The sequence below is a fragment of the Zootoca vivipara genome, chromosome 7 (genome assembly GCF_965207765.1).
Source record: "Zootoca vivipara chromosome 7, rZooViv2.hap1.1, whole genome shotgun sequence".
NCBI classification, from domain to species: Eukaryota; Metazoa; Chordata; class Lepidosauria; order Squamata; family Lacertidae; genus Zootoca; species Zootoca vivipara.
In genome coordinates, this window is record NC_142590.1 from 18,474,021 (window position 1) to 19,050,736 (window position 576,716).

A 576,716-nucleotide genomic window follows, 5' to 3' on the forward strand; every position below is an offset into this window, starting at 1 on the left:
TATTCCCTCCTTCCTACTTTGAAACATCCATGTGGAAATAGGGATGGACAAGTCTGTCCCGCCCTAACTTTACTCCAGCTGCACTTTAATATTTGCATTTCTGAACTAGGACAAGTGCTGACAGGAACGTTCCTCTTCCATTTTAAGAATGAATATGGGGCGTTTTCTACTCCGAGTCTCAAGGTCTCAACTTCCAATATGCGTAGGTATTCAAGTATCTTTGACAGAACAGGAGAATATGCTTTTGAGCTGAAAACAGGGTTTGTGGTATAGTGGTTGAATGTCATTTGTTGTGTGGGGGGGAAAAAGAATGCTTTGGCAAAGAAAGAACACAGAAACAATGCAAAAGTGAATAATTTATTAGATCTTTAATTGAAACATTTCCCACATCTGCTATGTGACTTGCTGCAAGATCTTCCATTGTTTAAAAGCACACAACACACCTAAGGTTAGCAGAACATTTGTGTCGTGTTTAAAATAAATGTTAAATGCTTTTACGCACTGTTGAATAGTTCGCCGACCGTGCATCTTCTTCCCAGAGCTTGAAAGACACGGAACTCAAAACGAACCTGGAACGATTTAAAGGCGCATTGAAAACACACATTTCTAAAGTAGAAAGCTGAAAAGTTTGGATAATAAGAAAAACTAAGGCTAAGATACAGAGAGCTTGTGAGCAAAAGTCTGCTCCTGCTATGGGCAAAGAGGGGGAGGGAATTTTTACCAAATCCTTCTTCCCTCAAAAACACCCTACCGCCAGCAAAAGCTGTTCCAGGGGTTTGGGGAACCTTTAGGAAGAGTATGGAATGCAATAGGGGATGGCTGCAGGAAAAAGGGTTAGCAAAAACTGCCCTGCAACATCCCATCAGGATGGGACCCATGCAGACCCCTCCTGTAAATGGAAAGAGAATTCCCTTTTGCAAGGCTGTGGTTCTGAGTTCTAAGGGATCCAAGGCTAAACCTGTCTCTGGAACAGCTGTATTTTACTGTAATGCTTATACAGAAGATGATGCTAGCCTGAGAACGAATTAGAAAGAAGCAAGAAAGACTAAGCAGAAGATAATTAAGTTTGCTCCTTCACCTGCTGCTCTTTATCCAGTAAGGAGGATTACAAAAAACAGCTAAAGATGCATATTGTATTACTTTGCTATGGAGGTGTTGTTGTTTTTCCTCTGGACACCATAAGATTGAAAGGATTAAAAAGGATTGAAAGGATGCAATGATTAAAAATATACAGTTGAGGCCAGATCTTCAGTTGGTAAACAGCATTTAAAACTCTACCAACGTAAGCAGAGAGGTTTACACTTGCTGAAGGCCTGGCAGCCCAAAACTGTGCTACTATTAATATGAGGAATTTTTCAAAAGTACATTTTAAGGCTATAAACTTCCATGGGTACCCTGGTAAGTTAACAAACAGGGGCTATGTTTAGTAAAATAACAAACCATTACTAGAGACCTGCTAGACCTAGCGCTATGCTAAGAGAACACTAGAACCTTTTGCTAGAAAAAAAAGATGTATATATACAAAAAAAGGATACAGCAAGAAAGGATACACTTTGCATGACACAGTATTACTGCAGTATTTAGGCAGGAATGTTTCTAAAGAAGAACAGCAGAATGCGGTTTAATCCTTTTATTCTCTGTTACAGCTTTCATTCTTTAGACTACCTATTTTAAAACAGTGGTCATTTTTAAATCTTCAGACCAAATGCACCAGGAACTCGGGAGAACAGCTCTGAATCCAATACAAAGAATATAGTATTAACTATTTGATCAGTACAATGCCAGAATATGCACCAGAATTCTGGCTTCTTGCCATGTTCAAAAGCTAAGCATTCCCTGTCTCCAATGTAGTCTTTGCTAGAAGTTAGCCCACGCTAGAATGTATTAGCATGGTCCCGCTACAATTCTGCTGGCTACCCAGCCATACCAAATATATCTGTTAAAAATATTTTCTGGGAAATGATGCACCAGGAGGCCACTTATCATGGGACAACTTTTGTCTGCTACTTTTGTCTTTTTTTTTTGAAGCATAAAAACCAATCGGGAAAGAGTGGTTTTTGTAACATTCACATTCCTTGAGTGGAGCCTATCTTCTGCTTATGGCACTGTGCTGCACATTTGCTATTCTGGTGAGATCAGGGCAGGAGAGAAAAAGAGGATTTCTCCCAATCTTGCACTGATCCTTTGGGAGAGACAAACTTGGAAGGAAGGGGACAGAAACTTGCCTCTTCTGTTATGCGGAGGCAAAGAAAGTCAAGAGTCGAGAATCTGTCCCTCCCCCTTCAGGAGGAGGAGGGCAAGCACAATTTCTGACTGGCTACCAAAGCTACAGAACCCCAGCAATAAGAAACATCCCTCTTTAAAAAGACACTGCAATACAGTGGATACATTATTTTCATCTGTAGCTATTAACAACTGACGGAAATTATACAATCATTTTAGCAAAGGATACAAAGGTTATGGAAGCCAGTAACACAACACAATGCAATTTTAGTTATAAAGGTCAAACTTCAGCAGTGTGCTCAACCTGCAATTTGTCAGTTAGTTTTTGTTTTGTTTTTTTCATCTATGACCATCAGCAATTCAGGCTGGTAAACAAAAACAAGCATTGTGATTACTGGAAAATACGGATGAAAACACTCCAAACCAACGCTCTGATTTGCTTCCAGGTGGTCATTTGCAACACTATGTGCATACTCAACTGGCTGGATGTGTTTTTTTAAAAATGAATGGGCATCTACATCTAGGGCCACCTGCTGTTAAGTTATAGCATCTTCAACAAACCAAATCCTAAGGTCAGTTTACAAACATAAAACATGCAGTATCATAAATGATAACAAAGTGATTCAAGCAGTAGGCACCGGGCAAAGTCTTCTGGGGGAGAATTCCAAGGACAGAGCCCAAGCAGCAGCCGTACAACTCAATCTTAGATCAAGGGCCAGAGACCCCACAGTTTTAGGAGAACAGTGGAAGAGGAGCCCAAAGGCCAAATTTGTTTGCACTCTGACATTCTATAACTGATAACACAATGAAACTCTCAGCCAGAAAGAAAAAAAGTGCTGCTGTGTTGATCAAGCAGAAGTAGTTAGAAGTCTTTTCTTAAACCAGCTCCTGTTGGTGGTCAAGGCCTGTTTGTCACCAGAAAGCAAACCTGTGTCTGGATTGTACCATTTCAATGACACATTGATGGAACGTTGCCCACACAAGGAGGATTCCTGTTGCACATTGAAAGCTAGCGCATCAGGAAGGAGGCTAGTGGGGAACACATCTCACCACCTAGTTTTCCAAGTCAACTCTAAGTCAGGTTCACCACTTCGCATGGAGCCATGCTCTCTGTGTTTTGCATTTTTTTTTTAAGTTAGGAGGGCAAAATGGAATACAAGGGAGTTTACTTACCTTCAGGGTCTTCTCCCCTTATCTTTTCTCCTCTCCTCTTTGGGATCCGGCTTTGGTCTTGCGGATCGAGCAAATTGCTTGGATTTTATTAAGGAATAGAAGTCTTGACGGCAAGCGTTAACAAGAACAATTTATAAGTGGCGGCGGGGGGAGGATGCAAGAAACAAAGACTATGGAACACAAAAGCATCACAAAATTACGATACTTCTTAATCTCTATTTATTAAAACTAAAAAAGCTTGTTAGACCAGCTCAGCTGGAGATGGGAGAAAAATCTACCTCACTTTGCCTTCTTAGTGCTGCTGAGAAAGATTTATGTTAGAATAATTCTTGCTGTGTTGATGCAACCAGAACCAAGACATTGTGGAGCCGGAACAACAGAGGAATGGAGAAGAGGCTGGGGTGGGTGGAGTTGGAGAGGTGTATATGAAGCAGGACACAATGAGCAGCATGCACCAGCACACTTTTGTTCCTGATAAGCTATGGTTTATTTCTGACTATGGCTTACTACGGAGGTGGGAGCTGTGGCCCCTCCAGATAGTTCTGGACTGCGACTCCCATCATTCCTGACCACTGGCCATGAGGCTGATGTGCGTTGGGAGTCGGAACAGGTTCACCAGACCTGGCTTACTGTCATGTGCAAAATGGGCCAGGAACTGTTTTAATGACTGGTTTCCCATTTTTTAAAGGAAAAAACAAAATTTGTTGATGGTTCAATTGCCTTGATCATGCATAGGCAAACTCTGGCCCTCCAGATGTTTGGGGCTACAATTACCATCATCCCTGACCACTGGTCCTGTTAGCTAGGGATCATGGGTATTGTAGTGCCAAACATCTGGAGGGCTGGAGCTTGCCTATACTTGGCCTTGATTTTCACTCCATGACTTCACTGGGTTCCACTCAACCCAGTATAAGAAGCTGCCTGTAGAGAACTACATAGGAGACAAAAGTTTGAGGGCTGTTTTAGCGAAGGCAGCAAGGAAAATTAAAGTGTCCCTTTGGTGGAAGTGGAGAGGGCTGAGGAACACAGGAAAAGGGCAAATGAGTGAAGGATTCTGCTAGCTGGTTCGCTCCCCTCCCTCTCACCTGTGCTGCAACAACCATCTCTTGTTTGCCTACAATTTAAATGGGGACAAATAATATGCAAAGAAACCTTGCTACCTCTGGGCATATATGATACCAAAAGCAAGATTCTAAAAGCAGGCCCAATATTTAACTGAAAATGAAATGGAAAGCTTTTTTTAATTTATTTTAAGAAAAGGATACGACCACCATAGGTTTGTCAAATAAAACATATCCATTGACTTCTTTCAAAGCTTTTGCAGCTGCTCCTTCATTGGGAAGCCCGACAAATGCTTGTCCTTTCATACGGCCTTCTTTCATTAAGCGTATATCGAACCTAGGATAAATAAATACATATTGCGACAGATGAAGGAAGGAGCCGTGATTTGTTTCAGTAGTTCTCATAGTTCATATAGAAACAGTCAATAGGACTATAGAAGAGTTCTGCTCAGGTTCTTGCACAATTCTGACAAAATAGGCATCTTCTGAGTTTTCTGGAAGTCCCCAATTATCACTATGCATTTCACCTTCCCAAGCTGTGGCACCCATGGAATAAAATTGCAGTTCTGTTAATCGAACAACATTCTGTAATAGAATTACAGTTCTCTTAAAAGAACAGCATACTCTCTTTCCCACACGCCTCCTTTGCAATATCCTTAGTTATCTTCCCAATTCTCCTAATTCCTTTCTCCATGCCTTATTTTATTCCAGTGCACAATTTATCCCTTCCCATAATCTCACTTTCTCGGCCACATTTCTCTGACTCGATTCTCTCCTTCCACACCCCAATGCCTTCATCTCTCTCTATTGTCACAAGTAGTACAGGCCCTCCTGATTATCTACCCATGCCCACCCTGCTGCTCCCAATCCTAATGTTTCATTATCCTCTACGGTCCTCACCATAGTCTTTCATTAAAGATGATGCTGGGCTCCTCTACTGGCAAAAAGGTGGAAACATACAAGTTCACAGACATATCATTTGGCTCACCAAGTCAAAAGCAGCTCAACCTACAGAAGAAGTCACCCAGCCATCACTTACATTATACGTTCAGTTTCTGATGAAAAGTCAACGTATCTTCCAAAGATAAACTTCAAATCCTGGGATTTAAATAAAAGCAGAGCAGGAAGAGTTAGCTACTTCTGTGGAAGGAACCCGACACTTTCTGTTCAATTCCCACTTACCCTTTCTTGAACTTGTTTAGACAGATTCTTCACGTAAATTCTGCAATTTGGCTCACCAGGCTCGTAATTTCTGAAGACAGCAAGACTTTCCATTTCTTGAGCACAGAAAGAAAAATATATAGCTGTAACCTCCATTTTAGCCAATAGGCTTAATTAAATAATTAAAACTGATATAGCCAAACAAGCTCATCACATTTAAATAAAGCAGCATCTTCACTGCATGTCATAAAAACATTAATGGTAATAAAATCACCTTTATGGGAGATTCTGCCTTTTTCTAGCTCTCTTTTAGAAACAAATTCCGAAGGTATTTCATCATCTTCTTCCTCCTCTTCTGTCTCTTCTTTATTATTGGAACGGAGAGCGGGTAAGATTTTTCCAAACCCTGCACCAGATATTTCATCAATGGCTGCATAGATGTCTAAGAAAATTAAAACAGAGAACATTTAGTTGGGACATGATCCTGAGACACAAGTGACCTCAACCAAATTAAATACAAGATAATGTACTTTAACCCATGTACATATAAACATGTTTTGGCTGACACACAGCATACCATTGTTGTGCTGCTCTGCCAAGCTTTTCTGAAGAATGTCGGGGCTCTCTGAAGATATGTGAAATTCAATTTTTTTGAGACCTACAGGGTGTGGCTGTTCAAACACATCCGAAGGCGACAGGGCTGGGTGCAAATTGCTGTTTTAAAAGACAACATAAAGCTTCGTTTAAAGCTTCTTCACAAGAAAAAAGTATGCACAGAATTGTTTACTCCTTAATGATTTTACATTTCTTTAAGGGGATTGCAAAAAGGGCTGCTAAGCTCGTTACAGGTAAGAGTTGCAAGCAATATTCAGGTAAATACTGTTGTTTCTTACAATATAGTGCTATATGCAATCACACCACTAGACAATCTATATTTTTACTTGCTGAACATTGCTGACAGTTCAGTCAGGTAATTTCTCAAGATATCTAGAAGGAAGTGCCAACTAAGTACTCATTACATAGCAATGATCCACATTAAATACTCATACAGTGGAACCTCGGTTTATGAACACCTCGGTTTATGAATTTTCGGTTTATGAACGCCGCGGACCCATCTGGAACGGATTAATTCATTTTCCATTACTTTCAATGGGAAAGTTCGCTTCAGTTTATGAACGCTTCAGTTTATGAACAGACTTCTGGAACAAATTACACCCATGCTTCAGTTTATGAACGCTTCAGTTTAAGTACTCCGCGGACCCGTCTGGAACGGATTAATCCACTTTCCATTACTTTCAATGGGAAAGTTTGCTTCAGTTTATGAACACTTCAGTTTAAGTACTCCGCGGACTGTCTGGAACAGATTAATCCACTTTCCATTACTTTCAATGGGAAAGTTCGCTTCAGTTTATGAACGCTTCAGTTTATGAACAGACTTCCGGAACCAATTGTGTTCATAAACCGAGGTACCACTGTATGTCCATACCTGTGGGAAGCAAGCTGGGAGACATTTAATAAGTCTTTTATCTTTCTCCTTTTTCTCGTACGGTGCGGCTTTGTTGGGATCCGTCGTTTGGGTTGGAGGGTTGCCAATTCCATCAGCTTTGTAAATCTGAATTAGTAACACATTGAATACTTTATTGGAAAAAAAGGTATTTCAACAGGAAATATGGGGGGGGGGGGATAGATAACTTATCAATGAAAGAAACCTCCCGCCCTCAGGGTTTTGAAGTTTGGCTTTTAAAAGAAGACTCTACTTAGTAGACGCCTGCTGCAGACAAGCTGATGTTGGCTACCCTGCCATTTCTTCCACCCTGAACCCTAGTAGACGGAGAACTGGGGAGAACTGATTGGGTAACACACACCACTGCCCTAAGAAAAGTCTGGTAAATGAAAGAGAAGTAGCAGCCAGAGCAGCTGTCTCCTTTGTTTTCACTTTCTCTAAAAGATCATGTCCTGATGAAATCCAGTGAAGCTCAAACCTCACCACACATGAAGGGAAGAGGCAATTTCTCAGATCTAAACTTGCTATAAGAAACGGATGGGAAGAAGGCGGCATCTGAAATCGAGATCAATTTTGCGGGGTCTACAGACCAAATTAACCCCTATCAAGTTAAGGGCGAGATATGGTTTTCCTACTCATTCACTTCTTTGAATTACATCAGTTGATTCCATGCTCTACAGATCTTCAAGGGCAAGGCAAAAAGCTTTGGGGATATACATTTAATGGATACGAGATGTAACTATTTGGCAGAAGCACCATACAAAATGCAGTATTTTAAGAAAAGAGTATTCTTTTTATAAAAACAACAAGAACCCTACCTTGATACTCAATTCTGGTTAAAATGTACTTTTGAAATACTTTGGCAAGATTTAAAATTAGTTGAAAATATATTTACTGCTTGATAAAACAAATCTGGTAGTCTCTCCATAGTTGGTACAAAACTGGGCTTCTATGTTATTGCTATGTATTCAAGAGAGAAAGGGGCAGAGACATTGATTACTAAGGCACAGGTAATTCCTAAACTATGGATTCCAATCCCATAGTTTAACTATTTGTTAACTTTTAGTTTTATTTTGTTGGGAGCCACCCAGAGTGGCCGTGGGAACCCAGTCAGGTGGGTGGCTTCTTCTTCTTCTTCGACTGCAAAATATCACCAACTCTTTGCAAGCAGAGAAAAACAAGGACACCAACTTTTACGCAGGGAGCAGCAGGCTGCAAAAATCACCAACCTTTCTTTTTCCTCTTCATCAGCACTTTCATACTCAGATTCATCTTTGCTTGAGTCTTGACTGTCCTCCTCTTCAGGCAAAGGAGGTTCCTCAGGAGGCAGAGGGGGAATAGGAGGCGGTAAAGGAATATACTCTTCATACTAAAGGAAGAATACAATGTACAACCTTTTGGTATTTCAGTTGTTAACAGTTTAAATGCAAGTGTGTGTGTGTGTGTGTGTGAGAGAGAGAGAGAGAGAGAGAGAATATATATATATATATATATATATATATATATATATATATATATATACATATACATATATATATATATATACACATACACAGTACTCAACAAGCAAATGTTCTGCACCACAGTCTAGTGATTGACATTAAATTATCACATACCCTCTTGTGGGCAGTGATAAGAAAGGGTTTGGATAAAAGGCCATAGCGACTGCATCAATCCTGGAGCATACCCAGGAAATATGGGTCAAGAGTGGAGACTAAGGAAAGAGCAAGGTAAGAACATTTCACAATGTAAAGTGCAGATTTAGCTGTTGTGAGGGATGAGCAATATGCTTTAGCAGATCTCGAGTACAGAGTTTGACTACATCAATTGCATTTCTTCTTCTTCTTAGAAGGGTATAAAACTCAATATATTGAACTTGCATTTCAGTAATGATAGGAAATTCCTGTTTTATTTTTCAAAGCACACCTTTTATGGCATGATAATAAGCTGTCCAAGGGGGGAAAGCTAAAAATTCCACTAGGTTCACACTCCCACTTGGATCCTAGCCAAAAATGTTAGAGAAAGGGGTATCTCAAAACTATAAATACTGTACAATGTTGCATTTATTCACAGTGCTTCAAGTAATAGCAGTTTCATACCATAGGAGGTCGAGGAGTAACTGGCCCAAAGGGAGGGGGAAGATTCATCTTGTTCATAAGATGCAAAACCTGAAACATAACAATGGCAACGTAGCATCTTCTCCAAGTCCTCAAATATGAATACTTGAGTAAACATGTCATTAATTGTCATGGGAGGAATATTATCCTTGCCACAACCATTCAAGTATTCCACATAAACCAAAATTTGTTGCATATTTTATAATTGTTTTATATTTCCTGTAGCTAATGGGTAGGAAATATTTCATCTGAAGATTAAAATGTCAGTTTGAATTTCTTAGTACAAAAATTATTGATGTGATGTGTAGAGATCGTTCCTCTTCTAATTAATTCAAGAGGGTTCTGGAAGCTTCTCTGTGTGAAAGAAACAAGCATAAGGTTCCTGATGTTTGGGTTATACCTTCAGAGAAGCTGAGCACAGCTGGCTTAAACTGGCTCTCTTATCTTTTTCTGTCACAGTCATGCTGACTATAATAGTCAGGCCAGAAGGAGCCTGGGTTTCACTTTCTCTTCCTATCTCTTTTCCTTCTGGTGCGGTGTTCTGTACTGTACATAGTAGCCTATGCTTAGTGTTATTTAGTCCAGACATCCCCAAACTGCGGCCTTCCAGATGTTTTGGCCTACAACTCTCATGATCCCTAGCTAACAGGACCAGTGTTCGGGGAAGATGGGAATTGTAGTCCAAAACATCTGGAGGGCCGAAGTTTGGGGATGCCTGGTTTAGTCTCATTATAAGTTATTGTAAGTTTAAGTGAAGTCTGCTGCAACTGGATTTCTTATGGACAGTGCCAATCCTGTATTAGATTTGTGACCATTATGCTCATTTGCCTTTGGTAGCAGCAAAGTTCTGGATGAAATGCCTCTGGTCTATTTTTGGGGGAATCCCGCAACATATTTTTTACTCTGCTAACTATACATTGGGAGTTCTACTCTGGATCAATATGGAGTAGAATACATGACATACAATTCATGGACCATAAAAAATGAATAATTCTACAAGTTAAAATAAGTTGTGCTAGCCAGGCAGAACTAGATTTAATTTATCTATCTAACATGATTTATTTCTCACAGGGAGATGGGATACTGGGATAAAATAATTTGGCAATACAGGGAGAAATGTACAGAAAGGGTGTAAAATCTTGACCTAGGCAGTAAAACAATACCAAATAGTTTGGACATATATGAAAACATGGTTACATACTTCCTAGCATCTAACAATATGGGCTAGAAGTTTGCTGTTTTTAAAAAAATGGTTGGAAGGAAATTTTAAAGAACCATGTGATTTATCATTTAAGACACTGAGTAAAACTTAAGCTGAATACCACCCCTAGATTCTGCAATGAACATGCATATCCTACCTACTTCTGCCATGGAATCCACGATGGCACACATGTGATCCCAAAGCTAGTAATCCATTCAGCAACTGAATGCATATATTGAGCAAGGTGGTAGCTGCATGGTGCCTTCAGACCACAGCTTGTAGCTTTGATGGCTGAAAATAGTGCTTATGAGAACATAGTAAAAATATTCTTACTGCCAAAGGTGTTCCAATAACTCGTACTGAAAGTCTTTGTGAGCTCCTTTGCAGCCACTTTCAAATTAATTGATGCCACTACAAACTCAAATAGGAGCGGAGGGATGCAACATTCACAGCAGAATCCTATACATATCTGCAAAAGTCAGTCCCACTGAGATCAATGGAGCTAGTTCCAGATAAGTAGATACAGGACGTAAGCCCTTGTCAATAATTTAAAGGTAAAGGGACCCCTGACCATTAGGTCCAGTCGTGACCGACTCTGGGGTTGCGCGCTCATCTCGCATTATTGGCCGAGGGAGCCGGCGTATAGCTTCCAGGTCATGTGGCCAGCATGATAAAGCCACTTCTGGCAAACCAGAGCAGCACATGGAAACGCCGTTTACCTTCCCGCTGTAGCGGTTCCTATTTATCTACTTGCATTTTGACGTGCTTTCGAACTGCTAGGTTGGCAGGAGCTGGGACCAAGCAACGGGAGCTCACCCCGTCACAGGGATTCGAACCGCCGACCTTCTGATCAGCAAGCCCTAGGCTCAGTGGTTTAACCACAGCGCCACCTGGGTCCCTCACGTCAATAATTTACAGCTGCTTAAAATAACAATTCAGCAATTCCATACTAGTAACTATAGGGTTTATGTATTGAATTTAGGTTGGGGGAGGGAATCTACACTTACCTGCACATAAAACTTAGGCACACTTGCCAAGGCATTTGCTATGTTGGCTAGGATTGTACTGGAAGGCGGGGGATATCGATATTTGAGGCAAGAATTTATAGGGAAAGTTAACCTGCGAGGGGAAACAAACCAACCTTAGAAACGATACAAACCTATAAAAAAAAAAGCTTCACTAGGCAGAAGAAAGAGTTCAATATTTAGAGTTTAAAAGCACTGAACAAAGAAACCCCTAGCTCACAAACCAGCAATTCTAAAACATCAGAGACTGATCCATGACATCCAGGGATTAATACAAATTACCACGGGATTGTAATGCTTCTCTTTGTTGAACAGCAGCTCCCAACACACTACATGGGGCACCATTTTTTGAAACTAAAGGGAATTTCAAAAGCATGTTGATCATAGAACTGGGAGGTCACCTGGCCTAACCCCTACTCAATGCAAATATGCATTAGGAAAAAATGTGTGTGAGCAATCTGCTACATACACTTGTAGTAGCTCTTAAATACCAACCCATATGCAATAATAGTGACAGGCAACAAATATCTGCAGACAGAGGTTTGTGGAGCCCTCAGAAAACTAAGTGTGGCAATCTTTTCAGCACACAAGTCTGCTTTGTTGCTTATCACATCCACTGAAAGTTCCACGTCCATGCAAATTTCTAAACATTGGTTCTCCCAGTGTTGCTGGACTCTGAACTATCACTTACTGACTTGGTCCAATGGGAGTTGGAGGTAAACAGCATCTGACAAACTGCAGGTTAGCTACTTCTGTTTCAGCCAATAGCAGGGGGAAAAAACATACTAAGAAAAGGGTAGTGATATAATTGTAGGAACAGGGAGGATGTGATTCACTCTTGGAAACCAAGTTAAGAAAATATTGCTGGTCTCTCATATGTTTGCCTAAACATGTTCACAAATGGTTTAAAGGCTAGGATTCAACAACAATTTTTGTATACAAAATAAGAACTCAAGCACTAACCCATGGCTAGGAGCAATTCCACTTTCTATCTTGAGGCAGCCTAGATCTTTCTGTTCTTTCTCTTCTTTCACTGGTTCTTCAAGGCTAAAACACACACAAGAGCAATCTACTACATTATAAGGTATGTTGAAGTAACCCTAACTGTAAATGAACCCCACTGTGTTTGGACACAAAGTGCATTAAAAAAAGGAGTCACCAAGAAAATTTGTTGTTGTTCATTCTTTACTTGTGCAACATCTATTTGGAAAAAAATACCAAATGAAGGACAATAGTAATAGGGTTAAACATAACCCAACATAAATGACCAGATATGGAAGTTTCTATGAAGTCGTAACTCTAATTTTGGCTCATAAATATGAATCCCCACTCAAATCTATTTTGTTCAATTGTTGAATTTTGTGAGGTAGCCGTAATTTATATTCCAATAAAGGTGATGAATTAGATGAATCCATATATGTAAGAATCTGTATTTTTGATTCTGCTCAATTCTCTTCCCTTCCTATGTTTGCTCAGTTTAAAAAAATCAAACAGAATTGTCTTTGTGGCAGAACTCCTAACTTATTCAGTCCCAGTCCTACACAATCTGACCAAAATTTATCTTTGAATGGGTCAAGATCTCCCCAGTATGATGGTCACATGGTAAAAACGGAGTGGAAAAGCATATCTGCTATTTAACCACAGGAACCTAGCCTAAATAAGGCTGTAATCCGAACCCCACTTACTTGGAAGTTCTACTGCATTCACTAGTACTTACTTCTTGCACTTCAGATCTAAAGTATTAATACAATGGGATCTGAAGAAACAATCTGGATCCTCCCATATCCACCACAGCAAAGTTTGAAGAAGGAGTTTTTGGAAAATATTTTCAAGAATCTTAGAAATATTTTATAAGCCCACTGAATTTGAAAATACAGAAGCATCTACATACCTTTTGTCCTTCTCGTTTTGAGAAGATTGGCTAAGTGCACAAATACTGTCTTGGTCCTTTGCATATTCAACCACCAGAGTGTGGCCTAGAAGGTTCAGCTGATGCAATCTCGATAAAGCCTTCAATTGAACACAACATGCAGTTAAATCAACTAACATTTAAAATGCACTCTGACCCATCAACCTCTTGGTTTATCCCTTTCTTCTCCCCTCTTGCAATTTACTTTGCCTAAAAACTAAGCAACATGGAGAGAAAGTTCGGGGGAAGAGCAACAACTTTCCATTTAATCTCTCTTAATGACCAAAAATGGATAACGTCCCGACCATTGCCTACAATTTTATACTAAGATACCAGCGAGAAAGGCATGCTGGAAATGAATGAGAATTACTTCTCATTGCAGAAAAGACTTAATACACATGCAGAAAATTTAATTGCTTTCTTGCCAGTTCTTGAACTGGACACTGAAACTTATACTTCTGTTCCGATAATGTAGGTTACTTATAGATTTGTGGTTTTATATGGGGCCAATATGCATATATTTTATAAATTTCCTACTCCAAGGATTTTACACTTTTAAGTTAGATCGAAGATAGAAGTTAGGAGAGGCAAAGTTAAGATGACAACAGAATGTCTGTCATCTTAATACAGAAAGAGCTGTAAAATATAAAGCTAAGCAACTCAATATATTTTTCTGTTTCTCTATAGCAGGCTTCCTCACTCAGCCCTCCAGATGTTTTTGGCCTACAACTCCCATGATCCCTAGCTAGCAGGAACAGTGGTCAGGAATGATGGGAATTGTAGTCACAAAAACATCTGGAGGGCCGAGTTTGAGGAAGCCTGCTCTACAGCCTTGAGCACTTATCAGGTGGCCTGCTTTTGCACATTTACAAGTTAAGCAGGCTGTTTTAATATTAGCATCTAATATGTACACACAGTCATCACTACCATACTCTGTTGTCTTTATGCTAACCATTAATATTCATTTGCTAAATTGTCCTTGCTGTTTTCTAACAACACCTAAATATGTAATTACGTAAAGCATTTTGGAGGAATCTTATCCAAGCATGAATGCTCTTAAGCAAGTCCTCCCTCCAATCTTAATAGTTTATTCTAAGTAGGTATGCAAACAATCACAGCCTTACAACGCAATCCTCAGAAATAAATCCCATTGAAATCAATGGGGTTTATTCCCAGGTAAGCAGGGTTAAGACTGCAGCCTTAGACTTCTCTTCAACACTTTGTTTCTGTATTGAAAGGCAGACATCTTCAGCTACAGCCATAGAGCACTACAGCAAAAAAGAAATAAAGAAATAAAAGAACGCAAGTTCTGGAATGGTCCCAAATACACACCTGAGTAGCTGCATTTTCATTCGGAAAAGTAGCAAAAGCAGTGTGTTTCTGGGGGGGGGGGGGAGAACATGCCAAACATCAATTTTCCAATATAACCAGAGAAAACATAATGCAAATTATCCAATGTATTGCAGAATTTTTAAACATGAATATGGCTGCACCTAAAGGCAAAGCAGGAAGGCCAACCATCTCTCTTTCTCCTCCACTTGTTAGAACTGGAACACCAAGAAAAAGAGTCTAAGATGTGGAATCAGTACTTTTTGAGTCCAGTTTTCTAACCAGCTCTGAATCCCCTATTTAACCAGCTTCCTAGTTTCAGTAAATACATGATTGCTGCTTTGTGCTGCTCTGCATTCTGAGTAGAGGTTACTCATAGACAGTTGTAGATATATCTTGAGCCGCTTTGCATGGCACTCTTAATATAAGCAGGCACGAAAATGAAAGAAACTTGGCTTGGTGAGCAGGCTCCCAAAGAGAAGCTCCCAGACACTTTGCTCCTGCCTGGTCCTTTCTGCTGCTGCACTAACCAAAAATTTGGTTTAGTGTGCAATGCCACACTGCCCATTGCATTTTAGTTTAAACTCTTATCGCACAACACTTTGAGATGATGATTATTATTACTACTACAGTGGAACCTCGGTTTATGAACACCTCGGTTTATGAATTTTCGGTTTATGAACGCTGCGGACCCATCTGGAACGGATTAATTCATTTTCCATTACTTTCAATGGGAAAGTTTGCTTCAGTTTATGAACGCTTCAGTTTATGAACAGACTTCCGGAACCAATTACACCCATGCTTCAGTTTATGAACGCTTCAGTTTAAGTACTCCGCGGACCCGTCTGGAACGGATTAATCCACTTTCCATTACTTTCAATGGGAAAGTTTGCTTCAGTTTATGAACGCTTACTCCGCGGACCATCTGGAACGGATTAATTCACTTTCCATTACTTTCAATGGGAAAGTTCGCTTCAGTTTATGAACGCTTCAGTTTATGAACAGACTTCCGGAACCAATTGTGTTCATAAACCGAGGTACCACTGTACTGTATTTTAAAGCAAGTGGTCTATAATTTGATTCAATAAATTTATGTGCCAGATGCAAACCAGTGATATTCTAGGGAGCAGGCAGGGCCCATTACTTACATCATCAGAGCCTACACAACACAAAACACTTGTTGTATGTAGGTTTTATTTTATTTGTTTTTTATCTTATATTTTGGAAATGTACATCCAGGTTTTTTCCCCTTTATCTTTTTCTGGGGGCCCCTAAGAGAGTGGGGCCCTACGCTATAGCTTGTTTACCTTATATGTACCATATTTTTCCATGTATAAGACTAGGTTTCCCCCCTAAAAAATAAGGTCAAAAATTAGGGGGCGTCTTATACTCTGGCCCATCTCCCCCTATTTTCTTAAATCTGAGTCCCCAAAAATAGGAGGCGTCTTATACATGGGGGCGTCGGTAAATCTTGCACTGAACTGATCACAATATAAAAAGAAAACAGAAAACATGCAATAGAAACAAAAACAACCCCATAATCCCCCTTCCCTGCTTTCAGAACACATTTTAAAAGGGCACCAGATGTTAATCAACCAAAAGCCTTGTTGGAGAGGAATGCTTTCGCCTGGCGCCTAAAGGTGTATACCGAAGACACCAGCCGGACCTCCCTGGATGGCATAGGTGGTCCGTCCCTATCAAGGCAAAACAAGAAGTGCCACCTTGCCCTGACCTTCCTGCCCCTGGTTCTCCACCTGCCAAATTCTGGGAGAGAAACGGCGAATCCGGGCAGGATACCACTGAAACCACAGGAAACCTTTATTATTATTATTTATATACCGCCCTATACTCGGGGGTCTCAGGGTATGCTCCCAAGGTCGTGCGTAGCTCCAGCCGAAACCAGCGCTGCTTCTGCAGAGGTTTCTGCCCAGGGCCAGATTTAGGTTTGATGAGGCCCTAAGCTACTGAAGGTAATGGGGCCCTTTATATGTCCAGCTGTCCTTGGTCAACAACAAATTCTTGCTGTTTTTTGGGTTGAATATATGCTATATGGTAATTTATGGATCCAATAGGGGATGCTGTTAAACCACTGAGCCTAGGGCTTGCCGATTAGAAGGTCGGCGGTTCGAATCCCTATGCCGGGGTCAGCTCCCGTTGCTCGGTCCCAGCTCCTGCCAACCTAGCAGTTCGAAAGCACGTCAAAGTGCAAGTAGATAAATAGGTACTGCTACAGCGGGAAGGTAAACGGTGTGTCCGTATGCTGCTCTGGTTCACCAGAAGCGGCTTAGTCATGCTGGCCACATGACCCGGAAGCTGTACGCCGGCTCCCTCGGCCAATAACGCAAGATGAGCACCACAACCCCAGAGTCGGTCACGACTGGACCTGATGGTCAGAGGTCCCTTTACCTTTTATATGCTATAATATGGGAATTTATGGACCCAACTGGTATCTAAAGCCATTTGCACATAACAAAATATGCATTTTGTCAAGGTAATTGTTGAACTGAAATACAATTAAGAAGTATTTCAATAGTGAAATACTATTAAGAAGACGTATATTGGGGGGGGGGAGCAAGAGAGTGGGGCCCTAAGCTATACCTTGTTTAGCTTGTACCTAAATCCGGCACTGGTTCTGCCACCTTAGAAGCTTCTGCCGCCCGAGGCAACTGCCTCACTCTGCCTAACGTTAGAGGCGGCTCTGGCATCGCGGCTCCCTCAGGCGGCATTTCCCGCCTTGGCCGCCCGACCCCGACCCAGCCGCGCTTTCCCATACCAGCCTCCCGCGGTCGGACAGGACCCGCACGGAAGCGGCCCCGAAGTGCCTCAGCAAGCTCTCCTTCTCCGAAGCCGTCAGCGAGGCGGGGAGGTGCCGCACCAGCAGGATCCGCCCGCTTCTCCCCGGCCGCGGCGGCCTCGCCGTCTGCTCCGAGCTGGACGCCGCCATGTCGCCTCGCCGCACGGACTAAGCATGCGCCCTGCAGCAGCCCCCCCTCCCCTCCCCCGCGGCAAGCCGCCGGGAAGGAAAACCTCGGAGGACGGGGTGGAAGTAGAGGTAAGCTCGCGAGAGTGAGGCGTCAGGAGGGCGAGGGCGGGGACCAAAGGGACGAAGAACTGCGGTAGTCAATTGAGCTGGAGGGCTGCTTTGCCCTTTGATAGCAGGCGCTCGGAAGACTTTTCTCCTGTGTCAGTGATGATGAGGAGGAGGAGGAAAAGACGACGACGAAGAAGTTTATAGAGTGTCTATGAAAGCCACAGAGTGTTCATGACTGATGCCTGCTTTCAGTTTAGTACCGGAAGTTTAAGCTGTTTCTCTAGATGGTAAAGAGGGTACCTTTGGATTGGGCATGCGTTGTAGGGGAAAGGGAGGTCCCAGGGGGCGGAGGAATAATACCTTGTGTTCAAGTGCTGGCGGTTGTAAAGCGAAGCGGCTTCAGGTCGGTTTCCAGCTTTCTGTGTTTCTCAAACTAAGGATCACCCAACCTACTGTTGGACTACAACTCCCATAATCCTTAGCAAGCAGGACCAACGATCGGGGTGGTGGGAGTTGTTGTCTAACAACAGCTGGGTACCCAAGGATGAGAAACAAAAAGCCATCGCTCGTTGCTTCAGTGGAGAATAATTGAAGCAGATGCTGTGCGGGTCTTGCTTCTATTTTTTTGTGGACACGCAGTGAACCTTTAACGTTATTCCTCTGATCAAAGGCTGTTAAACAAAGGCTGTTAAATAAATTTCCAGCCGATCAATCCTTATGGCTTTTTTTTTATTAATTCACTGATTCAATCCACATTCGTTTTGCATACCAAACAAATTATGAAGGGTGGAGACGTGCTGCTCTCAGATGATGCACAATCTGTTGCAGATATATTTAAAACAACTAACTTTTTTTAGAAAAAAAAATGTGTTGCCAGATTAATCAGGGACTGCTTTTAATCAACCAATAAAGAAAAAGAAAAGGCTTTCACCATCTAAAAGGTCGCAGAATCTGATAGATGCTTCTACAAAATTATGAATCCTGGGAGGTTTCCCACTCTTTTTCTACTGTAGATACAGTTGTGCCCATTTTCCTCCTCTTGGCATTTGGGGTAGATAGAATTTAGGTCTGTTCTCTGCCGTTAGACGTAAGAAAAAAGCTTATATGTTTATATAAGATACAGCATAAGGGCCCTCTCTGTTAAAGACAGCATTGCACATATTTCTTACTAGTAATTCAGAATTTAATGCGCTAGAAGAATCTCACTCACTAGTAACTATGCTTTCTTCCACCTTTTTGGGGGGTGGATTTAGAAATGTGACTGAATCATCACTAAATCACAGAGGGTGTCTGTCATTCATAAATCACAGAAGGTGTCTGTCACTATAGGTTGTAGAATAAATGGCAAGCTTTAGCCTGAATGAAAGGTTAATTTTAAAAATGTGGAAAGCACTATGAAATCACTTCATCAACGTTACATACACTTCTATTCAAAATCTAGCCATGTGTGCATCAAACACTGAAATAGTATCAGGGTATATAAGCCAAAATGCATTGCCTCTAAGCACAGATGATGCTCATCAAAGATAAATGTTGCATTTTATGGCTGCAATCTGAATGCACACCTATCTGATGGAGAGCCACATTGAAATCGATGAGAATCACTTCTGAACAAACCTGGATTTGCTCGGGCCATCAACATGACATTTAAAAAAACTCATGAATATTGGGTTGATTCATTTTGTTTGCGGAAATGGCTGAGATCCAGCAGTAAACCCTCCAATCTGTATACAGTATCAGAATATCATGCAGGTTGTGGGGTCTTTCATTATGCTGTTTATCTTTGACATAATGAGCACCTCTAGAATGAGAGTTCCTGTCGTCGTTGTCATCATTATCATCACCATCTACTTTTCGAGGTTATTTCAGAATTTGGTCTTTCTTATCCTACTTAATATTACAGCCTGCCTTGCTTAGACAAGAAGAATACAGAATCCTATATAATAAAGCGCAAGTGTCTCTGCATCCAGTCCCTGTGTCCCTGTGTCCTCGCTACTGCGCATGTGCCCCACGGACACGGATTGGACGCAGAGACTTGACACACACACACACACACACACACACACACACGCTCCCCCACCCCCACCCCTCTACCTACCGTTTCGCTGCGGCTGCCAACTGCCGCTCCCGGCCGGACTGAGCGTTGGCGGGGGGGGAAGCAGCCCCCCGCACTGCTGCACTTCGGCTCCATCCCCCAGAGCCAAAGTGCGGCGGTGCGGGGGCTTTTCACTTTCACACCGCCAGACTTCGGCTCCAGGGGACGCAGCCGAAGCGCGGCAATGCGAAAGCCCCCGCACAGCCGCGGGCTTTTTGCTGCCTGCCTTCCCCTTGGCTTGGGGAAGGCAGGCGACGAAATGCCACCACACCGCCGCACTTCGGCTCTGTCGGGCCTCGGATCAGTCCTCCGCTTCTTCCTCCCCCCGCCCGACAGAGCCGGCAACCCCGGCATCTGTGCTTTCTGTCGGCGGTGGGGGGGGGAGAGGAACGAACGGAGAGAAAGGGCTGCTTTCTCTCCGTTCGTTCCTCTCCCCTCACCGCAGACAGAAAGGACAGATCCCGGGATGTCTCCTTGCTGTCGGCGGCTGGGGGAGAGCAACGAAGGAGGAGAAAGAAGCCCTTTCTCCGCCTTCATTCCTGTCCCCCTGCCGCCGACAGCAAGGACAGGTCCCAGGGTTCGGAGAAGCGCTGCGCAGCGCTTCTCCGAACGCCGGGATGTTCTAGCACCCGTTTATTGAACGGGCTGAATTACACTAGTATATAGAATATAAGTTGCAATGTGGAATATTGAGATTGACAAAGACTTTGAAAATGGTTTATTCCGTTAGTGGCAAAAAAGTGTGGCTTTTTAAATTCTGTAAGACCATCCTCATAGCTCTTCAGAACTCCTTTTTCTGGCAGAGTTCACTAGTGAAATGTAGAGCAACCCTGGATGGATTCTTGGATAAAATTGAGTTTTGCTTTAGAGTCAACTTATCTGTCTCATCTCTGTAGGTAGTTTTGGAAATTTCAGTAATATGATTGAATTTCACTTCTCTCAGTTTGAAGTGAACCTCAAAGGCACTCCAAAAAGAGAATATAGAAAGACTGAGGGCCCTGCCATTTTGAAAACCGAAATGGACAAGGAGATTCTGTTATCTGATTATTCAGTATAAAATACTTGGCTTTCATTGTGATTTTCTGGGGGCGGGGAGGAGGAATTTGTGGGTTATATTCTGCCCTCTTAGCAGTTTGCAGGGAGATAAGTGGGATGAATCATTTGTGTGGGTTTTCTTTTTCTCTAAGCTACTTTTGTTCAGTGAAAATAAATGAAACTGACAGTTTTTCCAAAACCCTGCATTGTGCTTTAACTGTATGAGAATCAACTTACAAGATCCTTTAGAAGATAAATTATAACAACAAAGTCAAAATTCTATTCAGACAATAAGTTTGAAAAACGTTGTTAGTCCTTCAGACCAACACGTTAATTTTCACTCACTCTGATAAATGAAAAGCGCAAGTGAACTTGACGTTTGTAGATCCTTTTAAATGCTCCACCCACCCTCAGGATAAAAGAGTATTTGTTTTAGAGTAATTTTTCACATTAACTAAAAACAGAATCCGGTCTGTTGAAAGTGAAGGTGATGACTAGGGGGAAAGGGATGGTTTAGCATATCCTTAAACTGTAAGCTGATTGTTGGTAGACAGTTTGCACAACAAACGTAAACTATTGTTGTACCATTAGGTTAGAAATATTGAGTGGGGGTCAGCATTGTGCATTCAATGATTTCCCAGAAAATAATGTCATCATGAATTTAAAAGACAGTGGTAACAGTAGGTTTGCCGTATTTCTGATGTGATGTTATAGCCAATGATTCTCAGGCACCAGGGAAAAATAGGTATTGGTAGTCTAGTGTTGGTAAGCATTATGTCTCACATCACAGGGATGCAGGTAGCGCTGTGGTCTAAACCACTGAGCCTCTTGGGCTTGCTGATCAGATGGTCAGCTGTTCGAATTCTAAGACAGGGTGAGCTCCCGTTGCTCGGTCCCAGCTCCTGCCAACCTAGCAGTTTGAAAGCGCACCAGTGCAAGTAGATAAATAGGTACCACTGTGGTGGGAATGTAAATGGCGTTTTCATGCTCTCTGGTTTCTGTCATGGTGTTCCGTTGCACCAGAAGCAGTTTAGTCATGGAAAGCTGTCTGTGGACAAACGCTGGCTCCCTTGGCCTGAAAGCAAGATGAGCACCGCAACCCCATAGTCGCCTTTGACTGGACTTAACGGTCCTGGGGTCCTTTACCTTTACCTTTATGTCTCACGTCGCTTAAGGGCAAGGAAAGTGTGAGAGAGAAAATTTTGGGAGGTTAAATGCTAAGGTGATGACTTATAATCAAAAGTGTCCCCACATTGGCAAAGTATTTGCATGAATTCCTAGTAAGACTCTTATTGTTATCTGTTATTCCTGAGATTCAGACCTAGAAGGGAAATGATTGCAAAAAACAACGTTAGAATTCAATTCATGCAATTGTCAGTTGACAAAATTAATCCTAAAATTCATATTTTGCCTAGCCTTGGAGTTGACTCATCCTTTCCTTTCAAACCATTGTGTTTGCTTCATGAAAACCTGCATTTTTATCACCAAAAATATACTGTTTGCAGCCATTTGACTGGATCTGGATCTGAATTCAATGATAAAATATGGTTTACTCTGTTAAGAAGACATGCAATTCACTGCCTAATATAAAGTGTAATTTTTTTGCTGGTGTTTTTAAAAGCCAATAAGCTGAGTTGGTTTTGAGTTTGGATGTTATGAGATTCACTTTGCAATATGAGTGAGAGAAACACAACAACTTTGCTTGCATAGTAGGGGCTAATTGTAGCAAATAAAATCGAGGTTCTGGGTGCAGATAATGCATTCAGCAAAGTTTAGTCTGTCCTCCTAGGGTTGCAGGTTTGCATACAGACATGTTTTGCAGGTGTCTTGCTGAAGTGAAGGAAAGGGGAACTTAGCAACTTAGGATGCACAATGCTGCTTTAATTTTAAGTACTATTCATATATTTAATTTTTAATTTTTCAATTTAGTTTTAATGTATTTAGTCTTGCTGTTGAATTGTATTTTAACTAGTTGCTTTATATTTGGTGTTAGCCGCTCTGAGCCCGGCCTTGGCTGGGGAGGGCGGGGTATAAATAAAAAATTTTATTATTATTATTATTGCTAATCCACTATTTATAAATAAAACAATGATGGAGTCCAAACTCCCCAATATATAACTTGTGCTTTTTTATACTTCTCTAAATGAAACACCACCACTGCCAAGGAAAGTTTTATTTTTATTTTTTTTTCAATTTAGTATTGTTCAGTTGACCCCTTGCACTCCCTCTTTTAATCCCTCTAGTTCTGACGACGCTGTTGAAATGTTAACTTAGGAAGCACAATTATTCCCCAGCTCCATGTTCCTCGAGGAAAGTGTGCATGCCCCACCATCCCTTTGCACAAGCTGCCCACTCCTTCCTGCACATCTGGCCAGAATCCTCGCTGTTTTCTCTGCAGCTGGATGATAGGAGGGAATTGTTTCTGAGAAGTTGTACTGCGCCTGGACCAATAATGCTGTATTGCAGAGATAAAAAGGGAGCATGTTACAAGGCAGGAGATTTACAGTCTCGTTTCTTTCTTCCTGCATGTCATGTGCCTAGCTGGTCTGACTCCTCGTGCTGTTTCCAATTATGCATGTCAAGGCGCAATATTCTTGCAAACGTGAATGAATTAAAGATGAAAGTCCGCTTCAAGCTGTTTTCCAAACCATTAGGTTAGGGTAGTTAAGACCACAGTGGAGGACGGGGCTTTTTTTCCAGCGGGAACACACTAGAACTCAGCTCTGGCACCTTTCAGGTGGGTACTATTGCCATTATAAGAGAACAAGGTGAGTTCATTGAGAGTTCTGTCACTTCTTTTTCTTGAAAAATAGCACTGGTGCAAGATATGCTATCATGACCACTGGTGCATCAGGCGGCCTTGACATCCCAATAGTGAAGCAAACTTGAGGGGGTCATTTAATAGGAACATATGGGGACCCCGCGGCCATCATCTGAAGCCCTTTTCGTGCGCCTACTCCACGAAAGGTCAGGCCATGTGTGGGGTGCTTCACTAACAGGCGGCTGTGCCAGAATGAAGTCAGGGGGCTTTACCATGGCAGTCAGGGTAGACATTGGGGCAGGGCTCTCCCGGCAACCCACATGACCCCAGCATCTAGAAGAGCCCCTCCCAGACTGCTGGCCCCCTCCCCAAGATCCAGGTCTACATTCTCATCCCATTCCCTCTTCCCTTCTGACCAGACCAACCCCAGAGGGCTCAGGACAGTGAAGTACCTCTTTGAGCAAATAAAGGCATAGTAAAGGCATAGTAAAAAGTCCTCCTTGCTAGATATCCTCAGTACTTGTAGTATTTCAATCAGGGCTGACCTCAAACATTTGCTGCCTGAGGCAAAGGACAAGATGTTGCCCCTTCCTTATTCCAAATACACCAGGCTGGCAGCTGAATCTGGATTTCAACCATGGGTCTTCCATTGCACCTGAGGGCTGCAGGTTAGCTTAAGGGGTTCAGTTTAGGCGGCATGATGCACACATAGCTCTGTCCAATCCCCACCCCTCGGCACCTGCCGCCTGAGGTGTCCATTTCACTATGCCTAACAGTAGGGTTGGGGCTGATTTCAACAGACAAATGTAACTTTTACATAAAGTTCTTAAGTCACTGACAAATTGTTGTAAAGAACAGCATATATGTTAAAGATCAGGCCCGGCTCTAGGTGCAGTCCCAGTGGCACGGGGCGCCAGGGCACAGGGCCGGCAGGGGGGGCACTGCACGGCAAAGCCGTGCGGAAGCCGTGCTGCGCGCTGCGAGGGCGGGGACGCCGGAGCGATCTCCGCGCCTCAACGCCAGGGCGCCCAACCTCCTCGAGACAGCCCTGTTAAAGATGTACCCACCACTCCTTCATGCAACTCCACAAGTGTGAGTGTTCTACTAAACCTTATTTTAACAATACATTATTTTATTTCTGGGGTAGAAAGCTTGCCCAGACACCCCAGCTGCAAAGTTATAAGTCTAAATGTACTGAACTCTTTCATTTCTTCCTCTCCCTCACCCTCTCTGCCCCCTACCCCGTAAGCATTCATAAGAATAATAATTTAATAATAATTTATTATTTATACCCCGCCCATCTGGCTGGTTTTCCCCAGCCACTCTGGGCGGCTTCCAACAGAAATATTAAAATACAATAATTTATTAAACATTAAAAACTTCCCTAAACAGGGCTGCCTTCAGATGTCCTCTAAAAGTCTGGTAGTTGTTTTTCCCTTTGAAAAACACATTGTAGCAAGTGGGATCATTTATAAATCTTTTCCTGTGTAGTATCTTTCATTCCAGAGATGCTGACATGACTTTGGTGGGTAATTTTGTATGTCGTGACCACCTGGGATGCAGCTGTCAGCCTGTAATTCTTTCAAGCGAGAGATACGTAGTTTTGTGTTGATAAAATGCTGAGTAAACCTACAGGGATAGACTAGGAAATGTTAATGCTCAACATATAATTGTCCCCCCAGTTGGAACTGACTATCAGATTTGGTGACTAATCTATACTGGTCAATTTCAAACGTTACAAATGCGTTATAATCATGTGACACCAGAGGGCACTGTAGCGCAATGTAAAATCGTCAATGTAAAATTGCATTGAGAGCTATATAACGCCTCTTTTTTAAAGCGTTTTTACAATCGGTATAGATCCAGCCTTAGTAATTAGTATTGTTGTTGTTGTTGTTTAGTTGTTTAGTCGTGTCCGACTCTTCGTGACCCCATGGACCATAGCACGCCAGGCACTCCTGTCTTCCACTGCCTCCCGCAGTTTGGTCAAACTCATGTTCGTAGCTTCGAGAACACTGTCCAACCATCTTGTCCTCGTCTAATTAGTATTAAAAATCATCTAATGCAACTATGGTATGGAAATCTACTATGATTCCCAACTAGTAACATTTTCAATATGGCTATCATTGCCTGCCCCAGTTTGGGGTGTCATCTGTAATTTAGAAAGCCAGTTCAAAACATTAAATGGGCAAAATATATTACACTGCTCGTGGTAATGAAAACAGACAAGAGAGAGAGAGAGAGAGAGAGAGAGAGAGAGAGAGAGAGAGAGAGATCTTTATTATTTAAATCATTTTCTTGTATGTTGGATAAGACACAGTTCTGTTTATTGCTACGTAGGACTTAATTGAACAACCAAGCTAAACAAATTACATTTAACAAGCTGCGAAATGGACGAGAGCCATCTGGTTGTACAGTGTTGCTTTGTAACATTTAGACTGCGCAGAACCATTTGAACTGGCAGTATGAAACCCGGGAAGTCACAGGAAAGAAACCACAGAGCTCTGGAGACTGTAATAAAAGCTTCGGAAAAGACGCAGCTGAACCTCATCTCATGCCAAATAGCTCACTCAGGGCTCATTGAACAATCTCTTTCAGTACCCTTCCCTTCGCTGTCCCCCTACGCATCCTCTCAGATGCCGTTGGCTAGGAATGATTACAGAACCGCTATTAAAATTTGTTTTACATTCAGAGGAAATAAATTTTCAATTAGAAAGATGATTTTTTTTAAAAAAAAAAGAAAGAAATTCAAACAGGCTTGTAACTTGCGTAGTCACCTATGATGTGCACAAATCTCTAGGCGACCAGGAGAAGATGCTTTAGTAAAGTTCCTATTTTTTTTTATTTTAAAAAATCAATGTTACTTTTATGTATATGGGTGAGCGGGCAGGCTACCTTTCCCTCTGCCTTGGGCAGTAACTTCTGCAGGTTTATTTTCAAGGCACGTGGGACAATCCCATGCATGCTCAATGGGGCTTACTCTCAGGATTCCAGCTCAGCTCATTTCGACTGTTACAGTGCACAGTCGAAAGTAATCTGATAGTTGAGTCCAGTGCTATTTCTCTAGAAAAAGAGGTACCGGAACTCACCATGAATACCTCCCTTGTTCTCTTAGAATGACAATGGTGCCCCCATGAGAGGTGCTAGAACTGAGTCCTGGTGAGTTACGGCTGGGAAAAAAGCCCTTTTACGCAAAATATGAAAAGTCTATTAAAGAATTTCCAGAAGAGAAATTGTATTATCATCCTGAAGGTCCTGTAGCACTTAAAAAATGACATATGGATTGGTTCCTGAGAGGCCACCATCTCAAATCCCTCCTCCTCCAAGCCATGAAGACTTACCCACGCAATCACAAAATAAACATTGGATTTTGGTGAATTTATCAAAGCACATATTCCTGAATATCATTGCCAACATCACCTGGATGTTTTGAGTAGTCACAATCACCATGCAGAGGCAATGCATCGAAAAAGAACAACATAAATTAATTAATGCTAAAATGTTCCTTGTGCTTTAAGCAGGCAAAATGCGTATCAGCAAGAAGAACAATCTTTGTTTCCTTTATTGTCGAAATATTTTATTCTAAAAGATACCTGATTAACTGCAGGCTCCTATGCTTATTTACTCAATAGTAAGCACCACTGTTTTCAATTGTGCTTTCTTTCAAGAAAGTGCATTGAGAAAAAGCCTTGTCTTTTTATATCCAGTTGCTTGTATGCAAGGCATAGGCAATATCACTTTAAATTCCTGGTTGGACTCCAAACAAATTACCGCAATATTGTACGATCCCATAGCTTGGTAGAAAGGTGATCCTTAATTTAATTCTGAGCATAGCCTTCTCGAAATGCACACATTTTAGTGGAAAGTAACAGCTACCGTGTTTCCCCTTTTTTAAGACACCGTCTTATAACTTTTTTCCCTCAAAAAAACACGCAGTGGCTTATTTTCAGGGGGTGTCTTTTTTTTAAAGTGCTGGTACAACTGGGACCCACTGGCTCAGGACGCTCGGTGCTCTCTTCTGCGCGCTGCTGGGCGCGTTGTTGGCGCTGCCAGTTCCGAGCGCCTGCAGGGTGGGGTGGGGTGGCAGTGCTTTAAACCCCCAACCCTGTAGAAAGCAATGGAAGTTATGGACCGTAACAATCCTTAAGAGGTGCAGGTCTTAAAAAACCCCTGGTATCACCCTTGAAGCACAGCCTTCCAAAGTCAGGGGGGAAGAGGTCTGTTTAGACAAAGGAAAGGATCGGGGGTGATTCTGCGCCCTGGGACCCACAGAACTATTTTAAAAATCCCAACCTGGGGGGGGGGGTCAAATAGTGAAGCCCCATAGCCCTGTAGCATAAAAAATCCAGGAATTGTAAAATTAACAACAATAATAGGGGGGGGGGGCACTCTATCCAAAGAGTTAAGAAGGAATGGGAAAGTGTTGAGTTATATATGGAAAAATATGGAAAGGAAAGTTAAAGATAAAAAATAATAATTATCGCAAGGGAAAAAGTAACATCATAAAGGGTAATAATATTAAATATAAAATAGACAACACAACAGAAAAAGCAAGTATATGACTAAATGAGATCGCACAGGAGTGAGGGAAGTGGGGAGAGAGGGAGGGGGGTAAGGAATGGAAGGAGGCAATGGTTGGAGGAGGGTATAGGGGGGTGAATTAAAGGAAAATTAAGACTGAGAAGCGCATGGTTTTTGTTTTTTAAAGATGCAAAGGCTTGCAATCAGCCAAAGTATAGAGCCCAACTTCCAGGAGACTGCGATCTACTTGCGGATTTATAAACTGGAAGTGATCTACCCCCGTTTTATTGGTGTTCAGGTCAGAGTTGTTTTTAGAGAGAGGAAATATCCCATTTTTGAGGTTAAAGTAAAAGTTCCTGACCTTTTTTTATAATGAGGAAATGCTTCTAAAACTCCGTTCTTCATTCCACGAAGGGGAGAGGGGGTGGGGCCGGGTGCTCAAAGACAAAAGAAATGGAAAAGGAGATAGCGATCAACTGCAGCCTCCTGGGGATCGAGCATTCATGCAGCCGCCGGGAGAGGCAAGGGCTGCAGCCGAGTGCTGCTTCACAAACAAACGGGGGAAAGTGCTTAGAACCCAGAGAATCTGGCTGAAAAACACGAAGCAGCAACAGCAATTGCACACACACCATCCCAAGCCAGCACAGTAACCAAGTCCCAAAAGCAAGAAAGGACTCAGCAAACACTGCTGCGGCCGGCGTTGCTGCTGCTGACTCGGGGAGCTCAGTGCTCTATTCCGCACAGCGCCTATCACTATGGCTTATTTTCAGGGTACGGCTTATATTTCTCAAATGCTTAGAAATGCTGCTATGGCTTATTTTATGACTACGCCTTAAAAAGGGGGAAACACGGTAGGTGCCTTGTCTGGCTTGTAATTGCTTTCGTGTAGAGTCGGAAAGCAGCCAGGAAACAGAAGTGGACCTTAACTTAGAAGGTTTCAAGTTTTCACTTGCGTGTGTCGACAAAATATTGCCTCAAAATTATATTAGCTTTTATACCGCTACATCTCACAAATAATTCCCATGGAGGAATAATGTTACCTTGACATTGTATACTTCGTGTGTGTGTGTGTGTGTGTGTGTGTGTGTGTGTGTGTGTGTGGAATATCTCTGTCATTTGTTTCACATTCCCAGCAGAGGTCACCCTTCACAGGCAAATGAAGACATTTTTCACACCTACCTACACAGGGCACAGAAGATGCAAGTTTTCCTCACAAATTCTCTCTGCTTTTTGCTGTCTTTGCAGCTGGCAGTCTTATCCAGATAAACTGCAGAGAAGCCGGTATCCGGAGGGCAGCTCTTTGCTCTGTCCCACACCAGCCACTCCTTTGTAAAATAGGCTACGTTCTCCGTTTTGCAAATAATTAGGTAGTTGGCTTTTCATTCAGTCTTGGGCACGTTGGATATAAGTATGTCTAATAAGAATAATGGTTGGACAGTGTTCTCAAAGCTGCCAACATGAGTCTGACCAAACTACGGGAGGCAGTGGGAGACAGGAGTGCCTGGCGTGCTCTGGTCCATGGGGTCACGAAGAGTCGGACACGACTAAACGACTAAACAGCAACAAAGAATAAGAATCAGAATATGCCACCCATCTGACTGGGTTGCCCCAGCCACTCTGGGCAGCTTCCAGCAAATTAAAACAACAAGCACAGTAAAACATCAAACACTGACAATTTAAAACTTAACGTTTTTAAAGACAACCCCAGGCCTAATTTCTACAGCCATTTCCTGGCATGAGATGTAACAGGTAGCACATCCGTATGTATTAAATTTCCATCAGGTCGGCATCCACATAACCAAGCAGGGCCGTCTTAAGCATAGCTGGCGCCCTGGCGCGACCTATCCCTCTGGCGCCCCCCTCCTGTTTTTGAGCGCGGCTGCCGCACAGGTGGAGCAGCGTGGCACCCCCCTGGCAGCCCGGCACACTTGCGCCACCCAGCCTTGCCTTAGGGCTGGCCCTGCAACCAAGCACCACATTAGCAGCAGATAAGGTGGTGCATGAAAGCCTGTTTCCACGGTCAATTCTGTATCTCAGCATCAGGGGCGTAGCATGCGTTGCCAGCGCCCAGGACGGAGTGCACAGGCGTCTTCAACTTCCTAACGGTGTCTGTTGTCACCCAGGAGATCACAGCCACAGAGATAAGAAAATAAGAGTCGTTCTGTTGTCTGGAGAGGTCACTTCCTGGTTCGCATGGAGAAGCCGTTGTCAACGGAGCCCAGCAACAGAAGTGCACAGCACCAGGTGTTGAAATTTTGCACACCTAACAATTTTGCACCCAGGGCAACCATCCCTGTGCCCTCTTCCCCACACCATGCCACTGTTCAGCATTCACCACGTTTGTTTGTTCCTGCATCATAGGGATGGTGAATCTATGGCCCTCCAGATTTTGGGGGGAATACAACTCCTATCATCCCTGGCTGGAGCTGCTGAGAGTTCAAAACAATTGGGGAGCACTAGATAGGGGGTGGCTGGTGTACAAATACCCAATAGCCTTGATGCTATAGCATCTCCAGTTTTATCTTTTGCGAAAAGATAGGTGCTCAACCAATGTCTCGGTCCAGTGTGGATTGCTATCACTGACAGTAATCTTACTACCATATATCTGGTGCAATTCCCTCATTTACTCCAACTGGGCATTACATGCTCCATCCCATTTTTAGAGCTGGGAGTTGAATAGCTCGCCATTTGTGCCGTTAGCTCTTTTCAGAAGTGTATAAGCTACCAAGCTCTTCTATCAAGTTAATCGTTTCTGTCAGAGTAGTGCCAGTTTTTGGTGCTCCTTGCAAAGTGGAAAATAATGGTGCGGCTGTTGCACTAAATGCCCGAACTTGCCAGTCGCTTAAGGGGACCATATAGGAGCGACTAAAAGTTCTCTGGCGTGCTCTGGTCCATGGGGTCACGAAGAGTCGGACACGACTAGCAACTAAACAACAACAAAGGTTCTCTTATAGCCCCACTGAAAGTTAATGTTGCGTTTCAGCAGGCAGTGCCTCAAATGATCAGTAGCGGTGTTCCTTGATTAACCAACTGGATATTGTGTGTCAGGTGGAACAGTAAACACTCAAGAAAGCATAGACCACATATGCTGAAGAGAGGAAAAAGCAGTGGGTCTATTTGTTTATCATCCACACTTTCATAAAGTGTAGGAAGGTGGTTTTACAATATGCAATATATATATATATATATATATATATATATATATATATATATATATATATATATCTCCACTCCAGAAATATCCTTCAAATGTAATTAAAAGCATAGAATCATAGAATTGTAGAGTTGGAAGAGACCACAAGGGCCATCCAGTCCAATCCCCTGCCGAGCAGGAAACACCATCAAAGCATTCTTGACATATGCCTGTCAAGCCTCTGCTTAAAGACCTCCAAAGAAGGAGACTCCACCACACTCCTTGGTAGCAAATTCCACTGCCGAACAACTCTTACTGTCAGGAAGTTCTTCCTAATGTTTAGGTGGAATCTTCTTTCTTGTAGTTTGAATCCATTGCTCCGTGTCCGCTTCTCTGGAGCAGCAGAAAACAACCTTTCTCCCTCATCATCAACAACACATCAGTAAATATTTTTATGCACAAAGTCCTCATGCAAAGTGGAACAACTTACATGGGCAAAACAGAACTTCCCCTTCCTTGCCTTCTGCTGTGTGTCCCCTACACTATCCCAAAATCTGGTCCAGAGGGTCTGGGGAAAACCCCAGAGCAGATATGAGAGGAGTAGAGAGAGTAGATATGGAGCCTTATAATTTTAGTTCTCTTGTAAGGCGGCACTCATAGCAGTCTCTGAGAAGGGCAATTGCCAGTCCTGCCCCTGTCCTCACACCATTCCTTACAATGCTGGTGAGCAGCAAATTTTTTGGGAATCCACCAGGAGTCTGGCTGAAAGAAACACCGAAACAATTTTATGTTTGCTGCTGCCATTCTTTAAGTCCACCCACAATCAATGTGATGCTTCTTCCCTTGGCAATGTTTCCGCAGACTACGTAGGAAAGAGAGCTGTGAGGAGGACAGAAGAAGAGGGAGGAACAGCAGTGGCCATGGTTCAAAGACAAAAGAAAGAACTCGTCTTTTCTACGTTTGGAGGGTACATGGAAAAAGACCTCCGCACGGTCAACTTTAGCAAACTTTTAAAACTGAAGACAGTCTGTCATTTTGTGTAAATTCTCTTCTGCTTCTATAAACACAGCCGTAATCAATTAAAGGCCTACTTGTGAAGGGGCTATTGTGTGCCGTTCCATTCAGACATTGCCGAGTTGTCTTTTAGACTGCCTGTGGGGAAACATTGGTAAGGTGATGGGAAAGTTCAAAGTAGCAAGCTTCCCAATGTGGATTCTGTTATTGAGCCTTTCCCAGTCTCTCTCTCTCTCTCAACCCAAACTTCATATAGTAGCCAGGGTGTCAAGTGGGTTGAAATTGGCTCTGATTGAGCATGCTGTTTGCATGCTTTGCTTGTGGCAGGAGGTGCTAAAATTAAAGTTCTTCCTCTTCAGACTGGTTTTACTGCTAGCACTTGTTGTATGGCAATGAGTCGATTATTGTGCCTGAAATATGGTGAATAGACAACATTTATTAATTCCTCACTTGCATAAAAGGAATCCTTGACCTTTGTCTCCCTGAGAGCCACAATACTTTATATGCAATCTTTATGTGGGTACTGTAGGTTACATTTCATTTTAATTTTTTATTGCTTTCCAAAATTTGTAACAAATTAACATCAAATTAATTCAAATTTAATACATTTTTACAAGTTGATTTCCCACCCTGCTACCACGATGAGTCTCTTCACTCCCTGCTCATTGTAACATACATTTCCTAATTCTATTTCAATACCTAAAATATTTTTTCATTTGCTCATTAATTTTTTCCTCCCCCTTCTTCATTTTCCATCGGCTGCACGTATTTCAATTCCTGCTAGATTTTCATTTAGCTACAACATATTCCCAGATGTCAAGTAAAGTTACTCTTTGCTTTGTCAGCCCACAGAAATTATTAGTTATATAAATCAATATCCCACAGATACAACTTATCTTCCTGCTGTTCCGCATGCACCAAGTTTTCTAATTCTCTCTATATACCTTTTCATTCCCCATCCAGGCAAACAAGGGGCATTGCTGCATTTAAGCAATTGAGGAGGGGGTGGGAGCAGGACCAGTTAGTGGTCTGGCCTAAGGAGGGGTTGTGGTTCAAGGAGCACTTTGAGGGCCAGATAGAGAGCCCCAGGAGGCCAAATTTGGCCTCAGGTTCCCACCCCCACCCTATGTTGCAGAACTGGGTAAGACTGCCAAAATTCATTCCTATATTTCAACAGTCACAATTGATTCGAAGCCAGAATTCCCAAAGAACAAGCTACCTTTTGTGTAGCTAGAAGGCTTATGGATAAATCGTTTTAGTTTCTTTTCACTAAATCACACAGGGAACTTGTCATTAAAGGACGAGGAGAGGAATGCCATACTTTAAACTGATGCATTGTTCTCGATCTATTATTTATAAAGTTTTATTACATTTTGGTAAACCCTCTCTGAAAATAATCGCCAGCCGTTTATCACAGCCTGAATATTTCATGCCACTAATTCGTTAACGGTTTAGAAGATTAGGCGATGTTCCTGAACCAGAAACAGAGGTTAAAAGATGCCTTTCTGCAAAAACTTGATGTTTCCGAATCATCAGGTGGGCACTAAACCTATCATCATTACTTCATGTTCAGATCATTTTTTTTTTAAAAAAATCATTTGTCAAAGCAGGATGGCAACCCAAAACAGAGTGGCAGCAATAATAAAATTATTACTATTATTCTCTTCTTCCTTGCCTTCTGCCCCCCTCCCCCGAAGAATAAATCAGCCGTTTTCAAATTCATGAACATCGTCTACAACCCTTTTTCGTTTTTCATGTTCTTGCAGTGCCTGATGGGCGAGCATTACCACAGCTCAGGAATATAGCAGTTAAAGATGCCTTTGACAAAAGCTGGCGAAATCCCAAAGAATTTTGCCCCAAATGTCAGTGAAACTGAAGCAATAGAAATTTCAGATAGTTTTTTAAAAAAAAAAACCCACCACTAGCTGGTCTTGATGGATTCGTAAAAGAACGGTATGATTGTGTGTGCTGTATGTCAGAATGAGGTTTTTGGTTTTTTTCATAAAAAAACCCCAACAACAACATAAAAACCATATCAAGTGGGTTTTGTCATTCTGATTTTTTAAACCTCAGAATTATTACTTTTTAAAAAATTTTGCTTGGAAAAGGCATCTCCTGCCAGTCTTTCAATACACACATTGTGTCTTTGCCTTGTATTCCATCTATGAAAGAATAAGGCCATTTCTAAACGGTTGTTAAACACACACGCTCGTTCACCTGAATGCCCGTAAGTGCCATAAATGCGCAAGACAGAAGCAGGAACAGAGGAACTTGTGTCTGAAAGCTTGAACCGTAGTCAAGCCCAGTGGTTTTCGCGGTAAAGACTTTCCTTCTGCTTCCCACCCACCCAGCAGGGGAAGCAAAAAAAAGAAAAGGGAACGAACCCGAGCAGGGTGAGGCAGAAATATTTAGCTCCTGAATACAGTCGCTTTTACCAAAGAGGAGCGTCTCACACAGACTCTAAATTCCTGCAAAAAATGAAGACTTTCTCTTCACATTCCCAACCCCCACCCTGCAAGATAGGCCCGGCATTCCTTGGAAACAATGGCTCTTTTCAAATAGGTTTTTAAAATTTTGCAGGTGAAGGGAACAGGACAGTCACTTGATCCCCGGCACAAGGAGCCTGTTAATATTTTAAAAGTGAAGACAGGGCCTATCGGGGAAATTGAGGCAAAATGGCAAGTGACAATTAAACGACCCAGTTAGCTGGTGTTGCAGCCTTCTTCCCCATCTCTGACTCTCTCATCACCCCAACCGACGAAATGGGAGACTGAGATGGAAAAAGGCAGCCTGTACGCTTATATGAGGCAGGTGTATCCAAACTGAAAAATGTACATGATTTTTTTAAAAGTTAACCGTTGTAGAGAGAAAGAAGTCATGGAGGGGGGTGGGCATTGCAAGTCACTTTTAAAAATATCAAAGCTAATTTTGCATTCTCATTTAAAAACTAGGTTGACAATTTTAGCCCTTGCAACTCATTTTCATTTAGCTGGATTTGGAGTAAACCTGTGCACAGGAATTCAGACACTTATATTTGTCATTGGCGTTTTACGAAGGGGAAACACTCCCCCAAATTCTTGAATTCTCCAATGCAACTGCAAAATACGAATCCCACGCTGTCCTTTGGTTTTTTGTTTCCTGCTGCAACTGCTGTATATAATCATATATTTCCTTTATATCAATGGAAAATGGATGCCCGTTGTAAAAAATGTGCAATGGCATCCTTTCGGGGTGCTGCCATATTCGACCATCTGAGCCAACGTTTCTTATTTCCATGCTTATTGAAAAAGAACTGATATCACATAGACCTGATAACAGTGGAATGGTGTGGCTAGCAGCAGAGGGCTCCAAAGCACTGAATATATCTTGTAAGCTTGTCCTGAGCAAATGCAAGCTTTCGAATATTGCAGACGGTGCCTTTCATTTCTTCATGCTGAAGCCACGAGGATTTCACTAGATACTTCGTGTGTGAGTATTGTGTGCCCTAAAGCTGTCATTCTGTTCCCTTATCATGATCGCACAAAACTCCAGAGTAAACAGCAGAAGCCATCAAAGTAGGGTTACCACCTTTGGTTGGGCAAAATAAAGGACATTACCTGGTGCTGAAATGACTTCAGAGCTTACTCTCTCTCTGAATCCAGGCCTCCACCTGCTACCCACCACCTTTGCCCACACCCAAACTCTCTCTCCCGAGAGTCCAGTGGACCAGGCCTATGCAACCCCCATCTCTCCGACCCACCTGCTCACCTCTGCCCATGGAAAAACTCTCTTTCCCAATCGGCCCCTGCCCACTCTCCACCAGATACATATTTGAAAACGCTTCCCCGAATTAGGATACCAATGCCTGGTAATCCTTGCACATGCCCCCAGGCAGATGAAGAAGGAAGTGGTGATTGAGATATTGGTGTATGCCCACCCGCAAGGCTATTGGGCAGGTGTGGATACATGGCCAATTCCGGAACACCCTGCAGGGGTGATGAGGAATCAATCTGCAATGAACTTTGATTTTGGCCATGGGCCCAATTTCAGGGGCGGGAAAAAAATTATAATTTTTTTAAAATGCGGAAGGTCTAGTTCAGGGTTTCCCAAACTTGGGTCTCAGCTGTTTTTGGACTACAAATCACACCATCCCTGACCGTCCTGCTTGCTAGGGGTGATGGGAGTTGAAGTCCAAAACAGCTGGAGACCCAAGTTTGAGAAACTCTGGTCTAGATTTTTTGTAGACTACCTGGGCGGGGGTAGTACTCTGGGCCTGATTCAATTAAATTGTTGCACTACCAAAAGCCAGCACATGAGTCTCACTGGTGCAATGAGAATTTCCCCCACACACCCCTAGTTAGGAGGTTCAGGAGAACCCCCTGAACAGCAGACAGTGGGAGGAGAGGGGAGTCTGCACTGATTGTGGTCTAAAACATTGTGTGTATTCAGCCTTAAACTAGTAACCACGGAATATTTGTTTCAAGCCTCACAGCTTTCTCAGATGCGCATTCCAGTGTGTTCAACGGAGGGTATTCTCATGCACACATTCATAGGATTGTAGCCATAGTCTCTGCTAGAGCATGCAGAGGGTTTTTCTCTTTAGTTGAAGCAATGACTGTTTGCACTTTGCTAAGGTGAAAGCCTTCAGCTTATGGTAAGAGGACCTTGTTTGTAAGGGCAAAAATTAGCTAGCCAGTCTTTCTATCTGTACGTGTGGAAGCTGTTCCCACTCGCTGGAGCTCACAAAACTGTTGCTTTGGTTGGCCACTGCCCTCTTTTTATTAGAACACATTCAGACTCTTTCAGAAATTGGAAGGGAAAAAAAAACATAAATTGAAAGCTCACTACATCTTACACACTCCAGAGAAAATAAAAGAGCTTTAAAAATCCTGATGTACCTCTCAGTAGGGGCTAAAATATAGATTTCTGGGGTTCGTTTACAGGTGAGTACCAGGAAAAACAGTACTATCTTGCCCTGGCCCCAATATTTCAATTTATTTCGCTTTTGCTTTTTGCAGTCCACCACCCACACCTCTAAATGTATGTAGTATGCTGTTGGCAATATTTCCAGTGCAATTCTTTTTGCTTTATCCTACATTCTTCATCCAGGCAGAAAATGTATGGGATGGCAGATGGGGAAATACTTTAAAAATACAGCTTCCTTCAAGAAGTTCTGTCTTTATAATAGCCGTTACCCATTGTCAGACTGCACAGACACACACCAAAGATAAATGGCTTCTCTAGAGGAGCGAACCACATGCCTCATTTAATTTCTAATACTGTAAAGAGTTTGGGGTGGCTGTTCAAGCTGTTAGGTTTTGCAGAAAATATTATTGTTAATGGGAGTAAGGTCCTGGTCAGGAGCCAATGTTGCAAGGAAGGCACTCTGAGGAGGCAATGGGGAGAACAAGGTCCAGTCACTTCCTGCTTCCTCAAATTAGCCGGCTGTCATTGCCCTCTCCTTGCTCATAATCACTGTTCCATAGCCCTACTCGCCGCCGCCTTCTTCCTCTCCATCAAGCCAATTCCTTTGTTTTTCTGCTTGAGGGATCTTCACATGTTGCCCAATGCATGTAGCAGGAAAGTGGCTGTTTCACCTGCCTGAAATAACCTAGCCTCCTATAGAAGAGATGTGCATCTTTGCTTAAACAGGTAGCTGTGCTGACTAATCTACACCCTGGCACCTGATCATAGATCATGGAATTGTAGGGGTAGAAGCATGGGCGTACCCAGCGAGGGGCGGGGGGGGCAGCTGACCCCCAGAAGCAAAAAAATAAATAAATGGTTATAAAGTGATGAAACGAAACAAAATTAGGTAGGGCGATGGTGAATAATCAGTTGTTTACTACACTGAAATGGTGTAAAAACTGAGAAGTATCTAAAGCAGGCATTCCCAAACTGTGGCCCTCCAGATGTTTTGGCCTACAACTCCCATGATCCCTAGCTAGGAGGACCAGTGGTCAGGGATGATGGGAATTGTACTCCAAAACATCTGGAGGGCCGAAGTTTGGGGATGCCTGATCTAGAGCCACCTAGCGACTGGTAGAGGAATCTATGTCAGCCAGCCATTGGGATTCAAGGGAGGGAGAGGTACCTAGCGGGCTCTAGCAGAGAGAAGAGGGAATCTTCTAGAGGGGTCTAGTGAGTTTCGCGTCACTAAACTGAGCCGCCCGCCGCTAAACTGAGCTGCCCGCTGTTAGCTTACCTTCTTTTTTACATTTAGAAGACATTGAGGCTGCCTAAATGCATATAAGAAACTGGTTCCAAAAAGGTAAGTTATGTAGAAAATTAAATTTTAAAGGGTAAAGACCTGGCTCGGAAGTACAATGGGAGAGGACAGACTGACTGGTTTGTGTTTGATGAGCGTCCATCGGAAATTCTTCAAGGAAAATCAGGACTGGTTTGAAACAAAAGTTTTGAACAAGTTTTCTTCAAACCCAAGACATGTAACTAGAATAAACATTTTAAAAATTCAAGCAAATAATTGTAATAACTACCGTAATAAAGCACTGCTATAATTATAAACATACATTACCATATACCTACCAAGCCACCAATCAAAGGAGGGTGAGCAGGGTGCGCTCTCCGCAATGCCGTGATGTCACATTGTGGTGCCCTTGTGCATGCCGGGCACGGACGGTCTGGGGCCCAAGTCGGGACCGCTATTACTGGCTTAAAAGTCAGCTAGGTCGTTCTTTTCCTCACTTAGAATGAAGCTGGTTTGGGAGTAAATGCACCAAAAGGCGGTACTTCATAAGAAACAACAGGATAAATCTGGATTGTGGCTAATGTTGCGTGCCCACTGCTTCCCAAACCAGCAGCTCTGGATGCAGAGTAAACGGGCGTGTGTGCACAGCCTTGGTCCTGCTCCTGCTTTGCATCCAAATCACCATTTGCTCCTCTTCCTACTACACTTTTTGTGTATACCACTTGTTTATTATTACATTGTGAAGAGCTTCTCAGTATGTAAACCAAGCATACTCATTGTTTTCAAGTGATAAATGCAGGAAGGTGAGTGGATGGAATTATTATTATTATTATTAGAATTTATATACCACCCTATAGTGTACCTGGAACACGGGTGGCGCTGTGGTCTAAACCACTGAACCTAGGGCTTGCCAATCGGAAGGTCGGCGGTTCAAATCCCTGCAATGTGGTGAGCTCCCGTTGCTCTGTCCCAGCTCCTGCCAACCTAGCAGTTTGAAAGCACGTCAAAGTACAAATAGATAAATATATACCGCTCCGGCAGGAAGGTAAACAACGTTTCCGTGCACTGCTCTGGTTTCACCAGAAGCGGCTTAGTCATGCTGGCTACTTGACCCGGAAAAACTGTCTGCGGACAAACGCCGGCTCCCTCGGCCAGTAAAGCGAGATGAGCGCCGCAACCCCAGAGTCGTTCGCGACTGGACTTAACTGTCAGGGGTCCTTTACCTTTACCTTTTTATACCTGGAATGGGGAGGAAACCACATACATGGGGGAAAGGATTCTAACATGCAAGCCAAACACTTTCTGTTTCATCGAGAATCAGGTGCTGTATCTTCTCCACAAGGCTGGAGTCAGTTAGTTTTCTCTGGCCACAATGCAAAGAATTTAGCCTCGAAATCTCCCAATTAAATTGAATGGGCATTCCTCATTCATTTAAGCGAGGCTCGCACATGAGAATTTTTGAGGGGATTTTGCTCATCAGTGTTCATCAGCCCTGAAGAGGGCTTCCAGCTGTTTTAAGAGGCACACTGGCTATTGCTATTCACCCAGGAATCCAAATCGACAATTGCCGGATTTCTCTGTAAAGTATTTATTATGAAGACTTTGTTGGTGGAATGGGCCATTCCTTCACTACCTACCAATTAACCCTAATTTATAAGACGCCAATTTTGTGCATCAGTTTCTGATTGTAACATCCTTCCCCTTTCAAGATGTGACCTCAGCACTGTCCTTGGGTCATATCAGTGCCCCCCCGCCCCTTCTCATTTTCAGTCTTTCTTTCTGTCACTCTTGTATTCTGTCAGCCTATGTTATGGTGACATTTTTGTTGCCTTTTGCTCACTGTCAAAAGTAGGACAAGCAGGCCTCCGTTAGAGAAACCTTTATGTTCTGAAATGATTTGCTATCTACCATACTTTTCCCCCAACAAGAAACCCAACAGCAGCAGAATTTGTATAGTAAGATGTCTTCTGCCTCTTAGGTTGTCTTTCTTCTTATTTTGGGTATTTTGTATTCCAATTTTATGTTGTGAACCGCCTTGAGATCTATGGCGATAGGGTGGTATACAAATATAATAAACCATTATCACCATCTGTTTAGGCAAGTCAAATTCTGCATCTGTGAACATACACACCGATAAAGCTGAACCTGTGTAAGTTTAATCATGAAGGAAATTAAAGGACACATTAAAGAACAGTTAATGAAGGAAATTGAAAGGGCATGTGCGTTATTATTTTTGCAAAATGCACCTGTTTCTTTATAAAATTGGGAAGAGTTCGGTCAGGGTTTTTGGATTTCATAAAAACCGCCATGACTTCTGTCCCCATCATCTGTGCACCAGAAAAGGTGAGAATTAAACATGGATTTGTCAGATTTGTAGCTCTCTTAGCCACCGTACTATAGATTGGTCATAGTTCCATTTTTCATTATTACCTAAGAAAGACACACCCTCTCCCTCTCTCTTTCCTTCTCTCTCCCCTCACTTCGTTCACTCTCTCTTCTTCATCAATCATCATCAATGCAATTTGTTTTATGCCACACATGATTTTAGATTTTGCGCCTTATTCAGTCGAAGTGTTTAAGATGAACAAGCATGACAGTCACCTTACTCCTTCTTAAACTTATGATTACTTTTTAGTTGCTTGTTATCCAAAGGTCTCCAAGTGACACACAATGCATTTAAAAGCATAAACATACATAAACATAGATACGTTATATCATTTAAAAATAGTGGAAAACACCTACCATTTGTTTGAATATTCTTTCTTTCTCTCTTCCTCTCTCTCTTTGTCCTCCCAACATTTCTCCAATGAAAATAAGGACGTTCTAGTCAATTATTACTAGTACTAGTAATATTGTATTTGCACCCTGCACATCTGACTGGGTTGCCCCAGCATTAAATATTTAAAAAATCTTCCTTATACAGGGCTGCCTTCAGATGTCTTCTAAAGGTTATATAGGTACTTACCTCCTTGGCTTGGGGGTCACATAACTCCACACCCTCTGATGAAAATAGGGTCCTACCATCCAACCTTACCCACCAACATTTCTCTGATGAAAATAGGGACGTCTTAAGGAAAACCGGGACATTCTGGGATTAAATCAGAAACAGGGATGGCTTCGGTAAATCTGGGACTGTCCTTAGTTAATTGAGACACTTGGAAGTGTCTATATCAGGCATCCCCAAACTGCGGCCCTCCAGATGTTTTGGCCTACAACTCCCATGATCCCTAGCTAGCAGAACCAGTGGTCCGGGAAGCTGGGAATTGTAGTCCAAAACATCTGGAGGGCCGAAGTTTGGGGATGCCTGGACTACATTTATATTTACACACACACCCCAGCACACACACACAACAGCCACAGGAAGCTCTGGCAGTACACTAGTAACAAAAAAACACCATCTCACTATATGTACAGTTATGTAAGTTTTGAACGAATGAGAGTTGTCGTGAGGTAAAATGGGGAAGAGAAAAACTGTATGTCCCTCATTGAGGTCCTTGGAGATGTAAGTACATCAGTTATTTAAGTAACTAATTACAATTGTAATAGCAGCAAACAATTTTTTGTTTTGTTTTGTTGGCAATAATTATCAAATGATAAGTTTAGGTCCCATCACTAAGCAGGCCACGAAAACTGTGTGTGGGCAGGGGTGGACTTGTGGGGCTGTGCACACACATGGCCAAAAAGGGCCAAACCATGGCTGTTTGGGTTATTAGAATGGAAGACAAGGAGATGAGGTCCTATGAGAGAAAAATATGTCAGTGCCTTCTAGGAACAAACCTTTGAGTTTTCTTCCCTATGTTTCTAGCACAGAATTTTATCTAAATAACCCAGCATCCAGTTCCTATTCAAATATACCTCTGCCAGGTGATGCAATTAATGCCTCTTGCCTTTTTGTCTCCAGCTGGTAAGAAAGAGAGACCAAGGGAAAGGTGAAGAATTTCTGACGTGATAATATTTGGCTATAATTACAGCTTAATTGTAATCATCCATTATGCGACTGTTACATTAGCACTGGTAATTGTAATGATAAAGTCTTCTGGGGATATCTCATTACGCCCATTTGGAGCAGCAATCCAAATGGTTGTGGCAATGACAGCAGCGTTCAAACACCTCTGATGCCATTGGCGCATGATGCCTTATTAGTCCTATTCTGCGCAGCAGTCAAAAAAGCTTGTGGCAACAACAGCAATTATAAAAAAACTCTAATAACATTTAGTTATTCTTTATTAACAATGGCAACACAAGCAGTTGGAATCAGGGGGCTGGAGTTTTGAGGGGCCTGAAAAAGTGCTCCTACCAACAAGAATTCATAGTTATTTTTGTTGCTGTCATTGTGATACAGTTCTTCATATAAGGTATTTACTTACTGACTCGTGTAAAAAAAGGTAAAGGTAAAGGACGCCTGGACGATTAAGTCCAGTCAAAGGTGACTATGGGGTTGCGGTGCTCATCACGCTTTCAGGCCAAGGGAGTCGGCATTTGTCCACAGACAGTTTTCCGGCTCATGTGGACAGCATGACTAAACAGCTTCTGGCGCAACAGAGCACCGTGACGGAAACCAGAGCGCACGGAAACGCCATTTACCTTCCACAGTGGTACCTATTTATCTACTTGCACTGGCATGCTTTTGAACTGCTAGGTTGGCAGGAGCTGGGACCGAGCAATGAGAGCTCACTCCATCATGGGGATTCGAACCGCTGACCTTCCAATCAGCAAGTCCAAGAGGCTCAGTGGTTCAGACCACAGCACCACCCATGACTCACGTACCTAAGTGTGTATCATATTCCTCTTTCCAAAGAGCTCAGAATGAAGTAGTTGAGAGCTGCCCTATTGTATACTTACATCATTCCTTTAAAGGTAGGGTTGGTTGAGAGAAAATTATTAGATAACGGTCACAAAGTGTCGAGGACTGGCTGGATGCAGAATAATGGTGGGAGGTACCAAGGGAACCACCAAGGGAAGAAGGCTCAGAGCCCAAGTACATTGGTGGAAGGATGATGATAGGTGGTTAGAGGGAGAAGAAGGAAATGATTGGAAGGATGCGGTGTTGAAAGCTGAAGAGGTAACAGGGCTTGGTGAGAAGGGAGAGTCGGTGGCAGAGGGAACTCCAGAATCAGAAGCAGCAATAGAGGCAGAAGAGTGGGATTTGGGAGGCCAAGAGGCAGAGATGCAGAACTGAGTCAGGCTGGTGAAGAAGCATGATGCCTTCACCTTCTGCTACAACCAGCTCCTCTCCCTGCTGGTCTCTCAAGACCAGGAGAGGCATAAAGCGCGAGGAGCAAAGGCAGGCATGTTGGCACAGTCTCAAATTGCTTGGGAAACCTCCAGAAGAGGAAGAGACTTAGGCAGCTGTGAGAAGGCTCTTCAGCCTCCACAACTGCATCATAGGGGCAAGACCAAAGAAGACTTGCTGTGCTCTTTAGGCCTGGCACTCCTAAGCAAGCCCATTTCTTTAAATAAAGAGTCAACTTCACTTATTTTGTGTGTATTGCTGGCTTGCTCCTGACACATGGTACATTACACAGATGAATGGTGATTTGAAGCCATATCTTTTGGGGCTATATCTAACACTCAGTCTGTTAGACAAACAATGGCTACCTAGTGTTGGAGTCAGGGTGGCCAACTGGCTACAAAAATTGGCCTGGCTTTTCATTGTTATTGGACAAACGCCCAAAGAACACCGGTGGTGGGATTCTTGCTCTGCCCAGCCACCAGAATTTTTTTTATTTCAAGAACTGGTGGACCCAGCTGGATGTGCCCCTGGCAAAATTTTATCTGGCCTCTGGTGCCCTACTATACCATTTTCAAGTAAGAAATATTGATTCCACACTATGTGTGGCCTTTTAAAATGTTTGCATGTAATATATCCATGTACATAGGTGTATGTAATGGGATACCCAGACACATATTTATTGCAAATAAATATGGTGGCACTGACCACTTTTGACCCCTGACCACTCTCTGCAGAATAACACCCCCCCCCAAAGTTAGCCATCGCTGTACTGTGTTGCATTGGCTCTACGCACCTTGTATAAAGAACATCCCCTTTTCATCAGTGGCCTTTGAAACAGGCTCCAGAGGATAAGAGGCCTATTTAAGAGCCATCTTAATCATCAGAACGATGACAGCTTCAAAAGGTCATTCTGTAAGGATGGGAGGAAAAACATGGGCCTAAACAACAGAGTCATGTCTTCAAGTGGCTATTGAGAGCATAATACCTATATGCGATCTAGGGAAAGGCAGTAAGAGAAGGCCAGCAATTACTCTGCTTCCCAATATTTTAAGAGAAGTTGCCTGGTTATTATTTTTAAGAAACAGATCGTAAAAAATTGCACTGGCTCATTTAGAAAAGTTGAACGGCACTGCTTGCTATTTTCATTCCTTTTGAAAATAACAATTCCGTATGTGGTTGTTGTTATTTATTAGTTGCCTTCCACATATGTCCCGAGGCAATGTACAAAATATAATGAAAGCTGTTAAAAACCTTACAAAAGAGCACAAAAAGGAAGAGTTTAGAAAGAATGTGAAATGGTGACATACAGCAGAGTCCTATTTATTGAGCTGGGAAAGCTATATATGCAATAGGCAAGAAGGACCCTCTCCACAGATCCATATTAAAATGTACTAGCCTACCCTGACCTGGTGCCCTCCAGATGTGTAGGGCTACAACATCCGTCATCGCTGACCATTGGCCAATGGCCATGCTGACTGGGGCTGATAGATGTTGGTGTCCAGCAATTCAGGGAAACTACTGTTTAGTTGCTAGTCTTTGCTGCAAATAATGGCTGCAGCTGTTTTAATTAAGCGCCCCCCCCCCCAAAAAAAAAATGGTGGGGAAGAATTTTGTCTGCAAAACAGGAGGTTTCCAGAATTGGAATGTCCCCTTTTAGACTAATATAATGAAGGAAATTAAAGGACACATGTAATTGCTTTTATTATCCATAAATCTGACAATTGTTTCAGAAATGCAATTAAAATAATCAGTCCCGTTGAGACAAATGAGTGTTCTTGCCAAGGCTTGTTTAACCCATAAGCATTTCTAATAGTGATATAATTTTCTGTATATAATTAACACAGGCTTTAAAAAAGGATGGATCTCCTTCATTGTGTTGACCCCCCATAGTCTTTGGGGACAAATGTACATCCCGGAAAAAGTCAGTATGGAACACAATCCTGTATGTGTTTTACTTTGATGTAAGTCCAACTGGGTTCAAAGTATGCACCAGATTATTACCTTGGTATGCACTGGATTGTAACCCAAATCTGCCAAAGAACTGAGGCACATTTGCAGCTTCTAGTATAATCTCTGAAAAGGCAGGATGGTGTACTAATTATGTGGCAGTCTATTGAAATTATACATGTTTCAACTGAGCCACATTTGTACCATACGTTTAAAGCACTATGATGTCACTTTAACAGTTGACAGAAGTCCCCCCCCCCAAAAAAATGATTAAGTTGTTTATGTATGTTATGACAGCAGTAAGGATTTCATACCCCCCCAAAATGGAAAAAAGAAGAAACTTCTACAAATTGTGTCCTCCATATAAGAGGGCACGTGTTGCGGTGAGACCTGACAACCAAACCCTTGTGTTGTGGGTGGGAAGGATTGGACAGCCACAATACCCTATTGGTAGGTCCCTTGATGCTGGATTCAATCAGGTCAATGGGATGCGAGTTAAACGGATCAAGGGACCTATATATGCCCATGCATGTGACCCAGAGCTTGCTATGCCGTCGTGTGTCATCTGTCGTTGGGACGGGCATGGCAGGAATTTTTCCCACTTGGCTAATTGGCTGGTGCCATCTGGGTTTCGCCTGCCGCGTAGCAAATCGTCACAACTTGTAAGGTTGCAAATAGGCTGGTTCAGGTGATAGGGATGGGGGAACGCTCTTGCCATCTTGAAGTGCTTTGGACAGGCATCCCCAAACTTGGCCCTCCAGATGTTTTGGCCTACAACTCCCATGATCCCTAGCTAACAGGACCAGTGGTTGGGGAAGATGGGAATTGTAGTCCAAAACATCTGGAGGGCCGAAGTTTGGGGATGCCTGATATAGACATAGAAGACAGGGTGCAGCATAAGGGGGGGGGGGATAAAATCACAATGGAAAACGGGATGGGAAGAAGGTAAAACAAAAAAGCAAAATCATGTATTGAAGGGTATATGTGGAAATTCCTCTTTTTTCTTGAAATTTAATAAAATTTATTTTAAAAAATATCACTTTAACAGTCATAGCTTTCCCCAAAGAATACTGGGAACTTCAGTTTGCTCAGGGTGCCTGGAATTGTTAGGGAGAACCTATTCCCTGCACAGAGCTATAGCTCCCAGACTTCCCTAGGAAGAGGGATTGATTGCTAAATCATTCTAGAAATCACATCTCCTTGAGAAGAATAGGTGGCTCTTAACAACTCTCAGCACCCTTAACGAACAGTTCCCAGGAAACCATGACTTTTTAAATGTATGTTGTGAATGTACCTTTGGTTAGAAAGATATAACCCATTACTATACAAAACTGAGGGCCAAACTACATGTGACAAATGTGTTTATGTTATTGAGCCTGTAATCAATCTCTCTCTCTCTCTCTCTCTCTCTCTCTCTCTCTCTCTCTCATCTATCTTTTTTTTTTTGGGGTGGGGATTAATTACATTATTGTAAAGCTTTCTGACCCTCGCGCTATTTACCCTCGCCCACTCTACCTTTCCATCATGCTGCGATTTGTGCCAGGCCTGCAATTTTGACTTCAGTGGAGACTAGACAGTTTAAATTTCAACCCGTAGAAATATGCTGGTCGTCATCATCTTTATTTTTAGTTCCCACAAAGCAATTTGCAAAACTAGGTTACAAAAAGAATACCATGTTGAAGTATTTTGTGGTGGAGAAGACATATGTACTGTTCGCTTAGCTAACGCTGAAGGGGGGGGGGGAATGACTCCAGGTGCACAGCAATATGTTTTCCTGAACGCAACACATTTCAAACTGAGGGCTCACTTTGACTTCCCATCCACCCACCCTGGTTGGGTCCGCGAGGTTTTAATTTTGCCTTGTCTCTTTGCTCAGGAAAACCCCCACTGTTTACCACTGAAAACAAACCAATCTGCAGGAAACCTGACTGACATTTGTTACGATCCAATGGTAAACAGCAGGTTTTCCTGGAGTAAGTGGATGAGCAAAAGAAAAACCTCACGGAGCCATGCACCTAGAAAGCATGGGGCAACCAGAAGTGTGGACAAGCTCTCTGTCCTTATTCAGGGAGACTTTCAATTTGCTATCCTGTGTATTCCAAAGTATGGTTTAGTGAATTCAGGAAGGCCAGGTAAAATGGGTTAAGATTAGAGCCTCGAGGTTATCCAGGATGGACTTGTGGAACTGTCTTACTGCAGCACCGAAGAGATGACTGCTGACATCCTGACAAAGGCCCTGCCAAGAGAGAGTTTCCAGAACCTACGTGTCAAGCTGGGACTCTGGGTGGTTGAATAAAGTTATTTACGTTTTGTGCATGTTGTATTGCCCGAGAAGGGGTATATGAAATGTGAAACACAAGCGCAGTCAAGTACAACATCACTAGAGTGGACATAAAAGGGGATGTCTGGACCAGCCAGTCGGAACTTCCTGTTTCTCCTAAGCTGGGCAGACTTCCTCTACATGTGACTAGAGGTGGGCATGACCTCACCTGTGCAGGTAACAAAAGCATAGGACTGGCCGCCATCTCTCTTTTTCTGACTACATTCATTGAGGAAGCAACATCTGCTTAGCCAAAGATGCTCTCCAGCCAAGAGAGGACAAAGGAGCTATCTCCTTATGGGATAGTTTCCAGGTATATTACTTTTCTAAGCTAAGTCTGCCTTCTGGGATCCTATTGTGAACAGAATGTGAGTGAGTAAACTCTTTTTATACTTTTATAGAAAAAAAAGATTAGAGCCTCTGTCTTCTGGTGCATCTTCTATTGCAAATTGAAGGTTCTTTTTCTGCATTTGGTGCCTTCACACCTTTCTTTCCATTTTCTAATGGAAGAGCCACAACCTTCAATAGCATCGAAGTATGTTTGTGGAAAGTGCAAAAACGTAACTATAATTGACTGCGGTTTTTTTGCCTGACTGTAGACAGGGAACATTTTATTGGTTATTTCCTAACGTAAAGGTCAGGCCCAGTATGTGCAACATATACAGTTCATATATATGGTATATAACCTATGATAATACATTTCTTCTTTTCTTATTGTTTTTTCTTGTAAATTACTGCATAACACAATCCTTAGGTAAAAGTAGAGAAGTCCCCAAGGTAACGAGAACAACACAGCTGAAGTAGGTTGCTGGCACAAGCTGGCTGGTGCAGTTACAAACTGCTAACTTGGGGAGAACAAGGTTTCCGGATATCTCCCTTGTTTCACCCTGAAGGGCTTCTTTGGCTGTATTTGCATAGCAAGGTATTGAATTAGTTTTGGCTGTAGACAGTGCCATTTTTCTAGAAAAGAGGTGATGGAACTGATCACGAACACCTCCCTTGTTCTGTTATAACAGCAATGGCACACACCTGAGAGGTACAGGAACACAGTTCCGGCTGAAAAGAAAGGCCCAGAGCTTTTTTTAAAAAAATGTTTTCCTGACTTGAGTAGCAAACTTAAAAATAGAATATATATTTTTTAAAAAGATCATGTATGCATGGAACTTACATCGTATGTTACTGTCACCCAAGAAATAATATAAATTCATGAGAAACAAATGTCTTGGTCAAAATGTATCTGCATATTCCAAAATATGAGAAGAGATAAAGCTCTGTTTCTTGTCAATTAGTAGCTCCACCCAAACACTCTGTTTTAAAAGCCACATACTGTTTATAATTTCCAAGCCTTCAGCCACAATGAGATCATGCTATTTTTCGCATATCGAAAGCTGAAGTTATCAAGATGCAAAATTCTGCCCCAGAGACCAGATTCTATTCATGTTCAGTCATCACACAGGCTAATGCTGTCCTATAATGAATATGATGTGACCATGAGAACACAATAGTGAAAAATACTGTGTAGAGAATCCTTCTTAAAAGAGTATGATATTTCACCAAATTTAAAATAGAGCTCAATTTTACAGCTGACCTCACAGATTTAAGACAACAATATATTTGTATATTTAATCCCAGGCAGCCTGGCTAGGAGTTTCGGTAGCTATAATTTATTACAAGCAATTTATTACAGATTCTCCTGAATGTGAGAAGTGTCATTTGAAAGTTAAATAAGAGACACACGCTATTGATTTTTCTCTTATGATGTGTATAACTGAAAGTATCTGATACAAGACAAGATTATCAGAGATGATTTAGAAAATGTCATGTTTGTTATGTATAAATAATGTGTAGAAACTCATGTGATCCAACTGTTCAGATAAAAATAGCTTCTGCCTTTTGTACTTCTGCTGCCATAACTATTCCCACAACAAAAAGGTAATTGTTTGATCCCATCACCCACCCATTGTTATACCATGCTGAAATCTCTTCTCTGTACTGTATTTACTTTCCAATAGTCTGTCTTGAACTGGTTTGTGCTGTGCTTATAATATCACAATAGCATTTCCCTTTAAAATACTACGACTAATAAAACCCCAGCATCCACCCAATAATGTTTAAAAGCATGTGTTTTGGCATGAAAGAATGGCTTAGGCAATTTTGAGGGAGAGGGGGAATTATTGGAGGGGTGTCTTGTCCTCTTTTGAGTGGCATCTTCAAGACTGTCAGTATTTTGGGGTGGCCTTCAATCACAAATCCAAGTTGTGCAATTAAAGATGATTTGAAGTTCATGCACAAGAAACCCACTTCTCCCCCCCCCCCCAAGACATTTTTGCAATATGGAAAGTGTTGGGGAAATGCAGCAGAAAGTATGGAACAACACTTGCTTTGAGAATGAGAGGCATCCCTTATCAGAATAGGCTTTAACAAAATAAAAAAAAAAATCTTTCCAGCAGCACCTTTGTTGTTGTTTAGTCATTTAGTCGTGTCCGACTCTTCGTGACCCCATGGACCATAGTACGCCAGGCACTCCTGTCTTGCACTGCCTCCCGCAGTTTGGTCAAACTAATGTTCGTAGCTTCGAGAACACTGTCCAACCAACTTGACCTCTGTTGTCCCCTTCTCCTAGTGCCCTCAATCTTTCCCAACATCAGGGTCTTTTCCAGGGAGTCTTCTCTTCTCATGAGGTGGCCAAAGCATTGGAGCAGCACCTTAAAGACCAACCAAGTTTTTTATTTTGGTATGAGCTTTCGTGTGCATGCACACTTCTTCAGATACACTGAAATAGAAGTCCCCAGGCGCTTATATGTAGAGAAAGGGTGGGTGGTGGAAATGGGTGATTGACTGACTGATAGCTGTTGGCGACTGTAAACGACTGCAAATTGTCTTGCATGAAAAAGCAAGGGGTGAGATGGCTGAAGATCACTTTATCATGTATAATGAGATAAGAATCCAACGTCTCTGTTCAAACCAGGTCTCTCCATGGTTTTAAGCTTGGTGATACGTTGCAATTCAGCAACTTCTCTTTCCAGTCTATTTCTGAAAATAGGTAACCAACACGGCTACCTACCTGTAACTAGAATAGGCTTTGTTTATGTTCTCAGGATGTCGATTGCATGAAGCATACTTACTGCAATGTTGGCAGTACGAGCAAGCAAGGGACCAACTCATCAAACCCCTACTGGCAAATCTGCAGGGAAAATCTGAAGCCTCCCATATTAAATATCTTTTGGATGACAGGTCCAAACAGGTCCAAACTGGCCATGGCAAAGTTTCTTTCGGAAATTAAATGAAACAAAGATCATCATGATCAGGACAAAACAAAATGACCGCCTCGGTTTCTCTCTCTTTTGTGGTTGGCTGTATTAACTGTATTTTGTTCTAAACAAAATAAAAAAATTCCTTCAGTAGCACCTTAAAGACCAACTAAGTTTTTTATTTTGGTATGAGCTTTTGTGTGCATGCACACTTCATCAGATACACTGAAACAGAAGCCACCAGACCCTTATGTATATTCAGAGGGTGGGGGTGATGGGAATGGGTGATGGGCTGATAGGAGTGGTAAACCCGTTGATGACTGTTAACGACTGTTAATGACTGCAATTTGGTCTTTTATTTTGTTCTGAAATTGTTCTATGGGTCTTTGGACTGCAATAAAGATTTATTATTATGACTTGCTTTGATGCAATGCAATCTGACTGAATGATCATGAAACTTCATCTAATCTCCCTGCAAACAGATCAGGAGGAATGTTCGATAAATAGGCGCACCTATCAATCAACAAGGAATCAAAATACAAGTTCTGATTAGCAAGCATTGTTGAATGAGATGTAGTCATATTGGTCAATAATTTCCTCTTTGGTGGGAATGTTCATCAAGGCTGGAACATGGATGCTGGCATTAACACCTGGGGCTGAGTAAAAATCTCCTCCTCCCAATCACTACTACAACCATAACTTTTTTTTTAAAAAAAAATTGTCTTTATTAAAGGATTTTCATAGTTAACAAGGGTACATACGTACAACCTCTCTGTTTTCAATTCATAGAGTCCTTTCTGCAGGTCAGTTACAATCACAGTTGGCAAACTGGGGTAGGTGGGTTTACTGAGTTGAAAGTGAAATTATTTGAAAAGCTTTTTTGCAAGGTGATGTAGTATGCCATTTTTTAAAAATAATAATAATAATGTTTTGGTTGTCTTGCCACTCATGATTGTTGGTGACTGTCAGATGGTGCTAGTGATTCTCTCTCTCTCTCTCCCGGAATCAGGGCCGGCTCTAAGGCAAGGCTGGGTGGCGCAGGGCGCACTGGGAAACGGGGCAGGGGGGGGCGCCAGAGGGATCTTTGAACCACGGCGCCAGGGCGCCAGATACACTTAAGACGGCCCTGCCCGGAATGCCCCAAATGCAGCAGGTACCCAGTAAAAAAAAATATGTGTCTTGCTGTCAGTCCTTGAGAAGAATGCTGATTTTTTCCATTTCAGGCAGGTGGCAGGTTTGAATGGAGGCGGAAACGATGTAAATGAAATAGATATATTTCTGTTTCCCCACTTTTATTTCTCAGTTTGAGGAAAGTGCAAGCCTTTCCTCTCAAAAATCAACTCCAGAATCCTTGCTCAGTGTCCTCTTGCCACTACTGAATGTAGGAATACACTGGATTAAGTTTTCTTTTCTTATTTGGATTTTGCATCATGTTTTGCATCAGATCCAAAGCCACCCACTAAGCACACAATAACCGCCAGTATTTCCTCAATGTATGGAAGTCATTAAAAATCTTTGCTATTTTCATGAAGTTTTTGAACCTTAAAGAATAATTTCTCCCACTGCCCATTAAAAAAAACAACGTAATACAGATCCTTGGCGTCAACACCTTTATTGGCCTTCCTATGGTCAGCTTCTTATTAAGATAGATTCTACGTAGTTCTGTCTCACCAGTTTCATTGTGTATTAGATAAAGACACTTGGAGATCACCCAACTCGCTAGGCAGAATAGTTCTATGAGACAACATAATGGGCTTGAGGGCATCCTGATCAAGTTTGCAGATGGCACCAAATTGGGAGGGGTGGCTAATACCCCAGAGGACAGAATCACACTTCAGAATGACCTTAACAGATTAGACAACTGAGCCAAAGCAAACAAGATGAATTTTAACAGGGAGAAATGTAAAGTACTACACTTGGGCAAAATAAAAAATGAAAGGCACAAATAAAGGATGGGTGACACCTGGCTTGAGAGCAGTACATGTGAAAAGGATCTAGGAGTCTTGGTAAACCACAAACTTGACATGAGTTAACAGTGTGATGCAGCAGCTAAAAAAGCCAATGCAATTCTGGGCTGCATCAATAGGAGTATAGCATCTAGATCAAGGGAAGTAATAGTACCACTGTATTCTGCTCTGGTCAGACCTCACCTGGAGTACTGTGTCCAGTTCTGGGCACCACAGTTCAAGAAGGATACTGACAAGCTGGAACGTGTCCAGAGGAGGGCAACCAAAATGGTCAAAGGCCTGGAAACGATGCCTTATGAGGAACGGCTTAGAGAGCTGGGCATGCTTGTCCTGGAGAAGAGAAGGTTAAGGTTAAGCCATGTTCAAATATATTAAAGGATGCCATATAGAGGAGGGAGAAAGGTTGTTTTCTGCTGCTCCAGAGAAGCGGACACAGAGTAATGGATTCAAACTACAAGAAAGAAGATTCCATCCAAACATTAAGAAGAACTTCCTGACAGTAAGAGCTGTTCGACAGTGGAATTTGCTGCCAAGGAGTGTGGTGGAGTCTCCTTCTTTGGAGGTCTTTAAGCAGAGGTTTGACAGCCATCTGTGAGGAATGCTTTGATGGTGTTTCCTGCTTGGAAGGGGGTTGGACTGGATGGCCCTTGTGGTCTCTTCCAACTCTATGATTCTATGATTTACAGTTGAAATTCTGCTGTGTAAGTTGGGTTTAAATAGCAATAATAGGCACAATAATAAACACAATGCAGTTGTTCTCAAAAGTCAGATATCTTAGCCCTTGTTCATATTTTCATATGCCTGTTGTCATTTCATTCCAAGAAATGGAGGCAGTGAGAGATTTTACTTTCTTGGGCTCCTTGATCACTGCAGATGGTGGCAGCAGTCACGAAATTAAAAGACGCCTGCTTCTTGGGAGAAAAGCAATGACAAACCTAGACAACATCTTAAAAAGCAGAGACATCACCTTGCCTACAAAGGTCTGTATAGTTAAAGCTATGGTTTTCCCAGTAGTGATGTATGGAAGTGAGAGCTGGACCATAAAGAAGGCTGATCGCCGAAGAATTGATGCTTTTGAATTCTGGTTCTGGAGGAGACTCTTGAGAGTCCCATGGACTGCAAGAAGATCAAACCTATCAATTCTTAAGGAAATCAGCCCTGAGTGCTCACTGGAAGGACAGATCATGAAGCTGAGGCTCCAATACTTTGGCCACCTCATGAGAAGAGAAGAATCCTTGGAAAAGACCCTGATGTTGGGAAAGATTGAGGGCACTAGGAGAAGGGGACGACAGAGGACGAGATGGTTGGACAGTGTTCTCGAAGCTACGAACATGAGTTTGACCAAACTGCGGGAGGCAGTGCAAGACAGGAGTGCCTGGCGTGCTCTGGTCCATGGGGTCACGAAGAGTCGGACCCGACTAAATGACTAAACAACAACAACAACAATATTTTCATAGTGATCATCTTCAGGTGTTAGGTAAGCAGGTCAATTATTATGGGAAGGACAGTGGGGATGAGCACACTCGCTATGCCCATTTTTTGTCACCTTTTGTGAGTTGGAAGGTAATCTGACTGCTGAAGACTCTTATATCTTAGATATGACTACAAAGGGGATCACCACTGCAGAAAGTTGACTTCCAGCTCATAGAAGGTGACATAAATGAACCTGGAGAGGTGGCGAAGGTACGGTAGTTTGTTTAATCTCCCCACCCCATGCTCCACCTCTCATGTGGCAACTTACCTATTTACATTGCATTCGATGACTGCTATAGAAATGCAGGCCTCAATGTGTTTTAAAATAGCTAGATGGACCAGATCCAAGTGTTCCTTTCCTTCAATGAAAACAGCTTCCTCTATTTTCTTCATTGAAGGATATCTTCTTCTTTTAAAAGGAAACTGCTTCCATTGGAGAAAGGCATTCAAGATTTTATATAATTTTTAATGTACTTCTTGGATCACAGTCAGATTTTATTTTGACAGATTATTTTGAGGGATACTAGATACTAATTGAATTTCTGAAAATGACTCCAAATTTTGAACGTATGATTTACAGTTTAAATGTTAGTCACCTTTGCTGGAACTCCAGGGAACTGTTGAATACTGTCTTTCCTCTCATGGCTGATTTCAAATTGTCAACAAAGTCATCAGCAGTAGGAGTGATGCATGTTCCTATCTTGGATTAGTGTGCCTATTTAAGTTGTTCATTGTGTGTCTGTTTCATTCCAAACTGGCAACATCTACCAATTTCATTGGGCACTTTACAGAAACGGTGGTTTGTATATGTGTTTTCGAATGGACCAAAATTACGGCATGTGAATTCTCTAGATGAACTCCATCTGTTTCCAGGTGCCAAGTTTTAAAACTCGACTTGAATAGCGCAGAGTTTTAAATATCTGCGTCCGCATAGGAGAGCTGTACCAAAATGCATATTTTTTTAGCCCAAGTCTGCCAATTGGAATACACGTAATTGCTCTTATTTCAAATCCAACAAGAGACACAATGGGTATTGTGCTCTTCACTTTCTGTTCTCCTATATTGTGGCGTGCATTGCTTGATTAAAGCACTTCACCGTGGAACTTTCCATCTGGTATATATCAGCATCACTTTCCTTCAGTTGTTTGGGGTATATGAATAGCAGAGCTATCATATTTAAGAAGAGAAATTTGGAAAGTTGCAAATTCTAAAAGACGTTTTGGTTTGCAGACTGGATGTTGGTTTGCTTTTTTAAAAAATTACATCTATGTCAAAGCTATTCCCTGTCCATACCTTATTGATCTGTATCCCTAGCTTCCTGGCACTGAGAGTCACTGCGACTTGCTGAGAGAGGGAGGCATGAAGCGTGGGGAGCTTAGTGTCGTGCTGATGCAGCAGGAGCCCCCTTACATATGCAAGGAGTGGACCAGAGTGAAGACTGTCCCTCTTGGTCCGCTTTCCTGGCTCCCCCTCCGCCCGTCACGATTGGTTCATTCTGAACTGAGGTTTGGCAGGAACCTCAAGGGCCGTGACATGGGGAGGTGGACCAGGAGCGTTCTGCCGGGAGTCTCGGAGGATTAGGGGATGCTGTGCGTGGCCTCGCAAAGGGCGCCCTCCAGTTGATGGAGAGAGCGGTCGCTACCCTGCCTTCAAGAACCCAATGACCACTGTTGGTATGAAGTCCAGGTTTGTTGTTGTGAAACGCACGGAATGATTGTGTGCCCTGCAATTCAGAGTTGGTGAAAGCAAACACAAGGGGGACATTGGGGTCAAGGACACGGCGGGGTCAAGGAAATGGCGATGGAATGGGTCCCCACTTCCCCCTCCTTGCATGTTTCCTTTCTCCTACAGTGGTACCTCTGGTTAAGAACTTAATTCGTTCCGGAGGTCCGTTCTTAACCTGAAACTGTTCTTAACCTGAAGCACCACTTTAGCTAATGGGGCTTCCCGCTGCTGCTGCACTGCCGGAGCACAATTTCTGTTCTCATCCTGAAGCAAAGTTCTTAACCCGAGGTACTATTTCTGGGTTAGCGGAGTCTGTAACCTGAAGCGTTTGTAACCCGAGGTACCACTGTATTTGTAAAGCCTAAATTAGGGAGCCAGAGACTATTACATATGTGTCAGCTTGCTTCTGAAATTTCTGACCTCATCACAGTTGTGGGCACTTTTTGGAGTCCTCTCTTATTTCACCCTCTCTTGTTTCTATGGTTAATTCCAACTGTTTTTCTGAAGGCGATTCCACAAAACCCGTTTATTGAACTCTTTCATCTCTTCTGCTTCTCAAGCATGCGGGAGCTTTTGTTTATTTGCACTTGTAAGATTCTTAGTCAAGTTTAGGCAAACTCTTTAGAATTATACATTTTTAAATTCCAGGATAATAAACAGAGGTTCGTGAGCCTATTATGCATTGTGTTTTAATAAAATAACTATTTGACTTTTGCTGTTGTTGTGTTAAAAGCTAAACCAAACTCATGCCCTGAAGGCTTCCAGAATTGAAGGACAACAAAGAGCTAGCTTCTTTAAAAAAAATGCTAGTTATTAGACAGCATGCATACTTTCAACTCTTTCTTTCTTATAGCTGAAAGATCATGGATCTGCCAAAATCTAGATTCATATTTTTATTTCCATGGTGTGGTAAGAGATGATGCTTCTAATACAGTCTGCTGGCCTGGATCATTCTGTGTCCTGTTAAGTAGACAGAGAGTAAAAGATCAAATGCTATTACCTCATTTTTATATTTAGAAGCAAGACATATAATTTGTTCCCAGCTAAGGTCTCATCTGCACTATACATTTAAAGTAGTCATGGCCTCCTTCCATGCATTCTGTGAACTGTAGTCTAAGGGTGCAGAGAATGGTTTGGAGACCCCTGTTTGCCTTACAGAGCTTCAACTCCCAGAGTGTACAGACGTACCTTGGAAGTCGAACAGAATTCATTCCAGAAGTCCATTTGACTTCCAAAACATTTGATTTCCAAAGTGTGGCTTCCAAATGGCTGCAGGAAGCTCCTGCAGCCAATTGGACGCCACAGAAGCCCCACTGGACATTCAGCTTCCAAAAGAACGTTCGAAAACCGGAACAATGTTTGATGGATTTCTGTATTTTAGTGTTTTGTTGGAAGCCGCCCAGAGTGGCTGGGGGAACCCGGCCAGATGGGCGGGGTATAAATAAATAAATAAATAAATAAATAAATAATAATAATAATTAACAATCACTTCCGGTTTCTGATTGTTCGGGAGCCAAAACGTTTGGCAACTAAGCCGTTCGAATTCCAAGGTATGACCGTACAGGGAAGGGGACTGATGGTTAAATCATTCGGTGAAATGTGAGCAGCTAGGGTTTTCCTAACACCTCTCAGCACCCAGAACAATCTATCATTTTCAGGATTCTCTGGCAGAATCCATGACTGTTGAAAGTGATATGATAGTGCTTCAAATGTTCAGAGCAGATGGGCCAAAATGAGGTTAGAATGACAAGCTTAAATTGTTTAATACCATTCCTTACGGAGTGTATTTGGTGGTGATGCTTGGCAAAATGAATTCACTTGGGTGCAAAACAAGGAATCCTCTGCGTGTGCCCTAAAGTTCTTTCACACACATACTCTGCTTTTGAATCCTGATCTCTGATCTCAAACATGTTTTAAATGCAATTTGGTTCCATTAAAATGTAAGTGATTTTTGCCATTGTGTTTAATAGCGGTTGGAATACACCCATTAATGGTTTTCTTCTCTGGTGTACGATGCAATAAGTCATGAAATGGGAATGCCTGAGTATAGCTGAAAGATTTAACATTGAAAAATTCCACTGGCGTATACTAAGTGCACTTCTGATAGAGCATGGCAAGATAACATTTGGCAAATAACTTTATGCATATAAATACATAAAACAGATATGTTTTGTTTTGTTACTAGTAAATGAGGACTCAGAATTGCTGAGAACAAATTAATCTTTGTGCATCGGCAAATGTCAGTCTACCCAAAAGCCGAAAGTGAGATTTGTTTTGCAATACCAAAGTACATGTTTAGCTTAACATTACACTTTAGTAATATATAGCAGGGACTTAGGGATACGGTAAAACCTCTGCAATCCTTTATTCATTTATGTCAATATTTGTTTCCCTACAAATTTGCTAACATTCAACATTTGGACTTGATACTGAAAATGAGAGTGGATATTTCTTAATGAAGTGTATTTGGAAATACACATCTCAGCCATATTGAACAAGCTGACACTAAACAACTGATTAGCATTGTCAGGATTGATCAGCTGTTTTGAATTATGAATTCCCCATGGAATGCTACCCAGTTGTATCATATTACACAGCTGACAAATCCTGAGCTGCCCTTCATCTGAAACTCAATTAGTTCCGTGTCCCATGATGCCTACACAAGCCTCTTGGACAATCAAAATTCCATTGAACTGATTGTGAATATCTTTCATATTTACAGCCAGAGCATAACCATGCATTATGCGAGAAATAACGATTTGGCACTGAAGGAAGAACAGAAGAAAGGATAGCCAAGTAAGCCTATCCACCGCACACAAAATTGTTGATGAAACTGCGGCAAGGATAGTAAGGATGACAGGCTAATTCTAGTTAATCACCCAAATCCAGCAAGAGAGATCAACTCACAGAAGCTGGGTTACATTTGTGCAGCTAATGGGGGTGCAAATTGATGCGCATCTTCATTTGCATGCACACCGCAGTGCTAATTTTGGTCTCATTAAACTGTCTGGAGGCATCTTTTCAAAGGGAATGCACATCGTCAGTCAAGGCTACCAGTTGTTATATCTGCATAATTGCCTACAACTAGAGATGCATAAAGGTCCTTAACTTAATGTAATTTCCTCACATCAGCTGGGCAATACTGATGCTGCTAAAATGATAGGAGGTAGCGTGCTTTGCATGAGGAAAATGACCACATGTTCAATATTGCCCAGACCTCTAAGCAGAGGTCTCCTGACAATGACTCTGAATGTTTCCACTCAAACTGCTTGGGTTCCTGGTTGGCTTGTAGACCCACCTCATCTTCCTCAAGGCCACAGGACGGTGAATCAGGCAGGAGTTTCAAAGCCTGGCTAGCTGCATGCGGGGCTACTCAGAGAGAGGTGAAAATGCAGGGAAGCACCTACTCAGTTCCAAACTAGATTTTGTAAAGGTTTTATCAGCATTTGTGACCCAGCATGCATTCTGATTGACAAAGGTCCCTTTCTGCTTCTTAAAGCAACCGAAATAAGGCCACATTGCACAACAGAGCCTTAAGAGACCCAGTTTGACACTTACAGCACAGTCAGCTGAGTTCTTGATGCTATAAGTGAGTGACATAACCTTTCAGTGTCCTCAGCCTTTCAGAAGAAGGAATTCTACAAGCGCTAGCTGTACCGTACTTCTCTCCTCCCCCACCATAACAGAATCTCTTCCTGTTAATGACCGATTAATTTAACTTCTCCATCTGACCCCAAGCCACCTTTCATGTGGTTTTAGATTTTTCATCAATTAGTTCCACATGGAAAAGGATGAAAAAAACCATAAATTGTACAAAGAGGTGAGTGGGAACAATGCAAGTTTGAAACAGTAAGGCCTTTATGTTCTTCATGGGTAGGTGGAGGGAAAGAAAGGGTATGATGTTCAGTACGTCTTGTGCTAGATATACTCCCATGGTAGACAGCCTGGGGAACTCTGGTTGGTCATGTCTCTGCTGTTTACCAGCAGGTAGAAAGGGAGGAGTGCGGCAGCAGTGAGGTCAGCGCAGTGCAAATGATGTATAGATTTCTTAAATAGCAAGAAATAAATGGCAAAAGTGCATTTCATCCACATGCGTCGTGGTTAATTTTTAATCCTTGTAGCAATCAGAAGTATAAGAGTTCCTCAGAAACTGTCCCACATGGCTTGAAACATAGGCCTGTACTTGCACAAGATACCCCTTCCTTAATTTAGGGCTTCCCTGAACACAGAAGGCAGTTTTTAATGTTTGACTTTTTACTATGTTTGATGTTTTAATTTGCTGGGGCTGGGGCAAGCCCGTCCCAAGTGTCCCTATTTTCCAAGGACATTCCTGATTTAGAGAAGCCATCAACGGTTTCTGATTTAATCCTGGAATGTCCCACTTTTCCTTAAAGGTAAAGGGTAAAGGGACCCCTGACCATTAGGTCTAGTCGTGACCGACTTTGGGGTTGCGGCGCTCATCTTGCGTTATTGGCTGAGGGAGCCGGCGTACAGCTTCCAGGTCATGTGGCCAGCATGACAAAGCTGCTTCTGGAGAACCAGAGCAGCACACGGAAATGCCATTTACCTTCCCGCCGGAGTGGTACCTATTTATCTACTTGCACTTTGACGTGCTTTCGAACTGCTAGGTTGGCAGGAGCTGGGACCGAGCAATGGGAGCTCACCCCGTCACGGGGATTTGAACCGCTAACCTTCTGATCGACAAGCCCTAGGCTATGTGGTTTAACCCACAGCACCACCCGCGTCCTTAGGATGTTCCTATTTTCATTGGAGAAATGTTGGAGGGTATGGAATCCATCTGACCCCCAAACTGTCTGAAGGCAATCCTGTATAGGGAAGTTTTTTTAATGTTTAATGTTTTGTTATGTTTTTATATATGTTGGAAGTGTACAATGTGGTTGGGGCAACCGAGTAAGATGTGTGGGGTATAAATAGCAAACTTATCATTATGGAATGGGGCATCCCTATTTTTATCAGAGAAATGTTGGAGGGTATGTCAGGTGGGCAACATCATCATCATCCACTGAGCAAGTGGACAATCTTATACTAAAGCTATGGACCAATTTACATGTAGACTTGGATTCCCAGCCCTTGAGGACTCCAAAATTTAGTTGAATGGGTGGACTGATTTTGCTGGAAAACATTATTTGAGGTGACACACAGGTTTGAATTTTGATCACACATGAAATTGACTTGATCGCACATGAAAGACATAACCTGAGCATCACACATATGAGTAATAAGCACAGAGCGATCCCATGCAGGAGAGATCAGGCTCACAGCAGAAAAACCTGTCCCAATCCACAAACATTCACTACTACATCCATACAGGCCCATACAAATGGGATAGTGCAGGCATTCTATACATTGTCTGGGCCGGCTCGGCCCACCCATGAGGCTACTGACTGGTCAAGGGATGAACACACATATCTGAACCTGTGTTCTGTGACTGCTGTATGCAATATGGCCCATTAAATAAAAAATAATCCTGAAAGCAATGCCTTGTGAATCAATGCAAGAAATAAGTACATTTCTGATTTGGTTATTGCATTGCAATTGCAGTCTTCTCTCATACCTTCCTCTCGGCACTGCCGTTTCCCAATGGAAGCGAACCACTGTTTGTGTGCATAAATCAAGCTGAAGTTTGCTGGCAATTGAAAAATCAATGTCTGGCAGGCTGTGACTGCATGGATCACACTTACTGAAGAGCGAGTTGCGCCTCTGTATCAGTATAATGAGGACCATCTCGGTGAGTCAGTGCTGTTATAGATCCTCTTCATTGCCATTCGGCAGTACAATGTGTTTTGCAGATGTCTGCAAAAGAAGCTAGGAAAGAATATCCCCCCGCCCCTTTCCAATGTGACATTTATTTACATGTTCACTTTGGTCGGTTTTCTGTCTTATCTCCTTCGCTTGTTACAAAAGGAGTAGTTCTTGAGGCAGTCTGAGTGGTTTTTAAAAGTTAAGACAGATGGAATATAAAAAGAAAGAGAGTGCATAGCATGTCTGTCTGCCCCTGGGTAAGCCCTGCTTCCTCCTGGCTTTGCAAGCAAAATGACAAATATACTTCGCAGCAAATCAAACGCTGGCTCAGTTATTAGTTTTGTCTCTGTCAGACACAGACCAGGCACTTCCCAGCCTATAACATTATAGCCTCTGGGCTGCACATGCTGGGCTTGTTGCAGTGCCCTCAGCATCCCCATACTTCTGACGTTCTTTTTAGCATAATACCAAGCAAGCCGATTATATCGCTCAGGAGTGGAGAACCTGTGGTATTCTAGATGCTGCTACAGCTTCCACCATCCCTGACCAGCTGGCCGGGGCTGGTGGGAGTTTGTTTGTTTGCTTATAAAATTTCTGAGCTGTCCTTCACCTTACCTGTTCTCGGGGAATGGATGTCAAGTTTGGTTTCTCTCCATTTCTCATTTTTCCAACCCTAGACTCAAGTTCCCCACATTGCCAAAGAAATTTGTGATTTTTCAAAAAAACAAAACAAAACAAAAAAACAAACAAAAAAACACCAACCCACAAAGCAGGTTCTCCCCATAGAGGAGAGCATGGGTTGCGGAAGGGTTAACAAGACATCCCAGGGTTGGAGAGGCGGGTCAGTTTGGATGGCCACATGTGTGATTGATGGGTGTGCTGTTGCTGGGGAAATTTGCATGTAGCAAATGATTGGTTGACAGCCTTACCCTATATATGCTTAGCGAGCAGCTTTCATTTCCACTTTTGCTGCTCGCAACGAATCTCCCGCCCACCCTCCTCTAATTTTAGGCGTTCTTGCATTGACCTTGCTGCGCCTCTCATGGGGTCGCCTGTTTTGGATCAGGGGCCTGGTAGTAATTTTGCCACTTGGCTGATTGGCTGGTGCCAGGTGGTTTTTGCCTACTACGCTGCAATAAGTCACAACTTGTAAGGTTGGCGGTTAGGCATTGGTTCAAATTGGATGGTGGAGGGGTACGGATTTTGGTTGAGCCTGCCCCTCATGGTTGCTGCTGCCTTTAGGGGAATTCCTCTAAAGGAATCCTGGGGCTCTACATGTTTGTCCGTTTATCCCCGTTAGGGGCCAGGGCCGCGCATGAGCCTCGGGGAGCATCTGAAGGATGAGGTCAAGGGTGTGGGCCCCTGCCCCGATCTCTCCCAGAGGGTGCTTACCTACTGGCTCCCCTACTAGGCTGGTGGGAGTCAGATCTGTCCCAGGCGGGGGACAGATGACAAGAACCAATGCCTAAGCAACCACTCACATTCAGTTGTATTTAAATAAAATTGTGGCCAAATTAATGCCAAAAACCTTAAACCTAAAATATTGTGTGAAGTGTGAGTTATTGGGGGGATGTCTTGGTACCTCGGCACACAAAAACACCTCATCAGTTTTTCGGCAGAAATTTCTCTCAATAGATACAGTATATTTTAAATTTATATTTTGACAGATATACATGATTTTGTAAGCAGTGCTTCCTAATGTACTGCATTGTGTATGTTGCTTTCACTAGTATACATTTTAACGCACACTTTCTCTAGTGTATGCACTTTTGGAAGCATTGCCTGGAGGGGAAACGGCATTGCAAACGTCAGAGAAGTGTGAATTTTGAAGGATGGCTGTGTTTCGGTCCAGAAAGTGTGAGTTATGTAGATCGGCCTTGAAATGCAAACTAAATTGCATGTAGATCTACCTTGAAATGCAAACTCCCACCCCCCCACCCCTGGTTGCAACAAAATATACAGTGGTAAGAATTAAACAGTTACATTTATTAAAGAGTAAAATCCTTCAGATCAGAGCAGAAAATATAGATTCAGCAAAAGTAATATAGTCTAGCAAGATCTGGGGGACAACAGCTTGTCTGCCCAAATATAGCAGTATTCATCATCTTTTCAGTAGGTTAAGGAGACTCTACTTATGGGTTCTTCAACCAAAACGTAGCCTGGATCTCATAATGGCAAAAACTCAAAGCTCAAAGCTCAGGTTGTATCAACTTGTGCAGTCGCATTTCCCCCTTTTATTGCAAAAAAATGAACACCCAGCCAATTATTTCCTGAAAACAAAAAATATTTTAAAGGATGAGCCCCTCTGTGGCCAACTGCAGTTTGCATACCTCTGTTTTGACAAGGGCAATTTGCTTCTCCTTCTGCAAATACTGCTTTTCTCCACCCAGTTCATTCCTTCGCAAGCCCTGGATAATCAAACTCTGTGCCTGGCTAGCTAGCAGCACTTGGTGAAAGGAAAATTAGGCACTTTCTCTGGAGCTGATTGAAAGCATACAGTGAGCAACACAATGTGCCCAGAGTTGACACCGTTCCAAAGGACGTTGCTGCTGAGAGTTCTATGAATATTTGCAATTCTAGAAATTTTTGCGACTTGATCACGACGCAATCAAAGGGGTGCTCTCGAAAAGAATGTGTAAAATCGGCTCGCCTGTGCAAACTTCGCACTAATTGGAAGAGCAATTAGCAAATGGCATCATTCTGAGCCTCTGCCACGATTCCCCGCCTCTCAAAAAAATGAACCCTACACGGACCCATATGGTACAGATATTACACATGCGTGCGTGCGTGCGTGCGTGCGCGCGCACACACACACACACACACACAAACACAGAAAGAGTAACCTGTTCCATTCTTGAGACTCGCTATTACTGCTTTTGACACAGCTACAGGAAATAAAAAAGGCTACTGGAATGCGAGCTGGGAAAAGCTATTCCCAGAAGGCTTTGCAAAATGAAAGGTTGGAATCCTTGAGTGGAAACAGACTTTAAAAATCAGCACACTGTTCTCTGTAGCTGAGAGGATTATGCTCCAATGTGAAATATATTTTACAAGTGTGGTCACATTTTGGTAGCCTCCCCCACTCCCCTGGCCATCCCTCCTCCCAGTTGCTTAAGAGCAGGGCTGGGGAGGAAAATGTTACCACTGTAGACTGGAATGCAATATATCAAGCGACTATTTGGGTTAGAAGAAGCGGAATATTATAGGCAAGCTCAGCTTTTAAAGGTATTTTCATTCAGGTGCCGGAACTCGACAGGGAAGCAATGTTTACTGTTAGGTTACCAGATTTCAAAGCGAGATGTCAAGTGGCAGGAGATTGTAGAATACTTTTTTTTTTGAGGAATTTTTAAAGGATTTTTAAGGGAAGATCTGAAGCAGCCCTGCACTTTTGACTCCTGAATGCAGATCTCAATAACAATAGATACTGCCTGTTTTGTTTTTGCACCAACTGAACACAACATACTGAAGTTAAACTCTTTCTAGAATCATTTCATCTGACCAAAGGAGGGACAGGCAAATCTGCCAATTTTGGCTTCTCACTTTTTCTGATATTTCTGATATGAAATTCAGTTCATGACATTTCTCTATCTGTTTGCGATGTTTTTTTAAAAGTCCTAAAGTTTTTTTAAAAGTTATTTTATCTCTTTATTATACCCATATGCTTCATATACACTTTTTGCAAAGCAATTTTTCTTATATAAATCATGTTTAATGCTATATTCATTAATATCTATGCACTTCACCGCAATAATATGCATTTTTGTACACATTACTTGGATGGAGAAAACCATTGCAAAATTCAGAGAAGCAGGAATTTCGAAGGATTATTGTATTTCAGTTCACTTTTTTGGGGCGGGGGTTAATAGCTTAATGATTACCTGTCGATTTTTTTCTGTTACTCTAAACTGTTGTAACCTTAGATCAGGTGGCAAAGGTATTGAGCTGCAAATTCGCCATCTTGAAAGGATGGCAACTGTTACTCTGTCTCTGAATGCCACACGGAACAGAAGATGTAAATGACACACTCAAGGAAAACAGTGCCAGGGGAATGGATGCTGAGAGAGTGTGAGAGAGGGACCTTTGCTTGTAGGTCTGTTTGGATTATTTCATATTTTCTAAGATGCTGAGCCTGTGCTGGGCATTGTATGGATATTTTTGATGTACATTTTATGTTTAAATTCTATTAGAAGAAAGTTCTGCCAGTAAAACTTGGGAATATTATAATTACCGAATAATTTCTTCCAAAAGGAGTCCGTTCTTATGCACCCAGTCACTTCAAACTGTGTGATCTGCAACATGGTCCACCCTAAAGAATGGCAGCTGTCCCTGATTTCACCTCCCCCAGTCCTATCCAGAGATGCCAGGTAGAAGTCTATTAGAGAGGACAAGACCTCGGCTCATTTGCATGCAAAGCTTGGGTTCTGCCAATGAGCTGTGCTCTTCCTTTTTTGCATAATAGCCATATTGCAATTTCAGTAGCTGAACCAGTAAAAATAATAAATGCATGTTTGTGTCAACCCTACCTTGTGGCGGGGCTGTAGAATAAGCAGTGTCTCCAGTTAACATAAAGTGCTCACTTCATGGCTGCGTATACTTGATATGTCGGCCATCTTATGCCCCCTGTCAGATACAATTTTGAACGAGGAATACTGGAATACTTGTGTGGAGAAAAAGCCGAAATTTGCTCCAAGATAGTCCTTAACTCTTGACCTAAGTTACACTCTTCTTTCTTGCTAGCCTGCTTTGTTCAGCCCAGGGGTACATATGAAGCAGTTTTTAAGCTTGAGCAGTTTTCAGTTCACGATTAGCCGAAATTATTCCCATTTCCTGAATACCCTTTCAGTGCTCAGATGGATGTTCTGACTTGTCTTGACAAAAGGGGCTCGGGGCTAAAGAGTGCTGCAGCAAAAGAATGCAGCCTTCGTTTTGGCAAGCAAAATAAAATACAGTTATCGCCATGAAGAGCACAGGAACGACCAAGTTGCCGAAACACACAGTGATGCAAGCAGAAAAGGGATTTTTAAACACCCCGCCCCACTTAGGATGGAACTAGCATGTCATGGCAAACATGGCAGAAGCTGATTAATATCTTACAGCCTTTTAAATGTGTCCATGGAAAGGGGGGGGGTATTGTTTTGTTGGTTTGGTGTAATATTTACTTGTATTTTATGGGACGCAGGTGGCACTGTGGGTTAAACCACAGAGCCTAGGGCTTGCTGATCAGAAGGTCGGCGGTTCGAATCCCTGCAACGGGGTGAGCTCCTGTTGCTCCTGCCAACCTAGCAGTTCGAAAGCACGTCAAAGTGCAAGTAGATAAATAGGGATCGCTACAGCGGGAAGGTAAACGGTGTTTCCGTGTGCTGCTCTGGTTTGCCAGAAGCGGCTTTGTCATGCTGGCCACATGACCTGGAAGTTATACGCTGGCTCCCTCGGCCAATAATGCGAGGTGAGCGCCGCAACCCCAGATTCTGTCACGACTGGACCTAATGGTCAGGGGTCCCTTTACCTTTACTTGTATTTAATCTTGTATCTTATTCTGTGAACCACCCTTAGATCTTTTGATGAAGGGCGGTGTATAAAATAAAATAAAATAATCCCAAGAAGATGGAGTCAATAAAATGGAAGTAACTCATTGGCAGAAAAACAAGCAGTGTGGTGATGTCACAGCATGCACCGAGGATTTCCACTGAGGCATGAAGCACAGGCAGAAGGCTGCTGCCTTCGACAATGCCCCGTGTGGAACTTTTTAAGGCTCCAAGAGGTTGCAGAATTGTTGGATATTCGTTTGAACTGCCACTTCCTTCACACTGCACTCTGCCAGCTTTATCTCAATTGGAGATTATCAGCTCCTCTCTCACCCAAAGGGCCTGCCCTGATGTCTCATTTACAGCTTTGCAGGTCAATATTCCATCGTAAAGGAAATGCTCTCTGCATATAGGGAGAAATATTGTCCCCCTTCGAGCTGGTTCTCACAGGCGTTTACGCCACATAGTTCCCCAACCCTTGATCGCTTGATCCAGCTGAGTGAACGAACTTGTTCCATTGAAGAATGCATTTGACGCATCCGTGTTATGTCATTTGAACATGCAAGCAACCACTTCATTCTGTAGTTATGAAGCCATAGGTGTGTATGTGAAAATTCGCACATATGAAACCTCACACTGCCACGCACAAAATAATAGGGAAGACTAAAACTCAGAAAGGAAACTAGAAAGGAGCTCATATTTTCCCTATACTATAGGGAGACCAAACAGGGGCTGGGGGGATGAAAATGGGAGTGGGACTGCTTGATGGAAGTAAAGAGCTGAAGCGCTTGCAATTCTGATTGCTTTGTGCTCTGTGAAATTGGAATATTCACAAACATTCCATGGCACCGCATCACACTAGCCCAGCTAACTGATGTCAGTGTCCGTCTGTTTCTCCAAACAGGAAGTGAAATTAATGGGGTGTTTGAATTTTGAGCCCCTTTGCCCGGGTTGAGCACGGGCTTAGAGTATATGGCACAATACTGGGAAATTTAGGTATCCTCCCCATCTACAAAACCAGAAAACATTTATCTCTTGGCCAGACCTAGCCCTATCTAGAAAGCAAAGAAGATTGCTCAAATTCAATATCAAAATAAATAAATAAAAAGCATATGAATAATTACCCACTCTGGGGTTATTTTTGATCAAGAGGAGTTAAAACATTTCCTAAATAAATAAATAAATAAATAAATAAAGCTGTGCCTGCTCTTTTTACATTTTTTGGAGGGAGGCAGGGCAGGGGTGATTTATAGCTATGTATTGCTAAGGACCTCCCATTTTGTGTGTGTGTGTGTGTGTGTGTGTGTGTGTGTGTGTGTGTGTGTGTCACAATCTCTGTCTTGCCTTTCCCCTAAGGAGTAATATTGTCTTCTAGATATACAGTTCTAGATGCATGCATGCATACTTGCACACACACACACACACACACACAGAGAGAGAGAGAGAGAGAGAGAGAGAGAGAGAGAGAGAGAGAGAGAGAGAGAGAGAGAGCTGTGTTTATCGGTGCCTAGTTCAGGTCGCCAAAGTAGGATAGGAGATTAAATAAATACTTAAATATAAAACAGGATACTCCCCACGTTTTCTACCTGGAACACTGCCTCCCAGCCCTGGAGCGTACAAAAGTTCCATTGAAATGAATAAGTCTATTCATACACTCCGTGGCCTTTCAAAAAGAGCCCTCAGTCCATTTACATACCTCCTACAATAGACACCAGTTTTACAGAGGGAAAGAGCTAGGCCTGCTTTTTTCATTGTTTAGGGTGTTTCGGCCTCTTGTTAATTGTTTCATTTCTGTGTCCTTTTTGTGCAGGTTCCTTATACTATGAAGTATCTTCCACAGTGAGTTGAAAAGAAGCACAGTGCTCCCTTTGCTCTGTAAGAGATAGCCGTCCTGATCAAACAATTGCTGTAAGCCCTCACTGCCATTCACACCCAAATCTTCAATGGATCCTGCTGTAAGGGATGCAAACATGGGGACTAGATACCATATCCTCCAACATTTCTCCAATTAAAATAGGGACATCCTATTCCATACCCTCCAAAATTTCTCTGATGAAAACAGAAATGCTTCCTCCAACAGTTCTCCAATGAAAATAGAGGTAAAGGGACCCCTGACCATTAGGTCCAGTCGTGACCGACTCTGGGGTTGCGCGCTCATCTCGCATGATTGGCCAAGGGAGCCGGCGTATAGCTTCCAGGTCATGTGGCCAGCATGACAAAGCCGGGGTGTCCTATTCCATATCTGCCAACTTTCTCCCGATGAAAATAGGGACACCCTACCATACCCTCCAGCATTTCTCTGGTGAAAACAAGGGCATCCTAAGGAAAAGCGGGACATTCTAGGATCAAATCAGAAACTAGGATGGCTTCTGAAAATCCAAGACTAAAAATTGGGAAACTTGGATGGTCTTAATTGCTTGTCTTTCGATGGTAGGCTGAGATGTAAATAGAATACAGTGGAACCTCGGTTTACAAACACAATCCATTCCATGGAGGCATTTGTAAATGGAGGCATTCGCTCCCTGAAGGCAAGCTTTTGCGCGTGTGTGAAGTGCCGATAGAGCGCCACTGCGCATATCGCTTTTGCGCATGCGCGAGCTGCGCAGAAGTGATCTGCACATCCGATGCCGCAGAACCCGGATGTAAACACTTCCGGGTCCCCGGCGTTCGTAAACAGAGGCGTTCATAAGCAGAGGTAGTTGTAAACCGAGGTTCCACTGTAGTCCATAGGAAATTGTGAATAAGAGTTTGGTCACAGGTCTAGTTCAGAAGAGGCTGCACATAAAGAAAACCCTGACTTCAGTGTTTGGGACCTCTGGTAAAAAGGGTCTCAATATAAGTAGGCTAGAGCTCAGATGGACATTTGCTTGAGACCATTTGCCAGCGAGGGTACATGGACTTAAGGCGGATAGACCCTTGATTTGACAACCCTCAGGATAAATACCACAATTGCTTCTTTGCGCCTGAGCGATGAAGGTACACAGTTCCCCCTGTGCATTGCAGGTGCATTTCTCTTGCCCATAAGAATCCATGAGGCTGGAAGTGGAACCATTTATCATTGGACCCTCAAAAACAGGTTTATTTTCGAAAGCCAGACTTTTGCAGTAAGGCTAGTTCTAGGGAAATGTGCTGAAAAATGTGGGATAACAACTGCTTGACTCCGCATCATATAACCTCCCTGCAAACCAATCAGAATAAATGCTATCAAAGAGAACCATGTATACGTTCCCTGAAAACTTGGTGGGGAAGTTAGCCAACCTCGGCTATTCCCTGAGCATTCATTCTGATTTATTTGAGGGGAGCTCCAGTAATTGTTACCCCACACCTCCCAGTGCATTTCCTCATTACTTTCCCTAGCGCAACAAAGTCTGCTTTTGGAGTGGGGTGGTGAGGGCAGTTATGTTGTGCAAGAGCTCCCAAGCACCCATAATTGCACAACGTGACTTTGCCGGTACGTGACTGAATCCCACCCAAAATAGCGACAGTCTGGAAGCACCCTTTGTGTCAACAAAGCAGAATGAATGCTCAACAAAACACTCATCTGGGAGCAACCTGTGCCTGCCATGAGGCAAGGTGAGGTGACCACCTCAGGCAGCAGGATCCACAGGGGTGGCAGGTCTGGCCTTCGAGTCCGAGGAATGCATCACCTGCTGCCACCAGCTCCTTGGAGTCTGAATCTGTTGCCTCCTCTGTGTCACGGTCCGGTTGGCGGGAGGTTGAAGCCCTGGCTGAGGACGTCAGGACCAGAGGCAAGATGGTGGTGTAGAAGCAGGAACATGTGCAGGGTTGAGGGTCCAGCAGCAGGCAGTCGCAGGGTCAAGGAGCAAGGCAGAGGCAAAGGTCTGGGGGTCGAGGAGCAAGGCATTGGCAAGGCAAGGGTCCAAGGAGCAAGGATCAAGAGGCCAGATGCACCCAGGCAGGGATAGCGTTGCTGTGGCAAAGAGCTGAAGGGAAATGCTGAGCTTTTATCCCTCCCAGCTCCTGCCACCAGGTGCAGTGAGGTATCAAGTGGCCTCACCTGAGTGGCCACTCCTTGCTTCTCCAGCACAAGCTGAGGCAGGCCCCAGTCCTGCAAAGCACTGCAGGCCCCAGAGCCTGACTCCTGCCCATACTCCTGACACTCTGCAGCTCCTTTCCTCCCATGCCACCTCTACAGTGGCCTCTCAGTGAGTAGGAGGTGCTGCTGGTCTCTTCCCACCCATAGGGAGGAAATGGTGGGGGTTGCCCTCTGGGGCTTCTTGGACTTTGCACCTACCTGGTGTGATTCCAAGCACACCCCTTCCCATCTCATGACGACCTTCGATTCCCAGTTCAACCACTGGGTGAGGTTGATTTGATTCCCGCCCTTGCTCCTGATGTAGATTTTCACTCACTTACTTCTGTGGTTCGCCTCAGGTGTCACAATGTCTTGGGCTGGCCCTGGCTACGGTCATTGAATGGAAGCACAGTATTAAGAGGCAGCATGCCGCTGAATACCAGCAGCTGGGGATCAATAGCAGGAGAAGGCTTACTTATGAACTTCCCAGAGGCATCTGGTTAGCCACTGTGGGAAACAGGATGCTTGACTAGACAAGTCTTTGCTCTGATCCAGCAGGACTCTTCTGATAAGTCTTCGTGTTCCAGTAACAAAAGCAAAACTTGCATCTTTTTGTTGATGTAGGTTTTACCGGCATAGCTCTAACATACCGTAAAATAGAAAGAAAAGTTAAAGGCCTTTATGAAAGTTGGGAGTTTTTAATAAAGTTGCATTAGGTTTGGTTAAACAAAGTTTTACTTTATTTGAACTTCATTAAGTTAAGGTTTATTTAGGTGAAATGTCTTTATTAAGTTAAATGCCTCATGTAGCATAGTTCATCATCATCATCACGGGGCTCATAAGTCATAAAGGAAGGCAAACAGAGGCCAACCACCCCCACAAAGTTCCAGGAAGGATATCTTTCTGAAGAGGTGGTGGACTAAAGTTCTGGCCATTGTGTTTTTCCCCCCTTTCCCTTTTCTACATTCCAATAAAAGAGAGAGAGAGAGAGAGAGAGAGAGAGAGAGAGAGAGAGAGAGAGAGAGAGAGAGAGAGAGAGAGATGTGATTTGTCGCCACAGAAGAGAAAGATTCTCCTCTGCAATCTAGATTTTCAGCATCATGGTTGGGGAAACATAGCAAAGCCAGGAGGGCTTCAAGGTGGGCAACAGCAACAGCCAGGGAGGCCCTCAGGTACGGAGCAGACCTTTTCCAGCAGTGCAGGGGTGTCTTCTTGAGAGGTGGCATCATCCGAGGACTGCCTCCCCATCCCTATAAATAACAATAATGATGATTTATTATTATTTATACCCCACCCATCTGGCTGGGTTTCCTCAGCTACTCTGGCTGGCTCCCCACAGAAATAAAAGCAGAATAAAACATCAAACATTAAAAAAACTTCCCTAAACAGGGTTGCCTTCAGATGCCTTCTAAAAGTTGTCTATTTCTTTGACATCTGATGGAAGGGCATTCCACAGGGTGGGCGCCACTACCTAGAAGGCCCTCTGCCTGTAACCTCGCTCATTGCAGGAAGGGAACTGCCAGAAGGCCCTCAGAGCTGGACCTCAGTGCCCAGGCTGAATGATGGGGGGTGGAGACGCTCCTTCAGGTATACTGGGCTGAGGGCTGAGTAGCCTATGTCCTTCCATATGTTGTTGTGAGCTCCTATCACCATTGGCAATGCTGGCTAAGGCTGTTGAGTCCAACAATATTTGGACAGCACAGGTTCCTATAGATAAGAAAAGCCAGTAAACCACCGAGACAGAGAAAGGCATCGTGCTACTGACATTATTCCAGTCCCACGTAATTCTGGCTCCACTCCAGATCTACCAGATTCTGCTTGGTTTTGCCCATGATCCACCAAGATGCTCTCACTTTCCTGTTCTATGAGGAATAGGCTCTGTTTCTTTGAATTAAAAAAAAATTGGACACATGACTTCTGTTATTTTCAATGTATCTGTTCTGCATAGGACTAACATTGAATACAAACCCCAGGGAGCTTCTTCACTGAGCATTGTTTTGAAGTCCCAAATTCAGACAGACATATTGCTGTTTCAATATTTCTTATATTCACTTCCTTAGACAATCTAGAAGCTATGGCTGAAATACTTTGGAGACATGTGTCTTGCGAGTCCAGCCGTCCTGCCACCCTTAATATAGCTCCGGAGCAAAAAGATAAAAATAAAACAGCAACTTTCCTAGTTAGAACATACCATAAAGCATTTCCCACCCCCTCTAATGAAAGTCAATAGACCTGAAATGTTAGTTTATCCCTACGCAACCTTCTGAAGTAAGACATTGAGGTTTAGGATTTGCAAGTCAGGGCAGATGTGGTCCAGCACAAAAACAGAGGAAGAAAAACCTTTCTGCAGCAAACTCAATGGAGTCACTATGCTCCAACATAAAAAGAACAAGGAGCTAGTTGTTAATAAAACTGCCTTCCTTCTGGGAAAGAGAGACTTCATGGTCAAATCTTGTGGCTATTGCACCCTGAGTTGGGTCCCTCCTTTAGCTTTCCACCACCACAGCTAGGAGAAAATAAAGAACTCTCACTTTCTGAAATAGCAAGAATCCTCTACTGCTTCTTAATTCTATTCTGTACTCACAAGTAGGACTCTGCTGTAATTCATTTGAAATTCTGCAGCAAGGTAAATCCAAAATCTGTGCCAAGAAAAAAACACCCTGAATTCTGTGACATGTATACATTATTATGCAAATCAAACAAGTGTTATCCCTTTGAATGTTTTTGAAGAATATTCAGAAACGTCAGCTGGTTGAAAATGCTGTTGCTGGACTGGTGATGGGGGCATGTGAGTTAGTTCACATGTGTCTGTATTTGTTTCAAAATCCAACTCAAAGCAATAACAGCAGACTTTAAAAACAGCAGACACAGTAACATTACCAAAATGCAGATAAAACCTACAGATTTTTTAAATAAGAAAAACAAATGATCATAATTAAATTACATGTCTGGGTAAGCTTATCTAAACAAATGAGGTTGATCTTCTTTTGATAAGAGGATGTCACTGAAATTCCCCCACCTTTTTCTGATTATCTGCTCTTAAACAGGGGCTCCCTGCATGGTGGAATCAAGATACAACCACAATGGGAAATGCATTATGGTTTCTCCTGTGGTTGCATATTGATTCCGTAGCACCATTTAAATAACCCAAATGTTCCCAAGAAATCATTACATTTCTCTAGTCTTCTAGGATCTGGCCACTTTGGAAGGCTAAAATGGCCAATGGCTCTTCTGCAGCAGGAATGGGGAACCTATGATGCTTCAGAAGTTATTGGACTACAACTCCCATCATCATTGACCACTAGTCATGCTGGCTGGGGCCATAGCTGCCAAGTTCTTCCTTTTTTTAAGGGAAATTCCTTTATGGTGAATAGGCTTCCTCGCGAGAAAAGGGAAAACTTGGCAGCTATGGCTGGGGCACAACAACATCTACATACCATCCAACATTTCTCTGATGAAAAAAGGGTTGTTCTATTTGATAATGATAATAATATTCATACCCCACCAATCTGACTGGGTTGCCCCAGCCACTCTGGACAGCTTCCAACATATATAAAAACATAATAAAACATTAAACTTTTTTTTGAAAAAAAAAACCACTTCCCTATAGAGGGCTGCCTTCAGATGGCTCGGGAGTCAGATAACTCCATACCCTCCAATATTTCTCCAGTGAAAATAGGAGCATCCTACCATACCCTCCAACCTTTCTCAGATGAAAATAGGGACATCCTAAGGAAAGGCGGGACATTCTGGGGTCAAATCAGAAATCAGGACGGCTTCTGTAAATCCGGGACTGTCCCTGGAAAATAGGGACACTTGGAGGGTCTGGTAATTGCTTTTTGCATTCTTCATCTACTTTGGCAATCAAGAGGTATACGGTCCATGTTATATGTTGGTTCAAGGTCCTTTGTATCAATACAATGATTTATGATGGAAGTTGTGAGGTGCTGCTATAAAGGAGGCTGACCAGGAGCTAAGGTCCCTTGAGCCTATGCAGAAAACTTTTCCATTATTGTTTGTAGAAGGAAAGAGCAGCAGATGAGAGAGAGGTGGTGTTTTCTGGAACATTTCTAATGAAGAAACATGATAGTAACATTCTGTATGGGCCTGCAGAAAGGAACGGCTCGGCAACAAGGTTGATATACGAGCGTATAATTTTAAACATATGCCTTGCTTCAGTAGCTAATTTGTCACTGGCATTAGAAAAGACAAGAAGTAGTAAAATGTAGCGAAGAACTTTCGTGAAGTACCAGGCCTGGTTCGGACGTTTCACCTAAGGTTGCCAGTAAGAAAATGTTGACTGATGGGTGGGATCTGAAAACAGGGACTTGCAGGTCAGGTGGCAGATGGGTTATGCGCTTGGGGATGGAGGCTGCACAACATGTTCTGTTCATTTGAGGTGAATACTTGAGGCGTGCATGCGCTTCCAAGTCCCCGGCCGCAGAGCAGAGCTAGCCACATATGCTATCTATTCACAGATTAACACACTTCAGGGTGTCACCATTTTACAATCAGAAAGAAGGAGATGCTAGAGCTGAGGTTTATTTTTTATTTTTTTAAAAAAGTGTAGGTTTTGTTCTGCTGCTCATTTTCTCCAGTAGAGAAGCCCAGGTAACAATGGCTGAGCCAGCCAAATTACGTTTCATGGGTGTAGACAGTTGGGGGTATGTGTCACACCACCCCCTGTTCAGTGTGCATGGGCAAAATGATCAAAATGATCAGTCCTGGCCCAACTGCACTGGCTGCCAATTAGTTTTGGGCCCAATTCAAAGCGCTAGTTTTGATCTATAAAGCCTTAAATGGCTCAGGACCGCAGTAGTAGTACTTCAAGATCTCCTCTCCCCATTTGAACCGACCCGGACCCTGTGATCATCCTCTGAGGCCCCTCTCTGTGTGCCTCCTCACCAAGAGGTCCAGAGGGTGGCAACACGAGAACAGGATTTTTCGGGGGTGGCCCCCACTTGTGGAATGCTCTCCCCAGGGAGGCTCTCCTGGTGCCTTCATTACATATCTTTAGGTACCATGCAAAATTTTTATAACAAGGCCTTTGGCTGTTAACTACCTGTAACCTTTTAAAAGAGGGTGGGATATTTTTAATGTAATTCTCTTTCCTCTTGGCTTTAATGTATCTATGTGGAGTCTGTTTGGTTTGGTTGTAAGTCACTTTGGGTTGCCCTGGGCCAGATAAAGTGACTAACAAATTCAAATAATAATATTAATAATCAGTGCTATATTTCTAGAAAAAGAGGTGCTGGAACTCACCACAAACTCCTCCTATGTTCTCCTATAATGGCAATGCTGCCCATGTGAGAGGTGCTGGAAGTGAGTTTATGTGAGTTCCAGATGAAATAATAATAATAATAATAATAATAATAATAATAAGAAGAAGAAGAAGAAGAAGAAGAAATAGGATAAGAAAAAAAGACAAGGAAAAGAAAACTATGACTGGGAGCTGCTTGGTACTCCATTTTTCTGCCCTCCTCCCAAACATCAGTTGGCAAACAGAAATATATCTTGGCAGCAGTAGGCTCAGGAGCCTATTTCGTCATTAAGTGGTATATAATTTAAATTTAAATAAATAAGAATGACAAATTGATCCATCACTTACAGGTCTCTGTGTAGAGTTAATCAGCCTCACACAATGCTTCAGATACAGTAATAATAATAAAATAATAATAATAATTTTATAATTTATTATTTATACCCCGCCCATCTGGCTGGGTTTCCCCAGCCACTCTGGGAGGCTGGGTAGTAGAGTGCTAATGACACATATTTGTTTAGGTGGAACTGAAAGGAAGAGTTATGCTGGGTCACCTTCCCCACTGTGCCATTGTATCACCGCTACTGGACAAATCTAAAACAGACCCCAGCTCCATTTCTTCATTGCTTTTTATCCCTGGCCAACAATTGTGAAATGCACCTATTTTGCGGGATGGCCCTGGAATATTATGTGCTCTGAATTTGTTTCAGACGTAACGAACGTTTAAGGCGAACACCAGTTCTGAGAAGGCTATTGAGACATCAATTGTTTTCCAAAATAGAATGGAAACTATTTCCAGATTTTGGTCCACTTCTGAATTCTTCCTGCACCACACTGCTTATTAGTCGACGCTGAAAGTTAAATTATGAGAACAAAGCAAATAGAAAACAAACACACCAGGGAAGAACATCTGCAAATGTGTTGAGGAGAAAAGGCAAAAGTGTTTGGAATAAAGTGCTTCTTGGACAATTTTTATGCTGAATAACTTTATACGGAGCAAGGCCGAAATAATAGGAGTATCCAGACACTTCATTAATCAACCAACACTGACTCTTGAAAAGAAACTGCTAAAAGCCTGTCAAGTTCTGCAAACGTGTGGAGTGATGGGATGGGGGACCTGTTTAGCGGGGGATTTTGAGAGGAAGGGAAATCTAGCCAATCACCTCCTCTAAAGAAGTTGTCAACTTGAGTTCCGAAGATTTGCTTTGCTGAATCAGTCTGCCACACTAGCGAGAACACTCCTGCAACCGCAGTATAACATCCCACTGCAAGTCATATATATACCATTACTTACTAGTACAGGCAACTCCCCACTTGCACGTGATCTCGCACACAACCACACGCATGTGCAAAGAAAATAAATAATTCAAAACCGGAAGCAGTGGGAGAGAGCTAGAAAGTCCTCGTGGCTCATGAGAAGACCCTCCCAAGAGCCTGAAGAGGACGCCAGTGAGCCAAAAGTCCATAAATAAATGCTTTAAAAGCTTTTTAAAAAACCTAAGGGCTCCAAAGTGGTGTGCAGGAGTTCTCACTCCTGCTGCGCTACCTCTCTCGATAGCTGTTGGGTGGGAAGCTGTATTGTGGCAGGCTCAAACATGCTGTTCCCTGGCTTTTCTGGTGATCCAGAGGGAGATGAACTTATAAAGAAAGAGAGAGAGAGCAGGTAAAAACAGGCATCTGGAGGGTGCTACCCACTTACACTCATTTCAATTATGCATGCAGGGCCCCAGAATGTAGCCACACATAAATGGTGAGTTGCCTGTACAGGAAGTTGTAGGGTTGAGGGTATTTTTTTTACACTAAAGTCACTATTTCTGCTTGAAAGTTTTGAACACTGTTATGCAATGTAACAGTGATCTCATTTCATTCTCTCTCTGTCTCTCTCGCTTTCCCCCTCACACACTACACAGTGGCAATTTTCCGAAGGCTTTCATTATTTTGCTGAGACAAGAAACCCTGGCAATTTCTTTTTAATATACCATTCATTTGCTGCATGCCTAATAGTCATTTGTGGGCTTTTTTCTGGGCACTTGATTTTGGCTCCTCTCTCCAAAAAGACCCGTTTGTAGTGGAGTAGATCAAAATGGATTTCCTGCCCAGTGGGGAAGTCTGAATCCCTTCTAATTTTATTTTCCTTTCAAACTTGCAGAAAAGAAAGGGCTGGGCCTGAGTGCCGGATTTTCTTTTTATATTCGCTGTTTTGCAAGTGTATTTGATACATTCTCTGTATTATAGCGGTAGGTTACCGCCTGGATCCTTTTATGTGCTATGGCCAACCGGCTAATGCAATAAAATTTTGATTGATTGTTGAAACAAGAAACCTGTCATATTCTCCCCCCCCAAAAAACTTAAAATGATATTTGGGTAGAAATATCTGGAAGGAATTTTGACACCACCAGTACCACGTTTCCGAGCACAATTCAAAGTGTTGATGCTGACCTTTACAGCCCTAAACGGCCTCGGTCCTGTATACCTGAAGGAGCATCTCCACCCCCATTGTTCTGCCCGGACACTGAGGTCCAGCGCCGAGGGCCTTCTGGCAGTTCCCTCACTGCGAGAAGCAAAGCTACAGGGAACCAGGCAGAGGGCCTTCTCGGTAGTGGCGCTCGCCCTGTGGAACGCCCTTCCATCGGAGGTCAAGGAGATAAACAACTACCTGACATTTAGAAAACACCTAAAGGCAGCCCTGTTTAGGGAAGTTTTTAATCTGTGATATTTTAATGTATTTGGGTATTTGTTGGAAGCCGCCCAGAGTGGTGGGGGAAACCCAGCCAGATGGGCGGGGTATAAATAACAATAAAGAAGAAGAAGAAGAAGAAGAAGAAGAAGAAGAAGAAGAAGAAGAAGAAGAAGAAGCTCTTTGTATGTGTGACGTTTTCTCTTCCCTTTCAGCAACTGCAGATGCCTTGCGATGCCTGCAAACTAGCTAATGAAGATGAAAAACGGACACAGAACTGATTTCTCTCATGTTGCGCACCTGTCGGTACCATGCTTCCGATTTGCTGGTGTTATTTCTAGATGACAGAATACCTTGGGCAGGACAGTTTTTTAGAGCACGGTGCTCATAATGCCAAGGTTGCAAGTGTGATCCCTGTTTGGGACAGCTGCACATTCCTGCAGTGCAGGGAGTTGGACTACCGTATATGATCCTCAGGGCCCCTTCCAACTCTACAGTTCCATGATCCATTCATAGTCCTGGGGTTTCCTGCTTATCCCATTAAAACACATCCCATTAAACAAGATGTGGACATTGTCATACATTAGTTTATTGTAGACTTGGTGCTGTCCATGCAGGGCAGGTTATGTGCAGCATTCATACAATGATGTCCTTGTCACTGGCGGAGGAAGAGGTGGGGCGCCATCACAGCTGCCCTCCCCGCACTGGGTGTTATGCCCCCAGGATGCATGCCACGCCCCTGCAGATGGTGTGCCATGCCCCCAGGATCTGTATCAAACCCCTGGAATGCACGCCGGCCACGCCCCCGCCTGCTCTCCTCCCCCGATGCCGGAGCACGAAGTTCCACCACTGGTCCTTGTCACAATACCATCCTGTTTACCCACTCCATGAGTGAACCGTATTTACTGTTTCTGTTTCTGTGCAGAGGGGTGGGTGGCAGTGCCCGCTGGTGACCATTGGGACTGGTGGTATGAAAACCAGAGAGGCCCATGGTAGGTGGAGACATCCCCTTGTCTGCTGAGCAAAAGTGAGACTAAGAGGTCGATTCTGGACCCCAAAAGACTTGCACGAACACTCTGGTGAAACATCCTACAGCTGCAGCCTTGAACACAGATGTCCTGAGTAGGTGAGTACCGTAAAAATATTTTATCTAGTAGCACATAATGCTTAGCCAGCACATGCTAAATAACCTTTCCCCTTCTCTCTGCAAACCAGTTAAGCACAAGGAATCGGGACTGATTCTGAGACCAGTTTTAAGCCAAAACTTGGAACAGTGCTTCTCATAGAGAGAGAGAAATTTCTCCAGTTACTCCAGAGAAAGCAGCAGGACAAAAAGAGAAAAACCTCACAGATCCATGCCTAGAAACCAAAGGTTTCCCAGTTTGATCTCCAAGTGATAACACTGAACACTTGATGCATTATAATTCAGCAATTTCACACTGCGGCCTCCTTTTGAAGTCCCTTTGCGGAAATGTTCTAGGGATATTTCTTTCTAGGAACAGTGAAGTACAGATCAGTCTTTTCAAGACATCCCCACAGAAGCACAGCTGCTAAACCTATAGCTGAAATCCACCATGTCCTGGTTTGGAGAGGTAGATCAGGAGGCTGCCGTTACTGAGATAAAGGATTTCCAAATTCCCAGTCTTACCCCTATATCATGCCAACCAGCTGGGATGTCCTAGCCTTCCATGGCACTGATTTCATACAATTAAGGCCATAGGAAGAAACCCTAATTGGCAGTATTATAATACTAGCTAAGGGACGTTATTGGGTGGTTAGGAGATGAATAGAGATGTTTGCTGCTACATAATGTTTGAGGCTTTTGGAATGACAAACCGAGCTCATATGCGGATTGTATTTCCACCCTGTTCTTTTTAAAATCTGTCCTCGCATGAGCTTTGCCAATCAAAGACTGTAATTCCATGACAGAAGAAAAGCTGTGCATTTTCTTTACCAGGAACGAATTGTTCTCTACTTTCCCTTTATGTTTATGTATATATAGATCATTTTAAAGTTGACCCATCATTTCCCCCATTTTTTCCTAATTCTTTTTCATTTCCTCTTTCTTCCCTTCCCCCCTCTGTCCTCTTCTCCTTCTTTTGTGTTGGTGTCTGCACATGTGTTTAGTTAGGTGAGTCATGTTTTGTATCGCAGCACATAAAGCACAATTCTATACATGCCTACTCCCAATGGGGGCATATTCTCAGGGAGGTGGGTACAGGATTGCAACCTTAGCTTTCATGCATGAACTGAATAATATGTATGGGACCAGGGTGAATGAGTTTTCAGTCCCTTCAACTTCAAGCAAAGAGTTACACAAATACCTCAAATATTGAAGGCTACATTCTGAGAATTGCAGGGTTTGCTTCACTTACCTTGCGGGGAGGGAACCGGTCTGCAAGTCAAACTTTAATTTTTCAGAGATAGGGAGTCACCATTGCTCCTTTATCCCAAAATGCCTGGTTTGTAAGCTGATATTATAGTGCTGGAGGGGACTCTTGAGAGTCCCATGGACTGCAAGAAGATCAAACCTATCCATTCTGAAGGAAATCAGCCCTGAGTGCTCACTGGAAGGACAGATCCTGAAGCTGAGGCGCCAATACTTTGGCCACCTCATGAGAAGAGAAGACTCCCTGGAAAAGACCCTGATGCTGGGAAAGATTGAGGGCACAAGGAGAAGGGGACGACAGAGGATGAGATGGCTGGACAGTGTTCTCGAAGCTACGAACATGAGTTTGACCAAACTGCGGGAGGCAGTGCAAGACAGGAGTGCCTGGCGCGCTCTGGTCCATGGGGTCACGAAGAGTCGCATATGACTAAACAACTAAACAACAACCACCACCACAACAAGCTGATATATGTAGCATCTTAGAGGGAATTGTTCAGCCTGGAATCTCCATATTGGAAATGACGTGACACACTGACCTTACCCAGCCATTTTTTATTTTTTATTTTTCTAGTTTAAAAAATTATTTTTCCTGGTCCCACCTCACCACCACCACTACCCTTGCTTTATATAACATCTTGTCTGGTGAGGCGTTCTGGAAGACTCAGAAGCTAGCCATACTTCTGAGATATTTTGGTTGGCCTCAATCAAGGTATTGACCAACTGTGGATTTGGGAGCTGGGCTGGTTCTTATAAAGCAGGCATCCCCAAACTGCAGCCCTCCAGATGTTTTGGCCTACAACTCCCATGATCCCTAGCTAGCAGGACCAGTGGTCAGGGAAGATGGGAAATGTAGTCCAAAACATCTGGAGGGCCAAAGTTTGGGGATGCCTGTTATAGCGCATCAGGACTATGTTTGCTTCTCATATTCACGATAGTTCTCTGTATAAAGTGGTAGCCATGAATCTCTGTCATGGAGAAGGAAATCCCCCCAAAGAATGCTGGATCTCAGGTCTTTGATGGCATCCAGTTCATTTTTTTTTAAAGAACATGCAAGGACTAATTTTCTTTTTGATGCATATTCTTTTCAAGCTATGGGTTGGATCCAAACTAAGCTCGCTTAGTTCCCATTGCTTTCATTGGGACATTAGTCCCATAAGTTCCAATGGTTTAAATAGAAACTATGTCCAACTAAAACTGGGTTGTAGCCAACACTGGACATATTCAGAGTAGATTCATGAAACTAATGGACAGAAATAACCCCAGGCCATTAACTTCAGTAGATCTAGTCTGGGTAGAACTAAGTTGGGTACAACTCTTTGTCTGCATCCAACCCCATATTAGCAAGCACCACAAAGGATTAGTGGCAATTTTTCTGCCCTTAGTTTCCATCCACATGGAGGTTTAGCAGCCCTGTTACATTCTATTTAGGCTGGTGTGAGTTATCAGAAAGGCTTTCATTGACACTGTGCTCAGCAAATGTCTGCATAACATAAAAGCCACAGGCATCCAGGATGGAGCTCGGGAATAAGTAGGATCTGGTTAACGCAGAAAATTGGGTGTACTTGAAACAAGAACTATCAGTGTGTAGCACAGTTTATCCAACTGAGAAAATATTAGTTGGGGTATGACCGAGTTAATGCTTAGAATTCTTCTGGACTCTGACCAGTATAAATGGTCAAAAGCACAAGACTGCAAACTATTTAAATTTGCTAAAGATGCTGAAAACTCTGATCTCAGATCAGAAGCCTAAAGAGGACGGCGGCTATAATTTGGTTCCATATCTTTAGATCTAGGAGAACCCAGAGGCTTATAACTATGTCCGGAACACATCAAATATTGTTATTGAAAGTATTTTTTAACTGTGCCATCTCCAAACGTTTTGCTGACCAAAGTGGAAGTATTGCATGCTCCAATAAGGTGCTGCACCATCCCAAACATGTTGGCGAGGGTGCTAGGAGATTTTAGTACAACAGTGGGTCCTGGAGTGGCATAGTGGCTAAGTTTAAGCCGTGAGCTAGGAACGTCCATGGACTCAGCAGGTGTGGCTTTCATTTCAGTTGCAAGCTGGAAGCTTGAACAGTAGCACAGCAACATTTAGTTGCAGCTTCCCTTGTCAACTGTACCGTTATTGTGGTAATTATAGCATACATTGGGAGAACTCAGCTTCAGAACCGAGAGCCAGGGCTCATTCTAGGCCCCAAATAAATCTTTATGAATGAGAGTCTCCAAGCACAGCTGACATTCCTTGCAGAATGATGTTCTAAGGAGCTCCTAGAAGCAATCCAAAACTAGAATTCTAAACCTTCTACTACATACAGTGGCAGCTTTCAAGGACAGAGAGGGCAGTCAAACAAGGACATCAGGATGGAAATCATCCTGGAACTCTAAACCAACAAATTCATTGCTCTCTCTGTGACCAAGCTTGCCTGAATTCCCTAGGAAGCTCTCCATTGAACCTTCAGCATAGGAACTCAATCCTGTCATTTGGCGTAAGACAAGCTAGTGCTTCTGGAGGGGTGGCAACCCACACGTTCAGAGGGACAAGTCTCCCCAGCTGTTTGGCCTCGCCACAGGCATTAAATTGTTGGTTGCTAAATATTAAGCCTGAAAAAGGAAACAATCGTTTAAATAAACTCAAGATTACATATTGCAAATTGCAGCTTTGGCGAAAGGTACGGTGCTATTTTTATTTATTTATATTTCTACCCACCCACCCCCTCCAGCCAGCTACAGGAACCACAAACAAGCATCTAGCATGTGTCAGACACTAAAGCTTGTCATTACTGGAGGTGGACACAGAAACGTAGTTCTATGAACTGCTTCCAAAAGGGATGGAGCAGAGGGCGTTGACCTGGGCAGCAGATTATAAGTTTAGAAAGTTTCTCTATTCCTGCTATTTCTTGCTAAATATACGGGGCAGTCTCATCTGAGGAAGCATCTGCTTTATGGTGGGGTATTTAGACAATCAGCTTTGCATCCAGACTACACCATTCACATTCTGACATTCTCATCTGCACTGAATTTAAGAAGAGTCCTTCTGGATCAGACCCATGGCTTATCTAGGGCAGCATCTTGTTCCCACCATGACTAAGCTGCTACCTCTTTGGGAAGCACGCCGTGTTGAATTTATATCCTGCCTTTCCTCCCAAAGGAGTCTGGGGCAGCAAACACATCCACATTTTATTTTATTTTTAAAAAGAATTAGTCACGTCAAGGTTGAAATACAACAAGGCAATTTACACGAGGCTCCCCTTGCACTTAGTCCAGAAGTTTGCAGTTAGTGCAAAATGCTGCAGCACAATTGTGAGGGTTTGTCAGCAATATTACACTTGTGCTCAAAGATCTGCCAGTTCACTGCTGGGCTGAATGAATGAATGATTTATTTCAGCTTTAAGCTCATATACACATAAAAATAGGCACGGTGAACATACTTGCATTACAATTAATAGAAATAAATATCGAACTAAAAATATAATAATTACAGATTATATAAAATTAGGAAAAACAACATGTTAAAAATCTTGCCACTTGCAAGGTTACGAATGGATCAGTATCTTGCAATAATAGGGCAAGATGAGTCTCTACTGGAAGTCCAGAGAATTTTTGGAGTAATGGACTCAATAGGTTTTTCCAGACAGCACTATATAGAGGGCATGTAAACACTATGTGCTGAAGGGATTCCATTGACCGGTTATCACAGGAGCATGGAACCGAGACCCGTCCCTTGGAGAATCTGTGAAGAAGGACGTTGGAGGGGAAAACATTGAACCACGCTTTAATAAACGCAAAGCGATGGCTGGCAATAGAGAAGGATGATAAATAAGCTGGAACATGATGTGCGTGAATAACGCTGGGCTGATTTCAAGGTGCTATTACTGGGAAATATACAGCGTTCAACCGCTTGGGGCCAGTTTACCTGAGTAATCGCCATAACCCGTATATGCCGATTCAATCACTTTGATGTCTGCTGTTGTTTGTAAAGCCTCACCTCTTCCCAGAGGGGAGGGGTTGTGAGCGGGAATCACTTCCCATGCTCGTGGGGGGGGGGCATGGGCAGGCCCCCTGTGTCGCTGGAACCCTGGGCCCGCGTCATGCCCCTCAGCCAGCCAATCCGGCTGGGCGGGCGGGCGTGGTTTAGCTGGATTTAAAAGGCCACGGGCTCACAAGATCTCCCTTGCCCATTAACCTAAAATACTTGTGTCCATGTGTCTTATTTCTTCGCCAAGCAGGAGGCGGGGCCTCGACTCACAAAGAGTTATTCCTTTAGTGTGGCAGCTCTTGGACTTTGGAACTCCCCACCTCTTGACATTAGGCAGGCAGCACCACTGCACTCCTTCAGACACCTGCTGAAAACTTTTCCATTTTAGTGAGCCTATCCAGACACAAGATTTGGTTATATGTTTTCTTCAATTTGCTTCAGGTGTTTTTATGTGTTTAATAATTTTTTAGACACTTCTAACAAGCTTTGTTTCATTTTTAATTGTGTTTTTTTATCGCTGTAGTGGTTGCTGCCCTGAGCTCGTTTGGCAGGAATGGCAAGATGTACATTTTAAAAATAAAAACCGAGTTTGGTCCTGAGTTTCCCAGCTATCTGATTTTACAAATGAAGGCTTTTGACATCCTACCATGAAATTCAGTGTCAGAATATATGGTTTTGGATAAAAATGCCACATATGCTTTTGTGCAGGGTGCCAATTTGCCATATATTAATATCTAAGCACAATTGGATCTCATGATGCGCTATTCTTGTGTAAAAAGGAATGTAACTCTTGGAAATCACTGGGTTAGCCAAGGAGGATAAGTTGGGTTTCTTCAGCTAGTCATTTGTGGGTTCATGAAAGAACAAATGAGAGGAAGGAGTCATCATGTATCTGGAAGAGACAGACTGCAATATAAAATTAAAAATAACATATTGCATTAAAATACCATATTTCACTATATAGCAACATCGGCAGAAAACGGTGCATGTCCTCAGTCAAACAGATGCTCCTCAATATGGACCAAGAGGTTGAGTGGGTTGGATGAAGATAATATTCTTCAGTGTACTGTACAGTGGTACCTCTAGTTACGAACTTAATTCATTCCGGAGGTCCGTTCTTTAACCTGAAACTGTTCTTAACTAGAGGCGTGCTTTTGTTAATGGGGCCTCTTGCTGCTGCTGCTGCACCGCCGGCACACGATTTCCCTTTTCATCCTGGGGAAAAGTTCTCAACTCGAGGTAACTCTTCCAGGTTAGCAGAGTTTGTAACCTGAAGCGTTTGTAACTCGAGGTACCACTGTACTGGCAACCTCTAGTCTAGAGATACTGTCTAAAATGGTATGACATCTAAAAGGTATATAATGATGGTAATGACTATAGATTCCCACTTTTCTGTCCACTAAGAATTTGATTACAGAAAGTTTAGTGCTCTTGTAAATGTATTTTTAGTGATGCAGTTTGCTAGATTGTTCATAGTTCAATTTTTTGCTTATCTGCTTTTTTTCTCTTTTTAAATGTATCATCATGTTTCCTGCGACTAAAATATCTGTGATGCTTGCTTATGTTTAGAGATGGAATCGATATCTGAAGGATGCCAAATTGACTGGTGGTCTGGGCATTGAACAAACTAAATGGACGAAGCCTTTCAAATTAAGTAGCATCAACCTCCCCATTCCTTCAGTGTGAAGTCAATTGGCCATTCTGTATATAGAAGGATATCTGTTGGTTTAAGTGAATCAACACCATTAGATCTTAGTCCTAGACGGTAGGAAGTAAGGGGAGTCTGAGTTCTAGACCAGTGAAAAGCTATTTCAGATGAAGTACAAGGATAAAAGGAAGCCAAAACACATATTTGGAGACATAACTTGTAGTTTTGAATAGGGTGCATATATTTTACTGCGTGTTTATAAGGTATCTTTTGGTTATTCATCCAGTTTATAGGATACAAGAACACCTCTCTCCCAAAAGGAGATGTTCTGGCACTCACCAGAATGCTCGTTGCAAAAGGTTTGCAGAATGCAAAAGGTTTCTTAACATTATTGAAATCTATCTGTGGCATAATAGAACTCAAATGTACATAGATGTCAGAATAGTTTGCAGAATAGTCAGCTCTCACCCGTGGCTCCAAAAAGCCGTCAGCATGTGACAGAGGCCACCCCCCGAGAAATGGCTTCGACTGGCTAGCTAAACCGGGTAAGGGTAGCCGATGGGTCTCAAACCCTCAGTGAGTTAGGGACTTCCCCCAGCATGTGAAAACAGGCTCTGGCAGATTGAGCAGACCAGACCAGACCAGACCAATAGTGGCTGCCAACAGTCCAAAAGGCAGCACATGCTGTAGAAGGAAATGAAGGGCTGATGGGGTTTGTCGACTTGGGAAGGTACCCTATCTAGGAAAAGGAAAACTCTGATCCTAAATCTCCATTGCCTTGCAGCTATACTTATTCATGAGAAAGGCTTTGGGAGTAAACCCCGAGGGAAAATCCATACCCGTTGCCTTGTGGGACATCTTTAGGAGAAGAAAAGGCTAAGGAATGAGCCCTACATAAATCTGGAGCGGAGTCCCAGATGGTTAGATGGCGTCTTGTACGCCTTCTTCTGGCAACTTCTATAACCAGACTGGTGCCAAACATATTGCTCTGTTTTCCTTTGGACCACATCAGTGAGGCCGAGGGGTGTGTGTGTGTGTGTGTGTGTGTGTGTGTGTGTGTTGTCATCCTTGCAGCTCAGGACCTCCATACACATTCCCCAGGCTTGCACCCTGGAGAGGTCACTTTGGTGTAGCAAAAACAATGCGGGAAGCAGCAGTAATGAGTTACCATTTTCTGCAGCCACAGCAGGCGCTGTGATTCTCCAGTGGTTTGACTTCAACCCCAGAGGCACACTCCATTGTTTCTTGAGACAGATGGATGCCAACAACTCAAGGCTGCCTCCAGTGCTGGCCAGTGCTTTCCACCCACTCCAGTTTTGCCCCCCGCCTCTTGGCAGCAGCACTGCCACGATCTTCAGCCAATGCCCGAAAACTACCTGCTATTTGAATGTCACCCCAGAGCATTGCAGGAACATCAGAACGACAACTTCCTTTCCGTCCAACTCCATCACTCTGTCAGTGATGCCAAATATAGGGTGGCAAGTTTAGGTTCCACGGTCCAGTCCAAACTACCGTTTTCCATTACTGCCATTAAATCCTGCCCATTGGCTTGAACAGTTTATGTCAAGAAAATGAAATAAAAGCAGAGATTCTTGGACAGCAAAAGTTACTCTTATGTTTCCAATTATCCTGTACATTTGCTCAGACTACATTTTCATTTTTAGTATTTATTTCCTTCATTTGTATCCCACCCTCACTCCAAGGAACTGAGAGGAACACAATGGAAGCTCCCCGCTCAACAGAGTCTCTTATTCAAGCACTGGCCAGCTTTAACCCGACTTAGCTTCAAACAAGGAACAACATCAGGAGTGTTGGGACTATTTCTTGGGATTTCCTGTTAACGCTGCAATTACCTCAGACAGTTTTAGGCAGCTGTTGTCTGCATCGCTCAAGTCCATTATGGCCATCTTCAGAAAAAGGACGCTGTCCATTAAAAATGCATCTCTGAGGAGAAATGCTATGCTTGCCTCTAGGGATGTGGGAGAACTTTGATTCTACTTGTACTGAAAGGTAAACCTACCTAACTTACACTTTTTGAAAGAAAATGAAAACTGAAACACAGCCATCCTTTGAAATTCACAATTCTCCAAATTTTGCAAGGGCGTTCTCCAGCAAACTAACATGTACATGAAAAATCTAGATAATGAGGAAAAGTGTGCAATACAATGCATTTATTAGTGAAAAGAATGTGCATATGAGGAAAAATTGATCTGCAAAAATGTGTCTGTTGGGTATGATTGCATAGAAATGTGTATTTGAAGAGAAAGATTTATAAACACAAAGCTTAATATCACCTCTCTCTCTCTCTCTCTCTCTCTCTCTCTCTCTCTCTCTCTCTCTCTCTCTCTCTCTCTCTCTCCCTCCTCTGGTCCAAAACTAAAACATTGATCTGAATACAATAAAAACATAGAGAAAATGAGATAAAAAGAAAGCAGGAAATAGAGAAGAAGAAATAGACAAGAGATTGAAAAGAGACAGAGAGAAAATAAAGCCCAGAACTTCTGACTCTTCATCTGACCACTGTATATAAACAATATTCACTTCAACACCCTACAAAGCCACTTTCTATAAACAAACATTATATTCCATCCTCAATTCCAAATGCCATTGTTTCATTTTCTCTTTCACACAAAAGTCTACGAGAAGTTTCCAATCTCTGACAAATGTTAACATGACCTTTCTCCGATTAAACATGTCAGTTTCACTATCTCAGCTAAGTCCGTTGATAGGAGAAATTCATACCGAAATGCTGGTGGATTTTCAATAGGACTTCAAGAATTAAATGAAAAATGCAAATTGATGTGGAAATGTGGGGAACTGGGCTTGAGATTGGGTGGGGGGGCGCAGCGGGAGGGGGGTAGAAATGGAGAAAACCTAAAATGGACCCAGATTTTCCCATCCCTACTCATCTCCATGATTTACTCTGGTGCTGCTCTGATGCTACGTAGATTCTCTCTCTAGCTCTACCATTGCCTGCCCTGTTGTTTCAGGGATGGAGATTCTGGCTCGATTCTGGATGAAGCCTGCCCTGAGTCTACTTCCAGAAGACTGTGGGCAGCTAATGCTAGGAGCAGGGAGCTCTTCTTACAGCAGTGTTTGCACAAGACCCTGCTTCCATCTTGTAAGGTCGCTGTTAAACATTAGAGGTAGATGCAATTTAATTGACTGTTTTTCTGCAACGTGTCCGAGGAGCTGTGTACATTTCTCCTGCAGCAAATGGCATTCCTGCCAAATGAAACTCAGCAAAGGTGTATGGATTCTTACTTACTCAAGAAGTAAGAAGGCAGCTTCCAAAGCATGAAAAACGAAACAAAAAGTCCTATATAGCATATACGGAATGAGCAGTAAAATGCTCATACTTCATGCTGAGTATGTACACTGTCGAGTATTACAGAAAGTATATTAATGATGCTTTATAAACAAATCGTAGAGTTATATGTCCTTTGCAGTTGACCACTGATCTGAAAATAGACTAGCTAAGCTTTCTCTCTTTCTGGCTTTTTGGGCATTTGTCAGAAAAGCAGCAAGGGGTAAGGCACTTCCCCTTCCCCTTCGGTGTGTGTGTGTGTGTGTGTGTGTGTGTGTAAAAAGTTGGATGCCTTAGATGAATAGGCAGCCCTTGTATTAGGTTCCACCTCCCAGATCTGCCAAAAACCACTCAGTTCCTCTCCTCGACTGACTTTCTGCTCCATCTCCCATTGGCATTGCCCGGACTCTGGAATGTTTGGCTTCAAGAACAGGTAACCAGTTCTGAGCCAGTCACACAAGAACTTCAAAAATCACACCTCGACTCAGATGAAGCAACACTTCCCCACTCAAATCTGATACATTTTCAATCAGAACGAAGTCTCGGCAGTGTTTGTTGACCCTACCTCTAAGTAAACCTTACACAGGACCACAGTCCTATGGCCAAAGTATAATTTTAATTTCACTTTTTTCATGCATACTCCACTTCTTATCATATGCTTTCAAAATGACCCTAGTTTTACTTTCTTCATATGCTTTCCTTAACCATGAACAGTGTTACCAGCCACCTTGTTGAACAGCCACAGAGCCTTAGATATATCTTTCTCTCCCCTCATCCCTTTGTTTCCCCAAATGGCCCCCATCTTCATTAATTCTTGCCTAGACTATAAAGCTATTTCCCCCTCTGCTGTTCTGTCTTACCTTCATCCCAACTATCCAGCACCCTGTTGCAAAGTCTTGGTGCTCTGATATGCCCTTTCCTAAAGTTTATACACAGTTTTAATGAGAATTATTTTGCTTTGTTTATGGAGTGCTTAGAAAACCTTGACATCTGATGGGAGGGGGAGTTCCACAGGGTGGGTGCCACTACTGAGTGAGGATGTCAAATGATGCTCTCCTGAAGGGAGAGGAAACAGCCTGAATGCAAGCTGGGGGGGGGGGAGAGAGAGTGAGAGAGAAAGAAAGAAAGAGAGACCTTTCTTATACATCTATTTGGATTATTTCATATTTCCTAAAATACCGAGCCTGTGCTGGACAGCACAAGATATTGCATGGATAGTTTTGGATGTATCTTTGATGCTTGTGTTCTGATTTAAAGAAAGTTCTGCTGGTAAAATTTGAACAATATTATCATGGTTCTGGACAGTGTTTCATTTCCAAAAGGAATTTCAGAATCCGTTTTCATGCATCCAATCACTTCAAACTGTGCAACATTGGCTCCCAGTATGTTTCTGAGCACAATTCAAAGTGTTGGTGCTGACCTTCAAAGCCCTAAATGGTCTTGGCCCAGTATACCTGAAGGAACGTCTCCACCCCCATCGTTCAGCCCGGACACTGAAGTCCAGCTTCTAGCAGTTCCCTCACTGCAGGAAGTGAGGTTTCAGGGAACCAGGCAGAGGGCCTTCTCGGTAGTGGCACCCACCATGTGGAACGCCCTCCCATCAGGTGCCAAAGAAATAAACAACTATCTGACTTTTAGAAGACACATGAAAGCAGCCTTGTTTATGACACTATCCAAGGCAAGATGTGAAGGGAGCAGTGTTTTAATTTTCTCTATAGCAGCTTCAGGTTAGCATGAGGAACCCATCCACCCCAAAGCATGGTTGAGGATCCTTTGGATATCCCATTTCCCGCAAACACCAAATTTGGGCGCTTTTCATCTGCTACTCCTGGGGGACATTTGCTGGTAGTATCTTCATGCCCACACTGACACACACAGTGGCCCATTCCAGCTTCAAGTGTTGGGGCAATAGGGCTGCATTCTTAGTCTGGATCCAAGCATTGGCTGCTGTTTTCCTCCATGACTTAACATTTAAACAAATATTTGTCCCCCAACATTGAAATGTGCTCACATCGACTTTATGGTGCGATACAGCTCTGAGAGAAACATCCTTACTTTCAGCTTTCCAAAAGCATTCCATACTGAAATAGAAATATAAAGGCGCTTATTCATTCATGTGCCCTTGCAGAAGAGAGGTTCCATTGAAACCAGTGCGGCTACTTTGGGAACACGATGCAGTTTGATTGGCAGCGACTGTATCAAAATCAGAGGCTTCCATTCAGCGTTTCATTTTGCCTCTCCCATGCCATGGAAACACACCCATTCATGTTTTCTTTGAACCCAAATGTACTATAAATATCTATCCTAGAAGCCATAATCACTTCTAAGGATTCAATCCCCATATCCATGTTTTCCCATTGTCTAAGAAAAGCTTCCTGACTTTCAAAGCATGCTGTCACATAATGCAGATCCCTTTTAGATCTAGGGTTCATAGCTGTATGAGGAGGAATTGGCTGTCCACAGATCATTTGCTGGGACAAAAATGTCTGAGAAAGATTTTGAAACTTCAAGATGATGTCTAGTTATTTTAGAAGCAGTTCTTGCTTGCTTTTTTGACACCGTATCCAGAGGAGAAACTGCATACTAATAAAAAGTAAATAACGAACACAAGTGGAATCTGTAGCACTGACTGCCAGTTCGCTACCAGGCTAAGTTCAAGGCGCTGGTACTGATCTTAAGAGCTCTCTCTGCATCCTGGGGCCAGATCTCCTCACCCCTGATCAGTGATAGATAGATAGATAGATAGATAGATAGATAGATAGATAGATAGATAGATATAGATAGATAGATAGATAGATAGATAGACAGACAGACAGATAGATAGACAGACAGACAGACAGACAGACAGACAGACAGACAGACAGACAGACAGATATAGATGACAGAGAGAGAGGATAGATAGATAGATATAGAATCTATATCTATCTATCTATCTATCTATCTATCTATCTATCTATCATCTATCTATATCTATTCATCTAACATAGATAGATAGATAGACAGACAGATAGATGATAGATACAGTCATACCTCAGTTTAAGTACACTTCGGTTTGAGTACTTTCAGTTTAAGTACTCCATGGACCTGTCTGGAACGGATCAATCCACTTTCCATTACTTTCAATGGGAAAGTTCACTTCAGGTTAAGTACGCTTCAGGTTAAGTATGGACTTCCAGAACCAATTACAGTCATACCTCGGGTTAAGTACACTTCAGGTTGAATAGTCCATGGATCCGTCTGTAACGGATTAATCAACTTTCCATTACTTTCAATGGGAAACTTCTCTTCAGGTTAAGTACGCTTCAGTTTAAGTACTCCGCAGACCCGTCTGGAACGGATTAATCCACTTTCCATTACTTTCAATGGGAAAGTTTGCTTCAGGTTAAGTATGCTTTGGGTTAAGTACAGACTTCTGGAACCAATTGTGTACTTAAACCGAGGTACCACTGTAGATAGATGATACCGTAGATAGATGGAAAAAGAGGGGCTGGTACTCCATTACTGTCACATGCCATGCATAAAAACACCCTCCCACTTATATATCCAACTAATCATTGTGGTCTATATGAAAGGGTCTCCTGCAAGTACAGTATCATTTCACCAGGAGGTCAATTCTAATCATGTAGGAAGCAGCCCTGTAGCATGGTGGAACCTTCCCTTTGACAACCCCCCACCCCAATTTACTATTTCTATTATCTTTTTTGGCATCTATCTAAGGCCTTCCTTTTGCAATAAGCCTTTTAAGCACAGTTTTGGCCCCATCTGTATAGGACCTGAAATTGTTAAATAACTGTAGCTATAGATAGATATAGATATAGATATAGATATATAGATATAGATAGTGCTTTTTTCTAAAAAAAATGTTTAGGAGTAGTCTCATTAAACACTCGTTTCCGTCTGAGACTCAGGAAACACTGTGACAGGAAATGAGGCCGCCATCGGGCATAGCAACGGAACTGACGATTCACTGTGCTAGAGAAGAAACTATTTTTTTAAAAAAAATAGTTTCTTCTCCTGTTACATTCATAAAATGTTTAGGGGTATGCATACCCCTGCGTACCCCGAGTAAAAAGCACTGTGATATATGTTTATGTATTTGTTACAGGTAGGTAGCCGTGTTGGTCTGCCGTAGTCGAAACAAAATTAAAAAAAAATTCTTCCAGTAGCACCTTAGAGACCAACTAAGTTTGTCATTGGTATGAGCTTTTGTGTGCATGCACACTTCTTCAGAAACACTGACTTCTGTTTCAGTGTATCTGAAGAAGTGTGCATGCACACGAAAGCTCATACCAATGACAAACTTAGTTGGTCTCTAAGGTGCTACTGGTATGTATTTGTTGTTGTTGTTGTTGTTGTTGCTGTTGTTGGTTTTTTAAAAAATACTGTAGTTATAATTTTTCAGATTAATAGTTTACCATCAAAAAGGAGAGCAGTTTTTATGAAATGAAAGGAAGAGGTCAACATTCCATTTGGCACTGGGAATATCTTATTTGCTACCTTACCAATTGAGGCAATCATGAGATGACAACAAGTCAAATGCACTTAGATCCTGCAGTAAAACTGAACATTCAGATTAGAAATCATTACAGATGTTGAACATTCCCATTTAGTGGGTTCCAGCTGAAGCAGTGTCCCCTTTCACAATATGCTTCTGAGCTCTGTGAGGACCTCCGTGTAATTGCAAAAAATCAATGTTTGAATGGGAAATAAGTCACCCTGTGAATCCACCTCGAATCTCCAGCTGTGGAGGAGATACTTGGACCATTTACGGCTCTGGAAGCATTTTGTGCTTGTTAGAGCGACTTGAAATTATGCACATGGGAAAGAGGGATCTTGTGTTTGTATTCCCCTCTTAGCTTTCTATGTTGTCTTTATTTCAATTTGCACATGTCATTATCTCATTCTTTTGAATGCTACAGTGACTAAAGGCATGTTGGATAACCCAGCAAGGCATGTAGTAATACAAATGCACACATCTCTTCCTGGCCAGCATCTATTAATTGCTGATCCCTCAAGGAAGCACATAAAAACCTGGTAAACAAAGAAAAATGGCTTAGAATCAGTGCATGCATAGTGAATCATGGGATACATTCTCGTTAGAGATGTTCAGAACATCTGTCATCCCTGGTGCTAAGTCCAGATGATCAATAAATAAATTTTTTTTAAGCCGTGAAGAAGGGAAAACCCACTCTAGTGAGAATTGTTCAGTCTATCTATCTATAGCAGATGGTGTGGTAGGGCTCACCTGATCACATTCCTGCTGCTTTCTGGGCAGCAGAGGGGTAGGAGCAAAGTGGTGGTGAGGTCAGTGTGGTGCAAACACACTGGCAGGAATGCGAACTTGGCCCCACTGGTGCATTTGCACTGTGCTGCCCTTGCCCCTGCCTAATCCCCCCCCATCTCCCAGTAAGCAGCAACAATGACCAGCTGGAAGCCAAGTGAGTTCTTCACCTCAGCCGAATGATCACTACTACTGTCTAGGTGTCTGTCTACCTCTCTCTTCTCTGTGGCTTGTTAGCATGTGATGATTTTGCTGAGCAATAGTGAGTGAAGAGAGAATCAATCTCAGTTTTATCAGATAAAAATATCATTCAAAAGTGAATTATTCTGAGTAGGTGTGAGATCTTTTCTCTTCCCTCCTCTTTGTGTCTTGATTGGTCCAGAAAGCAGGGGAGTAACTTACTCACAGAGTGTCCATTCCATCATTTTCAGTCCTTGTCATCAGGAGGCAATCATCTGTGTTATGCAAGAATTTGGCTTCAACAGGTCCCTGCTTCCAAATATTCTCGTCTTGACCATAACACTCAAATCAGAAGTCGCAGAACAAAGGTTCATAAGGCTTGCATCACACAGCTATCCAGATGCAATGGACTGAGCAAAAGTTCAGAAAGTCTGTAAACTGAAAGTATGATTAAACTCATAATTGAATTACATACAAACTCTGGGGGAGGCAATAAATTATTCATCAAGATTTTCCTGGGTGTTACCATCTGACCTTCTAGGGCAGGCATCCCCAAACTTTGGCCCTCCAGATGTTTTGGACTACAATTCCCATTTTCCCCGACCACTGGTCCTGTTAGCTAGGGATCATGGGAGTTGTAGGCCAAAACATCTGGAGGGCCGCAGTTTGGGGATGCCTGTTCTAGGGGCCTCATGAAATCACATTGACTGGCAAGCTCCTTTGCAAGTCCTGCCAATGTGTCTTGTCAAGAAGATGTAACTCTTTCTTCCAAAGCAACAGCCAACCCTTCTTGGTTTCCCATACCTAGTATGTGATTGTGAGCAGTTCTCCTCCCCCTTCCAAGGGGAAGTCTATTGTTACTGCATCATGTGAAAGGAGAATGAGGAAGGGGGAGAGAATGGAATCATTAGTAGGCAACTACGTCAGTCAACATCTGGGCTTGTAAATAAAAATATGAATTGGGGTGGTGTGCATCCCATGCTGACTAATGGTTTGCTTCCAGAGTTATTAAATTTGCAAGAACTTTTATAAGTGGTGTGAGACCAGATGGCTGTGGAGAAACATTTAAGAATCACTATCTTTCGTAGATGCGCCTGGCGCCGCAGAATCAAATGAGAACTCCCAAGGTTTCTAGGGTGTGCCACAAAATATTGACAGCCATGACCATGCTTTTTCCAACTGCAGCATAGTAGATGGCTTGGCTGCTGTTGCACCTGCTGTTTGCTTTATGGCACACTGCGTTCTGGATGGCGATGGCGATTAATTAGGTTTCTTACGCACCCTTCACCATAAAATCTCAAGGGAAGCAACAAGGGCAAAAGCAATAAAGTTTAAAACAAAGTCAGCCATCAAGATGGAGTGAGTACACATGGAACTTGAAAGCAGATTTAATATATCCCATGTTTTCATGTCATTCGCACAGTGTTGGCCTCTCTTTCCTCAAATTTAATTTGGATTTCCCCAGGCTGTGGATAATGCAATAAGAGAGGGAAAAATCCAACACAGTCACATGTTACTCAACTGTCGATGGACTGAAATTTGATGTGTGGGCAAGGTTTGGGGGGTATTCCCCCCCACAGGTGGTGATATAGCGCCACCCATGGGTGCCATCTAGCACCAAATCCCCTACTTTTGCTGATGGGGCACTCCTCAGTTGGGCGACTAGTGGGACCAGACACAAAATGCTTTTTTGCATGTGGAAGGTCTCAGGTTCAATCCCTAGCACCTTGGAAGCCTGCACAGTCAGTCATTGTTGACAATCCAGAACTAGAAGGGCCAAAGGATTTCCTGGGTGTAAACTGAATGAGAGGATTATCGTTTAGGAAGGGCAAGACATGTGTAATGTCAGGCATAAGGGGTTCCCTCTTCCCTCTGGTAACATCAAGGATCAGGGAAGAAACAAGAACATACATATTTATGGTTTTATTCAGTTAGCGTGGTGCAAGACAAAGAATCTAGTCCTCAACTCCATAGTGATGTTGCTCACTCTGAGCTACTCCCCTTCCTTCCCCAGCAACAGCCTGTGGCGCTATGGGTGGCCTCAGGAGTCAAACGTCATTGAGCCCTTTGCTCTTGAATTCTAAGTGAGCGGTATGTGCACAGGGATGGTGGGGGTCCTGTGGTTTCCAAGGACATCTCTGCTGGCAATTGCCCCACCCCACCCCTTCTCCTAACACATCATAACTTGGCAGCTCTGAATTCTGCTGCAATTCAATCCTGTCCCCCTCTTCTCTTGAAACTACTGGAGAAGGGGAGGCAACTCCTCACTCCTCTTCTTCCTCCAAGGGAAGCAGAGGAGGAGGGGACAATTCCCAACCTTCCCCTTCAGTCCAGTCCCTGACATATAAGTACGTGCATGTATGTGTGTTTTGCATCCTCATTTCCAAACCTCTTATTATCATTCCTCAGGAACATCAGCATCTAATTCTAGCCAGTTCAATACTTCTGCACATATACAGTAAATCTTGTGGCTTACTCCCGAAATGTGTTTCGCTCTCTAAGATAGTTACTAGTTATACCAAGCACACCAATGGAATAAAACGTGTGTGTGTGTGTGGGGGGGTTAAATAGCAACTGACATGCATGGATAGCAATTCTAAGGTTTAAAAAGTAACAGCAACAAGTGCCTTGAAAACACATCTGTCTGTAAAGGTAAAGGTAATGGGACCCTTGACCGTTAAGTCCAGTCTTGCACAACTCTGGGGTTGTGGCGCTCATCTCGCTTTACTGGCCGAGGGAGCCAGGTCATGTGGCCAGCATGACAAAGCCACTTCTGGTGAACCAGAGTAGCGCACGGAAATGCCATTTACCTTCCCGCTGGAGCTGTAACAATTTATCTACTTGCACTTTGATGTGCTTTCAAACTGCTAGGTGGGCAGGATCTGGGACCAAGCAACAGGAGCTCACCCCGTTGTGGGGATTCAAACCGCCGACCTTCTGATCGGCAAGCCCTAGGCTCTGTGGTTTAGACCACAGCGTCACCCGCATACAAATCCTTTAAACCTTGCTGGGAATCTCAAACCTCCCATCACTTAAATCTCAAATGGCACCCCTAACTACTAGAACATGTAACTGACTATTATACTGTCTGAAATTGACCAACCTGTTGGGAACTGGATTCTGGCTGCTGAACAGCTTCGTAGAGCATCCAGTGATCATGTCTCTGTTTTTAAAGCAGAAACTAAAGATGGGCAAAGCTTTGTCCGATGAGCAGATTTTTCCATTGGCTTGAGGCCTGGACCCAGCAACCTTCTGGCTTCATGTAAATTACATACATTATGGATTATTTACAGCATTGGCTGCAACCTTCGTTGGCTCACTTATACAGGTCTATTGTTACTTGTTTTTTTAACCATTCCGTTGTGCAGAATTTTGGCCAGTCCTCAGAAGCAGCTGTGCTTGTCCTCCGCACAGGTTCTGGTCAGCTAGTGCCCAGCAGTCTTGCAGAAATGTCCTTGAGCCATATTTTGGGAGAGTGGGCTTCTTTCAAAAATGAGGATCTAGAATGAGAATGACTGCACATGTGGGCATGTGCAGCATATGCCCTTCAAAACAACAACAACAACAGCCACCAAATTGTATAAATTTGTTCCGAGAGTCATTGCAATATTGCTGATTGCTGTATAACTATGTGTTGTTAGAGTTTTACAAGGCTCCTTGGGGAGCCACAGAAAGTTGGCTAACTTTAAGTACTATATTTTGGCCTGGCCAGCTCTGATCCTAGAGCCTTTAGTGTCTCAGGTTGCCAGAAATGTTTACTTTCCCTTGATGCTTTCAAACCTCTGTCAGATGCACCTAGTTATAGAATGCATTTATGGTGCAGTAAAGGCAGCTGCTGGGTGTGCAACTATACTCTAAGTTAGCAACTGTATGATTCTATAATAAAATGCATTACTTTTCTTTTACATGAAGTGGGTGGTGGTGGGTTAACTTGAACCTCCTCATGTGCTTATTTCATAAAATATATACACTGCTTGATTGTTGTTGCTTTTTAAAGCGGCTTACAAAAAGATGTGTTGTAAGAATGCATGAGAAGCTCAAGGATTCGTGCTACATAGCCCCACCCTCTGCTGCTGGATTGGACTGGGCAATAGCAAACAATGCAGCTGGGCACACATAACTCCCAACAGCTATGGGGAGGAAAGGGGAGGCCAGAGTGGTGCAAATTTCTTTTTTATATTAATATTTCTTTTAATTGAAAATGCTTCAATTATAAAGAAATAAAGTGATGCAAAGAGAAAGAGAAAAATGAAAGAAAAATAAACTGCATGAAAATGTGTAAAATGAAACAATATATGCTTATAAACAATAAGTTTGAAATGAATAATAATAATAATAATAATTTATTTGTACCCCACCCATCTGACTGGGTTGCCTCAGCCACTCTGGGTGACTTCCAGCATATATACAAACATAGTTAATCATTAAACCTTAAAAAGCTTCCCTATGGAGGACTGCCTTCAGATGTCTTCTAAAGGTTGCATAATTACTTATCTCCTTGGCTCGGGGGTCAGATAACTCTATACTGTCCAACATTTCTCTGATGAAAATAGGGATGTTGTAAGGAAAAGTGGGACATACTGGGTTCAAATAAGAAACTGGGGTGGCTTATATAAATCTGGGACTGTCTCTTTAAATTAGGGACACTTGGAGGGTCTGCTCTCTCTCTCTCTATTTCTCTCTCTCTCTCTCTCTCTGTGTGTGTGTGTGTGTGTGTGTGTGTGTGTGTGTGTGTGTTAGAGAGAGAGAGAGAGAGAGAGAGAGAGAGAGAGAGAGAGAGAGAGAGAGAGAGAGAGAGAGGGAGAGGGAGAGGGAGAGGGAGAGGGAGAGAGAAAGTAATATTTCAGCACTGGGGGGAAACCACAGAAATTGTGCCTTAGGTAGGGGCAGAAAATAATGATGCAATGGTGGCCGTGGGGTTCTGTATGGGTTCAATAAAAGACAGAAAATCCTATGGAGAGAGAGAGAGTAACCTACAGAAACTCAGCAATCTGAAGCATAGGAAAATATTTTTTCCATGGAACATTTAATCCATCAAATTCTTTCCTTCCTCCTTGCTGGAAATAGAATAAGTAACTGGATGTAGGCCTAAGTATGGGGCTGGAAACAAAAAGAGCAGGAGGAGAGAATTAAGGCTCCTCAAAGGATTAGTCCAGGGCATGGTGGGTTAAAATGACCAGGGAAAGCTTTGATCAATCTCATGCAGTCTTGCTGCAAAAAACCAGCCTGTTGAAGGTGAATGCATTGGATCAAATTCACGAGCTTCGCTTTCCTGTATGTGTATTAGTTAGCCACAGCATTGCCTATTACTGGAAAACAGATGAATGCTAGGAACAAGTATTTGTGACTCCCCAAGTAAAATGAAAGCACAAAGGAGCTGACTTGCTTGGAATATTTATCTCTCAGTCATGCTAGGTGTTGGGTTGAAGGTGAGTGTGTGTGTACAGTGTGGAAGGAAAGAACTCAGCGAAGGTTAGAAAAATAAATGTCAAGCAATAGGAAGTAGTTCCACAAATAATATTGGAGAGGTGGGGGCAGGAGGAATTAGAGACAAGATCATATCTCATGTAGCAGATTGTTTCCCCAGAGATGGACTTGTGTATGGAAATTAAACATGTAACCAAACATTAAACCGAGTCCCCAATTATCGTTTAAATGCCTCCCATTATGACTCCATTTCATGTTTATGTACACCAGAAATGTGAAGCACTGTGACCAGGAATAGTCAGAGAGCGACAGGTTCCCCACCCCCGAGTGCAGCATGCACAATTCAAACATTCAACCACCCATTGTTTAATTTACAATGACCTAAAGGCGGGCAATAATTAAATCGAACACAATACTCCGTGAAGAAAATTCCAAGCACCTTATTGAAAATAGTGCCTAAAAATTAAATGGATAATGACATTAAATACTCTGTTCATTCGAGAATGTTTCTGGTCCAGGGCTTTCAAAATGAGGCAGGCTGGCAGCAAGGGCAGGCACCACCCAGTGGCAGAGGAAGTGGAGTGGTGCGCCCAGGGGCGGTGCAAGCCGCAGGGCCTCCAGAGTCTGCCTGCCTCCTCCCCCTCAGCTGCCCTACAGCTGGGGGGAGGCAGCGGGCGGACCGTTTGGGCAGGAGAGACGCATGGCTCGGGTGCGCTGCAGGCCCCGCAATGAGTGTCGCCCGGCATTTTGTCACCCCCCTCCTCAGTGGTGACACCGGGGCGGACTGCTCCCACCGCACCCCCTTCCTCCGCCCCTGGCACTACCTTCTCTCCCCACCCTGAATTTCATAACTGTGCAAGGCCCCTGAATTGGTTGGAGGGAAAGTTGTTTGCCTGCTCTCTGTGCATTTTGACAACTTTCAACATATCATTACCAAATATTACATGATGGTTCCCGAGATCACAGAGCAGAAGAATCTTTATTTGCATCAGCCACTAGCCATAGCAATAAAATAAAATAAAAAGTGTACTGAAGAGAGAAGTAAAAACTTAACTGTACAAAATGCATTCTGGAGGTTTATATCAATAATCAAGTAATAGATCTTATTCTAATTGCCCCTTGCTAATTTTTTTTGCAGTTTTTGTTGTCACCTGGTTATTTTGATCTGCTAGAAGGAAGAACACAGTAGCAATGGTTGAGCGACCTGGCATGGACAATAATGGAGGGGTAATAACCTCGCTCCTCAAATCTTTATAAAGAGTGCAAGCTAGTAGCACATGAGCTACTGCTTCAATACTGCCATCCCCATATGGACATAACCGGTTTCCCAGCAGAATTTTTTTGAAACCGCCCCTCAAGTACAGCTGAAGGCAGTATATTTAATCTTGCGTAAGTGAAAGCGTGTCTGTGTTTTGGAATTCTTAAATTTTGCAAATAGGGTGCCAACGTGTCAAAATGACTAGGTGGAAAATAATCATACCATGGACAAAACTTCCTTATCGTGGCCAATTTATTCTGTCGTTCGATATCATATAGGCGATGGCCAATCAAATTATTTGCTTTACTGAAGCCCAGTTGCGGTGATAAACCAGAAAAGTAAAGCTTTTGGTTGACAATTTTTGTCCAAGCGCTCTTGGACTTGTGATTCACAGAGCAGTCTTTCATTAATTTTGGGGAACAACTGGACTGCATTTTAAATCAAAGATGGTCGACAGAACCTTTCAAAACTGCTCTGATGGTTGGGTTTCTTAAAATTCCCAAGCAATGTTGGGTTTGACGCTGCTGTAATAAATACATATCTAGGAGAAAATAAAGGGGTGTATTCGGAGGACACCAAAGCCATTCTCAGTCCCCGGTGAACTTAAGTCAAGTTTTCCCCCTTCTGCATAGTTCCATCCCAGACTCTGTTCCTTGATCACATAGTGAAGGATGACAGAATGTTGGGCAAGTGAGATGGAATATTTGGGAGCTGGCTTTCATAGAGAAAAATGGTTTTCCCAGAGATTATTCGATTGGCACAGCTCACCTGAGGCAAACGAAGGCTATAATCCTCAAAATATTTGCGGCTACTATGGTTGTCCCTAGAGAGTAAGGGCGTAACAAATACAGTTGAGGAAATCATTTCTGAATTGTAGCAACTCTTCTGAAAGGCGCATTACAACTTGTGTTCCTGGAAGCTACAAGAGTTCACACACTACGGCAGAATGCTAGATTATCCTCCCTCCTCCCCACAATGCCTCTTTTTGGACAGTTGTTCTTTGGGTTTGCCGGAGCATGAAAAATATCAGCTCTCATGCCAATGGAATCCCACTTCAGCAAAGAGGTCAGTAGCCAAGCATTATAGGGTTACATATCTGAGGACATTTAAACGTTTCTCACCAAATCCTTTGCATTTTTGTCACTATTTTAATCCTCTAGCGCCAACACTTCCTTATCTGCATGGTATTTTTAAAAAAGCATTATACTGCTATACAAAAGGGGAGGGGGGGAAAGTAAGAGAAAAATTAATTGTTTATGCAACTTAGAACTACAAAGCACATGATGCAGTGTGACAGGAGTGACGCCATGCAAGTTTAGACAATTGGTGATGTTGAATGAACAGACTTGGTTTTCTTCTCTTTTTTTTCCTGGAACTGGCATCACCAGCCAGATTTTCTGCAGATTCCACTGCTCAGGATGAAGAAATAGAGCTAATTCTCCCAGTGAGTTTTGTACAGGCTTAATGACTCACCAAAGAAGGAAAATACCCCATCCTCCGGGTAATTTCTGATATTTATATGGGACTGCTTTTTGTAATTGAAAAAGAAAACCATACAAATCAAAATGAAATAAAGACAATTGGCGAAATTCACCTAAGGAGCTCTTCAGCAGAAGCCCTATGCAAGGACTTCTGCTTATGCAATGGGGCTCCCCCTGTGCTCCCCAAAATTTGCTTGCAGGGAGGTCAGGAGAGCCACCAAAGCAGATAGGAGGAGGAGGAGAAGAAAGACGAATCGTTCTGCCTGGCAAACTGAAAATGCTCCCAAGGATGGCAAATGTGATTGTATAATAGCGCAATACTGTACTAAATTCCACCCTTTTACATTTTCTTCCTCCTTTGAAAATGGATCTGAGCGTCCAACTCAGATTGAGACGTGAAGTGTAGAATTCCAGTGGTGTGGTACGCTACTACGTAACGAATAGAGAAACTTGAAATGGCAAGCGGGTGAGTGAAGCTCACTTCACACAGCCAATAACTTCTGAAGCCAGAAAGAAAAGGAGCTGCAATTTTGTGCCAGGGAATATGCTTCTTCTATCAACAACATGGCAGGAGGTCAGGCAATCACAACAACACATAATTGGGGGGGGGGAGTATTTGAGGAGAATATACTTTCCCTTTTGTGCAGTTGGGGGAAAATTATATATAGAAGTTTGCAGATTGTGACGGTTTCTGTAACGTTTCTAATCGCAGGGTGTCTTACACTTGCACTTAAACATTTGGAGTTGATATTTCCAAAACACAAAATTTAATTACGTGTGTGAGTGTGTGCATTTTAATGAACTTGCTACACCCCAGAGATTCAGCTGGCTACTCCCCCCACCCCAGTACGTAAATCTTTCTGGAAGCATTAGTCAGGCATCTTAGACTACTGTTTGCTTTGAAGCCAGATTATTAGCTCAAAACTGAATGGGGAATTTTCTGAAAGCACAACACGAAACAGACTCCTTAGCTTCCAGCCTCACAGTCTGGCATTAAAATGAGAGAGTCTGAGGATAATAAGTGTGAAGAGTTGTAGCAGCCAAACTGTTAGGATTTTCTTCCTCCAAATTCTTATATCCTACCCCTCTGTCCAATTCCTTTTAGGGACGAGCAGCGCTGAAGGCATTCTTTTACGAAACCCCTTACTTGCTGGATACGCGGATGAATCTTTTGCTCGCACTCACACTGCACTAAGGGTTTTGTAGTGTTACAGCTGCATAAAGAGCGGAACACTTCATGGATTCTCAGTAGATCTACTGAAAGCAATGTGGGTTTAACTAGTTGGTTCCTTCACCGTCCCTACTTTGGGGGCAGGCTTTCTCGTTATTGACATTTTGCCACGGATTTAATTTGTGGCAGAATTTTGGTGGCAAGAGTCCATTGGCAGAGTTAGCTTGTAAGTGAGCTGGTCGCTAACCAAGCTTATTTGCAAGGGTTTTTTTCCTGGTGCTTTCGCTACTCCCACTTCACCTTTAAATGTGAGAATCAAAACTAAGGAAAAAAATATGCTACATGACAAGCAGAAAGGACAAATGGTCTTCCACTCTAATCTGTAACGCAGCCTAACACAGGAACAGTGCATGCTGAATAAAACATCCCGAGATTCAGATTCACAAATAGGTATCTCAATGTGTATCTGGTCCCAGAAGAATGGCCACGGCATGAAATCCTAAGATTTTAAGTGAGTTGACATGGTTTTAGATGAGAAATTCCCAAATCATGCCTTGACCTCCATGGTTTTGCTCTGCAGACACATTTGAACAGGCAACAATTCACTCCCTTTCCCAAAGATTTGTCATTCGGTGGTGAATCAGGTTTTAGGTTCATGCTAAAGCGATCATAAAAACCACTTCATATATATGCTCAGAAATGAGGGGAAACCTCAGACTACATCGAAAAATCTGTATGTGTGTTTGTCCTTAACAAGGAAACCAGGGCCCATAAATGTTGGCATACGGTGCCAACTCCATTAAATAACCTTTGTTAAATGTAACAAGTGGACTCCTCAGTAACTAAATGGTTACAGAGCGCATGACAGACAGACGAGCCTATATTTTTAGTACAATGACATACTTCTGTGGTCTTGGGGACTATATAGCATTGAAGAAGCAATTACGCTGGTGTATATACCGTTGCTGTGGGTTAAACCACAGAGCCTAGGGCTTGCTGATCAGAAGGTCGGCAGTTCAAATCCCTGCGACGGGGTGAGCTCCATAGCTGCCAAGTACCCCGTTTCCCCGTGAAACCCCCGTTTTTACTTACCTTTTCCCGGTGGTCCCCCTTATCACTTCGTCTCCTGTTTTTCTCCGTTATTTTCTCCTGCCGGCGGCCATTTTCTTTCTTTCTGATTTGCCCTTCTATGGGCACCAAAAATGGCTGCCGCCGGCTTCAAAAGTCACATCTACGCATGTCCGGAAGTGCATAGACACGACTTCCGGTGTCGGCGGCAGCTATTTTTGGTGCCCATAGATGGGCAGAGCGACACCGGAAGTTGCGTTGACGCACTTCCTGACATGCGTAGAAGCGACTTTCAAAGCCGGCAGCGGCCATTTTGGGTGCCCATAGAAGGGCAAAACGACACCGGAAGTTACGTCGACGCAACTTCCAGTGTCACACGGCTGCCGGTCCCGGATTCTGCAGTCCAGGACTTGGAAAGTAAGGTGAGCTCCCGTTGCTTAGTCCCAGCTCCTGCCAACCTAGCAGTTCGAAAGCACGTCAAAGTGCAAGTAGATAAAGAGGGACCGTTACAGCGGGAAGGTAAACGGCGTTTCTGTATGCTGCTCTGGTTCGCCAGAAGCGGCTTAGTCATGCTGGCCACATGACCTGGAAGCTCTACGCCTGCTCCCTCGGCCAATAATGCGAGATGAGCGCCGCAACCCCAGAGTCGGCCACGACTGGACCTAATGGTCAGGGGTCCCTTTACCTTTATATACCGTATACACATTGTAACACATATTTTACTTCCTGAGGTACAAATACTGCAAGCAAAACCGGCAAAATGCTGAGGAGACAGGGGTTGTTAGTATTTGAAGGCTCCCAGAACTTTCATTTTCTGTAATTCTGGTGGGAATGGCTGCACACACACACAAAAAAAAGATTCTCCCGTGATAACCAGTGCTTTTCCCCCCTTAAAAATGTTTAGGGGTACTCTCATTATCCTACCCATATTGAAATACTGCCCCGCAACGAGGCCTAAGTTAGATTCACAAAATGTTTAGGGGTGTGTGTACCCCTGCATCCCCCCAGAAAAAAGCCACTGGTGATAACCATACATCTACTTTTGTGAAGATTGTTCCTTAAAATACAGGGTTTTTTTTTTTTAAAAAAAAAAAAGCTATGGTGGGTCCTTTAGGAGGAGGGGGGTAATGGAATTCACGGACATAGAGGTTCATGCAGGACTGTGGGAAATGACAGAGAACGGGCTGTTTTCCAACTTTCAAACGAAGAAAGCAACACCCAAGCTTATATTACTTAGAAATGTGCTTTCCCAGTGAGACAAAAAAAAAAAATACACAGCATGTGGGCTCAGGTTGTTCAATCAGAGGTGAAGTAAAGTTATTCGAAAGCTTTTATTTATTAATTTAACAGAAGAAGGAAATCTGGTTGGTCCCTTTCATGCCTATTTGAGGAGCTGCAGACTTGCAATGAATAGGCTGCCAGAGGGTGCAGGAGGGGGCAGTGTGTCAACGGAAGGAAGCAGATTTTCAAAAAAGAGCACATTTCTAGAGCAGGTTGGGGGATGTCGTTAGCAATTGCATCCACCCAATGGGATAGGATACAAGTTTAATTATAATACATTGCCACTTACACTTTTGTTTACGTCTCTTCTCCTCCCTCTGCCCCCACTCCCCTTTTTTGGTTTTGGTGATTTATTTGAAGTCGTTGAACGTTACAGCGCTGGGTTTTGCAGTAATGAAAATTCCATTTATTATAGCACTTGTATCTTGGCTCCGTAGCTGCAGCTTTGCTCCAAAATATATTACATAATAAAATGGAATTTCCAGACAGAAGTCAGGATTTTACTGCTAGATGCATATCAAGGGAAAACCTCTTCGGTGCAGCGGTTGCTTATTATATGCTATAGTTGTGTGTGTGTTTTTAAAATAAAATAAAATAAAATGAAAAGTGCTCTCCCCCTTTCCTCCTGAATTTCCCCCCCATGAAGCCATTTTGAGAAGGTTCTATTCTATAGAATAAGGCTTCCATTTTGTCTGTGCTCCAGCAAAAGTAGTAGCCCTTTTCTAAACTATTTCTCCTTGTTCACTATTTCATTTTATGAATCCAAACTCCAAATATAGCATCTTTGTAGAGCCAGAATAGACAGAGAACTTATTTTCAGAGACAGAAAAAGAAAACACGAGTGATTTTGTAGTCTGATATTTTGCAAAAAGCCTTAAAAAGCAAGCGAAATTATGGGCAGAGAGTGGTTTCCATGGCCAAAACTTGAGATTTGTTCCGTTTACATACCTTTCTGCTCTAAGTAGCAGCGGTTCAAAACTACAAGCCATATTTGTAGTGGGTTTATGGCTCTGCAGAATTTTATTCACATCTATAACTAATACCAAAATGTAATGATATTATTTACCTCTCTTCAGATACCCTAAATACATGCATATATTCAGCAAATGAACCCACTCACCACATCCCTGGCAGTGACAGGTTTGCTGACCAAACACCCCTTCTAGCCATGCATTTGACCTTAGTATGAAAAGGGAGAAATAGACGTATATATTTCATTCATCCATTCATTTTATTTGTATGCTGCTTTTACACACACACACACATCATGCTCAAAACAGCTTACCGGAGGGAAACAGGATAGATTTCAAACACTACAAAAACAATTTCATAGTAACATTGAAAAACAATAACATAATAATAATTGCATAATAGCATAAAAAAGGTAAAGGACCCCTGACAGTTAAGTCCAGTCTTGGAGAACTATGGGGTTGCGGCGCTCATCTTGCTTTACTGGCTGAGGGAGCCGGCGTTTGTCCACAGACAGCTTCCAGGTCATGTGGCCAGCATGACTAAGCTGCTTCTGGCGAACCAGAGCAGCGCACGGAAACGGCATTTACCTTTCTGCCGTGGGGTGGGGGGTGGTACCTATTTATCTATTTGCACTTTTATATGCTTTCGAACTGCTAGGTTGGCAGGAGCTGGGACCGAACAACGGGAGCTCACCCCGTCGCAGGGATTCGAACTGCCGACCTTCCAATCGGCAAGCCCTAGGCTCTGTGGTTTACACCACAGCGCCACCTGCGTCAAAAATATAATAACATACAAAACCCCCCACCACATTTCAATATTATAAATATAACAAGATAACTTAAACAAGATGCAGCCCACCCTCCAACATTTATTGAATGAAAATAGGGATGTCCCATTCCGTAACGATAATTTTACTATTTATACCCCACAGACGTTATTGGGTTGCCCCAGCCACTCTGGACAGCTTCTAACATATATAAAAACGTAATAAAACATTAAACATTAAAAAAAAAAAACTTCCCTATACTGTACAGGATTGCCTTCAGGGGTTGGATAATTCCATATTCCCCAAACATATGAAAGGAAACTAAAAGAAAGATCTTAACTATTGTCTTTCCTCCTTAAAAGAAGTGGGAGATTTTGATGATTGAACTGTACATTTTCACACTTACTTCAGCACCTTAAAAACAAGCCTATATTAAAAAGCTTGCTGATATGTAAATTGCAATAAAATTCAGACCAACCACATTTCTTTCGTCAGTCAGCAGCTGATTTTTTTGAATACACATTTGACCCAAATGCAGAACACATGCTCAACTAGCAAACCCGAGATTCTGTTTGTCACTGCACCACAAGAAAGGGGGGGGGGGGAGGATGGAGAATCCAGAGGTAGAGAAGATGTTTTGATAACCTCCCTGACACATTTGAACAAGTAATTCTGCTCCAGAAATAGCTGTCCCTTCACAGCACATATTTATGGAAATTGCACAGAAGAAACATGAAAGGCCCCCCAAGAGACATGCGATGTCTCAGAAAGAACTTTCAGTGGAAGAAGACTGAATAGTAATAATGTCTAATAAATAAACACATGTAAGCCTGCTTGGGAATATGTTAATAAAATACCAGGATGCATAAGAAATCCAACATTATGGGAAAACAATCTCAACGGGTTTTTGGATCCCTACCATATTGTATAGAAAGGATGCTGAGAAACATCTGGAAAAATAAGTCTGACTTCACATTGTATGTGAGCATCCGGAAACTAGCTTTTTTTCAAGTCGTAGCGAAGAGCAATGGAAGGTAGTGGGGGAAAAGTATCTCATTGTGCTCTGGAGGGTCTTCGTCTCCTTTTGTCACTCACAGACAACTGGCACTTTGCCCAATCAACATACAACATTGGTGATCACTCTCCGCAGTGTCTGTAGTGGCCAATTTATAAGATTGATGGAGTTCTGTGGGTGAGATTTGTGAACTTCTTATGTAAATAACAGCTTGTTCACAGGGGTAGAGTTCTCACCTTATGCGTTCATTGAGATGTTCTCAGGGGCCTTATGGAAGGTCCCTCCATTTGCAGTGCAGTGATACCTTGGTTCTCAAACTTCATCCGTTCCGGGAGTCCGTTCGACTCCCAAAACTGTTTGAAAACCAGGATGCGGCTTCTGATTGGCTGCAGGAGACGATGTTCGAAAACCGGACACTTACTTCCAGGTTTGCGGCATTCGGGAGCTGATTTGTTTGGTAACTAAGCCGTTCGGGAACCAAGGTTCCACTGTACAGTGGACGGTTATCTGGGGCAGAGCTTTTTGACAGTGGCTTCAGAACAGTAGCGTCCTAGTGGTGCTAGGGGTGGTCCACTCCCTCCCCACCCCCATTCCTCCGCCAGTGCATAGAGGTTCTGTAGACTCAAGAGACACTTCCCCCTGTGCCATTCTTGACGATCATTGCCCACCAACTCAGTCAAACCAGCTTCCGTTCCGAACTACTAAAATCACTTCAGTTTTCATTTACAGTGCCTCCCTAAATGCACTAAGATGTCAACCCCCAACATTTTTACTGCCTTAGAAGAGAACACTCAAGTTTATTCAAAGAACAACTGACACCATGTTATGATATAATTAATTGAACTGAATCCGAGGATAAAAGTAACACTGCCTGTATAGAATCCAGTAAAACCTCAGATGTTTCACTCTGACAAAGTGATTGATTAGTCAGTGATATGGATTAACACTGCTAAGAGGGAAAAATAAGTCAAGTCAAGGCTTTTTTCCCCAACGGCAAAAACAAATAAATGCAAGAGAGTTGTGAGCATAGAGGTGCAGTGCCTTGCTTGCACCAAGTATTTCTGCCTAATAAGACCCCTCTTATCCACAGAAAAAACATAACTCCTCTTTGATGAAAAACTCTTCCTTCCCTCTCCCAACTCATTAAATAATTTCAGTTGACTAATCACTTGCCTTTTCACCATTTAATCAGTTACTTATTCCATTCAATTAAAGCACATTTGCATATTACTCAAAAAGTCAACACAGGTGATGAATTTTTGAGTGAGACGATTTGCAATTTAATAAACAGAGCCTTTAATATTTCCCCTCTTAATTCCCTATTTGCAGCAACACATCAAAACCAAAACAGTGTGGGAGATAAAAACAAACAAGCACCCTTTTAACTTTTATACCAACTGATTATAATATGACTTCACTTTTTCATACTGACCATTCCTCATTAAACCACATAAAATCAATTAAAGGAGGTAGCCCTGTTTGAAAACAGGAGAAGGCAAAATATACTTCTGGGGTGTGGTATTGTTTAGGGCAGGGGTCCCCAGACTACGGCCCGGGGGCCGGATGCGGCCCAATTGGCCTCCCAATCCAGCCCGCGACGACCCCTGCCGCCCGCTCTTGCGGCGCGGCGGCGCTTATCCAGAACTGAAAAAAATCGCCGAAAATCGTTTCTGCACATGCGTATGGGCCTCTCCCGACCCAGAAGGGGTCATTTCCGGTGCACTTCCGGATCGGGGGAGGTGCACTTCCGGGTCGGGGGATGCCCATACGCATGCGCACAAACAATTTTCGGCAATTTTTCCGGCCTGGAAGCGCGCCACCGCGCCAGTAAATGGGTGTGCACATGCGCACTGGCGCACACTCCCCCACCCTCCGGCCCGAAGGCGTGTAAGTCTGGGGACCCCTGGTTTAGGGGTTGTTGGGGTGTGTGTATGTTACTATCGTTGATATTCATGTTTTGTATCTTTATTTGAGAGCATATTATATTTCATGTGGGGAATTGTTCAATTTGGTTGTGCACTTTTCCATGTTTTATTTATTGTTCATGATTAATTTTGTTATGTTGTAATGCATTTTCCCCACATTGTAAGCTGCCTGGCGGCATGCAAATAAAATCATATACCTGTATGCAGGATGTATGTATATTAGCAGTGAGTGCCTTCAGCTACAATATCGCCCTCACCATTACCAGTGGGTTGTATGCAGTATTTGTGGTACTCGGAGTAGATGAATGTATACAAGTAATGTAGGTCTCTCAATTTCAATGGGTCTACTCTGAGTAGAATTTAGCTGGTCAGTGTGGACAATCCTGGACTAAATGGACCAGTGGTTTGACTCGTATAAGGCAGCTTCCTAAAGGCAGGGAGTTGTCCCCCTTCATCCTGTTAAATCGGGTCCTCCCTAACAAGAGGGCACGTTTTGCGGTGGAACCTGGCAATCAGACCCTGTGTTGTAGGTGGGAACATTGGAGCAGCCACAACATCCTGTTGGTGGTCCCTTGATCCTGGGAGCAATTGGACTAGAGGGGTGCCAATCAAAGCGATCGAGGGACCACTACTCAACCCACTGCACATGTCCCTGAGCTTCCTCTTTTGGGTTCAGTGCATCAGAAGACCCACCCACTTCTCCCTATATTTAGGGCTTGCGCTTGACCTTGCTATGCCGTCATGTGTTGCCTGTCGTTGGGACAGGGGCATGGCAGGAATTTTCCCCACTTGGGTTTCGCCTGCTGCGTAGCAAACCGTCACAACTTGTAAGGTTGCGGATAGGCTCTGGGTCAGGTTGATGGGGTGGCAGGATACCTAGCCAACCCTATGCGTTGGATATTCCTTTAAGATGGAATCCACGGACTCATGGTTGGTCTTGCCTATGAGGGATTGTGTCCTGAGCCTGAGTCCAGGGCTCATCTGGGTGGAGGTCGACCAGGGCTCCTGCTTGCCACTGTCCCAGGTGTTCACCCAAGGCTGACTTATAGTGGTGCCCAGAGTCAGCGCTGCCTGCAGGGCTCCAGGTAGCTAGTCGAACCAGAGCCTATGCAACCACTCACTTGATTGTAATCAATAAAGTTGTGGCCTAAATACTGCCAAAAACCAAACCAAAAATTTGAGTCCGTCTGAATTTATTTCTTGGGGATGGTTAAAAGGTCTCCAAACGCAATCCAAATTACCCTGGAAGGAATACAGGAGGTGAAGGCTCTTCTCTGCACTGTACATCAAAAGATGGCACAGAAAGAGAAAGTTTGAAGGTTTCCTTACCTCTGCTGACATGATAAATGCTGAAACGGGTCTGTACAGGTTAGTGCATAAGATTGTGTGAGAAAAATGGCCCTGAGGCTTCTTAGGTAAAGGAGAAACTGCAATCTGAGTAGCATGACAGCGGGAACCTGGGATGAGATTCTATTGTCTTAGATGTCATGTTACACACACACACACACACACACACACACACACACACACCGCCTCTAGTTTTAGATCAAAGCACGTTCTGAACCTCTACTAAAAGTGTGAAATGTAGTGGAGACTCAACATTATGCACTGTATACTTTTCTGGGGCGGAGGGGGGTAGAATCTACTGAAAACAAAAAAACTCACAATTGGCCGCTCATGAAAAGGTCATAATACTGAGATTCCCACAACTCCAAGCTCTTAGCTGCTTTTCCTCCTCCTCCTCCTCACCTGGATCTGCTTTAGTTTTGTTTTTATCCCCATCTTTGAAATCGGCCGGTGAGTCACTCCGGTGGGAAACCTGACGAGTGATCAAGCTATTATTGAGATCTGCAATCTATTACCGCGCTATTCTTTCCAAGCATTCGTGGTCTTATTGAAGCTAGCAGACGGTAGCTGCAAAGTGATATGTAATAATACCATAATGAAGATGATACAATAAGAACATAAGAAGATGTCTGCTGGTTCAGACGTGTTGGACTTGGCTATGCAGCTGCAAATAGAACATTTTAAGTGTGCTTTAGGTGCATTATACAATTGTGACACTAGATGGTGATGGTGAGCTTATGGCAAATTCATTTCCCCTCCCCCCCAAAAAAATGCTGTTAAAAAAAAATTCACAGTGTTTTTTAAATATGTGTATAGATTCCACCTTTGTTTCCAGAAATGGCCAAGTAGGTGCCTTCTCTCAATGGCCAACTGGCATTTAGAGACATATTACTGTACCTCTGATCCTGAAGAGAGCTGATAGCTGTTAAGTCTGGTAGACACTGACAGTCTCAGATTCCATGAATCTGTCGAATGCATCTTTAAAGTCATCTAAATCCATAGCTGCCAAGTTATCCCTTTTTTAAAGGGATTTTCCCTTATGCTGAATAGGCTTCCTCGCGAGAAAAGGGAAAACTTGGCAGCTATGTCTAAATCTGTGCCTGCCACCCTATCTTGCAGGAGCGAATGTCATTGTTCAACTTCATGCACTACTTCCTCATGAAGCATGTATGAAAAGCTTAGCACCATTCATTTCCAATTGGCTTGAGGGGAATCTGGAACTCAATAGCATTAATTAAACTTGCAAATTATATCAGAGAGAGACAGGGGGGAAATGAACAGATTTATAGAACATCTATAAAACATTTCTGGAAACTGCTGGAAACTTTGAGTGATTTCTCAGAAAGTATGGCTGGATCTAAACACATTAAAAAATGTTTCAGGAAAACGCATTGTAAACCTCAGAACGGGAAAGATGGAACTCCACAGCGCCATCTGGTGTCACAGTGTTATAACGCATTTAAAATGTTTTTTCTTTACTAATGTAGCTGAGTCCTATGTCTCACCACAGCACAAGGCTGCCAACAGCACCTCATGTGGGTGATGCAAAGGTTCACGAACAAATAAAACTGCAGTTAAGCAAGCAAGAAAAAAAAGCAACCATTAAGCAGAGGAAGAAGGCTTCACATCCATACAATGGTTTGTTGGGGAAATGAGATTATTTTGATTCATCTCAGCATATCAGCATTCCGAATAGTTTGTTTAGTCTATAGGTCATCTTTGGGGCAGTCCAGACAGGAACATATGTCAATCATTAGCAGAGCAGCTACTGTATTCCAGGACCTCTAGGGCAAGATAAATCCCCTCACTGACTGTGACTAACAGAATAATAATAGAAAAGAAAGAGAAAAATGTACAGTAATATTCTTGAATATAGCTCCTGTGGTTTACAGATCAAATACTTTCAGCAGTCCTACTTTCTCATAATCTCTTGCAATACTTTCCAAATGGTGATTCATATATATCCTATCCTTCCTCCCCCCCCCCATATATGCATGGCGGGAAGGACAGAGCTATTCCCACTATAGAGACAAGACCAAATGCAGCTTAGAGTAGAGGCACATCCCAGAATACATGGAGTCTGCTTTTTCTTCTTCTTTCAGTCCCCCAAGAGGATCATAAGGCAGGTATCAGCACAGCAGGTGACATTGTTACCCTGATTTGTTTTCATTTTTTTCAAGCTTTCTAGCAATCAGTGCACAGGGCAATGTACAAAATGGGGTTTCCACTCCCCTTTATGGACCAACCTTTGCTCTTTGTCTGCCTTGAAGAACACCACATCTAGCCATTCAGTGTCGGATCTATAACCAGAGGAGAACAATAGTCAACCACCTGAATACAGCCCTTGCATTTCGAAAGTTACATCCCCTCAAAGCACTAGGTAATCAGAGAAAAGTCATTGTTAACATTTGCAGATTGGAAACCTCTCATAGACTTTTGGTGTGAAAAAGAAAAATAATAATGACATTTGGATTTGAGGACTGAATATACTGTTTGTTTATAGAAAGTGACATCGTTGGGTGTTATATTGGAGTGGATGAAGTGAATATTGTTTATAGAGAGAGGACAGATGAAGAATTGGAAGTCCCTTACCTTCTGAACTTCATTTCTCTCTCTCTCTCTCTCTCTCTCTCTCTCTCTCTCTCTCTCTCTCTCTCTCTCTCTAATTCTTTTCTATTTCTTTTTCTTTATTTCTCTCTTTTTCTTTATTCCTTTCTTTCCCTCCTTCTCTTTACAGTTTTTTTTTGTATTTAAATCAGAGTCTTAGTTTAAACAAAAATAGGGAAAATATATTTGGTGTTGAGTTTTGTTTTTCTCTATAAACCTTAATTACATTTATTCCAAAAATAAATATTAAAAAAAGACCAGGTGATATTCAAAAATGTGAATATAAGAACCTAAGACGAGACTGCTGGATCAGGCCAATGGCCCATCTAATCCAGCATCCTAGTCACACAGTGGCCAAGCAGATGTCTATGGGAAGTTTGCAAGCTAGGCAGGAGTGTCACAACACTCTGCCCACTTGTGATTCCTAGCAACTGGTATTCAGAAACATACTACCTCTGACAGTGGAGGCAGAATATAATAATCATGGCTAGTTGCCACTGGTAGAATTTGTCTTTTAAAGCCTTCTGACTTGGTGGCCCCCTCTGCCCCCTGTGGGAGTGAGAGTGTGCTTTGATCCAAATCTTCCAACATTCAGCTTCATGAGATGACCATCAGATAATAATAATAATAATAATAATAATAATAATAATAATAATAATAAATTTTTATTTATACCCCGACCTCCCCAGGGAAAGCCAGGCTCAGGGCGGCTGACATCAATAAAATTACAATAAAACATAAAAGAAAGAAAAACAGTTGATTAAAATGCAGATTAAAATACAACTTAGAAATAAAAATTGTTTTAAAATGCAGCCTCATTTTAAAAATGGCGCAAATCAAAACCCAAACGCCAGGCGGAACAGCTCTCTTTTGCAGGCCCTGCGGAAAGATGTCAAATCCTGCAGGGCCCTGGTCTCCTGCGAGAGAGTGTTCCACCAAGTTGGGGCCAATACTGAAAAGGCCCTGGCCCTAGTTGAGGCCAATCTAGCCACCTTATGGCTCGGGATCTCAAAAATATTGTTATTTGTGGACCTTATGATCCTCTGCGGGGCATACCAGGAGAGGCGGTCCCGTAGGTATGAATGAGAAGGGTTATGAAGAAGGAGGAAAATCTTTCTCAATCCACTTTCTCTATGCTATGCACCATTTCGTGGGACGCAGGTGGCACTGTGGTCTAAACCACTGAGCCTCTTGGGCTTACCGATCAGAAGGTCAGCAGTTTGAATCCCCGTGACGGGGTGAGCTCCTGTTGCTCTGTCCCAGCTCCTGCCAACCTAGCAGTTCGAAAGCACATCAAAGTGCAAGTAGATAAATAGGTACTGCTGCAGTGCTAAGGTAAATGGCCTTTCTGTGCAATCTGGTTTCTATCACAGTGTCCCACTGTGCCAGAAGTGGTTTAGTCATGCTGGCCACATGACCCGGAAAGCTGTCTGTGGACAAACGCCAGCTCCCTCAGCCTGAAAGTGAGATGAGCGCCGCAACCCCATAGTCGTCTTTGACTGGACTTAAGCATCCAGGGGTCCATTACCTTTTAAAAAAAATTGCATCATTTGGTAGATTTCAGTTGATTCTTTGATAACCTTGTACATCAAATTAATTTATGGCTTTGCCAATATAGAGTCTGTCATGTTTCTCTTTTGTTCTGTTCTCTGCCTAACCAGGAACCTGAGTGTTTTGCTTAAGGCACAAGACAGATCTGGGCTGCAGCCAGGCTTAATTTTCTCAAAAGTAGGGAGTTGAATTTTCTTCTTCTTCTTCCCAGAATCCTGGGTGTGCAACCTGATATCTGTATCACCTAGCAGAGACGATACAGATTGGTTAATATATTACCAATATATGTTACCTCCCACTTCTCAGGTATGGAGGCTATCATTAAAATTCCTCACAATGTCCTGGAGCAACATTATGTAGAGCGCATTGTGAGGAATTAAAAAGGGAGCTGCAAGCCATCTAGTGCCTGTTGCGGTGCTGCAGTTGTTTGTTGCTGCTGCCACACCACTGAAATTTCCTGGAGCCGACCGAAAGCACTTTCCTGAGGATGTCGACTATGGAGCCGGCCCTGCCCAAATGCATTTCAAGAATGTACTTATTTATGAACTGCTTTAATGTGTAAAAAGTGTAAGACTGCATACAAAAGCAGGAAAGGCATATGGTACATAATAAAACATTGTTAAAACAGCATTAAATATAATTCACAGATCCACAGAGGGTGTTCACATGTTACAGTCATTGTGTCCCCTTTGCACACAAATAGCTGATCACGATACTCGTATGGTTATTTGCATGTAACAGCCAACAAGTGTACAGATAACAATGGCAACAGGTGTTAAACAGGGTTGTGTTAATTGCCCCAACTCTATTCATTATTTTCATTGCCATGATTCTACACTTTGTTGAAGGGAAACTCCCCACTGGAGTAGAAATCATATATCGAACAGATGGAAAGCTCTTCAATCTGAGCAGGCTGAAAGCAAAGAGGAAGGTTACCGTAACTTCCATCATAGAGCTTCAGTATGCTGATGACAATGTAGTGTGTGCACGCTCAGAGGATGACCTCCAAACCTTCCTAAATATCTTTGCAGAAGCTTACGAAAAGCTTGGCCTATCACTCAACATCCCCCAAACCAAAATGCTGCACCAACAAGTGCAAAATAACCCCTCTGCAGCACCACAAATCCAACTCAATGGTGTAACGTTGGAAAACATTGATCACTTCTCCTACCTAGGCAGTTATCTTTCGATAAGGGCCAACACTGATGCCGAAATCCAGCATCGCCTGAGCTCTGTGAGTGCGGCTTTCTCTCAATTGAAGTGCAGAGTGTTTGAGGACTGGGACATTCGCAGGGAAACCAAAATGCTTGTTTATAAAGCTATTGTACTACCAACCTTACTATATGCTTGTGAAACATGGACTACTTATAAACATCATCTCCAACTCCTCGAAAGATTCCATCAACAGTGTCTCCGAAAATTTTTACACATCATTTGGGAAGACAGGCGAACTAATATCAGTGTGCTGGAAAAAGCAAAGATCACCAGTGTTGAAGCAATTATTCTTCAACATCAACTTCGTTGGTCTGGTCATGTTGTGCGGATGTCTGATGATTGTCTTCCAAAGCAACTACTCTATTCCAAACTTAAAAATGGAAAGTGTAATGTTGGTGGTCAACAAAAGAGGTTTAAAGACTGTCTCAAGGCAAATCTTTAAAAAATGTAGTATAAACACTGACAACTGGGAAACACTGGCCTGCGAGCGCTCCAGTTGGAGAACAGCCTTTACCAAAGGCTTTAAAGACACTCGAACTCAGGACACAAGGGAGAAACGTGCTAAGAGGAAGGCACACTTGGCAAATCCACACCATGATCAACTCCCACCCAGAAACCAATGTACCCACTGTGGAAGGACGTGTGGATCCAGAATTGGCCTTCACGGTCACTTACAGACTCATTGTTAAAACCATGTTTATGGAAGACAATCTTACTCAGCTACGAATGATCGCAGAAGGAGAAGCAGAAGGAGGAAAAGGAGAAGGAGAAGGAGAAGCTGCATGCCATCAGCCAAAAGCATACATGACCAGCAGTTGGGGATAATGGAGATTGTAGTCCAGTAACACCTGATGAACCATCAGAATAAGCACATTCCAATACTGATGGACAGACACCGAGAACACCCCTCTACATACCCTTATGGGCCTGACTTTTGGTCACCAGACAAATATTTATGCAAAACTTCTCCAGGACATTTTTCCTCATGAATTATTTTTCAAACTACCGTACCTGATATTTCTGTGTTTTTGTTTTTGTTTCTTTTTTTACTTTTGGTTACTTCTGTATTTTTTTTGTATTTTTTGGTTTTTGGAAAATAAATAAAAAGAATTTATTTATTTATTTTAAAAAGAATTATTTTTCAAATCGCTTTATAAAACTTTCTTTTTTAAAAAAAAAGAAAAGAAAGACAAGATCAAGTACTTTTCCTTTTTGTTTTTTTACTAGAAGTAGAGAGAAAACTCCCATGCTGTTCTGTGTAATGACCATGGAATGATAGGAAGTGTATTAATGGAGGGGCAATCATGTGGCAATAAATATATTACTTTTGTATCTTTTAAGATACAAGTAATATAGTAACATTTTTTTTCTTACCCCCCATGGAACTTAGCACAGTGGGAAATGATGTGGGTCAGAAAATAACACTGCCTTTTGGGTTTGAATAAAGTGAGTGTTTCTATAAAGCATATAATTTCGATATTTGATGTTTGACCATAACATAGATTAATATGCTGGGCAATTGCTTTGAAGGATTTAGCTTGCTGCTTATTCCAGCGGCAATTGGTATGTCTGTCACTTTAGCTTGACTACATTCATTGCCATCAGTTTGGGCTGCCAGATTCGTGGGGTGTAGTCCAACCCCCTACAATGCAGGAACCTCAGTTAAAGCATCCATGGCCAGTGGCGTGGTAATGGGGGGAGCGGGGGGCGCGCCGCCCCAGGTGGCAGGCTGGGCGGGGGTCAGCAGGCTGGACAGGGCTGACCACCTCTGATGGCCGCTGCCGTGCGGCGCGACCTGGCCGCCGCCATCGAGGGGAAGCCCCGATGCAAGCGAGACTGCCTCACTCCGCGGCTTGCTCGCGGGGTGTGCCGCGTCACATGCCTCCTGTGCGCACATGCGTCGTGCGTCGCAACGCGTGCATCGTGACACATGCGTCGTGGCACGCAACACATGCGTGCGACAGACACCCCGCCCCCCTGGCGGGGTGCCTTCGGGTTTGCCGCCCCGGGCAGCCAGGCGGCTAGCTACGCCGCTGTCCATGGCAGATGGCCATCCAACCTCTGCTTAAAAACCTGCAAGGAAGAACAGTCCACAACCTCCTGCTGTTCACATTGCAGAAGAGGGAAAGAAAGAACTATTTGTTTCTCACCTTGGCAGACAACGGCTGTGTTGCATGGTAATTTGGGGCCAAGAGCTCTACTTGGCGTATTTTTAAAAACAACGACAATCAAGCGGCGTATAAATTTCATGAAATAAATAATAATAAATAAATACTAGGGGCCAGATGGGAAGATTTGGGGGTAGATCTGGCCTTCAGGCCTCCGTGTTACCAATCCTTATTGAATAACTTGAACACCCCTAGCTCTCTCAGGCTTGCCCAGACAAAGCCACATTCCTGTCTGCAAAGGGTTAGCTGGAATGTCTAGCATCAGAATTTCACATTTTGTACAGTCTTTTCTCACTCGTATTCATAGCTCACATCCCCATTATAGTTGAAAGTAGTGGCAAATCTGTTTTAAATTAGGATAACGTACATACAGTAGTTGCAAAAACCACAGGCACACTAAATATACGGTGTCCTTACCGAACAGTGGGTGATGTATTTTATTTTTTAATCCCCTCCCTCTACAAAGTGTACTCTCAGCTCTTTTTAAAAAATAAAATATTGAGATAATAATCCTTTAAAATGCTTATGCAAATCTATACTTAGAGGATATGAACAGCATTTGCTCCTTAGTTGAGCCATTGCGGTATCATAATTAAGGCACTGGGCTAAGAGTAGGGAAATCTCAGTTCATTTTCCCACTGAGCCATGAAGTTCCCTGGGCTCTCAGCCCAGTCTACCTCACAGAGTTGTTGTATGGACAAAATTAGAGTGGAAAATGGATCGTGCTGACTGCCCTGAGCTCCTTTAGAGGAAGATAATATAAGAATGTAACAACTTTGCATTTGGAAAGAAAAAGTCAATATAAGTGGACTTTGGTTTGTACACTGGTTCCATTTCAGACCTTGATCCTTATTCCTTATTCATCCCCATGGAACTTTGACCAACACAATGTCTCAATTTATTCAGATTCTCCTCCTCAGATGCAGAACATGTAGTCAGTGAAGTTAACTCTTGCCCCTATGGAGCAGTTGCCAGGACTCAAGGCCCTGCTTTCCACACATCTCCAAGGCTCCTCTTCTACACCCCCCTTGCTATGCCCCTGGTCTGGGGCCGCAACATGTTGGTGCAGTATGCAATGGGGAGTCTGAGGGCAAGTCTTGAGTTCATCACATGTAGGAAATGTACTGTGAAGCTAAGCCTTTATATGCACACAAGCCACGGCCTCAACCGTGTGATCCAGTGGTGGGAGACTTCAGAGATGAAAGTGGGCAGAGCAATTCCTATCAGTGTTGCCTTTGTACAAGGCCATTCATTCCTGTAGGTGCAGAGGCAATGTGGGGTAGCGAAGGCTTCTGTGGACCCGATGAGAAAGATCCAGTGGTTGGAGCCCTACCTGGGCAGATGGAGGGGGCATAATGCCCCTTCCACCTATTAGGCGCTGGATCACAGCCTGCCTGCCTGATTGGCCAATGGCAGGCAGGTTTGGATGCAAGCCTGACCTAGGGAGCAGGACTGAAAGAGAAGGTAGACATCCCTCAATAGGCTCAGGTCTGCACACACATTCACACACACCCCTCTCTCCTCTGCTCAGGCAAACACGAGCCATTCAAGGGCACATTCCAGCCAGGGAGAAACCATCAAAGAGCAGGGCTTTAAAAGAGAGTGTGGTTAGGGAGGGGGTGTGGCTTGGGGAGAGCTCATAGGGTCAGAGAGATTACTTCATTGAACGTTCACATTCAATGTTCAACTGTGGCGCATGTGTTAGTGTGGGCAAAGGCTCAGCCCAGTCCAAAGGCTCAGTCACCATGCCTAGATTGTATACTCAAGGGCCTGGTGTGAACAAGCCTGTGGACTTTGTCCATGGCTATATGTGAGGGCTATTCTTTTTTTTCCCCACAGAAAGGAATACAGTATAATGCCAACACACTCCACCCCTCTGGCCTATCAACTTGCTTCTTTTAGAAGGGTTAATCCGAAGGAATGGGATATCTTGCTTGTGTGTAAGACCTTTCTGCTTCCTGCCAAGATTTTCAAGACAAACAGAACTACTGCTGTCTTTGTTTTGGACCACGAGGGGCTCTGAACTACCTCTGCTGGGAATGTCTGTTCTGTTCACAGCAGCCTCAGCAGAGGAGAAAACCTTGCCAGAGGGCCTGAGGAAGGGTCATAATTTAACAGCACTATTGGTTCAAATGACTAGAGCTTGGCTGCTGCATACCTAAAAATAAACCAAAGTTTCCTCAGGAAGGTTCTCCAGATCTTTCTCCTTTGACCTCTATTTATCACCCTTCCATAAATGCTAGCTAGAATCCACTGATGTGTTTGGAATGGATCCATGTTATTGCATACTCACTATTTCTAAAACGTCTTAATCCCTTTCGGTTGACTGGGTTTTTTACACTCTGCTGTAATTAGTTTTGCCATTTGGCTTCAGCCGTGGTGCTGCAGACATTACAATGTCTGTGAGATCAGTTACTAAGGGATTCTATCCTGCATGCTATTACTTGTATAAGTAGCCTCATTGCCTCCAGAGAGGTTATGCATGGTTCCATATCCACCACAAGGAAGCAGATTTATCAATCACCTTGATACAGAGCAATGGATTTCAGATTTCCTATCTTCAGATAGTGCTTTCTACGTGGACCAGATTAGAAGTGGGGAACCTGAGTTCTGGCGGTCATATGAGTTGGCCCTCGACGCTTCTCTGCTTGTCCCTCAGATGTCTCTACAGGCCACAGGCCCTACCCAGCCATACCTTCCTTGAGCATTTTTGCCTGGCTGGAATGGGTGCTTGGAACTCTGACTATATGCCTTTTGCTTGCCTGGTTTGAAGAGAGAGAGGGGTATGTATCTGGAACCAATGCTGTTTTTTCTAGAAAAAGAAGTGCTGGAACTCACCATGAACAGCTCCCCCATTCTCTCAGAATGGCAATGGCGCACATCTGAGAGGTGCTGGAACTGAGTTCCGACTGGAAAAAAAAAAGCCTTGGTCTTTAATAGCAGGTGGGGCAACAGTGCCAGGGAGAAGAGGGCAACAGAAGGCATGGTTTCATTGTCTCCTGGTAGATTGGGAGGTGTAGATGTTCCCTTACTAGGAACAGCCCTGCACGGATACACACTGCTTATATGTTGCCTTGAGCATCTGACTGTGGGGGTGCAATCTCGACCTCTTTCTACATATGTCATGTTATGTGCACTATCATCTGAAAAGGACTTCATTCATTGGTGCTTTCTCAGCAGTCAGGGAGGCAGCAGTAGGAGGTGGCTGGAGGATCTGCAGCCCGCTCAGGATCCCCATTGCTTGTGAAGTTTCACATGCATCAAAAGTCAAGCCAAGCAACTTTCAGTGTGGTTCTCTCGGCGCAGAAGACACCCCCAAACACTGATCCAGTTGGCTTCATTGCCTCCTGGGCTTGGCTGCCACTTTTGGATTTAAAAGTGCACGAACAAGAAGCAGGAGAAATGTCTATAACTTCTTGGTTCTTCTGTAGTTTGGGTGGCTGACAGACTCAAAAGCAACGATACTGTAAATCCAAGGCAGATCTGAACTTCGTGTTGGGGCAGACGCTGACATTTTTACACACACCTTCCAAATGTTTATTTAAAATAAGTAGGAAATATATTAAGAAATTAAAAGGATGCAGGGGTTCTAAGCAATAATGGATGCTACCTAAGTGGTAATTTACTAGGACATGTATATAACTAACTGGTATGCTATAACAACAACAACAACAACAACAACAACAACAACAACAACAACAACAGTGTTATGCAACCTAATGATGTTTCGGTTGTCTATATCCATCCATGATGTGAAAGCCGCTGCAAAAGCAGAAGGAAGGAGCTGAATAGTAAATCCTACAGCACTGTTTTGGTCTTGCTATACAATCAAGAATGCCAAACATTTCCTTTTCAAATATCACAGGGTGCTACTGTATTCCATTCTATTCGTAGCTCGACCATTCCTAGTACCAAAACAAATGTAATATAATACTTGAGTGGGAAGCAATGACGAGGCTTTAGTAGCAAGAAGTATGCTTAGCCATAAATATTCCATAGCTATCTTCTCTCTCTCTCCCCCCCTTCTCTCTCTCTCTCTCTCTCTCTCTCTCTCTCTCTCTCTCTCTCTCTCTCTCTCTCTCTCTTCCAACAAGTTTTGATAACATTTTTACATTCCATTGTTCACCAAATTCATCTTGTTTGACTCCCCCCCCGCCCCCTGGCTTCTAAATTCAATCAATCATCATCTTGCATGTCATTGCTTTTCCTCTATAAATTTCAAATCTTGTTAATAAATAAATTGTCTAAATTTAACCCATCATAAATGTTACAACAATCCTGCTGATTACAGTGTTCTTTAACATATTCTATAAATTTTATCCGATCTTGTGAAAATTTCTTCTCGTCTTCTTGCCTGATCCTCACGGAAAATTTTGCCATTTCAGCATAGCCTATCATCTTCGTTATCCATTTTTGCCTCGTCGGTGTCCCTTCTTCTTTCCATTTTTGGGCAAACAACATTCTAGCGGCCGTGGTAGCATACATAAACATTCTCTTTAGGTTCTTTGGTATCTCTTCCCTCACTATTCTGAGCAGAAAGGCTTCTGGTTTTTTATGGAAGGTTATCTTAAACATTTTAAAAACTCATTATAAATCATTTTCCAGAAGTCTTTTGCCCTTCTACAAGTCCACCACATACGGTACGCAAAAAAGTACCACCATTGTCTTTACATTTCCAACATGTTTTGGTGGAGTTTTTATACATCTTTGCAATCTTAACTAGGGTTATGTACCAACGATACATCATTTTCATGTAGTTTTCTTTTAACAAGCTACATGCAGTAAATTTTAAATGTTCCTTCCACAGCCTTTCCCATGACTCGAGTGGGATATCGTGTCCCAAATCTTTTGCCCATTTTATCATAACATCTTTAACCTGTTCGTCTTTTGTTTCCCATTCCAACAGTAGCTTATACATTTTTGTTAATAATTTTTCATTATTTTCCAACAAATCTTTTTCAAACCTTGAGAATTCCTTCCCAAAGCCTCTCTCCTTGTCACTTCTGAATATGTCATTTAGTTGGTGGTATTGTAACTAATCTGTTAATGGAAACTTTATTTCTTCAAAATCTTTTATCTTCAATTTATTTTCTGTTTCTGTCTGTTTCCATAGCTGTCTTCTCATTCAGTCATCCCACACGCCAAGGATAAAAGGTGACTACAAAAATTATTTAATGCACAGTCCAAGAAACTAATTAAATTGTAATGTGCCATCTTAATCTGCCCCTAGGCAAGATTTATGAGTGTCCACCTTAGAATGTGTTTTTAAAATAGCTGACATGTAATGCTTACTGTTTTTCAGTCAACATAATTTCATAACACCTCTGTGTTTATTCTTCTAATATTTTATAAGTTATTTAACATATGGTACTACTACATTGTATGCTTTCCCCCTTTTTGAATTGCTTTCCCCCTTTTTGAAGTAACCCCTTCCAAAAAAATTTGAAAAATCCTTCCCTGTTCACTTGCACAAAAACCACAACTATGCTTCTGAATTTTTTCAAGTTGCTTACCTAGGGACACCTTTATGATGAGTGTCATTTCAATATAATTTGCCTCCAAAATCATGGTGGGAGGGTGAGCAAATCCCTTTTTACCCACAGACGTTAAAGACCCACCTCCCACGAGAACCCTTGCTCCCAACTGTCTGAAATTTAGTAAGGTTCATCCCCTGAGAAAGCCAGCCTGCAAATTTCATAAAGTTCTGCACAGAAACAAAGAGGGTACCGTTTTTAAAAAATCCAAAGGCACCTACCAGAAAGATATCCACACCTCTTTGTCTGATATCTGACAGGCTTTTACTTCTCAGAAAGAGCTGCTATACCTGGAAATTTCATCTATTTATGTGAACAAGTATAAAAAGTTATGGCCATTGATAACCCATTATAACCAAAATAAAAAAATTCCTTCAGTAGCACCTTAAAGACCAACTAAGTTTATATTTTGGTATGAGCTTTCGTGTGCATGCACACTTCTTCAGATACACCAGTGTGCATGCACACGAAAGCTCATACCAAAATATAAACTTAGTTGGTCTTTAAGGTGCTACTGAAGGAATTTTTTTATTTTGCTTCGACTCAGACCAACACGGCTACCTACCTGTAACTAGAGCCATTATAACCAATGGGACTATACCGAACCCCACATTGTCCGAGGCAATTCTTATCCAAGCTGAAGTAGGTTGTGCCCAGGGTGGTCTGAGCAAATGTTTCTGCTCTCTGAGATGTTGAAGTAAGATCTGAACTGAATCTTGTTCACTTTTGCAAGGGCTGGAGCTCAGTTTGTCAATGGCAAGAACATCCTAGGCTCAGTCTCTAGGCAGGGATGCCTGAAACCCTGAAGGGCCATTTTCAGGGAGTATAGCTAATACTAGACTAGATAGGCCAATGATCTGATACAGCTTACAGGGGTTTCCTATGCACGTATGAGATAGCATACCAGATACTGTAATGAATAATGCAAACTGAATACTGCTCATTGTCCTGCTTTGGCAATGTGAAGCATTCGCAATGTATTTTTCCATTATGTTCTCTTCATTTATGAAGTGCAAGTGGAAATAGACCCGAGACAGAACCGCTGGCTGATATGGAGCCAAGAACATTGTAGCAGATCATCTCTATTCCCCTCTCCCTGTTTGCTATGGAAGCAATTGTTCCAAACACTGTGTTCTCATCAGCCCTACTGTTGCTCGGTGAGCTATCACTCTGCCAGCATTTGCCAGTGTTGATCTGGAAAATTCCTGGAAATATTCTCAGTGGCCGAAGAATACTGATGGATGAATCAGCAAGGTGGGACCCAGAGTTACTGGTTGTTTCATTGCATCACACAGTTGCAGGCACCAAAAAAGACCTCAAGTCCACCTGTCATCTACACAGCGGAATCAGCCATCTCTCCCAACTGAATTCCTTAGTGGGAGCGTGCTATGTCTTTTGGTATCCTCCTAAGGAAATGAGCCAAAATAAGGAAACTTTTTTTAAAAAAAAAAAGTAGTAGCAAAAACACCCCATATACAGAACCATTCATTCCCTGGTCCTCCCTGTTGTGTGCTCAGCTCCAAGGGCTGGCAAGTGCCTGAACTGAACAGGCATGGGAAAGTGCATCCACGTGTCAGCCAGCCAACAAGCCAGCTGTCTGACTCAGTAATTGACACAAAGGGCCAGATAAAGCCCCAGGTTCCTTTCACAACGTGTCCAGAACTAAAAGGAGGGGAGAGTAACAGATCTTGGAGTGTTATGGAAGGTGTTGACTTGGGATTGGTTGTCACATGATTTCTAAGAGGAGGAAGGTTCAGAGGCGTGGTGATTGTGCCCTAGTTTGAGCCATAGATGTCAACCCTCCCTTTTTTTGTGGGAAACTCGCTTATTCTAAGCCACAGCTGTCAACTTTCCCTTTTTTTTTTGCTGGAAATTCCCTTATTCCAGCGCCGGTTCCCGCTGCTATCCTGGATTGTTAGATATACCGTAGACCAGGCATCCCCAAACTGCGGCCCTCCAGATGTTTTGGCCTACAACTCCTATGATCCCTAGCTAAGAGGACCAGTGTTCGAGGAAGATGGGAATTGTAGTCCAAAACATCTGGAGGGTCGAAGTTTGGGGATGCCTGCCATAGACTGTCCCCGGGACAGGTGAGGCTGCTGATCCCTTATTTTCAAATCCAAAAGTTGACAGCTATGGTTTGAGCTGGCTGAAGTCCCTGTTCTGGCCAGCAAACCTACTGCCGCAGGGAATAGGGAATTTGTGCCTTATAAGGTTAAGGGGTGATATGATAGCCATGTTCAAATATATAAAAGGATGTCATATAGAGGAGGGAGAAAGGTTGTTTTCTGCTGCTCCAGAGAAGCGGACACGGAGCAATGGATTCAAACTACAAGAAAGAAGATTCCATCTAAACATTAGAAAGAACTTCCTGACAGTAAGAGCTGTTCGGCAGTGGAATTTGCTACCAAGGAGGGTGGTGGAGTCTCCTTCTTTGGAGGTCTTTAAGCAGAGGCTTGACAGGCATATGTCAAGAATGCTTTGATGGTGTTTCCTGCTTGCAGGGGGTTGGACTGGATGGCCCTTGTGGTCTCTTCCAACTCTACGATTCTATGATTCTATGATTCTATAACCCACAAGGCTCCCTGTTGACACTTTGCAACAGCTCAAACCTGGTTTCCTATAGGTCCTTTGCAAGCATTAGTGTGCTAAATACAATTGAAGACACATATGCTTTCCCGTTGTTGTTCATGGAAAAGTCCTCATGTGCTTTGGTAGCGTTGAACATCAGAAGCAGATTAGGAGGGCAGTCTTCCAGAAAGGAAAATAAGGTATATCATGTCATTTCGATCCATGGGAACTCTTTCCTGTTTAATGAGACCCAGAGCTTGCAAACTCAGAGGAACGTCTATGAAGGAAAGTGATTAATGATTAAATAAAAATGACACACTTTTTTATTAAGAAGTAAACCTCCAGCTTAATTCAACTTGGGAAGACATTCTACCTTATTTGTTTTGCTACCCTGCGGCCTAATGAGATATGGCTCAGAATTTTTGAGATTTTCTGTATTTGCCCTCCCAGTCTGTTTTTCTCAGATGCTATTAAAAGGAAGATTGAGCAGCACATCATAAAATTTACTCAGATCCTTGTGTCTTGTCTAGAACAGGGAGTGGGCTTGTTGGACTTCAACTTGCATCCACCCCAGCCAGTGTGGGCAATGGCCAAAGGATGATGGGAGTTGGAGTCAACAGATTCCCCAACCCAGTCTATAAAGAATGGACAGAAAAGCCAGTCAAAACTGAATGCACTAATAGATTATTTTATTTCCCCCTTTCTCTTGTACACAGGGCATTTGTGCAGCAGAGGCTGCCTGAGAAGATTTTTGGTCCTACATTCCTGGTGGAAGTAGATTAAAGGGGTTAATAACACTACTAATTTTTATATGTGGTTATTTATTAGACTTCTTAGTTGCTGGTAACCCAAATGTCTCCCAGAGACCGACAGCAGATTAAGAAACATAAACTTAAATATATTATACCATTAAACCATTAAAATAATTCATAGAACATCCCTACTACTACCACTACTATAACACACACACACACACACACACACACACAAAATAGCTTCGCATAACAGTCATGGGACACCTGTCAGCACAATAATAAGAAAACATGATAATTTAAGTCTATTAAAAGCCTGTGGGGAAAAGGTATTTCTTTACCAAGCATCGAAAAGATGTCAACAAAGGCACCAGACAGTCTGTGCTGAAGAAAGTATTCCACAGATAGGGAGCCACAACTGAAAAGGCCCTCTCCCTTATCTCCACTCTCTGAGCCTCCCACAGCGCAGGAACCTGGAGAAGGGCCTCAGAAGAAGATCTAAGGGTCTGGGTAGACTGAGAGAGGAGTTCCTGAAGCTATTGGAGTCCTGAGCCGTAAAGAGCCCTAAAGGATTGCCCTTGCATTTACCAGCCCTGTCTGAGGTTGCCAGGAAGTTCCTCTGGAGGAGATCTATTTAACTAGATCCTGTTCCTTGCCCAGAAGGAGGAGTTCTCCCAAAGCTTCTCTCATGTCCTCTGGAAGACACAAAGAACTGCAACCCATGGCAAGAAACTTCGCTTTATGGAACCCTGCCTGATGAGATCCAAATATTGGGAAGGCAGAGCTGAAATCTACAGAAAAGGCTTTGTATCTGGAAGGGCAAATTCCTGTCTTAGAAGAAAAAAATAACTGATTGTTCCAGCAGGGGGTGCTGTTCTTCTCTGTCTTAAAGGACTTTTCATGGTTTTGATGATGCAACAAAAGGGTCAATGGAATTCTTTTCTGTCTTTGAGTCATACGTCTTGCTTTCTTGTCTGAAGTTGTCTATGACAGTTATGCAGTAGTAAGCCTTCAATATGCCCAACCCCTTAGTTGCTGCAACCTCTAGGCAACTGTACCCCCCCAAAAAAAACAACAACCCACAACAACTGATGCGTCCAATTGGATCCCAAGGCTCCCTTGGGAATCCACATGGAACTGCTAGTATTCTGAACCACTTTCCTCAATCAGTTGCCAATTACCCCCACCGCACCCCAAAGAACAACATGGTAGCAGCAAGAGACGTAAGGGCAATAAACAGTTAGGGAAATAATTGTAGTCACGGAGACACATCCAGAAGAGAATCCTTAAAAAACCTGGGCATTTCAATATAGACAGTATATTTCAAATGAAAAGGCTTCTAAAGTGGCTTTCACCAACCTGGTGCCTTGTAGATGTTTTGGAGTCAACTCCCATCAGTTCAGTCAGCATGGGGGGATGACAGTTGTAGTTCAATACATCTTGAGAGACTACTGTAGGTTGATGAAGGCTGTTCGAGGGAGCCTGTATGAAAACCATGGTCTGTATGGAACTATTCCCACTGACCTTGGCAACTGTTCCATGGATGGTTTGGTTGCACAGAGTTGAACAACAGGTTGACTTTAACCATTGACAGAGTAGCAAAGTGTAGCTTGGCAATTGTTGACACAGAGCACACACACACACATGGTTTACAAAGGACCCAAGGCAGGTGATGCCAGAGAGTAAGCAGTCACTTTTGTTCCAAATACCATTGGATGACACTCAACTCAGGCTGAAGCTAATGGATTGCGTAAGTCATGGCCAGGCTGTTGGTTGTATATTGCCACCATTATTTATTGAATCAGTTGCATTTATGAATTGCTCTTCTTCCAGAGGGAGTCCAGCATGGTGTACAATAACAGGTAAAGCAACACCCACCCACAAATCAAAAACATTTTATAAATATCTATAAAATAAGGAAACCATTAAAACACAGAGATTAAAGAAAACAAACTACTAATCTTCAAAGAGCTTTCTCGACAGAAGTCTGAACGTAAAAACAAAAGAGGACATGTGTAGCTTCTGCAGGGTGTTCCAAAGTTGGGATCCCACCAACTTTTGCTCCTAAGCATAACTCCTACTAGGGACCTTCCTCAGTATTAGGGATGAAGTCAGCTCGTATTTCAAAAGGTCCTCCTGCAGATACTTGGTTGACTCCCATAGCCAAGCAGTCTTAAGTGTATCGTTGTGGTTCTCACTACCACCAAAAGCTACTTAGTATTTGGTTGTGCCCAGATTACAGGGACAGTGCTGGGGTCATGCCAGTTTCATAACGATTGTGAAAAATATTCAGCAGCACTATCCAGAAACAAAATTCTTCAAAGTTGTCCTTTCAAGCTGTTCATAATCTGATGCTAAGGATATACTGTCTCATCAGCTTTGTTTATGATGGATTTCACCTCCTACTCCCACCCCACCACAAAATCCTGGGAAATATAGTGTGATTGGGGTGAAGAACATTATTTCTTAGTGATCCCTAATCATCCCCTCACAGAACTGAGGTTCCTAGAGGAGAGAGAATAAATGTCAAATCTGTAGAGTACAGCTATAAACAGCTATAAACTATGTTTAATTGCTACAGCAATTACCATATTTTTCTGTGTATAAGGTGCCCCCATGTGTAAGACGCCCTCCATAAGAAAACACCCCTCAGCACTACCCGTGTATAAGATGAGCCCCAGTTTTAAACCTAACTTTTTGGTAAAACAAAAAAAAAACTCTAGTCTTATACATGGAAAGATATGGTATATTGCTGCAAATTTGTTCTTAGTTCAGAAGTGGATATTTTTCAGAAGCATCATCAGAACTGGTTCTGCTATAATTTTTAAAATATCATTTGGAGGTCTTTAAGCAGAGGCTTGACAACCATCTGTCAGGAATGCTTTGATGGTGTTTCCTGCTTGGCAGGGGGTTGGACTGGATGGCCCTTGTGGTCTCTTCCAACTCTATGATTCTATGATTTTGTATTCTAATTTATACCTTTCCTGATGCTTCCAAGACGTTTCCTAGGATATTTTGCTGATATAGGTAAAAAAAAAAGCACAAAAGTTACGCACCTCTCTCTTGCTATGCGCGCATTGCACATTGCAATAATCATGCACAGGAATGGTGACACTTTTCCTTTGACCCATAGAGAACAAGGATAATAAACAGAAGGATTAAGCCATTCCAAACCATGACCCAGGGATTATTTTTCTTTCCCATTATAAGCCTCTCTGCATCCTGTATAAGAGAAGCATGCTATAGCTTAGAAATCTAGCATCCTGGTCCTATAGAGCAGTGCAGGCTCCTTGCTGGTGTGATGTCATTGCACTGCTGATAATACAGCACAGGTAGAGGAACTTGCTGAACACCTTTCAAGGCATCTCTGTCCCAGTATCTGCAAGCATTAGGACCATTGTCAGTAGATAAAAAACAAAGCAAGTCTTCTTCAGACACTTTAGTGGTTTCTTTCCTCTGATTTTTCCTTTTCATTTCAATGATCTCATTCTCTTGCCTTGATCCGTCAGAATTTACTGCTGCCCACAGCAATTCCTCTTTCTCACTTGCCCGGTTATCTGACGACGGCGAGTCTCCCATGATTCCCTGGTTCGGCTTCTTGCCTGAGGTGTCTAGCTCTGTTCTTGGTGATAAATGGCTATTTTTGTTTTGCGACTCTTACAGAAGTCCAGGTGGGATGGAAACTTTCCCTGCTTTTTATGCTCAGGACTCTCAGGGCTAGCTACCGCCAAAGAATGCAAGGAGGAATCTTTTCGTGGACTTTTATAGGATTTTGATGAGGTCTTCTGACTCTCAGGCACATGTTCTCAACTCTGTGTGGGTTCCCCTCCCCCCCCAAACCGCAGGGATGTTGGCCATATGTCTCATCTCCACCCAGCTGAAATCATACCCCATTGAAATGGATGAGTGTTTTGTGGGTGGGAGAAAACAGATTTTGGAAGCTGGGGCACCCTCCAATCCTAAAGGGCAGTATGACCTTTTGGCCTTTGGTCGCTGGCTATTTGGATGCAACGTTAAGTAAACCGGCAAAGAGTTTAAAGAACCAGCTGTCTCCCATTCTTTCTCTCCCTCTGCTAAACAAGTCGTCTAAAACGCCAAGCTCTCATTGAGAATAGCCAAAACAATGACACTTCTAACAGGTGCTGTGTGTGGCAGCTTGGAACATACAGAGCAAATGCTGCTTTAATGGGGGTTGAGAATAGGAAATACATTGTGAGCAAAGCCAATGGGGCTTTATGGCCAGGGTGGAAAGGGGTGCAAAGTTGATACTGTAGAGGGAATCATGTTGGGTCTCTTGTGGTTTCCAAGAAACCATTTAGTGCAGTTGCAACTTTCTTTTACCAAGCTACCCCTCGAAATATATGAAGATGTCCTGCAATAGTGAAGCCATCCTTCCTGTTTAGTCTAGCCACCAAAACTTCACCTAATGTACTATTTTCAGCCAAATTTACAAGTTCCTGCTTGGACAGAACATCAAAAGAATTTCAAGAGAGTTTTTAATAAAACTGTCTAAATTCTCCAGGGAGGAAGAATTATCCTTGTCTCCACCTAGCTTCCACAGAAAGTATCAATGCATTTTTTTTAAATTATTATTATTTTGGTCAAGCTGTGTTGTGACTCTCATCAATACTAGACACTCTGTTTGGACTCCAGGGCTTGAGAAGTACCAGGGGGAAGTTTGTAGAAAATGGGAGTATGATTTTTTAATATATTTTTTTTGTAAAACATGATGTTTCCTTTTAATCTGTCTATTGTGTGGCAATACACGAGGCCTCCCCGGAAGGAATAAAGACACAGGACACATAGCTTAAGGTTAATGGGTCGAATAGGCCACAACTTTATTGATTACGGAAGAAGAGAGCTATTGGCATAGGCATTGGATTCTAACCGACTATATCTGACTCCAGCCCGCTCTGCTGGCAGTCTGTGAAGGGTTAACCACCGTTTGATGGGTCCTGCGATGCACATCAACTAGGTACCCATCCTGGGGCCACCAATAGGGGTCGTGCCCTCCGGCCCTCACCTTCCACGGTTTCGGACTTGGCAACGCCCCTTGGACTCCTTAAGGGAGTACCCCTCCGCATTTGGGGGAGGTGATGGCAGCAACCTCCCCCCCCACACACACCTGGACCTTCAAGGGACAATCCAATGCCTATCGCCAAAACCGAAGTTGTGACGATTACCACGAGGTAGGCGAAAACCACCTGGCCAGAGCCAATTTGCCAGGTGGGAAAATTCCTACCCGGCCCCTAAAACGGCGACTGACCGGAGTCCGTAGGCAACGTCAAAGAAATAACCCTGCCTGAATGGGGGGAGGTGGGTGGGAGAAAAAAGGTGAGTTGAATCTGGAGAGAAAGAGGATGAGCTCCTGCCGCGGACTTACCTATATTGGTAAGCCACACCCTCCCGGCGCGCCCCGATTGGTTGCGCCGCAGGCGTGCCGTGGCAGGAGAACATCCAATGGGCTGCGGGGGAATGCTAACCATTCCCCCCCCCCACGTGAAGGCCACGTGAGCCCACAACATCTCCTCCCCGTGAGCCGGGAAGAGATTATGTGGAAGTACATTCCTGTCAGTGAATGAATTGGTGAAGCTTCAGGTACCTTCACATAGATTGCCTAGTCCTATTATAAGGAAAAGTTCCTTAAGTCATGAAAGGATGTCCCCTCGTTTCCCAAAATCCCCCTGCAATTTGCCAATATCCTCCTCCTTTCTTTACAAAAGTAGCTGCCAGGAGTGCTCATAATGATATGATTGTGATATGCTAAATCCATGCCTTTGTGCATAGAAATGACTACGTTACGCTGTAGGATGTGGGGTTTGAATGGCGAGGCTGGTAATCCATAATTGTGGAGTTTGATAATGTTTGCTTTGGCTGCCTGAAAAGAGCACTATCAAAGTGCTGTAATGATCAACTTGCCATACTTGGCACCACCAGCTCCCCTTAAACATGAAGCATAAGTTGAATGGATGGTCAAATACAATCAGCCTCCTGGAAGAAGAAAAAAGTGGAGGAGCCACTGTATACAGCCTGAAAGAATTATTGGTTGTAAAGCAGTCTGGGCTGACGATAATATAAACTCAGCCAGCCTGAGTTAAGAGAGCTGTTTCTTTGGCTCCATAACGGAACTCTTGTTTCTGAAGTGAGAGAGACACAGTGGCAAAATGTTGTAAATGAATTAATTCTGTGTCAGGCTTTTCGCATACTCCGCATTTGAGGTGGCTGGTGGAGCCTGCCGATATATATTGCTGTTGCTCACTTAAATTGGAGAAAGTCAAGTTTATTGGCACCATTTGAAGCTAAAGGGGGCTTGTCTTTTCTTAGAAGAATACTGTGTAAACAGCAGCATTTCCTCATAGCCAATTGCAGAGCCAAAATGCTGTCAGCGTATTTCACAGTAAATTGGTGGAGCTGACACAAAATTGGTGGAGCTGAGTATTATTAAAATAGTACTCAACTGCCCCTCATCAGAAGATTCCAGGGCGATGTGAAAAAGCTATTAGCGTAATGTATGAATACAATATTGTAAAATACCAACACTTAAGCCTGTATGAAGGCAACACTTCCACCCTGTAGTTGTTACATGCGGCACTGTTTCCATCTCAGTGCAGTTCATATTCTGCCAAAACCTACGTCATTTGTTTCACTGTTTGCTTTGGTGAAATTATGTGACTTATGTCATAATTAAATAAATTGTGTAAGTTAGCCCACCCCATTCATTTCAGTGCAAATTGGGGGCAGTGTGTAATCTGTTACGTATCTTTTTCAGACAGAAAGAAGCAATAACAACAACTGTGAATACCGATTGTATCCTCTGAATTGAGTTCTGTTCCAGACATGGGACGACTAAGCAAACAACGTCAGTTTCTGCTCCTGTTTGTTTTCGTTGGAATTCGCTGACATCTCTTCCAACAACAAACAACAAGATCAAAGTCAGGCACAAAACATTAAGGAGAAGAGAGTGTGATTCCCTCTAAAATACCGTGCCTGGGTAAAAATGCTCCTTGCATTTAATTTATCTACTGGAAATGCGAGTCAAAGGTGAGCAGAAGGTGGATTGGGAATCTACTGGTAGGTCTCTGGGTTATTCACAGTAGAGTAGCAAGTGTTTCCGATTCCCATTTGCCTGCTATACAAAGTAGCCGGCTGCTTTAGATGTAGTGGAAGACACAGTCCTGTCACCAGTGTGGAAGTAAGAGTCATCTGCCAATTTTTGTCAGAATCTGCATGCATGCACAAATCTTTATTTGCGTCAGCCATCAGTCATAGCAATAAAAAGCAATAGGATATATAAAGAATAGGGGGGAAAGTCAATTATATAAAATACATTTTGGGGTTTTGAATCAATAGTCAAATGGTGGATCTTATTCTGATTGCCCCAGCTAAAAACCTCGCGAACTTTGCTGTCACCTGCTCATCTTGATATGCCAAGTGACAGGATACTGCAGCAGTGGTTGGGCGACCCAGAATGGACAATAAAAGAGGGGTGATAATCTCATTCCTCAAGTCTTTATAAAGAGTGCAAGCCAGAAGGGCATGCGCCACCAATTCGGTACATTTCAGATTGTGCATGTGAAATGAGGAGGAGGAACTTTCAAATGACCCTGCCATTTGAGCATGCTTCTGCAAGGGGGTGGGGTGGGGGGTCTCATCATGCAGAAGCTGCCCTTCCATGGGCTTGGCTGCAGTGGAGATGCATCTTCATATAAACCTCATGCAGGGCTCCACAGCCCTTGCTGAATGCATCTTTTGATACCAGTCCACATCCAAAGCTGTTGTTGCTGGCATCCATCTTTATCGGGATTTGTGATTGGCACCCATTGCCAGTCAGTGAAAACCAGGAAGCATAGGGCAAAGTATCTACAGGCAGTTGCTTCCCCCCCCCCCGGGCAATTCTTGGTTTATTGGTGAGTCCCTCGCATATCAGATGATCACGGGTGGAGTTTTCAGCAACACTGAAAGCTGCACATGATTTCCTGGTAGCAGAAGCTAGATCCTCAGAGCAGGGCTGTCTTAAGCGCCCCTGCCGCCGTGGTGCGCCGGATCTCTCCGGCGCCCTCCCGCCCCGTTTCCCAGCACGGTGGGCGGACAGACACAGCACGATCTCTCCGGCACCCTCCCGTCCCGTTTCCCAGCGCGGTGGGCGGGTGGCCGCAGCTGCGCGGCGGACCAGCCGACCGGCCGGCCAGCGGGCAGGCGCAGCTCGCGGCGCCCTCCTGGTGGGCCGGCACCGTGGTGCCCTGTGCCACCCAGTCTGCACGTAGGACCGGCCCTGCCTCAGAGGTGACTCCAAGCCCATAATAATCTAGGATACAGGTGTGTGTGGGGGGGGTGGGTTGGAATATTATTCAGCTTGCATTTGAAGGTGAACCTATCTAATTAATACTTTCTGTAACAACGCGCAAACTGAAACACAGCGCAAACTGAAACTGAAAAAATAAATAAATCCCCATGTCTCTGAATTTTCCCGTGCAGTTCTCCAGCAAAGAAACATGTACAACAATGCATATAACTAGGGTAAATTGTGCCAAAAATGCATAATTCCTGAAAACAGTATACAAAAATGCACTGTATTAGGGAAATGTACAAACAAAAATATGAATTTTAGAATAAATTTGCTCTAAAATGCTGATATAGTTTCATGCGGACTTTAAAAACACAATTCACAAGCTGGTGTGGAAATGTGGGGAGCTATGGGGAAATGAGAAATTGACAGGCTTATCCATCTCTTCCCTAGGACCAGCTACCACTTCGTTTCCTCATTTTCAATTAGTCATCAAAATCATGAAGTCCCTGCATGCTAAATATCCGTGAATGCTGGAGTGAATTCCCGGTGGTAGCTGTCATAATAAACTGACTTGGCTTGAGCATAAGACTTTGGTCAATGAACAGTAGCCCTCTTCAAGTCCTCGAGCGAAAAAGTACTCTGACTGTATGCAATGAACCATCAGACACATTGCAACCAGGAACAGACTGAGCAGTGTACGACTTTCTGTCTTAAACTGTCTGTGTGATTGCCTGCCAGTCCTTACAATAACACCAGGAAGAAAGAAGCAATTACTAATCAAAATCAAAAGAACCATCTATTGGATCCTTGACTTCTAAATCAATAAAGAGAGAGAGAGAGAACAAAATGCTCTCCGTTTTGAAACTAACCAGATGTAGCTGCAGCATACCAAGCAATTTATTCCAACAAATTAAGTGATATTAAGCAGGTTGCTTGTCAATCTGGGGTGGAACTGGAATCCTGGGGTACTGGATTCAGGAGAGGAATTGGATGACAGCTGCATGTCTCTCTCCAAAAAAACTGAGTGTGGGCATAGCATATGAGTTAGCGACAGAGAGCTCCTCAGAACTAGAAAGCTTTTATTCTAAATGGCAATGACGGTGGCTACCATCTTGGTCAGCACCTAATTTTCAAGCAAAGTCAGATTTGAACAAGGCTTGTGGGATCTGTATTGATACAGTCCTCTACCCATCAAGGGGAGACTAGGCTAAGAATTTACACCTTGACAACTTGAAGATTAACTATTCCAGCCCTCCTCTCTTAGCGTACTCCTTCCGTCATCTAACAATATGAAGAAAGAATAGTAAGCAGGAATTTTTCAGGAAGAGTTTTTTTTCTAATTTATTTTATTAGACTTCCAGAAATTCCACATACAATGCATTAAAAAAACCACATTTTATATTATTGACTTCCCACCCCATTTTCCATGATGTTTTTCTTACCCCACCCCCCTTTGATGCACCCTGTTTCCCCTCTTTTTACATCATAATCATAACACAATGGCCTCTAATTGCTCATAATTCAAATCCTGATCATGGATTCTTCAAATTATAATATTTTTTTTCAAATAATCTGAAAAGGCTTCCATTCTTCAATTATTATTATTATTATTATTTTAAAAAATCATCATTTGATTCTCTTATTTTAGCTGTTAGCTTTGTTGATTCAATATGGTCCATATCTCTGCTTATCCTTTCTCCTTTAGTAGGAACTTCTTCGTTTTCCCATTTCTGAAATCAGGAAGAGAATTTTATTTTAAAAAACACAAAACTATGGGAGAATTTCACCTCCCTCAAGAACAGTGGGCAACTTCCTCGCCCTCCCCCCCCCCCCCGGCAAGTTTCGCCACTTACAAATTTCATGGCGATTTTTTGGGAGGCCACTTTTGCTCAGTCATATACAGGCCAACTGCTTTTGCTTGGGGCTGTGACATGCTTATGGGGTCTGCAGTGACCACAAAATTCTGCTTGGACCCCGATCCCACACTTTGCAAAGCAGGCTGATTCAGCTTGGACCAGCCTACTTCAGCTCAGGAGGTCTAAGTCAGATCTATCAGGTGTGGGGGGGGGAGGGACATACACTGTCATCACAATCTAATCTGTGCCTGATCACTGTGGCAGCTCTAATTTGGTGTACCAGAGCAGTGATTTGTCTGCGCCCTGTCATTCATGCAAGGGGGAAATTGCTGAAGACAATCTTCAAGAGGCTTCTGTGCCCTTTGCACTTGCGAAGCTGAGTAAAGTTTGGCAGACTTGACTTCTCACACCCGACACTACATCTTGCCTCATACTTTGTAACAGATCTCTCCATGCATTGCAGCCACCTGAAGGAGTGTCTCCATCCCCATCGCTTAGCCCGGACACTAAGGTCCTCCTCCAAGGGTCTTCTGCTGGTTCTCTCACTGCGAGAAGCGAAGTTACAGGGAACCTGGCAGAGGTCCTTCTTGGTAGTGGTGCCCTCCCTTCAGATGTCAAGGAGAAAAAGAATGACACAACTTTTTGAAGACATCTGAAGGCAGCCCTGTATTGGGAGGTTTTTAATGCTTGCTGTTTTTATTATGTTTTTAGATATGCTGTAAGCCACCAAGAGTGACTGGAGAGATCCAGCCAGATTGGCAGGGAAGAAGAAGAAGAAGAAGAAGAAGAAGAAGAAGAAGAAGAAGAAGAAGAAGAAGAAGAAGAAGAAGAAGAAGGACACGTTCTCCTTTCAAAGCAGTAATTCACAACCCTGTTAACTTTCTTGCCAAGGTGCTAGTCATGGCTGTGATCAATTTTCACATTTCTTCCACTTGCCCTACAGCGTAATCACTGTGATCATCAGTAATTAATTGTAAAGTTTCTATACTCCTCCAATCTCTGCTTCTTTGTGGATTCTGATAGTTGAACACTTCGTGGCTACAAAATGGACAAGCAAGTGAACAAACAAGTACGGTATATGACAGATTCTTTGGAAAGCATCTCTTTCAAAGGAAATCTGCAGGCACAAAATAAACCACCAGTTGCTTCCTGCTGTCCTCTCTAGAGCAGAAAGCAACCTCTGTGTTTTTCAAGGGTGGACCATTCTGAGGGAGGGAGGGAAGGGCAGGATTCAATCCTGCTGCAGGGCTCAGTTCTCTGCCTGCTTCCCATTCCTGTGGTTCCAGCAGCTGGAAGCTAAACAGAAAAAAAGGATAATGTAGTCTTGTGGTCAGTACTGAAGAATCAGTAGACTTTACTGTTTTGCTTTGTTTCAAATGGCTTTTTGCGTTCTTTCTGTTTTTCGTACCTTGCCAGCTCAGTAGACCCAGTCCATTAAAATTCATGAGTAGCTAATGTGGCTTGGGAAGCAAAGTGTGTCCAGGGAGACCCAAGTCTTCTTAAGATTTTAATCTATTAAGGTCACTCCACCAAAGCAGCTGGAGCACAATAAGTAAATAAACTATCATTTAAAAATAAGCAGTTTTTACTTTTATGGATGAAGCAATAATGAGAAACAGGACTGGGAAATTGTGTACCAATTTGACTTAGAATTACAAACATACGACCGGGTAGAGTACTCAAAATACTCAAGTTCGTAAAATCAATGTGTAATGCAATACAACAGGCAGTAATCCATCTAAACTCATGAGCAGATCCACTGGAATCAATGGGCTTAAGTGGTTGACTTCAATGGTTGTAACTCTTTGAGTATGACTAAGGGCTTAGCCACTCTTCCCTTTTGTCCAACTCATTCCAAGAAGAGGCTGTGATTTAACACTCTGTGTGTAATTGTGGGGTTTGGGGGTTTATTTTGCCCTGAGCTGAATCAGAGCAGACATCAGGTTAGGTATTTCGAGGATATTTGCTCCATCTGAACTATAAAGAATGGGTTTTCATGGGAAAAGCTCTGGAGCAAGAAAAAGGATGTTTTAACTCATAGACCATGCCTGGAAAAAGTAGAGGGCAGGTAAGTGTGGATAAGCTGCATGGTTCCAATCCCACTGTGGTGGTGGTGATGATAAGCTTCTGGCAGTTGGTTGAGTTGCCATGATGTCACAGAAGGAGATGAAAGTGCCTCTGGCTGTCACTGACTGACCTGCTTTGACCTGCAGTAGGGGTAGACAAAGCCAAGTCAAAATCTCCCAGAACACTTTTTTTTTTCCTGAGAAAATTTCTGAGATTTCCCAGAGTGGTTGAACAGTGAGTTCTTCTTCCCTGGGAACTCTGGAAATTATAGCTCTGTGAGGTGAAGCGGGCTCTCCTAATAATTCTGAGCACTCTTAACTACAGTTCCCAGGATTCTTGGGGGGAAGCCATGAATGCTTAAAGCGACACAATACTACTTTAAATGTATAGTGCAGATGAGACCTTTGTCTAGCTCAGTATTGTCTCCTCTGATAAGCATCCGCTTCCCCAACCCTGCTACCTGAAATCCTTTTAATTGGACATACTGGGAAGATCGCAATACGCAGTTATGGTGAAGACATAAGTTAACGCTGCCTTTCCCCATGACAAATAAGGCTAAAACAATAATCAAAAGGTAGTTCCTTTAGGAATGTGAAGACATTATATTCAGAGCTGCAAAAGCAGACATATTCTTCACAGGCTATGGAAAGTCATGAGGAGAAACATTGGTCTGAAAGTCAAAGAGGTTCAAATGTGGCCAACCGAAGGAGGGGGGGGGGGAACAGCTCTGATGAAGACACGGAAAATGACAGCCAGAGGCACCTCCCATGTCAGCGGCTCCAAAACCTGTGAAGCCTGCCATGAAGCATAACATGCCCAGGTATTTAACATCTGCCTCACAGGTATTTCATTTCTCACATTCCAGCGGAGAGAAAAAAGAAAAGAGAAGAAAGAAAGACTTCGCTCCTGTAAGAGCCCCATTTCTAGAACGTGCCATTCTGCATTTTGAAGTCTGGAGTTCACAGAACCAGTTTTCTGGCACCTGTCCCTGATAATTTGCTATCCTTAATTTGTCCCTGTTCTGCCTTCTGGGGGAGAATGAACTGTCTTACCATTAGGGAGAGTGAGGAGACTGCCTCAGATGGCTAAGCTTGGCTGTCATGAAAGGTCAGCAAATAGTTTTTTCAGCTTATTGTTGTTGCATTCTTGCTGCTAGGGAAAGAGAGAAGTTCCTTTGGGATCTTCAGTCTCAGTTGCAAAGATGACTTGGCCTGCCTTGGATATTATCCGTAATGGATGGTGGGTTGGGGAGGCTGGTACATTTGTGTAGCATCAACCTCCACTATTGCATATAATGCAGTTTGAGGGAGCGGGGAGCAGTTGCTTCACCCCAGGCAACAAATGTTGAACTTTTAAGGAAGACCTGTCAACTGCCTTTTACAGAGAGAATGAATACAATGTATAGCAAACAGACACAAGATCCTTCAATGATGTTTCACAGCAAGTGTGGGAAGGAACAATGTCCATAGCTGCCAAGTTATCCCTTTTTTAAAGGGATTTTCCCTTATGCTGAATAGGCTTCCTCGCGATAAAAGGGAAAACTTGGCAGCTATGACAATGTCTGGTGTGGGAGCATAGGGTGTGTTTTAAGTACTTGGAGCATGTGTCCCTGTTTGTTCTGAGAAATATTGGAGAATATCCCCCCCCCCTGAAGAAACCAGCAAAAGTGTTTCCACATGGAGTTATCCAGCTCAAGTTCAGATTGCTATTATGGTGGAGTTTTGGGGGTGGAAGGAGTGATACTTGCAAGGGCAATGAAATAAATCACCATCAGAGTTCATGTGGGGAACTTACAAGCACAATTTTACCCCACCCCATTGCTCTGGCATGATGCTGAGCCACAAGGGGAGCACTTCTACTGCTGGAAAGGTGACCCCAAATATGCCAGCAGCAAACAGGTACAATTGTAAATGGGGTGTGGGGGGGGAGAGTTCTGGTCTTGTGTAGTGCTTGAATGGTACAAGCTAGCCCATCTGTGTGGAAAACATCCACAGTCCCTGGCAGTGGCTGTGCCAGTGTGAAGACGTCCCGCCCCATTGCAGTGGGGCAATGTCAAGGCAAACATCGCATCTCACTGTGCAGAGTGCGGTCATGTGGAAGCACTTTTTGCCAAGTTCTGTGTAAAGGAAAGAAAAAAGAATCTGACTTGAGTCAAGGAAAAAGACTGAAGCTCCCCAAGATTAAGAGGCCTCAGCTGGTGATGCTCACTTTCTTTCCTGGGTTGATGACTAGAAGACAAAAAGGGAAGGGGAGAAAGAAGAACCACATGGGAAGGCCAATAGCCCAGGATAAATACACACTGCCTGGAATAACCACGCAAATGGGCCTGTGCAAAATGTCAATCTCTCTCTCTCTCTCTCTCTCTCTCTCTCTCTCTCTCTCTCTCTCTCTCTCTCTCTCTCTCTCTCTCCTAATCCAATAATCACACTAAACAGGACAATACACACCATGAGGTTGTCCCCCCCCCCATGTGCATTTAACTGAGATGTTTGAAGCGTACACATAAAAAATATAAGTGGTGAATATGGAAAACAGATGTTTATATCATTAGCATGCAGGTACATTCAGCAGGGAGCTATAATTGGCCACAGTTTCTCAGTTAAAGCACATTTGGTAGCAAACCTAGATTTGCCTGTATGAAAAAGCAGAGATAGCCAGGAGAAGCCTCTTTTCTAGCAGATGTGTGTGCCTCCTTAGGGAGCCATTCTTCGTTCTGCCTTGTGCTTTGAGGAACTTGGGTGTTGTGGCGCTCATCTCGCTATATAGGCCGAGAGAGCTGGCATTTGTCCGCAGACAGCTTCCAGGTCATGTGGCCAGCATGACTCTGGCGAACCAGAGCAGAGCACGGAAACGCCGTTTACCTTCCCGCCGGAGCGGTACCTATTTATCTACTTGCACTGTCTTTGACGTGCTTTCGAACTGCTAGGTTGGCAGAAGCAGGGACTGAACAACAGGAGCTCACCCCGTCGCAGGGATTCAAACCGCCGACCTTCTGATCAGCAAGCCCTAGACCAGGGGCCCCCAGACTTACCGTGCGGCGGGCCGGTGCCTGCCGCGCCGACCGCGCGGCGGGCCGGAGGGCAGGGGAGTGCGCGCGCAGTGGGCCGGAGGGCGGGGGAGTGCGCGCCCGTGCGCATGCGCACACGCACACGGGCGGGAAAAAAATTGCCGAAAATCGCTTGTGCGCATGCGTATGGGCCTCCCCCGACCCGGAAGTGCACCAGAAATGACCTCTTCCGGGTCGGGAGAGGCCCATACGCATGCGCACAAAGGATTTTCGGCGATTTTTTGCCGATTTTTTAGATCGTCGCTGCGCCGCGTGCTGTGAGAGCGGGCGGCGGCAGCGGGCGGCGGGGGTCGCCGCGGGCCGGATTGGAAGGCCGATTGGGCCGCATCCGGCCCGGGGGCCGTAGTTTGGGGACCCCTGCCCTAGACTCTGTGGTTTAGACCACAGCGCTCAGGGATCCTTTTACCTTTACCTTTTAACTGAAACTATCAACAGAACTGTACGGAACAACCTTACATCTACAGAGAAAAATATCCTCTTGAATTATACACCCAGCACACGGAACCTTACAAAAGGACAGCAAAAAGACTGATGAACTGGGAAAAAATAAAAATGCAGCTCCCTTCTATTATTGTATTGAAGACCAAAACTTGCAACATATGAACAACTTGCATATAAACGCAGACTTGCCATGGACAAATTCAACAATATTTGGAATCCAGTCTTACAAATACTGTAATAGGTTAAGATCTGGTGAAGTACAATAACAACTTTGTATAATATACAGTCTCTCCCGCTCCACCCTTTATTTGCCCTTCTACATGGGTTCTATTTCTCTCTTTTATTTACATCTCACCATGTTTAGTGCACATATAATTTTCAATAAAGGTGTTTTTTAAAAGGGTGCTGGGAATTGTAGCTCTGTGAGGCGTAGACCACAGTTCCCAGAGGAAGCAATGTGCTTTACATGTATGGTGTGAATCAAACCAGGGAGACATGACTAAATTGGCCTCTCATACAAGACAGGGATGAGCCGAGGCCCGAGCCAAATCGAGCGTATTTGGACAGCATCCTATTGAACAATGTTTGAGTGGGGGATCTTTGGCTCTTCCAGATATTGCTGAACTACAGCCCCAGCAAGTGTGGCCAGTGGCCAAGGATAATGGGATAACTTCTGGAGAGGCAAAGTTTCCCCACACCTGGTTTGGTACATGGAGCAAATGGAATCAAGCCGTTCTGGCCTGCTGGCCTGCAAACTAAACTCGTGTCAAAGTGGTTTTAATTGGCGATCCATATGGATTTCATGCTTATAGGAAGCTTTCCTTTCTGAGGCAGTCTCTGCTCTCTTTTTCAGTGAGGGGGGAAAATGGAACTGGCAAAATGCCCCTTGTTTTATGTGTGAGGTGAGAGCCAAACAGAGGCCCCATACATTGCAGTGTCCCTTGGCACAGAATGAGGTATACTGAACATGTGCAAAATTAACCGCAAGTGATTCCTGTTGTTTCAACTTTATTATTTGATTTCATTTAAATTTAAAAAAGTTGAGATCGATATTGCTTTGCAAACAGATAGGACAGAAGGTGTGGGGGAATCGGCAAAGGGGTGAACTGAAAGACTCAAATCTGTGCTAGATTTGTGATTTTAGCTTATTTTTGTGATTAAAAATAAACTAAATGGCTTCTCCCACACCATATTTTATTGTTAGCTGCCATGATAACTTGATTCAGGAGTAGAGGGCAAATCTTAGTAATAAATAAATCTGCACAACTCAGAGAAGGTCAAGGCTGGAGAAGCAAGTGACCGAGGTTCGAGGAGGCCACACCACATAATGGCAATTTGCCAGAGGATGCCCAGGAAGAATGAGCACACTGATTCTTAGTTTGAGATCCTTATTGCAAGTTTCAGATTTTATTTGAATATGGCCACTCAGCTAATTCTTGCAGTATAGGTAGACCTCCTCAGTAACTGCCAGGCACAGTATAATTCAAATCTGCCAGTATAGAAAAGGATATAGAGAACAGCTGGAGAAAGCTGGATGAAGTATATTCGGGGGCGGGGGAGCAGCTCTGAATTTAAATATGGCTAGGGGATTGGACAAAGTGGGTATATACAATGCGTTTTCTGTATATATCATCTGGAAAAATAGCTTGAAGAAACAATTCAGGACTATTTTAACATACAGGAAAATGGAAGCAGATGTACAGCCTACTTTTTCAGAGCACATTTCTGGATCTTTCTTTGTTTATGTCTTTAATTTTTTTAAGTGGCATTTTTAGGGCACCTCTAGACTGTCACTGTTTTGCAGGAGAGATTCTAGAACAGACTGGGTTTGTGCATTTAAAGGGAATTAAAGGGCTGTGTCTCCCTAGGGCAACAAATCCTCTCTCTCTCTCTCTCTCTCTCTCTCTTTTTTTTAAGACTAATGGGAAGACATCTAGACAGCCCGCCAGTAAACCAAAATAAATGCAGGATAAATGGTCATTGCCCAGATAACAAAGCTAAATTAATGATCAATGAAAATAAGATATATAGTCATACTTTGGTTTAAGTATGCCTCGGTTTGAGTATTTTCAGTTTAAGTACTCCGCGGACTTGTCTGGAATGAATTAATCCACTTTCCATTACTTTCAATGGGAAAGTTCGCTTCAGGTTAAGTACGCTTCAGGTTAAGTACGGACTTAAAGAACCAATTACACTCATACTTCGGGTTAAGTACGCTTCAGGTTGAGTACTCCGCGGACCCGTCTGGAACAGATTAATCCACTTTCCATTACTTTCAATGGGAAAGTTCACTTCAGGTTAAGTATGCTTCAGTTTAAGTACTCCATGGACCGTCTGGAATGGATTAATCCACTTTCCATTACTTTCAATGGGAAAGTTCGCTTCAGGTTAAGTACCCTTCAGGTTAAGTACAGACTTCCGGAACCAATTGTGTTTGTAAACAGAGGTACCACTGTAATCAGTAGCAGATGGGGGTAGGGTTGATGCTGACCTGATCTCCTGAAAGCCGAGTGGCTGCTTCTTACTGGGAAGGAAATGGAGAGGGGAAGGCAGCAGGGAGGTCAGCAGGGTGTGAATGCACCAGCAGCGCCAATCTGGTGTGTTTGCACCACACCAACCTCCCTATTGCCTAGTCCTCTCTTTCCCAGTAAGCAGATAAAGGGAGGTCGGGTGAGTGCTGCCATCCCACTGCACTGTCCACTGCCAGATACAGCCCAACCTCTATGTAAGTTTTATGCGAGAAAATCTGGATGACTACTTAAAAATAAGTGGTCTGGAAGGCCCTCAAGCCTGCCAGTTCCTCAGGGTTCCCAGTTGTATACAGTTCATAATAACAAGTGGGTAGAGCAAGCCTAAGTCAGGTGTGTTTGGAGGGTGGGGTTGAAGTGGCAGATGAGCCACCACTTCCAGCGCCAGCATGGGAGGCAAGGGAGTGGCTTTCTTTTTCTTTGCTCTCACAATTCTTGTTTCTTTTTAATTGATTACTTAATTTCTATACTGCTTAATATATCAAAAGGTATCTCTAGGCAGGGTACAAAAAACTGAACAACGGACAACTCAAACAAAATATTACAAAAAAATGCACAGTTACAGAGAAACATGTTACATTAATAAAAAAAACTTACTAATATCTATAAATCAATATCCATCCATTTCCCTCCAGACACACCCTCCCTCTCAGCCTCCAGGTTCTCATTCAGCCTCCAACAAACTCTCAGCTCCCCCACAAAAGTCTCACAACGAGAAGAGTTTCTGGAAACCCTGGTTTCTCATTCTAAACTTGCTTTTTATGGGCAGGTTCAGGGTGGATAGTAAGCTACTCACAGCTGTGTCCCATTCAGCAGCACGCTCCACACCCACTTCCAGGTGCAGCAGGTTTGTTGAGTTTCCCAGGCAGTCCAAAGGATGGGAAAAGGACCTCCCTCTCCACTCACAGCTCTTTCTTCACCCTTTGTCCTCTCCTTCTTCCCTAGCTGCTTTCCAGAGCAGGCTTCTTCAAACTCCAGATGTTTTGGCCTACAACTCCCATGATCCCTAGCTAGCAGGACCAGTGGTCAGGGATGATGGGAATTGTAGTCTGGAGGGCCGAGTTTGAGGAAGCCTGTTCTAGAGGAAATCTGTTTCAAGAGCCATAAGAACAAGCACTAAGCCTGCCAGATCAGGCAAAGGGCTCATCTAATCTAGCATCCTGCTCTCACAGTGACCAACCAGATCATGCAAGCAAGAGTCAAGCACAAGAAGACTCTCACTTCTTGTGGTTTCCATCAGCTGGTATTCAGAAGCATTGCTGCTTCCAGCTGTGGAGGCAAAGCATAGCCTTCATGGCTAGTAGTCACAACATGGGTAACTCCAGGCCCCGCTCTAGGTATAGTCCTGGTGGCGTGGGGCGCTAGGGCGCTGGGCCGGCAGGGGGGGCGCTTGCTCACTGCGAGGACAGGAGCGCCGGAGCGATCTCAGTGCCTCAGCGCAAGGGCGCCTGACCTTCTTGAGACAGCCCTGGGTAACTCTGCCAGCTCCAGCCTGTTCCTGGAGTCTCTGGTGGGAATAGAGGGACTTTGGATCCCACAGATTCTAGCCCATCTCTTGCCTGTCCATGGTTCACACCCATTCTGCATCCTACCACTGGTAGAAACATCACCAGTGCTAGATTTACATCTAGTAATTTTTCTTTGGACATACCAAGCCTTCTGGGCTGGAGATACCACTTGGTGGTGTAGCTCCTTTCCACCAGGAGAAAACCACTTCTGTCCATTTTGAACTCTTTCCTGCCAGCATATCTTCTTCTTCTTCTTCTTCTTCTTCTTCTTCTTCTTCTTCTTCATATACCACCCTATAACCAGAGGCCTTGGGGCGGTTCTTGCTCTGTGAGGACAGTAAACAAAGATCCAGATAAAACAAAACGTGTATCACCATTAGCTCTGCATTCTAAAGAGCAAACACACACCAAACACAACTCTTCCAAAAGATGAGCAGGGTTTGAACTTCAGAGAGCCTCTGGGTGATGGAAATGCCACAGTTACTGGGAAGTCACTGAGAATGCCCATTTTCCTGTATCTCACATGAAACCTGCAATACGAAGTCTACTACTAATATCCGGTTGAATCAGCAGGCAGCAAACCAGGTCACACCCTCAATAGAATGGGTTCTGGTGCTGTTCTTTTCACAAACTTAAAGAATCAAAAATTGGGAGAGGAGCAGAGCCTTACGGTGCCCACCAGGAACGTTATGTCTGAGAAAAACCAGCAAGCAACAAATGCCCTGGGATGTGAGGGTGTGGAAATGCCCCTCTTATTAGCAATCTTCATCTCATTGAAGGTAGATTTCCGGGGTGGTTTGGAATAGAGCGATGCTTGCAGAATGCAAACTGTAGCTGGCTGTGTCCGTGCACACATTAACTCCCTCACACGTTACTGTGTTGATTTGAGCGGGGTCTAGACACTTTTAAAAAAACAAAAACGTGTTCAGGAAAACATGTTGTAACCTTCATAGTGGGAAAACATGTTGGTGAAAGGCAGGACTCCACAGTGCCATCTGGTGTCTTAGTGTTATGATGCATGTAAAATGCTTTTTCTTTACTAATGTAGCCGAGTCCTTAGCTCTGTTATTATTATTACTATTATGAGCATAAGAAGGCCTTGCTGGATCAGGCCAAAAGCCCATTATAGTTCAGCATCCTCACAGTGGCAAGCCGGGTGCCTTTGGGAATCCATTGCTTGCAATTTGCAGGAACTGGTATACTGCCTCTACAGTGGAAACAGAACATATCCATTGCCTGGATGGAGCTGATCATGAAAGACATTCCAGATGTGGGCACACACACACACACACACACACACACACCACTGTCTTTTCTTATGCAGATTAGTTCTCAAAATTCATTTGTATGTTTTTGCACTTCCTGCACTGCCATAAGTCATGTAGACCTTATTATTCTTTGCTTCAGTACAAACTGCTACAAATGAAACTAATTATTTTATAGCCTGGGCAGCCTGCCTGCTAGACTGCAGGACTTGGACAGCTGCCGCTGCCTTGCAGACATGTGTTGATTTCAGATTTTTTTTTCCCCAGCAAAGATGAGTGTTTTGGGGGTACTGCTGGCGCTGTGTGTGTGTGTGTGTGTGTGTGTGTGTATTCCTTCCACTTTGGGGAGGAAAAGAGGTTAACTAGGAAAGAAGAATATCCAGAAGACTTGTGTCATATACATATATAAGCATTCATTATTTGATTTCAGCTGTGGCTAAAGCAGCATCTCTTAAAACCATATTTTGATGGCATTTGACACCTCTTACATTATCGCGGTGCTACATGGGCCACATAGAAAAAAAAGGTTTGTTTGTAAAGAGGCTTGTTAGAGGAAGACATGTCTTATTCAACACATTTTGGTTTTATTAAATGTAATAATGAAGAATTAGAAGCTCCAGTAACCCTGGTGAGATACGTAAGCATATGCATAACTGTCAAGTTCTCCCTTTTTAAAGGGAAATTCCCTTATGCTGAATAGGCTTCCTCGTGAGGAAAGGGAAAACTTGACAGCTATGAGCATATGGAAAAATGCATAGTTGACCCGGGTCTCCAGTATTCCTAGAATTACCACACCACCCATAAATTTAAAGCACATGACGTTCTCCAAAGAATAATGGAAACTGCCTTTCCCCCTAAAAAAACCTATAATTCCCAGTACCCTTTACAAACTACAGTTCCCAGGATTCTTTAGGAGGCATAATTTGCTTTAAATGTTGGTTGTGCTTTAAAAGTATGAGGTGGATTTGCCCAAACGCTGCAAATAACAACAACAGAACAATCAGAATGGACTCTGAAATCAGAGCATGTTTATTTTGGGGTTTTTTTGTTTCCCCTTCTTTCTTTGTTCTCCTTTGCTAGATGATTATCGATGCCTCGAGGGTTTGGGTGCCTTTGTTCCTTTGTGATTTCAATAATGATTTCTTCCATATTTTGTAAAATCAATTAAAATGTTTTTTATATAAAAAAATAGAACAGAAGCATTCATCATAAGCATTATTCTGATGAGATTAAGAGTGGGCATTGTGACAGATGACTAATGTTTAACATTTCAGTGTGCTTACTTGAGTGGCTCTTAAATCACACACAGCTATTATCAAAGATCTTGTTTTATTGCCAAAGCATAGAAAGAGATGAGCAAGTGGTTGAAAATATACCCACACCTTACATCCACACACATTGCAATTAATTTGTTCATGGTTTTTGTGCCTTTTTGAAGATGGATTTTATGGACAAACCTCAGTGTCTGTGAAAACTGGGTGCAAATTAACCACAGAAGTAATACAGCTGTTTGGAAAAAAATCAAAGGGAAGTTTGCTACTGACACAGGTGGGATGCAGATTGTGGCCATCGGTTTATAGAGCACAAAGCATTTTCATGGAGAAGCAAAGAGCCGGTGAAATCCTCTTCTTGAAGCAAGAGGACCTGCCAAAATTGTGCATATTAGCCAAAACTGCATATGTATATTAGAAGAAATGTGCACTAAAATGTCGATGAGGATTTTTCTCTTTTTTAAAATTACAAATTCCTGCAGAAACGTGAAGAACTGACTTCAAGATTGGAGAAATAAGAAACCGAAGTAGGTAGATTCCTCCATCCCTAACTTCAGGTAGGTGATATCTTTCTGATTGTCCTCAGTGTACCAAGCTTACAGGTTGCTTGGTTTAAAAAATGTAGCACACTAGAGACGTTGGTCCTAATCAAAGTCTCAAACCTTTGGCTCGTGTTTTTGAGGACTGCTGAAACTGAAGGCGAGGGAGAGTTTGTGGTGAGGTACACTGTAACAGGGCGGTCCTTTGCAGGTTGCCGTATTAAATGCTGTAGAGATGGGGCTGGTTCAGTCCTCTCTACTGCCATCCTGATTGGCCTATTTTGGCACAGGCCACACCAGATCAGTCGGAAGGGGAGGCATTGGGCGTCCCCTGAAGCCATGCCAGAAGAAGACCCCCCCCCCCCGAGACTTGGCCACAGCCATGCCAGGCACCAAACACTGCCCACCTAGAGACCCAAGTGAATGGGGATTGTTACAGTATCTAGAGGCATGCTTACTATTGACCGAAAACTTGCCAATAGTTTTTCCTGCTTATTTTCTCCTCTTTTTTTGAACTTGAGAAAGGGGCACCAAAAACTTCTCTCAGAATGATGTGGTCTTTGTGTAGGATTGTTCTCGGAGCATTCTGGGGGAGAATGGCTTCCATAAGGAGTTTGGCCACCACAGATGTCAAAAGGTTCAAGGGAGGGAAAATGAAAAGCACTGCCCTGTCACCCACCAATGGCAAACCCATCTATCTATCTATCTATCTATCTATCTATCTATCTATCTATCTATCTATCTATCTATCTGTCATCTATCTATTTTTACCTCAGATGGCAAAAAGTCTTGGGCTGGCCCCTAATATGGCTCCCATGCAGACTTGGAACACTCACTATTTGCCCTATAATGCAATGTTTCCCAAACTTGGGCCTCAAGCTGTTTTTAGACTATAACTCCGATCATCCCTAGCTAGAAGGAACAGTGGTCAGGGATGATGGGAATTGTAGTCCAAAAACAGCTGGAGACCCACATTTGGGAAACCCTGAAGATAATCAAGTATTTTGTGCTGACCAATGTCTGCCGTTCATTTTTTGGTAAGCTGATCCTAGTAGTCAAGGGACTACCGTACGTGCGACTCGTATTAAGCACATGGACAGATGGTTGAAAAAAATATTTTGAGTGTTGCTTGCTGCTCCTCTTGTATTCCATGCCAGTAGTGGATCTGACAAGGCTACTGGAGCCTTTCACAGGAAGCTAAGCCATGTTGTTGTAGGAAATCTGAGCAGCACAGCGGGATAGCTGAAGCGTGTCAGCGAAACATCCAAGTGTACTTTGTTATGTATCAAGTACTGCCTTTGATACTGTGCTCCAAGAAACCAAAGCTGTCACAAAGACGAGCAAAGAACTCACCTGAGCTAGCCAGAGTAACTGCAGTGACCACCTTTGTGCAGCAATGTAACGTTTTCTTTCCCATAGTTCTCGAATGGACCTGTCAGGGTGAAGGGCCAAGAACAGTCATACTCAAGCCTGCTTTCATGCCCCTGCCCTGATTAGTGGTAGAGGGTCTGCTTTGAATGCAGGGAGCCCCAGGATCAGTCCCTGGAATCTATAGGTAGGACTGAGGATGCCCTCCGCTTGAAATCCTGAAAACCGGCTGACAGTCAGTGTAAACAATGCTAAACTTGATCATCCAATGGCCTGACTCCGTATAAGGTGGCTTGCTACATCCCTATGTTCCTACTCCCTCCTCCGAAGGAAGAACTGGGGCTTCCATGGGTAGTAAAGGGGTAATTAACTTATGGAATTTACTACCTCAGGATGTGGAGATGGCTCTTAGCCAGATGAAATTCCTAGAAAATCCATAGGTATGTTAATAGCTATCCACCTAGATGGTTAAATGGAAAATCCATATGCAGGGACAGTGTATCTATGAAGAGCAGTGTTCAGCGATGACTGCTGAGAAGTATGAATGTCAACACAAATGCTAGAAGGTCATCTTTATGTGGTGCTTGTTATTTTCCTGCCTAGGCACTGTCAGCAAAGGAACAATGAACTAGATGGAGATGATGATGATGGTGATATTTCTATGCCACTCATCTGACTGGGTTGCCCCAGCCACTCTGGGTGGCTTCCATTAAAACATTGAACACAGTAAAACATTTGTTGTTGTTGTTGTTTAGTCGTTTAGTCGTGTCCGACTCTTCGTGACCCCATGGACCATAGCACGCCAGGCACTCCTGTCTTCCACTGCCTCCCGTAGTTTGGTCAAACTCATGTTCGTAGCTTCGAGAACACTGTCCAACCATCTTGTCCTCTGTCGTCCCCTTCTCCTAGTGCCCTCAATCTTTCCCAACATCAGGGTCTTTTCCAAGGATTCTTCTCTTCTCATGAGGTGGCCAAAGTATTGGAGCCTCAGCTTCACGATCTGTCCTTCCAGGGAGCACTCAGGGCTGATTTCCTTAAGAATGGATAGGTTTGATCTTCTAGCAGTCCATGGGACTCTCAAGAGTCTCCTCCAGCACCATAATTCAAAAGCATCAATTCTTCGGCGATCAGCCTTCTTTATGGTCCAGCTCTCACTTCCATACATCACTACTGGGAAAACCATAGCTTTAACTATACGGACCTTTGTCGGCAAGGTGATGTCTCTGCTTTTTAAGATGCTGTCTAGGTTTGTCATTGCTTTTCTCCCAAGAAGCAGGCGTCTTTTAATTTCGTGACTGCTGTCACCATCTGCAGTGATCAAGGAGCCCAAGAAACTAAAATCTCTCACTGCCTCCATTTCTTCCCCTTCTATTTGCCAGGAGGTGATGGGACCAGTGGCCATGATCTTGGTTTTTTTGATGTTGAGCTTCAGACCATATTTTGCGCTCTCCTCTTTCACCCTCATTAAAAGGTTCTTTAATTCCTCCTCACTTTCTGCCATCAAGGTTGTGTCATCTGCATATCTGAGGTTGTTGATATTTCTTCCGGCAATCTTAATTCCTGCTTGGGATTCATCTAGTCCAGCCTTTCGCATGATGAATTCTGCATATAAGTTAAATAAGCAGGGAGACAATATACAACCTTGTCGTACTCCTTTCCCAATTTTGAACCAATCAGTTGTTCCATATCCAGTTCTAACTGTAGCTTCTTGTCCCACGTAGAGATTTCTAAGGAGACAGATGAGGTGATCAGGCACTCCCATTTCTTTAAGAACTTGCCATAGTTTGCTGTGGTCGACACAGTCAAAGGCTTTTGCATAGTCAATGAAGCAGAAGTAGACGGTTTTCTGGAACTCTCTAGCTTTCTCCATAGCATCATCGAATTGTAGAGGTTGGAAGGGACCCTGAGGATCAAGCATTAAAAACTTCCCCATACAGGGTTGCCTTCAGATGTCCTCTAAAAGTCAGATAGTTGTTTATTTCTGACGGGAAGTCCGCAGGGTGGACGCCACTACTGAGAAGGTCCTCTGTCTGGTCCTCTGTAACCTTGCAATGAGGTAACAGCCATAAGGCCCCCAGAGCTGGACCTCAGTGTCCAGGCTGGATGGTGGTGATGGAGACGCTCCTTCAGGTATACAGGGGGGTGAAGTACAAAGTATTTCAGCATTCAGTTATATTGTCCAGTTGTAGTCTGCTGATATGAATCCACACCTGCACAGTTTAGCATACCATGAAATCAGTGGGACCTATCTCACTAATCCACATGGAAGATATCAGTGAGGCTTAAGCACACCCGACTTTAGTACCCAGTGGCAAGCAGAGATGATGATGATTTTAATTTGTTACCTGCTCTTCACCTTAAGATCCCTGATCTCCAAAGTGTGGCAACACAGTAATGACATTTATCTGTGGTAGGGTTAATCAATTCAGAAAAGCTGTGAAATCACAGCAATATCTTGAATATAAACATAGAATCAAAGAATTGTAGAGTTGGAAGGAACCATGAGGGTCATCTGGTTCAACCCCCTGCAATGGATGTTACAATTCAATGTGGAGCTTGAACCCACAACTCTGAGATTAAGATTCTCATGCTCTACTGACTGAGCTATCTTTTATTTAAATAGCTACAATAAACATCATTTTTAAAACTCCGTAGTTTATTATCACCACTTGCTACCTTTATCATGTGGAATAAGTAAAAAAAAAGTCCTCTTTGTGATGCAGACCATGGCATGTATAGCTCTGGTCATTATGTAATTCTTCCAGTGGGCATGGGATGTTTCCGTCACCCAAACAGGTTGAATTGGGCTCCACCAACACAGACATTCTCCAGGCCAGGTGAAATAACAGCAAGATTTGTAACTGGCTGCAAACTGGTTCCCATCTTCAAAAGTTTGTTTTAGATGAATAAAAAAGATACTGTTGCACATGTATGTGCAACTCAATGTTGTTAAGAACTTCTGTTAATTAGTTGTTTCTAGTTGGATATCAGAATGGTATTTGGTGAAGCATTTAGTGGGCTTGAAAACTGTAAGTGTTCTACTTAAGTAGCCAAAATGTGCATTTTTTGAAAAAAAGTTTGAATACTGTGCAATTCAAATTTTCACAATTTAGGGTGATGGGCATTGTAATTTTTTCAATTTGCTTTGCCGGGGGGGGGGGAGAATCTGATGTACTAGGGAGTGATCTAATTTAGTACATTCATTTCTGTTTAATGAATGAAACTAAAAACCTTGAAATTGCCAAGCTGGTCTAATATTTCATTTGCAACTGACAGCCATCCATTGTTACTAATGAAGTTATGGAATGGAAAATTGTCTGCAAAAAATATTAATAATGAAGCACTGGAGAGAGAAAAAATCCCACCCCACATTGCTGCTTACTTGGAAACCTTGTAACTATAATTGGAGTGGCTCAAAAACCTGCTCTTCATAATGCCCGAGTGACCACTGAAGAAGTGTGTCTTCCCTTTTTGCATGCCACACCAGACATTGAAAAAAGCAGAGGCAGAGGCAGCCAATTCCATGCCACCACTTGGTTGTCATGTTTGAAGCCACCCAGTAGGTGGCCTTTGGCAGGACATCATCTCACAGATCTGGAGGGTGTTCCTCTCTCTGCACATACACAAGATCTTCAGTATGGAGACTGACCTAAATGTATAAGAATGTGGAAGAGCACTGCTAGATCGCACCAAAGGTCCCTCTCGTTCCTAGGGAGTCAGTGTTTTTCTTAAGCAGGGGTGGGTGGTTCTTTGAATTTAAGTTTCTCGTTTTCCCAGTCATTAGTTCAGTTTTCTACATTTCCGCATCAGTTTGCTTTAAAAAATAAAAAGTTCTCATGAAAATTCACCAACGCTTCAGTACAAATTTCTCCTATTATACACAATTTTACAAAGCAGTTTTCTCTAATATAATGTATTCTTGTATGTTCATCTTGGTAATACACACTTTTTTGTACACATTACTTGACCGGATAGTAGCATTGCAAAATTCAGAGAAGTGTGAATTTTAAAGGATGGTTGTGTTTTGGTTCATGTATTTTTCCTCCCAGAAATGGAGGATTAGGTAGGCTCACTTTTAACCGTGAATGAAATCAAATTTCTCCCGTGTCCCTGTTATGGAAATGAGATTATTTGTCCTGTGTGAATCCCTTGATATTTATATTCAAGATCACTTGCTGTTTTCTTGCCCATTTACCAATTTTGGAGAGATCCTTTTGGAACCCTTCACCCTCCGCTTAGGTTTTCACTATTCTGGATAATTTAGTGTCATCCACTGCATTCACTGTTCCCCACTAACTCTTGATCGTTCATGAACAAGTTAAATAGCAATATAGTTCCTCATGAAAGTTCTCGTTCATGAGAACTTCCCATTTCCACATATTCCCTCCCTGACCCATGTAGAGTTGCAACTTCATTGCTTTCAGTTCCCTCAAAGAAGTCTAATTCTGTTTAGGATTAGGCTTTAATTCCATTTCCAGAGGAATTGTAGAAATATGATCCTCTTTCTAGAGGCCAGTCAGTCTCTAATGAATGCTGGGATATTTTGGAGAGTCGAGGGGCTTCTGCTTTCATTAGATCTGTGTTCTTTTTAAATGAGTGATTCTTTGCATTTGAAAGAGGGTGGGATTTGTCCGTAGGTAACCGTGATCATTCAAACAAATTCACCAATGGTTGCAATCCTATGCCCCCTGACATGACATGAGACTAAGTCTTACGGAGTTCAGTGGGACATGTTTCTTAATAAGTAGGCATAGGATTGATCTTACCAACAGTAAAGCTGTATCCTCTTGTCAGAGTCTACAAACAAAAGAATGTAGAAGAGCTACAACGAGCTTCTTCGGCTAAGGGGTGGGGTGGGGGTGGGATGACTGCATTCTCTGCTCACTTCTCCTTAACCCTTCCCCCACTGCCTGAAAATACAACAATGACCCATCTGTGTAGACAGGCGAAAGCAACTAACATTTAGGCAGGGGCTTCTCTGCTTATGCCGCAGAGATGGTAATGACGATCACACAATGTTTAGTGAGGACCTCAAGCTGAAATGAAGATCTGACATCTAATGAGGTCAAGAACGCCGGCAGAAACCTTCCCAAACAAAACACAAACAAGAAGCTGGTCGATATGAAGATGAATTTATTGTAAATGATACCGACAATATAAAAAACAAGGCAAATTTCTTAGTCCCCACCCTAGGCTTCATGAGCATTTTATTTTACATTCTGTTGCAGGAATAATATCAAGCCATTGCATTAGCTGGTAAGAGTTCAGTAATTGTACGACCCACATGCACCCATCTCAAGAAACCAACACAGGAGGTGTAAGTATCAGAAAAAGTCCCACCCCAAAAATAACAAATTAGGGCTAAACTGCATTCTTAAGCCTTGGTCCTTAGAAATCAGTGCTTAGGTAAAATACCTAAAGCCTAATTCTACTGAGATATATTCTTCAATTTTCTCCCTGAACTTGAAACACAACGGGCCACGTAGGCTTGCAGATATAATTACATTTTTTGCTAGTCCATGAAAAAAATCTAGTCTGTGTCATAAAATGGTCCATCTTATATTGGTGGCAGCCTTGAACTAGTAAGAGTCAGCATGCATGTTGTTGAAGAAGAAGAAGAAGAAGAAGAAGAGTTTGGATTTGATGTCCCGCTTTATCCCTACCCTAAGGAGTCTCAAAGCGGCTAACATTCTCCTTTCCCTTCCTCCCCCACAACAAACACTCTGTGAGGTGAGTGGGGCTGAGAGACTTCAGAGAAGTGTGACCAGCCCAAGGTCACCCGGCAGCTGCATGTGCATGTGAACCCGGTTCATCAGATTATGAGTTTACCGCTCTTAACCACTACACCACACTGGCTGTTGATACTGCTGTGGATTCTCCATCCCTGACCATAAAATTTAGTAGGTCCCTGAATATTCAGTTACAACTCATCATGCCCAACAATAGTTTCTCAATATCCCAATGTTCCGCTGACAGTACGAAGAGCAGCATACGGTGCAATAACAAAATAATGCACTATAACAACAACAACAACAACAACAACAACAACAATGAATAAAGCAACTGATTAATTTCCAAAGCTCTGAACTATTTCAGTCCAAGGAACCTGGGAGATTGCCTTACTGAGATCATCTGTAGGAACATTGTTGGTTGATCCCCATGTCAGTGAGGCTTTTAGTGTCATCAGCCCCGCCTTCTGGATTACTCTGCATATGGAGATTCAACAGGTGTCTTTTGTGGCAACATTTAAAAGGTTAATTGATGCCTTTAAAAAAACCCACTGTTTTTATTGTATAGTTTTATTGAAGTGAACTGCTTTAATATTTTTATTGTTTAATGTTTATTAAATTTATATACCACCATTCATCTGAAAATCTCAGGATGAAAATACAGGATGAAAGCACAAAAACTTATGGAAATGGCAAAACTTATCGGAAGAATAAGAAATCAAGATAACAAACCTTTTATAAAAGAATGAAAATGGTTTATTGAATATTTACAGATAAATTGCAAACAGATAAAAACATTTGCAGGGGTATTGTAATAACCTTCAGTTTCATGAGAGTATATATTTAAAGTAGATAATGAGGAAATTAAATTAATTTGGACATGCAGAAGATATATTTTAAAAAAAAAAAAATCAAGGAACCGCAGAAAGAGGGGGAAGGAAGTCAAACTTTGAAATGTTAAATGGTTGTACAATTAATGAAATGTATACATTTGAAAAGTATAAATAAAAACTTTTAAAAAATTAAAAGCACAAAATGACATGGTAGTATATAAATATTTTTTATAAATAATAAATAAAATCGGGGGCCAAACTATATTTTTTTGGGGGGGGATGAATGAATTCCTATGCCCCACAAATAACCCAGAAATGCATTTTAAATAAAAGGACACATTCTACTCATGTAAAAACACGTTGATTCCCGAACCGTCCGTGGGCCGGATTTAGAAGGCGATTAGGCTGGCTCCAGCCCTTGGGCCTTAGTTTGCCAATGCACGGCCTACACGGCAGGATCCACAGGGGCAGAAGAACCAGCCTTCAGGGAGTGTGTCACCCACTGCTGCCACTCAGTGGCATAGTAATAGGGGAGCAGGGGGCGCGCCACCCCGGGCAGCAGGCTGGACAGGGGGCAGCAGGCTGGACGGGGCTGACCACCTCCAACGGCTGCCGCTGCTGCCGCTGCTGCCGCTGCCATGGAGGAGAAGCCCTGACTGCCTCACTCCACGGCTTGCTCAGGGGGGTTGCCGTGGCGCATGCCTCCTGTGAGTGCATGCGCCGTGTGCGCCGTGCGCCATGGCACATGCCTCCTGTGCGCACATGCGCCATGCATGCCGTGCGTCATGACGCATGCGTCGTGTGTTGCGACACATGCATGCAACGGACACCCCGTCCCCCAGCGGAGTGCCTTCGGATTTGCCACCCCGGGCAGCCAGGCGGCTAGCTACGCCGCTGCTGCCACTGCCATAATGGCAGCAACAACTGCAATGTGTTTCCTGGAGAATGAACCTGTCTCCTCTTCAGTCACCCTTTACTCTCGAGGAATAGGAGGCACTGCTGGTCTCCTTGAACCCTTGTTCTTGATACAGATCTTCATTTATGTTCAGACATAAATCTTCAGTCACCCCTTCTTGTCTGGAGGGGAGAGTGTCTTTTTGCGGTTCTCCACAGGTGCCACAATATCTCGGACAGACCCTGCATTTCTATTAGCGCTCAAAACAAAAGCTGGGGTTTTTTTTGCAGCCCAATCCTTTAAGCAAGTTCATTCAGAAGGAAATCTGGAATTTAGTGGGACTTACTTTCTAGTGAACGTGCCTGGATTTCCAGCCTTAACATTTCTATGAAATGCCTCAGCTTCATGGATCAAATGTTCAAATAAAACTGGAGAATGGGATTTGCATGACTGGCTTAGCAAATAGCTTACATTTCCTTTATCTGAATATCATTGTAGGGTGCTTGAAATGTGGCAATGAGTGTTACTCACAGTGAAATATGGAAAAGTCATACATGGTGGATGAGTTCCTGACGGTTGTTATGCGTGCTAAGTCACTCCGATCCCAGGCAGCAACCGCAGAGGGTTTTCAATTCTGAGTGACTTCAGCTTGTCTAGTGCCAATTCCTTGTATGGTATTTTGCCAGGTGATTATTCCTTGCTGAATGCTTTTGCCTCCTGTTGGATAATATGGATTGCAAACACATACCTTGCGCACTAGATGAAGGCAGGTCACAGAGGGACTTCTAGCTAGCAGACAGCTCTCCCCCTACTCTGTATTAGGCTGCTGAAGCAATTATGTTTTGTAGCCTTTTTCCTGCTTCCTTGAAACATACAACAGTCAGGGAATTCTTTAAAATACCTTATGCCTGTCTGAAAGCTTTTAACCCTCTGTGGTTGAGGGTTTAAAGGAAGTCGGGCTCTGAATTGATATTTTTGGCTTTTTTAATGGAGATTTTCTAACCCACTACTTGCCTGGCAATAGTATTGTTCAAGATGATATAAAACTGGTAATAAATGTGAAGGGAAAAAAATAAAGGAGAAATTTAAGAATGAATGGGGGGAAAAGACTAGTAAATATCTAGGGATTAGACTATGATGTAATATGAAGGGACTGTGTGAAAACTATAAGAGGCTGTATTAAGAAAGTGTTTAACTCATATTTCAACGAGGGGGGGAAACCACATTTATCCTTTTTTGCAGGGGTGTCCACCATTAAAATGACATTATTGCTTAACCAATATTTCCTGTTTCAGTTATTACCAGGGCAACAAGGAAATAAATGGCAACAGTTGGTATTAAATTTCTTTTGGAAAAATAATAAGTGAGAATGAAGATGAGAATATTATACAGTGGTACCTTGGTTGTCAAACTTAATCCATTCTGGGAGTCCGTTTGGCTCCCAGAACTGTTCAAAAATGAAGGTGCGACTTCCAAGTGGCTGCAGGAGCTTCCTGCACTCAATCGAAAGCCATGGAAGTCACATTCGGCTTCCAAAAAACGTTCACAAACCGGAACACCTACTTCCAGGTTTGCGGAGTCTGGGAGCCAATTTGTTTAGCTACTAAGCCATTCAAGATCCAAGGTATGACTGTACACAGAAAAAGATGGGAGGGGAGGGTTCTGTTGGTTCCAAACATGGAGTTATATAGCAAACTGTGTAATCCAGGAATAGGAAACCACTGACCATGCCTCCCCATTTGGCACACGAGGCTGTTTTGGGGAAGCCACACTCACTACACATGGTGGGAGATAGGAATGAACTTAGCTCAAGAAGGAGAAATCTCCAACATATGGGGTGCAAACTCCAGAGGACCCCACTCAGCAGTTCCATTTAGATGTTTAACAACGTGGTGGATGAACTAAAACCCTGTGGAACCCCACAATGATGGTTCCATGGGGCCGAACGATGCTCTCCAAGCATCACCCTCTGAAAACAACCATCCAGGTAGGACTGGAACCAGAGCAAAGTGACGTTGCCTATCCCAAGAGAGCTACTGCAGAAGGATACCATGGTCAATGATACCAAAAGCTGCTGCAAGACCAAGGGGAATCAACCGGGACACATTTCCATCTCTCTCCCAACAGAGGTCATCATACACCAAAGCAGTTTCCATGCCCAAACTGGGCCTAAACCCTGATTGAAATGGATCTAGAACATTGGTTTCATCCAAAAGAGTCTGGATCTGGTGTGCAAGTGCAACCCCTCACTCAAGAACCTGGCCCAAGAAGGGGAGAGTAGAGACTGGCCAGTAATAACTTAGATTTTCCGAATCCAGGGAAATGTTTGAGTGCTCTTATCACTGCCTCCTTTAAGCAGGCAGGGAGCACCCCCTCTTGCAAGGAGACATCAGTCACCTCTATGGACCATCCTACTGTCTGCTCCCTGCTAGTTTTTATCAGCCATGAGGGGCAAGGGGCGAGGTTTTCAGTTCCAGATTGGCACAAGTCGCTACAAATCAACTTGGGTCAACCCCCACCTGCACTGTGCCTAATTCGTCAGCATGTGATAGTAGCCACACCCCAGGAATGCTGGCTAAACCAGGTGAGGCTAGCCAATAGGTGTCAGACCCTCGGTGAGGTAGGGACTTCCCCTGCATGTGAAGACAGGCTCTGGTGGAGTGAACAGATGAGGCCAATTGTCAAGAAGGTGGCTACTGCATGTACTGCAGTGGGAAGTGAGGGGCAGATGGGCCTCATCAACCTGGGAATGCAGCCCACCAAAGAGAAGAAAAACTCTGATCCTAAACCTCCATTGCCCTGTGAGATATCTCCGGGAGAAGAAAGGGCTAAGGAGTAAACCAGGCATCCCCAAACTGCGGCCCTCCAGATGTTTTGGCCTACAACTCCCATGATCCCTAGCTAACAGGACCAGTGGTCAGGGATGATGGGAATTGTAGTCCAAAACATCTGGAGGGCCGAAGTTTGGGGATGCCTGGAGTAAACCCTACACAAATCCAGAGTGGAGTCCTTAAGGCAGTTGGATGGCACCTTGTATGCCTCCTTCTTGTAACTCCTGCTCTGCTTTCCTTTTCATATCAGCAAGGCCAAATTTTGAAGGCAGCCCAGGACCTCCATACAGGACCTCCCTTGTGCCCCAGGGAGATAATTTCAGTGCTGCTAATGCAATGATTTGATGTCACCCTTGGAGGCACACTCCATTGTCTGTCAGGACAGACAGATGCCAACAATATTTTACAAAGGACTAGAATGGTATAAGATAGATGACAAAAACCACAGCGGGGTTGGGATCTTGTGGCTCTCTAGATTTTGCAGAACTACAGACTCCATCATCCCTGATCACTGGTCATGCTGGATGGCACTGGTGGGTGTTTGCGTCCAACAAAATCTGAAAAGCCTCAGATTCCCCACCTTTGAAGAAAAAAGTAGCAAAATTCCTTACCGCCTTAGTTCTAAGGTTCTCGGCAGTTTAGCAAACAGAGCTGTCTATGTGTTACAATGCTCTAGCTGTGTGCAAAGATGAGAAATTTTTGGGGCACTATCTTGAGTCCAATTGCTTAGTAACTTTAGTTGGAAGGTCATAAATAAATCCTGCTTTAGACATTTTATATATAGTGGCCGGGGAGATAGATAATGCACCTGGTCATCTGCTGCACAGAATGTTTTCAGAGCGTATCATTTATATTATTTCGGTAATCCTTGCATGACAGTATTATTATTCCCACATAGGACTCTTGTGGGGGGAGTGGAGATTTGTCAAAAACAAGTTGGAGCATGTGGTTAATTCACCTGCTGACCATGAACTTTCTGGCTCACTACTGATAGTTCAGACTCTGAGTCACATGACACTGCATCAGAGGACAGATAGGGATGGGGAATTTTTTTTATTTAGTTCGCATTTAAAGGCAAACCCACCAAATTTGCAGTTTCCAAAACAATATTTGAACTGAAATCCAGCCATCCCTTGAAATTCACACTTTTCTGAATTTTGCAATGCATTTCTCCAGCCAAATAATGTATATAAAAATGCATATGTACGAGGGTAAAATGCATATGTCAGTGAAAATAGCATACAAAAATACATTATTTTAGGTAAAATTGCTTTGCATGATGTATTTTGAGGCAAGCAAGCATAGAGTTGTGTCAGTTAGGAGAAATTCACACAAAAATATGGCTATGTTTTCCCCAAGGCTTTTTTAATCGCAAACTGACATGGAAATGTGGAGAACTGAACATGAGACATGAGAAATGAGAAACTATGAGAAATCAAAATTGTCAGATTTGCCCATATCTGCCATCTCAACTAATTCTGAGTATGCATGTATGGGACTGTACTGTAAGGCAGCAATCCTAGATTGTAAAGAGGCAGCAATCCTAGATTGTAAAGAGTAAATCACATTAAGCTCAGTAGAATTTACTTCTGAGTAGATGGCTTAGGATTGCACCAAAAAGGTAGTTTCTATGTGCATTTTCCCTTGAACCAAGTCCCACTGAACATAGCAGGGCTTATTTCAGAAAAAGTGTGCTTAAAATTGCACTGTAAGTCTTTTAAAATCGACATTCACCTAGTCACCTGTGGCAAGACTTGCTGCCCGTTAAGCAGACAGCCACTGTTTGTGTGTTTTCTTTCGGGCCAAGAATGATTAACACAGGAATGTGTGGGTAGCAGTTAAAACGTTTTTGTGGGCTAGTAAGTTTCGAGAACTTATTTGCAGAGGCGGCTTATTAATTCTAGCCTCCAAATTTAACTTTGGCGAAATACAAATCTGATCCTAACTGGTGCTCTTTGAACTGCCACAGCAGCATTAAAAAAAACAACCCTGTAATGTGTAAGTATGGTGGTACATTCTAAGAAATGTGCTCTTTGAAGCTTCTCCCCAGCATCCAGGAACACATCCAATTCTATATGTGCTTGTCTCTTTGCTTCATTCAGAAGCAAGGGTGTGATCATCTGTTGCTTAGGGTGGAGCCAGACAGGCTTATTTTTTCCTGACTATGCAAGCAATGTCTTTTTCCATCCAGGATCAGATCACAGACCAAACACTGTTTGGATGTCTTTTTTTAAGTAATGAAATATCCCTTTCATTATTTTCAGCATGAGCTGGTCATATAAAGTTGTCTCCCCTCTCATTCAGCATAGCAAATATGAAATATCTGTTGGCTGCCTTGATGAAGTTCTTAATATATAGGGACGTAGAGGCCACAGAACAATTATTAAAACAATCGCTACCAAGTGGGGAAAATCACGTCGGCTATGTGATTGCACGTTGGAGATTAATCTTTTCCGAGTATTGTGGTTCTAGAAGGTGTGTTTTTGTTTCTCCAGAGGAAGGACAGGGCCTGCAGCCAAACAACAACAAAAAGCCTTAAAAGGTAAAGGTAAAGGGACCCCTGACCATTAGGTCCAGTCGTGACCGACTCTGGGGTTGCAGCACTCACCTAGTTTTATTGGCCGAGGGAGCGCCCGGAGTACAGCTTCCAGGTCATGTGGCCAGCATGACTAAGCCGCTTCTGGCGAACCAGAGCAGCGCACGGAAATGCCGTTTACCTTCCCTTCAGAGCAGTACCTATTTATCTACTTGCACTTTGATGTGCTTTTGAACTGCAGGAGCTGGGACCAAGCAACAGGAGCTCACCCCATTGCGGGGATTCGAACCGCCAACCTTCTGATTGGCAAGCCCTAGGCTATGTGGTTTAACCCACAGCACCACCCACGTCCCTTATGGCAAAAAAGCCTTATGGCACCCTAAAACAGGCAGTTTTATTAGGACACACATCAGCTATTGTGGATTGAAATCCACATGGACATCAAATGGACATGGCGCAGCAGGGCACCCTTTTTAAACTCAGATCTCTATTACATGGCAGGGGAAAGGTTGTAGCTCAATAGTACATCACTTGTCTTGCATGCAGCAGTTCACAGGTTCAATCCCTGCCATCTCCAAGTAGGACCAAGAGAGACTAGTCTGAAAGCCCAGGGATCCACTGCCATATTGAGCTAGATTGATCAATGGGACTGACTCGATTTAAATCAACTTCCTATGCTTCCACCTCGAAAGCGAAGGTTGGGGGTCCAATTTCCAGAGTAGAAAGGATGGAACTTTCTCCATTTGGTGCTTAAACCCCTCTAATTAATCCCAATTGCATGTAAACCAGGCATGGGGGGGGGGAGAGAGAATTTGCCGCTCTTCACATCTGCTCCCCTTTTGTTGGTAAATTGGATTCCTTGGACTACCTTGACTAGTGTTGCCACATTTAAAGAAATGGTGCTGCTCCTCTATGTCTAGTGGTGGTCCTCCATGTGAGTTGCACCAGGCAGTGTCCTTGTGGAGTATGTCCATGGGACAGATCGATGAATCTCCCACTTACCTGCAATGGCCAAAATCTGCCACCTGAAGTAGCCACTTCACCTTACCACCACTGGTCAGGAGAGCTGGGTGGACACAATCCATTCCATAGTTAGGCATGCTAAAGAAGCCATGTGTGATTTCTGTTGGCTTTTTGCAAAAGTTGACTTGGGTATTTATGGGGAAAATGGATGAAAAATCAACTAGAAATTTGGTTTGGAGATAAGCACTTTCCTCAGAAGTGGCAGGGATGCAAACTGATGTGTTTCTTGAGTAGGTTTATTTTAGCTGGGAGAGGAGAGGTGGTGGTCATGTATACAGTTTGAGAAGAAGAGCTTCACTTGGAATGGCAATTGATCAGTCACATGCAGCTCCATCTTGTGCTCAGAACAATTTTTTTTTTGGAAAATTGTAGGTGTGCACAGGGATGAATTATTATTATTTTTTTGCCATTTCTACTTGGTTTACCATTTGATCTCATCCTACTCTTCCACTTCACAAAGACCTTATGCAATAGCAGCAAGAGCCTAGTCTCAAAGAGGCTGACTTTATTAGACTGCCTTTTCCATGGAGGAAGGGAAAGGAGAATGTTAGCTGCTTTGAGACTCCTTCGGGTAGTGATAAAGCGGGATATCAAATCCAAACTCTTCTAGTTGAGATTCAAGCAGGCTCTCTATTAGCCACCTGCTTGGTCGCCTGTGGTGAGCCAGAGCCATCTCCCGGTGACTAAGCACAGATACTTTATAATACTGGTCCTTTCCTTCTTTGAGGTCAATATTCATACAAAGAGCTGTTGCACATTCAGACAGACTAACCCCCCCACCCACCCACCCCGCTCTAGTAACTTTTGTGCAACTATTTCCAAAAGCCAGGCTCAACTTTGGAGAGCACTGTGTGAATCAGTGGCTCCCAAAGGGGCCATACCACTGCTGGGAAATGGCGGCACCTAAGAGACACGGGGCAGGGACGGCAGGGTGTGTGTGCTGAAGGTGTAATTGACCAGCAGACTTTGAAAAGCTGATATCACTGGATCAAGTTCATACATTTTGCTGAATTAATTAAACTAAATAGTTTTAAATGGATTTTGAATAAAAGTGCCATGAATTTACTGCTTGAATTTCAGTGTGCTGTTATCTTCCTTAGTGAGTGGGACAAACCGCTATTCTGAACAATGCCTTTCATTGGGGGCCCTGTGGATGCCTTTATGGACCACCCCAAAAGGTTGGGAGGTGTAAGTGAAGCCCTCGAATCAATTCTTTTTTTGGGGGGGGGGAGTATCACTCTTCCGCTACTTCTTTTAATTCCCCCTATGTGTTGGAAACGCTGCTATCCATGGTCTCCCCCTTTCACTTTTCCGGCTCACCTTAAACTTAGCGCTTTTTGGCACGCATTCTACTCCGGGTCTCCTTGGGCCAGGGGGAGGGGAGGGAGTGGGCGAGGCTTCGGGTGCGGAAGGAGTCGAGCTATTGGCTTCTGGCCGGCAGCCTCCTTGTCAGTTTGGGTGGGTGGGTGGGAGCAGGAGGGGGTGGGAGAAAAGGAGGGCGGGAGGAGGCGGAGGAGGGAGGCTGTCCGCTCGCTCGCTCTTTGGCTGCTGTTCTCCCCGTGCGCTTCTGGGCCAGCCCTCTTTGCAGGATGCAGCCTTGAGGGGGGATGCTGCGCTCTCTGCCTTTGGACTGAAGCCCCTCATTGCCCTGCAGTTGGGAAAGCAGGGCGCATCGGAAGGGCCTGGAGCCGGGTTGTCGAGACCCAGCCGGCAGCGAGGGACCATCCCCTTTCTCTCTCTCTCACTCGCTCGGACCCTCTCCAGGCACCTTTCTTTTCATTTTCCCCACTCCCCGCTTTGGCACACCGGATCGGATGGATCTCTAGAGAAGACGGCGCGGCGCCTTTGGGAATATAAGTGGCGCGGAGGAGGCGACGGCGGGCCAGGAGAGCGAGCGAGCAGCGCGCAGGGGGCCAAGGCGCCCCGGAGGTTGGGCAGGGGGGCGCGCGCGTCGAGGTTTTTTTTTGGCACGCTCGGCGGTAGAGGCACCCCTCTCCATGGAGACGAGGCGGACATGGTCCACAAGGTGGAAAACGAAACGGTGGTTCTGGGACTCCGCTTGGCCCGCGCTACTTGTCGCTTGGATGCTCCTGCTGGAGGCGGCGGAGGTCAGGGGAGGTAAGGAAGGAGGCCAGCCGGGCTGCCATCGCCGCTTTCTCCTGTGCCCCATCTGGGAACGGGGTGGTGGTGAGGGGGCGGGAGGAGAAGATAGCAAGCAGGGAAGCCCCTGACTTGTCTAGCCAAAGGTACCCGGGCTCACAAGTCTGAGCACATCTCTGGAGTGGTGGAAGGCACTCTGTGCGCGCTCAGAGGATTCCTTGCCTCTTCTGATTGTTGCGTAGAAGCCAGGCGCTTGAGCTAATCCCTGACCCCAATTTAGAGCTCCCTCGGACTTTAGGGCGGGGAGAGGCATGACATTTCCATGAATCCCCCCGGGGGAAAGTTTTCCTCCCCACCCCCTGTGACCAGTGGTGGGTTTGGTGATGCTTCTGCTCAGATTCTCTTAGTCTCAGACCTCTACCTCGCTACTTGCTTGGGAGTACTAAATTTACACTTAACTCATGTCAGTTTCTGCGTAATATCCGTAGGATCAGGCTGCGAGTCTCCTCCGCTCCAGCTTTTTGAGGCTTTCAGGGAGTCGTGGAGCAGCGGCGGCGGGAAGGTGCTAAAACTGGGAAGGAATGCGGGACACTTTCGGAACAAAGCTTATTTTTCTTTGTGCGCCCGGCCAATTTTTTGAAAACGATTCGGGGAAATGGTTTCTGCAAACTCTCGCCACCAGCGCAGCGCCTCTTGAACTTGCCGAAGTCATTAAGCCGATCAAGTTCACAAAATCTTGGCCAAAGAGAGAGAGGCTGGAAGGAAAGGGAGAGGGGACTTTGTGAATGCTTGAAATAAGAGGTGGGAGACACTGCCTGTAGTCTTCAAAGGCATGTCACTTTCTTAAGGGGGGGGGGGAGGAGAAATAAATAAATAAATGTTAAAATAAAAAATAGATCAGCAGCAAACTCCCTTCGATCCTAAATGTCTCTCTCAGGTATCAGGAACTGACTAGCGCCCTCTGAATGCGGCTCTCTTTTTGGCTGGCGAGAAATAAGCAGTACAGTAAAGGGACTGACATTTTTGAGCTGCTGTAGCGTGGGACTTTTTGGCACAGAGGTCTTCAGCCACTGTTTATGAGGAAAGAGAGAGGAGCACGTAGGAAGTCTTCTGTGGAGCCCTCAGGCTTGCGCGTTCGGAGAGCAGCAGCAGATAGACAGCCCAAGATATTGCCTTACTTACCTGTTTTGCATCTCCGACCTGTGACCACACACACACACACACACACACACACACACGCCAGAGCCCCAACGGGCTCTTTCCAGCTTACGTGGCAAGCCTCTGAGAGGAGCTCAATGCATAGCGGAGAAGGAATCTCCTCCCTTTCTCCTCCCCTCCCCTTAGGTGCATCCCTGGGCAGAAAAGAGTGGGGCTGAGTGAGTGGTCCGTTAGGTGTCTGTGGCCACTTGTGAACAGGGTGCTATTCCTGGGCGTTTGCAGAGTCTAGAAGGAAGTTTGAAACTCCAAGGAGTTCCCGCGGGAGGAGGAGGAGGAGGAGGCGGGGGAGTCAAAGAGGGCCATGACAGGGAAGGTGTCTCCCTTTCTCCTCATCTGGTGTGTGTGTGTGTGTGTGTGTGTGTGACCCCAAGGGGATAATTGCTCAGGAGGGCGCAACCCCGCTGCTTCATCAGAAGAGCAGCGGAGCCATCCCACAGCTGGAAATTCTGAAAGAAGCAGCAGCAGCTAAGATACCAGCAAGAAGGGAAATGAGCCTTGGAAATAAATCTGCATCTCTGCACAGGACAGAGATCTGCTTGTATCACTGCTGCCTGGCAGTGCGCTGAGTTTCCCTTCTCCAGCGTCAGCAGGTCTTTGTCACTTTCTCCCATCCTGTGGAATCCCTTGAAGTGATTGGGTCGTTTTGTTGTGGTGGTTCTTTTTGGTCCATCTCCTGCAGCTTCCCAAGCACGGAAATCTTGAGTTGTTTTTCAAGGAAATCCCAAGGATGGCTGCTGCTTTCCTCCTCCTCCTCCTCCTCCTCCTCCTCCTCCTCCTCCTCGTCCTCCTCCTCCTCCTCCTCCTCCTCTTTTCTCTCGTGGTTCTCGGTTTTGTAGATCTGTTGGTCTGGCTCACGATCCAAATCGACTGTGGAACAGAGAAAGGTGCTTTCAGAGAGCTCCCTCTCAGCCTCTGGGTGCCTGATCACCTCTTGGACTTGTCAGTCACATCCCTCAGTCTTTCTGCCCCCTGCTGGTTTAATTTGGGTCTTCGAAGTGGGGAGGACCAGTCGATCCATACTCACCTCTTACCTTGAGCCATGAATTACTCCCACCCTGGTCTCCCCATTCCTTGGGGGCCATGAAATATATACATCTTATTCCAAGCAAAGCAAAGCGATTTAAGGAATTGCAAAGATGAAAGCACAGTTATTGACTTCTTAACTTTCTTTTTTTTCCCTTCCACACCCCCTGGCTATCTGCTTTGTTCCCCAGATCTCCTTAGGAAATGAGAACGCTGAAAAGCAGAGGGTTGTAGGTTGCTTCAGATGGGATCAAGCTCACTTTCTCCAAATTAAGCTCAGATGACTGGAAAAAAAATATGTTGGCAAGGGTTTTGCTGCATGGTGCCGATCTCTCTGGGGCTGTGATCCTCTTAAGCGCACTTAGCTGGGAGAAAGCTCTTTCGAAACTGGAAGGGCTTCCTTCCAAGTGCATGTGCTTAAATCTCAGATCACACGGTAAACTGACAAGATCATTTTTTTAAAAAAAAATCCAGCTTTTGTCAAATCCCTGCAAACACCTTATGGGAGCCCATGCAGACCCTAGATATTCTGTCCTTTGTTTCTTTGCCTAGAGAGAAATCATGAAGCAGCTTTCTGTACTGTTGTAAAAGTTTGGAGCACATTGCTTGGTCATTTCAGTGGGAATTAAATCCCAGTGAGAGTTGGATCTCACCTTGCATTTCCACAAAATCATTGATAAGCAGTTGCCTCCTTTTATCTGCTCATTTCTTTCAGCTAACAAGTCCTCAACGATAGGTATCTCCACTGCCAAGCAAGATAATACAGAAGGGCGGAGGGGGGAAATCCAAAGTATGCCATGTGTGGTAAAATGCAATTATTAACATTAGAATTTCTGCCTCTGCTGTGAAATGTCTTTTTTTTACTTGAAAATGAATAAAATGGTTTAATATTGGACAAATCTTGTAACATTTTATATCGAGCAAGTCTTCATGCCATCTTAAACAGGTTTCCTTAGAACTTAGTAATTAACTTCCAATAATTTTGCAACCCTCTGCAGAATTTTTGGGTGGGGGAATCAGGAAGGACAAGATAGGAATTAAATAAACCTGTCAAAAGTTTTGAAAGCAACTTCTTAGTTAAATGCACATGAGTTCGCTTGCATTCCCAGAGCCTCAACCCAATATTATGTAGGCTTACATGAAAGTAAGTTCCACTGAGTTCAGTGGGGTTACTTCCAAGTAGGCATGCATAGAACTGCAATTGCAAAATAACTTCTGCATAATTCTAATTCCCACTTCAATATTTTATAATATGATAATTCCCACAAAGGGACTATCAGTGGAGAATTCCCATTCATTCTCTTAGGGTTCTCGTTTCTTACGACAGAGAATCTGTCCCTCTCCGATTTATGCAACCTTTGGCAGAAAATACTTCCTTTCATTGCAAGTCTACTTAGATATCTAAGATTTTATTTGATTCGCCATCCCTGCCAAGCATCTGTTGGCAGGGATGCTTGGGAAGAATGGGCACCTTTTTTTTCAAAGTAGCTATAGAAGACGAGTAATTTACAATCCAGTTTTGTGAGGGTCCCTTGTATTAATGCCCCACCATGATAGTGAATGGGAAATGAAATGAAATATTGCAACCTCATAGCACCCAAGTTTTGCGTGTCAAGACCCTGAAGCCACCCCCAGTTGATGAATAAGACACAGGGACACAGATATTAGGTTAATGGCTATTGGGCAAATTTGGGCCACAACTTTATTGGTTACAGATTGTGAGAGGTATTGGCTTAAGCATTGGAATTGAACCAACTATGTCTGACTCCTGCCCGTCATGCAGGGATCCTATAAGGGTCGACCACCAGTAGGGGGAGCACTGTCAATGTGAATCAAGTCGCGCTCACCCCTGGGTTCCCGATGGGGTCGTGGCATGGCCCTAGCCCCTCCACGGGCTTTGGACAAGATCCACACCACCTATCCATAATCTCAGAATTGTGGGTTCGAGCTCTATGTTGGGCAAGAGATTCCTGCCTTGCAGGGGGTTGGACTAGATGACCCTTGTGGTCTCTTCCGACTCTGAAATTCAATGATTCTATTCATTCTGACATGACTATATAAAAATTAGCAATTTGCTGCATTGATGTCCTGCCTTTTCCCCATGATGGAATCAAAGTTTGTGTGCATAGGGTTCCCAGATGGCTAGATTTGCTCAACTTTACCTGAGTGCTTGCAAGAATAAGCACTAAACATACTGAGAAGGCATTTAGAGGGAGGTTATAAATAGCCAATCGCCTGATCACCTAGTGTGAGAAACAGTCTCCTCCAGGCGACCAATCAGGGAAGTGTTTGCAAATGGAAAGAGAGTTGATTCTTCCTCCTCCCCTTTTGGGCTACAGACATGGCACACCAGTGGCTATCCATAGGGGAGTGTGGCAAAGCAGACTAGGGAAAAAATATGGTTTAGCGACTTCTGCGGATATATTTGCAAGTCTAATGAAATGAAAACACCTTCAAGGGGATTTGTTGTGTGTGTGTGTGTGTGTGTGTGTGTGTGTGTTTTAAGCTAGTGCAACTCCTGAATGGGGGGGGAAAAGAAGGAAAAAATGGGCCTACTTTTCTTGGCTGGATATGTCTAAATGCACATTTTTTTAAAAAAATAAATAAATCCAGTTTTTTAAAATAAAAAATAGGAAGCTCTTCACAGAAACCACAAAATGGAAACACAACCCTGATTGTATGAAAATAGGGACAGAATGGGAATAGAATTTCTATCCGAGAGAGGAATTTGAATGGTTTCTTATTTCATTGCAAGTACCATGCTAGTCTATGCATCATGAAATAAGAAACAGTTTCAGTTCCCCTCTGGAGCTACATGCTGTTAGCAGAAAACCACTTGTGTGTTGAAGGGGAAGGGCCTTAGCTAGTGGTAGAAGATTGCAGAAAAGGTTCTGGGTTCAGTTCCTTGGCATCTCTGGGTGCAGATGAGAGAGAATGCTGCCCTGAAAACCAGGAAAGTGATGCCTGGCTCAATAATGAGCTAGATCAGGGTTTCCCAAACTTGGCCTCCAGGTGGTTTTGGACTACAATTCCCATCATCCCTGACCACTTGTCCTGCTAGCTAGGGATGATGGGAGCTGTAGTCCAAAAACAGCTGGAGACCCAAGTTTGGGAAAACCTGAGTGGACCAACGGTGTAGGATGACTTCTTATATTTCTTTCCAACTTGCTGATTTCAGAACTGGAATGTGCATATCCTTCAGCTAAACAGACACACTACTCGTTTGTTCCCCTATGTGTAAATGTCATTGGTTGCAGAGTGCAAGAGTTCTTCGTATTTCCATGTGGCTTGTATTTGGCTTTGTGCCCTTTCACTCTAGCATTGGCCAATATGCCAGTGTATTAAATGTCACTGCCAACTTTAAAACAAAAAAACTAAAAAAACAACTGGCTGGGTCCCTGTGAAACCCAGGAATTAAAACAGGTGGAACTTTCCTCCACAGGCAGAAGAGTGTTGGGAAAAGTCAGGCTATGTTACATTTTTGTGGTGTAAGCTGCTTTCAAAAGAAGGGCAACGTTGGGTTGGGCTCACACCCAGTTAGGCTGCGATCCTCGCCACCTCCACTCAGATGTAAGGCTCACTGAATTCCGTGGCCCTGACTCCCAGGTAAGCGGGGCTAGGATTGCTTCCAATGTTCTCGCTTGTCCTGAACCACAGGGCAGCCGGCGGAAAGTCCTGCAGGAGTGCACGGTCTCACAGCAGACGGTAGTGTACAGTCTGGCTGGCCAACAGGTCCAAACGTGTTCCTGCAGCCAATCAAGGGGTCAGGGCACCTGAGGGTCAGTGCCACACAAGCCCAGTTGCAAAGGCCTCCCTGGAACATCCTAGCATGGTCCAACCAGCATGACAAGTTGAGCAGCCACAGCACTTCAGCTCTGCTTCCCTTTAATACTTCGCATGCCGATTGCAGCATCTGGGCTTGATGAGGCAGGTGACCCTCACCTGCCCTGAGCTTACCTCCTCCCAGAGCTAACACACCTCACCTGGGCTGTGGGCCCTTGCCTGCCTCAACCTCCCAGTGCTGCTTTCCTGCTGCTCCCTATACCTCAGAGCCCACCGTGTTTGTGGAGACGGGGGTTCCTCTGGCTCTGGTGACGGGTCCTGATGTTCTGGTTCCTCTGCACTGACTTCCACCCCCCTTGCCATCTTCCGTTGACTAGTGAGTACTTTCTACAGCAACCTCTCCTTCTCCACCCCCAGCCTGCCCTGCTGTGCCCCAGTCATGGCTACACCCCTCGCTGGGATCCTCTTCCTCCTCTCTGTTGCCCTGCCAGTGACGTCATTGAAATCGGTGGGAAGCCTTGACAACTTTCTGCATTGATTTCAATGGGGCCTGAGGTTGACTAGGTTTGTAGGAAGTTCTCTTGGACAGAATTGGACCATGGGGTCACCTAGCTCAGCAGTGTCTAGCAGGAGCTCGCCAGGGTTTCCGATAGGAGTCTCTCACAGTCCTACCTGGCATAGGTGCCAGCTCCCTGGGGCCCTTGGTGCCAGAGAACCCACAAAACCCCCCATGAAGGGGCAGGACACCCACAAATTTCAGTGCCATGGCTATGCACGCAGCATGGCACCCATGACCCCGGGCATCTACGGTTGCGGGACTAAGTTGGCACTCCTCCTCCTGGAGATGCCAGGGTTCAAACCTGAGGCCTTCTACATGCCAGGCAAGTGTTTTAGTGCTGACCTGCAATCCCTCCCTTCCGCTGGATCCAACCCATTGCGTGTTTAGGTGTTTGCAATCCTTCAGGCATGCTTTGGCACTACAACTCCCTTCATCCCTAGTTAACAGGACCAGTGGTCCGTGGGGATACTGTGAAACTGTTATTGTCAATATGCAGTATCTTCCAAGAGTTCCCCGTGTTTCAAATAAATTAGAACAAACGGTCAAATCAGAGAAACAAGGGAGGTGATTTGGAATGAGTCTAAATGGTCTCAATTTACAATAAATGGCTTTGTGTCCCAAGGATCGCCAGGCAAAATGGCCATGTCTTCCTCAGTACATATCCCAGCCCTGGCGGTAGAAAGAATCCGGGGCCTGTCAAACAATTGGCTGTTAAAATTAAGCATTTCTATGACAGACCTGTGGCCGAGTGCTGATTCCTCTCCCTCCCACCCCCTGCTTTGGCAGCTGAGACAGAAATATGCCTGGTATGTTGTGTAGGTTGCTCAGTCCTATCCTTGTCCTTCGGCAGAAAGCTTGAGAAAGACCCCTGAATGAAAAGGAAGGTGGATTCCCCTCACCCGAAAGCCAGGCCTTCTGTGTGTTTGTGGGGAAAGGTTTTTATACTTCTGGTCTTGATCTTTATATTTTAAAATACTTTGTGGGGAAGGGAAATCTCTCTCTTCTGTTACATATAAACAACACACATTGTTTTTTAAGCCACTATTAATAGTGTTGTTGTTGTTGTTGTTTGTTGTTGAAGTGTGTATTGAGGAGTGACTTCTTCTCTAAACCATATCTCCCCCTTAGATATTTTCTCTTGGGCCCCATCAGCACAATCCATCATGCCACTTTAAACAGTCAATGGTTCCCCCCCCCCAAGGAATCCTGGGAACTGTAGTTTAAGGATGCTGATAATTGTTAGGAGAGTTAACTCAGTGTTAAAAATTCCCAGAGTGGTTCCAATTCCTCATCCTCTCCTGCCACACCCTTTGAGAACCACTGCAGTATGCAATGCAACAATAACATTCCTGTAGTTATGGATAAATAGATATTTGCACAATAGATGTTAATAAAATACACTGCTTTTAGGAGGGTGTCAGAGTTCAGTGGTAGAATATGTGTTTTGCATGCAGTGGATCTCAGATCCAGACCATGATATTAGCATCTAAGGACCAGGTAGCCAGTGGAAGGCATATTTCTGCCAGAGACTCCAAGGATTTGAAGGTGAGCAAATTAAACCAGCATTCTTCAATCCTGGGTCCTCAGTCATTGGGTTACAGCTCCCATCTTCCCCAACCAGCTTAGCCAATGGTCAGGGGTGATGGGAATTGCAGTACTTGCAACACCTGTGGACCCAAAGGCTGAGGAACATGGAAAAGTCTGACATGATACAGGGCAACTTTCTTTGTTCCCCACAGTTTAATTGTATTGCAGGGGGTTGGACTAGATGGCCCTTGGGTCCTTTCCAACTCTGAGATTCTAGGATTAATTCTGAATATCTTCTGGAGAAGACTTCCCTCGTTCTTCTCTTCCCTGGTTCCAAGATCTCTTCCTCCCTGCAATTAAATCTGAAATGCCTTGCCTATTTCAAATATTCTGCATCAATAATTATAAACCCCTAATTGGCAACTAATTGCAAAGCTATGAAGAGATGGTGGAGCTGTACTTCAACTCCCAGGCCCTGCAAGTGTATATCTGGCTAGTTCTGATGTCCTGGAGGGCACTTCCGGCAGGGAAAGCAGTCTGCAAAGCCGAGGAGGCTGGATTTTGACCTGGCACCTCCAGTTTTTTTCTGACCCCTATTAGGAACTACAGGAAAGGAAACCACAAATTTGACACAGCAGTTTTCCTGCCCTGTGGCTGTCTGCTCTTATTCAGGCACTACCCTATCTGCCAGGAGGGCCGGGGGTGGTGGTGGTGAAATTGCAACATGTAACAAAAAATATTTTTTTAAAAAAAAATGCTAAAAGTGAAACGATACCTAAGTCACTGGAGCAATTATATGCCCCTCACATATTATCATTATTCCCCCCCCAGTGTGTTTTGTTTTGAGCAGTCCAGAACAGTAGGGTTTCTACCTGCCAGCCTGATTAAAATGTTTCTTTCTCTCCCCCCCCCCCTTCAGCTTCCTTTCATAAGAAATCCTCATACCGTTTGCTAATTTACTGTTCGGCTGGCTGTTTGAGGATAACAGGGCACAAATAAAGTAAATGGAGCGCAGGAGACATCTCTTGTGCTTTTGAGAAAGAAAACAGACTCTTGCAAAGCTATCAAGGTTTAGGGTTTTTTGGGGGGAATGAACACAGCCAGCCCCAAAGGCAGGCGGGGGTGGGGTGGGGGTGGAATGAGAAGAGAAAAGAAAAACCTCATCTATTTACAGATTCTAGACAAGCAGAGAAAGGCACATTACCCGTGATCATAATTACAGTATCGAGTTTTTCAATCTAACGTTTGCAAACTGCACATGTTAATAGAGGAATTGTTGACCTTCTTATTCACATCTGAGCAGGAGCCGGCAATTGTGGAATTCTTTCAGCACATAATCACCCCTAAGAGGTGGCTTGAAAAGAAACCCTCTTGGGAGCACAAGGCTGGGGTACTCAATGTATGCCAAATCGACAGCGCATTCAGCATGAGAAATGGAAGTGAGATTTTTCACTGCTAGTGGCTAAGATCTGAAATGTAGAATACGCAGGGCTCCTTGGAGGAAGCCCGCAAACCACTCCCAGCTTCGTCTTGTTTTCAGGTGCAGTGAATAAACTGCACATTGCACTCCTAAAAGCAACCCAAACTGCCTTTGCATGGCAGTTTGTTACGTTTTCACAACTTCCCCCTAACTGTTAATTTCTGCATTAGGTTTGAGCTTTCAAACAATGGAAATGCGACTTCCAGAACTATAGGGAAATACAGGGGAACTATCAGGGAATACCATGCAAGTTTGTTTAGGGCTGTAGTTTGCTAACGGTGCAGAGAGTTGTTAGGAGACTTCTATTCCCTTTGCAGATCTACGGTTCCCAGAGTGGCTTAATGATCAGTCCCTCTTCCCTCTGAACTCTGGAAATTATAGCTCTGTGAGGGGAACAGGGGGTCTGCTAACAACCTTCAGAACCCTTAACAAACTACTTTCCCCAGGGCTTTAAGGGAGAAGCAGTGGTGTTGCGTCCTTTGCTAGCACCCGGTGCGCCCATGCTTATGCCACACACACCAGGTGGGGCTGGGTGCGGAGGGTAAACAAAACCCACTGTGCCAGCCCAACCCTCGCCACAGCCATTGGGCAGGCATAGGGTACAGAGGGTTCACTGGGCCTCGCTGTCCTGTGCCACCTGCCTGCCTGCCTGCCCACGCAGGGGGGAGCCTAGTGGCCAATGCGGTTCTTGATGGGTGCATCTCCCCAACGCTGGCTGGGTGGCCATTCAGAGAGAGGGCTGAAGGCATGGCAGCAAGGCCAGGCCAGACTCTGGGACCAGAGACCCCCGGTGGCAGGCAGGGCAGGGATCCCTGCATGGGGGCACCTGGCCCACACACCCCAAATCATGTGCCCAGGGCTACGGCCCCCCTGGACCTCCCCACACTCTGCCCCTGGGGGGAAGCCATGACTGTGTAGAATGCTGCTGCTGCTTTATATGTATACTAGATGGGGACCCAGAAAGAGGAAGTGTTTGTGTTTTGAAAACACATCATGCACTCCCAAATGCATGCATTAGTGTCTGTACATGAGGGATTGTACATGCCAGGGATTGAACCTAGGGCCACTGAACTTGGTCCGTGGCTTCCCAAGCAACCGTGCATTCTCCACATTTTGTAAGGCTTGCATTTGTATAGAAACAAAGAATAACGTGTCTGACAGCCGCGAGCCAGCAGTAAATCACACAGAGCAAGCTGGAGTTAACTCTTTATTAGCAAAACAGGATGTGCCCAGGAGGGTCAGGCCTAATGAGTACAGCAACACAGGTCTTGCCCCGATGAAGCAGTTGCCAAGACTAACCCTGCCTCTCAACAACTGGCTATGTTTCCTCTTCCACTTCATATCTATTCAAAATCCTAGAATGCAAAACTGGGAATTTGATCTGCTCGCCTGCTTTGCCAGTAGAAAATGTGTGAAAAGCTTCAAAAGAAAGTGAGATTGAGTTCTTTAGTATGGAAATTGGCGTGGCATTTTCTGCTTAGTGCAGTTGTGCTAGTTTTCTGCTGCTGAATGCCTATCCGTAGTACTTACTGTGCCCCACAAACCATTTCCTTCCACAGCAGACCCAGTAACTCTGCCGACTAGTCCAAATGAGCTGCCTTATGGGGGTCGCACTTGAAGCATCAGGTGTTTGTAACCTCGCTGAGGCTGGTGGAGTCAGGCAAGGCAATAGGATTGTCCATGAGACAGTTTGGGGTTTCAGGCAGTCCTGTGTAGTTGGTGAGACGCAACACAGCTGCCACATGTGTATGCAGTAGTTACAGATAGGTAGCCGTGTTGGTCTGACATAGTCGAAACAAAAAACAAATAAAAAACAAATAAGAAATTCCTTCCAGTAGCACCTTAGAGACCAACTAAGTTTGTCATAGGTATGAGCTTTCGTGTGCATGCACACTTCTTCAGATACACTGAAACAGAAGTCATCAGACCCTTATGTATAGTAAGAGGGTGGGGAGGGGTATTACTCAGAAGGGTGCTGGGAATGGGTGATTGGCTGATAGGAGTGGTAAACCTGCTGACGACTGTTAACGACTGCAATTGGTCTTGCAGGGAAAAGCAAGGGGTGAGATGGCTAAAGAAAGCTTTATCATGTATAATGAGATAAGAATCCAGTGTCCTTATTCAGACCAGGTCTCTCCATGGTTTTAAGCTTGGTAATGAGTTGCAATTCAGCAACTTCTCTTTCCAGTCTGTTTCTGACTTTGAGATCTTGTATAGAAAGTCCTGGGAGATTGAAGTGTTCTCCTATTGGTTTCTCTGTCTTGTGATTCCTGATGTGAGATTTATGTCCATTTATCCTTTGGCGTAGGGTTCGGCCTGTTTGTCCAATATAGAGAGCTGAAGGGCACTGTTGGCATTTGATGGCATACACAATGTTAGAAGATGAGCAATTAAATAGTCCTGAGATGGTATGTTTGATGTTGTTGGGGCCAGTAATGGTGTTGTCTGGGTGTATGTGGCAGCAAAAGTGCTAAACATGAATGCATGAACCAGCTTCGATTAGCAGCAGTAATGGTCTTTTGAGAACTACACCAGAAGGGCAGTTGTAGATGCTAAGAACCTATGTGGTTGCTTGACGATTCTTAGGATGGGGCATTGATCTAATACTCTGACCTAGATTCTATGGTCTACATAGGTCCAAAAGTCCTGCATTTCTTAACATGTATTATTTATATGAAGGAGGACCATATTCTGTATTCTCAGGAGCCATTGTACTATTCAGCCATTATTCTGGAGGCAGGAACAACCCAACATCCTCTTTTATAAAGTTAGCATCACCGAGCACTAAGTAAAGGCTTTGGAAGTATGAAGCACATAAACCCAGATGAGAGGATGTCATCAGTTGTGAGAGGCTTATGCTTTCTTCTGACAGTTTCTCTCACTTTGATAGACTGGCAGCAGTTCTGGAATGATGCAGTAAAATGAAAAAACTTACAATACCCATATCATACCTGTTTCTTTTTCTTATAAAGCAAAAGAGTGAGCAACTGTTTCATACGTTGATTAAAATTTGCTAGATCAGTTACATCATATGATCCCAGTATCTGGCCCTTGTCCTGCTAGATCTGGGGTAGCCAACGTGATCATCCTCTGATGTTGCTGAATGACAGCTCCCATCAGCCAGCCAGCATGGCCAGTGGTCAAGGCACCATCATCTAAATATATCTGGAGGGCACCATAGATGAGTTATCTTTCTGGCCTGAGGACTGCATTCTGTGGGAATGTTAGGGATGTGGATTAGGATATATTATTAGATAGATCCTATCCAAGCTTGTGTTAGCAAGCTTCCAATATCAGCAGAGTGACATTCCCCTTTTGTGCGCAGCAAAGCGTGAGCGTTAGGTTTGTTAGAACCTCTGCAACAATATTATACTTCAATATTATACTTCCTGGCAAATCCCCTTTGTCCCTCTTAAAAGAAATACACGACACAATAGTATTAAAATAAGATAGAGTTTACTTATAGGTTCATCCTGAGTTAACAGCATAATCTCAGAAAGGCAGGCTTACGTAGAAAAGTTACAATTATATACATGTGGAGACTACTTAGTAAAGTGAGGCTCTATCTGGTCTCTCTCTTGGCAGCAGGCCGAGAGGGAGAACTATCCTAACTGGAGATTCTCTGGAGATGTGTTCCCGTTAAAGGAGAAAAGGCTAAGAGAGAGAATGGCTGCTGGCTAGGGGCTTTTGTCTGCCAGCTAATCTATCTCATCTGCATATCTGGAGGAACAGGAACTGAACTTAGTCAGGTGTTCCTCCAGGTGAGTTCCTCTTAGTGGACACTCTAGGAACTGTTGTGACTTGTCTGCCCCAGTGTTCCATCCCACACATCCAACTTTGGCCAGCCCTCTGGAGGCCACATACCACCGGTGTGTGTGTGGCCAAACATGAGTGGCTGTGCAGGAAAGCTGCACCAGTATTTTCCTCCATTTGTATGCTAGTTGTGCAAGTTGTAAGTGCCTGAATAACAATTCAGTATAACATTTTAGACAGAACTTCTGCAGGGCTGGAAACTCTTTTGCCCTTTCAGGGGAAGAGATGAAAATTGCATTATATTCATAGGCTAGAAAGCTACATTGCTCTACAGCAGGCATCCCCAAACTACGGCCCTCCAGATGTTTTGGCCTACAACTCCCATGATCCCTAACTAACAGGACCAGTGGTCAGGGAAGATGGGAACTGTAGTTCAAAACATCTGGAGGGCCGAAGTTTGGGGATGCCTGCTCTACCGCTTCCAATTTCCAGTAGCCAGAAGGCCAAAGAACTTGGACAAATCTACTCACAGTTTAAAGTTCGCCTTTTGTTTTCAGAAAGGTCCAACAGGAAACCCAGTGTGAATCCTTCAGTTTACTAGCTGTGCTTGGGATTTCTGTTCATTGTGTGGCACATAGACTGTGGTTTGGAAGCTCCTGTAAACATCTGTAGGAGTGTGACATGTTCACTATAATTTGGTAAGCAACAGAGCTGCCGATTCACATTTTCCCATTCTCCGTTCCTCATTTGATCGCGGTACGTGCATCCCCCGAGCAGAGAGCACATTGCGTTTCTTGCACCGCTTCAACCAATTCTTGGGTTACCATATTCTCAGATACAATCATGAAGCAAACACATTCCAGGAGTTTAACTTGGCACCAGCATTTCACCTCTGGGAGTATTGGTTACAGAAAGATTTTATTTTTATTTTTTTATATTATTTTTTAAAAAAACCTTCTGTAAAAGAAACAATGCTTTTAGTCATGCAAATAAGAATCATCATCATCGCTGAACTCAATATCTGCCCACTATCGTATTCAAATGTAGTGTGACACTATGCATGATGAGAAAACTGCCGGGAACCCCATGGTGTGCAGGCAAGGCAAATGTGGGGCCAATGGAGGAGTAGAGGGCTATTGATGACTATATAAACTATGAGGGCTATGCCCTTTTCTGTGAAGGTTATTATTATTATTATTATTATTATTATTAAGTTTTCTGAAATTTCACACATACATTTCAGTACATAAGAACCCCCCCCAACTTCCCACCCCCTTTGCCCTGGTGTTTCTGTTTCTTTTCCTAGGTCGCACCCTGCCTTCTATTTCTTAAACCTCAACAAAACTACTGTAATCTTTAATCCCTTCTGTTGCTCATAGTTCAAATCCTGCCCGTGTGTCCATCATGTAATATTTCTTTAAATAATCCAGAAAGGGTTTCCATTTCCCCACAAAGCTTTCGTCTCTTATTTTAGCTGTTAACTTTGCCAGTTCCGTGTAATGCATCACCTTACTTTAGGGGCATTTCTGCTTCTTTCCGGTTTTTTGCATAGAGAGAGTCCTAGCTGCAGTCGGGGGCATCTTACCCATAGAGGCTAGTGGTGGAGGGCGCCAGGGCGCCAAGTTCTGGAGGGCACCAGGGAAGAGGCGGAGGCTGGACACAGCGCCTCCCGGCATCAGCTCACAGCCCTCACCTGCCTCCGCCATGCCGCCCCGAAGCAGCGCCGTGCCCGGAGCCTCTGTCTGCTGTGGCCATCGCGGCACGAAGCGGCCAGCTGAGCTGGGAGACCCCATGTCCAGCCTCCGCCTCTTCCCCACTGGAGGAGCTGCCCTCCAGCTGCTGCCCGCCTCCTCCAGCCCTGCCGGCAGCGCCATCCTCCCTAAAAAAACCTCTGGGATACGGGGGCAGGGGCAGAGGGAGCTTTGCACCATGGTGCCAGATATGCTTAAGACAGCCCTGGCTGCAGTTGTAACATACATAAACAACAGAACCATCTTTTGGGGGCGGGACTTCTGTCCCTATAATCCCTAAAAGAAAAGCTTCAGGTTTTTTTTTGTGTGTGTGTCATTTTAAACATTTTTTAAAAATCTTGTTATAGTCATTTTAAACATTTTTTAAAATCTCGTTATATATCGCCACCCAAAATACCATTGCTTTCTTGCATATGAAAAGGGGATCCATCTACATGATAACACTTCCAGCAGTTATTAGGAACCTTCTTATACATTTTAGACCATTTATTAGATGTTAAACACCTTGATGGCTATGTTCTGCCTCCACAGTTGAAGGCAGAATTGCTTCTGAACACCAGTAGCTGGAAACCACGGGGGGTGGGGGGTGGGGTGGTGGTGGTGCTTGAATCCTGCATGCAGGTTTCCTACAGGCATTTGGTTGGACAGTGTGAGAACCAAATGGGCCATTGACCCGATCCAGCAGGCTCTTCTCATGTTCTTATGATGCGGGGGGGGGGGGGAGGACTGCAGAGTGAAATCATGGGTGGAAGATATGCTCCACCCTTGCCCCACCTGCTGATTCTCCTGCAAATGACCCTACATTGTTTTTAATCCCTTGCCATCTTTAACACCAGATTAGGAAGAGGAAAGGTGTTGAAAGAGTCTTTGGAAAATTGATGGTGTCACAGAGGGAACGTTGTGACTACTCTAAAGTAAGGACTCTCCAAACCTTTGCCTTTTCATGCTTTTATTGTGTGCAGGCTATTTACAGTGCTAGAGCTGTACAGGGTACATGTTCTTAGTCTGACCCAGAACCCTGGAGTGACGCTTCCCGCGTTTTCTTCCAACATAAGAGTCTGGGCACCCCAAATCTCCTTCCGCGTTTCCTCCTGCATAATTCCGGAACCGGAGGGAAACAGGGTCTCCTTTCCATGTTTTCCTTCTCCCCCCTTTCCCCCGCTCTCTCTTCCTCTCTCACATAAAGGCTCTGCTATCCTGCCAGAGCCCTGTCTCCTACTTCCTCCTTCCCCACTGGACTCTTCCCCCTCCCCGCTGGCTCTGCTGCTGGTGGAAGAACTGCTCCTCAAGATGGGAGGGGGCTCTCTGTACTGTTTCCCCCTCACAGATGGTCATAGGAGAGGTGAAGAACCTCTTCTTTCTACCTTCCAGTCCATCTCAGCAAGTGCACCTTGCCTCTGAATGCAGTTGCCCCTCCACCAATGGTTCCACCAAAAATACAACCAATGCATTATTATACAAGTTGACGAACACATTGTAACAGTTATAATATTATATGCATGTTATATGGGTATACACTGCTCGTTTCCTAAAGTAACCAGATACAATGCAACGCTGCCTACGGCTGTGCGTATTAATATGCTTACCAATCCCCCCCCCCACAAATGCAGTATAGCATAAGGCTCATATGTATTATGCTCATATGGTTGTCTGTAACTAAGTTTTGCTCCGAGTAGATCCTCTGAGATTAATGGCCCTAGCTTCATCAGGCCCATTAATTTATTGTTGTTGTTGTTTAGTCGTTTAGTCATGTCCGACTCTTCGTGACCCCATGGACCAGAGCACGCCAGGCACGCCTGTCTTCCATTGCCTCCCGCAGTTTGGTCAGACTCATGTTCATAGCTTTGAGAACACTGTCCAACCATCTCGTCCTCTGTTGTCCCCTTCTCTTTGTGCCCTCAATCTTTCCCAGCATCAGGGTCTTTTCCAGGGAGTCTTCTCTTCTCACGAGGTGGCCAAAGTATTGGAGCCTCAGCTTCAGGATCTGTCCTTCCAGTGAGCACTCAGGGCTGATTTCCTTCAGAATGGATAGGTTTGATCTTCTTGCAGTCCATGGGACTCTCAAGAGTCTCCTCCAGCACCATAATTCAAAAGCATCAGTTCTTCGGTGATAAACCTTCATTATGGTCCAGCTCTCACTTCCATACATCACTGCTGGGGAAACCATAGCTTTAACTATATGGACCTTTGTTGGCAAGGTGATGTCTCTGCTTTTTAATTACATTAATTACAGTGGGTCTACTCTGAGTAAGACTAGGGTGGGGAGCCGCTGCAGAAAAGTCCCATTCTTGTGTTGTAGAAGAGGAACACGAAAAGGCAGCCCTACAGGTATTGCGGTCAAAACCACCATATAAGGAGGCACTTGATAAAAGAAGTGATCCTGTGCAAGCAAAACAAAAGATTAATCTGCTAAATCCCATGTCTAAATCCATTTAAAACAGATTCCTCCTGTACACCTGCTCCTGAACTTCCATTTTCTTTCCAAAGACACCCTCCTCAGCCATCTTCTAAGCAAACCAATGTCTTCCCTATTCCAAATATACAAAGTGTTATTTTGTCTAGCAGGAAGCACAGAGAGTGATACTTCGATTCATACCTTTTGTCTCACCTCAGTGGTTTAGTTGAGTGGGGACTAATGGCTGATTCCCTGTATAGTGATGGGCCACTGGTGTTGTCTAAGCAGGATTTATTATCCTGTTCTCCCACAAAATCTCCCAACCCCCACAACATAAAAATGCAACAATTTTGGAAATTCACTGACTCAGGAAAATTCTTCCCTTCAAGCCATCTCTGCTATGAAACTGAAGCAACACAATGTTTGTGTTACATTTTCTTTAAAAAGCAGTATCTCTTTGCCATAACAGTAGCAACCATTAATTCAGAGATGGAGGCCTCCCAGCCAGCATTTTCCCCTAAACCATGTCCGCTTTCCCCATGCCTGATGTCCTGTGCGCCGTCATGTGTGAAGCATATAAAGATGCAGTTGCAAAGCATCAATCAGGAGCTGAAAGTGTGGATCCCAACTGCACCTGAAAATGGACTTTAAAAGGGCTTGCTCTTGGCACCAATCAGTTGTCACTTGAGACATTGGTGACTGACAGCCTGACAGCCATGCCTACTGGTCCAAAGCTGGCCCATGGAGGCAGGGAAATCAGATCTGGCCTAGTGGCAGGTACACATGTGTTCTGCAGTTCTGCAGGCAGGAGGCAGGTGGGCCACACGCCTGACTCATCACAGTTGACATCACTTTCATTTAGGGAAAAAAACACCACAAATTGCTCATACACTCTCCTCGCAAGGAGGCTGTCTGTCCAGCAGCTGCTCCTGCTGGAAGCGAGGAGTCAAGGAACAGAAGTTTAAGCTGGCATATGGCCCAGCATATGAAATAGTCAGAGCATTTTAAAAGAGATGGGAGCCATGCGGCATTCCCCTTGGGAAATCGGACTTTTTGAGTTTGAATTTCAATGCATAAACAAGCATGGCCATGATTCTGGACCATGGTTGAAAATGATGAATTAGATGGCCCTTGGTCCTGTCCAACAAGGTGATGTTTATGTGTCTATATATCCTAGGAGCAATGCCCGAACTTTGTGTCAGGGATGTCCTACAGTGGCCCAGATCAAGCACACATGGGGTAGTTTTAGGGTATGTCATGGACAGGGAAGCTGTGGCCCTCTGCATGTTGTGGGACTCCAGCTCTCATCAACCCCAATCAGCACAGCCACTGATTGGAATTGTGGTCACACAGCACCCATCCCTATTGGGTACCATGTTAAAATTCTTTTGCTTGGCAAAGTATTTCCCCTCCTCTCTCTGGATTGGGTAGGCTAAGGCAAGGAACCTAAAGGATGGTTCATACATGTTATGCCAGGAAGTGGGGAGGTGGAGACATCCTCTGAAATAATGGAACAAGTTTGCTGATGGCACAGGACCTATTCCCAGGATGGGTAAAGGAGCATGGGTAAAAGTTACTGTAAACAGGGCAGGCATTTCTATTAATTTCTCCCAACTTTTCATTCATATCAGGGAATAACCACCCCAACCACCACAAGCTCTATAAAAAATTGTCCCCCTATTTTTCCCTTTTGATGTGATTATGTGAATTCCTTTAGCCTGTGTTGTGTAGTATGCAAGTTTCCTTCTGTACAGTATTCTGTTGTGGCTGACTGTTCAACAACTAGGCATTTATGAATGCATCTGAGATGCTTGGAGTTACGCAATAATTAAGTACAACCAGATCAATTCTTATATTAAATTCCATTTGCTGGTTTACATTTTTGTTGTTGTTATTTTTGCTTTTCATTAGTATGTTTCATTTTATTGTATTAGGATTTACTAGTGCCGCTCTCCTTTTAAGATTGAATGATAGTTACTAATAAAACAATTCTGAGATGCCCTTTTAAAATAAAACAACAACAACAAGGAAATGTTTGTGGCTGGTTTACTAACACATCTGCTTCAAATGATGGGCTGTGAAAATTAGTGCATTGGTATTGGACAAAGAAAAGGCTTAACTGAATGAGGATCTGTAATTCCGAGGTTCAGAAAATGGTGATTCATCATAACACTGAAATATAATGTGAGCATCATGAACTCCCACCCTCCCCTCAGTTCTTATTTGGCTTGGATTTTAAGTCAAGCTGGGGAAGAATTCAATTCCACTCACCTGCTTGCTTCCACTCAGCTCACCACCCATAGCTCTCCAACTCATTCCCCTTACCCCTTTACCCACTTATTTGCCTGCTTTTCTTGATGATTCTCCTTCAGTGACTGAATGTATGGAGGGAGGAGGACTCTTCCCCTCTCCTCTCCCAACTCATGATTCTAGTGCTGTTCCAGCCAAGAGTACTGGGAAATACAAGATTGATTAAGATGATGTCTGAACTAGGAGCCTTGGTCACAATGCATGCGCATGGTAGCATCAAAGATCTCTTGATCTTTGTGAATTCTCCATCACCACCCAGCCACCCCCAGTAACATATACAAAGCAGAGGTGGTTGGCAAGCTATGGCAGAGTCAACAAACATTTGGAGAGGCATTATCCATTCCCTAAAACAATTTCTTTTCTACCTGGATTGCTGAAATGGGTCTTATAATATTAGATCTCCACAACCTGAAGTCATCAACCACCACCCTGGAAAAACTCCCTTCTCATTGCTAAGGTATTTTGCTGATAGGTCACTACAGGCCAGTGCCAGCAAGTTACAACTTGGAGCAAGGCCGAGGCTTCAGTGGCCATGCCAAGGATAAAACAGTGCCTGCTTCCCTAATGAGTATCCTCTTATTGGCTAGGACTTATTGGCTGTATCCTCTGAAATATGCTTAGGGATGTATACTGCTCTGTCCTTGAATTGTCTAGCAAAGGACTCTTCCTCCTGATAGAGATTCTCTTTTCCTTATTCTAGTCAGCCATTAATTGTGACAGAAAAATTGTGAGCAGTAAACAAAGGGAGCTTGAGCTATGAGTCAACCGTGCAGCCATTTGGAAACAGAATAATTTGGAAGGATTTAATCGGCTGTGATATTGTGCACACACTTTCAAAAACCTGCTATCATTTATTTTTTGGGGGGGAAACCCCCACTTTGGCCATTTCTTTCTCCATCTTTGGAAAGGTGTTGTGTGTCTGTGATTAAAGACTCAACAAATGCTCGTATTGATTGAAGATAATGCAGGAATGCTTTTATGAAACACAGCACCAATCCTCATTAAGGGTGAGCTTGCATATGCCTGCATTTTCTAGAAGAGCTGTTCCCCAACATGCTTTCAGTTCCAATGAGAGGTATAGAAGAATGGGGAATCTGTGGTCTTCCAGATGTTATTAAACTCCCCAGTTCAATTCAGGGACAATGGCAGTTTCTGACCATTCACATAGAGACACCAAAGAAAAACAATTGCAGTACTTGGGGTTGGGGTAGATGACATAAATGATAATTGGGGATCGGCAGTAGCAAATGAATGTGGGAAGGGGCACAAACACTGCCCTGACCTCCCAACAGGTAAGTTGCTTCTGCTTTCTGGGAGGAACAAGGTGCCCCTGAGGTTGGTGCAGTGCAAACACACCGGCTGAGCCAATATGGTGCTCCAGCTGATGTGTTTGTATGACATCACCTGTCCTACTGCCTTGTACCTTCCTCTCTTGGTAAGCAGCAGTGACTTACCTGCTGGGAAGTCAGGGAAACACCATCAACCCACTATGCTGGCTGCTGCATGTTGCAATGTGGAGCATTCCCTGTTCAGGATTCCAGTTGTTCCAATTCCAGGCTCCCCTGGTTTTTCATTTCCTCCCCACAGCCTGGAAGTGTTCAGTGGCCCTTGAGCATGTTTAGACCTCATTGGACTGTTTTTGCCCCCCCCCCCCGGGTTTGTTCTAACAACAACAGCAACAACATTTCTGCAAAGTTCAGGATCCTCCCCACATTCTTGCTGATAGCTTCCTGTTATGAGTGAGTGGTGCTGTTTTGACTGCATGAACAATGCCATGCACAGCCTAAACATCAGAAGTCGAGGGAATTGTACCTTCAAACCTGGATGTGTATGTATGGTGGGGATCATACAACTAACCAACCCTGTGGATCTCACTCTGATACACAACCATGCCTGTCTATTCTTGCAGCCCAATTCTGTGCAGATCTATTTTCAAGTAGTTCCCACTGTATTCATGGTTATTTTCTCCCAGTCAAGGGCTCATCCACACTTCCCTTTGTCCCATGATTACTTCAGTTTCTAGACATGGGTCCAAGAGTATTTTTCTTTTGTCCAGCCACTTCCCTCAGAACAACTCGCCATTTGCTGCAGAAAACCCAACTGATGTTTGTTCTAAGTAAAAAAGCATAGGGGTAATTCATTGGATTTATAAATGTTGCTCTATTGTTTGCCACATAAAGGCTTTCTCACCCATTATAATGAGCATAGGTATACCACTCTGTACACATGGCTAAGTGTGAAAGAGTGTAAGCTTGTAGATGTACAACTCAACTGTCACATGTGCAGGTGCACAGACTGTATATTGAACATTACATGTGCATAACTGTACAAATGCACAGATCCAGTATTGTGTACACAGATTGTACACTTGTTGAATGTAATGAGTGAAAGCCCTTATCAGAGGTCTGCATTCAATGATTTGATGACTGCCTTGGTGTGATTCTGATGGTTTGATGTTGATGCTCAAAATGTGTTGATCATGCATCCCCAAACTCAGCCCTCCAGATGTTTTGGGACTACAACTCCCATCATCCCTAGCTAACAGGACCAGTGGTCAGGGATGGTGGGAATTATAGTCCCAAAACATCTGGAGGGCCGAGTTTGGAGATGCCTGGTGTTGATGCTCAAAATCTTTGCAGCAGATATATATATATGAGAGAGGAAGAAAGTGTTGGACGTAGCTCATGATGCCTTGACTTTTGAGCACAATCAGTATTCTGTTAATTCCTAGTGGTGATGTAGTCTGGGCGTTTGAGATGTCTTGTTAAATCTTTCCTATCTCCCAACATTCCTTTGATGCATTGCCTCTTGTTTTTTTATTCATCTGTTTGATTTCTGGTGGTGCCTCATCTGTTTTTATGCCTGTGGACTCTGCTAGAAAAAAAAAGGAACAGATGATTAAAATAAACTAAAAGTGTATGAGGGGGTTACATTTTCTATCTATGGGCAGCCTTTCTGCTAGAGCACATAGAATCATTACATAATGCAGACAGTTTTGAAGAATGGTTGAAATATGGCTGACCCAAAACATCCCCTCTTGCCTCCAATTTGCCACACATTGACAAGTGGAAAATGCGACGAGGAGGGATGTTTCATCACCTTTCAAAGGCGAGGTGAGAGTTTGTGTAGATGAGTGTTGGCATGGCAGCAGACGCTCTTTTTGTTCCTTTTACACTTTCATAAAATCAAAGAATTGTAGAGTTGGAAAGGACCCTGAGGGTCATCTAGCACAGCCCCCTGCAATGCAGGGATCTCAACTAGATCATACAGGACTGATCCAACCTCTGCTTAAAAAACCTCCAGTGAAGGAGAGTCTATAACCTCCCGACGGAGTCCGTTTCACTGTCAAACAGCTCTCACTGTCAGAAAGTTCTTCTTGATGTTTAGTCGGAATCTCTTTTCTTGTATCTTGAAGCCATTGGTTTGAGTCTTACCCTCCAGAGCAGGGGGAAACAAGCTTGCTCCATCTTCCATGTGGCAGTTTTAAAGATGTTTGAAGACGGCTATCACAGCGCCACTCAGTCTCCTCTTTTACCAGCCAAGACATACCCAACTCCCTCACCTGCTCCTCAAGAGGCTTGGTTTTCAGATCCTTGATCATCTTGACCACCCTCCTCTGTACACGTTCCAGCTTGTCCAATAGCCTTCTTAAATTCATTCTGCACGCACTTTAAAAATGCTGTGGTGGCAGAGACTTCTGGTCACCGGTCTCCATCCCCCCTCAAGTGCCTGTGCTAATGGTAACGCTTACTCTGTCCTGAAATGAAGCCAACGGTTTCATCACACACCCTCCTGAAATTGCATCTCCTCTTTGGAAATGATCTCATTTGAATTAAATGAGAATTCAGGGAGAGGTCTTCCCAGCCTTAGCTTGACGGTGTGCATGGGCACGTAGGGAACTGGTCAGTCTATCTCAGTACTGGTGTCCCTGACTGGCGGCAGAGTTTCAGGATGGGGGTCTTTTTTCAGCTCCAACTGGATATGCCAGGGATTGTGCCTGGGCCTTCATGAGATGTGGATGCTCTACCACTGAACTACGACACTTCCTCTCTCTCCTTTTTGGAAATAATTTTTATTAATTTTACAAAATAAATTTCATATTTACCACATTTCAATTTCAAAATCAAACAAGGTTCTTCCAAATCTCAGGACTTCCCTCCTCCCCTCCATGGGTCCTTTATATATCTAAATTAACTGCATATTATTATAATTCCACATTACGGTCCTCCAAAATATCCAAAGTCTTTGTAACATTGCAAGTTACTGAAAGCCTGCCAAAGAACTCAAATGATTACGGTGTTCTTTTAAATACAGTCTATATTTGTCACATTCCCCTTTGAAGCTTTGATCCTCCCGATTTCTGATTTTCCCTGTCAATCTTGCCATCTCTACATATTTTAATAATTTCGTCTGCCAGTCCACTTCGGTCGGCATTTTCTCCTCTTTCCACTGCTGGGCAAGCAGCAGTCTTGCAGCTGTAGTTGCATGCATGAATAGTCTTCTCAAATATTTCAGTATATCTGCACCTATAATTCCTAAGAGAAAGGCTTCTGGTCTTTTATCAAATGTTATTTTAAACATTTTTTTTAAAAAAGTTCATTATCTATCATTTCCCAGAATTCTTTTATCTTTTTACAATTCCACCACATATGATGAAAGGTGCCCTCTTTTATCTTACATTTCCAATGACCCTTCTTCAATGGACCCCAGCAACTGAACTTGTGTGAACTGAGAATACACAGCATAGAGCTGCCCAAATTGTCTTTCAGGAAAACTTGCCCTCCATCACTCAACTTTTCATTGGGAATCATGCAAAACCTTCTGAATTACTTTATGGTTTTTGTGTGTGTTTTGTTTGTTTCTGCATTTTTTTCTTTCCAGATGGAAGGAACTTCATAAAAATCTATTGACAGATAGGGAAAACCTGGAACATGTGTCTTTAGAACATTAACAAGGCAATATGAGGTTTGGCCGCAATTTCAGCAGCTTTTGATATCAGCCTTCAGGCTGTCTTATACACTGCGCAGCGCTGAATAATTCCAGGTTTGCCACCATGTGTTCCTGACAGAGGACATGCAGATTTATGAAATGCTAGAATGGAAAAGGAGGGGGGGGGAGAAACATTCATAGTATTTTTGATATCAGATCTAAGTTAAGAGAGAAAAGGCATTTGTACTCTTTTCAACAATTTTATGAAGTGTTGGGATTCTAAGCAGTTGTTTGCTCTGTTTTAATTCAAGTTTAAGGCAAATGATGATGTCTTTTAAAAGTGTATGAAGAAAACAACCTGTCTGAGCCCTGCTTGAAGTTTTACAACTGCATTTAGTATAGCTGGAAGGCAAAAGAGAAAAGAGATCTTTCCCCCACTTTGTTTGCTACAGTGAGCTGGTGCTCGGAAAACTGCTTGCCATTTAGTTCTGGTTGTTTTCTTTATGGCAACCTAAACTTAATTTGAGTAAACATGCCTAGGATTGTGCTATCGTAGTGACATGATATTATTATTATTATTATTATTATTATTATTATTATTATTATTATTATTATTATCTTCTAGTGAGCTCAGATGGTGAATTTCACAGGGCAGTCTCGAGCAGGTCGGGCGCCCTGGCACTGAGGGGCGGAGATCGCTCCGGTGCCCCCGCCCTCGCAGGGCGCAACATGGTTTCCGTGCGGCTTTGCTGCGCAGCGCCCTGCCTACCAGCCCGGCGCCCTTGCGCACCGCGCCACCGGGGCTCTACCTAGAGCCGGCCCTGAATTTCAACACAAATGAAGTCACAAATGGGCCACTGAGAGGAGTGAGGTATGGGAATGCTATCTCATAAGGAGGCTACCCCTCCTCTCAAAAAAACGTGGCTTCTGGCCAGAAAAGACAACAAAAAAGTGCTAATTTATTTGTATGCTTGCACACTTAGGCTGCATCCAGACATGGAGCGGATTGCCTTAGTTTGTCTGATTACCAGTGCCCCTGTTACAATGCAGTACCTGCTATGTTATGGAACTGTGACTTTTTGGTCAATATACTGCTTTGTCAATACTAAATTTCATTTGCCACCAGTGGGTGTTGTGTGAAAGAGTTTGCCTTTGATCAAAACGTATAGAGCATATATTTAGGTACAGGTAAGCCATCAGTTTCTACATGAATGGGATCTATGCAACATAGAACATATATTTATACTCCACAGACCTTTGTAGTTGCAAGCAAGTAGGAACACGAGTCATGATGATTCACACAACCATTACCTGTGATGAAAAATAATTCTGTATTCATTGCCATCTGAACTTGGTTGTGTGGAGTGTGCCTCTCATTTCACCGGTGCTTGACATCTTTGCAGAGGGAATAAAGCGAGTCACTAAAACTGGGATGGGGAGCTTGTGGTTCTCCACCAGACCAAGATGATCAAAGATCTAGAAACCAAGCCTTATGAGGCATTTTTGAGGGAGTTGGGTATGTTTTGACTAGCAAAGGGGAGACTGAGTGGCGATGTGATATCCATCTTCAAATATCTTTAAAATTGCCACATGGAAGATGGAGCAAGCTTGATTCCCCCTGCTCTGGAGGGTAAGACTCAAACCAATGGCTTCAAGATACAAGAAAGGAGATTCCGACTAAACATCAGAAAAAAACTTTCTGACAGCGAGAGCTATTTGACAGTGGAACGGACTCCCTCAGGAGGTTGTAGACCAGGCTTCCTCAACCTCAACCTTGGCCCTCCAGATGTTTTGAGACTACAATTCTCATCATCCCTGACCACTGGTCCTGCTAGCTAGGTATCATGGGAGTTGTAGGCCAAAAACATCTGGAGGGCCGAGGTTGAGGAAACCTGTTGTAGACTCTCCTTCACTGGAGGTTTTTAAGCCGAGGTTGAATGGCCATCAGTCCTGATCTAGTTGAGATTTCGGCATTGATTCTACATTTTATGCTACCATGATTCTATTACCTGCAACTCCATCATTGGCTATGCTGACTGGGCTGATAGGAGTTGGAGTTCAACAACATCTGTAAGGCCACTGCTTCCCCATATCTGTGGCAAATGAATGTTGGTGTATAAATAATAAGGTTTCTATGTCCTGCCTAGGATAAGGCTTCACTTAATTTTATGCAACGTTATCTAGCTAGTGGTTAACTTGGTTGGATTGAATGTTGGTTAGATGCAATATATCTAAAGGGATCAGAGAACTACAGAGCCCGGGTTTTATAAACACAGTCATAGCATCATAAAGCTGGAATGTCTCTTGAGAATTTCCTAATCCAGTCTCCAGATTAAGAATCCTTAAAAAAATGTTACCCCTAGTGAATGTACATGCATATTCCTTGTAAAAATACCATAATCCCCCTAAGCCAGTATTAATTAATTAAACAATTAAATCTTCTTATGCAGGGGGAGCTGCAGTTAGCAATTGTGCTTTGGGACAATTTTCAGTACCTGTTTACAGAAATGAAAGCCAAATAACCAATGGACTGCTGGAATTTAGCTAGAAAGATTTGTCTTCAGATTCCCACTCAGCCATGAATTTCACTGGATGGCATTGGGTTTGCCGCTTTCTCTAAGCCTAGTCTACTCCACAGGGTTGCTCTGGGGATAAAATGGGATAAACTTTTGTACTCGCTCTGAGTATCTTGGGGAGACAGCAGAATACAAATGAGATGTGTCCTTTCTTTGGCCACTTTTGCATTATTTTATCCTGATACTTCAAACTCTCGAGTTTGCCATGGGACCCAAGCTGATACCTCCTTTTGTTGTGAAAGAAGCTGGTTGTGATGAGTATTGGGTACAGAAAGGACTTAAGTTTGGTTATGGGATTTACTGCCACCTCCTTTCTTCTAAGAGCTTAGAAATAACTGGTGGATGGGAGATAGGTTAGGGGTGCAGGGAATTTTCACTTCTTGAATCAATATGCTAATAGAAACACAGTTATGCTTTAAATTTTGTCCTCCTTAGAATTTTGTGGTGCAGTTCTTTGGTTTTAAAGGGGGGGGGTTAAAAAATGTGTATATTTGAGAAATGTTCATGTAAAAATGTGTATATTAAGGGAAATAGCATACTGACATACAGTACATTGGAAATAAATGCTTGCAAGATGTGAACCATAGTCAAAATTGTGTAAAAGTGCATATATCATGAGAATCATAGAATTGTAGAGTTATAGGGTTCACCTTATTCAACCCTCAAGGTTCATCTTATTCAACCCTCTGCAACGTAGGAAACCTTTGCTCAATGTAGGGCTTGAACCCATGACCCTGAGATTAAGGGGTCTCATGCTTTACCTGTTGAGCTTCCTGTATGAAATGTGTGTGGAAGTATTCTCTTTATTACCAAAATATCAAACTGACATGATAATGGGGCAAGCAGAATTAAAGATTGGAGAAATGAGAAACTGGGAGAAACCAAAATTGACAGATATATCCATCCTTAGATAGGATACACTAACCTTGCAGATATATATATGTCTTTATTCAGAATGTGCTCTGGATTCTGATGAGGAAATGCACCAATTTCTTGCCAGAAATCACCCCTTCCCTCCTGGCTACATTTGGAGGGATTTTGCTCAGTGCAGCTGAGCAAATCCATGACTAGCCCTCAGTTTCCAGCTAGAGAGAAAATCACGACAAAGCATGGTAAAACTATCATTTTGGTAAGGGAGGTGAGCAGAAGGGTGGACTGCTGAATTAAATCCAACTTTTGATCAAACTGATAGCATGCTACATAACTTGTTTAAAGTTTCCTCTTTTTCACTGAGTAAATCTTTTTCCATATAAACTTCTTTCTGTGGTTTACCAAAGTTGGGTTCCGGTTGTTGTAGGTCATCCTCTTCTCAGTTTGATTTCTTCTGTGCCAGGTTTAACCAATGTGGTGCCCTCTAAATGTTGGCTGGCATGGCCAATGGTCAAGGATGCTGGACTGTTAGCGATCATTAAATCTGTTCAAAGACAAATCTTATGGCTACTTGTCTTCCTCCTGGTTAATATTTTAGTGTTACTTTTCAGGTTAAGAAATCCTTATACAGTGGTACCTTGGTTCTCGAACGGCTTAGTTGTCAAACAAATCGGCTCCCGAATGCCGCAAACCCAGAAGTAAGTGTTCTGGTTTATGAACATTTGGGGGGGAACCAAATGTCCAATACGGCTTCCGCTTGAATGCAGGAAGCTCCTGCAGCCAATCGGAAGCTGTGCTTTGGTTTTGGGAGTCGAACGGACTCCCGGAATGGATTAAGTTTCAGAACCCAAGGTACCACTGTACATCTTTTCATACACCTTATATATCTCTTGATCTTTCTGCATGCTATGTGAATTTTAAGTACAGAGGGTGGAAGCATTGAATCAACAAATGCTGCTACTATATTTGGATGCTGAATTATTTAAGTAAGACTACCTTCTTATGTATTCATTTATTTTTTAAAAAGGGGGGTTTTGTATTCAATTGACTATGATTTTGCTATGAGGTATTCTCTGGACTGTGATAGGGTTAGCTTTTACAGCAATAACTTCAGTGAAATTGGTGGACAGGATTCATAGAATCATAGAGTTGGAAGAGACCACAAAGGCCATCCAGTCCAACCCCCTGCCAAGCAGGAAACACCATCGAAGCATTCTTGACATATCCCTGTCAAGCCTCTGCTTAAAGACCTAAAAAAAAAGGAGACTCCACCACACTCCTTGGTAGCAAATGCCACTGCCGAACAGCTCTTACTGTCAGGAAGTTCTTCCTAATGTTTAGGTGGAATCTTCTTTCTTGTAGTTTTCAGTGACCACCTGGTTGCTTCCTCTTGTAGACCACAATACCTCAAGGATTGAATCTCCTCATATGAACCATCTTGGATCCTGCAATCATCATCTGAGACCCTTTTTCGTGTGCCTCCTCGAGAGTTCTGGAGGTTGGCAACATGAGAATGGACCCTTTATGCAGTGGCTTCCCACTCGTAGAATGTGATGTTCTGATGAAGGATGGTGTGCAAATTTAATATAAATAATAAATAAATTGTCGTTGTCGTACAAAAGATGGTGCTAGTCATGCATGCTCCTTGCCCAACAATTTGTAAGAGTTGACTGCCTTGTGGTGGCGGTACAACCTGTGTTGTTGCCCAGGGCCAGGAGTACAGCTTCCAAATCTGAGCAGTTCTGCAGTGTTGTACCCATATGGCAATTAGCTCCTCCTTGAAGCATTCTGCCATGGAATGCTTCTGGTCTAAAATCTGCTAAAGTTTGTGGTAGATGTAAATTTGTCTCTTTGACTTCACCTCTTTGAGGCACAGATTCCACACAACTCCTGCTTCGTGGCACCCTGACAAATGGAACGTTTGTGGTACATCATAAGACACCTAAGCAGAAATGTTTTAAAAGTGGTGTATGATAGTTTGGATTAAATACCTCCCCCTTTAAGAGAGATTTCTTAAATCCAGGGGACCTTTGTCACCCTTTGATTACTCTTTCCTTCCTTCTTTCCATTGCTCTTGCGTTAGACTTCCTCCCTCTTCCAGCCAACTCTGCCATATTTTTTTGGAGTATGCACAGTCATATCTTCCTAACTCCACATCTGGTTTCCTTATAACCTTCATTCCTGTTTCTGGAGAAAAAGACAGAGGGGTTGGAGATTAGTGGATTGGAGGGATACTGGCCTCCTGCATTTGTCGTGACTCGGACTAGTCTTATTTCATGAGATCCTAACTTCTGATAGCACAAGCAAGGGAGTTCAGCGGCTGTTGAACCTATTGGACATTTGCTAATAGGCTTTGTACCACCAGAGCTTTTTTTTGGGGGGGGGGTGACCCAAAATGATGTTTAATCCCTGAACATGCTCCTGAATATGTACATCAGTTCAGTTTCTAAGAAGTGAGCAAATGCAATATTTTAGAAGGCGTGTGAATAATAATTATTTTTCTCTTTGTTTTTCAGCTGAACCAGTTGACGTGCTCAAAGCATTAGAGTTTCACAATTCACCAGAAGGAATATCAAAAACAGCAGGAATTTGCATAAACAGAAGGAATTCCAAAGGATCAGATGTTGCCTACAGAGTTTCAAAAAATGCACAACTCAGTGCTCCAACCAAACAATTGTACCCAGGTGAGGGAAGCTGTTTGTGAGCTGTAATATTTATTTTTGGGAGAAGTTAATCTTTTATGTATTTACAGGCTCTTGGCTTTGTCTTTAAGCTTATGACATCCCAAAACTATGGTTACAACTTCATTTGTTTAATCAACATTTTAGAATGTTGAAAAGAAACTTCTTTTCAAACTGAGGGCCATATTCTCTTCTGGACAGCTTTTCAGGGGCCACATATGAGTGGTGGATGGGGCCAAAGGCCAAAATGAGCAGAGCGCCAAATGTGAATTTGACCTTCGTACAGTAGACTAATTCATCCTCTGTCCAGTCTCAATTCAGGAAAATAAGAAGCATTATCAGAGTTTAATGGCAGCTTCCTGACAAATGAAAACACTCAAGAAGTATGCAGGTCTGATGTGTAGCCTGGGGAGAGTCCCAAAGGCCAGATAAAGGGGCTTGTGTGGCTACATTTTACCATGGAACAGTTCCCAACCCCTCCTTAGGAAGTACATCAAAGCATCACAGGAAGTGATGATATAGAAAGTTCATTTTCTTTCTGGTAAAGTTATCCAGGCACCATGACAAATTACATTGTAGATTGCAGACAATTTGGAAACAAATAATGTAAATTAGAACCACTACCCATTCCCTTTGCAACAGAAGGCTTCTGGAATTTTAAAATTAAATCATAGTTTCCCATTTTAATGGAACTGGAAAACTGGTTTAGCCTCTATTCTTAAGCAGCAGTGATTTCATTGTGGCTTCCTCTGGGGTAGAGATCAATAGGATTGTGCTGTTTTCAGATTATAGACTAAGATATGATGTCAGGAGTGAGGAACACCTAGTTTCCCAAATGTTGAGCTTCAAGACCCATCTGCACCAGACAGCATGGCCAGTGATCAGGGATGGTGACAGCTGTAGTCCAGTAGTATATGGAGGGCCACAAAGGGCGCCATTGCCATTCTAAGAGAACAAGTGTGGTGTGCATGGTAAGTTCTGCCACCTCCTTTTCTAGAAAAATAGAACTGGACATCCAAATTTTCATCGGAGAAATGTTGGAGGGTATGGATAGGATGTCCCTATTTTCATCAGATGCAGGTGGCGCTGTGGTCTAAATACTGAGCCTTTGGGGCTTTGCCAATCAGAAGGTCAGTGGTTCAAATCCCTGGAACGGGGTGATCTCCTGTTGCTGTGCCCTAGCTTCTGCCAACCTAGGAGTTCAAAAGCACACCAGTGCAAGTAAATAAATAGGTACCACTGTGGCATGAAGATAAACGGTGTTTCTGTGTGTTCTGCCTTACGCCATGGTGTTCTGTTGTGCCAGAAGCAGTTCCAGGCCATATGACCTGGAAAGCTGCCTGTGGACAAACATTGGCTCCCTCACCCTGAAGCTAGATGAGCACCACAACCCCATAGTTGCCTTTGACTGGACTTAAACGTCTAGGAGTCATTTAGCTTTACCCTTTTACCTGTTTTCATCAAAGAAATGTTGGAGGGTATGCCTTAGTAGGGGATAAGCTTTTGTGACCCAGAGGGTCACCTTGTCAGTGGTAACTTGACCAATAAGTATATCTGCCTGAAGTACAGAGATAGTACAGACATACCTCATGTTACGTCCACTGCAGGTTGCGTCTTTTCAGGTTACGGACGCGCCAAACCCTGGAAGTCCCAGAAGGGGTTACTTCCAGGTTTGGGGCACGCACATGCGCAGAAGCACTGAAATTGTGTCATGCACCTGTGGCACTTCAGGATGCGGCCTTTTCATGTTGCGAACGGGCCTGCGGAACGGATCCCGTTCGCAACCAGAGGTACCACCGTATTAACTTTTTGTATTTTTAAAGAAGGAACTATTAGTCTTGAAATAAGGAGCAGGAAGAGAAGAAAAACAAGATTGAACCCACTGGAATTTACAACTTAGTGGCTGCGGTCCTGCACGGTGGTTGCTACTGAAATCCCATTCATTCCAGTGGGATCTAAGCAGTCGGCCTTCCTGGCCCTATGCGAGCAGAGTTTCTCGCTCACTGTTGGCCACCTGACAACCGTCCCCTCCGGAGGAAGCGGCATCTCTTGGCTGGCCTGTGCAGCAGCTGCCCTTGAAAACGAGCTCTGAATCGCTTGGGAACAATGGCACTCTCTTCAGGGTACTCTTCGGCAGTATTAAAGAGCCCCCTTGCTTTATCAGGGTTTCCCTGCCACCTCATGCCCTAGCTAGAGAGCTTTTCTCTCTCTCTTTTTTGAGAAAAGGCTCGCTTACACAAATAAGAACTGATGGTAGAGCGGAGCTGTCACTCAGTCTTAAATCACAGTGACCTTGCCATTGAAAGCTCTCGAATGGTCATTGGACCGTTGCCTTTTAGAAGCTGTTAGCAGAGAATAAAATGCCCTCTGCCAAAGCCAGGGCTGGAGAGCGCAGAACAGACATTCCCTTGAGGGGAAATAAGTCTTGTGCTAACTTGCCGTTAGGATGCTGCTGCTGGTTTTTATTTTTTCAGAATGGCACTGTAATATAGTTGGTAGGTTTGGCAGCGATATGGAAGCTGCTCATTTTGGGTTTCTTTTTGTGTGTGTGTGTGTTTTGGTTGCCAGAGTAAACACGCTCATTATGCTGTTTGTTGGCAGTTACCTAAATTAAAATAGCCTTTGGCTCTGTCTTCCTCGCTCCCCGCCTTTTCTTCCTTTGTGACATTTGTAGGATTTCTAGTGTTAGAACTAATCTGAGGAACTAACATTTCTGCCCCCCAGATGGCCTCAAGAGCTTTTCTCTCTGGGAATGCAGGTGAAGAAGTGGGGGGGGGGAGGACCATTTGAACAGCGGAGGAAAAGAGAAAACACACACACACACACACACAGAGAGAGAGAGAGAGAGAGAGCGAGAGCGTGTTCTCCACTTGAACAAAAGAAGTGGAGAGAATGTGAATGCTTTAATGAACTGAGCACAAAACCATCTGTGAACACAGCATTATCAACTTAGTTGGTCTTTAAGGTGCTACTGAAGGAATTTTTTTATTTTACTTCGATCCAGACCAACACGGCTACCTACCTGTAACCACAGCATTATCACTGTAAGATTGCCAATGAGTTTACTTCCCCTGTTACCTGAACGAATTATTCTACCTTTAAAAACAATTATGTGGCTGGAGAGCACTAAACTCCAGGACAGGATAGTCTTATGGCAGGCAGAATAATAGCTACAAGGAAGTGGAGGGCGAAATAATATTAATACCCAAGGTAAACTAAAACATGACAAGCCATGGTTTATTGTTATGTGACTGAGTCTAGTCTTCCCCAGGTCTTGTGACTACCCCCTGTCCTTCTCTGGTGTGGCTGTGAGGAAGGGTTTGGAAAAGTTTGCTTCCTTTAAAAAAATTCAACTGTGGCTTGTCATGTCACCTAAACCTGACAAAGCCTTGGTTTGTGAATAATGTTAAACTATAGCAATATATATTAACTAAGGCTTAATGCCTCTGTCACTCTCCTCTCCTGCTCCTATCTTTGTCATGCTGTGAAGAAACAAACCAAAGGTGAGTGCTTGTGGTTCGTTTCTTTCCAGATTTATTCCTGGCTTACCACTTGTCATTCCTTTGCGGGAAATAAAACCACGAGTGCTTGTTCACATATAATGCAAAGCTAGCCTCTGATTTCTTGCCTCCTGAAGACAGAAGAGAGGAAGGAGCAAAGTGGGAGCTAATCAGTAGTGTGCACCACTATTGTCACAGGCGCTGTAGCGGCTGCTCTAGAGTAAAGACTCCTCCAGGCGTTGTCTTTTCATTCTTTTATTTAGTGTTGATTATTTACAGTGCAGAACAGTACTATGTACATGTTGTCAGTTAGGGGTCAGAACCTCCGAATGGAGATTCACGCGTTTTCTTCCAGCAAAGTAGTCTAGGCATACTGAATCTCCGCCCCCGTCGTTTCCTGCGCAATTCCGGGGTCGGCTGGATCGGCCTTCTTCCCTTGCCCCCCACTTCCCTTCCCACACTGGGCATGGGCTCCGCTACCTTGCCAGAGCCTCGGTCACCACTTCCTGAGTCTCCGCTGGAGACTTCTCCCTCTCCACTAGCACTCGCGCTGGGTGACGAGCTGCTACTTAAGATGGGAGGGACTTGCCTGTAACTTCTGTCCCTCACAACTATGCTTCTCGTTTTCATTAAACCACAACTACTTGTTAACTATGGCTTAACATTATGTGTGAACCAGCTCAGTTACAAAATCTGATACTGTCCTCATGAGCACATCATGCTAAGCCAAATCAGGACCTAGTATGAACGAACAAATGTGGGCTTCTGGAAAGGGGACTGCTCTTGTTTTGAATCAATCAACCATTTTATTTGTTTGGTCATTCTGCTGCAGTGCTGAGCTAAGCCAAGGCATATCACCAAAATATTTCCTGACTATCTTAGAATACTTTATACCTGCAGTTCTGGCACCACGGTACCTGATTTTAGTATTTTATATTTGACAGCACATTCAGTAATGTTTGGCAGGTGAGATGCAATTGTATTTAATACTGATGTGGATTTTGTTACAGTGGTAATCACAGCAGCCCTAGTATGTTAGCTCTTGTCTTGCAGCCATAGGCAGGAAGGTATTGCATGCAGGAAAGTGAGTAGGCTGGCTGAGAATGGATGGAGCATTCTATCCTTCAAAGGAAGGATTCCATTCTGCCACCCTCACCCTTTAACATGCTGCCTTGGGCTCACCTGCATCCCCTCTCAATCCAGTTTGGGAGTACTGGATGCACAGAATGAAATTTCATTCACATTTGAAAGTTTGAGATACGATGTTCAAGCGATGCCTTCAAACTTTCAAATGAAAACTGTCACATTTAATATGTGGCTGGCAAAAGAATGCTAATATTTGCAATTACTCGCTTCAGCTTGAAGAGCTGCATCAAGTTGTTATTCTGAAGACCATTTGAGGACCAAAGTTGCTTTTTTACAGGAAGACACTCAGAGGATTGTGTGTTTGTGGGTTGTTGTTTTTTTTAAGTCTATATAGTAAAGATAATGTATGATATGCAGGGTTAGACATACTCAAAGTTGAAATCAGTGGACTTAAGGCTGAGATAAATGCATTCAACTTTTGAATGAAAAGCATTGCATTTAATATTTTGGTGGCCAAAAGATGCCAATATTTACAGATAATCACTTCAGCTCGGAGGAATACATAAAGCCTCCTTTTCTGCAGTAAGCAGCTGGGAGGCTTTTTAAAAAAATAAAAACAACAACAACTCAATCTAGTAAAATAATGCTATCCACTGCTCAATTTGGGAGAACGCTTCAAAACCTCTGTCCATGACCTTCCCACAGTAGTTTTCTATCTGCAGTTTGTTCTAGCAGCCTGAAAGCACATGTCCAGACTAGATGAATTAGTGCCACCTGCCTTAAACATTCTCAGCATATCCTTTAGATTAGATTAACAGTTCAGACAAGGCAGGTGTTCGGTTCCTTTCAAGTCTGAAGCTCTCCGTCCTTCTGGCCCTCATTCGTGCAGGTCTGAGCTTTTTCTTCCTTCTTGCAGTCACTTGTGCCAAAAGGTAGGGCGCTGAGCATATCCATTTTCAGCTGAGAACAAAATAGCTTGCAGACATAGGATGCTCTATTCTTGTACGTGTCAACAGAAAGTGCTTCCAATACAATTCACATTTGTTTCTTTGTTGTCACTTAATGGTGTAAAGCAGTGTTCTTCAAACTTGGGTCCCGAGATGTCATTGGAATACAACTCCTATTATTCATGGCTGCTGCCTAAGCTGTCTGGGGGAGATGGGAGTTGTAGTCCAACAACATCTGGGAACCCAAGGTTGAAAATGTAGGCATTAATAAATAAATACAATTATGCCTCACGAAGAAACAGGTGAAATACAAATAGGGTTAGAGATTCAGGTAGGTAACCATGTTGGTCTGACGCAGTCAAAACATATACATAATGTCCAGTAGCACCTTAGAGTCCAACTAATACCAAGAGCAAACTTAGTTGGTTTTTAAGGTGCTACTGGGATATATATATATATATATATATATATATATATATATATATATAGGGTTAGAGAGGAATCCATAGGTTTTTGAAATGAAGGCCTCAGTGCATCAAGCAAGCCATTCCCACTTCCTGTAGCTTCTGCCCTGAAATTTGTCTTTCTTTCTGAAAGATTTTACAAGTCAAATTCCCAGAATTGTATCCAAGGGCAGAGACAGATTCAAATGGTTTGGAATATTTCACAACCTTCCGTGAGCATAATCTGTTCAAACCCTCTCTCACTTACAGCGATTTTAAGGAGCTTAAGCAATTTGAAACCTGTAGAGCATCTAATGTTGTTTAAGCTCCACAAAGCCACTTTATGATTCAGCCCCAGCAGTTTTATATCGCTCAAATGCAAATTGGGTTGGAGCCCATCCCACCGGGATGCTAAGCGGTTCTAATTTGGGCTTTAAAAATGAACTCGCTTTACTCTTCCTTAGATGCACTAAGGGCTTCGAGTGTTTAAAACAGGAATGGCTCTCTCCACAGCTATTTCATTCATCTACAGGTCCCCTGACTCGCATGGTGTAGAGGGGACGCTTGTCAAATTTGCAAATGACACTTAGCTTAATGCTATGGAAGATGGAAATAGCATTCAAAATTATCATGGTAGGCTGGAATTTGGGGCAGAAAGGAAACCAGCAAGATAATTTGTTTTTTTACACCGTGCTATGTTTTTCTATCTTTTACCGTATACCGCTTAATATGTTTTTTTTTTATGTTAAGTAGTCGAGCCAGTTTGCTGCTTAGCAATAAATAAATGAAGGACTTTATGCTCAAATGCATAACCCAGGTATGGGGAACATCTGGCCCTCCAGATGTTGCTGAACTACAGTTCTCATTATTCCTGGCTATTGGCCATTCTTGCCTGGAGCTGGTGGGAGTTAGAGTTCAGAAACATCTAAATAACCAAAGGTTATACCAAACCAGGCATACACAGAAACTTGATCCCACAACCTTCCATAAGCACACACACACACCACTTTCACTCTCCTACACACACACACACACACACACAGAGCATATGGGCACACATGCATCTGTCACACATGCAAAGACAATGAATATGACCCCTGAATGCTCCTTCAACTATATGGGTCCTCATATATTTAGGATTGTATAATTTAACACCAACATCTTGAATTGGGCTTGGTAGCATATAGGTTGTCAGTGCAGCTTCTGCAGATTTGGTGTTCTATGATTCTGATAAGCTGCACCATACAAAATTGTGGCCGCCTCTCGACTGTCTTCAAGAGTAGTCCCACGTAGAGTGCATTACAGTGATCTAGATTACCAAAAGATGGATGATTGTGACCAATATTAGGCTTGCCCAAGCCACACTAAAATCAGTGGAACCAACACTCGAGTCCTAATGCTTACTCACAAGTAAGTCCCATTTCTTTTGTCGTGGCACACTTTCATTGCAGCCTACTTGATTAAAGGTGAGTTCTATTGAACTTGAGGGGACTTTATGTGAATAAGATCAAGAATGGTATTGGAGCCCCATTGCTTTTTAAAGTTAATTTTAATTGTCAGATAACAACCAGCAACAACTGCAACTGAATAGAGGACAAAAGGAGTTACAGGTTATGTGTATCATATCGCAGAATAAGAAGGAACAAACAATAAAGGTGGTGATGTAAAATCTCATCATGTGAGTCTTCATCTAAATGAGTTTCTCAGCCCAATTGGTTTTAATGGGACTTGGGATTTCATTATTCTCCCTTTGCAGCACTTAAAGAAATCGTGATTGAGGTTCAGAAGTGGCCATACAATTAAGTGCTTGTAGAGCGGAATGAATAGGAAGGAAAGTACAATGCTTTAAGAGAAAGAAGCATCCCGTAATTTGTAGCACTTGTTTTTAAGAGAAGTAATAGAAAGTTTGATTTACTTTGGTTTTGAGCTGGGAGCCTTTTTCAGTCCAAGGTTACCATTCCCTTGCACAAAATCTTCTGGGGGCCGCATGGCAGCAGAGGGCAGGGCCAGAGACAAAAAGTCGATGGGGCAACTGCACTGACTCCTGCCTCTGTAAGTTGACTATATTCTAACCATACAAAATTCAGGTGCATAACTCTCAATCCAGGCAAGCAAGCGAGAGGCGTAATCACCTATGAAGGACACATTCCAGAAGGCAAAAGCACTTGAGGAGGTCACAGAGTAGGGCCAGAGCGTTGCCTGGGCATGGGATGTGACCAAGCAGTCCTAAGGTATAGGACATTTCTTCTCCGCAAGATTAGTGACTCTGCATTTTTCTCTCGACAGGTGGAAACTTCCCTGAAGACTTTTCGATACTATTTACAGTGAAACCTAAAAAAGGGATCCAGTCCTTTCTTTTTTCTGTCTACAATGAACAAGGCATCCAGCAAGTTGGTGTTGAGGTGGGCAGGTCGCCTGTCTTCCTGTATGAGGATCAAAATGGGAAGCCTGTGCCAGAAGATTATCCCCTCTTCAGAACCGTCAACATTGCTGATGGAAAGTAAGTGAAAAATGAAGGTGGATATGGCATCTAAGGAGGTGAACAGAACTAATAACTGCAGCCAGATGATCCAGACCAGGATTCCAACCCCCCCACAAAAAAATTGTTTTCTATAGAAAACTGGAAGCTTATCAGGAATTCCTCAACAGCTAGTTCAGTAATAGCAAACAAATTTCCTTGAAAGCCAGATTTCCTACCACTGCTGATCTTCCCATACAATGCACAGCTAAAGTAGAGTGTGTGGTGGTGGTACCATTGAATGCAGGGACATGGGTGGTGCTGTGGTCTAAACCACTGAGCCTCTTGGGCTTGTTGATCGGAAGGTCAGCGGTTCGAATCCCCGTGACGGGGTGAGCTCCCGTTGCTCGGTCCCAGCTCCTGCCAACCTAGCAGTTTGAAAGCACATCAAAGAGAAAGTAGATAAATAGGTACCACTCCAGTGGGAAGGTAAATGGCGTTTCCGTGCGCTGTTCTGGTTTTGCCATGCTGGCCACATGACCTGGAAAAAATGTCTGCGGGCAAATGCTGGCTCCCTTAGCCAGTAAAGCGAGATGAGCGCCGCAACCCCAGAGTCGTTCATGACTGGACTTAACTGACAGAGGTCCATTACTTTTAACTTTACAATTGAATGCAGACATTCAGTGAATGTAGCGTGGTTGACAATGAAGTTGATCAGGCCTCACCTGCTGAGTAGGATGGCAGTGGCGGAGGAAGAGGAGTGTGGGGGGAGCGCACTGCCCCAACAGCGTAATCATGGTGGGGTGCCATCGTGGCAGCCCCTGCAGGCACTATGCCACGCCCCCAGAATGTGCGTCACTCCCCCAGGACTCACATCACGCCCCTGTGGGTGGCACACCATGCCCCTGGGACGCACGCCAGCCCCTTTCCCGCCTGCTCTCTGCCCCCCGGTGCCAGAGTATGAAGCTCTGCCACTGTAGGATGGAAAATAAATATTTTGAATAAATATAATAGGTAATTCTCTCCCCCCCCAAAAAAAGTATTGGTACAGTGGAACCTTGGTCGTCAAATGTTTCAGAAGTCGAATATTCCGGCTTTTGAACACCGACAACCCGGAAGTGAATGCTTCCATTTACGAATGTGCCTCGGAAGTCGAACAGCTTCCAAAGCATGTTTCTCCATTATCTCCATTGCAATTGCCAACCGGCAATCGCGCCTCAGTTGTTGAACATTTTGAAAGTTAAGCGGTCTTCCAGAATGGATTATGTTCGACAACTGAGGCTCCACTGTACAGTGGTACCTCTGGTTGCGGACACGATCCATTCTGAGGTGCCATTTGCAACCCGAAAAGTCCGCAACCAGAGCGGCACTGCTGCGCATGCGCGAAGCCTGTTTGCAAGTTGAAAAGATGCAACATGAAGTGGACGCAACATGAGGTGTGACTGTATTTGCAAACATTCTTTGAGAACAAAATCATTCCTATTTTACCAAAATCAGTTATGTTCTTGTGCTAGGTGGCATCGGGTAGCTATTAGTGTGGAGAAGAAATCCGTCACCCTGATTGTGGACTGTAAGAAGCAAACCAAGAAACCACTTGGCAGGAGTGACCGAGCAATTGTGGACACCAATGGCATCACCGTCTTTGGAACAAGGATTCTGGATGAGGAAGTTTTTGAGGTAAGTGTTCAGCCATCAAATGACAGCGGATTTTGCAAAAGAAGAAAACTGCAGGCATTCATCTCAGCTGTCTAGGACTATATCAGTATAAGGCTTATGGAAATCACATTTAGAAGGCCAGCTTATTTTGAAAAGAACACTTGACTCTCTTTCATGGCTGATGTGCAAAAAAAGGGAGAAATTAATCTCACAGATGCCCCAAAAGGGATGAGATCTTTATTTATACAATGTGCCCAACACGTTTTGGCCAAAAATATCTTTCTCAATAGCTCATGTCTTTGTTTCTTACTGAACCAATCTCAAAAGTTTCTGTTGCTGTGAGAAACTGATAGGGTTTTCTTTCACAGTTGCCTAGGCATAAGGGTCTTTTTTTAAAAAAAAAAACCAATTTGTTAAGGTAGCTGGAATTTGCACTCCTACTAATTGGAGAAGTCCCACAACTAAGACTGGATATTCATTAGGGGTGCACAGTAGATTTGGGTGAATCTGGGTGCTTCTGAGAGATTCTGGACTTCTCTTAGGTGAAGTGGAATCTGTATATGGTGCCCAAGGAAAAGTTGAGATCCCTAAAGCTTTATGGCACCTTGGTGATTAAGACATAAAAAAAAAAATCACTGCAGGCAAGTATATGCTAAAAACACTCTAAGCTCGCCGTATAAGGAAAATACCAAGGTAGGGAGAAGGGAGAACTCTGTTCTGATTGATAAGTCAAGATTGTAATAAGAGGAACTGATACTACCTGGACTGACCAATCCCAGCACTTTGGGAAAGAGATGTTGAAGTAAATAAATAGCTCTGGTCTCATGAACTTCTTGCTGTTTTGCAAGTTCTATCTCTATGGAGCAGGAATATCATTAAAGGAGTTCTAAGAGAGCAGTTAAGGAAAGACTTTTCTTTTGCATGAGTCCTAAAGACTTTACCTTCTTTTTTTATTTTGGAAAATTCTGCACTTCTTTTTTTCATTTATTCCTTTTGATTTAATCTTCCTGTTGTTTGGGGATCTTTGTTTCCTGCTTGTTCTTATTAGAGTGAGATAGGAGGAAATTACCAATATGTACTATGTCAGTTATTTCACTCTTTTTTGAGGGTGGTTGATAGCCCACCATGAGGTTAATAGGAGTCTACAGGTAAAGGTAAAGGACCCTTGACAGTTATGTCCCGTCGCGAACAACTCTAGGGTTGCTGCGCTCATCTCGCTTTACTGGCCGAGGGAGCCGGCGTACAGCTTCCGGGTCATGTGGCCAGCATGACTAAGCCGCTTCTGGCAAACGAGAGCAGCACACGGAAACACCGTTTCCCTTCCCGCTATTTAGCTACTTGCACTTTGACGTGCTTTCAAACTGCTAGGTTGGCAGAAGCTGGGATTGAGCAACGGGAGCTCACACCGTCGTGGGGATTTGAGCCACTGACCTTCTGATCAGCAAGCCCAGGAGGCTCAGTGGTAGACCACAGCACTACCCTAACTCCCTTCAAAAATATATTAATCATTATATACTTACCTGTGGCTGGTATTGAACTAAGTCCCACTGAACACAATGCAACTCAGTTTGATGAGATTGCATAGGGTTGGCTACCAGTCAGTAAAGGGGTTTCTCTCAAACGTTTGCTACTCATTAATCAACCAGGTAAATGGAGATGTGGAACACATATAGAAAACAAAGGACAGAGGGAAGCTTGTGGAAGGAAATAGCTCAGAAAAAAAGAGGATTGATCTTTCTAAGTGAAATGTCTTTCAGTCTCAACTAACCATAGAGAGAATCACTTTAAGGTTCCATATAGATAGTATTTTACACCTGTCCAACTCAATAAATGGAGTCAGCCATTTTATCACCCATTTTATACCTCACAGGTGCATGATGTGTGGCATAATTCTCCTTGCCACTTGGCAATATGACACAGCTGACTGGATTTTGTTCAGGTTAAAATGAGAACTCTCCCTGCGATTCTTTGGCACTTGGTATGGGCTGTCTGGTAGCTGGCTTTCAACATTCAGAACAAACGGGGAGAGGGATTATTTTGAATATCCAATGTTCACCCTTTACAGGGTGCTGCATGCAATGCATAGGTAGAAATGGCACAAGAATATTCCTCTGTGGAGGTGCATTTTGCATGTGGAATATGCATGGGTCTCTTGCGCTTCCTTTCCCTCTGTTTGTCTTGAATGTTCAAAGCTGGTGTTACGTCTAAGTAAATTTAAGATTGGGCTGTAAGCAGGGCCTTTTTTTCAGCCAGAAGTCACTGGAACTCAATGGTACCTCTCAGATGGGTGCCATTGCCATTATAAGGGAACAAGGGAGGCATTCATGGTGAGTTCTGGCACCTCTTCTTCTTCTAGATAAATCACACATACAGAAGACTGTGATCCAAAGCAGAATTACTTGGAAGTGTATTTTGCCTTAATCCGTGGCATGTAGAGACTGAGAACACTCATTGCAAACATCTCAGGGAGATTGCTGGAAACAGCCTGTGTGATCGTTTGTCTCCAACATGGCAACAAAATATAGCATGGGCCATCATGTCATTTGGGTGCCTGGCATGCAGTGTTTTTACGTCGGTGTAAGTCACCTACTAAAAGGCCTCACATTGGTATAGGAATTCTCTGGGCCAGGCACCAGAGTCACTTGATAGCTCCCATTACATGTTATGGCCACAGCATGGCTATATCATCACAAGGAAGCCATTTCCAGCAGTCCTCACATGATGGCTATAGCATGTGTGCTGGCTCTTGACTTCTAGGAAAATATGTATAAGATAGAAGTGCCCGTGTCTGTAAATGAGTGCAGGATTGCAGCCTTCCTTGCAGTTGAGGCGAAGGTGGCCCTGAAAGAACTCTTGTTTATGACTCTGGCTTTCTGAAGTTTATTTATTTCATAAATCTTTCCAGTAACTAGAGAGGATTTGGCAAAAGGAAGTATATTTTTCCACTATTTAAAAGCCAGGAAGAAGGATTATACAGAAGACTGAAGCACATCTGTTTAGAGAAATGTATATGGGTGACTGAACTCTATATAGGAGGTATTGCCTAGGAATATTATTTTAACAGACTGCTGGAGGACATTTATGTTTTCAGGCGTCTGATTTTTACAAGCCTATCATCTGCCAGTGAAAATATTCTGAGCTGAAAAGAAAGGCTGTAAGAATAGATGTGGTGGTGAGGCTTAGTTAAGTCTTTTTGCTTCCCACAGAGGTTATTAGGAAGGCTAATAATAATAATAATAATAATAATAATAATAATAATAATAATAATTGATGGTGATGATGGAAGATGGCAAGATCCCCAAGGACGTGCTGTATGGGGAGCTGGCTTCAGGCATCAGGCCCATTGGCATACCAGCACTGTGTTACAAAGATGTCTACAAACATGAAAGCTGGCAAAATCAACCCTGCTGTGTGGGAATGCCTTTGCAGATGACCGCAGTGCCTGGAGACAAGTCGTGCATCATCATCATCAACAACAACAACGTGTCCTCCTTTGGTTTGGAGCCACATTAATTCCTGGAAAGTATACAGTTACTCCATCCTTATGAATTCCGCACATTCTAAGTTGCCCTCAAAAATTCAGACAAATTTGAGCACTGTCCTTTGGTGATAAAACACAGCCACAAGAGGCTAGCAAGCAATCCTCAGTGGTGCTCTGGACATCCCTGGCTGTTGTAGGGTCCCCTCTCCCAAAGTGAAAATTGAAGTGAATTGGGAGGTTCTGCCTCAGGTGGAACATCTGGGGAGTTTTGAGGGAAACTGGAAGACTGGATAGATCTAGTGAAATTTATCTCGGCGGGTTTCCACATTCTTCCTTATATGGTTCTTACAGGAGGGCCCTGGAAAGGCTCACAAGTGTTTGGATCCAATTCATTATCTGATCATGAATTTGGCTCTCTGTGATTGGTTGCAGTGGTAGAGCTGTCGAAAACCAGCATCACTTGGTATCCCATCACAGCGAAATTTGAGAGCTGTATCAATCAAAGTGATTGAGCTTGATGTGATGCAGGGATGGGGAACTTGTGGTCCATCAGATGTTGTTGGACTGTCAGTTCCCATAATCCCTGACCATTGACCATTATGGCTGGGGCTGATGAGAGTTGTAGTCCAACAACATCTAGAGGGGCACATGTTCCTCACCCCTTTGTCTGTGATATTTGAACTGTGGTGGCTATATCACACATGCAGACCATCAGTTCAACCCTATTCAGGCAATACAGTTCCCATTTTGGCAAACTCAGGCTCATGGAGTGGGGTCGTGCCACGAATACGTGCTTCCTGGCACCCACATGTAGGACGTACATTTCAACACGCAAAGGCCTCTTCCCTGTTGATGTTTGCTCTTTATGTGTGGATGGCAAGGGTTAGGGCTAGCTGCTGCATGAGATATCTAGGGTATGACTACAGGCATTCCTGTACTTGCACGTGGTTGACTTGTGCATGAATGCATATACACGGGGTGCTGGTAAAGAAGCAAACAAACAAATGAGTGCTTACCTGAAATGGCAGGTGAGAGCTGGAAGGTCCTTGTGGCTCATGGGGAGGCCCTATCAGAGTCCAAAGAGGACACCAGTGAGCCAAAAGTCAAGGAAAAAAAGACTCCAAGTGCTTCGAAATGGCATGTGGGAGCTCTCACTGCTGCCACCACCCCGGTCAACAGCTGTTGTGTGAGAAGCTGTATTTACTGCAGCAGGTTCCTCACTTACATGCATTGCATTTAGGCAGACGCTAGCCCAGAACATAACCCATGCATAAATGGGGAGTCACCTGTATTTGGTGGCATGGCTCTACTTTCAGCTCTTGTTATGCTCTGTGTTCAGTTATAACATCTGAGCAGGATTTGGAAGTTGTAGTAATCAAGCAGACACATGATGCACACATGAACTCGCAGCCTCGGTGATAACAGCATGCTACTATTAGTGAGACTCAATTTTCAAAACACATAATTATTTGAGAATGGGAGAACAGGGTGAAGACTGCAGGCTTGATTTCCTGCTGCTGTTTCATTCTATTTTGTTATGTTGACTCTGAAAAGATAATCATTGTGTTCGATGACTAGCAGAGAGAGATTTAAGCATAATTCCTTAGAGCTGGATTTCACCTCCCCCAAACCCATTACAGGTACTAATGGATTTCTTGTGATTGAATAATAAAGAAATATTGTTCCACACATTGGCTGAAGAAAATAGGCATTAAGAATATCTATCTCAGAAGGGCTTCAGTACCCTAGTAAAGGTAAAGGGACCCCTGACCATTAGGTCCAGTCGTGACCGACTCTGGGGTTGCAGCACTCATCTCATGTTATTGTCCAAGGGAGCTGGCGTACAGCTTTCAGGTCATGTGGCCAGCATGACAAAGCCACTTCTGGCAAACCAGAGCAGTGCATGGAAACACCGTTTACCTTCCCGCCAGAGCAGTACCTATTTATCTACTTGCACTTTGACATGTTTTCGAACTGCTAGGTTGACAGGAGCTGGGACCGAGCAATGGGAGCTCAGCCAATCGTGGGGATTCGAACCGCCGACCTTCTGATCAGCAAGCCCTAGGCTCTGTGGTTTAACCCACAGCGCCACCCGCGTCCCTAGTATCTAATACATAGGTTGTTATTCAAACACTTGAGGTGTATTATTCTACACAACTTTCAATTGAATCTATGTTCTAAAAAGTATGGGGGGAAATGATACGTGCGGTACGGAGCAAACCATTCCAGCAAAATTTGGAGCTTAGTATATTAGAACTGAATAGTACCATTGCTGAACAGGAGAAGGAGGAAGGAAAATTGCCAGTGACTCATTAGAGAAACAACGTAACTGCCTGTAAATGCTTTATTTTGGATGCAACTACAGTGGTACCTCTACTTATGAATTTAATGCGTTCCGAATGCACATTTGTAAGTAGAAAAAAATTGTAAGTTGAATCCCATAGGAATGCATTGGGAGAAAAAATTCGTAAGTAGAAGCAACCCTATCTAAAAATTCGTAAGTAGAAAAAATCCTATCTAAACAGCATCCAAGATGGCGGACGGAACTCCATTCGTAAGTAGAAACATTCATAAGTAGAGTCATTCGTAAGTAGAGGTACCACTGTATTCAGTACTGAGAACAGCAGCATGTTCATAGGATTAAGAATAGCTGTAGAAATTTACACACATGTAGAAAGAATGTAGCGATTTTGGTATGAGGTAAATACTTTTTGTAATAGTGAGCCAATGGTGTGCTGGTCCAAAATAAATAGGAGAATTTAGGTGCCCCATCTGTTCATGGTATTTCAAAGATGGCACACAACTGGGCATGAGGTGGGTCTTTGTGCATTTTACCCTAACCCTAACCCCCTCTAACCCCCCCTAAAACCCTCTAACCCCCTCTAACCCCCCTAAAAACCCCTAAAACCCTCTAACCCTCTAACCCCCTAACCCCCTGAGAAGCAGCTTATTCTCCCACTCACCCATTTACAGCCCAAAGGTGGCTATGGAAAGTTGTGAACTTGGACAGCATTGCTATGAATGAATAGAGTTGTCCCTCTAAGTTCCAATTGGCTGCTTAAGCTTTTGAGGGTTTAAAAAAATACTTTGCAGTCCCTTCCTTCCTGAGTTGTTGGCCATCTGATAAATTAAGGTGAGCAGCAGCAACACATCCCCCCTCATATGGCTGTTTCATTTACAGGTGACTGACACAACTAAGGAAATCCAGGATGTAATGAAAATTAAAGAGGGAATGAACAAATAGGGGAGGATGTACATCTCAGCAAGGTATATGATGGGTTGGGTGGGTGGATTCAGGTGGATTGAGTGATACTTTGGGAGTTCAGTGATTCTCAACTGTAGTGGCCTTGCATTAATGTCACATCATTTTCTTGGTCCTTCTTAATATCTCTAGTGCAGGCATCCCCAAACTGAGGCCCTCCAGATGTTTTGGCCTACAACTCCCATGATCCTTACCTAACAGGACCAGTGGTCAGGGAAGATGGGAATTGTAGTCCAAAACATCTGGAGGGCCGAAGTTTGGGGATGCCTGCTCTAGTGAAATGCGTGCTCCATAGCTCTCACTGTAGCACGTGCTTTCTGTGTACACAAGAATACCTTTTTGCCCCAGCTCATACAATGCCACCCCAGAGCACTGCTGTAACCCAGGTCAAGGCTACCTATTAGAATGGCAAGTGAATTCAAGGAAGTAGTAGTAGTAGTTACAGCGATGGCAAAAATCAAACCTTACTAGGAGCAGAAGGGAAAGTATTTTGCAATAAGCTTGAACCCACCCCATTCTTAACACATTCTCCTGAACCAGATTTCACTGGAAACTTGTCCGCTGTGTCTCAAACACTTTATTTGATTTTCCACACTATGACATCTAGGGTTTGGCTGGGAGCGGAATAGGGAGTGCCAAAAATACCAGGGGAACTACTGTTCTGACAGTATTGCCACTGGGGGTGAAAAAACCCGAACTTGAGATGTTTCCATTAAATATTTCTTCCAGATGCAACTCTATTTGTTCTCTCCCCCCCCCCCCCGCACCCCCGTTGCTGTGGTTTTCTGGACAACTATGATGTATGCTCGTGAATGTATGCCTGTGGTGAACGTAATGCAACTTTGAACCTTAAAAATAGAGAAGCAGCTCGTGTTACGAGTCTGTTTCTCCAGGATCTTTCTCACGTTACAGGAAACAATGGGAAAGAAATCGCGGCCAATTTGTTCTTCTTTCTTTTGGGCTTCTGCTGCAATTCATTAAGGCTTGAATTCATTTATTTCCTCCGTGGGGAAATGTGTGAGGTGCGTGTTTTTGTATGTTACTCTAGAGCTGATGCATGCCGCATTGGGGAGAAACATGACAGTGGAAGTGAGAAAGGAGGAAATGTGTCTCCCTTTCCTTCCCTGACTTCTCCTCATATGCAAAAGAGCTTTCCTTGGTATTACTGTGCTATTATCACTGATGAGCCTTTGATGGTGAGAAGCAGCAGCAGCAGCAGCAGCAGCAGCAGCAGCAACAAAATCAACATTTTATGTATAACCAAAATACAGATTCATTTTATCTAGGGCCGCCATTGAATTGCAGCGGCGAGGGGGAAGCCTGTTTTATCATTTTCATTATTTTATTTTTCTTCAGACCCGTTGTTTGTGAATCTGGGACAGGCAAAATGCAAACCAGTGAAATACGATCGGCTTGCATTGTCCGACTTCTCTAAGCTTCCTTTGTACTAGAACAGTCTCCAGGCATCTCTATGAATCTAAGAGCATGGTCCGTAGCAAATGTGTGTCACCGTGTACCTCAGGTTCTCCATGCACCCTGTCAGAAGCGTCCGTTCTCTTGTGGACAATGGGTGGGATTTGTGACATCTCTTTAAAGCACAGGCTCACACATTGTCTTCTCAGGAGCAACTTAAGTTCAGCTCGGTGGGGCTCAGTAACAGGTGAATGAATACAAAATTGTATCCTAAGACTGACTCTCAAACCTTTACAGTGGTACCTCGGTTTATGAACACAATTGGTTCCAGAAGTCTGTTCATAAACTGAAGCGTTCATAAACTGAAGCGAACTTTCCCATTGAAAGTAATGGAAAGTGAATTAATCCGTTCCAGACGGTCCACGGAGTAAGCGTTCATAAACTGAAGCAAACTTTCCCATTGAAAGTAATGGAAAGTGGATTAATCCGTTCCAGACAGGTCCGCGGAGTACTTAAACTGAAGCGTTCATAAACTGAAGCATGGGTGTAATTGGTTCCGGAAGTCTGTTCATAAACTGAAGCGTTCATAAACTGAAGCAAATTTTCCCATTGAAAGTAATGGAAAATGAATTAATCCGTTCCAGATGGGTCCGCGGCGTTCATAAACTGAAAATTCATAAACCGAGGTGTTCATAAACCGAGGTTCCACTGTATTGGCATATGTACAAGATTCCAGTAGGGCTCAATACAAAACAAAGCAGAAACAAGAAAAACCCCACTCAATCCCCCACCCCCAAAGGAAAAACTCTGCATCTAACACTTAAGTTAGTGTTGTATGACATTCATGAATCCTAATACAATGATCTCAAGAATACCTTCCTTGAAGTAAGCCCCGTTAGAATTAAGAGGGCTTAGCTGTTGAGAAGGCATGCATAGAGAATGGACCACAATTGTGTCATGATTGTTTAGCACAGGCATAGGCAAACTCGGCCCTCCAGATGTTTTGGGACTACAACTCCCATCATCCCTGACCACTGGTCCTGTTAGCTAGGGATGGTGGGAGTTGCAGTCCCAAAACATCTGGAGGGCTGAGTTTGCCTATACCTGGTTTAGCAGAATTTATAATCTTGAGCATTAAACACGCACTACACAATTTGGTTATTAATGTCAATAAGCAGAAAAGCTGGACATTTAGCCCAGCAGAATATAGGGTACCTTCCTTCTGCTTACTCTATTTGAACATTTGTGGGTATATTTTGGGGACTTGATCCAGCCCAAAGTTAAGCAATGTAAAGCTGCATTCTTGCACATTCTTAATTGGGAGTAATTCTCATTGAATACAGTGTGATTTACGGTACTTCAGTGTAGACATTTCATCAGGTTGGACCTTATGCCCTATTTCTTTCAATGGGACCTAAACAATGGTGTTTCAAAGTGTTGATCTGGCTTTAGTTTGAACCCCAGTTCTCCAGATTCAGTTATAAGATACCTACTGGGTTAAAAGTAGCTTGACGAGTGCTGTTGCTTGGTGGATAAACCAACAACCCAGAGAATATTTTTGCCTGTAAATTGGCTGATGTGAGATAGGACAGAAAGTAGGTGCAGAGCAATGGCTGGAATCTTTGACCCTGATATTTTCATCTCTCCCCCACACTTTTGCAGAGGGTTTTCATGTTTTCAGCAATTAAAAACATGTAACCCACCTGCAATCTAAAGTGTTACAGTCCACCCTTTGGATTCCACCTCCTTATTCTGCTGAAAATACATGAGAGGCCCCAGAGAAGATTTAGTTTGAAATTTTCAATATGAGGGGTCAAATAAAATGTAAAGGACAAATTGGCTGATTTACACAATGCATGCATGGAGATGCAGCACTGGGAAAAGGGTGGATGGAAAACTTAATGAACATAAGCACCTTACTGCAATTGACCACCCCAGCAGGTCAAATAGGGTCAATTGTATAGGTAGTTTTTGGAATGATCTGGCAGTCATATGGGCAATAATACCAATTATACTTATGTAAGTGATGGACCTGATCCAGTCAGGTGCTGAATGCTCTTAACTCCTACTAATAACACTTTAATCAATGCTAGACAGTAATGAGCCCTGTTATAGGGCTAATCAAATCTTAGGCTTCAGTGAGCTGAACATAACAAGAGTTCAGAAAGGGACGTGCTCTTCCTTGACCCTGTGCAAGCAGCATTGCACAGCTAGGAAAATGCATGACTGGAGTAATTCACAGTATTCTGAGAAACCAGGCTTGCGGGGCTGAATGGATCATAATGTTTGGCTCCCCATGGCAAAGGCTAGGTAAACTCTGAGCCGGCTAAAGTTAGACACTCGTTGGTCTCGCTGAATCGAAAGCAAGAGAGATGCCTTCTTAATTCTGCCTTCCAAACCAGTGACACTAAATTGTTCCATTTTGGTTCCCTCCCCTCACTCACGTTTTATGAAATGGTACTTCTAACCCACAGTTTTATTCCTTGTTTATTTATGTATTTTTGCCTTTCTGGGTGCAGTAGGACCCACAATGCTACTTAATATCAGAAACAAGTTGTTGGGGATGGCGACGGCAGCAGAGCCGCCACAATAATTCCCAGCAAGATGGCTCCCTGTTGCTTACCAATAGATGGAGAGTGGTGAGATGGTGGGGAGGTTGGCATGGTGCAAACACAGTGACGTGAGTGCTGAATTGACTCTGCTGATGAGTTTGCATGTCTACAACCTCGCTGCTAACCTGCCTCTACATCCCAGGAAACAGCGGTGATCCACCTACTGGGAAACTATCATAGACGCTCTGACCCACCTGGCATCCTGCTTCTGGTTGAAACAGCATGATCCTATGCAATGTGTCTGCCACTCAAATCAGTAGAACTTCCAGATGATTGTGTATAGGATTACAGCCTTGAGAAGGCCAAAGGAGAAGAGGTTTATCTACACACACACACACACACACACACACACACACACACACACACACCCCATTATTAGAACAGGGATTGTCTCCACCCATTAGTGGGGAAATGTCTAATTAAACCTTAAGAAACACAGACACACATTCAGGCCCCAACCCCATGTCCTTATTCCCATCATCCCACAACTTTCCCATGTTGACAAAGCAGGGTGAATCATGGCCCCTAACAGCCTAAATGAGTCTACTAATGTTTAGGCAAATGCAATTAGTAGCTCATGCAGACCTCCTCCTACATTTCTCCAATGTCCAATTCAATACTACTACTACTACTACTACTACTACTACTACTACTACCGGTACTACTACTACTACTACTAATGTTATTGTTTTTACCCCACCCATCTGACTGGGTTGCCCCAGCTACTTTGGACAGCTTCCAACATGGCTTCCAACATATTTGAAAACATAATAAAATGCTAAACATTAAAGATCCCATTTACAGGGCTGCCTTTAGATGTCTTCTAAAGGTTGCCTGGTTAGTTATCTCCTTTGCTCAGGAGTCGCATAGCTCCATACCCTCCAACATGTCTCCAATGAAAATAGGGATGTCCTGAAAGAAGTGGGACATCCCGGGATCAAATCAGAAACAAGGACGGCTTCTGTAAATCCAGGACTGTCCCTGGGAGGGCCTGAAACACATGAGGGACTGGGGAATGAGCAGGTACATGACATACGTGAAGACATTGAGGGCAGGGCTTGTATGCACCACCACTGCCTGCACCCCTGTCCACTTTACGAGCAAATTCAAGAAATTGTGTTATATAAACATTTATAATTTTAATAGTAGTACTAGTAATATAAAGGTGGTGGTTCAATCTTTTCTTGGTTTCCAAAGTTTTATTTAAAACTAGCTGGCCCTGCCACGCGTTGCTGTGGCTCATCCCTGTGTGTCCCCCCCCACCCTGTCCCGATCCATGACGTATCCCGTCTCCCCACCCCACTCCCCGGTTCGTCCCTGTGATTCCCCCCACCCTGTCCCAACCCATGACCTATTCCGTCCCCTCCTCCCCCCAACACCCACCCATGCGAGTCCCCACCTCCATTCGGCCTAGTTCAGCCTAGTCTGTAAAGGCGAGCCGAGGTGCTGTGGAGAGAGAAGGTTTTCTAGCTGCAGTACCAGTGTAGCCGCCGATAGAGGGCGAAGGTTTTCTAGCTTCAAAAGGATATGGCGTCTGTTCCCTTGTTGTCCAGTGGAGGGCGCTATGTTTTTTGAGAGAATTCCATTTTTACCTGCCAAAGGTTTGGCATGTGTGGAATCTTTTTTAAAAAAATAACCAATTTTTATTAGATTTTCACTTACTAATCAATCATGTCAAACCAATTATTCCAAATTATACAAATATATATCTATTAAACCAAATATTATGCAAAATTATAAAAAAAATTACTTCCCCATGCTTCAAATTCTGAGGCTTCTGAATATCAATAATTGCTGCCATTCTAATCAAAGTTCCAAGTTCTTTCCAATCCTTTTAATCCAACGTAGTCCAGATCTTTTCCAACAGCCTCTGAAATGTTTTCAAGAGAGATTTACCACAAAGCCTATGTTTTCTGTCCAGCTTCCCCATAAATCCTTGCATTCTCCTTCCAGACTGGAATATCTTCCAAGCTGCACCGTTTGTCCCAAACCGATGCCCTCTTAAACATCCAATAAGTCATGTCCAGGCTTCTGCTCGTTAATTCCTCTGGTCGCGGATTTGCAGTTTTTCCAGGCAGGGTCAGCCAAATCCAGATATTAACACACATCTTATAACAAACCCATGGCTCCCCTGCCCTTTGGGCATGTGTGGAATCTAAGGTTATGTTGGCACTCGCGTATTAGTACTGGACGCTGTGTCCAAATTTGAACACAATCGGTCAAGCGGTTTCTGAGAAAAGTGGAAAGTCCCAAACATGGACCCTTTACATTTTTATATATAGATAGATGATTATTTGGATACCTGCTATGCTGACTACTTCATGATAGGATAACAAAGAAAGGACATTGCCATGTTACAAAAGCACAGAAGAAAGGAGTAGCATTGTTGACTTGCCTGTGGCCTTGATGGAATTTCTTGGATACTCCCAGTGAACTATCTGTAGCTTAAAGGGTTGGTAAAAAGTGGTACTCTTTAATACTTCACCAAGTTTAAGGATTTGTCACTCTTTATTTACTACAGATGGTGTGAATAACATAAGACTCAGTTGCGAGAATAGAGAATGTGTCCTCTCCAGCAGCATATTAGTAAAATCCCACAAGAACAATTTGCAGAAAGAGCATTTCCCCCAGCAATGCTTCCTCTTGTAGAAATAATGGTTTTTAGTTTAGGTTGCATTATTCCTCTTCCTGATTACACTATCCCTTGTTTCTTAATATGTCCCTTGTTTCCATGTTTCCTAACAGCTACGAGAAATCCTTTAAATTCCCAAACTCTCTTTCTTCAGCAAATTGGCAAAATCCCAGTTTGGGCTGCAAACTTCCATTCTGATTCAGGAAATCCATCCAAATGCTACTCCCCCCCCCCTTCTGAAAAGCTTTTACAAGCGTAATCATGTACCCTGGGAATGCATGGTTGCAATAAATTAAGTATTAAGTATAATTTGTGGTCTGATTTGTCATATTAAGGAGACAAGTCAAATTGTAGGAATTCTTGCACTCAAAAAATAGTATTCATGCACTGGTTCCAAAGACTGGTCAGCCAGTTCAGTTGTTCTCACATCTGATCTTTTGCTCATTAGAAAAATTTAGTTCACCTTTCTGCAACTTCATGCCCTTTAGATACTTCAGACTACAACCCCCGCCATCCCTAAGCAGCGGTGGAGCTTCATGTTCCATCACCAGGGGCGGAGAGCAGGTGCGCTGCCCCCAGGGACGTGGTGTGCGTTCTGGGGGTGGGGCGCGGTGTGCTTTTGGGGGGAGGGGCGTGCAGTGCGCAATGACGTGGTGCGTGTTTTGGGGAGGGGCGTGCTGTGCGCAGTGATGTGGCACACGTTTTGGGGGCGGGGCGCACAACAGCAATGGCACCCCTGGGATCGCGTCACTCGGGGTGCACTTCCCCCACCGCCCCTATCTTCCTTCGCCCCTGTCCCTGAGCATTGGTCATGCTAGCTGGGGCTGCTGGGAGTTGTAGTCCAATCTAGTGGAATTATGAAATCTCTCATCCAATTACTTAGTTGTTTTCTTCCTTTGTGAAGGTGGATGGTATTTTTTCAGCCACATTCCCAGAGCACTGGAGAATTTTGCACTGCCTCTGGGACTGGTAAAGGTGCTCTATCTCCCCTGCCCAGTCACTGGTTTCTTTACAGAAGGCAGGATGGCTAGCTGAGCTCCAAGGGTAACACAATTTTGGCTATATGCTATTTATGTGGTGCCCTTGGAACCGAACTGGGCCAACTGTATAGAGTACTAGGAAAGAATTTGAAAAAAATGCCTTCTTTATTCAAAGCTATCTAAGTAATATCAGTTACAGGTACTGGTAGGTAGCCGTGTAGGTCTGAGTCGAAACAAAATAAAAAAAATCCTTCAATAGCACCTTAAAGACCAACTAAGTTTTTATTTTGGTATGAGCTTTCGTGTGCATGCACGAAATCTGATGATGAAATCTGATCTGATCAGACGGTATCTGATGAAGTGTGCATGCACACGAAAGCTCATACCAAAATAAAAACTTAGTTGGTCTTTAAAGTGCTACTGAAGGAATTTTTTTATTAAGTAATATCAGCTTCCAAAGTGTGAATGATGAGATGGTATGGGGTGAATCAATTTCTGTTTCCCTCTTGCTTTTTTTTTTTTTTAAAAGAAAAGAGCCAGATGAGAAGAAAGCTTCTGGTAATTGCTCTGCCTTCAGTCTGTTTTTTTAAAAAAGGAATCTGGGAATAATTTGCATTTTCTTACAGTTCCAAAACACTGTGTGTAGCCAGAGTGTTTATAATTTAATTTATATGTTAGCATTATAACATCTCAGTTGTAGCCTGCTGTTGAAGCTTGGCAAATCCTGGGCATGGGATTCATTAAATCCTCTGCTTTGATCTAGTGTGATAATTGATTGTTTAACATTTTTGAAGAAATGTTGCACATGAGGCACCAAAGATTTGTGGCAGTAAACACATGCCTATTATCTTATGTGTTTATTACATAGTTGGATGGCTCAAATAACACTCTGCCTCCCACTTCAAAGGTTGGGCCTAAGCTGGCAGCGGGCAATAAAGGAGCAAATGAAATCCTGTGGTTCATAAGTGTATTTTACATTTGTGTCTCTTTAGAAACCTCCCTCGTCACTTCTTAGTTAATCCAGGTCTTCAGACAGATGTACAAAATGAAGGGTTTTATCAGAGGGGGTGGGTGGCCTTCGTTGGTTTTTACTGAGCTGGTTCACACTGAACGCTTAACCTGTGCACAAAATATACATTTGAAGCTCATTTGAAACACATTTTCCCCTCAAAGAATTCTGGGCATTATAGTTTATGCCTCATCAAGTTACAACTCCTAGCAGCCACTAAGAGATTACAGCATCCAGAATTCTTTGAGGGGAAAGAATGTGCTTTGAATGTGTTTTAAAGGTATCGTATGTGCATAGCCTGACAAACTATGGTCTAGCATGAATGCTTCAACTTTTTGGCTGAAGAGATACAAATGGCTAGGGTTTAGACTTGCATGAGAATTCAGAGATATTGAAATTAGGGAAATAAGAAATGTAGAAAGAAGGACGACCGAGACATCAATAATTACCTGTCCTGAGGAAGAAAGGGCAAAGGAAAGCTGTCTCCTAAGTTTCCCCACAAACAGGACTTTTTTTCAGCTGGAACTCACCGGAACTCAGCTCCGGCACCCCTCAGGTGGGCACCATTGCCATTGTAAGAGAACAAGGGGAGTTCCGGCACCTCTTTTTCTACAAAAATAGCCTGCCACAAACTATGTTTACGTGGTAACAACTGGGTCTGTGTGCTATGGAACAGATTCTAAAAAGTGGGTGGTGGGTCTTCTCAGTATATAGGGACAGGTACTTGCTGCTGCCTCCTGAAAAGGAAACCAGTAGGGTCAGGATGTGGTCAGGCCATCAAAGGTAGGCAAGTCTAGATAGTAAGACCCTGAGGCAACAATTGATTCTGTTAGAACCCTCCAAATATGGTTCAAAAATGTAAATTTTCATTTTTGACACAGAACTGGCTTGCGCTTCCCACATGGGTCCTAACTAACCAGGGGCGGAGGAATGGGGGCGGTACATCCTGGGTGCCACCACTGAGGGGGGGGGGGACAAGATAACAGGCGGCACTCAACACAGGGCCTGCAGTGTGCCCGAGCCACGCATCTCTCCTGGGAGTGACGTGGTGGCTTGGGCGCCCAAACGGTCCGCCTGCTGCCTCCCCCCCCCCACAGCTGTAGGGCGGCTGAGTGGGAGGAAGTAGGCAGACTCCTTGCAGGCCCCATGGAACATCCTGCCTTGGCTTGCCCTGCCCCACAGGTGGCTGGCCCTGCCTCTGGGCACAGGGCATGCACACTGCCCTAGACGCCTGATCAGCTTGCTGTGCCGCTGTGACTAACCAAAATGAAAAACAACAAATGTGGCTGAGAAGTTTGAAGGCAGGGCTAAAGTGAAGGGAAATGTGTGCTCTGATAGATGTTCACAGGTCAGGGACAGGCTTGGAAAGGATGAGCAGTTTAGTGAATGCAATACTTAATGGGATAGACTATTAAACCATGAGTGGGGAAGACCACTGGCAAAATACAATGAAATGGAACAATCTCGACACAAGACCAAACAATGTGGGGACTCAGAGGTGCTTGGTTATATGGAAAAGATTTCCTGAACCCATTGAGGACAGGGCTGGGTGTAAGGGACATTAAATCTTAATTGACTCGAGTGGGAAGCGTCTCTGGCCAATCAGCACTCATAGCTAGTTGTCCGAAGTATCTGTTCCGGGGAAAGGTGGAGGCTTTTCTTAAAGGCTGTAAAGAGACTTAATCCAATTTGGTGGTGGGGTGTGTGTGTGCTTGCTGGAGTATATGTATTGTATTGTCACTCTGCTAGGAGTAATTAATGCTGAAATAAGATGCAATAGATATGGTAGAGTTTCCAGGGACTAATTAGGCTTGCACTTATGCAATTCTTTATGTCTGTTGGTTATTGCAGGGAAGTTCCCCTGCACGACATTTACTATGGAGATTATATATATTTTTTGGAACTTATGGAATGATATTTAGCTTGAGAACCTCAAGAGCTTATCAAAATGAGCACCCAGGCTTCTGGCATGTGCAAAGTTCCAGCTGAGCTAAGCTTCTCTGTAACAATGCATTATTATTATTATTATTATTATTATTATTATTATTTTATTTTAAAAAGATGCATCCACAGATGGCAGTTTTATTAATAGCTATAACTAAGGGCAAAAAAGGGGGAACATCCATGTTTAGAAGCAATATGCCTTGGGTTACCAGATTCTGGGAACAAATAATATTCTCCAGGCTCTGTCCATGGTCTTCCTGGAAAGCTCGTTGTTAGGATTTGTTTGATACTGGAATAGATGGACCTTTGGTCTAAACCAGCATAGTTGGACTTGTGTGTATAGAGCAGGCATCCCCAAACTTTGGCCCTCTAGATGTTTTGGACTATAATTCCCATCTTCCCCGACCACTAGTCCTGTTAGCTAGGGATCATGGGAGTTGTAGGCCAAAACATCTGGAGGGCCGCGGTTTGGAGATACCTGGTATAGAGCAAAATAAAAATAAACTAATGAAGGTCAATTAGTGGAAAAATTATGGACTAATGTTTAGTCTCTGCAACTGGGTTTCCCTTCCCCTTCCCCAGTGTTAATAAGAAATAATGTCATTCATCTTTTGCTTAAGGCAAAACCCCTGCTGCCCTGTTCAGTGACGTCAGGATTTCATTTGTGAGCAAAAAAACTTTCTGGGTCACCTAAATAAATACTGTATTTATTTACTGCCCCGTGCGCTTTGGGAAGAAAATACACATCTTTCCATGAGGTCTTGTTGCTGCTATGTTCCGATTAGGGAATCCATGGCCTATATGGTTCACTCCCACCTAACGCCTCTTGCTAGTTTGCGCTTCAGTCATGCCACTGGGTCCAATTATGTGTACATGGTAGTAGTTGGAAATTTCCCATTGGTCAAGACCTGGAACAGTCGTTTCCTTTCATTGCAGGGTGGTGGATTCCAACTATAAAGTGTACAGCCTGTCTGGGAATCTCGGGAAGAGAAAACTCCCCGAGGCAATTGCTAGTACTTTGTCAAAAAGTTAGAAAGAAGCAATAATTAAGTAAATCCGGAACAACAGAAAACATAACTTCCTCTGAGTTCTCACTATTTATTTATTTTTTTTTAAAAAAAATGGGAGGGTTGTTCTTAATTATATCTTTACATTCCTGTGTATAATCATACCTGACCACAACAATAAGCTATCACAGAGGGAAATAAAGACACATAGGTGTGGATGAAGTATTGGATCAACCCAATTTTTTAAAATAAGAACTCATAGGAATTGAAGCAAACAAGTAACTCGTCCCATGTTGAGCTTTTTTAAGGAAGACCCCAAAGACACTTTGATTTTCCAGTAAATATATACAACCTGAGCCCATGATGGAGGGGCTCACAGCTGACGCCCTAATAGGGTCATGGTTTCCCCATAGGCCACAGCTGAAGGTTCAAACATAAATCAAACATGCTTCAAAGTGTGGCTCTCACCCTCTTTCCAGCTTGCAGACTTTAGCAGACTGGACTCGGAGAAACCTCCAAGGATTCATTCTGAGAGTTCAGTTGGTTAGAGCAGTGTTTCCCAACCTTGTGCATCCAGCTGTTTTCGGACTACAATTCCCATCATTCCTGACCACTGGTCTTGCTAGCTAGGGATGATGGGAGTTGTAGTCCAAAAACAGCTGGAGGCACAAGGTTGGGAAACACTGGGTTAGAGCATGGTGCTGGTAACATCAAGGCTGCAGGTTTGATTCCCATATGGAACAGCTGCATATTGGTTGGACTAGGTGATTCTCAGGGTCCCTTCCAACTCTACATTTCTATGATTGAGGCCTCATCCACACTTATCTTTTGCCCCCTGCTTTCTAGGTACAGGTCCACACTTTCCCAGTCCACATCTAAGCGGTTTTCCTCCCCCTTCCACTTTCTCCAGGAAACCTGCTTTTTAACATTGAATGAGAACAAATGGCAAATCGGGTTTTCCATGGATCGCTGAAAGCCTGAAAGAGTAGGTTCTGCGGGGGAAAGGTAGGGGGCAAAGGTAAAAGAAGACCCCTTTGGTCTTACTTCCCACTTCTTCTGATCACAAGTTACATCCATTTCCCGCAGTCTCTGCAACACCTGCTCCTCATTTGAACCCAGCTTCTGGGGTTAAAGTATCAAGTGCCTGGTGTACAGTGATTTCTATAGCAGGCAGAGAAAGTTTTGGTTTCATCACGTATTGCTTTCCCAGCATTTGAGAAACCTGGCAGGTGCTTGGTGTAAAAAATGTCTTTCTGCAGTTATTGTCTGCAGCAGACTTTGGGCAGAGGGATAGATTGTATTAAACGGCTTCTGGAAATCTTCAGTCCCCTAGCGATTTTGCAGGAAGATTAGATGAATTCTGCAGCAGGTCATTCCAAATTCTATAGTAATGATATCCAGGCTGTCTAGACTGCTGTTATTTTCAGTCTATGGTTTTAATGTCAACCAACTAATTAGAAGCACTTGGCACTTACCCAGCCATTTTTATTTGAATCAGTGGAGATTCTGCTGTTAAGAGAGCAGTTTCAATAAGCACCTTGGACTCCTGATAGTTAGCCAGAGTATGAACATAGAACCTACCTGTGTTGTTCTTCAACTGCTTCCAGATGCGTGGCTCATTGCTCATTGCTCTTCGGCTATAAGCTAAATGTGGAACTGCAACTCCCTGGTAAGGGATATTGATGATACTGGATATTCATTCTGCAATGTTCTGCCCACATAAGTAGGTCTGGCGTAGCTGCTGTAGGAATGTTATATTTTCCTGACCTGAGCGGTCATTTTGAAGGGGTAGAGGCATTGAAGCCATTATTTTTTTAAAAAAAAAAGAAGGGGAAAAATCAGTTCCTTTATTTAATTAAGCGTGATTGTTCACTGCTACTCATGGAATGGCAAAAAACAAAACGTTTTCATGTTTGTTTTAGATTGGAAGTTGTGCTTTAAATGCATGAGGTGTGCACACAGCCCTAATTCTTAGCAGAAATATGTGTCCTTGTAATTTTTACCCGTTCATTCCAGTCCTCTGGAGCAAAATATCCCCCAAAGTGTGGTAAATGTACCCCCTTTCCTCCCGCCCCGAGCAGCTCTGCCATCTGCTTGCCCCCTCAGAGCCAACGTGTCACGAGGAGCTGGGGCTTGACAGCGACAGCCTCTCACCCTCCTTCCTCACTCTGCAGCAGCCACTATGAGCTGTCCAAGGGAGGAGGCTGGCAGCAGCGGCCATGGAGAGGCCATAGGATGCTTCCTTGCTGCAGCCTCTGCTTGGGACAAACACAGGCTCCTTCCTGAACTCAGCAGCAGCATCACTTGCAGGGGAAATAGGGACATTCTGGGATCAAATGAGAAGCTGGGTTGGCTTTCGTAATTCCGGGACTGTCCCTGTAAAATTGGGACCCTTTGAGGGTATGAGACAAATATAATGTCTTCCCTTAATCTTGCCTTCCTCAAGCTAAAAATGTCCATTCCTCATAGGACTTGCTTTCCAGACCACTTCCTGGTCACCCTTATCTGCACGCTCTCCAGTTTGTTAATGTACAAATCAGACATACACCCTCAAAGGGATACATTTGTATGCACAATCTCCTGGCTCATAGAAGGTGTTTATTTTTTTCTGGGGACGTTTTGTGGCCTGCATTATTGCTGGGGGAGAGCATTATTGCTGACCTAAAAGCCTGAACTGGGGGGAAAGTGACAAAATCTCTGGTCTGCCATTTGCACCGATAGTAAACACAATTGCTGGATAAAGTTTGGAGCCACTCCAGAAGTAGAGGCGACAAGGAATGTTGAAAAGAATAAACAGAGACAACATAGGAGCAATCAGCTAACAACGAACATTATTTCCACCTTCACCAGGTCCTGAAGCCTCAGGATGTGACCCTTGCAGTTCTGCCTGAATGTGGATACTTATTAACACACTTTCCGATTTCTTCGGTCCCAGTGCTGGCAGAAGGGAGGGCCTGGAAGTTGCGGCCAGGGAAACAGCAGCAGCTTTAAGTAATTTTCTACATGCGGTGCCAAACCGTAACAAGACCCTGTGTGCTTCTTGCAAACACATGGTCCAAGCGAGAGCCAGGCCTTGCCAGAAATCCACAGCTTTAAGTGCAGTGCACAGCAAAACTCCAGCATCGAGGCGGCCCAGCCTCAACAGGCTTTCACAAATGCAACTGCCTAACTAAACAGAAAGTGATCGCAAGGCTATTCCCCCTGGGAATACACCCAACAGCTGCCTCGGTGCAGATGCTGACGGATATGAGCATCTCAAGCACGAGAACAAGGCCTCAGCAGGCAGGCAGAGCTATGGAGTCCTTCGGGGGTCTTTGCTTTTTTCACCCAAGACAAAGAGCATGGAGTGAAGCTGGCCAGAATCCAAAAGTATCAGAGGGGAGAGAGAGAGGGAGAGAGCTCTACCTACAAGAAGCAGTTCTGTTCCTAGGCAAATAAGAACTTTTTTTCTTTGGGTGTTTTTTTTTTAACTTCTTCCCCTCACTCCTGCCCTCTTAGTTTTCACTGAAGAGGGAAGCAAAATTAGAAGCAGCAGAACGAGTTATAGAGATTATTTTAATAAGTCTTTTTTTTCTTCCCTCTTCTGGGTTCATTGATACCTTGCAAATTTTGGAACATCCATTGAGCAGCAATGATTCCCCAAAGTTTGGAGTCTTACCCTTCAGTTTTGGGAAAGTGCACAATTTCCTCCCATGTCCACATTCGGTACTGGAGTTTATTTTCCTCACTTGGTGCAGTTCTATTGAAATCTGCTGAAGAAAAATGTTCTGAAGCTGGGAAAGGGGGGAATAGTTCGCCTTCCTCATTTCTTACCTTTCCATTCCCCCCCCCCCCCCCGGAACTTCTAGTTATGTTCTAAGTATGCCAGGTTTCCCATCATCATTACTTTTTCCTTAAGCTTCTCTGGAAAATGGCAAGATTTCAGATACATCTATCCTCCATACAAAAAATAGAGATGTATGCACCCCTTATTTCATTTGTGAATCCATTTTCCATTGTGGGACTTTAGTGAGCTGGGCAGCCTCGGTCGTATTTTAGCAGCACAGAGGAGAAAAGGGGGTCAAAGGTGGTGGCAGAAAGGAGGAGAGACAGGGGTGGCAGAAAGGGAGAAAAGGGTCAGAGGTGGATTTGGGGCAGTGTGACTGGTTTTGCCACACTGAGCGCTGACACTAGAGGGCACTGAAGAGCTTCACAACTGAATTGAGCAGAATGGAAGGTGAGAGGAGGAGGACACACCAAATTTTGGCCTTGCATGGTGTGCCACTGAAATTTTAAAGATCAACGTCTGCCGCTGAAAGGATGCCCTGCCCATTTTCTCCCTGGCCCCACCCACAGCCAGCATAAGGGTTCCAACCCCTAAGGGGATGCAACGCTTGAGAGAAGAGACCCTCCAAATGTCCCTATTTTCCAGGGACAGTCCCGGGAGGCAAAATTTCAACACCTGGTGCTGCCTCAATACAGCTGCATGCTTCAGCCACTGGGCTCCTTTGAAAATGGCTTCTTTACGCTAACCATGAAGTGACCTCTCCAGAAAATGGAACGACTCTTCTTTTCTTATCTCTGCGGCTGTGGTATGCTGAGTGACGTGGCTGCTGTTAGGCAGTTGAATGCACATTCACCCGAAGTCACTGTCACAGAGCTAAGTAAACCATGAAATCAAAGGATCCTTATGGGTTTTGGAACTGAATCAAATGGATCTCTTGCAAAGAGAGATGTCTTGCATCTTTAGTCATACTGTTAATTAGTTAAGGAAACGTCAGCCAGTTCATAAAAGCTGTAAATATTTTTACAGGAGAGGGAAAAAAATAGTTCTGCAGAAGGTGGGAGAGCAATTATTTGATGTGGGGAGGCTCAAATGTGCAAACTGGGTGTAGTCAAGCCCCCCCCCCCCTCCTAATCCCTGTTGGGAAAGACCTTCTGTCCTTCATTTGCTCTCAAGGAGAAGTTCCCATCTGGCCATTCCTGTGTTGAGGAAGCCCTCGGCTGCCTACTACCCCTTCCCCTAGCTCAGAATTTGTTTGTGCTTTGAGGAAGCAGGGAAGGATAGCTAATCTGGCATTTTAAACTACAGATCAATCACTTGAAACGTCCCTCAAGGCTTTTTAGAAAACTCAACCTGCACGTAAGCAGGCATGCCAATTTATTATTGGGGCCTTGATTGGGTGGTGTGAGTAACAGCTCCAGTCACAGCAGACATCATCTTAAGAGAAGGCATCTCTCCTTCTCTCACACGCAGCATTTTCCAGCTACAGCTTTTATAACTACTTTTTTTTTAAAAAAAAAAAGACGTATTTATTTTTAAGAAACGCAGCAGCTGCTTAGTTAAATATTAGTAAACCTGAATAGTTCTCAGTCAATCCATCTGATAAATTTACTAATTGCTAGTAGTTGCTGGTATCGCTGGTAGGAATAATAGAATCAGGGACCATGAGGGTCATCTAGTCCAACCCCCTGGCAATGCAGGTATCTTTCACCCCATGTGGGGCTCGAACCCACAACGCTGGGATTAAGAATCTCACACTCTACTGACTGAGCTATCCAGGCTCAACACTTTTGTGGTTCCACCCAGGAGATTCTGTTTGATGTAGATTCCATGTATTTTGAAAGGCAGCCTTTTATCATGTTAGAACAGGCATAGCCAACATAGTGCCTTCTAGATGTTTTGAATTGCAATTCCCACCATCTCTAAACATTGGCGATACTGCCTGGGTCTGATAGGACAACATCTGAAGGTCAGCAACTTCTGGAGGCCACCGCTTTGGCTATCCCTGTTCTTTGTAAGAAAAATAAGTGAAACACCCAAATTCCAGGAGAAATATTCCAGAATAATGAATACATAGAGAGAGCGGTAATATATATAGAGAGAGACTTACACTTTCAGTTTAACATATATTTCAAGGCTCAGCAAGTAGTTGTTTTAAAGGAATTTTTTAAACTAGTTTGCAGGGTTATATTTGAGGCAGTTCAATGAAGTGGGGAAGGACATAGATGTTAATTATTATTTGCTGGTATTTAATTTTAAAGGTAAAGGTAAAGGGACTCCTGACCATTAGGTCCAGTTGTGACCAACTCTGGGGTTGCGCGCTCATCTCGCATTATTGGCCGAGGGAGCCAGTGTATAGCTTCCAGGTCATGTGGCCAGCATGACAAAGCCGCTTCTGGCAAACCAGAGCAGCACATGGAAACGCCGTTTACCTTCCCGCTGTAGTAGTTCCTATTTATCTACTTGCACTTTGACATGCTTTCGAACTGCTAGGTTGGCAGGAGCTGGGACCAAGCAACGGGAGCTCACCCCGTCACAGGGATTTGAACCGCCGACCTTCTGATCAGCAAGCCCTAGGCTCAGTGGTTTAACCACAGCGCCACCTGCTTACTATTATACTTACTATTATATTATATATTTACTGCTTACTATTATAGTTAGTCTAATGGATTATATTGCTTTATTTGATAAAAGTCGTTTATTTTAAAGTTACGGTGACTTTTTTTTGTATCGGATCAGATTGCTATTATGTGTTTGATCTTTGCTGTCTATTTTGTTGTTTGTTCAGCTTGTACACAGCCTTGTTTATAGTAACAGAGAAAGGTGTAACTCGGAAAATTAGAATAGCGTTGAAAAGTGCATTTATTACAGTAATGCAACTTTTTTTTATTTTTCTTTTAATTTTTACGAATGTTTTCTTTTGGAAATTCCACAGTAATAAAACAAATAGTTACAATAATACAAAAATAAACAATTACAACAAATAAAGGCTTGACATATCTTGCTTTGCATGTCATGCACCTTTTAAATTGCATTACTGAAATAAATGCACTTTTCGACGATATTGTAATCTTCTGAAACCCTTGGTGTGGACACTAATATGAGCATAGAACTGCCTCACTTGTTGACTGAATGCACAAAGAGTGGATGGTGCTGGGCAAGCAGGTCTAGTCCATACGTCTATATGGCCTTAACACGCATTAACACGCAAAGGCATTAACACACAAATTAAGAGACTGTGTTTGTCAGCGCCGTCCTTCCCATTGTGCTGACTGGCGCGGTGTGCCAGGGTGCCCGCCCAGTAGGGGGCGCATCAAGGAGGCACACGGAGCCGCCCGCGCCTCCGCCTCGCCCACTTCACTCCTTTCCCGGCAGCGGTGGCTGAAGCGAGGTGGCAGCAGCAGCGGAGCTGCTTTCGTGGAGGGAAACCTGGCCCTGGCCCACCTTCCGCTCACACTCCTTCAAGTCACAGCAAGCACAGACAGTGCTGCCCCACAATGCTCCGCGGCACCTCATTTGCAGCGTCCCTGCCTGTCGCGCCATGCTCTCCGGCTGCCTGCTGCGCCTGGCCCTTCCTGATGGAGCGCGAGGGGCCCTGGTGTTTGTGCAGCATTATGGATATAGTTGTGCTGAAAAGTCTAAAGCAGCTGTCCGCATGGGGCAGAGGAATATAGACCAGGAGCCTCAGACCCTCCAAGTGTCCCTATTTTCCAGAGACGTCCCTGATTTCTAAATGCCATCCTGGTTTCTGATTTGACCCCAGATATTCCGCTTTTCCTTAGGACATCCCTATTTTCATCGGAGAACAGTTGGAGGGTATGGTAGGGTTACTGTTTTCATCAGAGAAATGTTGGAGGGTGTGGAGTTACCTGAGCCATCTGAAGCTAGCTCTGAATTGGAAGTGTTTTTAAATGTTTAATTGTGTTTTATATATGCTGGAAACCACCCAGAGTGGCAATCCGGTCAGATGGGTGAGGTAGAAACGTTCTTATTATTTTTATTATGGAATAGGATGCCCCTGTTTTCATCAGACAAATGTTGGAGGGTATGGAGCCTGACAATGTGGAAGTTCCGTACCCTCCAAGTGACCTGATTTTCCAGGGACAATCCCAGAATTATGAAAGCTTTCCTGGCTTCTGATTTGATCTCGGAATGTCCCTATTTCCCCCACCAGTGCTGCCACTGCCAAGCTCAGGGAGGAGTAAGGAGGGTAAGTTGGCACTTGCCCTGAGCGGCTGTGAAGAAGCATCTTCTGGCCTCTCTGTGGTCTCTACATGGCCACCGCTCCCTTGGAAAGCTTGTAGTGGCTGCTGCAGAGTGGGCAAGGAGGAGGAGAGGTTGTGGCTGCTGAAGCTCAGCCCTGCTCCCTTTCATCCTGACCAGAGATGCTGCGGGCAAGGCCTCTCAGGGCAGGATGAAAGGGAGCAGAGTGCAACCAGTCTTGATCCCCCCCCCACTTTTTAATGCTTTGTGCATCCATGTCTAAACTTGGCCCTTTCTAAAAATTATTTATCGGTGTGTGTTTTCCTTTTTTGTAAATCTACCAAAGAATAAGATAAAATCGGGATTAAAGCGTTCTCTCAGGACCGGTGGAGGGTGTGTGCGCTCAGGGCCGGATTTAGGTTTGATGAGGCCCTCAGCTACTGAAGGTAATGGGGCCCTTTATATGTCCAGCTGTCCTTCGTCAACAACAAATTGTCACTGTTTTTTGTTGTTGAATATATGCTATATAGTAATTTATTGACCTAATAGGTATCTAAAGCCATTTTCACATGCAGAATGTAGGCACCCTATATATAGAAATGAGCAAGCCAGTGATATTTTAGGGAGCAGGCTAGCAGGCGGGGCCCATGACGTACATCACAGGAGCCTACACAACACAAAACACTGTTGCTGTATATAGATTTTATTTTATTTGTTTTTTTATCTTATATTTTGGAAATGTACATCCAGTTGTTTTTTCTCTTTACATTTTTTGGGGGCCCCTAAGAGAGTGGGGCCCTAAGCTATAGCTTGCTTAGCTTATTATATGTAAATCTGGCACTGTGTGTGCTGCGTCACCTTGGTGAAGTGGTTGTGCTACTCACCCTTCTTCTGATATGGAATGCTCTGTGGGTGGGGGACAAAAAAATGGGGTGGGGTGTCAAGGAGGGCCAGTTGTCGAGGGCGAGTGAGACATGCCCCTGTTTTCATCTGAAGACTGTTGGAGGGTATGGAGTTCTGCCGGTGGCGTTATTTTTGTGACTGCCTCTTTGCTGTGGGCACCATCGCTTGGCGTAATGAAGGGAATTCATTCAGACTCCTCCATGAGCTGGAGGAATGTGAGTGGGCCACACTGTACAGCTGCAACCCCACCAGCTACACATTTTGTCAGGAAAGGGCCCCACATTGGTCCAGGTGTAGCAAGAGTCTCTCGGCGCAGGAGGGGCTTTGAGCGAACTTCCCTGTTGCTACTGAGGGATGAGAATGCGTGCGTGAACCTGCACCTAGGGTTGCGCACACTTTACATGCCAGCTTAAATGCTAGCAGAGTGATGTATCCTGAAGCGTGCCCCCTAGGAATTTCAGATTAGTTCCCAATGAATAAAAATTCAAGCAGCTCGAAAAAGAAAGGGCAGTAATGGCAACTTCCAACCCCCTTCCCCACCTCCTCCTCCTTTCAAAAGAGGGAGAGAGGGAGAAAATGTTCAAGCAGAGGCTTGTAGCTTTTCCAGTTCAGTTCATGTATATTTCTGAAGCTGTATGTGAATGTGAAGGAAAGGGCGGGGGGAAGAATGATCGTGTTAAAAGTCATCACTTTGGAACAGCCGAAGCAGTATTCATAAGCAAACATAATTAAAGTCAAGGAATCTTAAGCGTGACTGTAAAGGACTGTCTGTTGCTTCTGGATGATTATTAGATTATAAAACATCCGAATGGGGGAAAGGGTAATAGGAATAACTGTGAGTCAATTGCACCAGTGTAAGTAAAATAAGATTAAAGCATTAGTCTTCTATGCGCTCGATTAACAAGAGGATTAAATACAGAACAAATCATAATAATAGCCCAGGGGTTGATTTCTTCATTGCTTTTCTGGTGTTGTAGCGAAGCTAAGTCTGTTTTTTTAATATGCAAGTAAAAATTTCATTAATATTCCCACAACATGCAGGGGAAGCGTCAGTCATTATCGCGACTTTTTAAAAGGGTGTTGAAAGCAGGTTGAGAGAGGGATTATTCCTTCTGGTGTCTGCATACATCCTATCTCCACTCCCTTTAAGCAACATTTCGATTCAAAATGTTGGATTTCTGTACACCATTGCAAGCAAAACTACTTCCAGCTCTCTTAAAAATTATTCTCTTTCTCTAGCCTAATTTGTGATAGGTGGTTGGCTGCTGTTGTGGCCACAGTTCAACAGTGAACTTAATGCTCTGAAGCCAGTTGTTGACAGTGATGCAGTCCCTGCCTTGCTTTATGATTTAATTTTGATTTATCATAAAATCACAGAGTTGTAGAATTGGAAGGGACCCAAGGGTCATCCAATCTTGAGACCTCAGAGGGCAGGTGTGCATGTCTAAATTCCTTCACATGATGGCTACATGACCACACAGAGAAAGGTTAATGTGAAGTGTGCTTTGCATGTGGCATATTGGCAGCTATTACTACGATCACAGGTTCTGGCACACAGATAGGGTGGCTGACTCACTACGGATTAAAGCACACCAATGAACAAGATATGGAATTGATGGTAAGGTGGGTGGGGAGAGTGGGATTGTACATGGTGTACAACACTGGGCATCATATGTGTGCCCAGGCACATCCTAATGTTTCAAAAAAAATCAAGTATCAAGGGAACCAATCAGATGGGGAGGGGAGAGGGGGGGAGGGAGGGAGGCAGAAGAAAAATGCTGGAATGGATATGAAATAGATCTGCAACTTCTGTCTGCCTCTGGCTCTGGCTCTGGAAGTGGCAGTGGGGTGATTCTCTCCAGCTATTGTAGCAAGGGAGGAGGAGATTCCCTTCTCCACAGGCAAAGCTGCAGAGCCTTTTTCTTCTGCCTGCATCTGTCTCTTTCTCATGGCTTTGTTGCCATCTGAGATATTTATATATATGGGGATCAGGAGCTACGTTTGGGGTGCACAAACGAGGAGGAGGGAGAGTCATCCTGCCCTCAGCCCTACCACTTGTTCGCTTGGCACAGGTCTTTTTCTCTGCAGCAAAATTCTCCTGCTTTGACTTACTGACTTCTCTTATTATGGCTGTTTTCTGAGCTTTACCTTGTCCTTATTTGCCATCCTGCCCCCTTCCTTCTTTGAAATGGGAAAAAACAACAACAACAACTTGTGAGCACACCCTGAATAAATTTTTGCTGCTGTGATATATAGTCAAAATCCCTGAAAATGAGGGATTGAAAGCGTTTGCTTCTTTTCAACAGGATTGGGAGGTTTTTGTATGCTTTCAGTTAAAAATATTTCAATTCAAAATACTGGACCAGAAAAGGGGAAGGAACAGGGCATTGTATGTGCTCTGCAGATGCACACATGGGTCAGGAACACAACCCCTCCACAGTACTCATTTTCCTTTCCTGTACAGTACTCATTTTCCTTGCCTGGAAAACTGTAATATTTAGCCATTTCTTTTCCATTCTTTTCACTTTCTAATTTCATTTTGTGTGTGTATTATATTGTTACTTGTTATTTGCTGTTTCTCCAAAATAAGAATATGTTTCAACTCAAGTAAAGCCAACCGATTTTAACAGGAAGAACAGAAGCATGTGTTTAATTGTTCTAATCAAAATGGTTTGGTGTTAACTTTTTCTTTCTTTCTGGTGGATATACATAACTGTTTCTCCTTGAAGTTAGTGTAAGGTTACCAGATTTTTTTTTCCAATGAATCCGGGGACACTATAAACATACAAACAAATGTTCGGGACATTGATGCTGCAGTGATTGTGGTGGCAGAGGGGTGGCTGCTGCCTTGACCTCAACCGCCACGTTTCCCCTTCCTCCGAGGCTTCTATCTCCTTTCTCCATGAGCCTGGGCAGCCCCTGAGTTGTTGGTTTTTCAGTGGTGGTGGTGGGGAAGCGGTGCGCGGTGGGTCAGGCATGGAAGGCGGGCAGGGGGCAGGGATCACTCAGGCAGCGCGATGCCTCCCTTCCCATCGGAGCAGCCCCAACCCCATTCCTACTTGCATGCAAGCAGGAGGGGGTGGGGATCCCTCATCTGGGAAGGGAGGCTTCCCGTTGCCTAGCTGAGAGATCCCTGCCCCCTCCTGCTTGCACGCAAGCTCTGATAGGCAGCGTGAAGCCTCCCTTCACGGCTTAGTTGCTGGGGTCAGGGAAGGTGGGGGCAGCGTGGAAGCTGCATCTTAGAGCCCCTGCACCACCATCATATGGGGACTTCCGAGCAGCTCCTGAAGCCAGCCAGAGCCAACTGCTCCGGGCTGCTGAGACTGCCACTGCTGCGTTTCCCAGGGACATTAAATGAAATCCGGGGACATTCCGGGGATGGAATTTGTCCAGGTACTTTTTCGCAAATCCAGGGACTGTCCCCGGGAAATGGGGACATCTGGTAACCCTAAGTTAGTGGGATTTAGGCATTGTTCATTTAACCACTTATCTGGGAGGGAGCCCCACTGAACTCAGTAGGCCTTATTTCTGAGTAGGCATATATAGGAATGTGCTGTTTGATGTGCCTGACTTGGGTGGAGTCATGCCGTCAGATATTAAATATGCTGTTACAGTTTATTTAAAAATCCAGTTTGAATACTTAAAAAATGTAATTGCTTAAAATTGAAACTCTCTCCATGTCCAAAGAGTCAGCCATCAAAAACGCCTCGCCTCTCTCTTATCCCAGTTGTCTGATAATATATGAGTGGCATTGTTACCACTTATCAAATCACAAGGAGACAGCGGCAGCCTGCGTACAACCACTATGTACATAAAGGCTTAAACATTTGGCTCTTGCCACAAAATGATTTCACCTCCCAATAAAACACCTATTTGTACACAACGAAACCCATTAACAAGTCATGTTGAAGCCATAATAGACAAATATAAATTACTCTGATAAATTAATGGGCTCTGCAGAATAATTAAACCTCTGTTCAATGCATCTTACTTAACCAGGCTTGTTTTGCAAAGAAGGATTCCTTTTCATTACTCCCGATGACCTGCAAGAGTTGCTAATTTATAATCTTCTTATGTTTCCCGGCAGGGTGATATTCAGCAGCTGTTGATTGTCGGCGATCCCAGAGCAGCCTATGACTATTGTGAACATTATAGCCCAGACTGCGGTTCCCCTGTGCCCAATGCTCCTCAAGCTCAGGAACCTCAGGTTGATGAGGTGAGTAATGAGTCATGTTCTAATAGATTTATTGTGCATTTAACTGGTATGCTGGGTTCATGCTATCAGAGAGTTTGTTTACAGTGAAAGATAATGCCTACCTTACTAATACACGTACTTAGCCATCTGTCTCAAATGCTCAGACACATGTTTTAACATTTCTTTCTATAGATTGTTTCTAAGAGAACAGTGATACATCACCATTTCCATTAAGGAGTACGGTTCTGTTCACCTATATCACTAAAGACATTTAATCTAGAGTAATACCTTTTTTTTTATTTAGCTAAAGTAGCTGTACATTCACTATCCTCATTCCCTAGACAGAGGCACTGGGATGCCACCAAGATTGATTGTGTGTGTGTGTGTGTCGCGTGTCACACGTGTGTGACATCATGCATGCGACATGCTTTGCGCTATGTCCCCCACACTGTGAAGGCCAGACTGGCGAGTCCTAGTGGAAGGTTTTTACAAGAATGTTTATTCAACTATGCCCATGACCACCTTAGAACCACCTTTCTGAAAGCTTTTGCATTCTGACAGTGGCTTCCATGGCTTCCCATACAGTACAGTCATACCTTGGTTTTCGAACAGCTTGGTTCTTGAACGTTTTGGCTCCTGAACGATCGAAACCCGGAAGTGACTGTTCCAGTTTTCTAACGTTCTTTTGGAAGCCAAACGTCTGACGGGGCTTCTGCAGCTTCCAATTGGCTGCAGGAGCTTCCTGCAGCCAATCGGAAGCCGCACTTTGGTTTTCAAATGCCGCACTTTGGTTTTCAAATGCTTTGGAAGTCAAACAGACTTCCGGAATGAATTCTGTTCAACTTTCAAGGTACGACTGTACTTAACCACTCTTGTTTAGAAGGTTACGTGCTTGTGTTTTCCAGGTGCCTAGCCATAAATTATAATGAGTATTTGTCTCGAGAGATTCAAAACTGATCCTTCACTTTTTCCCAGTATGAATTTCAACACATCAGGCAGAAATTAGAAGTGGCCTGTGAGGTGCTGAGATGGGTAGATATTAGCCACTGCTGTTGAGAGGGAAGAGAGCTTGGATCCTTTCCAGTGAGCAACATGAGGCAGTGGGTGGCTGGGAGCATGCATACTTGACCTCAGAATAAGATAGGATGGGGTTGCCACAATTAGTGCCTTTATGCTTGGATCTGACCTCAGTCCACCTCTAACACATAAGCAGCCATTGGCACTATGGCAACGGGACCTTTATTCTCTTGCTGCACTGCTGTAGGTTGTGGCTATGTCCTGCCCCTCTGAATGCAGCGAGGCTGGAACGGAGCACAATGTCCATGAAACTTCCGTAATTTCCATGGTGCATTTTGAAGAACTGGGAGCAAGAGCTCGCCAGGCTCTGGATCCTGTATTACTTCAATTGCACAAATGGCCACAGATTGCTTGAACAGAAATTTGTGGTGGCTTGGAAGGGCTAACAAGAAGTGTAAGTGCTTTCCTCCTCCTCAGCCATAATTGTAGTTCCATATCTCAAAAGGCATGCTCTGTTTAATATATATCTGCCACATGAGGAATGAGAGGCTTGCTTTCCCCTAAATCATAACAGAACTTGAGTTTCATGTGTTGTGAATATATAGGAGGGCCCAGCAGTCACCAACAAGAATAAGATTTCTCTCCCCCACCTTCTCTATATATGCAGATATGTATATCCCAGCTTTTTTTGTAGAATGCATCTCCCAACCAGCCAAGAGAGCAGGGCTCTGCTTTTGGATTTTGCCATGGGGCAGTGAATGCCTCATTCAAGGCATTCTGACTTCCCCCAAATGTCCCTTAGCATTTTCTGACATCTTCAAACAGACACATTGCTACCGCCACTGCTTGGCAGGCATAGAAACATCCCACTTCGTGTTGGGGGTTGCCGCACCTACTCATGCAGCAATGTTTCAGCCTTCAGTGCTCTTGCTTGCTCTGGCCTAGTACACAGCCACAGGGGTCAAATTTTGCAGCTCGAATGTGCAATTCTGATCTTCCCAAGACTGCAATCCTGTTGGCACTCACCAGCTGAGTTGACTGAGCTGCACACATGCAGCAATTGGTACAGTCTGTGTCCAGGTGAGGGCTTTCTATACAGTGACTATGGTAGTGACAGAGAATGCACTGGAAAACCCATTGGCTTAGACTTTCATTGGGGCAATCTTCATCAAAAAGGGAAAAAAAGCCCTTGTGAATACCACCACATCTGAAGGAGTTGGCCTTGGCTATCCCTTTGCTTGGTCAGTGTGCGAGCGCTATACCCTTAGAAGACCATGAGGTCCTCATAGTGTGGAAAGAAGGTGAAAGGCAAGGAAGATGTTGTTGGTGATGGAGAAGGGTCTTTACAGATGAAGAATGAGGGAGGAAATGAGAAAGAGGCCTGTGCTTCATATAGTAAAGAATGCCAACAAGGAACATTGATTGCTGCCTCATAGAAAGGCCAGACTGTTGGTCTAGCTCAGTTCTGCTAGCCATCTTCTGGAGCTTTCAGACAGGGGTTTTCCCAAGTCCAAACTAGAGTTGTCAGGATTGCAGCTGGGATCTTCAACAAGCAAAGAATAGGCACTACCAATAAACTATGGCCATTCCCCATACGAGCCATTATAGTGGTTAACTGAGATGGTATACTAAGGGGCTAATATACTAAGAGTCCTAGAGCCCACAAGCCAAATATTTACTTCCGCATTAATGCACAGAGTGGGATTGATGGTCCCCTTGCGGGAACATTAATAAACTCTAGAATCACCTGAGGCTTATGAATCTCACTAGATTGATGTGTCTTCGCTTTACACCTTACAGCTGATGCATGGAAATTATAAGCATGGCCACTTGTGCTTCTGTACATCTATGTGATGTGTGAATCTGATTGACATGATCTGAAGGCTTCGTGTAATACTAATTGAGGAAGTATTGAGTGATATTGATTTATAAAATTATTATTTGACTATTAATAAACAAGAAAAAAGTGAGTATAGAAAAATTCTTGCTAATGACAAGCTGTCACACTGAGAATTAAGTTTCTGCCTCATTAAGCTGCCAAAAATTTGGTGCAGATCTATGTACTTTTCAAACATCACTGCATAAACCAGAGAAATTCTGGTTTGACAAGGAATTCAGGATAACCATTGCTATGTTTTTATTTTATTTTATTTTATTTATTTTATATTGAATACAGTAGGATTTACTTCTGAGTAGACAGTGTAAAGCTCCCTTTAAAATAAAAGAATAAACACACCACATGTTTCCTTAAAAATGGCTGGCTGCTGACACATTATAGTGAAATAATTTAAAGTGGATTAGTTATCATTTCCTGCCAAATTATAGGAAGCGCTTTGTATGCCAGTGTCACCGTTTCCTTCATTTGGTGCAGGAATTTTATTTTCAGTATAAACAGGACTCCGTTTTTGCACATACACACCCACCATTTTTAATTGTTCTCTGAGACAAGGAGGGGAGGAGAAAGGAAAACCGGGACATTCTGGGATCAAATCAGAAACCAGGATGGCTTCTGTAATTCTGGGACTGTCCTTGGAAAATCCGGACACTTGGAGGGTCTGACTGTGCCTTCAGACCTCAGTAAGGGCAGGATGCAAGAGGGGTGTCCAACTAGCAGGCATTTTTTTTTAGCTATCATATCGGTCAACAGATTAGTAGCAGGATTGGCCTTTCCATGAGACAGACTGAGGTATCTGCCTCAGGTGGCAAATTCTGAGGTGCAAAAAGGCAAGAAATTTTGTGCCATGTGATCTGTCCTGCAGCCCCCAAGCCAGCTTGCTGGTCTAGGGCAGTGTTTCTCAACCAGTGTGCCTCCAGATGTTTTGGGACTACAACTCCCATCATCCCTAGCTAGCAAGACCAGTGGTCAGGGATGATGGGAGTTGTAGTCCCAAAACATCTGGAGGCACACTGGTTGAGAAACACTGGTCTAGGGTGTAGTGGAGAACTCTGCTTCATCACCTGTGCTGAAGTAAGATTTGGTGCACAGAATGAGGACTGCGCCATCCTGCCCTCTTTATCTCATTTATAGTACGGCAGCAGTGCAGCACACCATACTTTTCCAGGTTAAAAGGAGTCCTCCTCATAATACAGTGGTACCTCGGACAGGGGCGTCTTAGCCATAGAGGCTACTGGCGCAAGGTGCCATGGCGCCACGTTCTGGAGGGCGCCTCCACCATGCCGTGCCCAGAACCTCCTCCCTGCGGAAGGAGCCCCCCTCAAGCCCTGCCGGCAGCGCCGCTCTCGCCCGCCTCTTCTTGGGCTGCGGGTGCTGTTGCGGGGAAGCCGGCCGCGAGCCTCCTGTCGGCGTGGCAGCCAGGGCTCCCTAGGCGGCAGTGGCGCACAGCCGCTTTGGCCAAGCAGGCAGACAGGCGGCAGCGTCCCTGCCTCCATTTCTGCCGTTGCCACCGCCGCCGTTGCCGCCTCCGGCTCAGCGATCTTCGTCTGCCCGGGAGGAGGAGCGGTGCAGTGGCCTCGTTTGTGCTCCGGGCCAGGTAACCTCTCCAAGGAGCGCGCAGGGGCTCACCCAAGTGGGTGCATGAGCCTGTCTTTGGGGCCGGAGGGAAGAGACGGCGGCTGGATTCCCAGGCTGGGGACCTCCTGTTGCGCTCCATCGAGGCGGTGGAAGGGAGGGAAGGGTGGGGGGGGCACCCGAGGGATCCCTGCACCACGGCGCCAGATAGACTCAAGACGGCCCTGACCTGGGTTACAAACACTTCACGTTACAGACTCCGCTAACCCAGAAATAGTACCTCGGGTTAAGAACTTTGCTTCAGGTTGAGAACAGAAATCATGCTCCAGTGGTGTGGCGACAGCGGGAGGCCCCATTAGCTAAAGTGGTGCTTCAGGTTAAGAACAGTTTCAGGTGAAGAACGGACCTCCAGAATGAATTAAGTTCTTAACCAGAGGTACCACTGTAATAGTCTTTTGAATGACTGTGAGCCTCTCTCTCCCTTAGAAGCTTCTCTCGGGGAAAAATCTCAACATTGACTTTTGTAAATATTCCCTCTGCACTGTAAACTCAAATGCGCTGAACTGTGTCCAGACAAATCACATTTCAGAAGCTGGAGATGTGCCGGGGGGGGGGGGGAGACCTATTTAGTCATGTACCCTCCTGGCCTTCTCAAAGTTGGATTGTTCCCCAAGAATATATTCTCGTGAGCAGTCTGCTTCGAAAAGGCCTCATAGCAAAGGCCCTTCAGTTCTTTGCTTGGAATGGTATCCCACAGCCTCATAAATCTCACAGCCTGACTGGAGATGGAGAAATTGCTCCCAAATGGGAGCTCTGCTGCATTTGTTTTGGCCAGGTCCCAGCTGCAAGGATTATGCAAAAGAAATAAAAGAGATGCTTTTAAATGAAATAGTTTTTAGAAGAGAAGATCCAAGCGAAGCCTAGCCATACTCTCTTGAGGAACTCTGTGCATCATTTTATTTTATTTTTTTACTATGCTAATTTGCCCCCCCTTTTTTCCTCCAAAGACTTGCTGACTTGCTAAATCTATGCTTTCTTTGAGACACAGATTGTATGAGGCACCATTTTCATGTCTGGCATGCAGGATTTAGCTATACCTGCAGGGCTGAAATCTGTAGAGATAATAAACTTTCTAGTTAGGAAAGCATTTTAGTGTGTTTCCCGGGGGCAATTAGAGTAATGAAACTCATAAATATTCCAGTAACCATTGATTTTGGTACAGTCCTTGAGAACTGACCTCTTCAATGCAGCTTTACCTCAAAATTATTTAACGTGATAAGGATTTTGCCTCAGAGTTGTGCCACCTGGAATAGCATGGAGGCAATCGGCTGGAAGGGCCCCTCTTTCAGAAACTTGCCTAAAGTCTGTGGCAAATATGAATAGGTGAATCCCATCAGTTTTTATCTAATTTTTGTTTGGTCTTACAAAAGTCTGCCTTCTGTCTTTTCTGTTATCTAGGACTTTGCATGCTTTATGACTTTATTCATAAATATGTGTAATGTGGCAGCCCAGTCCTGATTCAGCCAGAACCCAAATCCATTGCTAATTCCAAACATTTCCAAAATTCAGTAGCATCTGCTATTTGCAACTCCCCCCCCCCCAAATATGGTCAGTACAGAAGATATTACAAGAGGCAAACCAGAACATTGGAAGAAGTCTGTAAAATTGCTGGTATGTAATTAAAGTGACAGGGATATACCATAGGCGCATGTTGCCCTTTGCTGTTACTCGTTATGTATCCTTACATTCCCCCAAGCTACTGCTGGCCAGATGTTTTGAACTACAACTCCCATCATCCCTGATCATTCCTGATGCTGGCAGGGGCTGATGGGAGTTGTAGTCCAACCATGTGGGAGGGCACCAGTTTGGAAAAGGCTGCCATAGACAGATACAGCAGCTGTTTCTCCACCTAGGGTGATGGATGGTTCAGTCTTTTTCAAGCCTGTGTAACTTCTGCACATCTTCACTCATAAGTCTCTCATGGCTGATTTCCATATTAACCTGTCATCATCATCATCATCATCATCATTTCAAAACTGCACTAAAAATTGCATTCCAATATGTATGCCAAGGGACCCAGGTGGCGCTGTGGTTAAACCACTGAGCCTAGGGCTTGCTGATCAGAAGGTCAGCGGTTCGAATCCCTGTGACGGGGTGAGCTCCCGTTGCTCGGTCCCAGCTCCTGCCAACCTAGCAGTTCGAAAGTACGTCAAAATGCAAGTAGATAAATAGGAACCACTACAGCGGGAAGGTAAACGGCGTTTCCATGTGCTGCTCTGGTTTGCCAGAAGCAGATTTGTCATGCTGGCCACATGACCTGGAAGCTATACGCCGGCTCCCTCGGCCAATAATGCGAGATGAGCGCGCAACCCCAGAGTCGGTCACGACTGGACCTAATGGTCAGGGGTCCCCTTTACCTTTATGTATGCCAAAAATGTATTTTTTCTTAAAATATGCATTTCTTCATGGATTTTGATACTTTTTGAGCCAAGAACTATGCCACAACACTCATAGAAGTGAGAAATCTGATGGCTAGCTACACTGCAATCTCCAAATTACTCTGATATGTTTGGATCAGGTCAGTTAGCACTGGAATTTGCAAAGACTGGATACCTCAAGTATCCCTAATATGTGACCGTTTCCCCACCATATAAAATGGCCGAAAACAGAAGCATGCAACAATTAACTTAGAACATGCTTTATCGTTTATTTATTAATATGCTAGAATACTGCCTGTTGTGTGGGCATTGCACCGTGCTGTACAGTAATATCATAAAGTGCAATGCAAAATATGCCAATAAAATTAAACTCAAGTTGAATGAACCAATCAGGAAAATTACTTAAAATTCTACAGCATCAGGGCCACGGGTGAACAAGAGAGCTTTTAGGTATGCACTGAAATTGTACCCAAGTCAGTTCATGTCCTGTTTCTGGGGGGTGGGGTGGAGAGGTCATTCCAGAGTGTGGGGGGGCATCACAGAAAAGACCCTTTTTCCTAGTTGTTCCTGGAGGGATACCTGCAGCCTGTCGCACAGCCAGGAGGACCCCTGATCTTGATCTTAGTGCCCAGGTAGGTCTGTACAGGCAGCCTTATTAAAGGTAAAGGGGCCCCTGACCATCAGGTCCAGTCGTGTCCGACTCTGGGAGTAGCGGCGCTCATCTCACTCTATAGGCCGAGGAAGCCGGCGTTTGTCCGCAGACAGCTTCCGGGTCATGTGGCCAGCATGACAAAGCTGCTTCTGGCGAACCAGAGCAGCGCACGGAAACGCCGTTTACCTTCCCGCCGGAGCGGTCCCTATTTATCTACTTGCACTTTGGTGCGCTTTCAAACTGCTAGGTGGGCAGGAGCTGGGACTGAGCAACGGGAGCTCACCCCGTTGCAGGGATTCAAACCGCCGACCTTCTGATCAGCAAGCCCTAGACTCTGTGGTTTAACCCACAGCGCCACCTGGGAGCCTTATTATCATCCTCAAATTAAGCTTGTGTTTGTCATCTTGTGAGCTCTTTCTCTCCACCATAACCATAATACTTAAGGAGCAAGCACTCGTGTGTGGATGTTCAGACATAACCCCCCCCCCCCAATTACACTAATTGCATGCTGCAAGACAACTCTCCCCTCCCTCACATGCTGTCACATGTTAGTTGCCATACGTCAGGGAAAACCCTGACATGTCCTGTTTTGGGGGGCCAACATACTCATCCAGGCAGATTTTTACATTTTAAAGGAAATGTCTGGGTTTGTTGTCTGCGCCACACCTCTTTCCCTGGCTCAGTAGCAGTGACTCGAGCTGTCCTCTTTTTATACAGTATATGGCAATCCTATCATACATAGACTAGTATAAAACCCATTTTGAATTGTTTAGTAAATCCACAACCTTTTAAAAAACATGTATTAGATTGTCTTCTGTCTTAAGCATGTTTCTTATAAGAAACCTTTGCAAAAGCAAAGTCAGATCGGTTCAGACTATTTTCCCTCTTGCAAGACCCAGAAAGTAATGAACTTTCAAAGCGAGAGAGGATACTTTTTCCACTTGGCATAGTCCCTACAGTTCAGTTTCTTCCTTTTGAAGTTGTGAAGTGGTGCTCCCAAAATGAGCATCTAATGAAGAAACCAGTCCTTTCCATTGGGACTGCATGTTGATCAGGTTGTGTCATAGAAATGTGCTTTTCTCTCTGGTAAAGAAAGCATGAGGTCACAATGGAAACATCGTGTTTCATCAAAGAATGCCAGGTTTTACTCGTCCTGAAGTTTATATCAAAACACCCATCCATGTGCAATAATAATCAGGACTGGAGCTCTACTAGGAACACATACCGTAGCCTTATTGTAACTTCAGATGTTCCCCCCAAAAAGTGAGAGGAGAAGAAATACGTTTCCACAGTTCTGATGTCATGTTAGAAAAGGAAATCGCATGGAGGGCTTATGCAAATTGTTTCTGCAGCTGCAAATTGGACAGTTCCCTCCCCTTCAGCTATATTATTGGGAGTTACATGGGAAGCATTGTACAACTTCCCCCCAATTCCTGTCCAGGATTTCAAACCCAGTTTGGGGCAATCTGCCACTTGTATCCAGACTCAGCCTGATGTGTCTTCAAGCCTTGGTGCTTCGTGATGACATTTCTGTGTGTCAGACCTTTGATACCAAAGAGTTGCTATGGATGTTTTTTTGGCACACTACACTGCCACTGACAAAGGAGGGAAGGCTCCATTTCTGGCAAAAGAAAAAGGCTAAAGCTCATCTAGAATGATGGACTTATAGAGTTGGAAAGGGACCATGAGGATCATCTAGTCCAGCCCCCTGCAATGCAGGAATATGCAGCTGTCCCTTATGGGGATTGAGCCTACAACTTTGGTGCTAACAGCACCATGCTCTAATCAACTGAGCTACCCATGAATGTGTCCAAGGATGTTGGGACCATGGGAAATGCAAGTTTCCATGGCTCCCAACATTTCTGAATGCACTAGTCATGGACGCAGTCTGAAGTGCTGGAGAGCCACTGCCATCAGTGTAGACAATGCTGAGCTAGATGGACCAAGGGTCTGATTCAGTACATAAGGAAGCTTCCCGCGTCTTTCTATTCAAAGATAGCACCATAGTGTTCTCTAGAAGTTGTGGACCCCATCTCCCAACAGCCGCAGCCTGTGTGGTCAATGGTAAGAGATTATGGGAGCTGTAGGCTACATCATCACACTGGCCATCCCTGTTTCCAATTCAACCTTGCCTGCAGTGCCTGCTTAGAAATGCAATTTGTTTTAACTGAACGTAGGGAGCCAGAGAAAGGAAAGCACATTTATTATTTCCTACCTTCCAGCTAAGTGCAAGTAAAAATGTCTTCCAAGGGAACTTTATAATGAAAGTCACAGTGTATATTAATCTTTAGTGTAGGTGTGAGTTAATTTAGAATATTTGTTAATTAACATAGCATAATAAATACTGAATTAATATATATAAAAAAACGTTCTAAATGTATTGTTAACTCACACCTGCACTGAAAATGGGGGGGGGGGAGAAACAGCCTTTCTGTAAACTGCTCTGAGCACACAGGCTGGAGTGAGAAAGAAATCAAATCAATCAAATGAATACTAATTTAATCATGAATAACCAATACTGTCCTATCTCTTTCATATTTCTATCAACCTGGGAAACAGTTTTGGGCCCAGTTGTCTCAAATAGCAGATGAGGTGGCAAACTGCATTCCAGACTCCACCTGGATTTCTATGGTTGAATGTTCCCCTCTGCAAAACAGCTCAACGCAGCAACAAAAATCCCTGCACATAGACTACTAGAGGTTGGCCTAGTTGGAGCAAGGCTAGACTAGAACAGGTTCCTTTGACATCTAGTTTTCTATGGGCAGCACAGGCAGATTCAGGGGAGCACAAATGGTTTCGTCACACTGGGAGCAGAGCATCGGGGGCGTCGCAACTGTTATGTAGAATGGAAGGCGCGAGGCAAGGGGCACCAAATTTGGTGGTCGCACAGGGCGCCATTGAAATTTGAAACCCCAAGGTCTTCCACTGTAGGCAGCATTCATTCATTCATTCATTCATTCATCTATCTTATGAATTCCAGCATGTGAGTCCTCCCACTTACAGCTAAATAAGTTGACCATCTCATCCGCTGAGCCTCGGAACATGTGTGTGACATTTCAGAAGGTAGCTGCAAGCAGTGATCAACCATGGCGCTACTTGATCCTTGGAATGTGTTCCTGCTGTTCTTCTGCCCTTCCTTAAACAGTGGGACAGTTTGGCTGCATCAGTTCTTTTTCATTTGGAGCTGGGAAGCCACAGAGGGCAAAGTCTCATTATCAAAGATGAAAAACAAAAACAGCCTGTTTATTTAAAGATGTACAGGATAAGAAGGAATGGGAAGAGTGAAGCTGGCCGCCTGGGCAGATTTCAAAGTAATCCCCAGAAAAGTCTCAGTAGAGGTCTCAGACAATGCAAACAAAAACTGGCTTCTACACACACACACACACACACACACACACACACACACACACTTTCTCTCTCTCAAAAGCAAACTGCTTGTCGCCCAGGAATCAATTTCCGGAGAGTATACGAAGAAATTTAAAATTACAAAAGCATTATGACATAAGCTATAACATAAAGCCAATGGATTGCTTTCAAACAATTTCTACTCACAGTAATAAGTGGACTTAAGTTAGCCATATCCATATTTCCATGAGTTTCTTCTGAAACCCTGTCTGCACTATAAAGTTAAAGCAGAATCATACCACTTCAATCAGTCATGGCTTCCCCCCAAAACTTGGGAAGTTTAGTTTGTGAAAGAGTGCCGAGAATTCTCAGGATAGTCCCATTCCCTTCACGAAGCTACAATTCTCAGAGTGGTTAACAGTCAGTCCACCTTTCTACGGAATTCTGGGAATTGTAGCTTTATGAGTCAAATAGGAGCAAAGAGAAGCTGATCAGGACAAATTCCTCAAGCATCCCTACTTGAGATTTATTATTATTATTATTATTATTATTATTATTATTATTAATTTGCTATGGCAATTGTGTGAAATAACAATAACCACACATCATATCTTCCTTTCTCTTCTACCTGCATTACTTCAGAAATGTGAAGGAGAATTAACATGTTGATGACCCACAAGCTTTCTCTTGGGGCTTGTCTCTCGCCTATACTAATTTCAATCCATCTTGCATTAACAAAAAAAGGAAAGCAGGGAAGATCCCAGGGCTTATTAGTTATTGACAACATTTTTAGACCACCCATTAACAGAACCTTATCCGGGGGGGTGCAGAGAACTATTTTTTTTAAAAAAATAAAGCACACACACCATAAAATATAAAATACATGGACATAAGAAAAGAACTTTGACATCAAATCAAAAACAAATGTGCCTCCTGTTCCCTGGGCTAGGAAGCAGTTGTTGCCTGCTGAATTCTGCTATGCAGAATCACAATCCAGCAGGCAGCTCAAAATGCAAGCAGAGGGTGTTGAGGGAAGCCCAATGTCAGGCATGTGAAGGTTTGATCCAAGGCCTTCCTAATAATGCCCAGTGAGTTCACACTTTCTTTTGACCGAAATCCAATGCGCTAGAAATTGGACCGCACTGAACATCCATTAAACCGTGATGGCTTTGCCACAATATCCTGAGATATTAGATTTCAGCAGCCCGCTGGATTCTTTCCTAAAAGTGCTTACCAAGGACCGCTACACAAATTCAGAATAATGTGAAACGGAAGGAAAATTACAGCCACATTTTGCCATGAGGACTGTCTATTTTTGCTCTGTGAATAGAACGTGCAACCAACATGCAGCCTTGTTTTAGTGACCTTACATTTTGTTGAAATGTCAAAGGCAACATCCTAGAAGGACTAAAATATTTTCCAGTTGATCGTGGATGATGCAATTCAACCCGCTAAATATACTCGCTTTTTATATGTGCTTTTGCAGTTTCTCATTCATGAATGACGGGCTTTTCAAACGGTGCCTTTGGCAATGCTTAGCATAAATATCAATTTACTCACTGTCTGTGTGCCTTTTGTAAAAAAAAAAAAAATCTAGCATACTTGGCACAGTTTTTTTTTTTGATTCAGTCAATGTTTCTGTTTGTTTTGTGGTCTCTGAAGAACTTTTTCTAACCTGCCCTTAGCAATTGAATTAGCCACAGGATTGGCACAGTCCAGAGCAGTCACTAATTTTGCTGTCAGACTGATCCTATCATTATTTTTAACTAAATTGAAATATTATTAAACGGTATGCAGTCCTATTTTAAATGCTGAATAACTGATTGGCTGAGTGCTAGAAATAAATAGTAATGCTTGTCACTTAGCTCCATGGTACAGTGCCTGCTTTGCATGCATACAGAAGATTGTGAGTTCAATACCTGGCATCGCTAATAAAAATACATACAGTACATGAAAAAAATCAAGTGATGCGATAGATCTCTGTCTGGAATCTTGGAGAAATGCAGCTAGTCAAGATAGAGAATAATACTGGCCTTGGACAAACAAGGCAACTTTTAACGTAATTGTGGCGTATCCAGCCTCATATTACCAACATGCTAAAGTCTAATTAATGCATGGAAGGGGTTAAGACCATAGAGTGGGCTGTCCTGCCAGGCTTAGCTACAGTAGACCATTCCCCCTCACTTTAGGAAGAAGGGTTATCAAGCCTTTGTTCTTCCATTCCACCATGTGAACTCCTGCAAATAAGGAGGTCTGGTCTAGTTGTTCCGAGCTCAGGCCATGTGTCTTACAAGCCATCTTTGTATTTCTATACAAATAATTTTGAATTTAGGCACATTTATAAAAAGATGATAAAAAGTGATATATCAAAAGAGAAAAAGAATAAAGAAAAAGAAGATATATTTTAAAAAATACTCAGGATCCTTACAAAACACAATTGTATAGAAAAGAGAGAGAGAGAAATAGAGAGACCCATTATCACATTTGCTTCTCCCTGTCTCCCACCCTGAGAGATAGCTGAGGGAGGTGATTTTAACCAGGTGTTTCCATGTACAACACCCACATTCTTAGCTGTTGCATTACAGCAGCTCTGAAATTCGGAGGAATTACTCTGAAACACAAACCTTGTTCAAATGTCCAGCTACTGCCATCCCCAGCCACCAGGGGGGGTGCTTAGGGATGCTCGGAGCTAAGGCCAAACCTCTGCCCTATACTGTATTTTTTTAAAAAGCTGGGACATTTTAAAGAAGGGCACCAGCAAGACTAGTCAAAATCTGGACAGATTGCAATCTAAGCCTTTCAGTAGAAAGCCTTTACAATTTGATTGCATAATTTAGAATATCTGACCGCAACCATAAAAAAGTACTATATCTGTTTGTCACACTTAAATGCTTTTCTCCACCATAAAACGATTGTAGTGTACTCAATGTAGTTTTCGTCAGTGACAAATTTTCATTCATTTTTGTTTGTTTGCCCAGAGAAGCACATGAATGCATGCAATTGAGCCTCTTTGGCTGACTAGTCAGAGGAGACAGACATTGAGGTGTTACATTCCTCTGCAGACACAACCTATTTGTTCTCTATCAATAGAGCTTTCAGAGAGGCTGTGACACAAGAGGAACTATTTCTTATGGAGTTGTGCTTTTCAAAAATCACCTTCAGGGAAATGTGCCGTGTGTAAAGATGTCTCCTTTGCATATTATAATTTGACATTGAAACTCTCAGACCTATGCATTATAATTTATTAAGTACCATTGAAGAGCTTGGCGGGGAAAGATGCATTTTCCGCTTTTGATTTTATTTAGGGTTGATAAGATTCTGATTTCATTACATCTTGACTTGGTTGGTGGTTGGCAGGTTTGGGCCAGTTTCATAAGATCTGTGGGCCCATGTAGTTTTAGCTGCCTTTTTCTTGGGACCATAAAAAGGTGTGAAGTCTTTTTGGGCTAGACTTCAGACTCTATAGGCAGGCTTGGGCCCCGGAGAAAATGCCACAACTACCACCCTCGCTAATGACTATAATCATTTTATAGCTACAACTCCTCAACATTTATTATATGCTAGCAAGACAGGGCATGCCAAGATTTCTCAGGAAGGTTTCTGAGCCTTTAACAGTATAGCAGCAGGCAGAAATTCCACAGGATTTCATAGAATCATAGGCTTGTAGAGTTTGAAGGGCCCTGAGGGAAACACAGGAATCCTGCCTCTGTGCTGAATGGTCGTTCACCTGAGTTGCAGGTGAACTTTGGTTGCAGCCCAGCCAGGGCCGGCCCTACGGCAAGGATGGGGGGCGCAGGGCGCATGGGGGGCGCCGCGCTGTTGTGCCTGCGGCAGCTGCGCAGCAGGCGTTGGGAAACGGGGCGGAGGGGGGCGCCGGAGGGATCTCCGCACCAGGGCTCCAGATATGCTTAAGATGGCCCTGAGCCCAACACAGCTTTTCCCATCGGGGCACAGAATAGACCATTTACCCTTGCAGCTGGTCATTGGAATCCTTTTCAACCAGCCATGGGGGCTTGTGGGATTGCCTGCCGAAACTTTTATTTAAAACCAGCCAATCATGGCAGTTGAAGTGGGCGGGGCAAGAGTGGCAAACTGGAATGGAGAAGTCTTCACTCTGCTTCCAGGATATTGTGTGGTTATCTCACCTAAGATTCCCAACAGTACAGTATTCCAGCCATGCAAAATATCAAGAGATTTCTATGCATGCACATATCTCCATCCAAGCTGATTTTTGCCTAAAGCACATTCTCAATTGACAGAGTACAGCAGTGAGGCCAAGGCTTGTCAGCTTTCTTTCATGAACTTAATGTGTATCTGCTGTCCCTAGAAGATGGTCTCAAATCAGATGAACTCGTGGAGATTAAAGGGTGAAGCAAGTGAGCACAATCCCCAATCTACACGTCATGTGTACATGAATGAAAAAGTGACCAGGGCTTATGTTCATTTTTAATTTTGTGGACCTATTTTGTGGATAATTGGGTGGTGCTGTTGGACATCAACATGGTTTTAAAAAGCATACTGTATTTGAATAAAATTAAATCAGTTTCACACACACACACACACACACACACACACGCGCGCGCACACACACACACACACACACACACACACACACATATCTGTGAGCCCTCCCAGTGTTTTCCTAACATAAATGTTTACTTATGCAGCATTTATTTAAAATGCAGCTTAATAATTAAGTCTGAGAAAAGTGTTCTGATTCATTTTTGCCTGGGCATTAACAGTATGCACATTAGAGTACAATTGCTGAATTATTGAAAAATAATCCATATTTTCTTTTTAGAAATGCAAGCTTTCTTATCTACATTGCATTTTATGAAAAAGCAAGAGATATTGACATAGTACATCTTAAAAATTTGCCCTCCAGTTTCATAACCAGGGTTAACTAAGGCTCTTTATCTGTGCTCGCTGACCCCCACCCCTTCCGCTGAGTCCCCATCACTGCCTCCCACATGTTGGAGGGACAATTTCTGAAGTTGAGAAGCCATGGTGGAGGCTCCTTGCTTCGTTCTGAAACCTGATCACAGAGAGTTCTTAATGAGGCAAGGAGCCTCCCATCTTCAGATGCCCCTCTTCCAAAACATGGGAAGGTGCAGTAGAGGGAGTGGTGCCAGGCCAGCAAACCTAGAGTTGCCATACGTCTGGAATTTCCCGGACATTCCCAGGATTCAGCCATCGGAAACAATCTCTGGGCATCAACTCTGGGCAAAAGCTCAACAACTTTAGGCCAAAAAAGTTTGTTTCCAGATTTTTGGTTTTTGAAATACAGCAACCCTAAGCAAACCCAATCTGTGCTTCCTCTTCTTGTGATAGGAATAGCATGACACTGAATAGAGTTATTATGTGTGTGAAGATTCACACTGCAATCCTCTACCTGCAGCCTGCAGTGATTTTCTGCCATCTCCCTTATAAGGCCCATGATGGATTGAAACATATCACTTGGGCCAGTCTTCCTTTCCACTGCACTGTTAGGATGTCAGATAATGTTGTTGGCATGCTAGCACTGCAGGCTTAGAGGCTGCTATTCTGATTTAAACGTTGGCCCTCCCCGATGAGTAATGATTTGTCCGTTGCATACCCAACATCATTTTTATTGACCCTTCTTGGTGGTGGGAACTGCAGGAAAATGTTGACAATATGTTTCTTACAGGTAGTCAATAGGACCTGCCAGCTAACTAACAGCAGTAAAGAAACATAAGAAAAAGTTTTCAATGCATTATCACAGGGGTTCTGTGTGACTAAATATCAGCCAATTCTAAACCGGGTCATAAACCACCATCCTTTGGTTGCATTGCTGTAAAAGCAGGACTTTTTTCCCATCTGGAACTTGCTGGAACTCAGATCCGGCGCCTCTCAGGTGTGCACCATTGCCATTCTAAGAGGTGTTCATGGTGAGTTCTGGCACCTCTTTTTTAGAAAAAAATAGCATTGGTAAAATATAGCATTTTAATGCAACTATTCCTTGCTTTTTCATTACCTTCATGTTTATTTTATATAAATCTGAAAGAAAATAAGAAAATAAGGAGATCTTACTAATAGACGTTTGGTGCTTTCCCTCTCTTAACTTTTTCTCCCAAGTGAGTAAAAGAGCTTTCCATGACTGCTAATATAGTTTGCTGCCACTAACACAGCCACGCCTGGTATGTTTCCTTTCACAATTTAGTATGGAACTGAAGATTTAATTGAATATGACTATGACTATGGAGATCCAGATTATAAAGATTATAAAGACCTTGACCCTGTAACAGAGGGACCCCCACTGTACGACGAGATTGTCACACAGACTGAGGTAACGGCATGTGCTGTGTGTGTTGTGTGACGTCCCTGTCGTCTCCCTTGTGGTCTTGTCATGTGGTGTCTTGTGTTAGCTAAGCCTTTTGTTCCTTTTCACCTCCCTCTTGCCTTCCTGTTTGTCCCTAAATTTCATTTTAATTCAACAGTGGGAGAGCAGAAGACCACCAGCAATTGCTTATCTATCTATTTATTTGTTTGTTTGTTTTAAGCCTTTTTGACCTACTCTGCTTCCTTTCCTACCTCACTGCTGCTCCCCTTTCATTCATTTATGTTTTCCCATTCCATCTTTCAACACCTTTTTTCAGAAAAAGAACAAAGCCCCAAAGAAGAAGAAGAGGACAGTGGCTGCTAACTCAAAGAGCAACTCCCAAAAGTTCACACTCAAAAAATATGAATCATTTTCATCCAAGAAGAAGAAAAGCTATCAAGCCTCAGCAAAAAGCAAACTAGGGGTAAAGGTAGCCAAAAAAATAATCAAGATCTTTCCTCGACCAAGCTTGGAAGATCTGTGATGTTGAGAAATGAGTAGCTTGCCTCTAACCCCCAGTAGATGAATTCACCTTTGGCTAATAACACAACCCAATTGAACCGAGATTCCTCCTGCCCATTTGCCCTTTCTCTTTTGTGGTTAATGTCCTGTGTTCTCTTTCCTGTTAGGCCAACATTGTTGATGAATATAATGAATATAATGTGGCTGAAACGGACTATGGGACCTCTGAGGGCTATCAGACTGAGACTCCGAGCCGAACGACGGCACCAAATGAGGTAATGAGGAATGGAAAAGTATACAGGCAAGGATACTTCAAAAGATCTTAGTCCATAACTTTTACCCTGTCATAATCGGTTGCCGTCATTTAGTCTTATAAGAGATCCTCTAAGGACCAAACTGGCTTGTGCCATGTTCCTGAGACGCACACTTTTCCTCTAATATCTGGCATTTCGCCTTTCAGTTCTGCTTGAGAAATGACTCCTAGAGACTGCAAAAACGTATCTATCAGAGTTTAATCATATACATGTTTTGATGTTGTGCAGTATTCACCCAGCACAAACCTGACACAAGATCTTGCCCGTATTCGTGATTTCCCTGGCATGAGTATGAAAGGGTTAGTTTGGTGTCTGTTGGCATTGCAAGAGAGAGAGTCATAGCCCAAACAAAGGCCAATTGTTTAATGCAGGCATCCCCAAATTTGGACCTCCAGATGTTTTGGGCTACAATTCCCATCATCCCTGACCACTGGTCCTCTTAGCTAGGGATCATGGGAGTTGTAGGCCAAAACATCTGGAGGGCTGCAGTTTGGGGATGCCTGGTTTAATGGAAAAGAATGCAGTGACTGGATGGTGAGTGGAGGTAGAGAAAGGTCATAAGCAAGTGGCCTTGAACTTGGCCATTGATTCCCCATCCTACTGATAATGCTTTTAACTCTATCCTCCATAAATTCCAAACCCCCAACGTAGATATAGTCATGCACAACAATGTGTACTCTTCCAAGATGGTGGCCAGGATGCATTTTCCCATACACACAGCACTGTGAATGGAAACATGCACCTCATTCATACCATATAGTGAATGGGGATGAATTGGATGCATGAATCGCCATCTGGATTAACCACACAGTGTGGATGAGCATCCATATGCAGATCCATCCATACCTGTTCAGTGTCCATTGGCTCCCAAGTCAGTAAGGGAATCCATATGCAGAAGATGCTTCCATATGTAGATCTCTTTTACTAGAGTGGGAGTCTGTGTCTACTCTGCAGAATCAAGTTGCATTGCAAAGCTGTACCTCAGGATTTCAAATATGCCTTTTCTTTTGATCATGAATGGAAAGGTTTACTGGAAATTGTCCAAAACTGTCCTTTATTTTCTGTTGAAATTTGGACTGTGCAATCAACTGACATTTATGAATGTGGATATTTTGCTTCATAAATATCGACTTGCTATAAAACCATGGTTTTCCAAAGGTTTTGCATTATGCTGAAAGTTATTTGCTGCTCTTGTAAATAATTTCACGTTTCAAGTACACAATGACAAAATGCAAAGGTTATTACTTTGGAAAGTGCATTAAAATGCTTTCATAAAACAAAAAGCCAATGTTTTTTTTGTGTGTGTGTGTGTGTGTGTGCATGTGTTTCTGCGTGCACAGACATATATACATACATTCATAACAGACAAACTTACTTTTAGCTAGCAAGGCACAGTATTTATTTTTTCTAAAAAAGGGAAATAGATTTCAGTCAACATGCAATGCTTTCAATAAGTACAAAATCCTGTTATCTTGGTAGAGGCAAAATCCAAGCAGTTTCAAAATGTACTTTGAAAAAATATCAGGTTTTCTATTATTAAACCCATGCATTGACGCTTTGCATATGTATCAGTAGGCAAAATGGAGTGACTAACTTGTGGCTTCTCCTGTTAATTACATCTCCTGTTAGTTACATCAATGAAATAAACAATGCCCTCCTTTTTTGTGGAGCCTCCATTTAGATAAATGAGAGTTGTATAAAAGCACAATGGGTCCCACTGCTGCTTTGAAAATATACAGAGACTGGAAAGTTCCCATTTCCTATTACGCCTTATATCTTCTACCCAGCAACACTTCTGTAGTTTTCTACACCTCCCATTCATTTCCCAACAGGCTTCACATAGGAAGTTCTTCAAATGGATCGTTTCCCTTCCAAAACATTTCTATATCCCTAACCATGACCCAAACCTGTTGCCTCCATAGTTGGGTCCTTTTTTTATGTGGGCTGAGCATCTTGAAGAAAATGCTATCCAAATAATGCTTGTGCTTAAAAGCTAACGGCTTGGTTTCACATCGTTCTCATAACTGAGGACGTCCTGAGCCTTCAAGATGTATTGAGCGTTACATGTAGAAACAATGTAAACCATTTTCTCTCTGTTGAGACGCATACACTTTTAAGTGTACAAACAATGCAATGCTACAAAATGGCATTTATTAGAAATATTTCTTTTTCTCTTCTCTCTCTTTTTAACTTTCCGTGAGATGAGAGTGTTCACCATATGTTAGCAAATGTAATCTTCGCTCATTAAAACCAGAAAGTTATTTAACCACATATGATTAATCTGCAGTTTATTGTGCTTTCCCCGTTAATTTTTACTCCAGGAGTTGTATTGTATCCATTGGTGTTGATCAGCTGACCGCAATACTTTTTTCCATGGGAAGGGGAGGGAATCAGTTCCTGGCTTTACCACTCCCCCCTGAAGTGGAATGGGGAAGGGGATTTTTTCAATGATTTCCTTCTCCTCTCCCCCACATGGTCCCTCAGGGCACATTGAAATGGGAGTGGTGGGTGGGAGGGTGAGGTCACAGGAAGAAGTCTTGGAAATTGCTTTTCTCTCCGTTCCACTGATGGAAGCCTCTCTGTTAACTGAGTAACACCATTGGACGCAAACCATCATGTATTTTTTAGCAGTGAGGCTGATGTTAAAAAGTGTGTGAAGCCAAGTATGAAAACTTTGATGTACCTAGCATAAATATGACGTATTACAGCGTTAGTGCCTGTGCTTTGCCATATACTGCAAAATCAGTGAGTGAAAGTCTGGATCATCCCCAACTGAAGATTTCTAAATACCTCGGTTTACAACCACAATTGGTTCCGGGAGTCTGTACTTAACCTGAAGCATACTTAACCTGAAGCAAACTTTCCCATCGAAAGTAATGGAAAGTGAATTAATCCGTTCCAAATGAGTCCGCGGTGTTTGTAAACCGAAGTGGTTGTAAACTGAGGCGGTTGTAAACCGAGGTATGACTGTAGTTCAGTGGAACCAGGGTTTCATTTAACGGTTTTGCAAATGAAATAAGAATAATAAGAATAATGAATGTTTATGAAAGCATTGATTTCATTGCACATAGGTATGTGCATTCGGCGATCTTTTAATACCCCTGAAACTCTGGCTTCCCAGTCTTTCAGGAGCAAATTAGAAGATTCCAGCGCTCTTGTGTTATTTCACCAGCCATTATATTCAAATCTACTGAATGCTTATATTGCTTTACTAACAGTAATCCACATATTCATCCTATTCCCAAAACCTTTGCTGCTTATGTGAATAGCAAAATCCTGTTGAAGAAGTATTTGCTGAAGAATACGTAACAGGAGAGGAGTATAACTCTGAGACTAAAAAAACTGAGGAAACAGATTATGGAAACAGAGGAGTAGACCACAGTGAATCTGAAGTTGTGGTAGATGGAGAAGTAGGCGAATATGATTTTTATGAATATAAAGAATACGAAGAGAAGCCAACCAACCCTACTAACGAGGAGTTTGGGCCTGGTGTTCCAGCAGAGACTGATATCACAGAAACAAGCGTAAGTTGCGGACATCCAAGCTGCTCTTTAAATGTGGCAAGTGGTTCGTAGCTGTCTGCATTTTCCGACTGTTATGGCAGTGGTGGTTAAACCTTTTCAGGCCAACATTTGCACTGACCCATGGGCCATAGCTGTCAACCTTTCCCTTTTCTCGCAAGGAATCCTATTCGGAATAAGGGAATTTCCCTTTAAAAAATGGAAAAGTTGACAGCTATGCCTATGGGACCCACATGTGAAAGTGAGTATGGCTGAAGCGGGTGTAGCAATTATTATTATTTTTTAAGGACACATTTTAGGTGTGGAGGTCACAACTGCTTGGACTCACAGAGTCACAGAGGGAGACCCATGGGAGTGCTTAGTTTGAACTAGTTAAAAAATAAAAACAAGAGTGGGGGTATTGTGGGGGCAGAAAAATATTTTGCCATCACCTATGGCAAAATTTCCCAGTACCTATGGAAATACTACCCCCGCTAAAAATACGTATTAATTGGTTTTGAACAATTAGGAGGGCTACAAAAAAACCTATAGGCAACAGGACACCTCTGTGTGGTGGGTGTAGGGCCATGGTTCCCAGTGTGGGGCAATTTGATTTTTAAGGGGGGCAATTCGAGAATGAGTTATTAACAGTGAATTGCCTTTTAGGCTTCCTCCACATGACTAGGAGTTCACTTTTTTGAATACAGTGGTACCTCGACTTACGAACGACTCGACAACCAAATTTTTCGACTTACGAGTGGGGCAAATGGCCTCACGCTTACGAATTTCTTGACATCCGAACGGAAACTGCGGCTGTTTTAGATAGGGTTTTTTCGACTTACGAATTTTTAGATGGGGTTGCTTCGACTTACGAATTGTTCCGTTTCCAATGCATTCCTATGGGAAATCGCGTTTCCAGTGGCGCTTTCCGACTTACAAATTTTTCGACCTACGAAGGTGCTTTTGGAACGGATTAAATTTGTAAGCCGAGGTACCACTGTAATAAGAATTATATGTCATGGGGGGATCAGGATTTTAAAGATGCTTAGGTGGGGCATGGCAAAAAAAAAAAAAGGTTGGGAACCACTGGTGTAGGAACTTTATTGGCAGTTTTACAGCTGGGAGGGGATGTTTCATGTGTAGATGCTTCATAAAAATGAAACAACTACAATACCTTATGGTTATGCTCATTTCAAGAGTTAGGAGTTTGTTTCCAGGACTGAGTGACGAAATCCAAATTGGCACCAGCTATCATGAACTTCGTTTTCTTCCTTTCCCTTAAACTTGAGAATTCCTCCTTCATACCACACAATAATTGTGTTACCGGTCTCGGCGTTTCCTATGCCCAGTTAACCCGAGGGACAACTAAACCAGAAAGGAGTCGTGAGGTTCCAGAAGCAATAATGTTCACTAAGATTTCAAATGGAAGTAGAAGAGGAGGCAACCCTCCAGTTCCCATATATCTCATTGAGGAGGCCCACTAAAACAAAGATGGGGAAACTGTGTGGATAGACTCCCATCTCCTGTCATTCCCACCCAGCATGGTCAATGGACATGGATGATGGGAATTGCATCCTTACATTAAAGGAGCCTTCAATAAGTTTTGCCTGCAAATCCCACCCTCTGACCTAAAAACAGCTTGGCACCTACAGTCCTATTTGCAATATTATCTACATCTTGTAACTGATCTGTTCCCAGTCAAGGCTGTCATATGGAAGACAGCCAAGGCCCAAAGCAATTTTTTCCTTTGAATTCATGGAACAATCCTGGGGTGAGGCGGAGGGGGTGGGGTTTAAAAAATAAAGAACTTCTACTCATGTTTAATCTGTTCGAGATAAACCAGCAGCTTTCTCAATTATGCTTGCAGGAATGAAAAAATGGCAGATTGCCATTTGTAAGTGAATATAGTTGCTTGGATATCTAAATAAATACATTTGTGGCTACAGCTCTTCATTTGCGCCACAAAATCTTGTCCTGAATTTGTAAGCATGTATTTCAGTTTAGTCAAAGACAGGACAAAAGCCAGTGTTAATGGTAGTTCTACTCATAAAAGACCCATTGAAAATAATAGACATGACTAACTCTATTTTTTAAAATCATTTTTATTAATTTTCCAATAAAAAGAGCCAATTAACATATCCATAATCATAATCCAATTAAAAACAATAAACTAAAATAAAAAACCCAATTTACAGTCCAAATTATTAATTATTAATTTTTCCGGGTTCCCCATAGTCTGGACCTCTTGAAGTATATCTCCAATATCTTCGTTCCTGCCTTCTTTTTGTTGTTCTCATATTTTCCACTTTCCAATCTTAATGCTTTAAAGTTCTGCATCCCTGGCTATGCTATTCTCGATCATGTCAGAAATCATATATCCTTTCATCCATCAAATACAACTTTATGTGTAAATATGTATTTTTCCAACTGTCTATTTGCCAGCGCAGCTTTTCCTGACTTCATCGCAATCTTCCAATCCGGGCTGTTGTCCAAGTCTATCTTTTAGAGTTTAATGTCATAGCAACTCCCATGTTGTTAAGTTATTACAATCCGGGCTGTTGTCCAAGCCTGTTGTTTGATGTTAAGCATACTGTCCGCAATACTGCAATGTAAATGAACTGTATTCCACAGATATAAGTCATTTGGTGATCAGTCAGCTTTCAAAGACCACACAATCCCCCCTTCTGGGCCCTAGAAGGGGGGCTGCTAGATATCCATTTAGCCTTCTCTCTCGCTCATAATGAAGAAATTCTGCAAACAGATGCACTGTATGTTATCCCAGATTATTGTCTCAAGTCACTACAAAGTCAGCCAGCCAGCATCTCCCACTTCCCTCAAAAAGGGAGGAACTCTTCTCTTTTTTAAAATAATTTTTATTGGTTTTTTGACATATAACAACAAAACATCACCAACACACCAACCCCCAGCAGTACCTAAAAGAGAAAACAAGAAACTCTCATTTTTCTGTGCTGTGTCATATTAACAAGTGCCATCTTGTTTCTTCTTTTATCTTTATCAAGTCTTTCAAGTCTAAGTAAAGCTGTGCAACTGAATACTCAATCATAAATAGGAGTCCATCTGTACTTTTTTTTTCTTAATGAGGCTTGGCGTAGAAAAACAATTGTAGGTATTGAGAAGAAAAAAAGAACGTACCGATCACCTCCGTAATCCAAACACCATGATGAGAATCTCTTTGACATCCGAGCTTAAACACCAGGGACTGTGCAATTCTGCAGGTTTTTTCTCAGTCTTCTTCAGTCCAGACTATGTCTGTTTATTGTCCAAATCTAATTATTTTATCAAACAGATATTTCCGGCTATGTGAGTGGCTTCGGAGACCGCCAGCCGTGTTGTGCTCTGGGACCCAGTGTCCTGCCACTTGCACCTTGATGCAAGCTGACAATCTCAGACAATCTGCAGGTCTTCGAGACAGTCCTTCCCCCACCCTGGGGAGTCTGCCAGGGATAATTACCCCCATATCAGCCCTGAATTACTGGCACGACTGAGGTCTGATCGTATGGGAGTCAGCCATTTCTCACTGCAGAAAACAGGAAGCCCAACATGACTAACTCTAAACATGTTTGCAGATTCCTGCTCTTCTTCTTCTTCTTCTTCTTCTTCTTCTTCTTCTTCTTCTTCTTCTTCTTCTTCTTCTTCTTCTTCTTCTTCTTCTTCTTCTTCTCCTCCTCCTCCTCCTCCTCCTCCTCCTCCTCCTCCTCCTCCTCCTCCTCCTCCTCCTCCTCCTCCTCTGCCAGACAAAAGGCACATAGCCCATGGGAAGTGTGACTTCACTCACACACTTTCTGGTATCAAGTTTTCATCTGGAGATATATGCGGGCAATCTAAACATCATCTGACACATTTAAAATCCATTCTGACCCACGTTGGAAACTAATCTCAGCCTTGGTTTGTGAAGGTATAATGCAGGAAATACCAGTGCAGCTGTGGCGAGAATTGAGCACTTTCAGGGTCTTCCTCCACATTTACTTTTGGGCTCATGATCCAAATGCTCATGCTCGTCTCCACAATGCTGCACAATGGATGTTCACTGTTTCCCCAGTGGGCATCCGTTGCAGACCATTGCTCTCCGCCTCCTTCCTGACAGCCAATAGGGAATTCCCCCCAACTTTTGTGGCCATGGGGATGTGACTGCCTGGCCAGGTTCAAATGGGACAATCAGGGGCCAAGTTATGGGGCCCAAGTTGTTGGATAGATGGTCTCTGGCCACTGTCATGACTAGCCAGGCAGGCCTAATTCTGACAATATCAAAAAAGCACCGCATGCCCCTGCCTTCTCAGTACCAGGGGATTTTTGTCCTGACATACATTCTAATATATTTGCCTCTTGGTATCTTCCCTCCACAGGTGAATGGCCATGGAGCCTATGGGGAAAAAGGACAGAAGGGCGAAGCAGCTGTGATTGAACCTGTGAGTATTTTAGAAGTGAGCGACTGTGACGTTCCATGGGTCGGTTTCCACCTGCATGTTCAGCTCTTGATCAAGTAGTGAGTTTGCTGGGTGAAAATGGGGCACAAAGACCTTTTAAAAACATCCTGGACTTTTACACCTGACAGTTTTATCTCAGAGCGCAGTCCAATGCACTGGGGGAAGGCCACAGAGCACATGTGTTGCATGCTGAAGTTCCCCTGACCTTTTGAGTGAAATCACGCAGAACCACTCCCAACAAGCCTCCCCCAATCTGGTGCCCCCCAGGTGTTTGCACTGCAAATCTCATCATTCCTAGCCATTGCCCGTGCTGGCTGGAATTGATGGAAGCTGGATCTCAAAATTCCTGGAGGATATCAGACTGAAGAAAGCTGAAGTAAGGAGTATTGAGCTAGATGGGTCAGTGGTCTGGCTCAGTAGAAGGCAGCTTTCTGTGTTCTTTTCAGAAACAAACCACGCTGAGTTCATCAGGACTTAACTTCCTGTGCATGCTTACTCCCTCTGTCTGGGAGTAATGTGCTCTGTTGCAGCTTCATCTTTAAGCTGCAGGATCCACATGAGAATGCTGGAAAATGCTGTAGTTTTCAGTATTTTCCCAGCTCAGTGGTTTTACAGGAGGCATTGTAGGCTGCAGGCCCCCTTGCTCCTACCGTGACATTAATAGACACTCCACCCAAACAGGCAAGCCTTAAAAATATTAGAGCTCCATTGCTGCTGCAACCTTCCCCAGCTACTGGGACCTCCTTCTTGGCAAGACATGTTTTTAGAAAGAGGAGGGTACAGGTGTGGTGTAAGCCCGTCTTGAATTCTGAGGAAGGCTTGACTTTGGCTCTGAGTTCGCTTTCAAATCCTCCACCCCTCTTAATTCTAAATGGCTAGCTAGGACCTGGCCCTCTGCAGCATCTCCTACAGAAGAAGCATGAATAGATTTGTACTGGTGACAGATGACGATGGTGTGGCTGAAACAGCAGTTGAGTCAGAAGCCAGAGATGAAACATGCTGTCAATAATAAGGGAAGACATTTGCACGAAAGTGTCCCGCAGAACGTCTGGGTCTCCTAGCTATTGTAAGCCCTATACTGTGACACATGCAAAGTCACTCCCTAGCAGTGTGAGGAAGGCAATGCAAACACAACCACTCTAAACCAACACAATTGTGAGTGTAAGGCAGCTTCTGAAGCAACACAAAGTAATACTGAAGCAATAAGTGTCTAGTTGCGCTTCAGTTTCTGCAAGAAAGATTTTCAAAGCCCAAAGGTTGTCCACAAAGCAGCTCCTTCAACAGTTTCGTGTCTGCAGTATTTTCTCCGAATCTGCAAAGCGACTGAGGTTGCAACTCCTTAGCAGGCTGAGAGTTCCATTAAGCTCAGCAAGCCTTATTTCTGAGTACATAGAGGGGCACTACTACAAATCACTCAGATTTGTGGTCTGATCCCACGCATGCTACTCATAAGTAAGTCCCAGGGCCACTGTAGCTGGGATTACTGTCTGATAATGACCTACCTTGCACTTAGCATTATTTATTTTTAAATACACATGCATAGTAGAGTGCTATTGACACATTACAAACAATCGTATTCAGGCAGAAATGCAACAGGGGTAGCTTCCTGTGTGGTCACACTTTGTGTATGAAAATGCTGAACCTGTTAGGTTTCTGTCTGTTGTGACAGCTTCTGAAGGCAGATGGCCTACCAGATAAAAGGCCCATGATGGATAGCAGGAGGTCTCCATAAAAAAACAGTTCATCCCATGGCAAAACTGTCCTGGAGTGTGTCACTTAAAACTGCAGTGGGTAAAGTACATGACTGAATGCCTACATAAAGGGGGAAAACCATGTGTATAGAAATCAAGAGGTCAAGGGAGCAAGATTGTGGTCTTCCCTTCCCTAACAGAGTTGTTTTCTATATGAATGATGGTTTCCATGCTGAAGCTTTCAGCCAATGTGGTGTAGTGGTTAAGAGCGGTAGACTCCTAATCTGGTGAACCGGGTTCGCGTTTCCGCTCCTCCACATGCAGCTGCTGGGTGACCTTGGGCTAGTCACACTTCTCTGAAGTCTCTCAGCCCCACTTGCCTCACAGAGTGTTTGTTGTGGGGGAGGAAGGGAAAGGAGATTGTTAGCTGCTTTGAGACTCCTTAGGGCAGTGGTCCTCAACCTTGGGCCTCCAGATGTTTTGAGACTACAATTCCCATCATCCCTGACCACTGGTCCTGCTAGCTAGGAATCATGGGAGTTGTAGGCCAAAAACATCTGGAGGCCCAAGGTTGAGGACCACTGCCTTAGGGTAGTGATAAAGTGGGATATCACATCCAAATCCAAACTCTTCTTCAGTCATGCAACCCTTTCCCTACCAGTTTGATGCAGTATACTCCAACAATAGATTGAGCATGCAGTGAATTGTTTGTTTGAATATGCTATCATATTCTTGGTCTCTCATATGATTGCTCGTGGGAGTTTGTAACTTGAGACTGAACTGAAAGTGGAATTGATTTTCATGAAGACTTCAAACTGCATTGAAAGACATGCAGAGATTTTTCAGGGCAACAAAAATGTTTGCCTTTTTCAGAAACCATTGCACTGACTGGCCAGGATGAGCCATGTGACCAATCCAGGAAGCACAGTTCTTATTCTACTTTTTTAATCTTGACGATTTTAGCACATAGCCAATCTGATTGGCTGCGTAATGATGTTGTTTGATTGGATGAGATCACACAAACAGGAAAAATCTGGAGTGGGTGGGTAATAGTGCCAGAGCACTAAAGGATGGGGCAAGCAAGCAAGCAAATTTAGGATTTATTTTTTTCAAAAAAAAATATTCTCAGTGTTGCAAGTTTAGCAAATAACTTTGGTACCCCCAAAACACTTCTTTCACCCTGAAAATCAGCACGGGTGAATATTTGTTGCATCATGAATCACAATCAAGGCAAGATTGTGTGAAGGGACAGGGAATTGGATACTGGATTTACAGCGCCATAATTTGACCAATTCCATCTGTTTGAGAAGTGCAGAACTGTATTGCAGCGTCAGTGACTGCACAAATTGCAGTGTGCACCCCACACTGAAAGCCCAGTTTATAAGCCACTGCTGCTCTTCAACCCCTGACTGTTACGAGCTCTCATCAGTTGTCCTGTGTGCTTTCATAGGCAATTGCATTGGGGACCAAGAATATTCAAGCCAGGCCTCAAACAAGCACTTTATAACCTTCCTGTTGAGGAAAGGGCAGCATTTACCATAAAGTGGATTTATGAAGTGGTGCTTCATTTTGAGTATTGTGTCCCAGCTGGATTTGTGGAAAATGCTTTTTAATGCATAGTTGTACTGAAAGCATACATCTGATGTGTTGCATGGGAAATGCTGGGAAATGCAGGTTGTGGCCTGTGAATTGCACCTGGCTCACATGTCACATTAGAGCAGAAGCTGTGATTTAACGTGAATGAGCAAAAGCCTTTTTCTTCTTCTTACAGTTTGTGGTTTGTTTGGTGGGGGAGCAGACAACGAGACAGGTTTGCACTTAACAACAAGCCAGATTATTGCGGGGGAGGAGCAACACATCCTTAAATTTCAGCAGCATATACTAAAATGCTACTTCTTCTTCTTCTAACTATGGTTTAAAGTGATTTGCAAACTAGACCAATGGCCCTTTAATAACTGCAAAATAACCAACACATGTCAGATAAGGAAGTTACATTTATTTATTTATTTGTGTGAATTTTGTGCTAGTTATTAGTGATGTACTCTTTGCTTTTTGCCCTTTCTCCAATCAAAATTGTATAATCTTTCCTTTTCTTTTTCCATAGGGGATGCTTATTGAAGGACCACCAGGACCTCCAGGGCCTCCGGTACATATGTGATTTTTAAATTTCTTTTTAATATTTTTTTTCCAAAGAAAACAAAATATTTTTTTGGGGGGTGGTATTAACTGTGTTCAGTACTGCCATAATAAAATGAATGCAGATATTTTGCATAGCAGCTCATGAGTACCACCTAAGACACTGTTTTTTGATGAGAACAGATTGGGGCTTTTGGAAAACGGGCTGCTTACATAGTTGTGCATTTCTTTTTGAGGAACCGATAATTGGCTCAGATAGAAAGCACTTTGCTGGCCCTTGATCCAAAATTGGTCGCAGTCTGAACTACTGCTATAGAAAATGATTCAGCACAACCATTCAATATTGTTGTTGTTGTTGTTTTAATTCACAGGGTCTTATGGGTCCCTCAGGTACACAAGGCCCCACTGGACCTCCGGGTGACCCAGGTGATAGGGTAAGTTGGTGCGGGTTATAAATGAGCACGAGGAAGGCATTATGTCCCAAACTGGGTAGTTAGAAGCATATAATCCAGTTTATGAAATAAACTTCCCAAACATTGGTAATGTCAGCTAAGGCAAGGATGTCGGGTTTGAGGCAGTGGCGTAGCAAGCCCAGGTGGCATCCTGTATGGACGGCACGCAAGAGCAGTAGCCCGTACGGACGCCGCACCCTTGAAGCAAAGCGCGCGCCAAGCAGGTGAGCGAGCAAGCCAGCCGCCATACCAAGCAAGGCTTTTTACCGGGCGGAAGGGCTCGGCTTAGGAGTCTCAGGGGGGCGCCAAGTGTCACCCCCCCTCCAGCGTGGCACCCGGGGCAGACCACCCCCAACGCACCCGTTGCTACGCCCCTGGTTTGAGGCCTTAACTTTGGTGCATCAGGTACATAGTAGAATTTTCTGAAATCTGAGAGAGGTGGGACTCGCTCTGATGGTGGTTTCTTGCTGGGCCCGTCGCAGGTCAGACTTCAGACTCATCACGGAAAAAGTGGAATTTGACAAAGGCTGCTGGTTAGCAGTAGGTCTCCTCTGTCCCAGTATGTCCAGGACTCTGAGGCTTAAGAACCTTCAGTGAACAAATGAGGCCCTCTTTGCCTCTCCTGGCCTCTCTAGATGACCTGATGGATTCAGTGGAGATGATGGAAACAGCAGAGAGGGGTCAATTTATATATACCTGAAATGCTAGACGGATATATCCACAGTGTCTACAGCTGACCTAATAGCACCTTACAGCTTTTGACAGACCTGCTTTAATAAGGATAGGCCTATCTCCATGAAAGGATGTACTACATCCTTAGTGTACATCTTCCTGTCTTGCGTTACTATTTTTAAAATATTAAAATAATTCCTTCTTCTAACACTTCTGTTATCTAGTCAATTTTTTAAAAAATTATTCCAGGACTTCTGTGCCATATTGAAACAGTATTTTGCATACCTAAGTTTAGGCATAACAATTGTAACCTTTCGCACACATTAAAACTGGAAGAAATATTGGGTTGAAATATTTGACTGCTGCTAAACATATCCATGGATCTAAATTATACTGTTATCTGATTATGCAAAAGGCAAATTGAGGTGAAACTGCATATCATCATTATTTATTCTTAGTTTGTTTATTGGGATTATGTCCTGCCGTTCTTCCTGAAGGAGCCCAGGGTAGCAAACAGACCCACAATTTTGAAAACAAAGGAAAGCAAAAATGCTCTAAAACAGTTTCAGTAGTCTAAAAACTGCAGCAGTTTAAAGCATCCAAAAGCTGTTACGTTACAGTTACAGCTAAAAATCACCCTTTCATCCAGTGACATTTCCCCATCCATTACAAACACAATCCTTGTAACAGAAGCTTAGTGGCTGCTTTACCTAGATAAAAAGAGGTTCAGGAGGAGGAGATATGGAGTGAAAAAGTTAGTGACAAGGGTTGAGGGGGATGATGCTGAATTGTTTCTGCACCTGCCACTTCTTCATTTGAGAATCGTGTCTCTTGAAACTTCTTGGTGTTAGGAGAAGCACCCAAGTATGTTAACATTAAGTACTAAACAATGCGAGAGTTTGGAAGTCCATCGAACGCCCTCATCCTCGCCTTCTGCATTTCTGTGGCTCCTGCAATTTAGCCAACCTTCAATGTTAAATAATTATAGGGGGAAATGCACCGCTTAGCGGCTGTTTTCAATGTGAAAGAGGCTGCGATTATGTCCTATGGCTAGCTAGATATTTACAACCAATTATTTAAGTCTCAACATCTCGTTTGCATCTCCTAGGGCCCACCTGGACGTCCTGGTCTCCCAGGAGCTGATGGTTTATCTGGACCTCCAGGTACCATGTTAATGTTACCGGTAAGTCTTGTTTTGCTTTGCAAACGCTATCCTTACCAGAAGCAAATGGAGATAGTGGTGTAGAATAATTAACCACGGACATTTTTTTCTGAATGGGTCACCTAGTTCAGGGATGGGGAAGCAGGTGCCATCCTGATGTTGCTGCTCTTCAACTCCCATTGACCAGAAGCTCCTTCTCCTTCATCTACATCCAGGCTAGATAGATAGTAAAAATTCAAGAGTCAAATAATAGCAATGACCGAATTCCTCCTTGGAGGCTCAGCCTCCTTGGCACTGTGCCAGAAACCTTCATTGTATTCAAACCATAGAACAAAACCAACACTTAACCTATTGTTCATGATGATGTGTTGTAGTAACAAAGAAAGAGGCTTTATGGCGATGCCTTCGGCTAGATTCAACAAATCCTTTTCCTTTGTTCTGAGTGCTTTAGGAATGAAATTTGCCATTTTAAAATGAGAATCCATATTCCTACAGCTTGTCAGCCTTTTCATTCTTGATTCCTCCTCTGCTGTTACTGCTGCTTTGATAAATAGAAGGGAGGCAAGGTAGAGAAGCAGGAGCCTTGCAGCTCTCCTGATAACAACACTACAAATCAGTATTAGTAACCATCAGCTATCTTACGTTAGCAAGTTAGTCAGTCCATATTTGAACCTGTAGCAAGTTAAACTGAATAGTGAAAAGAAAGGAAATATCCCATGCTAAATACAGTGGTACCTCTGGCTACGAACGCTTCTGGTTAGGAACGCTTCAGGTTATGAGCTCCGCTAACCTGGAAGTAGCTGCTCCTGGTTGCAAACTTTGCCCCAGGATGAGAACAGAAATCGTGTGCCTTAGGATAAGAACAGTTTCAGCTTCAGAATGGACCTCTGGAACGAATTAAGTTCATAACCAGAGGTACCACTGTACTTAGCTTATTAATCCAAACTCAACTTGAATTCCTGCTCAGCTCCTACATAAGCTCTGGCCTAGTCTGGCATCCCTAAAACTTACCAATAGCGGCGATGGCAGTGAGAGGCATTTGGAGATAGCGGCTGTCTGGGACTAGATAAGTCTTACCTGAGAAGCTTCTCAGTGAAAGCTTGAGCTCTACTAGGTTCTCAGTAAGGACTCAACTCCCAGAGATCTTTGCACAGGGAAGCTCCTGTTAATAAGGGTACGATTAGCTAACATGGCTCCCACAAGGGGTTCTTGGACGGCAGCTTCCATGATCTTTGGCCACTGGACATGTGGAATAGGATGGATGGGCGTTGTAGTGGAAGAACATTTAGACGGCATCACATTGGCTACTCCTGCTTTATGACCTGCTCATGCTCCTCATCGCTGCAGCTGGAAGGTGTGTAATGGCGAAGGAGAAGAAGGTGGAGGAACATGGGATGGGCTTGTGGTTGTAGAGCCCTCAAGCTTTACCATGTTCCCTGCATCACCCCCAGGGTCATGATGATGCCTGGAGCCCAGAATGAGTCCCATCTTCAAATGAGCTTAATGTGGGTCCGACCTCCACAACAATGCTATTTTTGGCAACTGTTTCTGAAGTTTTCAGACCAAGTACCGTATGAAGAACTGTTGACATAACCACACTTTTGATCGAAGAAGCCAATTTCTTCAAGACCTCGGGCAATTACGGCTTATGTCTAACCTGTTTGTTTTTGATAGATACGTTTTTCTGACAAATTCTGTCCTCCTATATACAGTTCCGCTTTGGTGGCGGCGGCGGTGACAAAGGCCCAGCCATCTCGGCACAGGAAGCTCAAGCACAAGCTATACTTCAGCAAGCCAGGGTAAGAGTGAAGCACACAAAGGCCTTGGGAACTGTAGCTTGTTAGGGGTCTCAGGAACTATAGCGCTGTGAGGGATAAACTACAGAACCCACAATTATTTGCAGGGAGGGAATATGTGCTTTAAATGTACGGTGCGTACGCGGCCTAAGAAACTAAAGGTGACGGGTTATTGTCCTCTGAGAGAAGAAGCTTTGTCCCTCTTCCCCATAAATCCTTGTGTTCCCAGCATTTCCCCTCCCCCATACTTTCTTCTGAGAAAGCTAGAATTTTCTTACAGCGAGGGATATTTTTCTTTATCAAGGTCTACTTGGGTCTACTTGGGGTGGCACCATGTGCGTGCAAATCTGTGAGGTACAACATGCCAGCAGTGACCAGTACCAAAACCAGTTGTGGGCAGGCCAGAGTGGGTGGGTACAGAACCAACACTCTTCCCCACCTTCTCTCTCTTTCTGTCATTTCTCTCTCTCTCTCCCCCTTTCTTTTGACTCTCCCCCATCCATTTTTCTTTTCCTCTCTGCTACCCCTCTCTCTCTTTCTGTCATTTCTCTCTCTCTCTCCCCCTTTCTTTTGTCTCTCCCCCATCCATTTTTCTTTTCCTCTCTGCTACCCCTCTCTCCTTTTCTGCTTCGTCCCTTGGACACAGTTTGACCACCACTGCCTTTCAGATTGAGGATTAAATGGGGAGAAATTTGTGAGAGAGAAAGAAAGAAAGAAAGAAAGAAAGAAAGAAAGAAAGAAAGAAAGGGAGAGACAGGCAGGCAGGCAGGCAGGCAGGCAGACAGACAGACAGACAGACAGACACAGAGACAGAGAGATGATGAGAGAGAGCTCTCCTCCTGAGCTCCTGGAAAGAAAGATGGTTTTGTACAAAAATGGCAAAAATGAATGTCAGTGTTTCTCAAACTTGGGTCTCCAGCTGTTGTTGGACTACAACTCCCATCATCCCTGCTAGTTTGAGAAACACAGCATTAGGTGTGGATTTTATAAAAATGGATTGTGATTCCTAGGACTGCATGCACACACATTTTTGGATTTTGCATAGGGACCATGTCATAGTTTGCATGCAGAATGCCTGAATGCTTTTTTTGGTTTTTTGTTCAAACCACAGATTGCCATGAGGGGACCCCCAGGCCCTATGGGACTCACTGGAAGACCAGGTCCTGTGGTATGTTAAACTAAGAAACAAATAATCATTGTACGCAGTTATCATCAGACTGTCTTTATAATGGAAATTTGAGCTGTCTCTTGTCTATCACAATCACTGGCGTTTTTCTAACTGCTTGTATTCATTCAGAAATATGAAGGATACTCATTTCAATGCAGAGTTTTGTTTTGTGTTTTGTTTTTAAAAAACCCAACAACTTTGGAAGGTCTCTGCCAAATATCTAGTTTAGATAACAAGTGGAGCAAGATTACAGGCTTCTTTCAGAGTCATACAGGGCTGAGTTTTGCCATTGTTTTAAATGTCTAAATGACAGAAGAGGAGCACTCGACCTGCAGTTGCCAAATCACCTGAGCAATTTCCCCTTAATGATGGTTTCCTCTTTTACAAAAACGATACTCTGCTGAGAGAGATAATCAAATGATTCACCTAAATGCCGCAGTTAAGCAGTTACTATCTCTTTAGAAGCTATCCAAGTGTATTTACAACAATATAAAATGATAGTTAGTACAACCAAGATTACAGACTTCGCATAAAGCCAGCAGTCTCCTGGGAGATATATATATATATATATATATATATATATATATATATATATATATATATATATATAAATAAAACAACATAGACATGAAGGCCAAGAGGAAGTGCAGCATTCAGAGTGAAAGGATATATTTAGTTTTTAATGTAGTAGGCAGTGTTTCTGACCGGCAAAGGCAGGTTGGCTAGCATGGTGCCTCAGTTGTGATTTTGATCATCCCTGTGAGATTTCTGTGAAAGGAAAATGATAGCACTACTAGGCTGAAGTTTTTAGCCCAGACTTTTTTCTGTGGGTTCACATGAGTAAAGGAAAAAAAATATGCCCATCAAATTGGATTAATCTTTGGCAATTTTTACTGGTTTCCAAAGTGGGGGGGATTTTACCTTTATAAATAAGGCAACAGAGGAGAAACAAGTGTTGTGTTCCCTTCAGTGCTTTAGGACAGCTGCACACTCCCCTCTAATCTGCTCATATGGAAGCAAAGGAACTGTCACTAAGCACTTTGCAAATTCTCTCTTTGAGGCAGCCTCAAAAAATTCTTAAAGGGGGGGGGTCACTTCAAACAGTGATTTTGCAAAGTGCATTCAGCTGCCTTGCCCTTATTTTAAAAAAATTCCTGGAGTGATATTTGAAGCAGGAAAGCTGCTTAAAAGAGTGTTTTTGCAATGGGCTTTCAGCCAGCTCCCACATCACTCTCATGTGTCGTTTTGGAATGGAGGGTCATGGCTATATTAAAGCCCTTTGCAAATACCGAAATATTTAGAAGTGGTTGCAGGTTTCCAAGCACCTGACAGCCAGCTAGTTGTCCGTCATTTGGAAACCCCACACAAGGGATTTTGAGAGGTCCGTTGGGTTGACCACCTGTGCCTCATGTGATGTCATATGACATCATGCGATTGAAAGGTGGATGTCCCCGCCTACCTGTCAAATTTCACCCGCAAGGCCAGTCCTAATGTGGACTTGGCTTGTTCCCGAGCCTGTTCTAAACATTGCCAGCCCTAGACACAAATGTTATTATAGCACAGCAGCAGGTTGAAGAGGCACTGTGCTTCCTTCTGTTTGTCCCCTGCCAAGATCCCTAAACATCACATGGCCCATTTTGGAAAACATGTTTTATTTTGTTAATGTGAGACACCTGAAGAGTGTTTCGCCCAATGTTCCAACCCTCTGCTGTTGCACTTCTCTACAATCAGTACAGATAAGTGAGATGAAGCTCTCCATCCCAATATTTCTGGTCCATACCCACGTAGCTACACTACCAGCTTACGCTGCATAAAACAATTTCCTGGAGTGGGAGAAACAGAGCTGTTCCTTCTGGCGCCCCTTTACCGTTTCAGTCCTAGACTATCAGGATAACCTTGTGGGTACTTGCTGATAGCAGAGCTTAACCTCCAGGTATCTTGTGTCGGATGATGTCTTGCAACCCGGCAGCCTCTCTGCAATCCACCACTGAAAGTGCCTACATACCGTGTTTCCCCTTTTTTAAGACACCGTCTTATAACTTTTTTCCCTCAAAAAAACACGCAGTGGCTTATTTTCAGGGGGTGTCTTTTTTTTAAAGTGCTGGTACAACTGGGACCCACTGGCTCAGGACGCTCGGTGCTCTCTTCTGCGCGCTGCTGGGCGCGTTGTTGGCGCTGCCAGTTCCGAGCGCCTGCAGGGTGGGGTGGGGTGGCAGTGCTTTAAACCCCCAACCCTGTAGAAAGCAATGGAAGTTATGGACCGTAACAATCCTTAAGAGGTGCAGGTCTTAAAAAACCCCTGGTATCACCCTTGAAGCACAGCCTTCCAAAGTCAGGGGGGAAGAGGTCTGTTTAGACAAAGGAAAGGATCGGGGGTGATTCTGCGCCCTGGGACCCACAGAACTATTTTAAAAATCCCAACCTGGGGGGGGGGGTCAAATAGTGAAGCCCCATAGCCCTGTAGCATAAAAAATCCAGGAATTGTAAAATTAACAACAATAATAGGGGGGGGGGCACTCTATCCAAAGAGTTAAGAAGGAATGGGAAAGTGTTGAGTTATATATGGAAAAATATGGAAAGGAAAGTTAAAGATAAAAAATAATAATTATCGCAAGGGAAAAAGTAACATCATAAAGGGTAATAATATTAAATATAAAATAGACAACACAACAGAAAAAGCAAGTATATGACTAAATGAGATCGCACAGGAGTGAGGGAAGTGGGGAGAGAGGGAGGGGGGTAAGGAATGGAAGGAGGCAATGGTTGGAGGAGGGTATAGGGGGGTGAATTAAAGGAAAATTAAGACTGAGAAGCGCATGGTTTTTGTTTTTTAAAGATGCAAAGGCTTGCAATCAGCCAAAGTATAGAGCCCAACTTCCAGGAGACTGCGATCTACTTGCGGATTTATAAACTGGAAGTGATCTACCCCCGTTTTATTGGTGTTCAGGTCAGAGTTGTTTTTAGAGAGAGGAAATATCCCATTTTTGAGGTTAAAGTAAAAGTTCCTGACCTTTTTTTATAATGAGGAAATGCTTCTAAAACTCCGTTCTTCATTCCACGAAGGGGAGAGGGGGTGGGGCCGGGTGCTCAAAGACAAAAGAAATGGAAAAGGAGATAGCGATCAACTGCAGCCTCCTGGGGATCGAGCATTCATGCAGCCGCCGGGAGAGGCAAGGGCTGCAGCCGAGTGCTGCTTCACAAACAAACGGGGGAAAGTGCTTAGAACCCAGAGAATCTGGCTGAAAAACACGAAGCAGCAACAGCAATTGCACACACACCATCCCAAGCCAGCACAGTAACCAAGTCCCAAAAGCAAGAAAGGACTCAGCAAACACTGCTGCGGCCGGCGTTGCTGCTGCTGACTCGGGGAGCTCAGTGCTCTATTCCGCACAGCGCCTATCACTATGGCTTATTTTCAGGGTACGGCTTATATTTCTCAAATGCTTAGAAATGCTGCTATGGCTTATTTTATGACTACGCCTTAAAAAGGGGGAAACACGGTATCCCAAGGAAGCTGAACGGCCTATTTCATTATTGCTTAATGCCGAAATATAATTTTCTTTTTCAAAGCAAGACATCGCTGGGTGTTGTGTGGGCTAAGGGTTTCAAAGGAGGCCTGCCAAGCTTGTGTGAGAGTATTTTTTTTTTTTGGAACCGCCCTTCATCCTGATAGTTTCCAATACAGTACAATAAAAACATCAACAATGTTATAGAGAGAGTGCCTCTAAATACCCGTTGCTGGGATTCGCAAGTGGCGAGAGAGCTATTATGGTGATATTCTGCTTGTGGACTTCCCATGGGCAAATGGTTGGCCACTGTGAGAAAAGGAAACTGTACTAGATTGGGTATTTGGTCTTATCTAGCAAAACTCTTCTTATGTCCTTGCATTTTTCAGAACTGAGAGGCAACAGATCACACAACTGAAAAGCAGACAGAGGTCATAAAGCCAGTTTAAATACCTGAGCAAATAAAACTACCTTGACCTGGTGCAGAAAAGACTGTACTGCAAGCACCAGTTACATAGTGTGTTCCGTAGTCAAGATGCCTTCACGCCACTATGAAAAGGTCATCTTTGCACATGAAATATGCAGTGCACGCAATAAGTGATGGTAGTCTGTGAAGGGACTCATCTAAAGATCCCAAAACATGGGTAGTCTGTATTCTACCAGGCTTATCAAGGACTTGACATCATTTCCCTCCTTTTCAGTCCTGGACAGGAAAATAAAAACAGGAGGTTCATCAAACCTCTGATGAGCCACCACATGTATCATCAGAAATGGCTATGCTAGCTTCCTGACAGGTGGGTGACGCTTGCTTACCTGGAGGCAAGGTGAAGGGATGTTGGCACAGGGCAGTGGTGCAGCAATAAAGCTGCTAGCACATTTGCAAAGCTAAGCAGGGTCTGGTATGGTTTCGAATTGGGTGGGAGACCACGAGTTGAGATTCTTGCATTGCAGGGGGTTGGACTAGATGACCCTCGGGCTATCTTTCAGCTCTACAATGTTATGATTTTATGATTCTGTGAAATGCATTGGCAGAGTCAACCAAACATTCCTGCTGGAGAATTTGCACCATGCCAACCTCCCTGCCTGCTTGCCCCTCTTCCTCCCAGTAAGCAACACTGATCCACCTCTGGGAACCCAGCAGAAGAGCTCCACCCCCACTTGCTGAGCTGATTTTGTGCAATGCATATCTGGTGTGCTGTGCTGAGCATTGTAGATCACAAAATTGCAGTAATATATTGAAGCCCCGCATCCAGTTAAATATCCCTATCCCAAATACATTCATCTGATCAGAAGCAGAACCTGTTGGTTTCAGTGGAATTTATTCAGCAAGCTATAAGACACAGCCAAAATCTCAGTCAGATCTTAATGTGAGTCAAGGGTTGTATTAAAAAAGGTTAGCAAAGAAATTGTGGTATTTTTTGCCATTTTCCATTTAAGCCACTAGGAGGCTGTAGAAATCCAGCTGTTCTGACTTGGAACAACAGCAAAAATGATGTGATGTGATTTTTTTTTTAAGCTTTCATTTTCCTCTCAGTACACTTTGTAATACACTATCAGAAACATAAATACATGCCTGGGTTTTCCAATAAGAAAGCATTGAAAGGGTTTCTTCTTACGCAAAGCTATGAGTATTATATGCCTGTAAATCAGCTATGATTATGCTTTTGAAAATCCAGATCTTGCCATGTGCTTTTGAAAGCACCTGTGAAGATGAGCTCCTACTCCCATCCTCCACTTTCCTCAACCTGAACTTTCTGCTTTGCTCGATTTATGGCTTGTGCCTTATCTCTGCTGCTTCCTCAAGGGTGGGGAAATACCTCACTTTTGGGAAGAGGGGAGAAAGCAGGCAGAGGAGGGCTCCCATCAACACCCACCTTATGGGTGCGGTGGATGCATCTTTGCACCAGCGGGTGATGCCTGCTGTTCTAAAAGAGGCTGTAGTGTGAGGACTTCTCAAAAACCTTACCTTGAATTCAGAAGTTTGTGATATTTACCACCCAGTCACAAATAGCTTTAGCTTCAGACACTGTTGTAAGGGCAAGATAAAGGGACCCTGACCATTAGGTCCAGTTGTGACCGACTCTGGGGTTGCGCACTCATCTTGCATTATTGGCTGAGGGAGCCAGCGTACAGCTTCCAGGTCACGTGGCCAGCATAACAAAGCTGGCTGTGGCAAACCAGAGCAGCCCATGGAAACGCCGTTTACCTACTTGCATTTTGACGTGCTTTCGAACTGCTAGGTTGGCAGGAGCTGGGACCAAGCAACGGGAGCTCACCCCGTCACAGGGATTCGAACCGCCGACCTTCTGATCAGCAAGCCCTAGGTTCAGTGGTTTAACCCACAGCGCCACCTGGGTCCCCAAGGGCAAGATAATCTGAACCTATTATTTAGGCCTGGGTCTGGGGCAAAATAAGAAGAAGCCTCGATTGCCCTGATCAGGGGGCTTCATGAAAAAGGGTGGAGTGCAATTCTCTTCCTTCCCTTTGATCTCTCAGCCTCCTTCAGTGCCATCAATAGTGGCATCCTGATGGATCAGCTGTACATGCTAGAAGTTGGAGGTACAATGCCTAGTGGTTCCTCTACTACTCATAGGGGCATTTCCAAAAAGTAGCGTTGGGGGACTATGCCTCAGACCTTTGGCACTTGTGTTGCAAAATTCCACAGGATTTTATTTTGTCGCGCATACTGTCGGCCATCTATGTGAGGCCACTGGGAGTGATCGTTTGAGGATTTTGTCATCAGTATGATGATGGAACTCAACTATCTTTCTCCATTTCATCTGGTGGGCTGGATGGGGGCCGATGAAAGGAGACTAAATCCTGACAAGACAAAGATTTTGCAAATGGTTTGTTTCTAGGTCCAGGAACAAGTCACACTAGTGGCCACAACTGTGGAAACCTTTTGAGGAAAGTGTAATTTTGAGGTTTGATTGCTCGTAACAGCACTTTTGGGGAGTCATGCCATAAAATTATATATCAGTGGAAAGATAATTTAATGAAGAATGTAATGCAACAAAGTTTGTTCAATTATCTTTATTCTATCAAAAGTTACAGCCAAATAACCAGAAAAAGGAAGCACAACTTGCTTAGTTTGATATGCAGTGGCTTTCCTTCATTTGAATGTAGCCACTGAGCATGAGTGTTTAGCGAGCCAATCAGGTGTTATGAGCCACAAGATCGCAGAAATACACTTTCCCCAAAAGGTTTCCACAATTTTGGCCACTAGTGTAGGTAGCCTTTTTCTGCACTCGCTCAAAAGGATCAGGTGCATAATGTGAGGTTGCTGTTAAATCCAGCACTGTTTCTGGAGGTGCAAGTGGCGTCTATGGCAAGGAATGCATTTTGCAAGCCGCAGTTGATTCACTAGCAATAGCTTTCATTGGCAGTGATAGACTGATCACAGGACCTGTTTGCTGGCTTACTATTATGCAGTAATGGTCAGTTTGGAAGCTGTAGCTGGTGCAAAATGTGGCCTTTAGGTTGCCAAGAGGGGCAGCCTACTGGGGGCATATAACACCAATTCTTAAAGCATTTCAATATTGAACCAAATTCAAGGTGTACTTATAAAGTCCTATTCAAATAAAATAGAACAGCACTCTCAACATAGATGCTTGCTGGCAGAGCTAGCCTTAGGTTTTGGATGCTACTTGCTTTAGCTTTAGGACCATAACCTCATTTGGCTGTTAGCACTTTAATTATTTGTGCAAAGGTGTCCCAAACCATTGTGGTCAGCCGTGCAAAAGCAATACTTTTCTGGCTTCTAAAATGTGACAGGTTAAGCTGAAACAGTGCTTTGATTTTGTCATACAGGGTGGTCCTGGTGGTTCAGGAGCCAAAGGTGACGGTGGAGACCCAGGTCCTCAGGTAAGACTACGTTACCAACCAGCCCACCATTTCTCTTCCTCCCCCCATAAATTTGCAGTGGCCTGCAAAAAGCCCTGCTCTAGAGGGTGGCGGCGGTGGCGGCAGCAATTTGAGGTGGCTACTCTGAGCCCAATAGTTGAGGGAATTGTCCTTTAAGGCCAACATTTCAAAGCCTTGTTTGTCTAGTACATGTTTACTACAGGCATTTATCTCAATCAACAGACAGTTCATGTTACTTTGGTCTCGGATAATTAAAGATGTGAGATCTTTCCACCTCCCCACCCCATTGCACCGATTCATGCCTTCCTGAATACTAACATTACCTACCATCACAGTTTTTGCTCCCCATTCAAAGCACCAGCTAGCTAGTAAAGTTCGTGCCGGCCTATTTTCCATTGTCCTGTACTATTGCTCTTCTTAACCCCTTTGTGGGCTTGTTATTACTTTTGCAAATGTATGACTTGCTTGGGACGCTTATCCACAAGAGTAAATGTGGAATGTTTCTTTTGGGTGTGGAATATAGTAAATGCTTTCTGTATTCCTATGAAGAGTCTCTCTCTTTTGCTGTCACATAACCTCAGGCTGTGATCTTATGAAATACCACACTGAGAAGACTAAATGCCACTATTAAAACAGGAATTCTGTTTTATAAACTGAGGTTCTGCCAAGCAAGAGTAAGAGATGGGTGCCTAGACATGGGTCAGATTAGAGATGGAAGATAAATCTTTTCCCTCCACATCTTGAAATGAACCAGGCTAATCTTAAATGCAGATCGGAACACAGTTATCGCTTGCTCAGCTTCTAAATTTTTCAATGTAGCTTCAGATTTTTTAAAGAAAATGTGCACAGAAAATTATTATTTTTATAGGAAAATGCATACGAAGGTGTATATTTCGGGAGAAGGCTGTATGTAAAATGCGTACAAAATGCAATCAATTTAAATGTGAGGGTTCCTGTTTTGGTGCATTAAAAAAAAATAAACCTGCAAAAGATGGGACAGAACTGATGACACAGGGCAGTAATAAGCTGATTTGTCTATTTCTAGGTATAGAGTGCAATTGGAAATGAAACTACAGGTGACAGATTCCTCAAATTCAGATTTTGTGGAGTCTGCCACTTGCTTTAGGTATATGAGATCAATTTGGCCATGATTACAATACCCCAAAACACCACCATCCATTCTTCCCTCCATGGTTGTCATAGCTACGTGCTGAAGTTTGATTGCCCCATGACCGTAGCACTGAGTTCGACATGCCAGCTGCTTCGACATACCAGCTCATAGAACCTGATCCTAAGCTACATCATTGTGGATTAGGAACTCCAAAGCTGGCTCTCACGCTCAGGGGCGTCATCTATGGGGCCTGTGGGGGGCAGCCCCCCCCAATATTTTATGGAAGGTTTCCTCCCCACCAAATTCTGTGCCAATCCTCAAAAGGACACACTGCGATGAAGATGCTTGGCCCTGCTACATCTTTTTGAGGTTCTCCAGGGACGCACAGTGTGAAGCAGCTTCACCCCACGGAAAAGGAAGGCGGCTGGCGGTTGGTGGGTAGGGGATGGCGGTCCGAGCCGGCCTGGACAGCTTGGTGGGGACGGTGGCACGCGTGTGATATCATGTTGGGTGCAACTTGGCCCTGCTGCTCACTGTTATGCAATTTCAAAGAATCCCGCTGTACAGGTTTTTAGCCCTGAAAACAAATTATAAATCCTGCCACACCTTCAGCCAAATATTTTATAGATAGTTATTACTGGAAGGATTTTTTATAAATTATTCCTTCTTATTTTCTTTTACTAGAAATTGATATTTTTTAATAAAATAAAATAAAATAAAATGATTGTTTTCCTTCAGTGGCCTTCTAATACATGTCAGAGGGACTATACATTAGGGCCTCGATTTGAGGTGGATGGTAATTAATCATAAAGCCTTCATGGTGCTTGTGATTTATCTTGAGTGCTTATAGTGAATATGTCTTTCTTTCAGGGTCCTCGGGGTATTCAAGGTCCAGCTGGCTTGCCTGGAAAACCTGGCAAAAGGGTAGGTATTGAGTGCTTTGAGGCAGCTCGCATTTGGGGAAAGGAAGTAGCGCTGAATCCCAGAATGACAGCAAATTAACTCTTGACACTTCGCGTTTGGTATTAAACTTCTGCCTTTTGCAAAAACGTTTCAGGGTCGTCCAGGTGCAGATGGAGCCAGAGGGATGCCAGGGGAACCTGGTTCCAAGGTGAGTCAGTATACATTCAAAACAATTTTTGGATGCATTTTCTCCAGGGTTGTACCCCTGCTAAATGCCTTCATTGAAAACTTACAAATGGGGGTCAAATCTGGCAGACTTTTGCTTTTTTGGAACGACGAATGACAATTCACGGATCGCATTGAGATGTTTAAGTAGCTGCTTCCACACTTTTACACCCACTGGTGCAACAGAAAGGACTATGGGCATTTACGTTGGTAGCCTTGGGGTGCTCCTTCACACAACACTAGTCAGAGCTGCAACTTGTGGGGGTGGCATGGATGGGCTTTGCTTTATAACATTTCCTTGCGCAAAGAGGCTGTTGCTAGACAGGTTCAGCCATGCTCACCATAATTGAATGTGTTTCTCATGCGTTTGAAATTTGAATCAAGTTTAAGGCAGTCAGAAAGCTTCTATCTTTGGATGGGACAATGTCTCCTCCTCACCCATTATTATTATTAGTAGTAGTACAATTCCCATCATTCTCAGTCACCAACAGTCAGGGAACATGGGGAATGTAGAGATGCATTGTAAATAAAAGGACACATTCTACTGATTCCTGGACCATCCACGGGCCAGATTTAGAAGGCGATTTGGCCAGATCCAGCCCCCGGGCTTTAGTCTTCCTACCCATGGTATAAAGCAGGCATCCCCAAACTTCGGCCCTCCAGAAGTTTTGGACTACAATTCCCATGTTTCCTGACCACTGGTCCTGTTAGCTAGGGATCATGGGAGTTGTAGGCCAAGACATCTGGAGGGCCGCAGTTTGGGGATGCCTGGTATAGAGGCTCCATTGTGTATACTCTTTGGTCCCTTCCATTCCTTGGGTGGTCCTTGGGAGTGTGGCACATTTCAAAAGTTAAAGGACAGGCCCATATAATCACAAATTCACAGACTTGTAGAGTTGAAAGGGACCACAAGGGTCATTTTGTCCAACCCCCTGCAATCCACGAATCTTTCGCCCAATGTGGGGCTTGAACCCACGACTGTGAGATTATGAGTCTCATGCTCTGCCAAGCTCTCTCACACCATAGCCCTAGGTCATGAGTCATTCATGCTCATGACAGGAATTAAAATGTTGCCAACACACATGAGTCTTTCATGAGAGTAACAACTGGCTCACTGTAGCATACATACAGTCGTAGGCACTCACCCAAAGGAGAGAAATAGTCTCCATTAAGCCCCAGGCTGTTCCCTTCCCATGAACAGCATTGTGCCCCCATGGGGATAAATAGTATCCTAAATGGCTTGTCTTAGTTGATGTTAAAGAGCTATTTTGTTTGCTTCAGTGGCTTGTATCCAATGCAGTGCTAAGTAAGCATCGTGTCAGTGCAAGGATATTCGCGTGTGCAGCGGGGCTTTCTGCCCTCCTCCCACATGCCCCCTAAATTTGTTCTCCCCCCCCAAAAAAAACACTCTGAAGGACAGCAGGGCGAGAGGTGCATGCAGTCACAGGAGAAGAGGGAACGTCCCATTGCACAAGTAATTGGATGCATTCCTATGTATTGCTTCCCACACACAACATGTGACAATGAAATCAGATGAAATGGACAGCGCTCTCAAATAGGATATCTGCATCTATTGAGGATAGTGTAGACCCTCAGTTCTATATATCAAGTTTAGATTCCAGGGGTATGCATGCATCTTCAAGCCAACGTCCAACTTTAAGGCAACTGTTTTCAACAATTAGATAGATTTGCAGTGGAATCCCACCCCCTTTTATGTCAAGGCCATTACAAAATGCAAGAGCAAATTTCTAAAACTCTTATTTGTTTTCTCCACTAGGGTGACAGAGGTTTTGATGGCCTTCCTGGTCTACCTGGTGAAAAAGGTCACAGGGTAAGAAAAGATGCACATTTATCCGAAAGACTGTAAGAATGTGGGCATACTAAAATTTCGCCTGAAACTATTGTCCAAAGCAATTGCCATTTTTTCCGCACCCGATACTTTTCCAATGCCATCCTACTCTGGCACAAAGCCCATTGAATTCAATGCCCAGGTATGTATAGGACTGCAGGCCATTGATGCTTTCTGCATGACTGTCTTGGCATGCTTCCTGCTAGCCAGACTAGAATTTATGCTTAAGGGAAGTCACTAATAGCCAAATTGTCTACAACCTGAAGTCAACAGCCCGAAGTGGAACCTGGAGTTTGAAGAAAAACAAGAAGAAAGCACTGTTCTGTTGACTAGGCAAATACAGAAGGGCTTCCTTCCAGCACTGGTTCGCATCTTAGCCAATCCAGAAGCGCCATACGGCCTGCCAATCACAGGGGCTGATATTGCATACCCCTATTTATTTGACTGAAGGGAGCTCTAAGACTGAAAGTATATGCGGCTTACTAGCCTGGGGTGGACACTATGAATTTCCCAGTTCAACTCTCGGGTGTACCTGATAATTTGGCACACAGGGCTTCATTCCTAAAATTTGGTTCCCCCCCCCCCCCCCAGGACAAAATAGCATGGTGGAATAAGAATGGCATACCTATGTGGTTAAAATTGCTCCAAAAGTACTTACCCACTTTTAAATTTGCTTTCATTATTGCTGTCAAATTTCTACCTTTGAGATACATGGAATTTGCTGCCAAGGAGTGGTAGAGTCTCCTTCTTTGGAGGTCTTTAAGCGGAGGCTTCACAGCCATCTGTCAGGAATGCTTTGATGGTGTTTCCTGCTTGGCAGGGGGTTGGACTGGATGGCCCTTGTGGTCTCTTCCAACTCTATGATTCTATGATTCTACATTTCACACTCATCTCAAAATAGTTCTGGCCTAATGCTCCACTGCACAGTATTTTCTGTGAGCAAAAATAGGCCAAACCTAAGTCACACCTTACTGGCCAAGTAGATACATATCACTATGTTAACTGATAAAGTGATATGATCCACTACTCCCTGTGTCAAGTTCTTGATGGAAAACTATCAAAAGATATAGTCCTTGTGAATTTTCAGAGTGTGAATTTTCATGATTAGATGATGCATGATGCATGATCCCAGAGGAGGATGAAGAGCAGTGCATGGTGGGAAGTCACACATTCAAAGAAAATCATTTTTATTTTATTTTAACAAGGAGCATTTTGTATCTGGAAAACCATTATCCTCTCACAAAAGAGTGTGCCTTTTCAGGATGAAAAATTGGACATTGTGTTTTCTATTTGGCACAATATTAGTAAAAGAGAAAAAGTGTTGTAGCTTAAGTGTGTTTTGCTTTATAGACGGTGCTAGAGATTCTCAATATCATTCTCCATACCAATGTGTTAAACGTTTAGCAATGAAAACTTTATGTTTCAGTGACCCTCAAATATGGGGTACATGAAATACAGAAAATTCGGGGGTTGAGAAATATGCATTTTTAAGATAAAATCAACAATGTGGGTGACCAGCAGAGGGCACTGTGAATTCAGCACTAGTTGTACATATGGCATGTGCTACTCTATGGCTCAGTAAACCTTTCCAAAATGTCTTTGGGGGGGGGGAGGAATCTGTGGTGTGGCTGAGTTAATATTTTTGTGACCTTTAGGTGTAAGATGAAAGCAACTTTACCTCACTTTCTCTTTCTCAAAGCCTTGGATATTGCTGACATGTTTATTATACAAATATGGAACCATTAACACTAATAATACCTTGCAGTAAGGACTTCTGACACATTCCTCTCGATTCGTGATACAGTTATTTTTAAACCAGAGCATTTCAAATGCAAACAGAATGACAGCCATTGTTTCATAATAGAACACATAGATTGCAGTTCAGTTGAAATCAAGTGTCCTGCCTCAAACTCTGAATTCAAGATCCATTCGCAATATAATGCTTGGCAGAGGGTTTAACTCTGAATTGAACAGGATAAAAGGTGGGGCTGGGAAGTAGGAACTAAATGGTTTTATACACTAGTTATATTTCCTTAGTAAGGGAGCTGGTAGGAGGACATCCATGAATACACTCTTATAGACATATTTTTGAAATCGGGGTCCACAATGGCCACAGTCCAATTTCCAGCTGGCATCACAGAGTCACTGAGTTAGGGCTCTGGCTACACCCTGATAATGAGGCAGGAGAAGAAAGTCTTTGGGAAGTGGGAAGTTCCCAATCAGTATTTTGGCTCTTGCCTGAACAAAGCAGTCATGTCGCTCTTGGCTCCCACTCTCTCATCTTTTCAGACTATTTTTTGTCCCATTCGTCCCTGCTGTTTAGTCTCCTCTCTCTCCCTTTCCCTCTCTGAAGCCTCTCTCCCCTTGGAGCGGCAGCTTTTCGCCCTACTTTCCATCTTCCAGAGCTTGGCTTCTCTGTCCCCTCCAATTTAGCTATATATACACCTATCCCTTCCCAAGTGACTGCTTTCCAGCGGTATGGCTTCTTCAAGGCCCCACTGCAGCAAACTATTTGGTGAAGATATCCTCACCGAATCAAAGGAGAAGAGAAAGGTATTGGTTACCCCGAAGGATGGGAAACATTGCTTGTGCTGCTACTCTCCTTATTCATCTAACCAGCCTTTTCGGAATTGCTGCCCCCGGAGCAGATACTGGGAGTACAAAACAAAGTGCTCCTTGAACAAGGTTTGCTACTCCTCAAATCCCAGCATTGCAAGAAATCGGGACCCTCCCTAGAACATCCTCCAACAGCCCAAATGACAGCAACATTCAACAAGTGGGTGTCAGGTTGCAAGTCCTCCTTCGGCTCTTGGCAAGAGAAAATGAAAGACCACTGGATCCTCGCTACCATCTCCCAGGGGTGCTGGATATAACCACCTCCACCTCCACACAGATTTGTACCCTCCCTGATCTTCACCTGCCTCACCAAGCAGCACATTTTGTGGCAGTGCGTCCAACCCCTGCTCAACATGGCAGCCACCAAACTGAAGAGTCTTTGTATGGCAAATAATACTCTATATTATTTGTGGTGTTGAAGAAGGAATGGCCTTCCTGGAGAGCAGTCCTGGACCTCAAATTCCCGAGTCAATGGGTAGTCGACAAAAAGTTCAGGATGGAGTCTCCTCACTTCGCCAGGGAGCTGGTTCACCACAATGACTTCCTCACATCAGTCAACCTCCAGGACTCAAACTTCCATATTATTCTCACCCACTGCAAATATATCAGATTTGAAGTAGGACATGACTACTAAATAATAATAATATCTTTATTACGGTCATAGACCAGCAAAAAAAGAAAAGAAAAAGAAAACCAATAATACATAAAATAGATAGTTCTTGAGTATCATCTTTGAGTAATACTGTTTCAAAATCCTATTTTAAGTTAAAATTGGGTTAAAATTTAATGAGGGATAGTTCCCTTTAACTATTGGCTGAGAATTAATAGGCGGCTTTATCATTGTTATTGATTGATGTCACGGCGTGTCTTAGTCTTGACACGTAGTAACAGAATTTAGCTACATTCTTAGTGCACTCTGGGTTAAAATCCGCTAGTAGGTATCTAGTAAGCGTTTCTGTTGAGCGGCCTGGTAGGTTTTTTAACAAGGGATCAATTATCTCCTTCCTCAGGACATGACTACTTTCAATACAAGGCCCTCCCACTTGACCTGGCCTGCCCCCCCCCAGCTATTGACCAATATCATGATTGCCCTGGAGGTTCACCTTAGCCTCCCGGGCATCCACATCTATCCTTACCTGGATGACCTTCTCATCTGCTCTCCAACACAGGAAGAAGCTCCGCAACACCTTGCCAGCACAACATTGTGTTTGAATCAGATGATGTCAGGTGAAGCTGATGGGTCTCTATGTAAATCAGCTTTAATATATCCAGGAAAATGCTTCTCATACAGAGAATTTCTCACATTTCTGGCCACCCATGAAAACGGCCAGCAAGCAGGGCAAGATTATGCAGTCTTTTCAACATTCTCCTTTGCTGATAACAAATCTGAACAGCAGAAACCACAATGAAGAGTGAGGAATCCTTATTTCAATGGGCTAGCTCCATGCTGGATTGTGGCCCACATTTAAAATCCCAATCTTGAATGGAAGCTTCTGTAAAGAGCGATATAGAAATTTGTATCTGTTCGGTGCAGATGTGTGGTGACATGTTGGGGTGAAACTCCAGTGTTTGCATGGAGCTCACTTTCTTATTATATACGCATCAGCAGACCACCATAGCTTTCCCACAAGTAAATATAACAATACCGACAGCTTTGGATGAAAGGGCTAGTGCTGTGCTGTTTTTATTTGCCATTATTGGTGTGGTTTTAATATATATTTTATATGTGTGTGCAGCTTTAATTCTATCCATGCTTGATTGCATTTTTTAATTTTTGCTTTTCTATGTTTTTAACAGTTCTAACTTCTAGCTGTAATCTGCCTTGAGTCCTGTCAGGGGAAAAGGTGGGGGTATATATAAATATACTTTAACATGTGACTTTAACATGGTTTCTCTTATCTCCAGGGAGATCGTGGGCCACAAGGTTCTCCTGGTTCTCCCGGTGAAGATGGAATGAGAGTATGTTACTCGTGGTTTTTTGCTCTCTGGATTCTTTTAGCATGCACAGTAAAATTTAAAGAAAGTGCTTATTCCACACACTGAGCCTTTGATTTTGTTCTGATAACAGGGAGAAGATGGCGAAATTGGACCAAGAGGTCTCCCAGGTGAAGCTGTAAGCAAAGCTTTCTTATTGTTCAGTACTTGCCGTGTGTAGTCTGCAAGAAGTTCTCCTTTGTTAATCTATTGGCCCCTGTAAAGCTATTCTCTGCTTTGGAGACCATTTCTAAATGAAGTATACCCCAGGGACAAATGCAGCCCACAACTGCCTTTGTCTGTAAAAATTGTTCTACCAACAGTGACATTTTTGCTTCGCTACCAACAAAACACTCATTTGTCCTGATTCTGGAGTTTCACAGACATGTATAAATTTAAGTCCTCCCATTGTTAAGATTTTTATCGTGCGGGGCAATTTATGGATGATGTAACATTGTGCATGTAACTTCCACTAGGAAAAGGAAATAATAAGAGGAGTGACTTGACCAGAGCCTCATAGTCCAAGGCTGCGCAGAGATTGACTCCAGAAAAATAGTCGGCCTTACTGCTCATGGATCAGAAACATACAGTCTTTTATCCCCTTGAATTTCAATGGAAGCTACCCATTTTGTCTTTGGAAATGTATCTCCCAGGTCACGTAAGCACCACTGTTAGCTATCATTCCAGTTAGAAATGGAATTGGCTCTTGAAACACAGATGGGAATTGGCTCTTGAAACACAGGTGGGAAATCGAAACAGCTTGAAAAGGCTATGATTTTAAACATTCAGTATGTTGTCAATGTACATCAGGGTTGGGGGCCTGTGGCCCTGTAGATGCTGTTTGGACCATTGGCCATGTTGTCTGGGGCTGATGGGAGTTGGAGTCCCACAGGTTGGAGGGCCACAGGTTACCAAGCCCTCAGGTACACCAAATGAAGGGAAGCCAAATTACAACTCCCTGTGGGGCACTTGGGCACCATCCTGTTTCACCTGTGCCATTTGCACATTGTCCCATAAGGGGGAAAGCAGGGGGAACAGGCTACTAAGACCGAATCCTACCTGAGATGAAACAGGATACTTTTACCTCCCATTCCAAGTTCTGTCTTTCTACTCTGGGAGACAGGAAAGAGAGGTGAGCTGAACTCTGATTTGACTCAAGAACTGGCGGTATGAAACAACATACAGTACCATTTTATGTCATTGGCCTTTCTGGAGACCTCTTTCTGCCATATTTTTCTTCCCATCTGCTTTGTGAACTAAAGACTAAGCTACATCTTTCCTTCCACAGGGTCCACGAGGGTTACTGGGACCAAGAGGAACGCCCGGTCCACCAGGACAACCCGTATGTCGTTCATAAAGAAATGCAGTAGATTACATTGCAAATTTCCCCACAAATGTGGCAGTGACAAGTATTGGTTTTGCTCTCTTCTTTCATGTAGGGAATCGCAGGTATTGATGGCCCACAAGGACCAAAAGGAAACTTGGTATGTAGATCTATCTATCTATCTATCATCTATCTATCTATCTATCTATCTATCTATCATCTATCTATATCTATCTATCTATCTATCTATCATCTATCTATCAGGGGGACAGCAATAAAATTTTCAAAGGGGCATTGCAATAAATAACTAAATGAATTGGGCTGGATCCCGCTCCCACTCATGGAAGTTGTGTGTGCCATTTTTGGTCATCCCTCCTCCCCCTTTAGGTCCCACATACTATTCCATTCAGAAGAGTCGGGAGTCCCCCCCCCCAAAAAGTCACCTTCAGTCTACCCCTTTCCATGTGTTCTGTTTTTTTAAACTAACATTTTAAAGGTGTTTCTATACCACTACTTTATACACGGTAACATGGCAGTGTGCATTTTTGTACAGTTAAATATTCAAGAAAATATAAATAAACATAAAACAATACCAATTAAATTGTCATTTCTGGATCTATTGTCCTTTGTTCTCACATTAGCATCTTAAGTATCTTAAACCTAATTTTGTATTCCTTGAGTACGGCAGGCTAAAAAGTTCATTTTGTCCTCTGTACAAGTCTTTAGATGATCCTCTATGAGGCTTCAGTGAATTTATCGGGGGGGGGGGTACAAGTGAGAACATGGAATGATTGACTGATCATGAATGCTCTTTTCTAGTTGTCATCAGGGAAAATGCATGCAAAAGGTCAAATTAGGTCACATACACTAGTTTATCAAGTGGTGGAGGAATTACAATGACATCAAAAAGGTTTCTACCCATAATTCAGATTTTCTCTCTGTACAGGGCCCTCAAGGTGAACCAGGACCCCCTGGCCAACAAGGAATCACAGGTCCACAAGTAAGTGCTCAGCAACCCATAATGTGCAAACTTTTTTCTTTTAAAAAAATGTTAACATACAGAGCAATATACTTCCTCGCTACAGGGAGCTTATTCTTGCTTGTGAGCTTTCATAAACTACCTTGAAAATACACACACACACACACACACACACACACACACACACACACACACTACAACAAACTTGCACACACTTCTCTCTTCATCCTTTGGAGAGAGGGAGAGAGAGAGAGAGAAAAGACTCATTCAGAGCTTCCTGAATGCCAACAAGAACAGACACACCTGTCAAGAAGGTTCTGAACTGGATCATATTACATGTTCATTACCAGTGTAAACGTTCTCAAAACAACTTCTGCACCCTCTGGTTCTTTTTTCTTTAGAGGGGACTTGTTGAAAAAAAAACTAATGAATCATCTAAATCGGCAAAATATGCCAGTTGTTGCCTTTGATTCCTTATGCTCTGTGTTCTTTTTAACAGGGGCTTCCAGGTCCACAAGGCCCAATTGGCGTTCCTGGCGAAAAAGTAAGTAGCATCCCATTGAAGAGTTACCACTGAATTTGGCTAACTATCCTTGGTTATGTACAATAGGAATTGCGAGCACAATCATACCTTGGATCTCGAACGGCTTAGTAACTGAACAAATCGGCTCCCAAATGCCACAAACCTGGAAGTGTTCAGTTTGTGAACGTTTTTCGGAAGCCGAACTTCCAACCCAGCTTCCGATTGAGTTCAGGAAGCTCCTGCAGCCAACCAAAACCCACGCCTTGGTTTTCAAGTATGGACTCCTGGAATGGATTAAGTTCGACAACCCAAGTACCACTGTAGTCTTGAATGTGACTGCTCCCCCTATAAGGTCTCATAACTCATTTATAAATAGTGTGGGGCGGTATCATGGCTAAGGCTACTGATTACAACTTAGATGGCACCCTGTGGGTTTCTTCAGTGTGGGGAAGGGTTGAAACTTGTCTCTCACATCTCAGAAAACACATTTCAAAAGCTTTCTAGGAATTCTGAAGGAGCAAGCCTTTGGTTTGGTACAAGTCTTAACCACAATCTCTCCCAAATGTTAAGAAGAGAAGATGATATGACTGGCTAAGTTGTCAAAAGCTTCCTGAATTTTTCTCTAAACTGGCTGTAGTACCTTCAAATTTATACAGATTAGGAATAATCTCGGATTTAAAAAAAAGTACACAGGGCGGGCGCCACTACAGAGAAGGCCCTCTTGCTGGTTCCCTGTAACTCTGCTTCTCACAGTGAGGCAACCGCCAGAAGGCCCTTGGCGCTGGACCTCAGTGTCTGGGCTGAATGATGGGGGTGGAGACGCTCCTTCAAGAAGTCATAATATCATTCTAGCTTTAGCATCTGTGCTATGGCAGTTCTGAACATTTTTGCAAAATGAATGTGTGAGCAGAAAAAAATTATTTGAGAGCCTGTTGGCTTTTGTATGTTACTGCAGAAGATAAAACTTGCAAGGACACGTGGCAGAATATTAGGTAGCCCAAAATATCTATTGTTAGACACTGCATTTTTACTTTTCCTGTTACTCTCTCTTATAACACAGATGGAAATTTTGCAGCTGAGAGTATTTTCTAGGCACATACTTAATTCTGACTGCAACTATATTCATGCTTACTGAGGATTAATCCCCATTGTATTGAAAGGGGACCCACTTCTGAGTAGATATCCTCAGGAATGCACTCTCAGTCTTTTGCACCTCCATTCCTTCATTCATGTATTCACTCATTTTAATTTCAAGGACCATTTTTCTCTGTCTCCTGAGGGTTTTTTTTTATTAGCATGCATGCTCTTGCCAGGCACTCTGTATGGGGGAACATTTGATTTCCAAAAGTTACATTCTGTCTTGTGATAATTACCAATGGCCCACGGAATAAGGTTTCTTTTATACATTGAAGGGCGAATCAAACCCATAGACAGTAGACACAGGCATCCCTAAGCTCCCTAGCTCACCATGTTAAAATCATAGCTGCCAAGTTATCCCTTATTTTAAGGGATTTTCTCTTATGCTGAATAGGCTTCCTTGCGAGAAAAGGGAAAACTTGGCAGCTATGGTTAAAATTCACCTGGCTTTTTGAAGAGAACAGCTCTTTCTCTCTTCTTTCCTAAATGTGTTTAAAAGGGCACCTGATCTCCAGCGTAAAGGCACTGCCAGCATGTGCCAAAACAGGAACATGGAAAGCTTTCATACGGACAAGTGTATCTAATCAGTTGGCTAGACTATTACTCTTCAATTCTCTCAAATTTATTTGCAGGTATTGCTAGGTGCACATCACCTTGGGTCAACTCCAAAAGCAAATAGTCACCGTGGCACCTTAAAGACTACCAAATATATTATAGCACAAACTTTGTGGACCAGACTCTACTTTCTTTTAACTTCAGAGTCACTGGAGTAATCCACAATTGCAAATGTATACACCCCTACACTGTATTCCCACATATTAAGATCTGCATGCACAGTTGCTATTGTTGTTGATGATGACTGTCCTTCTCAGTGAGGTCTTTCTGATCCCCTTGCTGTATTCATTTCACAGACAAATGCAAATGATTTTTTTCCGCAGAATGGCACTTTTTCTCAGGCTTCCCAACTATTTCCCCCCTGTTATCTTAAGTATTTGTAGATTTTATGTGCATGGTTTTTCAGACTAAATGTTAGTCACTTTGATGTATCTGCTACACTTGGCAAAGGGAATTCCTACTCACCCCACAAACAAACTGACACAGAGAGAACACAAAAACACATGAAATATTCTGCATTCACTGATAGGTATCTAAAGACTGGATATATGTCTGCTTTCAGACAGTCACAGGAATGTGAACACTGACATTTACCAGCGTTTCAACGTTTCATTTGGAAAAGAATAATGGGATACAAATTCTGGAATAAATAAATAAAAGTAAATGTAATAAGGTGGCTTTTACTTGGGTGGTGCATTCAGATTGCATTTTGCTCAGTTTGAATTTTGGGGTATTATCTCATTTCCTGCTTACAGATCACATTTCTGCTTCATTCATTAGTAATTCTTTGGCTTTTAGACATTTGAAGCTCGAGATGCCTTATCTGTTGATTGCCTTCTCAAAAATGTGTTTTCATCTCTCTCCAGGGACCTCCGGGCAAGCCTGGCCTTGCAGGACTTGCGGGTGCTGATGGCCCTCCCGTAAGTGGAATAAAGTTTTGCCCATTTTTTATTTCAATTATTTTTAAATATAAATCACTTCACGGTTCCATGTTCCCGAATTTCAGCAAGGAAATTGCATCACTGATAGTTGGAGCAGACCTTGTAAAACATACCCAGTTTTATTATTTGAACTTGATTCATGTTTCTCATCAAGGGCTTTAATTTTCGAAAGGAGCCACTGAAACAGCAGATAAGAAATTGCAGTGATACTGATTCATTTTAAAAAAAAGAAAGAAAGAAAGGGAAAGTATTTAGGTGTCTAACCTGTTTTCTCTTGCACAGATGCAAACAGTCGGAAATGAACATGATGGAATTGTTAGGATAGAGCTGTCGTTTCAATTAAATGTGAATTTTAACTCTCTTGGCAGAATTAGTTCACCAGATTTCTTATTGCAGGGTGCAGGGAGAGGGTGTAGCTTTAACTTTCTGGATTGCTTTCATGTTACGATCTGAAACATGAGAAATGTTAAATTGGAATGAGGAAAATGAGCCAATCACAGTGAAGTGTCTTTCGACACCTTTAAAGGTTGACAAGCACATACAATGTAGTAAAAATTCTCATGGGCCAAAGCACCTTCATAAAACACAAAGCGGTCATTAAATTGGATAGATATGGAGGCTGCTGTTTGTTTATTCCTTTAAAACATTTCATCTTTATAATATGTGTGACACGCAGGTATGCCAGAATTATTTAGGGTATATCTGTGCTACAATGCAATATGCACCAGTTTAGGTGTCTAAACCACTGAGCCTCTTGGGCTTGCCGATCAAATGGTCGGCGGTTCGAATGGTCGGCGGATCGAATGGGGTGAGCTCCCATTGCTCTTGCCAACCTAGCAGTTCAAAAGCACCCTAAAAAGTGCAAGTAGATAAATAGGTACCGCTGTGGCGGGAAGGCAAATGGCATTTCTGTGCACTGCTCTGGTTTTGGTGTTCCGTTGTGCCAGAAGCGGCTTAGTCATGCTGGCCATATGACCCGGAAAAACTGTCTGCGGACAAACACCAGCTCCCTCGGCCTGTAAAGCGAGATGAGCTCTGCAACCCCAGAGTTGTCTGTGACTGGACTTAACTGTCAGGGGTCCTTTACCTTTACCTTTTTACTTCTCCCAAAGAATCCTGGGCATTTTGGTTCATTAAGTCAGCACCAGATTTAGGGCAGTGTGAACTGTTGCCTTGCACAGAGTGTTGAGCTGAGGAGGTAAAAAATAGCGCACTTGAGAGCACATGCAGGACGGAAGGAGAGAGGGGAAAGGGTGATTTAACAAATTCTGGGTGAAGAGGCCTGGGCAGAACTTCTATTTCAGGCATCCCCAAACTTCAGCCCTCCAGATGTTTTGGACTACAATTCCCATCTTCCCCAACCACTGGTCCTGTTAGCTAGGGATCATGGGAGTTGTAGGTCAAAACATCTGGAGGGCCATAGTTTGGGGATGCCTGTTTATTGCCTGGGGGAGGTCCTGCACAGCAGCCTGCCTGTGATTGGCCAGTTTGCAGGCAGGCTACTATCCAACCAGACCCCACACCCAGTGCCACCACAGGATTGCACCACCACAGGATTGCAAAGGGCAGAACAGTGCCAGACCTCAGCACTATCTGCCCAATAGGGAGCAAGTGGACTTGTGAAAGCAAGAAATGTTTGGCAGGGGTGCACCAATTTTTGTCCTTGCTTAGGGAGCCATATTACCAAAGTCCACCCCTGTTTAGGTGTGTTGAGAATTCTTTGCTATGGATTCCTAGCCCCTCAGGAAACTCTAGTTCCAAAAGTTCCTTGTGGAGGAAGAACAACAGTTTATGGACCGCTCTCCCTGGGTGACAACTTTGTCATCGTTTCAGTATCAGGCAAATCCTCCCCCCCCCCCCGGCATTTAATGTGATACTGTATTGTTCAGTCTGTTTTTAATAATATTTATGGGATTTTTGTTGTATTTTCAACTCTGATTGTAAAGCACACTTTGGGACTTTTTTGTTAGTAGCAAGCAATGCATAAATTGAATACAGTGGTACCTCAGGTTACAAATGCTTCAGGTTACAAACGCTTCAGGTTACAAACTCCTCTAACCCAGAAATAGTACCTCAGGTTAAGAACTTTGCTTCAGGATGAGAACAGAAATCTTGCGGCAGCGACAGCGGGAGGCCCCATTAGCTGAAGTGGCACCTCAGGTTGAGAACAGTTTCAGGTTAAGAACGGACCTCCGGAATGAATTAAGTTCTTACTTACGAACGCGATCCATTTTGGGGTGCTGTCCGAAAATTCCATAAATAGAGTGCGTGCAGATTGCTTCTGCACATGCACGCTGGGGGAACCCGGAAGTAAACACTTCCGGGGTTGCTGCGTTAATAACCTGAAAAGCCACAATGTGAAGCAAATGTAACACGAGGTATGACTGTAAACATAAAACTTAACCAGTGCATTCCTATGCATTTCTCTTCTGAAATTCAATGGGACGTATTCCCAGGTAAGTGTGTTTAGTGTTGCACCCTAAATCTGAAGGTTACCTGTGCTTTTGTTGTTGCTTTTATGGGCTGAAGGAGATTTTGAGGGGATTTGAAGGTCGTGAGAGGTGATGCGAAATATATATTAGAGTAAAGGAAAGGAGCCGATTGAACTGAGAAAGCATCCATAGGCAGCTGTGAGTGTCTGAGTCACATAAAACTAATAATTATTCTGATATTTTGAAGATGGCTATAAGGACGCTGAAGCTAAAGATTTATTACGCTCTTCAACCACATGTGGATTTTGCCCAACTGGAAAAGAAGCCTCTTGGCTATTGATTTCCACATGCTATAAAATATTTCCATTACTGTTTGCTTTCATTTTGTTGTGTCATAACTTTAATGGCATGCTTAGTGTAATGTTCGGTGACAAGATAAAAAACAATCAATTCCCATCTTCCAGAGAAAATGCATTGAATGGGGAAACTCTGGAGTGGTTTACATGCCCTTGCATTATTTTCCTAGAGTGCTTTGGACCTAAAACAAAACAGCAGCTTCAGAAGAAGGAAAAAGTCTTTTACTCTAGCTAGTGATTCATCATTTCAAGGAAAGGCACTGAAGAGACGTAATACTGCCAATGTAATCAGATCAATCTCTTCATTTCCCATAGGCTTTTCGAAATGCTCCAGGGCAGGGACAGCCAATGCAATGTTCCCTAGATGTTTTTAGACTCCAGCTCGCATCATCTGGCATTATAGGCCATGATACCCGGGGCTGATGGGAGAGTTTGAGAAGAAGGCTGAATTTGTACATATGTAGAAGAGTATAAATTCAATGGAATCTGTATAATGAGATGTTATTGTTCACAAACTAAGTGTTTTCCCCCGATATATATTTTTTGCCCATAGGGTCACCCAGGCAAAGAAGGACAGTCGGGAGAGAAAGGTTCCTTGGTATGTTTGTGTTTTCTTGACATGAGCCTGTGGATAATTTTCGTAACATTTAGAATGGAATGAACATATTATTATGCCTTAAGGAAAGATCACAACAAAATGCTGACACGCTGAAAATCGGGATTAGAGTGCCGATTTTGAACATATATTTTTTTCTTTCTCCGCTGAGAAAGGTATGAATTTTTTTGGGCACAGGTAGATGGAATTCATACTGTATTGTGAGCTTCCTCTCCCCTTGGTATCTGCTATTTCCACACTTCCTTTCTTGGACGTTGTGGGTGCACCATCCATTTAAAGCACCCTGCCCAAATAATCCTGGATTTAAACCACACATTAGAAATCAATATCAGACTTCTTCTTTTATAAAACTGCCACCCAAGGAAGGGGTTTGCGTATTTTCTCCAGGCAACTCCTTCCACCTGCCAACTCATATTGAAGTCAAGGAGAATTTCTAGAAATCCAAGTAAAGTCGCTTTTGCTGCAAAGCAAACCTGTGGCTCCCCCCTCCCCTTCCCTTAAAAAACTTTTCCTCCAGCATGCACCACCAGACATTTATTGATTGCTCTTCTGTCAACAGGCTCCTTTGTGTTTAAGTATGAAGCAAAAGTGCTCAGAATAAAGGGAATGTGTGTGAGGAATCGAATATTTTGTATACTCTGTGTATCAGAGTAACCTAAGCCTCCCAATTCTGCCAATGAAATGTTCTGAAAATGAAATAATGAAGCAGTTAGAGTGAATTTGCCATTCTAAAAAGATATTTATGAGAAATGTTCAAGGTTTAAGCAGACCAGCGAAGCTTCTACCACCCTCTGCCTGTTTGAGGACTTACATATTGATCCACCTGAAGGATTTTGAATCTTCACCTGGCACGGCATCCATGTTGTCAAGGCACATCTCGTCACATTCAGATGCACTAATTCCCCTCAGACTATCTTCCAAATAAAGTACATTAGGAGCTTGGCTAACAACGCAGTGAATGGGGACAGATTTCGGTCGCAATCCATACAGGTATTGCCCCACTCGCAACTCCATTTCCACAATGGCACCTATGGATAGGTGGGAAATAAATGCTATCTTGGATTCCCTTCAATGCATTAAAGAAATTGACGTGGCTCGTCACCTCTCAATCTATGGAGGGCAGCCTCAAAGCATTGAGTTTAGATGAGATTAGAGTGCCCCTTTGATTTATTTACTCCCTCTGCCCATTTTGTCAAGCGCTGTTTTTAAATCCAATGGTTGACTACCCTAAATAATTCCAAACTCGTGTCTGAGGGGATATTGTCCTGAATGCACACCAATAGCTTTGAGCCAGATTCAGCTATTTGGTCCCACTAGTGAAAGCCAACACAAGGATGACCACTAGTACAAAGGGGCTTTCTCCCTTCTCCTCTCCCTCACCCTCCAGATTGGTTTGGGGTGTTTGTGTGTGAAGAATCCCTGGAACAGCATGCAGTGGGGGGGAGGGGGAGCGAGGGGAGCATTTTGTTGGGCAGGCAGAAATCCTTACACTGATAATATGTATGTAACAGTGTGATGAACTTGAATTCCTTCCCTAGTCTCTTAAATGAAACAGTGCTCATAATTTCTTGAGATTGGGAAGAGGGGATGGGTCATCTTGAGTCCTGTCAGGGGGAAAAGTGGGGTATAATTAATAGTAGTAGTAGTAATAATAATAATAAATCTGTGGGCAATGGTTGGGGAGATCAGTTCAGTAAGCATCAAACAACAAATGGATCTACCTTCTTCAGCTTTGCCCAGTGACGTCAGCCAATACTGCACTCTAGATAAAATACTTATACTGTGGTGCCTCGCTAGACTAATTTAATTCGTTCCACGGGTCAATTCGTATAACGAAAAACTCGTCTAGTGAATCCCATAGGAATGCATTGAATTTATTTTTTTATTTTTTGCCCATAGGAACACATTAATTGAATTTCAATGCATTCCTATGGGAAACTGCGATTCGCTAGACAATTTTTTCACAAAATGAATTCATCTTGCGAGGCAACCTCCGCTTGAAAAATCTCTTTGTTAAGCGAAAAAAAAATCATCTTACAGGGCATTCATCTAGCGAGGCACCACTGTATGCGACATTTGGTGACGCCCTTAGGGCAGAGAAAGTCAACAAGGTTCTGATGTGACTTTCTAGGAACAAATTAAATGAGATCCAGATTTGCCCATAATTGCTATCCAGCTCATGCAACACTTCATTTTACATTTTGTTAGAAAAATCCACATATAACTCACAAACATACCTTAATCCATGTTTTTGATGACACCATTTCACCACACCAACAAATCCACAGAAATACCCAGGTACAGGGGTCAGTTATGAACTTATTGTTATGTTTCTGCTCAGATAAACCTGAATACCTTTGAGATAAATGTGTGTTAACCTACAGCTGTGTGTGTATTTTTTAAAAGCAATATGATCTAGATATCCCTCATTATCTTTTAGGGGCCTCCAGGTCCTCAAGGTCCAATTGGGTATCCCGGCCCCCGTGGAGTAAAGGTAAGCATAATACCTTTGCTTATATTTGATAAACGCAATGAGACCTGTGGGTTTTCTTCCCGTTAACCAATCTGGTAACTTTGTCATTGCCTGCTGTTTTCTAACAGGGCGCCGACGGTGTTCGCGGTCTCAAAGGTGGCAAAGGTGAAAAGGTAATCTCTTTATGGTGCTTAGTTTTTATCGTTTATATTTTAGTACTAAAAGGACTCGACTCATTAATGGGAAATCTAATTGAAAATCAGGCACCATGTATTTTGATGGTGCGATATAAATAGCTACAGTGATGATCATGAAAAGTAGAAGCAGAATAAATCTGCAAAAGACTAGGGCAGATCAAAATATCTGTGAGGGTATTTGATTACTTTTAAATACTTTCAGATTTTTTTTAAGGTATTCGTTAAATTGTTTTGCTGTTTCATTGTTTGTGACCCTGGGCTCCTTTGGGAGGATGAGCAGGATGGAATTATTTAATTAACACCCTTATTGAAAAATATAGTATTAACTCGAAACCTACATTGGCAAAAGGCCTCCCTCCTCCTATCCCTTCCCTGCCAGTGCTCCTTGAAATTTGCTCTGCAGGGATCAGGAGAACCCCCAAAATGGTGCATGTGGGGAGGACAGGGGGGCATAATTATGTCTGGCAAGTAGCAATGTTTTCTCTGGTGGGACGTTCACTATAAAGGCCTGGATAGCTCAGTTGCTTAGAATGTGGTGGTGATAATGCCAAGGTTGCAGGTTTGATCCCCATATGGGACAGCTGCATATTCTTGCATTGCAGGGGTTGGACTAGATGATCCTCAGGGTCCCTTCCAACTCTGCAGTACTATGATCATATGATTCTCACAGTGCAATGTTGAATTCCGCTCTTCGATTTTCTTGCCAAATGTTACGCAGAATAATGGAATCATAGAGTTGGAAGGGGCCACGGGGGTCACATAGTCCAACCCCCTGCAATACAGGAATATTTTTTTGCCTAACATGGGATTCGAACCCACAACCCTAAGATTCAGCATCCCATGCTCTACTGACTGAGCTATATGGTTGGTCTTCAGCTCACAATGAAAATAAAGACATTCCCGACTATAGGCAGCTCCTACAAACTGGAGAGGTAAAATACTCGTGCTGTTTTCTTAACAACAACTTACTGCCAGTCATTCATCTGGGACCTTCTTACACGACAGCAAACCATATAACTCCACTTTATAAATCACTCAGAAGAAGCAGGCAAACATTTTTGCAAGCCTTTTTGCTACAAGCTCGTTCGGCTTAGAGATAGTGTCTGACATAGACCTGCTTGCACTTACCTTTCGTGGAACGATTCCTTATCTAACCAGTAACTCAAGCTGGATGCAGCCCCTTGGAGCAATTTTATCTGACCCCCGTGGCTTGATTTCTATTTGAGGTGTCGTAGAAAAGGTTCCCCATTCTTTTCGTTTCTAAGGAACAGAAGTTGTTAAGAGAGAGATTCCGCACTTTAAAATATAGCATCTCTCTTTGGGGTTTGTAAGTAATGAGTCAGCTACGCCTCAGTGCACATCTTATGCAATCGTTATTCCCTTCTTGCTAGATGCTGCCAAATGTATTACAGAGCCTCATCCTCTTGCGTGGGGATTGTTTTGTCAGTACAGCTACCAAAAAGCTCTGTGGGGAATGGAGCAGCCCTCAGAATAGAGAAGCCAATGTTCCCCATGTGGCTCACTGGTTCTGTTGGGCTGTAGCTAACTAAACATTGAACACATGTGGAACAAATTCCATGAGTGCCGTGGATCTTCCCCTCCCCACCCGAACAGCTTCGTATCTGCTCAGGTGTGCTCAGGTGTGTTCCCCATTCCCTAAAAATCTGCTACTAAGTGTAAAATTGACTTCCAGTTTTGTGTACGGTATTGCTTTAAGTTCCTAAATACTTCCATATTGTTACATAGAATCATAGAATTATATAGTTGGAAGAGACCACAAGGGACATCCAGTCCAACCCCCTGCCAGATGGCTGTCAAGCCTCCGCTTAAAGACCTCCAAAGAAGGAGACTCCACCACACTCCTTGGCAGCAAATTCCACTGTCGAACAGCTCTTACTGTCAGGAAGTTCTTCCTAATGCCACCCCCCAATTTCTGCCAAGTGGTAGCAAGATTCCAGGGGCACATTTTTTCTTGTGCCCATACTCCCCTGCCAACCTCCATTTCAAAAACACAAGCATCTTTCTTTGATGGGCCATCAACACTTTTGTCATGCTTAAAAACTGGTCTTTTTTTTTAACATTGCAAAGCTGTCCAGGGGCGGAGGAAGGGGGCGCGGTGGAGGCGATCCACCCTGGGTGTCACCACTGAGGGGGGTGACAAAATGCCAGGTGGCACTCACCACAGGGCCTACAGCGCGCCTGAGCCATGTGTCTCCCCTGGGAGTGGTACAGTGGCTTGGGTGCCTGCAGGCTCCGCCCTGCCCCAAACAGTCCGCCTGCCACACACACACCCCTCAGTTGTAGGGCAGCTGAGTGGGAGGAGGCAGGTAGACTCCTTGGAGGCCCCACGGAGCGTGCTGCCCAGCTTGCCCCGCCCTGTGGGTGACACAAGCCCTGCCCCTGGGCACAGGGCACGTGCGCCGCCCCAGGCTGAAGCTCTCTCTTTTTCAGGTGATTTACTAAATCTAATTATGGATGCCTTTGCACCCACAAGCTCTGGTACCCTGAACCTGTAACAATGCCTCATCCCTTCTCTGGTTTCTTGATATCTAGGGTTTGATAGTGAACATCTGTAACAGCATCCTAGATTTCAGGAACTCTGAGAAGTGTACTTTATAGACTGTGAACATCCTTACAAAGGAGGCCAGGAGCCTTTGGGAATAATATCTCCCAAGGCTGCTGATACCCAGAACACACACTAACAACATCTCAGAGCTTCACAAAGGCACCATCTCAACCTCTTCTGCGAATGCTGGTTATAAGTCAGGTGACAGGTAGAAATAGGGGGTGATGACGGGGTGTCTTCATCCTGAGCTGAGATCAGATTTATGGAGCTCGGGCTTCATCTCAAATTGGCTCATAGAGTTCTGCATGCAGGGAATTTAATTTCTGAACCTCCCAATTCCTAACTGCACTACCATCGCTACATGACTGTCACATGAGGATATATGGCTGTGTTAATCAACCCTTAATCGCTAGCTGGTGTCTTTGAAACCATATCCTAATTGACTTTTGAACATGAGGCATTTGATGGTGGGGGGAGCCCCCCCTCTTTTTAAAACTGAACATATGAGAAAGAAAGAATAATGTCATAATGAAGAGCTCCTTGATGAATTAAGAAATGAATTTGTCTGTTGCCTTAAGCATTCATTCTCCCTTTTAAAGCTGAAAAGTAATTCAGTTCAGCTGTGGCAATATGTGTTCTCTCTCTCCCCCCCCCCCCGATAGAGAAGCCGCTGTACTAAATTATTTGGCTTGTTATGCTCCACTTTTAGTAGTGCAGATTGCTGTGACTTGCAGCAGAATAGGTGCAGCTACTATATGCATTAAAATCATGCATGCATTCAGATTCTTAAATAACTGTCATTCTATTTGTATTTTTTATTAAAAAAAAACCCAGATACACTATTATGTGCCATTTTCCCCCCTTTATCAGGGTGAAGATGGTTTCCCTGGATTTAAAGGTGACATGGGCCTTAAAGGTGACAGAGTAAGTATTTCTCTCTCTCTCATTCATATTATCTCAGTGCCTGATCCCAGCCCCCCATTCCTTTCTGATGAGAGCAAGGATCCAAGTCGGAGCTTTCAGATGAAGAAACAGGGTTGTATAAATGGATGCAGCCTTTCTTCATGGCTGGAATCAGGGAACAGGCTTAGAAAAACCCAATTCCGGGCGAATGGCTGGCTGCCATCCATTGCCAGGGGAAATTAAAGCATGGGACCTGGTGTCATCATTCAAACTAAGGCAAACCAGGCTTGTTCGGATTTTGTGTAGTTTGGCCCACATTTAATGGGGTTCCAAGTGAATGTTCACCTTACTTTCCCAGAAGGCTTTGCAGTATAAAAGCTGGTCCTCCCACACCCTTTTTAGTTTATCATTTATTTTAATATTTTGAATGTTTTAAATAGTTTCTCTCCCCCCTCTATAATTTTATTGTTTTATTCCTTTTTAGGTTTGTTGTTGTTGTTGTTGTTTGTTTTGTTTTTACAATCAAGTGGTGTTTAAATAAGAAATAAATGAATAATATCCAAAGTTAGGCCTTTCAATCCTCTTGAAGATCTATCCTGTCAGTTTTCTCAATCTCTGCAATTCAAGAGATCTTTTTTGCAATATATTCCAGGCATTGGCTCTCATTCCTCCTAGGCTCTCTTGGAACAGGTTGATTTTTCTCATTGTTCATCCACTATTTTTGTTTATTTGTAAATCTTTCCTGGTGCTCCTCTGCAGTACTACTTGGGCCCTAAGTCAGCCAGTCTTGTGACATTATACAAATTAAAACAGCACAATGAAGCAGCCATAAACAACCACAAACAAGTCATTTCCTCTGTAGGCTAGAGAAAAGTGCTGAAGTGTTTTGTCATGGCTCCGTACCAGAGCTAAAACTAATTTGGAGGAAAGTTATCAATCAAATTCTCCTAAAGTAAATTTGCTTGCAATTAAACAAACATGGGTGGGCTAGGATAAATTAAGACTGTATAACACGAGTAGGGTGGAACCTGTTTATCACATCCTGAGCGGAATTCAAACTAACAAAATGATGCATACAAGTATTATCGAGTCTACAGTATGTACTTTATAATATAACTTACAGCTTAATATTGGCAAACGATGACCCAGCTCCAGGCACATAAGGAGGAAATGGCTTACCTAACCTCACTACAAACTGGGTTCAGGCCTGGTTTAGGAACTGAATCAGCCTTGGTTGCTGTTCTGACCCTGTAACGCTTGATGGAGCTCTCCTTGGCTTTTGATACCATTGACCCTGGTATCCACCTGGATTGGCTCTGCAAGATCCATTTGGGGGCACAGTGTTACAGTGCTTCAACGCTCATTTTTTGAGACTGGTACCAGAGAACAGCTTTGGGTGGGTGTTTGTCAGCCCCTTACATTTGTAATAGTCATTGGGAAATCTGGAGTATGGCATCAGCAGTATGCTGATGTTACCTAGCTCAATTTCTCCGTTACATCCAGAAATAGCTTGTCAGGGTTGTGTGTGTGTGTGTGTGTGTGATGGGTATCACTATGATAGCTTTCCAGTAGCAGGGTCAGTGTTGTTTACCAGGAGGGAAGTTGGCGTAGTGCAGTGCAAACTCACCACCAGGAACTCTGGATTGGCTCCACAGATACATTTGCCCCACAATGAGCCCCCTTAAACTTTGCCTGTCCTTGCCAATAAACAACAGTGACTCACCTGCTAGGAAGCTAGATGAGACCAATGAGGACCTTTTCTCTGATGTGATCAGGTTTGTGGTCATCAGTTCTTATTATAGGCATAGCTGCCAAGTTTTCCCTTTTCTCGCGAGGAAGCCTATTCAGCATAAGGGAAAATCCCTTAAAAAAAGGGATAACTTGGCAGCTATGATTATAGGAACGCCCATGAAAGCTTCTTTCATGCACTCTTCCAAGTGGATAAGTTATGTGCCCAGACCACATATGAATAAACTGGACCTGGTCTTCAAAAGTGCATGGGACTTCAAAAAAAAAGATTATTGAGAAGGGTTTGAGACAATGGAATAATGGATGGAATCCAACAAAGCCAGAGGGTTTTATTCAACCTTATCAACCTGTGTGTGTCTCCACTGTTCACAAAAGTCCCTAAAACTCAGATACAATGTTATACTAGCAAGCAATATTTTTTAAATATATTTATAGCATGTATATAGTTAACTTGTCTAACTATAATCCAATCAGTTAAAGGGCAGGGCACATTAAAAACTGCATCAAATTTCAATAACGATGTAATTACTAAAAATTTGTAGCAAAATGTAGTGACCAGAAACAATACAGCAGAGCCCTTTGCCAAGGTTGCAACTGAAGATGAAAAGCCTGCCGTAACAACAGCGGGGAAAAAGTTGCAAATCTGAATGTGGATTTCTTTCCCCATGAGAGATGGGGTTCTTTTAGTTACTGTAAACTGTCGGCTTTTGTGGCTAAACCACAAGCAACAACTAGACCTTTGGTTACACTCGGTGCTCAAATTACAGGGAGGCCAGGCGGAATCCAGCCTGCTTAAGTTTTCTACCAGTTCTCCCCTTAATACTGGTTTTAGAAAGCTACACTGAGGCCAAGGTTTAGCTAAAATTAGGAATAGGGGCAGACCTGAGGTTTTCATCAACGGCCAATCCAATAATTTCAGCAGTTTTCGCATCCCTTTTGCAGAAACAGGTGATTTGGCTTTTACATCCATGGTTTACATCCTTCATTTTTTTTAAAGGGTGAAGTTGGCCCTCTTGGTCCACGAGGAGAAGATGGCCCTGAAGGTCCCAAAGGCCGTTCTGGCCCAACAGGAGACCCAGGTGGGGCTGGTCAAGCTGGAGAAAAGGTTAGTCACTCAATCATACAACAGGTTTTTTTGGGGGGAGGGGTATCATGAGATCATCTTGGTGTAGTTTTAGAGGCTGCAAATTCACATATTGCATAAAAAGCATATGAACAAATTACAAATGACCCCCTTTTTCTTTCGGTGTTTGTTGTGTCTGAGTAGGACTATCGTGTGGGACGCGTGTAGATCCCAGACACATCTTTTCCTAAAGATTTACTGAAGCTTTATAAGAACACCTTTTCCACTCTGTCTGTAATACATTTCAGCTCATCTTTCACTTTTGTAGGTTTGGGGCTACACCGGGGGGGGGGGGGGGGAGAGTGAATTGAGAAGTCTCTAGTTTTAAATCTTCTCTCAGCCACGAACTCAGAGCCACTGTGTCTTCTCCTCAGGCATAAACAATACTGCTTACAAGTAAAAAAAAGTAGTGTAACAATGCAGTTGAAGTGGTCTGAGTATTTGGAAGGCACCATATAAATGATGACGGTGATTTATTTCACTGAAAACATAAGGTGAAATAAGGAAAAGGGCAGAGCAGGGGCAGGCTTTACCAAATAGCAATGGATTGGATTGCAGAGCCTAAAGCAAGAACCATTTCCCGGCCCCCAACCTCCAGCCTCCACCTTACTGTTGGAGTTACATGTCTTTGTTTGTAATATTTTGAAATACAGAGCAGGAAGGCAGATTATTTTTAATGCATGCCTAAAGGTGATATTGAATATAAAAAGGTAAAGGTAAAGGGACCCCTGACCATTAGGTCCAGTCGTGACCGATTCTGGGGTTGCGCGCTCATCTCGCATTATTGGCCGAGGGAGCCGGCGTATAGCTTCCAGGTCATGTGGCCAGCATGACAAAGCCGCTTCTGGCGAACCAGAGCAGCACATGGAAACGCCGTTTACCTTCCCGCTGTAGCGGTTCCTATTTATCTACTTGCATTTTGAGATGCTTTCGAACTGCTAGGTTGGCAGGAGCTGGGACCAAGCAACGGGAGCTCACCCCGTCACAGGGATTCGAACCGCCGACCTTCTGATCAGCAAGCCCTAGGCTCAGTGGTTTAACCCACAGCGCCACCTGGGTCCCAGGATATTGAATATACACACCCTTTTATAGTAGATAATGTGTGTGTGTGCACTCTGTCCTGTTCAGGCATTATGTGCAAGCAGAACATACATGCAGGGAGGAAAAGTAAATAAGTTCTGTCCTGCCATCCCTGTTACCTTCCATAAATTGGAGGGTGACTGTCTGCAACAGGGAACCTCCCAAAGTTCTAGGGTTCTGTATTGTGCAGGGAGCCTTTATAAGCAGAGTAGGTTCCCCACTGAATGATCACCCATTGACATGGGTGGAGCCAGTGCCCTCATCCCTACTCTCAGCATTTACTCACAAGTATAATGCATATGGGACCCAGGTGGCGCTGTGAGTTAAACCACTGAGCCTAGGGCTTGCTGATCAGAAGGTTGGCGGTTCGAATCCCTGTGACGGGGTGAGCTCCCATTGCTTGGTCCCAGCTCCTGCCAACCTAGCAGTTCGGAAGCACGTCAAAATGCAAGTAGATAAATAGGAACCGCTACAGCGGGAAGGTAAACGGCGTTTCCATGTGCTGCTCTGGTTTGCGGCTTTGTCATGCTGGCCACATGACCTGGAAGCTATACGCCGGCTCCCTCGGCCAATAATGCGAGATGAGCGCTGCAACCCCAGAGTCGGTCACGACTGGACCTAATGGTCAGGGGTCCCGTTACCTTTACCTTTACCTATAATGCATATATGGGCCTAGAGTAAGGCCACCATTCCTTAATTAACTTTGTTGGATTGTGCCTCTGAATAAGAATCCCATGTATGCAACTAGGCAAGAATGTCCATATTCCACAAATTATATCCCCTCTCCACTTGCAAAAACTAGTTATTGAGATAATATTTCATTCAACCATGTTCCTGCTGAGTTCCTTGGCCAGCCTGTCTGAAGCCCAGTTTGCTTGTCAAGATCTTTTGAAGGGATCTCCCTCAGTGACTCTTCCTGTGTTTTGCACACACGCTCCTTTGAGGAAGAACAATTTATGGACTAAGAGGGGGCAAGGAGAGCATTGTAGTTATGATTTGATGCTAGCGACCTTTTAAGCTATCATAAAAATACTTTAAAAGTCACTTCATTCATTCCAGAAAGTGTTCCTTTCAGCCTCGCTTAACTGTGGGGAGCTATTTCAGAATTAATGATCCCCACAGTGTTGTGAGACATCTTCCCAGCTGTTAACAAGGTCATGAATCAAGAAAGCCAATATTACAATTATGGATGAATGGAAGCATAATTGGAATGTCATCACTGAATTCCAATTAAATTCCAATCCCATTAAAACAAGAATAAATGAGCGACATTTCCGCCCCCAAAAAACTCAACTGTTGAGCTTCTTCATTCTGGGCTGAAAGCAGGGAAATACCATGACAAGTATAGGATTGATCCAAAAACTGTGAGCAGAAGTAAAGGTCTAAGGAAGTGTGACATTTACAGGCATCCTCCCCACCCAGTATGGGGAGGCAAAACTAGCAAGGTTCACAATGGTTGGTGGCTCTGCTCTCCCCCTGCACAAATGAAAATGCCAGATGATGATTATTTATGTCAAACAGTAGCTTTAGTATATAGGTGTTTGTCAACTGGGTTATCTAACAAACTCAAGAAGGTATAGTTGAAATGTGTAGCTAAAGAGATGTTTATGAGCTACACATGAAATGTGTCGCTAAGGAGATGTTTATGTAGCTAAAGAGCATTCAGGAGAACGGTTTACACAGCCAGACCTTGCTTAAAGCCCTGGAAACGATGAGGCACATCATACTTTAGTGACAGAATAATAATAATAATAATAATAATAATAATAATAATAATAATATATTATATTATTTATAACCCGCCCATCTGGCTGGGTTTCCCAAGCCACTCTGGGCGGTTTCTAACAGAAGAATAAAATAATTGATTAAAGATTAAAAGCCTCCCTAAACAGGGCTGCCTTCAGATGTCTTCTAAAAATCTGGTAGCTGTTTTTCTCTTTGACATCTGATGGGAGGGCGTTCCACAGGGTGGGTGCCACTACCGAGAAGGCCCTCTGACTGGTTCCCTGCAACTTGGCTTCTCGCAACAAGGGAACCGCCAGAAGGCCCTCAGCACTGGACCTCAGTGTCCGGGCAGAACGATGGGGGTGGAGACGCTCCTTCGGGTATACTGGACCGAGGTCATTTAGGGCTTTAAAGGTCAGCACCAACAGTTTGAATTGTGCTCGGAAATGTACTGGGAGCCAATGTAGATCTTTCAAGACCGGTGTTATGTGGTCTTGGCGGCTGCTCCCAGTCACCAGTCTAGCTGCCACATTCTGGATTAGTTGTAGTTTCTGGGTTACCTTCAAAGGTAGCCCCACATAGAGTGCATTGCAGTAGTCTAAGTGGGAGATAACTAGAGCATGCACCACTCTACGAGACAGTCTGCAGGCAGGTAGGGTCTCAGCCTGCGTACCAGATGGAGCTGATAGACAGCTGCCCTGGACACAGAATTGACCTGCACCTCCATGGACAGCTGTGAGTCCAGAATGACTCCCAGGCTGCGCACCTGGTCCTTCATTCACCCCATTTAGGACCAGGGAGTCCTCCACACCTGCCTGCCTCCTGTCCCCCAGAAACAGTACTTCTGTCTTGTCAGGATTCAACCTCAATCTGTTAGCCGCCATCCATCCTCCAACCACCTCCAGGCACCTGGAGCATTAAAAACTACATCCACACACACAAAAAACTTTATAAAAGAATGGGAAAGTTATTTAGGAGACCACTGTAAGCAGATGGAAACATTAGCAGGATTTTGATTTTACTTGTAGTGTAACAATTATTATGGATAATATGGATTGGTATAAAAGTTGGCGTTTCGAAGAATATGTAGTAATAAATGTTTAAAATGGGACCCCATGGAGGGGATGGGGAAAAGTCTTGAGATTTGGAAGAATCTCTGTACATGGATATATATATCTGAAGTGTGTGTGTGTGTGTGTGTGAATATGATTTCTTAAAAAGCCTACATCCACACAAGGGGTTTCTTTATAACTTTACAAACTACATGATCCTTCTGAGGGAAATGGAACATAAACAGAGTGGTAGCCATCAGGAAACAATTGAGAAATGCATTCAACTTCTTTTTAACTTACAGGGTAAACTTGGTGTTCCCGGACTACCAGGATATCCAGGAAGACAAGGTCCAAAGGTGAATTTGCTCTCGTGTTGAAAAATGTACAGCTTTGGTTAGCCGGATATTCTAGGGTTTGTTTGTTTTTGTCTTACTTGGAACGTTAGTTTGAAGCAAATGCTTGGATAGTCACTTGTTACTACAGTACTAGAAATCCAAAGGTTATTTGCATTTTCCTGACAAAATTGCGAGTCTGGTTCAATGATATAATTCAGTTTTGATGCCCTAATTGTGATGATCGTTTTGGTAGCCTAAGACATTCAAACAGATATGGATCTCAGATTTGACAGCTTCCTCTATCGGCCGCAATGGCCATGCAAATGAATAACTTACAACTTGATGGGTGGTGAGTGCTCTAAATATCAACCGTGTTCACTCATACAACTACTCAAAAAGCATTTGCAATGATATACGTAACGCTCCCCATGCATCTGGATCATTGCTTGTCAAATGATCAGATTTTTAAAAATGTCATTCTGGTTCGTTGGTCCCCTTCGCTGGGCATCTTTTTTGTTTTCTGGGTTATAACTTTGTGTAATTTACACATCTAGAAAAGGAAAGCACAGAGCATTAAGTATTATATGATGCACTGATACAATGAGGTACAAAGTGATGCTCAGCCATAGTAAATGTTACTCCTCTGGCCCGTGAATGTACGCTATCATACATCAAATTATTATATTATTATTTTAAAAAGAAAGCAGAGAACCTTAATCACCGTGTTCATAGTGGATTTTATGCACTGTTCTAGTTCTTATGGAAGTGATCTGTGGAGCATGCACACACGAAACCCTTAAAATCAGAATGAGCAGCCTAATTTTTCCCTTTAGGGGAATCCAACAATTATTTAGCAGCTAAGTCACAATATCACGTCAGCCCTGGAAAGACGATACAGTACAGGCAAACATTTTTGATGTAAGTTCTCCACATGTTAAATGCTTCCAGGATGACTCCCCAGAGCTTGGAATAGCCTATCAGACTCAGCCCTTCTGTGCAACTTTGGATGTGGTATTGATCTGTTAAACCCAGGAGAGTTTTTTGTGTTTACTTGGGGCACAGTCCTACAGGATGTTCTCCAGTACAAGCCCCATTGAAATAGGCGAAAAGTCTGAAACCATGGCTGGATCCATATCCTTGATAAAGGGTAGCATTACCTGCAGAAAGGGAATATGCATTTCTATTGTTGCTCCCAATTTCTGGTTAACAAGGAAACTGTATAACTTCTCTGACAGTGCAATGCATGTGAAAAAAAGCCTGTCATCTTCTGGGATTAACACCTTGAACAACTATCTAGGTGTCTCTCCCCCCCCCCCAAATGTGTTTACATTGTTTAAGGTATCATTGTCAGTACATTTTTAGAAAAGTATTACTTTAAATTGCAAAGTAACATTGATTTCTCTTAGCTCTTTAAAATGTTGGGAGTCTGTGCTTATTTTGCTTGCTTTTTTTCATTTCAACCTGGGTGAACTCCAAGGCGTCCCCCCCCCCCAAGTAAACACTCTGTGCTAATGTGATATAGGGTTACTGCTAAGGAAAGTGTTCATCAAGAATATTCATCTTCAGAAGTAGGTCTTTGATGCACCTGCCTTTTAATCTAAACGTCTGAGATTGCAGTCTCTCTCTCTCGCTCTCTATCCCCATCTCTCTCCCTTGTCTGTCAACGCTTCAAAACTCTATTTGGAAATTTCTTAAGATCAAAGAGATCTTACTTTATTCGGAAGCATGAACACAAATGACATGCACAAACGTCAAAGAAAATGTGTGGCCTCCCCCTCACAAAACAGAGATGTTGGCATGAATTTTGCTAAGCTGAGTCCTCGCTATACTAAAAATGGAATTAGTTTGCAAGCAATATTCAGGTTTAAATTATTTCAACAGTGTGTTGGCATTGGGTTAGAAGGATGGCTGCAGGACCATTCAATCTTCTGGCTCTGCTCTACTGAGTGGCTGAACTGCCAGAGCTGTGCCACTTAGGTTGCAGTCCATCGGTCACCCGCCATTAGCGTAAGAATAGCAGTAGAAGCAAAAGCTCAGAAACAATGGCCCTGGCAAGTTGGCTGCCATCCTGGTGACATTTGACAATGATGCCCGACATAACCATGATGGTCCTGTATGCTCAAAACCACACCTTCTCCTGTTGCCCTCATCACTCTAGAGCCATTTCATATTTCCCAGAATGCTTTCCCCCCAGAATGCTTGGAATGGGGGGGGGAGCAGCAATTGCTTTTACGTGTGTATGGCAGTCCAGTGATGCTGCATATAGAGAATTCTGAGGAAGAAAACAATGGCTGTTGAGAGAGAAGGAGTGTTGCTGCCTGTGGTATTGCCCCCACTAAGGCATGGGACGTGGGTGGCGCTGTGGTCTAAACCACTGAGCCCCTTGGGCTTGCCAATCAGAAGTTGGGTGGTTCGAATCCCCGCGACAGGGTGAGCTCCCGTTGCTCTGTCCCAGCTCCTGCCAACCTAGCAGTTCGAAAGCACCACTGCGGCGGGAAGGTAAATGGCATTTCCGTGTGCTGTGGTTTCCACCATGGTGTTCCATTGTGGCCAGAAGCATTTTAGTCATGCTGGCCACATGACCCAGAAAGCTGTCTGTGGACAAACGCCGGCTCCCTCAGCCTGAAAGTGAGATGAGTGCCACAACCCCATAGTTGCCTTTGACTGGACTTAACTGTCCAGGGGTCCTTTACCTTTAACCTTTTGGCCCCCACTAACACCAAACAATAATGAAGGAAGGAAGATGCCACTATTACATCTAAGGGCACACCCATCTCACTGGAAGCAAATTCATCTATCCCCCCTCCTGAGTTTTGTGAAATCATTCCATTGTTCAGGTATTGATTTAACTTCTCCCTGGAGGAAAACCACCAATATTTTAATTTCTCAGCCCTAATATACAGTAGTCCCGATACAGTCATACCTCGGGTTGAGAACGCTGCGGGTTGCGTACTTTCGTGTTGCGTACTCGGCGGACCCAGAAGTGTTTACTTCCAGGTTCTGCCGTGTGCACATGCACACACTTTGTGCATGCGCTGAAGCACCACTCGGGTTGAGTACTTTTCAGGGTGCGAACGGCACGCTGGAACGGATTAGGTACTCAACACAAGGTACCACTGTACTTAAGATTAAGGGGGTAAAAGCTTTTCACTAGTCAAATGTCTTGAGTGCATGTTATTGCCTTCTACACCTCTGGTAAAGCTTCAAGGCTTGTGTGATAGATTAGTCAATGGGCCCCATCCCATACTTGTTAGTGTAGCTACTGAACTGATCTGAATATAACCCACCCCAGTTTATCCGCCACCACCAACATGATTATAGGTCACACTCGGTTGGCTCCTATAGCCAAACAGGTCTGGGCTCGGAAATTCATCATAAAGAATTAGAAGCCCCCCCCCCCCAAGAAAAAGCACACACCCAGGGAGAAGAAGTATATTAGAATTGTAGTAATAGTTGCAGGGCCGCTTAGGATCTCAGGGTATCTCAGGGTAGCTGTCAGTACTGGGCACCTTCTTCCTTCCCATGCTGCCCCTCCTGCCTCCTGGGCCAACTCTTCATCCTAATCAGCAGGAGCAGTGGCAACAGCAGATCCCCAGGCCGGTCAAGCAGAAGGGTGGTATCCAGTAGTGGTGGCAGGTAGCCTGGGGATCTGAACCCTGGGGGCAGGTGTCCCAAGACTGACAGGCAGAGGAGCCTGTTTTCGCTGCTTCTCTTCAGTTTACCTAGGCTGCCCATTCAGTGGCACTCATCATGCTGCAGGTCACATCGCCATCTGTTGGCAGCCATGTGAACTACTGTGTGATGATGGACAAATGCAGATATATAGACAGAGATATTTGCAATGATTATGTTGGTTGTTAATGTCCTTTTCCTCAATTGCCCATGGAAATTGGATAACGTAAACTCTTTTGCAGCAGTAACAAAATATCTCCTAGGAGTAGAATACTGCAGGTTAATGTCAGATCACAAATATTCTTTATCAGTCTTCCTATTCTTCCATGCCAAAACCCAATTATTATCACCCAGCAAGTATTATCTCATACGGTCATTCAGAAAATAAATTGCTTACAATTATTTCTTAGTATTTCTACAAGCTTAATCTAGTAGCCTTTTTTGTTGAAGGGGCTGTTTCAACAATTACTGAAATGAGACATTGGAAACATTTTTCCTTATGAAATTGTCATTATTTTCAAACAGACTTTCTTCTGCCTTCACCTGAAAATAAATATATATTTGATGTCCACTATTGTTATGGACACTGTTTGCAAATTACTGGAAAATCAGGCCTGGTTTGTGCATCTAAAACTAATCCAAAACCCAGAAAAAATTGAATGTCTTCTTTATTTTATACGTGTGTGCACTTGAACATACAGACATACATGTATGAACTGACATAATGGATTTATGGACTTAGGGTAATAGCAGCCAACTGAGTTTTCTACTCAGTGTAGACCCATTGAAATCATTGTATGCAAGTTAGTCATATCCATTAATTTCATCAGGTCTGCTTTGATTAGAACCATCATTGGATACAACTCTTACTCAATCACTGGAAACTCATTTTCTTTTATGGTTAAAATGGTGCTATTTGTTCTAAAAGCTCCTTTCTGTGGAGCACCTGCTCTCTATTTGATATTTTGTCCACATTGCTCAGACTGATGACAACATGCTTGTTTTCTCTGCCTCCAATAAATTTTATTAAAGTTTGAAAGAAATTAGAGAAGGGTTAATATAATATATTTAATATCTTTTTATCAAAAATAAAGAAAACTAATCTAAATAAAAACACAAACCAGAAATAGGAAAAGGAAAACAAAAAAGAAGAAAGAAAAAAAGAGAACTTCAGATTCATCACTGATCAGCTATATATAGAAAATTATTCAAAACATCTACACCAAGATAACACCCAACAACTCCACTTTCTGTACATGAATATTTCCTTTGATCCTCAAACCCAGATACCATAGGTTCATTTTATTTTTCATGCAAACAGTCTATAAGGAGTTTCCAACCTTTAGTAAATATGGACAGTGATTTTTCTCTGATTAAACACATCAACTTTACAGACTGGTGACAACATGATTGTAATGGACATGTTTTTGACGTTTTTGAGAATTCTGTAGGTCTTGTTTCCACTTGATAATGTGTGATATATAATGTGTGACTGGAACTCAACTTAGGGAATTGAACTTTCACTCCTATGACCCATCCCCAAACCTGCTCCAGAGGGTATCTCAACTCTCCGAAGCAGATTTCGATGATGCACAGAGGATGGAAAGAAGTTGTGTGGTGCTAGCAGAAGTTCATTCTTCTGGAGGGGGACCTCAGCTAGATATCACCCAGTGACTTGGGGCAAGATTGACTTAACGATTCCTATCAGTAGAAGCCCTGCTCAAGGACTTCCACCAGTGCAACAGACCCTGTCCCCTTCTCATTCCCCTCACCCACAGAAGTTGGGAGAGGAGAGAAGAATGGTCGTTCCATCTGGCAAGCTGAAACTCTTGGGCAGATGGAAAGATTGGAAGGGCACAGCAATGAATCCCACCCTCTGCTTGTTTTAAGGTTGCTTGGGGTGTTGTTGTTGTTTTTAATTGTACCACTCTTGATGTTTTAATGCATTCCGGACATGAAGCATTTTGGTAAGCTACCAGACCGCCATCTATTAATAACCGTTTCCACATCAATTGCTTCAACTGAATAGTATAATGTGTTATATTGCAATGCACTATGTAGCTTTCATGTTGTTGTTTTGTGTGGTGTCTAGGAAAAATATTTCATAAACTATTATAATTCACGGTGTGTCAATGATTCATCTGCTGCTATTCTTTCTGGTTAGTGGGCATGCAGAAACAGGCCTTTTCTCTGTTGATCGTACAATTATGGAATATGGTTCTGAGTGAGACCAGGCAAGGCCGATTCCTTGGCGTGGGCCTGAAAGACTCAATTTTTCACCATGGACTTTAGGAGTTAGTTATGATCTGTGTTGTAGAAATGGTTTTGTGGGCCACACACCAAGTTATTGTTATTGCATGATTTATGTTGGCTTTGAAGGATACAGATGTTTAATATATAAAGTAACTTAGAAGTTTATTAAATATCTAAGTAGGCTTTGAGTAAACCATATAACTGTGTGTCCTCCCCCCCTTACAGGGCTCAACTGGGTTCCCTGGATTTCCGGGTTCCAACGGAGAGAAAGGCGCAAGGGTATGATATAGTATTCTTCTTAACGTGTTTTATTAATATGTGGAACTCATTGCTAAGTGAATTCAAAAGACAGGCAGGATTGGGAATTTAACTGCTAATGCAATAAGAACATGGTACATTCTTGATAGCAACCAAAAGAAATAAAGAATAAGAAGGCTGTTGCTCAGCAAGATTAAATAGTAATTTTCCCACAAGGAAATCTATTCACCAGCTTCCCATTATCAAAACAATGTGCAGCTCCATAGCAGCAGTGGCTCCCCATTAATTCTGTTACTCGCAAGTGTTCAGTGCAACAGTGAGATGTAGCTACAAGCTGCTGGACATATGTCATTGGATATATTTTTTCTATGTTTCCCCGATGGCAGGTAAATAAGATGTAATCTGAGGGTCAAAATACATGTCTTTAAATATTTCTTCATATTTAACAAGGAAATTTTTTTTAAAAAATGAAAATAATATCATCTGGAGGCTGCAGATCATATGAGGATCACAGCAAACATGTAGCAGCAGTTTAACACGTTCTTCCCTTGTTGAAAGCCCCTCCTATGAAGCTGGTATTTGCTTTTGGTGAAATCCCAGAGAGAGAGAGAGAAAGAGAGAGACATGAGGCTAACTTGCAGTTAGTTTCATTATTAAGGAAGGGGGGGTACTGGTTAGAGCAGGCATCTCCAAACTTCGGCCCTCCAGATGTTTTGGACTGCAAATTCCCATCATCCCTGACCACTGGTCCGGTTACCTAGGGATCATGGGAGTTGTAGGCCAAAACATCTGGAGGGCCGCAGTTTGGGGATGCCTGGGTTAGAGCATGGTGCTGATAATGCCAAGGTTGCAGGGTCAGTCCCTGCATGGGTCAACTGCATAGTCCTGCATTGCAGGGGGTTGGATTACATGATCCTCAGGGTCCCTTCCAGCTCTACAGTTCTATGATTCAATGAAAGGCAAAGCCCCCTAATGAAGTTGTTTGAACTGGCTTGCAGCCCCTCCTTTGCTCTCTAGTTTTCTGAGCCAGGGCTCCTCCCCTGTAATCTTCTGCCAAGGCAAGCCCCAGGAGCCTCTCTCTGTGCTTGTCTGGCTCATTGCTTGGCAATGTGTATCAATCCTTCGCATTCTAGGAGCAAGTGGGGCCAGAGAACCGTCGGCAGAGAAACTGTCATGACGGAGCTGCAGGAGAGATGTAGGGGCTGGCTCCCCTCTGTTGTCTCCATTGGAGCCTGTGGCCCTCCAGATGTTTTGGCCTACAACTCCCATGATTCCTAGCTAACAGGACCAGTGGTCAGCGATGATGGGAATTGTAGTCCAAAACATCTGGAGGGCCGAAGTTTGGGGATGCCTGATCTAAGCCATCATCTTCTGTGCCTCCCCTGGGGGCTCTTGGCCTCCACCACTCTTCCTCATCTAGCCAATCCCAGACACCAGCTCATCCTATTTTATTTTATTTTTAAAATATAAAAAATGCAGCTAATGCAAAGATGCATTTATTTCCACATCCGGTTTGGCCCTGGCTCAGTTGAAAAAGCATTACGTCTGAAGTGACAGGGAAGCAAAATGAAGGTGTCGTTATATCTGTGATGATCGCCGTCACTCAATCAAGTCCCCACTCGATGTAGCAGTCATCTAATGATGAATAGACATCTGGGAAGCAGCCCATTGTCTGATGGGAAAGTATAAGTAAAGGAGGAAATAAAAAAAGCTTTGACAGTTTCACCGGAGGCACTTGAACTTGGGATCATGTGCACCGGGTGGGCTGCCATCACCTTCTCCCTTAAGCATCTGGGGCTGGTAAGAAAGTATACAGTGGGGGAGTGAAATATACTCGGAGTCAAGAGTGAATTTCATGCTCTTTATTCAGCTCATAGTCATCAAGGAGGAGAAGAGAAGACGAATGGCTCTTTTCCCCAAACCGTCTGCTTATATACATTATTTACACAATGGGCCTTGCGTGATTGGCTACTTCAGGGCTACACCTGTGGGCCAATTATATTGTGGATTGACTTCTGCCTGCAGCCTGATTGGCTGCTCCTACAGGCCAATCAGGTAGCAGATTCACTTCTGCCAGCCGCCTGATTGGCTGCTCCAGCAGGCCAATCAGGTTGAGGATTCACTTCCACCTGGAGTTGGATTGGGTAGCTCCCGCTGATTCTGAATCCTATTGTTCTAGGATTCAGCTCAGTACATAACACCCCTCCCCTCTAAGTTCCAGTCCTGCCCGGGAAGTTGCATTCGTAGTCCCCAAGGTCTGCTGGCCGCCTCCGTGTGCGTTGTGGCCTGGGGTGTTCCTTGGTCAGGGGTTCTGGTTCTGGCTCGTGTTCCGAGGCTGCTGGCTGTGCCAGGGCTGTCTGGTCTGGCGCCACTGAACCACTAGGTTGTAGCTCTGGTTCCGGTGTCCTTCCAGCCTCGGGGCGCCCCTCTGTGCCTACTGCTTCTGCTTCCCCTGCCCACCCCTCTCGCTCTACAGGCCTCACTGCCCTGCTGTCCCCTTGGGACCCCTCTGTCCCGCTCTCCTCCCGGGTTCCTCCTGGGAATCGTCGCCGTAGCTGGTCGCAGTGGCGGCGCCAACATTGCCCCCCTTCCGTTAGTACCTCGTACGACACGGGACCGGTCACCTTGGTGACTGTGGCGGGTACCCATGCTGGGCCTGCCCCAAAATTCTTTGCATACACTGGGTCCTGGGCCACAAATGTCCGGGGGTTCCTGCCTTTCCCCACCACTACCTCATCCTGAGCTCTGTCGGGGTGAAGTCGGTCCAGTCTAGTTGCAAGGCGCCGGCCCATTAGTAATTCAGCTGGGCTCCGGCCCGTCGTTGTGCTTGGGGTGCTGTGCTGTGCTAGAAGAAATGCGGCAAGGCGGTATTCCCAGTCCCCTTGTGTCATGCGGCGGAGGCTGTCCTTGGTGGTCCGCACCATGCGCTCCGCTTGGCCATTGGTGGCAGGGTGGAATGGTGCTGAGTGGATGTGGCGGATGGCGTTCTGCGCTGTGAAGGTCTGGAACTCCTCTGACGTGAATGCGGTTCCATTGTCCGAGACGAGGGTGTCAGGGAGCCCGTGGGTCGCAAACAGCTTACGTAGTACCCGGATGGCCGCCGCCGTAGAAGTGGATGGTACCAGTGCGACCTCCAGCCATTTGGTGTAGGAATCCACCACTATGAAGAATGTTTTCCCCTGGAAGGGGCCAGCGAAGTCCACGTGCAAGCGTGACCATGGATGTCGGGCGGACTCCCAGGGCTGGACTGGGGCCCTTGGGGGATCCGGGCGGGATTCTTGGCAGGTCTGGCAGTGTTGGACCCAGGCCTCTATCTCTCTGTCAATCCCCGGCCACCACACATAACTCCTGGCAAGGGCCTTCATCCTCACTACCCCTGGGTGTGTCTCGTGTAGGGCTGTGAGGACCCTTTTGCGGAGGGGCTGGGGAACAACAACCCTGCTTCCCCATAACAGGCACCCCTTGTGGGCCGACAGTTCATGTTTGCGGTTTGTGTAGCCAGCGAATTCTGGCCCGGGGCTGCTGCTGGGCCATCCTCGCCACACCCAGTCCAGGACCCGGGAGATGACCCTATCTTTTGTGGAATGGTGCGCAACTTCTTGTGCCTGAATGGGTCGGTCGGGAAGCAGCTCCAGGGTCATAACCTCTTGCGCAGGCGCTGGGTCGGGGCCTGTTTCTGGTAGTGGTAGCCTGCTGAGGGCGTCTGCGTGGCCCATCGCCTTCCCAGGGCGGTGGATTAGTGCATACTGGTAGCCGGCAAGGAAAATTGACCACCTGAGGACACGTGGAGACAACACTTGGGGGGTCTGCTTCTCAGGAGCAAACAGGCCAAGCAACGGCTTGTGGTCAGTCACTATGGTAAAGGGCCGCCCGTACAAGAAATCATGGAATTTTTTTATGCCCTTCACGATTGCCAGACCCTCCTTGTCAATCTGTGAGTAGTTTCGTTCGGCTGCAGCAAGCGTCTGGGAGAAGTATGCCACCGGCACCTCTCTTCCATCCGGGAGTTGGTGTCCCAGGACAGCGCCGATGCCATAGGGAGAGGCGTCGCATGCCAGCACCACTGGCAGCCTCTCGTCGAAGTGTGCCAAGACCGAGTTCGAGACGAGCAAGTCCTTGACTGCCTGGAATGCGGCCCTTTGTCGCTGGCCCCACACCCAAGGGGCCCTTTTATCTAGGAGTCTGTGTAGGGGCTCCGCTACCGCTGCCTTATGGGGAAGGAAGGCATGGTAAAAGTTCAATAGTCCCAAGAATGACTGAAGTTCGGGCTTGCTCTTGGGCGCTGGGGCCTCACAAATGGCCCGTACCTTGTCACCGGTTGGATGGACCCCTTCTGCGTCCACCTTAAATCCCAGAAAGTCCACCTGCGGCACTCCCAGTAAACACTTTTCCCGCTTCACCTTGAGGCCCGCCGTCTGGAAACGGTGCAGGACGGAGCGGAGGCGGTCCTCAAATTCCTCTGGTGTGGGCCCGGCGATCAGTACATCATCGAAGAAGGGGGTGACGCCAGGAATCCCTTTAAGGAGAGAGTCCATTAGATTCTGGAATATGCCTGGTGCCACGCTAACGCCAAATTGCAGCCGCTTTACTCTGAATGCCCCTCTGTGCGTCACAATCGTCTGAGCCTCTGCTGTGGCTTCGTCCACAGGCAACTGTTGATACGCTTGGGCCAAGTCCAGTTTGCCAAAGATTTTTGACCCAGCCAGGGTGGCGAGGACATGGCTGACCACTGGCACTGGGTATGCATGGGCCGTGAGAGCCTTGTTTATGGTGCATTTGTAGTCTGCACAGATGCGGACCGAACCGTTAGGCTTGACGGGTGTGACAATTGGAGTTTCCCAGGGGGCGTTGGGCACCGGCTCCAGCACTCCTTGCTCCACGAGCCGGTCCAATTCCTCGTCTATGCGGGGTTTCAGGGCGAACGGGACCCGGCGGGCCTTGTGCCTGATGGGTCGTACAGCGGGGTCTAGCTGTAGGGCAATGGGGGGTCCTGTATATCGTCCCAATGCCCCATCGAAAACCCCTGGAAACTCTTTGCATATGGCGTCCACGTCCACTTGTAAGCTAGTGCGGTTCACCCCGGTAACGGCTAGCCCCAGAGGTCCAAACCATGCCACTCCCAGTAAGCTAACGTAGGGGCCCTTAACTACCAGCAAGTCCAATTGTTGCTTTCGCCCTCGATATTGCACCCTGAAGGTCCCCACCCCCATTGTAGGGACCTTACGTTTCTGGAAGTCCCGGAGGGTGAATGGGGCCGGCCTTAGTTTGGGACCCCCATTAGGGCACAGTTCCCTTAATGTTCGGGCCGAGATTATGGATAGAGTTGAACCCGTGTCCAGCTCCATGCGGCATGGGGCTCCCTCTATCTGTACCTCTATATAAATTTTCTCTGTGCTGGGATGGGGCAACTGGAATACCTGGTAGTCCGTGATCTCCGTCGAGTTGCCTTGGTGCATGGTGCCGTGTGACCTGGGGCTCCTGGGTCGGTCATCTGATGCTTGTCGACAGGTGAGTCGAGCCCGACACACCCGGGCGATGTGTCCCAATTTTCTGCACTGCCTGCACTCTGCGTTGTGGAAACGACAGGTCCTCCTCTCGTGGTTCTCCCCGCAGCTTGCACAGTTCCCTCCTTCTCGTCGAGGCTGCTGTGGTGTGTGTGCTGCTTGAGTGCGCCGCTGTACTCGGTGTACTTCCTCCCTGTCAGATTCGGATTCGTCGGTGAGGTCTTCGTGGTAGACCCTCGGTTGGGATGGCGGGGCCGGTCGTGCCTCTTGCGTTGACCTCTCGGCGGCTTCGGTTGCCAGGGCTTCCTCCAGAGCAATCTGGAACGTGAGGTCTTTTTTGGCGTAGAGGCGTCGTTGCAACATCTCGTCCCTCAGGCCACCGACGAGGCGGTCACGAAGCATGTTCTCCAATTCTGAGAAGTTGCATAACCGGGCGGCTTGGCGGAGGGAGGTCACAAACCCAGTTATGGTTTCCCCCGGGGCTTGCCGCTTTGCGTAGAAGGCATTTCGGCAAGCTACCACCGAGGGCTGTGGTGAGAAGTGCTCCTTCAGCCGTTCCATTATTGTTTTGTAAGAGACGGTAGCGACATCTCTAGGTGCAAGGAGAGCCCGGGCGATTTCAAACGTCTCCTCTCCACAGACGCTGAAGAATGTTGCCCTCTTCATGGCATCGTTGGTGACTTCTTTCGCTTGCAGGAGGAAGTTGAAACGAGCGGCGTACCCTTCCCAGTCTCCTGATGCTGGTTTGAATGGCGAGAAGCTGCTGTCGGTTGCCATTCTGGGTTCCTTGGGTCCTGGAGCTGAAGCCTGGATGCACGGTGCGATGCAGCGGTGCAGCAGGTGGCGGTGCTGCGGTGCAGTGCGTGGTGGCGGTCAGCTCAGCAGGATCCCACCTTCGTCGCCAGTGAAATATACTCGGAGTCAAGAGTGAATTTCATGCTCTTTATTCAGCTCATAGTCATCAAGGAGGAGAAGAGAAGACGAATGGCTCTTTCCCCCAAACCGTCTGCTTATATACATTATTTACACAATGGGCCTTGCGTGATTGGCTACTTCAGGGCTACACCTGTGGGCCAATTATATTGTGGATTGACTTCTGCCTGCAGCCTGATTGGCTGCTCCTACAGGCCAATCAGGTTGAGGATTCACTTCCACCTGGAGTTGGATTGGGTAGCTCCCGCTGATTCTGAATCCTATTGTTCTAGGATTCAGCTCAGTACATAACAGGGAGGAAGGGAGAAAACAAGAGCGTTCTCCCTATATTCTGTGAATTATCCAGCTAGACTGCAATCTATCCCCTCGGGGGGGGGGGGGGATTTCTCTGGCATCTTCTATGCATTCTAATTCCCCAGTACTCTTTTTCATATACAAAACAAAACCACCCCAAAACAATTTGTGGTTGAAGCGGCAAATCAACAGCAAGGATGCCGAATAATACATATTTAAATGGATGTAGAAAGTCAAGACATAGCTGCTTTGTTTATTTGAAGCTGGTGGGCGGAATTTATAATGCAGAGTCTGCAAGCTCCAGAAGGTCACTGCATCACTATCTATAAAGCTCAACTGGACGTGGCTGATCACTTGTGGTTGAAATGTGATGAAGTTATCAAAGGGGAAAGGATGGCTTGGAAATTGTGCTTGATGGCAGCTTAGTGTGCCATTAAGTAAAACTGAAGTAATGTATATCATTACTCTGCCGACCACTACATTTTATGAAGCAGAAAAACAGCCGTGCAGATTCACCAGTTTAAATCTGAAACTGATGAGAGACAATTGTATTTCCAGCATTCTCACAAGCTTCCTTACTATACTCCCCCCCTCCAATTGATTACTGCAGTGAATAGATTTACAACTAGCAAACAGCAGCTTCTAAGATGTGGTTTTCCTGGGCCTATGGCAAGGAGAGAAAGAGTTAAACTCCTTCACCTCACCCTGCTGCTCCTCCTGTTGCCCCAATAGTGCTCAGGCGGCGGGTGGGGGTGGGTGGGTGGGGGTTTGCAGGAGAGTAGGGGAAGGGTTAAACACTCGCTGCAATATACCCAACCTCCCCTGCGAATGCTCCCTGCTCCCATGTTAGCATTGCAAGACAAACCTGGGTTGCCGAATGTTTCCCTTACGACTTGTAATTCTGCCCTTTAAGAAGAGAGATAAATATTTAAAGAAGCTATTTATGAAAACTTAAAATGCAAGGCAAGTCGTCAGGTGCCCTGTGTAGCTTTTGATCCTGCAGCTGTAGTAGAGTTCTGTTGTGCCCTTTTGAAGCAGCAGAACTACCTTCTCAACCCAAAAAACGAAAACAGCCCTCCAACGAATGATAAGATTAATTTGTGTGAACTTTGTTTGCAGGGCTTGCACGGAAAACCTGGCCCAAGGGGACAGCGAGGACCAACTGTACGTACTATGCATTTTTCCTGCACCTCCGCTTTAATGTTATCTCATGCATTTCCATATTAATTGCTATCCTGGCCATATTCAGAAGGTTGCCTTTATATCCTTTGCCGCTGTAGCACACGAGAATAAAAAATAACCAATTGCATATCTTTTGTGACTCAACAGGGACCACGTGGGTCAAGAGGCCCAAGAGGCCCAACTGGGAAACCTGGCCCCAAGGTAACTTGAGCGAATCGAGGAACCAATTTCACTTCTAGCTCTTCCTCTTAATGAAAGGCGTGTGTTTCATCTCTGAATGATTTGCTCTTTTCCAGGGCACGGCTGGCAATGACGGACCCCCTGGCCCACCAGGTGAAAGGGTAGGCAAGGAACAATTTAGATTTCATTTCCATCTCTCTCTAGTCAACACCTTCCCTGGTTGGAATTGCAGAGAAGGTGTATTCCGTTCCTGCAAGGCAGGAAAGTGTTTTTGTACGAGAACCGATACTCAAATGGATGAAAGTCGAACTGCAGAACTGTTATAACCAAATAGGGCTTTACAAACTAACCATCTAGGATCTTGTATACCAGGCATGTTCAACAGGTAGATCGTGATCTACTGGTAGATCACTGGATGTCTGTGGTAGATCACCGGTAGATCAGTGAGTCCCCCCCAGAGATGCTGAAAATTTTTGGCTCCCCCCAAAAACATCAACAACTTTGCCCTGCACCCCTAAAATGACCTGAACCACCAAAAACAGGGCTTTCCTTCCTAAAAAAATAAAGCTCAATATCTCTTCCTTCCTAACTAAAGAAGCTCAACAACTTTTACATGAACCCCAAAAAACAGGGCTTTCCTTCGTTAAAAAAAAGCTCAACAACTTTGACCTGAACCCCCCAAAAGGGGGTAGATCACTGCCAGTTTTAAACTCTGTGAGTAGATCACAGTCTCTTGGGAGTTGGTCACCCCTGTTGTATACCAACTGACCAGATGTAATTTCTTTAAAAACAAAAAACAAAACACTGGCCAAATACATTTTTGTTGGCTCAAAAGTACCTGCTGTTGAATGGGCTGCTTATTATTAAACTGCAAGTCTGAGTAAAGTATTTATGTATCCCCCCCCCATTTATTTGATTCACAGCCTTTTCCATTTGTGAATATGCTAAACTCTTATTTTGCCACCAACCCTTTAATTTTCTTAGTTCTTTCTGTTTGTAACTTACCACCTGGGACAAGTTAAAGCACATGAAATGAAGGTTGTCATATAGATGCTAACAGTACAATTTATCTGTGCATGTCTGCTGAGACGCAAGTCCCACTGAGGTCAGCGGGACTTGCTCTCTGTTAAGTGTGTTTAGGATTGGCAGGCAAATGTGCATTTAATCAATACGGTAAATTCATTTGCCTATTGAGACTGCAATCCTGCGTGCACTTACCTGAGAGTAAACACCATCAAAACCAGTGTGATTAACTCCTGCATAAATATGCACCGTTCATCTGTATAAATTTGCATATGATCAAAAACATTGCTAACGCTTTGGACTGCAGTTAAGTCCCATTGAAATCAATTTGGAAAGTTAGCCTTGAGTAGATGAATACAGTTTGGGTCCTACTCTTTGCTTCTGAATAGTGAATACCTAGGAGGCTTCAGCAAACAGCGGGATCTGACATGAGGAGGGTCTGAAGTTGAAGCCAAATACACCTTATTGGAAATTAGTGAGGGCCATTCCCCTAAAAAAAAAAATAGATCAAGTGTCTCCTTGTTGGAATCCCAGTGCTACTATTAAGCTGTGGGTATTGGTGGAATTCAAAGAAACCTCCTTACTCTGGGGCTTGCATTTGGTGCAAGCATGATATACCATCATAGGACTGGTCTTTGCTGTTCTTCTCTATTGCTGAGAGCACATCCTTGTGGTACATTTAGATAAGTTTAGACTTTGTACTTAGTGGTCTTGTGGAAAGGGGCATCTTTTGATGGTAAATTTGGGCTCCCTCCCATTCATCCGGCTAAGTGAGGCCAAGGACTTCTGGTGCAAAGCTCAGCCTGGGCTTCCTATTCTCTTCAGCAGTTCCACATATTCTCATCTCTTTCCACAGGGAGATTCCTCTCCATTGAAGGGAATAAGCAAGGTCTAGTGGGGAAGGCAAATTCATACATGTATTAGTGGCCTGCATTGGCAAGGAGGCTTGTTACCATGTTCTCCTGTGCGCAATGAGGATTCCGCTTAATGTTTATTGCGATTTTGAAAGCTATTCACCGAACGGTTTTTAGACATCACAGTGGGGGACATTTGGGAAATCCTATCAGTCAACTCAATGCTGTTGATTATGTGCATCAAAGAATGTCAAAATAATATATTGCCTTCATATCAGTTAATACCTTTTAATATACTTACAGTGGGGGGTTCTTTATAAGAGGAATTTGCTGTGTTGTTATTGCTTATTTTGTGTGTGTGTGTGTGTGTGAGAGAGAGAGAGGTAGAGCATTTGCTAAGAGATTTTAAGTGCAGCAGGTTCTGAGGGTTTTCCCAAGTAAAACCAATTAGATTTTTGTAATGTTTTTGGCTTTCTGAACTGAAGCTAATAAAAAGTGTTTTTGCCAGCAGAACTGTTATAACCAAATAGGGCTTTACAAACTGGCCATCTAGGATCCTGTATACCAACTGACCAGATGTAATTTCTTTAATAAAAAAACAACAACACTGGCCAAATACATTTTTGTTGGCTCAAAAGTACCTGCTGTTGAATGGGCTGCTTATTATCAAACTGCAAGTCATCCACACTGCAGTAACACACATTATCATGTAGTAAATAGTACCTTAGGGACACAGGTGGCACTGTGGGTTAAACCACAGAGCCTAGGGCTTGCCGATCAGAAGGTTGGCAGTTCGAATCCCCACGATGGTGTGAGCTCCCATTGCTCGGTCCCTGCTCCTGCCAACCTAGCAGTTCGAAAGCACATCAAAGTGCAAGGAGATAAATAGGTACCGCTCCAGTGGGAAGGTAAACGGCATTTCCGTGTGCTGCTCTGGTTCGCCAGAAGCGGCTTAGTCATGCTGGCCACATGATCCGGAAGCTGTACGCCAGTTCCCTCGGGCAGTAAAGTGAGATGAGCGCCGTAACCCCAGAGTCGTCCACGACTGGACCTAATGGTCAGGGGTCCCTTTACCTTTACCTTTAAATGGTACCTTGGAAGATTTATTATACAGTGGACTGTAATTTCCAATTGCAATACACAAGGAACTAGGCCTCATTTACAAGTTCCAGCAGCAGGCATTGATGTAGCAGGCAGGTATTGCTTATCACATACCCTTATCCCATGGACTTCCCCATAAGCAACTCTGGGGGAAGTTCTGTGCTACTGGGCGATGTTCCACATCATATAAATGGGAAATAATCCATATGATCCCAATAAAGCCTACCACACAAAAGCAGTTTTTGGCAATGACCAACTAACTGGCAATGGGCAGATTCCCTTAATCTGATCCAGAATTATCTGATCCCCTGAATGATCTGAAATTAACCCAGGTTTTTGGATCTTCACCTGAGATCTCTAGGCCCCAGTGTACACCCAATGGCATACCCTCCAAATTTTCCCCATACAAATAGGGACATCCTATTCAACAACAACAATAATATTTATACCCCAACCATCTGATTGGGTTACCCCAGCCACTCTGGGCGGCTTCCAAAATACTGTATATAAAACAAGATAAAATATTAAACATTAATAAACTTCCCTAAACAAGGCTGCCTTCAGATGTCTTCTAAGGGTTACTTATCTCCTTGGATTGGGGGGGGGGTCACATAACTCCATACCCTCCAGCATTTCTCCAATGAAAATAGGGGCTTCTTAAGAAAAAGAGGGACATTCTGGGATCAAATCGGAAACTGGGACGGCTTCTATAAATCTGGGAGTGTCCCCGGAAATTAGGGACGCTTGGAGGGTCTGAGATTGCCCCCTGTAGACTTAGAATGAACATATCCAGTCTGCCAACTGCAATTCTATGTGAATGTTTTCTCATTTCACATGCAGTTGCCAAACCATTTTGCCTATAGATGAAGCACAATAAATACATGGCAGACAGTGCCACTGTCGAGGCTGGATCCTGTTCACTCGCTGCCATTTGAATTAACAGACTCCCGCACTGAAAGATCATCTGTTGAAAGTAACAGCTTCCCTCACACTAATTGCATCACCCTGTTGTGCCTCATGTTGCGATAATCCGGGCTCCAGCTGGCAATAGACTGAGCATCAACAGAAAAACTGACAATGAACCAATCAAGGGAGATTTTTTTCCCTCCCCTCCGTTCTGTATTCAATTTGCTTCTTCCTACTCGAGTGCTATCAAAACACTGTATAAGCTTTTCCATAAACATCTCCCCCAGCCCTATAATAAAATCTGTGTGGCTTTGCATTAATATTCAAAGGTAAACATCAAAGCCCTGCTGTAAAAGATCATTTCACAAAAGTGAATGCTAACACTTTGGTCTAGGAAGCCTTTTATTTACATAGAGGAATGCATTAGAGAAACCCATGGAAAATCTGGTATCTGGTTTAAAAGGCCACTCTTCAGTTTTCAACACAGCTTGTCTTTCGCCAAGCTTGTGCTCTCCGGGATTTTTGGACTACAGCTCCAAAACTCCTGGTCGCAAAGACTAGCATAGCACCTAAGTTTTATGGTCCCAGTGATAATCCTTTGTGGTCCCGATGGGCAAGGGATGCCCTGCAAGGAGGCTAAGTGAGAAGATTGACACAAGTGTAAATGTGGGAATTGTGTGTGTGCAAGCCCATGTCTCATGCAGGTATGCTTGTTGAGGAACTGTACTTTATTCGTCTGTAGGCACTTTTACAAAGATTTTTCAGGTGAACTTTATAAAGCAGCTTGTCTCAAATTATTCTTACTGTTATCTCTCTTTTTAATCAAAATTTAAAGATTAACGTAAATAAAAATACAGACCAAAAAGAAAAGAAAAAGAGAATAGAAAAGGGTAGAGATGTAGAGAAGGGATAAAGGAGAAAAGGAAACAGAAAGGAAAAGAGAGGGAATGTTGAAAGAGGAAGGAAGGAAGGAAGGAAGGGAAGGGAATTGTAGAGTTGGAAGGAACCCCAAGAGTCATCTAATCTAAACCCCTGCTATGCAGGAATCTCAGCTAAAGCATGCATGGCAGTAGACCATCCAACCTCTGCTTATAAACCCCTTACATACACTATTTCCACAGCATCTCCCTGATCCACCAAGTTTGAGGAAGGAAGGAAAGAAGTCTAATAAAAATATTGTTCAAATTTGACTAGCAGAACTCTTCAAAACAAAACAGAAACATCAAATGATACGACCAAAATATCCATACAATGTCTTGCGCTGTCTAGTAGAGGCTCAGCATCTTACAAAATGGGAAATAATTCCCACAGACCTAGAAGCAGAGGTCTATCTCTTCCTGCAACTATTTTTAGCCTGGAGCTGTTTTCTCTCAGTCAGTCAGCGAGGGTCTTTTACATGTCCTTGCTTCACAGAGCCCTGAGACAAAAGACATGAAGGCAACTCCCTTTAAAATGGAGATATGCAACCCAATACCTTCACCACATGATCTAAGGCAGGCACCCCCAAACTTCGGCCCTCCAGATGTTTTGGACTACAATCCCCATCATCCCTGACCACTGGCTAGGGATCATGGGAGTTGTAGGCCAAAACATATGGAGGGCCGCTGTTTGGGGGTGCCTGATCTAAGGTTACAACACTCACAGGTTAGCTACCAGAGAACAACAATCAGTTAATTATCAACTCAGCAAGAGCCCAGAGTGCTCTCCTTGGCTTTAATATAGCTCTGTGGAAAAACCCCATCTTAAACCTTTTCATCAATACACATTTAGGCGTTCACATTATACTTAACATAACGAGGGTTACAAATACAAAGTAGACAAAATATCAGCATAACATTGACTTTTCCTTTCCAATGCAGAGCAAGTACTGTATACAGTTCTTTACACTTACCATGCCTCATGTTTATATTTTTTATTTTCTTCTTCTTTTTCAATTATTCAGTGTATACTTCTTCTTCTTTGGCGATCACTCATATCCGAGTAAGATTGTCTTCCATAAACATGGTTTTAACAATGAGTCTGTAAGTGACTGTGGAGGCCAATTCTGGATCCCCACGTCCTTCCACAGTGGGGACATTGGTTTCCGGGCGGGAGTTGATCACGGTGTGAATTTGCCAAGCGTGCCTTCCCTTTCTCCCTTGCCTCCTGAGTTTGAGCGTCTTCAAAGTCCAGTGCATAACAACCATTATACACTTCAAAGTTCAGTGTATAACAACTATTACAAACAAGAAAAAAGATACCAAAACAAAATCACAACTTACCCCTCTCATGTTTTTTCATGTTTGTATTCACAAGTATATAAACTCTGGGTTTGATAGAGCCGAGGAATTAAATATGGCACTGTAGTGTATAAGGAAAAAGGGAAGGCAGAGTTAACAAGATGCAGTAAAAAAAAAAAAAACATTGATATGAAAATAGTCCTTAGTCACTACAATAATCCTTAGTCACTACATATTGCTGTTTACACAAAAAAAACAGAAAAACCGATCCAATTTTTAAAGGGCACTTTTATCAGTAGTTGAATGGTTTCTCTTTCTTGTTGAACCATTCAGGAATGAAGAAATCAGAGGAGGTGTGAAGGACAGGTAGAAAACAAAGATAAAATGGCATTAAAATATTAAACAATGTGAAACTGGTATTTCAAAGCATTGTTTTCCTATTGTTTTTGTAGAGGCAGTGGAGTGCAATGGTTAAGGTGCCAGGCTAGGACTGAGAAGACTCGGGTTCAAATTTCCATGAAACTCACTGGGCAACCTTAGCTCTCAGCCTTGCCTACTTTGCAGGATTGTTGTAATGAATAACATTGGAAAGGAGAGGGAGCTATGTATACTGCCTTGAATTTCCTAGGTACAAATGGAATGAATGAATAAATAAATATAACCCATCCATCCCAAGGACCTGAAATCAGTAAACACTTGCGAATTAACACCAATTATATTTAAAAAGTGTCATGCTTTGATGGTCAAAAACATAAAAGGGAAATACATAAAAACAACAACAAACCATGATTGCATGTGATATTATGTGCCTTACTTTGAAATGTGGGGAAGGGCACTCTTTCATATACAGTGGTACCTCTAGTTGCGAACTTAATTGGTTCTGGAGGTCCGTTCTTAACCTGAAACTGTTCTTAACTAGAGGCGTGCTTTCGTTAATGGGGCCTCTTGCTGCCGCTGTGCCGCCGGCACACAATTTCCGTTCTCATCCTGGGGCAAAGTTCTCAACTCGAGGTAACTCTTCCAGGTTAGCGGAGTTTGTAACCTGAAGGGTTTGTAACCTGAGGCGTATGTAACTCAAGGTACCACTGTAATCTGAGCAATCAGGGGCGTAGGAAGATAGGGGGTGGTGGGGGCGGGGCGCCCCGTGCGGCACGATCCCAGGGGCGCCATCACGGCTGCCCGCCCCGCCCCTGTGCGCGGCATGTCCCACACCAAAACACACGTCCCGCCCCTGCGCACGGCACCCCCGCCCCCAAACGCATGCCCCACCCCTGCACAGTGCACCCCGCCCCCAAAACACGTGTCCCGCCCCTGCGCGCAGCACGCCCCGTCCCCAGAACGTGCGCCCTGCCCCTAGAACATGCGCCACATCCCTAGGGGCAGCGTGCCTGCTCTCCGCCCCTGGTGGCGGAGCATGAAGCTCCCCCACTGTGGGCAATTATTAAAAGTATAAATAGATGCTTCCTCTTTTAAGGTGATTCTAACTTCAGGCAAATGTGTTTTTTGCTTGCTTGTTTGTTTTTGCTTCATAAGCAGTTTTCTGCACCTTAATTTGTTTTGGGCTGTAATGCTGTCAGCTGAGTGTAGGAATTGTAGATCTCGCCATAAAATCTCTGCCTAGCAGCCACCTGGCTGAACATGAACCAAATATAGATGCTAGCTGCACTTTCACAAGGATCCAGGTCTGCTTCCTGACTTTTTTGTTGTTTCCTCCTTGAATAATAATAATAATAATAATAAATTTTATTTGTACCCCGCCCAGGGCGGCTAACATCAAGAAACTTAAGACACTGTACAAAGAACATAAAACAGGCAATCAATTACGCTAGTTAAAATACATCTTAAAATTAGTTCAGAGCAAATTAAAATCTGGACAGATGGCAGTCCACGGGCAAAATTGAGAGTGGTTGATATTCTCCAGGGCCAACTGTTACCACTGGTCTTATAAAGGACCTGTGAGCGGGCTAGGAGGCCTCTTTAATGCTTGTTCTTAAACAGAAAGAAAAGAATCAGACTGAACCAAAGGCCTGGCGGAACAGCTCCGTCTTGCAGGCCCTGCGGAAATATGTCATATCCTGCAGGCCCTGGTCTCTTGTGAGAGAGCCTTCCACGAAGCCGGGGCCACGGCCGAAAAGGCCCTGGCTCTGGTCGAAGCCAGTCTAATCTCCCTGGGGCCTGGAATCCTCAGGGTGTTATTATTTGCAGACGTTAAGGTCCTCCGTGGGGCATACCAGGAGAGGCGGTCCCATAGGTACGAGGGTCCTAGGCCATATGCATGCAGAATCCTTTCCCTGCACATTCCTCATAAGAGTTTCTCCAGCTGACACAAAAGGCAGCTAAAATTTGACTCTCACCATGAATTTCATTCAATGCCAGGCTGCAACAAGAGAACTTCAAAGAACTCCGAGATAGTCTGTCCTCTTCACCAGAGTAGCAGAGAAACACTTCACAAGGAATTGCAGTCACAGGGCTGACTTACCATGAACCTTGACTTAAAAATAAATAAATAGCAGGAAGGTATATAATTTTGACATCTTTTGCCTCAGGTGCAGAAATGTCTAAAATAACCTGTGCTTCTGTATGTGGTCTGCGTACACATTCCTGGCTTAGAATGAAGCTAGTTTGTTGGTTTATCTTGATTCAGGTGGAAGCTGGTTTTCGGGGAAATGCCGCAAAACACAGTATTTCATAAGGAACAACAACATAGATATGGATTATGGCTAACTTTGTATATATGCTGCTTCCCAAACCAGTGGTGGGAGTACCCTAGTTACAGAATAAATTACTTGAGAGGAAAGCTGCACACACACACCATATAATAATAATTTTATTATTTGTACCCCGCCCATCTGACTGGGTTGCCCCACCCACTCTGGACGGCTTCCAACATATAGAAAAACATAATAAAATACCTATTTAAAGGACATGGTTTTGCCAAAAGAACTGGGAACTGTAGTTCACTTGCTCACAGAGGTACAATTGCCAGCACCCTTAACACACTACAGCTCCCAGGATTTTGTACAGTGTGTGTGTGTGCTTTGAATGTATAGTGTACGCTGCCTAAGTCTCGTGGAATTCAGTAGGGCTTACTTCTCAGCAGACATACACAGGATTGTGCTGTAATGCTGATACTAGGTAATATTTATTTTTGTAACCAAATTAATAACTGGAATTGCTTGCAGAAATTTGGCCGATGGCATTGTACTGAAATGGCACATCCTATATTAAACAGAGCGAGACAAGCCTTGCACTGTCTCATCTGTATACAAGCAATTATGCCCAGATGTTTAGGTGTGTGATTTGAATAGATTTGCTGAGACAACAACGTTTTTCACTGAGACCCCCACCTTGTCAACAGCCAGGGGCAGGCATTAGTTTAACATTTCCCATAGGTTGGTTGCATCACAAGTTTCTCCCCAAAATATTTGTGCTATTTCCATGCCGCCGTTGCTGCTGCTAACATTTTTTGTTTTGCTTTTGCTTTCCTGATTGATTTTAGGGCCCACAAGGACCCCAGGGGCCTGTTGGATTTCCTGGACCAAAAGGTCCCCCTGTAAGTATTTTCTCAAAATAAATGCAATGCTTATTCAGCAAATGGGATGCAGAAATAAAGACTGGTTGTTAAGGGCTGTTTTTCCATGTGTTGAGAAGCTCAATAGCGCTTTCCCTGGTATATGAAATAGCTAAAACCATTTAGCTACTTCATATACCAGTATATACCATATACTTCATAAAACCTGCTGCTGCATTGAAACAAACATTAAAAGCAAAAGTGTTTGCTGGGAAATCTGATAACTATGGTAGGACAAGCCAGGGAACAAACAACTGAAGCTGTATAAATAATTTAAAAATCAGAAGGTGAGTTTCTGTTCTGTGCAACTACAGTGGTGCCTCGCTAGACGAATTTAATTCGTTCCACAGATCTTTTCTTATAACGAAAAATTCATCTAGCGAATCCCATAGGAATGCATTGATTTTTTTCCCGGATTTCCCCCCCCCATAGGAATGCATTAATTGAATTTCAATGCATTCCTATGGGAAACCGCGATTCGCTACACAAATTTTTCATAAAACGCATTCGTCTAGCGAGTCAACCTCCGCTAGGAAAAAACCGTCCGTTAAGCGGAAATTTAGTTAAGCAGGGCATTCATTAAGCGAGGCACCACTGTATAGTGTATTTTAAAGTGTGCTATATGGTTCCTGCTTTTTCTGCAACCATAGCTGAAATGTGTTTTTCTTCATTCTGTGTAACATAACCCTGACAATGCAATTTGTAGCCTTCCTTGCTCACACCTGGTTGCTGCCGAAAATTTTGTGCAAGCTCTCAACGAGGCAGCTTGCAGGGTAAAGAAGTTCATTGAAAACTTGCCACCATCCCAACAAGGTGGCAGCCACTTTAGTATCTGCAGAATATTTTTCTCTGTAGGGATGATCAGATGCCACTAGAGGTCTCTCTCCATCTTGCGTCGATCCCAGTCCCAAAAGGAAAGAAAAATGCTGAAGTTAATGGGAAAAGTTATATCCGCTATTGGCAGCCTTTTACCAAACAAGTGTATGACATGCACTAACTGGGTCTTTAAAATGTTGCATTCATAAATGGAACTGAAGTATCCACGAGCTTGGGATAATGCAGAGGCTTTCAAAAGTTTTAGGGTCCCATTTACCTTAGCGGAATTAATCAGCTCCAATGGAATCAATGGGCTGCACTGCTTGTTTCTGCCTAATACAACCCTTCAGACTTTGTTTGAGCTTCGCTTGTAGACCAGGTTTGTCCTGGTGAGAATGTACTGAACCTGAAATCATATTGATCCAGCATCCCTTGCTCTTATTATCCTTGGTTGACAGAATGTCACATGGAGACGTAATTTCCCAGCTTCAGTTTTATTACCTCCCACTCTGGGGATCTATATGTCCATCACTACATCACAGAGCAAAAATCTGTGTTTGCCCTATGGAACCAAAGTGGGTGGGTGGGTGGCAGGAGCAGTTAGGGGGTGGGAGTGGAGAAGGGGCTGTCAGTAAAAAGTTTAAGCAGAAATGTTTTCCAGAGCTCCTAAAACAGATTTTTATTGCAAAGAAAGAAAGAACTGCCAGAGTTCCATTGTGGCATGCTGGCGTGTAACATGGTTCATTGCATAATTTTGGGGTGGGTTTGTTTTTGCATTTTTTAATATCACAGACCCCCCCCACCCTTATCTTACTGATAAATTCCATAAGTTTTCATTTTTAAAACAGTTTCTATCAAATCGGGGTTGAGCGAAGTACAATTTTCAAAGATAACAGCATTCTTATGAATTTGGATTGCCTTAGGAGAAGTCGTTGTGCAATTGGGGAGCGGTAATAAATTAATGAGGAGCAGGAGGCAGCAGAAATGTACTATTTTGTTTCTTTTGGATGAGAGGGCACCAGGGTTTTTCTGGTACCTTCTTTAGTGTTTGACTTATTTACAGATACAGAAGTAGGTCACGTTAGAAGCTATGGGCCCACACAGCTGTCAGCGCACAAAGGCACAGAATGTGCATTAGATTCCTTAAGGAAGCAATTGCTCAGACCCCCTGCAGCCCCTTGCCCTAGCTGCTTCCAGTCCAGCTAAACTCCAACCCCAAGAAACCCCCTCTGGCTCTCTGATTCCCTCTCTCTGCCTTCCCGTCCAAGATGCAACAACGCTGTGCCTGTGTTGCATTGGCTAAAGGGTGTTCCCTTCCAAAGGCAGACAAGAGAGAGAGAGAGAGAGAGAGAGAGAGATTTCCAGTCATTAACTCCCATTCAGCAAATATTAACTGAACATCCCTGACCATGAGCAGTCAGCTTAATAATGGTTGGTCACTCAGCCGGCATTCGCGGTGGGATGCTTGAAAGCCAGCTTGTCAGATTGGAGCTATCACAAAGATTGCTAGACTTGGTTAGCATCTGCTTCTCAGAGCTATAATTTGATTGCTTCTTTTTTCCCATTGCAGGGTCCACCAGGGAAGGATGGCTTGCCCGGACACCCAGGGCAGAGGGGTGAAACGGTAAGTGCATTCTTTGTTTTCTTCGATATGGTGGTGGTTTTCTTTTTAGTACACTGCTCATTCCTCTTGGGTGGAACTTGACACTTGGCAATCAACATGAGCCTGGAATCCTAATCCTAGCTACAAAGCAGGGCTGGATTAACCATTAAGCACAATAAGCACACACTTAGGGTATCAAGGGGGGGGGGGCACCGTGGATATTTTCCATTCCTGGATTTACCATGGACTATATTGCTATTATTACCTTAGTGCAGCTGAACCAGCTTCAAAAAGAAGAAGAGATAAATGGGGGGAAAATGACACAGATACACACGTACACATATATACTGTATAATAAAATAGTAATAATAGAGGTAATTACATAGATCAGTGATATATAATGATATATTTTGAATTAGATATATATGGTGGCACCAAAATCTTTTAAGTGCTTAGAGCTTCTAAAGGTCTTAGCCCAGCCCTGCTGCAAAGCAAGGAGGTGGCTGTGATTTCCAGTGAAGACCTGAGCAGGTTGTGCAGAAGATGCTTTATCCTTCCTCCAGGCTGCTTTCCCCCGCCCCTTCACTTCCCCCCACAATGTAACAAATGTTTATGTTGCAGATATTAACATCACACAGTTTGAAGTGACTGGAAGCATAAGAACTGGCTCCTTTTGGAAGAAATCATTGTCCCGGCCCATAAAAATATTATTCAAACTTTTACTGGCAGAACTCTTCAAAACAAAACATAAGCATCAAAGATGCAACCCAGATATCCATACAATGACTTGTGCTGTCCAGCACAGGCTCAGCATCTTACAAAATATGAAATAATCCAAATAGATCTATAAGCAAAAATCTCTCTCTCTCTCTCTCTCTCTCTCTCTCTCTCTCTCTCTCTCTCTCTCTCTCTCTCTCCTCAGCCTCCATTGGCCTTAGGCTGTTTAGTCTCCCTTCAGGAGAGCTTCATTTACATCATCACTCCATGGAGTTTGGGAGGACAAGACTCAATGGCCACTCCCTTTTAAAATGGAGATTTGCAGCCCAATACCTTCATCACATGATCTAAGGTTACAACACTCACAAGTTAGCTACCAGAGAACAACAATCAATTAATTAATGACTCAAGAGCTCAGAGTGCTCTCCTTGGCTTTAATGTAGCCCCATGGAAAAAACCCACGTCAAACATTTTCACCAATACACATTTAAGCATTTTCATTTCAGTGTCCATTAAACTATTATACTTAACAAAAAAAGGGACCGGGGAAGCTCAGTTGCTTGGGGAAAGCTGCACAGCTCCTTTTCTGCCCATGGCATCTCCAGTGCAGATTATACTCTGTCCCTGCCAGCAGTGGAGGTCTGTCAATTCCTTGTCGGCTGCTGAATGCCTAGGACTGCTCTTGGAAGGTCACAGTGCAGCTTTGCTGAAGTAGCAGCTTTGAGTGAGCATTAGTGCAGAGGATCCTCTGGCTCCCGGCAATTCTCAGGGGGCCGTTTGCTTCTTTTGCAGAAACTTTTCCTTAAAAGGGTCATCAAGACACTCAATGTGCCTTCAAACACGCCTTAGGGAGTCTTTGTGTGCTTTCCCCATCTTTTTATATATAATCCATCACTCTGTAGCATTGCTGAGCTCTTTTAAATGTGCGCCTCGCCACTCTGCTGCGGGAGAGCATCCATCTTGCAGTGCTATCTCCAGTTGTATTTGCACCAAATATCTCAGAGGAGCTGCTGGATTTTGCCCACAGCAAAATTGCAAGGCCAATTTGGATGCCACCACACTGGTGAAACATGCAAATGGATTTTGTGGGGTGGAACTAGAAGGGCTTGGATGAGACCAATGAAATTCCTCTTGAGATAATTCCTCTTGTTCCTACTTGGGGTACGTAGAAAACAGTTAAACAAGCTTTTGGTCCCCTTTTATAAAGGAGGGAAGAGGGGGGGTGGAATCAACATCTTGATTTCTTGTCTCAGTTACCAGCTCCATTGGTATTCCTTCCATGCCTTTAAGGCATCATCTACCTGTCGTTCCCAGTCTGATTTTAAGTGTATCTATGTATAGCTGTTCTTGCTTGTCTGCTCTTAACACATCTGTGCAGATGTCTGCAACATATATTTGATCTGAATCTGAGCAATATCATTTGTGCAATCACAGCCCCCTAATCAGTTTTGCAGAAAGTGCGACCTGCGAATGCTGCCACCTTGAACCGCACTAGCGGAGGAGCCAAGCTCACAATGATTGGAAATGATAGATCTTTGAAAAGAGTCTTCAATATTTTACATTCAAGTGCACGCAGTAATAACAGAAATGGCAGTCTTTATTCTTGGGGGGAAGACGATTCCCCTGAAACCGCGCTTCATGCTTCTCATCTCTTCAGCAGTTAAAAGCCGTTTGTGATGTGCAGAAGTGTCAGTATTAGTAACCATTGTCTTCTTTGTTTCTTAGGGTTTCCAAGGCAAGACTGGCCCCCCGGGTCCTGGTGGAGTGGTTGGACCTCAGGTATGATGTTTCTGCCTAACTTTAGCTTTACCAGATGCGGAGGGAGCCTTTAGTTTGTCCGTGTCTGTTGCACAGCAACCTCTTCCAAGCTGACCCACTGCACAGTCTATCAATGGGGTGGTGGGTGTTCAGACCAAGACTGTTTTTGCCTTGTGCCCACATGTGCCCCCAAGCAAGTCTGTTTTGTCACTATTCCATGTGGAGTTTTAAACGGGGTGGGGTGGGGGAATGCACAGATTTTTTTTTTAAAAAAAATACAGTTGTTTTTTTTAAAAAATAAGAAATGGTAGCTGCTATTTATGAGATGGTCCAAGGCAGGCATAGGCAACCTTCGGCCCTCCAGATGTTTTGGCCTACAACTCCCATGATCCCTAGCTAACAGGACCAGTGGTCAGGGATGATGGGAATTGTAGTCCAAAACATCTGGAGGGCCGAAGGTTGCCTATGCCTGGTCCGAGACATCCTCCCTCCCTCGCTTTCTCTCTCTCTCTCTCTCTCTTAGTTTAACAGCATAAAGATGCTAAGAACAGCTTCAAAGTGCGGCACCTGCCACATTGGATAAAAAAATGTTTTTTTAATCACACGTCATGAAGTGCTGTCACTTCCTGGGTAACTGTTTTTTATCTTGTATTTTTATGTTATGAGCTGCCCTGAGATCTATAGATGAAGGACGGTCTTATTTTTTTAATAATAATATTAATATTAATCATAATGGAGAAGATGGCTGTCCCCATGTATTAATGGAGACAGCCATCTTCTATTCTGCGCAATGTTGTTTTGTACATCCCATTTTATGTACAGTTACCCAGTAAGATCTGTGTGGCCACTCCTTGGAGCATGTTATAAAGCATGTTTATCCCTTGCAACAAAACTGTGAGACAGAGAATGTGATTGATTGAACCCAGGGCTTGCAGTAAATCCCAGATCTGTCCCATTGTGTGTCCTGGTTCAAGAGTCGGGACTGGGGCAGGGTGGACTTGCTTTGGAGCAAGTCGCCTGAAACAGATGAGGTTTGCATGCTCAACCTAAACATGTTTCTCGGAAATTCGCCCGAAGAGAAATCTGTGGGATCTGTAAATCAGGGGAAACCCTGCTCACCTTAGTGGGAAACCATGCTCACGTTAGTGGGAAAGTTTAAAAGCATACCACGGGATTGTTAGCGACCCTACGAGAGATTATGGAAGGTTCATGGAGACCTATACATGCTCAGTTTAGGAGGTCAGAGTCAGACTTGTCCTTCTGCAAATGGGAGGGCTCCTTTAATTTGTGGAAGGCACTTCTATGTAGTGGTAGCTCCCTCTGGAGGGAGGACCATGGGAAATCAATTTACCCTGACTTGTCCTTCTTCCAGAAGCATACCATGCTACTTTATCGCCAGTGTGGTGTAGTGGTTAAGAGCGGTAGATTCGCAATCTGGGGAACCAGGTTCGCGTCTCCGCTCCTCCACATGCAGCTGCTGGGTGACCTTGGGCTAGTCACACTTCTTTGAAGTCTCTCAGCCCCACTCACCTCACAGAGGGTTTGTTGTGGGGGAGGAAGGGAAAGGAGAATGTTAGCTGCTTTGAGACTCCTTCGGGTAGTGATAAAGCGGGATATCAACATCTTCTATGTGATGTTCAAGAGTTTCTCCAAACCTTCCAGACCAGGACTGCAGGGGAAAAGAAGAATGCCCCCCCCCCAAAAAAAAACCATGTTCCACCCTTCCTTCTTTAGAAGGGTGCCATGAACTTACTTCAACTTATGGGAGCACTGGATCCAACCCATAGTATTTTTTTTAAGGAATCACAGAGTGTGGCTTGACAAGAAATGCTATTGCAACAAGCCCTTAAAGAAAAAGCTTTTAGATGGTCAGACCTCTCTGAATTTCTCTCTGCTCTGGTTTAACTACAGGAGTCGTATGAATCATTTTTGTTGTGTTTCTCCCAACACTTCACTGAAGTGAAACAGCGGGCATCTTACTGAGTGCACATTTTATCTGAATTACCGCGTGTCTCCTTCTCGACTTTTATTGACTAAGCTTAATTTCCAATGCCTAACCAGGCTGTCTTTGAATGTTAGTAAATGTAACTGTAATCCTATCTCAGGACTGGTATATTGTGCATTTGCTTTCTTTGTGGGTTTTTTTAATTTATTTGTATCGCATTTGCATTTTATTTTCTTTCTTTTTTAAAAGAAAAATAGCCCATTGCTTTCTGTCACCAGGGGGGGGGGGAATATGTGTTGCACCATGTACAACCAAACTTAGAAGGAGCTTGCACATGAATTTGTATCATTCTGTGTTGATGTTTCTGATTTTTATCTGTAAATAGGAGAAATGGAAGTGTAGTGGCAAAACACGGTGTTAAATTTCCTTTAAACTAATGTCTTACAAACAGAAAGAGTGCTTAGTACACTTTGGAATCAATGGCATTTGTTTGTGCTTTGCTTCCAAATGTATACTGTATCTGAGGGAAGTGAGCTGAATTTGGATTGCCTCATCAGAATCCAAGCTAGGCCTATTAATTAGGGTTTTGCAGTGCTACAATGGAGACCTTCCCAGATAAGAGAGAGTCTGCCTAATTATCTAGGCATCCTATTACCCCAAGACAATAGAAGCAATATATCTCCGCACACTTCCTCATAACTGTACACCAGTTTGCCAACTTGCCGGGCCAATGGCAACACAGAATCATAGCCTTGTAGAATTGAAAGGGACCCCAAGAGTCATATTGTCCAGCCCCCTGCAATGCAGGAATCCCAACAGAAGCATCCATGAAAGATGGCCATCGAACCTCTGCTTTGAAACCTCCAATGAAGGACAGTTCATCAACTCCCGAGGGAGACCGTTTGACTGTCTAACACAGGCATCCCCAAACTTCGGCCCTCCAGATGTTTTGGACTACAATTCCCATCAACCCTGACCACTGGTCCTGTTAGCTAGGGATCATGGGAGTTGTAGGCCAAAACATCTGGAGGGCCGCAGTTTGGGGATGCCTGGTCTAACAGCTCTTACTGTCAGAAAGTTCTTCCTGGTGTTTAGTCAGAATCTCCTTTCTTGTAACTCGAAGCCAATGCTAATAGCCACATTTGCTGGACACTTGTGCCATGTGCATCAGAAGGGGAGGGTGTACACTACTCACCGCCACACGAAGAGTGGCAGAAACTGGGATGTGGAGTTTCTAATGAGCAGGAAAGGTGTCCCAGTGCTAAAGACCCATCTCTCCTCCAATTCTTACCATTCAGTAATCACAGCTAGATATGGACAGATCAGCCCATCTCTGTCCTGTGCCAGTACCTTTGGGAATTGGTCCACCTTATCCTGTTTTCATGCAGATTTTAAAGTGAAAATCCTAAAACATCACAATAATCCCATGGTACAAAGCCCCTTCCTAGGGAACTATATGCACATTTTTGGCCACTGATACATGCATTTTGTACACATTACTTGGCCGGAGAACTGCATTGCAAAATTTCAAAGCTTGGCTGCGTTTTGGTTCGTGCTTTGTTTCAGAAAGTGCAAATTAGGAAGATTCACCTTTGAATCTCATTCCTCCCCTATCCCATCAGAGCGCTACCACGTCCTGACCATTTTTTGAGTAGGATGCTGTCGTGGTACAACTATGTTTAGAGATCTTAAATGCTGAAGGCCATTTGAACATGACAAGAAAATTGGTTAACTGTATTCCTCTTGGAAGTGGAGGTCAGGGAATACGTCAGTGGCATGGGATAATTAATGCTGCTCTTTTGGTTTCTTAGGGCCCCACTGGCGAGACTGGCCCAATAGGTGAGAGAGGTCATCCTGGTCCTCCGGGCCCACCAGGTGAACAAGGTCTTCCAGGTGCTGCTGGGAAAGAAGGTGCTAAGGTAACAGTGCTGGCGTGTGTACCTGTGTTGGATGCATGAAGACACACCAATATTTTCTTGTGTGTTGATCTGAATGGGCAGTTTGCCACAGCTTCAGAGATACACATGGGATTTGTTACTTCACTTATTTTTTAAAAAAAATTAATTTATTACGGTCAATGACCAGCACAGCATATTAAAACATAAAATCAACCAAGAATACAATTTAAAATATATTCTAAAAATTTAAACTAGACGAGATTTTCCATCATTATTCCATTGGGTACAATATGGTTGGTTAATTATTGGACTACGTAAATCGAGGCATCGGCAAATCGGGTTCTTTTCTGGCTCAGATCAAGAATTGATTTGGGTGCCACCAATTTGTGTGGGACGAATCTTAATAGCGTTGGCACAAAATTTTGCCACCACAGCTGTGACAGTTGGATTGGTATCTGAAAGAAGCCATTTCATATAGAATTCTTCAGAGCGTCCTGGAAAATCGGCCAGTATCGTAGAAATAAATTGATTTCGTAAATCCTCATAAAAACAGCAGTGGAAGAACACAAGCTCAATAGTCTTACTTCACTTACATATATTTACACAAACCATTCTACCATGAGTGGAGCTTCATTGCCAAAAACGCCCTCCTTCATGAACCCTGCAGATCTAATTTTGTTGAGTGGTGGGTAGTGGCGGACCTACATTCTGGGGGCCCCTTGGCAACCAGCCGTTGCCAAGCTATCCACTGTTGTCTTCTTCAATGGGGTTGTTCCATGACAGATCACCATATCGTCACAACGTCTGTGCTACTGACTCTCAAACTCTGGGATGGAAATATATGCAACGGCAAAAATCTATCAATTTGACTCAAATCAATGCCACTCAGATTAGGTCTACTAGATCCCCCAAGATTTAAAGCAAAGCAGTCAAAAATAGCTTCTGGGGGCTCTCTGGGATTAGGGGCCCTGAAGCTTAAGTTTCATAGTAGGTCCGCCGCTGGTGGTGGGAATTAGTGCATGGAATGGTCATCAACACTGGAAGAATGATCCTCCCTACCATCCAAATGGGTCTACATTGTAATGGTCCAAAATGTCCAACAGTGGCAAGTGCAGTTAATGAAGCTGCATGGGTTCACTGAAGATTGAGACTGTGTGCTTAGGAGTACCCAACCTCACGTAAAAGGTAAGCTAGCATTGGATTGATTATGGGTGAGCTGAAAGCTCGTGTAACTGCTTCTTTGGTCAAAAGAACAATGATAAACAAGTTAAGGAAGAGAGTTTAGTCAATGCCTTAGCATATGTTCACGTCTCAGAACTTCATTGGTAATTAAAAATAAAAAAAACATCAGCTCTTTTAAATTTGGCAGGATCTTCAGAACTTGCCATGTGGGTGGATGCAGAATCTCATTGCCATTAAAATCCAGCATATGTGAGGAATCATGGCTGAACTGCCTGCAACTTGTTTTTGATCTGTTTCCTTAGGGTGATCCAGGTCCTCAAGGCATCTCTGGAAAAGATGGCCCTCCGGGACTCCGTGGTTTCCCAGGCGAAAGAGGCCTGCCAGGAGCTCAGGTACAGTATTAAGGATGTGTCCCTAACCCTATTTGCATGGGGTTAAGTCCTACTGAATTCAGCAGGAGTTACTTCTGGTGTCTGCACATTGTTATATTAACTGCTAAGAGAACAATGTCCACACAGAGTGCTTAAGGGTTGTTTTTTAAAATATAAAAAGTACAGTACAGATTATCTTCTGACATTTAAAAATCAATTTATGAATGTCTATTAAATGTACAGCACTAATTGTGTCTTTAGCATTGCTCTCTGTCAGTTTCTTGAGGTGCCATTTCCTGTCCTGTCCTCCCCGTTGACGGGGAGGAGAAGATGGTGATATGGTTATTTGCCGGGGAAGATCCAACATCTCAGGCTCAATAGGCTCATCCCAGTCCTAAACACCAGTTTACAATATACTGACTGCTTAGCTCTTAAAGGCTTGATTAGTGGTTAAGTGACAGAAAATGGTTAATTAATGTATACTTCGTTAAAAACTTAGAAATAAAGATTTTGACTTTTAGAGGAGAAGTGATTTATTTTTATTTTTTATTTTTATTTAAGCTGCTCTAGGGTTTAACCATAGGAGGCCTGCAGTCCAGTATACACATTCCTGGGACTAAACATCCTTCCTCTCTTCTTTCTTTTCTGCAGTAAATAGCCCATAGACTATTCATGTTCTGTAGATAGAACAGACGAAATAAAACGCTCTGAAATGCCGGGCATCACTCTTCAAATAGTGACAATGGTAATAATGACAAATAATGCCTTCTTTTGGTAGGGTGGAGCTGGTCTGAAAGGAGGAGAAGGTCCACAAGGTCCACCGGGTCCCCTTGTAAGTAGAATTGCTTGAATGACAATGGGTTCCCCCCCCCCATGAAAAAAATATTAGTATGAAAAAATGACTTCCTTTTTTATTTATGTGTATGTGCTCTTGTGAACAGTATCTAAATGAATGTCATTCAGCTCTGTCAATAGCCATTCCCTAGTAATTATGAGTCGACAAACAGAAGGAACTATCAACACAAACATATTGGCCCATCTGAAACCTGCTGTTATCAGCAGGAGACAAATGGTATTTTCTTGTTTTCTTGTTTTATTAGAAATTATAAAGGGGTGGGGGTGGGGGGGAGAGATAAGAAGCCTCTAGTGGCAGGAAAATGAAAAGCCTAGTGTAGACTGCTGTGAAATCCAGCCTTCCTTTCTTTCTGATATACATAGAAGTTTACAATATACATAAAAGTTTAGATATACATAGAAGTTTGGCCCAAACTGCAAGTTACGTTACTCACTCTTTGGAAACAGAGGTGCACACACAGAGGGAAAGCAAGAAACTGCTGCAGGGCCCTGATCCAGATTAGGAGTGTTCTTAAATTATCCACTTCTGTTTTCAAGAAAAAGCTGAGGGGTCCCTGATCTGGAACATGCTCCAAGTCTGGATCAGAATCTTACACCAGTTGCATACTAAAAATCACTGGGCTCATCACAACCTCATGACATGTTACATTACTTTCATGATAAGACACTTCAGCATTGATCTAGTGGTTCTGCCGTCATTGCAGATGTTGGTCACAACAGATGGTGCTTCTCTCTCATACGCACCTTTATTCCTGCCCAGGAAGTCTGAAGGGCAGGAAGCCAGGAAAAGCTGTTGTATGTTGAAAGGTGTGGTATGAAATTGCTATATCAGAGTAGAGTACAGTAGACATTTCCTCCCTCCTTTCCCTGTACAATGAGAGTAAAAGCAGAGTAGTGACCTGCACCAACCACTTTTAACAGGAGGTAGGAAGTCCCATGTGTGTGTGTGTGTGTGTGTGTGTGTGTGTGTGTGTGTTCTTTCAAACATAAAAACAACTTTCCGGAACATGAGGGTGAAGATATGTAAGCTAGCCTTTGTGATTTCTACCTGCACACATTCTGGTGGAGCACAAGCTCCACTGTTCAGGAACAGGGGCATCTTAGCCATAGAGGCTACTGGCGCAAGGCTCCACGGCGCCAAGTTCTGGAGGCGCTTTGGAGGGCACCTCCACCGGGCCACACTGTGTCCGGAGCCTCCTCCCTGCCGGAGAAGCAGCACTCAAGCTCCGCTGGCAGCGCCGCCCTCACCCGCCTCTTCTTGGGCTGTGGGCGCCGTTGCAGGGAAGCCAGCCGCGAGCCTCCCCTCAGTGCTGCAGCTAGGGCTGCCTGGACGGCAGCGCTGCACAAGGAGGCAGAGGCGGATCACAGCTGGCAGCGCCCCCGCCCGTCAGGCTGCCCCCTCCGGTCGCCTGCCGTGCCTGGCCTGCCCGGCGGAGCGCAAGTCCGGCGTTGCCGTTGCCAGTCCTGCTCGCGGCGGGTGAAAAGAAGAAGACACGGCATGGGGGAGTATCAGGGGGGAGTGGCGACCTCGGAGGTTTTCCGGCTGGGAAAGGGGGGGGCAGGGCGGAGGAGGGATCTCTGAACCACAGCGCTGCAGGAATCATGCCTGAAGAAAAAAATAGCAAAACTTATAGTGAGCACTGGGCCACATATGGTCTGCCCTGCCCTGCCAGCAAATGATCTTCCAGCCTTGCTGGTTGTGAGAGTGGATGAAGGTTGGAAGGGAACGCCTACTCTGTTCAGTTGGAAGATGAGTAGAAGCTTCTGTGCAGTTGCATTCCCAATTTTGTGGATGGTTCATCTCATGTTCAACTGGATGTGGGTAGTGAGAAATCCCTTCAGACATTCCTCACTCAACATGGGAAAGCCAGGAAAAGAGAGGGATTCACTTGTGTGCATGGGGATACTGAGGGCTGGGCCCCATGGCCCCATTCCTCCTATGTAGGTATTTCCTGTTCAGACACCTGAATAGTCAAGTGTCATGCTGTGAGTTTCTTGATCATGCAGCTTAACTGTCAGTTCCCAGTAAACCTCAGTAAAATACACTCAGGGGAAAGAGGATTGTGTAAGACCACTACCTCATTGGTTTTATTTTTAATTTCCATTGGGGGATACTTCTGCTCGATTTTGAAGTCTTGCACATGTATATTCATTTCTCAACCAACTTGTGAAAACAAACCAGCTCCCCTCTGTGGGGTAAGATTCTAATTGCCATGAAATTTAATTCTCACTCCCTGGGAATCCTAATCAAAGCAAAGCAGCATTAATCCTATTCTATGCTTCTCAATCATGCCGTGTGAATATTTAAGGCCAGCCCTCATCCCCTGCCATTCTGACTTGGGTATTTCAGGCATGTGATCAGCTGGGGGGGGGGGTTGGAGTTAGCACAGGGGCAAGCAAGCAAGCAAGCAAGCAAACAACAACCTTTTTCATTATGTGCGTTTTAGAACAAGCTTCCCTCAGACAAAAAGAGCACTGTAAATTCAAAGAGCCCAAACACAAAGAGAAAAATCTTTTGAACACAAGTGTGTTAGGAACTTGCTAGAAGCCTCAGCAAGTTTGTGTTACCCACAAATAGGGTGTATCTACACACGGGGGGGGGGGGAAACCTCTATAAATAAGTCAGAAATTAAATTGTTATAATAAAAGATAAAAAGCACTATGGAAAATCGGTTAGAAATATATTTTTGCTCTCCAGTGCCATCTGATGTTGCATTCGAAGCACTGTTTTTTTGACTAATCTAGCTGAGTCCGTTGACATCAAAATAGAAGTCAATAACTTTTTTTTTTAGTCAGTTAAGCGAATTTCACATTTTGCGTCTGGCAAATTTCATAACATTGGCTTGGTCCACTTAAGCAGGGGTCAGGAACTTATGACACTCCGAATGTTGTTGGATTACAGTTCCTATCATCTATGATGGGAGCAGGAAACTAACGACATCTGAAGATTAGCCCCCCCTTGCTCTAAAGACTCCTTCACATATTATCTATTCCACCTGAGGGCCAAACTATATGCAACACTGAATTATGGGTGGTTTCTCCAGAGATCTACATCTGTTTTTCTGCAGATGTAGAGGCTTCAACTACCTCAGAAGCCCCATGTGTTATAGTAGGGTGTCTTAACTCATTAAACAGGCATAAGGAAACTGGGCCTTCCAGATGTTTGGGGACTACAATTCCCATCATCCCTGACCATTGGTCCTGTTAGCTAGGGATTATGGGAGTTGTAGTCCCAAAACATTTGGAGGGATGAGTTTGCCTATGGCTGCATTAAACTCTCTAAAAATAGACCCTTGGGGAAGGGTTGTAGCTCAGTGGTTGAGCACATGATCTGCCTGCAAAAAGTCCCAGGTTCAATCCCTAGCATCTCTGCGTAAACCCAAGGAAGACACCCCTCTGAAGGTATAGAGAGCCACATGGAGATGATGGTGAGCAAAATGGGCCAATGGGCTGACTCAACGGTTTCCTATGTTCCAGCCACCCAAACCAGGGAGAAGAGGCAGGGAAACTAGGGAGGAGGGCAATTGCAGCCACAAAAGTGTCATGTGCATTTTGACTGTTAGCTCTTTCAATTGTATACCTAAAACTTTTAAATACGAATGTGACAGATAAATCTTTGCAACTATAGAATAACATCAATTCAGGAATCAGGTGTGACTGTGACTCCCCATCTAATGCATATACCCCGAGGCAAATCTTAAGAGATATGGTGAAATACCGTTCCTGAATCTGAGCCAGAAAGCATGGTTTCCAATGGAGACAAAGGCACTGCTGGAGTGAGCCCGGACTCCGCTGCTTTCTGGCACTTCCTGGACCTGATCTTAGTGGAGACTGTCCTAGCAGAGCTTGCATTTGCCACTGATGAATGTGATGAATGTAAACCCTGCTTTTTTCCAGGCAATGGCTTGACTCGGACAAGGAGCTTCCAAGTGGAACCAAGCCTAGTGGGGCTTGCATTTGGTGCCAAATTTAAAGGCCCTGAATGCAAGCCCTGCTTGTGGAAGAACAATCAGGAGGACATTCTAAGGCTCCCCATTGTTACTCTGCACCCACCTGTATAATTTCAGGTATGGGGCAGGTAGCCAAGGCTTGGGAGGAAGAATGTTATGGACCAAATTGGGCCCACTGGAATGGGCTGGAGCTTCTCCATCTGTCGTTTAAAGCAGAGGTGTGGGGGGCATCTCACTAGAAGAATTAGGGCACTTGCCAATCTTTTAGCAGTCTTAATCCTAAACTATGCAATGTTGCTGGTTATTAAATAGTTTGTTCAGTGGTCATTTCTTTTAATTGCAGGGCTCACCTGGTGAACGTGGTCCGGCAGGTACCGCTGGCCCAATTGGTTTGCCGGGACGTCCTGGCCCCCAGGGTCCTCCTGGGCCAGCGGGAGAAAAGGGAGCTCCGGTGAGTAATTCTAAAGAAAGAGAGAAGTAATATTACAGAAATTATTACTTTTCATATCCAATAATGTTAGCTCTTCACACTCCAATACCTTTCTATTGCATATGTGCCTGGCATACTCCCTCTCTATTTACAATAGAGCAGTGCGGAAATTTAATTAAACTCGATGACATTTTTTGCCACACTTTATCAAGCCCTAAGGCCCAGGGAGAGGGGTTAAACAAAGCTGATCACCAGGAACACAATAGTGGCTGACTCTGATGATAAAATAGTTTGTCATGCCGTAGCTTTGATTTAACCTTAGTGCCCTAGTGCTCTGCTTTACAAAGTGCACCTTTATTTCCCATTTTCGTATCAGATTTCATCACCTACTCCTACTCTCTGCTATCTTTCTAGTCAAGTCCAACTTCTAAGTGAAAACATTGCCGGTGGGGAACTTTCAGACCTCCTGGCGTTGTTAGATACCCCCCCCAACTCCCATCATCCTTGGCCATTGGCCATGCTAGCTGGGGCTGATGGGAGCTGGAGTCCAGAAACATCAGAAGGGCAAACTGGTACCCCATTCCTGCTATACATAGATGGAAATGCTCCTCAGATATAGGGGAGTAGCATTTGTGATCTTCATATGAATCTCTCCCCCCCCCCACCCAGGTTCAATGCCATGTTAAATACAGTGCCCCTGACTCTTAATTTTATCTAAAAGATAAATATTGTGTACTATCTAAGAATTATTAAACTACAGAGTTCCAAAGTAAGCAGAGTTTTAGTCCTCGTGGAAAACTCTCAACAGATGTCGCAAAGGAAACCTGTGGGCAGGAAACATGAAACAAGTTATGTGAACGCAAGAGGGTCCTGTCTTTCCTGCTACATTGAATGACAATCAGAAACTGAGGATATTTTCAAAAAGTGCATCCATGGTATGCCAAGGAGGTCTGCAGTTCAAAGGAAAAAAATGTTCCACTGGGTTTGCAGCGTGTGAGGATGGAATTAGAAATTACAATATGGAATGGCTGGTGCTGAAAACAGCACAGAGCTCCCGCTATGTAACATAGAACTTTGAATCAAGCGCTTCCTTGCCTCCAATCCACAGCATTGACCTGGTTCACACATACAATTAAACTGGGAGTTAACCACAAGTTGCTCCACAGACAATCAAACAAACCATGGATTGTTTCTCCATAGTTGGGTTCGTTTCCCAGCTGCTCTTGCCTTATTGCCTTTGCATTTTGGTAAGCAACTGTGGCAGCGTGGCAAATCAAACTGCTATTAATGGTGGGTGCTGAGTTGCACATAACACCAAGTCATAGTTAAAACAAACCAAGTTTCGTAAGCTAACACCAAACCATGGCTTTTGATCATGGTTAGTTGACAGTAAAGAAACTATAATTAAGCCATGGGCCAGGGATTGCACTGAAAGCCAAGGCATGATTTAATAAAACATGGCTTAGCATTATGTGCAAATAATGCCATTGATTACCACCAACATTGGTGAATGGCCAGGGATGGTGGGAATTGTAGTGCAACAACTTCTGGAAGGCACCATGCTGGCTACACCTGCCATATTGGTACACCATTCTTCAGTATGAAACTGAAGCTGTGTAGTCAATGTGCATTTACATGGGAGTCCCAATAAACCCAGTGAGTCTTCTGTCTGAGTATGCATGTACTGTACAGAATTGTGCTGTAAATTGATTTCATTAATCTCTCACAAAATCCTATCAATAGATATTTTGCCGGTGTTCTAAGCTCCACTTTCCCTCCCTATATGATCATATTGTTCCCTGCCTCCAAATAAGTATTGGCATTATACTAACTACATGATATTGACAACATATAACTCATTAACTTAGAAGACTGTATTCCTGAGATTTTTCATTTCTTCACCTGCTTTGGTATATTTAATTTATCTGTCTGCCGTCTCCAGCAGGTTATATTATCTGTATTTTCATTTCTGTTTTCTGTCTGTTATTTATCATGCACTTATCATAAAAACGTATTGAAATTCTGAAATGCAGACAATGGTTACTATAACAACTTAAGCTGCTTTGCAATGTACCATTCTGAGTTTTGTAATTTATATGTATGAGTCCTTATCGTGACTGAGGGAGCCACTTGGAGCTGGGTTCTTAGAAAAATTGAATACTGTGACCTTGAAGCTACCAAAATGAACCCGTGAACATAGTGTTCAGAAGGGTTCAGAAGTCAAGCTCCAAAGAAAATTGGAGATAACCCCACTGTAGCCAATCAGTGACCTGAAACTCTGCTCTTTGCAGCTGTGTTTAACTTTGCCTGCCATAGCCAATCAGGTGCAGTGTACGGACAGTATCTGCCAATACCTACATCCTAGACTGCTGCAGGTGTATTGTACCTGGGACTGCCTTTGAAAACTGTTCAGAAATGTCAGTGCAAAGTGTATGTTTCTAGTTTTAAAACAACACCACTGGTCCATTTGCAACCACGATTGATTACACTGGTGCTAACCTACAACATGTGGGCTGAGAGTACCTGGAGAACTGTCTTCTTCCCTGCGGTCCTGCTCATCCATTCAGATCTCTAGAGATGACTTGACAGGGTGCCTTTTCATTTGTGAAAACGGGACGCGGGTGGCGCTGTGGTCTAAACCATGGAGCCTCTTGGGCTTGCCGATCAGAAGGTCGGTGGTTCGAATCCTTGTGACAGAGTGAGTTCCCGTTGCTCTGTCCCAGCTCCTGCCAACCTAGCAGTTCAATAGCACACCAGTGTTAGATAAATAGGTACTGCAGCAGCGGAAAGGTAAATGGTGTTTCCATGCGCTCTGGTTTCCGTCACGGTGTCCCGTTGCGCCAGAAGCAGTTTAGTCATGCTAACCACATGACCTGGAAAGCTGTCTGTGGACAAACGCCGGCTCCCTCAGCCTGAAGCGAGATGAGCGCCGCAACCCCATAGCCGCCTTTCACTGGACGTAACCTTCCAGGGGTCCTTTACCTTTACCTTTTACCTTTCATTTGTGGTATTCCACCTCTAAAACGCAGTACCCATTTGTTTATTCTGATGTCATTTTGGTCCAAGAAAGACCTTTTTATTTATGTGGTCCTGTCAACTGAGAGTTATTCTTTTGTTTCACTCCTCTATTTGATGCTATTTTTATGACAGTATTGTTTGGCTGTTTGTGTTTTCTGTTTTTATATATTTTAGGTGTGTATTTTGTTTCATAAAAGTTATATACCACTTGTTTGTAAAGAAAATCCTCAAAGCCTTTCTGTTGCCTGCTTTGGGCATCCATGTGTCAAAAAGCAATGGATAAATTCTATAGCATTTCTTTTTCCTTTAATGTGATTGTTCTAATGCTACAGGTATCACTATATAGCATTGCTCAGAGGTTTTTACTTTGCAGAGAGAGAGAGGTCAGAGATGGCAAATAGGAAGTGGGGGTTGGTGTAGTGAGATTCAGGTGCAAGTAAATGAGAGATGTGCCTAGTTTGTGAATTAAAGTCATAAGTGACTGGGATCAATTGTACATTGTTTCTGCTTTGAGAATGAGCAGCTGATTTTGTACTTTTGGGTGGGTGGGGAGGACTCACTGTTGTACCAAGATATTACACATCAAGTTTCTTCATGCACAAAGTACCGAGCAGATGTGTTTCTCACACAGCTCTCCGTGTGCTAGATTTAATTGTGCAACAAGGTGTGTGAAGGAAGGAAGGAAGGGGAGAGGGAGAGGGAGAGGGAGAGAGATAACCCTTTGGAAAGCTTGTTTTGCAGCTATCAACACTTGGTGCCGGTTGCCAAAATGAAAATCACAGATATCAATTGCATTCTAGCCTTTGCAAAACACTCAAAGGAGAGTAGGATAATGGATTGATGAGTAGATAGAGGAAGCAGGACCGTTGAAGGCAAGGAAGTGAGAGTGACAAAAGACCAGGGTGTTGCTCATAAGCAGACAACGGTCATGTGGGATAAATAGAGAAAAGGTGTAAATGGAGACAAGAGGGGCGATACAGGAGGACCTCAATCTTTTTTTAAAACAAAACCAAACCCAAATACAGGGCTGTGAAATCATGACCTATGAATTGCTTTTAAAAATAGTTTGTGAAAGAAAATAAAATTGACTAAGGAATATAATTAACATCCGGCTGTCTGGTAGTAATGAATGAAAACACAGATCTACTACCCAAAAGGGTATGGATCAGAAAAGTAGGGTATACACTTGTGCAGAGCCACATGGTAGGCCGCACACCCCAGAATTGTAACTTACAGATAAAGCCCAGTGGAATAAAAAGCTCTTCATCTGGCATTGGAATGACATCAGAATTTGTGCATGGAGAGCATCTCTGAGAAGGTATTCCAAGCGTGGAGAATGACAACCCAAAATTCGCTTTCTCTCAAGTCACTACCTGTCCACTTCAGTTGGCAGAGAAGGTCCCCCAGAGATGACCTCCATAGATGACCACGACATTACAGAGATGGATCTGAGAGATAATAAATTGCTTAGGGCCCCTCCAAAAGTTCCTAGCTTTGACAAGCTTTAACCATGCACTGGACCAGTCTGACACTTGTAGATGTGAGTTCAATATTCTGCACTCTTAATTATTCACCAGTCATAGTTTGAATAATGTTTTGGCATTGAAAACAGGGTGAAAAAGGTCCCCAAGGCCCAGCCGGACGTGATGGAGTACAAGGGCCTGTAGGCCTTCCTGGCCCTGCTGGTCCAGGTGGTTCTCCTGGAGAAGATGGTGACAAGGTCAGTTGCTGTTGACTGCAGTGATGTATTGATGTATTGATGTATTGATTGATTGATTGATTACGGTTCTTGACCAGCACACACAAATATGCAATACATAAAACAATAAAAGAAAAACAGTAATAATCTAAAAATAGGCAATAAATATAGGTTTTAATAATTGTTTAAAAGAAAACTGATTAAAAGGAGTGTTACTACTTAGGGAGGTAGACTACAGCAATTAATATCACTGGATCCTCTTTAGCTAGTCCTGAAGATGTTCTGAAGATATTTGGACACTGCTAATTAGATTAGACCGAATTTTTATGACTCTAGCACAGAATTTGGCTACCTTCGCTGACACATTAGAGTTAGCGTCGGAAAAAAGCCACTCTATATAGAAATTATCCGAGCGTCCAGGTAGCTCTGCCAGTATAGTGTGGATAAGCTCGCCTCGCACCTCCTCATAGAAGCAGTGATGTATTTATCCAGTGATTGGCTGGTTTTCAAAACTCCAAGAACTATTTGTTTGCTCGCTTTACGTGGGATCACTCAAGAAAGAATCTTGAGGCACTTCAATAACAGATTTATTGTGTCATCATCTTTTGTAGACTAGCACCCTCTTCATCAGAAGCATGAAGTGTTATCTTCAGTTGGCCAATATAGAGAGATGCAGAGAAAGAAGGGGGGGTCATAAACAGTGGGGCAAGAAGTAGGGCCATGCAATAGAAGTTGGAGAAATATGTGTGTCACCTTTCTATGCAGGACCCAAATGTACACACGATAAGAAGGGAGTGACCCATTAGCAAGAGCAATCACTGTGATATTGTCTAATATTGCACAAGAAGTGCTGTGTTAGAAGCAACGGTGATGAGAGTTTTGCTCTCTTGGAATACATACTATTTGTGATTATGAGACACTAGAGAAGATCAACGTATGGGAGCTTATTTACTTAAATGTCAAATTTGACCCATGAGCAGCAGGTGTCAGAAATAATACAAAACGGGGAACTTGGGATGCAACTCTCTTCAATCAGGCAAAGACACTTTCATGGGTTTCATGAGTTTCCAATAGTTTGAAAAGTTTATGAGAATTACAGGGTGTAAGCAAATGTTTAGGAGGAAGCATTATTCTCAATTCACCGTTTGGCACTGACAATAATAATAATAATTTATTACGGTCAAAGACCAGCTCACATAACACAATAGTGACAGCATTCACAAAGATAAAATATACAAAATATACGGACATGCAAAATAGGGGACTATACTTACAAGGGAAATGTGCTGAGTGAGAGGGGAGGTTGTTATGCTTTTCTTGCCCAGAAACATCCCATCAGGAATTTTTTTAAAATTCCAGATTCCTTTGTCCTGGCTACTATTCCCAGTTGTCCAGGAGAAACATCTGGGAAGTCTGGCTGGGATAAGAAAGGCAATGTGACAGCTAGGAGTAGGGTTATACATTCTCCATTCTGCCTGCTGCTTCTTCCTAAAAAATACCCCCTGCCACTTCTTTATGTGCTGGCAAATGTCCCATTGTTGCACTGCATACCTGTTCAGTTATGCAGCTCATTCTCACTGGGCCAGTCCATAGTCTCTGCTTAAAATACCAAAATAGAAATGAGCCCTTTGCCCTTTCGCCCAATTCATTAATGTGCCTTCTTGCCCTCATACACAATCCATTTTCTTCTCCCTCCATAGCATGCCTGAAAGCAATGCAAAAGTTATCCATTAACCACAGTTTTGTCTCTGAACCAGACTCATCATTTAGACGCAGCAGGTGGCGCTGTGGGTTAAACCACAGAGCCTAGGGCTTGCTGATCAGAAGGTCAGCGGTTCGAATCCCTGCGATGGAGTGAGATCTCGTTGCTCAGTCCCAGCTCCTGCCAACCTAGCAGTTTGAAAGCACGTCAGAGTGCAAGTAGATAAATAGGTACCGCTCCAAGCAGGTAGGTAAACGGCATTTCTGTGCACTGCTCTGGTTCGCCAGAAGGGGCTTTGTGATGCTGGCCACATGACCTGGAAGCTGTATGCCGGCTCCCTTGGCCAATAATGCAAAATGAGCGCCGCAACCCCAGAGTTGGTCACAACTGGACCTAATGGTCAGGGGTCCCTTTACCTTTACCTTATCCTCAACCTGGTAACTCTGGGTTTGGATAAAATGAAAAGTTATGGTTAATTAGATGCTTCCTAGATTAATTGTGGCTTGCATGAAAGGGTTGCAGTGTCTGATAACTTGTCTTATATCTCACTATCAGTTTTGCACCTATCATTGCTTGGGAATTTAAGAAACCCAAAATAAACCCGCAGTTTCAAGTTTCAGTCTACCATTTTGATTCAATTGTGTTGATTTGGTATTCGATTGTATTTAAACATTGAAAAAACCTATTCCTAAGTATCAGCAAACGTCTTGCAAAATCAGGTTACAGTATTTTAACAGGTGTCCAAAGGCATAGTGAGCAAACATTTTTCCAAAATATATGCTGAATTAAGCCAGATGGCCTGAACTTTACCACTGTCTTATAGAGTCAACAGTAATTCTCTGGTATGTCTGCTCATAATAAGGATTGTCATACAGTCACAGAAGCACGAAGCTGCTCTTCAGTTGATTGCAATTACAGTCATTTTATATTGAAGGAGACATGGAGAATATAAACAAAAACAAAACAATTTCCTTCGTTCAAAATCCAATTAAAGTAGGTTTCAATGCGAGGCCATGTTGTGCTTTGAACTGTAATAGCCAATACATGCACTAATCTGTCACACCGAAATGTGATTGATCAATGCAAAATTGCCCCCTTCAGGCCTTTACTTGGTAATATGGTGCCATAAGGTAAAGAGAATAATAAGGTGACATTTATAGACACTTCACCACAGCTAACGGAAAGGCAAGCTCTTTAAAAGTACCAATTTAACAATGTCTTTCCTTCTATTACAGGGTGAAATTGGAGAACCAGGTCAGAAAGGGAGTAAAGGTGACAAAGGAGAAAATGTGAGTTTTCTTTTCTTTCTCTTTTTTCTCTGACTACTTCCTTCACTATATTGCTTATTGCTATTCTTTATTGCTGGGGAATTAAAGAATGAAAACATGAATCAAAAACCAACATGCTGAGCAAGCAGGAAAGAGCCCTGCATATTGCAGAGATATTCACATTTGAAACAAACAAACAAAAAAAACCAGATGAATTGGATTCAATTTTACTTTATAGTGCCTTTAAATGATGATAGTAATTGTCCAACTTCTTTGTTCCAAGATATGTTAATGTATTTTCCTCCACAATTGTCTGTTGCTGTTTTGCTTAGAGTTTCCTTTCACCTAGGTCCATGCTTGGATGTCTTTTGTTTACTTGCAGGAAAGCTACCGTGTTTCTCCTAAAATAAGCCATACCCTGAAAATAAGCCATAGTGATAGGCAGTTTAACCTTGTAGGTTAAATTGTACCATACTTAATAAGACATCCCCTGAAAATAAGCCACTGTGGTGGTTTTTTTTTAAGAAAAATAAATATAAGACGGTGTCTTATTTTTGGAGAAACACGGTATATTATATTATATTATATTATATTATATTATATTATATTATATTATATTATATTATATTATATTATTATATTATATTATATTATATTATATTATATTAATAATATATCATTCAATAATCTTTTTTCATATAAACCAACGTTTCAGATTTCTTATGTGGTTAAAAAGGTCCTCTGTTTTGATTAAAGCAATTCTTCATTTAATTTTATCAAACTCAAAACTAGTAATCACAAGGGAATATTTTCAGGAACTAAATATAGTTTACAAAATGAAAACTCCTCTGGGAAGAAATTATTTAGACTTGTTTGGCATGTGAGAACAGGTTGTTTTATCTAATTTTAAATTCCATTTTATTTGTATGTTCAAGCATGGCTAACTGAAAATCAGCTCTGTCAGTAATGTCTATTCCTAGGACAGCATAAATAGATTTAAGTTAAAGTATGTCCTGGACCCCCCCCCCCCCGGGTGGGGGAGTGCAATGCAGTTGCACGTATTTAATATTTAAGTCTGCCTAGGAAGAATTGTCCAATTGCAAGATCAACTTACAGTCTCTTTGGGGAAATACGATTCCAACAAGAAGCATTCGTTTGCAATATGGATAGTGAAACTTTAGTTGATTTTTCTCTATATAAATCTCCTCAAAAAGGTCTGGTATATTTTTAGTCCTGTAAAAGCCAGGGCAGGTTGTGATTCATATTCATGTTTGAACAGAAATCCACTTTTAAATATCCTGAAAATACTGCAAGCATAATTACCTTTGATAAATGTCAGTTTCAAATGTATTGTAGACAAGCAAGTCTAAGATTTGGGGAGATGAACAAAGAATGCTTGACTGCCTTGAATGTAAAAGACCTTGGAGTAATAGCACCGTCTCTCCAAAGAAATGTGGAAATGCTTATTAGGCCTGAATAATGCAAAATGCCCTCCTGTGGAGATGCTGTTCGTCTGACTTTAGATGCCAACCTTACCTTCTTTCCTCCTTCTTTCAGGGTCCTCCCGGACCACCAGGTCTTCAAGGTCCCGTCGGAGCTCCTGGTATAGCTGTAAGGTTCTGCTTGTTATGCATAACTAACGAGTACCTCCCCCCCCCCGAATTTTCATTAGTTATACCGAAAATCCAGGCATAATTTGTGTTGCTTAAAATGAGAAAATCTTAAATCCTATCCTCAAGGCATCTGTGTCTATGCACTGCTCTGCTTACCGCAGGCTCCAGTCTTGGGTCAGTGCTCTGCAGTTTCAGTCTTCCATGAGTGCAACAATTCCAAAGGAATGAGCAAAACATTGGGATAATGCTTTGGCTTTGTTCATTCCAAGATTTGTTTATTAAATGCATATGGAAGCTGGAGTGGCGTTACCAAGAGCTGGTCCACTTGGTAACACACACACACACACACACACACACTTATTAATTTTTCTGTTTTACAATTTAGAATATTCATTTAGACAACAATAACTTTGTTTCTCGTCACTTAATTACTCATTAACTTGATGACTCCCAGTTGAATGTGCGATCTGACTCCCTTGAAAAGAAATTACATTGGCGATCTGGAAGTTCTGTCTGTATTGTTACATTTTTAATGGCTCATTCACATATTCAAACCATCACTCCATGTTGCATTCTTCAACAATACAGGTGTAAATTCACCTCCACATTGGCTAGTACAGTGGTACCTCTACTTACGAATAACTCTACTTATGAATGTTTCTGCTTACGAATGGAGCTCCGTCCGCCATCTTGGATGCGGTTTAGATAGGATTTTTTCTACTTACGAATTTTTAGATAGGGTTGCTTCTACTTGCGAATTTTTTCTCCCAATGCATTCCTATGGGATTCAACTTACAATTTTTTTCGACTTATGAATGTGCGTTCGGAACACATTAAATTTGTAAGCAGAGGTACCACTGTATCTGTAGCTGATGTCTGTGTGAGGCAGCATTTGAATTGTAGCCAACACTAGGGCCACAGGTAAGGATACAGAATGAGCCCACAAAAAGAGGAAGCCAGAAACTGCCAGGACCTGCCTTGTTTATTTTCCATTTAAATAATAAGAATGTACATATGACAAACAGCAATCCTATCCCCATTTCCCTGGGACTAAGGCCCGCTAAATTCAGTGGGACTTACTTCTGAGGCAACATTCTTCGGAGCTGGGTATTTGAGCTTTCAATTAGGTGCCTTTTGGAGTCAATTTCTGAGCAGTAAATGCACAGCTTTTGTATAAACAGCTCTGGCATACTCCATGGATTTATTTGGATTTTCCTGCATTCAGACCAGAATATTTTGTCCTTTCCCAGAACACTATATCAGTTGTGATACTGTTGTGAGGAATGTACTTTGCTGAGTGGTACCTATGACATTCCTGCGACAAGGACCTGAAGTCCGACACCATTTTATGACCTCTTTAAAAATGTCTGTTTTGCAAGCTAGTAACTTTTATGGACTTATTTGCAAGGATGGACTAAAGGTTGCAAACTTGTGCACTGTTAGCTGCTTAAATGTAACTGAAGTCAATGGAATTTATATAGCCTACAGAGCTGCAGTCAAAATCTGGGCTGTTTTCTTTTCACCCATTGTCTGGGAAGGCTTTTTTGCAAATCTAATGTAGCTAAAAAGTATCCATATAGTTTTCGTAATTCATTCATTCATTCATTAAAAAAAATATTATGCAATGCCATTCAAGGCATAGCCTACTAAAACAGTACTTTAAAAGCATTTCATAGTCCAGCACAACATTCACATAAAACCAATTTAAACCATTTAGTGGGAGCAATGTGAAAAACCAGCAGCAGTATAGATCATTAAGTAATCAAAAATTCAAACCAACCTATTGGAAACTATTTTTCTGTCAGCATAAATATTCCCAAATGCGAATTAAGCAACATCTGCCAGCTCTTAAGCACAGTAGCTGCATTGATCAATGAATAACAAAATCTCACTGGGTGACTTTATTATGACTGGGCCACTTACTTTAATTGTATTTGGAGAACACAAGCTAAGTTCACTGTAATTGTTGAATGAATGTGTTCGCACAATGTAGCTCTCTTCTTACAAATGCAAAATTGTGTCCCAATCATATTATGTAGAATTAGATCTCATTAATTTGAATGCACATAAATTTGGATCAGAACGCACACTATATATATATATATATATATATATATATATATATATATATAATTGTTTTTAAACTTGGGTGGTTGTTGTTGTTTTTAATTAAAAAAACACCACCTGGCTGTAAAATTCTGACAGTAGCTGTGCCTTTTTTAATCTACTAGGGGGGTGATGGAGAACCTGGTCCAAGAGGACAGCAAGGGATGTTTGGGCAGAAAGGTGATGAAGGCCCACGAGGCTTCCCTGGTCCTCCAGGTCCCATTGGTCTTCAGGTATGTTTCATCGTTTTATTTGCTTCCCACCTACCTTCCTTCCTTCCCCACAAAAGAATGGGCATATCCTTATTCTAAGTTTCATAGTTTAAAAATGGCCAGTCTTTGGACCCCTCCAGACATTCTTTTTATTGCACATTTGTGATGATTTGTGCTCATGATGCTATTAGCGAGGTCACATCTCATCTTGCTTTCAATACTGTTTACACCTACAGAAGTGCTGGGTTGGTCACATTGCTTCATTTCCAATCAGTGCATATCCTGTAACTTCCTGCTGAAATACCATAACTTTTTGCCCAGGCAGGCGCATTAGGTGGCCCATGAGAGCAGCAAAATAACCAGGTTGTACAACGGTGGTAGGATACCGTTAACCACGCTAAATCTTTATTGGCAGCAGCAGGCTGGGTAAGGGTAGGCATGGCATCAGGGCCAGGATCAGTTCATCATTCTCTGTTTTGATGGAATGAATCCACTGGGTTTGGACCTCCCTAAACCCATTCCATGGGCATCAGTCAGTGTTGAACCTTGCCGTGGTGCAAGCCAAACAAGCAAAGTCTCACTGGGTGAGATTCCAACCAGGCAGATACCCCAACCTCAGCTTGGGGGTGCCATGGTCAATCCTACCCCTATACTATGTTGATCCTTCCCAATGCCATTTCTGTCTTCAATAAACAATGTTTTTCTTCCTGACCAAGGAAGGCCATCATTTCACTAAGGGAATGGCCTTGCTAGTGGAACATCTGGCTAGTCAGATGAAGGAATTCTGGGCTACATGGATCCTGCTTGAACACTATTCTTTTCCTTTTCCTGTGGCTCATAGTTCATTCTCATAGGCATTGCACTAGGGTACTTTCATGAGCATTAGCTTCATGAGCCCTGGGCCCTTTCCTGGGCCCTTCGGCAGCAAAGGTCCAGCAATAGCACCACTCAACCCATTTACTTCACAGCAAATCTGCTGAATACTTTACACAGCAACATATACAGGATGGAACATTTTATGCAAGTGCCCTATTTAGAACCCTCTTCTTTCCTTGAATTACCATTAATACGTTTGGGGCTAGAAAATTTAACGTGCTTCCTTTTCCTTTATTTCTAAGTGAAGAGACTCGATTTTTAATACATGATCATTCAAACATGGCGTAGCATCCAAAGGTACTGGAAATGTCCGGGACTGAGCAACATTGCTCTGTATAGGTGTTTAGGAATGGAAATGCAGTTTCGATTTGGTCTGCGTCGAAAGGAGAAACATACTTCACCTTTGTGTATTTTGATTTCCTGAAACGCTGCAGAAGGGCAACCACACATTAGTTAGTGGCTTAAATGATTGAATGTTGAGCTCTGATGGAATTACGTTTCATTAAACCTTCAAGTGTGTTAAGGATGCTAAAGATGCTGGTGGTAATAAAGGGCCATTGAGCAATCAAGAGCTCTGTATTTGTTGCCAATGAAATGCCCATAGTAAAAATGAAAACCTTGCACAGCTTTTTTTTTCCTTTTGTGATTTATAATATTTCAATCTTATCAAATCCCATCAGATATACTAATGATGCCACATTTTTATGCTGGTTGTGACCTCCCTTCACCTCTCCCCCTTCACATCCTGGCATTTTCCTTATGTTATACTCTTGCAAAGTTCCTTCCTTCCCCAAGGTGCCCAGACTAGAAGAGCTTCCTCTCCTGGCACTGGCATTACATAGGATCATAGAACTGTAGAGCTGGAAGGGGCCCCAAGGGTCATCTAGTCCAGCCCCCTGCAATGCAGGAATCTCACTTAAAGCATCCATGACAGATGGCCATCCAATGTCTGCTTAAAAACCTCCAAGGAAGGAGAGACCACAACTTCCCGAGGGAGTCCATTCCAATGTTGAACAGCACTTACTGTCAGAAAGTTAATCCGGATCATAGCTGCCAAGTTATCCCTTTTTAAAAGGGATTTTCCCTTATGCTGAATAGGCTTCCTCGCGAGAAAAGGGAAAACTTGGCAGCTATGATCCGGATATTTTGTTGGAATCTCCTTTCTTGTAACTTGGTTCGAGTCCTACCCTCCAGAGCAGGAGAAAACAAGCTTGTTCCATCTTCCGTGTGAAAGCCCTTGAGATATTTGAAGAGGGCTATCTGAAGCTAGAGAAATAAGTTTTGATTTTGCAAAGCTGCTGCTTGTGAGTTGGAAGAAAACCTTGGCTCCATTGAAACCAAAGTGGCAAAGCTCCCACTGGTTTCAGGGGTGAAAATATTCCACTGCAATTATTTGCAAGGTTGTATTTGAAGATTGCAATTTGGCAAAGAGCAGCATACTTAACCTTAGGCATGTCTGTTCTCCCATGGCTGTTAATAGTACCACTTACAGGTTTTAAAAGTTGAACCCATATGTAACTTTCAACATAATTGAGGGCCTAAATTTGAATTACTAAAGGCAGGTTTATGGCTCAATAAATCTTAATAACAAACTGTTGGGTACATTGTTAGTATCTGTCATGACAGCAAATTGTAATTGATGAAATACTTGCATCCGCAAAACAGAGGTCTTTACCTTTTCTACAGTCACACCTACAAATGAGCAGATTTGTAGGCAATTATTCATCCAAGACATTTAAGCTGCAATTATCCTAACCCTTCTGTCATCAGTGCACCTCTGCTATCCTCAGATATTTATTGTGTGGCTAAACAAAATGATGCAGTCCGACCAAAGTTAGGCACTTTTGGTGTCCTCCCACTTCTAGCTCAAGGATGGAGCTCTACAAAGAAAAATTATTCTTTAATCTGTAGGTAACAATAGGGAAGGCTTGCTTAATTTCACAAGGCTACCACACTATATGATGGACAATATATATATATATATATATATATATATATATATATATATATATATATATATATAGGCTGCCCAGAGGTTGTTGGACTGCAACTCCTATCATCCCTAGCTAGGGAGACCAGTGGTCAGGGATGATGGGATTTGTAGTCCAACAACCTCTGGGGACCCAAGGTTGAGAGTAGGCTGTTTTAGAGGGTTAAATCCCACAGTTATTCCAATGCAAGTTGTGAAGTAGATAAATCTAAGTAACTTGCAGTATGTCCTGCAACCCAGTTAAATCAAAGTACTACTATTTAAGCCAATTGTAGTACCGTTGACTTCAATGGGGCTCTAATCAGTTTAAATCCAAGGTTACCAATATAACTATAGAGAGGATCAGACTGCTCGCCACTTTTAAACTATCGATATGAAATTGATGTCACCTGTAACCGACACATTATCATTGAGACTGTGAAGCCCATTTTTTTCCAATTTTGTAAAGTGGAGGATTTCAGCAGCTGAGCATATTGGTTATTGACCGAGCAAATTGGTATCAAATTTCCCTCCAGAGATGGTCCATCATAAATAGCTCGTGATTTTCCCTTTTTCTAGAGAATGGGATCACTAAGGGTGAGCTGCCGCTCCTATTGAAGTGTGTGGCAAGCCTTCCATTGTGGACTGCAGCCTAAATGGGTAATTTAAACAAAATGGGATACTACATTTGGATGGGTCCTTAAAATTACATTTTCAGTCTGTTTCAAAAGGAGGGCATGCAGTCCTGAAAAGGTAGTGAATTTGCACATATTGTATAATGCATTCTCTGCTCGGAATGATATATATACCTACTGGTGAAATCATGTAAGATTTTAATTTAAAACTTGGAGCACAGATTCTGCCTCCCTGGATGTTCAGCTGTGTAGAAGTGGAGGGATCACCATGGAGACAAATGGCATCTCCCTCCCTCCTTAGGATCTGCACAGTCCTATACTCTAAATAGGAAGCCTGCCTCTTTTGTTTCCTATCCACCCCTACTTTTCCTGCCCAGGAATGTTCCATTGGCCCCTGCAACAATTTCCCTATAGGCACAGGACTGTGGGTTTATTTTTCTGTCTTTCCAGACCAGTGTTGAGATGTTGGAGAGAGTAATTACAGTGGTACCTCGGTTTAAGTACACAATTGGTTCCGGAAGTCTGTACTTAACCTGAACCGTACTTAACCTGAAGCGAACTTTCCCATGGAAAGTAATGGAAAGTGGATTAATCTGTTCCAGACGGGTCCGCGGAGTACTCAACCTGAAGCATACTTAATCCGAAGTATGAGTGTAATTGGTTCCGGAAGTCCGTACTTAACGTGAAGCGTACTTAACCTGAAGCAAAATTTCCCATTGAAAATAATGGAAAGTGGATTAATCTGTTCCAGATGGGTCCGCGGAGTACTTAAACTGAAAGTACTCAAACCGAAGCTTACTTAAACCAAGGTATGACTGTATAATGCTTTCACTTCAAAAAAGCAACCAGTCATAAGGCCGTATTACAGCGGTAGGCAGTTGGTGTTCAAGAGGGGAATGGCGGAAGGGGGCTGGCATAGAGACAGGGGTGGAGGAAGGGGGTACGGTGGGTGTGGGACACCCCGGGTGTCACCATTGAGGGGGGTGACAAAATGCTGGGCAGCACTGCTCACCTCTGGCATGTGACCCCAACAGATTGCCTCTGAGGAAATGTAGCGCTCAGAAGAAGAAGAAGAAATATAGCAAAAGTTTGTGAATTTTTGAGAGTGAAACAACTTAATAAATTTATACTTAATGCTGGAGGAAGACAGTTTCTTCCAAATGACACAGTGTCCAGTGCTGGGCTTCTGAATGAATTCAGTGCACAATCCAAACATCTGAATGTCAGGAATTAGCATTGTATATGCCACATTTAGTGCAGTTCTACATAACGGAAAATACCTGTCATTATTTAGAAAGCGGTAATGAGACAAAAATGCAACTCCTTTACCTTCCTTCATCTATTGCAATCAATGGATATATTTCATGATGCGTCTTACTTTCTGTCACAGCCTTCCATGTGAATGCAGCATAGTCTATTAAACATCCAAATAATCAGGAGGAAATGGACAAAACAGTACAGTCATACCTTGTTTTGTGGCTGAGATCTGCTTCCGGACACAGGGCAAAGTGCCATGTCTGCGCATGCGCAGAGCGGTTTGTGCTTCTGCGCATGTGCAAAGTACAATTTAGCACTTCTGCACATGCGCAAGTGGCAAACCTGGAAGTAACCTGTTCTGGGATTTCTGGGTTTGCTGCGGACATTCGCCAGAATGGATGCTAGACAAGGCGGACGTTCACGAAGGTATTACTGTACAATAAAGGAAAGTGAGGCTGTATCATTTATGCATGTTAGGTGATAAAACAGGAAAGTGCAAGTATTCTGGTGCTGTTTAATTGGTTGGCTTTTTTTCTTGCACCATGGCTCATTTTCCAACAAAGGACTGGAGACCCTGCAAATCCCCTTCTCAAGGGGGCTGCGTAATGTTGCTACTAAGCACTGCAGACTTGCCAAGAAAAAAAATGCTTCATTACTTCATTACAAACTGGTCTGAACAAGGTGAAGGGCCCCACAACACATTCTGCTAAATGCACATTTTAAAACCCTTCTGCAGTCTTGTCCCTGAAGGTACTCACTGGCCGGCCCGGAATGAAATGTTCTTACATTTAAAGATGTATCTATTGGGGATTGTAATTTACATTGAGAGAATCTGAGATAATTAAATATATAAACCCATCCCTTTTGTTGTTGTTGTTGTTCCTCCTAGGGTCTTCCTGGCCCACCAGGGGAAAAAGGTGAAAATGGTGACGTTGGTCCAATGGTAAGTCTTTCTCCTCTGCTATTCAGTGTTCAATACGCGAATGACAAAGAGTATTACACAAAAATAGAAGGTCTTTCCTTCTTCGTGCCCTCTCCTCCCATCCCTGGGTCATGAGATCTTCAGCTGAGGCTTGCTCCAGACATCATTACTGTTAGTGGTAAGATAGCCAACTGAGTTTACGAACCAGCCCAATATGACTGTCCAAATGCTCCAAGAATCGATACTAGAATTGGCACATTCACTGTAACTGTGACTCCCTTTGTCATACATTGGAAGCTCTTAGCTAGTTCTGTAAAATGCTAAGCTAATGGCCCTTGTGCTGGCTTTAATGTATGTAAACCTGATTAATTTGTGTTTTGTATTTGTTTCCTACAGGGTCCCCCTGGTCCCCCTGGCCCAAGAGGTCCGCAGGGTCCAAGTGGAGCTGATGTAAGAGACACATCCTTTGAACACTTTTTACATTCTTTTTTTTTTAAACAAATAAGTAAAGCACATGATTTAACTGACCTCCTTTTTTGCCATCCCAGGGTCCTCAAGGTCCACCAGGATCTGTTGGCTCCGTTGGAGGTGTTGGTGACAAAGTAAGTAAGCGAACAAACTTTAAAAGAACAACAATGAATGGTATGGCAAAGGACACACACACAAGTGATTTTAATGTTAACGCTTTAGGATGTACGGCTGTATACGTATTCCAATCAGTTCGGGTGCTTTAAGACTGTTGATGTTTTCAGGTGGAATTCAGATACAAATTCAGGTTATGCAATTATAGTTGACATGGGAGGTCTTGCACAGCAAGCCTGCTATGTGATAAGAAAAGTGAAGGAAATGCACTGGGAAATCCAAAATAACAGTCGCTTTGACACAAAGAACATGACTGCCTTCAAAAAACCCCAGAAACTATCATTCCCAGCACTCTGAATAAACATTTCCCAGGATTCTTTGGAAGAATTCATGTGCTTTAAATATATGGTGTGTACACAGCCATTGTCTAATCTAAACAAACCAGGATGAATGTTCAATAAATAGATCATTGGGGAGTGCCCCTGGTTTCTTCTTGTTCTTTTTAACAACCAACAGATCCAAATTACAATGGTACCTCTGGTTAAGAACTTAATTCATTCCGGAGGTCCATTCTTAACCTGAAACTGTTCTTAACCTGAGGTACCACTTTAGCTAATGGGGCCTCCCGCTGCAGCCGCGTCACCGCCATGCAATTTCTGTTCTCATCCTGAAGTAAAGTTCTTAACCTGAGGTACTATTTCTGGGTTAGCAGAGTCTGTAACACGAAGCGTTTGTAACCCGGGGTACCACAGTACTGTATTTCATGGTTGGTGAGAATTTTGGAAATGTGTGGTTAGGTCTGGTGGAGAATCAGAATTCAAAATCAAGCGGCACAGTGTGTTCATTCTCATTGGAATCATTCGAGCTTTTTAGCTGCACCAAGCAAAGACGTGCAAGATAGGAAAAGAACAAAATATGAGGTTCAGGCATAGCTGCCAAGTTCTCCCTTTTTTTAAGGGAAATTCCCTTATGCTGAATAGGCTTCCTCATGAGAAAAGGGAAAACTTGGCAGCTATGGGTTCGGGATTGTTCCTAAGCATTATTTGCTTATCTGCCCAATGAGGAAAGTCTGATGGTCAGATGAATGCGCTCCTCCATCTCATTCTTCATCTTGTACAGAACCAGCATGAGTAGATACCCCAAGAGTAGGTGGATCTGAGTTGAGCCTCGTGTTTCATCTCAACATTCCATATCTAGAACCAGATTAAATTTTGCAAAGTGAAATATGCCATTATGTGCAATTTGCATGATTTATTCTGTGTGCATGCAGCTTGATTAAAGGAGTAGCATACAATTCAGACTGCTCTTCTTCCATGATTTCATTAGGACCTTTGCATCACTTGGATATATATAATACAACACTGCTAAAACTCAAGAGCTTCAAAGAGCTACTAGAAAGTGCTCATTGGGAAACTAAAAGCTAGTGAATACATTCCTACCCCAGGAATCCAGGACAGGCACACTTCCCCCATGCACACAAAGTATTGTTTAATCTAATTCTTTGAGGAGGAATAGGCATGCAGCTTGGCATACATTTGCCAAATATATGTGGTGCCAAGTTGGAGAGGCGAAAATAGGCATCTATGCCAAACTTCAAAATTATATCCATACAGTGGAACCTCGGTTCTCGAACGGCTCCGTTGATGAATGATTTGGAACCCAACGCCGAAAACCTGAAAGTAATTGCTTCCGTTTTTGAACACGACTCGGAAGTCAAACAGTTTCTCCATTTTTTCAACGGATTTTGCCGACTACCCATTGATCCTCAGTTTGCGAACGTTTCGGAAGTCGAACGGTCTTCCGGAATGGGTTACGTTCGAAAACAGAGGTTCCACTGCATCTTCTAATTTTACCCAGAAGAATATTTCACCTAAAATGGCATGGCAAACTCATTTCAGCACAAATTTACTGTGTCTAAAAAGTAGCCATTTTTACCTTGTCCACGTTAGTCGAGCAAAATCTACAAAGAATCATGTAAAGACAATTCCATACCTACTTTCCTTTTAGTAAATGCCATTGAAACCAATGGTATTTACCTTTGAGTAGGCTTTCACTGCAATACATTTATTATGGCATAAAGTTCAGTGGACTGGAGTTCACATGAGCAGACTCACTAAATATTTATGCCATAATAAATCTGTAAGTCTTTAAGGTGCTACAAGAATCTCCGTTACTTTTACAAAATAATGAGAGAATGTGGAAGAACCAGTCTTTCTCCCAAGCTGATATTTCAACAGTAATAGTACATGGGATGATTCTGTTTTAGATACTATGTTAATTTTATTGTAGACTTAACATTGACTTAAATGCTATTTCACCAGAATTAAGACTCTTCCAACACTGCTTTTACTATCTGATGTATTTTATTAACTTTTTGTTGGGAAGATCATAATCCAGATTGGACTTTTTCCATCCCGTTATATGTAGGGAAGGACATGTTTATGCAATGCAATTTATTCCTGTTGGTTCTCTTCAGTTGAATAGAACCACACACATACCATTTTAATGTAATGATCTAACATAAAAACAAAAATGAGTTTTGAGAAGATGAAACACTGCAGGACTTTAATTTCTTGAAAATATGAGGCAATCTGTACACCTTGGATTTACCTCATTTACCAGATTTAACTTTACATGTCATGGGTGTTAGAAATCCTGTGGATTATACAAAGTAGGTTATATGAAGGAGTCCACAATGATGTGGACTTTAGTAATACTATTGTTTCATTGAATTAGTTTTTTGCAGTGTCCAAACCATGGAAAATCCAGAGTCAATGGCACATTCAAATCCTGGTTCCATTTGGTTCTCCCTGCTAGATAATGGTTTACCTGAGAATTTTAGATCTTAATGGGTAGTGATAAGTACCATGATAATTAAAATTATAATATCGTAATTAATTATTTATACCCTGTCTATCTGGCTGGGTTTCCTCAGCCACTCCTGTAGGGCACATTCAGAAGAAACTTTCACCCATAAAATGAAAGGGAAATGACATATTGTGTGGCATGGACATGTCAAAAACAAGCATGTGAATCATAGAGTTGGAAGGGACCATGAGGGTCCTGTCGTCCAACTCCCTGCCCTGCAGGAATCTTGCCATAGCCATCCCTAGGTGCAAACCACCAACCTTCTGGTTAACAGACAAACACACTGGCCATTGTGCTGCAGGCTCCACTCTAAGAACCTTCATGACTGGATCTAAATCCAGCAAATAGTGTCTCATATGTGGAATTGTCAAATTTGGAATTTCTTAAATACATAAACCAAAAACGTACACGTTTGACAAAATTCAACTATCTTTGGTTCAATCTCACTTCTCTCATCTGAGCTCCACCTCTCTTCTATTAGGGTAAATTAAACAGACATTGAATTTTACAGATTCAAAGACCTAAGTTTTCCATATGGTTGAAATTTTAAGATCTCAAAGAATCTGCAAATTGAGATGATTTATTTCAAGTCTGTATCAAATTAAATCTAAAATAATTCTATGCTTTTAATTATGCACACTCAATATATCTGTCTGTACTGATGGGGTCTGGCGAAGGTCTGTATTCATTGATGCCTCAGATTAATCAGTATTTCTGACCAAGCAATACACAGTGGTACCTCCGATTGTGCACGGGATCCGTTCCAGAGCTCTGGTTGAATCCTGAGGTGTGCGTATCCCGAGGTGCTGCTTCTGCGCATGCGCACGCAGCGAAACCCGGAAAAATACTTCCAGGTTTGTCGCGCACATATCCTGAAGGGTACGTAACCGGAGGTGAACATTAAGTAGAGGTACCACTGTATATTAAAAAATGCTGAGGCATGTTCTGGAGAGGTATAATTTATTCTGATGCATGTACGGCATAATTGAACAAAAAGGAGAAGACATGCTTTTGCAGTTATGACTTGGGTGTTTTTTGTTTGTTTGTTTGTTTGTTTTTGGTTATTCCGATAATTCAAAATTGGGCAGGTTTGTTTGCTTGTGAATATTGGGATTTGGTATGACAAAACAAGTCAGGTATTCTGAAGGCCTCTTCAGAAGATTTCCTATTTTCCTTTGCTTTCTTGACCTAGCAGTTGGCTAAAAAGACGGAGCCCTCTTGAACTTTCCCTTTCCACTTTTCATAGCTGAAGCCCTCTCTAAATTGTTTTGCCTTGGAGCACCACAAGTCCTTTCCATATTCTTTTTGGTACACTACACAGATCTTATCCCTCCAGATGCAGATCTGTCAGAGCTTTGCATTCAGAAACACTGACTGAAGTCACAGGTCAGTCAAAATCATTTGGGTCACGGGCCACTTCTTAATCACGCCTAGAAAGCAAAGCAGTGCAGTTCTTTCGCTTAAAGCCCCAGGTGTTCCTCCTTCCTATCCAAAGGAAGATTCAGCCACTTATTTTGGGTACTTCCAATTCTATTTTATTTCTTTTTCTATGCCAATAAGATAAATGAAAAGAACTGTAGCTCACCTTACCGTATCTAGGGTTTTCATTTCCTCTAACAAGCTTTTTAAGTCTCAGGAAAAGCACTTACTGATGCTTCACATAGGGACTTCCATTAAAAAAAAAAAAAACCTAACAAACGCAACACCGTGTGAATTGGGCTTAATTCGGATTGAGAAACTATTCAAAGAAAATATGTAAACTGTGCAAGGGAAATTTTGAATTCTCATCCTCTAGGAACAGTGAGGATAAAAATAATAAAATCGCACCGTATATTTCTGTGTCTGATCTTTGTTTCTTTTCCATGGTGTTTTTGTTGGAAGCATTTTTTGACCTAAAGTGAAGTTATCCTCAGATGGCACTCAGCATCCTAGAATTTGCAGCCCACTGTACATAGTGCATTTCTGCATGTCTCTGTTGTTCCTGTTAATACGGTGCCTATCTTCTTCTTCTTCTTCTTCTTCTTCTTCTTCTTCTTCTTCTTCTTCTTCTTCGATCACTCGTATCCGAGTTAAGAATTCTTCCATAAACGCGGTTTTAACAATGGGTCCATAAGTGACTGTGGAGGCCAATTCTGGATCCACACGTCCTTCCACAGTGGGGACATTGGTTTCTGGGCGGGAGTTGATCACGGTGTGGATTTGCCAAGCGTGCCTTCCTCTTAGCACGTTTCTCCCTTGCGTCCTGAGATCGAGTGTCTTCAAAGCCCATGACACCTTTGGTAAAGGCTGTTCTCCAACTGGAGTGCTCACAGGCCAGTGTTTCCCAGTTGTCAGTGTTTATACTACATTTTTTTAAGATTTACCTTGAGACAGTCTTTAAGCCTCTTTTGTTGACCACCAGAATTATGCTTTCCATGTTTAAGTTCGGAATAGAGTAGCTGCTTTGGAAGATGATTATCAGGCATCCACACAACATGGCCAGTCCAACAAAGTTGATGTTGAAGTGTCTATAGCCACCCATCAACAAATATTCTCTGCACAGTTTTCAAGCAAGGCAATAGTGGGATTACAAACTTTAACAGTTTAAAAACAAACAAAAACAAGCCAAATTTTGAGAGCAGCATTTGATCACATTCAGTCACTGAAACCAATGTTCAAAGCCTATCTATCTATCTATCTATCTATCTATCTATCTATCTATCTATCCAAACTCCATATTGCTCCAGTTAATGCATTGTATTTTTAACTGCCTTGTTGTTTCTTATTTCTGCCATGCATGCTGTTGTATTGGCCAAAGTGATCAAAGGCAGCTGCTGTGAAAATGTCCTCTGCAATGCTGAATGATTAATGTTTCCAGTCTCCTCAGAAAAGAGCGGAACTCTAAAGGGTTTCTGTTACACTCAAGCACAAACCACTTAAAAGCCAACTTCTCCCCAAAGTACTCTACTTTTAAAAAAATTTAAAAAATAGAGCAGCAATTGCGATTAATGAAAGGGGGAAGAAAGGAAAGCTTCAAAGAAAACACAGTGGCTGCGTTTTGAAGTGGTGAGGGGAAACTCTTGACCGTTGTATGAAAGGGAAGAAGGAATACTGGCCATCATTGCTGACGTGCTCTTGTTTCAAATCCGATCATACAAAGCCTGGCTTGGCTTGTGGGTTTGTTGCCCATTTCTAAATGGAATCTGAAGTGGATGCTTAGAAATGAGAGCATGTAGCACTGCAGCAGTATGTTTGCAAAGAGTATTCAGTTCAAACTTTGGCATCTACAAGTAAGTAGAATCTCCTGGTAACAGGCCTGAAGAGGACTGCAGCCAATGGTGTGTCATTGGTGGAATAGGGGGACTAGGATAGTCCCCTAAATGTTCCGCTGGTGCCTCCTTCCCAAAGTCCAGGAAGCTTCTGCTTAGCTCAGGGAGGGAGGCGTGATGCTCTTATGAGTCCAAGAGCCCTTCTGCCATCTTCCCAAAGCCCAGCCATGATGCACGATGCTCACATGCACGATGTCACCCACCCCCAATCAGCCTTGCAAGCTGGCGCCTCTGGCCCTAACTGTTCCCCCACACACAAAAAAAATCACTGCACACCACTGAACGCAGCCTGATGCCTTGGGGAGTCATGACCAGTCAAAGGGGTCAACAATGGCCTGCCTCCATGCAAGGCATTTTTTATATGTCCATACCTTGATGATAAGTTCCTGCAGTCCTCAGCTGTGGATGGGTCTGTGTTTACCCAGTTGCCATTCCTGGAAAGTCGTGAAACTATTCTAGTCTCGGACCTTTATCCAATTTTTTGCTGCACAGAGTGAGGCTCTGGATTCAACCTTAATTTATTGGATGCTAAGGCAACATCCATCCCTGTGTTCTTGAAAGAGCTGGGAGAGAACCCGAGATGAGATGCTGTCGTAGTGGCAGCTCTCTGTCTCAGGTAACATATTGCTTTATGAGCAGCAGATTGCACTGAATACAGCAGAAAAGTTTAAAATAGGCATCTGAATAGGGTTCTTAATTGTGTGGGAAGCCTCTGTGAATAGAAAAAAGGACAAGGATGTGGAGAAGCTGGAAGAATCTGCGTGATGTAAAGGCATGTCCCTCAACCCTTTTCTACTCAAGTTTCCCTTGATGGGCTTTTGCCAACCAAGTGGAGTGTTGACGTCAGAAGTATTGATACCATGCAACTCATTATTTAGAGTAGCTGCCATTTGCTTGGAAACAAAGGATCAGGTTGCTAGAATGCAACCAGTCATAAGTAGTGGTCCATAATTACCTGGTTCAGTATGCAAATTTATGCAACTCATCATGCTCAGGTTTATTAGGAATTGAGCACTGTTTCCCCTGGAGGTTTTGGTCCAGCTTGGAATGTTAAATGAGATTCTGCTCACATATGGTGGGCAGCTTTCAACAGACCAGGTAGCCTACCGAAAGGAAGCTGCTTTCTAGATTTATTCACAGAAGTTCCTTAATGTTAACTCCTGACTTTCAATGAAAGGGGAAGCTCAGTGGTATAGCCCACATGCATCACATGTAGAAAGTCCTGGCTTCAATCCATGGCTCCCACAGTTAAAAGGATTGGGTTGTACGGCCTACAAAGGACCTTCTACTGAGATGCTGGAGAGACAGTGACGACGAAAGTTGACAATGCAGAGCTAGATGAACAAATAGTCTGACTTGGAAGAAGGAAGCTTGTTGGGTTTCTAAAATGTCATTGACTGCTGTGGAACTTCATGACCTTTTAATTTACTGAGCTGCTTGAGCAAATAAACTGGGGGTATGTCTGAGCCCTTTGCTGTGCCATTTGTGTTCATTACAACTTCAGTCACGCAGGTAGTACCAAATCAAATCACAATTTTCTAAATGGGCAGTGTGATGATGCGTATGCGCCTATCACCCTCAGCATGCTCACACCAGCATTGCGGGGGGAAAGAGGAAGCACTGAGAAAATGCTTTGCCAAGAAACCTCATAAGTTCCAAGCCAATTCCAAATCAAGCCAAAGGGAGCTCACCCATCACTGCTCATTACTGAAATGATATATTTAGGTTTTGTGTGATTCTGGGTTTGGGCTCATGAGAAGAATAAATTTACTTAAACATTTCTTTAATACTGTATAAATGTTGCATTTGCACAGATCGTTTACATATGGCTTGCAAGCCATCTGGTGTACTAAACAGCTATCATCGCCGATAAATTGTGCTGGGTTTGCATTTGAGGCCTGCAGTGAAGGTTTTATTATTCGTCTGCATGTTATTTCATTATTTGTCGCTATGTTTATTTATCATTCTTTCCCTAGTTTGAGCGCCTGACATCACTTTCAATTAAAGTAAATCACTTTGAAGTAGTTTTCCATTAGCATTTCCTAATTCTCTGGGATTTACTTTCAGACAAAGTGAGGGGCGGGGGAAGAGCTAGAGAGAGAAATACTGTTTGATGAGAATTCAGGTAATAGTAGAAAACAATGTTTGATTTTTCTGAAATAATTCTGGATTCTTGTAGGGTGAACCTGGGGAAGCTGGTAACCCTGGCCCTCCTGGAGAAGCTGGAACAGGGGTAAGTGTTTATGTTTTTAATTTTATTTATTTTTGATAAAGTGTTGTAATGTATTCTTAACTGTTATACAACTTCAAGGGATAACATGTATTTATTTCATTGCATCAGGGATTATAGATGTTTCCTAGGTATATGAATGAGATAAAGAGCCCTCGCACTCAGTCCAAAGATTTTTGGTCATTAGCTACAATCTGATTGGCTAGTAAACCTACACAGCTCAACTGTCTGGATATACTCAATGGGCTCTGGAAGTTCAGCCTTTCAAATATTGGGGGTTGCTGGTTAGGAAATTAGGCTACATCTTTCTCTCCAGCTCACCCCAGTTCCTGGATTCCTCAATGGATACCTGCCCTATCTGCCTATTTTTCTGACCCAGCTGATCTGCTGGGTCCTCTTGCTTGTTGATCTGGAGAGCTGCCCTGGCCCCAATTGACTTCCCTGGGGTTTCATTCTGGAAGGACTCATACATGCCCATCAACATTTGATTGGCCTACAGATTAGGGACTCAGTTCTACCAACATTTCTCCAATAGCTCTTGCTTTACAGAGGATAATTCAATGACGACGATGATGATTTCATTTATATAGCACCCATCTGACTGGGTTGCCCCAACCACTCTGGGTTATCTACCAACAAAACATTAAAACACAAAAACTTCAAACATTAAAAACCTTCCTGTACAGGGGCTGCCTTCAGATGTCTTCTAAAAGTCTAATTGATGCTTATTTCCTTGACATCTGATGGGAGGGTGTTCTGATGGGAAGGTGTGCGCACGTCAATAAATTCCTTTCTCTTTTCTTGCCCTCTCCCTGCATTCTTGCAATCAGAAAAATAAATGATGCGAAAGCGTGATTGACATTGGCACTACTTTCCAATCTGGAGGCTGATCTGGACCTTCCAGGTGTTCTACAGATTTTTTTTTTGTGGGTGGGGAGTTCAATACGTTACTAAGCTTTTCCCGTTAAAATGTGGCGATTACCTCTTCACAACGTTCTACAGCTGATTTCCTTTTCTGCCCCTGTGGATCAGTTACATAATGCCCTGACAATTGTGTCTGTCCTTCACAGGGTCCAAAAGGGGAAAGGGGTGAAAAGGGTGAGGCTGGACCACCAGGGGCAGCTGGACCAGCAGGCATTAAAGGACCTCCAGGTGATGATGGACCCAAGGGTAACCCAGTAAGTAACCCTATCATTAAAAAAATATAAAAAATAAGGCAATGGATTTATAATGCAATACAGCCCTGTTCCATGACTTTATTCTTTCTGACATGGCTCTGCTGTCCCACCAGACAACCCTCACACTTATTTCAGAAGCCCAGTCCAAGACCTCTAGTCCTACCCCTAGCAGCTCAGTGGGTGAGAAGGCAGAGAGATAATTTGACATTGAAGGACAGAGAGTGAGGAAGGGGTGGTTGAAATACAAAGAAAAATAGGGAAATTCTCCCAATTTTGGCTCTGCTCCCACCTCCCTCTGGCTTTGGCCTGACCCACACAACAGATAACCTTCAAGAAGACGGGGCCCCTATTAGCAAAGAAAGGCACCCCACTTCTGCACCAGAACCTCGGTTATTTCTACACTGTGTCTGGCTGTTTGTTGCTACTTGTTCCTATCTCTAGTTGACAATAGCAGCCTTAACTTTGCTCTCTGTCTTTGTAGGGTCCTGTTGGCTTTCCTGGTGACCCTGGCCCCCCTGGTGAACCTGGGCCTGCTGTGAGTATCTTGACAATTCAGATGGCTAGTAGCAATCCTGTACACATTTACCCGGGAATGAGTCATGTCAAACTCTGTGAGGCGGTTTCTCTGTAGATGCAGATAAGACTGCACTGTATCATAGAATCATAGAATTGTAGAGTTGGCAGGGACACTGGGGAAAATCTAGTCCACCCCCCTGCAATGCAGGAATATGTAGCTGTGCCCTACGGGGATCGATCCTGCAACCTTGGCATTATCAGCACCATGCTCTAACCAGGCTGCATTTATTTTCACACCTAAGTGACATTCCTGTGGCTTCAACCAATGTTGGGGGACTCGGGGGAGGCCTGTGGTTGGAGAGTCTTGCTTGTGAAAATATGCTTTGAGCAAAAGGCTCTGATCGGGGGACTGGCCCATTTTTTCTTTTGCTTTTAATGGAAGATGTCAGGGATGCTGGTGGCTACCCTCGAGTAACGACGCTCCACACCGTCGTGTCTTTAAGACTTTTATTGGTGCATACTTATTTACAGTGCAAGAGATAAGAGAAACATGACTGTTCAGTCTTCATCAGAATCTCGCAATGGCGCTTTCCGGCTACGCGCCCAGCAAAATAGTTTGGGGACCCCAAAGCGCCACCCCTTGCTCCTACGGGAGCTGGAACGCCTCAAATCAGGCATTGGGGGGAAAGGGTGCCTGTCCGATGCTCCGCCACTGACCATTTCCTGTATAGAAGCTCTAGGCTGCAGTCGTGGCTCTTGGATGCTGCCGGAGCCCTGTACCGACCTGCTCACTTCCTCCTGCCCTTCACTGGACCTGCTGCTGGAGCTCTGACTGGTTGAGGAGCTGGACTTTATGATGGGGGGGGGCTGTTCTCTGTAACTCCGCCCCCTTACAGAAGAGAAGCCATAAGTAGATAATTTAACCATAAGTAGATCATTTAATATGGACGGTTGTTTTATGTCCATTTTATATATATATCCCATCAAGGAGGTCACAGGTATGCATGTTACACTCAAAACAACCCTGTGAGGCTGGCCCAAGGTTAACCAGGGAACCCTATGACTGAGGATTGGAACCTGGATTTCCAGACCCTTAGTCCAATATTCAAACTACTATACCACATTGAATTTTTGTACTAGTTGGCTACTTTGCCCAGCCCAAGCAGCGTCTGGGGATGAATGCTGCTACAGCTAATTAGGATTGGCCCTGCAAAACTGCCTATAGGAGAGGCTGCCTGAGAACCATAGGCAAGTCCCTCTTGAGAGCAATTAGATGAAGTGTGGGATTTACATGAGCAATCTGTTCTGCAAGTCCGTAGTAGTTCTTTTGAATGAAGGTCATTTTTCTGTACAGGATACAAAATTCAGGCATGGTTAAGCGAGACAAACATTGTCTTTTTCTTCCTAGGGGACTGATGGTACAGGAGGGGAGAAAGGTGAAGATGGCGACCCAGGCCAACCCGTAAGTAAAATATCTCTAATAACCCTGTAGTATTTTGAATGTGGGACTTTCACTGAAAAATTGCAAGTTGCATTCCGAGAGCATATGAGGACACACACAAAAAATGAAAGCAAAATAATGCAACCATTGATTGCATTTTCTTCTCAAATCTTTTCTCAATGGGAAATGAGTGCTGGAAGTGGATGAATAAGCACCAGAGGAAGTAATTAGTTGAGATCCAGAACAATTCATAGGCTACTATATTTTTCTGTGTATAGGAGGCGTCCATGTATAAGATGCCCTTTATTTTGGGGGGGACTCCAAATTAAGAAAACACCCCTCAGAACTAACTGTGTATAAGACAAGCCCCAATTTTAAACCTAAATTTTTGGTATATATATAAAAAACCTGGAACATGGAAAAATACGGTACTTCCAAATTAAACTTTGCTTGGACTTAACACAGGGCTGTCCTAGGACCAGCTGCATGGCATGGCCATTTGGGAATGAATTTTGTTGTGTGTATTCTTTGAATGAGCAGCAAGGTAGACTCTGAGAAGAAAGCGATATATAAAATGCTCATGTGGACAGGCATCTACAAGGAATTCAAAGAGCTACTTTTGGCAAGGTTAGTGGGAACTGGGAATTTTAGGCATGCCTGAATTCCAGCTCACCACATCAGATCAAAACGTCTTTTCAATATCAATCAATCAATAATTTTATTTGTGAGCTGCCTTTCCAAAGTTAAAACCATGCTCAAGGCGGCTTACCACATACAAAAATCACATCATTACATAATTGCAAATAATCATAGAGGGGAAAAAATAAAACAAACAGAAGTACACAACCAAATTCAACCATTTCCGCATGAGATCTAAAATAACAATACAAAGAACTTCCAGAAGAATGTCCAGTGGTGCCTCTGTAATAAGTATTTAAGAAGGGGACACACTACTCTGTTTAAACTTGATTAATTCCACTGATAATGGAACCTAGATGTGAAAAGACAGGGGCATCCTGAGCTAAAAGCTTGCTGGCCCTTTCCAGTTATTCACTTATAATAGAGGTGAATAAGTAAGTACTATCTAGGAATTTTTTTGCCGGGGGGGGGGGTGGATTTGTGTTGCACTTCTTGAGTAAAAACATTAGGGGACAGCACACACAAAAATGCACATATTTACAGAAATAAAATGCAAAGTGCATTATACTGTATCAGGGATAATCGTTTGCAAAAAAGAGCATACATTAGGAAAATGTAAATTCATACGAATTTTCATGCAGCCTTTTGGGGGGGGGGAATGGTATGTGGATGCAGAAACTGTCACCACAAAGGATCCCGGATCAAATATATCTGAAAGTATCAAGGACGGTTCTGTGTCAATACTTGATCTTCAGTAGCACATACCAAGGGTATTCATACAGGTATTTTATTTTTCCAGGGTCCACCAGGTCCTTCAGGTGAAGCAGGACCCCCTGGCCCTCCTGGGAAGAGAGTAAGTCATGTTTCTCTATGCAAGTTTTTTTTTCTGGCCTTTTACCTCAATATCATTCCCCTAACATTGTGTCCCCCACTCCAAGTTCAAGTTTTTGTGGGTTTGTTTTCCTGTTAAAAAATAGCATAAAGAACCCAGTTGCCCCTCCTCCTCCTTCCTTCTCCCATGTACTGTTCTGGGGGCTCTCCTGACCCCCAACCAACCCCAAGGCAGTTTTTGGGGTTACAGCAGGTGCCTGGGGAGAGGTAGGGGAAAATTCCCACCACACAAGCCGAAGTCTTTTATGCCATAATTCATGGCCACTTCTGGTATAGCACACTTCAACTTCAAGTTACAATCAAACCTCGGATCCCAAACGCCTCCAGCAACCAATCAGAAGCCATGGCTTGGTTGTCGAACATTTTGGAAGCCGAACATGCTTCCAGAATGGATTACGTTCGACGACCGAGGTTTGACTGTTCTCTAGAGGTGGAGTTTTGACAGTACCTTTTTCTGCAATGCTTCAGTGAAGTAATTAAGTTGATTTATCTCACACATCCACAATCTGGGATCAATCTCATAGGAAGGCATAATAATGTCAAAGATCAAGTTTATGGTAATCTATTGATATGATTTCCCCCCCTCTGTGTAGCTTCAAGATCCAACTTGTACACAGTAAACAGTTTTAACAGAAATGTACCATATTTGGGAAGATGTGTTGTTTCTTACTTACGGAAAAGTTATGAATTGTGTGTGAGATTGCATCAGAGCAGTTCCTTAGTACCAATGACCTTTAGGGGTATAAATGCACTTAACTTAAGTTCGTCATTGTACCTGAGTTGTGGATCATAGAGTTGGTGGTGATGAGCAATTACTGTATGTTAGAACAGGGTCAGAATGGCTATAATACACATTGAGTGCATTTTGTAATGAGTGCATGGTCATTTTTTTTAATTTTAAGACACCCCAGTGCAAATGCATTATTCAGCTCTCCCTGTTCTGTTGTTTTTCCCCTAGAATTGCCGTTTTTCAAAAAGGAAAAAAAAAACTCCATTGCTCATTATTATATGTTAATTCATTGAAACTAGTGCACCAAGCTTTGATCAATTTAATTGGGACAAATTTTAATCAGCAAGCCTGTGGCTTAAGGGCACAGTAGCTTGGGGTTTTTTTAGGGCTGTTTTTGTTCTGGTGTGTTCTAGCAACAGGGAGTGAAAGCTAAAATATTAATACAATATAAAACCCGTGTGTTAGTCTTCCGTGATGAAAGAAATGTGTTTGATGGCACCTTGAGACTAACTTTTAATCACCTTTTTATTACAAAATGGCACCAGCTTTTGTAGCTGAGAACCAACTGCTTCAGATGGCTCAGCTGGAACTAGGGAAAGCAAGATTGAGAGTTGGTTAAAAGCTCAACAGCTTCCCTGTCTTCACGATGATAAGATGTATTTGCTATAAGTAAGACATATGTAGTTTTGGGTGTCTCTAGCGCAGGCATCCCCAAACTGCGGCCCTCCAGATGTTTTGGCCTACAACTCCCATGATCCCTAGCTAACAGGACCAGTGGTCGGGGGAGATGGGAATTGTAGTCCAAAACATCTGGAGGGCTGAAGTTTGGGGATGCCTGATCTAGCTGTTAAATTTCTAATTTCTAATTGCCTCCATGCTGGCATTGGTAGCCTCCTGTTTTTTTGTTTTTGTTTTTTAAAAAGATCTGCTTCATTCTCGGGAGTCAGCTCTAGCTCTTATTTTTCAGTTTATTATCATGCCCCTTTTCAATGTATCAGAAAGTTACCGCTATGGAAGTGTTGGTAAAATACAAATTCATTGAAATTAAATGGGTAAACTGGTTGAAAGGCAGGTTAATGAACTAAAAATTATTTGATTCGGTGATAGCCCAAAGAAAAATGCATTTTTTCAGAAGAGTTTTTCATGGAAAAACAAGAATGGCCAAGAAATTTTTTTTCCTGTTTTGCTTGTATATCCATATGCCTGCATACATGCCTGCCAATAATATTTTTAAAAATACTTCCTTTTCTTTTTAAAAAAAAGTAAGTTGATTGTCTGTGGCAATAATTCCATTTGGCCTTGCTCAGAAAATAACCACATATCACTATTTATATTCTGTTGCTTAGAAAACACTATAGTCCTAAATTCATTGAGTGAAGCTTGCTCCCAAGTAATACGTTTTAAGATCATGATGTAAGATAGAATAATGTTCAGTCCCAAATAAAAAACAATGTCTTCAGAAAAAATAGCAATGTTTTAGTAACCTTCAAAAAGTTGATAGGTCTGTAATTATCCCACTATCATTAGTCTTTCTTCACTTTGCAGATACACAATAATCTATGCAGATGTATGATCATCTAAACCCTCTTTCTCAACTAATTAGTGGAATTTTTAACAGTTTTTTAAACATACAGCAGCATTAAATGTAAGCCATAATCTATTTAACAAAATGAGATAAACTGTTCTATATAATAGGCTTGAGTGAGCTGACATGCTTAATTAGTTTTATCTATTTTACACAATAATCTATTTGTTCCACCAACTTACTGCACATTTATAATGCTGAAAACGATTACTGTGGCATTAGTAATCTTTCCCACTAGAAGTGGGATATGACTCGGTCGAAGATTTAACAATGAATAAGTTTATTAGAGCTGAGGGAAAAGGCTTTTTGCCATTGTAACTTTGTTTCATCCAAGCACAACACGCTTGAAGGAAGCGTGCAATACCTCACAGAGGCTTTTAAAAAGGGGGACAGCTCTAATCCTTGGGAGCAAAGAAGCTTTTCATAGACATGGGCTCCCCAAGCCTGGGAAAGCTCACTTACTCCTGGTCATTTTGTCCCATCAGCTGAAGTACAAGATGGGGGCCACCCATCCTAGTACAAATGCTATTTAGAATGGCCGTTTAATCTTGCTTAGGGATGAGGGAGAAATTTAAGTTCCCATTAAATATGAACCTACAAAATTCACACTTTCCCAAACAAACTCTTTGGGAACTGAAAGAGTGTTGGTCCTCCCCGCACTCCTAACATGCTAAAATCATAGGAAGCAGCCTCATACCATTTGTCCGTCTATTGTTTATCCACCGAGCTCAGTTTTGTATATACAGTTGTACCTTGGATCCTGAACGCCTTGCAAGTTGAACGTTTTGGCTCCCGGATGCCGCAAACCCGGAAGTGAGTGTTTCGGTTTGTGAATGTTCTTTGGAACCCGGACGTCCGACGGGGCTTCCGCGGCTTCCGATTGAGTGCAGGAAGTTCCTGCAGCCAATTGGAAGCCGTGCCTTGGTGGTTGAATGTTTTTGGAAGTCAAACAGACTTTGGGAACGGATTCCATTTGACAACCAAGGTACGACTATACTCTGACCAGCAGCAGCTCTCCAGATTCTAAGACCAAGGTCATCACTATCATCTACTATCAGTTCCATTTTTAAAACCAGAGATGGATCCTGGATTTTCTCCATGCAAAACATCTGTCCTATCACTCAGCTATGATCTCTAGCAATATCCCTGGGAAACTTAGGAGCATAGAAAGCTGCCTCATACTGAATCAGGCCACTGGATGATCTAGCTCAGTATCTACACAGACTGGTAGCTGTCCAGAGTTCCAGACACAGGAGTCTCTGTGTCCTAACTGGAGATGCACAGGGATTGAACGTGGGACCTTCTGCATGCAGAGCAGATGCTCTGCCATTGAGTTACAGCTGTTCCCATGGCTAAGGCTGCAACCCCAATTCTATTTACCTGGTAGTAAGCCCCATGGAATTCAATAGCATTTATGTCTCAGTAGACACAGGTGTGTGTTGTGAACCTCTCCTGTTGACACTGGTAGCGTTAAAAAAATGTTTGACTTCTGGTGGGGATCATTTCTCAAAAGAGCAAAACATGCTTCTCCTAGACGCTGCAGTGACAATTCTGTGGCACAAGCTACATTTCACAAGCGACAATGCTGGTTTTTTTTTTTATGGTGCTGTGACTCCAGAACCCTTCTGGAAAGCAATGCCACTATGAATTTATATTTCCACCTACTCAGTAACAGGGAGATTGAGTGCAGATTCATTGCTTTGAAGCAGAAGCCCCCTGGCCTCCACAATCATGTTGACTAACATATCCATTGCCCTTTCTCCTTTCACGTTTGCACTCCCATCTCTGGTGTGTGTTCTCACCTTATTTCACCCCTCACATTTTCCCAAGCAGAAGCCCTCCTCCTTTCCCTTTTCTTCTTCTCCTCACACTCTTGAGTGTCTTCCCAAATCAGTTTCTTCTTCCACCACAACAACAGTCAATTGGTCATTCCAGGAAGCCTTTAAATCAACGGTGCTGCATTTGGCAATTAAATTCTGTCTCCTCAAAACTTCAAGAATTTGTTAGTGTTTCTATCCAACTAGCCAAAAATGCTGGGGGTGATGAAATAGTATCTTTCCCCATGAAATTCTCTCTGTGAAACAGTTAGCTTAAAGCTTTCGGCACCATCCCCGGCCTGACCTGTTGTATGCATCAATTCAAGCTCAAGAATGTTGTTGTTTTAGCCAAAATGCTAATCATCTGTGCTTTGCACTACAATGTGAAATACCAGCTCTTGTCATAAGAGGATTCCTTTCCACAATCTATCTGCCAGGCAAAAATTGATCTGCTAAAATTACTTCATGGTGACTTCACCATCTAAAAAAGTAGCATGTGAATCAGCTGTCATCTATCATGAGGTTGTTGGGGGGTTTGTTTGTTTTTTAATGAAGGAGAGCCTCTCATTCTTTTACCATGATTCTAATTTTACTTTGACACTATAAGGATTCAAAGTTTGAAGAAGAGTTGGGGGTACAGAAGCCCTGCCCCAGTGTTGGCTCCTCTAAGGTTCCTCTCAGACCTTCTCATAGACTTCCAGCTGAAGGTACTTAGAAGCTGTCATGTGATCAGGAATATCGAGTCCCATGAAGGCCTACCTATCAGTGCTGATGCCCTGCCCTGCTACAAGCCACCATTTTGAATTTCCCCCAGCACCACAAGGGTCTAGCTCTGGGATGTTGTGGGAATTTTTTAAAAAAAACAGTGGCTAGGTGGGAGCCAAGGGAGAGCATTTTGCCAGGGGTCCACTTAAACGTGGAGCTGGCCATGGATACTTGGTGGAAACATTGTTATTAAGGTTGCCAGACTCAATAGAGGACAGGACTTCTGTGCCTTTAATTGCCTTGCTCTCTTTTGAGTCTGGAAACCTTAAAGAGAAACTAGCAGACCCTTTGTTTAATTTACAAGCAACGGGTCTGCTGGTTTCTCTTTAAGGTTTCCAGACTCAAAAGAGAGCAGGGCAATTAAAGGCACAGAAGTCCTGTTCTCTATTGAGTCTGGCAACCCTAAAGGGACTCCTGACCATTAGGCCCAGTCGTGACTGACTCTGGGGTTGCATGCTCATCTCGCATTATTGGCCGAGGGAGCCAGCGTATAGCTTCCAGGTCATGTGGCCAGCATGACAAAGCCGCTTCTGGCGAACCAGAGCAGCACACGGAAACGCCGTTTACCTTCCCGCTGTAGCGGTACCTGTTTATCTACTTGCACTTTGACGTGCTTTCGAACTGCTAGGTGGGCAGGACCTGGGACTGAGCAATGGGAGCTCACCCCGTCGCAGGGATTCGAACTGCTGACCTTCTGATCAGCAAGCCCTAGGCTCTAAAATGTTTGACCAGGTAACTGCGAGGCTTCTTTAAATGTCATGTAAAACAGTATTTTTGAAAAGGGGACAGGAGCTGAAATCTAACAATGATTTATGCTGGCTTTGTTTTCCCATTATGGGCAAAGCATTTTGCTTTCTCTGCTGGATGCCCCGTGAGCTTGTAAATGAGGGTGGAATTCCTTTCTTCCCCTCTGAGCATATCTACACAGAAAGGCTAGTAACATAGCAAACAGGTGGGGTTGCTTTTTTCATCCTAACAAATGGCCACGTCATGTTTATGTGCCTGATAAATAATGAATGGCACTTTGCTTAAAAGACAAACAAGCATATTTTCAATCAGCTGACTGATGACTCCAAATAGCATTTCGAACATGTTTTTCAAGGGAAGCCTTCAGGTTGAGGAATGAGATGAAGATAAACTGCTTCCCAGTGTTCACCGGCAATCAGGCGGAATGAGAAAAGTTGCCTCTTTGCCCACTTTGTCGACTCATGGAATTATTTGCATTTGATAAATGCGCTCCCTTCAGAGTGTAAGATAAAATCATAAATAGGCAATGAAACAGTGGCTCGGCTCAGCAAGAGAGATCCAGATGTGTAAGCAGCCCCTGGCAATGGGGAAACTGCAGTTCACATCTGGATTCATACGGCAACATCCCAGGGAGTCTCCAGATGCATCTTTGGAGACGAAAGGCAATGCATATTGGAGGACGTCGGCTGTTGAGCCAGACTAGTTGCCTGTGACTTTCTATTCATGCATTTATTTCATCCCATTTTTATTCCACTGCACTTCCAAGGAATTAATGTTTCTCCACCTCCCTTTTTCTCTCTGTCTCTGAAAGAGAGAGAGAGGAGAAAGAAGCCCAGGGTGACCCAGTGAGCTTCAACTGCAGCTAAATCAGAGCCTGTGGGTGGAGGACATACATTAATTCTGTGTACTTCTTGTTGCTCAGATCTTTTATGCCAGTTTTTTTGTGTTTTCTTTAAGCCTGCAATACTACAAAACCCAAGCCGAGGAAAGTAAGATAAATAACAATTAGCCATCTTTTCTTTGTAGAAGCACCATCTGTGCAATGCCGGCAATCATGGGGTGCTAACGAGAGCCGTTCATTTACCCACTTTGCATTCAATGCAGAATTGGCACTGTTTGATAACGAATGCACCCCTTTTGTTTAGCAATCACGATTCATTGTACTTATAATTTAGCGATCACAGTGTTCTTAAGCTCTGCTAATTAATGTTGCAGCTGCATTCTGAGATTATGCAAGAAACATATTTATGGTTATTATGAAGTTCTTTCACAGCTTCTCCCACCAGAAGAGAATTGGTTTTAACCATTTTACAAGCTCGCTTGGAGTGGGTCCTGTGTAGCAATAGAACTCATTAATTGCCTTCTGACAAAGGGAACTTTTGTGTGTTACACTCTAACAAATCTGGGTTTGCTCCCAAAGGACCACAAAGACGGAGGGCGCCTCTTGCCAGCCATCTGACAAGTGTGCATGTATGTGCATGATGCTCACACTGTACACTCCCATTTTCCATAGTCACACTTTACATGGTTAAGTTTACACTTTTTAAAAAATAGATGCCTAAGTAACTAAATATGTGGCAAAGCCTAAAGAGAAAATGTTCTCTCCCTTGCAGGGGTGCCAACTTGAATAGAATATTATGGGGGCCCCTCAAATATTTTATTGTGGGGGTCGAAGCCCCCACAGCCCCTGGGAGCTGACTCCTATATCCCCTTATTATTGCCCCCAACGTATCCCTATATGGGTAAATCCAATTTGGGGAGATTTACGTTGTTGCTGTTGATAAGCAGATGCAATTGGAATGGGCAGTGCATTAAAGGAATATTTTTACTAAGCTCTTATTAAATCCTACTGACCACCCATTGTGAGCCTGGAGTTGCGGGGAGCCAAGGCTTCTCCATTGACTACAATGTTGGGTGGTGGTGGTTCTGTTTCTGTATAGAGCTGTTCTCAGTACATGCTGCAGACAGAGAAACACACACTCAGGAAATCTGGATTATTGGTATCTCATTTTGTTATGTCATTTTATATATATATATTTTTTCTGTAAGTAAGTTTGAACACACCCTGATAGAATGTTATGTGACCTATCCCTTTAAGAATTGAGTACCACACAGTATAAAAGCCAGTGGTTAGGAACACCTTCCAGCAGTCCTTGTAATAGCTTCGTAACAATGAGACCAGGGAGCTCACATAGCCCTTTGCTGAATCTTTTTTACAAGCTATGGTAGCTTGGCTCTGAATCTTTTTATAGGTTTCTAACCTTTTGGTTGAAGCAAAATTAGACTTTCCATTCTGGGTAATTTAAGCCTTACTACCTGGGAGTGTTTGGGTTTTTCTTAAGTTCACAAACTCTCCCCTCATTTTGAATTGTTGAGAAGTGGCCTTGAGTGACCATTTACGAATGCAATAAATTTCCTTTTCCTTCTGAGGAAACTGATAGATCTTCTATAGTGAAACAAGATTTTTAGCCGGCATCTCGTTAAGGTTTCTTTGAGAGTTTTCTTCGAGTTATTTATGTTCATTTGAGTATTTAATCACGCTAGTAGTTTAGTCACACTATATATTATTAAATTATTTCAATTACACTTTAAGTTGATTTATCTCGCTTCAGGGATCTTTCACGGTTTAGATTCGTAACCGCTCATTATATTCCCGTGATTGTCTTTTTTGCTATCACGGATGTAAACCAAGGAGCTTTAGCCAACTTCAGCTTTCTAATGAAGGTACAGTGGTACCTCGGTTTATGAACACAATTGGTTCCGGAAGTCTGTTCATAAACTGAAGCGTTCATAAACTGAAGTGAACTTTCCCATTGAAAGTAATGGAAAGTGGATTAATCTGTTCCAGACAGTCCACGGAGTACTTAAACTGAAGCGGCCATAAACTGAAGTGAACTTTCCCATTGAAAGTAATGGAAAGTGAATTAATCCGTTCCAGATGGGTCCGCGGCATTCGTAAACCGAAAATTCGTAAACCGAGGTGTTCATAAACCGAGGTTCCACTGTACAAGCAACATGGGGAACCAGAGCCTTTCCCATGCATGTCTTAGTCATGGTTCCCAAATTATATGACTAATGTCTGACACAGGTCTCTAGGATCGTGTAGGTTCTTTCCATCCTGGCATCTGCTGTGGTGGGGCTTACACAGAAAGTTTCCCCATGATCTAAGCAATTTTTGCAATGCAGATCACCAGACTTTTCTGATGTAGTGTGAGGCCTGACTATGGACGGTGCAAAGCAATCTGAGAATCTGACAAGAGAATAAGGGTCAAAGTAAGTTGCTCGGTCCCAGCTCCTGCCCACCTAGCAGTTCGAAAGCACATCAAAGTGCAAGTAGATAAATAGGGACCGCTCCGGCGGGAAGGTAAACGGCGTTTCCGTGTGCTGCTCTGGTTCGCCAGAAGCAGCTTTGTCATGCTGGCCACATGACCCGGAAGCTGTCTGCAGACAAACGCCGGCTCCCTCGGCCTATTGAGCGAGATGAGCACCGCAACCCCAGAGTCAGACACGACTGGACCTGATGGTCAGGGGCCCCTTTACCTTTTTAAGGACCTGTTGCCCTGCTGTAATGTGTGGAGCATGTGTTGTAGTGGGAGAAATTCTGAATTTCAGAAGGGGAACACATTTAGATCAATTCAGCATAGAAAGAATGATAATAAGGGCACCCGGTTCATACAAATCAGCTGCAGATTTGTGGACACATTAAATGCATTAAATGCATAAGCTGAAACCATTAAAATGTTGCACATGAACAGTTTCCATGTGGCTGCATTTAAAGGGATTCACGACACCAATGCTTGCTTGTGTGAACCAGGCTTTAGATACAGCATGGCAGACAAGAATTCATTTAATTTTAAGAAGGGGCTATTGCTGATGTCATATCACATGCCCTATGGCCTTCTTCACCAATACCTCAATGTAACCTTTCAGGAGCATCAAAAGACGAAAGGCCCTGATGCAACCACTGTTCATTAAGAGTGATCATATTGATAAGATGTTGGACTCGTCAGCTTTACTACAGTGTATGCATCATGGAAGGAATGAAACAAGCCCACTCTTGGAACTCTTTTAAGAACTGCAGTGCCACTAGCTCTATCCAGATGCATGCATGCATCCAATGGAGATGACTTTAGAGATTGCAAAATCTCATTGAACTCAGCACAGGCATCGGCGCTGACGTCAGTGCCGGATTTACATATAAGCTAAACAAGCTATAGCTTAGGGCCACACTCTCTTGGCCCCTCCCCCAGAAAATTAAAGGGGGAAAAACTGGATATACATTTCCAAAATGTAAGATAAGAAACAAATAAAATAAAACCTACATACAGTTAGAGCTTAATAATTATTTCACTGTTAATATACTTCTTCTTAATTGTATTTCACTATTAATATACTTCTTAATTGTATTTCAGTTCAACAATTACTTTGATGAAATACATATTTTTTATGCGTAAATGGCTTTAGATACCTATTAGGTCCATAAATTACCATATAGCCTACAACACAAAAAAGCAACAATTTGTTGTTGACAAAGGACAGCTGGACATATAAAGGGCCCCGTTACCTTCAGTAGCTCAGGGCCTCATCAAACCTAAATCTGGCCCTGGCTGACATTGTCATGATAAGAATAGGCATTTTTTTGTCATACATTCTAAAAGTCATACTCTTAAAAGTAGTCCCTTATTTTAAATGTCTTTGCTCATTTGCTGCGATGGCACTCCCGTGTATTTTACATGTGAAGATGGATGAATGGCTGTTTTCTCCTTCCTTCTGAAAGAGCCGCTTTTCATTTCATTTGTGCTGCGGAGATCATCTTACTTCCTTTACATATTTTAAATTCATTCTGTGTGGAGCAAGCTGTTCTCTGCAATAAAATAAAATAAATGCATGCTGCAACGTTATCAATCGATTCATCTTTAAGACACCCCAGCACTGTTTCGTGGTTTTTGCTGACAAAGACTGGTAGTGTTGATTTCTGGAATTTAACTATGTGAGATAGTACAACAAAGGTTTTGGTGATATCCTCAGTGGGACCTGCTGCCCTCTAGTCCCTCCCCAAACTTGGCATTGACAGAAGCATATCCTCCTCCTCCTTATGCAGCCACCTTTCCATTCAGGCACCCAAAGTTGTCATTGCTGCTCAGAGGGACATAGTAGACAAGTGAGCAGGCAATATTTCTGCTTCTCACTTTCTTTCCCACTTACAGTCAAGCAAGCATGGAGAGGATTGGCAGCAGGTCCAGGGGTTGGCAGTGGGCTGCCCTAATGTGCTCAGGGTTGGCTGCTGTCCTGAAGAGAAACAGACTTGTATCTAATCAGATAATGCCTCCTTGGGAGATTTGTGTGTAAAGCACAAGATGCAAATTTCCGAGGCTGAAAAACGTGGACCAGGAATTATCACACAGCCTTAGTCAGGCTCCATTCAATACCACTGTAGAATTGCTCAGAAGGAAGAATAGAATTTGGAATGAAGAACTGTCTTCAGTTCTTTCTGAAAGATCTCCATTGCCTACCTATATGTTTCTGGGTGGGATTTAAAGTGCAGGTATCAACCTTTAATTAGCCTTAAATAACTCGGGACCCAGTTATCTGAAGCAAAGCATCTTCCAGTGTTAGCCTCTCCCAGGGTTAGCCTCCCTGGGCTCATAGTTCTGGAAGGGTGCTGTCCATGGGGTCACGATGACATGAGGCATTGTCTTCTGCATGGTGGCACCCTGATTACAGAATGCCGTCCTTCTGGGAGCATGAATGGCACTGATATGGCTAGCATTTCAGCACCAAATAAAAACTTAACTGTTTGCCTAACCCTTTGTAGGATTTTAATTTGCCACTGCAATGGGAGCCATAGTAGGCTATCTGGGATTTTTAATTACTGATTTTGTTTTATCTGCTCCTCCATCTCTGTTTGTTGATTGTGGTTGCTTTAAACTGAAGTGTAAGCTTGAGATCTTATTTATTTTTTTACTACTGCTACAACTACTTATTTTATCCTGTACCTTTCTTGTAAGGCACTTTGGGTGTGTGTTTTTATAGGAAAGTGGATTGGTTAAAAATGTACAAAGAGATGTATTTCTAATTTTATTGAGCCTTTGAATTTCCAGCAGCATTTATACTACGGATTTTTAGCAAAGCAACCAGCTCCGTTTTGCAGTTGATTCATTTCCTTACTTTTATCATTCACTAGTGTTTTACCAAATCTAAACAAATCTTCTGCTCATGCTTTTCTTCAGTTTGATGTATGTTTTATAACTCATTCTGTTTGTGAGCCGGCAGATATCCTACACACATAACTTTTATCCTGTTGTGACAGGGACCTCCAGGAGCAGCCGGTGCTGAAGGAAGGCAGGGTGAAAAAGGAGCAAAGGTAAAATTGATGCGTTTTATGCTACAAAAATAGTGTGTTGTTTCCCTCCCCCTCCAAAATGCATGCTGTGGTTGGTGTCACCCGCAGAGAAATTGCCTTTTCTTTTCATGCTCCTGGCTTCTGCCCCTTAACATCCTAAGTCAAGTGTAAATGATATTTGCTTACTTTCTTTTCTAACCCTGCACGGGGCCAATGCACATGAAAAGATGAGCTGGTAATTAAAAAGCCAGAGGCTTATTGCAGTATCAGTTTGCCCCTTATTCGTGGCCACATGATAAGAAGCCCACACACATTGTATCCATGTGTTTGCAATCGAATTTGCAATCTGCAAGTACCGAATGAAAAACAGGGTTCTGGTGACAAAATAAAGATCGACACCTGGCTGGCGGTGTTCACGGTTAGCCCACATCTTGGGCTTAGGCATGCTAGAAGAAAATAGGAAGAGCAGGACTGTGTGGACCGACACACAGCATTTCTGCGCCTCCACAACACAGAGAAGAAAGCTCTTTCCTACAGCAGTTCCGCAAAAGAAGTAAAACAAAAGATCATTGTAACTGGCAGGAAATCCTCCATATTCACATCCATCTTGTTTTGATGTAAAAATGCATGCACATTGAGGAATGGGGAGGAGAGGCCATAGAAGAATGTCCAGTGTCCTTCCTTTTGTTTCAGAAGTGCACCCTACTTTAAGACGCATGGCTCTAGATGCATTTGAAGCACAGCCAGTCATGGACACATTGAAAGTGCACAGGAGATCCATGTTTTAAAATACCTGTTTTGTCCAGTCACAGGTCTTCTGAACTTTAAGGAGAGCTTATACAATAGGGCTTCCTCCCAGTTACATTTGGGACAAGCAAATTTGGACAGAAAATTTGAAAGAAACTTTGCCAATACATTGTACCCTGATCCTCTGAAAGCATAAGAACACAGGCTGACCGGTCCCTTTACTCTCTTCTCACACTCTGTTTTTTCATCTTTAAAGGCAATGGCCAGTCAACCCATTGACATAACTTTATCTGTTTTTGTAGGGGGAACCTGGTTCAGAAGGTGCTCCAGGAAAAACGGGCCCAGTTGGACCTCAAGGCCCTTCAGGGAAACCTGGTCCAGAAGGTCTTCGGGGTATTCCTGGCCCCGTGGTGAGTGCATTGACCGCCACATGTTAGCATCTCTCGCATCGTCTTCCATGATATGCTCTTACTAGAAATCCTAATTTGTCTTTCCTATAGGGAGAACAAGGTCTACCTGGAGCACCGGGTCAAAATGGTCCACCAGGTCCCATGGTGAGCACCTTTCCTTGTGGGGCTTTTGATTACACAAAGTGTCCTTAGGGATGCTAACTATTACAGACCAAGTTGGGCATTTCTGCTGGATTTTGTAGCTGGAAACGGGTTGGAGGGGGGGGGAGAGAGAAGTATGAAGGATTTCTTACACATTCTGAAAAATTTTAACTTTGGTTCCTCTTAAAGTTCAGATTGAACTTTGCCGTAGATGCTGACTCCATGCTATTTCCAATGGGCTGCATCTGTGAGGAGAATACCAAACCTAAGATAAAGTAGGGGGACAGAACATGCTGCAGGTGAAAATTGTGTTCTGCATCTCAGAAGCCTTTAAAAAAGAAAATGTTCCATCGCTATTTCACTTTCTGTCCATGAATTATGTATTTGCCTGGGCTTTCTGCATCTAATGATATCCTAAAGAAGAAATGGAAAAGATACACACTGAATAATGTTTTTTTGCACGCGAAGAGTTAGGGCTCTTTTCAATCTGCACTTGGTTGAAGGGGTCACTTACCATTCCTAACAATACAATGATTTCACAGATGTCTTCTGCCAGCAGGCAACCAGCAGTCAGAACGCACTGAGAGCCCAACCCTATGTATGTTTACTTTGAAGTAAGTCCCACTGAATTCAGTGGGATTACTTCCAGGTAAGCTTGTATAGGATTGCAGCCCAAGTCACTTCAGATCCCTATCCCCAGCCCCCCAGATCTCCACAAGCAGGTGCTCAAAGAGTCCTTGAGTAAATCTTACATTCTTATAAGTGTATCTAAAGTTGCAGCTTAGTAGACCTGACTTTGGCTTTTCCCAATGTTATTCCATGCAAATAATATCAATAGCATTCCTTCTACAGATTGAGGAAAAAATTAAGATGCATTTATTTATTAAGTTTTCGGGGGAAACCAGCAAGGCAAACAGTAGCGAAACAATGAACAATAACTGTGTGGGACACATTAGTGCAATGGGAATAAAATTAACAAAAGGTTCAATACATTGTTGCAGACATCATAATAAAATAGATTCTTTGAAGGGACATTTTAGAAGAGTCACATATTGATAAGGTAACCTCACCACAAAGAGACATGTTTTTTTTTTTTTTGTTTCTGACTATCGGTCGAATAAAGTATATTGAATTGAATTGAAGCAATGGTGATCACCTGTTGGAGGAGCCCCTGCGAGAGTGTTTGCAACTAAATTCCATTTCCCCGACAGGCAATCAGTATTCCCAGTGATGATAACATGGATCTTGTAGGGTGGCCATATTTCTAAAATTCAGGACACAAAAGTTGTTGAGCTTTTTTGGGGAAATCAATCAAGAGATCCTGGACATTTTGTTGATTTTCCATAATTCCCTCCCGGATGCTATTTCCGCTGCTTAAATCCTGCCACTGTCCCTAATGCTGAGTGCTGCTCTCACGGTTCAGGAGCACTGAATATGCACCCCATTCACTTGCGTGGTGGGTGGGTAAAACTGCCCAAAAGCAAAACTAAGAAAACAGGAACATCGAAAACTTGTTCAAATGGTTCGTGCATCAGTGAGTCTTTTCAGAACCAGACTGGGGCCTTTGAATGTCATTTAAGGTGGGTTCAAAATGGCATACACCATTAGTGCAATGAACTACTCCGATCGGCGCTCATTGTAAGGTCACTTTGCTAAAGGTCGCCTTTTGCTCTGCGGTGCGTGCTCCAACATTGCCCATTGAATGCTACAAGATGCGATTATGCCTGCACAGTAGGGCCTTTTTGTGGTTCAGGTAAATATCACAAAATTACAAAATAAAGGTATGTCTCCATTTAACGTGGTTGTCCTTGATATCCGTAGGGTCCACCTGGCTTGCCTGGCTTGAAAGGAGATCCAGGTTCCAAGGGTGAAAAGGTGTGTGAAAATTTGTCTTTCATATGTAACCCAAACAAAAAGTACTTAATGCATCCATTAACTCTCATAATGTAGTGATTTATTTGTTTTAAATTTGATGTAGCCCATTCATTTTTTAAAAGTTGTGTTTTTTTAATAAAAAAATAATTAACTGCAATCTTTAATTTGGATATTTTCCAGGGGCATCCTGGTTTGATTGGTCTGATCGGACCTCCGGGAGAACAGGGAGAAAAGGGTGACAGGGGTCTGCCGGGCCCCCAGGGATCCACTGGAGCAAAAGGAGATGGAGTTAGTAAAACACACACATACCCTTTCTTATTGGTTTCATTCCTGTTAACCGACCAGCCTCTCTAGCATATTCTTGCATAGTTCTGGGTACATAGAACAAATCTGTTCAGCACTGGGGCGGGGGGTGGATTAGATTTATGAGGGCAGATGAATAGCAGAACCACAATCTGCTCTGAAAATTGAAACTCTTTAAATAAGGAAAGCCGGGAAATGTGAGCTCCTATATTTTACTACTGAGCTATTCTCCTTTTAAAGATGACAATTAAATACTCTGGGGCAGCTCAGCTCTGTTTCATTTCAGCAGGGCTTGCATGGGAGAATTTCCGTTTTGGGTTGTGTCTACTTTTTTGTGTAGTTACCAACAAAACAAAAAAACCACTTTGGAAAACATAGTTCAAAAATAATTGTAGAAGACCACACCAACACACAGAAAAAGAAAGGTGTGAGCTCAAAACACAGAAGACTAATATACAAGATGTTTGCAAATGTACCTTCTGTTAAATTAAAGCCTTAATAGTAATAGTGATCTCATATCATCACAGTAGATTTAGGGGCATCCCCCCATCCCCATAAGCCACTAATTGGGAGCCTGTGTTAATTATTTATGTCTGATTAAATTCTATTGGCTTATTCATCAGCGTGACATACCAATTTTTCCTAACCCTGTGCCTGTTTTGAAGATTTCTCTTTATTTTCCCACTCATTTGCCACAATGTTGTTAACGGCACCCAACAAATTCCTGCTTGTCGTGCAACCCTTCAAATTGTTTAAGAGATTTGTGGGTTAAATGAAATCTCAGTTCTTACGATCCTTTTGATACTTGCAAAAAACAACAACAACCCTGCTTTTAAACACTTCTGATCCATATTATGCAAAACAAAACAAACAAACAAACAACCCTGCATTCTTGGCTTGATATAACTTCAGCAGTTTCACTTGTAATTTTCAGTACCAATAGAGTCAGGTTCTCAGCTTTAAGAGGGTATCTAGAATAACTTGACTTTGTGCATCTTCTTTTTCAAGGGAATTCCTGGTTCTGCTGGCCCACTTGGTCCTCCTGGTCCACCTGGCTTACCTGTAAGTACCCAGCATATCTCCTGCCATGCCCATCAGTTTTGACATTTGCACCTGGGCTAATGATGCCTACCTTTTTCCTTTTATCTTTTAGGGACCCCAAGGACCCAAAGGCTCTAAAGGTTCAACGGTAAGACCTCAAATTCATCTTTCTTTTTCCATTGCTGACTGTTCTTTGTTCCAGTCGGTTACAAAATGACAACTAATATGGTGTCCCTTGTACTCCTTCACAGGGTCCTGGTGGTCAGAAGGGTGATGGCGGTTTACCTGGGCCCCCTGGGCCCCCTGTAAGTAAAATGGATACTTACCTAATGAATTTTGCAAGTGTTATGCTAGTTATTGGGTGCAAACCATATCCTTTTGACGAGAATTCACTCTCTGTGCATCGATAGCTCCTTCCGCTTTCTACAACTAGCAAAACAGTAAAATTGTGGGGGGAAACTTATGGAAAAAATAGTGAAATGGTGCAAATTTCCCTGATTGGTACAGGCCAGCAAAATTTATTATTTTTAGGGTTGCCTGGGTGGAAAACTTCACTTGCTTAATCAAGGACCACTAGATACACATCAAATAGCAGGGATTGGCGAGAGTTTCATGCAAAGCTTGCAGTCTCGTAAGATTTCTCCCTCTCCCTCTTTGCAATTATTGACATTTTAAACCCACCATTTAAATTGGCTTTTATAAGTTGCACTAATAGGTAATCTGTCAATGTCCACATTTCTGTGTGTGAATATTTGATCAGGCCTACTTGAAGCACATACTTCATAGTCAAATGCTGCAGCAGTAATATCAGGCTAAGTTATCAAATTGGTGTGAAATAAAGGACGCACTGGTTTTCTGATAGGCAGCGTTGACTCCTGGCCTGATTTTTAAGTGCAACTTGTTTGTAAATACAAAACAGCAATTACCCTCATCAGCTCTTTGTCTGTGGGCCTAATGTGTGGCATGGACCCAATGCAACTCAGCTGTCAGTTATAATAATTTTAATAATCATAAGTATTAGCTATGGAAGCCAAACAGTGGCTCAGTAAAACTCCTGTCTGTCCGTCTGTCTGTCTCTGCAAATACAAGGGAGTTGCCAGGCCATAATATGTTGATAAAACAACCCCTGTGTTGCAAATTAAAGTCAAAGTGCTGAGAAAAGGAGGCAACACGTCAACCAGTTCTTGGGCAAAAAATAACTGTTTTAATCTGTAGTTAACCATAAATCAGACAGTGATCCAGGGTAATCATCTGTTTCAGTTAATGCTTCTTCAGTTTTATAACTAAAATAAATCAAATAAATATAAGTCAATGATCATGTCATACATACCGGTACTATAAATCATACATTATAATCAGGTCAATAGCCGGCATGGACACGAATCTATACTGTCCATATTATTTTTCCAATGCAAAAATACAGGAAGATACAGCAATAAGACAATAAAACAAACATACAACATACCTAGTACTTGCGTGTACTCTGCGGAACAGGGGTCATACTCAAGAACTGGTCGACGTGTTGCCTCCTTTTCTCAGCATTCAGGCCATAATATGTAGCTGTTGGGCTTTCCTTCTCCTCTTCTTCTTCTTCTTCCTCCTCTATTTATTTTTTACCCCACCTTTTCCCCTGATAGGCCTGAAGGCAGCTCAGTGGGCCACAGGTATAAATGAGTCAGCCATTGTAGCTCGGAAATAAGCCAAAGCGTTTTAATTTTTTTTGTAGCATGAAAAATACTAAACCACCAGAAAGTAGCTTGGTCCTGTTCTGAGTGAGTCCACATTCAAAGCAGCACCCTCCAGCTGTGCAAAGCTGTTGACCAACAGAGAAAGTGGAGGTTATGAGGCCTCCCCTCCCCCTTCCCTTGGCTGTCACAGGCTTAACATGGCCAGGAATGAGACAAATGTGCTTCTTTTGCCACCTGAATATGGAAGTTTGAAGGATCCTCTGTCACCTTGATGGCACAGTCTTGCTTTTAAGAGGATTTTGTTTTCACGCCCTGAATCCAAGTGAATAGCTTAATATCCTCTAGGCTTTTTTACCCAAACTTGTGTGACTTTCTAAAAAAAAGTGGCAGAGAAAGGTCATTGCTTTTGCTTTCCCCAGGGCCCTCCAGGTGAGGTGATTCAACCTTTGCCGATCCAGTCACCCAAAAAGACCAGAAGATCTTCAGATCCCATGATGTCCGATGCAGCCGACAGCATCCTGGATTACACCGACGGCATGGAGGAAATCTTTGGCTCACTTAACTCTCTGAAGCAGGACATTGAGCACATGAAATACCCAATGGGGACTCAGAACAACCCCGCCCGAACATGCAAGGATCTCCAGCTCTGTCACCCAGACTTCCCAGATGGTATGTTAATGTTACATGACAAAAGGCAAATGCGCTGAAGTTGTGATTTGCTAAACTATAATGTCAGGTCATTTATTCTAGTTATATGGCTAATAAAGCCTCTAAAAAGAACGAAATACAATGCCTATTAAATCCATTCATGCAGGGGGTTTTTTGTTTTGTTTTTTAAAAAGCCCTTAGTACTTTAGCACCACCTGAAGAAACTTTGTTTCGGGGGGGGGAGGCTGTTAGCTTGTCTATGGGTGGGCGAGGGAGGATGGCATCTCCCCTTATGAAATATTTGCTGAAGAAGTAAAAATAATTCACATTTGCAGTGCAGGAAAAGTGCTATGTGGTACTGTGAATATCAATTCATTTTAAATAGCATGATCAAAGACAGACACTCCAAGTGTTCAGGGATTATAACTGTACACAATGGTGATAAAGGAGGAGAATGCAAAACTTGGCAGCATGGCTGAAGAGCAATTTCAAAAGAGGAAAGGGGATCGTGTACTTGCCGGTGATTGTTGCCATAGGTTGTCCAGACCTTATCATGGGGCATCTGCAGAGAGGTCTTCCGAGAGCAGCCAAAGGTGGTATTGATGGTGGGAGATTGGTGGTAGTGGTGATGATGATGATGATGAGAGAATTACAACATGAATAATAATTATCAGCTTTGTTCCTGCTTCAGCTGAGGCAATGGTTTTGTTGGGCCCAAGAGAAGGGCATTAACAAACTAAATGGGGTGCACAACCCCCTAAACTCAGCCTTGTATTTCCCTGGAACCACTAAAATGGCTGAGTGGGAAGAATGGATAAGTAAGATTACGGACGATGCACAATTGGCAAAGTTAGCAGCCGAAATAAGAAAACTGAATGAGGATAGTTTTGTGGGAGAATGGAAGCCTTTTGGGGGGAGGGCACTTAAAGAAATATTATAGAATGACGATCCCGTAAGCAGGATTTGAACTACAGTATGAGCAACGGAAGGAATTAAGAGATTATTGAATTGTTGTTATGGTCCAAGAGATAGAAGATAGGGTGTGGCAAAGGGAAATGGAAAACACCATCGAAAATGGGGTGGGAAGTCAACCAAAGAAAAGAAAAAAATTCTTATGTGTTGGAGTGTATATGTGAAAATGTAATAAAATATAACAGGGGGGAAAATGGCTGAGTGGGCCAGGATCGACATGCAGGGGTCAGGCAGTGACCATAAGAAGACGTGGCATATGTCCCAAAGCAGCTTACAGGGGAAAAAAACCGAAAGCATACTCAATTTAAAATGCAGAGAAGAACCGTAGAGCAACATTCATGATGCGTAGGTTTCCTGAAATAATGCCGTTTTAAACTGAGGTCTGAAACTTAGCAGAGACGGTGTTTGCCTGATTTCTAGTGGGAAGGATGGCATAGATTGGGTCTCCCACACTGAAGGTATTTTATGTCTCCTTGTTGACATGAATCCTACTTCTGGTCTATGAGGGACCAACTCATGGTTCTCCCCCAGATCATCTTTGTGATTGACATAGGACAGTCAGGCAAGGCAGTCTTTAAGGTATCCTAAGCCCAAGTTGTTCAAGGCTTTGTGCACAGGAACCTTGAACCTGGTCCAAGAAGCAGTTTGGAAGCCAGTGCAGGTCTCTAACAGCAGTAAAATGTGCTGGCAGTGGTCTGTTCCTATTATCAGTCCAGCCTCAGATTTCTGCACCAGCTATAGCTGAAGCTTCCAGACCTAACGGCAGCCCCACATTAAACAGCAAATATATATTCGCATTTAAATAGCATTTATACCACTAATATTTACTACGTTCAGCTGCAGTAGGTTGTAGAGCAATAGAAAACCGGCTGTGTTGTTCAAGAGGAATCTGATTTATAATTCTCCATCTTAGCTGGAATTTTCTTTAACCCTCTGGCAAGGCTTAAATGAAGAGACTAGCAATCACACAGTCTTTCTGCTTTCATATTCCTTTTACCATGTGAGGTTTCCCCCCTTTTATCAAGTATATTTTAGTTACTGTATAGAACATATTAGATTCATTGCAAAGCAAAAATAGATGTGGTCTTGAGAAGGAATTAAGCAGGTCTTTTGAGAAGCTGCATGACGTGAACAGAGCCGGCAGTTCATAATAATTACCACACAAAAATTCAAGCAGTTTATAACAGATCTATTTTACTGCTCATTGACCCATTCTTAGGTTTTGATATCCTCAAAGGCAATATTGTTTTTATTGTGTCAAAGCTGCACTCGTACCTGAAGGGTAATATTTCCTTCAGACTCAGCTTTTCCCCTCTTCCACTTTACTCTTTGTATCTTTCTGTTGGAACTGCACCACTTCTTGTTAAGGATATCATATGGTTGCTTATTTACCCGTGTCAAAAATCCCTTGTCCGTAGAAAGCCAGCACATCAGGGAACATCTAACCTCCTTCCTGACATGCAGATTTTCTACATGCAGGGAGCATTCAAATACTGTACATGGGAACCATTCAACAATGTGATTCCTCCCTTACATTCTAAAGTAGTACAGTCCTAGGAGACCAACCTTATTTATAAAGGTGTAAAGCAATTCTTGCTCATTACAGTGGTGCTGGTTTATGTGTGTGTCCCTCCCCCTCCCCCTCTCAAGCTGTATGCCTGATAGAGGTTAGATTCTGGACCTGTTGTTCAACCTACTTAGCCGGTTTCTCACTCCACGGGTGCTGTGCCCCTGAGGGAAAAGTCTTCGTTGACCAGTGTATTTGTCTGCTGTGGTTCTAACTCCCATGCAGTGTCGCTGTAAAGTTCTTCAAAAATTGTCGCCTATGTTTTCTGAAGCACAAGATAAAATTGCAAGCCTAGATTGCGAGAACAGAAAATAATAGGGAGGGCATTTTATTCTGTGCAAAGGTACAAAATGTCTAATCTCATTATTGCATATTTTTTTACAACCTCATTTAGATGGCAGTAAAGGCTGAGCATCAGCCTAATGACTTATTGGAAGTAATTCCCCTTTCTTCTTTATTTCACAGGAGAGTATTGGATTGATCCTAACCAGGGTTGTTCCGGGGACTCTTTCAAAGTGTACTGTAATTTCACAGCAGGAGGAGAAACTTGTATATATCCAGATAAGAAGTCGGAAGGAGTAAGTACCCATCTCTCTTGCATTTGTTGTTGACGGTTCCTACTGTGTAGCTTCAAGATTGTGACTAAAACAGGGGGGGGGGATATCCTGTCACATTTTTGTTCATGTGCCTTTCCATGCAAGAGAATTCCTCCATTACATTTACATAAATTTGAACAAAGCAGTGAAGTGATAATACAGTGTTAGCAGAGATCGGAGGCCCTTCCCAGTCCCTCATGCAGTGCAGATGTAAACTGACGGCACCTGCTTGCCAGCAACATTTCTTCTCCTTTTCACAACACAGCTGTGTGGCCATTTCTAATGAGGGCATGAAGCGCAGGCTCCATCCTGGAAAATAAAGTCATGTTTCTCTTTCAGTTCTTATTTTCCTTAACCCTTTCTATGGAACCATTTCGGGGTGTGCATGCGATGTGAGCGGCTTCTTTGCTCCTCCTCGCAGACAGCGGGCGACAACTCCTCTTGCTTGATCTCCTTGTCTGACTACAGTTCACATGGGGCGTCTCCACAATCAAGCCCGAATCCTGCTGAAGGGATTCACGCACAGAAACAGATCTCTGCATTGCTTTGCTAAGGGTGGAAAGCTAAATTTATTTCTGGTCCAATGTGTTCACTCACTCTGGTTCTGCTCTGTTCTGTTCCTACACTACAGTGGTACCTCGGTTTATGAACACAATTGGTTCCGGAAGTCTGTTCATAAACTGAAGCGTTCATAAACTGAAGTGAACTTTCCCATTGAAAGTAATGGAAAGTGGATTAATCTGTTCCAGACGGTCCGCGGAGTACTTAAACTGAAGCGTTCATAAACTGAAGTGAACTTTCCCATTGAAAGTAATGGAAAGTGGATTAATCCGTTCCAGACGGGTCCGTGGAGTACTCAACCTGAAGCGTACTTAACCCAAAGCAAGAGTGTAATTGGTTCCCGAAGTCTGTTCATAAACTGAAGTGTTCATAAACTGAAGCGAACTTTCCCATTGAAAGTAATGGAAAGTGAATTAATCCGTTCCAGATGGGTTCACGGAGTTCGTAAACTGAAAATTCGTAAACCGAGGTGTTCATAAACCGAGGTTCCACTGTATTCCATAATCACCTTTTATTTGATTTTTTTAAATTTGCATGAAAATTCGCATTTTATTCTGTATTTAAATACAGAATTTTAAGTTTATCTCATAATGCACATTTTTATATATTATTATTTATTTTGACAAAGTAATAACCATAAAAAAGAAAAGAAAAAAGTGGACATTGAATCATACATTATTCATTATTCAAATTGTACATAAACAGAGAGGGAAAAAAGAAAAGAAAAGTAATAACCATAAAAAATGTGCACCACACCAACGAGAACATTCCATTGTAACTATCCAACCTCCCCAAATTTGAACACCTCTTGCAAATGGCTTGACTCCTTTCCATTTTAACAGTACAAATTCTATTAATGATAAATTAACATGTGTCATTAAGGTAAGATGGGGAATATGCAGGAGAAACGATTTTGAGGAGTTACATATTTCTAAAGTTATCTTTTCTCCAAACATGATGTTCTTCTTGGATTGAGAGCCATGAACACCAATTAAATGTGCGTCCAAAGGACTGTTGGGCAGGATAGACAACTTTGGTCATATCCAACAGGGCTGTTCTTCTCCTACTATAAAATATCAAGTATTGAAATCAGATTCTGTGGCTTCTCAAAAGAAGAAATCAAACATTGTCCAAAGCACACCCTGCCCTGCGAGCACAGGCTATTGGAAGTCTAGTTCTTCATTGGCAAAGCAACCAGTTGCATCAACTCCTAAGGCACAAGGGATGTACGCTCCACTCCTGCTAATTAGCAAGCTAGACTTCTATTTCTTCAGACTTGTGCTCCAACTGGGACAGCTGGAGCAACAGCATGACCACACCCCTTCCAGCTCACTGAAACCCCCTCATCTGCCACAGTTTGTGCAAGCAACCGTCCGTTTCTGCTGTGTGGCAGCTCCAGCAGCTCTTGTGCTTTAAGCCCATCCTCTGAGACGGGGGAGAGGAGGATGGAGGAGAGTCTAATGACCCAACTCTCTTGGGGACTGTGCCTTCCATCTCTGTGCCTTCCTGTGCAGCTCTTCCCCCATCTCTGACTGCCTAGATTCTTCCTCTTAGTCCACCTGTAGCCCCACGGGTGGCACAGAACCCCACAAATTGCCAGCCCCTTTCCCTGGATCATCTTCCTGCTCCTCTGCCCACCCCCTAGGACTCCTGCCTGTCCCTGATAAATATTCAGAGGATATGGGCAGTACAGTTCACAGAGGAGAAGTTGAAGGAGGAAATTCCATTTAAACTCCAAAGGGAAGCTCTAAGCACCTTCCATGAGGACCCAGGACATCTTCCCTACCAGGCACTGATCAGTCTGAGACTGTACAGCTGGAAATCTATGTTAGCTTTTAATGGTCCATCCCTCTACCTTGCAGGAAGACATAACTGTTTCAATTAGGATCACAAGACCATATAACATTTGAAGGGAGCCAAAGACCATCTGGGCAGACCCTCTGCCAAGAGACAAAGTACTTGCTACCGGTTTCCCACAGATCTGTCTGAACAATCCAATTAATGTATTTGGTTATTTAATATGTAATCTGAGAATTGGATATAAATTCTATCTGCAGAACTGCAAATATGATTAGAACTAGGCATAGAGCCCAGGCTTCTTCTTTTTAAAAAATGGAGATTAATTTAGCAGTGTTTATGTATAACTCTGTTAATTCCCACTCATTTATTGCCGACATAATTAACACTTGCCGTATCTGATCTTCTCTTGCAGGTAAGGATTTCATCCTGGCCCAAGGAGAATCCAGGAACCTGGTTTAGTGAATTTAAGAGAGGCAAGCTGGTAAGTCATAATTTCTTTACTCCGGAATTAATAGGCAACTGAGTCCATACATACTCAAGTGCCCAGGTCCAGCAAAATCAATCAGTGGGTGAAAAACATGTAGGTGTACTTTTTCTGGGTCTGGCACAAAAGGCAATTGGTCATTTGCAACCCACCCAAGAACGAGACACACACAAAATGAATTGAACTCAGGAGACACACAAACCCCAAACATCTCTCTGTGGAGGTGGGGCTCTGAAAGCACAGCACAAAATTAATCTCAGTGTGCAAAAAAAAAAAAAAGGTCCCTGCATGTAGGTTTACTTTTCTGGGAATTACACAAGATACAACACGCCAGCAACGTATCTGACATTTTGACTGCATCCCTTTTGATCCCCACCATGGGCAATCTGTGTGCAAGTTTGTTCTGAGCGACTTTCGTCATCACATTCAGTCATTTGCCCGTAGTTTCCTTTCAGGGGTCAGGACCAAAGTGTATGCAAGGAGCTCTCTGCTGCCTGCAAGGCCTCTTCTTTCCCTTGCTCGTTTTAGGACTGTAGTTGCAGCAGCTGGTTTATATTATAGTCCACTCCATCTCCAGGACTTGGGGCACATGACAGGTCATCAGGCTCAAGCCTTGCTGAAGAAACAAATTCCGCAGTTGAGGGAGAGCTCCTGGGAGAATCTCTCTGTGCATCCTTGACATATCAGATGGCAACATCCAGAGCATGTCCAACCTAGAGGGCAATGAAAAAGAGCGGTGGGGGAGATTTCTTGATAAGTTGGGCTGAGAAGCAGCTTATCCAAAAATGCTGGCTTCCTGTCAGTGTTGTTGTGACAACTTACTGGAAGGGAGAGGAGTGAGGCAATGTGCAGTGCAAGCATAGCAGTGGGAGCACTGGATTGGAAGTGCAGGCATGCTCACGCCACACTAACTTCCCTGCCATGTTGGCCCTCTTCCTTCCGCTACGCAGCAGCAACACTGCTGCAGAGACTCTAGCATTGGAGTGTCGCCCTACTTCTGCTTCAGTTTGCACTAAAGACACCCCTATACATTTTTGCATGCACTGGCTCATATATTCAGCGTGCCCCTTGAGTTTGTTTCCAGGAGAATGTGCTCACAAAGCTTGCAGACTCTGGTATCAAGTGGAGGAACCCTTTTTAGTGTGAGTCAGCACCTCTTTGTGTTATCTGTGGACGCCTCCGTCTGCAAACCAGGTGGCGACGGCATGCATGCCCAAAGCTGACTGAAAAAGGTTCCAGCTGGACCAGTGCCGGATTTACATATAAGCTAATCAAGCTATAGCTTCGGGCCCCACTCTCCTGGGGGCCCAAACAAAAGTTAAAGGGGAAAAAACTGGATGTATATTTCCAAAATATAATATAAAAACAAATAACATAAAACCTACATACAGCAACAGTGTTTTGTGTTGTGTAGGCTCCTATAGTGTAAGTAATGGGCCCTGCCTGCTAACCTGCTCCCTAAAATATCACTGGTTTGCTCATTTCTATATATAGGGTGTCTACATTCTGCATGTGCAAATGGATTTAGATACCTATTAGGTCTATAAATTACCATATAGCATATATTCAACACAAAAAAACCAGAGACAATTTGTTGTTGACAAAGGACAGCTGGACATATAAAGGACCCCATTACCTTCAGTGGCTTAGGGCCTCATCGAACCTAAAACCGACCCTGAGCTGGACCTGTTCTTTAATATTATGTCATGTAGTAGTAGGTTGAATTCTTGATAATGTTTTATTGTTATGTCTCATGTCCTAAACAATTAATAGAAAAATGGACATATTTTATTAATTTCAGTAGCTACAAAGATGCACTCATAGTTAGTTTCCAACACATGGTACAAATCCTGAATTTAACAATCAACTCTGAATGCAAATCTCAATTGCTTAAATGGAATGAGGAAGCATATTTTAAAATGAAGGCAAATGGTTCTTTGTTTGGGAGGGGGAGAGAGACCAAAATATTTTATATTGCATAAAACAATTTTCATCTTATTCCCAACAGAAAGCAACTGTTTTGTTTTCATGAGTCCCCCCCCCCACTTATTCTCTCAGCGCAAGAAGCAATATTATTAAATTTCAAATAGGTATTCTGGTGAGGACTTTATTTTCACCATGTCCTTGCTGGAGAATGTATTGCTGACTATCAAAACACATTCCCACTATGAAAGTTATTCAAAACGAAGCACAGGTAAAAGAAATGCAGTACTAGTAAAATCTTTTTCTTCTTCTTCAGATGCTAAGTTCGGCTAAAGTGATGCACAAAAAACCTGTAACCGATCTGAAGTGCTAATGAATTTTTTTTGGGAGAACAAAACTATTTTATGATAAGCAGGAGTTTTGTGTTTGTGTGACACATACAGAACAGTATGTTGCTGAAGCTGAAAGTGATGTTCAGATTTAAACTTCTTTTCAGCAGTTACTCTACCTTCAGGTTGCAAACTTCAGTTAGCATGTTCAATTATATAATAATAATAATATTGTTATTTATACCCCAGCCACTCTGGAGGGCTTCCAGCACATATAAAAACCGTAATAAAACACCAGACATTAAAAGCTTCCAGATACAGTACAGGGAATGCAGAATGGCACTAGTAGGCACAAGTTAAGGACTAAGTAAATTTACCTCAGAATCTCCTTGCATGAAGAGAGCTAAAATGTCAAGGAGAAAGCAGGACCAGTCAAAGGGGAAGGGAGGAAGTCCATTTCACCCAGGCCCTTAAGCTAAGAGGAGATTTTGACACTTGTTGATTTTTTAGCATTTGATAAGTTTCACAGCTTGTTTTTTCTGCACGTTGGACCAAAATGTGACACATTCTCACAGTTCTAGAAGGCTAGAAAAGTATTATTACAAAATTCATTGTTGGAGCCCACAATGGCATGACTGGTGTGGAAGGAAGCACACAGCTGCACCTTGGGCTTGGGGAAGCATCTAAACCAGGCCACAGAGTTGCAGCAAACTGAAGTTCTGACTGTAGAATGATGTTCATTTGTTTGTTGCAAGGTTACAGGTCACCACTTGCGATGGTTTTCGGCTTCTGGTAATAGTTTGCAGCCCAAATGCGTAATCATGTAGTGCTGTCCAAAGAGGCTCTCTTTACTGATTCACAGCTTGACTGCATTCTTAATGGGACAGCAAACAGGATTGTGTCAGTTGATTTATAGGGAAGCCAGTTAATGTGCTTTTGTGTCAAGTGTAATCTTGTTTTGCAACTTTAAAAGGAGAACCGACCACATGTTTATGTGCCTGTTTCATGGGTCTGTATGTTCCTTTTTTTTACTCCTCAGCTCTCCTATGTGGATGCTGAAGGCAATTCCCTTAATATGGTCCAAATGACATTCCTTAAACTACTGAGTGCCTCTGCCCGGCAGAACTTCACTTACAACTGCCACCAGTCAGTGGCATGGCATGACGTGTCTTCCGACAGCTATGACAAAGCACTGAGGTTCTTAGGCTCAAACGATGAAGAGATGTCTTATGACAACAATCCTTACATCAAAGTTCTTCACGATGGCTGTGCGGTAAGTATAAGCCCACGATATGCTTTTCTGCTTTACTAAGCTAACCTGCCATCTTAATCAAATGACTTTGGCTTAATGCTATCATGCATGTCTCCAAAGACCTTTTTTAAGAAGCAAAAAAACAAAACCATATTTCGTTTCTGTTTCGTTTAGTTTTTTTTTACCTACGCGCTGTTGTCTCTTTTTAAAATAGCAATAATTAGAAGACTTTTAAACTTTAGAAGAAGGGGAAATAATGTTAGCCCATAACTTAAGGAAAGACCAATAGAATAGAATAAAACCAGACAGGGAGCTGTTCTAAATGCAGTGACAAGCCAAGTCACTGGAGAAAGAGGATTGAGATGTAAGATAGTAATGGGAAAGCATTTGTACTCTACAGTGTGCTGCAGAAAAAGATTAATAAGAATAATGCTGCAAATGGAAGGCCCCCTTCTACAATTTTAATATAATTTCTCTCTAAAGCAGAAAATGCCAAGTGAAAGCAATACCAAAGCTTTCTTTCTTTCTTTTTATCTCCTCCTCCTCTTATCCGATGAGCTGCCGTTTGAAGTGGCACTGAAATCTGATACGGATAGAATGGTATTAAGGAAAGTGTGTCTGAGAAGTTTCACAAGTATTGAGACATTACTGATGTAACCTCAAGAAGCCTGTGGGTTACATAACACTGCCTTGATTGCCATCCTTGTGATTCACTTCTCCTTGGCTCCTGGTTCTATTTATTCAAAGCAATTCCCATTTTAAATGTGTCCCTCCCTTCTTTACCATCTCTGATGATTCCGCAACCCACCCACTTCACCAATCCCCCCCCCCACACCCCATGGAAGAATGCCATTGCTGTAGTTATTGCCCTAATGTTTGGCTTCTGGGCTTCACCCTAGGCATCTGGTTGGTCACTATGAGAAGAGAATGCTGGACTAGATGGGCTCTTCTGTCACCCACACTGTCTCCCACAGTCCTTCCTCTGCCCATCCTGTTTCCCCAGCTCCCATAATGTGTATTGTTAGCTGCAGCAGTGCCTGCATTTGCTGGGAACATGGCAGCATAATTCCTGGAGGAAGCAAGACTTCACCCTTCCTTTTCTGTCCCTCCACATTAGACCATGGTTGGTTGAGAAGGCAATTCATCTCCAGCACATTGGCTTCCCCGCAAAATGAGCCTGGCACATTGTCTAACCCACCACATTGCTCAGAGAAAGACAATCAAAATGCAGGCTGTCACCTGAGCGTTGGTTAAGATGTGCAAAAAAGTAGCTTTTTATGCATCAGCTTATGAAATGCACTTCTCAGGCACATGAAAGTCCTACCTGCTTTTGCATCACCAAGTTGCTGCTGTGCCTCTTTGCCACATGGTCAACGCCTACATTCTTGGTGTTGGTACTCAACAAGGATAATCTCCAGGGTTGCTTTCTGGTCTCTTTCACTGTACTCCATAGCCTACTTGATTCTAGACCATGGAAATTGCCAGCTCATAGTGCCTTCAGATCCAGCCCTGGTAGCATTTAGGCTTGGGGTGGGGGTGGGGAAGCTCCCATTGGCAGTAATAGAAGCTTTTCTGTAAAACGAATTACCATATGGGGAGCAATCTGAGGAGATCCTAGTGCATGGGGAGGGGAGGGTTAATCCTGCCTTCCCCTGCTGTGAGCCCCCCCCCTTTTAAAAAGACCCACATGTACACAGCAGTTTGGTGCCATGTGAGCTTTTTTCTATTCTAATCACCATTAATGCTTTGATTTTCATCAAGAAGGGGGGGGGAGATGGTCCTGTTTCTTCTGGTTCTAGCCCAAACCACCAGGCCCACCCATCAAGGCCGTCTTAGGCACCCTGGTGCGGCGGATCCCTCTGCCGCCCCCCGCCTTCCAGCGCGATGGGCGGGCAGTGCTGTGCGACGAAGCGGGCCGCAGGCGGGAGCAGCTGCGTGGCACCCCCTAGCGGGCTGGTGCCGTGGCGCCCTGCGCCACCCAGCCTAGCCGTAGAGCCAGCCCTGCCACCCATTCCATGTACAGTGGTACCTCGTTTTTTTGAACAACTTGGAATTTGAACGCCGCAAACCTGGAAGTAGGTGTTCTGGTTTGCAAACTTTTTTTGAATTCGAACTGTTTCGTTTTGAATGCCCCCACTCCTGCTTGCACGGGAGTAGGAGCGGGATCGGAGCAGCTCAGCTGGGGAATGTGAAGCCTCCACCTCCCAGCCCCGCTCCTGGTTGCATGTGAGTAGGAGCTGGATTGGGGCTGCTCACCTTTAGAGTACGTCACACTTTTCCATTGAGGGGTGCATGGCTGTGTTCACTTCAACAGAGAAGTTTAAAGGGCATTGGGTGGCAATGTGGAGACAGCTGCCTCATCGGCAGTTTAGGGGCTCTCAGATGCAGCTGCCAGGCTGCCTCCACCTTCGCCACCCCAGCAACTATTCCGCCTGGCTGCCTTCAGGTGGTGCAGGGGCTCTGGTGCTGAGGCCCAGCCGTGAACCCCTCAATGGAACGTGTGACGGAGCCTGCACCTCCCCAGCTGAGCTGCCCCATCCAGCTCCTACTCATGTGGAAGCAGGAGCGGGGGCGGGGATCTCTCAGCTGGAGAGTGGAGGCTCCCCAGCTTAGCATTTAAAATTAAAACTGAAATATCCAGGAAACCAAAAATCCAACAAACTTGCAACTCATGAAAAAGCAGCAGCACAACAAATTGAAAAAGCAAACCAACCGCAAATGAATCAAAATCACAAGAAAACATCGCTGAGCCAAACCCTAATTCTAATCCTTACCCTAACACTAACCCAATCCTAAAATTAACCCTAACCCAGAAATGGTCTTGTTGCATAGTAAAATTCATGTTAAATTGCTGTTTTAGAGGTTGTTTTTAAAAGTCTGGAATGGCTTAATCCATTTTGCATTACTTTCTATGGGAAGGTGCGCCTTGGTTTTGGAATGGTTTTAGAACGGATTAGGTTTGAGAAGCAAGGTACCACCCTTGACATAAGGAAGGTTCCCCAGCCCTATTATAGACAATCTAGGATAAATTTACAGGTCTTTACTGCATTAACTGACAACTTACTTTCATTTTGGTTTGTGTTTGTGTGTGTTTTTTTACAGACACGAAAAGGCTATGCAAAAACTGTTCTTCAAATTGATACTCCCAAAATTGACCAAGTGCCTATTTTTGATGTGATGATCAATGACTTTGGTGATCAGAATCAGAAGTTTGGATTTGAAATTGGCCCCGTCTGTTTCCTTGGTTAAGCTTAGAAACAAAGAGAAGATCGTCAACAAAGAAAAAAAATGCACCTTGGTGCTACCCACCAACCCCACTTGATGCCACATGCAAGTTTTGAATAAGAATGGAATAGAAAAACATGTCTCACCATGTGTTGTCTTCTCTAGAGAACACCTGTTGCCTCAGTAGGTCCAGAATCACATGACTTAAACTTGTTTGGCCCATTATGAAGGATCCTGGGGCAGAGACAGACAACGTGGGGTAAATTATCTGAAAATCCTCCGCCATTGCATTTCCGCCCCAACCCACCTGCCCCTCCCTTGATATTTTGGTGCTGTAAAATTGAATGTCGTGGTGCTCCTTCCATTACAACATAAGAGGTGCTAAGAAGGTATGTTTAATAAACTGTAATTATTCTATGTACAGTACAACGCTGTCCGTTCTGTGTCCATTTCCAAAACTTGCATGTGTCCCTGAATCGCAACTGGCTCTCCTGTTATAATGATTTCAAAATTATGTTGTCAATACTGCGTATGTATTATGAAAAAATAAAGTTGTAATTTCCAGTGAATCCAATCCCATTTTTTTCCTGATTAATAATAATAATACTATTAATAATAATAATAAAAACCCTTTGTATATATTGCTGTTCAAGAGCTCTGTTATTTGTAGTCACCAGGAAAACCTCAGGTGGCAGAACTGGAAACATTTGAGTAACACACGTCTCTGCTGTTACTGCTTTGTGATAAGGAACTCCAAGAAGGAAAGTACCAATTGAGGTGCTGTTCCGTGGTGCTATACCTCAGACTTTTTCCCTTTTCCTTTTCTGATGCCAGGAAATTTCAAGAAGATATATATATATTGATCTATGCCTAAAATGAGCAAGTTTTATGTTTGGGAATGGGAAACATGCATGGTTAAAACGAACGTGTAGCAGATGTGATGCAGGGCCTCTTCTGATGCTACTTTTAGGGTGTGGCAGCTTTTGGTGCATGAGATCCTCCTGTTCCTCTTTGGTAATACTGGGAGGCTGAAGCCATGTAGAAGGAGTCTATTCCGTGGCCCCTTGCTACATCAGTGTTGCTGCTCATCCCCAAAACTGGAGCAACATGGGTATGTGGAGGAGCTGCCCCATGATCTCCTCTCACGCGGAGAGATGTTACCAGAGCTAGGTGGAGAAGCATGCATGCTCTGCTTGCCGTGGCCTACAGGAAGCATCAAAAGGAGGCCCTCAAATAACCTGTCATGGGAGTCTTCTTCAGACATTCAGAAAGACTACATGAAGCTTAAACTGGGTAGGGGCAGGATGTGGGCATCAGGTGTACGTGGATCCACCTCCAAGCTTTTTGAAAGGGGCCTTCTAAGTGTGTACATGCTTAGCAGCTGCCTTGCAATGAGAAACCCTGAAAATGCAAGAAAGCTGAGAGAGGGAGCAGGTATATCCAATGCACAAAGGAACATCAGGGAAACAGCCAGTGTGCATGTCTAAACACCCACCCCCAAACTGAGCCCACATGCATTATTTTTGATTACCCGGAGAAGCCTATGGCCATTCCGTTTCTTGTACCTCACCTGAATTTTGTCACATAGATACTAAAACCAGATTCTAAACCATTATTTATAGATTGTGTCCCCATCAGTTGTCTGATGGAATTACACCATTATATGTGAGCCAAGATTAATAGTTCCTGCCCTGGGCATCATTCAATATAAGAAGTCTCTATCCTCTCACCCCCATCAGTATTTATTTTCTTGAGTCCCAGTCGAGGAATATTGGAGCCCAACAGAAAGCCGTATATCAAGAAAGTAAGATGGTGAGAGTCATCTACTCTCAGGCGTGTGTAGGATTGCCAATATTTATACCAGCTCCAGTAGATGTGTCTTTTAACACGTTGATGAGCTTGATGAGCAGATATTAGCATGAAAAGCTTCACCTGTTGATTTCTGCAGACCCAGCTCCTGTTAAAGGTGCTAGTAGACCAGGTCAAGTTATTGCTTGTGGGGTTGTTTTGGCCAATTGGTGTTGAATACTGTCAGTACTGATCATCCTTTCAGTGGTTTGCAGGAAGAGCAGGAGGAGGACCCCGTGCACATGCTCTGTGTTCTGGATATGTATTCCTAGAATCTGTTACTCCCTTAGTGAAGGAAATGCAGGAGAAGATATATGGGTCTACTCATGAATTCCCTTTGCTGGGCTGTGGCAAATTAAGTCCAGGTCATGTGATTCTACCTAGCTGCCAAGCAACCAACTAGGAAACAGCTAGCTATAGAACTTCTTTCCTGACCCTAACAGTCATAATTTGCAATGCATCCCCCCCCACAACCGCCCCATGGCTAATCTGCCCTGACCTGAACACATTTCTTCTCTCTCCAGGTAGTCAGACATAGATATTAACTTAAAAACGCAAGTCCTTTTGTACTTATTTTTCATAATATATGTAAGACTTGAAAAATAAATGTTTGTTACTATTTCTTATATAAATTTGTTTAAATTAATTGATATCAGATTCAACTAGCTCATTTCCAGCTGTTTTTTTAAATCATGCATACATTTTATATGTACAACAGATTTTAAAGTCAACAGTTTGCTGTTCAGAATTCCTTTTTTTTAAAAAACCAAAGTTTGTAACTTTCACCTCAAAGAGGGAAAAATATACATTTTATTAATAAAATCAAGTCTTGTCTACCTGGACTGATCATTCTGTTTCTTAGACATATAGGAAATGTTATCTCTACTTCAGTAACACAGTGATATTCTGGTTCTAGATAATCCATCACATGTACCAAGGAATACAGATCAAAAACATTCCTAAATATCACAGCAAAGGCAATTAAAAAAAACAACAACCATCAAAATTTCCAAATTCTCAGCTTCAAAACTGGTGTTTGGTTCTTTATTTTATTCCGTCTGATTCTATCTCCTGTCTCCTCCTCACACCAGTCTCCCAAGTCACTCAACATGGCCTACACAGATTCTCCCTCTTTAGCGGGTTGTGGCTTTTAAGCCATTTGTACACAGGGTAAAACTATACAATAAATTCATACAATTTTTGGCATGTAATTCACCTTCCAAGCCAAAAATGTGGGCTGTATGCACTGTTAGGCCTGCACAGAGTCAACCCATTGGGCAGGGGTTGACTTAGGGTTAATGAGCATGGCTAACTTAGGGTCTTTATATTCAACAGGTCTACTTTGAGTACAGCTTTGTTGGCTACAACCCTCAATTTTCAGTGAGGCAGTTTCATTATGATACCTACCAGCACACTTACTGCAAGTACAAGAGCTACACATTCTGCCCATGATAAACCTAGATTACTTAAAATCATATAATCATAGAGTTGGAAAGGAACCATGGCGGTTATCTAGTCTAACCCCCTGCAATGTAGGAATCTAAACTAAAAAAATCCGTGACAGGTGGCCATCCAACCTCTACTTTACATTCATTCCACAGTCGAGGGGGAAGCTCCCTAGATGAAAAAAGTTGTTGAGATAGTCTGGTCAAAATGCTGTGGAGATTAGACCAGCCTTCACCAACCTGGAGCCCCCTAGATCAAGCACCCTCAAACTTCGGCCCTCCAGATGTCTTGGACTACAATTCCCATCTTCCCCAACCACTGGTCCTGTTAGCTAGGGAACATGGGAGTTGTAGGCCAAAACATCTGGAGGGCTGCAGTTTGGGGATGCCTGCTCTAGATGTTTTGGACAACAGCCCCAGCCAGCATGGGCAATAGCCAGGAATGATGGGAGTTGTAGTCCAAAAATATGGAAGGCACCAGGTTGGCAAAGACTGAACTAAATGGCACATACACACATCCTCACCATTTTGGGGGGCAGATGACTGTGTTCTCCATCCACACACCTATATTAGTATGATACTTTTTCTCTGTTTAAAACCTAGACAAATCAATTAAGCAATATTATTGGTCATGATGATAATCAACTGATTTTTTTTTAAAAAAAAACAAGTAATTGATTTTGTCCGTGATAAGGGTGGTCATCATTAAATTTCAGCAAGCTTGGTTGCTAACATAGCTTTTGGTCAGAGTCTGGAAAACAAAATTGTATTGACTAAACCTGAAAGTGTCAGCAGAACTGTTTCACTTGCCAAAAAGAGATACTAGTTTGGTGTTTTTTTTTTAAAGGCTTAAAAGTGGAATTGTTAATTCTTATTGAGAATTCCTGACTTTATGAAATACTGTGTCAAAATTAAATTGACTTTTACAGAGTCAGATGGAGCTTAATCCTTAACCTTTTCACAATGGCTGGAATTAAGATTTCCACAATAATTAGAGGCGGCAGAGAAGCATTTTCAGCTGTGTAGCAGAAGAAAAATCATTAATGTTATTTTTATATCACCTTATATATTTTATTATTAACTCACTTTCTCCAATTCAGAACCCTGCGCACTGCAATGTGTGCCTGATGTTCTTCTGAAAGGATAATTCTGGATTTACTGCAGTGGGGGAGAAGGGTAGGAACAGATGGATTTATTTCACACTTTTACCCATAGCTCCTTTACTTATAGCAAAGTAGCAAGAAGTCAGGGTTCCATCATTACGAGCATTTCTGCTTGGGCAACAGGCCTTCCTACCTCTCTCCCCACACCATCTCCGCAATCTTTTTTTTAAGAAGTCCTCTCAAGCTTCCAGAGAAGATTTGGGGACCTCAGGAGTGGTACACAGGTGGGGAGAAGAGAGGGGAAAGCTATTTTACCCAAGCAGAAATTCCTTGGGCTGTTGGGATGCATTACTTGCCTACTAGCCTTCATTTCCACATAAATCTGCAACTTGGGGGGGGGTGTTACCAAAACACAGATTTGGACACATTTAGGCTGCAGTCTTATTATGGGGGCAGGTGCAGAATCTGAAGATGGTTCAACCCATGATATCCAAATCTTTGTCAGGTTCAAGATGGCCGAATGGGAGGTTCTAAGAAAAAAATTACACATATTTCCATCCACTTCTAGGCTGGGTTTCTTCCTCCCACCCACCCACCCCAAAACATTTAGTCTTCCACTTAAAAATAGTAGGACAAAATGGGTGGAAGCAGAGAGATTTCGTTTTGGGGGCATATCAGGGGATCACTCCTCCTCTGGAGATCTGCCCATGCCAAACACCTGCTGAGCCAAGATTTTGGAGGTTAGTAGTTAAGAGGGGGGAATCAAATATTGGATCTCCCTCTCCAATATGAGAATGCTGTTTCCAGTATTGGAGAGGGGTGTCCAATTTATTCTATGGCTCCTGGAATGACCCCACTGCCCTGGGAACATTGGCTTGCACTCCTGAGCTGGTCAGAAGATTCAGAGAAGAACAAAACAGCCATGGACTGATCTGCAGATTCATCCAACAGATAGAGAATAGGACATTTTGCATTGGGAATTTCAGAGACTGAATCCCTGAACCATCCCTGAGGATAGCATCTCCAAACACACATCCCTTAAGCAACATTGAATGTTATTTCCACTAAAGTGGGTGCGGTGATCTTTTGGGGTGAGGGAGCTCCATATTGACAATAGAGCTCCTCGCTGGGTAACGATGATTTGGTCCAGATGATATGGTGACTGCCAAAGCTGAACCCAAGGCTGAGGTTCTGTGTTTATATTTCTGATTGACATGTGTGGTTTCCCATTTGAAACCAAAGTAGATATGTACATATCACTAGGTTACAAGATTGGCTTCAGTCTAACGGCTTTGAATTGTATACAGATCATCCTGTATATGGGGACTACCTCTGCTCTTTTATGTATATGTTTCTGTTCCCTTCTAGAATCAAAGCAGACCCTGTAAACATGGGGATATTGTACTCAATGTTTGGAATATATGTGCAATATTCTAATTTGCATTTATTGCTCTGAAATGGTAAACCCCAGCTGAGACCAATATTTTAAGGATTAAACAATACCCCAGTTTGGAGTCTGGTTACAGTTCATTAAACTTAGATAGTAGCAAACACAGAGAGATTAGAATTACAAAGCTTTACAAATTTAAACAAACCACAGAACGTCAACTGCAGAACACACTATTAAAAACTCAAGAGGCTCGAGGTAACTTTTTCTGTGAATTACAGAATGGTAATGATTATGACTGCAAACAGCAAAAGATTCCAATATAAATAGGAGGGGGGACGGGACAAGAATGGGGTGAATCCAAGTAAATCACATTATGTTAACCCTGAGTATGATTTAAATGGACTTGCCCCAATATTGAAGCCCAGTAGCTTCAATATTGAAGCTCAGTGGTGTCTTATATTAATAAATAGCTCATTGTTTAACATGATACTCAGGGAATCTCAAGTATAGTTTTATTAGCATTGTATCTGGAAAGCATCTAGGAATTTGTGACCTGGGGCTCTCTTGGACCTAGGACTGGACTCCTCACCTTTAGGGGCTAAGCCCATGAGCTCTGAGGAGGCAATGTAGTGAGCGATGGAGCTGTCCCTGAACACCAACCCTCAATTATCTATCTCCTTAAGAAACCACAGTGTATTGTGAATCTCAGAAGTCCATCTTGCTGTCACCTATCTCAAACATCTTGGCGGGGTGCCAGGGTTCCTGTGAGAGCACTAACAGCCAAGGGCCTGGAAGGGCAGCCACTGACTCCTGTTGATCCACACCAAAGTCCTCACCAATGATGTCCAAGCAAACAGTTACTAAATTGAGCAAGGCTATGAACTACAAGAGATTTATCCAAGTTCAGGTGGGGCTAGCCACTCAGACTGAGCCACAGCCCTAATTAAGAATCTATCTAGAGGTCTATCCTGCTGAAAACAGGTAGGTATAAGCTTCTTGGGCTTGCATGTGAGTTATCAGCTTCACATGGAGCTGTCCAAGGTTCTGTCAAGATCAGAAGTCCTGCTGGAAACTACGCTTGGTTTTGACACACAGTTGTCACCACAGCCTGGAATTCAACACGGATGCCTTAGGATAATTATGGTTAAGTTCAAACCACCTCCCACAAAATCACAAAGCATGGCTAGTTCCGATTGGTGATTATAGGGGTCCTTGATAAAAGTATTCTGAGAGTGTGAGAAGAAATGCAAAGTCATCCACAAGAAAGAATCTCCCTTGGATTGGATGAGGGACTCCCCAAATTTATCTCCTTGCAAAACAGATTTTTTTGGGGGGAGGGATTCCCAATGTAATCCAAGGGCTGCTTCCCCCACCCATCCTTTAACCAGTGCCTAAACTGGGCAGAAACCACATTCTTCTGGGAAAATAGCTCAGTGATAGAGCACATGCTTCGTTGCACACAGAAGGTCCCAGGATCAATCCCTGGAATCTCCATTTTAAAGTAATAACCAGGAAGCAGATGGTGTCAAAGACCCCTCTTTGCCCGAGACCACTAGCAGTCAGAATAGAGAATTCAGGGTTTAGGGGATCGATAGTCTGACCTAGTATTAGCAGCTTCTTATATTCCTATTTCATGAATATACCGGTAAGTAGCTGCAATAGTAGCAGTCATATTAAACAACAGCCTCGATTTCCATTCATTTTAATCATTCATTTTAGTTTTCAGTACAATCCTACACACAAACACTATGCCAGGCATTCCCAAACTGTTGTCCTCAATAAGGTGGTGTATCACATGTCTGAAGAACACTTTCCGCTTGGATTCAATTTGTAGTACAATAAAGCACAACAGGAGAAATAAAGGAAGCAATAAAAATATCATTTTTTAAAAAAAATCATACAGCGTCTAGCACATTACAATGGCTTAATCAGGCAGAAAAATCATTAAGTGGTCTGTCAAGACCCTCAGCTATTTCAAGTGGCCTATTGGGGAGGGGATTATGTAGCACTGGATTACGTACATGTACAGGATCCTAAACAATCCTTTTAAACAGCCAGGCCTATTGAGTCCAGTAGGAATTACATTAGCCACAATCCTAACCAAGTCTAATCAGGAGTCCAATTTAATTCAGAGGCACTGAATTCAAGAGAGAGATTCAGCATTGCAGCTTCTATCACATTCTGCATAAGTGATTGATACTGACTAATGCAGGCATCCCCAAACTGCGGCCCTCCAGGTGTTTTGGCCTACAACTCCCATGTTCCCTAGCTAACAGGACCAGTGGTCAGGGATGATGGGAATTGTAGTCCAAAACATCTGGAGGGCCGAAGTTTGGGGGTGCCTGGACTAATGTCAAGCTTTGGACAGCTTGGTTTATATTTCATGCAGTGTCCCCATTTATATATTGACTTAGCTGCTTTTAAAAAAAGATTCTGATTGCCAGACATTGCACTCCCTGGTGGTTGGGGGGGGTATAGCTCAGGCTCATCTTGTATTTTCTCCATAGCACCAAGCAAGGGGAGGATAATCATTCCAGCTTCTTCGTGAATTTAAAACAAAAACATCTGTGCCGATGCCGATGTCAGATAACACAAAAATGAGAAATTAATCATTTGCCTAAGTATACTGTAAACACAAGGCTGGGTAGAACATTTATCATCATTCTGCCTCCTGCTTACTTTAGGGGAGAGTGAGCTTAATTACTTTTCCAGTATTCCCCACCCCTTTCTAATAAAGAAAAGTTTCCATTGGTTCTCAAATACTAGCCTTCCGTTTCGTCAATTAAATGTGGCAAAGGGAAATGATCCGGATTTTTCTCAAATGATGCCCCTCACTCTGGATATTGGAGCACCCAGGAGTCATCAAATTGATGCTTCCTGCAGAAGGCAGCCAGCCTGGGTCCTTAAATAACAGTGAAAGCAGAGCTGTCACTGAGAGAGGAAGCTAAGGTATTACCATCTCAGTGGGGGAGGGACCAGGGCATCGAAGGTAAATTGACTGCCAATTTAAAGAAAGAAGGTTGCTTCCTCCAGGTGCAAAATTGCCTAGAAATAGAAAGTTCTTTCAAATAATCCTTGCCAACAGTAGGGCTGTATTCCTAGGCACAGTTTCCGGAGAGTAGACTCATTGAATTCAGTGAGACTGACTCCTAGGACTCCATAAGAGTGCACCATCAGTCTCAGATAGCTCAACAGAGGAATCACCACATGCCTCATCCATACAAAAATAAAATGATCCCAGGAGTGTCCTAAACAGATGGCAGATTAGTGCAAAAGAGTGTGAATTAGGGTGCATGTATTTTATTTACGCACCCACAAAAGTCCTGTGGTACATAACCCTAGTTGCAGCTTGATAGCATGTGAACATGAGTGATTGAATCTTTATCACCAGCTCCGTTTTCTATGTTGCATGTGAAATGCCCAAAGGAAATTATCCAGAAACCACTAAATTAGACAAGAGTCCTCCTGAACACAAATACAGATTTTCAAAGAGAGAGAGAGAGACGGCTTTAAATAAGGCCTTAATAACCACAGCACAGCTTTCCTGATTATGTTATACAGACCAATTTGTATATTCATTTCCTCCCCACATTAAGCTAACTAATTATGGTCCCCATGTGACATCCACAATCACATACCAGTGGACCCGTTGCCCAACCTGACTCCAGAGGCATACAAGAGGACATGGGTCTGAGGGCCCTTGACCAGGGCTGACCCTGCCATTGGGCAAAATGATGCAACGGTCTTAAATGTTGGGCATGGGGATGAATTGGTGCCCCTCCCCCCGTCCCACTGCTTGTCGCTCTGATGCCAGACCAGTAGTCTGATCACAGGCAAGCCGGATGTGATGATACACTTTTATTCCCATGGCCTGAACCTAATAAGTGCCTTTCCAGATAAGGCAAAGGCCAGCCTATTCCAGAATTCTGTTCCCTCGGTGCCTATGGGAATGCCATAAACAGACTGTGAGCAGGATAGCCTTCTCCACTCATGATCACCAGCTCCTGCTATTCAGAGGGAAATTGCTTCGAGTACTGGAGATGGACTAGTGATGTATGGAAATGAGAGCTGGACCATAAAGAAGGCTGATCACCGAAGAATTGATGCTTTTGAATTATGGTGCTGGAGGAGACTCCTGAGAGTCCCATGGACTGCAAGAAGATCAAAACTACCCATTCTATCCATTCTTAAGGAAATCAGCCCTGAGTGCTCACTGGAAGGACAGATTGTGAAGCTGAGGCTCCAATACTTTGGCCACCTCATGAGAAGAGAAGAATCCTTGGAAAAGACCCTGATGTTGGGAAAGATTGAGGGCACTAGGAGAAGGGGGCGACAGAGGACGAGATGGTTGGACAGTGTCCTCGAAGCTACGAACATGAGTTTGGCCAAACTGCGGGAGGCAGTGGAAGACAGGAGTGCCTGGCGTGCTCTGGTCCATGGGGTCACGAAGAGTCGGACACGACTTAGCAACTAAACAACAACAACAGGAAATGCCTTTTATAGCATTTCCAAAAACAAACAAACACTATAAAAAATTGATGGTGCAATGGTCCAATGCCTTCAGCCTTTCCTTCTCAACCTCTTCAGATTGAGCTGCCCCACAGAATGGGAACATTCAGAGTGAATAGTACATTCTCTGAAACTTACCCTGATAAGATACCAATTACTGAGCTACAGGAGGCTTCGCAACCCCATCCTGCTACAGCTTCAGAAGCCTCATTCTTGTTAGATTAGATTTCTCAAAGACAGTTCATCTGAAAGTGTGGTTCAGCATTGCTTCGGTGTTGCTGAAAGGAATTCACAGACTCACACACCAGGAAGGCCTAAGTACATTTGTATGTGTGTGATTCAAAATGCGCTTTCCTATTTATTTTCATATTTCAATACCCCTTTCTGCATTTATTTTGGTAAAGATTTCTAAAAGGAAATACTGGTTGCTGCAGGCATTCCATCTTACTGTGCTCATATTCATTAAAAAACGACAATTTGCTTATTATACACCTATCTTCAGATTTAACATCCTCCGGTAGCATTCCCAAAAGGAACATTTCCGGATTTTTCTTGATGGGATATTTCAGTATTTTTTTTAATTCTTTGTATAACATTTCCCAGAATCCCTTAATTATGTTGCAATTCCACCATATATGGATATATGAGCCAATTTCCTTTTTACACCTCCAGCATAGATTACTGACCCCCGGATAAATTTTTGATAGTTTTAGTGGCGTCAGGTGTAAGTTATGCAGTAGCAGCCGCTAGGCTTCTAGTTGCAAAAAATTGGAAAACCTCGGCAATTCCCAGCAGAGAGGACTGGCAAATCAAGGTATTACAATATTGTAGATTAGCGATAAGATATGAAGAACTCAAGGGAACGGATTCAGAGGCAATCATAAAAATATGGAAACCATTTACCAATTATATAAAAGATAAAGTGGAGAACCCAAACCTGATCTCAGATCTTTAAAGGGTTCTATCATAGGTATAAACATAACTGTAAATTGTAAAGGGTTTATATTTATATGTGATTGATAATTTCGTGTAACATGATCGGTAGTGTGTAATATCCTATATGGTTTTTCAGGGAGGAGCCCGGTACAGGTTGGGAAGTCATGAGGGAGGAGGGCCAGGGAGGGGGGGGAGTCGGGAGGGGTGGGGTGGGGAAAAGAATAACCACACGACAACATATTGTTGATGTACATTGCTTTTTTTTAATTGTTTGTTTACTTTTGAAACCAATAAAGCTTTATTTAAAAAAAAAAAACGACAATTTGCTATTATATTACTGTATTGCTTTTCTTCCATGTAATCCCCTCACATCCCAAACCTGCCTCTATCGCAAGCATCTAAGAGCTCATGAAAAATTACACTTAGAATTGCCCGCTCATTGTTTACTATGAGCAATTGCATTTTGCGGGGAAACCTGATTCAATCAAACCAACATGAAATACAAATACAGTACTTCATCTAGTAACTGCAAAATGCCACCCCATGGCTTGATTGGGAATTGGGCTTGGGAAAAGGAGCTATCTTCCAAATAAATGGGAAAACAGCTTTATTTCTCCTGAGCCCAATTCCAAAATTTGGATCCTGCTGCACTCCCAATTACATTATATGGAATATGACTGAGTCTAAAAACCTCAGGGGTGCTCAGGCCCCAAGATTTACCTTGTCTTTGTGCTTGTGTAGTTTAAAAAAATTCTGATCTGCTCCATACCGTTTTCTCTCCACTTTAATCTATGTCTCATTTTGTGAGCCATTACATATAAAATAAAGCTCTGTGTCCCCCATTCAATATATTGGGGAATCTAGTAAAAGGGACCCCTGACCAATAGGTCCAGTCGTGACCGACTCTGGGGTTGCGCGCTCATCTCGCATTATTGGCCGAGGGAGCCGGCCTATAGCTTCCAGGTCATGTGGCCAGCATCACAAAGCCGCTTCTGGCAAACCAGAGCAGCACATGGAAACGCCATTTACCTTCCTGCTGTAGCGGTTCCTATTTATCTACTTGCATTTTGACGTGCTTTCGAACTGCTAGGTTGGCAGGAATTGGGGAATCTAAACATCCTTTAACTTCTCCCTTTTTGGTCACAGTAGATGACATCTACATAGAAGATTGACCGTTTGAGCCCAGCCAGATTGGTTTAAGCCAGGGGTCAGCAAACTTTTTCAGCAGGGGGCCGGTCCACTGTCCCTCAGACCTTGTGGGGGGCCGGACTATATTTTGGAAAAAAAATATGAACGAATTCCTATGCCCCACAAATAACCCAGAGATACATTTTAAATAAAAGCACACATTCTACTCATGTAAAAACACCAGGCAGGCCCCACAAATAACCCAGAGATGCATTTTAAATAAAAGCACAAATTCTACTCATGTAAAAACACCAGGCAGGCGCCACAAATAACCCAGAGATGCATTTTAAATACAAGGGACACATTCTACTCATGTAAAAACAGGCTGATTTTACATGACCGTTCACGGGCTGGATTTAGAAGGCGATTGGGCCGCATCCGGCCCCCGGGCCTTAGTTTGGGGACCCCTGGTTTAAGCCTTCTAAATCCTTCCATTTTACAAAGGAGTTCTTTTATTTTAAAAAAAGTGTACAAAAGATGTGTATGCTAAAGGAGAGTGTACTTCAAACCCATACATTAGCAAAAAGAACATATAGTGCATTATATTAGGGAAATGCGTTTGCAAAAATGTGTCTGAGGAGAAATACAAACTAAAGTGATGGCAATTTTTTGTGAGGACTTTTAATTTTTTAAATGAACTGATGCAGAAATCTGGAGATTGTAACTTAAGATTGCAAAAAATGAGAAATTGAGAAAAATCCAAAGTTGCAGATCCACACATCTCTATTGCACAATGGGCAGCAAGCAGTGGCGTGTGGTCCATGGGCTAGTGGGACGAGCCTAGTCCCCTTAATGTTCCCGGCAGGATGTTTCTGCGTACCTGCTTAGCCAGTGTCTCCAGGCTCCATGTATGTGTGGTACATGCATCTCTCTCTCTCTCTCTCTCTCTCTCTCTCTCTCTCTCTCTCTCTCTCTCTCTCTGGTAGGGAGAGATGGATGAAGATGGCAAGAAACAGGAAGCATCACACATCCGTGCTTCCTGTTCCTTCCCCAGAATATTTACAGAGGATTGACAAAGGGAGGATTAAACTGCCAGACATAGCTTGGCCTTGATTAAATAATTTCCCAGCATTTCAGAGGATTAAATGTGCTTGTACGTTTGCGCATGTGCCCTGTTTTTATGCTCTGCGTAATCTTTCTGGCGTCCGCGTCGCAAAGGTCTCGGTGAGAAAACAGCAGCTAGCTGGTGTGATTGCTCATTAAATTTAATGAGCAGGTTAGATTTAGCTACTATGGAAAATAAGATGAAGGCAAAATCACACCTTTGAAAACTGTGCTGGAAGTTGAATGAAACATATGCAAGACCAATTAGTCACATAATGACCTGTGAACAGTTTGATGGTGGCTAAAGACAAATTGGGGGATCCACAGGAGACTTCCAGGCATGTTACTCAAGCGAAACACAATGGCAATTGTGGAAGAAATGATACATTTAACTCTAAAGTCATGAATATATTCTACTTTGTGGATTCGCGTATGTTTTGATGTTCCCTGCATGTGTTATCCTGGGTATCAGATAATCATTCCTAGTTAATTACAGTCCTGATTTTGTCCATATTTTGGGGCTGCGTACACACTGTACTTTAAAAGCACATTTGAAACACATTTCCCCTTCAAAGTACCCTGGGAACTGTAGTTTGTTAAGGGTTGCTGGCAATTGTAACTCTGGGATAGATAAACTACAGTGCCCAGAATTATTTAGGGGATAGATGTATTTCAAATGTGCTTTGAAAGGTACAGTGTGTATGCAGCGTCAGTGTGATTTTTTAAAAGGTTATTTATTTATTTATTCATTCCAAAACATCTGGAGGGCCGCAGTTTGGGGATGCCTGAGGTAGAGTATGAAACACTGAAGGGATACGGAAAAATAAACATGTAAGCAAGACTGAATTAGATCAGCCAAACGCTTAAGAAATGGCAAACGGTAAGCTTTTAAGGCCTTCCTGTATGCCAGAACTGAAGGGGCCAAAGGAACGTCAACAGAGATATAAATCCGCAGTTACAAACCCACCACTAAGAAGGCCCTGTTGCAGGATCTCTTCGGTCAATCTTCGCTGTTCCTGCTACCTTCCAGATGTTTTTGGAAAACAACAACTCTAAGAAACATCTTATTTTCATTCTACCTCCTTTTTCTCCGTTGATGGGTTTGGTAAGTTTAGATTCTGTACTAAATGGTTTTACATTTTTCCCCACCCACCATTTAAATCGGGGCTTCCCAAGCTTGGGTCTCCAGTTGTTTTTAGACTACAACTCCCATCATCCCTAGCTAGCAGGACCAGTGGTCAGAGATTATGGGAATTGTAGTCCCAAAACAGCTGGCAACCTAAGCTTGGGAAGCCCCAATTTAGATTATACAGAGCTGACTGGGATTTTGTAGACAGATTGGAAACCTAATAAAAACTTGCTGGATCAGGCCAATGGCCCATCTAGCCAAACACCTTGTTCTCACAGTCACCAAACAGATGCCTGTGGGGCATCCTACTAGTACCTTCATTCCCACTCTGGTTTAAAACCCTGGTTGGTGAGAGGAAGCTTTTCATTTACTTCTGATCCCTTATAGTACCTCTCTCTCTCTCTCTCTCTCTCTCTCTCTCTCTCTCTCTCTCTCTATCTCTCATATAAACATGCAAACTATTTTATGGTGGAACTACTTCCAGTTAATCTTCATCTCCAAACAGCTTCCCCTGAAGATTGGAGGTATACATAATATTGTATGGTAGAAGTTTAGTTCAGTAAACTTAATTCCCAAATTAATTGATGTTACAGCTCATCACCCATAGTAATGTTTCCAGAATCCTTCCCCCATTATCTTGCGCTGTCAAGTTAAATTTATCTTTTCGACATTGGAGTTGCTAAACAGTGTAAGAAGAGAAGAGCAGGAGCTACATTAGCCAGAGGGAGGGAGGGAGGGGAGCCACACTATTACATTTAATGGTTCTTATTCTCTTTGCATTTCCGTCATTGTAGGTTGTTTTGCCATGAAAGCAGTCAATGGCTTTCCCGAAAATAAGAGTCAACTTTTTATTTGGCTAAGTGCTAATGAAATTGTAGGAGGAACTAACGATCCCCCAACTCGAACAACACAGAGACGCAATACATTTTGCTTCTAGAAATCGCTTTACAAACAACATGACAAGGAACTGCCGCCTATTACAAGAACAGAAACGACAGAACATGACCCCGCTAATATATGCCACATTTTGTACGTAACAATTCCATCTCCCAAGTGAAAATGAGGGTGACATCAGCTGCCACAACCGTTCATCCCTAGTTGCGAGCTTAATTTGGGGTGATATGCAGCTTGTGTGGACTTTCTTCACTACCACAAAAAGCTAAAGTTCCGTTTGTTGAAAAAAGGAGCAGAATTAGCGTTGAGAAATGATAATGCTGAATTAAGAAATGTGTAGTGACAGTAAGAGCTGTTCGGCAGTGGAATTTGCTGCCAAGGAGTGTGGTGGAGTCTCCTTCTTTGGAGGTCTTTAAGCAGAGGCTTGACAGGCACATGTCAAGAATGCTTTGATGGTGTTTCCTGCTCGGCAGGGGGTTGGACTGGATGGCCCTTGTGGTCTCTTCCAACTCTACGATTCTATGATTCTAGTGTTAGCAGATGTGAAGTGCCATATTTTCAACCATAAAATTAAGCATACCGGTACTTATTCTGGTAGCTTAAGAACAGGCATAGGCAAACTTGGCCCTCCAGAGGTTTTTGAGACTACAATTCCCACCATCTCTGACCACTGGTCCTGTTAGCTAGGGATGATGGGAGTTGTAGTCCCAAAACAGGGCCGAGTTTGCCTATGCCGGTTTAAGAACAATATCGAATGAATGGCGATAATCCCACAACCAACAAGCTGCACCTAGCAACATCCTCACCATTTACTCAGCCTTCACGCTAAGGACTCAGAATGAATTAAAACACATTAGAATCAGTTTGAAACAACTGGCAACCACAGAAATAAGGTGGGCAGTGAAAATTTACGGCGTAGGTGTCAAAAGCCAGGGTATAGGGGTGCATCTTCGGCATTTACCAAGAGCTGTAAAATGAAGGTGCAGGGAGGCAGTTCCACAATTGAGCGGCTGTCACAGACAATGCTTCTTCAAAATCTGGCAGCTGGGAGTTCTGATGGGAGCTAGGTTTTGAAAGCATGTATAACCTTACTTGCTATAGCCTCGCTGGTTTCTAGTCTGTTTCTGGGCCCAATTCCAAGTGTTGATATTTGCCTTTCAATCCCTGAACAGCCAGGGACCAGGACATCTAAAGGACTGCACATGAGCCTGTGCACTCATTAGGGTTTGCTAGATAAATTGTATCTGAGCTAATTGGCTATGAAGCAGGAGAGAACCATCTCTGCAGCTGTGTCTAGACCAGGTGATAGAATGCTACCAATTTCATTTGTATTCTCCTCTGCCACAGTTTCACTACAGAGTGCTTCATCCAATTTCTGAATAGTATTTTGAACATATTTTCCTTTCAAAATGTGCATTTACAAAATGTATTTTTGAAAGTATGAGTTTTAAAACACAGCTTGAGACATTCCTTGAGCTGGGAACTGCTTGCAGCATGCAGAGGAGGGCAAAACATAATAAATAGCTGAGCTTTGAGCTGCATCTGGGAGGTGTGGATCAGACCAGTTCAAGCTGGAATCTGGAAAAATTGAACTCCTCAAGCACATTTAATATATGTGCATATGTGTATACACCGAAGGAGAACATATTCTCTCTCTGAGAAACCCTGCTGTATTGAAAAGCAGGTTATATATCCTCAAAACAATCCTAGTCTTGCTTAAATGCCCTGTTGAATTCAATAGGACTTACTTCTGGGTAAACTTGGTCAGGATTATGCTGTTGGTAAACAAAATGAGCCATGTGAGTAAAGCCAATTGCACTGATCATTGATTGTCCAATGATTGTGGGCTTTCACATGTTATAGCAGTTTCATCTGATGAACTCGCAAAAGTTGCTCCCACCACACTCTTGCAGATATTAATATTGTGCAGTTTGAAGTGAATGGAAGTAAAAGAACTGACTCCTTTTGGAAACAAAGCATTGTCCAGACCCATGAAATTATTATTCAATTTTTACAAGCAGAACTCTTCAAAACAGAAACATCAAATGATACATCCAAAAATATCCATGCAATGTCTTGTGCTGTCCAGAACAGGCTCATCATCTTAGAAAATAAGAAATAAACCTATAAGCAAAGGCATCTTTCTCTCCACAGCCTCCAGGCTGCTCACTCTCCCTTCAGGAGAGCTTCCTTTACATCCTCACTCCATGGAGTTTGGGAGAAAAAAGGGACTAAAGGCAACTAACTCCCTTTGAAAATGGAGATTTGCAACTCCATACCTTCATCACATGATCTAAGGTCACATGTTAGATACCAGAGAACAACAATTAGCTAATCATCAACAAGAGCTCAGAGTCTCTTAGAAAAGCTGCTGTGGGAAAACCCCAATGTTAGCAACACACGTTTAGCCATTTTCCATTTTAAACCTTCATTAATACATATACATTTTTCATTTCTGTGTGAGTTAAATCAAGTATGCTTAACAAACAGAACTGTGATATGCAACTGAACCTCACTCCTTAATGGGGCTGGCTACTATTAAGGCTGTAACTCTGCACACACTTACTTGGGAGCAAGAACAACCACATAGTCACTCATCTAGGATCAATGAGCAAGATTTCTCCCTGCAAAGGCGCTGCATCTAAGCACTTGTACCATGATATCTCTGTGTGCTTATATACATACACACTGGAGAAAATGTTTGTGTCTTCCAAGCTGAGACTTTACTAGACTGTCACTGTCACTGTGCATTGTCCTGGCAAACCTTACAGCAGGGGTTTCCCAAACTTGGGTCTCCAAGGCTGTTTTTGGACTACAACTCCCATCATCCCTAGCTAGCAGGACCAGTGGTCAGGGATGATGGGAATTGTAGTCCAGAAGCAGCTGGAGACCCAGGTTTAGGAAACACTGCCTTACCGCAATCCTGCAGGGAAGGTCAGTATTATCATCCCAGTTCCCCGTATTGGTGTGTGTGAAAAAGGACAAGCCTGAGAGGCCGTGGATTACTGGCGGTTTATTTTTCTGACCCTCACATTTTCTGTGCCAGTACAACCCCTCCAACAGGGAAATCCATTATCAATGTGCAATAACAATGGAAAACAAAGCCATTTGGTTTTCTGGATGAGTGGACTTGGTGCTGTGTGTGTTCTTACAAATCACTAGCTAAGAGAACCATTGGGTGTAAATAAATAGATATTCTTTCCCCTCCGCAGGTGCTCAGAACAGCACGGGGTTTCAGTGTTCTCTGGGAATCTCAGCTTATGCTGTTGCGCTTCCTCCACTTCGCTCCATCTTATGGGAAACTGAGCATGAGGGGCAGAATACGCGCCAGGCTGCTTATTTTGACAGTTGTGTCTCGGATGCGCACAGTGCCTTGACAGATGCTAATAAAGTCAATCAGCAGAACACATCTTCTTCCCAACCTTAAGGCTGTGGGCAATCAAAGAAACTCCAAACATCTGGCTCCCTTCTCCTGATTGCTACGCCGGCTGATTTAGTGCACCCAAACAGGCAACAATTAGTCAGTACAGCTTGTGTCAAAAGACCCATCGCGTTCATTCAAATTAAGTCGGGATAAATTGAATCCAATTGGCATCCATGCATTCCTGTGTGCACTAATTTTAAAGAGGTTCCCGCTGCATCCCAAATTCCTGTTAGTTAAACAGAAGACACATGCAACGTCTCACTCTCTCTTCCTTTCAACGCCTCTAGATCGGAGGCACACATCCAAGAGACTAAGCCCCATAGATCTTACTAGGAATTGACCCCAGAGGCTAAAAAAAAAAAGCCTTTGGACAAGTGTTTCCCCAGTGAGTCTGATGTCTGTGGAAAGGAAGAGAAACATTCTGGGCAGTCCTGTGTTTTTGTGGTCATGCGCATTTAGCTCTCCAAGGATTAACTTTGGGTGTGGAAATGTCACCATGAGGACAGCAGTCAATGCTGCACATTTTAGGGACTTAAGAGGGCACACCTTACATGCACTCACAAACATTCAAATGCAATTTTTACACCGTATGCTGAACAATAATAGAAAAGGGTTCGTTTAAAAAGCAAACTTAATCACATGACAAGGGTACTGTTTCCCTGGCCCCAGTTTGGACATCATTGTGGTTGGGCAAATGCCTGAAAACCACTTGTCATTTTGCAGGTATGTGTGGGCATCCATAGTCCTGGTTGTAGTTTGTGTGGCCTGTCTCTTTAAGAGACATACCTGGTATGTCCACTCTGTAGGAGCAGATGCTAGGAGATGATGAATTTATTAGATATTATCCTTCCTTCCTTTCTCACGTTTGTGAGTTCAGCAGAGTGTAATCCCTTTGCAGCTTAAAAAGGAAGTTTAGATAGGCTAGTTTTAGCAATCCAGGATTTGCTTTAAAGTAGACTAGATACCCCTGCCCCCCCTTTCTCCCTCCCCTCCCTACAAACAGTCTTGTAAAAGGTCAAAATGACATTTACTCACTCAGAATTTCTTGTTGAAGCAGAAGCAACAGACAACAGCAGTTTTGTTCAGGCAGGCTTAAAATGGCAATCCGGTTACAAAGGCATACTTTAGACTAGCTTAAAAAGGAGTCTGTGGCTCAGGCTTAGCAGATGTTCTGCATTACTGAAATGAGGTGAAAGAGCAAAGAGCAGGTGCCTGGGCCAGGTGAGGAAATTATAAATGGCTATACACTCCCTGTCAGGGCACAGCAGGAGTGGCTCTCAGAGTCCTCTCTAGCCAGTTTTTGGGGAAAGTCTATGAGCTTCAGCTCCTATCGTGTGCCTGTCTAGCAAACATGCATTGTTGGTTTGACTGCATTGTAAATATCCCATATTTTCTCTGGGTATGATTCCTCCCTTAGTTAACTGGGAAGTAGTTGTAGCCTTGGTCTTCTTTATGTAGCATGCCTTAGCTACTTTGTCGCCTTGTGCATTGAAGATAACCTCTGAATAATAATACTGTAATGAATAAAGACAGTGAGGAAACGCCTTACATTTCCAGGTTGCCAGACCCTCATCTCAGATGAAGCTTTATGACAAAGGAGAAGTGGGGCAGATATAATGCTTTTCAAAGACCGTAGCTCTATGATGCTGCAAGGGGGGGGCCAATTTGTTTAAGCTCTTTGGGGCAGGACCATTGTTAAGGTTACCAGGTGTCCCCATTTCCTGGGGACAGTCCCCGGATTTACAAATCAGTCCCCATACAAAATCCATTGAAGTTGAAAAGTGTTCCCAGATTTATTCAAAAAATCTGGTAGCCTTATCTTGGACTCTTTAAAGGGACATGCACAGAGATGCTGTTAGCTAAATGAAAAAGTGATATTTATTTCTTCCTTCCATATTCCCTAGTGCTCCAGTACCAAGAATGGGGCCTAGTACTGCAATTTGGAAACTCCTGCCGCTGAAAGTCATAGGTAAGGAATGCCAAACAGGTTACAGCAGTGGTTCCCAACAGGTGGTCCGGGGACCCCCAGGGGTCCGCGAGCTATGCCAGAGGGGTCCTCAAGATCCTATTAGAATAAAAAATATATTAAATATATTTCGTATGATAACAGACCTTTTGTTTTGGCCGCTTCCTGCATGAGCAGAGTCTAGCGCAAAACTAGAATTAGATAGAGGCAGTAGTTCTGCTGTATGCCGCAAGGACTACAAGAAACTTGGAGATAAGGCAATGAAAAAGATCCTTCCATTTGCAACCACATATCGGTGTGAGCAAGCATTTTCTTCCATGTGTTTCATGAAAAACAAATACAGTGGAACCTCGGTTTATGAACACCTCGGAATACGAATTTTCAGTTTACGAACGCAGTGGACCCATCTGGAACGGATTAATTCACTTTCCATTACTTTCAATGGGAAAGTTCGCTTCAGTTTATGAACGCTTCAGTTTATGAACAGACTTCCGGAACCAATTACACCCATGCTTCGGGTTAAGTACGCTTCAGGTTGAGTACTCCGTGGACCCGTCTGGAACAGATTAATCTGCTTTCCATTACTTTCAATGGGAAAGTTTGCTTCAGTTTATGAACACTTCAGTTTAAGTACTCCGCGGACCGTCTGGAACAGATTAATCCACTTTCCATTACTTTCAATGTGAAAGTTCGCTTCAGTTTATGAACGCTTCGGTTTATGAACAGACTTCCGGAACCAATTGTGTTCATAAACTGAGGTACCACTGTATAGTAATCGGCTCGACATGTGGTCGGATTTCAGAGTGAAAGTTTCAAATTTGGAACCTAATATTTCAGAAATAATGGACTCAAAGGACAGATTTAACTCATCTCATTAAGAACTGAAAATTAAAACTAACTGTATACTGATGGAGTACTCTGTTGTAACTGTAAAAAACGTATAAATATAAAATATAAAAAGACTCTTAATTTGGCTCTCACTTTTTAATTTTAGGATTAGGAATTAATGGGGGTCCTTGTCACAATAGCGGCTCGATGAGGGGTCCTCGAGAAAATTTTGTTGGGAACCCCTGGGTTACAGAATCATAGAATTGTAGAGCTGAAGGGGACCATGAGGGTCATTTAGCCCAAACCCCTGCAATGCAGGAATCTTTTACCCAAGGTGGGCTCAAACCCATGAACCTGAGATTATGAGTCTCATGCTGTACTGACTGAGCTACTTGGGTACTTAGATTTTGTTGTTTCTTTCATTGTGGAATTTCATCCTCCCATTAAGATAACATTTTTTCAGAGTGTTCCAGGAAACATCTTCTGTTATTTCAACAACAACAATTTACATGTCACCCATTTCACCAGGTTGCCCCAGCCACGTTGGGCAGCTCCCAACAAAATATTTAAAATACAATAAAACATCAGCCATTACAAACTTCCTTTGCTACTCTGTCTCCATCTTTTTGTCTCCCTTTGTCTACCCTCATCTCAACTAGGAGCCCAGGAAGCTGCTTTATAACGAGTCAGACCATATTAGGCCATCTAGTATTGTACACACTGGCTCGCAGCATTTCTCCAGGGCTTCAGATAAGGGGCATTCCCAGCCCTGCCTGAAGATGGGGATCTTTTCCATGCAGAACAAAGGCTCTACCAGGGAGCTAAGGGACTGCCTGCTGGCTGGGTTAGTGCCCTACATGATTCCTCAGGCAGGAGGAGGAAATGGTCCAGGCAACCAGCAGAGCAACAGGAACCACATCACCGCCATCTCCCACAATCACTTTTAAAGGGAAGCAGAATATGTCCAGGGAGGGGCAATGGGAGATTGATGTGTGAAGAGGCCCTCGTGGGGAATTCCAAAATCTGTTACAATAATTAGTTTGTGAGTTTGCCACAGTTCTCCATCATTAGCACATGTTGTAGCCATTCTGAGTGTGTTGTCGAGATGTCAAGAGGCAGCTGCTTGTTAGAATGGGGTGGGGGTGGGGGTGGGATGCTGAGCCTTGCATTCACTGTACAGAAGAAGCTAATGTGATGTTTTGTTTTTCCGAGGCAGCTTCTCAAGCCTTACTAACAGCTTTGATTAGTTTTGTTTCTTTTAAACAGCAGCAGCAGCAGCAACAAAAACATTGACTCAGAAGCTATGAATCAGAAATTGGTTAGTGCTAGCACAGGAACACAGTTCAGTTTCTTCTTCATCATCATCATATTCGTTTTTTATAGCAAACCTACCTAATTTGCACTTCTCAGTCAGTAGAGCGTAAGATGGCTAATCTCAGGGTGGTGGGTTCAAGCCCTACTTTGGGCAAAAGATTCCTGCATTGCAGGGGGTGGACTAGACGGCACTTATGTTCCCTCCCCAAACTATGATTCTATGATGCTAAACTGGTCCGCAAACTGAGATGCAGGTGGAATCTAAACACATTTTTTAATATGCTGCGAAAATGCTTTTTTTAAAAAAAGGTTTTTATAAAAAATCTTGAATTTGCCATAAGCTCACCATCGCCATCTACTGTCATGTTTGTATAATGCACTTAAAACATGCTTAAAATATTGTATTTGCAGCTATATAGTTGAGCCTGCAGTTATCCTTCCAAATTTGTACTTCAACCAATTTTGTGAGACAGTTCTCCAAACACAGAATTTGTGTTAAAAAAAAAATTCAGACATTATGGAAAAGGGTAAATGAAAATGCATATATTCATTAAGATAACTGTTAAAGGGGAAATTGCTGGTGCCAAAGTACAGAAGCTGAACTTCACAATAAATACAAAATTCAAATATATTTTATCCTGTTTTAATTTTACTCTTTTCTTCTTTACTCTTTCATAGCTGGCTTGCAGAGAAGTTGTGAAAACATCCACCCACCCCATTCTCCCACATGCATCAGTTTCACCTCATTCTCTGCCACCCACCCTTTGGCTTGTGTTTTATCGCTGCACCGAGAAAAGGCTCCCCTTTTCCAGCACACAATGCATTCTGCAAGTGAACAAACCATCTGTGTACCCAAGCAGTTGAGCTGCACACTCATCCAGTGATCCAAAAGTGACAATTAATGAGGGTACCATCTGAGGTTACCTGTGTAAAAGGTAAAAAAAAAAAAGGTAAAAGACCCCTGGACAGTTAAGTCCAGTCAAAGGCGACTATGGGGTGTGGAGCTCATCTCGCTTTTCAGGCCGAGGGAGCCAGTGTTTGTCCACAGACAGCTTTCCGGGTCATGTGGCCAGCATGACTAAACCACTTCTGACACAACGGAACACCATGACAGAAACCAGAGCGCACGGAAACGCCGTTTACCTTCCCACTGCAGTGGTACCTATTTATTTACTTGCACTGGCGTGCTTTCGAACTGCTAGATTGGTAAGAGCTGAGACCGAGCTCACCCATCGTGGGGATTCGAACCGCCGACCACCTGATCAGCAAGCCCAAGAGGCTCAGTGGTTTAGACTACAGCACCACCTGCATCCCTTTCTACCTACGTACATGATAGTTGAACTGTGCAAATCAACAAATGTGCACTCTTTCACACAAACACAAGTAGATAGCTCAGTTGATTAGAGCGTGGTGCTGAAAGTACCAGGGTTTCAGGTTAGAGTCCTGTATTGGACAGTTGCATATTCCTGCATTGCAGGGGTTTGGGCTAGATGATGCTCGGGGTCCCTTCCAACTCTACTATTCTATGACAACTCATACCTGTGTTTATTGGAACATCTGAACAAGGACATTGGGTTGTATTCACCACAGCACTAGGGAGAATGTTCCATCACAGTACCTTGGATGTCTGATGTGGGTGTGGCCCAAGAAAAGAAGCAGAGGTCGGTTTTCAGCCAGTGAAGAGGAATGAAACTCAAAAACGGAGGCCAGAAGCAACAAACTGAGAAACAGTGAAAGCAGCAGCTGCTGCTCTAATTGCACTAACTGACTATATGATGTAATTAACAGCAGTGAAACCTCCCCTCCCATTTCCACTCTGATAATAAAACTGCCCCACCCTAACGTGCCTGGGATTTATTATTCTTTTAAAAAAGAAAAACCACACACAATGTGAGTACTAATCACATCGTTAATATCATAGGTTTACAACTTTAATGAATTTGTAGTGATGCAGGTTCCAAAATAAATAGATAAAACGGAGGCAACTAATTATTTCCTACCTACACTTCAGAATGTAAGCAGATTACCAGTGTTCCAAATATCTTAGAGTTACACTTGTGGAAATGAAGCAAGAGAGGCCATGGGCTTCATAAACATCTCCCCCAGCCTATTTAGCTAAATCTTCCTTCTCTTATCTGCTGTTTCTGCTTCTAGGGAATTCTGAGTGTCTGTTTCTTGTTTTTTAAATATTATTGGGAAGCCAATATTATTGGTCTATTCTAGGCCAAATGTGATGCCCACATCGTGTCCCCACACTAAACATACGGCAATAAAATAAATTTGACTGAGTTAGTCTGAGTGATTACCCAAGAGTCAAATTAGGTTTTTACAGGCATGAGTGCTGTGTAATGCTACCGTATTGGATGCAGTGAACCTTTCACTGTTTGGTTCTTAGGGAAGTAATGGTACGACAGGTAGCTCAGGCTAGCTCCTGTTCCTTCCTCAAAAGTTCCTTTCCCAGAAGCAGAGTCTCGACTACTAAGGAAGCCTTTTTTCCTTTGCCAAAGAGCTACTTAACTGTAGACACTAAAGTGAAGACTTCAAACATGCCCACTGCAGCTTTTGACCTCTTCCGTTTGAACAGTATCTCCCGTGCTGTTCCACAAGGTGCTTCTGAAAGTCCCTTCCATTTCAGTAGTGAGCTGTGGCATGATGAGATGCTGTTCAAGAAACTGGAGGGATACTTGTACGGAGGCTCAGCCAGACTGGCTGTTAGTCATAATGGTAGCATGGAGTCAACATGTCCAGTGGTTAAATGTCACTGGATATCATTGTTGGGCAGGCGATGCCAAAAGGATGGGAGGGCTACAGCCTCTGTGCCATTCCTGAGACGTTCCTGGAGGCATCTGCTGCACTAGATGACTCTTAAGTCTTCTCATTAATTACTTCAGTGAAAGGGATCATTGGAGTTGTAGTCCAAAAACAGCCTTGGAGACCCAAGCTTGGGAAACACTGTCATAGTAATTCGTCCTCAACCCAGTGAGCCACTTCTGTTGTGGCAGGGGGGAACTTTCTGAATATCCATCTTATGTGCCTAAACCCAAATCCAAATCTCTCTTGGATGCACAATGAACTACCGTATATTCCGGCGTATAAAATGATTGGGCGTATAAGATGACCCCCAACTTTTCCAGTTAAAATATAGAGTTTGGTATATACTCGCCGTATAAGACTACCCCTCTTCCAGAGGGCTGAGTTACTCCTTCCGCCCACCCAGAAGGAGCTGCCGAGTCAGCACTTGCAGAGCAGAGAGACAACAGGAAAGACCTTGGGAGGGTGGGGCTTGTGCGCTGGAGGACCTGTCCGCGGATTTCATTTCCTATCCCCTCTAGGACTCCTGCTCAGTTCCTCAGTCTCCCTTCAATATGGTAATTTTAACCAATGGAGCCCCTCGCGTCGCCCCTCCCAGGATCCGTGAGTCGTGACTGTTGTGCCTCCCTCCTCCCTGCACGGAAAGAAAGCTGCCACTTTCTTTCCGTGCAGGGAGCAGGGAGGAGGGAGGAAAGCCCTTCTCCCTGCACGGCTGCCGCTTACACGGGCAGTGGAGGCAGTGAGGTCCAGCGGGTCCTCCTGCGCGCCCAGAGCACCATAGAGCAGCTGTGACTCATAGTACCCGGCGTATAAGACGATCCACGACTTTTGAAATGATTTTCTGGGGTTCAAGTGTCGTCTTATACACTGGAATATATGGTAGTTGTGCAATCTATTGCACACCTGCCAGTGGAGGTTGCTGAATAAGGTGGCACTGCCCCACCAACCTCAGTCTTCCCCCATTTTCCTGCCTGCTTACTACCAGTGCAGAGGGTGGTGGCAGTTCCTGTCAAACTTAACAGGAAGAAGGATGGAGATGAATCTAGCATTAATTCGTTTTGACGGACATTGGTTTTGGTGCCACCCTGCCTGCATTCCACCCTACCAACCCCAACGAGCACCAGTCTTTGTGTATAATCCAAGCAGCCCTTGTGATCAGGGTGCTTGACGCATCTTAGGGTCTAGCTCTGCAAAGGTTGAATGGATCAGTTGGAGCCGCTTCAAACTGCAGGTCAAAATCCAGCCTCTCTGAGCCAGCTGCCCTGCAGTATGTGTGGAAGGAGGACAGATACAAGCAAGAATTGGAAGCTGATTGGCGCGGCAAGACTATTTGTTTTCCCTTGTGCAGGTGGGTACCAATTGGGCAGAAAAATCCCTCAGGTTAGAACCAGCCTTCTGAGTTGATGGGTTGTAGAGACTTTGGAGCTACAACCTCTAAAAGAACTGCCTTGAAAGCTGTACAGATGGCTAGTGCATCTGCTGCTGCCAAAATTGATTTTTTTATTATTATTTTTTAAAAATAGCTCCCTGAAAATGGATTTTTCCTTTGTATCCCAGACTAGAAGGCTTTTTCCTCCCAGGGCTTAAATCCTCTGGCTTTCCATCACAGAAGGGGGAGAGGAAGACCCCTAGTTCAGTTTAAGAATACGTGTTCTGCTTACAGAAGATCTGGGATCCAATCCTTGTTAAAACTTGAATAATAGGGATGTGGAAGACCTCAGCCCAAGACCTCAGAGAGTCACTGTCAGTCATAAATAGAAAGTACTGCGTTGAGTCGATAGAAGGCAGTGTCAATATTCATAAGAACCACAGGCAACAGAAGCTGAAATGGCTCAGCTGAAAACAATTAACCTTTCAATCTGGATCTTCTGCAAAACCTGTCTATTTTTAAAGCTAGTTTGGCTCTGATGAGTTAATGCAATAGGATGCATTCCAGACTCCTACATTTATTGAGAATCAGAAATAATGCCCCCCCCAAAAAAACCCTCTTCCTTTCTAACAGCCAGAAGATCTTTTGTTTTATTACATTGTGTCATATCTCATATTTACTAAATCAGCTCCCTTCAATCAGGATAGTTCAAATTGAGGCTTTACAATATGTAGCCAGGTACTTAACCTAAATCAGGCAGAGGAGAAAGAAACAGATAAATGTTTTTTGTTGTTGGGGGCATCTGTATATTAATTTTCTTCCTTAACCCATAAACAGCTTTCTGATTATTTTGGACATTCCATAACTTTGGGCACATATTTTCAGAACGTGCATTTTAAAATGTAATACAAGAGATCGCCTTCTCATGAGCTGTTATTGAAAAAGTCCTCCTGATTCTCAAACTGCCAAGAGTTGTATGGGAGACCCTGTGTTATACATGTCTGCAGGGACTCACCATGTATGCATACTTCGACATCTCCCATCACATTCAACAACATCTCCCATAACCCCTGGCCACTGGCCATGATGACTGGGGCTGATGAGAGTTCCAACAACATCTGTAGGGCCACAAGCTCCCTATTCCTGTGCCAGACTAATACCCAAACTCAGAATTACCTAATGAAACTGATTGGGAGAACGGACAAAACAAAGTACCATTTCACGTCAGGCATAATTCACTTACCACACAAAACTGTCAGTCAACATTTGCCCAGCTTTGATAGCTTTAACAAGTGCTTAGACAAATATATGGGTGATGGCTCTACCAGTAGCCAAGAAAAATGGATTTTCCAACTTTCCTTACCACATCCAAAGAAAGAGGGCGGGCAACTCCTTTCAGGCTCTGCTTGTAAGGCTTCTCAGATGCATGTGATTGACAGAGTGCTGGACAAGATGGAGCATTCATCTGGATTCGCCTCGGTTTGTTTTAGGTTCCTACCGCAAGACAAATAGCATGAGGACATTAGAATTTTAAAAATATATATATCAAAAATTGGTATCCTGCTTTTGTATCCAAATGTTGCTCACTAGGATGAGTAATCACAAGTGAGCAAATGATACGATGGAAAGGAGTTTAAATGAATACTCAGGATGCAATCAAGATTATTGTTGCAAAGGGGACAAGCTGTTTCAAAAAATCTCTCCCCTAACATTCAGGAGTGTGTGTGTGTTTTTTTTTGGGGGGGGGGAGAAGGGGACAAAAGCAAGCAGTGGTAAAATGAAAGATGGGTGCTGAGGTCATCTGCCTTGTGTTAATTATTTGGGGTGATTTCTATCACTGTTAATGATCCATGCATGGAACACCACATGTAGTCCTATAGATTCCAACCCTGTGCATTTTACTGAGGAAATTGGTGATTGATATGCATATTCATGCAGCGCACGCACACATACACACACACAAAGGAACAAAATTTTCAAGCGAGAAGCGACTCTAAAACAGCAAGGAATGTGTCTGAAATTTTCACAGCCAATGACTCCTCTGCTGGGGCTCTCAAGACTAGGATTATGTGACAGAGCCATTTAACTACATCGGCCCCTTAAAAGCTTCGGCAGTAAAGTTGTTCACTTGGCGGAGATACTAATAGGCCGAGAAGCCTTCGTGTTCAATTTTAGCACCTTCTGTCTCTCTCATTAGCGCCTGACAAGGCCCTCTGCCACTCAGTGATTGCAGCAGGAACTGATTACAGCCACAGAAGTAGTATCCATCCTGCGCCTGTCTTTTCGTGGGCTATTATGCTATATACTGCAGAAGTTGCTTTCCGATTCGAACATCAAACAGCCAGGGCATAATCCCAAATTCCTGCAGCTACGCCTGGACATCTTTAAAATCTCCTTTCTTCTGCACCACCACCCTGGAATAATGTCCCATGTCCCAATTCAAGGTTACTTGCATCAGAGTAAGACTAGGTATATTATGCACATTGTACCCAGCTTTTCACAGATTTGTGGCATTGTAGACTGTTTGATGACAGAATGGCTATAAAGGGGCATATTGCGGGTGTAGCATATTGCGGGTGTAGCAGTTTAGTTTGTTCATGGGCATAGTGCTATAGTGGAAGGAAGGTTCGCCTGATGGAGGGCAAATTTAACTGAAAGCAGCAACAACACAGAGTTAGGATATCTTTGGAGTAAATTGGAATCTTTTCATCGGATATTGCGCCAATAGTTATGTCTTATTGGAAAGTTGTCTATGAGTTATCTATGCGTTACGCCTCTTAAGAGATCTTAACCAAATCTGGCATGGTGGTTCCTGAGATTGAGGAGTAGGTTTTGGTCCATGTCTGGATAGCATCACGCACCATTTTGAATCAAGGTGGTGGGCCAAATCTGTCAAAGCAGCATTGATTTGGACACCTGTTAAGATGCCGTAACCCAATTCTGTATTGTAATTCCTGAGATAAGAAGCAGGTTTTTGGACTATGTTCACCTGCCATTGGATACCATTTTGAATCAATATGGAAGACAAAACCTTTCTAAACTGCAGTGATTTTGACACCTGATTTCCGCACTGTTATACCAGGAATGCAAAATCTGGTAATATTAACCAATAAAGCCTAGGTCAAATAAGTTCGTGTAGAGTTAGATAAATATGTGTTTTGAGTTTTTTAAAAAAGTTCTTTTTGTAAATAAAAAAAACTATTATTCTGATTTAAATTTTTACTTTAAAAAATAGTTGGAAAAAACAACTGCATATTTCCCAGCATTTCTGTGATTAAAAAGAAAAGAAAAAGAAACTGTGTTATAACCAAACACATTTGTATGATCTGAAACTTGGAAAGGTGGAAACTGCTTTCCCAGGATCCCCAAACATTACCCTTGTTCTCTGCTCCTTCCCTGATAGCACTGCAATTGTATTTGTATAATAGGAAAAAATTTGGAATGGCGGGCCAGATCCATATCTGTCCTCAATCACTGTCAATCAGCTGGTATCATTATTGCACCTAGTGATTGACAGGCACCTCATCCACCAGTCAAAGTCCCTTCCACAGTGCTTCCCAATGTTCCGGAAGCATTGTATAAAATGCTGTGCAAGCCCTATGCTCGGTGCTTCCGAAATGCTGAGCACAGGGCTGGCAAAGCTGCTTTCTGCAGGGACTGGTTGCCCAATCGATTTCCCCACGGTGGACTCTGTCACACAGCTGATCTGGGAGCCTTGAAGACATTGCCCATCAGCTGATGAGTGTGTGATTTAAACTCTGCCTCCTGCACAGATCTGTTACGTGATCTGTCATGACATGAAGCCCAACCCTTAATTGTCAGTGACGAAAAAAGAGATGTGATGCCTGGCAAAATGTGGAAAGGTTTCCTTTCGAAGGATACTGTAAAACAGGCATGTCAAACCTGCGGCCCTCCAGATGTTTTGGACTACAATTCCCATCTTCCCCAACCACTGGTCCTGCTAGCTAGGGATCATGGGAGTTGTAGGCCAAAACATCTGGAGGGCCGCAGGTTTGACATGCCTGCTGTAAAACATCCAGACAAGACCACCCATTTGATTTCTACCTGAATAAAGTTTGCATAAATTTGGCGTCCTGTTCATGGATAAACAAAGAACATTTCCAGAGATGTCAGTCAATAGTCTTAAAAAATGTTCTTTTTATATATTAGAAAGGAACTGTTCCGCCTAGCGAAGGTGAAGATTTGCTTTGTGCCAAGTACTTTTGAGTCAGAGCTTCACCACATATGACAGGTAGAATTTTCCATCTTATTATCCTCAGCATTATAGAATACATCAGAGAGAAAGAGATTTGACCTTCACCTCAAATGTGACAACCCTTAGCTGAATGGGATAAAATGTTATGTAATCTGAATATATATCTTCATTTTTTGCTCGACAGATAAATGCCCTTTGTCCTTCCATCCAGGAATAATAATACTGCAATCCGTGTTCAATAAGATACAGGACTCCCACTTTTTGTATTTTTCAACTATTTGTGAGTGCCATTCTTCTGCCAGGAAATATGATAAGTTAATGCCTTAGCAATTACTTATCAAGCACGCAATCCTACCTGAATTAATGCCTAGATATTGCTAGACTTCGGCACTCATCAGAACCTGCTAGCATGACCAATGGTCAGGGATGATGGGAGTTGTACTCCGCAAACTAAAGAACTCTGTATGTGGTTTACAAAAAAATCATTAACAGTAATGTACAAAAATTCAACAACTTCTGATATTTAGTGTCTTAAATGATATTTACAATGCCAAAATAATAATGACAAACACAGCTCCTCATCTCAAATCCAAACACTCCAAATATTCCTGCAATGAGTCCAAGAGAATAACTCTCTATGTGTATAAGGTAAAAGGTAAAGGACCCCAGTCAAAGGTGAATATGGCTGCAGCACTCATCTCACTTCCAGGCTGAGGGAGCCAGCATTTGTCCATAGACAGCTTTCTGGGTCATGTGGCCAGCATGACTAAACCGCTTCTGGTGCAACAGAACACCGTGACAGAAACCAGAGCGCACGGAAACGCCGTTTACCTTCCCGCTGCAGTGGTACCTATTTATCTACTTGCACTGGCATGCTTTCGAACTGCTAGGTTGGCAGGAGCTGGGACAGAGCAATGGGAGCTCACCCTGTTGCAGAGATTCGAACTGCCAACCTTGTGATCGGCAAGCCCAAGAGGCTCAGTGGTTTAGACCACAGCTTGATGCTGACAATGAGATAACTTGGATTTCAGTCTCTGTTTCATGAATCTTCTTCTGGTTGGCCCCAAAAGGAACCATGCAATGACAATTCAATGCTCAACCAAATAGGTCAGCTCCAACCTTGAAAAGGCAATTCACTCTTTTTGAAAAGGCTGGTGGTCAGGGATGTTTGGAATTTTACTCCATCAGCTGCTGGAAGACCAGAAGTCTCTCATCTCTGGCTATCTCATGACCAGATTTGGTTTTGGTCTGTGTTTGGAAACTATGGGACACCATTTTGAATCAAGATGGCGGGTCAAACTGTTCCAAGCTCTGCTGGCTTAGATACCCCTTAAGATACTGTAACTGTGATGCCCCTGCTGGAGGGACCATCTTCAAAGGAGGACAGTAAGACAGAACAGGGGGATTTAGAGCATTCGGGGGCCATGACACCCCCAATCTCCTTCACAAGACACAGATGGCTTCTGTATGAAATTTTAAGTAGAGACAGAGAAACAGCTGAGTCTGAGGGAGCAGCAGTGCAGGTCCACTGAACCACCTGGTGATGAAATGTCTATCTGAAGAACAAGAACTCATTGGGAGTAGGAGGAACCTGCTCCTCATGTGTAGACTAAACTCAGGCAATCCAGTTAGCCTGCAGCTAAGCTCTGAAGGCTCATAGTTACAACATCAGTTTGGGAAGTGATTTTGAAATTGGCATGGTGGGAAAGGGTGTCCCTCACCAATGGCGAAGCTGCATGCTCCGGCACCGGGGGCAGAGAGCAGGTGGGTGTATGGCTGGCACATGTCCCAGGGGCGTGGCATGCCACCTGTGGGGGTGTGGTATGTGTCCCATGGGCGTAGGGTGCCACCTGCAGGGGCGTGGCATGGGGCGTGAGGGCGTGGCGCCCGGGGCGGTGGGGGTGCATGGCGCACGTCTGGGGAGGCAGCCGCATTGGTACCCCCCCGATGGTGCCGGGGCGATGTGCTCCCCCGCCCCCCATTCCTCCGCCAGTGTCCCTCACTTTCTCTTTCTCTCCCGCACACATACCAAGAGCTTCTTTAAAAAAGCGGGGGAAGCCCTCCATCACTGCATTTCATTAAAAGAAAAAGAAAGAAAGCATCAATCAATCCAGTCACAGATCTTCCACGTAATGTGTAATCAATGGCTGTATTTGAGCAGAGGTAGATACCTCACAACTCCAATATTTAGTATGGAGTACATCGTAGAATGTATTACTCACTGTCACATCGACTGATCTGTGATCTTTTTACTTAATCTATTTTTGCTGGCTTATACCCGAAAGATAATAGAATTATAATATACTGAAAAAGGTCAAAGCTAATAAATATTGAGTTAAAGTTCTCTGGAAGTGGAAATTCTTAAGTACAAAAGACCCCAGCAGTGTTTGTTTGTTCGCCAGATTTATAGACTGCCCTTCATTGCATAGTCATTGCAAAGTGCTTTCCAGTGTAAACATGCAAAACATAATTCGGCCTAAAACCAAGCAATTGCAAATACCAAGGAGGAATCCAATATGAAACCTTTAGACGTAAAAAGGCAGCAGATCAGACGCAGCTCAAACTTCAAGCATTGTTTAGAACCAGAGCAGGATCCATTCAGTGTTGACACACAAGTGTTCTGTACAATGAGTTATGCCTGCTCGTGGGACAAGAATAAGGATGGGCCATCCAAGCAGCTATGCTTTATTTATCCAGAAATGAAGTCAATTTCATGTTCCAAATGGATTTTATTCCACATCAGGTTCATTCCGTGCGTTTTCCTGCCGTGATTTTACCCCTTTCTTGGCTTTTTTTTTTTTTTACACCCAACATTCAAATCAAGAGAGCAGTATTTTTGAAGGCCTGTAGCAGCTTTCTTGCCAAAAGTTTGTAAGTCTAATGGCAGTTTCCCAGCTGCTGAAAGAATTATCCCACCCGCTGTATTTATAGCCTTGTAAATATGCAGCCCTCTAGCAGACACACACCAAAGAACAATGCAGAGCAATTCACAAGGGTAGATCTACTCATCCTACCAGCCCCATAGGAATTCTGGTTGATGGATTTATCACAACCATTTGTTAGTGTTGTTTTTGTATAACAACTGCATCTTCATACTAAGGAAACCCTGGAGAACAATACTGTACTGAAGACTACAGAATGAATGTTAATTGAGAGCTACTTATGAAGGTAGATGTTTTTAATAGATCGGCTCTTTGAACATTTACTATCAATATGTCACATTAGGGGGAAGCTGTATAAGAAACATCTTATCATGAAGATCAATATTTCAGCATTTCCATCATCAGACTAGGCTTTTGTGATAACTAACGTTCCACATTAGAATCTGCTCACTTTTTAGCCTGCTGGGGAAGTAGATGAAAGTTGCTCACAAAAATTTGTACATGGGTTATATTGTTGTTGCCTTCGTCAATATGTATTATCCATCTCCTTCGAGTATGCAGACCAGCCAACTATTTGCATCTTGCCTGGTGGTAATGAAGCTACACTCTCTTAAAGCTGTCAAACTACAATTTATTAACAGGCTTGTGACAAAAGATTCCTAATTATCCAGGCTGAGTTAATTAAGAACGATGTGCTGCACCGTATATCTTTATCTTTGTTCTACCTGTAAGACAAAAATGAGTTATTTAATCTTGGTAATATATAGTTTGATTCTGAGGGAGTTGTAATCCATGTTGAGATGATGTAGAAAACAAGGGATCTACCATGCAGAGGGTAAGATAGGAGATGGATGGACTGTTATTGACCGTCGTGGTTTCCCCAACGCTGGGATAATCTCATCGGGATAAAACTGGGCAGTGGCATGCAGTGAAATCTTTCATAGGGAAATAGGACTAGAGGCGCCAGCTTGCAAGGGAGATTGGAGGGGGGGAGTTGATGTGAGCATTGTGCCTCCCCCCCCCTCCAAGCCTGGCAGAGCTTCCCAGACTTAGGAAAGAAGATGCCAAGGGAACATTTAGGGTACTGGCCTAGTCTGCCTAGTCTACCGGCTGCACACCACTGAAACTGAGCATGAAAAACAAATGAGTGTCGCTGGTACCTAAATCCTACTAAACAAGCGAAAATGTATAGAACTGTAACAGATACATGTTGGAAGGGTAAGGAGAAGGAAGGCACATTTTACCACATGTGGTGGAAGTGCAAAAAAAGCATATTGGGAAATGATTTATAATGAGTTGAAAAAAATGTTTAAAATAACTTTTGTAAAAAAACAACCCTGAAGCTTTCTTACTAGGAATTTTAGGTCCAGAAATACCTTAAGGATCAGAAGAGACTATTTATGTATGCTACAACAGCTGCACGGATGCTACTTGCCCAAAGATGGAACAACTTACCTACAAAAGAAGAATGTCTAATAAAGATGATGGACTATGCCAAAATGGCAAAAATGACTGGGGCAGTAATTCCCAGACAGAGATCAAGAGGACTGTAAACTTAATAAAGAATGGGGAACTTTTTTAAGTTACTTGAAAGAACACTGTAAAGAATTGAAAACATTGGCAGGATTTTAAAAACATTTACAATGAAGCGAGAATTATGATAAAAATTGAGATTTAAGAAAATATGGAGAATATGATATGATGCGGTTTGAAAAGAATATCTCGAGAAACCATGGAGGGGTAGAGGGAAGTTTAGGGATTCTGAGAATGAATTTTTAAAAAGTAAAAAGGAAAGGAAAGGAAAACGAATGAGTGTCTTTTCCAGGGACACAGTAGTAGTAAATTTGGCAGTGCATGAACACTTTGTGACAACATCCCCCTACCCGGCCAAACAGCCATGCCCCTTCTAAGGTTGCACAGCAAAGGGCAGGTATGTATAACACTTTGCCTTTTGTGGATCTGAAGCTGATATAATTCTAGGTCAGTTTTGCTGGGTTAGGGAAACTAAAGTCGTGTGTATGCTTCCATTACTTTCCACACACACATGATGGCCCAATTTAACAATCTCTGTTTTCATAATGGCTGCCTTCTCCAAATGCTGAGGAAAGAAAGAAAGAAAGAAAGAAAGAAAGAAAGAAAGAAAGAAAGAAAGAAAGAAAGAAAGAAAGAAAAGGTATTTCTCTCTGTTGCTGCTTTCTAGATGCCAGCTGCAATCATCGTTCCCTAACTTTGGTTTTGCTTTTACAAAATCTTCATAAATAACTAATACCCTTCTGCCTATGTTTGCATTGCCTGAAGAAACTTTGTAACTGAAAGCGACACCACCTTTGTTATGGTTTCCTGATAATTATTTTATCAAAGTGCTTCATCTTTATAATATCGACTTCTCGCACAATGGGCACCGCTGTTGTTTAACGTAAACGAGTCCATGAGAGAGGCTGCGGAACAGTGGATGTTCCTCATTCTAAATTCTCTGGCTTGGTATGAAAACACTGGAAACTAGCTGAAGACAAAATGAAAAAAGCAGATCAGCAGAGGCTGCAGATTACAAAGATCAGGTTCAATAAGAACAATTAAAAAAATGCTCTAAAATTGAAATGCATAAAACTTTGATCTAAGACCCTTGGAATTGTAGTTCCCTTTTCACCTGTGGTTCACCCTTCTCTCATCCACACAAGCACTCCCGCTTCAGTGTTTGCCGGCATCTGTGATGCTTTCACAACACTCTCACACAGGTGAGTTGCCCCTCTCACTTCTGCAAGGAGAGGAAGAGCAGTACCCATATGTACCCCTTTGCACAATTATGGCGTCCTCTTCCATTGAAGTGGAGACTTGCTGCCATGGAAGCATAGCCCAAGTTGCATAAGGGTGCAATTTCAAGGGCACACTCAGGATTGAGAAAAGCAGGGTATGGATGGTCAGATTCACAAGAATCAGGTAGGGGATAAACAGCTAAAAGTCTGGATGACTGCAAGGGAAAGAGCCCAATAAACAAGTTCAGAGTTCCCCAGAGTTCCTCATCAGGGAGATGAGACACGGAAGGCTTTGGCAGGAGAGAGAGAGAAGGACACCATCAAATTGGATGATACATTCATCACCTCTTAAAAATTCCATGCAGAGTTAGCAAGAACACTTAGCATCCTTTGGCAGCGGCTGGTGCCCTAAGATCCCAATATAGCCTGCCACTCTGTGGAGGCCCACCTGCTTCCCTCCATGTTCGAACGATCATGTTAAATTCCCCCAGAACGCCACTATATTTGACGCATTCTTGGAAATGTAAAATGTTGCACTGGTTGTAACGCTGGCTACTAACTGCTGCCGCCAGCTAAGACTGCTGGAGCCCACAAGGAGGACCATCAGAGGATTCCCTCAGACCTGGAGCAGGCCCTGATCCATGCATGGGGTTTTCCACTTCCTCACTTGTTTAAACTAACAGCCCCTAGGGAGGGAACCCCTTCCCCCATTTATGGAACAAAGAAAGATTTCTTCATTGTAAGATTAAATTCAGACTTAGAATAGACCTATTTGAAATCAGTGGGAATTAATTTATTCCCAACTAAGTCCAACTGATTTCATTGGGTCTCTTCTGTGTATGACTGTTTGGATCCAAACCTTTAAATATATATATATATATATATATATATATATATATATATATAGGAAGATTCTTATATTTCTATGATTATATTATGTATATTAAAAAAGCAACTTCCAAAGATGCAGTTATATATATATATATATATATATATATATATATATATATATATATATAATCAGATATAAGATACAGGTGCATTTAGCATTATTGCTTAGTGTGATGGACTCTTGGTCCTCATCCTCAGTTCTTGAGACCCTGCAATATATCCTACCAAACTAGCCTCAGCCTCCATATTCCTTCTGCTCCAGAGATGTCCTCGCATTTCCCATGGGTTTTATTTATTTTTTAAAAGGTTTCGTTTTGAAGCTGTGTCAACATGTGCACTTTTATTTCTTCTAAAGAAGAAGGGCAACACTAAGTGAACAAATGAGGACGCACGGGCCAGATGTGAAGTAGAAGCGAATGGCAGAGGGAGAGAGCAGAATATTCATTGTGGGTCAAAGGAAGGGACGAGGAGAATTTGTCACACTGGCCACAGCACGCAGCGGCATAAAACAAATGTGCTCCATCCAGCTGGTCTTTAGAAGAGCCACAAGTGTTGAGTGACAGCTGCTCTTCTGATTGAAGTGCTCACTAAAAACCGCCAGCTTCCACGCAGTCATCCAGAAAAGAGTGGCCATCAGGACAGAACGAGCCAGGAACTGCCAAACGCTAAACCTAAACTGGTGCCAGCCTGTAAACCCTTTACGGTAATTCCAAAAGGTCTAGTTCAAAATGGAATGTTCCACCTGACAGCCTTTAGCATCACCTGGGCTGGCGTAATCCCATTGACTGCGCAAGTCGCTAGCTTTTTCAGTAGCGCTGCAGGTGAAAAGTCCACTGTTTCTTGGACCCCCAGCTAATCAATCATTATAAAGGAAAGGCAATAAATACTGAAAGAGAAATCTTCTTCCCTGGCCTTTACCTACAATTGAGTAGACGGCGGCACACGATCCCTAGGCCTGAAAACAAATGAAGGGATGCTGTGACAGAATTGCAGCAATACCTCTTTGAAATGGATTTTTCACTGACCTTGAGAATTTTGGCATGACTTAAGTTTTCTTTGTGCGTGTTTTTATTCCGTATCAAGACAGGCTCGTCTTAAACCTGTGATACTGAAAGGGGAGGAGAGATAAAAGGCAGTACGAGGCATATTTGAAAATTAGAAGTGCGGGGGTGGGGGGGGAAGCCATTTCTCATGGATGGAGGGAAGACTGCCAGGATGCGGAACAATCTGGCATCTCTTTGTTTAAATTTTGATGGCATTTGGCACCTTGGGGGGACGTCATCTGCTTTCCTGTGATGATGGCAAAACTGCCTCTCAAAGCTAGGGAGGGTTGTGACTCTTTTTGAAGCTTCTTTCCACTATGTCCACTCATTTGAATGGCATCTTGGCATTTAATTATCTTCAGAAGTCGGAATCTCACACCTTGCCTCTTTAATCAACAACCTGTGGTGGGTGATAAGAGCTCAGTTCTCCAAAAAGAAACACCTCTGAGCCTGAGACAAGATCAATAGGTACCCCCCCCCCTTGGAAAGCTTTCAGAAGTTATTATGAAAAGTTATCAGCTTTAGCTTCTCATATTAGCAGTTCATTACAACTCACAGGGAGCAGCCTAGGGTTGCCATATTTCCAGAGGCAAAATTCTGGACACAAAAAGCTGTTGAGCTTTCTTAGGGCAATCGCCTGATAGCCATGGCGCCACTACCAAGCCCACGTCTGGGCCACAGAGCTAGTCGCCGGCACCAGCACCAGAGCCTGAACCAGAGCCTCCTGTGCATGGACACACCCACACACAATTAAAAACCCAAATCCAGGATATTTGCTTCTAAATCCCCCCCCCGGGTGGGCATGTATGCCTGCCAAAAAGAGGAGGACATGTCCAGGAATTCCCAGGTGTATGGCAACCCTAGCAGAGCCACTATGCTAGCTTCCCAGCAGGCAGATGTCAAGTACGGGAGTTCCCCTCTCTCTTCTGGAGCTCACCAATAAGAATTAATGAGCAACTGGTAGATTCATAGTCTTTTTTATTGCAGTATCATGTTGCAAACACAGATCAGCATCTCTCTGCAAGGTTCCGAGTTGCTCACTCTGACTCCTCCCCCCCCCACTTCTGCAGCAAGTAGGGCGCCAACAGGACGTCCCTCTTCCCCTGCATCTCTTTTGTTCGCTGACATCTTAAAGCAGGGTAGCTTCTCTGCTTCTGGACACAAGGGGGGGGGGGCGAATAGTCCCCCTCCTCTTCTGTTAGAAGCTGATCTCCCTGCTTTCCCCAATCCTCGTCTTCAGAGTATTCTCTGACAGCGGGTAACTGCTGCTTACTGGGAAAGATGGGGAGGATTGGTAAGGTGGTGGCAGGGAGTTTGGCATGGTGCAAACACTCCAGTGGCACCAATGTGGTGTCCCTGCTGGTTCATTTGCACCACACTGACCTCCCTGTTGCCTTGCCCTTCACCCTCCCAGTAAGCAACAGCAACCAACCTACTGGGCAGCTAGTCCTATGCAGCCCACCACCTGGTGAGCGTCTTCTGCTTCCAGTTTTGAAGCAAGTGCAGAGCCAACGGGTTAGATCCAGACTCAATAACACCAAATGTGAAATCAATGGGGCCTAACTTAGTCTAAAACTGTACATATTAGGGGAAAGTGAGCATACGAATGCAAATATTACTGAAAATCGCATGCAAAAGTACATTATATTAGAGGAAGTTGCTTTCAAAAAATAGATTAGGCCAAAGTGCATACACAAATATGTATGCTTGGAGAAATGTGCATTTTTTTTAAAAAAAATGCTGATTGGTTTTCTTTTCCCCCAATTTGTATCTATGTCGAATTTCAAACTGTTTTATACGTTTGCATTGTTGATTTTTTAAATGGTTGTTGCATGGGAAGCAATCTATATATATAAAAATGTAGATGGTCCATGTTTGTTAAAGCACAATGTTCTCTGAAACCGCTTACCCGATCGTTCTCAAATTTGGCCACAACCTCACATTCCCCTACGGGAGTGTTTCCATACACTTACATTGGATAGAACTCATCTAGGACAGGTAAAAAAAACCTGGAATTTTGTTTTAAAAAATTGTGCCCTCCAGTGGACATCTAACTCACACACGACAAAAATACCAGGCCGACCCGAGGCCACCCACCTCTCCGACTCCTTCCCCCTGGAGATCACACCTACATAACGGAGCAGGATGCCCCGAGATCAGGCCAATCCCCATCTCCGCCCAACCCCAAAGATCCTGCCGACACCACAGAACAGTCCACCCCGAGAACAGGCCGAGCCGGACTCACGCGCACCCTGGAGATCCTTCTGCTGCCGCCAACAGGGACCATGCTGCCCTGAGACCAGACCACCCCACACCCCTGGGAGATCAATCCGCCACCACCACAGACCCACCCTGAGACCAGCCCACCCCACAGATCTCCTGACGACAGCCTTCAGCCCTCCCCGAGACCAGCCCGCTCCAGATCCGGGGGCCAGGCCAGACCACAGGTCAGACCCCGATGCCGACGCCACTGCCTACACAAAGGAGGCCGGGATACCCGCCTCCTCCCCTACCACCAAACAGACCAGACCACACCGACAACCCCACCACCCCATCAGAGGTAGACCGGACCCCGCCAGGAGTCACAGGGATGAACTGGGGGGATACATGGTGGGGGTCACAGGGATGAACCGAGGGGTGGGGGGAGGAGGGGGTACAGGAAGGGGAATCAAAACAGTCACAGGGATATGCCGACTGATTGGGGGGAGGGGCCACTGCAACATGTGGCAGGGTACAGCTAGTAATTGAATAAAAATATATATAAGGACTTTTTAAGAAATTGCAAATTGATGTGGAAATGTGAAGAGTGGAATTTAAGACTGGAAAAATAACAAATTGGCAGACCCATCCCTCCCTCCTTGGCAGCCTCAAATATATTTAGTCTACCTACTTTATTGGGAGTAAGGCAAGAGGCTAAGGTGGAAACTCGTCTCTGATTCAGCAGGCTGTGGAGTGTGGGGAAGGAAGAGGAGGTTCGGCTTAATAATTTCCTTTCCCCCTCCTCCTCTCTCATGACTGCTAACTTATCTTCAAAGGTGGCTGTCATGACATGTAACTTGAGAATGATACAGATGCACAACACAACTGTTGGCACCATAGCAAGACTGTTGACTGAATCGTTATGTTAGTTTCCTTTTTTAAAAAAGAAGTGCTTAGAAAGTTCTTAACAAAAAGTTCAAAAATCTTCATAAAGCAAACACAAACAAAAATATATCTATTTTTTTCTGAAAACTGGACAGTTTTATCAGCCTTAATATTTTGGGTGCGCAGCAGGATGATTTATTGGCATACAATGCTAGGAAAAGATATCATCTGAATCCTTTTCATTTTGATGAAATTTACTTCCTCATTGTTTCCTTTTCCATTTGTAAATTTAAATCTGTTTGCTTCCTGCTTACATTGGACAGAAAACATTCCTCACCATTGATACTGCTCATTTATGGTATACACACTCTTTCTCCCCCCCCCCAAAAAAAACAATTATTTGATGCAACAATCTCTTAGTTGCATGAATTTTCACTACTCAGACCCTGTAAACGTTTGTGCATACAATCTCTACAAAGCTGAAATAGATTGTTACTCCACAGAATTGCCTTTCTCCACCTTCCTTAACAGCAATATTACCAGAGACTTCCAGGGTAGATGAATGATTCCATTTCTTTCATGAGATTGCTTCACTGCAGAGGTAAATTTCCATTTTCAAGCATATGAAGACTTCCTATGCCACTGCAAGGGCTTGCAAAGGTCACTAGTGACACAGGAAAATCCCCAAATGACTTGAATTAAATGAGAGCTAGTGTAGTTGATGTTTAGGGATGTAAGAAGGAATCCAATTCCATTCTAACCCATGTTTGCTGCATGTAGTGCTGTTTCTGCTGCAGTTCTGCTTCCAACAAAAAAAACCCTGCTATTTGTATTGATGTTTGCTGTGGCAGAATCTTATATAATTAGTTACAGAATTAATAACTTTATTACTGTCCATTCCTAGGCAAAGCTGGGTTGACATGAGGCACAAAATGCTGAAATGGAGCCAGCATCTCCTTCCATGTGTTCTATCACCTGAGAAACAGAACTTGAATGTGGACCCAATTACTGTCTAGATCAGGGTTTCCAAAACTTGGGTCTCCAGCTGTTTTGGACTACAGTTCCCATTATTCCTGACTACTGGTCCTGTTAGCTAGGGGTGATGGAAGTTACAGTCCCAAAACAGCTGGAGATCCACCCAAGTTTGGGAACTCTGGTCTCCATCGAGACCAGAAAAGGATGACAACATAATCATTTTCAGATATGAGTCAATAGTCAACTAATGAAGACCTTCAAACGCCACAATATACTTCAATACTGCAAAAGAATGGTTGGCTATTTGCTACCTAGCAAAAAAACAAAACAAAACAAACATCCCAAATTATCAACTAACACTATTCCAAAACAGACAATACAACCATCTGGTAGTTCTTCCTCCCCTGAATCTTAACTGCACTGTTTGGGGGAATCTCTTCATGATACAAAAAGTTCTTCAAGTTTCAGAAACAAGACCCAACAGCCCTTGGGAGTGACCTTAAGAGCTAAGCAATGGGTGTTTGTAACCATCAGCAGGTTGGCTATTGAACGCCAGCTCACTGACTGACACACAGATGTTTTTGCCATCATATTGCTGAATGCCTTATTTCCGAGATCTGTTGAAATAAACACAATGTTCTGCAGTCACATAGGCAGCAGATACAGGAAGCTTTTTAATGAGGCTCCATTGGACCCTAGGCTTGCTGGTCATTAGGACCAAAATCCCTCATGATCAATACTCTCTCTTCCAGTGTTTGCCTGGAGCTCTCTTGGTGAAGGCTCGAGACACAGAAGTCTACTGTGGGACTGAGGCATTTTCATTTGTACATCAAGGGATATTGCCTAAGGATGTGCTTTTTCAGTATATGAAGAAAGACTGAAGGGGTAGTGAAGCCTTGTACCAGCAGTAGAGGCTACTTTCACCTCCTGGGACAACAGTTGAACTAAAACCTTCTTAAGAAAACCTGCATCCATTAAATTTATCTCACTGATGTTTCCAGAACGAAGGAAACAATGTGTTGATTTGCTTGCGCTTGGAATTGCTTGACTGTTGCTTTTCCTCTTATTCTCAGGTCTATATAATCTATGTGAAACACACAGAGGCTTCCTTTATACTTCAAGGCAATTAGTTTACAACGGAACTACAGAGGAACTGGTCACAGTTATTTATTTCCCTCCACCACATGATGCTTCAAACTATTTTGCCACTCCAAAGGGAGACAGCTATATTTAAAATTGTGACAAGCACAGCTAGGAAGTTTCTGGTGCTGTTCAAAAGAGCTGCATCCACTATTTCGTTTATTATTACAATACTTGTTGCTACACAGGGCCAGGGAGGATTCTCGGGTCCACTTTGATACTGACAACTCCGAAGATTTCCTCCAAATATTTGACGCTGGTGAATTTTGATGCCAATGCTAATATCAAAATTAAGAAATGAAACAAATTTACACACTTTCCCCCTCAAAAGTTTCCAGCCAGGGTCATACCTTGACAGAAACTATACCTAAAGTTGCCATGTTATTCAGTTCTTAAAAGCTTTTTACTGCTGCCATTATTCCCTGTGGAAATGAATGGGATTTCACTTTCTGCCCGATCGCGAAGCAATGGCAGGTGCTGTTCTCCACAGCTGAGGAGGACGGGTGCCTTCGAGGCAAGGGGGGAGTGCTACAGCACAGCGACCCCCCCAAAACCCCCTAATGGAGCGTTTAGGGGGCATGGAACCGGCAGACGCCAGGAGCGTGCCCCCCCTCCATCAGTTGCCTAATTTTTGGGCGCTGGGAGAGCAGGGGGTAGGAGCAAACGCGGTGCATTGCGGAGCAAAGCTATCTCAGAGGCACGAAGCTGCGACCTTGCCAGCAACAGCGATTGGTTCTTTCTTAAATTTGGAACTAAAAAGGACTGTACCGTGAGTACCGGGGGGGGGGGGGAATTGAACAGCTAAATCAATAAAAATCGGGCCATGGGAAGGGGTGGAAAATAGGAAGTCAGCCCCTGACCACTGTGGGACGGAAAAGGCAATAATATTGTCCTGAGCCCAAAGTTGCATTTGAATTTAAGAAGCTAAGAACTGCCTAAAAGGGAAAAATTAGCCGTAACTTACTTTGGAGGAGAGCCCTCTAAGTGACTGGCGAAAGGCTATTGTGATTCATTCTAAAGGAATGTACTTCCGATTTTGAATTCCTGAATTGCCACGAGCTCTACTGAATATAAGGACTGAATATAAGGGAATTGGATCAGATCTTGGTGAAGAAAATAAAGAAAAAATGATATATTGTTTGAAAATGGAGTATTACTTTTGACTTTCGATTTTGGATGAGTTATGGCTACCATTTCCTGTTCTGCAAACACTGACTCTCCTTGGAGAAGGAAACCAGATAGCCAAAACATGTCTGCCTTTATGCAGTTTGTGCTGGCACAGCTATTGGAAATTAAAAATGACTTGGTACAGTGCAATCTGGAGATTAGAAAAATCAAAGGTTGCGATGATCAGAAAGAACTGAACAGCAGGAGTGAAAGTCCAACTGTCCAGTCGGAATTGGAGGAGAAAACCCAACCAGAAGGACTGGGGAAGGGTGAGAGCACCCCAGTATATATAGAAGAAATTGAGTGGTACAGAAGGAGTGAGAGTCGATCTGTGCACGAAAAACTAGTTGAGAAAAACCAGTATGAATTGAAAAATATCTCCTCTCGACAGATGAAGACATCGGACCAAGGAGCCAAGATGACCAAAGAAAACAGAAAAAGGGGTGCTTAGAATTACAGGATTGAAGAAATATGCAGGGCAGCAGGGGAAGGTTAAAGAAATGAGGGTAGAAAGAAAGGTGAGGAAGGGGGTGGGCTAAATAGTATATAATTGGCTATGTAATAGGGTAACCCGGATCGAAATAGGACTGTTTATATAGACTTGCCGACTGTAAAAGGGGATTTGTGATTAGAAGGGTTAACAATAGAAATATGATTTTGACTGAGAGGGGAGTTGTTAGAAGAGAGGTGTGGGTGTAAGGAAGAGAATTTTTAGTTTAGTATAGTGTAAAAGTAGATTAATATGAATTAAATGAAGAAGTATGTTTAAGGCAGAAATATAAAATGTAAGGAAAGAGGAGTATGAAGTTGTCATAGATGATAATCTATAATGAAAAGGATAATTATAGAATTTTGGTGTAAAAATTAATAGGTATAAACATGTTTAAGATAGAAAGAAACAATGTTAAGATGATGATTATGAAATTGCAAAAGAGAGTATAAGATGAACCACAGTAAGGGGGGCTGAGGAGGTCAACCTACAATGTCAGAAAAGATGAATGGTTTTTGAGAATGGTTTTTGAACTATATATGTATGTTTTTGTTTTTTTTATTATTATGTTTAGATATGTTAATGTTTTTATTTGTGTTTCTTGTTTTATATTTTAGGTAATTCCTGGGGATAGTGTGTGGGTGATGTATGTTTTGTTGTTATATGTCAAAAAAATCAATAATTTTTTTTTAAAGGAAATGACTGGGATTTCTGGTAGAAGGCGCAAAAGGATCTTATCGGCAAAAAGTCTCTAACCAAACCTGATTTATAATTACAAACCGGTCTACCCCTTGCAGTCATCTAAAGAATATTATTTATTAATTAAGAAATTAATTTTATCTTTCATTCAAAAGGCAATATCATGTTTCTAGATCTAATGAGCATTTTCTTTGCTCCTGGCTACACTTTTATATTTCTTTGATGTCCACGTTTCCACCCTCCCACCTCTTCTCCACCTCTGGCAGGTAAATTAAACTTCTTTTTCTGTGTGCTAATCATTTTCATTTCCCTGCTACAAAGATTTCTTTCTCATTGTGTGCTTATTTTAACTACTGACATGTCTCCTTCTACTCATAAACCTCAAGATATTAGCTCTTCCTTGTGCTCTCTGCTCCATTTCTCTATCTTTTAGCTGGTCTAATAACATTTCCAGTCCATCCATTCAATAGCTATTTTTCAGCCCCCCCCTCTCTCTCCCCCACTTCGTTTTGTCCAACTTTACGATGAACCTGCTTGCTAGTCATGTGGTCTGCTGTCATGTCACTAAGCCTTAATCCTGTTTTCTTTGAAAAAGAAAAAAATGATTTCTTATCACAGTTTCAACTTCACTTTGATTTCTTCTTCCTTATGATAAACGCCCCCCCAAAATAATTTCCTGCTCCCTGCTCATCTTAAAACAAATTACATAAAGGAACAAGTTCAAGGATATTAATAGGATAGATTCACCTAGAGCAGGGATGGAAACCCTTTGTGAGCCTATGGATGTTGCTGGACTCCAAGACCCATCAACTCCTGCCAGCAGAGCAAATAGGAAGAGGTCGTGTGACTACCTATCCAGCAGGGATCTGGCGGTCGTGGATCCTGTCCGATGCCCTGCTGGTGGCTAAGGCCATGGCATGACCCCTGGTGACGTCAGGGGAAGCTTCTAGTTATATTTGCATCAACAAGCTCCTCCCACTGGTTGGTAGACCTTGAATGACTCCCTGCTGAGTGGGGTGGAGTCATCTATAGATTGTTTGATCCAGTGCCTAAGCCAATACCACTCACATGCTGTAACCAATAAAGTTGTGGCCTTATTTAGCCCATTAACCTAAAATACATGTGTTCTTGTGTCTTATTTATCTCTAAGCGGGTGGCGGGTCCTCAACTCACAACTTGTTTTCCTCTTACTGACTGATGTTCATCCACATCATGGACAAGAACCACACATCTTGACTGGTAGTGGCAGTCGCCACTAACTGAGATGGGGCAAGATGGCAGCAACATCAAGGCCGTGTGGTCTCCCAATGTGGTGTTCCTGCCCATGTGACCACACAGCTGCAACCCTCCATCCTGCCCCCTCTATCCTGATACGTGGGAGCATTGCCACTGTGAGAAGGGCAGTGGCACAGGACCACCCAAACATCATCATCATCATCATCATCATCATCATTAAAAATTGTATACTGCCCTCCACCTTTAGATCTCAGGACGGTGCAAAACACAAAAAATACAAGTTCCAGGTAGCCGTGTTGGTCTGACATAGTCGAAACAAAAAATAAAAAACATTTCTTCCAGCAGCACCTTAGAGACCAACTAAGTTTGTCATAGGTATGAGCTTTCGTGTATCTGAAGAAGTGTGCATGCACACGAAAGCTCATACCTATGATAAACTTAGTTGGTCTCTAAGGTGCTACTAGAATGATTTTTTTTTATTTTTTTGTTTTGACAAAAAATACAAGATAAAAATAACACAAAATACACAACAACAACAACCCAATTATCTGCTCCTAGTGCATGTCATTCTTTGGCACATGTGGATTTTAGGTGTTTTGTGAGCGCCCAAGTAAATATGCTTGCAAAAGTGATGGTCTACACTTGATTCCTTGTGAGCAGGACTGAGATAAGTGGGCTATGTGCTTGCTTGCTTCTCAGAATCCCACCACAAGCGCTTCTTCCTTTACCTGCCCCAGGGTTCAGCAGCTTACCTTGAGGCACGGGGAAGAGGCAAGGAGCCCGCAGCAGAGTATCATTCCCTTCCGAGGATGTGAATGGGACAACAACTCCCTCATAGGAAGCTGTGCTACATCGGTCACTTTTACTAGGAGGAGAAAACCAGGGGCCCAATTCTTCACCAGTATTCCAAAAATCCAAAATAACAGTAAACCAGAAGTATGCTAATTTGATAAGACTATTCAGGTGGAGTCTATAAAAAGTCTACAATCTATCTTTAAGATGTAGGAATCGATTGGAAAGCTGAACCTGAGTGAAACTTCCCCAGTGCCAGAATGACCACAGAGCTAAGGAGATCTTGTATTTTCCTGGGTCTGTACAGGTTAAACAGAGTAGAAAAATCAGCAGTCTGGAAATGATAGATGCCAAAGGAAATGTGATGTGTTCTTTTTGTCCTTTGCTGTCCTGTCCTCCCCCACCCTCACTTCCTTTTATTCTCAATTTTTAGTCAATTGACTTGAACTTCTTTCTGTCAGTTGCAAACCGCTTTATCTGTTTGTGATCTCTCTCTTGCTTAGTAAATTAAAAGATAATTTGTTCCACAAGACTGTTTTCACTGCCCTATTTCTGTATTTTCTCCATCTTCCTTTGCCTACTCCTGGGCCGTTAAACACCAACTAGATACATGACAAGGGATTATTAGAAGGTGCTTTTGTGATTTAGTTTGTGATCTTCTGAGAAACTGTCATTGCAGCATTAGGAAACCACTTAGCATTGAATGAATATCGCTGTCCTCAAATTAATAAGAAATATGAGTAAGCAGAGCCCACACACACACACACACACACACACACACCACATCAACTTTGTAAAATATAGTTTTGGGTTTTTCCCCTCCCCCTTTATTTTCCCCTTCTACATGGGTTCCGTTTCTCTTTTTCTTTCTCTCTCTTTTATTTATGTCTCACTATGTTAATGAACATATAAGTGTGTAGTTTTTGAATTTTTTAAAAAAAATAAAAAAATATTTGTGGTTTGTTTGTTTGTTTGTTTGCTATACTGCCCTATACCCGAAGGTCTCAGGGTGGTTCAGATTGTTCTGTCAACTCAACTGACACACACACACCCCAAGATAGTGGATCAATATTGGTTTAATGAATTGCCCCAGCAATTGTGAATTATCCCAGTCTTGGTACAAGCAGAGGTTCTCGTAGAATTGCTTTATTCTGTCTCCAAGACCCATTTCCAAGTGCTTCCTTTAACCCACAGTTTGGCTCTTTCTTGTAACCAATTCACATAACACGTTGGACTGAAATGAGCTCAGGAAAAGCTGAGGTGTGACGGGCGGACCTTAGGTAACCATCAGGGGTGTCATTTCGCCCTCGGTGTTGTCTCATGCATACATCTGCACACACCCAAAACCTGCCATGCTCACACGAGGCTTATGTGGAAGCAATTGTATACAGAGCAGCTCTAGTTTTTAACTTAGCTAGAGATGACATCTTGTTGCAAACAGCTCTCCCCTGTTCCACAACTGTGGGAATTATTCGGATTCTATGCTAAGTACTTAGAAGCAGTCTGTCGAGTCTAGCTCAAGGTTTTCCATAAAACTTAGATATACAGGCTTGACTCTGCACATCAATAATTACACATTCAGATACTCCTTTAATCATGGGTAATGTGTTCCTTGATTAACTAATATTGCCAAATATTGGTTAATGAATGCATACATCATTAACAAGATGGAGAGTCTGTACTTGAAGTCTATTGGGAAGCAGCTCAGCAGGTTGCAAAACAGCATCTTCAGCAATCAACCTTGACCTGAAGTTTGAGCACTTATTAGTTGCCATGGCAATAAGAGCACTACGATGATAGGAAAGAGAAATTAGCTAGATTCCATTTGAAATTACTCTGGGAGAGGCAATGTTAGGGAGAAGATTTATAGAGCAGCCAAAGATGGATAGCGCTTGCTTTTGTTAGAGCTTAGTGTTTTGAAAAATCAGTCTGTATGATGAATGTGAGTTTCTTATTATCTAATATAGTTTTATCTAACTTTGTATTTGCCAGAAGAGTCACATGATGGATTGAAAAAATGTTGTTGTTGTTTTTTTTAAAAAAGTACCCCCAACTAGTAAAATCACATATCAATCAAATTAAATGTGAATTCTCCCTGGTAAGGGGGAAAATATAAGAAGTTGTAAGGAAAAGAGAGAAATAATCTTTCAGAAAGCCAAGGAAGATTAAAGTATGTGTGCTGCTGGAAATAAAGTATTTCTTCGAAGGGAACGATGAAAGTAAGGGTTACTTATTCTACATAAGATGCTACTTCATGCCAAGATGGAATAAACAATGCAAAATTGTTTACACAGACTAGAGGAGCTCTCGGGATTTCAGACACCAGCTTTACCTGGAACAACCATATAACATGGAGGATCTAAGCCAAACTGATTTAACACTTCTATGGTTAGCTGCTTCAACTGACCTGCAAGCCCTGAGATGCATTGAAATATCACAGACCCAGAAATGAAGCATGGAGAAAAGTAAAAGCGCAAGGTGAGTGAGCCACTTGTCTCAGAAGAAGGCAAGTTTCTATCTTATCAAGAGAAAACAATAGCATTCCATAGGAATGCCATTCTGTAACAATTCCCAATCCCATAGCTCTACTGGTGGCTGTTAAACCTGAAGGCCAATTTGGCCTTGGAATTAACTGCATTTCTGCATTAAATTGTGCAGGTTGATGAAGATGCAAATGGCATCAGCTGAGAAGCTTATCTCTATTGGGACAAGTGTGGTAGGAGAATTTAATCCATTCCTGAAGGAAATCGCTCCTCTGCAGCTGAAATTTGCACTGGAAGCAAATCCCTTGTTGGTACCAGCAGAGGATTTTCTTCCAAGGCAAATAACTAGCTTCAGAGGAACAGTTTACTTCTGTTCCACACCTGTAACAGAAAAGGTTAATTTTAGGGTTGCTTTGGGGGGGGGGGCAAAGTTGTTGAGCTTTTTTAATATATATATAGTTTTGTGTTGCCATTTCCCCAGTGATTTCCAGCCCGGGCACTATTTTCAACTGCCGTATTCTGGCAACCCTGGTTAATTTACTCCTCCACACCCACTGTGAGCCTCATAATTATCAGCTGGTGCTCTCTGTCTTTTCAAAAACTTGAATGTTAATACCAAGGATGCATTTTACGTTGCATCTTATTTGGCTCCTATTAGCTACAGTTAAACTTAGACTAAATGATAAATCCATAGGGATTAAAGTGATCTATTTATGGGAAGGGCTAATGTGCAAATTTAGAGTAATTTCATGCTCTAAATTTTATGCACGAACAGTGAACACGTGGGTGGGGACAGGGGTACAGATGCAAGCCGAACCCACAACATCCTCTTAGGTGTTGCATCTGCCTCGGTGTGTGACCTTTCCTGTGTGGTGCTGGAACGGTCTGCAGGGGATCTACACGTGTTTCCTTCCAGGTGTAGAGAGTTCTACTCTCATTTATGTGAACATAAGTAGAAGCCGCCTGCAGACCTCCCCTCATTTGCGCTGCATGTCCCTGACCTTTCTTATGTTTTGCAAGAATGGTCTGCAATGTGTTTACTCAACACAGGAGAGGATGAGGACTGAGGTGTGCCTGCTTGTGCATGCAGTGTAGATCAGGACATAAGGGGTGGATCCTGCTTGATACCCCAGCCCCAGTCCACATTTCCTGCACTCATCTGAAGACATCAAAAGTTCGATGCTAAAAAGCTTTAAAAGAATCTCCGAGAGCCCCCCTGACCTGGTTGTGTAGCCTTGGGATTGCAAGCTAACCACATGCCCCCATGCTGAAGCAAAGTTCTCTGACCACAACTGGCTAGAATATCCTTTTAAAAATAAGTTGCCATTTATTTCTGTATATTTGTTGGAAAGTTATATTTATACCCATTTTAAGGACCTGAAACACTGCCGCCTTATTCCTCAACCAACAAATTATCTGTCCTCACCAGGGGCATATCGTACCACGGTTTATGTCATGAATCCCAGAGCTGAAACTGAAACTAGAGCCCCATCTCCTCCATAAAAGGTTGTGGAGTTCTTTGCAGAATCCCTTGACTTTTCGCTCTTCACCTTTCTGTTGGAGGGAACCAACTCCACAGAGGCAGGATATTTACACCACACTCTTAAACACACTTAGCTGGCGATAACTCTCACTAAAATCAAGGAGACTTCTGAACAGATATACATAGGACCATGTTATTAAAAATGGTAAAGGTAAAGGTAAAGGACCTCTAGATGGTTAAGTCCAGCCAAAGGTGACTATGGGGTTGCGGTGCTCATCTCACTTTCAGGCCGAGGGAGCCGACATTTGTCCCCAGACAACTTTTCGAGTCATGTGGCCAGAATGACTAAACCACTTCTGGTGCCATGGAACACTATGACAGAACATAGCTGTCAACTTTTGGATTTGAAAATAAGGGATCAGCAGCAGCCTCACCTGTCCCGGGGACAGTCTACGGCAGGCATAGGCAACCTTGGCTCTCCAGATGTTTTGGAACTACAACTCCCATGATCCCTGACCACTGGCCCTGTTAGCTAGGGATCGTGGGAGTTGTAGTTCCAAAACATCTGGAGAGCCAAGGTTGCCTATGCCTGGCCTACAGTATATCTAACAATCCAGGATAGCAGCGGGAAACGGCACTGGAATAAGGGAATTTCCAGCAAAAAAAGGGAAGGCTGACAGCTGTTGCTTGGAATAAGGGAGTTTCCTGCAAAAAGGGAGGGTTCACAGCTATGTGACAGAAGCCAGAGTGCACGGAAATGACGTTAACCTTCCCGCAGCAGCGGTACCTATTTATCTACTTGCACAGGCATGCTTTCGAACTGCTAGGTTGGCAGGAGCTGGGACAGAGTAATGGGAGCTCACCCCATTGTGGAATTCGAACCGCCGACCTTCTGATCAGCAAGCCCAAGAGGCTCAGTGGTTTAGACCACATTGCCACCCGCATTATTACTATTATTATTAGCACCACATTGGCCACCCCATACACGTATGTGTAGACACACCTTCTGTTTTTCTCTCCATCATGAGCTGTTGGTAGGTGTTTCTCTTGTGAATGCAATACAATATTTTGCAAGTGCTACAAAAATTAAATGGAACTAGGGGATCCCTTGTTCTAGGGTGGTTGCTCTGTGATCTGCTGCAGCTCCTTCCAAAGCTACATGAAGAGTGTTATGATAAAATTGCAGGTTACAATGCTGACAAGCTAATGCCAACTGAAAGAAAACAAAACCAAGCAAAACTCCGTCCAACTGTGCAGGGGAAATATGTTGCAAAAATAACATCTGGCAACTTGATCTGGCAGGTGTTATGCATGGAGGCATGGAGCCTTCCAGCTGCTCTACCTCCTGAAATACAACTCAAGACAATTTCTAGCACTGTTTTTAAAAGAAATGTTTGGCTAGTAATTCATGACCCAAGTGTAACTGGAGGGATACTAATTCCGAGGCACCCAGGTCATACTTTGTTTCCCTTAGGAAAGCAAAACTACTTGGGACAGTTTTATGGAATGTCATAATAACTAGTCCACAACTTTAATACATTCGACCTGGCTGGCTTCAAATCATGTTCAATGCTTCATGATTGCATCTTTACACTGGGTTAAGCCTATTGGTGGCCCCAGAAGGCACACAAAACAATAAGTAGATTTACCTGGGACTTTTTGTTGTGCTGTACTTCACCTAGATCCATTTTCCCTATTTGTGGGCAGTTCCTTATGTGGACGTCAGTCAACTTGACACCCATAACAATACTTGATTCTTCTTTAAATCCTCACACAATCCTTTGATTTCTTGCCCACATCATTCTTCAGACACCTCACCATAATATTCTTTGCTTGTTTCTGTAACTGCCGTAAGTGGGACTGACTACATATCTTCTGCACTGTGCTTGAAAGTTAGGACTCAATTGATATTCAAGTGTTTTGCTTTCTTCCATTGCATTGAAATATCGCTATTTAACGATGACATGTGGGAACTGGGTCGTTTTCATTTTTTACTTTACAAAAGCAGGGAACCACCATGCTAATTTACACTGCCTTAACACAAGTTCTTTGTGTGTGTGTGTTTTTTTAACTCTCTTTCTTTGCCATGATAAGTTATTAAAAGCAAGGAAACTCATTTCTCTTCTGTGGCAGAGAAACATGTTAATGTACAGCTATACTTCATTTGGCTTAAAAGATAATAACAAACTCACTTCCAAAGCATTTTCTTTCTTTAAGTCACAAAACTTCTACGGTCTAACTATGTCATCTTTGTCCTAAAACATCATTAGGCATCCGAGGTAACAGAAAGAAAAGAAAGAAAGATGAATTGTTGGGCTGGCATTTTTGGGGTGTGTGTGTGTGACTAAAATTAGATTGATTATTCTCAGTAGCAGAAGCCATGGTGTGGCATTCACCTCACCTCCTGATACTGCTGCTGACCAGGAACAAGAAGGGGAAGGTTGAGATAACAAGGAGCTATATGTAACATAGCCTCTGACCTCGTTGATATACGTAGTTGCTATTTTAGGCCTTCATTCTACACACACATCTAACTGACCCGATCACTGATTACAGTGATTTTAGAAAGGCTTTAAGATTTATTTTTGGTGTGTATTGGGAGCTAGGTCTAAAACAGTGGCAGAAAACTTAATTAGCATGACTTTCTGAGTTGCCTTGTGCTGCCTGACTGAAATAGGACAAACTCCCCCTTGAATTTCCACAGAAGTCTTTTTTATTTTAAATGCTATTGCAGGGCAAGAGAAGGATCAGTAGTAGCATATTATCTCAAGAACATGCTGTAATATTGTCAGATAGGAGTAATGAATTTAACAAATGCATCTGCGACAGCCATACGAAACCCCTGTGGAATGCTGAAAAGTCGTGACTGTATTTAGAGTCTCAGAGAGCCCCTCTGCAAAATGCTCGCCGTCTTATCCAACCTCTGTTTGCTTCCTGTGGAATTGATATTTGATATTTCACTCAAAGAGAAGCCTCCCGTTTGGAGGAGTGAGGTTTCACTTCTGAGAACAGTTCTTGTTCCAGGCCTATTCAGCTTTGTCCATCACTTTCGGGAGTTTCTTTGGGGAGCTGAATCCCAACATACATTGGAAGTTATTTATCTGTTTTATTTATGTGCTGCCCTTCATCCAAGGTAGTGGGGTTGCACAGACAAACCTTGGCCCTGCTGTGACCATGCCCCCTCCCAATATAACCCAATATCAGGGTCCTGAGTGTACCCCTCCTGCCACACAATGCTTTGGAATACTTACACCAGTGTAAATTCCAGCAGCCCCAAGTTCCACCAGCTGAGCCCTGATTGAGCTAGGGTCAGAAACTTACACCAGTATATTTCTGGCTCATTCAGGGTGAGGGGCTTACACAGGCATAGAATAAATCAGGAAAGCACAAGATCCACCGAATCCAAACTCTCTCATACTCGAAAATCTGGGCTTTGCATTGTGCTGCTGTCCTCAGCTGAGGACCACCACTCTGTTTTCGCACTGTCTTTGGGAAAGTTCTGTGCAAACAATCTGTTTAATGTGCAAAGCAATGTAGAAAAAGAAACAAAAATGTGTTGATACTGTTCCAGTGCTTAGGCATTTCAATATTCAGTGTCGGCACACAATTGAGATTATCCCAGAATACAATATTTAGTCACAGATTTCAAAATACATTAATACGAGGATTAACTTAGTATTCCCAGGCTATTTTCAGAAGTTCAGAGGGCTAACTTAATTTGTAATGAATTCCTTAAAAGAGCCTTTGTCCACAAATAGGCAAAAATAATCTAAAATGAACTTGGGTGGGGAATGAAGAAGGGAGAATCAAATTTAGCTTTTGCTTTTTTAAAAAATATATTCTTTTTTTGGGGGGGAGGCATTTTTTTTTCATTTTAAAAGAGATGATTTAAAAATAGAGCAGATTTTCATCTATGTCTGGATGCCTCCTAACTCTCTAAACCCTGGTTGTGGAAAGAGACTGCTAAAGAGGTCAAACTGCTACCGTATAACAAGCAGGCTCATGAATGCCCTTTTGTCGGGCCTTTGCACAACTAACATGATGGCCAAGGACAGGTGAAATATTGTGATAGGAGCTAATGGTTGGAGAGCCTTCTGGAAGACAATATGGCTGGAAGTGATGTTATCAAAGGGGGTCTCTGTGTGAAAGAGGATGAATGACTGGTAGTGCTAGAGCTTGAGTTTGAAAGAGACAATTAGGCCTTCAGGGCCGGCTCTAGGCCCGCTCCCGGTGGCGCGGGATGCCAGGCCACCAGGGGCGCCGTTGTGCCCACTGAGAGGTGCAGCTGAGGCTGCCCCAGGCACGCCTCCGCTGTTCAGCGGCTTCAGGCTGCTCTCCCTGGAGGCGCACAGGCCTGGGTCCGCTGCACGCAGGGGCGTCGCAACAGGGGGCAGGCAGCGCCCCCTGGCCCAGGGCCAGCCCTACGGCAGGCTGGGTGGCGCAGTGCAGCTGCGCCCGCGGCAGCCCCCCTGTGCGCGGCGTCTGCCTGCCCGCCCGCCGCGCTGGGAAACGGGGTGGGGGGGGCCGCCGGAAGGATCCAGCGCACCACGGCGCCAGGGCGCCGGGCATGCTTAAGACGGCCCTGTAGGCCTTACTTGCTTTATGGTACTGTTGGTATTCCATATATATATGGGACAACCTATTAAAACTACAGTGAAAATGTCTGCTAGACTTTCTGCCATGTGTCTGAACCACATGCAGAAAGTCAAGCAAGAAGGGGGGGAACTAGACTCCCTAGGAAATGGAATTCCATGCTTTGGACACGCCTACAGAGAAAACCCTCTCCTGCATCCCAAGCAATCATTTCCCCACTCCTGTCAAGCCTCCTCTGAAGATCCTCTGAAGTGAAGCCTCCTCTAAATTGAGCAAAACATAAAAACAAAATTGTAGCTCCGATTAGCATTTCAAAGTAGCAGCCGCCAAGATTTGCTGCGGCCATCATAATACATGGCAGAAAATTCATTTCAGTTGCACCATTAAAGATATTGAATCTTTTTATCCCTAATTCAACAAATCCTGGCTGATTCCCCTGGGAAGGAGATAACAGAGTAGCGTGTGAACCTAGAACATGGCACCTAATTAAAAGACCACTGCTCTCCATTCAGCATTAACTGTCAACTTCAGAATGTAATTGGAACCACTGCAGTGTTGACATTATTAAACACAGGCACTTTGATTCCTTTCCTCTGCCCACTTTAAAAATCATGCAGGTCAAGCTACACCCTTAAGGTGTAGCACAGCTAATGAGTTCTAAACTGATGGTGTTGACCAACCTGTAAATAGTTACCGTATTTCCTGTTTCCTTCCATTTTAATGGTCAGTATTTTAAAGGTATTTCACCAGTTGTGCTGAGCCTGGACTCAACGTTTGTCATTTCATATTAGGGATGGGATGGAGTTTGATGTTCCGTACTGGTTCATTTTTGATTGTGTTACTGTAATGGAAACCCAGTTGCCGTTCGCATTTCATTAAACTTACATGATCTCCGCCTGCTCTACCATTTGTGAAAATAGCGTTATTGTTTTCAGTCCTCCTGACAGTTCTGCACTTACCCAATGGATATGGCTCTTTAAAATACTGCCACTTTTCATCACTGCCCGTCACCAAGTACCTATTTGCATGCCTCCAGGGGTATTGTAATTCCTATGTCTTGTGGTGTCACATTAATGAGGCTTGCATATGCAGCTGAACACAGTACTTTGTTTTACTGTTTTGCTATTACTCAATCACTACTCCTCAATTGTTTAATAGAAATGATAATATCATGACAGTCCCTGCTTCCAGGGACAGTCCTGGATTAACAGAAGTCATCCCGGTTTTTAATTTATCCTGGAATGTCCTACTTTTCCTTAGAACGTCCCTATTTTCATGGGAGAAATGTTGGAGGGTATGGAGTTATGTGACTTCCAAGTCAAGGAGATAAGTAACTATACAAACTTTAGAAGACATCTGAAGGCAGCCCTGTGTAATGAAGTTCTTTAATGTTTACTTTTTTATGTTTTATATACAGTGGTACCTCGGTTTACCAGGACACGGGTGGCGCTGTGGGTTTAACCACAGAGCCTAGGGCTTGCCAATCAGAAGGTCGGCGGTTCGAATCCCTGCAACAGGGTGAGCTCCCATTGCTCGGTCCCAGCTCCTGCCAACCTAGCAGTTCGAAAGCACCTCAAAGTGCAAGTAGATAAATAGGAACCGCTACAGCGGGAAGGTAAACGACGTTTCCGTGTGCAGCTCTGGTTCGCCAGAAGCAGCTTTGTCATGCTGGCCACATGACCTGGAAGCTGTACGCCGGCTCCCTCGGCCAATAACGCGAGATCAACTCCAGAGTCGGTCACGACTGGACCTAATGGTCAGGGGTCCCTTTACCTTTACCTCGGTTTAAGAACAGCCCTGTTTACGGACTATTCGGTTTACGAACTCTGCAAAACCAGAAGTAGTGTCCCAGTTTGCAAACTTTACCTCAGTCTAAGAACAGAAGCCAAATGGTGGAAGGGCATCGGCAGTGGGAGTCCTCATTAGGGAAAGCGCGCCTCAGTTTAAGAATGGTTTTGGTTTTAGAATGGCCTTCCGGAATGGATTAAGTTCGTAAAGCGAGGTACCACTGTATGTGGAAGCTGCCCAGTCAGATGGATGGAGTATAAATATAATATTAATATTAATATTAAGAATAAGTAATAATAATAATTGAATAGGGTGTCCCTATTTTCATCAGAAAACTGTTGGAGAGTATAGTAGACTGGTGTTCATTAGCAATCAAGGTGACATTTTGAGAGGAATGCAGATCAGTTTGTTTCTGAACTGGGGGACTTAGTTTCTGAAGCACCACCATACCCAATTACAAACTTCTTCTGCATCCCCGTAAGAATAACACAGAGGTATCTTCCAAGGTTGTTCTGAAGGCAAGCACAATAATTGTCCCAGATGAATTATAGAAATCCTGGAAACAGGTTTCCACATCTGAATTTTCCTGGCCAGAGGCAGTTTCAAAAGACATCTTTGTGATGGCTGTATTGAGTGAAGTGGACGTGAGATTATGCTGTTAACCATGGATGAAACAGCCTTAGATGGACAGCATCAATTTCATGATGGCATTTATAAAATGTAAAACATCAACTGAAAACACAAGCCATATACCCACATTAATGTGTTCATTTTCTAGCATGTGGTTTATATTTTAAGAGCCTGTTTCTTTTTTAGTGCAGTCAGTTGACTTCTTTTGTTCAAAATATATCTCCCACCCATTTGTGTGTGTGTGGTGAACTGAAAAATTATTACAAGTCTGTCACAGACTTTACAAAAGGAACTTGCTTTGTGGCATTTAGAAAGAGAAAAAAATATCACTGAGAGATCATTACTGGAGGTGTAAGGCTAGAATCAAGCCATCTCTTGTCAGATCATTTCAAAACGTATTTCACAGTGGCAAAGGGCACTTTCCCCAGGCTTAATGGTACATTATGCAAGAATAAATAATTTAGGAAGAAAATTGGCATTCTATTCTGTACCTAGAAAGTAAAGTTGAAATGCTGCTAATTTAGACATTAGAGACATGACGGATTCATAAAATAATACTGAAGCGAGTCGGGATGGGAATGTGTTATCTAGATTGCGAGACTTTTCTGATGAAGCCCATTAAAAAAAGGCAGAGCCTATAGGGAGTTTTCACATTATTATTCCTTTATTTCATACGCCAACCCCCTTTTCTTGTTTAAAGATGTTCATTGGGTTTGAATGAAGATGATTGTGTTCCACTTTTGCTAGCCTCTTTATCTCCCAAACCTATCCCTCATTTTGTGCCAGCATAATTTAGTCAGAGTCTGTTCTCATGTGAATGAGCTTAGACTCCCTCCCAATGCTTTGTCTAAATAACTCACATGGGGACTGGCAACTTCTTCAATGGGAGGAAATACTTACTGACCTCCAGCCCCCTCTATAATTAAAAGACATTAATTTTTAGATCTTGGTGGCAGATGGAACAAGCTGGGCTGTTGTTAGGCCAGAAATGTATTAATAGACTTGGGGCCTGCTGGTTTACTTTTCTGCAGGCTGAATTAAATCCCACAGCTAAGCAAAGCCTAGTTGTTGATTTGGTCTCATATTAACATGTTTAGTGCTTTAGAAGGCTTTTTTGGCAGGAAAAAAAGGGAGGGACTCCTCAGATTATCAGTGACTGGAAAATTGCCTGGTTTCGTCTTTTAAGTAATGGTGATTTATAGTACACTTCTGCTAAGAGGGAATTCTAGGACAGGGGGAAACACTCTTCAAAGTTGGAGACAGAACTCCTACACTGGAGAAGAGATGTGATGTAAGGTTCCTCACTGAAGCTTCTGTACTCCTTGCTCAACTAATGTTGCAAGTCTGCCATTTGTACGGCAAATAACAGGTGTGTGCTGGGTGCAATTGGGAAATGTGCTGGGGTGGGCCACAAAATCGGCAAGATCTAAACCAGGAAGAAATTTAGATATGTTAGCATGTCTAAGCCTTTTTCTTCCATTTTCTTACCATGGTTTCCATTAGGAGGTAAAATGTGTTGTTGTTTATGAATCACTTTCCACGAGGCCTCCTGCAGCATTTTGCAATATAATAGAAGCATATCAACAACCTCAGATATGCAAATGACACAACCTTAATGGCAGAAAGTGAGGAGGAATTAAAGAACCTCTTAATGAGGGTGAAAGAGGAGAGCGCAAAATATGGTCTGAAGCTCAACATCAAAAAAACCAAGATCATGGCCACTGGTCCCATCACCTCGTGGCAAATAGAAGGAGAAGAAATGGAGGCAGTGAGAGATTTTACTTTCTTGGGTTCCTTGATCACTGCAGATGGTGACAGCAGTCACGAAATTAAAAGACAGATGGTGACAGCAGTCACGAAATTAAAATTAAAAGCAATGACAAACCTAGACAGCATCTTAAAAAGCATAGACATCACCTTGCCAACAAAGGTCTGTATAGTTAAAGCTATGGTTTTCCCAGTAATGATGTTTGGAAGTGAAAGCTGGACCATAAAGAAGGCTGAAAGCTGGACCATAAAGAAGGCTGATTGCCAAAGAATTGATGCTTTTGAATTATGGTGCTAGAGGAGACTCTTGAGAGTCCCATGGACTGCAAGAAGATCAAACCTATCCACATTCTGAAGGAAATCAGCCCCGAGTGCTCACTGGAAGGACAGATCCTGAAGCTGAGGCTCCAATACTTTGGCCGCCTCATGAGAAGAGAAGACTTAATGGAAAAGACCCTGATGTTGGGATTGAGGGCACAAGGTGAAGAGAACAACAGAGGACGAGATGGTTGGACAGTGTTCTTGTAGCTACCAACATAAGTTTGACCAAACTGCAGAAGGCACTAGAAGAAGTGCCTGGCATGCTCTGGTCCATGGGTCATGAAGAGTCGGACATGACCAAACAACTAAACAACAACAGAAGCATATGTTTAAAATTTACACACACACACACACACACACACACACACACACACACACGTATATAAAAAACAATACACACACACACATACACATATATACCCCCATACACACAAAAGTGCACACATAAAACCAGTTCAAATCTGATGCAGATGTCAACTCGAATAAAGATCTCCATTTAGAAGGCTTGCTGAAAGAAGACCCTCTTTAACAGGTGTCGGGGGGGGAGGGAGAAGGTGCCCATTTGTTACGTGGTGGTGGCAGTAGAAGTGGTAACAACAAAACAACAACAGCAAGGAAATGGAAGAACTCAAGATGGTTTCCCAGCCCGCATTCTGCCCTGCCTGCTGTGCTGGAATTGTGTTGGGAAGTGGAGGCACTCTGGTCAAGAGAAATGAGCTAAAGCAGAAATAATAGTTTCTTTTATCGCTTAAGAAAGCACCTTGGGCTAAATCTAGGACCTGTTTCTAGGAAATGCAGTAATGTTTGCTTGAAAGCTGCTAGCAGTTGCATCTCTGAACACCTTGTTCCAGGCGACAACAGGACACTCGCTTAACCACAAGGTAAGGGATCAAGCTTGCGGGTGAGCTAGGCGTTAAGTAGATTGTGCTAATGACAAGTTAGAAGAACAAAAGAAGTTACCGGTAGGGGAAACTAAGTAGGAGCAGAGAGGAGTAGTGGAAAGTCCCACAAATGCATACCGGTAGGTAAGGTTACTTATAACTACTACAAGTGAGGGGTGGGGACACTTGCCATGGGGTGAAATGGGGGCTGCTAGAATAAGTGATTCAGGCTGCTTGTAGAGAACTATAAAAGTATGTGCTTAACCTGGCTCTTGTCTGCACTCTGAGGTGATTGAGACATAAGTCTTTACAAAAATAAATCCTTTTCTTGCTTTGCTACCTGTTGCCTGGTTATTGTTTCACTAGACCAGTGTTTCCCAACCTTGTGCCTCCAGATGTTTTGGGACTACAACTCCCATCATCCCTAGCTAGCAAGACCAGTGGTCAGGAATGATGGGAGTTGTAGTCCCAAAACATCTGGAGGCACAAGGTTGGGAAACACTGCACTAGACGACAAATGTCAAAGTGGAGAGTTCCACAACACTGCTCAAGCCATAGAGGGCTTTGAATCTGATGAATAAACCACCTCCACCTTACTTTATCTTATGACTGCAGTCTTGGGTGGCGCTGTGGGTTAAACCACAGAGCCTAGGGCTTGCCGATCAGAAGGTCGGCGGTTCGAATCCCTACGACGGGGTGAGCTCCTGTTGTTCAGTCCCAGCTCCTGCCAACCTAGCAGTACGAAAGCACGTCAAAGTGCAAGTAGATAAATAGGTACCGCTACAGCGGGAAGGTAAACGGTGTTTCCGTGTGCTGCTCTGGTTCGCCATAAGCGGCATTGTCATGCTGGCCACATGACCTGGAAGCTGTACGCCGGCTCCCTCGGCCAATAACACGAGATGAGCACCGCAACCCCAGAGTCGGTCACAACTGGACCTAATGGTCAGGGGTCCCTTTACCTTTACCTTTATTCAGTGGTACCTCCAGTTGCAGACGGGATCCGTTCCGGAGGTCCGGCTGGATCTCAAGGTCTTCGCAACCGGCGAGACCGCTTCTGCGCACGCACATGCGGCAAAAAGCCGGAAGACCGGCTTTGCCTTTTTCACATCCCAAAGTTTCCGTAACCAGAGGGATACGTAAGCGGAGTAAACAGCAGCAGCAGCAGCAGCAACTACTACTACGACGACTACTACTACTACTACTCCAGGTATGGTATTCCTTTCTCATGGTTAGCTGCCTTGAACTTTTTGGAAAGGTGGGATATAAATGTTTTATGGTAGTAAATAATAAATGAAATAAAGAACTGGGGTCGGCTTGTTCCAGGGCTTCTTCATCTCATCAAGAAGGTGGCCCAGCTTGGGAGGTGGTGGGGAAGGCTTTTTCAGCAACAGCAGAATCCGAGTGGGCCTTGAAGGCTGCATACTCCCAAGAGCAGAGTTGTCAAAATCCCCCTGCAAAGGTATTGACATTTTTATGTATTCACTTTGATTTCATCTGAGTGCTGTTAGGTCTGCTGTACTCTTCGTACGAAGCCTGCGGCAGGCAACTCCCCCCCCCTCTTTTCTCCTCCAACCTGTGCTCAATTGCATAATTTATTCAAACAGGGACTTGCCCTATTCGGGGGGTTCAGATTACTTATGTGCAAACACTCACACCGGGGAGGGTTTGTGTGTTGCCAGTTGGCAACATTTAACATGAAGAATACTGAAAGACAGCAAGGGGAAGGCTCTCTTAGCATGAAAGGCTATATCCCCATATCTCCACTAAGACCCCCAGACACATTGTACAGGGGGAAATGTGGCTGCCTCCATAAGTAAATGGGAACAGCCATCTTGTTATCTGTAAAATTCCTAGGGACAGACTGCAGACCTGCCAAGTGTCCCTATTTTCAACGGACAGTCTCGAATTTACAGAAGCCATCCTGGTTTCTGATTTGATCCCAGAATGTCCCGCTTTTCCTTAGGACGTCCCTATTTTCATCGGAGAAATGTTGGAGGGCATAGAGTTATGTGACTCCTGAGCCAAGAAAATAACTAACTATACAACCTTTTGAAGGCATCTGAAGGCAGCCCTGTACAGGGATGTTTGTTTTGTTTTGTTTCATGTTTTATTATGTTTTTATATATGTTGGAAGCTGTGTAGAGTCACTGGGGCAACCCGGTTGGGTGGGGTATAATTACGGTGGTGGTGGTGGAATTGGACTCCCCTATTAACATTAGAGAAATATTGGAGGGTATGGGACTGTACACTATAGCATACAGTCACTTTTTTGGTGTATCTTAAAAGAGATTTATTTTTATTTATTTTTTAGTGGGCAGCCATGGAGTTGCTCTCAGCAGTTTAACACTTCGAAAGGAAGAAAGAGGTAGCCCTCTGACCACCTCATAAGCACAGTTAATGGCTTGGGGTGGGGAGGGATGCGCTCATTTGCTCCAAAGTACAGAGCAGAGTGGAAACTCAATGCACTGTCATATTCACTTTTGGATTGCGAATGGTTGTTGCAACTGTTTGAGGACATGAGGGTTGACGTGAAATGTCCTATACAGGTTTATCAAGACAAGAGGTCATGTTTGGCTTTGCTAGCTCCAGAGAGTTGCAAGCAAAGAACCAAGTACTTGCAGATAAAAGTACATCGTGCAAGGGAGTGTATCCAGAAAGGACTCGTTCAGGTGTCCTACATGCCAGGAAACAAAATTCCTGCAGATCTGTTGTCAAAAGTTGTTAACAGGGAACAACTTCAGGTTTATGTACAGCAGTTGCAGTCAGGCTGAAATTCTGCACCACGGGCTACATATAATGGGGGAGGATGTTGGGAATTTCATTCCACCCTTTGCTGCAGATATGTGGGATTGTTACATCACATGTCTGTTTACATTCCAGCACAGATTGCTGGAGTGAGCGGAACTTCCACTCTGTATTGCTTTTGTTTCTCTCTCTCTCTGAGAAGAACGACAAGGGAAAAGGCCATGTTTTTCTTTGTCCTGATTTATGTAGAATAAATGTGTAGTACAGTATAGTATCATATCCACACCTCAAGCCTGATTCTGTTGTGTGGTTACTCTGCTGAGTAATGTGTGCTCAAGCATACACTGCAGCTTGAGTCACAGACACACGGAGGAGGATGACTGATGGATCTCCGCAGTGGCAAGGCTGAGAGGGGAGATACTCTGGCTGGGGCTGAGCCAGCTGTCTTTTCATCCTCCGGTTCTGACATATTTGTCACCCTGTATTAAGAGCTCCAATTCATCTTGCTTGTTTCCCATACTCTGTGCATTAGTTTAGAGACAACTGAAACCTGCAGCTGCTTTCTTCTTGTAGTTTCTGCCCTTTAGCAGGTTTCCGTAGCACTACCTCAGTTTCCTGTGCACCAATGAAGCTATTATCCCCAGTATCAGGGAGTGAAAAGTAGTGCTTATTGTGCCCCCCCCCCAAAAAAAATATGTGGCCAGGATGTGGTGCACCCAAATGACAAAACAGTTTTGCCACAATCCTTAGTACTTTGTCAAGAGGCCCGGCCTGACTGATCAAGACTCAACTGGTCAGAACTTCAGAAACTTGCCTCTTATCCTTGGCCTTATTCAGTTGTCCATTTTGCCCTCTCTTCTGTCTTCCTTATTTTATTTACAACGACTCCATCTACTAAATACAGTTCCGATACAAAACTGCATTTTGACTTCACCATAAGTTTCTTTTGTAGGGATTAAAGTTTGCTTTTGGCTGTAGTGTTCTTATATCCAATGACTTCAAAGAAGATGTCAAAAATGAGCACTGCAACAGGAGGGAGAGATGTGCAATATATATCTATCAAGGAAAGCACGTAATGCAGGAGATAACCTACTTAAGGTAAGCTGGATTTTTATTTTTGTCAATCTTAAGACGCCTTTGCAGCATAAAACCTACAACACTAAGACTTGAGGTGGAGAAAGCTCGTATTTCACCTTTATCTAATCCTATTGTCTGCATCATTCAGAGAAACTTGGTCTTCAATTAAATCATATAGTCTCCGACTTCTTTAAATCTTCAGGTATAGATAAATGCCAAAATATTCTTAGTGATTTGCACTGCTGTCCTGCCCACAGTCAGACTGCTTAAATCTCTTTGGACTGAATGGGGATTTTTAAAAAACAGATCAAAGGTGCACAGAAAAAGGACATCTTTTGTCGAAACAAAAAACTGTAATTGTTGTTCTGCTACCACAAATGATCGATTTTTCTTGTTTGTCATAATGGTATTTCTTAATGAGAATGACAGTTGGACTCTGAAGTATTTATTTATTTTTAGAAGGGCATGTTAGCAAGTCAATTAATTAAGTCCTTCCTCCAATGTATCTTCTATACATATGCAGGATAATAAGGTCTGATATTGAGCTATGTGCCCAATTTCAGAAGCATTGCCAGGAATCAACCTTTGAGAAATAACCTCATGTACTCTTGGGGTTCAAATCTGAATCGTGCAATTAAGAAAACAAAAGGAGAAGGTTAAGCCAAAAAGAATGTACTTTGTGCTTAAAACTTGACACATTCCTATATTAACCCATGCTATATATATATATATATATATATATATATATATATATATATATATCCCAGCAAGCAATGCCCCCTGGTGGGCATGAGACTAATAAACAAATATTCGTGGCATACACTTTTGTACCATTCTAATCATAGAATTAATCATAGAACCATAATTGGAAGGGACCATGAGGGTTATCTAGTCCATTCCTCTGCAATGCAGGAATCCTTCACCCAAAATAGGGCTCAAACTCATTAGCCTGAGATTAAGAGTTTCATGCTCTAACAACTGAGCATTCCTTTGAGCTGTAGTTAGTATATAGGAGCTATGTGAGCTACACAGAGACATCACCTTGCCTACAAAGGTCTGTATAGTTAAAGCTATGGTTTTCCCAGTAGTGATGTATGGAAGTGAGAGCTGGACCATAAAGAAGGCTGATCGCCGAAGAATTGATGCTTTTGATTTATGGTGCTGGAGGAGACTCTTGAGAGTCCCATGGACTGCAAGAAGATCAAACCTATCCATTCTGAAGGAAATCAGCCCTGAGTGCTCACTGGAAGGACAGATCGTGAAGCTGAGGCTCCAATACTTTGGCCGCCTCATGAGAAGAGAAGAATCCTTGGAAAAGACCTTGATGTTGAGAAAGATGGAGGGCACTAGGAGAAGGGGACGACAGAGGACGAGATGGTTGGACAGTGTTCTCGAAGCTACGAACATGAGTTTGACCAAACTGCGGGAGGCAGTGGAAGACAGGAGTGCCTGGCATGCTATGGTCCATGGGGTCACGAAGAGTCGGACACGACTAAACAACTAAACAACAACATGTGAGCTACACAAGCATGATTTACATGAGGATGCTGAGAAGTGGGAGTCTCAATCCAAATTTCAAACTCTGTGTTAATATGTAACTAGGATTGCAGATTTTATGGTTCAGGGAACTTGCAACATACCCTCCAACATTTCTCCAATGAAAATAGGGACGTCCCATTCCATAATGATATTTTTACTATCTATACCCTACACATTTTACTGGGATGCCCCAGCCACTCTGGGTGGCTTCCAACATATATAAAAACATAATAAAACATTAAACATTTTTAAAAACTCACCTATACAGGATTGCCTTCATACGGCTCAGGGGTTGGATAACACCATACCCTCTGTTATGTACTGAGCTGAATCCTAGAACAATAGGATTCAGAATCAGCGGGAGCTACCCAATCCAACTCCAGGTGGAAGTGAATCCGCAACCTGATTGGCCTGCTGGAGCAGCCAATCAGGCGGCTGGCAGAAGTGAATCTGCTACCTGATTGGCCTGTAGGAGCAGCCAATCAGGCTGCAGGCAGAAGTCAATCCACAATATAATTGGCCCACAGGTGTAGCCCTGAAGTAGCCAATCACGCAAGGCCCATTGTGTAAATAATGTATATAAGCAGATGGTTTTGGGAAAAGAGCCATTCGTCTTCTCTTCTTCTCCTTGATGAATATGAGCTGAATAAAGAGCATGAAATTCACTCTCGACTCCGAGTATATTTCACTGGCGACGAAGGTGGGATCCTGCTGAGCTGACCGCCACCACGCACTGCACCGCAGCACCGCCACCTGCTGCACCGCTGCATCGCACCGTGCATCCAGGTTTCAGCTCCAGGACCCAAGGAACCCAGAATGGCAACCGACAGCAGCTTCTTGCCATTCAAACCAGCATCAGGAGACTGGGAAGGGTACGCCGCCCATTTCAACTTCCTCCTGCAAGCGAAAGAAGTCACCAACGATGCCATGAAGAGGGCGACATTCTTCAGCGTCTGTGGAGAGGAGACGTTTGAAATCGCCCGGGCTCTCCTTGCACCTAGAGATGTCGCTACCGTCTCTTACAAAACAATAATGGAACGGCTGAAGGAGCACTTTTCACCACAGCCCTCGGTGGTAGCTTGCCGAAATGCCTTCTACGCAAAGCGGCAAGCCCCGGGGGAAACCATAACTGGGTTTGTGACCTCCCTCCGCCAAGCCGCCCGGTTATGCAACTTCTCAGAGTTGGAGAACATGCTTCGTGACCGCCTCGTCGGTGGCCTGAGGGACGAGATGTTGCAACGACGCCTCTACGCCAAAAAAGACCTCACGTTCCAGATTGCCCTGGAGGAAGCCCTGGCAACCGAAGCCGCCGAGAGGTCAACGCAAGAGGCACGACCGGCCCCGCCATCCCAACCGAGGGTCTACCACGAAGACCTCACCGACGAATCCGAATCTGACAGGGAGGAAGTACACCGAGTACAGCGGCGCACTCAAGCAGCACACACACCACAGCAGCCTCGACGAGAAGGAGGGAACTGTGCAAGCTGCGGGGAGAACCACGAGAGGAGGACCTGTCGTTTCCGCAACGCAGAGTGCAGGCAGTGCAGAAAATTGGGACACATCGCCCGGGTGTGTCGGGCTCGACTCACCCGTCGACAAGCATCAGATGACCGACCCAGGAGCCCCAGGTCACACGGCACCATGCACCAAGGCAACTCGACGGAGATCACGGACTACCAGGTATTCCAGTTGCCCCATCCCAGCACAGAGAAAATTTATATAGAGGTACAGATAGAGGGAGCCCCATGCCGCATGGAGCTGGACACGGGTTCAACTCTATCCATAATCTCAGCCCGAACATTAAGGGAACTGTGCCCTAATGGGGGTCCCAAACTAAGGCCGGCCCCATTCACCCTCCGGGACTTCCAGAAACGTAAGGTCCCTACAATGGGGGTGGGGACCTTCAGGGTGCAATATCGAGGGCGAAAGCAACAATTGGACTTGCTGGTAGTTAAGGGCCCCTACGTTAGCTTACTGGGACTGGCATGGTTTGGACCTCTGGGGCTAGCCGTTACCGGGGTGAACCGCACTAGCTTACAAGTGGACGTGGACGCCATATGCAAAGAGTTTCCAGGGGTTTTCGATGGGGCATTGGGACGATATACAGGACCCCCCATTGCCCTACAGCTAGACCCCGCTGTACGACCCATCAGGCACAAGGCCCGCCGGGTCCCGTTCGCCCTGAAACCCCGCATAGACGAGGAATTGGACCGGCTCGTGGAGCAAGGAGTGCTGGAGCCGGTGCCCAACGCCCCCTGGGAAACTCCAATTGTCACACCCGTCAAGCCTAACGGTTCGGTCCGCATCTGTGCAGACTACAAATGCACCATAAACAAGGCTCTCACGGCCCATGCATACCCAGTGCCAGTGGTCAGCCATGTCCTCGCCACCCTGGCTGGGTCAAAAATCTTTGGCAAACTGGACTTGGCCCAAGCGTATCAACAGTTGCCTGTGGACGAAGCCACAGCAGAGGCTCAGACGATTGTGACGCACAGAGGGGCATTCAGAGTAAAGCGGCTGCAATTTGGCGTTAGCGTGGCACCAGGCATATTCCAGAATCTAATGGACTCTCTCCTTAAAGGGATTCCTGGCGTCACCCCCTTCTTCGATGATGTACTGATCGCCGGGCCCACACCAGAGGAATTTGAGGACCGCCTCCGCTCCGTCCTGCACCGTTTCCAGACGGCGGGCCTCAAGGTGAAGCGGGAAAAGTGTTTACTGGGAGTGCCGCAGGTGGACTTTCTGGGATTTAAGGTGGACGCAGAAGGGGTCCATCCAACCGGTGACAAGGTACGGGCCATTTGTGAGGCCCCAGCGCCCAAGAGCAAGCCCGAACTTCAGTCATTCTTGGGACTATTGAACTTTTACCATGCCTTCCTTCCCCATAAGGCAGCGGTAGCGGAGCCCCTACACAGACTCCTAGATAAAAGGGCCCCTTGGGTGTGGGGCCAGCGACAAAGGGCCGCATTCCAGGCAGTCAAGGACTTGCTCGTCTCAAACTCGGTCTTGGCACACTTCGACGAGAGGCTGCCAGTGGTGCTGGCATGCGACGCCTCTCCCTATGGCATCGGCGCTGTCCTGGGACACCAACTCCCGGATGGAAGAGAGGTGCCGGTGGCATACTTCTCCCAGACGCTTGCTGCAGCCGAACGAAACTACTCACAGATTGACAAGGAGGGTCTGGCAATCGTGAAGGGCGTAAAAAAATTCCATGATTTCTTGTACGGGCGGCCCTTTACCATAGTGACTGACCACAAGCCGTTGCTTGGCCTGTTTGCCCCCGAGAAGCAGACCCCCCAAGTGTTGTCTCCACGTGTCCTCAGGTGGTCAATTTTCCTTGCCGGCTACCAGTATGCACTAATCCACCCTGCCACCAATGGCCAAGCGGAGCGCATGGTGCGGACCACCAAGGACAGCCTCCGCCGCATAACACAAGGGGACTGGGAATACCGCCTTGCCGCATTTCTTCTAGCACAGCACAGCACCCCAAGCACAACGACGGGCCGGAGCCCAGCTGAACTACTCATGGGCCGGCGCCTTGCAACTAGACTGGACCGACTTCACCCCGACAGAGCTCAGGATGAGGTAGTGGTGGGGAAAGGCAGGAACCCCCGGACATTTGTGGCCCAGGACCCAGTGTATGCAAAGAATTTTGGGGCAGGCCCAGCATGGGTACCCGCCACAGTCACCAAGGTGACCGGTCCCGTGTCGTACGAGGTACTAACGGAAGGGGGGCAATGTTGGCGCCGCCACTGCGACCAGCTACGGCGACGATTCCCAGGAGGAACCCGGGAGGAGAGCGGGACAGAGGGGTCCCAAGGGGACAGCAGGGCAGTGAGGCCTGTAGAGCGAGAGGGGTGGGCAGGGGAAGCAGAAGCAGTAGGCACAGAGGGGCGCCCCGAGGCTGGAAGGACACCGGAACCAGAGTCACAACCTAGTGGTTCAGTGGCGCCAGACCAGACAGCCCCGGCACAGCCAGCAGCCTCGGAACACGAGCCAGAACCAGAACCCCTGACCAAGGAACACCCCAGGCCACAACGCACACGGAGGCGGCCAGCAGACCTTGGGGACTACGAATGCAACTTCCCGGGCAGGACTGGAACTTAGAGGGGAGGGGTGTTACGTACTGAGCTGAATCCTAGAACAATAGGATTCAGAATCAGCGGGAGCTACCCAATCCAACTCCAGGTGGAAGTGAATCCGCAACCTGATTGGCCTGCTGGAGCAGCCAATCAGGCGGCTGGCAGAAGTGAATCTGCTACCTGATTGGCCTGTAGGAGCAGCCAATCAGGCTGCAGGCAGAAGTCAATCCACAATATAATTGGCCCACAGGTGTAGCCCTGAAGTAGCCAATCACGCAAGGCCCATTGTGTAAATAATGTATATAAGCAGATGGTTTTGGGAAAAGAGCCATTCGTCTTCTCTTCTTCTCCTTGATGAATATGAGCTGAATAAAGAGCATGAAATTCACTCTCGACTCCGAGTATATTTCACCCTCCAACATTTCTCCCATGAAAATAGGGACACTTGGAGGGTCTGTTGCAAGAATCCTTCCTGGCCTGCAGAGGCTGTAGCACACTGTCCAGAAAGGACCACCCATTCTACCTCTCATCAACCAGTGTTTTGTCCAGCATCACATCCTGTGGTGGCGACAGGAGGAGGAAGGGAGTCCAATTGTGGAGTCAAGCAAAATATGACACAGTTGCAGTGGCCAACGGCTCCTCTGCCTCCTGCCATGTAAGGGAAAGACAGAGGAAGCAGTCCCTGGCCAGTGGCAGCAGCAGCAGCAGGAGAAGGAGGAAGCTGAGCACCAGAGAGGAAGAGCCAACATCCATTGAAGCCATGCTACCAACAGCCCTCATGATCATTTGAGATTCTTCCTGTTAGTGCCAGTGACCTTCAGGCAATGGGGAGAAATGAGATGAGCAGCTCTTTCAAGTTCCTGTTTACAGTATGGACACACTGGACATAAGAAGATAAGAGCCCTGGTGGATCAAGACAAAGGCCAATCCAGTCTAGTGTCCTGTTCTCACAGTGGCCAGCCCGATGCCTATGGAAGCCCTAATAACAATAACAATAACAAAACAATAACAATAACATGCTACCCCAGCCATTCTGGCCTGCTCCCAACAGAATATTAAAACACAATAAAACACCAAACACTAAAAGCCTCCCTATACAGAGTTGCCTTCATATGTCTTCTAAAAGTCAGGTAGTTGTTTATTCCCTTAACATCTGATGGGAGGGCGTTCCACAGGGCGGGCGCCACTACCGAGAAGGCCTTCTGTCTGGTTCCCTGTAACTTCACTTCTCACAGTGGGGGAACTGCCAGAAGGCCCTCGGAGCTGGACCTCAGAGTCCACTAAATTGAAGCACTTCTAGTGGCCTCAAACATGGAGGTTGGAACATGAGAATTGGATAGAAGGCCCACACTGTCATATTGTGCTGAATTTTTGATTTCTGGAAGAAAAACACCATTCCAATCTCTAGCAATTACTTTCAGAGTTGTGTGGCAGTCATCTGACAAACACTTCTGGTTTCGAGTTAGTGCTTGCAGAAACTAGTGGCAATCTAATTAGAAGTCCAGTGTGGTTTCCATTCTGAATGGGCGGGTTGTGTGTGCTGCAGTGCATTTTGGACAAGAAAGGACTGGTGGTGTGAAAATAATGTGCCTTGTATGTCTAGCTTGACGGGACACAAATAAGTCATAGCAACAGGGTGCCTCTCTTTCTGTTAAGAGAAATCTAGATAGTAAACATGCCACATATACTACTTTTTCCCTTTTATGTTTGACATATCCCTTCTACTTCTTGCAAACTTCATGACAATGGGATAATTTACTCATTAACTGCTACAGCAACTAGAAACAATGGTAACCCTGTAAGGTGCCTGAACTCTTTTTCTCCTTGCAGATTTTACTTAGAGGCGTCATATTGATTTCCTCCGCAAAATGGGAGGCTCCATTGCCTATTTGGCAGCTTAAAAAACTGAGCCATTCAAACAGTTATGGGTCTTTTATGTCCTTTGCTATGAAGCATTTTCTTTATTCTCAACAAACTGATTTTTCTGCTCAATTAGAAATCGCAACTCTACTGTGTAAACACAAGTTTTGTCTATTTACAGGTGAACACATAGATCATATACACCAGGAACATGTGGCCTTCCAGATGTTGATGAACTACAATTCCCAGCATCCCTACCCACTAAACATGCTGGCTTGGGTGGATGGAAGAGTCCAACAACAGCTGGAACGCCACAAATTCACAACCTGAATATACACAGCCCTGAGCTCTTTGGAGAAGACCACCATCATGATTTGATGGTGTGGTGTGCACATCAGCCTGGCACTCCTTTAAAGATGGGGAGGAATTCATTTGGGTTGCATTTTAATGCAAACCCACCTAAAGTGTACTTCCTCAATTAGCCCATGAATAAAAATTCAGCCATCATTTGTCATTTGTACTCCTATGCATTTCACATTTTAAAAGATACGTATTAGAAGAGAGGGTATACTGGTGAAAATAACATACAAAAAGGCACTATATTATGGACATTAGTTTAACAAAAATTGTTTATTTCCTTGACATATATGAAGGTATACATATTGTATATATTAGGAGAAATGTCACAGAAATGCATGCAAATATTCATGTGGGCTTTTAATCCTCATCCCCAGAAGCTGGTATGGAAATGAGGCCAACTGAATGAAAGACTGAGGAAGCAAATGGGAGAACCCAAAATTTACCGTTTTGTCCCTCCCTACTCTTTTTGGGCATATTCTTCCAGTCTGAGAGCCAGAGGTTTCCACAGCAACCATAATATGTCTGAATCTTCTGTTTGGCAGCCCGTATTTTCAATGGGTACCGTACCTATCTATGATTGTGGCTTTTCACCACTGGGAAAATTCTTCTTCTTACTCCTTAGCTATAATTTGGTCTCAGTGTTAGATACCAATATAATTTGTTTCCCCCATTGAAAAGGCAGTTGTTGTTTTTTCTGCCTGATGCACTTATTCTTAAAGGACATGCCTGCAATAATTGAGAGCCACTGCATGATGTTAGGCATTTGTAGCATTGTTAAAGATATTTGAAGAAAACACAGCTTCCAATGTTAAATTATGGCAAGAAAGACTTGCCAGGATGAGGCTATGGTTGTCATCTGTCTTGGGAGGCAATGGAAGTGTGCACCTTCAAGGGTGAAGTTAAACCTTTGGAGAGTGACAGTGTCTGCTGTGGACTGGATATGGCAGAGACATGTTTTGTTGCAGCTGGGCAGATGAAGGTGTCCGGTTGTGCTGATGCAGGTGTACCATGGCATTTCTTCTCTCTGTGCTCCTCCCAGTGGTCATTTGTCCTCTGGTCACTGCTGTGGATACACAACCTGACTGATTGTATCCAAGCACTGCAGTCATCTGCAAGGGATTCCCACATCTTTGTAATGCAGAGTTGGTCTGCCAACGACTCTGGTGCCTGAAGCCAGCTCCCCATAGAGCACATTAGGCAACATAATGGACCAGGACGTTAGTCTTAATCTGGCTGGTGCTAAGGCCAAACTCCATGCAGACTTGGGCAAAATAGTTGATGAGTATCTGTAGTGTTTCCTTGGAGTACACTGTCAATACTACATCTCACAGATAAGAACTGACACACTTTTGTCTTGGCGTGGAAAAGTGCCAGGTTGAACAGACCCCATACAACATGATCAGCTGGTTTCTCCACCCCATAAACACCTCAGTGATTGCTCCCAAACCATTCTGAAGAGCCCAGTGTCCCATTCAAAACTCTGAAAAGTCTAAGTTTCATTTTGAAAATGGACAGTAGCAACACAAAGACAATGTGTCACTAAGTCCCAAAGCTTTTCTTAAGCATGTGATCTGCCTTGTTATTCCCACATGAGCCAAAACTAAAAGACCCATTAACCGCAATTCACAATTCAAACTGACTTACTGCTGGCAAGCACCCAGCCACATGTATACTTTTATTCCGACTAGTCCAGCCGCAGCCAATCACGCTGTCTAACTGAATATTCTAAAACTGCACCCACCAATCAAAATATGCATACCTTCTATCTTCCTTTTGCATACTGAGAATTCTAAGACACCTCCACCAGTTAAAGCTCCGCATGACAGTTATACCAACTTCCACCGGACCAGAGAGAAAACTTTGCCCATCAAATACACCATGATAGACATTACAACACAGGTGTCAGAATGCGTTACCCATTACCCATTAAAGCTCAGTTCAAATAAGCAGGATGTCTTCATTGGGAGTTTCATTAAACTCAAAGTGGGGCAACTTTGAGTTTAATGAAACTCCCAGAAAACTCTGGCAAAGTGGGGGCACTTGAATAGGCATGTATAAAATTTGCCCTGTATGGAATAATAATGACGGGCACTAGTAAAAAGAGAGCAGAACTTTGCTATCCCTGGTAAGAGATTTCAGAGTGGGTAATAGTACATAGCATCTTTCCAAGGGGTTGCCTTAGTGTCAAAGCATCTGCTTGGTTCACCCTCTGGCAAATCTAGTTTTAAAATATCCTGCAGCAAATGATTCAAAAAAACAAACCAAAACCAAAACCCCTAAAACAAACTCCTCCTTGCGATTCTGGCATGCCACTGATAGCATGGCCTCAAATTGGACAGTTTCCCACTTTCCCTTCCAATATGCAACTCCTCTTTCCCGACACAGTCTACCTGTCGTAACGACTGGCATTTTGCCGTGTCACAATAAAATATGCTTCTGAATGCCAGTGCCAACATTTGAACATATCACTGTTTAAATGCATGTGCGCCTGCCTCTCCTGATATTCGGGTTTTTATTACTTGGCTGTAAAAACGTCTAGTAAACAAAATCCCATTTTATCAGCAGAAAGGTATATTGACATTGGAGGCTTCTGAAAGCCCCAAAGTAGAAAAATACAACAACTTTTAAATAAAGATAAGTATTCTCTTCCTTACTTTGGCCTCCCCCCACAAATAAACCCAGCCACTCAAGCATCAACAAAGATATTTGTTTCTAGAAGGAAAAATCGACAAAACAGGATATATATATATATATATATATATATATATATATATATATATATAGGTTCTGCATGTGGTAATATATAGGTTCTGCATGTGCTAATTTTAATTGAGGGCTGGAAAAATGATAATGTGTTTTGAACTTTGACTTGTGTTTTCTTCCCGTGATGATATTTTCAAGTCTTATTTGCTAAATTATGATGACCAGATAAAAATGTTATTACATGCATAATTTATTTGTGGTTTTTTCATTGCAGTTCATTTTACTGGGATGCTAAGGGGCGGGGGGGAGAGATTTATTGCACATTTAAATGGAACATCACAAAGCAGTTTCTGGCAAATGTATTGGGACATGATTCAGCCAAGGTTAAGCACTTTTAAGTTGCATTGATTTCAGCAGAAAAGATTTAAACATGTACTTAATTCTTCCATTGGAATCAATGGGACTGAAAAGTGCTTAATTTCAGTGAGTTCATCCCCTTAATTTTCATTCTCTCATCAATGCAAAGTTACAGATTCCTACAAGTGTGAGCATGACAATACCTTGGAAGATGTTTCCACTATTCTACAGATTTCCCCTTGTAATACATTAGAAGTAGTTCAAGTGTGGCAGAGGCCCTATGCTAGTTTTCCAGCAATTTGGTCACTCTTGCTTACTGGTAGGAAGGGGGAAAGGGGCGAGGAGGTTGGCATGGTGCAAATGCATTGGCAGGAATGCCAGATTAGGTGTCTGGTGTGTTTACACCGTGCCAACTTCCCGACCACTTTACTCTCCTGGTATATTACAGTTCTACCTGCCAGAAAGCTAGTGCAGCAGCTCTGCCCAAGCTGGTAAGCCACTTTTGTATATCATGTAGGTTTGAAATAGATTGCTTGGAACTAAAAGTGGCTGTTGTGATTTGGAGTTGGCTTACAGAGTGTATTATTCATTCTTTCATTTAAAAGATTTATAATCCTGGACAAAGCCTAACAAAAAGTAAACTACAAAGTAAACCACAACAACAACAACAACAACAACAACATTGTACATAAAGAGCAGGGCCGTCTCTAGGCCTGGGCTGGATGACGCAAGGCACCAGGGCACCTGGCCACCAGGGGCACGGAAGGGGCGCTGAACGGCTGGTGTCTGGGAGCAGCTGCTGCCAGCGCCCCCCCCCCATGGCAGCAGTAGTGCGCGGCCATTGAGCTTCCTCCATGAAGCAGAATCAGCGAGACTCCTGCCTAGAGTGGCACCACGCGCCTGCTGCCACTCTAGGCAGGAGCCTGGCTGATTCCGTTTCATGGAGGAAGCTCAATGGCCGCACACCACCGCCGCGTCCCGGAGTGGCTGATGGAGGGAGGCGCCAAGGAGGGGCAGGTCCAGGGCGGGAGGCTGAGCAGCCCTCTCTGTGGGAGGTGGGCTCTGTGCCTAGGCCAGCCCCCTGCAAAGTGGTGCGCGCCATCCAGGCTCCGCCATCCTCCATCGCCACCCCTCAGCCGTGCGCTACTGCTGCCGTGGGGGGGGGGCAGAGGATTCTTGAACCACGGCGCTGGATACCCTTAAGACGTTACCGAAAAAGAGTAATGTCACACATAAATAAATAGACAGCTAAAATAAATAGCTGGCTCTAGCCATTTTAAAGGAGTGGTGTTGCTCTGAATCCGCTTGCCTGTGTTCTTGATCACTCACCCTGTGATAAGGTAAAGGGACCCCTGACCCTTAGGACCAGCCGGCATACAGCTTCCAGGTCATGTGGCCAGCATGACAAAGCTGCTTCTGGCTAGCCAGAGCAGCACACGGAAACACTGTTTACCTTCCCGCTGTAGCGGTCCCTATTTATCTACTTGCACTTTGACGTGCTTTCGAACTGCTACAGGTAGGTTGGCAGGAGCTGGGACCGAGCAACGGGAGCTCACCCCGTCACAGGGATTCGAACTGCCGACCTTCTGCCGATCATTTGTAAATAAGCAGATTTTTGCAAAGACAACACAGTGCCCCGGTGGTCCTCTTCCAAAGAAACTAACACCATAAGGGCTGTTGGGATTTCTTACGCGAGGAATCCGAAAATGTGAAAAAGAAATAATCACTGGGAAAGCCAGGAGATGCTAAACAGTCAGAACCTTCCAAAAACTTTAAAAGATCTGATTCTGCTGTCCTTTCACACATGCAAAGGCTTACCTCGACACAGAGCATTCTGAATGTGCAATGGCTACTCAATTAAATTGAGGAAAAACTCTGTTCTCACAGATGTCGAAGAGCTCCAGGAAAGCACAGTAGCTAAATTGCAGTTAGGAAACCAAATCATGTGCAATGCTGACTCTTTTCTTGAAATTAAAAGAATGTCCAAACACTTGTTAAGATATTCAGAAAGCTTTTGCTTGCAGAACACATAAAGAAGAATATATGCAAAGTCTTTACATTCACATGCTTATCAAAGCATGGGCTTAGTTGAAGATTACAGCTTCTTCCTTAAACATTCAAACAAGCGGTGTCTTTCTCTCTTTCAGTACTTGCACTCAGCCTTCTGTGCAATCCCCAGCTGGGCCATGCAATTCCTTTGGAGAGGTTTCCACTTTCTCCTTCCAGCAGACTTCTCCTTACTGCTTCTTTGGGAGTTTGACTTTTGTGCTTCTTTCTGCCCCACACATTCCCACAGAAACATTAGCACTCCTCTCCTCTCTCTCGTTTAGAAAGAGACTTATCTTACACCGCCTCTTCTTCAGTGTTCATGGAGAAGCAGCCATTACGACCAAGTCACTCGCACACAAAACAAAATGGAGAATGTAATGATACTTGTCATGTGACCAAAGCTAACCAATCACGTAAGAGTTAATGGAGAACATTCCAGAATCAAACACACAGTAATGCATTTAAGCATTCCCAATTTCAGTAAATTAAATCACTATACTTAACAAGTACTGGAAGCCTTCGGATCATGGCCAGTGTGCTACCCAAAAGAATGCATGAGAATTACCATAAGGGGTTTGTGCTTTTCTGTCGCAGGCCCTTGGGCTTTAGGCTCCTCAATGAACTTTCCTCATTGCATTATGAAACTCCTAATCTCTTCAATTATTAACTGTCACTCCCCTCGCTGAGCATCCTCTTCTACGGATAAAGAAGACCTTCCTCGACACATTCCTTCCCCCTGTCCTTGCTTTTAAATCATTAATCTTTCATCCTCGTTCTGCTGAGTTGGTATAAAATCCCAGCCATCCGCTCACAGTCGCTTCACCTACTTTATTTCGCCTCTTTGATGCAGGGGACCCACGGCTGTTCCCAGAGATGTGTCGCCATGCAGTTGAACCAAACCAGTTTCCCCCCTCAAGCTGTCCTTCGATCTTCCTTCATCAGTGAATGCTCTCTCGAGTCAGTCAATGACCTTGAATGGGCAACATTTCTCTTATGCTGGACCAGCTTTCTCTGTGTGTTCCCATTTCCTGTTGTCTCTGACATGCGTGTGGGTCCCAGGGCTTCCCAGTACGCCCTTTGCTGGTGAATGTAGATCAAGTGTACTTTTGTGATGATGCCACAGAAGTGGGGCTCATTTCCTTGCATCTGAGAGTTTTCATAGCCTCTTCTTTTGCCCCAACAAGCAAAAAGATATATTCCTCTGAGTCTCCCATTTTTAGAATTAAAGAAGACAGCAGTTATTTCTCGACAATACACCGAAAGTGACATTTCCACTCCTAAGTTTTATAGCAGTGCACATTTCTTTCTGTTGGCAGTGATAATTTCTGTTTATGTTTTGCTGCTACATCTTACCTAACACCATTGTCTTTGATGTAGTCATGGAAACGATAAGATACATATTATTATTATTAAAAAGAAAGAAGATAAAATACTATTATCAGGCAAAATTCAGCTTAAAGCAAGCACAGTTAAAGCTGCAGCCTGGAAGTAGTGTTGTATTGATCCCTGTCTGCCAATTTCCCAACATTTCCCCTCATAAAGGAGCATTCTGTTTTTCTGCCTCATTCACAAGGAGCTCTAGAATTTATTTAGAATTTCTGAGAGTGCGGGATTCAGCTTAACTTGTGATGTGGCCAAGGGTTTATGGGCATTTTTATTTAATTCTCAGTCATGAATGGAAAGATAGGTGGATTCTGGCCTGAACTGGCCACCCTATGAAGATGCTCTAACAACTAAGGTGTTGTGGCTTTAAGTTGCCACAACACTTTCCTTATTATTTTTTTATAATAATTTTTATTCATTTTATAGAAAAATAAAATACAAACAAGCAAAACAAACCAACAAACAACACAAAATATTTCTTATGATATCATAAATTCCGTTAACATCATTATGTGACTTCCTTCAATCCCCTCAATCTGAATTTCATTTCTAATCATCTTTGGCAATTTCAGAAAATGACTAATAGAATCATTTTTTCACTAGAACATTCTAAAAAGAATACTTAACATCCTACATTTACACTGAAAACCTATATAGAGTTCCTAAGGAACCTTAAATCTTACAGTATTTCTTCAAATATATTTTAAATTTCTTCCAATCTTCTTCCACCATCTCTTCTTCCTGGTCATGGAGTCTCCCAGTCAGTTCAGCAAGTTCCATAAAGTCTATCACCTTCATCTGCCAATCGTCTATAGTTGGTATATCTTGGGTCTTCCAGTTTTTGGCAAGTAGTAGCCTTGCCGCAGTTGTGGCATACAAAAAGAAGGTAATATCTTTTGGGGGGATTTCCTCCCCTACTATTCCAAGTAGAAAGGCTTCTGGTTTTTTAATTAAAAAAAAAAATCTTCCAGCAGCACCTTACAGACCAACTAAGTTTGTCATTGGTATGAGCTTTCGTGTGCATGCACACTTCTTCAAATACACTGAAACAGAAGTCACCAGATGCTTAAATATAGTGAGAGGGTGAGGAGGGGTATTACTCCCTCCTTGTGGTGGGAGTGGGTAATTGACTGACTGATAGCTGTTAATGACTGTTAATGACTGCAATTGGTCTTACAGGAAAAGCAAGGGGTGAGATGGCTAAAAATAGCTTTATCATGTATAATGAGATAAGAATCCAATGTCTTTATTCAGACCTGGTCTCTCCATGGTTTTCAGCTTGGAATGAAGTTGCAGTTCAGCAACTTCTCTTTCCAGTCTATTTCTGAAATTCATTTGTAATAAAGAAATCTATTTCTGAAATTCTTTTGTTTTTTAATAAAAGTGTCTTTCAACACTTTTTTTCCAACTCATTATAAATCTTTCCCCAGAAGTCTTTTACTTTGGGGCACATCCACCACATTGTGGGAAAAGGTTCCTTAGTTTTCTTTACATTTCCAACATTTATTATCAGGTGTACAATTTCGCAAGTTTAACAGGTGTTAAGTACCACCTGTACATAATTTTCATCATATTTTCTCTCAAAACAGTACACACAGCGCAACACTTTCCTATTGCTTCAGCAAGTGTATTATCCGCATGGAGATTGTTACTGAAACAACAAGAAAAGTAAGAAGAAAAGCAAAATAATTCTCATCTTCCTTCTTACAAACGGATTGACACAGTTTTGAAATATTTATTCCTACCTGACTGGAAAATAGTTAATCCACCTCCAGCCTGACTGACATAACATTCTGGTGGGGGCGGGACTGTTCCCAGTTTAAAAGGAGGAAACAGCGGTTTTGTCAGTTGAGGAGAGGGGGAGGGAGTAGATAGATGTGAAGAAGAGAGTTGAGAGGCCAGGATAGTGGGGATCTAGATGAGGTTCAGGAAGGCTCGATGTTCAATGTTTGACAGAGATTATCTACAACCGAAACGTAGCTTATAAACACATGAAACGTTAAAGAAACAACCATGTTCTGAGGTTAATAAAATTCTTCTCTTTTGTGCCAAGAAGTATCGTCATTATTTTTCCAGCAAGGTATCGGGACTCACAGAAGTGGTAACTCATTAGAGGACAAAACTTACCTCAGGAAAAGAGGCGAAAGTTTGTGTCTTAGAGTAACACTGAGGAGGCTTAGAAAGATAAGCTGGCGTGTCAACAAGTTGCCAGCGTGGAAAGGGCAAACCTTTGCAGTAGGGGGGAATCAAGCCGAGTGAGACCCTTTACTGGTGGCAGGAGGCCACGTGAGCTGGAAGGAGAGTCTCTTTACTTATAAACCCACAAGAATAAAGGGGTTTATTTGGAGGAGGCGGGAGAAGAGTGTGGGTGGCGTCACCTCTGGATTCCTGTGTCGCATATTAGTAATAGAGAGGGAGACATTCGTCGCAGCACCCCTCCAAATTTTCTTGAATCAGAGAACTGCCTCCTTCTTATCAAAGTAGTGTGATTCTCACTGGCCTCACAATAATTCTCCCTCAGCAGAGGGCATTTGCTCACCTGAATTATCTGATGAAGTTACATATATCATACAAATAACATGGTTTATGTGTGCCACCTTTCCATAGTTGAAACCGTGCTCAAGGCAGCAGATAACGTGAAAAATACTTAATTACAAACATAACAGAAGTAGTCGTGAACAATAAATTAAACATCAAAAAGTACACAACCAAACTGAACAATTTCCACATAAATTACCAGTTCCAAAATGAAGATATGAAAAACCAAGAACACCCCCAGCAACAACAACACCGTAGTCCAATAGTTTGTTCAGCCTCAGTTTTGTAGCTGGAATTAGTCAGGGCCCCACCCTCCCAGGCCAGATGGGAAAGGCCTACAAAACAGGAAGCAGGACTCACAGCCAGGAAGTTGTGTCCATCCTCTGGTCACCAGGCCTCGGATAGATTACTTTGATTTCTGGTTCCTTCTTGGAAGCCAAGGGATAGACTTTGCATCACCTGCAGCACATCCTGAAGTGACTGTGAAGCCTTTTCAACCAAAGATAGAATGGAAAAAAAGTTAAAAAACTGAATTTAGGACCCCCTGACACTTCCAAGATAAAGATGAATTTGTTGCCATAAGCATCTTGTGGACAGGAGTTGGTCTCAACAAGAAAATATTGCCAAAAGATTCTCCAAAACATGGAGATGGCCTTGCTGTAATTATACTCACAAAGGAAAAAGACAAGTCTAAAGCATTTAAACTGTCCCAGAGCACAATCATTTGGGGATAATCCAGCCATGACTGGAGGGTTCTAAATCTTGATGGTTAATTATAGAACTAGGAAAGAAAAGCCACTAGGAAATCCAACTTACATTTTAAAAGATACAATTTCCTCTTTCATAGTCTCTCCTTGAAGCTATATTACCCTAGCTAATAAAATAGCTCCCTCTTTAACACCCAACCTAATCCTGTAACCCCTAACCAATAAAATGTCTCCCTAGCTAATAAAACACAATTTTCTACCTTTCCTTCTCTCATCTCCCTCTCTCTCCTTGTCTTACACTTCCCACAAATACTTGCACTTGCCAAAGTTCCATGGTAAGTAACCCAGCAGGGAGACGTGTCACAATGCCAGGCCTGTCACTGTTACCATAGCAGTTTTGGTCAACAGTGCACATTGTTCTTCTTCATGCAATTTTTTATAGCTTTTAATAAATTAAGCTCTTAAATTATGATTTAAACACATTCTAGAACACTTCATCTAAAGACTTCCAGTGTATTGTCTGTTATAAAAATGCAATGTAACAAAACAACGCAGTGTCCTTAAGATGACAACAAAATTGAGAGGCAACAACAAGACAAAATAATGAAGCAGGACAGAGGCCACACAATTCCTGTGCAATTTTTTTAAGTGTAACTTATTGTCAGAAGGAATGTTGTATATTTGTAATGGATGAGAGGGTAGATTTGAATTACCTAAGATAACTGAAAACACAAAACTGGGCATGAGCCCAGGTTGGAAGTTAAAAACAAGCAAACCAGGAACAGTAGAGAATTTCCAATGCTTTGATTGTGCTTTGGAAAGTGGATAATTAGGCACACTGAAATCTCCAGGGATGGAGAATTTTTTGGAGGGAAATCTTTATCTATAGATGACCATAGGAAATTTGGAGTAGGTGGGAGGAATGGTCAGGCGGGAAAATGATACCAGGTCATACTGCATATAAAATGTCAACGTTTTCTCACTATCACACATTAAAGAAAATTAATTTCAGCAGGCTCTGAAGAAACACCCGTCGGTAACAGCACTGCGGAGAAAATAGGAATGTGGTGCAGTCAGGCTGCAGTGATAATACCCTTGATCTGAAGGATGCAGGTTTGCTAAGCACACAGCCTTGTTTTTTAATATGGCTAAGTATCTTTGTGAAGGAGCACATTAGAAATAGGGGAATGATAGAAAGTGCAAGTGCTTTACATTCTAGAACATATACATTATAATAAAGGGTTGCCTAAGAGTAATACCAAAACTAGTCAAGGTTGTGTGGATTGGGGGGGGGGTGTTATCAGAAAGAAAGATAGACTAGTAAAGAGTGGTCTGGATTGTAGGGAGAAGCAAATTTACACTCATCACATATTAAATAAGTGAAAAGGTCAACAGGTCGCACTGAGAACCCAGCATTTTTAAATGAAAATTGTCAACTTGATAAGAATACATCAGACATGTAGCTAGACTAAGGGCACCTCAACAGCTTTATGTTGCAAATGGATCATTCATCTCTGTTTTTTCTCTGTGCACGATTCACACTCAGTCATCCACAAACTCGGTTTATTAGCTTTAGATTTTCAGAGGTACTCCATTTATTCCCCATCCACATCACTGGATAGTCCTTGATGGAATGTTCATGCCCTGTATTTTCTGCCTCTCCCATCAATCACTACTCAACCGCCCTCAACTACCTTTCCCCCAATCTGGACCAAGCACACAGGTATTTCTATACCTCTGCAGGCACATCTTTTAAAATGTTTTCTTCTTCCCCCACAGGAAGGAATACGAGAGTTCGAGAGTATATGTTACCACTACCAGTGCCTACTTATCTTGTATCACAATGGGCAAACAGAGGTTTGTGCTTTTGGAGAGGCTTTTTGGAAAAGCCACCACCAGAAAGCCCTTGTGAAACATTGATATATAGGCTGTTGTGCAAAAATGTATGGTTTCCCCCCCCCCAAACAACCTGGAACCATTTGTACTCATCCTCAGCATATTCCTTTCAGTCCAGATCCTGCTATCCAGAAGGCTGGGTGTACTTACTTGACACACGTTGAGAAACCTCTCCCTGCCTTTTCCTCCCTTCACATGCCCCAGATGAATGAAAATTGTGGTCTTGGTATATGACCACCCACAATGTCTTGGGTCAGGTGTGGATAACAGCCCTCATCGCTAGAACTGCCTACACCTGTTTTCATCTGTTTTTAAAGAGACGCACTGTAGGGTAATGCAGAATCAATCAGCAAAGATTGTTTGCTTTTTGAATGAAACCAGTTTCTCAACAAGCACTTTTCAGGGGCAGGAAAAAATGCACTAGATCTAGCTTCTGTGTAGATGACACATGCTCCACTGGCTTTAGAATAAAATGTCCTGTGTGCACAACCTTAGGTATACCAAAATTAAAATAAAGAGGTATTGTGAAAGCCTTTTGCATTTTTATTTCAGTCTGGATGGAATTTCATGGTAATTCTCCACATGCTTTGAGATCTTAAGAGAAAAGCTGCTCCAAACTGGCTTGTTGAAATCAACCGCCCCCCCCCCCAAAAAAGTGTTAATGAGCTTCCACACAGCAATTACTCCAGAAGTGTAAGAGTTTTATTTTTACTTAACAGATTTTCTGTGGTAAGAGGAAATCGGGATTTTAAAATTATTATTATTTAAATTAAGTGTGAGAAGGCATTTTGATGATCACGACATCATGTGGCTGGTATGAAAGGCTTGCCTGCAAGAGCAGCACTGGTTGCACAATAAAGCTCCATCTGGAAGTACTCCTGTGGTTCACAGTGGATAGCTATCGTCATACTTCTCTGTGTTAGCACCACGATGCTACGATGTGCGAATTTGTTTTGATTTTTACAGTTATCCATCTGTGAAAAGAGGAGGGCTGCGTTGGCATTTGTTTGAACACTGGGCAGGTGCAGCACTGAGGTCCACAGGGTGTTCTGGATCAAAATGCTCTAGCAGCTGAAGAACAAGAGTTCTGAAGAAGGTTTCAAATAAGGGCTAAGGGGGGGGGGAGAAATTGGCTCCTCTCTTTCCCAGCATCACCTAGTAGTTGTGGGTTGGGGAGTGGCAGCAGTAATGCTCTAGGACATGCAGATATTGTAGCTTGTTCAAGTGTCAGGGGTTCGACTGAGGAGGAATGGTGGGGACCGCCCCGCTTCTCCTGAACCTTCCTGAGAACAGGAGGACAGCATAGATTTAGAACAGTAGTTTGTAGAAGGTCACAGTTCAGAAGTTGCAGAGGGGAGAAGCTGGGAAATATTGGGAGAGGAACAGCAGGAAGAAGAATCACCAGGGGAGAGTCAGCTGACAGACTCAGTGTCTTTGGAAAGCATTCCTGACCGCCCCCCTCTCCCAGGACCAGGCAGGCATTGAAAGTAGTAGAACAGAGAGCTCAGAAGCAGAAAGCTCAGATCAGCCAATGCAGGAAGGACCTAGAATAGAAGAGACAGAGGGGATGGGACTTTACTCAGAGCAATGCCATTATTTAATAGAGACTGCATTCTCTGTGAATACTGAATAAACTACTTGGTAAGAACTCTTCTTGTTTATCTGCTTCTTGGCTGTCACCATGGGAGGGATCGGATTCTTTGAAACCTGACATCAAGAGGCAGATCCTGAGCTACTAAACATGCACTTTTCCACTGTTGAGCTAAATTGGCCTGTTGTGTTGGCAGCATTCTGAGAGCTCAGGAACGATCTGATTCCTGGTCTTCATATGCAAGACTAGCAGTGGCCCATGTGGTTGGGCACAGCTGCACAGCCACCCCCTCACCACTGGTGACACTGCTGCTTACCTGGGTCCATACCATTATTTGTGTTTGCACCCCATTACCAGTGGGAGTGCTGGATTGATGGTGGTGGTCCTATAGGTAGGAGGGGGAAAAAGGTAAAGGACCCCTGGAAGGTTAGGTCCAGTCAAAGGCGACTACGGGGTTGTAGTGCTCATCTCGCTTCCAAGCCAAGGGAGATGCCGTTTGTCCACAGACAGCTTTCCAGGTCATGTGGCCAGCATGACTAAACTGCTTCTGATGCAACGGAACACCATGACGGAAACTAGAGCACACAGAAATGCCATTTACCTTCCCGCCGCAACAGTATCTATTTATCTACTTGCACTGGCGTCCTTTCAAACTGCTAGGTTGGCAGGAGAGCAGCAACAAGAGATCACCCCATCACATGGATTTGAACTGCCAACCTTCTGATCAGCAAGCCACTGAGCCACCCGCTTCCCTAGGTCCTATAGGTACATCCACACAGCTCAGGCTTCTTACCAAGCCACCAATCTTTTCCACTATGTGTGTGTAGATACAGAAATGAACAGACGTATATATTGAAATGAGTAAGTTGTGTGATGAGTGCCAATGAGTCACACTGAAATAAAAACTCCAACTCTTCCATTAGTGCAATGAATATTGTTAATGCCACACCAGACTCTTTACAGTCATGTTCTCTTGGCAGCTGTAAAGATGACATGTGGGGTCATTCCAGCTGATAAGTTCTTTCATTCAACAATCAAATGGGTATTGCATTCGCTGGGACATTATTGGCCACCAGTCCTTCAGCTATCAATTTCTGCGGGGAAATGATTGCTAATTGAAGAAGCAGAAATTCTATAGCATGGTGAGAAGCATACAGAACATCCAGAAAATTAGCCTTTTCAACCGAATTTTCTTGCTTTAATGATGGCTGCCTGTGAATGTGAATCCTGCATGGATATCAGGAAAAGGCCTGTTATTTTGAATAGGAAGGAACATACCCCCTGGGTAGCTGCAGTGGAAGAATCTACTGTAGCTTTTACTTTACAGCCTTTGCTAAGTCCTAAAGGAAAACTACCCAGTGCCATATATTTCTCACTAATACTGCTTAGAGTCTAAGGCTAAGATGAGGAGCCTATGGCCTTCCAGAGCTTTATGGACTCCAACTGCTATCATCCCCAGCCAGCATGGCCTGTGGTCAGGGAAGATGGGAGTTGTAGTCCAATAACATCTGAAGGGCAGCAGTTTATCCATCCCTTGCTTTCATTGCAGAAGACCTCTCCATGTGAAATACCCCCATCTGAAAACCAGGTGGGCTTTTAATATAGGCAACACGGTACTGGATGGACTAATGGCTGGTTCTTGTGTTTTCCTATGAGGAAAAATATTCTGCAATATATTTTTTAAGTTGCTGATCTGATATTTCTAAGCTTGTAACTGTAAAAAGAACCCTGTTTACCTGAATTGCATTGTAATGGGTAATGTGCAATGTGTTGTGACATATGAATTATAATGTGCATTGCAATGTGTTTGATGAGGAACATTTTCTGTTCGGTTTGTTGAAAGTTAAACTGTTATGTAACTGACGGGGTGAGTTAGAATTCTCAGTATGCCAAAGAGAAACAGACAATATGTATATTTTGATTGGTGGGTGCAGGTTCAGAATGCTCGGTTAGACAATATGATTGGCTGGAGCTGGACTAGTGGGGCCAGAAGAAGTGGTGCTGATTGGGTGCTGGTCATCAGAGGAGTGTTGGAGTTTGCTAGTTGATTGGAATGAGTTAGAGTTCTTGGTTCTTGGTATCTATGGAGTCAGCCAGAAGAAGAGGACAGCAAAGAAAGAGACCAAGGAAGGAGGACTAAGATCTGAGAGGTGGGTGGAGTGGCCTGATGGCCAAAGACTGAATCACTTGGCTTAGGCTGAAATGACAAGAGAATAATGTCGCCCGCAGGACTGAGAGGAGAAGTGAGAATCTATTCACCCTGATGGAGCTAGGGGGCAATATGCAATTATCATCCACAATCATAAGTAGGCCTTGTGTATACAAAATGGCTGCTGCCACTGAGATTCTCCACACTGCCCGACCAAGCAGTGTGGTGCAAATATACTCCCAATCAGAGCCTCTGAGTAGCACCAATCAGCTGTCCGAAAGAGGGTGCTGCATTTATTCCCTGCCTGCTGCCCCCTGCCTGTCAAACAGCTGATGTGCTAAGTAGGTGCTCCAGGCAAGGCTTAGCTATGTAGCTTTGAACCAAGGCCATTGGCTGCAGAAGGAGTAAGATGTCCTATCATTCGAGAATCCACTGCACTTCCTTTTAATGTAATGAAGCATCATATAACTCATTCAAAATCTGCTTTGTAGTTGATTCGAGTGCTTCACCCCCCCTCCTCATTAAGGCTATCAGTGCGGTTTTCTGGGTTTTCCATCAAAACTGCCGAATATGCTTTTAGAAGTATTTGCCTTTCAGAGCCTCACAGGCAAAAACTTCAAGGCGATCTTTAAAAAACCTGATCATAGCAGCAGATGAAGCGATGCAGAAAAGCCCTCGAGCAATCTGCAGGGTTTTGCTGTCAGCAACCTGAGAGTGTGTCAGCGCTGTCCAAGGGGACTTCTAACAAAGCTTTAGTCAAGTTCATGCAGGCTCAAATGGAGGAGCTCCCACTGTAGGAGAAAAGGTTTACTTAGGATAGATGAATTCCCTCATCAGATCCGGAGTTGAAATGTCAGGTCCAACTACGTTCCATCTGCAGGCTTTTTTAAAAAAAATTATTCTGCCTTAATCATTAGGAGCATACAAAGCACAACAAGCTGCCTTGCAGGACTGCCAAGTGTCTAAAGGGCAAATATGAGCAATGCAAAAAGAAAGAGAGAACTCCCCCAAGGGAAATAATTTAAAATATATTTGCTTTGTAGTTGGCTTAGGTTGCTGTACCATGCATGCATTGGATGGAACAGACATTGAGGAGATTGTGAGGCCGCTGCTGAAAGTATCTCCCTCCCCCCCAGTAATATCTAATAGACGGAAACATTGGATACTGTTGAACATGGTAACTGATGGAGTGGAGCTGTGTCAGATTACGTGATACTGGAGGGGCTGGGGGGGAGGAAGAGGAGAAGATATGAAGCTGCTTGCTTTTGATGTAGACCAGTGTTTCCCAAACTTGGGTCTCCAGCTGTTTTTGGACTACATTTCCCATCATCCCTGACCACTGGTCTTGCTTAACTAGGGACGATGGGAGTTGTGGTCCAAAAACAGCTGGAGACCCAAGTTTGGGAAACACTGGTGTTTGACCAAAACACCTTGTTTCAGCCTTACTTGGAAGAGGATCATAATGAAACAAATGCTCTCTCTTCTCTCCCCCGCTCTCCCAACTGCGGATTTCACTATTGGCTAAGCCTTGTTACGTTTGAGAAGGTCTTGAATCCCCAATGAATCTGTGCTAATTCTCATGATGAAAAAATGTTTCCAGCAAACACTGTTGTCTTGTCAACAGTAAACGTTCTAAGTAATTGGAACTTTTTATTTATCGATTTTATTCAGCACATTCAAGGACATAAGGCGAGCCCTGCCAGAGCGTACCCAAGGCCCATCAGATTTAGCATTTGAACCTTGCAGTAGCCAAAAAGATGCCTATCAGCAGCTCAAAAGCATAAATGAATGTAACAGCACCCTTCGCGGTTGAAATCCCCAGGAATTGGTATTCAGAGGCATGTGGATATAATACAGCCATCATGACAGTAAGCCATTGCTAGCCTTTTCCTCTTAATTTGTCTAATTCCCTCCGAAAGCCATTCAGTTTGGTGGTCATCCTTACATCTTGTGGGAATGAATTTTATAGTTCAGCTATAAAATTGAAGAAGCACTTTCTTTTGCCTTTCCTTAATCTTCCAACTTTGGATAAGTCCAGATTCTAATATTTTGAGAGGGAGAAAAGCATTTATTTATCCACTTTATGAGTTACTTCATACGGCTCTACTTTCATCCTCTTCCTTGCCTTTCTGAAAACTGAAACACCCAATACATCTGAATTAGAAATCCTCCAATGTTTCTGGCCAATCTTTGTAGGAAAGGTTCTCCAGACACATAATGCTGTTGATTGCCCATTTCAGTCAATTCCCTCCTCCCCATGTATATGGTGTGTCTTGACCACTTGTGGCAAGCCCTATAATCAGTTTTAAGAAGGGCATTGCAATGCTGACGTATGGACTAAGGATGGATAAATCTGTCCATTTTTTGCTTCCTTCCATTTCTCACTTTTCTAGTCTTCTGTTTGTTCCATTTTTAGATCACGTAGTGGAATTGTTTAATGACTTTTCAAAGTCTGCGTAAAAATTCACATACATGTTTGTTTGCATTTCTCCAAATATGCATTTTCACAAACAATTTCCCCTAATATAATGGATTTGTGTACATTATTTTCACTGTGCATATTTTGTGCACACTGTCCCCTAACATATGCTTTTCCTACAGTTTTTGTTGTTGTTGTCGGAGATCCACATTGCAAAATTCATGCAAAGTGCAAATTCCAAATAATACCTGAATTTTCAGTTCACATACCCATTAAAAAACTAAGTATGTCTGCATTAAAGTGAAGTAAGCAAATCTCTCCCTCATCCCTCCTCTGAGCCCTACCCAATGATCTGCTTTTTGCTAATGCAAATGTTGGTTCTACTACAGGCTTATAAATACCACTTACAGAGTTTTATTTTTTAATTTTGTTGCAGGTAAGTGCTTCATTCTTGAAGAGGTCACAGCATCAAAAGAAAAGCCCACATTTTTAGCTTCATTAACTATGGCAATTAGCAGAATTCAGCCAATTAATGTTCATGCACTTTCCTGGGGTAAATGAGCCTCACCATGTGGGTAGATAGCATGCTTACAAAACGTCTATAATTGTGTTTTGAGATTTCAATGCATATTGCCCATTAGAAGGTGCTTTCAGTGTTTGTTTGTTTTTAGTATTGAAGGTCAGGCCAAGGGCTGCCAATGGGATCAATAGGTTGCTTACTTGTTTAATTTCACTCCAAAACTTTCATTTGTTGCTGACAGCCATCCCTTCCTTACATGATCAGAAAACCAAGGAGAATCTCACTTCATAGTGAACTGAGCACAGCTGAGGTTTCTAGAGAAAATGCAGAGTTGTTTTGGAAGAGTATTTCTAACATAATAACACAAGAGATGGAAAATTGTTGCCATGCATGTAATTTAAACAAGCTGGCAACAGGAGCAGGGGCTCACTTAATGCTTTCTTAGATTTAAATCTGCTGTCCTGAATAATTTTAAACAATGTAAATCATGGCTTGTGAGCCAAGTAAACACTTTTAACAAAGGATTCCATAAACACTGTTCCCACTGAAAGAACATGGCGCCACTGAATCGGTTCGTAAGTATCAATGCCAAGAAGTAATATTTTGTTTCAGCACATCCCATTTTTAATTAGTGTATTTTAATAAATGTATGCCATTTTCCAGAACAGGTACTGAAGCTCTGGAAGAATGTCAAAAAGCATTGAAGAAAGCCTCCTCGGGCCTGTTCCTGCAGGAGTTTCCTGTCCTCCCACCCATAGAGGGAGCTGCCATCAACTGTGGGGTGGATTCCAGGAGAAATTGGGAGGCAAGAAGAGACCACCTCAGAGTCTGCACTACTGGGACTATCCCGTTGCCACCAGAGGGTTATTATTCCACCAACTGCCTTGTGTAAAAGGATCCTGGTGGCTTCATTTATTTGGGAAGAGTTTAGAAAATGTGGTTTAGTGTTTCTTGTAAGGCACCATGGAGCTATTTCTATCCTGAAAGGCAGGTTTAAAAGAGGTTTAAGGAATAATTAATAAAATAAGCATGGTCCTGAAACTGTTCACAGTTTTTCACAAATGCTTTTGGCAACACCGATACTTCAGTGCCTCGAAGTTATTAAAATACACTCGTAAAAATATTGATACTCACGAACTGATCTACGGCAATTTAGTGGTGCTATGCTCCTTCTTCTTGACAATTTCCCAGAATTTCGCATCTATTCAGGTGCAGAGGTCCCTTCATTCATCTTACTGCTATATGTAGGTTATATATTTTGTCCGATTTTAGCAGCAGCCCTTATAAGCATGTACAGTGGAATGAAATGTATTCTTTTAAATGATAAACATTATTTTAAAGGTATAAAAATGTGGTTCCATTGTATAGGTTCTGAAGGAGGAGCAGGGGACTTTTTCTGTTTGAAAGCTGTGTTCCCTCGTGGGGAACCAACCAGGGCCACAGGGCAGTGTTGGATCAGGCCACAGGCAAAAGTGGGTGGAACAACTGCAGACCCTCCAAGTGCCCCTGTTTTCCAAGGACAGCCCCGGATTTACAGAAGCCAACCCGGAATGTTCCACTTTTCCTTAGGCCATCCCTATTTTTATCAGATAAATGTTGGAGGGTATGGAGTTATGTGACCCCTGATCCAAGAAAATAACTAGCTATACAATCTTTAGAAGTATAGGAAAGGTTTTTTTAATGTTTAACATTTTTATTTAACATAACATTTTATTATGTTTTTATATAGTTTGGAAGCTGCCCAGAGTGGCTGGAGCAACCCAGTCAGATGGGTGGGGTATCTATATATATATAAATGTAGGCATTGCACACACGGATGAAACAGCCTTTCTCCATAACCGCTGAACTGAATTGAAACAAATTTGGGCAGAACATACCTTGCCCACCAGGGAGGGATCTGGCATAAAAAATATTTCAAAAAACCACACCTTTTACAACTAAAATAATGATTAAACACAAAAAAGTGGTGCCCAAATTAGACATCAACAGCAGAAGGTCTGAAGACTCCAGCAACATCCAATAGAAAGGCAGATTGTGTGCTGTCATCAGCAGAATCTCTGAAGGGTGGCGCAAAATAATGACATCATCAACCAAGCAACTGAAACCACCAAGGCGGCCATTACCAGACAACCCACAAAGTCAGGCCGGGGCCAAGGAATGAAGATACAGGGCGGAGGCCTCAGCTCGCATTTAAATACTAGCCCAAGCCAAGGCTGACAGACTAGGCCTCGCCTCCCGGCAGCTGCATTAATAAACACCTGGCAGCATTAGGCAGTCGTTCATCATTTCCCCTAACACGCACTTGGGGGCACAGCGAGGGGTTTTTGCTTTTTAAATTAGTGGGCGTTGTGTCACATGCGAGGCTCTGACGGCCATTTTAAGTAATGGCAGTCGTGCCCTTTTTAACCTAGGCTTTATACTATTCTCATGTTCTTACTTAAAAAATAATAATCTACGGTAAATAAATAAAAAATGTTCACGATGTGTGTGCAGGGGCCAATGTATGGAGATACAGGGGGGAGAGGACATCACTCCCGAGGGACAACAGAGGGCTCAGACAAAAGTGCATGCTGGGAAATAGAACCCAGAACCTAACAGTTCCTTCTCCAAGGGTGGGGGCCAAGGTATGGAGATACATGGGGGAGGGGCCAACACTCCCCAGGGACAACAGAAGGCTCAGGCAAAAGTGCATGCTGGGAAGAAGCTGACAGTTCCTTCTCCAACAGTGGGGGCCAATGTAGGAAGATACTGGGGGAGGGGCCAACACTCCCCAGGGACAACAGAGGGAAGGATATCCTACCGAAACACAGGAATGAGCCAAGGGGGTGGAGGGAGGAGGGGCGGGATACGTCATGGATCGGGACAGGGTGGGGCAAATCACAGGGATAACCCACGGCAACGCGTAGCCGGGCCAGCTAGTAAATAATAAAATGATGACGATGGAATAGGACGTCTCTATTTTCTTTGGAGAAATGTTGGAGGGTATGCAATTGCTATGATTCTTACCTTTGCACATTCCAGCCACAAATCATATGTCTTTGTGTGTGAGAGAGATGGTACAGTACCATCACCTCTCTTTTTTGCTGCCCATGACACCCATTTTGTGCTGGTACCTATGGCAGTTTTAGCACATTATGAGGACTGGCACCTCATCTTCTTACCATCTGTTTATCTCACACACCCCATACATGCAAACATCTCTCCATCTTTCAGGTCACTTTTCATCAAGCAACAGCACTCAAAGAAAGCATGGACAAATAGTTCCACGCAGAAGGCATTTGAAAACTCATAATACGCATGTTCCATTTCTAATTTTGCTTGCCTTTTATTGTGCGTTCTATAGAATAGTTTTGAAATGTTCTAATTATGTGTTGAATATGTATATAATGGAAATGGACTAATCAGAAGGCATGTTGGTTTCCTACAATTTTATAAGTAAGGAATTCAAAATGGAGCCACAGATGTGCTACAGACTTAGCAGCGCTGATAATAATAAAAACCCATATTTATTCTTCGCAGAGACTTTGTGCTTAATTGCATTCACATGAGTTCATTAGAAATGATGTTTTAAATATTTCAACAGTTATGTAAATCTCAATATTTGATTTAACCTTGTCTCCTCAGAATTGTTCTTGACTTACTTTATCATTTATTAATTTTTTTAAGTTAATCAAAAGCCAAAAAAGAATAAAGTGGATATTATGGGCATGAATGACCTGAACATGAATATTAGATTAGGGTATAACCCACCTGCTCTGATTTATGAGGCTATGATCCTAAGCATGTGAAGCTACTGAAAAATAAGCATGTATTCATCACTCCCTTTAGCAGTGAACTCAGGTGGGGTGGGCGAATGGAAATGGTGCCAGCAAAAAAGCATGAGGGAGGAATCAGCATGCCTGGGGGATCACCAAGTTTTGCAAAAGTACTGTCATAGGATTGAGGGGTTGATTTGTATGAGGTCTATAGCTTCCAGCCAAGCCTGTGATTTAGTATCTGTAAAATTGTAGTGTGCAGTAAAAGGAGCTGCTGACATGGTCAGGTCACTTTCTTTGTTAAATTAATGGACCCAGCTGGGCCTGTTAAGCACCCTATTTACATGTCTAAAGGGTTGGCCAATGTCAGGGACTGGGCAGAGGAGGAATGGTGGAGACCGCCTTCCCATCCTGACCCTTCCAGGAAGGGGGAGGAGGAAGGCAGTATAGATTTACAACAGGGCTTTGAGGGAGGTCGCAGCTCAAAGGCAGATGAGGGGAAAAGCTGGGGAATCATGGGAGAGCCAGAGCAACGCCTGACTGATACGTTGTCATTAGAAAGCATTCCGGACCCTCCATCTCCCAGAACCCGGCGAGCCTTAAAAGTAGGAGAGCAAGGAGCTCAAAGACAGAGGGCACGTAGCAGCACCCATAGAGGAGACGAATGAGGAAGTAGGAGAGACAGGGGATGGGATTCACTCGGGACAACACCATTATCCAAGAGGCTGAGTTCTATAGCTTCCCTCAGTAAAGATTGAAATAAAAAAGGACTGTAAGAAATTTTCCTGGTCTTTTTTAATTTCCTGGGCAATCAGATGGGAGCCGCAGACAGCATCCTGACAACCAAGTACAGATGTGTTGCCATGCGAACAATTGGCTGGTGGCTGGAGACCACATCGTCTCTTGGAGGTAGGGATAGTCTTGGTTTTTAGTATGGGTTGAAGCTGGAAGGGGACATTGAGGCTTGAATCCAAAGTGATTTAATTAGAAACCTAATGGGAGGCAAAAGCTGTTGGAGTGCTAATGCTGTGAGCCCTTCCATCCTGTGCTGTGGTTGAACATATGTGTGCATAAAGCCATATATCCAAAAGACACCACAGTCTCCAATGACCTTCAATCGAAGAAAAGTGAACCCTGGGTAAGTGGTGGTACCCCTGGAATCTCTTATGGCTTGGAGATTGGGGTGCATACAACACTACATTAAAAAAACCCTTTAAAATGAAAATAATGAACAGCCCAATGAGGATAGAAAAAATGGAAAACTCCTGGTTATATCCAATGTGCAGCTCCACTCACCCAGCAACTTCTATGTGTACAACTTCCCCATTCTCTCCTTTCCCCTCTAGCCCCCTATTGCACCCTCAAAACTAATCTATGGGGGACCCTCTAGAGCAGATTTTTGGGGTGTGAGGGGAGGAGAAGGCCTATTGCACAAATAGAATTCTGCTGTTGCAGTGTTGGAAGCAGCCCTTTGTGTTTGTGCTCCTTTTAGAGGGTTCTTGAGAATATGCTGGATAAGATATTCTGCAGGCATTCCCTGTACCACTCCGGGTAACATTTGTAAACTAACATTCATATGATTAAGTTAGATTATTTGTTTAGGTACCATGATAACAGACTACCCCCTTTGGAAATGCGTCACTGACATGAGTGCAAAGTGGGGAGTGAAAGAAGGATGATGATGATGATAATAATAATAATAATAATAATAATAATAATAATAATAATAATAATAATTTATTATTTATACCCTGCCCATCTGGCTGGGTTTCCCCAGCCACTCTGGGCGGCTTACAACAGAAAAATAAAACACAATAATCTATTAAACATTAAAAGCCTCCCTGAAGATGTCTTCTAAAAGTCTGGTAGTTGTTTTCCTCTTTGACATCTGTTGGGAGGGCATTCCACAGGGCAGGTGCCACCACCGAGAAGGCCCTCTGCCTAGTTCCCTGCAACTTGGCATCTCGCAATGAGGAAACCGCCAGAAGGCCCTCGGTGTCTGGGCAGAATGATGGAGGTGGAGACGCTCCTTCAGGTATACTGGACCGAGGCCATTTAGGGCTTTAAAGGTAAGCACCAACACTTTGAATTGTGCTCGGAAACGTACTGGGAGCCAATGTAGATCTTTCAAGACCGGTGTTATGTGGTCTTGGCGGCCGCTCCCAGTCACCAGTCTAGCTGCCACATTCTGGATTAGTTGTAGTTTCCGAGTCACCTTCAAGGGTAGACCCACGTAGAGCACATTGCAGTAGTCCAAGCGGGAGATAACTAGAGCATGCACCACTCTTGCTAGACAGTCCACAGGCAGGTAGGGTCTCAGCCTGTGTACCAGATGGACTTTTGAAGAAATTGGCAGCATTAGCCCATTATTTCAGATGGAGCTGATAGACAGCTGCTCTGGACACAGAATTAACCTGCACCTCCATGGACAGCTGTGAGTCCAAAATGACGCCCAGGCTGCGCACCTGGTCCTTCAGGATGGAATGTTGCTGTGTGATATGTGTTGTATGCTGATTGGCTGAGGGTGGAATGTGACAGGTAGAACACCTGTTGTGTGTGCGCGCATGCAATGTGATTGGATTCTGGAGGAAGGTGCTATTTTCCCATGGTAAACCCTGCTCTTTTTGACTCACAATAAAAGTTTATTCATGATAATTCACAAACATAACAAAACGTCATATAAACTGTAGGTGAATGACAACATCTCTTAATAAATGTACAATAGAATGAAGCCATCCATTGATGATGGGGGAGATGACGATAATGATAAAAATAACAATATTGCCATTGCCATCTTCGTCAGTGGATTCTTTTGTTTTATTGCATATTTATTAACAAGTGATGTTTTCTTCATACTATTATTTTCATTCTTATAAGTTAGATTCCTTGCCACCCTTCACAACACCACCCCAGGGTGGTTTACAACAATTTAAAAATGCAGTATCAAAAATAGGTGAAAGAGGTTTAACCATACAAGAACATATTTGAGGTATCAGAAGAAGAAGAAATACTACATCTTCGACACCACCATAAATCTTGATATCAGGAGTTCGTGAACGAAGCCAAGCATCTGTCAATTGACCGTACTACAAAAGGGAGAATGTGTTTCAAAGCTTGACCCAGCCATCATTCAATGGATGAAAAGACAGTACAGTTAGGGCTGGAAGAAAAAGCACTTCTTAGGCCATGAATCTTCCCAGAACTACATTCCATCATCGCGACAAAAAGAAGGACCTGGCTTCCAAATTCAAAACATTCTGCTCTTTGTAATTTAACTTTACGTGAACCAAATTGTCATACTTTTTTCCTCCTACCACCTTGCCCACAGGGTATTTTACTGTAGCCACAATTACGTTTGACTGATGCTTTTATTCACTACGATCAATGAGGTGCTCTCCACTGGCTTTAATGGCCTAGTGCAGACATAACATTGCTCAGTTGCCTAACCATGCATGGTTAAGTGATGGAGAGTATCCCATGGGAACGTAGCCTCCCTGGTAGCACAAAATGGCCGCTGAAGATTGTTGCATTTACTCATGAGTAAGGAAAGAATGGGGAAAGTAAAGAAAGACAAAGACGAGCTTTTGACCAGGAAGAAGCCCTGAGGGAGAAAGAATGAGAATGAATCCCTCTCCCTCTCCCTGCAGGCTATTTTTATTATAATCAAGGTGGCAACGCAAAATTCAAACGCTCCAATGAAATCCTAGTACAGTGAATAATTAACAAAGACTATCCTGAAATCCTAACCCCATCCCAACATCTCCCTTATCAACACTACAAAGCATTCTCCATGCATACATGTAAACAGGAAAGAAGAGCAATAGAAATTCCAGGTTTTTACCACCTCGAGAAACCTACTTCAAAGGGCAGGATGTTTTTCAGGAATGCAATGGTTCTTTGCCTGCCTGCAACGCATGGTTTAGACAAATGACTTGGGCCTGCTTGAGAGAGAATGGCGGAGATGCAGAGGCTTCTGGGAATTTTATCAGAAACAATGTATCATGAATTCAGGCCCAGTCAATCCACTGTTTGCAGCAGAGACACATGACCTGTGCTCCATGTGCATAATTCCTCATCGTAATTTCCATAATCCCCACAGAAGATGTGGCACAGAAATAGTGCAAAGAATAAATTGTGTGCACATTTCTCCCTCTTTTTCAGTTCTGGAGCTAACTATGGTTACTATAACACATGGGCCAATAAACCCCCAAGCAAGGCACAATATGCAAACCCCTTTTGAAACCATGGTAGCAGCCTTTCATCTGATCCCAAATGTGAACACAGTGGCACATGTAGCACTAACCCTAGTTTGTTTTGAAACTGTTGTGTGACACGATGGGGTGGGGAAACATGTAAGCTCACTGACACCCACAGTCTTATCCATGGCTATCTAAGGAGACAAAAGTTTATGTGCCCACTATTCATAGCTGTCAAGTTTCCCGTATTCCCCGGGAAAGCCCCGTTTTTCCGGCTGCCCCCAGCCGAAAAAACGGATTTTTTTTGTTTTTCCCCAGTTTATCCTGGCGCGGCGGCCATTTTGAAACTGGGCGGAGCATGCTCAGAAGCGACTTTTGATGCTGCTTTGCCCAGTTCCAAAATGGCTGCAGCGAGACTTCTGGTGCGGCTGCCATTTTGGAACAGGGCAGAGCAGCATCAAAAGTCGCTTCTGAGCATGCTCCGCCCAGTTTCAAAATGGCGGCAGCGCTACTTCCGGCCTGCTACTTCTGGTCCAGTCCCTTATTTCTCAGGCCCGAACTTGGCAGGTATGCCACTATTAGGTTGAATGTATCAGCTGCCTCTGCCAGCTGATTTTATGTGTCACTGTAGAACAGGATGTTGCTAGATATTTAATTTATTAATTTAAAAAGGATGAGGCATTTGTGAGATTTTCTGCCTCAGATGCCAAAATAATATGCTCAGTCTTTAGTTCCATGCATTCTGATGGGAGGGGGTGCCATTTGCTCTTCTGCCTTAGGTGGCAAAATGTCTAGAGCCAGCCCTGCATGTCTGTAGTAGTGCCATTTTAAAATCTCATCTCAGAGATGAACAACTGCAGACGGAGTCCTTTCTTCATATCTAAATATACATATTTTATTTTATTTTTAAAAATAAATTTATTTATTTGGTTTTTCAGATTAAATTTTTACAGTCACATGTCCACCCCAAGGAATCTCTTGGACTTTCTTCCTCCCCTTTGTGGGTCCTATTGTTAATCATTTCCTCCTGAATCTTTTATAATAATCCAAATCTTTAATCTCTCCATTGTATCCAAAATTCACCTTTAAACTACAAGTGATATTCCAATCCTGTTAACAATTTTAACTGTTTACAATGGTCTTTAAGATAATTTATAAATTTTCCCCATTCCTTATTAAATTTTTGGCTTTCCTGATTTCTTATATTCTAAATGCCCCAGCTTCTCTCAAAATCCCTTTTAAACATTTCGTTTGACAGGTTTGAACCACAAAGAGCAGTTTCACAATATCTGAATAAGGTTGAAAAGATGTTGGGTTCCGAGTGACACGTTAGTCAGAGAGGTGTGGATGTTTCGTTCAGGAATTTGTAAAGGCTGAATCCCTGGAACATTCCTGGAGCATCCTTAGCCAGACTTAAAGTGAACAAGGGGCAGGTGGAAAGGGATGATGAGATAATGGCAGAGAGGAAAGGTCGCCACAGGACAGACTGCCACCCTTCCCTACTAAAACAAACAAACATGGAGCGAAGTCAAGAAAGATGATCTCTGATTAGCACAGAATATACCTGTACCTTCTCTCTCTCTATCTGACCCAGCAAAGACCACACTTTTCTCAGACACTTCCATTCTAACTTTCCCTAGCTTACTGTTTGGATTGCAACCAAGATTTAGTCACTCACTTGCCTTGTTCATGTGCCAGTTTAAACCCTAGTTACACTAAACTAAAGGGACCCAGGTGGCGCTGTGGTTAAACCACTGAACCTAGGGCTTGCTGATCAGAAGGTCGGCGGTTCGAATCCCTGTGACGGGGTGAGCTCCCGTTGCTTGGTCCCAGCTCCTGCCAACCTAGCAGTTCGAAAGCACGTCAAAATGCAAGTAGATAAATAGGAACCGCTACAGCGGGAAGGTAAACGGCGTTTCCATGTGCTGCTCTGGTTTGCCAGAAGCGGCTTTGTCATGCTAGCCACATGACCTAGAAGCTATACGCCGGCTCCCTCGGCCAATAATGCGAGATGAGCGCGCAACCCCAGAGTCGGTCACGACTGGACCTAAAGGTCAGGGGTCCCTTTACCCTTTACCTTACACTAAACTATGGCTTAAATATGAACGTACAGTGTGCCTGTGTGTGGTGCTGAAAAAGCAGATGCTTCACTCCTCCCCTGCTCCTCCTGTCACTGCACTCCTAGGGACCAAACCATGGTCTGACACAGCATTAAGCCCAAACCAAGACTTGTGGTTCATTCCCCCCCCAAAAAAACCCCATGAGTGATGAGCCAGTGTTCTTAGCTTGGTTACAGCTTGTAGTTCGATGGTGACAGAAATAAGCCAGGGGCCAGAGTTATGACATACTGCCGCAGGAGGAGCAGGGGAGGGGCGAAGCCTCCACAAGTTAACAATTAAACCATGGTTAACCATTGTATTTATGGTTAACCATGGTATTTATTGTCTAAAAAGACACATGACTGTATGAATCACCACAGGAAAATGCACAGGTGTTAGGAGCCCAGTTGGTAGGCCGGGTTGCCTGTCGATGTGGTGGCACAGATGACCCGTTTTCTCTCTTTGACATTAAGTTCTGTACCCCTTGCCCATTCTGGTACCTTAACGTGGCACTGAATTTAAACTAAGGTGCATATCTGACTGAGCATAGGCCACCTTACTTAAGAGGTCATTAGGATGATTAGATGCATAATACATGAAATGCATAATGCATACAATCTAGTTGGGGCTGTATATATTAGACTTTAACTTATCATAAACCGCATTGAAAACTCTTTCAGAATTTAATAATTAATTTAATAACACATGAAGCTGCCTTAAAAGGAATCAAGGAAGGGATATAAAGGAGGTAGCACCAAAAGACCAGAGGGAACAGAAGAACAGGCAAAAACCTCAGAAAGGTGCTAAAAGATATCTCTGTCCGTAATTATAGTCTAAGTGGGAGAAAAGTGCCCAGTGCAATTTGGTTGATCAAAACCTGCACCAGAGACACAAGATGAAGGCTTCTCCTAAGGTTGCAGGACTATGCTTCCTGTTGTTCTCCAAGCTTCCACCAGCTCTTGGCTGAAGGTGAGGCCCGAATTGCACTATACACTTAAAGAAGCATCAAACAGTTATGGCTCCCCCCCCCAAAGAATCCTGGGAACTATAGTTTGTTAAGGGTGCTGAAAGTTGTTGAGCAGGCATAGGCAAACTCGGACCTCCAGCTGTTTTGGGACTACAACTCCCATCATCCCCAGCTAACAGGACCAGTGGTCAGGGATGATGGGAGTTGTAGTCCCAAAAGATCTGGAGGGCTGAGTTTGCCTATGGCTGTTGTTGAGAAACCTCTATCCCCCCCACTGAGCTAAAATTATTAAAGTAGTTTAACAATCAGTCCCTCTTTCAAGGGAACTCTGATCTGGGGTGTAGCGTGGGGGATGCCAGCGGGCAAGGCATAAATATTATTATTATTATTATTATTATTATTATTATTATTATTATTCACTTCAAGCTCAAATCCTCCTGACCCACAGAATCATGAAGCTCGTATGTGATCACAGGTTCTCATTAGGTAATATTATATTGCTTTAAGTTTTATACTGGACCGATATGTTCTAGGTTAACTCTGGCCTCAATATAATTTATTTAGGGGTGGAGAATGTATTTCAGCCAGAGGTCCAAATTCCCTTGTGGCCAGTATCCTAGGGAGAGAGAAGAAGAAGAAGTAGAGGAGGAGGAGTTTGTATTTGATATCCCACTTTATCACTACCCTAAGGAGTCTCAAAGCGGCGAACATTCTCCTTTCCCTTCCTCCCCCACAACAAACACTCTGTGAGGCGAGTGGGGCTGAGAGACTTCAGAGAAATGTGACTAGCCCAAGGTCACCCAGCAGCTGCATGTGGAGGAGCGGAGACGCAAACCCGGTTCCCCAGATTACGAGTCTTCCGCTCTTAACCACTACACAACACTGGCTCACGTGTCAGTGGTTGGCAGGGCCAGAGGCAAAAAAGTAGGTGGAACAACCTAAAAAAGTAGGTGCTCTTACCTTTTTATGGTGGTCTACCTTCCGCCCACATGAAATTCGGAGGTTCCTGCATGCACACACACACACACAGCTCTGTATATTCCATCAAGGACAGCATTATCACAAAGACATGTTCCAGCCAGATGAAAGCAGCTAAGAAGGATGCAGAGCAGGATGAACAAGGTATAGTCTAGAGAGGAAGCTTCACCCAGTGAGAGTCTCCGGCGCCAAATACAGAGGCGTGTGATTGTGGGGCTCATTGGTCCCCCCATGCTGGAGTGTCCTGGATTCATTCCTTTATAGATGCTTTGTGTTGCCTTTGGATGTTTCAGCGAAGAACTGCCTCCATCGATTAACGCTTCTGTAATGTTCCGAGGGGATCTAGCTTTTATTGGGAAACCATGGCACAGAAGAAAACTTAATGGCTTCTTTTACTGATGCCCATTTCTACTGGTCCTGAAGGACGAACTTAAGTGATGCGAGGAAGACATTTCGGCGGGGGTATATGCTAAAGAATATGATTACTTAATTAGCGGCATCTATTAACTCTGTGCTATATGTAAGCTGATGTGGAGCTTAACAGCGGTGTTATTAATCATGTCTTAATGTAAAAGCGTAACGCACACAACTGCTTTGTAATGTTCTTTCCAAATAGTCCCTGTGGGAATCACAACTTTATTTCATTAAAACGCCTCCCCGCTGTTAATTGATCTTAGGAAAATGTGAACAAATTAACTATGCTTTGAGAAGCTCGGGTGTAAATTTCCTAAGCCCGTGCACTTCGGTGCTGCGGATTAAGACTGCTATGGATCACTCTTCCCCACTGCGATGAACAGCGAGCCGTACTCTGGCGTTGCTGACCTGGTTTAATTAATAACACTTGGGTAATACGTTTTGTGTGCCAAAGGTTAAAGAAAGGAAAAAAAGATTGTTTGCAAACTGTGGTGTTTTTCATGCCAGCTGGGACACAGTAGGAATTTGGGTCACGGGCAATTAATTGCAAGTTTTAATGACTCCTCTTGTGTGAAACAAATGCTATTCTTTAGCAGGAATGATTGATGAATATTAAGCTCAGTTGATTTTGGAAAGATTAAAGTGCTCAGTATTTTGTTTAAAAGTACACAAAAGACACAGGGTAGTAATATATATATACTTTTCTCTCTGTATTAACAAATATTATGAAGAAAAAAAAACTCATATATTTTCTCCCCTGCATGGGGTTTCCTATGAATAAGTACATTACAGAAAACATCATCAATAAAAGGAGGAAAAAAAGATCTGGTCGCATTAAGCAGTTATCGCTATCCTCAGGGAAGTGCATTTGCGTAGTCTGAGAGTACACCTTTTAAACACCTTTTTAGAAACCTCTAAACTAGTAGAATTATTGGTCAGTTGACACAAAGCTATAAACTTCACCAATGTAAAAAAAATAGTATCTAAATTTAAACCCATGACCCTGATTTGGCTATGCTGAGCCTGTCCCTTAGATACCGTAAATGAAAAACCTCATGTGTGGGTCATCCTCAACCCTGTCTGGCTGCTGGGGCTATACAGTTAACCCAGTTAGAAAATTAATCTTAGCTTCAACCAGCTTTTAGAGAAGAGAATGGGGAAGCAGCACTTAATTGCTCCTCCCAATTCTTTCTGCCTCCAAGAAGTGGACAGATGGGGAGGCCAGGGTGCCATGGCACAAAATTCTGAGGTTGTGCAACCAGGCACCCCCATGCAGATGTCAGCTTCCATGGGCATCCCTGCCCCACTCTGGCGAAGGTGGCAGAACAGCCCAGGCCCACAGTGAATGAGAGCATACAGAGGTAGGTGGGCAAGGGGCAACCCCAGCACAGCACAGAACGGTCCTCCTCTCTGTGGGCATTGGGGGGGGGATTTGCCCACCAAGGGCTGTGTTAGCTGGCCAGGCTTCCCCCTGCACAGGCAGGCAGGCAGTGCAGCATGGCCCCACTTGGCTCTGGTGGTGGTGGGGCGCTCCAGTGGTGTCAGCAGCTTGCCTGCCCCGGGCACCAGCAACCCATGCTACACTGCTGAAGATACCCTCCAAAATTCCTCAGGTGAAAATAGGGACATTTCTCATCCCCCCAAGTAACTCTCCTTGACCCCCCCTTTTTTTGTTCCCCCCTCCACAGAGCACCACCTATTGAAAGAAGGGTAAGTGCCACAACCACTTCACCAATGGGACACTGCCTAAGAAAACCTCTTAATCCCAAATTTATTCTGTTTTATTCTTTGGTAGAAATACAAAAAGAAAAACACACACCAATGAATAAATTGTAGAAAGGGGCAAGATTAGACACAGATGCACAAAGTTTTTTTTTTTCATAACCCAGACCCCTTGTGCTCTGCTCTGCTCCCCCTTTCTTCCCACCCAGGGCTGCTCTGCCCCTCAGAGCCAGCGTATCGCATAGGGCTGGGTCTTGGTGGCAGGAGCCTCTCGTCCTCCTTGCCCACTCTCCAGCAGCTGCTATGGACTGCCCAAGGGAGGAGGCCAGCAGCAGCAGCCATGGAGAGGCAATGGGATGCTTTCTCGCAGTCGCAGCTGCCACTTGGAACCTCCTCCTCCCCGAGGTTGGCAGTGGCAGCACTGGCAGGGGAAATTGGGACAATTCAGGATCAAATCAGAAGCTGGGATGTCTTTCATAATTCCAGGACTGTTCCTGGAAAGTCAGGACACTTGCAGAGTATGCAAGTATCTTACTGAGGTTATAAGCATGCAGCTCTTTCTGCTCTTTGCCCTGGACTGGGGGTTCCGGTTGTTACCATATAGATGCTAATATGAATCCCAAAAGTGAGTAGAGACCATTTCATATAGATTAGATACTGTATCTTTCATACTTCTCCAAATCTAATTAAATTTGCCATATTTCTTTTACTGTATACATGGAATCATTTTTATTATTTTTAATTTTTTTGGAATCAAATATTACTCTTGTCCATACTTTCCCATTTACTAGTCATTTCAATCCTGGCAATTTTATGGCAATAAAAATTGCTACAAATCCGTGTTTTTCTCCTTTAAGCAATCCCTCATTCTAGTCAAGCAATGCTCAGCTGGTAGAGCATGAGACTCTTAATCTCAGAGTTTTGAGTCAAGCCCTGCGTTGGGCAAAAAGATTCTTGCATGGCAGGGGGTTGGACCAGATTATGTCACCTCACAGTCCTTTCAACTCTCCAATTCTGTCATTCTATGAAAGATAGCTCTGGATTTAACGGCCTGTCATAACCCAAGGTTCGATTAAACTACTTCCTTCCAGAAGATCACAACCTTAAAATGTAAGGAGTACTTACATATGGGTGTATTAATCACAGAGCTGAAAGAAAAACCTGGGAAAGAAATGCACACACATTCAAACTCACAAACATTCAGCCACAGCATCTCTTTCTCTGAAAGTCAATTGGAAACTCAGTCTTGGCCTTGGTCCAGTGAAACCCAAATCCAGCTGTGTGGCCGTAGACATGTCAGATCTAAAAATGATCCCTCCTCTCGATTGTAGCTCCATCTTACTAAATTAATTACTTATTACACATCTGTAGACATCTGTATCTAATCCATCACAAGCCACCCCTAAAGACTACAGGGTTGAGAATATCGGTTTATTTAGATTTTTCTTTTTCTTTTTGAGAAGCTGACTGTGCTGTGCAGGAGGCAGACAAAAATTTGCATGGGGTGTGCTAAGCAGGTTGGAAGTTTAACAGCTAGACCTCTATATGAAGCAGAGCTGGACAGCCTGTGTGTTATGTACTGAGCTGAATCATAGAACAATAGGATCCAGAATCAGCAGTCTGATTGGTCTGCAGGAGCCACCCAATCCTACTCCAGGTGGAAGTGAATCGCAACCTGATTGGCCTGCAGGAGCAGCCAATCAGGCGGCTGGCAGAAGTGAATCCGCAACCTGATTGGCCTGCAGGAGCAGCCAATCAGGCTGCTGGCAGAAGTCAATCCATAAACTGATTGGCCCACAGGTGTAGCCCTGAAGTAGCCAATCACGCAAAGCCCATTGTGTAAATAATGTATATAAGCAGATGGTTTTGGGAAAAGGCCATTCTTCTCTTCTTCTCCTTGATGACTATGAGCTGAATAAAGAGCATGAAATTCACTCTAGACTCCGAGTATATTTCACTGTGGCTCTCGGGCCTCCTGCAACCATCAGCCTAATTTTCTGTAGCCTCCTGCCTAATTTCAAAAGCCTTCTACTTGAGGCAAGAGCAGCCTGTCCCTCCCAGGGCAGGCTACTGGGAAGGGAAAGAGAGAAAGAAAGAGAGAAAGGTGGAGCTGATGGGAACTGTAATCTAACATCATCTGAAAGGCCACTGGCTCTCCATGATTGCTTTACCCAGAATGAAAACATACCCAAAAGGGTCTTCCATTTTTTGAGAGGCCTCTCAGGTCTGTTCTCACTTCCTGTGCGCTCTCAAAACTGCAGTCTGAAGCTCCACACCAGACTCACAGCTCTGACTTTATCTTTTAGTACTCTGTAGAATTTAAAATCTGCTTTCTTTTCTGTCCATTGCCGACAAGCATACTGCTGCAGGAGTTTCAGTGGAAAAAACAACAATCAATTATGAAGGCCATGGATAAAAGGGTTTTGCATGGTGACAGAACAAACAGATTGGAATAGTTTGCTTTAGACGGAGGGAGGAGAAGAGGAGGAGATGTGATCAAAGTGCACACCAAGCAGCAAATGACATTAAGAAGGTGGATCGGGAACTTTTGATATCGGGAAAAGCCAACATTAAATCATGTCAAAAGTGTCAGATTCAAAACAGATGAAAGGGCATTTTGATTTGAGCCTGTTGTGGCAGTCATTGCCATTGGCCATCCTTTCTGTTTCCCTGACTTCACAGAGCAGAGGGTAAGTCGCGTATTGTTATGTATGCTGTACCTTTTTCAAAAGGTGTTTCAATGGGAACATCACAAAGGCTGATCGTGTTTTGCAGTGAATCTGTCCGTGTCAGTTATGGCTGCCAATGAACTCATGGGATTTCTTCAGTGAATATGCCACGTGTTTTCACCCTGGTGATATGAACTGACCAATCAAAATTGGGGTATAATAAAACCAACCAATACTTCCTCACCTTTACTCTTCTGAAGCCTCCAGTCAGCTGTGTTGTGAGCTTTGCAGAGGGATGAAGAAATCATTATCGGAGACTTGTTGAATCTGTGACCACTTTGGACTGGGATATGTGTGCTAGAGAATAGAGAACAGAGAAATATGTGGAACTGGCCCCTCCTGTCTCTGTGTATTCCCCTCTCCAAATCTGCTCCAGAGGACTGGGCGGGATGGACGGACCCAGAACAGATTATGTGGGTGTGCATTGGGAGGAGAAGAGTAAAAGTTGGGTGGATGATGCCTTAACAATCCAGTCTCCAAGGGCAGTGGCATTATGAGGATGGTCACTGCAGTCATTCAAGTAGCTAAAATGGCATGGGGTTAGAGCTGCACACCTTCCAACTGATACTACTGGCCCAGGGATGGAAAGAAGACAAGGTTCCAACCAGAGACGAATGGCTAATGAAGATGATGGACTATGGCGAAATGGCAAAATCGACTGGGAAAATCAGAGACCAGAAAGAGAAGAATTTTAAGCAGGAATGGGGGAAATTTATAATGTATTTAAGAGAACACTGTAAACAACTAAAAACTTTGGCAGGATTTGAGACAGGCTTGTAACGTACGAAAAACCATGGAAAAATGGATTACTTTTTCTTTTTTACAAATTAGAGAAAATAAGATAAGTAGTTGGGGGGGGGGGGAGAGATTGATAATGGTAACCATGGAAGGGCGGAGGGAGGTCAAAGGATTCGGAGAATCCCAAATGAAGAGGTGTGTGGTGTGTTTGAATTTAAATTTGTTATGTAAAACACACACACACACACACACACACACACACACACACACACACACAAGCTACGCACCTTCCTCCAAACCCCTTATTCTTAACTATTCTGGTTCCCGGCACTCAAAGCCCATTCCTTCAAACTGTTCATGCCCTTCATCATACAAGACTGGGAGAGAGAAATGGTGGCTGCAACAAAAACCCCAGTTTGCCATTGGTTGGATCTCTATGCAAGTGCATGGCTTTCAGTCTTTATGGTCCTCAGCCATAAGACCTGCTGTTTCAAAATGGAGGAAGTTAAGAACAAGACCATATCTGGGGAGCAGGACAAGGACAAGTAGAGAGGTGGACACTGGGCTGCCGCAGCACCCAAAAAATATCCAGAGTGACTCCCAAGGTAGTGAGAAGAGGCCAAGAGAAGGAAAAGCAACAACAAATGTATGTGTGCATGGATTTGCAGATGAGCAAAACGATTGAAAACTTAGTGCTCCCTTTTGGCTGGCTCATGCCTACAAGCAGTAAAAGACTCATGGCAAAACGGGGAGCATTATCTGCGCAGAAGACCCACCACAGCTATTTCAGAGAAAACACAATATTTAATAAACACAATATTTGATAAAAAAATTCCTTCAGTAGCACCTTAAAGACCAACTAAGTTTATATTTTGGTATGAGCTTTCGTGTGCATGCACACTTCTTCAGATACCTGAAGAAGTGTGCATGCACACGAAAGCTCATACCAAAATGTAAACTTAGTTGGTCTTTAAGGTGCTACTGAAGGAATTTTTTTATTTTGCTTCGACTCAGACCAACACGGCTACCTACCTGTAACTACAATATTTAATGTATAATATCAATGTTACAAGTTTCTTGGGGGGAAATGATGGAAATCAAAATTAATCTGCTTTCTGTGGGGGGGGGATAAGCAGAAAAGAGGCAAGTTAGCTCTGTTAGTTTATATTTTCCTCTTTTTTTAATCAAACTGCACAAAGTTTGAGGGATTTCTCTCTCTCTTAAAATTAAGTTTGCCATTCTGGGCATCTTCCTATCTGTGGCACAGGCTGTTCCTTCTATGGAGAAGCTGGCTCTATGACTAAAAGAAGGAAGCCAGGCGGGCAAGCCAAGAGCTTGCAAAGAGCTCTGGCACCTCCAGGCTTTCCACAGCACCGTTAATGTCTTGTTTTCCGCCCAAAAGTGCACTGTGGAGGAAATAAATGTGTAATTATATTTCCAAGACAATCCACTTGTAGGTGAATTTATTGGGTGCAATATAAATCAAAGTGAGTGTCTTTAACAAGCGTTTTCGTTACCAACTTGTGGCTAAAAGAGATAAACAAATATGCTAATGGCTCTTCCGAGGTGCATTTTGATCAAATGTTTCTGGAGGCAAAGCATGCGCTCCTCGGATATTGAGCGATGGGTCCCGTCCCTCCAGGAGATGTGTGGCTGCTGCGTTCAAAGGGGTTCAGGAGAAGGTCACGAGACATTCCTGGTGGAGGAAAACGAGGGGGTTTGCCATGTTTTGCTATTCCCTGCAGCAACATTCTCCCCAAAAAGCTACTCCAGAAGGGAGGGGCTATAGGGAAAAGGAGGTACTGATTAAAATCACCCCTCCTTCCCTAGGACAGGGGCCTCTGCAGGATTTCAGTTCCTTCTCTGAATGGAAGGAACAATCTGGATCCATCCCATTATCTGTAGGAAGGTATTGTTAGCTATTTGTGATGAACATATATACCTTACAGAAATAGTTTTCTTTTTACTTGCCAGGCTGGCAACAGGTGTTATTTACAAATTCCTCCAGACAGCATCTGCATGAAGTCCCCACACCTCTCACATTAGCAGTCAAGGTAGAATATAGCCAGCCAGCCACAAGAGCCAACTCTTAGGGGCTGAGAGGGCTTCGCCCCCCCCCCAATAAAATATTTGAGGGGGCTGGGCTCCCCAAAGTTGGTGGGCATTGCTATTCAAATGCTGTGTGTGTACTGTGTCATGTGATCAGTTATATGGGGTAGGGCTTACCTGGCCCTCCAGAGGGGATGTGGATGGCGCTGAGCTTCTTGGGATTGCCAATTGGAAGGCCGGTGATTCGAATCCGTGTGACGGGGTGAGCTCCTGTTGCTCTGCCCCAGCTCCTGCCAACCTAGCAGTTCAAAAGCATGCCAGTGAAAGTAGATAATTAGGCACCGCTGTGGCGGGAAGGTAAATAGCATTTCTGTGCGCTCTGGTTTCCGTCGCGGTGTCCCGTTGCACCAGAAGCGGTTTAGTCATTCTGGCCACATGACCCGGAAAGCTGTCTGTGGACAAACGCCGGTTCCCTCAGCCTGAAAGCAAGATAAGCGCCACACCCCATAGTCACCTTTGACTGCACTTAACCGTCCAGGGTTCCTTTACTTTTCTTTTCTTTTTAACCTGGGCCTCCCCAATATTTTATTCAAGTTGGCACCCCTGCAACCAACTCCTAACTGCCAACTGCCACCTCTTTTCCCTAATGGCATCTATTCTACGTTTGCCCTCCCAGCATTCTACCTGGTTTCTTAGAGTACTTTTTATTCAGAGAATTTCTCAAAGTTCCTTCCCGCTCCCTCGAGATGTTTGTGAATATTGTATATGTAAGACAACCTACACTCGGGCTCCAATTCATCATTCGTGGCATTCATGTGATGTAGGTATAATTGGTTTAATTAAGGCTAATGATCATCTACCATTGCTGAATAGGTACCCCAGATGGTATGTGCCATATGGCATGTCCACAGTGAGAGGTGCCTTCAGAAAAACACCAGAGCAGGGACAGAGTGGGTTGCCAGGGTGGGGGTGGGGGGGAGGCGGCCAAACAAGCCAGAAAACAATTGTGGATTCAGAGCAATTGTTGATTATCACAAAACTGGGACGCATGTTGGAAAATAAGAGAGAAGCAGCATTTGCTTTGTTGACTGCATTGCCATTAGTCGCCTATTTCTTGGCTTTCCCTGAAGAAGAAGAGAAGAGTTTGGATTTGATATCCCGCTTTATCACTACCCGAAGGAGTCTCAAAGCGGCTAACATTCTCCTTTCCCTTCCTCCCCCACAACAAACACTCTGTGAGGTTAGTGGGGCTGAGAGACTTCAGAGAAGTGTGACTAGCCCAAGGTCACCCAGCAGCTGCATGTGGAGGAGCGGAGACACAAACCCGGTTCCCCAGATTACAAGTCTACCACTCTTAACCACTACACCACACTGGCTCCCAGGCTGAAGAGGTTGACAGGGCCCTTGGAGTCCCATTCAGCAAGCAAAGCACTTTGCACAACATTAATTTGACAGCATCCTAGGACAAAAACCTCCTGTGACTGGGTAGCAAAAAATTGCCAAAAAAATATTTATATTTTAATCTACCCGGGTATAACAGAGGATCACATCAGCCTTTGCAGAATTGGAAGGATTTGAAGGGACTGTAAGTTAGCTGAAATGTTTAAGTCCTCCACGTTGCAACCATCTAGACCAGGGTCCCCAAACTACGGCCCGGGGGCCGGATGCGGCCTAATTGGCCTGCCAATCCGGCCCGCGACGACCCCCGCCGCCCGCTCTTACGGCGCGCAGCGCGGCAGTGCTCTTCCGGGTCGGGGAAAAAGCGCCGAAAATCCTTTGTGCGCATGCGTATGGGCCTCTCCCGACCCGGAAGAGGTCATTTCTGGTGCACTTCCGGGTCGGGGGAGGCCCATACGCATGCGCACAATGGATTTTCGGCGCTTTTTCCACTCTGGAAGCGCGTCGCCGCGCCAGTAAGCGCCCGTGCGCATGCGCACGCACTCCCCCACCCTGCCGGCCCGCACAGGCGCGCGCTCCCCCATCCTCCGGCCCGCCGCGCGATCGGCGCGGTGGGAACCGGCCCAAACGCCGGTAAGTCTGGGGACCCCTGATCTAGACTTTGCTCTTGATGAGAGGCTCTGAGTTTTACAACAGTGTTGGGTTGGGAGGTAGGCAGAGTTGGAAGAGAATGTGCCAAGTATTCAGGGATAGGAGACAAATGAGTGCTGAATGCACCAATGTATTTAAGGCACCAGGGGATCCTGGGTTCAAACCTACAGACCTTACACTAATAGCAGTGTAGCAGAACTCAGCTGAAATTAGTTGCCAATTTTTTTGAGAATCTATTTCCCGGCACTGCAAGGTAAGAGAGGGAGGGAGGGAAGGAAGGAAGGAGGGGGGGGAAGAGGATCGATTAGGGCTAAAATTCAAGAAGGAAAAGGATGCAGTCGCTGGAGATACAGCAGCCAGGATAAACACTGTTATTAAATAGGATTTAAAAGAAATAAAGAAAAGATGACTATTTGTGCAATTTAAGTGCTACAGGGAAGCATTTCTGTCTTGTTAAATAGCTATTTTTGATTTGAAAAACAAATTGAGAAATAGAGTAATAGTTTCCTTGGACAAGATGTTTATATATTTGTTAAATTTATAATCTACCCTTCCCTATATTTAAAACATTTATAAACATTAAGAAGATCTAACAACAGTTACGTACTCTCAGAGTCGATAGTTTCAAGGCTCCCAGGAGCAATCTTTTTCAGCCATTGAAAGCACTGGTGAATAGAGATGTTTTTAACTTCCTCCTGGCAAGGCACTCCACAAATGAGGAACCACAACCGAGAAGGCCCTGTCACAGCTCAGCACCAACCAAAGTACTCAGTGGTGGCAATGTAAACTACTATCTTGGGTCAAATTCATACTGTGCATGTTTTATTTGAGCCAAAATTTGGTAATGCTGTGCAGCATTAACTATATTTTAGCTGTTTCATCCCCAGATTTCAATGCATGTGAATGCCTTATTAGTTTTCTCTCACTTTTCTTGGTGGGAATACACAAACTATTCAACGTTGCTTGAATTGCATCTGCCCGATAATTTATGAGCGCTTGGGTCGGAAACATCAATTTCTTCATTTTAGGAATGCTTAGGAAGAATTCTCTTGTCCAGGAGAGTGACTTGATCAATATTAATTGGCTCTGTGAACTGGTTTCTAGAAAGGAAATTCAATGTCCCAGTGGGATTGTGGCATTAATTTTCTCCGTGAAAACACACATTGGGTAATATTACTCTAATAAATTCCATACACACACTGTCAGACGTAGCGTGGTCCAAAGAAAAGCTCTAGCACTGTCTTTTATGTCACTAATATTGTAGCGGACCAGGTTCCAATGAGCGGAGGTCAATACAGCATCTGTCTTTTTTATCTTTCATACCTACTCATGCATACTGTGGAGCTATTTCAGGAATCTCTGGGGTATAGCATAAGCTGGGATTTAATGGCTTGGAACCTACCGTTTCAAGAGATATTTTGACAAGCTGCTAGCCTGTAGCACCTTATTCATCTCCCTCCCCCTCCGTCCTTCATAGAGGGGAACTAAATTGGCAGCAGATTTTACATGCCAACTTAACATCTCTCCTTTGCAGAGATCCTCCGATTGAAAACTGGTGATGTGCATAATTGAGCAACTGTAGACTTTGCAAGAGCCATTCTCCCCTTTATTGTATTACAGACACCTGCAGCGCTTCCTAATATGAGCTTACAGAACTACAAACACACATGGAGAGACAGTGGAGAGGCAAGAGGGGACTTTGCTTCCTATAGGTAGCTAAATCTTTACTGTAGTGGTTAGAGTTTCGGAGAGAGCAGGGTTCAAATCCCCACTCAACCATGAAGCTCATGTGAGGCCAGTCACAGTCTCTCAGGACTGTTGTGGGGTTAAGTTATGAGGGGGGAAACTATTTATGCCACCCTGAGCTCCTTAGAGAAAGAGGTAAAATATAAATGCAGCAAATAAATAAAAGAAAAAATTGCACTCCTATTTCCAACTAGAACCAACATTGCAGAGACAAAGCAGGAAAAACAGATTTCCTAAGAAAATCAAACTTTGCCTGTCCAGATTTAATGGTAACAATTCAGCTACATGCAAAGGTTGGAAGCACATATTTTCACAAGCATTCCTACTGTATATAGTCCGCTTTTTTTTTGTCTCCTTGTTTACATCCAGAACAAAGTGGAGTTTGAAGATGGTGACTGGGAGGTGTTTTTGCTCTCGGAAAAAATAGTTTATTTAATGTAAGAATAGAGGTTCCATACTGTACAAAAATTATGTGTGATTTCAAAACACATTCTCATGTTCTACTTCCTTGCCCCACCCGTCATCGCTTCACAAGGGAGCTACTTCCAGAAGAACTCTCTAAGGGGTGTCCTGGCCTTTGGGGTTGATGTTTTAACAATTGGGGAAGGAGTTACTAGGTACTAATGTCATCAGCCCTGGGGCTATTTGGGGATGCTAACTTATTGGATATTTTTCCTGACCGATTGGTGAGCCTTATGCTTAAATTTTGAGGTATGCTAAATATACTGTTAATTGTTGTTAGTGTCCTGTTGTATTGTGTGTTGTCATTGGTAGATAATTTATTTGCAATCAACGGAGACTTATAACATTTCATAACAATTAATATTAATAAAAATGCACATTAATACAAACGAAACACAGAAATATATTACTATTGTTAATGCTATTTTCTTTCAACTCTGTTCTTCTTTCTCTGTAGGTTAAAGGAACACCAAAAGCCTATTCATAGAATCATAGAATTACAGAGTTGGAAGGGACCACAAGGGTCAGCTAGTCAAAGCTTTTGCAATGCAGGAATATTTTGCCCAATGTGGGGCTTGAACCCATGACCCTCAAATTAAGAGTCTCAAGCTCTACCAACTGAGCTATTGCCAAATGATCATATGCAGTCTTATTAAACAAGCAGAATCAGGATATGATTTAGTAGCACTATGTGAGAGGGTTTACAACAGAGCACTATGCCCGCCCACTACCGCACATTTATAGAAAGAAAGAGAGGTGGGGAAAGCTTGTAAAAAGAAAAAAAGAAGAGTTTTGCTGCTAAGAGGCTACCACTGCCAGCTTTATTTTGTCCCATGGTATTGGAGCAAAGATGGCCATTGCTGCATTTGTTTCCAATTGAATATGTGATGGGCACTATATTTTCTGGGTGTCTGTCTGTGTTCACCATCTCCCCCCATCTCTCACACATTGCTCCCAAATGATTCAACCTCTGAGGCAAAAAGGGTGATCCCAAGCTGGCAGCTTGGAGCTGTCCAGCACCTTGATGCTGAATTTTTAAAAGGTAAAGGGACCCCTGACTATTAGGTCCAGTCGTGACCAATTCTGGGGTCGTGGCGCTCATCTCGTGTTATTGGCTGAGGGAGCCGGCGTACAGCTTCCAGGTCATGTGGACAGCATAACTAAGCTGCTTCTGGCGAACCAGAGCAGCGCACGGAAACACCATTTACCTTCCCGCCAGAGCTGTACCTATTTATCTACTTGCAGTTTGAGGTGCTTTCAAACTGTTAGGTTGGCAAGAGCAGGGACCAAGCAACGGGAGCTCAACCCATCATGGGTATTCGAACTGCCGACCTTCTGATCGGCAAGGTCTAGGCTTTGTGGTTTAACTCACAGCGCCACCCGCGTCCCTTTTTAAAAGGTACTCTTTTACTTTAAAGGTGGCCCAGATATGGACATCAAAAGCTGATCCCTCCAGGGCATGTAGGTCCTAGCATCTGTGTGAGTATGCCTCACAATCATGCCAGCCCTGTATGTTAATCTGTCTTAAAAAATCTAATATAGATGGTTGCGTTTCAGGTTTTCTCTAATAACCAGCAGGTCAGGCATAAAGTCTGCATGTAGTTTTTTTTCTCTGATAACAACAGATATGCACAAACCCCCAAAATGTATTATTTTTGCCTCACCTAGCTGTCTAGTCACTGAAATTTTATTTCCCCTTTAAAGTAGTGGCATGTCAGAAGAACATACACTCATTCAAACAAGCGTATCAGAAAAGCCTGGGGAAAGAGTGGAGGGAAACCATTTGTAGGAGCAGGGGACATAATGTTCAATATCAAACATAAAAAATAGTCAGAAGCAACCTTGCTTAAGAATTCATCAATGTTTGTCAGCAGGAAAAAGAGGTGATTAATTTTTTGGTTCATTTTGCTAAGAGATGTATATAATTATTATTTTTTCCCTTTAGCTTTGCAAGCTCATAAATATCCCCAGGCTGGTTCTCTCCCCGTTTTTGTTTCTAACCCTTTCTGATAGAAGAATTGTTTGTCGAAGCAATGCAAACTTGTGCAAATATGCATGAACTTCAATCATGCTCGTGGGTTTTAGTAAGATTTAACCAACCAAGGGAGAAATGGGTTCACTAGGTCTAGAACTCATGTATTTGAAGCTTTGGGGCTTGTGATCTCAAGCCTTTCTTTTCTCAGCCGCATCACACAACTGCACAACCCCCACCGTGCCTGAAGCTGGAGGAAAAGGGAAGCGGGGGAGTGTTACAAAGCGAGAGACAGAGGTGGGCATAGGATGTTCTGGCCAGACATAATTATCTCCACCTGGAAAGGTGCAGTATGGTTGTAGGCCTACCTGAAAATAAGTGGAGTGGCATCCAACCCAACTTCAAGCCCTGCATCTTCACTCAATGGAAAGGTGTGTTGTAGGATGACATTTGTTGCTCGCAATGGAAGCTATCCCATTGGCAGCACCACTGCCACTTACCTGGACAGTGCAGGGAGGGAGCAGGGTGATGGTTAGTTCAGGGCTGTGTCTGTGTGCTTGTGGCAGTGCCACACTGGCTCTGCCAGTGCACTTGGGCAAGCTCAAATTTGCCACTTGCAGTGTCAAGGTAAGCAGCAGCAACGCCACTCTTGGGAGGGCATCTCCCACAACGCTGCCCACTCTTGAATGAGCCCCACTCCTTTTAATTGAACGGCTTGTTTTCTTTTCTGGATGTGTTCCTCTTTCTGCATCCCAAGCCCTCATTCTCCATCCTCATCTAGATGGAAGTTGCCTATTTGAGTAGTGCACTTTTATTTGTTTTAATCCGTTTTCGGTGGTGGCTTGTGCCCTTTTGGGACTAGAGGGGCAGAAGGTGGAGCCAGAGCCAATGATAGGCAGAAGCTATTTCTAGTTTTGTCCCCATCCTCCTCCCTGCTAAGTGGTACCAGGGCAAGACCTGAGACTAAGGAGAAGGAAGCTGACAACCACTGTCCCTGCCTGGACTAGTTGTCATTAAGAAGGCAGGCACATGGGGACTGGCTGAGGCCAGACTGAAGTTGGTGGGGCAGTGCCCCATTTGCCTGAATCAAGAAGTCTCCAGGAGACTCACCACAAGAACTATAAAATACAACAAAACCACAAAACAAAACAAGAGAGCAGACCAAGAAATAAAAACAATTAAGAAACCAGAAATCAATATTTCCTGAATCATTGTCGCCGTCATCCCCCAAGGGAGTGACAAAAACCAGGTGGTAAAGTCCAGTCTTTAAGGCCTTTCAAAACAAAAAGTTTTTGACACCACAATGGAAGGGCAATAAGGGTGAGTCCAAAGTTGAGCAGGTCAACAGAAAAGACCCTCTTCCTCAGTCTAACCAGAAATTGGTTCCAGTCTGAGAGGACAACCTCTATAGATCATCTTAATATGCTGGCATAATACGCTGGGATAAGGGTGTCCTTCAATCCATTAAATTCTTTAAAGGTCAAAACCAGCACTTTGAATTGGGTCCAGAAACAAATAGGTTGTGTTGTTCCAGCCACAAAGTGGGCATGTTCCTGGTTGGATGGACCATGCCAGGATTAGATTGAAAAACTGTCTTCTGCTCTGCCATTTGGAGCTTGTCATCATTAATTAAATGGCCCAGAAAGCATTTACAAATAACTCATTCTTATTTTGAGGGCAGAAGGAGGAAGTTCTAAATTCAAATAATAGTCAGCACAAAACAAGGAACTTCCAGCCTTTGTTCCTCAACCACAGGAAGCAATTGTTATTTCGGTTCTTCCAGGGTTTCCCCGGGCCCTCCTTTCACTGTTCTCCTTCCAGCAGGCACCTCTCTGCTGGGTCATCCTTTTCTTGATTCTTGCCAAAACTCATGTGGTTCTTCCTATTATTGCCATCAGTTGAAGCAGCATGGGGATGTCCTTTAAAAGTTAATTTTAGATATAAATAAACATGTGGTTTAGCACAAAGATATGCTTCAGTTCCTAAAGACCTACGGCTTCCCAGTACTATAATTGATTGTTTGCCCACTTGGGGACCGAAGGTACCATATTTTCCCTTATTGGAGTGCTTTTGTGGGCATTTGTTTTCGATTGAAGCTTGATGCTATCACTTTGCTTCTACATACTTATTAGTTTCAATACAAACTCCTTGCTTGACAGGTCAGACTAGAAGCCTTCAGGTTTCCTTGTGGCTGCATCTTGTGCTGAGCTCCAGAGCTGCACATTGCAGCATCTATCTAAGGTTCAGGACCAGCCCACCTGTAAGGCAAGGTGAAGTACCAGTAACTACCTCAGGTGGCATGATCCACATGGGCAGAAGATCCGGCCTCCAGGGAATGCATTATTGTTGTGGTGGCAGAGACAATGGCAATGCCTCTTTGGTAGCTCCCCATAATGTCACTTCTACAGTGGCCTCTCAGTGAATTGGGGGTGCTGTTGCTCACCTCTCACCCCTAGGGGGGAAATAATGGGGGCTGCCCTCAGGGGTTTCCTGGGCTCTGAACCTGCCCAGTGTGATTCAGAGCAGGCCCTTTTCCCTCCTAAGAGAGTCTTTGATTCCCACTGGGAAGTCGAGTCCGGTGATGTCCTGTGTGCCACACAATGTGTAGCATTAGATATTATGGGATGTCAAGGGGAGAGGAAGAAGAGACACTGGATTTGGCTGCTGCTTCTTGTTAACGGTCATGTGGATCTCAGAATGTCTACCTCCAGTCTTTGGGGGAGAGAATAAATGACTTTTATTTGTTCTCAATTCATCTTCTTTCTTAAATTTTGCATTTGTGCTTTTAAATAAAATACAAAATACTCTAAACAGGGTTTGTGTGTGTGGGTGTGTGTATGTGCATGTGTGTGTGTCCATGTCTCTACGGTATGTGTGTTCTAGCTCAAATAATAAAATCCTCAGCCCGAGTTTCCTGTTGCATTCTGTCACGGTCCGGGCTGCTTACGAGCGAAGTCCCAGCAAGGAGCGTCAGGACCGGGGGCAAGATGGTAGGCACAAGCGTCCGAAGAGCAGAGGTCCAAGGGTCAAGAAGCACCAGGGAAGAAGTCGCAGTCCAAAGGTCTAAGCACAAAGTCACAGTCTGGGGGTCAGAGCACAAAGTCACAGTCCAAGGGTAAAAACACGAAGTTACAGTCAAAAGGTAAGGAGGCACATGGTGAAGCAGAGAGTGTGTTGGTGTGGCAAAGAGCTGAGGGGAAATGCTGGCCTTATATCCCCTGCCGGCTCTTGCCACCAGGTGCAGCGAGTACCAAGGGGCCTCACCTGTGCGGCCGCGCCCTGCCTCTCTGGAACAAGCCAAAGAGGATCCCAGTCCTGCAAAGCCCCGCTGCTCCTGCACAAACTCCTGACAGTGGCCTCACCTGTGCGACCGCACCCTGCCTTTCTGGAACAAGCCGAAGAGGATCCCAGGGCCCGGCTCCTGCGCAAACTCCTGACACGTTCTTCTTCTTTTTCTTTTTTAGCACCCATCATGCCAGCAGCCTGGTGTTACTTACGAGCTGCTTGCATTTTCTATTGATTTGGAGGTCATTTTTAATTTAACAGAAGAAGAGGATAAAAAAATTCCTTCAGTAGCACCTTAAAGACCAACTAAGTTTTTATTTTGGTATGAGCTTTCGTGTGCATGCACACTTCTTCAGGTATCTGAAGAAGTGTGCATGCACACGAAAGCTCATACCAAAATAAAAACTTAGTTGGTCTTTAAGGTGCTACTGAAGGAATTTTTTTATTTTACTTCGATCCAGACCAACACGGCTACCTACCTGTAACCAGAAGAAGAGGAGTCTTTAAAAATTGGCACCACTTAACCAAACTTAAGCACTTTTTAAGTCTAAGCATTTTAGTGGGGGAAATTGAAGAAATTTGAAATCAATGGAATAATGTTTACTCAGAAATAAGTCCCATTAAGTTCAATGGGGTTTGGTCCCAATTATGCTGGTGTAGTATTGTGGCATGAAATATTTACATCATAATGTAATAAGAGCCCTGCAATGCAACACTCATCTAATCCATCATCCTTTTCTCATAGTGACCAACCAGATGCATATGGGAAACTCACAAGGAGCAGCTGAGTGGTCCCAGATTCTAATACAGTGGTACCTCGACTTACGAACGACTCGACAACCGAATTTTTCGACTTACGAATGGGGCAAATGGCCGCACGCTTACGAATTTCTCGACATCCGAAAGGAAACCGTGGCGGTTTTAGATAGGGTTTTTTCGACTTATGAATTTTAGATGGGGTTGCTTTGACTTACGAATTTTTCCATTTCCAATGCATTCCTATGGGAAATCGCGTTTCCAATGGCGCTTTTTGACTTACGGATTTTTCGACCTACCAAGGTGCCTTCGGAACGGATTAAATTCGTAAATCGAGGCACCACTGTATTATGAAAGAGGGAGAAAAATTCTGGCACTTCCTTCAAAATATGTATAATCTTATACCCTTCTAACATGTCCCTTTTTACTCCACTTTTTCCCCCCCCCAAACCACAAAGCCTCAAATGTTGTAAGCTTTCTTCATTAGGGATGGTGACAAAGTTCATTATAAGTGAGCAAAAGAGCAAACTCCATCAAAGCTTGCAGGCTCGTGCAGAAACCAATCCCCTGTCCTACATGCAAGGGATCACAGTCTTTGATACCAACCTTTTGATAAACTTTACATCTTGAACTTATTGCTGTTCTCAGTCTCCCTGAGCTGAAGCTCGCAGCTTGGCTCACTGTCATTGTCTTTGTGGTTTCTCTCCGATCTGATGTGATTAAACGTGTATTTGAACTGTATGTACTCTCGGTCTGTTATATTTAGATGGTTATTTTTTTTATTGCCCTATGCCTGGTCTTGGCATTACACAGCAGCCTTAATGAAGACCTACACACACACACACACACACACACACACACACACACACACACACACTCCACTCCTGATATGACTGCCAGCAGTCAGCAGTATGAATTCCCAAACACGCCAAAGAGAAGAAATAAACAATCTTTAATTTATTATATGAAGATGTATTGGTGCCATACATTTATTTCTTCCATTATTCCCATTAACCCACTCAGTGATTTAATCTTAGAAATTAAACAAGCACAATCAAGTTAAAGTGTGTCTTGTTGACATGGCCCAGGAGCCAAAGAATTGTGAAACCAGTTCCATGACTCCAACAAGGCCTTGGATGTGTTTTCTCAAGCAGCAGCCACACACCCCTACAAAATGTCATGTGGTACGCTCCATGAAACTGGAGAATGCTTCAAAAGCTGCTTGGGAGGTGACAGAGGGCTCAGGGCCATCTTAAGCCCATCCAGCGCTGTGGCGCATAGCTCCCTCCAGCACCCCCCTCTGAAAGCGCAGCACTGAAGCGATCATGCTGAGGCAGCTGCCCTTCTATGAGCTGGTGGGCTACAGGCATCCCCCTCCCGCCTTGCTGGCCAAACCAGCTCCTGAGCGGCCAAACTTTGCTCCAGAGCCTCTCCAAGGACCTGGGAGTGCCAAGGCAACCACGGCAGCAGCGGGAGGCCACTTCCGAGGACTCCGCGCCATGTCTCCTCCTTTCCCCAGCACTGGGCTCTGCTCAGTCAAGCTTCACCACCAGCGCGCGCACAGCGGGACCAGCAAGAGCTGTTTGGGCGCTGTGCGCACGCTGGTGGCAAAGCTCGACTGAGCGGAGCCCAGCGTGGGGGAAAGGAGAAGGAGAGAGATGTGGCGCAGCCTCTCAGCTTGTGGAGAGCAGTCCTGGCCAGACCGCCGGAACCCCGCGCTCACTTGGCGCCCTCCAGCGCCCTCCAGCGCCCGGCACCATGGTTCACCGCGTCACTAGCCTCTATGGCTAGGACGGGCCTGAGAGGTCTCCTCTGTTAAACAAAACAAATAAGTTCAAGATGCAATACTCTCATAAGAGCCTAAGTAGCTCTTTGCATCCTAATTGTTACATTATGTCAGTTTGTAAATCACCGAAGTGTAACATGCAAAAGTCCATGTTTCCAGTGGTGTTATTACAACGGAAAACCTCTAAACCTGTTGCAACTGTAAGCATAACTCACTAGTTTTCCATTTCCTCACGCATATGACAACTAAGACGGTATGGAAGTATTCTGACAAATTACACTAGAAACTCGCCTTAGCACTTTTGCTGAAGTAGAAACATCTAACATTCAAATTGAATTTTGCTTTCAGGATAATTCAGTGGCAACCTAAGTTTGAAAACCCACTTTGTTTTCAAACCCTGCCCCCATATTTAGCTTCCTTCATAATTCCTTGGGAATGTTGTCCAACCAGGACCCTGCAAATTTGCCTCAAGTTTCATGTTGGGTGGAAATTGATTGCAATCCTAATGGAAGATGATGGATTAATAACCTTTTCCCATATACTTCTTCCATTCAAGGGCATCTATTATGAGGGCATCTATTATGCTTCATTCTATAGCTGGGAAGCCTTACGTGATAGGAAGAGGGAGATAAGTAAGTAAAATATAGGTTTCCTCCTTGTATCAATATTTTATATAGTCTCCCTTCCCATCTAGGCCTTTGTTCTTCTCAGTTGGCCGTAAGTTAAAAGTTCCCTCCCCTACCCACTGCTCAGCAACAACCATCCTTCACCTTTCATCTTCCAACCAATCATGTCAAAGCACTGTTGCACACAAAAGTCATCCATTTATGTCACCAACAGCTGCTTAGCTATTGCCATGGAGAACAAAAAGGAAGAGAAGGGGTAGTGGATTGTACGTTATAGTTTTCTATTGTTTCCAAAAGCCCATCTCTTTTCTATTTTTGCTAAAGTAAAATAAATGTGGGTAGGCCAAAGCAGGAGCTGCTATAGATATTTCAAGACATTCCAAAAGAAGACTCAACCTAAAGCGGCCCAGTGATCAAAATCCTGCGAGCCAACTTGGTTACATGGATAATCGTGTGTGCTTCAGATTGATTCACACACTCAGCATCAGTACCTAAAAAAGGATAGGATGGCAAATGTCAAATGCCATGGGTCGTGCAGGGTCCATAGCTGCCAATGCCAGCCTTCTTCTTTTAATGGTTCGGCATTCCAAAGAAAAGAACAAGGCAAGATGGCAGTATCTGATGCCACCTTGATTTTCCCACAATTCCTCTGGACCTCTCTTCAGAGTGCCATACTTTGCACCTCCATCTGTTTTGACTGCTACTCATGGGCACTGGCCACACCACTGCCACCTACCATGCCTGGGAGACTCACAAGGGTGGCATTGCCCAGTTTCCCCTCAAAACAGGCACCTGTTTGTAGGTGTGGTTGTTTGTCAGTTTAGCAAGTCAAAAAATTGTGTTGATGGGCAAGTCACTTGAAGCCCTCTAATTTCAATTAGGTTACTTCTTACATTATTGTCATAATAGTCCTTTCTGTGTACTTTTATGTATACATCTACAGTGGTACCTCAGTTTGCCAACACAATCCATTCCACGGAGGTGTTCGCTCGCCGAGGCATTCGCGTCTGCGCATCTGACACCACGGAACCCGGATGTAAACACTTCCGGGTCTGCGGCATTCGTAAACGGAGGTTTTCGTAAACAGAGGTAGTCGTAAACTGAGGTTCCACTGTAATTACTAAGTTAAGGCCAGTTTGGGACAGTTGACCAGGGCATGGCTATGGTTCAGCAGGGGCAAATGAGGCATCATATGACAGCATGGAACAAGGAGTCTTTCCAAGGGCAAAAATTAGTTGGTTGTAAATCAGGAACAACTACAACCAAGAACATTTGGTGGTTCCTTATACATCACAACTGCAGTGTACTGTACCTGCCATGTTTTAGATGTTTCAAGCACTTTACACAAAGGAGTTGAAATGTGTAGTCCCACCTTCTGTTTTGTATCTCAAAGTGGCAGGACTTTTGGAGGGCAACCTGAGAGCAAGTTCTTCTGACATCAGTTGGCTTTGAAAAATCTAAATGTATATATTCTCCTCGTGTGATTTTAACAAATTCCATTGGACTACTTTTCTTGTTCCCAACTCATTTAACGGTACATAGCAGCTCCACAGAAATCAGGAAACACATTTGATTATGGAAGGATGTCACGTTCTGTGTTTATTCATCAAATGACAATCATTTGCTGTTACAAAAGTAACCTTATCAGATTTCAATCCCAATCTGTGATACCCTCCTTCTTTGAGAACTTCAGTGGACTGAACCGGTTTGTGTGAAAGCCGAAGACAGACAGTATATTAGCTTCACTTTTAAATCTATTGAGCTAGTGATTAAGTCCCCGCAAATCTAATCAGCTGCACATTAACTCTTATTTATTCATTTTTAAGGTATTGCGATGATCTTCATCTTCTTATTCAGAAGAAAATAAACTTGCATTGTTAATTCTTTTAAATCACCTGGAAAATGAAAAGAGCCATATTTTAATCAGTTGGGTATACGAACCTCGTATATAGCCAGAGCAATTTAATAAGATCATAAAATGAATGCCCTTCTGTAGGTGTAAAAAACTAATAAATGTTTGATGTGTAATATAAACACATTTTCCTATATTCCATCCATATCACAGACATCTCTTACCCTTCCTTTTTCTTTCTTTCTCTGAGTGTCACTTTTTGTGCTCCTCTATCGATTCTGGATTTCCCCCCAAACTATCTTGAAAGCCCTACCAATTCCACACCTGCATTGACGAACTTGAGTTCTCTTTGCAGGGTTTATTGCAGTGTGTAGAGTTTTCAAGAGTACTTAGGTCACGGTGATATACCACTAATACAGCTATCATTATTATTACTACCAGTAGTCATTGTAAATAGTATTCAGATCACTATTATAATCACCAGTATTGTCATCACTATTGATGCAACTAGTAGCATCCTTTTTTGTTTTTTGATAATCATGTTTATTTGTTTTCAATTGCAGTCCAATAATAGCCTCATTATAGCAATGCCAAATTATAACACAATTACAAATACCAATCATTCAGATACCAAATTATATAATTTAGGTGACAGCCCCCCCCCCCCGCGCGTGCTAGAATTGATGGTTTGATGATTATCTTTATTTCTGTATTCATTTCAATTACACTCCAGTCAAGATAGCAATCCCTTATACAACAACTGCAATATTAACAACTTCCATTCATATTAACACATTAAATGATTCATAAAACTACAGGTGAGGCACACAAACTATATCATTATTCTTCTTATGTGTGGCAATTATTCTGCCCGTGATGTTTCTTCCTGTCCCTGTAAAATGTTATGTCTATCTTTGTTGCTGTTCTTCACCATACATTAGGCAGAGTTGATATCCCATCGTTGTTCCAGAAATTCCCATGCTTCTTTGTTTTGCAACTTGAACAGCAGCTGCAAAAACCACACTGTTCCAATAAATAACCTGTTTTCGCCACTTTTCCTCAGCCTGGGAAGGAGAGTGATCTGTCGAACTGCAAATGACTCAGTAATGAAGTCATTAAGCATCCTTAAACCACATGTAATATTTCCATCTTCCTTTTATTTTATTTTATTTTATTACTTAAAATATTTGTAGACTCCTTCCCCACCTGTTTGAAATGGTGTATGCTATTCAAAGTCAACATATTGAGATAATACAAAAGAACAAAACATCCAGCATTAGTTATGAAAATGCTCCCCATGCTATTAATGCAATCAAATACCTGCTGAAATATTGAAAGATATAGCGCTTATGGAAAATAGGCAGAGACGGGCTCCATCTCATGTTGGAAGGCAAGCTATTCCCAAGCCTGAACTGGCCTAAACTCCTGCCATTGGGTCATACCAAATGAGGCTCAGTCCCTTGACTGCATTTAATTTAAGAACAGGGAATGGAGAGCAAAGTACAGTCCCTATTTTAATTTCCATGTATGCTGTGGGAGACAGCACTGCAAAACCAGTATAGCCATTTCATACCTGATTGCGATGCAAAGTGGCTCTCAGTAGATAACACCCAGGAGACAGCATTCTCCCAGGGGTATGCCTAGATGGAGTCATTTGCATGTTTAGACCTTTAAATCTCCCCCTTAAATAAATTCAGACAAGACTCAAATTTTGGTTTTGTTTTTGGCAGAATTTAGGCCACAGCTTTATTGATTACAGCAAGTGAGTGGTTGCATAGGCTCTGGTTCAACTAGCTCCCTGCACCGTTGCAGGTAGCGCTGACCTAGAGCATCAGCATAGGTCAACCTAGGGTGAACATCTGGATAGGCGGAAAGCCGGGAACAGGCTATGTCCACCACCCAGATGTCCCCCTGGCACAACACCCTCACAGGGTTGACCAAACCACTGAGTTCCTGGATTCCTTTAATGGAATATCCTTCACATAGGGATGGCGAGAGCGTTCCCCCATCCCTATCACCTGAACCAGAGCCTATCCACTACACAAGCCTGTGCTCGTCGCCAACCATTCACACCTGTAACCAATCCCCTAACCCTGCTGACACGGAGGTCAGACACAAATCATTCCCCATCACAGACAGGTGAATCCCATCACGCCTATAAAGGGACGTATTGCGAAAGGTAATGCCTGGGTGACAGATCACTGTCCCACCCAGTGCCAGAGCCTTCTTGGCCCCTGTGCTCAGGGGGGGGGGAGACAAGGTAAGGAGGGGAATTAATCGGGAGTAAACAGCTAAAGGAGAAATGAGGTAAAAGAAAGGGGAATAATGGAAACAGACCACCAAGTGGAATCATTGAAGGTAGATTGCTCTCTCTCTTGGCTCGCAGTGGACACATTGCTGGTGCTCTGATGCACACACCAAAAAAGGAAGGTCTGGGTCACATGCATAGGTATATACAGGTCCCTCGATCCGTTTAGCCTGCGTCCCATTGGCCTGATTAAACCCTGCATCGAGGGACCTACCGATTGGGTATTGTGGCTATCCAATCATACCCACCCACAGCACAGGGTTTGGTTGCCAGGTCTCACCACAACACGTGACCTCTTTAAGGGAGGACCCGATTTGCATCTTCCAGTGCAGTTTTCATCTGTCAATTAAAAGATCCAAAGAAAGAGCAAATAACAACAACAAACCCACTTCATCCCCGCCCCCAAATCAGCATTCAAAACACCCAGAAACCCTTCTTTACGGAACGAATTGCAGTTTGTGGTGAAATTGGCACATTCGTTTACAATTAAATTTAGAAATTTAATAAAAAGATAGCTCTTGGTTTTTTTTGGGGGGGGGGGATTCAGCCCCTGACTGAAGTGTCTGGAAAGCTCAATTATGAAAAAGGCTGATATTCAGATCCAAATGTATGATCAAAGCGCGGCAATCAATAAGTGCAACAGAAATCATAAGCAGTTCTAATGTACGAAGCCTTAAACAAAACAAAAACAAAAATCATTTTAGTATAAAATTAAAGAGCAGGAAATAGATGGCAATGCTGAATTATAAGGCTGCTGGGTGTGATTATGGGATGTATAATTAAATGGATGAGAGATCGTAAAAGGGGAAGAAAATCTAGGTGAAAGGAAATACACGGAAGAAAGGGTTTGGAGTCAAATTCAGACCAAGGAGAGAATACTTTGGATAAAACCACACCGTGCTGTACTAGCTGTATATAGCCAGGAAGCAGTATAAAATGTAGTATAATGTTAGGCAGTTGATTAATTATACTGATTATCATATCCTGACCATTCTGCAGACCAGAAATCGAGCTCTTTGCCTTCAGGTAGCACCTTTCCAAGACACAGGCATTTTGTTATCTAGTAGAGAGAGAGGCAGGAGCTGCTGGTGTTACAGGCTTCCTTTACCAGTTGAACCACTGAGGTCCACCTCCGAGGGCCTTCTGGCGGTTCCCTCACTGTGAGAACTGAGGTTACAGGAAACCAGGCAGAGGGCCTTCTCAGTAGTGGCACCTGCCCATCAGATGTCAAGGAAATAAGCAACTATCTTACATTTAAAAGATATCTGAAGGCAGCCCTGTTTAGGGAAGTTTGATGTTTTATCATGTTTTAAATATTCTGTTGGGAGTTACCCAGAGTGGCTGGGGAAACCCAGCTAGATGGATGGGGTATAAATAATAAATTATTATTATTATAACCACACATGTATTTATGGATGTGGCACTGGCAGTCCCACAGATTTTCAGACATTTTCTCTATATTGCGTCTAAGGAATGCACCACGTATCGTCTCACATTGTTTTATTAACAGACTACCTTAGGTAATCTAATTTGGTACGGCAATAAAAAAATTTCATTTTATGTCATGTACTTTTTAAAAAACATACAAAAATGTGGCTTTACTGAACTCATTACTTACTAAATCAAATGAGCACTCTTGCCTTATGTTTAATGTTCTCAGAATGTTTTGAAACAGTTCAGTCAACAGGTACTGCCATTTTTTAAAAAAACATTTTAAGTCCACGGAAGAAGTTATGAAGCACATCACTCAAACTGAAACCTTGACCTTCTCTTTGTATTATAAGATTATACAATTGAGCCAGAAATGGAATGTTTTCTCCTCAGCTCGGATGATGAGCTTTAAAAAGGAGAAGTAGAGAATATATGGGCATAGGGCAGGAATAGCCAACATATTGTCCTTCAGATGTTGGGGAACTGCAACCAGTGGCGGCTGGTGCCTATTGAGACTGGTAGGGCCAAAAGCAGGAAGACCAACAGTAGGTGGCACCAGAGCCAATGACTGGCAGAGCCAACTGATTCAAGTTTTATCCCCGCCCTTCTCCCTGCTGAATTCCAATAGGGACAATTCTGAGATGAAAGAGTTGACAGTCAGTGTTGTAAGTAAGCAGGCAAGCATGGTGGGTCTATCTAAGGGCAGACTGAGGTTGGTAGGGCAGTGCTCTGTTAGCCCTAATGAACTAGCCTTCACTGACTGCAACTTCCATCAGCCTCAGCCATTGTGGCCAAAAGGACAGGGATAATGGAAGCAGGGCCGTCTTACCAATAGGCACTAGAGGTGCAGGGCACCCGGGTGCCAGGCTCTCAGGGGCGCCAGGCCGAGAGTCCGGGGCCCGAGAGTTGAGTCCGGGGAACAGCCCGCCCATCGGTCGGAGTGCCACGAGTTCAGGGGTGACCGAGCCAGCGAGATGCTGGTGCGGCCGGCCAGCTCCACCCTCCTGCGCGCCTGGGACTGGGCAATTTTGGGGGGGGGGGGCACCGGGCAGATCTTTGCACTCCGGAGCAACATATGCTTAAGACATCCAGAATGGAAGAGGACTATTACCTTCATTGGCCACCGTGGGGGAAAAGGATTCTGGACTAAATGGACCTTTGAGCTGATCCATCACTGCTCTCCGTATGCTCTGAGGTCATGTCGGAGGAATCCATGCCACAGTGTTTTCCCAGCCCAGCCCTTATGTCAGGAATGGAGAACCTGTGACCATCCAGTTGTTGCTGGACTATATATATCTCATAATCGGTGACCACTGACCATGCTGTAGGGCTGATGGGAGCTGACATCCAGCAGCATCTGAAGTCCCACACATTTCCCATCCCTGCCCTATGCTGTGGTAGAAATGAGCCACAGCTCGGACTCCTACAGGCTGCTGCATTAACTAGCAGACATGAAGCCACCCTGCAGTAGTTCTTCTGTCTCTAAAGCAGTGTTTCCCAACCTTGTGCCTCCAGCTGTTTTTGGACTACAACTCCCATCATCCCTAGCTAGCAAGACCAGAGGTCAGGAATGATGGGAATTGTAGTCCAAAAACAGCTGGAGGCACAAGGTTGGGAAACACTGCTCTAAAGGGACTCTTGGAAATGAGGGCACACAAATCTGCAGTCATAAGAAGGTAATTTTGCATCCCTATCCACAGTGCGGTCTCCATGCAAAGAGAAGGGGGGGGAGGAGCTTTTCTTGATATCCATTGCATCAGCAGAACAGGATAATGCAAATAAGCTTCAAGCTATTTCTCATCATAAACAATAACAAGTTGAATGGCTTGTCAATATGCTATTTAGTATTTGGCCTATAAGTTCTGCCATTCCTTCATATTTTATACTGAATTTTGGATGATACCATTGGCATTCGGCTTAGTATGATACTCAAAGCCTTCAGCACTGCAAAAGCAGCATGCCTAAATGCATATTGTAGCATCCATCAATTAGCCTTGCCACTGAGCAGATGAAAACTGGCTTGGCTTAGAGCATTTGATGGATTTAGGAGCTCCAATATAAAGTGGATCCATACTTTTGATAGATCTAATTTCCACAAAGGACATTTAGTAGCGGCTAAGGATCAAGAAGCCATTTGGATTTGAGGCTGTGCACATATGTTAAGCAGTCATTTTCACTCCTTTTTAATTAGCTCCCATGGAAGAAATGCTTAAGCAGCTCCGAATCTTCAAACTGCAGCTTATTCAAGGCACAGAAAAACAAACCCATCTTTGATTATTCTTTTATTTATTTCATGGAAGCCACGGTCCATCAAGGTAAGCTGAGGCATGTGGAACTTCAAAGATGGCAATGACAAAAGCCCAGAAAATTTTGTTAAAATACCCAGCTTTGCATGTTACAAGGAAGTAGAGAAGGAACACAAAGTTGAGCAGAGGTGCTTGGCAACCTTAGAATCATTGCTTACCTTCCAAGTCCCGGACTGCAGAATCCGGGACCGGCAGCCGTGTGACACCAGAAGTTGCGTTGACGTAACTTCCGGTGTCGCTTTGCCCTTCTATGGGCACAAAAAATGGCCACTGCCGGCTTCAAAAGTAGCTTCTACGCATGACCGGAAGTGCGTCGACGCAACTTCCGGTGTCGCCCCGCCCATCTATGGGTACCAAAATGGCCGCCGCCGACACCGGAAGTCGCATCTACGCACTTCCAGTCATGCGTAGATGCGACTTTTGAAGCCGGCGGTGGCCATTTTTTGTGCCCATAGAAGGGCAAATCAGAAAAAAAATGGCCGTCGGCAGGAGAAAATAACGGAGAAAAACGGGAGACAAAGTGATACAGGGGGCCACTGGGAAAAGGTAAGTAAAAATGGGGGTTTCCCGGGGAAAACAGGAGACTTGGCAGCTATGTCATTGCAAGCAGAATGGAGGCAGGCACACATGCCACCTCAAGCATGCCACCTCACCTTGATCATGGGCATGCCCATACTTCTGCTTGTCCTGGACTTTGTAGGCATTCATTTGAGCGGGTTTCCCCTTGCACCACCACCCCTTTCAGCACAAAACTTCAACACCCAGTACTATCTCAATACAGCTGCACGCTTCCATCACTGGGCTCCATTGAAAAATGGCTTTTCCATGCAAACCAGGAAGTGACTGTGGTGTTCACACAGAGCCCCCGGCTGTTCCACGGACTGTTGACCCTGTGTCACCATGTCTATTCTCTTCCACTGCCACCAACTAGGTTTCCCTGGTAATATATTCAGACTCTGTCAGGTTGTAACGTATTAACGAAGATTCCAGTTTATTGTGAACACAAACAAGTTGTGAACGCCAGTTTATTGTGAATGCCACATCGATCTCTACAGACAATGGAACAACTTCTTTTCTTACATCTGCAGCTGTGCTTTCCTGGGTGACGTGGATGTCGTTGACAGTCAAATGCACATGTGTACTCTGTCCGTTTCCCTCCCTCTCATCCACTCCGGGCGTGGGCAACCCATGCTATGCCACCATCCAGAATTCTGTAGTTTCTGCAGCCTTGGGGAGTGTTCCAGGTTTGTAGAAGAGCAATTCTTACCAACCATAAGGGAACCGAATCCATTTCCATGTGTCTCTTCGGGTACTTTCTTCCTTCTGTGCTAGAGCAGCCTTCCCAACCTGGTGCCCTTCACCTGCTGTGAGACCACAGCTCCCACCAACCCTGACCATTGTCTATGCTAGTTGGGGATGATGGGAGTTGAAGTCTAAGACATCTGGGGGACATCAGGTTAAGGAAGGCTGTGCTAGAGGCAAGATGAATGGCTGTCAGCACAGTCCTGCACATCTCATTAGGTTTAAGGGGACTTGCTTCCAGGAAAGCAAGTCTGGGGTTTGAGTCTGGGTATTGAGCATACCTGGATCCTGTGATGTCTACTCTTTGTTGCCTCTCTCAGCTTCACCGAGCTTTTCTTCCTTCCTTCAGCATCTATTGTGACTGCAGGCATAGATCATCATCACTGAGTGTCAGGTTATGGAAGCTGTTCTGTCTTAATGCTGCTGCGGTTGCTGTTGAAACCCTTGGCTCAGAGCCTGACCTTACCAGGAGCAGCAGCTGCTGCATCCTAAGCTTCAGTGCATTAACCAAAGAGATGTTAACATCTACACAACAAACTCAGAAACAGCCAAGACTGGAAGCACTGGAGTCAGATTATTGCTGGCAGCGGGTGGTTCCAAGAACCGATGAGGTAAGGGAAGTCAATATCTTGCAAGGCTCCTGGCAGAAGTCAGCCATATGGGCCACAAGCCCCCGATTGGTTAGACTATTGGACACAGGATTGGGAAAGATGGGCTCAATTTCCAATTTATTCATCACATCGTAAAGTATCCATGTGAAAATCATTGCTAGCTACTGTCAGTTCTCCATCTGGAAAACGGTGATTATGACCTACCTCATAGGACTATTTTATGAGAACAAATGGAACTGCAGAAAATGGGGGGGGGGACGACGACACTTTGTAAACTAAAAAAAAAAAAGAAGCAACACTGAAGTTGTTCATAAATCCTAGGAATACGTCCTCTTCAGCTATGAAAGCACTCAACATTTCATGTAATTAGAAGCTTTGCACTATTATTTTCCATAATAAATTGGAGGATTCTCTTTTATCTTTTCGATGGCTGTGGCACATTGAGTTGGCATTTGTAAGGTGTGATTGTGCAATGAAACTATTTTGGAACTGGTAATTGCTAATTGAACACCATCCAGCCCTAGAAATTGATATGTACCCAACATATCAGTTTGAACCAGTTCCCATATCCCTGGCAGACATGCAATGGTCATTCTGTTTCAGTCACTAAAATCAGAATATTGTAAATAATAATAATAATAATAATAAATTTATTATTTATACCCCACCCATCTGATTGGGTTTCCCCGGCCACTCTGGGCAGCTTCCAACAGAAGAATAAAATAATCAATTAAAGATTAAAAGCCTCCCTAAACAGGGCTGCCTTCAGATGTCTTCTAAAAATCTGCTAGCTGTTTTTCTCTTTGACATCTGATGGGAGGGCGTTCCACAGGGCGAGCACCACTACCAAGAAGGCCCTCTGCCCGGTTCCCTGTAACTTGGCTTCTCGCAACGAGGGAACCGCCAGAAGGCCCTCGGTGCTGGACCTCAGTGTCCAGGCAGAACGATGGGGGTGGACACGCTCCTTCAGGTATACTGGACCGAGGCCATTTAGGGCTTTAAAGGTCAGCACCAACACTTTGAATTGTGCTCGGAAACGTACTGGGAGCCAATGTAGATCTTTCAAGACCAGTGTTATGTGGTCTCGGCGGCCGCTCCCAGTCACCAGTCTAGCTGCCACATTCTGGATTAGTTGTAGTTTCTGGGTCACCTTCAAAGGTAGCCTCACGTAGAGCGCATTGCAGTAGTCCAAGCGGGATATAACCAGAGCATGCACCACTCTGGCGAGGCAGTCCGCAGGCAGGTAGGGTCTCAGCCTGCGTACCAGATGGAGCTGATAGACAGCTGCCCTGGACACAGAATTGACCTGCGCCTCCATGGACAGCTGTGAGTCCAAAATGACTCCCAGGCTGTGCACCTGGTCCTTCAGGGGCACAGTTACCCCATTCAGGACCAGGGAGTCCTCCACACCTGCCCACCTCCTGTCGCCCACAAACAGTACTTCTGTCTTGTCAGGATTCAACCTCAATCTGTTAGCCGCCATCCATCCTCTAACCGCCTTCAGGCACTCACACAGGACCTTCACCGCCTTCACTGGTTCTGATTTGAAAGATAGGTAGAGCTGGGTGTCATCCACATACTGATGAACACTGATAAATGTTAACATGGTGCCCATAGTGAGTTCTTCTGTATTTAAAAAATAGAATAGTAGATCTGCATAAATAAGTATGTATCAAAAATGCAAAAAGACATTATATCATCAACAAAATAATCTACAGCTCATCTTATTACAATAAACTTAAAAAAATAATAATAATCCAGATTTCAATTGCTATTGAATTGCATACTGTGAAATGCAAGGTTTCTGCTACATTTAAATAGCTTGACAAAAAGGATCTACTGATCAAAGTTTTCTGCTTATGAAATTTAGCAGGAACACACCAGTCCACAGGATCTTCCTTGGCAGTAAAGCCTTACTCCCAACAGTGCATGTGGCAGCCTAGCCAGGGCCGGCTCTAGGGTGCTGCGCAGCCGCCCACCAGCCGCGGCAAAATACGGGGCAGGGCGGGGGCGCCGGATCGATCTCCGCACCATGGCGCCGGGCGCCCGACATGCTTAAGGCGGCCCTGAGCTTAGGAAGAGGGAGATGGAGGCCTTTATGAGAGAAACTTGGTGATTCAGTGAGGCTTACTCCCATGTGATACAGAGTGACTTGCACCTGCCTTGCTAGCTTTCCAGAAGAGAAATGAACGAGAAGGCACCACTGATCTCTTCCACCATTGATTCATCTGGTCATCAGCTGCTGCAGCACTCTTTGCAAATAAACCATTTGTCATTTGTTCCAGCAGCTGCTGCTCCCTAATTGGTTGCTGCCCAAGCAAACTACCTGTATCCGCTTTGCAAAGATAGTTGCAGTGGTGGAGCAAGAGGACCAAACAGAGAATAGCAGGAAATAGCGGTGGCTTCTCTTCTTCCTGCTTCTTTGAGACCACGCAAGGCAGTGAAGGTAAATAAGTAAAGCTGGGATTCTCTACACGGTTTGGTGGGAGCAAGTCTCATTGACTAGGGAATGGGTCGATCCAGTGGCGTAGCATGGGTTGCTTACACCCGAGGCTATGTGTAGGGGGTGGGAAAGAAATGGATGGAGTATGTGCACATGTTGTCTGGAGATGTCACTTACTGGTTTGCATGAAGAAGCTATTTTCAACAGAGCCCAGCAATGGAAGTACAGTGGTACCTCCGGCTGCAAATGGAATCCGTTTCGGAGCTCCGGTCGCATCTTGAGGAATTTGCAACCGGAGGTGCCGCTTCTGCACATGCGTGTGGCACATAGAGCGCTTCTGCGCATGCACACGGCCGCAAAACCTGGAAAAATACTTCCGGGTTTGCTGTGTACATAACCGAAGGATACGTAACCAGAGGTGAACGCAAGTTGAGGTGCCACTGTATGCATCTGTATTAAGGCAGCAGCAGGTGTTGAAATTTTGTGCCCCCTAACAATTTTGAGCCCGGGGTAATCGCCCCTGTGAGCCTCCCCCCCCCCCGCCGCCATGCTACACCACTGGGTGGATCACTGTATCAAGGCCCTATATGCATTATGAATTTTAAGCAATATCATATCACTTTGAGAGTCATGGCTTCCTCCAAGAAATTCTGAGGACTATAGTTTGTTAAGGGTGCTGAGAATTGTTAGACGTCTCAGAAGTAAGACCCATTGAGTTTAGAGGGGCTTGCTTCCCATAGATTGGCATGGCATTTGAGCCTCAAACATCTTTCTTCCATTTTCATGCTTTCCTAAATGTATATTTTGTTTTTCCTAAGTACGTTTTATTTTGATTTAACCATTTCTTAGTTGTGTTCTTCGATTATTCTCAAGCCTTGACATGTCCCCAAATTTTGTTCTACTATTTTGTTCTTCACAAAGCAACCTAAAGGAAAATAAGCTCTCATACAGCTTTATAAAAACTCCTAAATAGATAGCACATCATGTTGAAATTGTCTTTTTAATGAGTTATAGAGTATAAACATGCCTGTGGGACTGGCCAAAATATGATGGGAAGCACAGAACATATATTTACACTGACTCTTATCGAAAGAATACACTACTGGAAAAATTCAAAGACAGCCCCTGAAATGCACTGCTTCAGAAATGCATCATGAAAAATAACATGCTTACCAAAGAGGAGACCTTCAAGTCCCTTTAGGATATTTAAGCTACAATATTTGAAGAACTTGGTGGCTGAAACAGAGAGCTATAAGTCAGAAAACAATTATATTTGACCCTAGCGACAGCCTTTTTGTGAGTTGTTATGGAGCAACTGAGAAATTTTATTGCCCTTTGGGAGGATCAATATCTATAAAATAGACACGGTTAAGAGAGACAACAAAAATATGATACAATTTGTTTCTTTTTATAAAGAATGTGCTTTCCCCTTCCCCCTCCACCCCCACTGAAAGCTTTGGCACTGCACACAAACAGTTTGGGTTTGGCAGTTTACATAGTTTTCTTTCTCTATATGTGCAGCTTTTGGCTTAGCTGCATGTGGCTGTCAAGATGCGGCCGAGAGTGAGTGGCAGAAAGGGAGGGAAACCACTTTGGGTTCTGGCCCCGCCCACTGCCAGCATGCAACCCCTGGCAGATTCACTGAGGGAATATGCACCTCCACAGGGGGGGGGGGAATGCTTCCCCACTGCTGAGGAAGAAGGGAATATCTATTATTGTGCTTAAGGGCTAGATCATACTTCAAAATGAATAGTAGAGTCATATCTCGGTTTAAGTACGCCTCGGTTTGAGTATTTTCAGTTTAAGTATCCGCGGACCGATCTGGAACGGATTAATCCACTTTCCATTACTTTCAATGGGAAAGTTCGCTTCAGGTTAAGTACGCTTCAGTTTAAGTACTCCACGGACCGTCTGGAACGGATTAATTCACTTTCCATTACTTTCAATGGGAAAGTTCGCTTCAGGTTAAGTACAGACTTCCGGAACCAATTGTGTTTGTAAACCGTGGTACCACTGTATTCGATATTTCACCAGTATTTGTTGATACACGACTGGTACAAAACCAAAAGCTTATTTAAAAGAAAAGAACCCTTTAGTGGGTTTGATGTTTTAATTTGCTGACAGCCACTGAGAGTGACTGGAGCAACCTGGTCAGATGGGCTGTATATAAATATAAATATTATTATTAGTCAAGTGGCCTCTTTCCAAGACTGTAAAAAGAAGGGCTCCCCCCCCCCATCTCTGAGGTAGGTGGAGTATCTTAATACTTGGTTTAAGTGCCCATTCATTCTTGGGTGTGAACAGCATTGGATATTTTGGTACAAAATGAAAAGATTATTAAAAAGAAAAGAAAGCTTCAGTCGAGTGACCTCTTCCCAAGTCTGTCACTAACCTCATTAAGCTACTTGAAAATACAACAGTGACTCTCAACCTTATTCGTTCCCTGCAGGCTTTGAAACATATTGAAGGGAAAAGAGTGAAGAACAGCGACTCTGCAGCTCTCAGACAGCGAGCTAATAACAGGTTACTCGTCTGAGGTCAGAGGTACCCGAGCCATCAAAATGCAAGGTGAGTCGAGCAAAGTAGCCCTTCAGAGAAAATCCCATGTGATCTGAGGAGGTGGGACAGATGCCCAGTAAAATGTCAGCTTATGGCCTTTTTGGCTTGTGTTTCAGAGGCTCTCCGCCTCCCCCACCATTGAGTGCCATGACAACTCACCCCTACAGATGAGGAAATGTGGTGGAAGTCAGCTTTGAGTCAGTAACGCGTGCAAGGAAATGGCCTGGCAGCCGCCTTTGTGTTGGAGCAGGCGCAGGTACCGGTAGGTAATATAAAGAAAAGCCCAAAAGCAAAAGCTCAGAAAAGATGGTATGGAATGCTGTACGTTATAATGGTGCCCTTTCAACCTGCTCGCCATAAGTGCTCATCTATAATGCACACTACGAAATGCCCTCATGCTTGACATGCCATCTTCTGCTCACCTGCTTCTCTTCTCTCTCCAAGGGGATGTCTTTGATGGTAATTCCACTGTGTCAAAAGCCAGCTTTTAGCCACAGGAATACAAACAGTTTCATATACACTTTTAAAAAAAGAAAGAAAGAAAGAAAAGAACAGGCATAATTGGCAGAAGATGGGCTGTAAAACCACATACATACTGTAAACTTAAGCCAGCCTTCTGGTGTCCTGCAAATGTCTTGGACTGCAATTCCTCTCAGGCCTAGCCAGCATAGGAGCTACGGTCCAACACATCTAGAGGGCACGAGGTTAGGGAAGGTTGATTAGAGTCCCTATTAAGTGCAATGAGATTGACTTCTGACGAAGCCTGCAGAGGACCTGATGGCTTATCAGTTCACACTGTCTCTTTGCAGCAATAAGTATTTCATTCATCATTTATGCAATTGAGTCAAAGGTGGGTGGAGCACAGAGGCACTGAGTTGCACCCAGATTGGGGGGGGCGTCGCTGTGTGTGACGTCACATGTGTATGACATCACATACACATGACACTGGCATGCTGGGCTCCTCAAAGGGTTGTGCCAGAGTGCTGGACCTCTGGCACTCTGGCACAACCCTGTTTACGAGCCCATAGGACCTTCCTGTCCTGCTCTGGCAGTCTGGGTTCATCAGAGGTTTGCATGAGATTGCTGGACCTTCAGTGCTCTGGTGTGACCTCTGAGCGTCATGATTTTCTATGTTTGGCTGGTTTAGTCTGGATTTTGCTGGCACAGTCAGTCAACTCAGGCAACTTTTCCTCCTTCCAGGGGAAAAACGAATGAATAACATTAAACCCCATTGATTGATGATCTTCTAAAATTAAATGTAGTATGTTCCCCTACTTTAACATAATTCATTGCGTATGGAAAAATCATCTCTGCCCTGATGACCGGTACAATTATATGCTTCATTAAAGTGCCATGTATGTCCTTAAGCACCCACACTGATTGATTGTGGCAGCAGTAAAGAGCTCATAAACCTTTGTGAGTGTATAGATGCTCTTGGATAAAACCTGGAGACAGTACATTGCAGGGGTGGTGGCTTCTCTTCTTCCCACCCATGTTGGAAATAAGCAGTTTTACCATGTCCACATGCATACTTTCAGAACATTTTGGTTTCCAGTCTTCACACAGGCAGAAAAGGAAAGGACTTTGCCAATGTCTATAAACATACCATGCTGTTTCTAAGCAAAGCTTGCTTTCTTGCGCTTGCACTATTGAAACAATTTCCTGCAAGTGAGAAGCGAAGGCATGAGCTACGGGCCGATACAATGGGATCTGTGCAATTCTTTTGAAGCTTATGAAACGCTGGGTATTATGCCAAACTTTTCCAGTTGGGAGAACAGATTGGCAGTGGTCTTCCATGGCTTCCATTTTTGCTGGGCAGCCAGAAAATTACTGTCTGGCCTGGTTCCAGCTTCTTAATGACTCCACACATGCAGTCATTCCTGGCCAATGAACCTTTGACCTACCTCTATGCTAGATCGCATAGCTGCCAAGTTTTCCCTTTTCTCGCGAGGAAGCCTATTCAGCATAAGGGAAAATCCCTTAAAAAAAAGGATAACTTGGCAGCTATGGATCGGTGTTATTATTCTCAATATTGCTGATGGGGGCTGAAGCTGAGAGGGATTTGCTTACTAGCTAGTTACTAGGTGCTAGTGAGCTCCTGGAAGTGTTCAAACTTAGAATCAAAGGTTTCCTGAGTCACAGCTCAATCTCTTAGTTCCTCCTAGATACGAGCACTCGGATGGTTTTGATGTGGTCAAATGCTGCTCGTTTTGCTCTTTTGACTAACACAGAAAGAGCTGGATCCATCCACATTTGCAGAGCATCTGGGCACTACATGCCTCTTTACAAAAAGCCAGTGCAAAAGCTGGCTACTTTAAATTAAAGTGAAGTGGTGTCTATGAATGAAATAGCTAGTTCACTGTAATGAGACGAGATCACACAGTTCCCTTTCATCGCGCTTCCTGTTTGCTTAACTTGTGCGAGTTTGCTTGCCTGTAGGACCTCGTGCTTAGGCACACACTGGGGGTATTTCATAAGATAGCTGATGTCAGAGAGGAAATAATCTGCCATCTCTCCCACCACCACCAGGAAAAATAAATAAAGAAGGAGCCAGAGTGGCAGGTGGTTTAGAGAAACAAATCCGAGCCAGTGCAATTACTGCAGGACTGAGCTTGCCTTAGGAATGTCGGCTTCGAAGCAGCTATCTGCAAAACAGATTTTAATTTAAATCCTAGTGGGAAACTGAGAAATAGAAATGGTTATCACTGACGCTCTGTCAGAGGATGTCATTTCCACAGGAATTGGGCAGTTGCAGCATTAAGGAGATCACTTGCTTTGAGAATATAAAGTATTTGTATATGCCTGATGCCAAAGGACTGGAGCTTCAAACCCCTCTTGAGCTCCATTCCGGAAAATGGGAATTTCCTTGGCACAAAGCATCAAAATGTTGGCACTGTATGCTCCTTGGCACATTGCTCCTCCATTGCAAACAGAGGAGCAAAGCTTCTGAGTATGGGTTGCTGGAAATGACGGGAGGTAAGAGTGCTCCTGTGCTCAAATTCTTCTTGCAGGTTTCCCAATGGCATCTGGTGGGTCACTGTGAGAACAGGATGCGGGACTAAATGGGCCATTGGCCTGATCCGGCAGGCTCTTCTCATGGTGACCTCTAACTCACTTCCGTCCCAGCAAGCATGGCCAGAATGGGCAGGGATAATAGGAGCCTGTACTCCAAAACACTAGGATGCAAAGGACAACAAAGTGGAAAAGGCTGCAATAAAGCTATGATTGCCCATGGAATACCCACTCTTTGAAGGGGTATTCAAAGGGAGTGCAGTTGATTTATTACTTCATCATCATCATCATCATCATCATTATTTCCCGCCCATCTGACTGGGTTGCCTAGTCCAAGTTGTTTGAACTGAATTTATTTCATAACAAATCCTGTTAATTATCCTTATGCACATTTTTGTTGTTTTTGTTTACCATGGATTTCAACACAGACCCAGCTGCTCTTCTGCTGCCTCTACCTTTTGTGTTTTCCATCCAATTTGGCATGACATATTCAGGCCCTGCCAAATTTCAGACAGATAGGGGGGAACATTCTTGCTTTATGGGGAATTTAAAAGGCATACAAACACAGCCTGACTCCTTTCTAATCTAACAGGAAGAAAGTGGGTTTGGTAGAAACAGTGTAGAATGGATTTTAAATACTTAAAGGAACTGTCAGGTGGCTGGGAAGATGGTGGGTTTTTTGCTGCTGTTCTGCAGAATAGCAAAACACAGAAAAACCTGCATGTGTTCTGTTTCTGAACAGAAAGGAGCAAGCACAGGCAAATGGTGAATCCCTGTCCCTCTCTTTTATGTTTCCAGAAGCCACTGTGATTGGAGGATTCTGCCTGGAAAGAAGACCTGTCAAAATGTTTGACACCTTTGCTAGAATATGTCTAAGTTAAAGATTGGACCACTGACATTATCACTCACCTCCCATGCATACCCCACCACTATATAACTTCAAGATGACAATAAAGAGAATTGGACTCACATGCTTTTGAACCCCTGCAAAACATCTTACCTGTGCTCCTATGACATGAACAGAAATATGCATAGGTGGGGCAGCAGTCATATGGTGGTATCTGTTCCATTGTGTCCCAGCAATGATAGATTCTCCCCTTGCACACAAAATCTGCCCCCAAATAAGGAGACTTGTGAGAGGCTATTAGTGTCCATCTCTAGAGGAGAAAGGGACATTGTTCAGAATGGATGCTGAAGAAGACCAGGAGGCAAGCAGGTTGTGAAGAGGTGAAATATTTCTTCCCCAGACATGTTTTGCAGGATTGCTACAGGTGAAGGCAGACCAGGGCTGAGTCATAGGGGAACAGAAGTTTAGGGCTGCATACTGGGTGGCGTCGCCCCTATGAATCATCAGATGAAAAGATACATTGTAGGCCGGTGTATGACCTTTGGTCCTTCAGTCATTGCTGAGCTAGAACGCCCATCAACCCTAGCAAGCATGACCAATGGGCAGGGATTGTGATACCTGAAGTTCAGCATCATTTGGAAAGCCAAGGGTTCCCCACCTCTGCTATATATAGGCAATTGTGCTTCTATCATAGCACTTATTTGGGTGAGGTAACTGGAACTATTGATTGTTTCCAGCCTCTGATTGCACTCTGTAAGGCCTCCCTTTAAATCAAAACTCAATGCGAGTTTCTCTATATGAAATCAACAGTTCCATTCTGCTTCAGAGAAAATGAAATTCTTGTCCCCTGCCCCCATTGTTTCCCAGGTCCTTAGAGGCCCATAAACATATTGGCACACTGCTCTGCCATTTCTAAAGCAAAAGCAATAGGACAGGGAGTTGAAATTTGCTTCTCCTTTGTTTTAGCTGTAAGAGAATACAGAGCCACACCTGGGAACTTTGCATAATTTCAAGGGGGGGAAACAAAGCCTTGCATTCTACTGTTGAAAGAATGTGTGTCATACCCAGTAGATTGGGCCATACCAAACAGAGAATAGATTCTGAGCTATAATAGCGTTTCTTGAAATGATCAATAATAAGAAACTAAACAAAACACAGCTCCACTTATTGCAATTCTCCCAAAAATGCTTACATTTCTAAAATGGGAGAAAGCCTTGAGGCCCACAAATCTTCCTCCTCCTCCTCCTCCTCCTCCTCCTCCTCCTCCTCCTCCTTCGTTTCTTTGGCTAAAATGCATAAGTGTAATAACAGCCTTGCTGGGAGAGATGAAGGCCCATCTCATATGACATTAGACTGTCTCCAATAATAGCCAGCCAGATACTTCTGAAAAACCAGGAGGAGAATGTATGTGTGAGAGCCATCCTCTCTTGTGGGGATGGGAAAACTGTGCCCCCCCTAGATATTGCATTCCTATAACTCCAAACATCCCTGAACGACTGGACACTGCCCCACTATCCTCAATCTGCCTCACTGGGCCTGCCTGTCAGTTTCCTCCTCCTTTGTGTCAGTGGTCTTGCAGGTTATAGACTCCCTGCCATAGAAGGATTATGTTGTAAGTTTCCTTCCAGTTAAATTCTGCAATGAAATGTCTACCTGGGGTAGGATTTCATCTCAAGTCATTGTTAAGACTGTATGCGACTTCTCTTCAGTGTGGATAAAAATCCCTTCATGTACAAAAAGCCAGTATGTTGGGGAAAAGGCTAAAACAGAGCTCTTCTGCCCAACATCTTCTTGTCTTTGTGAAAGGGACTTCTTTTTTTCAAGAGTATGCAGCTCAGACAAAGGTTTGCCCCTCAGTAGGAAGAGCTAAGCCTCTGACTTAACTACGCCTTAAAATTAAAAAATTAAATTTGAAATCACAGGTGACCTTATCCTCCTCCGTCCCCTTTTATATTCACATTGTTCTCCTTAAGGGGATTGTGGGCTTGAGACGCCGCCGCCCCTTTCAGCTCCAGGCATTGCACCACATGTTCGAGAGGCAGAATAAAATGCAAACTCAGAGGCAGCTTGGACCTTAAGGCCAAGGTCAATAACAATTCACTAGCAAGTTACATTAAATTCCTAATACACATTCGCTGTTGTCATTTCAGCACATTTTTGATGAGGATGTGGAACTGCCTGCTATGAATGTCATTTCTGCTTGTTATCTAATGGCTTGCCTGTCTCTATTTATAGCCCATCAGATCTTGGGGCTTAACGCAGTCTGAAATGAAACCATCTTAATTTAAAAGAAGCATTGTTCTTGCCTTACCTAATAGCTTCAGGCGTTGAGGAGGGAATGCCTACATGATTAAAACGGATTAGAAACACTCTTGCTTAACACATAACTCGCCAGCGGTATCCTTTTGCCAAGGTAGGATGATGCCACAAGCCCAACGGGGATGTAAGGCTGCTTGATCACCTAATCAAAGTGGCCTTGTCGTACATATGCCTTGTCCCCTCCTCCACTCCTGTCTGCAAATTCTATGCCCCTTTCCATTTCTCAGAGCTAACCAGGACCAGATGTGTATCTGCGCTAGCATTTTAGCTGGCCAGGGTTAGTCACAAATGATAGTTCTCAGACACAGGAAGAAGAAGAAGAAGAAGAAGAAGAAGAAGAAGAAGAAGAAGAAGAAGAAGAAGAAGAAGAAGAAGAAGAAGCGGAGGAGGAGGAGGAGGAGGAGGAGGAGGAGGAGGAGGAGGAGGAAGGCTTGTCAAGTGTGGTTTTAGCAAAGTAAAGGACCTCTGACCATTAGATCCAGTCATGACCAACTCTGGGGTTGCGGCACTCATCTCGTGCTATTGGCCGAGGGAGCTGGCGTACAGCTTCCAGGTCATGTGACCAGCATGACAAAGCCATTTCTGGCGAACCAGAGCAGCAGACAGAAACGCCGTTTACCTTGTATCGGTACCTATTTATCTACTTGCACTTTGACGTGCTTTCAAATTGCTAGGTTGGGAGGAGCTGGGACCGAGGAACGGGAGCTCACCCCGTCGCGGGGATTCGAACCGCCGACCTTCTGATCGGCAAGCCCTAGGCTCAGTGGTTTAACCCACAGCGCCACAAAGTACTGTGCAGCTATAACACTAAGCATGGTTAGCACCAAAAAGGAGAGGAGGAACAAAAGGACGAAGGAAAGAAAAAGAGGACTTTGAAAGAGGACTGGATGAATTCATGGATTACTAGCCACAATGACTATGTGCTACCGCCACTGCTGGAGGCCCTATACTTCTGAATGCCAGTTGCTGTTCTAGTCAAGTCCTTCTTGCATGCTTCTCATAGTCATCCTGTAGGACATTGTGAAAACAGCATGCTGGACTTGATGGACTTGTCTGCCTTCATATGGACAAATCCTGGTTTCAAAGCCCATTAGACATTGTAGTGTGGGGCGGAGAGACCTGTTCCCTTTACCTAGCCAATTTGGAATGCAGAGCAAGAGGTCTTGCCTACTGGGCTGCTGACTGGCAACAAGCTACAAAGACCATGACTTGCTTTGAGGTGACAAGGGGGAAGCTGCCTGCCAGGGTGGTGGAGTGGCAGCTTGTCTGCGCTTCACTGCTTTCCTGATGGTGGGAGGTGTCTAGTGAGACCCAATTCAGTTAGAAATTCACAAAACTGAGTAGCTGCTTCGCTTTTTCACCTGGCAAACGAGGTGTGCTTAAAAACACGGTCTCCAGCTTGGGAAAGAACTCGGAATAAGGCAAAAGCTAGCTGCTTTGTTTGTTTGCCTAGCAAACAACCACAGTCACTCTGAATTTCCATTCCCGTGCTCCTGTCTGCATAGAAGTGTTAAGAGCAAGATATTTTGAAATCTCCTCCACCACAGGAAGCCCAATAAACACAAGTATTTTCATTGAAGAATAGTTCCTGTGGATCTTGCCTCAGATTCCTGGTTCTACAAGGGCTAGAGACTTTTAGAAATGAAGGCAGGAATTTCAGGTCAGGCAATGCTGCAAATGGGCACTGGATGGGATGACTTAAATTTGGACAAAACCTGTCCAATCCCATAGGGGATGCATGTATCACACGAGTTCACCATCTGCTAGCCACTCCCCCAGCCTTCCAGTTTGCAGTGGGGAGTATTTCTGTTGTTCTAACAAGATACACTGGAGTCCTATATTTTGCAAATTTTTGTAAACGCCAACAATCACTCCCATCTGTCAGGCTGGCAGCGCAAGTTCCTTGGATTTACTCTCAACACAAAACAAGGAGAAGGAACTTTGGGCCTCTTTTTTAAAAAAAGGAATGAAATGACTGAGATTTTTTCCCCCATAAAAACTTGTAACAGGGGAGAAATCAATCTCAGACGAACAAATTCAGCAGATCCTGGCAACTATCACTCCCTCCCTCCATTGCTTAACCAGGGAATAAATACGGAGAGTAGATAATATCCTTTCTTAGTATTCCTCAGCATCCCAATTAGGTGTGCTGCAGAATCCCAGACAAGGGAGCCGTCACAGGCTTTCAGGATCCCAAGTTTTGTTTCTGCAGGAGTTCCCTAAAATCCAAGACTCCTGTAGAAATCAGCATCTGTTAAGCACAGATGGAACACTGTGGTATCCCCCCAAGTCCTGATTATTGTTTCAACAACAGCAACAGCCTGCTGAAGAATGACCGTATTTCCATTGACTTGTGTGGGTATGAGTCCTGTGAGTAAAATATTCAGCTCGAATGTAATATTTGCAGATTGGATCTCAGTCTGACTCTCAAAATGCAGTTTTTAAAGTAGAAAAATCTAAGTGCTACCAAAGAGGAAGTTCAGGAGGCATCTTTAGCACAGTAATTACAGATGCTCTTTGGTAAAATAACTTCCTGATTTTTCCGTAATGCTCAAACAACCAAGAGTAGATATATATTATGAAAATGAAAATGTTAGAATTAAATATAGAGCTGATCAGGGCATCTGTTTTGTTACGGGTCTGTTTTTTTTTATTGGTTCATTATAGTATTTGCAGGCTGTCATCCCAAGGCAGATACTTTTTAAAAGTATCATAAAGGAGACAGAATAAAAACAACTTCTTCAAAACACAACAAACTGACACCTTATCATTATACCTCAGCTACAAGATTTAAAATAATGTCAAAAGCAGCATCATAAAACCAGGAAGAAAAAGGAAATACAGTGGTACCTCGACTTACGAACGACTCAACAACCAAATTTTTCAACTTACGAGTGGGGCAAATGGCCGCACGCTTACAAATTTCTCGACATCCGAATGGAAACCGCGGCGGTTTTAGATAGGGTTTTTTTGACTTACAAATTTTTAGATGGGGTTGCTTCGACTTACGATTTTTTCCGTTTCCAATGCATTCCTATGGGAAATTGCTCTTCCAATGGCGCTTTCCGACTTACGGATTTTTCGACCTATGAAGGTGCCTTCGGAACGGATTAAATTCGTAAGTCGAGGCACCACTGTAAGAATAAATGAGGTTTTAAAGCTCCCCTATTAAAAAACAAACAAACCCTCAAATTGAAGGGCCGATCATGTTGTTCTGGCTAAGGAATTCCACAGATACAGAGCCAATGCATTTTCTCTGAATGTGGCTGGTGCCATAAGACCACACCAGCATCCCCTATTTCTTCCCAACTGTATGCAAACACTTTCCCACGTGCATCTTTGAAACTACATTTGGCATTTGCTACCCGTTCCAAAACTCTCTCTTCAAAACCCTGCCTGCTCAAAGGAATGCAACTAAACTAGACAGGCCCATCAGAAGGAGCCCGGAATGTCAGGCTTCTGACAAATAAACAAAAATAGATTTATGTATTGGATATACATATTTTTAAGGTGGGGATTCTCAAACAGGCCTTTTCATGTAATAAATCTACTTGATCCATGATGCATCAAAGCAGCCGTCAGCCTCACTTTCGTCTCTGTCTGCAATGCAAGGTTTATGCTAGGTGCCATCTGTTGTTCTGGCTTACATATAGAGTAACTGAGGAAGGGTAATAAACCTTTGCAAAAGTGTCAATATTCTATAGCAGCATGGAATATTTTTTTAAATCAGAAACAGAGATTGTCACGATAGGTCTCGTCTGGTCATTCTCTTTGCATACAGGGGATGTTCCCAACTCATCAAGGCTTTGAGACCCATTGAGTACCCTCACCTGGCTTAGTTGGCCCGTTGAAGCCATCCCCAAGGTGTGGCTGCTGTCTCATGCTGACAGCTTCTAGCAGCCACAGGTGAGAGCTGAGTGCAGGGTGGGGACCAAAGGTGGACAAACTACCCCAGAAGGAGCACAATTGTGTCCCCCGCCCCTCCTCTAACACCCCCTACACCCCAATAACAACATAACAAAATTAATAAAAAATGTGGAATTATATACATTGCATTTCTTGAAGTGGGTTTGTTGTGTTGCACATTTAATCTACTTTAACTGTGCAAACTTGAAAGTTCCGATCTGCTCTTGAATCCTTCCCATTAAATATCACACCCTCCAACATTTCTCCAATGAAAATAGGAATATCCTAAGGAAAAATGGGACATTCTAGGATCAAATCAGAAACTGGGACGACTTCTGTGATTCCACGACTGTCCCTGAAAAATAGGGACACTTGGAGGATCTGAAATAATGACAATCTAGAGGTGCATCTCCACTCACTAATTTATAGGGTTAACTTCACCCTAGCAGCTGGAGCTCATGAAGAAGCTTGAGTTGTGCTTAATTTTATGCAAAATACAAATTGAATGAAAGCTGCCTTTCTCAGGGTAATTATCAGCTAATTCTCACCATGTAGACACAAGGAGCAGCCTCAATTGCACAACTGTTTTCCCATTCCATGGATCCAAGAAAACTACTCCCAACCCTGCATTGTGTGTTAGAAACCATTTCCCTCATCTACAATTCTCACTGCGGCATCAGGAAGTTATGGACTCCGTAAAAATGTAATAAGAATGGAGTACTTTTTAAAAGCACCTGTTAAGACTAGTACAATGAAATCTTGGCTCTTGTGTTATTTTAAGCCAATGCAGACTCTCCATCTGAACAGCTTTCCCTATTGTGTCCTAAGAATTGTTTCCAAAAGACACTGGAAAATGAAGGCCTGTATAATAAACTGTTAAGGATGTATGAATTGTGAGCTTTCTCTTGGTAAAGTCAAAGTTCTCCCGTGATAACCAGATTTCTCTCAGAAGAACTCAGTTCTGCAATCTGTGTGGTAAAAGGTAAAAGTAAAGGACCCCTGGGTGGTTAAGTCCAGTCAGAGGCGACTATGGCGTTGCGAGGCTCATCTTGCTTTCAGGCCGAGGGAGCCACCGTTTGTCCACAGACAGCTTTCCAGGTCATGTAGCCAGCATGAATAAACTGCTTCTGGCGCAACGGGGCACCATGACGGAAACCAAAGCACACGGAAACACTGTTTGTTTACCTTTCCGCTGCAGTGGTACCTATTTATCTACTTGCACTGGTATACTTTTGAACTGCAACTTAGTATATAAATACATGTGTTCAGCTGACTAAGAAATATGTTTCTCCCACTGCCCTGATGTCACACATGACATCACACACACAACGTTGTCCCCATCACTCTGGCAAACTGGCACCTCTGCACTGAAACATCTGACACCCAGAAAGATACTGAGAACACAATCTTATGTATGTTTACCAGGTCCCATCCGGTACAATCAGGCTTACTGCCAAGAAAGTGTTCACACAATTGCACCTTTACTACTGTTAACTCTTGCCCAATAGTATCTTTGCAGGCATAAGGACTAGGAGCCCAATTTCGCAGTGGCTGCTTTCGCTATTTTGTCATTTATTTATTTTTTAAAAAGTGTCTTCTTTTTATATCATTTACATTTCCTTCTGCTGTTTTACAAGTTTTATGCAGTCTGCCTTGGATTTTGGAAAGGTGGGATGAAATGTTTTGAACTAACTAATGAATGAATAATTCAGCTCGCCCTACTCAGATTCAATATGAATTAAACACTAGCTCTTAAAAGGTTCTGCACATGCTCACACCTTGCTTTCATAACATTAGTAAATAGCAATCCTTTGTTAGTCCAAGTCCCAGGCGCTAATTTCGGCTCAAACAGGGCTAAGCATTCATACCTAAGAGGGACTTTTAAGGCTCCAGGGACAGATGGGCAAGCATCAAAACATTTCTGAGACTTGAGAAAAATGAAACTGCATAGTCCCTGAATTTGTCTTACCAAGTTCTGAGAGGCTCCTCAATCAGAGCAGACAGCTGAATCTGTAAAAGGTTTTTGTCGGCTCTGCTAGAAATGTACCCCCCCCACCCCACTGAAACTGTATTATGCGTTTTGCTTCCAGGTCTGTTACTATCATCTCTGGGAATGCCGACATCAGGAAGTGATCTACAGTTTTGTTTTCCAGATATGCCACCAATGAAAGAACAGCTAATTTATCAATTGTAGCTAGTTCCTGGTAGCTTCAAATTCATCGCAACACACTGCCAGAGCATTTTATTTTCAAAGGCTTACTATCTGGTTGGAGTGAAGGTATCAAATTGCATAGACAAGGGTGAATGGGAGTCAGAAGGACTGCTTGGGTCATGTTCTGTTCCAATGCCAGATCCCAAAGTGGATGGCATGGCAAGTTAAGAAAGAAGGGAAAGTCAGGGTGATGCTGTGTTTAGTAAATGAGCGATTAAATGCTGAAGCAAGCAGCATATAAGAATCAGGACAAATATCATGAATGGAGAAGGGGTGCTCCTCTCAGCCTGCCACCCAGAAATATAATGTCCCATCAACAGCAGATAAAGAATAATAAAAATATTATAATAATAATTTATTATATATACCCCGCCCATCTGGCTGGGCTTCCCCTGCCACTCTGGGCGGCTTCCAACAAACATTTAAATACATCAAATATCACAGATTAAAAACTTCCCTAAACAGGGCTGCCTTTAGGTATTTTCTAAATGTCAGGTAGTTGTTTATCTCTCTGACCTCTGATGGGAGGGTGTTCCACAGGGTGGGTGCCACTACCGAGAAGGCCCTCTGCCTGGTTCCCTGTAGCTTTGCTTCTCGCAGTGAGGGAACCGGCAGAAGGCCCTCGGCGCTGGACCTCAGTGTCCGGGCTGAGCAATGGGGGTGGAGATGCTCCTCCAGGTATACTGGACCGAGGCAGTTTAGGGCTTTAAAGGTCAGCACCAACACTTTGAATTGCGCTTGGAAACATACTGGGAGCCAATGTAGATCTTTCAAGACCGGTGTTATGTGGTCTTGGTGGCCGCTCCCAGTCACCAGCCTAGCTGCCGCATTCTGGATTAGTTGTAGTTTCCGGGTCACCTTCAAAGGTAGCCCCACATAGAGCGCATTGCAGTAATCCAAGCGGGAGATAACCAGAGCATGCACCACTCTGGCGAGGCAGTCCGCAGGCAGGTAGGGTCTCAGCCTGCGTACCAGATGGAGCTGATAGACAGCTGCCCTGGAAATATTTTAGCATAGCCAAGGATAGATAGATGATAGATAGATGATAGATAGATAGATAGATAGATAGATAGATAGATAGATAGATGATAGATAGATAGATAGATAGATAGATAGATAGATAGATAGATAGATAGAGTTAGTTTCTGCTAGCACACATTTCTGGAATCTTTGACTGTATCTTGGTTTACAAAGCAACTGATCAAAGTTTTAACACTGAAGCAAATCCAAGACAGACTCAATTTAGCTACAGGAAAGAGAAAGCCTGCTTATGCAAGGCTTTGAATGAGATTGCACTCCAGTGAGATGTCTTGGATGAGAATCAGCCAGTTGCATGTCTTTGCCTCATTCCCACCCTACAAGCAATACAGTAGAAGTTTATGCAGTAAGACATGTTGTCTTTCAAAGGCTTTATCCAGAGGGGTAGCACATAAACTATCCATGTGTATTGCTGCACACCAACCTGATCTCTGAACGGTGCGAGATTCCTGGGGTTCCACTTACCTAGGGTTTGTATTTCCTTTTGGAAATGCACTTCAGAGACTGTGATGTCCTTAGGACATATGGTTAATATATATACACAACCTGAGCCTACAATGGAGGGGTTCACAAAGGGTCCTGTTTTCCCCATAGCTACAGCCTTGGATTCAAACAGAAATCAAACATTGCACTCTCTCTCTCTCCTGCTTGCTGCTTCACCTCAACTCAACACAGGAAGCTAGCTGGGATTATATTTTAACACCTGCTGGATCCAGGAGTTAGGAGAATGTCGCATGCAGCCTCCTCCCTCCCTCCTCAAACTCCTAACAGTATTTCATGTCAAGCAGTTTCAAAAGCACACACTAACAGAGCTGACTATGGATCTTATGCCTAAAAATAATTACAGAAATCATTCTCTCTGTCATCTGATGGGCCCTGAATTAACGGAGCTGTCAGAGAACATTCAGTCACGCCTGCCACATGCCCACTTCATGCACAAAATATGGGGCAATTTGATTTGGCTTCCCCTGGGCCGCAGTCTGAGGTGGCAGTTTTCCCGAGGGGCATGATGTTGTCACCAGGATCGCTGCACTATTTTGAAAACAGGGAGCCCTCTCTCTTCTCCCACCCCCGTTAGCAGAAAGGGGATTTGATTACATGATAGATATAAAGCATTAAGGAATTTCCCGTGCACAGTGACTTTTAATGTGAGATGTGCAGGGTGGAATTCTCTTGCCACAATTTTGCATAGTACAGCTTGCTGTTTCTGAAGACGCTTAGCATTTAGCCTGTATTGGTTGCTGCTGCTTGAACAGTTTGTGCCCCAGTAGGCTAAAGACAGCCCAACAGCCATGTCTTACAGATGTTGGGCAGTGTGCATTGTTTTTCCAGTCCTAGGCAGCCAGGTGGTCTGCCAATTCGCCATCTGCAGGTGTGTGTTCAGTTAACTGGGTCACAAAAAGGTGAAGACCTGTGCTGCTTTCATTTCAGTGGTGCCCAATTTGTGCACCAAAATACACATACGCCACAAAAGGGGGGTGGAGCATGTCTTGAAGAAACGAAGCCCCCAAGATGCATGTGTCCACTACTTTATGCTACTCGGAGTTGGGGATGCGGAAGAAATTCAGTTCAGTTTACATTTCAAGGGGAACTTGCCTAAGTTGAACTTTCCAAAAGAATACAAGACCTGAAACGCAGCAATCCTTCAAAATGTGCATGTTGTGAATTTTGCAATGTAGTTCTTCAGCCGAGTGATCTGCTTGATAGTGCATATACTAGGACAAAGCATGCATAAAAACATATATATTGGTGAGAAGAGCATACAAAAATTATGTTGGGAAATTTGGGGAAAATTTCATATAAATTTTGTACATTAGGAGAAATTTACATGTGTAAAAGCTGGTGGATTTTCATGAGGATTTTAAAAACAAAACTAAATTCACTAATATGAAGAACAAAACTTATGATTGGAGTCAGCACATAGGAGTCATCCCCAAGGAATGCTTGGGGAATCTGACCAGTGGTTGTTAGAGTGTCAAACTATTACCCTGGAGACCAGGGTTCAAATGTGCACTTGGCCATGAAGCTCACTGGGGCCTGTCACTGCCTGCCAGTCCAACCTACCTCACCGGGTTGTTGTGGGGATTAAATGAGGAGGGGGAGAATTAGAAAAGCAATAAAATAAATAAAATAAATTCTTGTGTGGGACAATAGTTGTTTTTCTGTACTTCTGTAAACCATTTGGGGTTTCCATGAAAGCAGAGCGGTTTATAAATTCTGAAATAAAGACAAAGGTTGGGTGATAGCCAATTGAGTTACACTCAGAGTGGATTCATTGAACTCAACAAGTTTAAATAAGTCATCAAAAGCTTGTCCAAAGGCGCTGTTCACAGAGTCCTATTTAGTCTGGTGCAACCCATTGCTTTGGTGAAATTTAAATTTTGACCATAGTTACAATCAAACCTTTGTTTGTGCCTACTTATTTTTATACTTCAGAAAGAAAAGATTGTGTGTGAAATGGGTTATGTGGCTGGCCACTTGCAGGATTTTTTTGAAAATGTAGAATGCCCATCATTTTACTTTGGCTTTCCCTCCATGTTGTTAATAGATATAAATAGCCAAACACATCTTTCTGTCTGTTTTATTGTCAGAGTGTGAACCATATCATTTCCAAAACAGGTTGTGATTTATATTGAGATTAAGTCCTTTCAGATTTAAGCTTTCATTGTTTAGCAAATTTGTTTGAGGTGCTAATTTTTTTGCTACTTGATGTGTGCAGCTGACATTTGGACAGTTCACTACCACGGCAGATACAGCCTGACATTTGTCAGCATTTGTGTTCGTGGTGATAAATTTGTTATAGCAATTCATGACCAACATTTTGCCTCGGAGGCTAACTATAAATCCCTCACGCTTTACTAAACATTGTTCTCCGTTCAGCGAGCCCTCTAACAGGAGGCCGTTTCCCCCCCCTTGTTTCAATTTTATTGAGTCCTAACGTTGCTCATAGTCACAGACACAGTCCCATAGATGGCTTGATACCCTTTCCTACATTTGTAAACCGATGACTTCATATTTTATCCTCTGTGTATACCATGGACCTACTTCTGGTAGAAATGTTTTTTAGCTACGGTAGCACATCACACCACCCTACCAATATGACATAGCATTATAGAACTGGAAAGATACTGCTGAAATCTATTTGCTTGATGCAGGAACATCTTGATTAGTTTTCAACTGCAGGTCAGAGTAGAGGAGGGGTGGGGAGGCCTCTCGATCTTCAGGGTCAAGGAAGCTAATGTGTCTTAGGCTACTAAGACATCTTCCATTGCATTTCAAAATACATGGCCATTTTACAGGCTATCTCGTGCTGGCTCTAGCTCCATGAATTCAGGGCACTATAAGGATGGTGGAGAATTTCATTTGTCTGCATTTTGAAATGAACCAGCCTAATTAGCACCTCCCGTACTAATACATGTACTTGAAACCAATTATTCATTGGACATTGCACTTTTCTGAATTTTGTAAATTTTGGGCTGATATATTCATCAGTTCACCCCCCCCCCCGGAAAAAAACAACAACCAACCAACCCCAACCACTACGAAATGCGTATTTTGGGATAAAATAGGTTTAGAAAGGCATACATTGTGCTAAAAGACTTGCATTTTGTGTTAAAATTCACTTTCAAATGCATTATTAAGTATGAATTTTCACACTGCTTAATGCAGTGAATGGATTTATGAAAGAAATGCAAGAGAAATTGATACAGACCGGAAATAGACTAATCTACCCATCCCTAACCTCGCCGACTTGAAATGTACTTTGATTAATCTGCACTGTACTATAGGAAGGTAAGTGCTAGTCACCCCCTTAAGACTGTGATACGTTTGTGGTGGAGAAACTTATCACTTTTGAGTGTGCCGACTTTTCCAACAGAGAGAGTAGCAAATCCATTAAGCAAAGTTCTCTTCGTTTTCTCTAAAGCTTGATAAATCAGCATGAATAGCAGGAAGATAACATTAGCAGGTTATTACTTCCATACTTCACTGTTGCAAATTGGTCACTTACTCTTTCCTTTCAATAGCTTTACTCTTTCCATTCGATAGCTTGGCTATAATAGCCCACATGAAGGGAACACAAGAAACAGCAGCAAAATGGCAGTTGCTATTAAACAAGAGAAGTACTGATATATACCATAGTAGAATAATTGAGAATTTCAAGTGTCTTTCTCCTTTGCCAGTTAACTATTCCAGGGCTGTGTTCCTTTTGGATAGAAACTACCCAAACTCATTCAAGACATAGATTGAACACTTCCTCAGCAACCAATGTCAACTGGGATGTCCTGGGTTTTTTATGTATATATACAGCTTGGTTGTAGAATAATGCCTACCGTGTTTCCCCTTTTTTAAGACACCGTCTTATAACTTTTTTCCCTCAAAAAAACACACAGTGGCTTATTTTCAGGGGGTGTCTTTTTTTTAAAAAAAGGGCTGGTACAACTGGGACCCACTGGCTCAGGATGCTCGGTGCTCTCTTCTGCACATTGCTGGGCACGTTGTTGGCGCTGCCAGTTCCGAGCGCCTGCAGGGTGGGGTGGGGGTGGCAGTGCTTTAAACCCCCAACCGTGTAGAAAGCAATGGAAGTTATGGACCGTAACAATCCTTAAGAGGCGCAGGTCTTAAAAAACCCCTGGTATCACCCTTGAAGCACAGCCTTCCAAAGTCAGGGGGGAAGAGGTCTGTTTAGACAAAGGAAAGGATCGGGGGTGATTCTGCGCCCTGGGACCCACAGAACTACTTTAAAAATCCCAACCTGGGGGGGCGGGGTCAAATAGTGAAGCCCCATAGCCCTGTAGCAACAGAAGGCACATTCTGAAGCACCCGAGCTGTTCGGTTCCATAAAAAATCCAGGAATTGTAAAATTAACAACAATAATGGGGGGGGCACTCTATCCAAAGAGTTAAGAAGGAATGGGAAAGTGTTGAGTTATATATGGAAAAATATGGAAAGGAAAGTTAGTTAAAGATAAAAAATAAATAATTATCGCAAGGGAAAAAATAACATCATAAAGGGTAATAATATTAAATATAAAATAGACAACACAACAGAAAAAGCAATTATATGACTAAATGAGATCGCACAGGAGTGAGGGAAGTGGGGAGAGAGGGAGGGGGGTAAGGAATGGAAGGAGGCAATGGTTGGAGGAGGGTATAGGGGGATGAATTAAAGGAAAATTAAGACTGAGAAGCGCATGGTTTTTGTTTTTTAAATATGCAAAGGCTTGCAATCAGCCAAAGTATAGAGCCCAACTTCCAGGAGACTGCGATCTACTTGCGGATTTATAAACTGGAGGTGATCTACCCCCGTTTTATTGGTGTTCAGGTCAGAGTTGTTTTTAGAGAGAGGAAATATCCCATTTTTGAGGTTAAAGTAAAAGTTCCTGACCTTTTTTTTATAATGAGGAAATGCTGCTAAAACTCCGTTCTTCATTCCACGAAGGGGAGAGGGGGCGGGGCCGGGTGCTCAAAGACAAAAGAAATGGAAAAGGAGATAGCGATCAACTCCAGCCTCGCATTCATGCAGC

At 43.4% G+C, this 576,716-nt stretch overlaps 2 protein-coding genes and 1 long non-coding RNA gene across 6 annotated transcripts; 1 reads left to right on the forward strand and 2 right to left on the reverse strand.

Annotated features, from left to right (window-relative positions):
- Nucleotides 1-341: 341 nt before the first annotated feature.
- Nucleotides 342-17,735, reverse strand: RNPC3 (RNA binding region (RNP1, RRM) containing 3). 3 transcript variants are annotated; one of them, XM_088673777.1, is made up of 15 exons: nucleotides 17,477-17,735; nucleotides 14,707-14,754; nucleotides 13,357-13,475; nucleotides 12,429-12,512; nucleotides 11,448-11,559; nucleotides 9,222-9,290; nucleotides 8,352-8,491; nucleotides 7,105-7,230; nucleotides 6,196-6,332; nucleotides 5,893-6,060; nucleotides 5,640-5,734; nucleotides 5,497-5,555; nucleotides 4,662-4,794; nucleotides 3,397-3,473; nucleotides 342-569 (listed from the first exon to the last, which is right to left on the reverse strand). In XM_088673777.1, exons 1-14 carry the CDS (start codon nucleotides 17,645-17,647, stop codon nucleotides 3,399-3,401), a joined length of 1,536 nt encoding a protein of 511 aa, XP_088529903.1. In that variant the 5' UTR covers nucleotides 17,648-17,735; the 3' UTR covers nucleotides 342-569; nucleotides 3,397-3,398. The 3 variants fall into 3 exon arrangements, with proteins under 3 accessions (XP_088529903.1, XP_088529904.1, XP_088529905.1); XM_088673778.1 differs by having other exon boundaries at nucleotides 342-1,596; nucleotides 17,477-17,700; XM_088673779.1 differs by lacking the exon at nucleotides 342-569 and adding an exon at nucleotides 1,616-1,665 and having other exon boundaries at nucleotides 17,477-17,700.
- A 5,287-nt stretch (nucleotides 17,736-23,022) lies between these two features.
- On the reverse strand, nucleotides 23,023-28,600 carry LOC148684992 (uncharacterized). Its single transcript, XR_015950962.1, has 2 exons — nucleotides 28,508-28,600; nucleotides 23,023-23,319 (listed from the first exon to the last, which is right to left on the reverse strand). It is a non-coding gene; the product is annotated as an uncharacterized LOC148684992 (long non-coding RNA).
- Nucleotides 28,601-170,166: 141,566 nt separating this feature from the next.
- On the forward strand, nucleotides 170,167-418,869 carry COL11A1 (collagen type XI alpha 1 chain). Of its 2 annotated transcripts, XM_035122972.3 has the most exons (67): nucleotides 170,167-170,712; nucleotides 201,385-201,552; nucleotides 209,812-210,025; nucleotides 211,498-211,660; nucleotides 242,936-243,064; nucleotides 260,146-260,271; nucleotides 260,934-261,041; nucleotides 264,350-264,604; nucleotides 268,945-269,007; nucleotides 272,821-272,862; nucleotides 273,224-273,286; nucleotides 275,085-275,159; nucleotides 276,851-276,937; nucleotides 278,046-278,102; nucleotides 285,419-285,472; nucleotides 287,454-287,507; nucleotides 287,641-287,694; nucleotides 289,489-289,542; nucleotides 294,082-294,135; nucleotides 294,245-294,289; nucleotides 295,439-295,492; nucleotides 295,590-295,634; nucleotides 296,421-296,474; nucleotides 296,953-296,997; nucleotides 299,595-299,648; nucleotides 303,011-303,055; nucleotides 305,514-305,567; nucleotides 305,675-305,719; nucleotides 309,180-309,233; nucleotides 311,959-312,066; nucleotides 316,244-316,297; nucleotides 322,427-322,480; nucleotides 330,310-330,354; nucleotides 330,520-330,573; nucleotides 330,669-330,713; nucleotides 340,155-340,208; nucleotides 342,613-342,666; nucleotides 345,088-345,141; nucleotides 348,877-348,984; nucleotides 350,448-350,537; nucleotides 351,295-351,348; nucleotides 355,665-355,772; nucleotides 360,382-360,489; nucleotides 363,406-363,459; nucleotides 364,996-365,049; nucleotides 367,283-367,390; nucleotides 372,996-373,049; nucleotides 373,425-373,478; nucleotides 373,577-373,630; nucleotides 381,966-382,019; nucleotides 383,087-383,194; nucleotides 383,676-383,729; nucleotides 385,119-385,172; nucleotides 386,590-386,643; nucleotides 398,636-398,689; nucleotides 399,718-399,825; nucleotides 399,916-399,969; nucleotides 401,788-401,841; nucleotides 402,022-402,129; nucleotides 403,153-403,206; nucleotides 403,298-403,333; nucleotides 403,437-403,490; nucleotides 405,293-405,542; nucleotides 408,526-408,638; nucleotides 411,430-411,498; nucleotides 414,793-415,026; nucleotides 418,108-418,869. In XM_035122972.3, the coding sequence occupies exons 1-67, from the start codon at nucleotides 170,592-170,594 to the stop codon at nucleotides 418,252-418,254; spliced, it is 5,463 nt and encodes a 1,820-aa protein (XP_034978863.3). In that variant the 5' UTR covers nucleotides 170,167-170,591; the 3' UTR covers nucleotides 418,255-418,869. The 2 variants fall into 2 exon arrangements, with proteins under 2 accessions (XP_034978863.3, XP_034978864.3); XM_035122973.3 differs by lacking the exon at nucleotides 260,146-260,271.
- Nucleotides 418,870-576,716: the final 157,847 nt, after the last annotated feature.

What these genes read in the sequence shown, in the direction of transcription:
- RNPC3 (XM_088673777.1), bottom strand. Translation starts at nt 17,647, where the DNA reads ATGGCGGCGTCCAGCTCGGAGCAGACGGCGAGGCCGCCGCGGCCGGGG. An exon ending in TTACTCCTCGACCTCCTATG is followed by an intron (nt 8,492 to 9,221) that starts GTATGAAACTGC and finishes TTCTTCCTTTAG; the next exon opens with TATGAAGAGTATATTCCTTT. An exon ending in CTAAACAAGTTCAAGAAAGG is followed by an intron (nt 5,556 to 5,639) that starts GTAAGTGGGAAT and finishes TTTAAATCCCAG; the next exon opens with GATTTGAAGTTTATCTTTGG.
- COL11A1 (XM_035122972.3), top strand. Translation starts at nt 170,592, where the DNA reads ATGGAGACGAGGCGGACATGGTCCACAAGGTGGAAAACGAAACGGTGG. An exon ending in CTGGTCAAGCTGGAGAAAAG is followed by an intron (nt 312,067 to 316,243) that starts GTTAGTCACTCA and finishes TTTAACTTACAG; the next exon opens with GGTAAACTTGGTGTTCCCGG. An exon ending in ATGGCGACCCAGGCCAACCC is followed by an intron (nt 385,173 to 386,589) that starts GTAAGTAAAATA and finishes TTATTTTTCCAG; the next exon opens with GGTCCACCAGGTCCTTCAGG.